Genomic DNA, 576716 nt, shown 5'->3' with positions numbered 1-576716 from the left:
AGCTTCCTTGGTTAAGACATAATAAACTTCAAGCAGCAAACAGAAGTTTTTGTCACTTTCTTCATCTGAGTCATTCCTTTGTCCCTTTCCACCATGCAGATATAGCTGGACCCATCAAGGGTTCAAAATCCTTGCAGTGTGAATGGGAAGCAGAGGAAATCAATACACTTCAAGTGCTAAATTGTTTGCCAGCCATTGATTGTGTAGAATCTTCATCTCTGTTATTCAATCCACCTAATAACAACCAATTATTGTTTCCCCTGCTGAAACGCTCAGAGTTTGCATCACAGTAGCCTTGGTTTGATTTCCAGGGAGGCAAATCTTTATATTGATGTCTCTCTTGTTTTCTTTAGCAGATCTTTACAGTTGTGAGCTTGAATTTATAACGCTGTATAAGAAAGTGGTGGTAAGCTAACTCAATAAGCATGTAGGCCATCGCTAGATATCACAACCCAGTATGCTTTCCAGCTGTTGACAGATGTAACAGTCAACTGTCATCAGTGCACCAGACCAGTGAAAGCATTCCCTTCTGCTGGCCATTACATTACTTTAAGATGTTCTTACATATATGCAGTCATACATGACAAACTACTGGTCCGTGGCTGCAAATAACCTGATTGACGGCTTAATCAGTCAATCAGCATTTGAAATCAACTGAGGATAGACTATATCTTGTACATACAGTTTGAATTGTTGAGCAGTGAAAGAAAAACTGAAGAAAAACAAGTCATCATGGATAATATTTACACATACTGTTAGCTGAGTTGGCGTAGCATAAAATCTGGAAAAGTTTGGGAAAAAAATGAAAAATATATTTTGTTATTTCTCATTAATCGAAAAGAAACGCCTTATTTTCATAAGGTGTTTCTTTCTTTTACTTTTAAGAGGAATACATAAAGTGAATTGGTTCAAAGACCTTTAGTGACATTTTACATATAAGAGTAAACAGAAAAATATTTTGCTCTCTGTCAGGTCCATAAAGTCATGTGTTTCTCATAAGCCCCTTTCACACAGAGATTCCGCAATATTGGTGTAAAGAAGTCCTGCCAATACGCCGCCTTTGTTGGTTCACACAGAACCCTACAACGCCGGCATAACGCCGCTCCCGTCTGTAAATTCACACAGCATGCCGGCGTTCCGCAATCAGAGGCGTGACGACAGCGTCAGCGTCTAGTGGCATGCCGGCATGCCGGCTGTGTCATTCACACAGACCCCGTTTCGTCTCTGTGACGGCTCTGTGACTACCTCCGCTGCCGGCTTATTGGTGGGGCCACTTGGCCCCCCCATTCCGCCTCCGTGACTTTCACACAGAACAGCGAGGCGGCTTAAAGGCGCAACGTTCCCGCCTCGAACTGGCTGTGTGAAAGGGGCTATAGTCTAGGATTTCTGTTGGGGTTTGAGTTTCTTTTCACGTGTTTTACTTGGTTCTTTAGATTTGGTCTTGTGTTTGGGACCTGTTTCCTGTTTTATATTGAAAGTCTCTGCCCTTGTGTGTTTAGTTCTTTTTGACTTTCCTGATCCTGATTGTTTGCACCTGTGTCTCATTAGCCCTGGTGAGTATATTAATAGCCGTTTCTCAGTTCCTAAGTATGTAAGACCAGACTTGTGTACTTCGGAAATATTTGGAAGAATGCACGTCAGTCTGCAATTGTAACAGCTGTGTATTTGATCACATCAACAAGCAAACTTGTATTAAATAACATCTACAATTTCACTGGTTATAGAAATAAAAGCACCCTGACCAAGGATGGGCAACTCTGGTCCTGGAGGGCCACTATCCTGCTAGTTTTAAATGTGCTCCTATTCATGCACAGGGTGCATGAATGTACCAGAGGGGTCTGGGAAAATGACAGAGTTTTCCATCCCTACCCTAAACAATATAACAACAGAGAATGGACCACATATTCCTCTCCTTTATGTTTTTTATAACCATTACTCTATACAATATGGTTTAAATTGATTTTATGCTTTCATATGTTAGCCACGTTATAAAGTTTGATGGAAGTGAGAAGAAAAAAAAAATTCAAGAATTTCAAAAATACATTCCTATCTGTATAACTTTACCATAAATATGAAGTTACAATATTCTTGCATGAAACATCTTCAAACTACATTATTTTAAACAAAAACAGGGAAAAGGGAAAACATTTCATTTACTCTCTTCTTTTCTTCTATTACTTTCACTTATTGGTACAAATGCATTCTGGGATACTTTGCCATCTCAAATCTATACAAGTCTCCACTGGATGGATCCTTGAAAAAATGGACAGAACAACTACACATCTGGGGATTGAGATGGGACCCGATCAGATACTGAGTATGTTAAGAAACAGTCATGGTTTTGTCTTTCCCTTCCTCCCTCTTTCAGTCCTATATCTGCAAGCCTCATCGTTTGGATTTTCTTTGTTTTTGTTAGTGGACTTTTTGGTATTTATATATTTATTTATTTAACATTTCTGGCTTTTTTTCATAAATTGTTGTCACTATTTTGTTAAAATGAAGGACTTGTCTGCAATCTGCTGCCTGTGTATCTCTTGCTTTTGGGTCCTGTAAACTCACCTCATGACAGTTACTGCGTTTCCATGCATCAATAACCCTTTTAAAACCCGAATATTGGCAATAACCCGAATCTGCACGGCCATGTAAACACCAATAACCTTTGAATAACCCGAATTTGCTCATATTCCGGTTTTTAAAAACCCGAATATGACCCCTGGGTTACTCCTTTTAAAACCCGAATATTCGGTCATGTAAACGCCAAACAGAATATCCCGATCAAACGGAACATGAATTTGTTTTCTGCGCATGCTCTGTCCGCAAGGAATCCTGGTCTTTTGAGTCCAGGAAGTTCTTCTAAACACGGCGAAACGCAAGACCACGCCACACTTTTGGAGTGAGGAGGAGAATCACTTCATAAATGTAATGAAGGATATGAACATTTTGACATTTATAGACGGTAGAAAGTACCGGGTTAGCGAGATTTACAAGAAGGAGAGCGAAAAGTTGCGCGAAGCAGCATTTGTTTTGAATTTGGATACATCGGGATATCCTGAATGATTAATTACCATGTATACAGGGATAACCCTGTATACACAGTATACCTATACTTCTGCCTTTCATAGAGGTAGTTGAACAGCCATACCCCTTTAATTGACCAAAGTGTCTCTTGTGAGATAAGTCTTCCCATTCACAATCATTTTTACAGTAAGGAAAGAACTGCACCAATTGCAGCTGGGTAGGGGTGGGCTTTATGTCATGAGTCATACAGGGGTGTCAAGCAGCCATGATTGAAAAGAACCAAAATGGCTACATGAAGGCTAATAACAACTTAGAGAAACATGTTTTTGCTTCTCAGCCAGCAATAATCAATAACTGTCATTTCTGTCCTATTGTACAAAATTGCAGATGTCTTTTTCTAAGTAGTAGTTTGGTTGTCGTTCTGACAATTAACATCCTTTATATCTCAGGTTGGTTGCATGCCCAGCTAGTGGGTCCACAGGTAGTTTCGTCCGTATCTGTGGGTACCGTCCTCTGGAATCCAGAGGAAGCAACTTATTCTTTCCATTGAAGAGGAAAAGAATAAGGATGGCCGGCCAGGCTAGGTTACACCTGCTGATGATCAGTTAATCAGATGCATTTGATTCGATTTGTTTACCATCTTATTTCTCATTGAAGTAATAAGGGTATTTTTTTAAACATCTGCTGATTTTCCATAGTTTTGTGGTTAAATACATGATGGCATGGTGTTAATATTTCACATGATATAATTTCTCTGAGATGACATTTATTGGTAAGTAAAAACCTGTAAGTGTAAAAGGGTTTGATACCTTTTTCACATGACTTTTGCTATATTTTCAGTAGCTGGGCCAGATGCATACATTGTATGTATTCACAAAAGCCATTCATACTCCTTTTTCCCCCTTACTTTCTTACCATTGCAAAACTTAACATCTAGCTAACACTTCCTCCTGCCTTTGAAAACAGACATTTTTGTAATATATATTAGGGATGATAAATGTGTGTTGTCCATCATGACAAAGGTAAAGTTAATTCACATTCACATTCACCAACATAATGTAGCGTTTATTTAAATAATTTCTGTGGAAATAGCTCTTATCACTATTAGACACCTCCAAGTATAGGTGTAAATGCACCTGTGCCCTAGACAACATTTGATGTGTCTCTATGCAAATTGCAAAATGTTTATTCAGTGTTTTTTTTAATGCAGATCCATTGCAAAAAAAAAAAGAAAAAAGATCCAAAGGGATGAAATGTCATTCATGGAAAATCTTCTATGCACCATTTGTGTTAACCTTTCTGCAGGAAAACAAAACAGCAATGTGTGCAGAAGCCAACATTTTAAGTGATTGGGGAATGTCCACATTTTAAAGAGCACACAACCCAAAGATTAAAGGAAGTGAAATTACTTCTAATGTTTCCAGTTCCCGGACCTTTCATCAGTTTGGTTGAGAGTTTGTGAATCTTTAGTCAGCGAAAGTGTGATGAACTACATCTCAAACTGACAAATACATTATAATTTTGATGTTACTTTTACTTCTCTCTCATATTTAATCTGTTATATAACCATACCTATAAATCTAAATAATGCAATAAATGTTTCTCAGGCAAATCTGAAATATGATGATATTGTGAAAGGTCTGTTGATGAATGAATAAGTTATTGTGATTCAGGTGTGTGTCTATATTACTGCACTTTTTCCCTACACAGTTTACTATGTTTGATGTTGGTTATGTGTTCATTAATGTATAGACGTGTAAATAAGTAGAGGGGAAGGTGATATCGGATCTCAAGTGGTCCCTTGAGCTGGAAACATGTAAATAGTAGGTGTAGACTGTATAACTGAGACCACAACACCCAAAATGTCTGTTAATACTAGGAGTATGAACAGCTTTCTTCTATTCCAGCATGAAATTGGGCAGAGGGACTTTAGCACAGAAAGGAAGATGCAATAAAACCTTGGCTCTGATGGTTGACTTAATTGATCACTGCAAGATAGGGCTTTGCATTTGGCAGAGTAATGCACCGTCTGATTGCCCAACCAATTTTATTCGTGGAAATGTATTCGTGTTTACCGCAGCTTTCAGTTTGAATCCTAAGCCAAGATAATCCACAGCTTTGAGATATTTAGTACACATAAATGAAAAAAAGGCATTGATTTTGTAATTTTCTCTCAGAAACGAAATTGAGCAATCATATTTCTTCCAAATGTTTAATGATTCCAGAAAGCTTGGGCCTAAATGTGGAGCCGGACAGTCTCTTTGCCATGGACATAAAAAAAACATGAGACAAAGTCACATCAGCTGAGTACTAGAATGACAAGTGATGGAGAGTTAAAGGGGGTCAATGAGACAGCAGTAGTGGAGTTGGTCTTAAACCAACAGAATGTGAAGCCTCAATTCATTCCAGTTAATTTATTTGTTACAAAAGGAACTAATGAACTTTTTCTTTTTTTTATGATATAACTTGAAAGTACTCTTCCTTTTTGAGAAGTAGACACAACTTTAACTGGGTGATCCATCAAATTAACATGTAAGGAAACAAGTACAGTGAATTATCTGCTGTATCTTCGCATAATAAAACAAGCATAACAGAAAAACAAAAATCTTTTATAGTTTTGGTTCCATAATAAAGTGAAATAAATATTTCCACTGTGCATTGTAAGGATGATGATTACCTTATTAATATTTGATCAGTAATCTGAGCCATGTTTGGTCTCACTGACACCCACTGATGTGTAGCTGAGGGAAGCCGTGCCAGTGTAGTCCTCCCAGACTTAAGGGTTTCAAGTGGGAATGCTCGTAAATAATGTTCATGTAGTGGGCTTATGTTTTGGTCAGGGGGGGGTCAAGAGGTTTGAAGCGTTAAGACTTGGTGTTATACAGTATATGCACGTGTGTATGTGTGATTGTGCACACATGTTACATTGTTTAACACATATTCCTGCGTCCTCTTCTTCTAACCGATGAAGTCTCCACTGTTTTTCCACCAGGCTTATCTTTCCCTGCCGTTCACTCTTGTGAGAAGAAGCGCTCAGCAGAAAGAGACATCTGCTCAGTGAGAGAATGCCCTAATTATTCATGACCATTTAACCATTCAGGATTTGGTCTGTGCGGCATATGTGGTGTTTCTCATACGTGTGTGTGCCAACCACACTTGTTAAAGAGAGTTTTATTACGGCTGTTTTGTGTCCTGTACCTCCACATTATCACAGCAGAGCATACAATTATTCTGCCTTGCCGACTAGTAGTTGGTTATGATAATTAGAGATAAAATGTATTTGTTTTCTAAAAAAGGAAAAAAAAAACTGTTTTCAGGTGTGTTCAAGAAGAAGTGCTCCCTGGTGGCATGGCAGATCCATAAAAACAAATATCCAAACTACTTTCCAATTTGTTTTTCCTTTCTGTCTTAAACCACTATCTATCTTTTTGCATTTCATCTTTCCCTCCCCCGCCCTTCGCCTGTTTGTCTCTATCACAACAAAACCTTGTCACCACTGAAGATGTGGCCACGTAAATCACCCCAGCCAGCATCATCTGTTCCCAGCTGTTTACCTCCAGCCAAACAAAGGAGTCTGCCTTTTTGTTGTCGCTGGGGTGGAGTGCTGCGTCGGCTGAGGGCTGTTATTCAACAGTACGTGCTGCCATCCATCCCCCTCACTGAAAAGGCCAATTCAACACAGAGAATCAATGGAACAGGAGAGGAGACAAGGAGGGAGACGAGGAGGGAAGATGTCATTGTGGGGGTTGTTGGACACTAGGAAACTAAAAGCAATCCTTCTTTCTCAAAGGAGCAGACGTGGCACAAAGGAGCCACATCTCAAGCAAACGTGAAAAGCAAATAAATTGTTGCATCCCCTCTTTTCTAAGCTCAGGTGTATGCAGAAGCTGTTCTCTAGAGAGGAGGCGGCCCAGTTTGTGTCTCCAGAGGAAGTTTAGCATGCGCCTTTAGGAGCTGCAAGGTCTCGTTTGCATCTGCAAATGAGACAGAACCCAACTGGCCCGTGTCACCTTGGCAACAGGCCATCAGCACCTCCCTCTCTGCTATATTAGCAGCCCTGGTTGTCTGTCTGCTTGTCAGTCTGCACCCTGCCTCGCTTCATCCTTCCTCTGCCAGTTTCATCGACACTACGGCAGCAGTAGCAGTGTCTACCTGACAAGGCCCATAGGATTAACCGTCTCCCTAAATCTTTTATTGAGTACGTCAAATAGAGACAAAAAACAACATTATAAAAGATGAATGTCCTCGGCTTTTGTGGGTGTACACTGAATCCGACTCAAAGCAAAGAATTGGCATCACTAACATGCTGTGGTCATGAAATTTGCATGGTGTGCCTGTGCCAAGTGATGAGAGGCTGGCAGATTTCATTCTTTAGTTTTCTCTCCCTTCTTCTTCTGCATAATGCCTGCTGCTGATCATTTCATTTCTGCCAAGAAATGCCACGTCCCAGACAGGCGAAGACAGTTTGTGACAGTACATAAAACATAAACGTATACAATTTTGTTAAGTTTCCCACTCAGCCACAGTAATTGTCCCTGTTTGAATTCAAAATGTGACATATCAAGGCCTAAAAACAAACAAACAAAAAACCTTTGGTCTTAACCACATCCTCAAATACACCAGCAAATGAAAGACAACAGCACATGAAATATTACACTCCATATATTTACATGCACTAACAGAAAGTCCAATTATTGCCTAAGTCCGACCTTAGTCGGGCTGTAGTTGAGCCGAACTAGAGCCAGATAATGCTGTTCTAATTCGGGCTATTTCAGCATGTATGCAAACCACGATTAGCCGAGCTATTGGCCCCGTTTACATATAGCCGGGTATTTACAAAAACGGATATTTCCCCCTCTACGTTTTGAAAAATTCCATCGTTTACACGAGATCGTTTTCAAAATCTCTTCGTTTACACGGATCCGCATAAATAGGCTGTTAACGTCATGCCAGCCAATCAGAATCCTTGAAAAAACATCAACAAATGACACGTGACGTATAACTTCCGGTTAAGGCTGACTTATGGTTCCGCGTTACACCAACGCAGAGCCTACGGGGTAGGGTACGCGGCGACACACACCGTACGGCGCGCATCGCCGGCTCTGCGTCAATTTAACGCGGGACCATAATTCAGGCTTTACTTCCAAGACGGAACGAGAGTCTTTCGTTTGGAGTGACAGAGAAGTGGAGTTACTTTTAAGTGTGACTTTAGAATATAAAACAGGTAAAATACAAGAAAATATTGTAAACACAGGTCGCACTCATGACGCTGGTGACGTTTCTGTTGCATAATGTGGCGTTCTGAAGCCTAAATCTCCGTCTTCGTCTGTTTAGACGCAAACGTGAAAACAGAATTTTTGAAAATCTCCACTTTGGCCGGAGTTTTCAGAAATTATTGTTTTTGGTGACTTTGAGCTCCGTTTTCGTGTAAACGAACGGCCAAAATGCATGAAAACGCCTCCGTTTTTGCTCCATGTAAACGGGGCCTGGCCTGGCATTCCCCCTCCGGAAGTGATGAGACTGCAGAAGCATGAATAACAACAGTCACGGCATGACAACAACCCAATAGCAGAATAAGAGGAAGACTTTGCGTGCATCTTACGTGCGACAGGATCAGACTTACGAAATGTACAGCATCGTTGGCGTCCATATCTTCACGTGTTGTGATCCTTCTCCACTGTCCTTCCTTCTACGTCTGTTTCCAATCTGCCGTATTTGTTATGAATTATTCCAACTAAACGGAAGAATGCTAATGCGAACATGCGTGTAGCGCCACCTAGCATCGCGGAGTCGAATGCACCTTACTCAATAATTCAATTGTCTTCTCACGCATGTATACTCAGAAACTGCAGGTAAATCCTTAGCTCAATTATTGCCAATAGCTTGATTTAGATGCGCATGTAACCGCATGTAATGACTGTGCGACAAAAATTAAGTCAGAAAGTGAGAGCAGCCTGTGACACCCTGAGTTTTTATCTTGATCCAATAACTTGTATAATCACTTTAGCAGAAATAACGTGAAATCATTATTTATTGTGTGAGAATATCAGTCAGTTTTGGTCCTATAAATCATCATACCTCCACTAGGTACTTGACACTGGTGAAAGACTTTTATGTGGAAATGCAGTGTTTGGTTTTCATCAAATACTGTGTTCTAGCAATACATTTCCACTTGAACTTTGTCTGTCCCAAAATTGTGCAAAACCTAAATATAAGAAAAGCCTGTCATGGAAACAGTTGGAAAAAACAAACAAACTGTCAAATTTCGCAAAAACCTTTTGACACTTTCATGAGGTGGTTTTTCAGAAGTGTCGATAGTCCAGTCAAGCACAAAAGTGTACCGTACTAGAAACCCTTTTTGTTTTGCATTTGCACATCTCTGGCATCACTGGATTTGATGTATACACTCAATCCAAAACCAGCAAAATCTAGATACCCATTGTTTTGTACTTTAATAATACAGTGTAGTTGTGCTATTACATTTAATATTTATGCATTACTGCATTACATAAGAGCTTTGCCTCTGAATAATCATTTGAATGATCATCCTCTGCTTTCTTCTACTGACTATTCTCGCAACAACGATAGTGGCAATCTCAATAATTTGTCAAAGACCAAAGATGTTTTTGGCCAGCTTCTCCAAAATCGAGATCTTCTTTTTGATTGTTTTGAAGAGAAGTCTCAGGGGATGAGAGAGATAGTTAGGGAGATGAGAGAAAACATAATGAATAATCATTGGAATGATTATCTGCTGCCTTCTGTTGACTATTTTCGCAACAGCGGCAGCAGCAGTGGCAGTCGCAATAATATGTCCAAAACAGGTTCAAGTCTATCTTCTTTGAAGTTGAGATCTCCTTTTTCTTTGATTTGAGGAGAAGTCTCACAGGACAAGATGTGCAGAGACAACTGGGAGAGTTATGCTCATACAAAGAAAAACACAGTTCAGTGAAAACACCACCCCCCTGCAGCCACTCCTTTGTTGCAATTTCAGAATTGTTTTTTTTGTTTCTTGGGTTGGTTTTTTTTAACAAAAAACATATAATAGAAGTCCAGCTATTGTTCCAAAAGACTTCTGGTCACCTTTCTCCTGGCAGCCCTGCTGCACAAGTCATATTTGTCCAGTCTTTTTCTAACCTTCATGAACGTTATCATTCAACATGGTAAATGAGGCCGGTAAATCCTTATATGGAGCTCCTGGATTTTTTTTTTCTGTCCTTGTAACATTTTCTGTGTGTCCTGCACAATCTGACCTTGGTTGCCAGTAACACTTAATCATCCAACATCATTGCTGGCATCATGCTAATAGGAACCAGAATGCTCCAAACCAGCAAATTACAACATTAAAAATGTTTTTACAGGGGCATTTTCATTTGCTGATAATCTGTTGACAAAGCACATTTGATTAAAAGCACATTTGATAAGAAGCACATTAATCTATTTCTTATTAGGTGATTTATGCGCCTGTGTTTATTCGAAAACCTATGTACCCCGTTGAAGGGAATCCTACACCGTGAACTTTAGCATACTCCAACACCTCACCAGAAATACAACTACTCATCAAGTTAACGCACACTGCAATAAATTTGGTGTAATTATGGAGTAACTCTAACATTAACGCTAAAGTATAAACACCAACTGTACTTAGGCTGCGTTCATAGTTGCTTTACTCTCTAGTTTCATATGACAATAACAAATATGTGGTAATGTGTTTTTTTCCTCCACCAATTATGCATTTTGGCTCCATTTTTGTTAAATAAATAATGACATGGTGTATTATTTTGTGCATTTTTGTTTGCCTGAAATCTATGAGGACTAGACATAATTTTCTTCCATCCTGATATTTAAAAGAGGGCACACTTCATTTTTCATATAGTCATGCTTTATGAATATGATTTTTTGATGGTTGCAGATATGTTGTGTTTATTGCTCAATGCAAGTAGCTTTCTCAGCATCAAGTGCCAAATCAGCAACCAAATACAGTACTGCTGAGCTCTTCCTCTCTGGAGTGCTATTTTTAAAACAGAGGAATTCAAACTGTCAGTCATTGGATGTTATGTTTCAGTTCCTGTTGTCTTAATCTTTATTGTTATCTCTACTGTACAAAACTATTCCAAATTGAATTTTCGCTCTTTTTAGTGCCACCCCCCCGGCCCCCCACCCCCATCTTTCCTCATTTAAGCCACAGCTTGCTTCCCATCCCCCCTCTCATAACATGCCACACATTTCCTGTTTACTCTTGATAAAACTGGAAGGCGGAGTAGACTATTTGCCTTGGGTTTTGCTCTTTAAATTTCCTTTTTGAGAAACACAATAAACCAGCAGAGTAAAACTACAGGGAAGTCACTTCTTATCAGCACACTTCATTATCACATCAGATAAATACCACGTTAGAAGGTAAACCTTCTGATTTCTTTGTAAATAACTAACTAAACTGTCCTGTTTGAACTTTTCTTGTTCTGTTTTTCAATTATAATTGTTGGAATGAATTGGAATTGTTGAATCTTGAAAATGTTAAGGTAACATCTGTACCACTCTAGTTTGACAGTTAAAAGCAAGCATTTATCACACTGGGGGATAATGAGTAAAACATTGTTGAATTATTGTATTAATCATGTGTTGTATACTCATTAAATACTTATCTGTAATTTAGATAAAGATGGCTTCAGATAATTTCTTCTTTCTTTCACTCCACTCATAATTATCACAGTTAATTACATTGCACTTCCGTGTGTTCCTTAAACTATTTAACATTAACTTGGTCCTGATACCTCTTTGGGTATTCATGTAAAAAACGCCTCCGTCTTTTTGCCCCTGTAAGAGCTATGTGTTTGTTTAATTGGTGATCGGTGTAACGCTAACTCAAGCACTGCGGCTGCAGGGCGTATAACTTAATCACGTCTGGTGTGATTGGCAGCAGTGATGAATGTCCACTTTGTTTGCTCAGCCCATCCCCCACCCATCCCACGTCGGATAAAACCAAGACTAAATCTAATTAAGCAAACCCATCCAAGATTCCTGGCCCCAGTGCTGTCCCACACCAGCAACAAAAGAGCCATGTCACCATGTATACTCAAGCAAGTATGATTCCTTTTATTTTCTTTAGCTCAGACACAGGGATCAGTCCTCCCACACGTGTGACCCATTTTTCAGACATCCTGTAGGCACTGAGCCACACCTCCGGCTGGCTTGTCTGATGTTTCATCTCAGGTCACAGCACTTTCTTATGGGCACTGTGGACTGACTCTGCACAAGTGCTCATTCACTCCTCGTCACTGTGGTAAGATTATCTTTAGTCATTAAGATACAATGGGAAAGGATCAATAAAAAGACGAGTAGTGTCACAGAAAACAATGTCCTTTCTAATGTGAGGCCTTGTTGGAACTGATTCAAATGCATACAGCATGGTTCAGCTATCCTAGTTAGTGAGATTGAAAATGGGATATGTATTCTGATAGAGGAAAAAGAATAATGAATGTCATATCTGGATCCTGTAATAAAAGTCCAGATGGTAGAATGGTACAGCTATCCTTATTATGCAAATTAACTCATTTTCTCCATGTAAATAATTCAAAGACAACAAAAGCAACATGTCACACAGAAAATAATGTACTGGATGTTGCCACTAGATAGTAATGATAGATGCAAGAAAATGCATTAGACAAAGTCCACCAAGGTATGAGCGACATTGATTTAATCAGAAGTTGAATGTTGTCTTTTTGGCCATCATGCTACATGCACAACACCAGCGTTACTCCTCATGTATCATTTCCTGGGGTGGTAGCACTCCCAGAGAAGCAAAGTTAAGAGGATTTTGAGGTGGATTTGATCCGCTAATCAGATTCTTACCTTTGGAAACCTTGCGTTAAAGCCAGTTAAAATATCTGAAATCAAATTGCTATTCTATGCAAAGAGGGGCTTTCTCAGCACCAAATTGTAGCTTGACCGACTCATTTTTTCTAATGGGACAGTGCATGGCACACTAAATCACTTGTTAAAATACTTGGCAAACTAGATCGGTTGTATTCAAAGCACAAACGAAAGACAGCGCAGTATCAGAGGATCAATACGTTGCTTTATTCACTGAGAAATAGAAAAGTGGCTTCATTACACTTTATAACAGATGCAAAATTAACTTGAAGTAAGTTTTAAAGAGTTCTCAAAAGACAGCTGCCTATGATCTTCTCAGCCATATAGAGTTAAGGACTGCAAGAAAAAGCCTATTTCATTTTTATAAATCTAAAAAAAAAGACTTAGAGAGAAAGATGCTGTGGTCTATCAAATACACGATGAAATATATTGGTGCATCTGAATCTGGTTGTATTTTGTTCTGCTCAAGAGATGGGTGTCTGCACCAAACCAGCTTAATTTCCATCAGAAATGGAGATGCCAGGTATCTTTGTAATTTCGCCTTGGTTCTGTCGTGACAGGTAATAACGTATGTGTAACGGAGGCAAAATAAAAGCCATGTGAACTGGCATTGTAGAAAGATGTACGCAAAGATGTTTCGCAATGCGGAAAATGTGCAGCGAGTTGGAAAAAAAACGCATTACAATAAGATAAAAACAAAACCAATTCATTGTTTGATAATCAAGACAAACTACTTATATTCAGTGCAGCTTAGAGCTGTATATTTAGAGGATACTGAAGATAAACAGAAATGACCACCAGAGAACTGCTGAGATGAGTAGCTGAACAACAGAAATAAGCCAGGAGAAGCACCTTGGCCGAATAAATGTAAATGTGGCTTTCTTATTATGTTGAGCCCTTTGACCACTGGGGCTAGGTTATTGTTCCACAGAACAGATCTAAAGATGTCTCATCCACCTTGTCAGCAGTCATTGAGATCAACTTCAGTACATATGTTCAAATAATCTGTCCAAGGAGACCTTGATAGCACCACATTGCGTTGTACACATGAAAGATCTGAAAAAAAAGTGATATAACTTTATTAACAGGTACTTAATTTTCACTTCAGCAGTGCGATCAAATAATATTGTAACATGAGTGACAATTTTGTAACATTAATAATGTTTCAGGGAATAATTTCCCAACGCTACCAAACTTTCCAGTACGCTATTCAAACAAATAATAATTCCAGCAAGGAAGCAAGGTGGTGGGGTAAGCAAGAAAAACATTCCCTTGAAATCTAAGTATTTATATCCTGTAGCGATATACAGTATATGTTTTTTTTGTTTGTTTTTATCTCTAAAATAAATAAAAGACCACTGCCCTACAATCACCAGCCCTGATTTAAATAGTTTCCACAAATAAAACCCCTCTTTCGCAAGACTAAAATGCATATATATGTGTCTTTCAGGTTTTGCCAAACTTGGTATTAACCATTGATATATATGCAGACAACTGGGGGGACAAAAACAAAAGAAGCAGTATTCACATTTACATATTCATACCAAATGTGAGTGAGGAAGAGCATGCCAGGACCAATAACATCTATCACTTCTGGGGCTTTAATAGGGCTCATGTGGGGCTCCCTCAAGTCTAGGGACTAGCTCTTGCAAGAAGCCGTGCCATAAGCCGTTTTTCCACACAGTGGTTGAGTCATAATGGCATGAAAAAGCCGCCCCTGTAAAGCGTCTGCTGTTTCCTTGTGGTAATTCATACAGACTGAACGGAGACGGCTCGAGTCTGTCTACAGTACACACATCTGCACAAGTGGTGTTGCAGAATTAGGTGAGTCCTCACCCTTCATGTTGGCTCACTTTTCTAAATAGAGCTCATCGTCCATATGCTGCTGTTAAAACTTCCCAAGGTGGAACAGAGGCAGCAAATGCATGTAAGGGACTATAGCAATGGTGGGCAACAGTTTTCCATAGGTGGAGCTTTTCAACCAAAGCAATACGAGTGCTTGTACCAGAATTTTTGCTTTTCAACTGCCAGCTGCGAGGAAAGCACCAACTTGGAAAATTGGTGCTACATTAGCACCCAATCCTTGCTGGGCCAGATGAAAGAGTCGCTATGTCATGGGCAAGTGGGCGTGATTATTGTGACCAACCAAAACAATGCAACAATGCAGCGTCTGCACAGCTCAATTCAACAGGGGATTCTATCATCCTTTTTTTTTTTTTTTAAACTTCACCTTCAGATGAAGCTTGTACAAAAGCTTTTAGTTAAAGGAGCTTGAGGCAGGATTGACGCAGGATTTATGAAAAAAATTCGTATACGTTTTAAGTTTTCTAGTAATAATGTCAGATGAAGCGTTCCAAACCAAAAAGAATGAGCCCTCTAGTGTATCTCTCCGTTGCCTTGAACAGGCTGTGTGCTGCAAAATGTGCTGCAGTACTGGGGCCGAGTTTCCCGCGCTGTCCTGCGGATGTGACGTCAAATGACGCTGCATGCGCGTTCTCCCCGTTCTCCCGTGCCGGCTTCGCTGTTGGCTGCAGTACCCCCGGCGGCTGTCGTGGCGAAGGGTGGCGCTAGAGAGTCTAATTTTTTATAAGGAGCCTCGTGGTCCTTTAACTACCTGTATGCCTGCTACTGTCTTTATTTTGGGAAAGTTGAAAAATTGGTTGAAACATTTCTGAAGCATTTAAGTGAGGTCAAACATATCAAAGGTGCAGCATCACTGACCCATCAGTGCAGATAAAATATCAGTCTAGTCCAGGGGTCGGCAACCCAAAATGTTGAAAGAGCCATATTACACAAAAAACAAATATGTCTGGAGCTGCAAAAAAAATGAAAAGTCTTGTATAAGCCTTATAATGAAGGCAACCACATGCTGCATGTATCTATATTAGTTATAACTGGGTACTCGGCTTCAAATGTAGCATGCTAATGTCTTTCCACATGACTCTTTTTGTTATCGGACAACTTCTCGCTACAGAGCAAACATTCAGGCAATGAATGCAAATGATTCGCTCCAAGAAACGTCGAATCCTCTACGGAAGAGTATTAGGGCCATGCAGGAGAAAAAATATTTGAGAGGGGAAGATTTTTTTTTATTTTGCACTTTGAGAAAAAAGTCGAAATGTCAAGAAAAAATTTGAAATGTCGAGATTAATGTTGAAATACAATTTCAAGAATAAAGTCGAAATTTTGCCTTTTTTCTCAACATTTCAACTTTATTCACGACATTTTGACTTTTTTCTCATCATTTCGACTTTTTCCTCATCATTTCGACTTTTTTCTCGAAATTTCAACTTTTTTCTCAACATTCCGACTTTTTTCTCGAAGTGCGCAATAAAAAAAAAATCTTTCCCTCTCAAATATTTTTTCTCCGGGGCAGACCCAGGACACGCTGGAGAGACTATGTCTCTCGGCTGGCCTGGGAACGTCTCGGACTCCCCTCGGAAGAGCTGAAAGAAGTGTCTGGGGTGAAGGAGGCTGCTGCCCCCGCGACCCGGGAACGGATAAGTGGAAGAAGATGGATGGATGGATGGATGGATATTTTTTCTCCTGCATGCGAGGCCGGTTTTAGGGGTGGGGGGGCAGGGGCGGGCTGTGCCCACCCAAACGTGCGTCCTGCCCACCCAAGCAAAGTTATGGGGATCCTTTATTTTTTTATAATTGTATTTTTTTATACATATAAAAAAATATCACAGAATATCTGTACCGTTTCTGATTGGGTAGGAACTGCGCATCATTTTTAGACACAACAATGAACGCATCCCGCAAAAGTTGTGTCTCGGCGGAGGGACCCGGCGTCCCAGCAAAATGAGCACAACAGAGAAGTTCAGAACAGCACACAGAGCACACACTGAAGGCTGATTTATGGTTCCGCGTTACACCAATGCGGAATGGTGCGCGTCGCTGTGTACACAACGCCGTACCCTACGCCGTACCCTACGCCGTACCCTACGCCGTACCGGCGCTCTCCGCCCTCGCCGGGAGTCTCCATCCCGGCAAGGGCGGAGAGCGCCGGTGCGGGTGGCGGTGCTGCAGTGCCGTGCAGGCTCTGGAGCCACCAGCCTGCCGTGGGACCTTTTAAACCAACGCAGAGCCTACGCCGTAGGGTACGATTGATTGATAAAAAAAAAAGCAAACAAAAAAAAGCTGCACACCAGCAATAGGTCTGCTGGGAGGAAGCTGCTGAAGCTGAAAGCACGTGTGTCTTGGGTGAAAGAAGAGAATAAAGAGTTCCTGCACGAAACCCTGTGTCCTCTGTCCTGTCGGTTGACCCCCGTAGAACTAGCCTTGCTACAGCTACCTAATGGTTTTCTACCTTTGCAGAGCTACAATTTTTGTGTTTTGTTTTTTTCTGTGTTTTACTCCCTAGCCCACTTCCTTTCCCCCCAAATGGTCCTTGTCTCTTGCCAGGCCGTTATTGTAAATAAGAATGTGTTCTTAATGACCTGCCTGGTTAAATAAAGGCCAATGACTGAATGAATATCAAATAAATATAGAATTGTTTTTTTCTCTCTTTATCGTATAATGTTCACAATGTGTACTGCAATTCATGTCATGGGTCGTGTATTTTGATGGATCAAATACTCAACATCCCATATTATCCATTTTACATCGTGCAAGAAATGATGGGCAATCAAACTTTGAAAATCGACTGTGCGCGTGCGCAGAACCACAAAGTAGCCTTTCTCGGCAGGTAGCAAGGATTGGCAGAACACCGGTGCCAAGCCCGGGTAAATGCAGAGGGTAGTGTCAGGAAAGGCAATTGGGTTAGCATACTGTAGAGAAGATAGATGAACTGATATGATGATAGCATAGTTTTCTATGCATTTCGGGGGTTTGACCCCCCAAACTTTTTTCGCGTTGCGGCACGGGCAGCATTGCCTACCCTACATTTCAGTCTACCCACCTTAGTGGGCCTCGCTAAATCTGTCCCTGCCTGCATGGCCCTAATACTCTTCCGTACAAATCTTCGTTAACAGAAATGTTGAAATGTTTAATATTTATTCCATACATTTTTACAGCATTGGAAAACGTTAAGAATGTTTGTGTCATGTTTGTCCTCCTACAGAAACCATATGAAAACAAAAAATATATTTCCCTCCCCCATCTATTTCCATTTTCAAACATTTTTGAAAAAAAGCCACTAGGGCGGCGCTAAAGAGCCGCATGCGGCTCTAGAGCCGCGGGTTGCAGACCCCCGGTCTAGTCTAAACATTGCCAGCATTCTTTGCTGTATTTCAAGCTAAATGGGAAACATAATGTAGAATAAGTTTTTATTCACCTGCAGAATATTACCAAATGCTTAAAAAAAGAATAAATAAACAAATGAATATATGTATTGTATCATGATTATTTAAAGCTTATTTTGCCCATATGTGGATTCTGCCTGGGTGTTGGGGTGAAGGGATTTTGAGTTTAAGAACAAATATCTGACTCAGCGTTTTCTGTTTCACTTGTCATTTATTTTCTTCTGCTAGAAAGCAAAATTATTGGATGAAATCTAATTCTTCTTGCAGTATTTCAGTTTTTTGTTCAGCAAACATTTTTTGCTACAACTCTCAGTTTCAAATAAGTCTGTACCAAGTCTGCTGTTCGGTGATGCCACTGTCTTTTAAACAGGAGTCTTGAAGTAATTGTGGTGTTCACACTATGTGAGTCACTGGCAGCTGCAGGGGGACACATGATGTTGACTTGGTCAGCCATCTGGTCTCCAAACGATGTTTTGTCAACAAAACATAACACTTGACAAAGGACATGACTTATAAGCATTCATGAAACAAATTGTTCGTTTGAAATTGACAGGAGGCAAAAATGAGCAGTTTAAACTGTTTTTCCAAGGATTTATTAAAAACCTGAAGAAAAATGCTCAATGCTTTTTCATTGTGTTTTGCTAAATACTTCCAAAAACCCCTTTATGCATTATGGGTTTCTTTTTGGCCTTTCCTTCCTCACAGTGATGTCAACTTAATCCTTGCTCATTCATTGGCTGTAGCTCAAAGGAGAACACCTCCAGATATTATCCGGAGCCGTGGTGACGATGGTGACACATTAGCAGATTCTTTTATGCTTCTTTGAGTTGTTCACACATAACAAGCAAGTGACAATGGCCAAATGCTTACCATGTTCTTATATCCAGTCAATGAGCTCGATGACAAGCAAGTCGGGCTTTAAAGTGAATGGTGTGAAAGTGGTTTAACATGCGGCTTCTGTTTTACTCTACTATTGAATAAGCAGTGTGGAAGTGAAAGACATGTTTCGAGTCTCTCAAGGGACATTTCCGGCAACGTTTGTCCTAACAGTCAATGACCTGCAAAACACAGATGGTGAGTGACAATTGGTGGGGGACGGGTAAATTCTACATTTATTATTGTTTAATTAACTATGAAGGATAGCTGAGGATCACCTTGGCTAACTATAAGTATGCTATTTACTGAAATTAACCTAATCTAAATCCACACAGGTAGCGGCTTCTGCAAAGGTACACTTCCACTCGTAGGTTTTTCAGAGACCAGATCGTTGACACATGTCTCCATTACCAAAACGGCCGTGCAAAGGATGCCTTCAGGAGCCTTTGTGGGGCGAAAAGCATTCCTGTAGTTCTTTTCTTCTCAATCATTACCTCTGCAGTGTATGCTAAAAAAGCAAACCAAAACAAAGGGAACATCTCTCTCCCTTTCATGTTTACTTGTCTTTCTTCTCTTTCTCTCTTTTTTGCTGCATTCTTCTTTTCCTTTCCTTTTACGCTGTTGGCTGTTTGTGAACAGCAAAAAAGGCACAATACGGCCAGCACCAGCATGTGGTGAGCAGTGTTAATTTGTTCAGTCAATGGTTCTTGTGGCGCTAAAGTGGAATGGAGATATGCCGGCTTAGGGGGCTGTGGAGGGTGTCGGCCCTGTTAAGGGTTCCTGTCTTACCCCAGAACCCCCGCTAGTCAAAACACAGCTTAAGAGAGGAGCCGTGTAGCAGAAGGCTTGCTTCCCATCTTTATTGTAGAAAACCTTAAAGACCACATGTAAGACTGAAGTCTTGGAAATAAATGCCTCATCATTTGATCCCATTAAGTATTTAAAATACAACAGAACTTTGTCAGTATGGAGTTTAATATATTGGACTATGCATTTTATAAAAATTCAATGAAGAAAATGAAGAGTGGTCATAACTCTTCTTATTCCATGACCCTGAACAGGAAGAAGCAAGTAAATATAACAGATGGATGTTTCATTCTAGGTCATTGTGTTCCTCATTTTGTCAGTATTTTGCTATTTTAAATTTGAATTAAAGATGATATCCAAGACAAAACTCGTAAAGTTTCTGAGGTTATTAATGATAAAAATCAATAAACCTGGGTCTTTTTCATGTACATTGTGTGTTTGAATTGTGCAACTACCAGCAATTGATCTGCTGTCTGCTGTCTTCAAGTCATGGTTTTAACTGAGCCAATTAATTGTTTGCATCAGCTTCATAGTGTGGGACATCTGCATCACAATGAACGATTTTGCAGTGTAGCCCTTTAAAGTGGTCATATTTGGAATTTCCATGTTTTGTGACTTACTTGTTATGTTGTTATAAAGAATTGTCATCTTAGATGTGATCAGAAAGTCAAATCATGTTGTAATTGGGTGTTATAGCATTTAAATGCACAAGTACTTGGTTTGCAGGGTACTGAGAGTGCTACATTCTGGAAGTTTTTTCTTCCTAAAATCTGCTCTCTGACATCATCGAGGGCAGAATTACCTGGTATGCTAACAAGTGAAGGAAGATCAGTTCTCTTAAATGCATGTTGTACAAAAAAACTGACCAATTACTAAAGCAATATAGCTTTGGCTTTTGACAGCAATGGAATCAAAAGTAATTCGGCAACAGCATCTTTAATTTTTCTGTTTCTTGTTTCCTGACTTCCTTTTCACTTTAGCACCTTTTCACGTTAAGATGGACATGCACAGAAGAGGTTCATCAGCCATTTGCCTCCAGGAATTCAACCAATTGGAAAACACTTGAGTCAAATCCACTCTTTATTAATTTATTTAGTTTGGGGGAATAACCTCTGATGTAATTCCTGGTCTTATTTGTCTGAAAAGAATTACAATACAGGATTTTGGCGTTTTGATGTTGCTTAAGTGCAGCACTTACTATAACGTAAAGAGTAAGAGAAACCTGGGTAGCGGCAAGACAAAATTCTGATTTTCAAAGACTTAATGTTTAATTAAGTTAAGGCTGTTGCTCTAACCATAATAACAATTTATGAACAATGTAGTATAATGTTATAGTTAATGAAAAATGAAATGCAACAGTAAGATCCAGGAGGACATTTGTTGCCTGGAAGGCATATTCCTCACAGGGTGATCCTGTGCTGCTGACCACCTGGTCAGACACACAACCATTCAGTTTTCCAAACTGTGGTCTGTTTGTCAGTCAATAATCCAGGTGATTGTGCTGGACATCCATCTGTGTCCTCTGGAGAATTATGTTGTCTACGCAGAAGTTGATATGGTCAGACACACTCAGTCTTGGTACTGAAGTCTTCTCCATCTGGCTCAAAGAGTGCATTCCAGTCTGTCGCCTCAAAATACCCCCGCAGAGTTTCTTCAGCTTCCTGTGACTATCTCCTCACAGTCCTTTTGGTCACAGGTTGCCTCTGGGTGACGGGTCTGTAGGCGGAGGAGAGAAAGACCAGATTACGAACCGCCTTGCCGAGATAAGGTCGTAGAGAGGAGCTGTATGCATCTCTGAAAAAAAATCCAACATTTTATTCTCTCTGGTGGAACACTTGACAAACTTTTGAAATGTTGGAAATTTGGCAGAGAGAGAGAGACGTTGTTGAAATCACCAACGATGGCTAGAAATGCGTCTGGAACAATCTGTTTCTAGCCATCTTTTGTGATTTCAACAACTTAACAACAGCAGAGCTTAGCAACGGCAGAGTTGATGCCAACACATCACACATCAACTGACGTCGGGATGTAAACTCCAACTACAATAACAGTGGTGAATGCTCTCTGTAGATAATACGGACGGAAACTCACAGCTGAATGAGTTGAATATCTGTGCTGCAGAAATTATGTTCCATATAGTGGCATGTGCTGGATTACACCATATGTTGTTGACGAGCACTGCAATTCCACCAGCCAGAGAGACACTGAAGTCGGGGATGTGCACCAGCAGCCACGGCTCAGTGAAACACATAATACTGTATTGCAGAAACTACAGATTTGTCCTCTTCAGCGTTAAAAGCTTGTCCATCTCATTTGCGAGAGATCTGATGTTAGGGATGATCACGTATGGAAGCGCTGGTTTAAACTTCTTCTCTCTCTCTCTCTCTCTCTCTCTCTCTCTCTCTCTCTCTCTCTCTCTCTCTCTCTCTCTCTCTCTCTCTCTCTCTCTCTCTCTCTCTCTCTCTCTCTCTCTCTCTCTCTCTCTCTCTCTCTCCGGTTTGCTCCTACTCTGCCTCCACGATTTCTCCTCTTCAACTCGTGGGGTGTTCAGGAACTCAGTCTGGGTATAATTTGGCTTCTTGATATCTTGATAAGTTGCTCCCGCTCCCGAACTTATTGCTATGGTTACTGTAAAAAAAAGAAAAAGTAACAAAGAAGCCCCTTAAGGAGTACAGCATCCAAACTGTAGGAAAAATCCTTGAAACAAAATAAAAAGATCATTGATATCAAAGGCAGAGACAGCCAAGAAAAAGCCACTGCAGCAGGCCACCGTGAGTGCTAGAAACAAATTACCTGGTAACTTTCACTTGAGATGTTTTTGTAATTTGGTGACCTAGTATAGTTAATGGTAGTATAAATGTACAACATTTCACAACATTTAAATTTCATTGGAATGACTGGGTGAAAGTAAAACAGAAACTGCAAGCACAGATAGACAATAAGAAGTGAGAAATAAAACATTGTTTTTAATTGGTTATCATTGAATGAAATTCCTCTAGCTAATCAATGAAGAATGGATACTCTGATTGAGATTCAGATTTGAAGGATATCTGTATGCCTATATTGCCACTGATGTTTGTGTAATCCTACGGCAAATATATGATTTGTGATACTGGAGTGACTAAATAAAATGGACTTGATGGCAAGTGCAGGGTAATGACCATTCCTGACCAGGGTTGTAAATAAGTGAAGGCAGGAAAGCATACAAGCTGTTTGATATGACAGGTCGTAAACTTTATTTGGCAAGGCAATTATGCATATAAACTTTAAAATTAAAATTAGTCTCTTGAATGAATTCACACCCTGAACTGTCCTTGAAAAGCTGCTGTGAGTCAGGATGACAATAACAAAGTAATGTAGGCTGATAAGAAGCAGCAAAGAAGTGAAAGCCTGAAGGTCAGTCCCGGTTGTACTGGGAGCTCCCAGAGCTCAGAGGATTCTGCTGACATCCGCCGTCTTTGTTCTGCATAATTGGCTAAAAGACTGAGCAACTATATTTACACATCCCCCAAAGAACATTAATTACAGGATGAGAGTGAGAAAAAAGTAGCATTGCTTCAGTGGTAACTGCACATATGAATGCTTATTAAGCTTGGTCCGTAAAATACTTCTGCTTGTTTCATTTTAGATCATACATTGCATTAACATGGCTTAAGCTTAACGAGCATGCATTTTCAATGTGTTTGGGAATGATTTGATGAGATGTGACTTAAAATCAAGGACGAACAAGGATGATTTACATAAAAAACATAAATATTTAAATATAACATATGTAACATCAAATTCAGATTCACCTCACTATTAAAGGTGAATATCTATTTCTCTGGGCTGCCTTTGATTTAAGATGCCTTTATATTTGTATCTGAAATGGTAAAAATTGTAACCCATATTATTCATTAACGTAGACATTGACAATATTTGAAAAGTAAAAAAGAGAACAAAGAAAAATACTGTTGATGTAGCACATCTGCACATCTTAAGTCAGGTCAGGCTTACGGCCAACTACTGGTAACAATTTAACCCAGTGCAAACTGCCATTTGAACAACTAAACATACATTATTTACCTGATTGAAGTTCATATCTTGGTATCTTCATGTTTCAGTAGTAGTAGTATCTGAGTATGCTGGTTATGAGGTAGCTTACTTTGCACCGATTGTACTTCGATCAAACCATGTCTCAAAAGTTTTTCAAAGACCACCCCATTGTTCCAATCCCTAAGTATTCTCCCTATTTCTGCTGTAAATGTTTTTCAGATTTGTCTTTTTGTCTATCAATCCATTCACAAGCTACTTCCAACTTGTTTTCATCCTTTATTTCAATTCAATTCCAAAATTCATCACTTTAATACTAGGTCTGCAAACAATCTCCATCCCACCTTTTTCAGGACTACTTTTTCTCAATTTTCAGTTAGGTTCAGAGGTCCTCTTTATTTGAACACATTACCACTCAATATTAGAGAATGCTCGAGCAAAAATAATTTCAAAAAACAAATCACAACTTTTTTGCTAGCCCAGCTTAGCAAAGCTTAACCACTCATTTCCAGAACTTCTCTGCACATCCTCATTAGATTCCTGTTTTTGTTTTTCTAGTAATTTAGCTTATTCTCCTTAGTTGTCATATGTTTTACATATCTCTGTAGATATTGTTTGTTTCATTATAGGAGGACCACTCGACAAGCCCTTATGGGTTTCTTTGGTTCCTCCCGCACATTTTTTCTGTTGATTGTATTTCTTTTTGTTTCCTTTTTTTTCTACATACTGGTCGCTGAACTTTTGGCGGTTGTATATTTTTTTATGTTCAATTAAACTAAGCTAAACTAAACTAAACTAAACTAAAGAACATCTCTTTCTTTTTAAGTGATGAATTAAATCATACTTACTACAGGACACCACCTAGACATGTCTTCGTACTAGGCTTGGACAACAAATGTGCCAAAAGTGAGACCTCACCTTTTCCTGTCATTCGCAGTTCATACCCTGATTTTGGATTACAAAATAAAAGATGTAAGGAGTTTTATGTATTTTTCACCCTTTGCTCTTTAACAGATTTTAAAAAGCAATGTTATTGTGGAAGAAACGGTGTGCATTTTGAAAGCTGGGGATGCTTGTCTGGGACCTTGTTAACCACTTCCTGTTATTGTCTGTCACAGGAAGAGGATGGCCACTGCATTTCAGATGTTCAGTAACACACTTTCAGTTTTCCTCTGCATGTTCATAATTTGCAATGTATTGCTATAAAATGACTCATCATGCTGAGAAAACAGGAAAAACAGACAAATAGCTTGGCCAAAAAGCAAAGCAGAGGTGAGGGTGTGCATGGGGTGGACTCAACCACTCATCCTGGAATAAGATTTTTGTCTCCAACCCATAAACAGACTGGTATGAACAGATCTGTAAATACCTGTTCAATTCAGTTCAGTTCAGCTTTATTATGAAAAATTATGACAAATATGATCTCAAGGCACTTCAACAATACAGTTCAACTCGTTCTAAGGCAGTCCAGTTAATACAAAACCAATATAATAAAAATAATGCCTTTTGCTTTGCTAAGAAAAGCAACAGATTGCCCCAAAACTCTTCTTCAGCACAATAGTCTATCCTGAGCAAGCACCAGGCTACTTTGGAAAGGAAAAACTTCTCTTTCAACAAGAAGAAACCTCTAGCAGAACCAGACTCTGGAAGGGCGGCCATCTACTTCACTGGTTGGGGGTTGAGAGGACAGGAAAGAGGAGAGTACAGCAAGAACACTTCCTGGGAAGAATGAACACTGGTTAATCTCAACAACAATAATGCCATTAATAGTAGGAGTAGAAAAAAAACAGAGTGAGGAGTGGTGCATCACGGGAAGTCCCCTAGCAGTCTAGCCCTGTAGCAGCATACCTCAGGGATGTTTCAGGGCATCTGAGTCATCCCTTACTATAAGCCGTATCAAAAAAGAAGGTTTTAAGCTTAATCTTAAAGGTAGAGAGAGTGTCTGCTTCCTGAACACAAAGTGGCTTCTGGTTCCAAAGGAGAGAGGGTCCAAGGTTCCTAAGTGTTGTTACTAGAGGCCAAGGTAATGCCATCTAGAGTAACTACATAGCTGGGGCCTCATTTAAAATGGACTGCGTAGGAGTCATACTAAAAGTGCACGTACACTCAAAAGCCGAAAATGCCGGGCGCAAAAAAAAAATCTGGATCAATAAAACCATGTGCACGCAGACTTTCACGCAATGTTCCCTTTATGAATCACAGTCCAGCTGGAAGGCTGCACAGCTGAATCCGCCTCATATCCCGCCCTCTACACGCCCACTTTTTACCATAAATGCATATGGATGAGCCTACTGAGCATGCGCAGTGGCTTCCTGCAGCCTGTTTGGCGTCAGAATGAATGAGAGGGTGTCCAGCCACCGTGACACTGACTTTCACGGAGACTGAGATCTAGATGTTGTGGATGAGGGGACAGGAAAACGACATTATTTGGTGGTCACAGTAAAAGTTAGAATAAGTATATAAACAGTATGAAATAAAGAGGGTGAGTGGCAGCACGGCGTTGCTGCGCTAAACGCCGTGAGTTCCCCACCGCAACAGGGGGACACACGTCCCCCCATCTTTTCAAAATCATGTTTTTTTTCCCCCCACTTTTAGTTTAAAAACTAACGGTAGGCTCAGCCTTAAATTGTTGGCGACACTCACTGGTGATGCAGTGAAGTGCAGAATATGAGGAAACGTAACGTCAACAATAAGTTCACGACCAAACGTGAAGGACACGACAGCCCCCACATCACCAAATAAGTTACACACGAATGGAACAATCTCACAATCAACCACATGGTCTGAACATACAACTAAAGGCAGGAGCTCAATGATGGAACCCACAAATCCCAATCGCAGCCTTGGCTCCGTTGGACACTGCTGATGCAGGATCAGTAGCGAGTCTTCAGGGACCACACCGATTTGCTGGTCCAGGATGAAGACTGGATCATCAGCTGGTTTAGGTACCAAGAGGATCCTTCTGGATCTCTGCCTTGAACTGGACCAGCTGCTCCGGTTCAGACCAACATGTTGCTTTCAGCGGGAGCTGCTACAGGTCGGACATCTATCTGTCACCATGACAACCGTATGGGACTACTACTCGAGATAAAAGCCAGATCCTAAAACATCCAATAACTCTGTCTGGACAGAAAAACATTAAAATACATTTTGCAGCGAAAAACCGATTCTGTAAAGTTGTCTTTTAAAATAAAACTAAGATGTCACTGAAAGGTTGGTTGGTACGAACTGATGTGACTCAGCAATGAATGAATATAGTTAAATGAATGTTTTGTAGTTGAATGAATGAAGTTTTTATTGAATGTTTAGGCAACTTTCAGAGTCTGATATCGAGTCGGCTGCAGGTGCTGCAGGACTCCAGAAAGTGTTTCTCCGGTGATGGAGTCCGGGACCCAGGCCGGTCTCTCCTCCTGCAGATGCAACACTTACAGCACCTTTGCTCTTTATTTCTCACGTTTGCACCTCTATAATCCCGTTAGCACAAAATGTCTTTCTGCAGCGGAGGAATCAGATCGTGATGCTTCATGTTTTAAATATAAATTCATGTTGTTCACATTGTAGAGGTGATCGCAGACATCCACAATGTGTAGGACTCAATAAACGTGTACATTTGGCTTAATCCGTTAGTATATAATACGCGTGACAATAAATCGGAGCGAAGAGCCGTTTTTCATCCCACCAACTTTTTTTTTTTTTACATTTATAATTTTTATTTTTAAAAATGAAGACAAAAAAAGAGGTTAACAACACCACATTTCACATAGCAAAAAGAAAAACATTACAATGACAAAATAAAAAAAAAAAAAAAAAAGAAAATGGTAACACCACATTTCACAAATAAAGACAAGGGGGAGGGGTTGGTACAGATAAACTTTGTGACCAACACAACAGGTCATGTTATCATTCCATTATTCTCAAGTGTTCTGTAATGACAGTCCATGGGGCAAGCTTAAGTTCTGGTGTCGGTTCTTAAAACACAAACAAGAAAAGGAGAGTGTAATGATGCACTAACGCTGCCCATAAACATTCACAAACCCTTACGATCATAATAAAACCACAACTCTTCACGGAACGCAACACAAAGCAAAGAACAACAATCCCTATAATGCAATGCAGCTTAAATCGGAAGAAATGCCCACAAATAAATTATTTTTTCCAGGCCTCAACTTTTGACAGGAGTGTCTCTCCAGCTCACAGCCGATGCTTTTTTAATTTGTTTTACTTGTTTTTGCAAGTTCCTTGTTAAGATGAGTGGTTTTAATGGATTATTATCTTCATTATCATATTCAAATATATCTACATGAGGGAGGAGACAGGGCATGAGTGTTGTGCTCCTGCATGTGCGCTCAACGTGCGTGGATTTGGGCGTTTGCACAGTTTTCAGAATCTGAATTTTTTTTGCGTACGCAAGAATTCCACGCACGGATTCACGTAGAAATCCACGCACGCTTTGTACATGAGGCCCCGGTCTTTATGTCTTGCTTGTAGTCTGACCCAATGGTTAGTGAATCATGGACAGGTATAGCCAAGTATCATCAGCTTAGCAATGGAAATTAATGGCATTCCCCAATGGAAGCAAATATTAAGGTGAAAAGAAATAGGTCCAAAGATTGAACCCTGCTGCACTCCATGACAAATCTGGTACATGAGGATGCTTCTTTATCTATATGAACAAATTGTAATCTTTCAGATAAATGTGATTTTAAACCAGTCAAATGCAGTACCTTTTACCCCAATAACATATATAAATCTCTGTACTAAAACTTTGTGATCAATTGTACCAATTGCAGCACTGAGATCCATCAGCACAAACATAGATACAATTCCACTATCAGAGGCCAAAAGGAGATCTTTGGTGACTTTCACCAGAGCAGTTTCTGTGCTATGATGCACTCTAAATTATAAGAAAGTAGTTGTTGTACTCTCTGTGGTATTCTGATCACAGAATGTTTCTGAAAATCATGTTAGCTACTGAAATGTCTAATTTAAGATGGCACATTGCCTTAGTTTAAGCATTTGATCTGTGTTTCATTGTGAATAAAATATGGATATAGAATAGAATATACCTTTATTATTATTACTCAATGGGGACATTTACTTGTTTGTGACATTTTTAAATTGGTATATTCTACTTTTTTTCCATTTTTACAGTGTCCAACCCTTTTTGAAATTGGAGTTGTTGACATAACAAAGCAGTACTGCAGCCATTTTGGATCATCCAGCTATTTGTCTGATAGTTGACAAAGAAACTGGAATAAGATATTGTATATGTAAAGAGAATTTCTTTCATCAATGATATTCTGATTTATAAGTGCAACAAAACCTTAGCTACAATGGAGAAGTGTAATTCAAGTATGTAAAGGTGACATTTTGAACACTAGTCCTGTTATTGTTACATAGTGCAACACACCTAAGCAGGTTGGATAAAACTGGGGTTATTTATAGCTCCGGAATTGATTTCTTAAATCGACATTGGAATCATGTAGTTACGAAATTGCTACATAACCATGAACAAGAGGGCACACATGATAAATCTTCGTGTCAAATTACATAAAGATATAATTTGCAAATCCCTAAGTCTATAATGTATGACCAATGTGATGTTTTTAGAATAACCTAGAGTGGTGATGCAACTGAATGCAACCATCTAATCATTTCCCAAGGAGCATGTTATTATGCCTCTCCTTTGTCTTAAATCCTCTTTTTTACGTTATTGTTTGAGCTGTGAACCATCAAACTAATAGTTAAAGTCTGTTGACACAAGTATTAGGTGTGTTATTTATTTATTTTCTAATTTATGAAATAGAATGTATTTTTTCTCTTTGTCTCTGATCAGAGTATATTTTTATTATATAGTATTTTCAGGTAACAAGTATATGCTAAGAGAATAAATTGAGAACATAATTGCATTAGTAAAGTGTTTTTGCTGAGGACAGGGAGTTGACTGATGTAACTGAGATAGCGTGAGATTGTATCAGCACTTGCTGTGAATAAACAGAGAAGGGACTGAGATGCCAGCCCTCTGCTTGTTGTGTGTGTACTTGGAAAGGGACATTGCTTTTTTGCATACGTGTAGCTTCCATGCATGCCCATGTCCATGTGTTTGTAAGGACCATCTCGGCGATGGGGGAGGGGAAGTCTTTATTTAAGCTCTGGAACTGAATGACTGGTGCTTTCCTCCCGTGGACTGCTGGCTGTGTTTGTGTGTTGCTTGGAAAAAAATAATAATACATTCAATACTCAGGGGACCATTAACCAAACAAAAGACCATCACATGCAGTGTTGTCTTCTTTTTGTCACACCCACACATCCATCTCTCCAATGTATTTACTCAAACTCTGCACCCATGCACACACTTCTCATATTCAGCAACGATCAACAGCAAGTACACAACAGGGGCTGACAGCCTCAGTGGATGATCATAAGAGACGCACATTTCATGAACATGAGCACAGACATACCATAATGAAGTACTCACAAAAAAATTTGCTTTCTTTGCAGCATGCTTGGATTGGAGTTTATACACCACAGAGTTAACAGTGTTCAGCTCCAGTAATTTGACAGATTTGTCGCTGAATTGGCTTTCACTCTGTAGTAGATGCTATTTAGATTTAAAAATCAGGGATTTGGTGCATGACAAACTGAATTATCATGAGTTTGTCTCATAATATTTCAACTGGTTCATTTCCATCAAATTTCTGGGGATGACTTAATCTGGAATAGGCACAGTTCTTGAAATAATGCAGATCTGAACAATTTTCCTGAGACTTAGACAAAGAAGCTTCAGAATTTCTTGTGTGACAAAAATACAGAAAAAATACAACAAAGGAGGATCTGCAACTTATATTGTAATTATATATCATGTATGTTTATTATATGTATTCATGTATTCACGTTCTTTTATGATGTGTTTTGGTTGTGGTGACAACTGTTTGCAAACTAATTTGCCCCTTAGGGACAATAAAGACTATCCAGCCAAATCCATTCGGATCCAGTTTATGCAAAGCGGGTCACTTGCCATTCTGCTAATACTTGTATCTTGTCTCTGATAGTAATACACTGTTACATTAATCTCTTAGCAATACAAGCAGTATCTGCGTCATTAAAACAGAAGCCTTACTTTGAGGACCTAATACTGTTTTTTCCCAACCATTAATAAAGAGCAAGTTTGAGTTAATAGTCACACTCATAGAGTTAACCATGCATAGTCTTGGGGATGATGCTTGAAAAGCTGCACCCTAATTAGAAAAACCATTAAGAGATGTCAAGTTTGATTGAAAGGGGAAGTCTTTTGGATTTTGTAAAACTTTTTACACCCTATGGAAAGAATATTTTGCACAAATGGCTGAAATGTTGTTCAAGCAAAATCAGAGCTCTGCCCCAGTTTTGATTGGTAGATGTTAAATTACGTGTGGATGGCGTGACTTGTAATGTAGTGGATTTGAACCATGTAAATAAAACCAATAGGAATGATTTTGATATAGAAGTAACCATTCCTGAATGAACTTATCTAAAAAGAAAAAAGGAAAATGACACACAAGCTTTTTATATGACCTCATTTTCATCTCAAGCATCCCTGGATGGTGAAGATAATCTGCTTGAGAGCTTGACTGAAGATGACAGTTAGTTCTCTGGTGCTGTTGGGCTGTCCTTCGACAGTTCTAGCTGGCCACTGTACTTTTTTTTTTTCTTCCATTGTTGTAGCAAGCAGAAGAATCAGTTGATCAGCCAATTGAGTGTGTAGAAAGTTAGCAAGAAAGAGCTGGTGACTGGATGCTAAGCCAGGAAAGGCAGCTATTTCAAATCTGCAATGACAAGGGCATGATCCCACAGAAGCTACCCACAGAAGTATCTTTATTACAAACCACAACTTGGCTACTCAGTGACATGAAAGGTTGCTGGAAAGCATTTAGGGACATCTTTCAAAATGTTAGATGTTTTTTTGAGACAGTGTAAATAAGGGAGGGGAAGTTGGCATTTTAGAAAAAGTGTTGGCTTATTTATAACAACAAGGACCACACAGCTGAACTTTGTTATACACAGATAAGCTGTGCTGCTCATTGAACCCAGGGAGTTTGCCTGAAGCTAATTTGAAGCCCTTTTAAATCTAAATAAGCAATTTGCAGTGGTCTAACAAGTGATAGAATTATATTCCACTTAAGGAAATCAGTCTTTTAAGTATCACCCTATTAAAAAATATATGCCACTACAACATTATAAGTGAGTGTAGATACACCACTGTGGAACAAAAAAACCAACTCTTAATGTGAGTATGCATGCAATGAGCACACAAGCTTATCCAAAGCAGACACAGACATGTCTGCTGTGAATATAAGCATGTCCTGACTGGTCTCAGTGGAAGCAGCCTTTGGAGAATCGACGGACTGAAAGAGACCTTGTGAGTCCTGGATGGTGAGGGGCAGGTCCATTGTTAAGGACAGCTGGGGCTCTTGTTCCTGGCTTTTTCACTGGGGGCGATGGGCACCCAATATGAGGAGATTGGGTTTCTACCTCCACCACCCCCGCCACCACCACACACACATACACACACATACACATCTGTAGCAGCATTACATGGTTGTCTCTAATATTCTCTCAACCTCCTTTTTCTCTCTAATGAAATAAAATTTCCCCTGCTGTTCCACGGGACATTTTAAGATATAAGATATAAAGATATATCAAGAACAGAACCATCATTATATAGGACATATATATATATATATATATATATATATATATATATATATATATATATATATATATATATAGTAGCGATTCCAATTTTTCTTGGCCGATTTCTTGACCTGCTAATACCAATTTTGCCAATTCGATTTTTTGGAAAAATTGGACTATCCTTTTTTTTTAAATCCTAAAAGCTCCACATTTATTTTTTCTCTCTTTTTTGTATCACAGTTTTTATTATTTTGCATATATTATATAATTTGTTAATGTAAAATTCCTAATATAAATATTTTTTATACAGCTAAGTTAAAGTTTTCCTAGGACAAGGTAAGTGTAAGTGTGTTCTCAATCCACTTCAAATGTTGACTACTGTATATTATCATTTTATACCACATCAGGTGAAGTTATAAAATGTTTTTTCTTTATATAAATCCATATCAAAATGTGCAACATTGCATCAGAAATAAACATACCGTATTTTCCTCAATTTTTCTCAAAAATTACAAATTTTAATCAGGCTGCAATATAATAAATTGGGTTGTATTTGGATAATAGTTTATTTTATTTTATTGGAATATATTGGAATTGGATTTTACCAAATCTAATTGAACTGAACTGAACTGAACTGTGATCCATTGAATTGAACTGAATTGCACATGACAATTTACTTTGATATATCCTTTGCTGTGTTTCCTTAGTGGCTTCCTCAACAACACAAATAGCTCTTGTTGCCTCTTCCTCCACATCCATCCCTCTCACCCTCTCCATTTTCCCACACTCTCCTCATTTCTGCTCTGCCCAAGGGAGCCCTGTGATTGGGTGAACTGAGCTGCTCTCTGTGGAGTGTGCTCTGTCTGTCACTATACTGGTGGTAGAAGAGGGAAATGGAATAAAGCTCCCAAACTGGGCTATGAAAGGCTATTTTCATCCCTGTCTCTTTCTGTGGGCTCATGCTCCAAAAATAGATCTGGCACAAGTGATGCTAATGAAACATGTCCCCCTTTTCGTTGGTTTAAATCTACTTATGTAATCTTTTCCTTCCAGCTAAAGGAACCTGCAATACCTCACCATCTGGGCTTGATTTTGTCGTCTCCTTTTGTCATTACTGTCGTACCTACTCAGGCCTGCGGTTTTTCTCCTCTGGTTCTTGGAGGCCAGTTGCATGAGTTACAGGGATTTATGGGTGTAAAGAGAAACAGGTTTCCATTTGGCTGATGAGCACGATCCCAAGCAAAACATGTAGGGTGTGACCTACAAGTTCCAGCCAGTATCCTGTCATTCCAGTTTACAACTCAGGGTGGGAAGCAACAAGTCCCTAAGCCACTTTGTGTGAGATATACGCACAAAAAGAAGGCTGCACCATGTCACAGATGCTGCACACACACAGAGGTACCATAAATCAAACACAGCTGAGTTCAGTGTGACTAGATAAATAAATAAATAAAGTGCTTTAGAAAAGGTTTGTGGTTACTGAAATTTGTCAGTAAACTGTAATGTCAGTAATACCCCAAAGACAAAAGCACTGAAGAATTTATTTATGTGACCTGTTTTTAGAAATAAAGACGCTTACTGATGCTAAACATGATGGGGGAAACCTTTAAAAGAACATTTTTTCTATCTAGATAAAACACAGAATACACTTAATACACAGAGGGAGGTTATATTTTGACCAAACCTCAGTGACATATGAGAATAATACAGCATTCTCAGTTTTTCAATAGCTACATGCGAGTGCGCGTGGCAGCATTCTCCTGTCTCTTTGCTGAATAGAGGTACTATGGGTCAGTGGGGCAGCTGGTGACTGGGAGGTAGAACTTAACCAGGCCTCCTTTGTGGATCAGCTGTCTCTGGCCGAGCTTTGTCATTCTAAATTGGGCCCTTTACATGCAGAGCCTGGGGAGGTTTTGACATGTAAATGGGGAACTGAGACCCCCAAAGCCCCTCGATTACTCGCTAAAATGCTATAGGGGTTGGAAATGGTTCTCTAGTTGTACCACTGGAGGGGCCAGAGAGAGACCTGGCCACCTTTACAGACTGAAGTGTAATGTAAAATTCCTACTAGAAATAGTTTTTATACAGCTAAGTTTTCCTAGGACAAGGCAAGTGTAAGTGTGTTTTCAATCCGCTTCAAATGTTGACTACTGTATATTATTATTTTACACCACATCAGGTGAAGTTATAAAATGTTTTTTCTTTATATAAATCCATATCAAAATGTGCAACATTGCATCAGAAATAAACATACCGTATTTTCTGCACTATAAGGTGCACTTAAAATCCTTAATTATTCTCAAAAATTACACATTTTAAGCTTCTTTATTAGTACACTGCGCTCAAAAATCTGTCAAAAGGTTTTAGTATGACTTTGGTAAGCGAAGAAGCCGCTCCACTTAATTGATTGTCGGACAATTCCCAGCTGACACGTTGACCCTGTATTAAAGTTGGTTATGGGTTGGATATGGGTTGCAACCTCTGACAGCGTTAGATAACTAATTATGTAGCGCTGGCAAGCAACCATCATAAAGCAATACATGTATTTATATGATGAGGCTCAGGGTCGCTTAGCCAATGGCAAGCCATCATCAATTCCTTATCACTTCCTCATCAGTCATCATCGTTCACCAGCATCTCCTCCAGAATGGAGGGGCTGATAGAGCTGGTGGCTACGGCTAACATTGATTCACGTAAGGTGGGCACATTCGAGTTGGCTTCCCGTGCCTATTTGCCCATTTACAACATTACAGAGAAAAGAGACGTAAAAAAAACTGTTCCTCAGAAAACCTATGGTGTGATTTTGCAGATCAAATGTCCAACAATATTTAAGTCTATGATCAGTAAATGTTGTTCCTACTACGTGTTTAAAGTGCTTATAAAATTAAATATTTAATGGTACTGCATACATTATACAAAACGGACTGGAATGTGATTAGTAAAAAAAAGTTAGGGTGACCGGCCAGTCACCTGTCAGGCCGGTCAAGCTGAAAATTGACACATTCCAACAAATCAGTCAATTGTGCATCTCTGAGTTTTAACCTAACGCCATGTTGACATTATGATTTAAATATTCCCTTTAAATGGAAAAACATCTGAGTCCGAATCAGATTTAGAAAAAGAAAAGTGGAATGCATGTAAAATTTTGACAAAATCAGAAAAAATCTACATAGAAATGCTAGTGAGGGTTTGACCACTTATGACTCCTTCCAAGTTAAAAATGTTCACTTATTTTGCACGATGTGTTGAAATTATAATTTTTTTTTCTTGTGTGAGAGAGTATAACATTTTGAAATGCTGTGACTATCATTGCATGAACATGCACATTTTAGTAATGCTACAGCAATACTAGAGAGTAAACAGTGTAAACAGTAAACAGTGTGCTGATTTAAATACAAGACACCTTACACATAACTTTGCGTACACTAATGTCTTGATAAAAGATGCTTTCAGATTTGTTGTTTCTGCAAAATTCACGTCATCCTTTCAACTGATGTATCGTCAGGTACTTCAGCTTTTGTAGTGAATGCTGAATCTTATTTGTGTTTACACTGTTTGAACTGAACAACTACAAGGGTAGAATGGCGAAGTAATCTAAAGCATCAATTGACATTTAGACCCTGTCCCAACAACACTGCCCAAGGACACTTTTCCTTTTATTAACACTTCCATACTGGATCTGATCTGTCTTTATTGACAAGTCATGTGCCACAGGCTTTTGGAGTTGCTTCAATTAAACCTTTGCTTGATCAATCTATTCTTGTCTCAGAAATCCAGTATTATTTGTAAATTTTTTACCTATGTCAAATTTTTCTTTTATTTCATAAATTTAAAAAGAAGGGACATAATTCAAAATACCTGTGCTTCGGTTTGAACAAAAATAATTGATACATTTTTTTTAGGCAGTCATAACACCAAAGAAGAAAACGGAGTAAAGGAAGTCCAGTTGCCATGATTTAATCCTTTGAAAATTGCCGTGACTTGGATGACAGATTCTACATAGGCATAAGGAGATTTCCAGTAAATGCACAATGGGCTTAGAAAATTGACATTATGCAATTGCCCCTCGGGGATAAATAAAGTTTTCTGAATCTGAATCTGAATCTTATCATCAGAGATCGCAGAGGTGGATTTGATATGGTTGATCACAACATTGTATTACAGAGCTCAAACGTGTTACTGTGTATTAAAAGAATCACATTACCAATAAGAATAATAATAACCTTGATTTCGGGGCAGCATGGTGTCTTGGTGGTTAGCACTGTTGCCTCACAGCAAGAGGGTTCCCGGTTCGACTCGTCTTTCTGTGTGGAGTTTGCATGTTCTCCCCGTGATTGCGTGGGTTTCCTCCGGGTAGTATGGCTTCCTCCCACGGTCCAAAAACATGCGTAGTAGGTTAAATGATGGTTCTATATTGCTGTAGGTGTGAGTGTGAGTATGAATGGTTGTTTGTATATATGTGGCCCTGCAATAGACTGGAGACCTGTCCAGGGTGAACCCCTGCCTCTCGCCTCTAAATTAGCTGGGATAGGCTCCAGCAGACCCCCGTGACCCTGCAAAGGATATAGCGGGTATAGATAATGAATGGATGGATGGATAACCTTGATTTAATCAGGTAGGTCTTCATGCCAATCTGTTAGTGGTGGAGTTCATCAGGGTTCTGTCCTGGGATTTATTTTTTCATTTTTTTCTGCGCTTCCTTCTGATAATAATATTAGATATTATGGCACAAATTCCCCTTGCTATGCAGATGACACTGAGCTAAAGAAAATTAAAATCGATCTTGAAAAGATTTAGTTGGATGAGGTGTTGTTGTGAAGTTGCTGTTGAGTTTGGTTGATTTTGTTTCATGACTTTGTCATGCCAGGATGCCACTGATGGTATTTGTACAGACAGATCATATAGCAATGTTGTTATTCTCAAAGAGTTCGTCAAAGTTCTAGTGATATTTGGCTTATCCCAACTGCTAACTCCTTTGAATTGCAAAGGACGTTGCCAACAAAATAGCCATGGTAGCATGTCTTCACAATATTATGACACTTTCCCAAAAAGCAAGTCCGGGTGAAAACTTCACAACCTATCTCATCACCCCTGATGATTTTATGTGAACTTGAAGCCAGATGAAATCAGTCATTTTTTAGACTGGAAGATATGATTAAGACATGGCGGCCTGATTGACTTTTAACTGTACACATACACTAATACATTGGTGGAATGTGTGAATCAATAGGGGTCTACCATTTTTAGAGATATATTAAACATATACAACTCAATATAACATTAATCATATGTAGGCAGATTTGTTTTTGTTAAGATGTAAAAGTAATACTTATAGGGGCAATTTATTCAGAGCAGACTTGTCTTTCAAATGAACAATACTTTTCTACTTTCTAAGTTTTCTACTTTTAAGTTGTATTTAATCTAGTCTGTATAAAGCAAGTACAATAAGTCTGAAAGAGAATTAAGAATGTATAAAGGAAGACAATGTAAAAGGAAGCAGCTGGTTGCTGTGATTGCAAGAGTGCTCACTGGGGGTTCTCATAAGCATTTCTCTCTTTAAGACAAAAAAAAAACATCTGAGCAAATTAAAAATGTTGCAGTTGTTCACAGTTACAATATTGCCAGCATCCGTGTTTAAATGAAAATAGCCTGTATTATTATAGCATTTAATAATTACAGTATGCAGCAGAGGAGGGATTGTTTCCATATTAATGAAGATAAGGGAAAAAATGGAAGCACTGCAGAGTTTATCTAAAAGAATGTGAATCACACTGAACAGGAGCGTTAAACGGTTGCACAAGAAAATAACTGAAAATAAACTCTTCAGAAAGACATTTAACTCGAGGCCAATTGTGAGTAGCTCTTTAAGGTGAAGCTTGTAGCCAGAAAACAACGCCAAAACTAACTGCTGTTCTGCATGTCTGTGTGCCACATGTGTGTACAGGCAGTAAAACTCACTCACTTGCAGAGAGGAACTGCCCATATGCAGTTAAATAGCAACAATGCCGCTAAGCTGCTTCAACCACGACAGCAAACAAACAAGAACAACTTTGTGCATATGGACAGGTGCCAGAGCAGCAAAAATCACTCCTCTAACACAAACAAAATACTCCATGGCCCTAATGATGAGCAACACCACACATCTGGAGCATGTCTGTCTCATTTTTTGAGAGAGAGAAAACAACAGAGGGCTGCTGAGCAGCAGGAGCACGAGGCACACAGGAAGTGATATTTGCTCAATATACTGTAGCCTGTGGCAGTTTGAGGCATAATTGCTGACACTCCTAGCTTGAGAGACAGCCATTCCAAGCTGTAGTGGTCAGAGAAACCCTGCATTACTCACTACTGTCTGAAACATAACATGCATAAAAGGACGTGACATAAAGCATGTAAAAACCTGAATCCAACCATGTCCTCTCTATACTGCATGCACATCTTATTATGGAGGGATTTTGGCAGCATAGTGAACTAGACATTGCTGCCTGCTGTGGAACAGAGCTTCCTTCCAGGTTGCCCTACTTTCTGCTTGTAGTTGTTAACTTGGCTTATTTGTCCTGAATTGCAACTTATCATTGTTTTTTTTTCTTTTGTTTTAGTTTTTTGTTTACTTTTTGCTATTTATAATGACATGTAGTGGCTTTATAATTGGGGACAGGCAGCCCTTAGGCCTAACATCTTTGCATATTTTCCATAACTAGTTTCACGGTTGTGTTCCTGGGACACTGTAACAACAAATTAACCACAATCCACAGAGAGCACTGTGATAATGGGTTTAAATTTGTCGGCAAGACAAATAGCTTAAGTTGCCTAATGTGTTTGAACGATGTAAAGCACTTGCCAGTGTTTACATTTAATGACAATCATGCAGCAACTGATCTGATGTGTGTTTCCAGTAAAACTGGCGCAGTAGCTAAGACGGAGAAGGCGTGGAGGTGTGGGGGGTAAGGAGATGAACAGAATAGCAGATAATGACCTCAGCTCCCATCTGCTGGGCACTGCAGGGCGGAGACACCTTCATCCTGCCACCGCTCGGTCGCCACAGCAATCTGCCGCTCCCCATCGTCCTGGTGACATCTGCTTTTGGGTGACTGAAAGATGAATGCAGCACCAGCCGCACGGGCACAGAACAGACGTCACACAGACCACTACGCGCACACACACTAACACTGCAGCACAGATGGCCACAGACGCACTTTTGTGGAGATTACAATCCAGACATTTTCCACTGCCTCTAACCTATCAGTGAACTGGTGTAATATAACCACAGATTTGTTGTACTGTTAGCCGTGACGGTGTTTTAGGTCTCCTGCCACTGGCAGGCATTACACAAGCCTTCCCATAAACCACTATGTTTAAGGAATCAGTCTACTGCTTGATTGTTTGAAATCACAACACTGATGTGTTTACTTCAACACCATTAAAAATAAATGTTGTTGTTCACTAGTACTCAGTATCTATGGTAATATCATTTTAGAAGATTAGATTCCACAGCCACAGCTGTCACAGTTATTTAATGCTGCTGCGGTAACCTTGGAAACATCCATCTTGCATACAAGTGTTTTCGCAAAGTGAGAACCCGATAAACATGTGAAGAGCTGCAAATATGGTGATGATCAGGGTCTTAGAAAAACATGAAGCAGTGTGTTGGGTCCATCTAAAGAAGAAAGATCCGCTGGAGGGAACAGAGAGAGAAAGAGAGGAAATTAAATGGGGTGGGGTGGTAGTGACAGAGGAATAGTGAAGCAGAGGATGTAAAGGAAAAAAGAGGGGAATTCAGGTCAGTGTTGTAGACTTTACATGCTCGGCTGGGCATTGTATCCACATCAGGTTTGAAGAGGGATGGAAACACTCTGTAAAACAGGGGTAGTTGAGTGAAAGATGTAAAAGGGAGAGACAGGGAGCATGAGGAGTTAAGTAATCCCTTATTTTAATTAGATTTCAGAATTTCTCATAGAGCAGGTCTGAAATGTAGTCACAATAATCTCAGGGGACAATCAGCTCAAGTGAAATAGTTAAATGGTATGTTGACAGGGTATGCCCAAGCTTTTAAAGGCTTATTCTGTATACTCCTGTGAACAAATGTGATCTAAAACCAGAGAAAAAAGCCCAGAGTTGACACTTTCAGGGCTACGGATGTTACAGTCTTCTAAAGATGCATAAAACAATCTATAAATATAGATCAAATGTTTGATAAAACTGGAAATCTGGACATTAAAGGGGTAATTCCAGTTTTAGGAAATGCAGGCTGAGTTTGCATAAACTTCCAGGAAGGATTGTATGGTTATAACAGAAACTGTACCGAGTTTCAGCCCCACTCGGCTGATACTTAAAGGCCATGGCTTTTCAACCAAAATGCCCCATTCTGAAGTCTGTTATTAAAATTCCAGGAGGAGGTCTGTGTTTTACATTAGGCCCCCTCATCTCTTTGCATGTTGCGGTCTCTGGAGGGGTATACGGTTGTGCTGAAAAGTTTGGAAACCATAGGTATGACAAAAAAAAAAGGATTTCTTGTTTTCTACAAAAGCAATCCAAAACTGCATTTTCTGTAAGTAGCAAAATATGTGAACTCCCAAAGTTAGTTGACAATTTGAAGGTAAATCAAAGTCAGGGGTTTTCCATCAGAGGAATGAAATCCAGGTCTGAATGGGCACCCTGTTTGTAAAAACAGGAGTCATCAAAGTCTGATCTTCAGAGCACATTATTGTGGAAGTGCTTTATGCCACCAGCAAAAGAGAGACTTGGACTTCAAGAGAGTCGTTGATTCTCATTCCAAACATTTCAGACATAGCGGATCTACAGTCATGCATATTGTTTACAAATGCAGGAAATTCACGGCCCTTCCCAAGGGTGGCTAACCAACAATCATCAAGCCAAGACAGAAGCCCCTTTCACACAGCCAGTTCGAGGCGGGAACGTTGCGCCTTTAAGCCGCCTCGCTGTTCTGTGTGAAAGTCACGGAGGCGGAATGGGGGGGCCAAGTGGCCCCACCAATAAGCCGGCAGCGGAGGTAGTCACAGAGCCGTCACAGAGACGAAACGGGGTCTGTGTGAATGACACAGCCGGCATGCCGCTGACATGACGGTCGGACTGACGCTGTCGTCATGCCTCTGATTGCGGAACGCCGGCATGCTGTGTGAATTTACAGACGGGAGCGGCGTTATGCCGGCGTTGTATGGTTTTGTGTGAACCAACAAAGGCGGCGTATTGGCAGGACTTCTTTACACCAATATTGCGGAATCTCTGTGTGAAAGGGGCTATAGATGAAGCGTCACAGCTCTGCTGGGCCATATATTCCTTTCAGTGTCAGTAGTGATGTTTCTAGAAACGTTGTTATCCTCGGCATTACTGTCAGTGATGTATCATTAGGTTCAACGGCTTTAGAAATGACTGCTAAACCTGATTTGAGTTTTTAACTTTTCAAACTCAACAAGCCAGAAATGGGATAAAACAAAAATAGCTTGGCCTAAACTCCCAACTTGTCTTTTAGACTTTATCAAACCAAACTATTCAAGGAGGCTTTCCCTAAACGAATGCTTCCATATTGGACCTGATCAATCTATCATGTGTTGTGATTCACTGAGTGCCTCTTTTCACTCTGCTGCCTTTACTCTCCATCTACAAGGCTGTTACTACGATTGGTAAATGTGTGGGTTTTTCTTTTTTTTACTTTCTTTTAAACTTCCTGTAAGAATTATGGCTGGCTTGGTTTTTTGAATTAGTTTGTCTGTTTGTGTTTGGTTGTCCAGATAACTGTCTTACCTGAGTATGTTTCTGACTGAGGTCTTTTCCTTTCAGATTTAATTGGACTGGAACTGATCTTATTTACTTTCACTATATAGTGCCACAAGATTACTTTGGCACTATTAGGCACAAACTAATTGAATCAAATTGAATTGAACTGAACTGAAAACAAGATCACGCTATGGGATGTCTTAAACTATCTACAAGGTATTTCTGTCATTAGTTAATACTACTATTCATAATCCCCCATAAGGAGAAAAACAGATCAACAATAAAATGCATGGCAGAGTGGTAAATAAAATAAGACTGCTCTTCAAAAGGAAGAATGCCACTTAAATCCAGATTGAAAAAAAAAAACAACAAAAAAAAAACAGGGTTTGAGTGTGTTCTGCTGTGTCTGGACCAAGACAGCTTGCTTTCATGAATGAAATAAAAATATATACATTTTTGAATCATACCAGTAAATTCTGAAAGGAACATTTCAGGGCATTTGTCCAAGAACTCACGTCACGTATCAAGACAACGCCCATGAGTACACATGGTGCTCCACCAAAAGATTGAATAGAGGAAAATACATTTAATGTTTTGCAATAGCCAATTTAAAGTCCTGATCCAACTGAAAAGTTAAGGAAAACTCTTAAGTAAGGTGTTTCCATGACGAAACCGATCAACATCATACAGTTGAACCTGTTCTTCCTCAGGGACATTGTTATGATAAGTCTTAGTTCACTGATATTTATCATTGGAACATACAGTGACAAGAAGAAGTATTTGAAATGATTGGACAACAGACAAACACAATGTGCTTAAGAAAATAACACACAAAGAATTATACATATATATATATATATATGTATGTACAACCTATATATATATATATATATATATATATATATATATATATATATATATATATATATATATATAAAACCTTCTGAGGAGGAATTTTGGACCATTCCTTTTCACAGAACTGCTTGGGCTCAGACACATTTCACTGCTCTCTTGAGGTTGTTCCACGGTATCTGAGTCCGGGGCTTTGACCGGGCCTCTCCAAAAAAGGAGACTTTTTTTTATCAATTCATTTTGTGGTGGATTTTGATGCCTAAGGTTATTGTATTGTTAAATCTCCCAACTTCTACTAAGCTTCAGCTGGTGGATGGCCAGCCTTGACTTGATCCTGTAGGATATTTAGGTAAACATGGGATTTAATTTTCTCCGTCATGATACCAAATGGTCCAGACACTGAGACAGTGACATAAGCCCAGATCACTGTGTTCCCTAAACTGTTGGAATGACGTTTTGATGTTGGTAAACTGCATCCTTTTTGTGCCATGCAGTAATGAGTATTCTTCCCAAACAACTCAACTTTTGTTTCATCAGTCCACAGAACATTTTCTCAATAGCATTGTCGATCGTCAAGGGACTCTTTGGCAAACTTCAGGCATGCTGCAATGTTGTTTTTGGAGAGCACCGGCTTCCTCTGTGGATTTCCGCCGCGGAAACCCTGCCTGTCCTATGTGTGGCAGAGTCATGAACAGGGATGTTTGCCAATTCTAGTGACATCTACAAGCTTTTAGCTGTTTTTTTTTTGTTTGTTTTTTTCCCGCCCTTATTGACAATTACATTGTGCCTTTGGAATCATCTTGGCAGGGTAGCCACAGCACTAAATTGTCTCCATTTATAGACATTTTGTTTAACTGAGAACTGATGAATGCCTAAACACTTGAAGATGACTTTGCATCCTTTTCCAGTCTCATGCAGATGAATAACTCTTGATTGCGTGTTTTCAAAGACCTCCTTTTTGTGAGGTGCACATAAGCAGGTGCTTCTTTTCAAAGGCAAGCTTAAAATGTTCGAGTGTCTTTCACTAATCAAAGTTGCTCTTCAATGCACCTCTAAAGCTTGTTACATTAAAGGTCTCCACTTAACTTTCAATGAAGTGATTAGTCTGTCGGTTCTCTCACCTCTTTCCAGCAGCCCTATGAATGTTCAATAAAGATGCAAGGAAGTGTGTGTGTTATTGGCTTTGGCAAAATGTGTCTGATCTATTATTGTCACCTGGATAAAGATCACAAATTAATACTTTTCAGTACATCTAAGGGATTTTGCTACCAACTAAGTTTCTTGAAGAACCCACAATCTTATCAAGTCCATCCATTATCCATGACAATATTAAGTATACGTGGCCATGTACATCTGAAGTCCTGCAGCTGCAGCAGGTGTGAATCCCATCCTGTGACCCCAAGCACCCTCCCATTATTCAGTAAAAATCGAAATTATTCATATTTTGCGTCACTGCATGTATACAGCTTATTGATTCTTCTATGGTTATCAAGAATCGAGAGATAGCTGTCATCAATCAATTGTTGGATTCCACATTTCATTATATTCACAATTTTTAGATTTAGATTAGATAACTATTTGTCATTGTTATATAAGAACGAAATGAAAAGTGCCATCAGTCAGTGCTAAAAAACAAACAGATAAATACCATAGCTTACAAACACTTACATACAACACAAAATAAGACAAATAACTGAAAAACACGTTTTCTCTTGCTTTAACATATATAAAGTGGTCTCCCCTCAGCCTGCCAACTCAGAGAAGGAGGAAAGCAACCAAATTCTGCAGTGTATGTACAGCCGCCCGGATGAACCATCCAGTGTGATGTGGCTTCTACGAGCCGTTCAGATTCTGCTCCCGTCGTTACGTAACGAAAATGCGATTAACATAGGTCGGCCTCCGATGCGTGAAACCACGCCCACAACTAACTCCACCGGCTGGAGCTTCCGCTATTTTTCCGTAGCGGTGTATCGCGTCATTCAAGCAGCCAATCAGCACAGAGCCTCATTATCATAGCCCCGCCCACTCAGAATCCCTTGTAGAGAATGAGACGATAAAGACATGGCTCAGAGGCTGAATTTCTAATTTATTTAGCAAAAACGGTCAAAAGCTTGTTTTTAAGACATTCAAGGCCTGTTTAAAATAGGTATTAGATGCCATAATAGGTCCCCTTTAATTTTTATTTCTAAGAGATTCATGGAAGATCTCAACCAGCCTCGCTCTTGTTCTGGCTCAGACTCTGCAAATTCAACATCTCACACTGAAGATTCCACTTACTACCCCCCAGCCAAGTGTTGTGGTCTACACACGCACGCACCTGAAATTACATGTCCCCTAATACACACACTGGCACATCGCGCTCGCATTCATGCTGACTTACATGTGCACACACACAGAAACCCTGCTGTGTCTGTAAAATCAGCATAGCACGCTGAAATTCCTCTAACACCTCCACCCCGCATGGACCGACGCATACACATTAACACACACATGCACACTTGTGCGAACCCACACAATTAATGTGAAATAACATCCATCTTCCACCCCGCTGCCCCTCCCCTGTTCTCCATTACAAATAGCTGAGGATTGCAATCTCTCCCTCTGGCCTTGCCTGATGTTGTTTTTACATGTCTTGTTGTGTGCAATATTCTCCCTTATGTAAGACAAAATTACCCAATGTGAGTGTTATTCTCAGTGGGGGTGACTGCACTGGTGCATTCCAAACTCAATGAGAGATGGAGGGAGATTGAGAGAGAGGTGGAAGGGAGATAATCTTTCCTTAATGATTATTTTTATGGCAGCCATGCTTCACTAGATGGTCTACAATGAGGATAAGTGGGAAACAGCAGAGAGAGGGAGGTATGCTGCAAAAGCCATGAGTCAGGTTCAAGCTCGTGCCCATGCTGAGCTACAACAATATCTTAGCGTTAACAATCTTAAATGGATTATTTCTCATTAGGTTTAGCCCTCACCTCAGCATGAGGAGTCAGGATTTCTTGATAAACACTGATCAAGTGATACACAGGCAGTTTATTTGGTTAAGCTGCTGTGTAGCCTGTTAAATAAAAGGAATTACAGGCGACTGGAGGACAGTGCTGGATGTGCCAGAAGACGGTGAATTATTCTGAACAGATACTGTGAACATGGAACTTTGTCAAATTTGATGGAAAATAGTAAAAACCTAACTGAAAGAAGATCTTTGTTTTGTATTTTATATCCTCACAGACGGTAAAAGCAGAATTTATTTTAATTTCTTTGTTTTATTTTCAGAACAGCAAAACCTCTCTCACTTTATAATCTTCCCATTCCTTCTCTAAAAACCAAAGAGACATTCTAGCAGTAAGGATACGATGTGATGAAGCATCTTAGTTGTTACCATGCTCTTTTCTTCCTGAAAACCCATCTAAAGGTGTGCAGCAGTACGAGGATGTAGTTTTCACATTTTCCATTTCAAAACTCTCCACACATACTGTATTGGAGACATGTCGGGACTGCTTGGAGGCCAGTCCGGTATAGCCACGTTCTCTTCCTCCACAGCTATGCCTTTGTAGTACGTAGAGGATACAGTTTTTTTTCGTTGTCTTGTTAAAAAATACATGAACATCCTTGAAAAAGATGTCTTGGAGGTGGCATGTATTGCTCTAAAGTGCAAATTGCTTTTGCCAAGGGCACTGATACAACCCCATACTACCACACACCCTGGCTTTTTGTTTAGCCATCTGGATTTGTCTTTTCGTATTTTGGTCCAGAGCACATAGTACCTATTTCTTCCCGAAGAAACATGCAGAATATTGATTAATCTGACCACTATACACATTTCTGTCGCATGATGGTCCATCCCAGACACCTCCGAGCCCAGAGACATCAATAGCACCTCCTGAAGAAGGTTGACGTTGGGCTCCTTTTTAGCACATTGAAGTTTTTTAATGGTATTTGGGAATATAGATATGTATGGTAGTGCTTGACAAATTTCACTAAAGCCAACCTGGATAATGCGGACTTAAAAAAGTGTTGTTGTTTTTATTACTTTTCCTAAATCGTCGCAACAGTTTCTGCTTAGGATTATATCACAAACAACAAGTGATGAATTCAGTCTCCTCCTATACAGTTCTTTAAAGCACATCTTATGGTGGTGAGTCTTTGGTCTCTGCAGCAAGTTGGCGTTACGAAACAGGTCACAATCCACAAGGGCCTGGCCAAATTGGTTCTGGCTGGGTCATGTTGCTGCATTCTTCAATACATGTGATCCGAAGTGATATGACCTCCAATCAAGCCATCCATTGTCCTTGCACTCCTTCATGAGGACTGCTCACAGACTAAGAAGGGTGCTGAGATACTGACAGAGACAGATCCTCTATTGATAAAGACACCAAAATAGAACACGTCTTTGTGCAGCACTGTAGCTTCTTTGTGGACTCTGGCAGGCCCACACGAGGTACGGGACATTAATGGAGACAGCCATTTGACTGATACTCAGTTATTTTTAACAAAATAAAATACCTGGAACTGGGAACATCACTGAATGTTTTTGAAATTTTTAGGGTTTGTTTGTATGTAAAGCAAATGTGGAGTGGGTCAGTGGCATTTTTTTTTTAAGTCTAAATTAAACACACTGTTTGTGTAGTCTTGTTGTTGTTTTTTCCAGAGGAAAGCATTTATTTTGGACCTTCCTATTCTTCTTTTCTGGAAAAAATACTCCAACAACATAAACAAACATTGACCTCAAATACCTTTTAAGTATAATGTCAGAATTATTCGCTGAATTCAATTCAATATCAGGAATGACTGCCAGCTTTGGGCGATATGAGAGAGGTATTCTTATAAATGCTCCCAAGCTACATAGTCACAAGCTATTTAGAATTTTGTAGCATTTTGAGGTATCAGCCGCCAGTCACATCTGTCCTCCCTGTAAAGGATGCTGTCACAGCTAAGTAGCGTACTGCAAGCTGCACAGTCTTTGGCGCATGAAGAAGTTGAAATAATTGAATAACTGAGTTAGTGATCAAAGAAAGTCTTGTTCAGCTCAGCCTAACATCTGACTTGAGAATGACATGTGGTCTAGAAGTGCTAATGCACGTGGTTGTAAGGCATCTGAGAGCATCTCATCCCTTTCTTTAATATGATTTGCAGTCAGACTGAATCTCAGTGTCCAGTGTGATTTAAAGGCCACATTAGTTCTTCCAAGTAGTGCTATTGAGTGATACTAATTTATGTGAAAAGTATATAAACTATCAATTTTATTAATTAAAAAAAGGAAAGAAACCATGACGAAGAAATTATCTACACCAAATAAAGGTTTTTGTCATGATTATGTGACAGACATACTTAACAGACTGTGTGTTCTATGTGTGTTCTATATGTTTGCTTTCTAAGTTGAGCAGAGCTGTATTTTTATTATAAACACAAGGAAAGGATCCATCACTATTTGAATTGGCTTTGACATATTGATCTTGTCATCCTTTCAACATGAAAAATAAAATAAAATAACACAACAGTGAGGCAAAGGCTGCTAACCTAAGGCCAGGTTTATTTGCACAATACACACATTCTTCATAATGGAATATATGCTTGTATGAGTCCCCCTGATCTCTCTCTCCATTTATCTCTTTAGCAGGCATGTCCTCCTGGAGGGAGGTTTAGAAGAGGGAAAAAAATAGAGCATGGTGTCTAAATTAATCAGACCTGCTCATTTCCTTCTCTCCTGCTAGGCAGGCGGTCGTCTCCTGGAGGGGCCATCTATGGCAGTATAGAAGGGGGGGTTAAAAAAAGAGAAAACAACAACTACACTATAAACATTGTCTATTTTCATGAATGTGGCAGTCTCTCGGGCTCTAGCTGCAATGTTTTTGGCTTTCGGAGGGAAATGATAGCCACGAGGAAAGAAAAGGAGGAGGAGGAACTGTGCACTTAAGAGACGATGAATGATGGCAGAAGAGGAAAGAGAAAGGTGTGAAAAAGCAAGTGTTCACACAAAGTTGGGACAAGGTGATACAGTATGTACCACTGCTTTTAACAACAGTCTGTCTCTGCACAGAGGAGACAAGTTCCCGGACTTTAGGAAGAGAAATGTTGTCCCATTCTTGTCTGATAGAGGATTTGAGATGCTCAACAGACCTAGATCTTCATTGTCAAACATTCCATCTAATGATGCACTAAATGTTTTCAGCTCGTGAAACGTCTGCAGGCGGCCCCAGTACCGCACTCAAACTCTTTTATTACAAAGCTATGCAGTTGTAGTGGATCTAGTATAGTGTTTGGCATTGTCTTATTGAAAGATATAAGGCAGGGATAATCAATTGGCGGCCCGTGGGCCACATGCGGCCCGCCAGGAGCTTTTATGTGGCCCCTGGTCATATTTTAAAAAAGGGGGTGTTTGTTGAAATTTTTTTTTTTTTTTTTTTAATAATATTTTTATAATTGGCTACTATGGACTAAAATGGTTGTGCTCAATGCTTAATATAATATTCAAATAAGGAAATCTTGGTGGAAAGTGGTGCTTTGTCATTATGGCGTGTTTTATTAAAAGTAGGTCAATATCAATTTCATTAAGTTTGCACAATGCATGGTTTCAAAATGAACTTGCATTCAAAATAATATTTCTTTATCTGAATTTAACATTCACAATTACTAAATCTGGAGACAATTAATACATAATTCATATGTAAACTAGATATATTCAAATGTATAATAAAAATGCATTATATTTACATAAGTCTTCGTCTTTGAGTGCAAAATACATTTTGAAAACCCCCACATTTTCGAATTGTGCGGCCCTCTCCGTACAGTCCTTTTGCAGATGTGGCCCCCGGCCGAATCTAGTTGAATACCCCTGATATAAGGTATGCTTGATAAAAAAAAGTTGTCTCTTTGGGAGCTTTAGCTGCTCTGAATTTATGTCTATTTTTCAGCAGCGACGTTTCCTTCCATGTGTGTGAGACGTCCATTCAAAACCATCAAGGATGCAGGTTGTTAAACTCAGTGCTGATAACAAGCTGGATGGCAGCTAGCTATTACCTTTAATACAGATAAGGTGTCATCCATGGTTTCCAAATATAACCACGAAACAGTTTTCCACTTTAGCACAAAGAAGCTGGCAGCATTTGCAGGTCGTGTTCACCCGGGGCTTCTTAACAGCAGCGCTGACCAAGAGACAGGGGGCAGAGTTGAAGATGTTAAGGATTTCTTTGGGAGTGACAAAGATGGATAGGATTAAGAACGAGCACATCAGAGGAACAGCCAGGACTGGACATCTTGGAAACAAAGTAAGAGAGGACTCATAAAGATTAGGGATAAGGAATATGTTGGGAGGAAGTTAATAGAGATACAATCGCAAGACAGGAGAAAAAAGGGGAGGACAAAAAGGGAGATATCCAAATGTTGTGAAAGAGGATACGCCATTGGTTTCCTTAAAGGGAAAAGCTGAGAAAAGGAGAAGAAGCAAGAGAACTAACAGGAAGGGAAGTGGTAGAAGATGACTAGCACAGTGAGCCCTGTTTTAGACAGACGTGTCTGTTGTGTTCTTGAGCTCATGCAAGGACTTCCAAAGAAGAAAAAAAAGTTTGTTGTCAGTTGTCTGTTTGATAATGCGATCTGTCAGGGACTCCAAAACATCTGACCATGCTAAAGAAAATATGTTATGGAAGAGCAGTGGAGGGGTCATTCAGACATGTCATCGATGCATTCAGTTGCCAGAAGATTAACACAAAGCAGTCCATGTTTGAAAGGGGCTTAAGTGGAAAGAGAAGTGATTGGCAAGAGATAGCAGTGGGCCACATGGAATGGATTGGGTTGGGATTATAGCCAAGGATCATATGCTGCTCCACATATGTGTACAAAGGCAACCCACAGATGACAGTGAAGTGGCACAGGCTGCAGTGATTCAAAGTCTCATCGCTTTGGGAAGAGTCTCTTTTTTCTCTCCCCCTTTTCTGCCACTCAATTCCAATTTCTTTACATGAAATGTTCCCTTATTCCCATTTCTCTGTTGTCATTTCTCTACTTTTTCAATGGTCCTCATAACAAAATTAGATCTGTGCCGTGAAAAGGGAGAAATGCTCTCAATGCAGACGCCGCAGACGATGCCTCATAACTGACATTTGTTTTTCTCAATAACTTGTGGCCTAGCAGAGAGAATGGTGGATGTCACACTCCCACAGAGGAGAATGAGCGTACACAAACATATGCATCCACGTAGTACAAACAGAGTATTAAATAGGTTTGAGACAACTGACAACAAAGTCAGTGTGGGTTTTTCCAGAAGCTTATGAGTTGGGTTTCTTAGAGATCTCATTGTTTGCCTCTCACCACGTGTTTACAACCACGCTTGACCTTGTTATCACATGTGTGTATATCAATTTATGTCAGCGTGTGTACACATTGATATTAGTCAATAAAGGGCTTGTATGTTTTCACCAGCGTGTGTGTGTGTGTGTGTGTGTGTGTGTGTGTGTGTGTGTGTGTGTGTGTGTGTGTGTGTGTGTGTGTGTGTGTGTGTGTGTGTGTGTGTGTGTGTGTGTGTGTGTGTGTGTGTGTGTGTGTGTGTTAAAAGCCTACACATTATTGAATAAAGGTAGGGCCCTTGAGACAAAGGCTTGATTCTTGTAACCCTGGTGAGCGCGGATCACGTAGTGAACACGTCTTCAACCACTGACTACTGTTTTAAAGCTTCCATTCCTTTGGGGGGTGGGGGAGGTTGTTAGTTTGGGGGAAAATATTATCTGATCTGTCCTATGCCGTGTGGAAGTGTCAGTTATAACTAAAGTCAAAGCTGTAGAAAGATATTTAAAATGGCTAAATTCAGATAAAGGTAATTGATTCCACAGGTCTCTGTATGATCAGCTTTAACAAAGTAAACCTACAATCCACAATTACTGTGTTATTTTTTATAGATATAGCCTAAGGGGGAAAAAGGGCACAGCAGCTCTTCGTTTCTTTGCTTGATCGTTCAACTGAAAAAATATAATGAAATGTATGTTTTGGTGTCTTGATCATATTGATCATCATTGATCTGATCAAAGCACATGTTGTGTCCTGTAAAGCACCTGGTTAAAACCATTAAGTGCTTGTTTCTGCTCTGCTGCAGTGCAGAGCTTATCATCATTATCCATGCTACCCACATGCTTAACCCACCACGGCCACCGTTTATCCAACCTTCCAAGCATATGAGCTGCCATAATGACACTAATTGCTCAAGAGCTCACTTTTTCTTTGACTGAGTGGTTGTGTAGGCTACTGTGCTGTGCCTCGAAAGCCATCTGTGTTCCTTTCTTAAATCGATCTGCTATGTACACTCCATAACTAAAAGAGGACATGGAAATGCACCATTTCCCTTCATAAATAATATGCATAGGGTGAGGGGGATGTTTGAGCTGAGATATGGACCTCATCGGTCCACTGTAGATCTGGGAGAATGAGGCAGCCATCTGACATTTGACTCTAATGCTTATCCAGCTTCCCAGGGTGGAGCTAAAGGAAACATTGTCAATCCAAACTGATATGTGACTTTAGGAGAATGTTTTTTACATGCATCTTATTGGGGGTTTAGGTTCTATTTATGCAGATTTGATCCACTATGTTACTGCAGATCCACTATGTTCCTTTCTTGTAAGCTGCTTTGGATAAAAGTGTCTGCTAATGTAAGAAGTACATGGATTTGTTCAATAGGTAATACTACCTGAAACACAGTTAAATAAAATGTTATTGTTTGTATAGCACAAAATCACATAACATAAAGAAATGCAATAATTTCCTTTAAGAAAGCAATTGGCGACAGTCGGTAGAAGACAAAAAAGGAAAGAAACCTCTGAGGAAGACCTCTGACAGGACCGGACACTGTAAGAGTAGCAGTTTAAGATGAGGAGACAGCAGGAAAAGGTCAGCAAGAGACAGATGGAGCAAGAGATGAAGACAACAACAAACAAAGAGGTTGGACTGGTTGATCATGTTGGCAACTGCAGATCAGAAACATGCTCCCAAGAATTATCTGTGTACGGTAGAGAGAAAACAGCACATACTACAACACAGAATCAAAGTTAATGGCATACGCATACACTGATTATAAATGCAGATACAAATACAAGGAGATTTAGAGAAACAGACGAATAGAGGAGAGAAGCTCAAAAATCAGATGTACCCAAGCAGCCTGGAGGAATATTATGATAACAGCAGTAGGTTTTGAGCATTAACATATGATTCAGAAGTGAAAAGCCTCCATAGAGTATTCATTTGGATGAACAAATCTCCCTAGACACATTGGCTCATTCTTGCTTCTCGCAAGTGACTTTGTAGACAATCATTAACAAACAAGGATGGGCTGTCACGGCTGACTTTTCCCACTGTGAGACCACAATACATTGCAAAACATGGCATTGCAAGCTGTCATGTCATCTGCATCTGAGTAAATGCAGACACATTGTGGGTGTGATGAATGCACTGCCATCACTGCCATGTGTTTTGAAAACATTCAAAGAGGTGGAATTACCCTTGAATAGCCCTGGTTGGTATGTGAGATTGCAGAGAAATGAGAGAGGCACAGCAACCCCTTGCATGCAGGTTAATGTGTGTCTTTGCTCACTTGTCAGATGTAATTGAAAGGAACAGCTTATGAAAATGGGGTGGCAAGGATGAAGGCTTTAATTAGATCAAGATCATGGACAGAAATGAATTAGAATCACTGTTCTCACAGCAAAAGTGGAACGGTTCAAAAGTGACTAAATGGGGGGAAATCTTTATATTTCTGAGATGCTTTTATTGGGTTCAAGTGTTTTCGAGGGGATATAACCATAGTTTTCACCAGCATGGTTTCTAGTTGTGGTGGATTATTTCCCTCTCAGAAAGTCAGAGGGTTCATTATGAGAATAATGTTATGCATGCTAAAAACTCAATGCATAAACTGATTAAAGCAACATAGACCGCTAATGCCATCTAGTGGTGTGGATGTTCACAGGAGTAATTTATGAAAGACAATAATAATGGAAAAATACTAATCTTATTGTAGCCTACTTTTATTTATTTTATCGCTAAAATGTCTGAAATATTGTTTTCTGAATTGTGAAACAACAGAAATGTGTGTATCAGCAAAACTGATACACAGTAAAATTTAAACCAGCTAAAACCAAACCAAGCTTAGACGTGTAAAATATATTAATATTTTTAGACAAAACAATACAAGTTTTATTTTTATATATATATTTTCTAATTTCATCATGACGCTATTAATTATTATTAAATTATTTTAAATCAGGGTTAAAAACATTACTGTTTACTCAAGCGTACTCCTAAATTAAATACTTACCTGCTGTACTCTACTGCCCTTATTTTTAACAGCCTGTGCTTTTTATTATTTTACTTCTTTTCTTATCATCTTATTCTTAATTTTTTCAATCGTATTTGTTATTTACTGTCTAATTATGTCCTGCCGCTTTTAATGTCAATGTAAAGCACTTTGAATTACCTTGTGTTGAATTGTGCTATATAAATAAATTTTCCTGGCCTTGCCTTGTATTATTTTATTTTATTTTTTACACCATATTCAAGATAAGTAATTGGTTGTTTATACCCACAGTAAGGTCTTACAGGCAGACTTTCACTCTCAGTGACCCCCCTCCTCAATGGTACTTGCGCCTGAGAAGAAAAAAAGGGGGGCTTATTTAACCCTAACCCCCGGAAGGAAGTGGTCGTTGTAAAGATCAGCCTTTCTACATCCATGTTTCTACCACGTGTTTGTGTCCATCAGTAACGTGGAGTTGATGCTTTGTAATTCGTGGACAAATAACTGGATAAACTCCTGCCGAGGAATATTTTGACGAGTGTTTCTCTGTAGACCTTTAGGTACGATGTATGTTTATTTTAATGTCATATTGTGTGAGGGAATCTGCTAAAAGTTGTGCGTTTTCAGCACCGGGCACAGTGTAATTATGTCAGGCTGAACTATTCGGCTTTAGGGCCGAGTTGAACATAAATGTTTTTTTTTCATGTATTGATACATTCCTGACATGGCAACACCATTGTATAAAAACCGTTTCAAACGTAGTATTTATAAAGTGCCATGTTGTCCTTGAGCCGCGCTCTCTGCGGTCGACGGTAGTAACTAGGTTAAGCTCCAGCAGGCAAGATTTCATCTTCAGACAGATATGTAGCCACTGTTTCTTGGATGATAAGTGTTTTATGACAATGTTAACGGAAATATTTGGACCATAAGATATTTGATTTGTCTCTGACATCATTTGACTCTTTGGCGCGACTGTACTTTTTTCGCGCCATTTATTTCCCATGACATCTCTCTTTGGCTTTAGTTTGCAATTAATTATTTTGTATAAGCAGCTGCAAACACACTAGCTTTGTGGTGTTTATAAAGGTGGTTTTTCCATATTTATATTATGAATGTCATTTTGCATAAATCTAAATTAGCCTATGTTAGGTCCTAATGAACGTAAACAAATGATAAGGTCCGCCTTCAATTTCAAAAACGCCGGGCTTTTACCCGTCCTATTCTTCCTCTTAAATCAGCTTCTTTCACCCTCAGGTTTACAGCTTTATTCATGTATTTTGACTCAAGTTTAATGGTGTTGTCTAATATTGTATCTGTGAGGTTTGATTCGTTTTTACCCAGTGTTGGACACATGGGTGCAGATCCCGGGGGGTCCCCCCAATAAAAATACCTTAAATTATTCAAAATTGAACAAATGTATTTTCAGACTTAAAGGTTGAATATGTAGAATATTTATTAAAAATATACTTCTAAAAAAATAATACATCCACGGTGCCTTTTGAGGTGTACAGAATGAAAGCAATGGGTCCTTTTTTTTTTTTTTATAACTGTTTAGCACCATAACTGTGTTAAAACATGATCAGTTAGTTTAAACAACTTGTTTAGGGCTCCATATTTCATCCATATATCAATTGATCGTGCATAAAGTAGCCCCATAGGATAAAAGGAAGATGGTGAGAATAATTTGAGATGAGTAGACGCTACATGCCCAAAACCCTTAAAATTATGATTTACGAATATAACAGTTAAGTAAGCAGTGACACACACTGTTTGCTGTTAAGGACAAATAAACAACAAAGGTAAGCACAATATATGATTCCCTGTGCAGTATTTTTTGGCGAGCCTTTACCAATTTATGGCATGGTATGAGTTGCATATTGGCAAAACATAAAAAATTAAAATCACGTTGGTGTCCCCCCTAATCCTGACATCGGATCTGCACCCCTGGTTGGACACCATGAAGTATAGATAACAGCAACAGTACATGCTGGAAATATACAGCAATAAAATATAAACATTGAGGTATTGTATGAGCTCTATGTAACAAAAGTGGTTGTTCAGATTGAGTTGTACACACAGCCTTGACATGTTAGCTACTTATTATTTTATTCTATATTTTTTTCCTGATTTTTGTTCTCTTTTGTCTCTAGTTCTCACAAACCACAATGAAGTACATCCTGGTTACAGGTGGAGTTATATCTGGTATCGGTAAAGGTATAATTGCCAGCAGTGTTGGGACAATCCTCAAGTCTTGTGGTCTTCATGTGACAGCCATCAAAATCGACCCATATATCAATATTGATGCTGGAACCTTTTCACCTTATGAACATGGTGAGGCATTTACTACAATCAACAGTGGTGCAAGTCTGTTGTTTTATTTGATTGTGTTTTTGTGGCAATTATATTGCATCATTCTCCAAGTTGTTTCCATACAGTAGATAACTGTTGTATTAACAACCTATGTATAATATGGACATAGTGTTGGAGCAGCTCTTAACACTAAATCAATGATGAAATGGTGTAATATCTGCTTTTACCAGGTGAGGTTTTTGTTCTTGATGACGGTGGTGAAGTGGATCTAGATTTGGGAAACTATGAGCGTTTCCTGGACATCCGCCTTATCAGAGACAACAATCTCACCACCGGAAAAATCTACCAGTCAGTGATCAGCAAGGAGAGGAGAGGAGACTACCTGGGAAAGACTGTACAAGGTTAGACATGGCTGTATGTTTGGCTTATTTATCACAGTTATTTGTTGCAAAGTTTCGGAGCAAATCTGTTTTTTTTTTTTTTTTTTTTTTTTTTTTTTGTATCAGTTTTTGAGATGCGTGTTATCTTTAACATGTATATGAATGCACAAACACATCACAAGTGTTATCATTGCCTGCTAGATTATAGATTTCCATTCTTGGGAAATATAAAGGGTAAACGAAAGCTTATCAGCAACACACTTTTTATCACCTGAATGGTTGAGGACAGAGAGTCTAATGTGCTTTGCAGATCTTTTTATGACTATTTTATTTTATTCCCAATACTACTTTTATGTTTTCTCAGTGGTACCCCACATCACAGATGCCATCCAGGAATGGGTAATGAAGCAAGCAAAGATTTCAGTAGATGATGATGGTGTGGAGCCTCAAGTCTGCGTTATCGAGGTGAGCCCTTCTCAGCAAGTGGGGCTTCATGTTGTTGCTCCATTTTTGCTTTATCTCCAGACTGGATGAATTTCAACCACTTTTTCCAAGCCAAAATTATACATGTTTATGCCTTAGGGTTTTTTTTTTCTAATTATTTGTGACCAGGATGTGTGTATGTGTGTTTTTTTTTTTGTTTGTTTTTTTCCCCTTAGTGAGTCGGATAAATTGAGCTTATCAATCAAAACTAAAACCATGTACAATGCCTGAAGCAATAGACAGTTTCTGCAGCACTCTGCTAAGGGTATCATAAGTTACCATGCCTGGGCCAATAGTTGCATCAGTGAAGCAGAGAGACATAAGGATTTTTTGAAAAACTGAAACAAAATCAAAAGACATAAAAATTGATTTGTTGCCACTGTAATATTATCCTCTTCTTTCAGATTGGCTCCTTGTCCAGCCATGAGAAAAAATAAAAGTGCTCATATTTGATTTAGTCTAAAATTAAATAAATGTTAAATCTTTGTGTTATACGTCAGCTTTTTGATTTATAGCATTTACAGTAAAAAATATAGTCTTGAAAATTGCAGCTGAAAAGCCTCAAGTCTTCATAAACCATGTTAAATTATTATCCTGCTCTCAGCAGTTCTCTTCATGCGGCATACTTTAAACAAGCCCTGACAGTGTTATGGCTCCTGTGCTGCTGACACATTGTTCTTTCCAACTTTATCAAAATAACACCAGGAGCCGACAACCAACCACCGATGTGATCATGCCTGCACTCCTGTGGCCTAAACTTGATTTTTTTCTTTTATGTCAACAGCTGGGAGGCACGGTGGGAGATATCGAGAGCATGCCTTTCATCGAAGCCTTCAGACAGTTCCAGTTCAAGGTGAAGAAGGAGAACTTCTGCAACATCCATGTCAGCTTGATACCACAGGTGAGGATTTCTCTGGCATGTAAGCATCATCAGCCACTATGGGACATGGGGAAGTTACATGATCATCTTTCCCACAGTATTGTTTTTGGTTTCATATTGGAAATGTTTGTGTTTTTTGTTAGCTCAACAAGAATGAAAAGAACCACTGTGCGTTGCTTGGACAATTTTACCTGAACATATCTTTTGTTCTCAGCCCAACACCACAGGAGAACAGAAAACCAAACCAACCCAGAACAGCGTCCGGGAGCTTCGAGGGCTGGGCTTGTCTCCAGATTTGGTGAGTAGAGTTATGGCTGGTTCTCAAACCTGGTATTGTCTCTAGAGGTGGCGTACCTGGCCACTAGATCACAAGAAAATCCTCTGGAGTAGCAAGTCATTTCCACAGGTTGAGTTGAAACTGCGGCCACGTGATACTATATAAAACTGTTTCCATTAAAATTACTTGGAAATGTCTATAAAACTGCGAAATGACTGACTATTGTCTCATCGTGTGATTTAGTTTAGAGTTTTTTGCAATAAGTTATTTTGGGAATATTGGCACAGAACTCCTTTCATTTGGCTTGTTAGGTTATATTATTCTATTTTATTGATCTGTTTATATTTCTGCAACCACTGTAACTGTTATTATCATTACTTCGGAAAAATATGTCGATGTCAGGAATGAATTTCCACAAGGCAAACCTCCTAAATGTGGAGCTGGTCACGCCTGAGGGATTTCTGGAAGGTCTTTGTTCACAATTTCACAGAGGATCAGTTGAAACTTCAGTATCTATGTTTCCATTGTAGTTATAAAGAATACTACTATTCAAATCACAAAAACAACCAACTCACGTGAGTGTAAAGACTTTTTCATGATTCATTGGAGTTTTTGAAATGTCATTCAGTGTATTTTTGCAATTCCTGTTTGTGCAATTTTAAGCGATTTGTATGTGGAAATGGGACTATTGTAGTGGCTTTGATACCCATCATCCATATACGTTTGGCAAACTTGCAATTTTCTCTTTTTTTTCTCAATTTTTTTTAGTATTCACATCAGAGCTGGTTTATAACACCTGGTAGGTAAACAATATTAAGCCACCGTAGTCAGTCATTGAGTACTTTGTCAAAATGATTACTATTTTTACTCAAAAGAAAGGGAACATTGGTGTAATTTTGTATTGTTGTTTAGTGTACAAAGGGATGTAACATTGGTATTTTGTGAAATTCAACCACCCACATAGGGAACATTAGCGCAGTTTGGTCTTAAATTGCAGCACTTATGGATGAGCAGTGTATTGTTGACGACAGACGGTCAGAGAAATTGCAACAATGTTCGCTTTACCAAAAAGAAAAATACGTATAAATTTGCATCAAACATCAAGCCTGACTGGTAAAAAAAAATATTAGATGGTTGGATGGTTGGGTGTGTGTGTGTGTGTGTGTGTGTATAACATGGAAAGAATGAAAATATTGAAGAGGAAAATTCACATTGTGTCTCACTTCTATCCCAGCTGCGGCTGCAAAATGATTTGAACGATTTAACAGAATGCCTGCTTGCATAATCAACTTTCAGAGCCTATTTAATCAGTACTTATCTCCAATCACAGCAGTTAGTGATGAGACGATTTCATAACAATCCTTGCCAGAGGATGTTTGTCTGCTCACTGCTGTTTTCCATCCTCTATGCTGCCCTCTGTTTACGGAATAAATTACACCTCCAGGATGTATAGAGTGGGTATAGATAATGGATGGATGCATAGAGTGTCAAATGAACATTTTTATTAATTACACCACCAACCAGTCACGCTTTTGCTTAGTTCTGGTTGAGCTGGAATTTCTGAACAGTGCCGTTGTTTATTTTTATGATAGTATCTGTAAAATTACTCTTGAGAATCAGATCATCCATCACCATATTAATATCGTCTGTCTGATAGGAGATTCTCAGATTGCTTACTCTCAATTTCCCCCTGCATCCTGGGCCAGATTAATTATTTTCCCTTAATGTGTAGATAAGTTGGTTATTTATTTTGTCATGCATCTATCTCGTGATATTAAAAACAAATGAAAAAATGAGAATTTGGCAGGGTTTCAGACTGTCATCATTTGGAAAGATGGACACTTACAAATATGGCTCCTTTTTCATTATTATTTGTTTAGTTATCACATGAAATGCTATGAGGTATGTATGCATGCAACTATGTGTGTGCGCCTGCACATCACGTGTGAGCAAGGGGATGGAAAAAAGAGGTAATGTGAGCTTTTCATAAGAGATAAGACATGATGTTTGGACTGTCATCTTTCCATGTCCAGCTCTCTGGTGTCACTCCCACTTTGTTCAGATCTTTAAACTATCAGTTTATTTTTCAAAAGAGAGGATGATTCAGACATTCCTGTGACACAACAGTTCAGACCGCGTGGTTATGATATGATGTTGAATCTGGGGGGGTACTGGTTTAAAAAAGGGAAAGGGTTCTCATGTTTTTATTGTCCCCAAAAAAAGAGAGAAAATGCTGTGCTTCTAATAGACCACTCTTCATGTGAATGGAGACCAAAAAAACATAACCTTTGGCTCAACTTGTTCAGAGACCCTGCTACAAACTTTAGACCTGACTCACTCACGAAATGTGACCACAGCATGTTGCTATCAGCTGCAGCGTGCCTGGAACAGCATTTGAAAGGAAGGGAGTCGTCTGGTAGTTTTGAAGAAGATACTGAAATGAGACTAAAATAGCAGTGGAATGAAGTACATCAACCTTTCTGTGAAGGAGAATCCTACAATTAGTCGTGGGTTTCATTTAAACATTTGAAAAAGTTAAAGCAGATATCTGACTTTCAATAACAAATTATGCTGCTCAAAGGAAATGACCAATATCAATTAACCACGTTATTACCCTTTAAGCCTCTGGCCGGAGGCCATTTTTGAATATCTTGGCAAGACTAATATTTATTTTTTATTTTTTGTTAGATCATGTGCCGCTGTACAACGCCCCTGGAAACATCTGTCAAGGAGAAGATCTCCATGTTTTGTCACGTCGAGCCTACACAGGTGAAGTATTGCATCGTCTCCCCAGTAAAACCAGTCAGACCTGGGTGCAGCAACAGCAATGATTCCCACAGTAATTGCTTGCATCTCTCCACGTTTGGCATTGTGATGTTCTTAACTTAAAAAAAACAAGGGAATTAGAGTACATTACAAGAATGAGGGGAGAAAAAAAAACATGTAAATTAAGAATAATCACTTCACTCCTTCACTGCACTGCACTCTAACTGGTGATCGTAACAGTTATCAGATGAATTAACTCAGTCCTTAGTTTATCTTTGAGTATGTGTATTGAAGAAGCCGGAAACGCCTCTAAACATAAAGCCCCAACTCTTATTCAGATAATTGTTAAGCAATGAATTCATCTCAAAGAATCTCTGGCGGTGAAAGCTGAAATAAGGCAGTATTAAATTGAATATTCATTAATCTCAAAGAGAATTTGGATCGTTAGCACTGTATATTTAATAACAAAAGAAAATATTAAAAAATGTTAATTGTAAATTCAGGGATGATAATTTGAAGCAAATGTACCACCCGGGAGCCATTTGATTATTCAGTGATCTTAGAAATTATTCAAAAATGTGATTTTATCATCTTAGTGTAGTCTTCCTCATGTAAATATTGAGTTGAAACCAACATTTGAAAAATGTCCTTAGTAATATTTATTATTTTGAAATTAAGTTCTGTGAAATAATGTTTCTCACCTGTCGTGCTTCTTTTTCCTGCAGGTGATCTGCGTCCATGACGTGTCGTCGATTTACAGAGTGCCTCTGCTGCTGGAAGACCAAGGTGTCGTGGACTACTTGTGTCAGCGGCTGCACCTGCCGGTGGAGATGAGGCCCAGAAAACTGCTCACCAAGTGGAAGGAGATGGCCGACAGGTGAGGGGGTTTAATTGTTCACATGCCTCTCAGTTATGGGACAGTTGGCTCGATCACAGTTTCCCACTGGGAGCTGTTACAAACCACAAAATGTTGAACTCTCAGCATTTTGTCACTACAACATGCAGCACCGGTGTCAGCGCTGTTAACCACCACCTCCTCCTTTCAGATCGGATCGTCTCTTGGAGCACGTTTGTATAGCTTTGGTGGGAAAATACACAAAGTTGTCCGACTCCTACACATCTGTAATTAAGGCCTTGGAGCACTCTGCCCTCGCCATTAATCACAAACTGGAGGTCAAGGTTCGGAAATTTTTTTTGTTGTTTGTTTTATTATATATATGATTATGCAAAAATAAACACCCTATACCGCATAACATTTGTATGACTGTCACATGCATGTATTTGTACGGCAGCTGGTATGATGGGACTTATCTTTTTCCAACATTTTGTTTTTCTTACAGTACATCGACTCTGCAGACCTGGAAGCCACAACTAAGCAAGACGAACCGGTGAAATACCACGAGGCCTGGCAGAAGCTGTGCAGTTCTAAGTAAGTAGACAAAACTGGGAGAAAATGAGCAGCTAGGCACGGATGATCATGTAAATGAGCAACTATTATTATTATTATTAAGTTTTACTGTCTGGTAAGATAGAGTTATTATTCATACCCCATGATGGTTGTAAAACATAATATTTCAAGCATGCAAAATAGTTTTTCTAGAGATGTTTTGATATGAGCAGTAAAGGGGACTGTTACTAGTCAAAGCTCCACAGTTACACAGAAGGTGATTTTATGGTTTCAAGGTTTATTTTAATAAAGATAAATTAAGAGTTTTGAAAATGAGCCAGGAGTCCCAGTTTCAGCACTTTTATTCTCTGTGTGACTGCAATTCAGCTACGTTTTACAGGGAATCACAACTTTAATGAAATAGATTAAGTAAATTCTCCCAGTTGTTTTTATGCTCGTAAAGGAATTAACCCAGGGGTTAATTGTTTTTTTTTCTTTCTCTTTAACAGTGGTGTGTTGGTACCAGGAGGTTTTGGTGAAAGAGGGACAGAAGGCAAGATACTGGCTATTAATTGGGCAAGGAAACAGAATAAACCGTTCCTGGGTAAGCAACATTTGGCTTCTTATCCAAATTTCATATAATAATATGTAAACAAAGCTGTTAATGGTTTTTAAGTTCATACTTGTGTTACTGTCAGTTTTTGAATATGAAACATTTAAAGGTCCCATATGATGCCATTTTAATCCAAGTTCATGCTCATTCCCATGAGAAATCATTAGAGTTGTTTTACATTAAGAGTGACTCATAAACCGCCTCACTCCGTTAGATTGTGCAGTCTAAAGTCGTCGAGGCCAGTGCTCCTGCTCGGGGTCGGGTACGTTTAGTCTGTTTGGGCTTTAGAGGGCCGGTTTCCCACCTTTTTTAAGAACGTCAGGAACCCTCTGTCCGGACTTGTTTGTAATAAATCAGTAAAAATCACTTGCAACTTAATGAAGTTTGAGCAGTTATGTACAGAAACACTGGAACCTGGTACAGACTTACTTGCAAACTATAAGCCAACATTATCATTTTTTTTTAATACCAGTACCATCACTTACTTTGCATTCATACATAACAGAACACCCTTTTGTGGGGATTTGTTCTCTGAGATTAATGATCAGGGGAAAACGTAGATGCCTTCACTTATGGAAATACTGGAATCAAAGTCTAGGGGGGGAAAATGCTTTTCACAGAGGCCAGCTACATGTCTTTGTTAACTATGGAGATATTATTCTGTCTGTCCTTTTTTAATTTATCTCGTGCACAAATCATGCTGGTCTTGTTTTGTGCAGGGGTTTGTTTGGGCATGCAGCTGGCGGTGTGCGAGTTCGCCCGCGACGTTCTTAAATGGGAAGGTGAGTAATTATGCAGCTCCGCTGGGAACCGCGCAAGCAAATATTTGATCCCTATTGTTTTTAATTACTTTATGAACAAAGTGTGGGTCTGTTGGGAAGATAAGTTAATCTTAGATCACTTTCCATTTTTCAGGTGCCAACTCCACAGAATTTTATCCAGACACCAAACACCCTGTGGTAGGTTATCGTTTTTCCTTTTTCCTCCTCCTTTCTCCTTCCTGCTGCGCTCATATTTCATATTCCATTATATCAGCAGGATGGCTTAACATCCAATTTGATCTCGATAGGTGATTGACATGCCAGAGCACAACGGTGGGCAGATGGGCGGTACTATGAGGTTGGGGAAGAGGCGGACCATTTTCAAATCCAACAGTGTGCTGAGTATGTCTGCTCTTGAAACAAAACACAGGATTATTGAATCTCTTTGCCTTATTTAGTGCTTTGTTACAACTAATGTTTGTGTTGCAGGAAAACTCTACGGGGATGTGGACCATGTTGAAGAAAGGCACAGACACAGATTTGAGGTAGAGAATAAACTTAGGTTTTCATTATTGATGTTAAAGGGAATGATGAAGAAATACAAATGAAATTGTGATTTTTAGGAGCCAAAAAAATAAACATGAAGCATTGAATTTAATCTCATTATAGGTGAATCCAGAGCTGAAGCATCACTTTGAAAAAAAGGGACTTCGGTTTGTTGGTCAGGATGAGGAAGGAGAGAGAATGGAGATCATTGAGCTGGAGGGTGAGTGGCTACTTGAAACCAAACAAGTCTCATGATGATTGCTGAGATGAACTGGATGCTTAACCTGAACTTTATATAGAAGCGTTTTTATCTATGATGATTTAGGTCTCATAATCATCTTAATGCACTTGTTTCTTTTTTTCAGAGCACTGTTACTTTGTCGGAGTGCAGTATCATCCAGAGTTTACCTCCAGACCCATCAAACCCTCTCCTCCATACTTCGGCCTGCTGCTGGCTGCTGCTGGAAAGCTGCAGAGCTACCTGACCAAGGGCTGTCGCCTTTCTCCAAGGTAAACTTCAGAAAAGTTAAAAACCAAAAGTTATTTGGCGTCAATACAAAGCTGACAAATTGAGATAATCGGCATGTAAACCGACTCTCAATAAATTAACTAACTTAATTAGAAAGTAAAGTGCATTTTAAGTGTGATGCAGTACATTATAATATAAATTGCATTGAGCTAATTTTTTGTGGAACTGGTGAGGACCACATTATTTTATGCAAAACATAATAACTGAAAGTATGAGTAACTGTAGATGCTACTATGCATAATAATTAACAAGCTGGGCCCCTGTGTCACTATTGCACCTGTAGCTGCAGGAGTTACTATTTGAATCCTGATTCTCTGACCCGATTCTCTCATTTCAGGGACACTTACAGCGACCGCAGTGGCAGCAGCTCTCCTGACTCGGACGTTCCCGATCTTAAGTTCCCCTCTTTGGAGTTGTGAGTCTCCATGCAGATAAATCCAACTGTGAGAAGACTCTGGTCCGCCCCAAACTGTGGCTGCGAAAGGACAATGTCTGTTATAAAGCTTTTACAATAACTGGTCAAAGAAGAACTTTATACAAGGGTTTGATTGACTGTTCATGATGTGTTTTTTTTAGAGAGGAAACTGGGGTTTGTTTTTTTGTTGTTTTTACAACAGTAAATGATGAACGGTAATACATCCCATCAGTGCTGTGCTGAAGTCTGTCATGCTGTACATTGTGTTAATAACATCATACCTGGGAAACCTGTAAATTGTGTTTTTTCTCACATAGACGCTTGTTAACAATTAGTAAATTAATGTCAGAATTAAAACAGCAAGGCTCACAGAGGGTTACGTGGGAGTCGGGATGTGTATTTTTATTTTGTTTCTCTCTTTTGTCAACTTTCCTGCAAACAGTGTGTTTAGAAACTGAAGCCAGTCATGGTAGTTTATCTTTATGTATTTAACCGTCAGAAATTCTTATCTTATTGTTTGACATCTGTAGGTTTAAATAATCTTACTCTACGTTGTATTCAAATCTCTGGAACTATCCAAGAGTTAGCGGTATATTCTGTCACTAGGATTGAAGCACTGATAGTCAAATGTGCTATTTGTTTTTAATTTAAACGGTATACTATGAAATAGTCTGACGGAGTTTACTTATTTTTGTGTGATGAAATGACTCTGGGTGCATGAATTATGTCCTTGTGGCCTTTTATTTCCTATCAATAAACAGTTTTGTCCTCCTTGGGCTTTTACTGTCGTGTCTGACACAACTTCATAATGGATTATACTGACGTACAATCATCTGATAGCCAACTTTAAATTACCCTTGAGTCAACAACTAGGAGATGGACAAATAAAGTGCCGTTTGAAAACGGACATGATAAAACAATATCAGCAGCCCACTGACACTCCTTCGCTCTGGATCAGCTTGAACGGTAACAAAAGCTCTGAAATGATTCCTTTTATAACGAGCTAAATGTATTAAAATGCCATATTATATATTAAGTGCGTGGACTGTACACATCCGTGCATGTGGATTTATTTCTCCTAAAATAGATGATTCAAACTGACATCAACAGCAGAGTAATTTCCTCTTGAGTCTGTAGGAGTAATCACACCCAGAATATAAAAATGCAGCTGTACACCGAGTAAACATGCCGGCAAAAACAAGTGATTGGTTAAAATAATCAGCATCAAATTCGGCCGGTATGTACTGCCTGATTTCCATTCAAGCTGTTCACATTTGGAGAGTTTGTAGTTGGGTATTTGTAGACAAAGGCATCACTATGCCTATTGCATCATTAAATTCTGGCATTTCCCTGGGAATTTCAGGCTATTCTTATCAACTTCCCTTTTTGGGTAGCAATTTTCTCTCGTAAAACGAGATTATAAAGTGATCAAAGCTGTGGCAAACCTTATAAAGCTCTGACAACACCAACCCTCATTCCTCATGTTTGTTAATTCTACTTATAGATACATATGAGTTTGTAACAACAGGAAACTGAACAGTTTCCCGTGATATGGTTTTACATAGAAGCAGCACTTCCTCATAAGCTCCCCTTCCACGGCAGTCCTCCCCGTGTCCTTGTGCCGTTTGCCCCTCCTTTTGTCAAGTACCAACAGGCAAACTTTGAAAGTCCACACCCCTCCACATGCTTACAGTAGCAGTTTGGGTCAGCCGCCCGGATGAGAACCGTGGGGATGTGAGAAGAGCTCTCTGGGACACGGTTTTCCAGACAAGTGCCTTCACAGTTCACCCAGCCAGCATGGGGATGAGACTGAGGAATACGTACTGCAGCCATCAAATGCTTGTCAGCCTGGCATGGCTGTGAAGGAAAGGCTGCGCCACTGTTTGTGGTGATTAATGAGGAGTGGCTGCCTGGTTGTTTCTCAACACTTGGAGCATCTGGGGTAAGAGATCAGATAGTGGAAAGTGGTATGGGATTGCTTGTCTCTCCTGCCAAGGTCACTTATACCACCGATGCTCTTCAACTTTCAGTTTTACACTTCACTTCTTTGAAGTTGCTATTCTCGTCTGTGTATCTTTTCCTCCCTGCCAGCAACAATGGACCTGACTTTGTGGCAGTACCAGTTCCGGATCATCATGCTGGGGGACTCCACGGTGGGGAAGTCCTCCATGCTGAAGCGCTACACAGAGGACCTGTTTCTGGAGTCTATCAACCAGACAGTAGGTGTAGACTTCTACGTCCACTTCCTGGAGGTGGAGCGTGGGGTCCGTGTCAAGCTGCAGTTCTGGGACACGGCTGGACAGGAGAGGTTCAGGTGAGCGTCCTGCAACAAGGTCTACAATAATGACAGTTAAGCTCATCCATATGGTATTCAGAACCTATTAATCCCACATGACACTTATTCCCACATTTCTTATTAGACATTTAAATATTTCATAATAACACTTTTTATTATGAACACTGAAAAAATACAACGTTCAAATATTACCCTCAAATGAACTGCTTTCAGCTGTAACTGCATTCAGCTTTACAAGATCGTTGCGCAGTGTTTATATAAATGCAGCTTGTGCAATTCTTGAAGACGGCACCATTTGACATTCTCAGCATATTTAATGAAATGTTTAATGTTTAATACTCTCTCTACATTCATTATTTCAGCTGTCCAGTTGAATGAACTGCAACAAATTGCAGACTGTGCCTGTTTGTATTTACCTCTGCGCCGCATCTTATATGTTATCCTAGGAGTCAGCGAAAAGCCCAGTTTAATTATGTTTGTTTTCGATGCATTTTTTTGGTTTTTTAATGAAGTTTTGAGTTTAGTAGGAGAGCCCGACTAATTCTGCCCTAAACAAAAGTCAGTGACTCGTGACAGACCTGTATGCAAGCAGGCACGTTGGCGGTTTCATGATTAAACACGGTTATTATCAGTTTCTTACAGAGATAGATTCTTTGTCAATCATTATCTGAAAGAATTTAACTTATACAGTGAAGGTGTTTAGTGGAGAAAGAAATACGCTGTTGGCAAAGTCTGAACTTTGCCCTCTCCTGTTTGGACTTTGGCAGGTTTTTCATGTGTTGAAATTGAAACATTCCTCTATTTCTTTTTCTTTCTCCCTGCCTCACGTCCTTCCTCAGGTCAGTGACTCGTTCTTATTACCGCAACTCAGTCGGGGGCCTGCTGGTGTTCGACATTACAAGCCGAGCCTCCTTTGATCACGTCACGGAGTGGCATTCTGAGGTGTGCGAGCGCGTGCAGCCGCACAAGGTTCTGTTCGTCCTGGTGGGCCACAAGAGCGACCGAGAGGCTGAAGGGGAAAGGGCGGTGAGCCGGGAAGAGGCTGAGAGGCTGGCAGGACACTTGGGCATGCCGTACATGGAGGCCTCTGCCAAGACTGGTCAGAATGTGAGGGAGTCCTTCGAGCTGCTGACCCGACGGGTCTACCAGGGTCTGCTGAGCGGGGAGGTCGAGCTGCAGGAAGGCTGGGATGGTGTGAAATGCGCTGCGCCACAGGCGCTGCAGCTACAGAGAGCCAGCGTTTCCCGACCCAGCACAGCCCCCGAGAAGAAAAAGAAGTGCTGCCAGTAAACGCCTTACTGGCAACCGTCACTCACGTGCACTCGTGCTGCTGTGAGAGCAAAACCACCTGCCGGGAAGTTGGATTGATGGTATCAATCTACTGTAATGTGTGCCCTTTTTTTTTTTTTTTTGTCCCACCTGTATTCTGAAAATACATCCTTTATCACTTAGTAATACAAAGGACATGAATCCCAAAACAAGTAGATTTAAATGTAGAATGCAAAAGATATGTTTTGTGGAATTTCATGACTAGAAAGAGACTGTCTTTAAAACATTTAGACTTACTGTTCAATGTTCTTAAGAAGGACAATGAACACTTTCAATACTTGACTGAATTTGCTCTATTTTCACTAAATTCTCAATTGTGCTCAAAGCGTATATCAGGATCATTACCCTGCAGAAGAAATACTCAGCATTCAAGTCTAGCTTGCGGTGTTCCCTGCAAAGTAAAGCTGCTGCACAAGTGAGGTTGACTTTTAGGGGCAAATATTATAGATTTTTGTATTTTCAAGACACATGGGTTTAATTCTCTCCTCTGTGGCCCACAGCCCATCACACTAATGGACTGATGAGGTCATTACTTAACCTCAGTTCGGAGACACCAAGGGTTGTAAAGCTGATGTCCGGTGGTTTGTGCTTTTTTTTCCCCAATCAGTCTAATAGGTACTAAGGGGGTGGGAAAAAGTAACTGTGTCACAATTACATTCAATCTAAAGTCAGGGGATATCACTTTTTCCTCTACTATTGATTTTTGTATCTCAACACCTGTAGCCTAGCCAATTTTCCAGCACTGAAAAAGTGGTTTCCAACCTCACAGGAGCGATTAGATATATTTTAGAGGTTAGAATGTGAGAGATTGTTCCCTAGTAAGGAAATACTTGGAATTTTTCTTTTAAATAAAGCAAAGAAATCTATTGTTGATGCATGTCCACACCAGGGTTGGAACTTACAAGAGGTTGAAAAGTTGGTGGAGCAACTGCACTGTATAACCATTCAGTGTTTTTGTCCATGTTCTGTTTGTAACAGCAGTAATGGTACTGAGGGTCTTGGTTTAGAATAGATTAAAAACATTGCCTTTATGTGTACTAATCTTTTGTTCTGAGGAGTTACACAGAAAGGCTTTAATCTATGTACCAATAATTTTCACAGCATGCTATAAAAGTCCTGTTTTTGGGTGCTGTTGTTGAAACCAATTTCTTGGGCATCTTTGAATATTGTTCTTTTGAAATGTTTTGACGGGTTTCAATAGCAATCACAGTTCATCCAACTGCATCTAAAACGAAGACAGATCGTCAATGGTTTCTGTTACTAACCCGCCAACTGGATTTAACAGATCAATATTAACTGATGCGCCAACCTTTGCTTTGGATATTAATTCTACTGGAAGATTCACGTTAAAAGCCACCTGACATAAAATACGGATAATTTAACATTTTAAACAAACATTGAATACCTATTAACTTAACAACGGCAATACGTTTTCCATTTAGATCGTTGGACTAGTCTTGTGACCAAATGGATAACATTCAGTAGGTTTTTCTCACACTATCAAAACCGCTCCATCAGAGGATATCCTGGAGCGTCTGGTGCCAGGATAGCAGCAACGGATCCCTTAAGCCCTGCGGGTTAGGTTTTTAATGTATTTAACTTCCTTCCCACAGATGAAACCACACTGGTATTTGAGGACTTTGGAGCCCAGCAGCAAATCTCAGACTCTTTCTTCCTTTAATATAGTGCCTTTGGCATATGGTGGGCATTATGGGTTTATAAAAATGTTTAGGTAGGTGGCTAGTATCAAAGAGATGGCCACGTGAATGCCAGGATGATTTGTCTCATCAGAACACAGGCTTGTAAGATAATTAGCAGTGCTACTCACTTTACCAAGTGTTTTGTTGTTCATGTGTCTTATCTGTGTATAACCCATACTGCAAAACATGTTTTGATAAATTATACTTGTGCTAAAAATTCAGCTAAAGGTTGTTTTTTTTCTATGATTAGCCAGAAAAGAGAAAGTACAAAAGTTCACAATTGATGCTGGAATTAATGTCATTAAGAAAAACTACAGTAAGTTACATTATCTAGCAGCATGTACATGTCTGAAAAATAATGAAAACAATACATATTGTATACATTTGCTGCTAAAATGTAGTGCGTAAACAAGGGTGTTGGTCCATCCTCAGCACATGTCTCTTATATGCAAGATAACCAAACCAAAACCAACTACATTTATTTCTGCAAATTCTGGGTAAACGTACGAGTTTGTAATTTTCAGATCAACATGCTTAAGACTATCAAAAATGCAAAACAGAAACAGTCACCATCAAAAAGATGTATTCCAGTAAATGTTTATTGACAAAAATTGCAAAGGATTTCTGTCAGTCTTAGCTTAGTGGCAAAGAAAACAGAATGAAACAGACAAATACCATTATTGTGCAATGACTCCGGCAAAACACTAAAAATTTAGACATAATTTAACATTTGATGTCAAAAAGAAAAACATACCTCACCAAAACCAATTATCTGTTCTATAGTCTAAAAAAAAAACCCAGATTAAAAAAACAAAACAAAAAACAAACAAACAAAAAAAAATACAAAGAGTGGGTACAACACATTAGTCATGCTACTTTTTGGTTGTCTTGCGGATCAGCGCCATTCTCTGAAACAAAAACAGATGCAAACAATGAGGACCAGTACATGACCGCTATAATATTCACCAAATCAATAATGTTGACATGTATGCATTCATAAAAATAGATGGGGAACCTTTTCCTTCTGCCTATGCCAACCATATGTATAATGATATAACAGAAACAAAGCGTTCTAAAGTTCACCTGTTTGTGAGCCTCTGTGGTGCAGGCCTTCTTGAACGGTCGGATTTCATCTGAGCCATAACCAGGAATCCACATATTCCACTGACGCTCTGTGAAAAGCAATACAAGACGCCAGCAGGACACAGACTGTAACCCCAGGATTTCCAATTCATGTTTGGCAAAATCAAACACCAGAAAAACAGTAACATCTGCTTTGAAGGCTATATTTTTTATCCAAGTAACTAAGTCTATTAGAAAAAAACTCCTTTCTTTTTTCAAAAATTGTTAAAATAACTTTGATGTGGTTGTTTTAACTCTTCATAATCTGTGTGTGCTTTAAAATGACAACAACAAAGAAGACGAGATAATTGCTAAACTAGTAATTCGGCCTCCATGTAAATGTGAAACAGCCAATGAACTCATGAAACTTTTGCTTTTCATTCAAGGAGATACACACATAAACTTTAAATGTTTGATAAACAACCTTTTGCATTCAATATCACAACAGAACTCTGGCTTAAAAGGATAAATATCAAGAAAATGCATATTTACTCATCAAATTATTTCAATAGGTGTTTCAGAAAAACCATGACAACAGGATAACAATCATACTTCTTATTTCTTGTGTTGCCATTAAGAGACACAAGCCCCTTTCACACAGAGATTCCGCAATATTGGTGTAAAGAAGTCCTGCCAATACGCCGCCTTTGTTGGTTCACACAGAACCATACAACGCCGACATAACGCCGCTCCCGTCTGTAAATTCACACAGCATGCCGGCGTTCCGCAATCAGAGGCGTGACGACAGCGTCAGCGTCAGCGCTGGCCCCGGCATGCCGGCTGTGTCATTCACACAGACCCCGTTTCGGCTCTGTGACTACCTCCGCTGCCGGCTTATTGGTGGGGCCACTTGGCCCCCCCATTCCGCCTCCGTGACTTTCACACAGAACAGCGAGGCGGCTTAAAGGCGCAACGTTCCCGCCTCGAACTGGCTGTGTGAAAGGGGCTACAGACTATTCACAAGTTTGAAAAAAAAAAAAAAAAAAAAAAAAAAAAAAAAACAATTGTCAGGATCCTTCTCGAGCCATGATAAACTCACCTAGATGTAACTGAACATCTTTAACCTCCAATGTATTAGATTTGCGGTGGCGTGCCAGTTGACAGGCTGCTGTCACTACACTTTCTATGAAGTCATCTGCAATCTGAAGCAGCATCTGAAAAGAGGCAAGCATTTCCAAAACTCAAAACCAATCTCCCACAACAAGAGATATATCCCAGTACCCACCCATTTTCATGTAACATTTAAAATGCAACAAAGCTACATATTGTACAGCAGTACGATGTTTGTGACACTAATTTCCCCCTATTTATATTAGCCCAGCACTTGAAATTATAAATTGAAAACAGACCTCCTCAACATCCTCATCCAGTTGCTCATTTGGGTCAATCTCTCTCACCAAGTCCTGGAGCTTCTTCTTAGAGAGCACCTGGGAGCACCATTCAGTGGGGAGAAAAACAAATACATATAACGTATATATATGTGTGTGTGTGTGTGTGTGTGTATATATATATATATATATATATTAGGGCTGTCAAAGTTAATGGGTTAATAACGCGTTAACTTAACGTCGACATTTTTTTTACCGCACGATTAACGTGCAGGATAAAAAAACGCGCATTATATAATTTCTGGCGCTCGACAGCACCCGTAGTTTGAGGAAAAGTATGGTGAATTGAAAGATGGAGAATGAAAAGGGACTTTTGAACGGCAAGTTCACTTTCAAAAAGATGTCTGATGGTTTGCTGGACGAGACTAAAGTTATTTTCATGTACTGTCGATTTGAAATGAATTACCATCGAAGTCCAGAAGGAATGTTAAGTTCGGGTCAAAAGCTTTTTTTTGTGGAAAGTTGAATAAACATTGACATATAGCAAGCATATTTGCCGTTTCTCATGTTGTTAACAGTATTAAAAACATTAAAAAAAACACCTAAAGGTAATTTAGAACAGCAAAAAATGTGTGAATAAATGTGCGATTAATCGCGAGTTAACTATGGACAACATGCGATTAATCGCGATTAAAAAATTAATCGTTTGACAGCCCTAATTATATATATATATATATATATATATATATATATATATATATATATATATATCCCCCCGAAAAAAGGAAAGCCTTACTTTTCTTCATATGTGGAGTAATTTAAAATCTTCATTAAATACACAATATGTCGCCAAGATTCAACTTTTATGGACAAACCAGCAAATAGTCTAATATAAAAACAACAAGTAAAACTGACCTGAGATCCTTCTGGACTGCTTCTGCCCGCAGGACCCGAGGGCAGACCCTTCACTATGATGGGAGTGCTGTTCGCCATGCTGCTGCCGCAGACACACAAAGAGGAACTCTGTCGTTTCTCTGGAAGCAGATTCTCCTGTGGATGCAAATCCCGCTCAACAGTCCAAGTTGGGCACAGATGTGATGGATCACCTTTACTTTTTTTAAAAAGACCACGACCTACAGTCTGGGGTAGAGTCAGAGATACTTAAATTAACACAGCAGTAATATAATAACATGAAAAATGCAACATGTTGCTCAAATTCTCCTCAGTAGTGTTACTCTCCTTGATTTAAGTGGAAAAATTACTGAAATTTCAATAACCAGAAAAAGTTAAATCATAGTTTAACTTAATATCAGCTTAATGTTGCTAAGAAAGGTTATTTATACCATCTATTTATAACAAAATTGTGCATAAGTGGATATATACAAGATACTCAGGCGCCAAACAACGCTTTTAATTAACACTAAATGTACACCATGACACGACAATCTTGAAATAAATATGCCGGCCGGGTAGAACTGCACGGTGGATATCTGTTTACATAATAAAGTGTAATAATAAGTGCATTAATACATCTGTACTTGCTAAAAACAGTGGTCGCTGCAGGCGTTGACGTTAGCCTGGCAGGCTAACCTTAGCAGCTAACCCAGCTGCTCATCGTGCACCGCCGTGTGTTTCAAAGTTGCGTTACACTTTGCCAACTCACCCATTAAAATAGACACTATCTGTCCATCTTTTGGTATCGGTTCGAAGACACCGAGTCTATATTAAACAAAAAACACCCTGATTTCCCCCCTACGGATAAAAACGCCGATGCAGTTTCTCAGCGCTTCCGCTTCTGCTCCGTCTACTTCCTGCCGGGGACGCGCAGCCTCCTGCGCCCCCTGGTGGACGCGTGGTGGCATTACAGCAACAACACATCAAATCCATGAGGTTTAATGAGGCTGATTTATGGTCCCGCGTTACACCGACGCAGAGCGGTGCGCTTCGCCGCGAACCCTACGCTGTAGCCTACGGCGTAGTCTCTGCGTCGATTTAACGTTAAACCATAATTCAGGCTTTAATTGATCTTGCAATGAATGCGAGTGGCAAAATATAAAGCACCGAAAGCCATTTTTATGAGGCAATTAAACACACCAACACAGAAACAAAACAAATGATCAAACAAAAAAACATTAAAGACACCACTATAATGGCAAGTAATTACAATTGGATAGCCTATAGCTTTCAAACTTTTCATAAAACGCTTCAGGTCCATACGGACCCGAACAAACCGACTCAGGGACAGCTTCTTCCCCAAAGCTGTGAACTCTCTAAACCAATAAGCTACCTCATACTGTGCAATAATCTTCATCCATTATGTGCAATATTCTTTACTCATTTATGTGCAATAATCTTCCATCCATTGAAGTGCAATATTCTTCCACTCATTCATGTGCATTATTATTCTCTCATTCACTCATTTTCATAGTGTACATATATTTATGTTTCCTGTTTCTCATTTTGTTGTTTACACAGTCTTTGTTTACATAATCTTTGCATGTTTTGCACTTTTACGGAGCTGCTGCCTAATCTCATTGTACCAGTATAATGATAATAAAGTATTTCTATTTCTATTTTCTATTTCTATAACATAATCTGAAACGTAGTGATGTTTGTTGGCACTTGTGGAGAATGTTGATTGTTTAACAGAATAACAAAGTAAAAGAAAGCGCAAATTGTAACAAACGTATTTGATTTAGGGCAACTTGAAAAAAACATTTTTCACATAAGGAACATGGCTTAACAGTTTAAGACACAACACTAGCTAACTGTAATATTTATGTATACAGTATGCTGGTATGCTACAGGATAATATCCGCTATCCAAAGTTCGTTAATAAAAAGTATGATTAAAAAAAAAAACAACTAAGTTGCTCAGATGACGGGTGTTTATGTAAGGTTATGAAAGCAAGACATATCATCTTTTTCAACAACAACTCTACTTTGCTTTTGCTTTGCTGTGACTCGGTTAAAGGTCGGGCAAATGAAGCGCAAAAATGTTTGCCTATTCGGCATTACATATCACGCCGAGAAAATTGCAAAACGCCGCAAAAACGTGTCACGACTGGCTTTAAATTCTTGAGGGGGAAAAAAAACAAAGAAAAACGCTCAACACAAAGCCCAGGAAAAAAGAAAGTCGTTGGCGCAGCTTGGTTCAGATGCAGTGACGCACTAAGAATACATCAGGTCATTGGAGAGGAGACAGCTTACTGTGGCGCATTATATTTCAGACGAAATAAAGTCATCCACAAACATGAGTTATGAGACCTTAGAGGTGTAATAAAGCATGTGAGATCTTCATTCGTGATTATTTTCTGTTTTAAAATGAAATTAAAACATACGTGCTGCTGAAATGTCAAACCACATCACATTTCCTGAAAAGATGAAAGCCACGCCCACCATTTTACAAGATAAATACAGAGAAACTTTCATTTCAGATTACTTGCTGCGCAGGACTTCACAACTAATTCTTTCATAACAGGAACGTTTTTGTTTTTTAACAGCCATGAAAACTTTTGTAGTGGTTGCACTGGTCGCCCTGATCCATGGCAGCTTTGGTAAATATATTTATATTTCTCATCATTTTTTTCTACATCTTTCTCCATTTTGGGTATAGATCTGGATACAATTTGCTCTTCTGTAGATGTAATATTGGTTAAATCTTGGAGTCAGGTTCTGGTCATTTTGTAGACATACATTATTACTGTTTGGTTTCGTGAGGTGTTTGTCTGACTGCTTGTGTGTTTGAGCGTTTCTGTGTGTACCTCACTCAGGACAAAACCAGGAAATGTTGTTTGAATTATTGAGAAACTGATGAAGAGATAAGAAACATTTAAATGATTAGTGTGAGCACAGGCCAGCTTCATGCTTCAAACTGCTGTACATTCTCAGTCAAACAGATTATAATCATTATTCTTATTCTTATTCTTATTCTTATTCTTATTCTTATTCTTATTCTTATTCTTATTCTTATTACTATTATTTTTATTATGATTAGTATTATTATTATTGTTGTTATTATTATGATGATGATGATGATTATTATTATTAATAATAAAGATCTATTTTTAGGGCAGGTCAGCACCATGCTTAGTTGATAAGTTTGAGAAACAATGTAAACAGTGTTGTACAGTAGTTCTTGCCTGAAGTGAAAGACTAACCGTCTCTTTTGGTAAAGTGGAAGAGCCTGTTGCTGATCATGTGATTGCGGTTTCCCAGCACTAAACATTGTGGGATGTTTTGAAAGTATTTCCCTGAATGGCAGTTTGCTCCCCAGTTCAAGTCAAAACGTCCAAACTACTGAGCCCCACAGCCGTCCATCCTATGGACTTCTGTTTTGATCAATAACCTGTATTTGTAATATCTGTCCACATGCAGAAAGCCTGACCATCAAAGGGCCAACTCAGCCAGTTCTGGAGGGAGACATGGTCACACTGGAATGCCTGTACTCAGACACCGACCTCAACATCAGCCAGGTCCACTTTGAGTACTTCTCCCAGGTGAGCCCTGGGAGTTTCAGAAAAATCCCACTCCCAGCCTTTGTTTGACCAAATGTACAACACCGCTGAGGTGATCACACAGGCAGACTGTCACTGTTATTTTACAATATCGTTTTACACACGCAGAGTAAATACACGTCATTACATTTATAGCCCTTTACTAATTTGCAGTACCACATGTTCAGTTGACTGTTCTGTTTAACTCTTGTCAGCCTCTTTACAGCGGTGGGGATTTTTGGAAAGGGGCCAACCATCGAGTAGCTTCTCACAATAATGTCATGTCATAATCTTACTTATGGATAAACATGATTAATGGTTTACATGGGTGAAATATGGACACAAACTGAAAAACATATGTGAAATTGTGATTTAAATCTCAAACTGAATTGTTATTGATGTTCGCGCACATAAATGAGTAAGATATAAATTCATGGCCAACAATTTCATATTGAGCAGATTCTGTTTTTATCCCTGAAATATCTCTGGTAAGTCCAAAAGTATTGGTTTGTTTGGTGATGAGATGTTAGTTAGAGAGATCCTTTTGGCGCTGTTAGTTGCTTCTCGCAGATGTTTTTAGGAGCCTAGTTCTGCTGCTGACGGAGAGGAGCACTGTTCATGTTTCATGTTGGTGACAAATGTCACGCAAACTTCTGTTTTCCCCGCAGAAGGTTGTGTTGTAACAAGATGAGCAGGATGACTCAGTAGTTTTAATGGATATACCGGTACATGTTTTTGTCCTTGCATGGTTAAATTAAACTCTTATTGGTGGATGGAGAGAAGATCTAAGCTCACTAAAAATGGTTTTGCAGTAATTATGGAAATTATTGCTTTTTGCTTCATTATGTTTCTTTGGAGTAACAAGGCTGTAGTCTGTAGAAAAATACCAAAACAATGATTAAGTATGCTCCCAGGAATTTTATATTTCTCTATGAACTCAGTTTTATGTCATTATAGTTTAAGAGACAGCTTACCTCTCTTTACTTATCTGGGCACCTATCTGGGCTCACATCATTAGCATAGAGGAATTTTTAGAACTGATTAAAAGTTTCTTTCTTTCTGTTTTGTACTAGTACATGGACACTTGGCAGCCGGTGTACTCAAGATCCTGGAGCTTTCGATACAACTGGGGTCGGTGCTTCTCAGAGCGTATGGAAGCGGAGGAAGAGACGGATGGCGAGAAAATGCTCCTGAATATCTACTACGCCACGAGGTTCTCCGGAGTGCCCTTCCGCTGCGTCTCGGACGCTGACAACGTGACCGAGCCAGACAACTCCTCCCAGCCGCTGACCTTCAAAGTGCATTGTGAGTGCCTGTATTGACATGGGCAGGGGGGCTGTGTAGTTTGCTGCCTGCAGAACAATAGCTGTCTCTGTACAGTTTAATGTTGTGTGCACAGAAATCTGACAATAGAGAGACGAGAAAAACATGAAAAAAATCACACACCACTTCTAACAAGTTTTGTCATCAATAAGGAAACCTATGTCAAATTGAAAAACAGGTATTTCCACCAAACAAGGAAGTATCCAGGTAAATACTCTTGGTGAGAAGACTAAACAGAACAAGCCTAAAACTAATTGTTATCACATTTACAGCCAGCAGGACGTAAAGACAATCTTCCAGATACTGTGGATACAACCTTCTTCGCTGTGAGGACTAGAAAAACACATTAATGATTAATAACACTAGGCATGGAATGTAACTGCAGAGGGTACACAAAAACAACAATAAATAATACAAATTAAATGCAAGCAGTGTTTCCTCAGACAGGCTGACTCATTTTTATTCAGAGCACCGTGCACACAAAATCCCGCTCCCTTGGTGAGGCTCCAGTTTGAAGCTGCACTATCAGGGATTGTCACGTGAATTGTCATCCATAGCTCAGCTAGTGAAGAGTGTCAGTGTCCTGACTCTCGTCAGTGGCTATCATATCGACCGTAATGCCATTTGATAGGCTCCCCGGCCTCACGGGGGGAATCAATAAAAGGAAAAGAGCTGGATGGACATGAGCCATCTATAGAGATGGACGAGAAAATGAGCCATTATTCACAACATTGCTTCTCTAAAGACTTCGATAAAATGAAGCCTATCATCATTACCATTGATTACTCGGTGCAGTCTGTATCATTTGGAGGCACTCATTCTTACGCCTATATTCTCAAGTATTAGTTAAAAGATCGGAGTGTTTATGAGATACTGCCACAGCAAACATATGTTTAGTCACGTCCCAGTTCCTTGAAGAAGTTACCTCAGCAGGCATTAAATGACTCGCTTCATTAATGCCTGATCATGCTTCCTCATCCACGCTGCGTTTTAGATCTGAGAGGACCGTCAATATCCGTGGAAGGTTACAGCGCCTACCTGGGGACCCCGAGGGAGATGAAGGTGCGACTTGGGGATGACGTGACGGTGAAGTGCTCTGCCAGCTCATCAGACGAGCCCAGCTACTTCTGGCAGAAAGAGGTAAAAGTCTTTGGCTGTTAGCATTGTGGCAGTGCCCTCATTATACTTTCTGAAACTTGTCATTCTCTTTCATGTTCCACTTTCTGGATGTGACCTCTTAATATTTTCCTCGTCTCCTTCCAGCTTCGCCAGTTCCCTGTTGGCCTCTTGGCTTTGTTCGAGCGTTGTCTTAATTGTCTCTGTTCCTCTATCACATCAGTGTTTCCATCCCTGACTTTCTCAAGCCTCCCTCATTCTACTTGCCAGTCTCCTCTTCATCCCCTCCACAAAAGAAGCGCTCTGCGTTTAAGTGACCGGTTGGCTTCGGCTCACCTCTCGCCGGGGACTGCAGTATGCCCACTTATAGAGGATTAATGGTTTAATGAGGTCTAGGCAAGAACCAGTCAACCTGAAAACAATTATGTGGATAGATTTGTAGTGATTTTGGGGGGTGTTTGATTAGCTGGCATTGAATAATTCATCTAGGCTCTTCAAAGTGCAGAAGATAAATTAAGACGTCTTAGTGTAAAATGCCAGAGTGGCAACTGGCAAAGCAGAACAAGAATTTAGGCACGGTGCCCTAGTGGCGAGAAAGGGAAATTACACTTTCAATGCTTCGTCCAAAAAATAAAAAAATCCCCATTACCGTTATGAGTACTAACGTCATGTAACTACCAAAATATCTTGGAAAAAAACAGATGTGCTCGTTGAGTTTCCTCTTTTAAAAAAAAATAATTCTTGATAACTTGGCTCAGGGTTAATATGCTTGTTAGGGGGTCAATGTTAATCTGGGGCTTACAAGTATAAATCCAATTCAGCGGTCTTGTCATGGCGCTAATACTGTTTTGTCCTCCGCACAGTCGCCTGTAGTGCTTTAGGTTTTTGTCGTTATTTGTCAGCTAGGCAGTGCTGTCACTTTCAATAAAAAAGTAGTCATTATTATCAATCTTACCGACTGGCCTGTGACTGCACGGATCAGCGCTGAGGATTCACTCGTGCTCCATTCAAAAATACCTGCAAAAGCATATTCAAAGAAATAATAATAAGTGAGAGGATGTTTACATTCCAGTTAGAAAATAGTTAGTTTTTCTCTGTGTGTGTGTGTGTGTATGTGTGTATACGTGTGTGTATATGAGCAGCCCATTGTTTGACAGGATGTGAGGCAGAGAGGCATAAGAAAGTGGCCCAGTTTGACAGACAGCTGCCACGAGTGCTTTGGCCCCTCGGTAATGACAGCAGGACAGAGGCAGAAATGTCCCTCTGCTCGGGAGCCAGTGGATTTGCATACAAAATGCTGCTTTGGCCAGACCTGGCCTTTATGGGAAATCCTCTTAATTCAAATGGAAATGGACTTTGTTGGCAGGAAGTGCAGCTCCCAAGTGCCAAATCATTTGCATGGTGTAATGTTTTTTTTTTTGTTCGTTTGTTTGTTTTCTTTTCCCTTTCTTTTTTTCCTTTTCTACATTCATTTGTTTTTTCGATTCTTGTGTTTTATTATTTTGTCTCCTTCAATGTTGGGCTCTCTCTCTTTAATGGTACTGCTGTCTGCGTCAACAATCCACCCCGCTCCCCTGCCTTCTCATTATGCGCCGTGTTTCGGATGATGGTGTTATCTAGGTTAGTGACTTGTGTCGATGTCTCTGTTCATTGGGGTTAGTGTTCAGGTAAATACACCTCATTTGGAACTTTTGAAGCCGTTCTCCAAGGGCCACACCAGCTGATATTTATGTTCTTTGTCTTTCTCCAAATTTCAGTTCATTTCATTACTCACTTTGTTGTTCTAATTCCCTTTATCTTATTGTCTCTCCCTCCTCCGATCACCAAGAATAACTACTTTCCACTCCATTTCGATCTTTTATCCCTTCCCCGCACAGTGTTTGTTTGATGTCTCTGTTTTTTTCCTTGCTCTCTCTTTCTCTTTATTGTCAGCCGCCATCATCTACTCTCCATCTTTCTTAATTTATTTGCATTTGTCAGCTCTGGCAGAGCTGCAAACATCTTAGCCAGTAAAAGATCTTGTTTCCACTCTCTTGCGCTCAGTCATCTGTCTCTTCTTGTCAGGGTAGTGACTGGATCCTGCCTTCCTCTTTGCTGACACTGAAGAAGACGAGCGTGTTGGATGAAGGACAGTACACCTGCCTGGCTAAGAACCCGTCGGTGGAGTCCCTCAGCAGGACGGGCTCCATCAGCATCAAGCTGCTGCCAGGTAAGACCAGAGTCCGCCTGTGAAGGCCTATTGTCCTGCACACCGACTACATCTTGTAAGGTCATACGGTACTTTCTTTTTCTCTTTTTTTGAATGAATGAATGAATGAATGTTTATTTCGGTACATTTGTAAAGGGTGTAGGTAGAAGCAAGGCTTATATATACCTACCCCTTTTACTGGTACCTTGCATTGGTTACAGCAAATACAAAAGAGCAAAGCTCAAGACTTTGAAATGAATTATCAGTAAACTCAAATATCATAGCAAAATAAAGAAAGGCACAGAGCTCAAAACCCCCAAATAGCTTAAATTTCCCATTATAGCAAAAATAAATAGCACATGGCTCAAAACCCAAAACAAACTTACATTTCCCATCATAGCAAAAATAAAAGGTAATGCATTGCGCAAAACCCAAAATATAACATTACAGAAGTTGGCAAACTTAATTTTCCATACCATATTGAGAAATTACGTAATTTTTATAAAGTCTTTTAAGGCTGAATAGTGTACAACATGATTTGATATTTACAGGACAGTTCCAGATATTCACCCCTTTGACGGATACACAGGGATTTTTTTTACATTTTTCTACCTGTAAAAGCGGTTTGAACTTTCTTCGTAATCGTGGGGGAATTCAACGCTCAACAAATAGTTCTCCTTTCATGTGAAAAGAAAGTACCGGGTTCTACTTCTTCTTCTGTGGACTATTCAAATGTCACAATAAAGGTCAGGCATGCGGATGCTATTAGGTCATGAGGATATCAGCTACTCGGCTGGTTTTGAGACGTTTTCAGCAGCTAGATTGCGGCTTTTAATGCTGAAAAGGGTGTGGAAAGGCAGCGAAGTCTGATGTCAAAGCTGGAAAAAGAGGCCAACTCGTTTATTACTGCAAAACACTTCACATAGAAAAGGTGAGAAATTAAATTACATAGAAAATGTCAAACATGTAAGGTGATCGCACCTGAGAACAGAATATATAATAAATGGCAGAACTGCGTCAACACTGAATAATATGATAATTGCAGGATTTAAAAGAAGCAATGGTTACGGTTGACCTTTAACTTTTTTTTTAAATTTCAAAACATAAAGTGAAACGTAACTGAACTTGAGTGATCAGATGATTCATTTCATGTAATCTGATTTTTTTTTTTTTCTAGATTTTGTTCACTATCTTGGATTTTCAATCAGAACATACATTTTAGTACAAGATAATGATATATGAACTGATGGAAGAGGAAATGTCTACAAGGTGCAGATGGATAGATACAAAGTTTCAGTTTGACCTTGTCTGAATCTCGATGACTGACATTTTGTCTCATTTTTCTTGAAACGTAATGATTATATTAAAGCTGGTAATAACTAAACCCCAACATTATAGCTAATCCAATTAAGAGAACGTCATCAGTCTTCATCATCTTTATCACTGACCTGTTCGATGATTATAGTGTTAATTTGCTACAGAATTTCAACACGTTCAGCCAGGATGATTCATAAGCCTGGTGATTTCAACAGTTATGTTGAATTATGCAAATCTATGCAGCACTGCACAATACTTATTATGGTACAGAGTTTCTTATTGCTGATGCAACCGACTCGTCGGATACCGTGCTCCACAGTGTCTACAGCATCTTCTGTGAAACACATGTACTAATTAAAAATGTAATAGTTTCTAGATACTAGAAAGATGTTTCCTCCTTGAGGGTACGGTGGGAGAATGTGGCACACCTCTGCTGCCGCTTTGAAGTTGCACCACATTAGCTGCAAAAAAGCGTACGCAATTATACCTAGTGTGAAAACTGGTGTGACTCCAGCTGTTCCAAAATCCTCTTAGTGTACTGTATGTGTGAGGAGGCAAAGCGTGTGTTTGCAGCCGCCTCAAACGCCTCAAACTTTAATTTTGTTGTGTTTGCTTTGTCCAAAGCCCCAAAGGCAGGCTTCACGAAATCCCCCGTCTCCAAACATTATGTGCAAATTCATGCACATGAAGGGGATAATCATCCAGGTTTTTGAAATTTCTAACGGGCAGATTTCTTGAAGGGCAGCGCTGCGTAAGGAAAGAGCTCTGAGTTTCTGAACTCCAGACACTTTCTCTCGTACAAGTAAACATGAAGTAGCCTGAAGATGCTTTGCCTGGAGGCGGTAAGTTCTACTGATTTTGGATTCTGTGTGATGCGTGCCTTTCTTCATGTCTGTCCCACAGAGGACGCCTCCTGGTATGAGACTACTAATGGCCGTCTCTGGTTGATGATCTCCGCAGCGGCCATGACTCTGTTTGTATTCATTCTCTCCGTGAGCGTGTTCCTGTGCCGCAGGGCCAAGCGGATCAGGACCAGCAAGGGGCCCATGTAAGCAAAAAAAAAAAACAACCAAAAACTGTTTAAGTGTTTATGTGTAGTCAGTTGTTATAGTAAGCTGATTTACATGTGGATTTTTTTTATTTTATTTTATTTATTAAGGAAAATGAGGCCTGCTCAGCTTTACATGTGGGGTTAGCCTGGTGGAGTAAGGGCAAGTTTTCTAATCATATACAATTACCTGAGACAAAGGGGATTTGCCACCTTCTGTCTACTCAGCAAAACTCTTGCCCGTTTTCTATTCATAAGCACCTTTACGCGCCAACCACTTCGAAACCGCTTTGGTTAATGGCGTTTTAAATCATGTTCAAAAGCTGATGGATAATTTGCCATTGAATGCCAGTCAGTGGGAGTGTTTGTTTATCCACTTCAACTTCATATTTTTCCTAATGCTGCTCTCCTTCTGCAGTTTGACTTTATATTAAAGATTTGGCCATTACCACAATATTTCATTCTGTCTAGAGTGATAGAACCGAGGCCATTTCACTTCCAGAGTGTGTATACGCTGTGGGCCAGTGTGCACTGTTGCCTCTGCTTCACTGTATGAATTTTGATGAAAAAAAAAAAATCCGTCCACGCATGGAGACCAGTGCCTGCATTTGAAAAAAGTCGTCCTCCACAGTGAATATTAAAATCTATCTCAGCAGGTTTGACCCACTTGACCTCATCCTTGATCTCTTTAATGCTCCCTCCTCTCCCTCACTTTTTTTTCAAACACTTTCTGTTTGTGAGAGGTGTGGTGTTTTTGGCAGCAGGTTCAGTTCTTTGAAGAGAATGTAAATTATATATATAAAAAAAAAGTAAGGCTACAGCAGTGAAAAAGAAAAGGATTGGAGCTCTCCTTAGTCTGGTTCGCTGACTGGATGTTAATCTATATCTACACCCATTAACTTGTCTTCCAAGTTTTCATAAGATCGGTATTCATCGGTATTCATTTGTTGTGGAAAATAAGTGAGACTGAGTCTGACAGATGTGTGCTTTTGTAAACGCACAAATCTGTATGTACAGAGAAATACGGATAGCGAAAGGAAGGATAATAGACTTTCATATCTACAGCCAGGTGTGCCTCCAGCGCTTGGTTTCTAAACTGTAATTTCCTCACTTACACTTTTAGAGTGCCTACTGCGAGATCGATATACTGATAATCGTGCTCCTCTGTTTTTTTTCCCCCCGTCTCTTCTTCTCCAGTGATGACCACTCTCAGAAAAAGCCCATCTACAAAACAAGTGTGGAGTCGCTTCCCTCCACCTGCGGAGACAAACAACCCCTGGTGTGACTTCATAGGCGGATGGAAGGATGAGAATGGAGTGGGTGGCCGGAAAATGAGCGAGATACATGGGGTAGAGACGAGGGAGGATAGGAAGGAGGCAAACGGGGGATATTGGGAGACTGTGTGGAGAGCAAAATCGAAATCAGTAACAAGCTGGGTGTAAAGAAAACGCTGAAGGGCAAATGATTGCTTTAGAGATGCTGAAGCAGCTCTGCTTATGGGTCGCAGCTACAGTTATGGGTCCTGGACAGAAAGGGCTGCAATTTTCTTTTCATTCCCTGTGCGGGGTTGAAAATGATGAGCTTCATTCTTAGCAAAATGATAATGAAGAGTCTTGTGTTCTTCTAAGAGCTGTAAAGACCCTTCCTATAATTCTCTCTTTTCAAATAGAGTTGTTCAGATGATTATTATAATGAAGCATTTAGGAAATTATTTAGTTGATTTTTTTTTTCTTCTCTCAGTTTTGTTTGGAAAAGCAGAAGCAACTCAAAGCATCTGAGGTTCTTATCATTTCTTGACTGTGGCATCACTCGAGCATATTGCACTGTAATTCTGCACTTTGGATTTCTTTGATATGAAACGGCTTTCATAAAGTATTATTCACTCTCTTCCCGTGTGTCTTTGATTTTGTTCCTCTTTAAACAGACAAAAGAGGTAGGGAAATGAAGACAGCATGCTGACAGGCAGACATGCACGCTCGCTTGGCCCCGCAGCCCCGGATTCAATGCCAGCCTCAGTTTACATCAGCTTGTTTACTAAATTTGCTGTTCAGTCGGAAAGGCCTTACTCCGAGGGAATGGTCTTTAGTTAAAGTTCTGCAATCTTGTCTTTTTTTACCCTTCTGCCCACTAGCACAAAACCCACCGAATTCGGTCAGTTTGACTACACAGGTGTGGAGTTACAGTCACACATTTTTGCGTTAAAAATAATCATGTGTAACCTTGAAACTTCAGTCCCACTCAGAAGTAAGCAGGTTAGTTTTTATTTATTCTACAGCTCCAGTTATAGAGAAGGTGGGACACTGTGTAAAGCATAAATGCAAACAGAAAACAACACATTGCAAATCTCATAAGTACATATTTTAGTTACAATAGAACATATAAAATGTTGAAAGTGAGAAAATCCAACTTCAGAAAAAAAAAGATAATTTTGAATTTGATAGCAGCCACGTGCAGGACAGGGCAAGTTTATCACTGAGGAGCATCCTCTCTTCTTTAACAACAGCACATAATATACATCTGGAAGCCGAGGAGATATTGCTGGAGTGTTGGGAGAGGAATGTTGTCCCAGTCTTGTCTGGTATATCAGGCTTTTAAACAGATCTGCAGTCTTTTTTTTTGTCATATTTTTCATGCAATGACGCACCTAATGTTTTCATTTAGTAAAAGTCTGGGCTTAAGGCAGACCAGTTCACCAAGTGGACACTTCTACGAAGCCACATTTTTGAAAAATGTAAGGAATTCACTGAAAAAGACATTGTCTGGATTGGAGGATATAGTGCCAGGCAGAAGTTAAAGGCATCCTGCTGTATTTTATCAAAGTTTTAATGACTTCCATATTTATTTTACAATGTGTTTCAGATACAGAGAGAAAATAGAAGAATCTGGTCCTGTTACACCTAAAAGGAATGGAAACTAAATTAATATTAGTCCAAACATCTGGATGTAGTCTCCTTGAAAGGAGTTAAATCTGAGCTTGGATCTGTGGATGGTCACAATAAATACTGACCATTGCTTGTAGAGTAATTTTGCTCTGAATATTGTGTTTTTTATTTTATGTTGGTATCATTTTGAGATGAACTGATATGGGTGCCAAAAGGTCTTATAAAATGACCAACGGGAAAGACATCAAGGATGATTTTAGCAACTGACATATCGTTACTGCTGCTAAGATATTTTAGACATATTTTTGACATAAAATGATCAATTTTCATCCAGGAACATTCAAATGGAGCTTAAACGTGTCATTGAGGGATATGTAGTAAATCTAAACATAGATCTGGTCGGTTATACGGTTAAAGTGGAAGTGAGGGTTTACAGAAGTTTAATTTTACTGTCGTCATGATCACAAGAGGGAACCTCCAGGATCAACACTGTTCCTCCACTGCAGAATAGATTGAATTGATTTCATTTGGAAAGACATAACTTGAGGTCTCCTGCACTCGAGAGTTTCACATCTAGTCCTACGAAACAAGTCGAAGATCTGATGTTATAGTACAACGTAACTTCTATCTAACATTACACCTGAAGTTATGTAGATATGATGCTGCTAGCTACCCAGATTTCAAACTATAGTCAGCCAACTGTTTAACTGGACAACTACATTTATTTTTTTTATGTGTGATCACAGTCAAGGTCGGTATATATTCTTTTAGCGCTGATGTTTCCTTTCCATATAGCTGCCCAATCCAGAGACACGAATGCACCCCCGACATCTCTCTCTCTCTTTCTCTCCACTTTGGTTGGGAGGACACGGTATCCATAGTCTCCAGAAGGAATTTCAAATTTTGATGCATTTACCCACAGGACAGTTTTCCAATTTCCCTCTATCCATTTTAAATGCGCTTCGGCCCAGAAAAGATGGAGGCCTTTGTGGCTCATGTTTACATATCGCCTGCCTCTTTTTTGGTTGATCGAGCTTAAACCTGCATTTGAAGACAGCGTGACAGAATGTGTTCTCATACATTGATGTCTGGAAATGTTCCTACCCTGCAGGGACTCCTCAGAGAATCACGCCTGTTTTCGATGGAGTGCCCACCTGAGGGCGTGACAGTCAGGGCTGTCCATTATTGGCCATGGACATTGTCCTGTGCACACAGAGATTTCTCCAGATTTCTTTCTCGTCTTTTGACGATATTATGAACCATCCATAGTGAGATATTCAATGATTTCGAACTTGATGCTGAGGAACATTATTCTAAATTGTTTAGCAATTTGTAGACACAGTTTAAAGACAGGTGACCCTCATTGCATACAATTTTTACCTCAGAGATACTCTCTAATCCTCTTTAAAATGCTCTTTTTTATACCCAGCTGAGCTGATGCCAATGGATCTACTTAATTGCAAGATGTTCCTTCGGTTATTTCCTTTTGCTACTTCTTACTTTTCCAGTCTTTTCTTGCCCTAGTCCATACCTTTTTTTTTTTTTTAAAAGGAGCCACCAAAACATTCCAGTATGTTCATGAAATGGTAAAATGTCTCACTTTCACCATTGGTATGCGCTCTGTGTACTGCTGTGATTAAAATATGGGTTTATGAGATTTACAAATTATTGCTTTTTTTTTTTTCATTTAAATTTTAAATGTCATCTAACGTTCTGGAATTGGGATGTTCTTTGCCCGGACTAGATTTAATTTACCCGACCCTCCCACACCTCCCAAAAAATGACCATCATATACAACAACTTCATCTTTTTTAATTTTCCCCTCCGTTGCTTTGAATCCATTAACGTTGCGCCACACCACCAACGCTTGTTACTATAACCACGCTCATGATGCTGAGAATTTCATCATGCCTGCCTGTTACAGTTATGTTGGATCTTTATGTGGTTTTATTATCGGTGTGCGGTTGACCGTAGCCCGTTGTTAATAATGGGAAAAGCGGCACTTTTACAATGACACTCCATTAACTGGTGTATGCGCCACAGAGCACAGTCTGGATAATGTTATTAAACTGATTATTCAAAGCCCCTGTACAGCTGCTGAAGCCATCCTTTGTTGAGTGTATTACAGACTTCTTGTATTTCCCTTCCAACTCCACAAACTCCTGCTTGCTTTATGACTAAGGTCAAACCCACAGATAGAAAAAAAAGATAGGAAGACTCCTATCTTTGTTTGGAAAAAAAGTAGAGAGAAAAGACCAGAAAAAGCAAAAACAAAACAAAAAACTGTATATATTCTCCTGCATGTTAAATGTTTGCTTTTACATCTGTCACGAGTGAGATGCTCAGTAGTCCGTGGTTATCTGGTTCTGAGGTTTCAGTTTGTGAGCTATAAAGCAGAGTATTATGCATCGGGTGTTTCACACAAAAGCGCTGACCCTGAGTTTCTAAGCTCTGGATGGGAGTGAGAAATAAAGTAGTTTACGATAACATTTTGATTGACCTCGATTGTGGCTCATGGCTGAACCACCAGGCAACATCCTAGCTGTCTGCGTGGCCTGTGCACAGAACAAAAAAAAAACAATCCATAAGGTTTTGTCTGGGTCAAACAGTACTCCTAACAAGAGAAGGATGCTAATACAAGGTATTAAAGTCGGGCAGCTCCTCACTTGTGTCAGCCAAGTCTGGTGCAAAAACTTCCTGACCACAAACACAACACCTCAATGACTAATGCATTTGTTTCTTATGTCATTGCCTGCTGTTGCTCTCATCACACTCACTCGATTGTGTATGTGCATCCTACATATGTCATGTCAAACGGATAAAAATGAAGGAGTGGAGTTTGTTGGAGAAGCAGGTGTTTTCTCCTCATTACTTTCTGACAATACCCCATCTGGTGAGGGGGAGCTGATGCCACAGACTCCTTGCCAAGTGGGCAGCAAACGCTCAGAGAGGCTGACAGGGAGAAATGGGAAGGGATGGGAGTTGGAGAATGAGCGGGGCAGATATCATCCTTGCCAAAACAACTATGCTCAGAAGTGGCAAACATGAAATAAAATCCCTGAGTGGAAGAAGCCAAAGCTAAGACAAGAACAAACATATTCATATCAAACATCAATATACAGCTCTGATACTTTCCTGCTTGTTGGAACTTTCTGAACTCTTCCACCCAATGGACCACAACGCCTGGAAGATTTGTGACAGAAGAGAGGGAAAGGCAGACCCATGACGTGACGTACCTACTGTCACCTCAGGGGGGCGTCAAAGATGCAGTTGAAAAAAAAAGGGGATTCAAGCCATGAAAGCTACAAGTCCATGGTCGCCTATAACACAAGATTAGGGAGGGGGAATTAGAGATGTGGAAAGAAAAACAATTTTCATAATGGAGCAGCGCTCTCTGACTGGAAAACACAATTATTGGCAAACCGTGGCCGTGGCATAAGGGTTAAGTTAAAGAGACCCTTTAGCAAGACCTAATAAGCCCTGACTCCAGCTGAGTAGAAAAACTGGATCCTCCTAATCACGAGTTTTTGTTCCAGATCATTACCATCACTGTGAACAGCAATTTCACTGCACCCACTCAGGTCACTTTCTTTGTTTCCCAATGTCCTACTTGTGGAAACAAAACATTTTCTGATGAAATTGCAAAGAAGGCTTTGATAAGAAGTATATTTAAAAATGTTTCATGTGGATTGGTCACAAAATACATGAAAATTCATTTGAAATCCTTCTTGTAGTAATTTAGACTCATATATGCCCCTAAATGAAAAAACCTTTCATAACATGTCTTGGAAATGATACACCGTTTCAACTGACTCTATAGATCTATACTTATGCTGATTTGATCTGTCCCAAGTCTCTGCCCACCTCCAGATAAAACTACCCTGTCCTGCCCTTTTCCATGTAATGGACAGATTATGCTTCTGTGGTAAATCATCGCCATAGCTGCGGCATAGATACAGTATGTCGTAGCTGGTGACTAAGCTGGACCCCAGTGATGCACCCTGATACACATCTCATGTCGAGTGGATAGGGACCATACAGATTGATCTTCTTGGTAGCGTTGCCTTTCTTGGTGTGTTTGTTTCTGGCAGTTGTTCAACATTTATCAGCTACAACTTAAACAAGATTTGTTTCATTTCAGTTGCCAAGTCTAAGGTACACGAAGGAAGTAATCAAAAGCAATGACCACTTCTAATCCGTGACTAATTTAACTGTTACTACTTCAAGAGCAGTTCCGAGGACAATGAAAGAGCTGTATTGTAAAATGCTGCATGCAAGTAGGAGTATTAAAGGGATTATATATTCACTTTCTAATGCTGTCCACAATATTGGAAATGCACCACGGTGGCTTGTGAATGGAAACTTGCTGTATGGCTTCTGCTGTTGTCTGAATATAGCGTGCACTATGGAATACCACCTGGGAATTAGTCCCAGCAAATACCTAAGACAGGGTCTGTGATCCCACATTATTTGGAGTTTTGAATTAAAAGTGGCTGCGCCCTGCGCAAGCAAGTTCAGAGCTCTGCTTTTATGTATTTTATCAATAAAATGTGTATTTCTATGTCATTACAGAAAGCATGGTCATACGATGAAACCCAGATATAGTTTTGTAACACAATTTCACAGTTAGTCCATACAAATTTGGCCAGCTACCTTGCAACTGTTAATGCATCAGTCACATATCACGGTGAGTTAAAATTCCATTCGCAAATTTGAAAACAGTAAGTCGTTTAAAAGCATGATCAGCTGAGGTAGGAATGTTGCTTTATAGTTGTCTGTTATCTGACTAAGCGACCTCAACGACAGCTCTCCAGGAAGCATCCATATAGTTTTCTAAGCTGAACTTTTGGAATGCCTTGACTTTAGTTGATCTGGGGTAGTTTTTTTTTCTTCAGTTTTTCCACCTACGTTTTGTTTTCAATGGACTTTTGAAACACATCATTATGGTGCACTCGCAAATTCTTAGTTCTTCATTCGGAAATGTGCATGTTGTCATATTCAACCCAAACGTATTCCAGCTGCAAATAGAATAGAATAGAATAGAATAGAATAGAATAGAATAGAATAGAATAGAATAGAATAGAATAGAATAGTTGTGGATTGTTTACTTTTAGCCAGAGGAACTCTGTAGCGCCTCCCTGACTTCAGGGGCTCAATATGACAGGACGGAGGATATGAGCTGTCCAACAGGGTTTTGTGAAGTTTCCTCCTTGTATTGTCGTTATATATATTGGGCAAGGGCTTCTGGGGTTTCCCCACTCCTTGACTACCAATTTTTACAATTTTATTTAGATCGTTCTTGCATTGGCAGGTCAGGTGACCAAACCAGGCAGACAAATGGCAAGATTAAAACACTCTCTATGTACAGCATCTAAAATCTCTGGTCTAGCCAGCTAAGTCTTCTGAGAAGGCAGAGTCGCTGCTGACATTTTAAATAAAAGCCAGAACAATATCCTTTCCAAACACTGAACTAGCCATTGCTGGTGCTAGCTATTGATAGAAATATAAATTCAACCATGTGCGCAACATTTAGCACGTGCAAACATCTTAGCATCAACCCACTCGTAAAAGTGAACATTCTGAATAATGTGGATTAATTAACACAAATGTTAAAAATAACTAAATTATCCAATTGTTAATGTGAATAGCAGTCGTGATGGACCCTGAGGACGGGGTCACTGAGGTTTTTCTGATTTTCTGAGTTAGAATTCAGGGTCTGTTCCAGTTGGAACTTCGTACCTAGAACTTGGAAATTCCAACTTCCAAGTCAAATGGAGTGCATTATGCTGCTCTGTGGAGTCAAAGCACAGACCCTGAGAAAATGGACTTGATGGCTTAATTTGCACATTTGTAGAAAAAAAGAAAAAGAAAACAGTGACAATAATAAATTAAAGCTGCAAGCAGCGATGAACGGGCCCTCGCGCGTGCAATTTTCCCCAATAAAAGTCAAGGACTCACAACTAAGTCCGATGACACCACCCATGACTCTTTATGTCAAACCATTCAAAAGTTATGGCAGAAAGTAGGAACTATCAAATATGGACCAATCAGATAAAGGGTGGGCGCGCTTTTTGGCGTCTATCGTCGCCACGGTAACGCTTTTGACTGAGAAAAGTAAAGCCCATTGTCGCAGGATGGAGACGCACATTTTTATGTATAACACACCTGGGTGCACGTTACGGTTCGGGCCGCATTAACGGCCCAAGAAATGGCATCAATTTTGCCAAAATTACACGATTAATTCCAAATGGCCGACTTCCTGTTCGATTTCGGCCATGGCGCCAAGAGACTTTTCTTTAAGCTGCGACATGATACAGGTGTGTACCGATTTTGGTGAATGTACGTCAAACCGTATTGTGGGGCTTGAGCCATTAGGCTAAGCCCATTAATGCAAACCAATTTTTTGCCAGGCCTGGCTTGCGTGCAAAATTTGGTGACTTTTGGGGCACGTTTAGGGGGGCAAAAAGGCCCTCCATTTCGTCGGAAAAATAAAAATGAGAAAAACGAGAAAAGAATCCTAAAGATACAATAGAGGGCCTTCGCACTGTCAGTGCTCGGGCCCTAATAAATAAAAACATAACAAAGGTATACATGTTAATTAGGCCATGAGAGGAGCAATGTATAAAAAACAATCTTATAGGAGGAATTCCCGTTCTCCACCTTGCTGGACTCAAAATGTAAATGTGGTGAGTCTTTCATGCACCTTTACCAGTTCACATTATACATGCGGTTCTTAATCTGTTTTCCCATTTTAGCATCCTTTTCAGTTCCACTGACAGAATGTAATAATAATTGGTCATGTGCGTCAGAAAATGAACATTTGCTATCAATCACATTCAGAGCGAGTTGTCTTCAATTAAGTAGATGCAGCACTCCCTCCCCCGGTTCTCCCCATGCTGAGCCCGTTTCTTCCCCACGCCCCGCCCCTTTTAAGGCTGATTTATGGTTCCGCGTACACCAACGCAGAGCCTACAGCGTAAGGTGCGCGTCGCCGCGTACACTACGCCGTCCCCTACGGCGTAAGATATACGTCGATTTAACGCAGAACCATAATTCAGGCTTTACCTGCTGCTCTTCTGATTGGTCAGAAAGGCACGCAAGAACCGCCCTGACGGCAAGCTTTTTTAAATACATATACAATGTCAAATAACCAAGAAAAACCGGATAGCCATCACATTCCAGTTGACATAGGGAGAAAAAAAAAGTGGGTGTGTGCGTGAGAAAAAGCGCCGCTTTGTAAAAAAGACGTGCCATTTCTGCACTAGACGCGTGCGGGAGGGGGGGCCGCGCTCTCACACACACTTATTAGGCAGCTACCCAGTCAGTGAGGGGGTCTGTCGGAGGGGGAACCTGCGGGTTCATGACACTCATTTCTCCGAGGATCAGGAATACTCCGGACGACTAGAGAGGAATATCAACAATGGCTCGCCAGCCCGTGTGGAAGTACTGCGTCCCTCTCACCGTCATCACAGCAGCGTGCCTGGTGCACACGGGTAAGGCTCGGACCAGCAGAGGTGTGAATAGTGTGTGTGAATAGTGTGTGTGTGTGTTTGGGGCTCTGCGTGTGCAAGTTTGTCAAAGTCCTCTTAAGAGAAGAGGATGAGTCCATCTAGTGTGGAGGCGCAGTTACGCGGACAGGTGGAAACGCGCTCCCCGGGCGCGCTCACGTGAACATATTCCAGGTGACATTCTCTTGTTTCCAAGTAAAACAAACCAGTCACCGCACCGGACGACTGCAACTAAAAGCAGTTTGCGCAAGATCTGGCTGTACTGTGTGAGTCACTGCCTGCTCAACATATAAAGTGGAAAGACTTCAAATTTCCCCCTCAAGATAAAAAACAAAAGTGAAAGTCGTGCTCATTGTCACTTTTTTTTTTTTTTTTTTTTTTTTTTACATCCCGCACAAATATTTCATGAAAGGGTCTTCCCATGCTCTGCTGACCCGATCGTGCGTCGTTGCATCTGAATGAGGCTGTTTTGCTCCGGACCGGTCGTGCACCACCACGGCTTTTGCGTATCCGGGACTGTGACATGAAGCCTGAATTATGGTTCTGCGACGCAGAGCCTACGCCGTAGGCTACGCCGTAACCTACGCCGTAGCTCTGCGTTGGTGTAACGCGGAACCATAAATCAGCCTTAAGACTCCCGTGTCGGGAGCTGCGCTTGAATCCTCTGCCAGCCACATGAGAGCACAGTACGAATGCCCGCAGTGGAGCAGACATGTGTCAGATACCGGAGAACCGGGGAACTGTAGTGTGTTGTTGTTGTTGCTTTTTTTTATTGTGCAGAAGCGTGAAGGACTTAAAAGACCTTTGAGACACGTCCTTATCATTTAACAATCCATTGCGAAGCCTTGTAAACGCTCTTGCAGAGCATTGTGGCGCTTTATTCCTCACAGCCACGGAATCGCCTCAGCGTGGGATAGTCCTGCATTGCTTCCTCATATACACCATATAGTTAGACACTTGCTCCCCTCTGACATATGAAGATGCTGGAAAAATAGGGATTTGGATTAGGCTTCGTTATGACTCAGAGCAACTTCAGCCCTTGCCATCTGCTTATGTGAATTGAAATGCAAGCTCATAACACAGCCAGTTAAATCCTACCTGAAGCGTCAGTGATCCTCACTGAGCAGGAATGATGCTTCACTGGGGGCTTTGTTTACGGCGTCCTGAGGCGATGAAAGGGTTAAGTGCTGGGTCAGGCATCTCGCAGTTAGTGCTGGGCTGTTGTGATTATGTCTCTTATGTATAGGGAACACTTCGTTGCTGATCTTGTGGCTGCACAGATGCCAGCCACATTGTGGCTTATGTATTGATTCCCCCCTTCCATAGAATTTTCTTTCTTTTTTTTTTATTTTTCTGTGCTTTTCTGTTTATGTCTGCTCCGGGGATGGTTGATTCATATGCATGAGATGTAGGCGTTCATATGTTAGTCTAAAAGAGTACTGTGTTAGGGGGTTTGTGTGTTTTCTGGGCATCCATTTGGGATTATCAGCGTGCGTTGCAAGTGTGCTCAGTGTTGCTGTGAGTGTGTGCATGCCCCTTACAGTGCAGGGTTTTGGCTAAGCTGCAGGCACCCTCAGCTGGGGGTTGCTCACTGATCATTGCCATTAATCTAGCCTCTGACAGGGGCCAAGAGAGATGGGGAGGCTGAGGAAGGAGGTGTTAAATGCACAAGGTGGATGGAAGAATGAGGCAGAGGTGAAACTGTGCAGATGTTTCTGTAGAACACACATGCAGTATGTGTCAAGGAAGTATTTCTGATTATGCAAATGCAGCCTTCTTCGGAGGATTTCATTGCAATTTAAAAAAAAAAAAAGAAAGTAAAATGAAAAGGGGACAGCAGTGATATGAGCGAACTGGATTGCTGGTTGTTGTTGTTATGTGCAGATTGGTATGCAAAGATTGATTGCATGGATAGTTGGAGAGGGATCTGTGAGGAAAGTGAGGCTGGAAGACACGGCCCTCTTTTTTAGAGTGAAAGAGAGGCAGAAGGATGGAGAGAAGGCAAGAGCAAGAAAGGCAGGAAAAAGGAGGAATAGTGCGAGAAGAAAGGCAGACAGACTTCACAGTGTGTCTGACAGGCAGGCCTGAGGGACACATGTGCACACACACACACACACACACACACACACACACACACACACACACACACACACACACACACACACACACACACACACACACACACACACACACACACACACACACAGAGTCAGCACTGTGTGTTTGTGCACAGATTGCATAGCTTTTCGGAAGTAGTTGATCTACAGCAGCTGTTGGCCAAACTTCCAGCTCGCATACAGTAACAAATGCTGTTAACTCCACCTCTGCTGCTTGCCTGCTCTTAATCGCCACCCTCCATCAATTCCATTCTTACATCTCATCCCATTTCTCTCCTATGCCTCCATTACCACCTGACTTATCGCCGTGTGCGTTAAATCACCTCTCTTTGTTTATTTGTATGTGTGCAGCAAGAACCATCCGTTTGAGCTTGTTCCCCATCATCCTGTTTGGACCTTGGCTTTGGCTCGGGTGGTTGAAAAATGGCAGCGGTTGGACGTACTTGTGGGAGGAGATTTGAATACCAATTATAGCTGGTATATGCGTGCTAACACGCACACACACACGCGCACTGAAACACTGGGAAGCCATGCATAAATCAATGTCGCTGTGAGTCACAGAATAGAGGCTTGGCATGTCAACATAAACATCAAGGGAAATGCTTTAGGTACCCAAATAAAAACGGGGACACCTACATGCACCAGCATAGATGCAAAACACATGTACACATTAGAGTTTCTTTTGAACGGTATGGTGATGCTTATGCAAGAATTTGTCAGAACCCAATTACAGTTTTCGATGCTTGTCAGGCACAGTTTGCATCATATACCAGACTTAAAATTGCCTTTTCACTTTGTTGCACACTATGCTGGGCTTGCTATTTCAGGAGCTTTCTTTGTTCTTTTATTACACTGAAAAGCCTTCACCTACAAGCCAAGGCTTATCCTTTGATCTTGACTTTGGAAGGATAATTCACCATCAAAATAAATAAATAAAGTGATCAACAATTTAATTAAGAAGAGTGAGACAATGCTTCCCTGCTCTCTGTCCTGCCCTCTGCTGGTTCATGGTGTGAATTTGAACTCCAAATGAGATTTTTAGGGGTGCAACATACTTTTTTGTGTGACCTCCATCTAGAGAAGAAACTCAGAAATCAACGCCTCATTTTTCTCCTCTCTTCCTCTTCTCTTTTCAAGAAACGCCACCTGCCGGTGTTGTGCACAACCCTGTTTGATCAACTGATGCAGTCTTAAAGGGTCCTGACAGGGTGGCCCTCTATCTCTGCTGAACAACTGCCTCGACATAAGCTCCATAAACAAATTGTGTTGCTTTAGGGGAGAGTCACAACTGAAAGACTTATGGTCTTTATTGCGGGCTCTTTTTATTCTCCTTTGGGCTTTTATGGGTCCATTACTCAGAGGCAGAAATTTAGGCTTCATATTTTGTGCAGGTGATGTGTTTTACAGTGATTATGTCCTAATCTGCCCTCCAGTCTTCAACCCAATCCATAACTCCTTGTTTTGAACTTTTGCTGTTTCACAAATCTCAATAAGCTCCTTTAGCTTCACAGCCAGGTATGGAGAGGATTTTATTCCTGCATTGACACAAATAGAAAAAGGGAAATAAGAAATGCCAAGTCATTTTAAATCCCCCCGCAAGAACATATGACTGGGCCATCACGTCTCCTTTTTCATATCCTGTTTACAGCAGTGTGTTTTAGTCTTTGCTCTGACCTCCTGGGCGGTTCACGCTTATTGAACATAGGAGGCACAGTGGCTGAAAGGCTGACACAAAGACACCAATTGGTCTTGAATACTTATTTCTCATTTTACCATTTGTTTAATTCTCCATTAGTGAAACTTTCTGTCAATCTAATCAGACCAGCACTAATGTAGAAACACTCTTTATGTCTGCCACCTCATCTCCTTGCCATTACTATTCCCCAGACGGTGCCGCTTGTGATTATCATAATGGTGATCTATGTCGTCCTTACGTGTCGCTCGCTGAGAACAACTGGCACTTTACCAACTTTCCTACTCCAGACTTTTTTTTCATGCTGAGTGGGATGCCAAGGACGTCTCCTCCATTTGCCTCCATTTGAAGCCTGCCAATCACTCCGGTCCTCTTAAGTTCATCTGATCTGATATGCTCAGTGCAAACGCAAAATGCCCCACCAGGGTGCAGTTTTTCCATACCGTGACCTGGTGTCCCCTGAGCCAGCAGCTTTTCTCCAGGCACTGACCCTTCTCTGCCACACTTGTCTTTGCCGTGGTACTGTGAAATCAGTAAACGGCAAAAGCATTATTGTGGCTTTTCAGCACCCCAAACAAAGGCAGTTGCTATGTATTCTGCCTTTTTTTTTTTCTAGAGTGTACAAGGTGTTCTTATGTCAAAGCCAGTGAATGCGGAATTGCAGTAGGGTGAAAGGGGATCGTTAATCTGGAAGAACATGAAAACGCTAACGTTTCTGGGTAGGCATTTCTCGCTATTGGTGACACAGTTTCCATGACAAAGAGTAAACATTTATACCTCCTGCTTGGCCCTGGGCTTGTTTAACATCCTCCCTTGGTGCAGCGACACCTGTCTCCACAGCTCCTGCGGGGCACAGTGCTAACGCGGTTAGACAGCAGTCGCTGGTAACGCTAGTAACCAAGGTGATTATCCCCACTCAGGTGGTGAAACGAAGCCCTCACCAGCTGTGATTGGACTGGAGAGGCTGATTCAGCTGAAAAGGGCAAGTGACTAAAATTGAAGAGCTGGAAGCTGCTTTGCCAGTGCGGAGGCTAATGCGCACCCCATCTGGAAGACTTAATGTCGAGAAGAAGAGGGAAGGATGACTGGTAATGAGGTGCTCATTTAGGAGAAGGAGCAGAGGTTGGCTTGATTCTAGTCGGGGCACGGTGCTGCCAACAAGACCCCGTTTCCCTTCACCTATGGGAGGTCTGGGAGGCTGGCTGATGGAGAGCGAGCAGATTTAGCCGGGGCACTGAGGGATTGATAGGGTCACGGGAGGAGAGCGAACACATCATGGGGATGGAGGGAGGGATGACTGGCTGCACACTCTATAAAGAATGAAGGAAAAAAACACAAGGAGGGAAGGGAAAACACTAGGGGCATGTGTCACGGGCTAGTGGAGCAGAGGAAAAAGTCAGGAAAAGAGGAGTCCAACAAATGAATGAATGATTGCGGGATTTCAGCTAGAGAAGGGGAGGGTGTTTAAGAAAAAAGCGACTACCCCTGCAGTGCAGAGTGACTCACAGATATATTTTTTAAGGCCAAAAACGTTCAGAATTGAGGGAAGAGTGTCATTACAAAGATGGGCCCAAAGCAGAAAAATCCAGTGTGTTTGCATGAGAGGAGGTTGGGGGTGAGTAGGAGGGAGAACAGCGCCGGAGAGATGGATGGAAGTGCACAAAGATAAAGATGGAGCGAGGGCAAGCACTGTGTAGGTGACCACACTTGAGGGACAAGATGCCTTGATTGATGAGGTCACAGTATGCTCATGCACTCTCACACCGACACACACACACACACACACACACACACACACACACACACACACACACTGACCCAGGCAAACAAGTATTGAACATGTTTACCACAGTCGCTCATGACCAGTACTCCCACTTCCAGAGAAGACACACAGCGCTTCGGCTCAGAGAATTAAACACCCACACACTCACCGGGCTATTCATCTCTGTGCCATTTAGAATCCTTTTTCATATCATCACCATTAATAGATTCGCTGTGATGAGACTGTCGGATGCAGAAAATTGCCAGTCAAAGCAGTGCACTATCTGCTGGGAAATCAGAGCGAGATTTTCAGAGCGCGGGCACAACAACGTAGAAGAGGTCTCAGGTGAGTCTTCTGTCTTAGAAACTCTCAAAAATGTCTCTCCGACAAGTGGCATATCCATTCTCGCTATTACCATGTCGGGCTTGGATGAAGTTAATTGCCAGATGTAGTGGCCACAAGCAAACATCAGGTGCAATATTTTTTTTTTATTACTTTTTAATTCAATCTACGTTTGATCATTTTACTGTTGAATTAATTCCAAAATCATTTCAAGAAGCAAGGAATAGATACGTTACATATCTTCACATTTTGTGCTTCACAGAACATTTCATCACTGAACTGTACACGAGTGATAACAACAACTGCTGCCTGTGGATCAAACTGCCCCACTTTGGACAGAGGCCAAGTGATTGTTGACACAACTACTACTAAAAAAGAAAAGAAAAAGTCCACCACAGCTTTCATCACATTGCTGAGGCACCCTTGCATTCCCTCCTCTGCTTCTATGTTATTCTCCTCACTCCATCTTATGACAAAAGTGTCAACATCAGGAAAGTAAGCTTTGATCCGCTTCATCAGCGAACCACAAACAACCGTTAATTAGATGCAATTAATCACGAGGACATGAAAACAATCTTTAAGAAAATTGGCTTCTTTCAAATTGCTTGCAGGTTGATGAGTGTGCAAGAGTGATGGAGAAAGACAGAAAAATGAGAAAGAAGCAATCTGAGAGGAGAAAGCCCACGGTCACGCTTTGTGTGTTTACCACAAATGCCTCTTTTTGGTAAACGTCACACATAAAGCATGTGTGAGGTTCGCCACAAAGACTTGCAGGGGTGTTTTGAGATTCATAAGGTCATCAACTTACACTCTGCTTTCAGCGAAGCTAAACAAAAGTGAGGCAATGGAGCCGGCTACAGTGAAGGAAAGAGAAAAGAAAGGAAGCCGGGCCAAATTGGATTGGTTCTGTGATTGCCTCTGTACACATTGTTATAGTTGGCAAGGCCACTTTAAAAGTGGCCAAGCACCAATGACCTTGAGGAAAGCTTGTGCTGATTCTCTCCCAGGATTCATTTACTGCTGAGAGGCGGAAGAGGCATTCAAGTGCGTGACTGCTGATTCACCTTATGACTGTTAACAGGTACACACCCACTCGTATCGCCTTCCTGAACCATCCCTAGCAGATTGAAGTGGTGCTTGACTCATGTCCTCCGATGTGCTGCTGTTTCCGTGTCCGTCACTTGGGTCTGGAATCTTATCACTGACCGCAGGAGAACCGTGCCCCTCTTTCCCGGCCATCGCTGCAGAGGAGCGGAACAGACGAACAGCCTGTGATACTGACTGGCTTTGACAGAACCCTTGGGCGTTGGGCACAGTTGCAGAGAAATGATGGTTCATAGCAACTGACTCCTGCTAGCCTTTACTGTTGAACGGAGGCGTGAAGCAGCTTGCATGCGCTAGTGGGGTTCTGTGGATGGTACCAGAGCCATTTTAGCTTTTGTTAACTCTGTAACCATGGACAGCAAGTGGGTTTTCTGTCTGCAATATAGATTCTTGGACATGGGGAGTGAAAGAGTACACCCAGCATGACATGGTTCCCTCCTGACTGTGTATACAGTAACGTACTTTGTTGCAAGGGAAACTAATAAAAGAAAGCTGTAGGGGAATGTGCTTTCATTCTTGATCATTTTCTCCCATCCCAAAGGCCATGCAGGGCTACCATTTCTCTTCTTTCCATCTGAGCTGGTGAGCCCACAGTTTTAATCAGCAGGATTCCAGTTTGCTATAAATCTGACAAAGAATGAACTATTATGTGACTTTCCGGCTAGTTTATTAAGATTTGTTGTTTCATATAACCAAATATTACTGTATGTGATATCTAAGCCTTAAAAAGACCAGATGACATTCAGAATTATTGCAAGAATTAAATTTCATGCATCTGTAGGGATGTTGCAAGACAAGATGAAGGCCCAAGAAGCTTGAGAGATGAAAATCTGCTTGTGTACAAAAAACACAAAGAGAAGTGGACTTTCCTCTTTAAATATCGAGCGAACTGAGAAAGGACACGTTGCCTGTGTCTGGCTGTCGCTGCGTTGTTGACCTTGCAAAATATGGAGCAAAGAATAATTTGACATTTTTATTGACCATCATGTCTTTGTGCAGTGAATTTCATTTCATAAAGATTCTCAGATATTCATTTATTAGTAAAGAAAAAGAAAAATACGATTTTCCTTAAAGACACTTGGGTGTGCAGCCTTGCCATTGCCAGCATGCCACAGAAATCATGTTATTAATCATGTGCTGGTTACTGTTATGAGCCTGATTCAATATAAGTGCTGAAATGCAATTCTGTGTAAATTTATCAGAAACATTCACCATCTAATTCTGTCCACTGTGCTGCTTTTTTTGGTCAGGGATGAACAAATATATTGTAGCTTCTTTTTCTTTCTTTTCACAGCACTGTTTATATATGCAATTATAGCTGATGCTTGTTTGCCATGGAGATGGATTTGAGTTGTGGTGGGGGAAAGCGATTTATGAGCTCATGGGGAAAAATTAAAAACAAACATAAACCACTGGTAATTAAAAAGCAGGTTGATCCCAAATGATGACTGATGTATAAATCACTGGCTGCGTTACAGAAATGTTCTGAACAGGCTGGCTAACCCACTTGGAGTCGCACAGATTATACAAAGGCAAAAATGCAAACATCGCATGCATTCTTGACACTGCACAGGTCTTTTGGAGCAAGGCAGATTGCACCTGAGCACTTCTTTTTGGCACAGTTCTGTGTCCTGATGCTCTGTACTTGCAAAAAATACAAGATCCCTCACCGGTTTTGCTGGTAATGAGCTTTCTCCAAGCTATTGGAGACAAATGGCTGGCGATACCTAGATATTGTTTTTTCATCTCGTATCCAGGAGAAGAAAAAAGGATAACAAAAATGCCTCCTATTATTATAAGACTCTTTATTTTTTTTCCTTTTGTTCCCAAGCAAAAGCACCATTGCTCTTGTGATTGATGCTCCTTTTTTCTATTAATTTGATAGTCCCCCCCCATCTTTCTTTTTTTAATCCTTAATTTCCAACTCCTCTGCAGTGTGAAGTCTCAGTAGTGATGTAGTGTCTTGGTTTATTCTCCCCATGATTATGGAATAGCTTTTTCTTTTCTCTTCTCTTTTTGTGTCACACCAACCTCCCTGCGCGTGTCTTTCTTTGTCTAACCTTTTGGCGCTTAACTGTGAATGCCAATGGGCATGCACGTCCTCCATTTCTGAGCTCCAGGTGCATGTGTCCGCATGCAACTGCTCCAACTGTTTCTGATAGTTTTCACTGAGCGGGAGACTTGGTGATAGTCGGAAAGACGGCTTTTTCTGAAGGGGAAATAGGACTTTTCTTTGCCAGGATCCCTTGCTGATAGGTATTTTGGCAGTCTCTCCTGTCTCCCTGCTGCTTGCACCCCATCCCTGGCTCCCCTTTCTCCTATCTACACCACATACTGTTGCTGTGGGCTGTAGGGATAGCAGGGCCAGGTGTGGATAGATGGAAAATGAGATGAAAGGATGGCAAAAGAAAAAGAGAGACATTGAATTGATGGGACCCAGGTGGCCAGTTTTAACGCCTCTGTTTCTGCTTTTCCCGTTCTCATTTTCATTGACAGACTGGACTTTTTTTTCCCTCCCCTGTGTATTTATTTTTCTCTTACATTTTTTTCATTCAATATGCCACATCAAAAACATTTACAAAATTATTTTTTTTACTGTCTCTCACGGCTCTGTCTCACTTGGAGTGGTCATCTTCAAATTGGAAGGTTAGAGATTGATGAAGAGTCTTTGGGCAAGGCACTGAATGTAGAGTGCATATTCATGATTAAAAACACTGTAAGAGTGGGCCTTGGGCTTTGGAGAACATAAAAGAATGTTAGGGGAACCATTCACCACATTTACCAATCCTCCTGCCTCTCTTCCTGTTTCTTAGAATAGACTGCAGTTCCATAATTTTCTCCCTTTTTTCCCCTCTTTTTTCCCATTGTATACACTTTTTTTTTATTTTTCCAAACTCCATCACCAAATTTACCTTCTCTCACCACCCCTTTGCTGTTTGTTGCTGAACTTTGTGTTTTAGTCCAAACTACTACACCCCAGTGGTGGAGGTTTATTATCAGTGTACATTTCCATCAGATACAGTGCAGCTAAACATATTCACACTATTTTCTCTCCCTCTCATTTCTCATTTTTTTTAAAACTGAAGTGTCATATATATATATATATATATATATATATATATATATATATATATATATATATATATCTGTGGCACTGTTGCACATGTATCTATCATAATTCACTTCTTCTACTTGGCCTGTTTCCGGCACATTCTCCGTCGTACAGCTGTGACTGCTGTTGTTCTTGTGCTTGGAAAATACTAAGTAGTATTCTGGTCACACATCCAAGCACATCCACATGCACTGTTGGTGTTTTCATACTGAACACTCCCTTGAGTGTGCATAAGCGAACACATAAAAAAAATGAAGAAAAAATAAAGAAAAATCATCCGCAGGACTGGTATCTGCTCCTTTGTGCAAGGAGGAGCAGTCTGAGCACTGTCTGAGCCCTACAAGAGGACCTTCAGCAGGCCACTGGTGTGAATGTGTCTGACTAAAAAAAAAATCACAAATAGACTTCATGAGGGTGGCCTCAGGGCCTGGTGGCCTCACTGGCTGGCCCTGTGGAGCTGGATTGGCATTTGTCATACAACAGCAGAATTGGCAGGTCCACCACTGGTGCCCTGCGCTTTACACAGCTGAGAGCAGATTCACCCTGAGCACATGTGACAGAAGCGAGAGGGTCTGGAGAGACCGTGGAGAGCATTATGCTGTTTGTAACATCATTCAACATTACTGGTTCAGTGGCGGGTCAGTGACGGTCTGGGGATTCATATCCATGAAAAGACGCATATACCCTCAATGGATCTGCATATATACATATATAAAACCAGGACCTCAAATGTAGAATTTCATTTCACACAGGCGACGTGTGCTTACACCTTCTACACGTACAATGTAAGATTCGCACTGTCACACTAAACTGTACTACTCGAGATGCACATTAAAACAGTGTCTCACACAGACGCAGTAGAAAACAGTCATCAGCTTCTCTTAGAGTTGCTGAATTGAGTTATGTATCCTGCCAGTCACCACCCTGCTCGCACACATACACACATTCCTGACGGATTCTTCCTAAGCACACACATACACAACTGCCCTTGATGGTGCATTTTTGCTGCGGGGAAGGGACTCAATTACGATGAAGGTGAAAGAAGCGATAAATGCAACACAGATACAGTGAAGAGCGCTCAGCGGTTGTGCAGTCAATCACAGGGCCAGGTAGGTAGCTGCTGCCACTTGACTCATCCAGCTGTAAAGTGATGGGGGTGGTCAGAGGTGCTGGATGGGTAGAAGCGGTAAGAGTGGGGTTGGGGGTTGCAAAACGCTGCCATCCAACCAACCTGAAAATGATGTGGCTGTAACTGACTTACATGAACCTGATATTGAGACGGCAGAGAGGTGGAATGGAAGGAGGGAGAGCCAGTTGGAGATGATGACAACAACCAGCTTCATTTCATCTTTCACACACACACGGAAGTGTCCTGTGTGTGTACGCGCACACACACACACACGCGCACACACACACAGACGCCGGTGAACATCATTGGCACTGTAGCTTACAGTTGTTACATGATTTGACCAACCGCCCACACCAGAGGAACAACAACGTAATCACACAAAATAACTCATCTTTTGCCCAGAATGAGTCTCTCATCTTTTTCTTTGTGTGTGTGTGTGTGTTGGGGGGGGTTTAGGTGGGACTGAGATAACAAACACCTTGTCTCATGTCTCTTCTGCCATCATTGAGGCAGAAGGGGTTGAAAATGTTGCTCACTAATATTTACATTTGTATTTAGTCTTATATTAGATACTTAATTGGAAACCAACTTGCAATTGAATTACAACATTTAATATTGTAAGAAACACTGGCTTATGGTCTGACTCTTAGTGCTAAATCTATTTACATCTGTTTAACTTATTAAACAAAGAACAAAAGAGTTAAAAAAAAAAGAAGAGGTGCATTGTGAGTGTAAGTTTGGGGTAACACGCTGTTAAGAGTTGCTAGGAAAGGTTTTGCATAAAGAGGTAAATCTGCAGGACATTCTTGAACGTAGAGAGCAGAGCAGGGCTGGACCCGCATATTCAGATATTTATTAGGTGGACAACTGGTTTTCCAATTGAGGATGACAGTAATATTGAAGACTTAAGCTGCGTGGCAACACATTAAACCGAAAAAGACGAAGGGAGTGTGCCAAATGTGCAGTTGCAACGTGCCCCACTGCAGTGGCTCCTGAGAAATCACTTGGATGGATCTTCAATACAGTTAGTTGCTTCATAAGTAGTCTTGACAGTATAAATGAGCAGCTCGTTGCTAGCACATTTAGCGATTTGTTTTTGCAGTCGTCATGGACGCAAGGAGTTGCAGCGAACACCCACCAACGTGCGCTTGACATATACTTGGCTCTTGTGGGTTGAAATTGAAAATGTGCAAGGTAATAGCTACTGCTAAGATGCTTTTGCAGCGCTATGCAGTCCAACAGGACAAGGGGGATAGTTAATTTAGCTGTATTCAGTATAAATGTGTTTAATTTAATTGAAATAGTTGCTAGGATGCAATCTTAATGTTTTATGACATATAATGTAGCGATGGGACTGATCCAGTATCACTATTAGGGGCCAATACCAACACGGTTCTGGATATTGAAATGAAAAAAAAAGAGAGAAAAATCTTATTCAAACCTTTAGGTTTTTACTGTTGCAATACCCCAACTTCATTTATCATGTTTATTGTTGTTTTTAACTTATTTGAAGGGTTGGATAATGTTGTGTTGATTTATTTTCAACTTTTTTTGCTTTTTTAATTGCAAATATATGTATTTTGATTTGAATAGAGAAGAAGTTTTTTATTTCATTTTTATTTATTTATTTTAGTGGCATACTGAATAGTTAATTATTCTGTTATGTCACAAATGGCTCCTACTTTTGTGTTCACTGACATGATTTTAATTGGTTACGATAAAACTGCATATCAGGTAATCCTGTAATCCTGCAGTCATGAAAGTATTTTGAGAAGTCGGTGTGAATTCACGCAGCTAAAACAGCTTCTTAATGTGCTTTTTGTAATAGTGAGGACTTTGGTGGGATTCAAGCTTTCAAAGTTGACATATTAATGGTGTGTAAGTATGTAACTGGTAGAGCTGGACTGCAATTACCTGTCACACACATCCATGGAGCTGCTCACATGGCCAGGACACCTTCATTCGTTTGGTATGTTTTGAAGTGTTGCACTTCACTGTGTCTCTCAGCCAAGAGAGCTTGAAGTAGCTGGCAATGATAGTTAAGTAGTGACTGAATTCTTTTCACCTTTATCTGGTGTTCGTGCTTGTGCAGAGACAACACACACAACTCTTTAAATGGGTTGTATGTTTGCAACTGTCATATTGATGTCCATTTAAAAAAAAAGTTTATGTGGGACTTACCGTATTTTCTGGACTATAAGCCGCACCTGCATATAAGTCGCATCCGCTCTATTTAAAAAAAAAAAAGATATGCAAGCCGCAGATATTTCTGTTGTTAGATTGGATATTTACTACATGTACAGAAGGATTTTGAACTGTAAATGATGTACATGTTTGTACCTAAGTAGATCTTTCCTAACAGTGTCTTTTAACATGCCAGCAACTTTGCTGATTAAAACGGGACAGAACCAAGAGAAAATAACCGGTATTTATCTATTTATCTGTTTGAAATCTGCTTCTAGCTACTTCTATCTGCTAAAGAAGAAGTAGCGTATTCTTCTTTGCATTTATTTTGTCTTAGTTTTGATTCTAATTCCGGTTAGAGCGCCCCGAGCGGTGGAAGAAAAATCCACAGAATAGCCGCACCTTTGTATAAGCCGCACGGTTGAAAACCTATGAAAAAAGTAGCGGCTTATAGTCCAGAAAATACGGTGTATATATATTGTATACAATATGTGTAACTCCTAAAAGTATTTCAATGGCCGTCACTTCATCTCACATATCTGAATAAACGGGTCGAGGTGGGTAACCTCTTGGGTCAAGTCCTATTGTGTCGCTTGATTCTTACTTGGTGAGCACCATATAATAATTACCAATAAAAATAATAAAAAAATGACCACAGAAGAACCAATTTTGAAATATTCTACTACATGGTTGCACATTTTCCTCAGCTAGGACAGGTGAGCCGGTGTTTGTGATATTTCTCAGCCTCAGGCATGCTGCCAAAGTGTCAGTGGATTCTCTGTAACAGCTATCCAGAAAGTGAAACAAAATAAAGAGTGAGACGGATGACAAATCCTATCCCGTGCACTTTTAACCTCCCTGTTTGGCTGAGGTTACTTTTTTCTTTTCTTTTTTTTTAACCCAAATGTCAAAGAATGGAGATGGCCTCTTTAAATATTTAAATCCTCCTGGTATGGTAATTTGACTGTAATGCATTCTGGCTAAGTATTCACAACATTTCTGTATAATCCCAAAAGAGCACAATCTGTGGCTGTCAGTGGATACAACAGATTCTCACACATTCGTGGAGTTGCTGCTGCACCCTCCCACACGTTTGGTATGGCTCTGAAAAGTTCTCCCTCCTTCACACATGCTGAGATTCAAATTGAACTTTGTATATATTTACTGTGCACCAATTCACTTGACACGAATGCAGATATGAATAAGCACTTTGCATTAACAGCATCGCACAAAGCTCAAGTTTGTAACTACAGCAGAAATGAAAAAATAAATAAAACTCTAGCAACTGCCTACGGAGAATCTAATACCTCATGCTGCTCTCTCACTCACCTCTGCTACCTTTCGATCCTATCTGTTTCCCTCCATATTTTATTCATTTCTGTTCCCCTCAGCAAATCTGTATTTCTCCCTGCCGCCCCCTCCTCCTCCTCCTCCTCTTCCTCCGCTGTCCCAGTCTCTCTCCACTAGTCTGAATTTACCACCAACGCTTGCCTTTTGGTAATTCTCCCTCCATTTTGTCACCGTGCCCTTCTCTCCCTCTGTGTCGTTTTTGTTTTTGTTTTTTTTTCTTTCTCATTGGGCTCCCTTATTTTACATCGTAATCTCTTTTGCCCAGTCTTCGTGTCAAATCCCATTCTTTTACTCACGGCCTAAGCATCTTCTCATTTCTTCTGCCATTGTGCACGTTCTTCCAGAAGTGTCAGTTGGCCGTCAGTTCAAGGTAACGTCTACAGCAGAGGGGAGAGGGCTACAAAATGTGTCATGTACCTGTACAGGTTAGACATGCAGTCGAACAGAGACCTGCTCTGTAAGGAGCATTTCAAATATACATCTGCCAGCTTGATATTAATCTCCTTAATTGCTTGAGTAAAACTCAGGGTTGGGACATGCTTGTTATTGCTGTGTGTTATTAATAAAAAGAGCCTCAGAACGGAAGGGCTAGAATCAATAAGTACCCTTAAAGGGAAATTAAATAACGGGAGAGGGGGACAGGGTGCAGGGACGAGCTCGGTGCCGCTCAGACATTGTTATTAGTTGCTGCTGCCCTTTAATGAGGGTTATTTAATGGGCCAGAAAAGGGGCATACACAGCAGCCAGCAAAATTAATGCTGATTTGTCAACTCCAAGAGCAAACCAAAGTTTGTAACAACTTTTTAGAAACAATAAGAACTGAAATATGAATTTACTGAGGTGGGGGAACATGAGCAGGATCTCTCAGCCCGATACATCCTTAAATTACTTACATCGACTGTTGCCTGGAATTGTTATCCTTATTCTCATTTACTTTCCTCCGGAGACTCCAAGACCTTGTTCGGATTGTCCCTCCTACCCACTGCGTGGTGTTTTGCTATGGAGAGGGATCACTCGGGGATCGGGCCAGACAGCTGCGGATGCATTTCAGATTCCACTTGAATGCAGCAGTGCTTCATAATTATGAGCCAGATATTCACAGTTATGTGTCACATAAACAAACCCCAGCAGGATAGATTCACAAAACGGAGGTAGAGGTCAGTACAGCTTTGCTGTGAGAACATATCGCATTTGAAATCTCTCCACAACACTGACATAAAAGTTTATAACGCAAATCTGTGGCCACCTGCAAGTCTGTTTGGTTTGGACAGCACTGGCAGCGGCCGTAGCTGTGTAATAATCTACAGTAAAGCAACTGTGAACAAGCACAGTGTTGTGGTGGTTGTTGTTGTCCCCTCACAGCGAGAAAGTCTTTGGTTTGAATCTAGGATACAGACTTTTTGTAAGGCAAGAGAAGGAAGTTTCTTTGTACTGCATTTTCTAATCAAAAGTAAGTGCTTTACACAGGCATTAAGATGAAAAAAAAGCTTATACGAATGCAATTATAGTAATAAAATTAGAAAAAAAAAAGATTTGGATAGAAAAGGGAATAAAACCTGTGCTGTACTATTAGACTAAACAAGCGCATGGGAAAACAGTCGAGCTTTTGAAAGTGTCCCGAGTTGGAGCACTTTTAATATTGATAGGGAGTTTATTCAATCTGTGTGCAGCATAGTAGCTAAATGCATTTTCACTCTTTGGTTCTAACTCGCGATTCTACCAGCGGAGTGCCTCCTAAAGATCTCAGAGCCCTACTTGGCCCCACATGGAGCTTGCATATTCTCCCTGTCTCTGCGTCGGTTTCAATCAACCTGCTCCAGTGTCCTCCCTCAAATCCACTGACATGCATGCTGGTTTGATGAGTGATTCTATACTGCCCGTGAGCGTGCACAGTTGTTGTTTCTTGGATGGACTGGTAACCTGTCGGGCATGTGCCCAACATCTCACCCGGTGGCAGCTGGCACAGACTCCAGTCCCCGGTAACAGAAGTAAAGAAAATGTAGATGGATACTGAATTATGAATACTCATTAAAGACAATTGAATATGTTAAAATAAAATATGTATTTTGAACACAATCTGTTCCTTTCTTTATCTGTCCTCCTTTTTGCCCCACAATGGCTCCTTCTGTGGGAAATGCATTCATTACAGGACTTTAAAGGAAGGAGTGGCACATCTTTTGAAGTAATGTGATGAGATGACGTGACAATGGACTTGTGTGGCATTGGCCATTTGATGACTTCCCTCAAAGGAAGCTCTGATTCTCTTCCCGCCATTGCTTAACCTTCAATGACACCACTGATGGAACCTTTTTTTTTTTTTAATGCCCTTAGAGATGAAGCGTAGGAAATGAGTTGTGTTTAATGTTCGCTCGCTCGCTGCTGCACAGCATTGATATGAGATCTGGTCCTAGACTGGTAAGAATGAAATACGGGTTTTCAGTGCCATTTTCACATTTAACAATTTCCTGAATCCGCGTGGGATACTTACTCATCTGTACGATGTGTCCATGCTGCATAAACATACTACGTGTATTGTGATTCTGTGTTGTGAAGACGTACTCAAAAGTGGATTTCAGAGATGCAAGAAGGAAAACAGAGTTCACCTCAGGTTATTATGAGCTTTTTCTGTTTTATCTTTTTTCATTCCTCTTATAACACTTAAATCCTGTTAGTTTACTTGTCATCAGGGTTTTAAAACCCAAAAGTTTGAAGTGGAGGAAAAATGTGCGAATCATATGCCACATCGACTAACCCCTGTTTATTTCATATTCTTTCTTATTAATCTAAGGTCAGTGAGAAATTATGCACAAGGACACAAACTCAATACATGATATTCAATAATAGATGTCAACAATTCCCAACTTGACTTTTAATAGCTCGCAGACCAGATTTCTTCCGTCTTCATTCTGGCACTGGCATCATCCTCTGACAGCTCTTCAGCACTCATTTTGGTAATTACATACATCCATCCACGTTGTAAGCCGTAGCAGTCGGTCCAGGGCATGTGTGCATCTCATTATGTGAGTTCATGCGTGCATTTCCACACTGCAGAATCATTTCATGACCGTGGTACCGTGTGTTAACCACTCTACTCACCCAGGAATAAAATCATCATGTTGAAAAATTATCTTTAATTCCCCCATCTATTACTGTTATGTGGAGCTGTGTTGAAGATCTGTTAAGACCGACAGCTTGATTTGCTGGAAAGATTAGGGCTCCAAATAATATATCGCCCAAAACCCAAACTCTCTCTTTGATGTTATCTCTCTCTTTGCCACATTGCATTTTCACAGTCAGCTCAGCGCTCTAATGAAGGTCTTTGTAAGCATGGTGCAATGGGAGCGCTGAAACAACTGCCTCAATAACACCAACAGAAAATGTATTAAGAATAAAGCTTTTCATATCATTTGAGTTGATCGCAATCATTTTGTATTCAACTATATATGTATAAGCCCAGAAATATCAGATTTTCATCATAATTTCCATGCCCTTTGTGTACCCTTCTGCTCCTGTGTAATTTAATTAAACAAACCATTTATTTTAGAAATGTGTAGTCTTAGAATTGACTGAATGCATTATTATTAGCATTTATCGACAATAGTATAGATTTTGTAGCAAAGCCAAACTCCACAGCATCAGCTCCTTAACTAACATGGAGGAGGCAATTTACACCAAAGAGAAAGCAGTAATAGAGCCATTCATGTCCCAAAGAATAAAATAGAAAGTTATTAATTGCATTTGTATAGCATTCATCAGCCAAAGTTTGATGAATGCAACTTCCCAACTGGTAGTTATATTTTTAATTAATCAAAGCTGTATAGCAGTACAGCTGATATAAGTACAATAAAAGATGGAAGTATAGCCACGCTGCCTTGCAGCCTCTGGCCATCTTCATCCTTAATCTTTTATAACAATTATACTGTTTAAGTGTTTTTTATTCAGCAATTTGAAAATCATCAGATAAAGATACTCAAAAAATCAGATAATGCTGTTGAAATAAAACAAAAAAACATTAAAATATTGGACATTGAAATAGTAATATAAACTTGTAGGGTAATGTTCTGATCAGTCAGCAACAATCAGACAAGAGAGACCTATTATATCCCCCTAACAGATAACATAAAATAATAAATTGGCTACAAATTAGCTATACAAACAAAAGACACTTCTGTACCGGGCTGTAAAGCTGTTTATTTCTGCAGTAAACCCGGGCATTTTAACACAGGAGTCAGTGGGGACCGACTTGCCTTTGGAGCCAGGCCCCAGAGGCCATTCAAGGAACTGCAGTTTTTGGCACATCAGGGTTGGCTTAATGTGTTTCCCTCTGAAGATGCCTCTTGGTATTACTGCGATTCTGTGTTTCACAGCCATAAAATTGGAAGGCTGTTTAAAAAGATCAAAGCGGCAAAAGCTGAGATAAAGTGTCTTTTACTCCCAGTTTGTAACAGTGGCTGTCTGTTTGCTGAGATAACCATGATGACATCATTATGGCATCATGAGGGGTAATTTTCTTACACTTGACAAAGCTCCTCCACAGTCGCAGAAGACATCATGTAAAGTGGTTCCACAGGCAGAGTAGTACTAACTATGACGAGCACCCTGACCTTCATTTGTAAGGATGGGAGAGTGCCACAAGTCATTCTTATAAGCAACAATGGGTAAACTTCGAGCCTGACAAATGTGAGAATCAGCTTTGCCGTATGTGATTATGGACATATGGCTCTCATTTATAAAAAAGAAAAATCGCCACGGCTGCGGGGAAATTACCCATTTTATCTGAAGTTTGAACGCATCAGTTATCACCCAAAACTGTTGATACACCGGGAGCTTGATGCAGCACCTGAAGCACATTGCACAAAGGGAGAGAGAGTATATGTGTCTCGCTCTCAATCAGATGAGAGATATTTTTTTTTTTTTTTTTTTGCCTGTGTGCTGTATCTTTTGCTTTTTCATTCGAGCATATGAATGTATTTCAAGAGATTTGTGTGGGTGGGGTTGGGGGGGTTGCTATTATCTGTGTGTGCGAGTCTTGACTTGTGTTTGTTGGCGTTTCTGTTTTGCAGGAGTATAAAAGAGCCCGCGCTGGGGGCGAAAGCTCGGCCTCCAGCGCTACGGGTCTCCGATGGAGAGATTAGCAGGGAGAGTTGTGAAATAAAGAGTGTTAATTAAAAGCAGAGAGTGGGGGTGTGGGAAAATCAGGTAAGAGAGATAACATGAGAGGAAGAGGAAAAAAGGAAAAGTATTTACCTGTCCACACACATACACACATACACACACACACACACACACACACACACACACACACACACACACACACACACACACACACACACACACACACACACACACACACACACACACACACACACACACACACAGATGCACACAAACAGACACATATTCATACTCACTCAAAAAACCATTTGAACCCAAGAAGATAGAGGTTGAAGAGTAAAATGAGTAAGTTAGTGAAGTGGAAAGTACAAGAATAGGAGCATTGCTGAGTAGGTGGCAAAGGGAATAAGGGATTAATTGAATCTGATTTTAATCCTGGTGCTTGTGTTTGCTTGTTGTATGGATTTTATACTTTTTTTTTAAAGGTTGGGTTGGAGTGTGTTTCTAGCTGCTTGTTCCAGTAGGTCAAACAAGGCAAGTAAAAAGTTTGAGAAAGGGAACGCTATCAGGGCTATGAAGACAGATAAGAGGAAGGAAGGAAGGCATCTCCCCCAACTTCCTGATGTCGAGTCTGAAGCAGCGTAAATGGCATCTGACAACAGTTTTTTTTTGCTGTAACGTAATTAAAAGGGGGATATGTTTGTCTGTGAGTCTGAAAGGAAGGAAGAGAGATGGGGCAGGATTGAAGAGATAGGAAGAGAAAAATGAAGACAGAATGTAAATGCATGATATCAGTTTTAAACATCATAAAAGCACTGTAATGAGCAGTGTGATTCTGGAGAAAGTTGCTGAGGTAGAAAAGGCAGAAAGAGAGGGAAGCTGCAAGCTAGCGGGATTAATTGAAACAGATTTTAATCTACCCGGTGATGTTAGGCTGAGTCATGTTTGAGGGGTGCCAGACGGCAGGAACTTGGGGACGGGGGGGGGTATTATGTTCGTAAATCATTTTAATAACGCCTCTCCTCTGCATTACGGGGCAGCCAGGAGGCCAAACAAACACTGAGTAATTACAGCAGGGATAAGGGGCTGTAGAGATGGTGAGAGTCGGCGAGGGAAAGTCATTTGGTAAAGTACAAGGGATTGAGGCTGGAGACCTTTAAACAATGATATAGATGTGGTCTTATATGTTGCTGCTCTTAAGAGATGAGACCAGAAAGGGATTGGGAAACAACAGAAGATGATGAAGCTGGAGGTGGCATAACAGCAGCTGAGCTGGCACTGAGAAGATGAGGATGGCGAAGGTGATATTGTAAGATGCCATCCTCCCGGGTGGATGGGGATGACGATGACAGAAACAGTGTCATGGTGATTATGACTATGATGGTTTTAATTATGATTTAAAATAATAGGGCTGTTGACAAATGGGATGACACTGTCATGCCCACTAATGCTCTCTGTTTCTCTAATTATCCATCCATCCTGCTTATTATACGTACGGTCACTGAGGTACCTTTACTAACACGCAATATGTAAGAGAACGGATGTACATACAATAGTATTACAGTCACATGACCATATGTAGAGTCCTCAGCACACATGGACTGCAGATCAGCAGACAATTGCAGAAGGTTGGAGCTTACATGATGTCCGCTCTGCTAATTAATGTAAGCTTAATTTCAAACACGTTTTCAGCTGTTCGACATAAAAATCATGTTTCTCATAGGTCAATGTGCTTCGTGGGGTCATTGCTAACTCTGCTGTTGTGTGAAGTGCAATTCAAGGACGAAAAGAAGATGTTATAATTATACTTGTTTATATTGAGCCTCTATCAAAGTCTGCATTACTTTCATTTCAAGCAGTGTCCTCTTGATGGAATAAAGTCTTTTAAATTCATGCAAGCCATATGTGTAATATCAGTGTTTTCTTAATCAAAAGAGTTAAGATATAAGCACGTTTTGCTTTGTCAGGCATGGAGACCTTTTAAAGGCAAAACCATGATCTTTTCTTAAAACACCAATTTTATTTATTTCAAGAAAGCCGTTTTTTCTGTGTGCTTCAAGCAAATCTAAAAAACAAATAGGAAGTGAGGAAAAGTGAACGTCAACAAATCAGATGAAAGAAATGCAACAAGTGGCACTAATTTGTCTGAACTTTTGCTTTTATCACCACAAACAGCTTAAAGCTTGGTACTTTAATTAACTTCTTTGCCATCGTAACATTTTCTCATTTGGGCTTCTGGTACTTTGGCAATTTTTGCTGAAAGTTAACTTTTGGTCAAAACCATTGCATAATCAGTTCACCCCTAGTTTATATATTTATTTTCCAACTTTTGAAAAACATCCCAAGCTTTAAGGGATTGGTTCACATCTGTCTCAAGATTATCTTAATAGAAAGTATCCATATGTGTGCTGGAGAACTTATCGGTTGACGTAATTATCATTTCTCCGCATTGGGGGACTTAGTGGATCCGTTTCTAATGTGATTACATTTCTATTTCTGTGGTAAAATAGATGTTGAATTTCAGATGAATCTAACGAGTCCTCAGCAGTCTGAGTTGGACAGATAAAGTGTTTAATCAAGCTGCGGGATTAGCACAAAATTTGCTCTTTGTGCTTCCATGAACTGTTTTTTTTTTCTTGCAGACATGCACTGTAGGAAATGCGACACAAAGAGGGTATTTTGGGGTTATTTAATGTCTTTATTAGTGAGCTGACATGGAAAGAGAGATATGAGAAAAAAACATGCAACAAAAGCCTTGGGTCATAGTCACATCAGGGGTAACACTGTAAAGCCTTAAGCCACCAGGGTGCTCCAGGGGGAATTTTACACAAAGAGGATTGAAACTTTGTAAAATAAATAGTTGATTCGTTTCGTTCAAACCTCTGAGGACTGTTGTTATGGCTAAAGTTTTTGAATAAACACTACAATTACATATTGTAATTGTAACCAGAGCCGGTATGAGGTGGGAGAACATCAGCGGCCGATGATGCGTGATTGAGCGTCGAGTATTGTTTTAAATCTTGAGGGAAAAAAAAAATTATTAAATGGCTCATTAGGAGTGGGCACACTCTGCCATCTGATTAATCTTACTTAATAATGACTGTATATCATTTTGATGGTAAATAATCCCCATGATGCCATAATTACTTTAAGGGTGAAATAACTGGTCTGCTGAAAAGTAAAGCTTCATTATTCAGTAGTTACATTGCTGGTACGCCACAGTTAGGATAATGATGATGCCGTGAGCATCCAGTATCACAGAACTGATGTAATTACATTTTTCTGCTTGTAAATTCAGTTTTGCCCAGGCCATAGGTCAGCATACATTGGCTACATAACAAAAATGATAATGAACCTGAGCGCTTTAATTTTCTGTCAATAGACTTATAAGATCCAAGGCCGTCGTGGGTTCTACCTGACCTTCTCCTTAGACTTTCAATGATCCATAATTCATGTGGTGTGTAATGGCTGATGGATGATGATACTGAGACGCAATCTGCCGTAAACGGACGGCTGTTTGTTTTGTTGGAGCCCTGCATATAAATGAATATAGGCAGGAAGGGAAGCCATATAGGCTTATCTAAGGTGCAACGGATAGGAGGCTGGGAGGGAACGCGGGGAAAAGATGAACAGAGCGATGAGAAAGAGCCAGGTGGAGAAGTGCACTCATTTGATTCATAGGTGTGTGCTCTGTACGTGAGTGCGCGATCGCAGACCTGTTAAACGGACCGGAGAAGATAGTGAGGATTGTATGAAAGACAAAATGGATGAGGAGAAAGGAGTTGATTAAAAGTGTTTTCGTGTCGCTGCGTTTCTTTGTCGTGTAACGGAGTGCATGTTAGTGTGTGATGACTCTGACCTGTCGCCTCTGGCTCTGTCTGCAAGCCTTCTCATTTGTACCCCACACACATAAACAAACACACACAGATAGATGCTCCTCTAAATCCAGTGCGTAAATCCAGCCAAGGGCCACAGGGCAAGGAGCAAAGCACCTAAGAGACACACAATCTCTCACCCTTTCCACTCCCTGATCTTTCCACTCCCTCAAATTCCCTCCTTTTTCTCCCTCCTCTTCTAAATCCTCATCTCCATATTCATAGACAGAGGGGCTCTTTAAGCAGACCGTTATCCAAAATGGGCTGGCAGCACCTCTTCTTTGTGGCTCTCAAAATCAAGAAAAAGCCATTTCCCTCTGCTGTCAAGCATGGAGGTAAACCAGTTTGTTCATGCGTGTGTTTGTGCACGCACCTCTGTGCTGTGCATTCATGCTCGGGGGAGAGTCGCCTTGTTTGACAGTTTCAGAGTCTTATAGGTTGAGAGCAGGCCAACTGTTCGAAACTCAGCCTCACTTCCCCTCTCCCAATCACACTTCCAGTAAAACCCTTTTAAAATGCGGCAGTGCTGGATGGAGTGAAGCAAACTCAGAAATGCGGCATCAAAGGCAGAATCAAAAAGAGAAATGAGAAAGTAGGAGTAAAAATTTTTTCAGACTTGAGTCATCACACAGAAATTAATGCAGAACTGTCAGCTGTAAATCTCTTATTCTGTGTTTAATTTATTTATATTTTACACAGCTCTGCAAAGTATGATTGATGGCCTCTTGTCCAGTTACGGATAATCTATATGGCCTGAATAAGATGTCACCAGAGGGTTTATTTCTATTTTTTGTGCGAGGCCTGTGAATCAAAATTGAACTGCATTACAGTAAAAGTTCAATACGCAACTAAATGAAAGCAGTGAGTGCCACATTAGAGCAGCAACATTTCAGTCCCAGGCTACTAGAGCTGTAAAAGTTCAGGAATAACCCAAACTTCGGTTCTCATCTTTTTCTGCCTTTTCATGTTGGCTTTTCAACCGCAGGACAGAGTCCAGCATCTTTGCATGGCACTATGTTTATATTTTGCTGGCAGAGCTCTGCAGAGACATGTATACCAGTGGTAGTTTTGTGCTGCCACTCAGACTACAACACAGAGATTTATTCTCTATTTATCGACATATCTTTGTAGAGGAAGAGAATATCTTACCATTAAAAAAAAAAAAAACAACCAAAAAAACGAATCGACACGATTAACTCCAGTGTCAAAAGTCAAGATGGTGAGTGAACATTTGATTTGTTGCACAGCTGCGAGCCTGTATGATGGGTTGAGTGTGCTGATCTTCATGGAGACACATTAATGGACACAATGCTGGCATTGTGAGCATCAATGAGTTTCCATGCACTTGTGAATTCTGCTTTGTATACGTACGGTGTGGAAATTGTTTGTTGCTATGGTACTTTTATTTTTTCCTCCAAATCCTATTCTCTGTGCTCTAATCATATATGCACACTCAGTTTTTATATATATGTCTGGTTTTTCATGTGAATTAGTATGGTTTAATGTGCTTTTAACTGTGGTCATACATGAGTCATTGTACACACCAGAGATGCTGGTGCTTAAGTCTAATTCTATTTTTTCAAGTCGAAAAAAACTGTGATTGAAAGTGAAAACAAGAACTATGTAAGATTGAAAGTAACATGTCAAAAAGAGATTTGAGATAAGGAAGATAAAGTAGTGTTTTTTTGGCTCTGATCCTAAAATGCGTCACACACTCTGCAGCTCTGAATCAGAAAAAAATTGAGACTAATGGAATGTAGAATTCAAAAATAATAGCAAAAAAAGAAATAAATATATATACAGTGGTTCTTACAGTAATCTTAAGTTTTATTCTTGTATTTATTTGTTTTCCTTGTCATCGTGTGTTTTTCTTTTTTAATGCATTGAAGTTGCATACCAAGACGGTAAATACTTATTTTTTGCTTTTTTCAGGCCTTTAACACATTCCACAAAAGGTTGTTGCAGGAGCAGATTAGTACTAGTTCTGACTCACAAGGAAAAAGATGTTCAAACAGCTGACATCAACAGGTGATTGTTGTGATGAATTGGTTACAAAAGTAGTATCCCCTGAAGGACAAAGATGAAATCCACCATGTCAAAAAATGTGAACAAAAACTCTTCGAAATGTCTAAAAATAATCTTACCTGTAGATGGAATCATGTATTTTTCCGTATACAGCGCTTAATACCACTAAACGATTCGAAGCAGTAATCATTGTACTGGGTGCAGGGGTGCAAGCCTCAGCTGGGTACCTGTTACCTTGGAGTCCACAGGTGACACTGCATCAATCACCGATGTTATCATTTGGTCCAGGAATTACGTTGGAAGACTTTTGTCAAGCACCACAGTATGGAGCTACATTCACAAATGCTACTTAAAATGCTAACCTTGTTCTAAGACAGCATTCACTTCTTTGGGCTCAGAGGCTCTTGATGATGGAGCATAACACGGCAGAAATGTGTCTTGGGGTCAGATGAACAAGTAATCCAGATCTTTTTGGATGAAACGAGCCCAATGTGCTCCAGACCCAAGACTGTCCAGGCTCTTATTAGCAAGATGTTACCGGACTGGCCCTCCTGCAGTCCTGACCTGTTACCTGTACAGAAAGTAATTTTGGAATGAAAAAATGTGACAATAACCCAAAGCTCATGCACCTACAGGAATAAAGGAACAAAATAACAACTGATAATCTTTATTGTTCTGTGCCCTCCATACATGAATACCTTTTTAAAAGTGTAAGGAGAAGAAATTGCAACATTTTAAAGTTTTTTGATCCGTTTCTCTGAGGTCTGGTTGCTATACAAAGAAAAACATTACACAAATGCTTTGCTTTTAAAACACATTAGATATTTGATGGAAAAAAGATAAAAACTTGAGCTGAAACTTCTCCCGATTGACCTTCAAGAAATTAAAACATAGAAGACATTTGGATGCATGAGACTTTTTAAGTGTATTTATGCATGCAATTGTCACTCAAGTAGGAATATAAATGTATTCCATTAACTTGAAAAATATTATAATTAAAACCCCATATATTACACTTGATTACCAGCATACCTAATTGCATCACTGGAATAAAGCCCATTCACGTTAGTCTGCCATCACAACACATTGTCTGTGCTTTGCAATGACGCACCATTGCATTTTTAATTTAGAATTTAAAATGGTATACAGAAGAGTAATTCAAGACGTGTTCTGTGCCTAAGGGATGAGAAAACGTGTGTGAGAGAGGACTGAGACTAGGACAGTGTAGGGAAGAATGGTGGAGACCCACATTTTCTGTGCCAGCCCTCACCTTACCCAATGTGTTTTAGTTCTTTCTTGTCTTGACTGTGGTCATGATGCAACTGAGGGCAATGGCTGCTTTGGCAGGAGATTCATTGCCTCATCAGCAGAAAAAAGACATCTGTGGTGACAAAGGGTGGCATTTTATCCCTCTGCCTCTATTTTTCCATTGTCTGTTTTTTTTTCTTGTTCTGTCATGACTTCGTACCACTCCTACTAGTTACCCACCTCTGTGGAATCAAATGGGTGATGTGGCGTTAATGGTACATCACGTGGAATTGTGTCTTGCCTCCCAGAAACACTTGTGTCTCTGGTGCGGGGTCTGGCTGATGCTTCATGGAGCTTTTGTCTCTTAAACCCTAAATCCCACAGAGCTTTACATAAAACATGGGTGGCTGTATTCTGTACTGGAATTTGAAGGTTGCTTTCTTGTGAAAGCAAACAGATGGATATATAAACCAATCGCTAGGACATTCACCCCCGTCTTAAAATGCTTCTAGGTAGGTAATTAACTCTAACCAAATGTTGCTTGTGGCATCAAATGTGTAAAAACCATGTTTTTATTGACCAGAAGCCTTGTGAAACCATTTGGTCAAAGTAAGAGACTGGTAAAATACTGAGTAATGAACAGTACCAGACAGCCCCAATTAGCTTGTCATTGGACACTGTTATTGCTTTCAAAAGACTTGAGCTATGTGCTAATGAAATGTTTACAGTGTTAACATGCTGATGTGTAGTAGGTAAAAGTTCACGAAGATTCATCATCTAGGGACCGTAAATGTCAGTCCATTTAATACTGATGTTTCAGTCTGCTGTCAGTGTCACAAAGCATTAATGGTTTCAAAGAAACATTAATAGCACAAACATGGACGTCATTAGTCCCTGTCTAGAGGGCTTAATGGGCTCAAGCCCCTCCTAAAATGTTCTTAGAGATTAAAGGGAGAACCAGCCAAAACAAACAAAAGAGTGAGGAAGTCTTAAACCAGCCACACAATGAATGAGCTGTTGGTTTGGGACCAACGCGACCCCTTTATAGATTTCCATAAAACTGAAGAAAACAGAATCGAGAAAAGAACTGCTGGTGGCAACAATCTGCCCGAACTACTGAATAATGAAACACAAAAACAACACAGGGTCAAACGTGGGGTATGGCGAAGGCCAGGTTACTGTCTTCTTCTAGCTTTATATAACACTGGAGAGAGGAACAGACAAGCTAAATACTCACACATAATATTTATGATTATCAACCATTAGGTGATGAAGAGATGCAGGCAACATTTTAATGAACCAGGTTGCACCTCAGATGCAACTTATTCTTTCTGAGGTCAAGACCTTGCACTTGTTAAACCTATCCTGACCTTCATCATGGTTCCCGAGAATTATCAGTGTATGCAAGCAATGCAGCAATCACATTTTCATAACAACTCATGGCAAAGAGAATAAGTACTACTTGAACATATTTTTTCAATGACAAGGTGGGATGACAGGACTACCCAAATAAAGTGTGACAAGCAGAGATATTTCAATCAGTTAGCTGTCTATTAAATGTGTTACTGTTCTTATGAAAACAATTTGAAGCCCCCACAGAGAGTTGAAGGTGCTTTGTCATCTTAGCCACACTTTGAATTCGAATGATCTGTACATACCTGATTGCCACACAAAAAGTACTAATTACATTACGCCATTTCTAAGAAACACATCATTGTATGATGGCACCTGTTGTTGGAAATGGGTTGCAGATGGGCAGTGATTAAGCTTTTGTAAGCTCTGATTTGATTTTTCTTATAATGTTTGTGTACGTGTTTTTATGTGTGGCGGTCTTAATGTGCATTTTATGGTATGTCATGCATCTCACCAACTGCACTATCAGTCTTTAAAATCATCAAACTTCAATGACTCATTCATGCTTGTATGGGTTGCTGATTGAGTTGGTTAAAATACCTCTGAGAACTTGGTATGTGAAAACAGAAGTATAAACACAAATCAGTAAAGTTTGGGACTGTATGAAAAAAAAAATTAGATGAATTATTATTTCTCTATTGGGGAAAAATGATATTTTCAAGCAGGCCAGGCCTGTTTCCAGATATTTCAATATATTCAGTATGTGCTGAACGTGGGTTTGCCTTGCATTGCTGAAAATAGCATGGCGATTCTTGCAAAAGATGACAACTGTCCTAATAATGCCTTTCACCGTTCATCCAGGGGGAAAAAAAAATAAAATGAAAAATAAACCTGGCTCCGGGCTTCAGATGCCTTTGGGCCCAAAGGTGTCAATGCTGCTTTTGGACAAGGTTAACATAAGGGTTCTGATTTGCACAGTAAAACTTTAGGGACATCTTGATATAGCTATGTATTATAGTGTTTGACAAAAGTTTCCTTTTTTTTTCCAAACTGTCTGCATATACTGTATACTGTATATGGTGGGTTAGTGCCAAGGCTGGCAAAAGAAACCATCCATCCATTATCTATACCCGCTTTATCCTTTGCAGGGTCACGGGGTCTGCTGGAGCCTATCCCAGCTCATTACAGGCGAGAGGCAGGGGTTCACCCTGAACAGGTCACCAGTCTATCGCAAAAGAAACCCTTTTTTTTAAGTTAACAAAAAAAGTGAGGAAATTTGTGTTTGGTAGATTATTTCCCTTTTAAATGGTGCCACATTTGTAAGACACATGCATTTGTGGGATGAGCAGCAGAGCTGAGTATGTAAAAAAATTCTTCAATTCTTCTTTGCCAATGCTAAACATTGTATTTTGCTGTTGCTATTAACTTGTTTTGAGCTTCTGGTACCCCAAGGTGCTGCCAATCGTGGCACTTGATTGGCAGCACCTGTGAGCACATGTCCTTTTACAGTGGTCAATAGGTGTTTGCTCCAAGAATTGGCATGCCACGTTAGAGTGATCTGGATAAGGCCCACGCCATAGGGAAACTTCAAGCTGGTGTTCTGCAAAACCAAGTTTAGGCATTGTTTGGAGTGAGCCCTAGTACCCTCTCTAAACTGAAGGCCAAGTTCCATATAACAGGGGATGTCAGAGTCAGTCCCCAAAGTTGGTGTCCCAAGCGGACGACGCTGGAAAAACAAGGCTTGTCACTATTGGAAGCAATCTCAATGCAGACAGATATCGAGATGAGATTCTGAAACCAGTGGCAATCACATATCTCCACAGTCTTGGACCGAACTCTTTCCTCCAAGATGAGAACGTTCACCCCCACAGAGTCCTGACCTTGAACCCATTGAACACTTGTGGGAGACACTCCCACAAGTGCTGTTCGTGCCAGAGTGACCAACACAACCACGTTGACTGACTGGCAACAAATGCCGGTTGAAGAATGGGATGCCATCCCACAGCAGTGTGACGAGTGACCGGTATGAGGAGGAGGTGCTGGGCTGTTGTGGCTGTGTACGGTTGTTCCACATGCTCATCCCACAAATGCATGTTCCTTACAAATGTGGCACCATTTAAAGCGGCACAACGTAACTTTCAGCTTTTGTTGAGTTTGGCGGCTCCTTTGGACAAAAGCGGTAGTGCTTTACCAGTAGTGTGGAAGGGTTCCTACCATCCACCTCGAGGTTACATAGTGCCAGTGAAGGCGATACAGACCCCCCCAGACCATGACAGAGGTGTCATTAAGCCTGTTGTAAGTTGATGTACCATCACAATGACTTCGGGAAATATTATATTAAGGTGGAAAAGTTACATAGTGCTGCTTTAAAATGGAAATAAACAGACTTTCCAACGGTATAAGACTTGTTGCCAAGAAGTATTGCTCATCAAAGAAATAATTTACCAAACACAAATGTCCTCACTTTTTGTGTTAGGTTTATATATGCAATTTGATCTTGCAGCAGATGTTTCCTCATCCATATTTGAGAGTCAAGGTGAAAGTGCCCTACACCAGCCCTCTTGACAGTCTAACCTAACAAACTTTATTAGGACCTGAGGAAGATTCTGTCAAAGAGGACTAACATCACAGACAGGGAAGTGCAGAAAGACAGACATAAACAGAAGATTCAGATGGATGTACTGTGTGTTAATGATAATGCATTGGTGTTTGTGTAGAGTGGTTTGATGTGTGTAGATGAGTGTATGATGTTTTGTGGTTATCGAGGACAAAAGTTTCCCAAAGTAATCACTTCCCCATGTGATTACATCAGCTATTTTTACATAACAGATCTTGATATACTGCTGTCTGAAGGACTGCTGATAACGCGTGTCCGACTTGGACAAATGTGTAAATCAGTTCTCCTCCGTCTTTATTGAACTTTGTTTCAGAGAATTCAGGGACTTTTCTCACACATTTCTCAACAAATTGGACACCCATCTTTGATCATTGAAAAACTCATCTTGTCATGGATACTGGTACTACTCATGACAGTCACCTGCTTGAAATAAAACAAGTTACATATGCTTAAGTATTTTCTAAAGTGTAAGAATCCCAGCATTTTGTTCTCCCATGCATTTACCTTTTGTGGTTGTGTAAGACTTGCATACAGCAGGTGTAGACAAAGGCTTGCGCACATTCAAACACCATTCTATACATTTATCCTTATTTACTCCTCCTGCCTTCTCCCTTTCTCTTTCTCCACTAATCTTTTCCCTTCCAACCATCTCTGTGGACTTATTTTCTCCCCCATCCATATTTCTTTTTCCTTTCTCTCCATTTGTTTCATTTTTCACTTTTGTCCCTTGTTCATTTCCCCTGCCTTGTTTTCTTTAATTCCCAATCCTTCCTTGCCTGCCTCCTGTCTTTTCTCCTACCACCTGCTCTCATTTCTCTCACTGCCTCATTTTATCCTTCTCTCCTTGTCTCCTAGTGTATCGCTACAGCCTCTTGTAGTCAATTATCCCTTCTGTTAATGAGCAGATAAATCTAATTGCTCTCTCCTTCAATGCCTGACGGCATCTTTCCTCTGCCTTCCTAAGCTTGTAGGATGAGCATCATTCTTTATAACCATCATTTTTCAACTCTGCATGTATAGTTTCTTCATTTTCAACCTCCCCTATGACTTCCTGGGTTTACAAACATCTGTCTGTTAGTTCTACCTTTACTCTCACTTTTCTCTGTAGTTTTTGCTTTGGCTGACTCTTCATCTTTTTGCTTAGGCTCTTCTTCTGCTTATCCCTCTTTTTTTTTGCGGTATTGAAGGAATCACGGGCTGTGTGGGACTGGTGGTTATTGGGATGGATGGTGACAATGGCTGCGGGTGGTTTATCTCTCTCACTTGCATGTGCCAGCTCTCTGACTGATAATCTTTTCACTATAAACAGATTGTTATAGTCTTAGCCACCTTGCAGCCAGAGATTGAATCAGAAACTAATTAGAAAGTATGGCAAGTGTTTAAGTGCATCACTGACAGGGAAGGAACAAACTTTGATAATACAGAAAAATTTTGATTGTTGAGTATGAAGGAAAATATGATGCAGTACCAGACATTAGGATTCAATTTGCCTGAACATACACATTCCTCTCATACTTAAACTGTTAAAACGTCAGATCCTGTTTGTTCAAGAATAGATACGCGAGTTTTGTTTATTTCAATTCCCTTCAGTTACAAACATCCTTTCTAGGGGGAAATAATAATATGAGTTTCATAGACTCAGCGATGCTCATCCCCAATTTCATTTTAATGATGCGTATGCATTTCAGTTTGTTGCATTATTTCCTCTTTGTGCGGTGGGCAGGGCACCTCCTGCTACAGTCACAATAGGGCGAAAACTGATGAATCAATATTCCATAATGAATGTTAAATGTTGGCAGAGAGATGTCTTATTGGCATAATCAATGCTGCTGGATGGCAGCGTGACTGTAATAGTAGACATTACACAGTTTTAGCAAACAGCATGGACATGTGCCTGAACCAGCTTGCTGTGTCACGCAGGGGTCAGAGTGAAGTAGCACTTGTTAATGTCATGATTGACGCTTCCATCCAAACAGGATGAATGGGGTTCGCATTGCATTAGCAACTTAATATGCTATACAGTCACAAAGACAAAGGGGCCAGGAGCTGGCACCTCTTTTGTCAATTTTAATGCTTTTGCTAGAACTGTTTAGTAAGCTACATCATTCATTAATTTTGTGAGCATGACAAAGGTTTTTCTTGCCTGACTACAGTCAGACAACTATTTCAAAATGTTGGGACATGATGTAGAATGAGAAACACAATGCAGGGATTTCTCACACCTCATAAATCCATGTTAAAATAGAGCACATATAAAATGTTTAAACTCAGGAAAAGAAATAAGATGATATTGAGTATGATGGCTGTAATATTTCTCAAACAAATTGTGAGAGGGCGATGTTTAATACTTTGTAGCATCCCCTCTTTTATCCACACACTACATGTATGTGTATATATACAGTATACATATATATATATATATATATATATATATATATATATATATATATATATATATATATATATATATATATACACAGACACATATAAAAGACACGCATACCATCAGAGATGCAGCATTTTTAACTGAGTGCTGATAATGAATCAGAAGTAACTAGAGGTATTAAAAGTCTTTACAATTTTCCGTAGAGGAATGTTATTATGAATCTTTTCACAGTTTGAACAGTTGAACTTCCACCCATCTATACCTGTGAAACACTCAGCTTCTAAGATGCTGTTTTTACACACTGACTATTTTTCAAGAGTTTGTAAAATGTCTTACTTTCAAGATTTGACATGTTTTCACCTCACAGTGTCACTGTAAAGTGTCACTTTCACCAAGAGTTCAGTGGCTATCGATACATTTTCAGTCTGGTAGACTTCTCACTTGAATGCTAAAAGTGTACCCGCTATTGTGTGTGCAGACATTCAAAGTCATGGATGCAGATGGCCAACTGCTAACGCGTCCCTTTAGAAGCTATTCTACAGTTTATATGAGCATCCCAGTGGACATAATAGCTGCAAGCTTTTCCTGCTCTGCTGATGGGGGGAAGAAATGAGTCCACCATTGTAGTAACCACAGAGGAGACAACGCAATTCCCATTCAGACTTTGGCTCTTAGAGGAAAAATAGCTATGATAAATAAGTCATTAAAAAAGTAAAGATTAAATATTTTAACCAAGCTCTGCTTTAGTTATAGGGGAACTATCTGCAGGACTAAAGTCATCTTTACAGTAAAGTTCATACGCATATTGTCAAATAAATATGTGTTTTACTGCACATCATGTCGTAGTTTAACGCCAACAGACCATATTAATGTTTCAATTTTTTTTTCACTTAAGCAAAAGGAGCAATGCCAAAACTTCAAAAGGCTATCATCACAGTATCATTGTGCCAACAATTCATAGTTTTTTCTATCACTTTTTATGTCATGATAGGCTTCAAGGTATCACTCTGTTGTAAAATGTTGGAGCTAGTAAATATAAAGTACAGTTTTTCTTCTGGCACAGTGTGAGTAGGCATAAGGGGGTTGCATAGAGATGAAAAGTAATTTTTCTTAGAACTGTCATGAGTACATTACTTCAGTAGATTAACTTACATTTCCCGACTGCATAACATCCTCACATTTGTAAAATGAAAGAATATAACCGGTGATGGATTTAAAAAGACACAAACGACCACATGCAAGCTACACACACGGCAGAGAACAAGAACAGCCCCCGACGCTAACACAGGAAGTACTCAGCATCATTGCTTGTGTGCTATGCATGAAAAAAACCCTGAATGCTTCATTTGAATGAGCCAGACAAATAACACGCATGGAGTTGTGACACAAATGTGAACCTCCCTCACATGCACACAGCGAGATATAATATTAAATAAGAACGTAAGAACATGACGCAGAAGGATACCCAGACGGAAAAGGCCTGAGGGAGTACAGACAAGAGCGCGATAAGCCATCATATGGTGTTGTGAAGCTGTGGGATCCATGTTCTGATGAAGTAGGTCTCTGCATCTAATTTAACTGTAAAAGAAAAGCTGCATCAAGGCATATGGGGGATGCTTTTATCTGTTTGTGTGTTTTTGTGTCTGTGTTTGTGTGTGCTAGGCATGAAAAAAAACCTGAATGCTCTGCTTCTGCTGTATGTGTGTTTGCAGGTCAGGTTTTGGTTCACTTCCTCCCCATCTACCTCTAGCTCATCGTCCCCTGCTAAGCCAATCAGTGTCCTCTGAGACAACCTTTGTCTCCAGCAGTGCCCTGAGAGCCTAGCTCTGTGATGAACGGAAGTCTAGTCACCTGCATTCTTTTCATTCGTCCACACACAGACACACTGAAATGTATCATGCCGACATGCTCGAGTGTTCCTGCTTTGCCGGGCTCTTTTCTCATCAGTGCACAACCCCGTAGGAAGAAAGACGAGTGGGATAGGGATGGTTGGGTAATGATAAAAGAAGTGGTTAAGGCATATTTGGGAGCCAAACCCATTTAGTAGCGCTACTGTCATCAAACAAAGCTCCCATCAGGAGCCAGCCATTCCTGGCCGCTCCACACACACAACAGGTCAACGGCAACGCCTGTGGCTGCCTACATCAAGGATGGCCGTGCTTTTAGAGTGGGTGGTCATGCTGGTGGAGCTGCCATCCCGGGCTTTGAGACTCATTTGCCACCTGCCGGCACATTAAATGCCAAATTAGACAGCCTGTTGTTTCATCAGAAGCCCACAAGTGTGGCATTTGCTCAGTGAGGAAGTAAACTCGGCGTTGATTAAAGCCAGTAATCAAAGCTCTTAGGTGTTTCTTTGAGATAACCACACCAAGAACAATAACCATAACAATAAATATAATGATGTGAGTGTCTGCACCCCTGAGCAATAGTGTTCTGTCAAGAATGACGCCAAGCACTGGCAGCTCGATTATCTGCTGCTGTATGTTGCACACAAGATGATGACTTGACCAAATTTGACAAAGATAACAAGAGTTCGGACAATGCACCTGTTGCAAGAGCTGTCTTTTGAGGACATGACTCAATTTATGTATATTATTTTATTACAGTATTTATTGTCAGCATTTGTCAAAGAGGATAATATCATAGCAAAGATTTAAAGAGAAGTGTTTACCACATTTTGAGTGTAGTTTATATGACACTTGTTTTCTACATGAAAATTTAGCTTCTGTAAAAAAGACTGGCAGGAACATCACACAGAACATTTCTAATGCAAAATGTGAAAATTAGACAGCATGAAGAACAACTTTGTAGTTTTTCAACACAAACGAGGGTAAGTGATCCCATATGGTCCTAAGTTGTAGTTTGGACCGCCATCCATCAACTTTATTTCTAGTTGTCTTTATAGTTGTTGCTCTTGTTGTTGACAGGCTATAGGAGCAAAGTGTTAAAATAATCACAATATAACAACCCATATATGTGTGTTTGGGGGGGGATATTATTTGGCCTGAGGAGGAAATTAGATAAAAGTTTGAAATTAAACTCCTTGCCAAGATCATTATGCTTTTGTCTCTTTAAAATACAGAACAAAGTCAAATTACCATAAACACAATAAGTAAAAAGAAAATAATTACAAGCAGTCTGTAATATGTATCATTCGTCTGATAATTATTGGCAAAAGGAGGTGACCTGAAGAGCAACTGACACACATTCCTGACCGCTGCATGTGGTTGTCGCCACTTCCTCACCAGAGACGGGCGTATTTCATTTCTGCCTTCCTATTGGAAAGCCGTCAGATGTGATTGATTCTATTGGAAGATACACCTTGATAATATTGATCACCTGCTCTGCCTTGGGCAACATTCCCTCCACTAACGGGGGGAGATGAAATCTGCCCCAAACAGCTCAAAGCCAATTCTATCCAGGCCAAGTCCTGTTTGTCTTGCGAGGAAGAAGCAGCCGATTTCACAGCAGAAACTTTCCAGCGCCTCAGAGAAGACCTGGTGATATTGATATTTAGATATAACTATTGATAAAAGGTGAAAAAGTTTAGCAAAGGTGAATCTGCTGGGTTAGTTGATTTAATGCAGAATATATCTTCTTGGTATAACAAAGACCTTCTTCCTAGCTTCCTTTCTTCTGCAGGATATCAGCTGTTAAAGGTGATTATAAGGAAGCCTATTAGGAATGCACAGAACGCAGGTCCTGCTGGACACTCATGCAAATGTGACTTAAAATAGCAACCGCTAGCAAAAAGATGACATTCAGCTCAAAGTCAGCTTTTTCAAGAGGGTTCACTGCAGTGAGCGGCGCTTGAGTCTTCTGGCTTTCATTATCGCCTCGTGTTTGTCTATATTTGGTTGAACTGATGCAAAACAGAGGTGAAAAAAAACAAACATGGTACTATTTTTAGCTTTTTTTTTTCTTTTAGCTCTTTTGTAAGATGTGATGCAGTAAAGATGGTCATGAAATATAATGAAAGAAGGTATGGGCTGTGAGAACCAGACAGCAGAGTTGCTCATTCACCACAAAGCCCATGAAATGAGACACTTGAGTAGCGGATAGGAGCTGATTAATGGTAGGGAACAAGTATGATTTATTAAGAAGTTAATATTTTATTTCCCTCCCTCTCTCCCACAGCTGCCCTTTCTCAAATGAATGCCCCCCTTCAAAGACCCAAACACTTCTGTGAATGCGTCAAGCTTTTTTTTGACAAGACTTTGATTTCATACAAGAACCACACTCTCGCCGCAGCTAAAATAAACACTTGTAGCTGAAAAATGGATGGATAGAAGCATGCTTGTCATCTCCCCTCTGCCAATTTTTCTCCAATTATACTCCCAAAACATGAGGCTCCGATTGCAGGTTTACACAAAAATATAGTTCGAGCGGAATTAAAGAAAATTGACTCTTTAACAGTAAAGTAAATGCCCTTGGTTGTATCTGAAAATTGCAATCCCTGTTTGTTACATAAAGATAAAAAAGGGTTCTCAAATATTACATATATTTACCTCCCAGGAAAATGAAACGATGAGACATTCATTTCACCAACAGACCTGGTGAACCCCTGCTGATGTACATTTTGATTTTATCAAACTCGTAAGGGAAAGAAAAAGTTTTACTTATTCCACCTTTGAAATTACAACATCACCCCTGAATGAATAGTTTCACATGGATGAGATGCAGAAGCAGAGGATGTCAGATTTTCAATAATACAAAGTAATGCTGGATTTGTGGAAATGCAACTTCTGCAGATGAAAGAACAATTTCTAAACTCTAGATAAAAGTTCATGGTGTAGATGTTCGATGTTCGAACTGATCATGTAGGAAAAGAGCACATCTGTATTGATTTAATTTTTTTTAGTTTGATTGTTTTGGTTAAGTGTATTCTACATCAGTGATTATAATTCATATCGTTTTCACACATTCACCATGTACCACTCCTCAGACTCAAGACAGTCCCGCTGTTAATTTAGCATCACCTAGTTCATGGTGTAAAATGTGCTTTAGTGATTCCTGTGTCGCTCCCAACCATTTGAACTGGCTTTCTCTCAGCTGATGATGAAACCTTGTATCTCCTTCCAGACCTTGTCAAAGTGGATGCATCTCCCAACAACTTGTGGCTGCGTACACTCGTTAAAACGGATGGCCTGCAGTTCTTTGGAAACGACTCTGACATTTTTGACATGTGAAAGTCTAAAATCCTCTTTCTCCGATCTGCACTGGGATTTTTACACCTCTTCATTATACAGCTGGTGCATAATCTGATCAGTGTGTCCAAACAATCCATTTTTATGTTGGCATGTCATTTATGATGTATCAACAGCTGGAACTTTCACAACTGATCTTTATAAATCTGATCCCGTGCTCTCTGATTAAAAGCCCATGTGCCCTCATGTTGCTGTGACTTTCATGTTTTTTTATGAGTGTTTAAACTGTCAGCTGAACTACATATTTCATTAGCTTGTGCATCTATAAAAGTAACTGCTCTACTGGAAACTGTGGAAACTTTGCAGAGATTGGTTCATATGGAGGCAGCAAATTCTGGGTGGTTAAAGGTGGCCTGAAGAGGCGTCTGCCGATCGAACTTGCACCCATCTGACACCCCTGGCTTGACAGTTTTTCATATACCCACCAGTTTTATCCTCCGTGTCTTAAGAGTGTTTGATTGATCATGATGACAAGTCATCTCCTGCACGTCTGCGTGGTTGCATCATGCTTTCTGACAGCAGCCGTCAGTCAGCCTTGTGTCGGGGCAGAATTTTTTCTGCTTTCTAAAAGCCGGTATTCCAGGAAATGGCTGTGCATGCTTTATTTCAGCAAATATATGTAACTAACTACTGAGTACAAAATGGCAAAAGTGTTCTGATGGTAACATTCGGGAGAAATAAAATAGTTAAGATATATAAAAGCAACACTCTTCAAAAATTGTACACCAAAGAAAAAAGAAGGCAAAAAACAAAACTGTATACTGAAATGGCCCAGAGGAGGTAAATAAGAACAAAATCTGAGCAAATAGAAGTAGGAGTAATTTTTTTACACAGCTGAAATATTTTTCCAAGTTAGGTGAAAAAAGGGGAGGATGGGGCCCAGGAGAGCTCAGTGTGCTGAGCGGGCGCCATTTACAGAGGCTAAGCCCGGCCTGTCGGTCTCTCCTGCGCGTCTTCCACCCCCCTCTCTATGCCCATTTCCTGTCCACCTACTTTAAATAAAGGGCCACGAGTGCCAAAACACCTTTCTCTTTTTTTCTTCTTTTTTTTTAAGAGAAGGAAGGGACAACATCAGCATTAAGCTGAGTTTCTGCATCACAATTCTTTTTTTTGTAAACTGAAGTGTGTTTTTTCATTTTTATTTTGGTCATTTTATGTAATATTCATAAGTGAATGGGCTCTTGCAAGAAACAGTTCATCAATAATGCAAATGACAGTAGTTTGACGCATGCCTTAGATCCTAAAGGGACTAAAACAGGAAATGTAGAGTGTCGTCACATTGTACTCCAAATAACCACATAAGAAAATGTCTGAAAACAAAAAGGCTAACATGCAAATCTGTTCTAATATCCAACTTTTTTTTATAGGACAGCAAAAGCTGTAATGCTGGAATAAGGAAAGCAGAACTGAAACTGGCAAAACAAGCAGCCCACATATAGATATTCTTCTGGTTCAAACAGGTCTGATCTAAAAACTCAGTGGCACTTACAAAAGTTATTTATTGAAATAAACAATAGAGAAAGGAAGCTTTTTCCTTTAAACAAATAGACTGCATTTATATTGATGGATTGCTGCCGCACACTGACAACAATGCTCGTCAGGATATTTAATGACGTTCCAAAATTGGTGTTTTTCCGGAAGACTTTGAATCACACAGATGGTTATTTGAAAACACTCATCAAAGTATGACAAACAGCATGAAACTGCGAATAAGTTTTGCTCAGACGCAGTGGGAGGAATGGTAGTGATGAACAAGAAAATTCAATAACATTTTTTTCCTCTTTTTGGTTGATTTTAATTCTACTGCGTGTTCATCTGTTGTAGTTGGACTTCTCAGCGAGTTTTCTTTGGGCATTCAAAGCCACACACATGAGCAACGCGACTGCTAGGAACCTTTGCGCAATTACAGAGGCGGTTAGTCTGCCGTTTCAAGTCGGCGATGGATGCTCCTGTCCTGTCATAAGCAAAGCCGAGCTATGACAGGTAATCACTATAATGCCTGCGTTTCCATTTGGGTTACTAGTCACCGCATAAAAGCCCATAGCTCTGATTTGTGTGTGCTATAAAGCGCAGGGAGTAAAATGAGAGTAAAAAGTGAAGTGGGATGTGGGAATGGATTTGAGAAGGGTGGAGAGATGGAGATGTATACGTGTTAAAGGAGGTGTGATAATGAAAGAATGGAAGCAGGGATGTATGGAGGTGTAAGAAATGGGTGTGCGAAAACTATTCTCAAATGGAGACGTGGAGATTGGACAGGAGGGTGAGAGACGGGAAGAATGACAAGTGTGTGGGCCAATCAATAAGATCCTGTCAAGCAGATGGCAAATTGGAAAGTGGCATGACACCGAGACAAATTGACACAATCAGATCTACGAAGATGAGGAGACATTTGAAGGTGTGTGTTGCCACGTGCACCAGTGGGTGTGTGAGACACATGGGAGACTAATAGGCAAATCACTACACACGTGTACGGAAAAAAAAAAAAGGAACGGGAGGAAGAAAGGAGGTGGGAGAAGATGTGAGAAATGTGGGAATGGGAAATTAAAGGGAAAAAAAGTGATGCCAGCCAAACCTCAAAGAGGAAATGAGTGGGAAGTGTGTGGGAGAACTTGAAGGTATGTGGTTGAGAGGGATCAAATAGACCTTAACCTTAAATCTGTCAGCCGGGGCTAATATTCTCTTCCTGCGTCCTTGTGTCACTCACACATTCTCTTTCCATCTGGGTGTTGCTTGCATCCCTCTTTGCAATTGCGCATTAATTTTTCAGTGTCAATCTGTCTTGTGCCCTTAGCCCTACTATCTTCTTCACCCTCAGCTTTTCTCATTTCTCTGCTGCTTTTCTCACTTCTAATTTTTTCTTTTGCCTCTCACTCTCACTTCTTCCTTTCCTTGGATTTGTTGTGTTGTCGTTGCACCATGCTGTTGGTTAAGATGTGCGTTTGCGCCGGTGTGTGAGCGGCGGTTTGTACCCATTCAGCTGTAGTTGCCTCAGTCAGGACCATTTGTCTCCTTTGTTTGTTTGCGAGCGAGAGATGGATAAATATAATTAGACAAATGAAATGGCGCCTCCTGTGTTTTATCTCTTTGCTCTACCTCTGTTGGGCATAATCCATCTCTGGCTCTTTCCATCCATTGCTCCTTTTACCCTTCCTTGTCTCCTCCTTGTTGTCACTCTCCCCCTCCCTCCCTCCCTCCCTCTTCCTTCCCACCATCTCTTGCCCTGACGTATTTTCATTTGGGCTCCGAAAGTTGCTGTTTGAATAGGCATATTTGTCCTGCTTAATAGCATACCACCTCGCTCACTATGTGATTTAGCTTCTTGCCCTTATCTCGTGCAAACACAACCACTTCTCTCCATATCTGGGGGCTTCTCATACTCTCCGGTTTTCTCTCGCTATTTCTTCCTCCCGCGTGGCTTCATCGCTCTGCCTACACCTCTGGCCATTGCGACGCCCCGCGGCTTTATCAAAATAATGTTAAAAGACGACAACCATGCATTATGTATAACCAGATGACAACAGGAGCGTTTTGCCATTACACCGCTGTTAACCCTGTATCTAATGAGCAACAGGTAACGGGAATCACGAAGCTTCTTGTTGCAGCTTCAGTGTTTGATTTCTACAGCTGAAACGGATGCAAAGTACTCATTTTTTAAGGTTTTTCTGCAAGGAAAAATTTAACCTATGCGCTAATAAGCATGTGACATCCAGCTGTAGTTTTTTTTTTTTAGGTGAAAAAGTTGTTCCATGGCTCAATAGTAGATGCAAATACATGATTGCCAGTTTTTCCACTTATTTACTGCTCCAACTGATCAAATGCCAACTACGAGTACCTGTGTAAGCTCGCCGATTAGAGTGACCCTTTGCACAGCAGAGATTTTAACATGACCGAACAAGAAAAGTCACAGGTGTATTCATTTGAGCTGTATTCTGTTAGGAGGAAGTTCCTGCTGTTTTGCATGCGTGCAAGTCCATTGCAACGGTTTAATTGGAAAGATTTTAGTCACTAACAGCTTTCATTATGCAGGTGTTTTTCATGCTGTGACAAGTCAAAAATGTTCCTGTTGATAAGATCTGTTCCCTTTCCCTTCCATTATCTACATGTCATAGATTTCACAGATTGTCCTTCGCAATGGGAAACAACCTCAGACTTGGCGCGCTCCAGACAGAAAAAAGCCTCCTGACTGAGATTTGGACCATGTAACCAGGCTGACCTGTAATTGAATGAGAAACTCTCACAGAATGGTTGTAAAGATCTGTTTGTATTTTAACAGGGACATTCTTCCGACTTCCTTTAAAAGTTCGGTCAATAGGTCAAAGCAGAGCATCATGGGCGTGGCTACAAGGCAGTGTCACCTCTTCCCAATGATTTCTATGGAGATGGGTCCAGCAGTTTAACACTTTTATATTCTTATCCAGAGGTGGAAAAAGTACAAAAATATTGTACTTAAGTAAAAGTACAAATTTTCTGCTTAAAAATTACTTAAGTAAAAGTAAAAAGTACCCATTAAGAACATTACTTAAGTAAAAGTCTAAAAGTACCTCAACTTAAATATAATAAAGTACAAAAAGTACATGGTGTAAAATGTACTTAAGTACAAAAGTACAAAGTACAAAGTACAAAGTACAAAATTCAAAGTACAAAATTATTTTCAAAAGGATTGCAAAGAAATGAAGAATCCAAGAATTTGCTTACAACTCTAAATAATGGTGATATTATTCTGACCCCTTTAGCGTTTGTTTCCATTACCCCATTTTAATTTCTCCCTTTGCTCATCCCTGCTGCTGTACCCCATTGGCCCCGCTGACAGGTCCACCCCCAGCCTGTAGTATGCAGTGACAACATTAAGCAACCCCAGCTGATAAAGGATGAGACTTTTGAACTTTTAAATGCCAAAACCACCTTAGAAGGGGTGGAATCAAAGAATAGTGCGCATGGACACGCGTCGGCTGCCGCTCAAGGCTTATTTATGGTTCCGCGTTACACCTGTAGCGACCCAGCTGATCTGACGTCATTAAATAATCCAGCCGTTCACGCCCCTCTCCATGCAACCAATGAGCACACGCCAACACCCCTGCAAATTACTTCAAAACACACTCATCCACTCTTGTCAGACCTGCGGTAAAACACAGCCAAAGACACAACTAGAGTTGACGCAACCAATATTGATTGATCTTACCTGCTACGGGAAGTCCTTGTTCTTAAAGCCATTGTGCATTGAAGCCCACGGTAAGAACCTCCTGAGCATCTAGCAGTTACGAGCATCTTTCAATTATAACCCTTGGTAAAAATAAGCCTTACTGAATCCACAGAGTTCCTAGCTCCATGACTGCTTTGTCCCCCAGACTGACCAGACTTTGCTGACGGGAGGTACAGTGTCTTGTTTTATTTTGTCTTTAAAATCATTTTCACCGTGTGGTGTGTTTACCTGACACTGTTTCCTGGTTGCCCGTAGGGTGGGGATCCGTGGTAAAACCCGGACCGGATCTAATTTTTGTATACTGGAATACACAGTCGGGGATCGGGAATGGAATGACCGGAATTCCGGGATTATATGGAATGGACTGAAATACAAAGAAACAAACGGAAACTTGTGTTGTGTCTTGTCTGAATAATTGTTTATTTATTGTATGTTGGTTATTTTGGAGCACTATCACATTGTTGTACGGGTTGAAGGTCTGTTTATTTTTGAGTTGAAAGTTATTTTTATTTGTCAGACGTGACTCTGACTGGCACCCCTTAGACCAGCCCGTTACAAAGTGGCACCCCACGTTTAAAAGACACCCACACCCTGGTTTTCACAAAAAAAAAAGAGAAAAATAAATAGAAAAAAAAAGAATAATAAGTAAATAAAGAAAAAAAAAATAAAGAAAAGGATTGTTTGAGAACAACCTGCAGAACACAGTCAAGATGGAAGATACTGGGTTGGATCAGCTGCAGGATTCTTCTCTGGTGACACTGCCATCTACTGGACAGGAGGATCAATGGCAACTCCCCCCCTCTGTTGGCTTTGGAACACCACCCCCTGCTGCCCAACGGGAGGATTCAGGTCCTGGACATGTAGGAGCTCAGTCAAATATGTCACTCTTGGACATGGACCTGACAGGAGAGTTTCCACTGATACAGCCTAAAGTCGACGATAAAATGGACAATAACGTTCGGCGGACATTGGATGAGCTGCAAAGGAACCAAGTAGGAATGGATGGCATGTTCATGCAATTTAAAGTGGAGCAACGAGCTCATAATAATAAAATACTGGAGGTCCTGTCTGATCTGAAACAGGCATTCAGTGGGATTCAGGAGCATGGACAGCAGGAAATAAAGGGCTCTTTACAACGGCACACTGAGTATCTCCAGACTCAGTTCACGGCCTCACTTAAATGGAGATTTAAACATCATCATACAGAGGTGCTGAAGGACATCAGAGATGTTTTGGCTCCAATGGTGGCCACCGTCACACACCTGCAGGAGGAAATGACAGCATGTCATGAGCAATTGGTTAGTATGAGTGGGGAGGTCAGCACTATAAAACATCAAACCCTCCACCCTCTACTACCCTCATCCCAGTCAATTGCTGTACAGACCACCCCCATTTCATCTCCACCACCCTCTGTCTTCCTACCAGCAATACGGCCAGAGGGTGAAGCTCGTGTGCGGCTGCACTCCACCATGCAACCTGGCTGTCTTGAGACGTTGCCATCACCAGTCGGTCCATCTCCGGTTGGCAGCCATATCCTGGGAGATCTGAGAGGGAGAATGGGGATGAAAAGCCCCATTAAATTACAGTTTCCTTGTTTTGGCAGAATGGGAGATTGTAGTGACCCTCTCACTTACCTGGAGCAATGTCGAGACTATCTGGCATTAAATCCCCTTACAAATGAGGAGCTTCTCGCTGCCCTGCGCAACGTCCTGTTTGGAACAGCTCGCGACTGGTGGGATGTGGTGAGGCTGGAGACATTCACCTGGAAGGACTTTGAGCATGGGTTTCTGTCAGCTTTTCTCTCAGAGGATTATATGGATGAGCTGGAAGAGCGAATCAGGACACGGGTGCAAGGGGATGAGGAGAGCATCAGAGATTTTGCTTATATGTACCGTGCCCTCTGCCGTCGGTGGAAAGCAGATATCTCGGAGGAGAAAGTCATCCAGCTCATCCTGAAGAACATCCGTCCACACTTGGCGAGCCAGCTGCGGAGCAGTGGGGTTAAAACTGTGGATGCTCTGGTGAGGCTGGGACGACAGCTGGAAAAGGACAGGGAGAAGGAAGTGCAGAAGGAGGCACCCCGGCGGTACACTTCTGCCAACACCAGGGTTCCAACTGGGGTAAATCCCACCGCCACCCCACATGCTTTTTCCCCTCCTGTGGCTCCAGAACCTGCTCATCCTTACTGTTGGAGGTGTAAAGGCAGTCACGCTCCATTCTCATGTCCCGCTTACAATCAGTCTCAGAAGACTAAGTCCCGCTCGCAACAGCATCAGCCGCCCTCCCAACCCCACTCTCATCAACCCCACCCTCAGCGACAACAGCAACCTTCTCACTCTCAGCAACCTCGCCCACCTGCGTGCACTCAGCAGCCACATACACCGGCCTCCCGCCCTTCAGACGAGCAGAACCGCCCTTCAGTCAATACCTTGACGCAACAGGCAGCACAGCCATCGTCGTGTGTTCCCTCTCATTGTTTTGTGAGAGGGTTGAAGCAGTTCAGCAGCCCTGGAGGGAGCTACGACACTGCCCTGCCGCGTTTGTTAACGGTGCTGGTGACTGTGAGGAACTGGAGTGGCAAAGCAGTGGTGGATACTGGGTCTACCTATACTCTGCTCAGCGAACAGGTATGGGAGAGCATCAAGGCTCCGGGCGACAGGCTTTGCCCTTGGACGGGTGACCCGCTCTATTTGGCAGATGGAGAGCCCAGGAGGCCCCTTGGTTGGGTGGAATTGGAGGTGACCTTGCTGGAAAAGACTTGGTTGGTGACGGTGGTGGTTCTGGATTCAACTGCTTTGGCATTTCCTGCTCTGCTGGGGTTGGATTTCGTGTTTTTCACGGGAATGCAGATTGATGTGGCAGGAGGGACGTACTGGTTCCGGGAAGATGACAAGAGGAGGTTTTTCTTCTGTGCAGCGGCCTCTCTGCTGGGGGAGGGGGAGTCTGGCAACACTGTTGCTTTATTTTCCATGGAAGCTCCATCGGCCTATGCACTATTCCCTCCACAGACCTATGGGGAAGACTCACAATTGTTCCAGCAGGCCATCCAGGAGGCTCATCTGCAGGAACAGGGAAAAATCCAGTTGGAGACTTTGTTGTATAATAACACTGATGTTTGCACAACTAAAGTGGGACGCACTGACCTGTTGAAACATCCAATATTCCTCACTCATCCCATTCCCATTCAACAGAAACCTTATCGTGTCTCCCCTCCGAAGCTGAAGGTGATGAAGGAGCTCCTCGATGACATGCTACGGGAGGATGTCATTGAACCTTCTTGCTCGGCTTGGGCTTCTCCGGTGGTGTTGATTCCCCGGAAGATTGGAAAACCAAGGTTTTGTGTGGATTACCGGAAAGTGAATGAAAATACCATCACTGATGCCTACCCCATTCCCACCATCCAGGAAATCCTGGATAACCTCGCAGGTGCTGCAGTTTTCTCTTCACTGGATCTGAATAGTGGGTACTGGCAGGTGGAAATGGATCCTGAGGTGCGAGAAATCACAGCTTTCACCTGCCCTCTGGGTCTGTTTCAATTTAAAGTCATGCCATTTGGACTGAAGAACGCACCTGCAACCTTCCAAAGACTTATGGAGAGAGCCCTAGGAGAACTGAAAGGCTTGATCTGCTTCGTCTATCTGGACGACATCATCATTTTCTCCCCCTCCTGGGAGCAGCATTTTGGTGATGTACAATCTGTCCTTGACAAGCTGCGAAGAGCTGGCCTCTCTGTAAATATGAAAAAAAGCAAACTGTTTAGGACATCTCTGAAATTCTTGGGGCACATCGTATCAGCTAATGGAGTACACGTTGACCCGGACAAGACAGAAGCAGTGCGCAACTTCCCCGTTCCTACTAACCTGAAAGCGGTACAGAGGTTCCTGGGAATGGCAGGGTGGTATCATCGGTTCGTTCCCAATTTTTCACGGATCGCGGAGCCACTCAATGCCCTGAAGAAAAAAGGAGCCAGGTTCCTCTGGTCACCTGCCTGCCAAGCGGCATTTGACACACTTAAAGAACATCTGGTCAACCCACCTGTCCTTGGACACCCAAACTTCAAGGCTCCTTTTGTGGTGTACACGGATGCCAGCGAGGTAGGGCTTGGAGCCGTGATGGTCCAGAAGTCAGATTTGGGAACAGAGGAAGTCCTCGCTTTTGCCAGCCGCAACCTGAATCCAGCTGAGAGGAATTACTCTGCCACCGAACTGGAATGCTTGGCTGTGGTGTGGGCTCTGGAGAAGTGGAGGACTTACCTGGAAGGACGACTCTTCACAGTGGTCACTGATCATGCCTCTCTCCTGTGGGTGTTTAAAACCACCAAACCCAGCACTCGGCTCATCAGGTGGGCCCTCCGGCTGCAAGAATTCACCTTCACAGTGGAATACAGGAAAGGGAAATATAACACCGTGCCCGATGCCCTTTCTCGAGCTCCAACAGGAGATCACCCCTCTCTACCTGTGTGTGCTTCTGTCATATCTGCCTCCTCAGGACCGTCGAAAGAGCTTCCTCTCTCCATCGAGGCCTTATGGAAGGCACAGCAGGAGGACTCTGAATGCCAGGCCCTATATCGAAAGATTGTGGAAAATGACAAGGTCACCATTAACTCCAATACTACTCTTTGCATAATGGAGGATCTCATTTATCGTGTGGTCACCCTCCCCTACAAAACCATCTACCAGCTCTACATACCTCCCAGCTTCAGAGAGCAGCTTCTGGACTATTTCCACCAGGACCCCCTCTCTGGTCATCTTGGGAGGCATAAAACCTACCGGAGACTGCAACATCTGGTCTACTGGCCGCAGCTGAGCCTGGATGTACGGCATCATGTGCAGAACTGCCAAGTTTGTCAAACCTACAAACCTGAAAACCGCAGACTGGCTGGCAAGCTGCAGCAAACTCTGGTCCAACGTCCCTGGGAGATGCTGGGCATGGACTTGATGGGGCCATTTCCCAAGAGCTCAAAACAAAATATGTACCTCCTGGTTTTTGTGGACTATTATTCCAAATGGGTGGAATTATTCCCCTTGCGAAAGGCCACGGCAGAAACCATATCTCAGGTGCTGGTGAAAGACATCTTAACCAGATGGGGCCTCCCAGATTTCCTTCTGTCTGATCGTGGTTCACAGTTCATCTCTTCAGTCTTCCAAACAGTGTGCAGGACCTGGAATGTGGGACACAAATTAACCTCAGCTTATCATCCCCAGACCAACCTTACTGAGAGAGTGAACCGTACCTTAAAAGCCATGATTGCTTCCTATGTCGGGAACCAGCACAAGCACTGGGACAAGTACCTCGCAGAGTTCCGCTTCGCCATCAATTCCGCCGTCCAGGAGTCCACTGGGGTCTCGCCTGCAGAGCTGAATCTCTGTCGCCCCTTGAGAGGACCCCTGGATGTTGTGCTACAACCCAGAGAGTCTGCGCCAGACACCCCTGCTTATGCTAAGGTTGTCCAGCTGGAAGATCTGAGTGCCTTTGTCACAAAGAACCTAGACTCTGCGCGACGTCGGCAGAAGAGAAACTACGACAAAACTCGGCGAGACATTGAGTTTCAGCCATCAGACAGAGTTTGGACCCGAGCCCATCCACTCTCCAAAGCCGAAAAATCCTTCACTGCGAAGCTAGCCCCTAAATGGCAAGGCCCTTATAGAGTGGTGCAGCAAGTTGGACCGGTTAATTACCAGGTGGTTCTGGAGGATTCAGGGCAGGACCTGAAGGTTGTCCATGTTTCCCGGCTGAAGCCCTGCTACCCCTCTGCGCAAGAGTTGGAGGAGCAAGAGCGTAAGCGCCTGTTGGACATCTTTCTGGAAGACTCGGAGGAAGAGGACTTCCTGGGGTTCCCGGACACCACCTTCTCTGCTTCCCGGGGTGAATGGGATGGATCTGGAGGACGACAAGAGGATGACTACAGCAGCCTTACCCTTGGTCGGCTTTCATTAAGGGGGGAGGAGTGTAGCGACCCAGCTGATCTGACGTCATTAAATAATCCAGCCGTTCACGCCCCTCTCCATGCAACCAATGAGCACACGCCAACACCCCTGCAAATTACTTCAAAACACACTCATCCACTCTTGTCAGACCTGCGGTAAAACACAGCCAAAGACACAACTAGAGTTGACGCAACCAATATTGATTGATCTTACCTGCTACGGGAAGTCCTTGTTCTTAAAGCCATTGTGCATTGAAGCCCACGGTAAGAACCTCCTGAGCATCTAGCAGTTACGAGCATCTTTCAATTATAACCCTTGGTAAAAATAAGCCTTACTGAATCCACAGAGTTCCTAGCTCCATGACTGCTTTGTCCCCCAGACTGACCAGACTTTGCTGACGGGAGGTACAGTGTCTTGTTTTATTTTGTCTTTAAAATCATTTTCACCGTGTGGTGTGTTTACCTGACACTGTTTCCTGGTTGCCCGTAGGGTGGGGATCCGTGGTAAAACCCGGACCGGATCTAATTTTTGTATACTGGAATACACAGTCGGGGATCGGGAATGGAATGACCGGAATTCCGGGATTATATGGAATGGACTGAAATACAAAGAAACAAACGGAAACTTGTGTTGTGTCTTGTCTGAATAATTGTTTATTTATTGTATGTTGGTTATTTTGGAGCACTATCACATTGTTGTACGGGTTGAAGGTCTGTTTATTTTTGAGTTGAAAGTTATTTTTATTTGTCAGACGTGACTCTGACTGGCACCCCTTAGACCAGCCCGTTACACACCAACGCAGAGCCCGTACCGTACGGTGAGGCTCTGCGTCGATTTAACGCGGAACCATAATTCAGGCTTCAGTCCTCCTCGGTACTCGACGCGACGGCGGTTCCTCTGGCCGTCCGGCCCGCCTCTGCGGCGCAACTCTCCCGGGAGCTGCAGCTCCTTCTCGGTATATTCACGCGCCCCCCTTCCTTCCCGTCCGCCTTATGGTTCCGCGTTAAATCGACGCACACCTTACGCCGTAGGCTACGGCGTAAGGTGTGCGTCTCCGCGAACCCTACGCCGTAGCTCTGCGCCGGTGTAACGCGGAACCATAAATCAGCCCCCGCTGTGCTGTTCTTTAATTTGTAGCGAGTAACGACGTGTCCAATTTTAAATATAGCGGATTAAAAGTACGATTTTTTACTTGAAAATGTAACGAAGTAAAAGTAAAAGTACAGAAAAATGAAAGTATCAATAAAAGTACAAATTTTCAAAAATCTTACTTAAGTACAATAACGAAGTACTTGTAATTCCTTACTTTACACCATTGTTCTTATCCTTTTTAAAAATATCACATTTCATACCTTGCTTTTCTTCTGGCCATAATGAAAGGCAGTGCAAAAACACTCAAAACCCCAGAAACAAATTTCTTCTTATTGATAAGTTGCTAGTTTTGTAATAATCTCCAAGTCAATATCACACCCAAGTGCCCATTGGGTATCGACCTTGGTGCTGATTACAATGTCCCACAGAATGCACTGTATTTCTTATTTATTTTTTCCTATTTCAGTAATTTTTCAACAGAAAACTCTATGTCACAAATATCACCCAGGCAAACACGGAGCAATTCCCCAAGAGAGAGAATCTTTGAAAAACCCAATTACATAGTCCTTCCAAACCATCAGTCTGCCATTGCGTGCATCTGCAGCAACTGGGGAAACAAGTAAGAGCGTTGTTCTGTAGACGGAGCGAACAAGCTAGATTTTTTTTCTACCCCCTTCTATCACTGGGGTTTCATGAGCTCGAAAGAATGGAATTTCATCCTGGGCTTCTTTTGTTGTTTGCTGCTCAACCATTTCCAAATATATCTACGTGACCTTTGCCACCTCTCCAGTTAAAGCACCTCTGCTTGTGTCATTTATTGGATCGACATTTGAGACACCATCGCAGTCTGAGAGTGGGGATTTACAGATGTAATAAACACAGACGTGCACCAGTTTCGCAACACACCGCTACCACCACCCAAAAAACAAAATACACACACACGCACACACAAAAAACAAACTCCTCAAAAACAGACTGATGCACGGGCACATATATGAGAAAGACTCTCACAATGTGGCTTGCATTCATGTGCACACACATTGCATTCACTGGCTGAGGTGGCACACAAACACTTATCTATGTTGAGCTCTTATGCAAATAGATTTATGCAATCATTATGTGAGACTGGCTGTACTGTCAGTCTTTGTCCAGTAAATGGGGAGCACTGGAAACTGCAGCAGCAGCTCTGTAGCACTGAGCAGACAGCGTAAACGGGGACCTGACCCTTTTAGGCTGCTTGTGAGCGCCATACGTTTTGCAAGCATCTGAATATTGTCCTGCAGTTTTTTTTATGTTGTAAAGAATGGCTGGAATTGATCATAATGTTTTCATTTTCCACCCACTTCTGGACCTCATATTCATATACTTTTTATGTCCCTTTTTACACCAGTGTTTCAACAAGAACATATTGATGCAATAAAAGTGTAAAATCCACAAAATGTCAGTAAGATGGAGGACAGTTATTTTAAGGACAGACCAGTTTAACCAATATTTAATTTTGCGGAATTAAGCGTTGGAACTATATTCTTTTTGGCTTTTTGCTTATAAGCTGTATGTGACCAAATGATAACGATAACTAACTGTACCTGAGCGGTGTAGTGTTATTAAATTAGAAAACCTAGTCTTCCTGAACTCCACAGATGGACCATGAGCTCTTAAATAAATGATGTTGCAACATCATTAAATTCTTTATTAAGTTTTAAAGGAATATTTACACAAAGAAAAAGAAATACAGCTTGTGAAAAAGATCCTTCATGCCCCCCCTGAGTCCCTATACAGACTATAAACGGTATACCGTATCTTTGGTATACCGCGGTGGTGTAAAGCCACAGTGGTGACACCGTGAGATTTCCAAGCTTGTGATGACAGTAATTTATTAATTATTTTAATATTATGCGGTCCAAGCAGGTGAGATGAATCATGATAAATCCCACGGTAACTGGTCTATGATGTTTCATTCAAAGAGCGTGGTACGTCGCTTTCATTCTCTGTGGAATGGCGTGGTCTACAGAAGATACAGATCTACAAGACATCACTATGTTGCTTTGCAACACTCTGTTCACTTGTAGATCAGTTGTTTGTTTGGGGCATGGCAGTGATGTCCTGCCAAAGCGCAACACAAAGAGATGAAAGAAAGGTGGACTATAATAGATAGATGCATAATAGAGGCTTACATACATCTTCACATAAGGCTTCTACTACTGTATATGTGTATGTATAAATCACTTCTCATTTATCTGTATGTTGGGCTGCTGTAGTTGCATCTTATATTTTTTAACAATTCAAACTAATATTTCATTTTGTATATGCTGCCATTGGCTTCTGTTAGGCATAAACACAATGTCTCCTTTCACTCCTTTGCTGTTGACCTTCAAATCTATCTCCCTTGAGGAGTAGATTGTAAGGAGTCTATACAGCCTCTGTTCTCATGTCTGAAGGACATCAAGACTTGGATGGATTTAAAAGTTCTGCATTTAAACGATAGTGAGACAGAACTCATTGTGTTCGGGCCTTCTAATGACTTTCTGTTCTCTCCTTTTTTTGGGGTCCCCTGTTTGGAAATGTGGTTCCACTGTTAAAAGCCTTGGAGTTACTTTTGATAGTACTTTTAAGTTTGACAGACAGATTAGCTCTGGAGTGAAACGTGCTTTTTATCAACTGAGGCTGTTGGCTAAACTCAAGCCCATTCTGTCTACTAAAGATCTCGAAAGAGTTGTCCATGCCTCTATTATAACAAGGCTGGAACTATCGTAATTCCCCTGTATGTCGGGTTAGGCCAGTCTGCACTACAACGCCTGCAGCCTGTACAGAACGCTGCAGATTGCTGACCGGCAAACAGAAGAGAGACCACATCACTTCTGTTCTCTCCGCTCTACATTCACTTCCAATTTCTTTTAGGATAGATTTTTTAAATTTTATTGCTTGTTTTGTAAAGTCATGGTTTGTGTTGCTCCGTACCTCACAGAATTGTTAAAAAGTCTACTTGCCACGGGGGCTCTGAGGTCTGCTGATCAGTGGTTCCTTGTTCCGAGATGCAGGCTAAAAACTAAAGGAGAGTGTGCTTTTGCAATAGCCGGTCCATCTTTTCTCGCTGGCCTTTAACTAAGTCAAATAAGTCTTTTTCTCATTGTATTTGTATGTGTTTTATTGTTTTTATGTAATTTTATCTGAACAGTACTTTGGTCAGCGTCGGTTGTTAATCCTGGTGATTTCTTCTCTTTTTCCAGTCTTAAATAATCCTTGCAGTTGAATCAATGTCTAACAATGAGCTCTGTTCCCTTACAGACATAAAACAGAAATCAAGGCAATTTCTGAAGCATACCAGCAACTCAAGACTTCATGTTTGACCCAGGAATGTTTCATTCATGTAGAATCCCATATTTTATGCAGTGCACATCTGTTTAAGTCTTTCAAACTAAGTTGTTCATCAGACTTGTGTCTTCTCTGAGTGCAGAGACACTGAATGTTATGGAATACAGAGAGGCACTCGTAGGTTTATATTCACATACTGTACCATGCCTTTATTGGAGGTTATAATAGCTGTTTGATGTTTAGCTGTCAGATCAAGTCTGGAAGGTTTTCCTTGTTATTGCTATTTGGATGCATGTTACATTTTAATAGCTCCTTCTCACTCACACATTCTGTATAATCCTGAATGATTAAAAAGAAATATATATAAAAGGCTTGGCTTGATGTCGGTGAACTAAAGAGTAGTCTTACAACACCCATGGAGGAGTTTGATTTTAAGTTAAGATCCAATAAAGTTTTTTTTCCTTTTTCATGTCAGTCACCAGGAGCATCTTAAGCAGGCAAATGCCTGTATATCCTTTGCCACAAGACACAAGCTCTGCCTAATTCCGTCTGTATCTGGCTATGTCTGGTTATTTAGGCATCTCATTATCCACATACTGTATTTGCTCATTTGTGACTCTGTGCTAGTTTGCGCTGCTCCCGGTAGACCAGGTAGTGATGGTTGATGGTTCAGTACCAATCCAAAGATGAAAATGAATGAGGTTTGTAGTGTAAAGCCATCTTAGTACTCAGCAAGACCAGAAAACCCCGGTTTAAATGCAGTTCATTTACCACTTACTGTTGTGGTCATTATTGAAATGAGCTCCCGTCGCTGCTGTTTTTGATTTGCAACCACACCTTGATTTGCCTTAGGGTCAAAGACGTGACGCTTACTTTTTCTGTCCGATGGAACTTTTTACCTAATAATAAACATAAAAATGAATAAAAAATATAACATGTATGCCTAATACGTTCCTTCTACATGTGCCCACTCTTATTTTATTTAAACATGTTGGTTATTGGTCATTTTCTGACATCTGAAGTGTGAAAACATCATGTGGGGTGACCGTCCGGCCTTGATTTCTGTTTGGACAACTGGTTTTAAATCACATTAAAACAATTTAAAAATAATGCTTGCCCTATTGGGCATACTTTCAAACTTGTTTTAGATTTATTGACAAAGTTATGGAACATTTGTACACACATTTCAATCATAATACACAAACTAATCTTGTCCGAATATGTTCATTGTCTGAATTATCATCTGGGGTGACCATGAAAAAAATACAATTGAGGGACTTTTATATTGACAATCATCTCAAAGAGGATGTTGCATCAGCCAGTTACTCCATGAGGGTCCCAGAGAGACAACCTGCAGGTCAGTAGTCTCTCTCTCCTTTACAAATAAATCCTCTTTCTAACTGCTGCAGTGTATACGTCACATTTTGATATCATGTGGGGTGACCACCCTAAAAATCTATATTTTGAAGGTAAATTTGTTAGTGATATGTGGTGAGAAGTAGCTAGCTTAGATCATATAGCTAACTGTTAGCCTGTTATATTTGATTAAACTTGAAAGCATCATGTGGGGTGACCACCTGTCATGTGGGGTAACCAACAAATGGCAATTCTGTATCAAATTCAAAATTTAATGTCTATCAGTTTTGGTTCAAATATAAATTATTGGTATAGCATGCATAAGTGGATACACCTTGTACACATTTTAAATCAGTTTTATGAATTTTAGAGTAAGTAAGAGGGTGACACTGCCATTATGGATAGAATGTATTTAAAAATGGTTTTCAAAAAATGAAAGGAAAAATGTGTCTATCTTTCTTGAACAGTTAATTTAATTACTGATACTTATTAAAATATAAATTTTGTTATGGAAATCTATTAATTTTGAGATAAATGGTCGCCCCAAATGACGGTTTAAAGGTTTAAAAACACTAAAATACCTTTGTTTGAAGTTTTCACATACATGTATGTGTACACTACATTTCAAATGTTTGGAAAATGGCCAAAAATATCTTTTAAGTATTTTAAAAATGGGCTACTCAAAGGCCTTATACGTCTTTGACCCCTTATCTAATAAATCTGTGCCACAGTGATCTATACTGCAAAACATCTGCAGGGTTGGAGTTATTCATTGGCAACAAAGTTGAACAGCCTTTTTTTTGTAACAAGCACAAATGGATCAAAGCAGAGGAGCTTCAATATTTACTCATACACATATTCATATTGAAAGAGCTTTGTGGAAGCATTTGGAGATCAGATCAAGTCCTTGAGGGTCGCAAAGAACTTAAAAGGATGTTGCAGTACATATGAACATGAAATCCCTGTAAGCTAATAATTGCTCTGTTGTGGCGTATGTGAGCGCTCTTAATGCTGGTATGCATGTGTGCATATGTGCAGCAGAGTGTCACCATTGGCAGTAAAGGCCAGATGGCACTGTTACAATCTCATCTCTTGACAGCTGTCAGCTATTGCGAATTCACATCCTGTGTTCTCCATTTCCCAGCTCCCAGCTATTTGCATGGGCATGTCAGTGTGCTGCAGGTGCGCTGCGTGTGGCTGTCCATGTTTTGGCACAGAGATGTTTCGCTGTATGCCAGCTCACCAGTGTGATTTTTCTCAGGGACAAGGTTAGGTCATGTTTGTACTTGTTAGTTTCGGGAAGCCGGCTGTGAGTGTGTGCCAAGGTGTGCCTGCGAGTAATTTAGTAGGGGAGCCCGTCTCTCCTATTGACTCGCTGTGCCTGTCTTTCTGTCATTGCTTCCTGTAAATCTGTAAATCTGTCTCTATCCGTTGATGACAACATCTATTGTCAAAATTTACATACTTATTTATCATGATGTGTCCACTTATAGCCCGCCACCAGAGCTGTAGACGGCTGTCTTGCTGAGAATATACTGTACAAATTTGATGTTTTTTATTGTCACATGCGTGCCACTGATTAAACGATTCTGTTTAATCAATATGTCATCACTTACATTTAATCAGATGGCATGGGGACACTCTAAATGGTCATTCCAATTACTCCATTTGTTCTTTGATTTCTATAAGGAGCTAGAAGCGTGTTTTCTCAGATGGCTTCGGATGTCTCACTTCCCGAACACGCTGTTACTTTCCAACAGCAATCCCACCTCCTCGCTGGCTTCCCCCCGTGGGCTTCGATCCTTTGGACTGGGTTCAGTTCTACAGTAATTCCGAAGCCTGATAAATATATTTCTTATTAAAGTGTTTCACAGAACTTCCGCTGCATGAGTTTTCGGACTGAATTATATATGTTGAATGGGCGTTTTTTACATTTTCACCATAAAATGAACGAAAACTAAAAAGGTTTGTAATTGATTTTGATTATTGATTTATTTTAACCTGGTGTGGCACTCTATGTTGGCTTCTTGGTTATGCAGGACGTATCAAAAGGACCATATTACATACTTGACTGTCACTAGACTGATGTTTGAGCTGCACGTGACTTCATTACTGATGGACAACTCTATTTTATATACACAAATATGCTGTTTATATTTGAGAAAATAAAATGGTTTGGGTTGAATGGTGCACTCTGACAATTTCCACATGTGTAATAGCACTCTTCTCCCTTCTGTATCAACCATCTCCTCCTTTTTATTGATCACCACTGTCACTTGAAAAGTACGGTCTCGCAGCAGAGAGCATTTCCATGCTCTCTCATAGTTTTCTACTTAAAATGGGAACGAGATGACTATGAAAAGACTTCCACCACTTTTATGTTTCCGCCTTTGTGTCGACTGCTGAAGGTCCATCCAGCATTGTTACTGGAGACAGAAGTTTATCTCTTTTCTTATCTCCCTGATTCTTTGCCCTGCTCTGTCCTGCCGGCTCATACTGTTAAAAAAAGGGGGGGGGGGTTGATCTGTGAGGTTCAACTCATCAAGTTGTCACATTGTACTCACCAAGTTTTTGCATTTTGAAACTTCATTATCTTCATATAATAGTAAAGATGACTGACTGAGACCTTGAAATAAGTAACTGGGGAATTCTTAATCTTACTGGAAATGTTCAGTGCAGCAAATCGTGTCCTTAAAGAGCCTGACGGGTCCCTTTCTTGGGTTAGAAATATATCTCCACTGGAAATCTGTTTAGTCTGCTGTTCCTGTGGTGCTTAAAGTAAACTGAATAAATCCTGTATGAGACAAAACATCATCATTTATGTCAAGATGCCACATTTGACTATCTTTTTTCCATAACTTTGTTGCTGTGTCAATGATAATTTAAACTGTAGATGAAAGTCATATACCGTTAAGATAATGATAAGTTGCTGCCTTGATATGAACAGGAAGGTGTCAAATGTCCGACTAGTATCCAGTAATGCGGGCGGACAGAATGTGAGGAAGCAGATTGCGCATGACTGTGTGCATGTGCTGCTGTTAGGAGTCAAGGAGAAAGTGTAATGTGTGTTTCTGCGTCAGCCAGATCGCTTGTGTCGGTGTCATAGGTGTTGTGTCAGGTGAGAGATGTGTTGTGGATGCATGTTTATTTATACCGCTCTGAATTTGTGTCAAAATGTCAGCCCGGATTAACATCACTGAGCTCGCATGGGTTTTAAGACACGCTGAGAGTGCGAGTGTGTTTTTCCTGGATGGTCTTGAGTGCCAGTGAAAATGTTTTCCGACACGTTTTCCTTGTTTTAGTTCTGTCTCTAATGTACGTGTGTAGCAACAGCAGTGTTCCTGCTTTCATCTGTCAGTATCATCAGACGTTGCGTGAGCTTGTTTCGATAAGTTACACACTTGTCGGCTGCATGTGTACTGCAGAAGCTCCAACTCGGTAAGTTTGTAGATGAGTACAGGCTGTTTAAGGAGACTTGGAGCCATGCGCCTCCCTGCTGTTCATTAGGCTGTCTTTCTGTCCGTCTGTCTGCTCGGCTAATAGGCTTAATGGCTACTTGGATCAGAGCAGCTCTGAAAATGACTTAAATTGTCCAAGTGAAAATGCTCTTATACAGTTTGGAGACCTTATCAGTCCCTAAGCATATTCTTTTTCTTATCCTGGGGGAGTTACAGAGAAAAGGACTAGAAGTACAATAAACAAATTTTAATCTTAACGTAATTACTAAAACAGATGGCACTCATTGCTCCTTAACAATTCCCATGTGTCCCACTGTTTATATCGCTAATGGACAATATCATTTTAAAGAATATTGGCAGAGTTTAGCTTTTGTTGTTGTCATTGTTGGTTCTGTATTGACAAATGGATAAAAATGTATCCTCCTTCCTGTTTTTGGTCCCATCTGCATATCCAAATCAGGGCTGGCTGGGAGACAGTACTGTATGTCTGGCATTTGCCCAGAAACATTACTCCTCGGTCCCAGTTTCCTGTGTGAATATTTAATAAGGGCAGCATGCATGATAATAGGCCTTCTGTAATTACCTCTTTCTCTGCTCTCGCCCCATTTCTCAGGCCATTGCTGCCCAATCCCAATGTTATTTTTAGATGGCGGTAATGATGACTCCCACGTCACAAACACTCCCCATACCGCAGATTAGTGGACTCCAACTCTCCGCTGTTGCTGTTTTTTTTCATGTATTTCTATTCCAGCCTTCCGTTTGCTTGTTTTCCTCTTTGGTCTCTTTTCCTGCCATTCTACCCCACTCGTTTCCATATCTCTAGCTCATTCGTCTCCACTGCCCACTCTTTTCTAATCCCCTCTTTCTCTCTTTCATCTCTTCTGTGGAAAATGGGATATCAACAAACATTCTGCAGCCTTGCTCTCATTTCTCTTCTGCTTCCGTCATCCCCACTGTTTTTCTTACCTTTTACTCCACTTTGTCACCCACTCATTTTTCTCTATCAGTCTTATATCTCACCTCCTGTTGTTTCTTCTCTTATTGTGCTGTAATCATCTTTCCTTCATCCTTAGTTAAGTTTTCTTCTTTTGTTTCCTGTGTTTCTGCGTGATCGTATCATTCTGAGCGAATACTTCCTCCTCCTCTTGTACCTCTCCCGTAATCACACTTATGTGACTTTTTATTCTATTCCGGTTCTATTTCTGTTATTTTTGCCTTTTCTCATTTCTCCCATCCTCTCATTCCTCACCTAACCTTCAATATCCAGCTGGGATTTATTAGTATGAAATTCATTGCTGCAAAGCCTTTTATCCCAGTCTGACTCAACCTCCGTCCTCCGACCTCTCACTTCCTCACTGTAGCCGTTCTCTCTTGCTCACACACACACACATATGAAAAGTCCACCACACACGCTGACAGCCTGATAGGGAACCAATCACTTACACACACACCTCTTCTTCAGTCTCACTGGTGGTTTCTGGATTCTCTGATCTACAAACCTCCCTTCACTCCATTTCGCCCCCTTTTCTCACCTTCTGCTCTTTCTCTTTCTTCAGCCATCAGTCCACACTGTCATTCATCCCATTTTTAAATGAGTTTTTCTCTATCTTTGTCTTTTTTTTCTTCCGTTGCTTTCCCCTCTTATTCTCAGCAGGAACTCCAGTTCTATTAAGACTGCCATCCAAATAAAGATATCCTTTTGTAATTCAAAAGAGGACGGAAACTGAAATAAAGACAGATTGAATGAGTTAACAAGGGAGAAACGGGCTTATTGATAACTCTAACAGTAAAGCTTTACATTTCTTGTCATATTCTTTTCTGTCTATCGTTGCGCAGGCTTCCGGAGGGATTCACTTCAGAGCTGCATGGAAATCAATCACCCCCTCCGTCCCTTCCACCCCTTTTTAATCTTGCAGTGACATTCTTTTTTTGAGTGTGTTTGGGGGTGGGGGTGGGGGGCGGGTGTCTTTCAACATTCCCATTTTGATCTCAACCTTGTTCTTTTCGGGAGGTTCAATCCCATCTACTTTAAAAACAAAGCACTTGGTATTTGTTTAAGGTGGAGAGGTCTGACTAAACAAAGCAAACCCGATTTGGTGTCTCTAGGCGCCCCTGCAAATGCTTGACTTCATGATCTGCATAGTAATTGGAGTATGAGAGGGTGGGAGACTAATTTGGGTTGTCCATGTTTTTGAGGTGTGTCCCTCTTTAATTGTTAGAGTGGCTGGCTGGTCTGCAGGGTCCATAATCCAATCAGTTTTTCTGTTTTAAAGACTGAATTAACCCCTGTCTCACCTCCAGCTTTTTTCTGACTGCCTCGAGTCGGCAATGCCTCGTTCCTTCCGGCGGAGGAGGGGAGGAAAAGATGGAGCGGTGGACGGACATGATGTTATAAGCCCTGCTGTTGTGTTTTGCACAGGAGTTATTCTCCAGTGTTCGTGCTTGTGTACTCTGGTTCTTCTAACCTTGTCAGAGCCAGTCGTCACACCTGAAAGTCAGGGTGTTTCGGGCAAGTTAGTTTAATACAGAGTTAGACTACGTTCACACTGCAGTTCCCAAGTGACCCAAATCCGATTTTTTGCTCATATGTGACTCAGATCTGATTTGTTTATGACAGTGTGAACAGCACAAGTCACATGGAATCTGATCTTTTCAAATCAGATTCAGGTCGCTTCCATATGTGATTCTAAATCGGATACAGGTCTGATGTTTTGCACTGCAACCTCAGTGTGAACAGCCAGGTCGGAATTAATGCGACTTTGACGTCACTTGAGGGTGACCGTTGTCATAATACTGCGCTGGCGGGGGCGGGAGTCACTCGGAAGCGATCGGAAAAGGTCAAGACAAACATGGAGGATAGCGGCGACGGAGCTAATCAGTGGAGGGACAGTGAGGTCTTGGACCTTATAAGTATTTGGGGGGACACTAGGAATGGGCGATATTTTACCGTTCACGATAAACCGTCAAAATAAATTCCCCACGGTAAGAATTTGTCATCTCGCGGTAAAAATGATAAATTCCCGTTGATGACGTTTTTGTGTAAAACTGATTTATGGTTCTGCGTTAAATCGACGCACAACGTAGGAAGGAAGGAAGGAAGGAAGGAAGGAAGGAAGGAAGGAAGGAAGGAAGGAAGGAAGGAAGGAAGGAAGGAAGGAAGGAAGGAAGGAAGGAAGGAAGGAAGGAAGGAAGGAAGGAAGGAAGGAAGGAAGGAAGGAAGGAAGGAAGGAAGGAAGGAAGGAAGGAAGGAAGGAAGGAAGGAAGGAAGGAAGGAAGGAAGGAAGGAAGGAAGGAAGGAAGGAAGGAAGGAAGGAAAAATTCCCGTTGATACGTGTTTGTGTAACAAACATGGCGGATCTGAGTCATTACAGTTTTGCAGTACAGGTGGACTCATTTAATTGGTTTTTATTAATTCAATTTAATTGGTGTAGTTTAGTAGCATTCAGTATCTTTTAGAGCAGTGATTTGGGGGCTCCAAAGACTGAATGTGATTTATAGTTACACAGGTGGAGTTGAATTGGTATTTTTTTATCGTCATTGTTATCGTTATCGGGATAAATGCCTGAAATTATCGGGATACATTTTTTTGTCCATACCGCCCATCCCTAGGGGACACTACCTTACAAGCTAAATTAGAGGGGTCTTATCGTAACCGGTCCTTATTTGAGAGCATATCAAAAGAAATGTGTGAGCACATCCTGATCCCACCACTCCTGACTCCGAGTCCGCATCCACACACACCTCTCTACAGACGAGGCAGCCATCGCTCCACAAAAAGCCATTATTAAAAATGCATCTTTCTTTCTCCTCCTTCTCCTCTTCATTAACACTTGCTCACAGTTTCGTCGGCTTCCACCACACAACAACTTCAAAATGTACCCATGTACGCTCACTTCTGTTGCCTCCATGTTTACCGCCGTATGGCGGCGTGCTGCGTGCTGCGTGTGACGTCTTTGTTATTGTTCCTCTGCGCATGCGGGTCAGTTCAGGGCCACGATGCGTTCACACTCCAGTCTGATATAGGACACATTTTAAAAGATAATGTGAACAGCCACACAAAAAAATGGATATGGGAATTGAGCATTAAGACCTGCAATGTGAAAGTAGTCTTAGTTTCAGCCTCTACATTTGGTCGCTGGAGGTTTTCTTGCGCTTCATTTAAAAACTAAATATTTAAAGCAATTGATGGGAATAAGTGTTTGAATATCCTGAGTGGGCAGACAATGCAATTAACACATGTCCCAGTCCCACCTTTTGCAATGTTCAGTTTGATAAACCAGTTCAAATCCTTCTTACTAAAATGTTTCCTAAAGATTTTTATATCCCATACCTATTCTAAACAACAGGTCTTACATTAGTCTCCTCAGATTTGAGGATACTTTTTTTTACTTTATTCATCACCCACTGCTTCACACTTGAATTCCCTCTGGACATTCTGTGCCAGTCTTGTGTCTGACTTCCTGCCAGCTTGATCTATTGTGTGTAAATAGACATGGCTTATCTACAGAAAAGGGTCAAAATATTTTTAACTGATACCACTGATAAAGTGGCTATCTTATGGGACAATATTATTAACTTCTATGCACCGTCTGATACCATGTCATTTTTATGGCTGGATTCACATTTTTTTCTGTGGCTCTAAAAACCACCACAAGATGTTGTGCAACACTGCCCTTGAGCGACCTGTGTGGAGTCGGAAGGTGGAGAGCAGTGGTGCGTGAGTTTTGGGATAGAGCAAGTTAGCTATCACCAACATTACTTTCACAATATTGTCTCATTTTTGACTGGAACATGGCACAAGGAACACTGCAGCATGCTCATAATGCAAGGCCATGGTTTTCAAAAGTGGTAGGATTTTTTTTCATGAAGCATTTAAGGACATGAACAAGCCTGAGTTAATAAAGTCAAAGGCAAATGGGGACAAACGGCAGCAGCAAACATAAGAGACTGCTTTTCAGAAATTAGAGAACTTAGAGAACAAATACAGCTCAAGATCAATGATGGAAAAAATAAGGTATGATCCTAATTGATCAATTGCTGTCACTCGTTGAAAATGTTGGTTTTGTATTTTCTCTATTGGTTTCGGGCTCGGCCTCGTTTTCTCCACTGTCATTTCTTTCCTGAGCTTCTTTGTCGCCTCTCCCGTGAAGTCCACTGCACTCTGTTGGGTAACTTTATGACTGCTGATGTGTTACATCGTGCTGTAAGTTGGATTCATAGACTTTGTTCCTGTGTTATTTTATTTCATAATAATATTCTGAAGGTTGATATTCACTGCAAAAAAGTAAATTAGTGTAAGCTTATACCCTAAAAACATATACCCTAAAACTTCAAATAAGGGCTGAGTCTCAATTTGCCACCGGTCCCAGTTATCCACCGGGACCACAAAAGAGTGAGATAATGGAAAAATTTTAAATAAAACCAAACTCTGAGAGTTAGCTACGGAAAACAGCAAGCGCACAAGGTTGCATGGTGTAGGGAGAAAAAAGCTAGAGGCTAAAATCATAGCTTGGATAGCCTACTTCACAAGCGTGCCAGACACCAGCATGTGAGTAATGGGAAAAGAGTTGAATCACACCTCCAAAAATGATCATGTTGTTGCCCGTTTGAGCTTGGCCTTCGTTGCGGTGCTGATGCTGCACCTGAACGCATCCCACACGAGGAGTCGGTGCCCAGAGTTACATTTTTCCACCACTCGTTGCAGCCAGTCTGCGGTCAGCGCATCGTTCATTCACCTGTTTTTGGATGACACAACACACAATTAATAAAGGGCAAGGCAGGTCCCAAATAAACGCAGGTCTCTAATGAACACCCTTTGATCTAAGCGATTTAAGCAAATAAACACTTTTTCAAAACATTTTAAAACATCAGAAGATAAAGCACTGGGTCAGAGTTCTAGATTGGTCTCAATTTACCTTTTAACATTTAGACAACCAAAAAAACAATTCATGAATGTCTGTATGGGTGATGGTGAGCAGCTCCGTTGTGCTTTGTTGCCTAAACCAGGTTTAGGAGTATATCGTATCTTCCGCACAATAAGGTGCACTTAAAATCATACATTTTTCAAAAATTTTATGTGGTACACTGCGCTCAAAAATCTGTCAAAATGTTTTAGTACAACTTTGGCAAGCGATGAGCGATCAAGCCGCTCCGCTTGACAGACTGTCGTACCATTCCCAGCAGACACGGGGACGTTGTCGGTCCTTTTTGTCGGTCCTTTGTTGGATACGGTTTCAGATTCAGATTCAGATTCATATTCAGAAAAACTTTATTTATCCCCGAGGGGCAATTTCAAGGAAACTGAGCAGCAAGATGTTGAAAGTATCAAATAGGATAATAAAATAAAATAAAATAAACAGATAAGTGGGGCATGTCTCATATGTACAAGAAATGTGCAAAAAATGTTTTTACAAAAAATATATAAATATAAGAATGTCAGAAAAAATATACAATAGAGTGACTGTGTTATAAATAAAATAAACAGTGTAAAGTGTCAATGTAAAGTGCAACGTCAGACAACTTTAGATAACTAATTATGTAGCGCTGGCAAGCAACCATCATCCAATCCAGTCAATGTTACCTTATTATAATTAGATGCCAAACCAACGTTAGGTTTCAGTGTAAACCCAATTTTCAAATCTGTATCATAATCCAGTTATAATCAAATGGTGGAATACAACGTTGTTCCAACCCACACTAACTTCAGCTGTCTACTATTGCTGGCAATGGTGAACCACGGAAGGATGCATTACGACACTTACCTCCGCCACTTTTATGGATTTGTGGAATGATTTCAAATGTGAGTGTATTTTTATGTATTAGTATACAGCTAAACAATATTATGTTAATGTGAATGAGTTGAATAAAGTTCGACTCACCAGAATGTTTTGTTGTGCTTTTATATGTATGTTTTATCATGCGCCCTATAACAATATGAATGAACATAGACCCGTTCGTCGATATTGCGCCTTCTTACCCGGTGCACCTAATGGTCCACAAATTATACAGTAAAAAGACATTGTAGTACAACATTGTTTGTGCTGGTAAACAATGTATTTGTTTACGCCGGTATTCTCAGGTGGTTCAGGTACCAAAGATCGGTGATAGTATGACTTTCTAAACATTCATGCCTTTATCTAAAACCTGCATCTTTTGTTTCCTCCTAGCATAGGGCTCTTTTTGTTGCTGTTGTTGTTTTTCAACAAGTCTAACCTTGTGCAACAGGTTCTCTGATAAGACTCTCTTAATGGCCTGTTAACTGTGAGAGTTATATGCTCTTACAATAACAAGCACAGTTGTTGTAAACTCCGGAATATTCTTATCTTGCATCTCGCTGGCTCTGCTGCCGGCTCCACTCTGCTCAGTCAGACAGAGAAGCATTCAACAAAGGGCTTTATTCTTTTCCTTTTTTTATTATCATTTTTTTTTGTTTTCTTAGCTCAGCAGCAGCTATGAGAAAACGTACAGGTGCTGTACTGAATGATAGGACAGACCTTGAAGTAGGAAACGTTGGACAGCATTTGTATATATTTCTGTGGTGTCAGAGAAAAGCCGGTCCCTCTTTCACCTCCGGTGTTGCAGCGTGGCAACAATACGGGCGAAAGAGGGAAAGTCATACAAAACTGTTACTGGGTCCTGAGTGACACTGTGGCCTTTTTTTTTCAGAAAAACCGCATGTTTATGAAACACATTCGCTTGTCAACAGACTAATGGAGAAGTGTGCATGTTTGGGAAGGTTTCTTTTGAGTGAATAGATTTTTCTTTTCTTTTAAAAGGATACATTTGCAGATTTGTGGAACAGGGAAATACTAAGATATTCCTTAAAGCGAAGTCAAGATTGTCTGAGATGGTCTTAAGTGTAATTGCAATAGATCTGGAAGTGCAGCACTAAAGTGGTATGTTTTTTTCTTTTTAAGAGCGCTGTTGCCTGCTCCTCATTTCTGCTGGATAGTCTGATTTTTTTTAGCTCTCCGGGAATGCTGACTGGAGCCTTACTGGTTAGAGTTGCATTGTGGATAAAGGTATGCTTGTATGGAAAGCAAATCCAGATCAGTTGGTTTCTGCTTCCAGTCTCGTAGCCAGTGGGCAGCATGAGGCGACGTGAGAGAGAAGAATGAGGTGTTAATAATGGTTTCATGTCAAGCCAAGTGTTTAGTGTGAGATGAAGAACGGTTTCAGCAAACACAGCTTGATAGGTCTGGTTTAAGGAACTATGCAATCAATTGAATGCTGTCGTAATATTAGAAATAAGATGACAAGATGTTTTAATGTGTCCCTCCATCCCTCAAATACACACACACACAAATGCACATGGGGACATAAAGAGACTTTTGTCCCTTTCAGAGATGAAAGCGGAAGCAAAATAGAATACCCGGTGCACTCCCATTAGCGCTGGAGGCGATGGAAGATTTATTTGTATGACACAGTGCCAAACCCCCTGGAGCTTTCATCATATTAAAATTCAGTAATATGTTTTGTTGTATTCACCGATACATTCAACACACTCACTCGTAAACACACGTATGCGTCTTGTATTTCCATTGCCGTTCAATTTTTCATTCACAATTGAAACCCGATGACTTCTTTTGTATTAGCAGCTTTTTTCTTCTGCACAGTTATTCACAGGATGTTCCCTTCACCCCCCTCCCTCCGCCTTCTTCCCTCGCTCTTTTCCCAGGAGTCATATCAGAAGATTCCGTTGGGAATTTCAGTGCTTTCATTAAAGTCATTACACCATTGCTCATGTTCCCCCTTTCCTCAGTCGGTTTCTCTTTCCTTTTCATCCCTCTCTCCAATTTCTTGTATTGTAAGTCTTGCCTGTAGTATTGCCTGTTACGTGCCAGTAATTTCTGTTTTTCCCGTCACCTAATCTTCACGTCTGCACTTTTTTGGTTCAGTTTGGTCCAACACATCTCAGTTCTGCCATCACTCTTGTGTGTCCTTCAGCCTGTCTCTTTCCTCTCTTTATCTCTGACTCTTCTGTTTCCTTCTTGTGTTCTCTAATCCTTCTGCTTCTTCCAATAATCTCTCCATCTTCTCTGTTATCTGTAACTTTTCCCTCCCCTTGTACATTCCATAACATGGAGTGTAGATGTAAATCCTTCAGCATTCTCCGCAGATTAAGCTCTATAGCGCAGCATCACCTCCGCTGTTTTTCTGTCTGTTATCCATACATCCTTTGATCTCGCCATGAATTACTCTGTGGCTGTCTTTTCTTCCCGTTTCAACCCCCGTACCTGCTACTTTGATTTTTAGCAGGCTCTTCGTGGTGGTTTGCTTTACTCTGTGCCTTCTTCCTTCCTTTCAACTAACTTTGTTTCTTGTCATCTTTTAATCCGCGTCTTCTCTCCCTTCAGATTATTTTCTTCTTTTAATTCATCAGTTTTCTCCGTCATTTTTTTCAGCTTCTTAATGCTTTCTTTACACGTCACCTTCATCCTTTTGCTTGACGCTGCCGCTCCATAAAATCCATAGAAAGTACTAATAGAGTTTGTTTTTGCTTCTGTGAAGTCTTGTTACCTTTTTGATTGACTTTTCCCTCAAGCCACTCTTCACTGCAATAGTGCATTTCCTGCATGCGGTATCATCGCACCCAGAGGTGGACAGAGTACTCGACCCCAGTACTTGAGTAAGAGTACAAATACTACTGGTCAAAATTTACTCCGTTACAAGTAAAAGTAGCTCAGCCAAAATATTACTCGAGTAAGAGTAGAAAAGTACTTGCTTTTAAAGGTACTTAAGTATCCAAAAGTAAATGCTTTTAAATTTACTTTAAGTAAAAGTAAGAGTAAGAGTAAATTTCTTATTTTCCACATCAGTAAATTACTATATTTTTTCTAAATTAATTTAAGGATCTTTTAACTCTTGTTTCTGAGAATTAACTCTTTGAAACCAGCTGCACTGATGTGCTGCTTTTAGAACCACAATGTTATATAAAACCTGAAGAAACACCAAAAACAAATCTAATGAATTGGATCATAAGAGGACAGCAGATGATGCAGAGTTTATTAACAATCATGAACTGAAACCAAATGAACCTGCACCATCCAACTAAGTCTGGATCCCCCTCAAAGACCACTGCTTTACAAAAAACTACATCTCTGCTTTCAATAACTCAATGTTGAAGTCAATTAACTTTACAGGAAGGACATGTACCAGTACAATATAGCAATATAGAGCATAACAAACTGTCTCCCAATGTCTGTCTGAGAGCGTGCACTGTGATAGGTCTCCTCCTTTGACAAAAACAGCTTGTGTCCAATAGGATTTTAGGGAAGAAGAAAAAAGAGCAGACCTGAAAGTAACGAGTACTTTTTAGCCTTCCTAGAAATTTACTCGAGTAAAAGTAAAAATATTTGTCTTGGAAATGTATTCAAGTAAGAGTAATAACTACCAAAGAAATCTAATACTCAAGTAAAGTACAAATCCTCTGGATATGTACTTAAGTACAGTACTCAAGTAAATTTACTCCGTTACTGTCCACCACTGATCGCACCCTCGCTGTTGTCCATGACCTGAATGAGGGCCGTGGGGGGCCACGCCTCCCAAGAATGTAATGAATTCACGGCAAGCATCAATATTTAAACCTGTGTCATGTTCCTGTTTGCTTGATGATGAAGCTAATTCAAATGGCTACATTGTTTAAAAATGTATTTTATTTGTTAGCTCCTTGCCTTTTTTGTTCCTGCCCCTGCCTACACAAACAGCCAGCGTGTGAATATGTTTGTACGTTTGTGAGGCATACATGGGGCCGACAAGCGGAGGCTTGCTCTGTGTCTGGCAACCCCCTTCTGACTGGGGAACATGTGTTGTGCTGAGTAAAAGAGCACATGTGTGTCTATGTGTGTTGGGATGGCCTAATTTTCACATTGTTGAATCCATCTTTCCTCCCGAGGCCTCACTACCTCAGGAGATAAACTTCCTTCATCTTAGAGGGAAAAAACCCCCAGCTGTAATGCAGTCAGATTACTTTGTATCATATTTTTTGCCTAATCTATTTAAATGATTGGCACACTTCCATTTTTTCACATCGCCTTCTGTTCACTTTTTTTTTTTAATCTTATTTTTTTCATTTACAGCAGTAAAAATCAAGCTTATGCTTATTCCTTTTCTGTATTTTCCATGTGCTCGTCCCAGTTATTGCTAGTCCCTAACATCTATTTTTCACAGTAACGGTCCTGGGCATGGGGAAAATGGGTAGCACATATGCACAAGCATCTCTCTTTTTTACGTTTTTATGTTTTTGGGTGACAGTAGTCAGCTTTGCACAGATGTTCAGCCTACTTATCCCAAGCGATGGGATGATCACAACCCTTCTGCATCAGTGCATATCTTCCTTTAAATCTCCTGTTCTTCATGTCTCGGCTGATCTGGCCCGTTTCCTGACGAACACATGCATACCTCCTCTCTGATCCTCCTCTTTTGTGCCGTTTACAGTCTCCGTCTCACCGGCTCTTTTCTGTTCTCTGTCCTTTTCCATCTCTTTCAGTTGTCAGCAATGATTGCTTTTTCATTTGATTTTATTACCCCCTCCTCTCTTTCCTCATTTAATCTCTTCTTATCGCCAGTGAGGATGAGAAAATGAGTGTGTTAAAAATGGGGTCTTTATTCATGTAATTTCTCTTTTTTTTCTTCTTCTCCTCCTTACATGTTGTTTTTTTTGCCAGAAGCAATAGTTTGATGCACATCACTGAGAGGGAAAGACGAGAAAAGGAAGGGGAAGAGAGGGTACAGAACAGCAGGGAACAGAGATGCAGAAAGTCTTTTTTTTTTCTTTTTTTGAAGAGTTGTCAGGCCATGTCAAGCCAAAGAAAAGGGGGGACAAGAGGAGAGGAAGAAGAAAGCCGAGGTGTCAAATCTGTTCATCTCCCGGAAGAAAGTGACAGTCGTTTACCAGCTAGCAATCCATTTTGGTTGCTGTACTTCTCTCTTAGGCCTTTTACCTCTTATTGTCTCTTTCACACTATTTTTTCCCTCCCTCTTCTGCAAAACATGCTTTCAGAAGCCCCCTTGCCAATTTGCTGTAACTCTGTCATCTTTTCTCCCCTTTTCCACATTTTCCCTTTTCGTCTCCCCGCATTTTGTTTCTCGATCAAATGTACATGGGCTTTTACGTGCACCCCTGTCTTTCTCTTTTTTTCTCTTTCCTTCAAACGTTCTCTCATGTTTTCCTCCGCTACTGTCACAGCACTTTATCTTGACATTTCAGAAGCGAGGAGCTCTGTCTCCAGGAAAAAAATGTCTCAATTGTACACAACATGTTGGGCTTATTCATACGCTCGAGTGTGTGCGTAACACCCTGCCTTTATTCAAGAATGTGTGTAGGCCATTCATTTTATGAAATATTCCGATGCCCTGAGGCTCTGAATCACACCATTCATCTGGACTACTGTACACTCCGTTGTCAACTTAACAACAATCATCAAGTTGGATATGTATGTGGTGAATATGTTTATGTGTGTGTTAATTCATGTATGAGGCATTACTGCATGTATGTGTTTTGTGGAATAAAGATAAATAGTTAATCACTTCTGAGCACAGCTCCCGCTGTGTCCGACATGTGTGATGGGCCATGCACTGTAGGGCATGTTACTGTGTGTGCGTGTGAATATGTTTGTGCTCACTCACAGGATAATTATCACTGAAGGTTGCTGCCCTATTGCCAAATGCCAAATGTTTAGTTCTGCTGTGCAGCAGGTTAATTGACTGATTGAAGTACAAGACTTACTAATACCTCATTGTCCTTCATTGTCTGTGTGTGGGTGAGCCCGAGTAAAATGTTATAAAGACACATTATGGTGCTTAGCTCAAGCAAAAACATTGTTAGAAATAATATTAGTAGTATTTTACATCATCGCAAAATGCTTTTTATTTTTGTTGGTTTACTAGTCAGAAAGTCATGTAACATAAATGTCTCAGATGTGAGTAAATACTGTATAGTGAAATAACTGATCATTTAGTGTCTGTATGCTTAGTTGCATAGTTGAGTCAAGTTACGGTAATGGCTCGACAAGGCAGGAAAGTTAGACTAACCGTGCACAAGCATGGCTTGTTTGGAGGAATTGCCAAGAGAACATGGTAAAACAGTTAAGATTACATCAGAAACAAAATGCACAATTGGTTATTGTTATTCCTTGGACAGGTGGGTCCAAAGTGGAAATGCGTGGCCATTATGCATTGTGTGTGAAAACCAAACACACGGTGCGTCCGAAATCCCGTACTAAAAAGTTTATACTAAAAAGTATACTTAAATTCGGCACACTTTTGAGTAAATATCAGTAGTGTGCATTAATTCGGACGTACTATTCAGAGCGCACATGTCACTTCCTGCCGTAGGGAGGGAAACATTTCTGTATTTTGTTTTGATTTAAAATGGGATCCAGGTCCTGCTAAGGTGAGCGATAGCATCAAGACTAACATACTTAGCTCTCAGCACGATTTGTTAAAGAGCCTCACACAAAAACATTGGGAAACCCTATAGGCAACATTGTCAAGTGGATGAAATGCCATTGCTGCATGAAGATAATGCACACAAGGCTCTAGACATGTGTGTACATGCACATTATGTGTTTGTGAAAGAGAGAAATTGAGATAAAGTGTGCCCTTTCAAGTCTTTGTATGTGTGTGTCTAAGGCAGTGGATCAGAGTGCTGGTTAAATGAAAGGGGTAATGCTTTAGCTTTGTCAGAGTAACGAGGGGCCTAACTCAGCATTAGTCGCACTGATTTCCATTTGTTCCACTCCTGTATACAGAGTCAGACACAGAGTTAGAGGGAGAAAAAAAAGGGGAGCACTGGGAACAGAGAGGATAGGAGAACGCTGTGAAATACGTAACTGTTTGGATGTTGCAGAGTGGTTGGACATAAAAGGACAATTTAAAAACTTCAACAAATAAAACTGCTAAATATCTGTCCACTCAGACAGACATGAATGTTTATCTTAAACAGCTCTACACAAAGTCCAGCGTTTGGTGCTAACGTCGGTTTTGGAGTCATTACTAAATTGAAATTGAGCCCAGGTAATAGCCTGATAGATCAGACCGAACATCTCGATGTGGTTCTGAAAACAATCCATAGGGTCTCCCCTTCTACGGGGATGAGCATCCAACAGTGGAACTAATGCAAAGCAGCAAACCAGCATCAAACTGTCTTTGCCTGCAGATGATTAGCGCTACAACCAATCAGAGCAACGAACAAAGGGACATATTCAGAGCGATGAAAACGAGTCGTGGTAGAGTGTGTTGTATAGAAGAGTAATTTAAACTTTTGCTGTAGAAAAATGGCAAATACCTCTACCTTGCAAAGGAATGTTGCTTTGATATTGTCAAAAAGGAAAAAAGTCGATAAAACCCACTACAGATGTATGCAAGATACCAACAAGGCCAACCGTGTATCTGCACGATCTCAAGTAACCCTCTCCTTCTCCATTTATCCATCTGTCAATGTGTCAAGGGGAGTTGCTGCTACGAGCACTTGTTTGCACGCTGCGTATGCAAGACTGACTAAAATGCGCTCATGGTTCTGTCAGATTCGTAAATCTGCAGCATTGAAGAGGCAGGTGCCTACTTGCCAATAGACACATTCTAGTGATTCCTTTGTAAAATGATCATTTTTTACGAAGGCACCTGATACCGCAATACAATATTAGGCATTCTGACTAATTTTAACAGGAGCTTTAACTAATTTAGTGCCCTTACAAACAGGTACATCCAAAACATTCCAGGCAGATTTACTGCCGGGCGACTCATTGTTGTCAGGTTTTCTATGTTGCTATTTTAGTGGATATACAAGCATCTTCTAATGAGACAGTTTTTCTTTTACCTTTTGTGTGCAACCTCTAAAAGCACACATCAGCCTTCAAACACAATGCCAGACCATTTTTCAGATTTTCAATACTATTATGTAGAGAGCCAAAGCAAAGAGCGGATGCATTTTTAAATAGAACCACATGTGGAATTACTCTGTAAGAGATGAGGAGAACAAGCCATTTTAAAGGAAAGAAAAATTATCGTGAAGAAAAGATGACGAGGGGAGCAGAGAACGCTGGAGCTTGCTTGCTCAGATATAATTTCCACATCTCTTTCTCTCCTTCACCACTGCAGTCCTTTGATCTGAGCTCGAACCAAATGGAGAGATGTGGTTAAGCCAAACCTTTTACCATCTCCCCCCCGACTTTAACACGTGGACACACAGGTTTAAGCTCACACTCATGCATATGCTCTGATAGCCCTCTGCCTTGCTCTCTGTCTCTGTCCATCTCACACGCCGCCTAAATCCATGCATTCACATGGCTTCATGCTGATATAATTTGGATTCCACGTGAGTGGGCACATGAAGATGACATCAAGAGCACATCATGAAAGAACTGCCATCCAGTCCTCCAGTTGAGACAAGCTGATAGACCCAAACCCTGCCAATCTGCCTAACCAGCGGCACATCGCATTATACCCAAATCTCAAAAGAAGCCAAACATGGATGCCTCAGGCCTTTTTCTAGCTGTAATCCTCATACATTTGAAAACACACCTGCACTTTTCTGAACCACTGAAATGGATTCAGTGGTTCAGAGACTTCAAACTTTTTTTTATAGAATATAGAGATGTTATACAAAGAGTGAACGTGTATAAAAAGTCATTAACACATGATGTTATAAGCAAACCAAATGTATCGCAGCTAAACCATCTGCCTCTTATCTCTTTCCACAGGCCTAAAAATGCTTCATACTCATCTCATCTGGAGCTTGATAACCCTGAAGTGAAGAGTGACAAAACTTTTGTTATTTTGCATTGCTCTAAATTAAAATTAAACATTACCCACAGTAAAGACTTGAGCTCCTGCTCCCACATGCTTTAATTATTACTCTAAATAAAGCAGAAATACCATTGTACATGTAGAATCATTTGTAAACTGACTAAATCCTCTTATTTTAAGCATTTGAGCTCACCTTAATCTATTTTTTTCTTTCTTTTTTTAAATCACCCTGGATTGAAGCTGTGTTACAAACCTCAAATCTCATGGGCAGTCTGCCCATAATGATGGTTGCTGGCAAATGCGGTGTGATGTGTGTAAATATGAGCTGAGAGATAGCTTTGAGCTAAATTCTCTTTGAAATTAAAAGGTCTCATTAGGTAACGTAAAAAAAATAGTCTTAAAACAGCAAATAAGAAAAACTGTTTAAGAGACTTCACTTTCTACAGAAGACTGTATCGTCCTGTTAAGATTGAAATTCCAAAACTATCAAAATAAATCAGTGTGGAGCACTCAAGCAAACCAAAGCTACAGGCCAAGAAGATTTACCCAAAGTAAATAACTGCAGTGGATTCAAGTAAGCCTGTATATTATTGTCATTGTTCCAGGATGAGAGCGAGATGAGGCTTTTTTTCTTCTTTGGCTGGCTCAGTTGTAGCATCGTCTGTATGTCTTACACGGGAAGGCAAACCAGCAGCTGTTTCTGCTTCAATCTGACTCTTAACAGAGAAAATCTCACAGTTTCAGAACTGCTGGCATATAAACGCAGATCTTTTCGCTACCCTGTGACCTTTTAAAATCATTCCAGTGAGCTAGTGAGGGCGCTTTTAAGGAATGCAGAGTTAAAATGAAGATCAGCCAAAAACGTTAAGGGCTAACCGGCGGTAATGAACCGATGGAGTGTGTTTTTGTTGCGCCCGTGTAACCGTGTAACACCGGCCCTGACCTTGCTGCTGGCAGGCTTCCAGTTTGAATTGGTTGCCTCACCGAGAGTGAATTACGAGAGAGGCAGCAGCACTGAATCTCAGTCTAGTTTTCCGAAGGAGGTTGCTGGCGGAGCAATGGCCACGTCTGCGCGGTTCAACCATTGACTCCGGTCAATGGGTGAGAAATTTTGCATGTTTTTTTATGTGCAGATTAAAATGTATATGGACTTTTTTGATGGCAATGTGGAGATGTCTCTGATGGGATGTGTAATGACTTTCCTGAACATTAGTTTTCCTTTTTTTTTTTTTACTTGTATTCGGTTATGTGTGCGTAGCTTTATCTGTAAAACTTAGGAACAATGCATTACTGTAGGTGTCAAGTGGATGTTGCTTTCTCTTGTATTACACGCTGTGAGGTCAAGATGTGATGGAGGAAGAGAGAGGATGTGAAACAGCATGTGTACTCGGTGAGAGAACAGGGTCGTTCTCCACCTAATGAGACCGGGAACACATGCCCTGCAGCAAACAGGTTCGCTGGCATAGAAATGACTTAGAATGGGGAGAAAGGAGGAAAGAAAATCAGGCTGTTTTCCATAACCACCTTTGCTTTTGGTGTTAATCATCATCAAGGAGGACAGGACAGGAGAGAAGGAGTCGGCAGGGCAGTTGCGCAAGGGGAAAGAAACCCCAATGTCTCAAGGCAAGAAGTTGATTAAAAATGATGAAGGGAAAATGAAATGATGAGATAAGTATAATGAGAGAGAAGAACACAGAGATTGATAAATCACAGAATGAGCAAGGAACTATGGAAATTCAGATGAAAAGTCATGTAAACGACTGATCATTTCAAGGCGCAAACAACACTGACGTAAATTAGATAAACGGCAGAGACGGAGAGAAAAGAGGGAGTGGGATTGAATGATCTGAATGAGCTGAGTGATGCCTGAAATGGAGGAAAGTGTGACTTGGGAGTGTGAAAGGAGGAGCCGAACGACTGGAAAGTGACAGGAGAGCAAGCTTAGAGTCTCAGAATCAAAACATATACCTATAATCGTTTTCCTGCTATTTTTACAAAACAGCATTTCTTTTTCAGCCCCCAGTCTTGACTCTTGTTGCAGCACTGTTCAGCCAGCCCGAGCGAATGGGCCAAGTGGTGTTGACCTGAATCCTGAGTACCTGGTAGCAACCTTGGACCCATCTTTCAAAGTAATTTATTAACAAGCACATCGAGAGGTTGAGGGTGAAAGAGTGAAGTGGATGCCTTCAGCTTTGCATTCACATACTTTAGCTGTTAGTGATGAAACAAAAAAGAAGCGCCTGTATTGTTGTGGAAAGATGTTACAGTTTGCAGAGTTACTGTAAATCTCTGGGCTGATGAGTGAGCTCTTTCAAGCCTACAGGGTCAAACATCACTTTTGACATTGATTGTTGGTCCAATTGTGTTTTCAAAGCTGCTGAGTGAGCATTTCTGAACCGGCACAGTCAGGCGGTAGAAGCACTAAGATTCGTGGTGTTGATGCTCAGTCTTGTGTGTGTGTGTGTGTGCGTGCGTGCGTGCGTGGGTTTGAGCCGTTGGAAAGTGTAAAATTGAGAAGTGCTGACTGAGAGTGGGTAAAGTGTAGCGTGAATATCGAAATTGTTTACTCGAGCAGGAGTTGTGAAAAAGATCTCAGCCGAAGAAACTTGAAAAGAGGTCCTGGTTTCCGTGTCATCTGGCTGCTTGTCTTTCAAGATCCAAAATTCAAGATGAACTATATTATTCCCCAGGGGAGCAGTTTGTGCTACAGCCGGCAGTGAAGGATAGAACAGTTTGATATGGAGACCATGTGTTTGACTATATTACATAGTTTGCATTGCAATGTTGCCTCTATCATGCACACTTGACAAATATGTAAATATGGCATTTAATTGATGTTAATATGAATTAACAGGAAGAAATTTACACTTTACACACAATGACATCACAGTAATGAAGGGGATAAATGTGAATATTCTGCGTTTGTGCCCGTGTAGCTGTTTACCTGACTTCATATTGAACAAAGACCGTCTTCAGTGCAAACAGAATTACAGAAAAAGCTGTGCAAATGAGTGCAAATGTGCTACATGATGATGTAAATGCAAGCAACCATCTGGGTTTTACATGTATAATTGTAATAAACAGTTTTTTTTTAATCCAACTGCAATAGACAGCCATAAAGTCCATTAAGAGAGTGGAAGATTGTACACTCGCTATTCTTTTTTTAGCTGAGCGAGCCCTCAGCCCACCTCCTGCTACCCTGTCTCTTTCATTAATTACACTTTCCGCTCCCTTCTCCGTCTCCCACCTCTCGTCACTCCATCATCTAAAAGAGGTAAAAATACCACGGCAAAAAAACACCTCCTCCTCGCCTCCATGCCTTCATCCCATTCTTTTTGGGTACACTCATTCTTCTATCTTGCCTCATTTCCTCCTTTCTCAACTCACATCTGCCCTCCTCCCTTCCATATCATTATCACATTTATTTATTTCTTTTTTGCTGCAATCTTTGCATCTCCGGAGCCAGCCGAAAGACCGTCTCTCTTCCTTTATGCAATCTCTGCTGGTTTTCCTTAGCATCCCTCAATCCTCACACTCCATTTATCTAATCTCCTCCCTTTTTCTGAAGTTTAGTTGGCTTTTTCTCTTTCTGTCAGTAAAATGGAAGATAAAGACCTTTAATTAATAGGCCCACATGCTGTTACCCGAAGTATCTCTCAGTCTTATGTCTCTGGCTTCCGATGGAAAAAAAAACAGGTCTTTTCAGGCTTCGTATGATTCATCTATCTATCCATTTTCAGCCCCGCTTCTTCCTGTTAGCATCACAGGGAGGCTGGGGATTAGGGCTGGGCGATATGGACCAAAAGTCATATCTCGATATTTTCTAGCTAAATGGCGATACTCGATATATATCTCGATATTTTTTCTGTGTGTTAATTGGGGTTTCCCCCAAAGCATTATAGCATAGCATCTCTGTTAGCTTCATTTTTTTCTAAGGCAAACCCTTAAAAAAACAGTCAGTTTTAATACAAAGCCTCGTGCCAAATGTCACACAGGTTCCTTTATTAACAGAGGTCTGCACAATATCAAAATGTATAAAACAAATGAAATAAAAATAAACTGCCTGCATATATAGAATAAAAATGCTTCTTGAATAAAATAAAACAAATATCCCTTTCCTGCATAACAATTAAATTAAAATACACTGTGCAATTAATACAATGTAGACAGTAACAGGCAGACTTTTCCACTGAGGTTGACAGTTGTGCAAATAACAAAACATTTGTGCAAATCTCAAATAAAACATTCAAGTCAATTTGTCACAAAATAAGCTATATCAAAATCATAAAAAAAAAATGTACATTTTTTTTTTTTTTTTTTTTTTTTTTAAATCGATATAAACGATATTGTCTCGTACCATATCATGTTTGAAAATATATCGATATATATTAAAATCTCGATATATCGCCCAGCCCTACTCGGGATCCTATTCCAGCTGACATCAGGTGTGAAGTGGGGTGCACCCTGGATAGGTCATTGGTCTGTCAGAGGGCCATGTAGACAGAGAAGACAACGGTGCATCCTTACACTCAATTCCCATGGACAAATGGACTTCATGAATTTCCTCTTATGGTAGATTTGTGACTGAATAGATCAGCCAAATATGATATGGGCTCTAATTTATACTTAGAAGTGCCTTTTAAGTGCAATTTCCCCACTTCAACACCTTCATAATATATATCAGGGCGGTGTGGAGTGGAACGTAAAACGGCTCACATGTCCTGAATGTAAAATATACATTTCACACTTGTGTGGTCAGACTTGACTGACCCGTGACTTCAAGAGGCAATGCAATTTTGTTGCAGAGTGCAGCAGTCGCAAACCCACATTTGAAAGTAGTCTGATTGCCTCCATATGAAGGGTACTGATCAAGCTCCAAGCGATCACCAAAGTGATAAGGAGGCCAAGCTGCAATTACTAAAATTGCATGGGCTGCATGCACCTCTCCCATTCATCTCATGCATATTTTGTGATTCTCTCCAACTAAGATATCTGCTTTACTCTGCACAATTGTGAGGAAAGAGGACATTCTGACATAATTTCTGTGTGGAGTTTTAAATGCTGGGGATGCTGGACTTGATCATTTCAAAGTGATACTGAATTAACTGCATACAATATATCACTTATAGGGTCGTATGTGTAACAGGACAGTTGTTGAGCAGCTGGATAAAATTAATAACGGCTAGCCAGGCGGAAAAATCTGGATAGTTTTGTCTTTTATTACAACCACAAACTTACAGGAGCCCCAAACCCTGACTTAATTCAAGCAGCCCATGCTGTTAAATAACAGAGGTGGCCTTTTATACCTGCTACTAAATGACAGGCCTGAAGAGTTCCCTTCCGATGAGGGATCTCCACTTTTCCAACATCTTTAAATGAAACTACAAATTATTCACTGTAGCCAACTCGTGCTACCGGGGTAACTGGACAGGAATGAGGACACGTGGGTTAGTGGAGAAATGGTGGACTTTATTGGTCACTGTTCGTCTGATACGTATGCAGAAACACACACACGGTAGTCGTCGTCTCAGACTCTCCGGCGGCTCCGTTTCCCCTCCCTCCGTCTCCAGGGCCCGCACACTACTGAAGTACGTACTGAAGTACAGGCAGATAGAGAGACTGATTAGACACACCTGTGCACAATCAGCTGTTGCAAACCGCGTCACCTGTGCGCCGCTGCCCCGCACTCCCTCTCTCCCCCGCAGACCACGCCCCGATCCTGCACCCTGCCACATTCTCAAATTTACAGACATTAATACAACTCTAGAATACCAAAAACAAATTTACAATATTATTTAAAAACAACTTGGATACCAAACACCCACAGCAACAACTAGTCTCCCCCCACATTCCGCTCATTCTGTGGCTTCTCCTGGAACCTTTAAAAAGTGTTCAGGCCCTGGGGGAAGCATTTTGCCTGAACACCCGGCCTGCAGACGAAGGACGGGTGAGCTAATAACACTTTTAACACTTGATATTCATAGCTAATCATAGACACCTTTATTCAGCTCATCCATCTCACTTCTCACTTCCACAATATGCAATTTCTGTGTTTGCAGGCAGCTGCCATTCCACCCAACCAGCTGTGCAACCTCTGGAAGACAGAACCACATGTAAATTACGAAAATACGAGATACATATTTAATCATAAAGATCTGTGCAAAATCTATGCGTGCTTTAAAGTGCAGAGTAACTAAAGTGCCAGATGTGTCTATTTACAGTGCCCCATTAAAATACCTCACCACCTCGAAGCTTTGCCACTTTCATAATAAACGAGCTCTTTGTGGAATTGTGGAATTAGAATAGAATTAGAATGGCAATATAAGGATTCAATTCAAAATGTAAGAAAATATCAGCCTCAGCCTATCTTACAGTATATAAACATATTGCATTGTTTAAATGCAGGTAAAATTGACCAAAAACAGGAATGCTGACACAGGCTGTACAATTACCATTTTCTTGCATAATCAACAAAATAGTAAGCGTACACATTTCAGATACTTACAAGGATATCCAGAAGTTCAAGGTATTGAGTTCTTTGAAATGCAACCAAGGAAAAGCCATTGAAAATATAAGCACCGCTGATATGATTTGCAATTTAAAGCATCAAGACGGAGCCAAGATTTTTTTACAAAGCTATTTTTGGCAGATGAACTGAGAATAACTCTTGATAAACCAGATGGATATCCTGGATCACTTATAGACAAAGGGGCACTGAAGTTGATTTCCAGGTCATCCTTCTGCTCCCCAACATTCTTCACCCATCCTAAATCCTGCTGAGAATTTGCTGGATTTTATAAAAAAACAAACAAAAAAAACTATTTACAGAGAAGGAAGATGATTTACTGTACATCTTTGTCAGTTTCTTGATCTGTTCAAAAACAACCTTTCTCTGAAGCGAAACCTCAAGCTCCCAAATGATGTAGAGACTTGAGAGGTGGAGAGTTATTGAAAAGAAGCACTGCCATATTGGTCACTGAATATAATCACTTCAGAGAGAGATTTAACTTTTCTTTTAAAGTCATCACATCTTTTTTTTTTAAATCTATATTTTAAAGCCTTGTAAAATCTGAGAGTTTTCTGGAAGTGTGTATAAAACTATCTGGAAGAATTTATGGTTGCCTGGAAAGCTTTATGCATGGCACTTACTATTTATGGAACCAGTCAAAAATCTTGCAAACAATGATTCTGACTCTGTGGTGTCTTTTCATTAGACCATACCTACACATTTTGAATGTTGCCAAGCTGTGTACTCACAGTCAGCTGAACAGAACAAGAGAACACGATCAGAAAAAAGTAGGCCTAAACGTCTGTTTCCGTACAATGTCTTTCTCTGATTTATAGCTGATGTTCAACACCATATTGTTCTTGTTCTTGCCTGTTGTCACTGTTTCTCTGCCTTTCTGTTTGACCAGAGTCTGTCAGCACACACACACACACACACACACATTACTGCATTACACACACAGATTCCCTGAGAGCCACGATTGTCCTCTCCAGACAATAAGAGTGAAGTGTGACCTCCTGCAGTCTCTTTGTCTCACACTGCCTCTCTGTAATCCCTCATCAGTCTCATCACCTCACCTTGTCCACACCTGCCATTGGTCCTTATGTGGGCTGTTCCTGCTTCTCTTAAATAACATTGATGAGCTTTGATTGCTGACAAGGGCACCTGGGGAATATACCTGGGGAATATACCAAGTCCAGATTCCTGTGCTTCTATATAAAGAGGCAGAAAGGGACTGCAGGCAAACCTGCTAGAGTAAGAGGAGGGATTGCAGTGCTTGATAAAAGATGCTGTAATCCTGCACGTACCTGTGAAGGAGCATCTCTGCACTCCTGATACTGAGCAGTTTGTAGATAGTTCATCTTTTACCATGCCGATGCGACACAAGGTCTTTAGCTCAGTTGTTGCCAGGCTACAAACACAACACCCCAATGCATTCAAGGTGATCTCTGGAGATCTGGTGCACTTCCTACTTCCCAGCTCTGAATTCCAACTTTATTTTATTGTTATTTTCTTAATAATCTATTCTTCAACAATATAATTTCTCTGGAGATGAAACACAATGTTGAGTTCAGTTAAATGCATTTCTATTTCCTTTCTAACAGTTGACTTCTTTGCTTGCACTTCTTTTCCTATTTTTCATGTTGCTATTTGATCTTTCCAGAATGTATTTATAGTCACTGTTCTTAAATTACTGCTCTTTTCATCTTATGAAACATGCGGCTATTCCACCGCCATCTTCTGTCTGTAACTGTGAGCCAGTTCAGTCCACTCCAATACCCTCTGTCCTTTTTCCCTTCTCTTTCAGCTCATGTAGTCCTTTAGAAGATCTACCTCTGGCTGTGTGTTTACATCCCCATTTAAATTAAATTAAATTAACTGGGATTAGTCCTAATTACTCTTCCTTTGCTGGCAAGCTTGGAAATGACTTAATGTTAAAAGGGCATATTTCACTTGTATAACAAAAATGCAAGACACTTGGGCAATATGTCTAAGTGGATAAACACTAATTAAATAGTGTAATTAGAAGATGGTGCAAAGTCAGGAAGATGAGCTGAGCTGTGCTGAACTGCCTGTAACCAGCATGCCACAAAACCCCTTTGACAAATTTGTTTAAAGCTTTGCTTATTTATTTTATTCAGAAGGTAACATTAATGACTTTTTTTGTTTACCAAGCTCAAAAGTTTAAGAAGAACCTAAATAAAAGGATGGAATTAAATAAAAACCTTTTGTCACGCTGGAATAGGTTCTAGCACACCTCGTGACCCTAAATAGGAATAAGCGGGTATAAATAATGGATGGATGAATAACACTGATTCATTTTTAACAGAGCTGTGTAGACTAATCTACTGATGAGATTCATGTGCCATAATTGCACGCTCCAGAACAGGAAGTAAAACGGACTGTGCTGAGTGGGATCATAGTTGGAGAGCACGACATGACACAGATACAGTAAAGCTGTAGCGAGGTTTCGTGAGTTGGCACTCGGCGCTACTTAAAGGGGATGTATTATGTGTTTTTCACAAGTTGACACAATTTTCTGAGGTTTAAATTAAATGTCTTTGACATGCTTTAGTCAAATACCACTGAATAAGGTTCTGCCATTTCCAGTCATCATTTTCATGCTTTTTTTTCTGTTCATAACAACTAGATTTAGGACCTGGAGTCCACCGCTCAGCTCCACTTCTACAAGATGTGTATGATTTAAGATCTATCCAACAGCTTAGAATTACCATTCAAATATAATTTTGGCACATACTTAATAACCTTTGAAACATGTTATTAGTGTGTGAAGGAGCATACAGTTCTTTCCCTGAGTGTTCCTAACTATACACTACACTAAGTACTTCTGTTTAATTCTCAAAAACATACTTTTCCTTTTCCTGCAGTTTGGCCACAAAAAGCTGGTGCTGAGCCCAAATGATGCTAGTACATTGAACCGGGCAACATCAGAATGCAATTAAAGGAACGCTGAAGGAATGCTGAAGTGATGTAACAGTTACTTTGGGCGTAATAGATCTGTCAAAATCCATGTTGGAATTCTTCTGTCTCATATGGGCTCGATAAAACAAATTCGATTTTTCTTTTTCAGACAGGGGAAATGATTAAAGAACACATATTGGAGTTCAGAGCTCCTGGTCAGGAAATAAAAGTTTAAACAAAATACTGACAGAGCTTCATTAGCTTATGTCTTTATTACAAGGGGACGCCACAACTTTTCAAGAATGAGAAATGAATTCTGAAATTGTACATACTGCAAAAAAGGTCAGTTTCTTCTTTCTCACCTCCATCAAACACCCTGCCTCTAGAATCACACCTCCAGAGCTCAGGAACACGTTAACGCACACTGCATACTACGAGCTACAGTAGATAGAGTCACTTCAAGCCAGGGATTAACAATATTTTCCACATGTATTTTGTACATCTGAAATCAAACGACCTGAATTTAACATTTGGTAACTATCCAATAGCAGCACGGCCAACATGGCATTGCTCTTCATCCCCTTCTAGTCCATCAATTGTTACCACTGAGGAAAGCCACAACAATATTACTACTTGCAGTTAGGTGGTTTTATCTGTAGCTGTCTCCAATGATACGATTTTGCCCAAAAATAAAATCTCGATTTTTCTCTCTCAAAATCCGATTTTCGATTACGATTACGATTATTTTGTGAATTGACAAAAGGCAAAGAAATGATTTCAAATATGCTGTTTTTTTATTGAACATTTGCCCCAAAATGAATGAATAAAGGGCAAAACTCTGTAAAATAAGTTGAAAAAAAGTTTTAAAAAATATAATAAAATATAAAGTTTTATCTCTGAAAAAAAAATCAGCAAATCAGCACTTGCAAACATACAGTAAGTTATATTTCCAATTAAAAAAAAATAAATAAATAAAAATAAAAAAAAAAGTGAAAAATCGATTTGACGAGTTTCACGTTTTAACATCGTTCTAATTACATAATTGCTATTACGATTTAAAATCGATTAATCGAACAGCCCTAGTGGACACATTCCTAATCAGGAAAAAAATAAAAACCTAAAGGTAGCAGAAGAATAAGCGTTACCTTCATTTGGGCTGAAATTCATTTATCAGACTATAACAACTCCCTGCCATTGAAAAATAAAGCAAAGAATTGCTCACAATGCAATACATTAAAGTATAGGAAGAACTACAGCAGAGGGGTACTTGTGGTCCATCAAGTGTTGAGTCTTTGTTAATCAATGCATTTTTATCGGAAAGTAGGAAAATGATTTTCATACTCAGGCATTTTTCAATGTATTATTTTACCAATAGCTCAACAAAATAGATTGGTTGCCACTGTGTTCAACAATGAATGTCAAAATGGAGGCTTAGTGTATATTAAAAATGCGGACTTTATATTTTATGCATCAATATCTGATTAATTAGCCTCCCTGAGGTTGTTACCACCCATAGACAGCATTACCTCACTAAGATGTACTTAGACTGTCTGAATATGCCAGTTTGGTAAGAGAAGAAATACAATGAGCGCACAGCTACACATGGAAGCATGTTTGTTTTTTTCATTGTAGAAGTAGTTTCCATCATCCTCTCCTTCCCTGCTCTGAAAATGTGTTCACTGTCTGTATTGGAAGAAAAAAATATATTTGAAAGATTCATTGCATTGCAGCCTTGTATTTTACCCTGAGAGGCCATATGTTCAAAAAAAAAGAGAAAAAAAGAGCTTGAGAGTAGAGTAGATATAACAAAGGAGCTGTTAACGGATTGAGATGGAGGTTGAATAAGGAAAATAAAAGTTAGCTTATGGGACAAGAGACGGGAATACAAAGGCTGATGAGAGCTGCAGAGAGGAAAAAAGATGAGAAAGAAAAATGAGAGACAGTGAGGAAAGGAGGGGTTGGGATACAGTCAGTGCAGAAATTGGAATTGGACGCGACTGCATTGCTCTATCTTGATGGAAAATAAGGATATAGGTGGATTCACTGTGTGAGAGACAGTATATTTGCTGTTTTTTTTGATAAGTTCATAAGCCTGCATGTACTTCTTTCATGTCATGTTGCATCCTGGTGAGAATGAGTGACTGCACTGTGATTGTGCTTCTCTGAGGGCACTGAGTAGCTTACATACACAGCTAGATGCAGTCACACACTGGGAATCACAGCATGGATGATGAGAATCTGTGAGTACCTGATGTACTTCTCATTATGTAGACGCGACCAATTTGTCCTCCTCTCGGACTTGTGAAACTAACAATCATTATCCACTTCCTGTTAACAATTCAAACAGACTTCTCTGTTCACAAAAGTAAACCAAGCTTTATGTAAATGGTGAGTCCATGACTCAGCGTTAAGGCTTTTAAGAATTACTTTGTTTGTGCTTTAAATCCACATCAGCAGCTTTGGAATATATCCACCAAGCCCCATTAGCTCACTTTCATTTTTTAATATGTTCTTTTTTTTTTTATCCTTGCCTGTTTGAATCTGTTTAAAAAAAACAAACATGGAAAACCTGTAATGGAAATCGAAATTGCAGAGGTGCTGAAATATATGGTTTCACTTTGCATGCTGCTTAACGCGGACCACGACTGTAGTAGCCAATGTCCTGGAGGATTCTCTTGGCACTGTTTCATCAATTACTTTTCTACTCAATAACTACTGGCATGCTCAAGTACAACGGTAAATGAGATTCTTACAAAATACAACATTGGCCAATGATTACTTTGTAATCTCACTCAATGTATTAGATTTGGAGGGGAGGTAGGGCTGTTTTGCACTGAAATTGGTTTAACGCTGCAAACATACCAGGAAATCCTTCAAATCAGTGTGGTACAAATAAAGTTATGTTTATGGTTTTTTTTTCACATCACATTGTTCTACATTGACCAACTCATATGAGTCAAAGCATCGTAAACATCCTTATTTAGAATGTTCTGTCAGCTCCTGGGCATGATATCTTCATTAGTTAGATATAGTTTTCATAAAAACATAGTAGAGCCAGACTGTTGAAGGAGGTTGTAACACAGTAGGCGTTGTCCCTGAGTATGCCCCCCTTATATTAGGTAATGGTAGAACTGTGAGCAAGTGCAGTCGCATAAACATCCGTATTGTAATTTTTCCACCTCAATTTTTCTTTTCACTGTTGGGGGCGTAAGCAATCAGTTAATCATCAAGAAAAGTGTGTTTATGTGAATGGGCGTGGAAACACTCACAAACAACACACTTCTCATAAATGAATCTAACAACAGGGATCAAATTTATTGAAAGTTCAATCAGGTGATAACAGAGCCCAAGTAAAAATGAAAGCAATACTTCTAAATCTGGATTAAAGGGTCAACGTAATAGTCAAGTGGCAACAGAACCTCAGGTACAATTGTTAACAACACCCCAAAGTCGCCCACAAGAAAATCCAAACAATGCACAATAATTCAAGTACCAGCAATTGAACACAATGTTTTAGTGTAAATGTGAAATAAAAGTAATACACTGAGTCACGACAAGCTAACGAGATGGAAGCAAGAAGTCCACCCTCCTTTCTTCTCTGTGACTCTTTTCTCAAACTTACTGCAGAGGAAGTCGGTTTAAATAAGAGCACTGGTAAACAGGTGTTTTTTTTTGTAATTTTTTTTATGAATCCATATAATTTTATTGTATAGGTATGTTTCCATTCCTTGTGCATTACAGTGAATAACCTCTCAGCAGGGAAACTTGCTTCGGGAATACTTAGTATCAGTTTCAGGAGATTGAACATGTCATATTACTTCTTCGTCAAAAGCACATTTAAGGCCTAGCATTTCTCTGATGTTTAATTATCCGTATTGAAGCATCACAAATCTGCAGCTGCCGTCTCCTTCATATGTGTTTTGTCAAAAAGTTGGTCTTTGGTTTTTCTTAATTTTTTTTTTTTCCCCCCCTGAAGTTTAACATGAGCCTGTCCCCTCTGTTGATTAACACTCTTCTGAACCAGCTTGACACTTGAAGACGTTGCTAGTGCTAAGATGAAGCTAGTCTCCAATGAGACTGCTTATTCATTTCCTCAAAGGATGCAAAACGTGTTCTGTTGTATTAAAAACCAGCCAATAACCAAAGTGCTTTTGTTATATTCATTTCGAATACATATATTCAACAATCTCAAACTAAATGGTTGTTTATTTTCGTCAGGTAAAACCTTTCTTCCCCTCTGAACCGTCACAGGGGGCATGGCTACCTTTGCATTCTCAGGGGAGCCGTCATCGTAGCATAGACCTCCTCTGGTACAATTACTAATCCTGCGGAGAGGCACACCTCTGTGAGCAGCTGTGATCGCAATTAAAGCTGCATCTATCAACTCAGCCCTCTCTGTAGTTTGTCAAGAAGACAGATATGGGAGGTTAAAGGCGCTGCTGATCATCATTATACGTTGAGGGTTTTGATGTGTCGCGGAAGCAGATTCTCCAAGACATGAGCAGACCTTCGTGCATAGAGATTTTGTTGTCATTGGAAAACCTTGACTGCTGGTGGTTGAAGTAAAGGTTTTCCATGTGATAAATGCAGTTATTATTGTGTAACACATTATAAAGGCCTTCGCTTGAAAACCAAAAGTAACATTCGCTTACTGCAGCAAATGCACAAAGCAGAACAGAAAACAAAGTGACTCCTGCTGTGTCAATGTGATTGATGGCTGGCCAATAGTGATACATAAAGCGGTGTTATAGACTGCAGAGTGCTGTGTTGTTGAAAATTCAGATGAAGCGGACTGCTGCAGCTGAATGATTATAATGAAAAAATAAAAAATGTGTTGTGCAATGCCTGTGTAATTCTACCTTTTGTGAGGCCTGTAGACCTTTTTAATTGACAGTTTCAGAGCGCTGTGTATTGAAATCCCAAAACATCTGAGACTTTTGTATACTTTCTGAAATGGTTGAGCTTAAGGGTATAAAGGTTGGAGGTGTTTTGAAAAAAATGCACATCACAGGATCAAAAACGTGTAATCGGAAAATGCAATAAATTGTTTTGTTTTTAATGCTTAGGCGTTTGACACGGAGAGAAGGAAGAGGAGACAGGCAAAACCACACAGATGGTCAACATTTGGTTCCTTTCAACAAGTCATGTTGGTCACTTTATAAATCTGTTACATTCTGATCCTCCAACCAGCCCACACACACTGGGCAAATCATCAAGATTCATCCTGTTTCTTCAGTCTGGAAACATTGTATATGCTGTATATGACGGTACTGTGTTCACACGTCTGTTTTCAAATCTACTTGTGCTCTCTTAATATTCCCTTTTTTTGCGCATGTTTTTTTTAATAATATGTTGAAATTATTTTGTTTGTGTGTATGTGATGTATAATGCCCACTATTTGTATGCATGTACACAGTGTGTATGTTTTCATGTCTGTGTGTTTGAGCATGTCTGCATGAGGCATTTGAAATACAAGACTGTTTTATCGTTGTGTCAGGCGTTCTGTCGTCACCATCATGAAGCCAAGGAGAGAGAGGTGGAAGAGGAGACGGAGACAAGGATAAACTTAGAAGAAATGAAAGCCTAGAAGTTTTTGAAAAGAAGCTTAAAGGGAATTAGGGATTTGTTTTAAGGAGTCAGAGTGCATGTAAATGCAAGTGTGGTTTTGGTTTGCTTTATTTGTCACAAGAGCAAAGTGAGGGGCTGTGCTAAAACTTTTCACTGCGATGCAAGACGAGTTTGAAAATGTGTTGTTAGTAAGTTATGGAAAATTATAGGGGTTGCGCTTGCACCGTAACACTGTCAGAATCTGTGTAGGACCTTTGCAAATGACCTCATTCAGAGCAATATGCTGTGACTGCGTTGATATGCAACTGCTTTAATCTTTATGTTGCCCATCTGTTGTATTTGCAACAGAGTACAAATGGCAACTTAGGCATGCAGTTGTGTTGTTGATGGTTATACAAATGGATAAAAGGAATCACCACTGAGCCATATAAACCTGTTATTGACATAGACATGTGGTATGTTATCTTTTTGATTGTATATATGAAGTTTATTATATATATCTTATTATCCAATTAAGATAATTTCTTTAAGATAAAGTATTTAATGCATTCATTAGGGCCCGAGCACTTACAGTGCAAAGGCCCTATTGTATCTGTAGGATACAATATATATATATATTTTTTAATTTATTTATTTAAATTTTTCTGACGAAATGAGAGCCTTTTTGCCCCCCTAAACGTGCCCCAAAAGTCACCAAATTTTGCAGGCAAGCCAGGCCTGGCGAAAAATTTGATATTTAATGGTTTGCATTAATGGGCGTGGTCTAATGGCTCAGCAGTGCCCCCTAGAAAACTTTGTGCCTCAAGCCCAACAATACGGTTTGACATACATGCACGAAAATCGGTACACACCTGTATCATGTCGCAACTTAAAGAAAAGTCTCGCCATGGCCGAAACAAAACAGGAAGTCAGCCATTTAGAATGAATCGTGTAATTTTGGCGCAATTTATGCCATTTCTCCGGCCGTTACTGCGGCCCGAACCATAACGTGCACCCAGGTGTGTTATACATCAAAATGTGCTTCTCCATCCTGCGACGACGGGCATTACTTTTCTCAGTCAAGTTAGTTTTGAGTCCTTGACCTTTATTGGTGAAAATTTCACGCACGAGGGCCAGTTCATCGCTGCTTGCAGCTTTAATTATTATTACATTTTTGATTAGTTGAGAAAAGTTAGGCTTCTCACACACTTGACAGCCAATAAAATTGTGGCAACATAGCTTGTGCTAGGTAATAGAATCGTACTTGGGGATGGGAATATTTCAAAACATGGAGCTTACTTCTGTATTAGGCAGAAAGAAATTTGATTGACTGAGCCCCATTAACATTGCAGGATACCCCCGTGTTTATTATCCCAATTTAATGTGTCACCTCTACCTTTTTACATTAAATGACAGGGGTTCGAGTGTCAAGCGACCTGTCAATAAGCCACTGTCGAGGGTACACTTTAACACTGGCCCGGTTTAATGATAGTAGGTTGATGGTGGGACCTGGGTGAGGATCAAGAACTCCTTGTCTTGTCATCAATAAATCCCAGAGTCAAGGATGCCACTATTGGTATATTATAGTAACCGCAATATGCAACTGGCTACTAAAATTATTGCGGCTTTGCAAGAAATGAAACTCGGGTCAGTAACAAATTGAAGAGCCTTAGAATGAAGTTATATGTGGTCAACAACCACAACAGCAGAAGTGGCAGAGGACTTGACTGGTCATATTTTTAATTTGTGCTAAATGATGTGGGAGGGGATGCCACTTGGCAAATCCCATTGGTATTCAATGCTGCTCCTTCTCCTGCACGAAAGGGAGCCTTTGCCAGCTCTTCTGATGGTGGTGAAGTCAACCAAACACACCGGTGGCGTGATGTTATCCAACCCAGTGGTTTCAGTGATGCAGTAACACCCATTGCATTTACACTCTCCACCATGCGTTAAACAGAAATCAAACCAGCAACTTTCAGAATGGCAGATGAGTTGCTTTTACCTCCTCCTTAGTAATATGCATTGAATGGATGTGGAACAACTCCTGGTGTCCACTCAGGTGGCTTACTGTATTTGTAACTCAACTAAAAAAACAAAAAACATATTAAAAAACAGTTATTGTATAGCTGCCCACTGCAGCACCTGCTTTCCCAAGTTAATTCACCGTCTCAGATGTTTTGGATTTCATCGTTGTGTCCATCTCCTTTTGGTTGGTGTGCCAGACAGCTGCTGTGAATTATGTTCATTGTAGTCAGTCAGAGTGGTCTTATACCGGAGGCACTGTGGAGTGGTTTCCCGGGAGCGACTGTCTCCTCTGCTCTGCCAAAAAATTGTGTTGAGTCTATTTTGAAACTGGACAAATTTACATATAGCAGATCCAGCTAAGCACAATAATGGCATAGACAATCCAGTGGGGTTTTTAAAATAAAATAACAAGGAATGACCTCCAACTTGTATATAGACATTACATTAACCTGTGGAGGTTGTGGGTCAATGTCCATTGACTCGCATGTTAAAATGTCCGACTTTATAGCAGAAATAAACATATTTACAGCCTGGTTCAAAAATGTGTTTTGGTCTCAAGCATTTGATGTCACACCCATGAAAACTCAGAGGGGGGTGAATTGATTTTGTACCACGTCATATGAAGCAATACGTTTATTTTCTAATATGATTGGCAGTCGTTATCACTTCCTCATCCAGAAGTGTCATGCTACCACCCTTGGCGAAGCAACCAACTGTTAACCAACAGCTAATGGTCATTTAGCCGATGCTAAATCAAAAATGGTCAATTTTAATTTCACCGTCGAGTCGACATGTCAAACTGTATGTTCAGCTGTAAAAGTCTGACGGCCGCTCTGCAGATTTCGGTGGGGTTCAGCTGAAGGAGCTGGGAACAAAGCTAACTCTGACTGACATGCAGTGGCTGCATTCCCGTCGGCTTACTGAACAAAATGGCTGCGCTCAGTACGAAGAAAAAGAAGCTTCAATCTGGTCCTCAGTAACTAATGGGTCACATGACCGAATGCTTCGTCCATTGTTATGTACAGTCTACGAATGTAACTTGTGAACCAAAAATACAATACCTTAAAAGGAATATGTTACTATTTGTCATTTCAATGGCATGTTTAGGTTGCAATTATTGCAACCTAAAAATGACAGAGAAAATACAGTAGTAAACATACCTTTAAAATATATCCCCCAATCCTCCCCAAGTTGCGTCCAACCATGTGCAAAGTTTAAGTTGAGAATTGAAGTCAGGAATTAATTGATTACAGTTAGAGTTAGGGCTGGAGTGTGGATGTGTTACTCCATAACGAATAGAAGTCACTGAAATGTCCTGTTTGTGCATCTCTGTTTGGACACTATGAGTATAACCCTGCCCCATTTAGCATGACAACAAATACTCGTTCAGATACAATTGTTGATTCCTAGCAAGCAATTCATTTACACATATATGCAGTTAAGACCTTGCTGCAAAAAGCAAAGCCTAATTAAAGATCAATTATTTAATTACAGGTTACCATCAACGACTTGAAAAGACAGACGGCCATGATATTAAATGAAATGATGTAATAGGTAATTGTCACACGGCGACACAGGGACACACACTGAAATCTCAGCCAGACAGGAGTCAAACATCATTTTAGAGATAGCTGGATTCACACAAATGCAGTAATGAGCTCTTCAAGCTGTGCCTACACACAGACTGGCTCTCCCATGTGTATTCACACAACTCAAACATTAACAGGCTAAAAGATTAAGTGCACACACACACACACACACACACACACACATACGCCCCCGCTTTTGCGCGTGCTCTCTCACCCACACACACAGAGCCGCATGCCGACACTAAGGCTGCTAAGCATGCATACCCATGTATCTCCAATGAAGTGTCAACTATACTTTAATTGGGCTTAAATCCAGCGCCTGAGTGTGCCGTGTAATAAGTGTATGTGTTCGTTATACCGAACTGTGTGAGTATGGGCTTAGAAAGCCATCTCTGTGGCTGTTTGACTGCGATGGATGGGTCGTCCAGCCCCGGTCTCTCCGTTAATCAATGTAAGAACCCGTAAGATCTAAGAAGTTCTGTAAGGACTAAATCGTGCACGCTTTTGGCCAATTAAGGCTCCCCACTGTTGACAAATTCAGAGATGTGGGCTGCATTATTTTAAGGTAAATATATGAAGACAACTTTCTCAATGAGGTTAACTGTCTATAAGTAATGGTCAAGTATATCTCATCAAAAAAGAAGACATTTCTATTAATTTGAGAATTTTTTGATTACAAAATAGTTTGATGTAGATGTGCAGTAGAGATGGAATGACAATTTTGGGCAGAAATGGATGCATTAAAGTGGTTTGTGTGTTTGGCTGCAGTGAAACTCGGTGAATAAAAACTTGATGAACCACCAGCTGCTGTTTTTAGTGCCAAAACCTCGAGAAATTTGTTTTTTTTTTATCTTTTGTTATTCTTAAGGAGGTTTCTGTTGTTGCTGTTCCTGTTGCGGTACTGTAAATTAAAAATCAGGAAAACGGAAAACAAATATGTGCCGGTGTTTGTGTCTCCCACATTATGATGATTGACAGTTAGGCACCTGTGAAATGCCTGTTTACATGTATTTGCAACTGGATGTGTTTGCTGCTATCTACATGTAACCAGTTTTGCTGATGGGAGGCAATCAATCGTCCAACTATCCCATTAGGAGCAGGAGCTGCCTCTGTGCCTCTGAAAGGGTTTGTGTTGGTGGTGAGTCAGTTGGAATGTTGCGGTGTTTGGAGGGGTCCTTATTGTTCATTTAATTTGTGTTAGGCTGTTTGCATTAACCACACAGACAGAAGAGGAAAAAGAAAGAGAAAGAGGAGAAACAAACAGGAAAACCAAACGAAAAAAAGACAGGAAACAAATGGCCCTAATTGTGGAGAAGAGGAGGTCCAGAATAAATGGTGGAAGACAAGAGTAGTTAAGTTAATGAGATAAAACAAGTGTCAGAAGTCAAAGTCAGTGCTTAATCCCTAAGAAGGTTCATCCGCGTGTGAGACAGAAATTAGCCTCTCTACAGGTTACCCGCCAGAAAGCACAAATCCAGTGTCTTTTTTAATCCAGTTATTATTGTATAGCATCAGTTCATAACAAACATCACAACTTTACAGATAATGTAAACAACTTTAATGCAAGTCGATGGATGGGGCGATTAGTCCAAGGGGTATCTATATGAAACTTCTTTTCTACTTTTTCTTCTTGCTTCTTCATGAAATGAAAAGGAGAGCCACAAGGTTAATGACAGTAGTAAATGGCATACGTGAACAGATAGTTAAGCTACCAGAGCAGGGAAAGTGTTCACTGTGTTCCCCAACAGTCTGGGCCTTAACGGCTTAACTAAAGAGGTGGCTCAGGGTTGCTCAGGACATTCTTAACAATAAAGTTAGTCAAAAATTTAAGTTTTCAAGTATAATCTTAAAGTACTTGGAACTTGGAGCTGGTTCCACAAGAAGGGACTAAAATAACTGAAGGCTTGTCTTTGTCCGTTGTACTTTTGGAAACTGTAGAAACCACATTAATGCGCATTGTATTGATGTTCACATATATCCTTATGTATTTAGCTTTTGACATGCCAGGATCTCTGTTTACTCACATGGCTTTATGTCGACATTCATTATCAATTGCAGACGTTCTGTCTCGACAAATGACACATCAAGGCACAAGCTCAAATTCACTTTTTTTCCCACTTCCATCATGGCCCTACTGTCGGAGAGACATTACCACACTGGCAGAAAGATTGAATTTTGCGTAATTACGTAAGAATGTATGTTTGAATCAGTCATCATACCTGGGCTGTCTTAGACCCTGTCCACACGTAGCCGGGTATTTTTAAAACCGAATATTTCCCCCCTCCGTTTATAAAAAAATTTGCATCCACATTACATCGTTTTTAAAAAAAAACCCCTTCCACACGTAACCGAAGATCTGCGTTTTCGACCACATTCATAAGCATTTCAAACCTGTAGATAATCTGCGGCTCCTTGGGAAGCTGCACCTCCGCGGCTCCGCTTCCCCGGCAGGTCACGGAGCTGCCGCGTTATCGACGCAGCCCCACGCCGTAGCCTACGCCGTAGGGTACGGCGTAGGGTGCGCGTCGCCGCGTACCCTACGGCGTAGGCTCTGTGTCGGTGTAACGCAGTAAGCGGTGGTCAAGACCAGAGGTTGTGTGTGTCTACACGCATCTACATAAACAGAGTTTTCAAAAATCTTCACTTTGCCCGGAGTTTTTTTAAACCTTCGTTTATTTGCGTTTTCATGTGGATGACAGGTCAAAACGTAGGAAAATATCTCCGGTTTAGCAGATATCCGCAGATATCCGGCTACGTGTGGACGGGGTCTTAAGATTAGCAAAAAATCCACTTTTGTGTACTTGCCGTGTGTTTTTCCATAAAGTTTCACTGCAGCACCAAGCCGTGACTTACTTCAGAGCAAATTACCTAAGCCAAGCCATTTAGCAGTGATTTCTTCCACCCCAGTAACTAGATCCTGCTGTCTGCAGCACTTCTCCTTGTATTAGCCCTCACATTCATTTCTTCATTACATTTAGCATTAGCTTAGCTGTAGCTGCCTCAAAGCCTTATTAATTAAGCCCGCTTTGAGCGGAGAGCATTTCGGATCCCGTTACTGGGTTAACTGAAGCAGGGCTCCTCTCTCTTGCCTTGTTGCCTTCCTCATCATATGCCTGTTTCTCCTCTAAAGCTTACTGGTACTTTTTTTTTTCAATCCTTGCCTTCCCAGCTCCCATTTTCTCTTGGGGGGTCACTGGCCAACCATGACGACAAGAGCTGTCTTTGTTTGTGTGATGCATGTGTACTTATTGTTTTGTCCTACTTGTGATAAGTGTCTCTTGAGATTTCAGTGCGTGTTATAGGAATGTGTGTTTGGGTCTGGGCTCTATTTTAAGGTAATGACGAGCATTTAGGTGAGGTAAAGCTCAGGGAGGAGATGTAAGGGTTAATAATAAGGTTACAGCCTGGGAAACTAATGTCCATCTGTTTGTCCCCTCACACTGTAGAAAAAGGGCAACTCTCCCTTTGTCAGCAGAGTTTGCCTCTGAAGCTTGGGTTTATCCTATGTGTGTACATCAACTTGTGCATGGCATAATTTCGATTTTTTTAGGCAAGGCATGTGTAGGGGATAACAGGGAAAGAGAGATGGGAGGAGGATGATAAGCTTGGAAGCTCGGAACGCTGAGGCATCGTGTAGGACAGCAGTCCAATCGAGATTGGTCATGATTAACATTGTGACAAGAAAAGCACTTTATAAATACAGAATTGACAGAAGCACACAAATACAGGTGTCTTGTCACGAAGCTGAGCAACTGAAATGTCGACCCAGGAAATTATAACTGGGTTTGACTTTTGTCTGAGTCCTGATGACAGCAGTGTAGGAAATCACGAGAGTCGCTCGGATTTACACAAAGGTTGTGAGTGGCCAGTATCACTGACATGACTGACACGAAATACAAAAGACCTTAGAGGGACTGTTTGAAGATGATTTAGTGTCAAATTTGCCTTTGTAATTGTTTTTTGTCTCAAAATGTCTTTGCAGCAAATGCTCCTTTTATTTACAGGAGGAGTTCATCCTGCCAGATGCAAACATGTAGGGTGGCAGAGAACGGAATAAAATAGATTGCATAGTCACAGATTTGGCCTTTGCAAGTTTTCAAACACAAAAGACATGCACATTGCATGGAGAAGCTACAATTAAGATGTAGGCTCTATACGCGCTCTACTCGTATCATAATTCTTCTTTTTTCAACTACATTTATCTAATAGCCGCAGAGCTTGGATAGGCTCCATCAGACTCCTGTGACCCTGAATATGAGGCAGCGGTTATAGACGGATGTATGGATGGATTTTTCTATTAGTTTTAACAGCTACATGCCTAATTTCCATACCATTTATCAATGGTAAATTATTACATATAAATTATTTTGTTTAAAAAGCGGATATATTAAGGATTAAGCTACCTTTTACTTTTGATGTAATTTTTATAGTGTTAAAAATAATGATAGTCAGATTTCTTTGGTAAAACATTAAACCCTTTTATAATAATGACTTATATTAATAATATACTACGGTACTAATGTTTTCAATTAGTAAGACAGAGAGAACTTTTGTTTTTGTCCCCTTTGCACTTTCATATTTTTCAAGTCTACTAGGGTAGATTTCTAATGTCTAATGTTCAAAAACAGGTTTGTACTACGTGTAGTTTTGCATTTGTTTCTTTATGTTCTTCCTCCCAAAAGGCCCAGTCTGCTCTGACTGGTCAAAAACAGTGAAGTGGGTGCAGCTGCTCAATCTTTGCCTAAGGTGTGTTAAATTAACCACAAGGCAGGCATTATTCAGTGAATATTTTTTAAATGAGAGGGAAATCATGGGAGAAAGAGATGGAGCACAAAAGAGGTGTTTTTAAAGCTGCTCGCTCACAATGAGTTCTGTGGAAATGAATGTACTTTCTTTTGGTGTGGTTTTTGGGCTTTGTTTCAGGTTCAACCTGCTTTAGAGGATTACAGTTTATTTATTTCTTAGTGAGTCAGTAAATGGGGCTGCAGCTGCCTACCTGCCGCAAGCCTGCTCGGCCAGGTAGCCGTTCCGCCAGCCTCCCTGCCTGGCAGCTGCTGCTTCTTATTTGTTAGCTGTTTCGCCATTACAATATCAGCTGTCAAATGTCTTCAGGCTAAGATCAAGGTTCATAAAAGGTCTGCCTGCAGTCCGTACGGAGGTGGAACTGCACTCTAGACCGCAACATTAGAGCACCTTGTCCTGATATTTCACCCTAACTCGACCCACTCGAGAGTGGAGATCACGTGTTTCTCATTTAAGTGCGGAGGTGCCTTTTCTCCACAGTCCTCAGCCAGAACCTTTAGCAAAACAATGGAAAGCATCTTATGTCCATTTTCATCTGAGTGGAGATACTTACAGGCAGTGCATTTGCATTTTTATGTACAGTTAATGTAAAAAGGCCATTAGAGTCTCTTTGTTTGTACTAAATTGATGAAAGAAGCAAAGAAGTCAGAATGAGAGAAGAGATATATCAGGACAGACGGACAAATTAAGGGAGTGAAACAGAGAGACAGTGAGAGACATTGAATGTGAGGCAGATAAAGAGAAATGAGCAAAGACGGCACAAAAACACCTCTAATGAAGATGAACAACAGAGAGAATCTGTCACTGAAGAAGAGCAGTGTTTGAGAAGAGGACGAGAGTTTAACTCTTACAGCACTCATCATCTGGCCAACCTGCAACAATTTGGCCATTTTTGACAGCCATCAACATTACTGTTGCTTACTCTAGGGCGTTGGTACCGCCACGGCAACTGGCTATCCTCTAGCTGTTGCCAAGCGGCAGTCTCCATGGAGATGTATATGAATCTGGGAGCAGGAGAGAATGAAAAGGGGGCTAAGGGGCTACACACATACAAGTACACTTGCACACAGCGACACACGTATACCCTGCCATCATTTTTTCAATGTATTTTCTCACTGGATCCCCACTTTCCTGCCTCACTTCTCACCTCCATCTCTCTAACTCCACCCCACCATCTTACAGGCACATTTGATTAATACACATTGCCACAGTTGTCCCTCCACCCCCCTCTCTTTTTTTTTCTTTTTTAGTTATTACACATAGACATCGGGTTTTGCACACATTTGCACACAGCGTGCATGAACACATCGGCAGCTTTGCTATAGGCAACTCATTCACCCTCTGCTCCAATAAACTTTATGTTCTCTGATCCAATACCCAGCGAAAGGCAGTATGTACTATGCATGTATTTTATCATGTTTCCTGCTGCTCAACAAGAATATCTAAACAAAGAGGCTACTCTTGCCAAGCAAGTACATTTAATAGCTAACTTAATTGAATAGGGTTCATTATGTGCTTGGAGCTTTTACAGGTTTGTTTTTTCTTTCTTTTTGTTCCTTTTACTTAGAAAATTGAGAATCACTTCTTCATAAGACTATAATTAATTCATCTGTCAATTCCTTTGTTGCGTATGATGCCATCACACATGCCTGAACTTACTTGACTGGGGAGGAGAGAGGGGTTGTGCAGTATGTGCAGTGATGATATTGGGTTACATTTTCAGCCTTTTCCTGGGGAGAAATCAGGTTTTTCTGAAGTTGTGGTGTGCTTGTTAATACTAATGTAAAAAGTGTGTGTAATATATACAAGGTTCTAGTATAATGTGAAGATTTATTTTTAACATTTTTTTTATTTTAACACATTTGTACTGTTCTTTGTGCAGATAGCTTTAGACCCTCTTTTTGCAAGTGTTTTCAATAAATATAATAATGCACACTTATAGTAGGAAAATGTGTACCAGTCTTTTAAGCAGGTGTTGAGCTTTTAATGATGACAAGTTGTTCTTGGAAGCTGAAATGTAATTTTTAGTCTTAAAGTGGGTGCACAGGCTTTTTAGACTCAATATTTGTGTCTTTAGGGATTGCTGTTGTTACCCTGTGAGACTCCTTGGCTAGCGCTGATCTACTTTGTCGAGTTGCAGCCCAACCATTTTTTTTTTTTTTTTTTCGCCTGGCACTTTAATCAGCTCCCCAAAGCTGCATGTACTCCCTGTGTCAGCCTGGCCTCTTTCCCCTTGTACCAGACAGCCTGTTATTTCTTTTTTTGTCACTTCCATAGCACATCAACCTGTAAGTGTCATTAGCTATCAAAACACAGGGCTCCCCAGAGCTTCTTTGTTATTAAAAATGGGACATGCTCTGTCCTCCACCAGGGTGTTAGGTGGTTTGTGTGGAAATGTCTGCGTTGATGTTCATTTTGGCTACAGTAAGACAGCGCTGTTCCTCCCAGTAACCCCACGTACCTCAGGAGGAATGAATGAATCAAGGGTTATTTGCATGTATCTCTTTGTGTATGTGCATGATTGTATTTGAGTGCACTCATTTTCTTTTGCATTACCTTGTGTGTTTATTTGTGTCTCTTTGATTCCCGTTTTTGGCATGCATTGGCTGAATGCTGCAAAAAAGCTCAATCTGCAAAAGAAATATTTCCATGGGAATCATGTTTTCCTTCCTTTTTGTATGAAAAGTTCTAAAATCCCCTCATTTTTTTTTCTTGTGAATTTATACTTCGGCCCAGAGAGGGATTTCTACATGTATTCACTTTCTGGTCTTGTAGGAAAGCACCCTGATTAATTAAATGATAAGTTTGTCTCAGTGGTGAACAGAGAAACTTGTACTTGTACTTGCCTGTGCTTACTGTGTTATAATGATTTACTTTATTATTTCCCTTGAGCCCAGATTGAAGAGTGTTTACGTCAGTGTATCATTAAAAGTGACAAGTGGAAATGTCTTTCCGACTCAGCTACCTGCCATTACAGGCATCACTTTGTATTTTACCAGCCCTGCAGCTGGAGCTAAACACGTTATCAGATAGGCAGCTGTTGTGTGTCTGTATGTGTGTATCTGCATGCTCATATTTCATATGTGATCAAAATTAAGCTGGTGGAGATGTACAAGTATTTGCTGGGCAAACTTTTGATTGGTACTGAGTTGCCATGAAAGCTTGTTATTTGAGTGCATGTGTGTTGGAGTGCGTGATTCAGCGGTTGCTTCAGTTGTATTTTTTTTTTTCCATTGGAGATTCACTCTAACAGGCTTTAGCCTCATCTAAATCTGTGCCATATTAATATTTATATATTCAGCTTCATTTTCCACCCAGTTATACGCAAGCACAAGCGCATAGGTGTAGAAATAGTTTGCATGCACACTCACACACACACAGACGCACACAATCAGCAAATGCTTTATTTATTTGTGGGAGTTTTTAAGCTAATTAGCTTGAGTCCAGGGGAAAACAGTAATTGCCTCCCAGGAGTGAACATAGACGACAAAGGGAAAAGGAAAGGAGGGAGGCCTGGAGGGAGAGAACCGCTACCACAAACAAGCGAGAGAAAGGCACAAAGTGAAAGTTAGAAAGTGGGAGGAGCTTTGCTGGCAGTTTGAACATGTTGTTAGTGCATGTTTTGACATGGGATGTCTTACGAGATGGAGCTCGTGTGTACGTAGGTGTTTGAGCATGCATCGAGGCGTTGTGACAGGTGAATAGTGATGGTGATTGAAACAGTGTCCTCTCTAAGACATCACCTCTCCTGTGTCTGCATGTGTGTATGGAAGCACACATCAATCCACATTTACTTTGCTAATGGTGTTTTTGCAAGCGTGGGCGGCGAGCGCGACGTCCCTAAGTGACACCGACAATACAGTACGGTTTGAATGACGGAGAGACTGAGTGGGAGCTTCTTGACAAAGACACTTAGAGCCACAAGGGTTGCAGAGAAGAAAATCCCTTTAAAACTGGGATGGATTGGATCAAAGCCAGTATCGTTGGGTCAATCTTCAGCCCTGGATAGGGCTGAATCTTCTGCAGGGTTGATATTAACAAAAATAATAAGGCATTTTAAAATAATATTCAAATGCAATTGATTATTATTTATTTAACAATGATGTCTGTGAAGTCATTATATTACACAGTACTCACAACGGTCTGAATTAGTTTCACCTGACGTTTTTCAGAATTTACCCTTCTGCTTTCTGGGGAGACGACTTTTATGACATGTGACGATATCAAAGAGAAAAAAAGGAAAATTCCTGAAGCGGTCCTTTAATGTGAAGCTGCCAACAAAAATGTCTTCCTGGCAACGCATTGACATTCTGGAGCTTCTTCAGTATGGCTGTATAAGGTTGTTACAAGGCAGATACAAGGTAAATGTTGTCTAACTGATGTTCGCTGTTCCTGCAAGTTGCGTCTCCAAGGTTGAATGCAGAAAAAAAAGTCACCTAGACCATGTTGAAGCATAAATTGAAGAATAAATTACAACTCATATTTCTTCAAATGTGTGCCCTGTTAGGGGCACGGTGGTGCAGCTCGTAGTGCAGCCGTCTCACAGCTAGAAGGTCCTGGGTTCAATTCTCGCCGGGGACGCTGTGGGTGCTGAATGCGTGTTAATTTCCCCCCATGACTTCAGCACCAAACCCTGGGTGGGGTTGGAGAAAGGGCCTTTCTGTGTGGAGTTTGCATGTTCTCCCCGTGTTCCCTTGGTAGCTAATGTGAGCTACCCTCACAAACGCATGCAGCTGTACACTGCCCCCTCTGGCCAGTCTGGGGTGCAGAATATTGTGAGCCTTCCACGCGCTACGTCCGGCCAGAGAAGCCCCACCCTGTCGGGTGAAAAGAAGCTCACTCTGCAAGTAAAGGAGGAGACTTGAGCTCAGTGCAGGGCCCTCTCGGGGTTTGTAGAGGACTGATTTAGGTAGGAGCCACAAGCTCGCTTACAAGCAGTCGCTGTCCAACCTCAGAAAGCATGTTGAGGTACAGTAGTGAAACATTTTTTTAAATCCAGATGAAAATTTTAAATAAAATTGTAAAGCTGATGCTACTTGTAACGTGGTGGCCGTTTAATAATTAAATTTTTCGGTCAGTGATGTTACATTTGGGTTCAGTTCAGATTATGATTATGTCCGCAAATCACAACAATCTGTCATAAATTATGTATTTTCTTGTGTGTGTGGATGCTTGTTGAAAAATACTTAGGTTCTCGGTATTATTATTTTCACTTATGTCTTCAGTATGGCTGTATAAGGAGTAAAAATCACCCCACTATACATTATTATTGCACTCGTGGATCTGACCTTAATGCGGTGAGAGTGGGATGGAACTAGGCCGGACAGACAGACGTATAGAGACTGAAAGACAGAAATGTAAAACCCAAATACAAGAAAATAAATACATAAAAATGATGACGTATACGGCACCTCAGAGTTTTTTTTTTTTTTTTTTTATCTTCAGGCCTAAGCAGTCAGTCTATTTCTCTCAGCCCTTCCCCCAACTAAATTTAATCCTTACTCACTGCTTCCTACATCTAACGCACTTCAATTTTGTTTGAAGTGTCTCTTGCTTCTGTTCTGCTTGCTGGATAACAAAAAAAAAGAAAGAATGTATTACTCAGTGACAGAAAACACAAGCGTTACTTAAGCAGTTACTGAACAGCGGAAGTAGAGAAAACTGAGTTGTTCTGCATTATTCATCACACCTGCTTTGTAGCCGCCTTTAAGCAGGTCCAACTGTTTCTAATCAACATCCAACAAGTCATAAAGACAGGTGGGATGGTATGGGTCATGTTTGAAGATGCCAATGCCATGCTGGACAAGAACAACCAAAGCAAAAATATATACAGAGTTGCCTCAGTTAAACGTTCAAGTGAGGACGATACAATATTCCACAATACTCCACTCTTGACAAGTTCATTAATTGATATGAATCCCTATAGAGATAATTCAGTTTTCTCCATTCCTATGACAAAGTATAGTCCTAATTACTATGTGAAATGCAAAGCCAATTAGAGTGCTTTCACACCTACGGGCTCCAGTCTGCTTCAGGCAAACTCATTCATTGTGCTGCTTGGTGAAGTTCGTGCAGTGTCAAAAATCAAAGGTCAGACGCAGGGCCACGTATTGACAAACAAGCACACACAATGCTGAGAGCAATGTAGAATCACAAATTTACTAGATAATTGGTTAAATTGGTGATTTTTTTGAGTTGGTTGTCTCTAGAGCACCTGGAGAAAACCCACTCCATGACAAAACAAATTTCACAATGACCATCATTTATGAATAAACATGCCCGGGGATGTTCACTGACCAACTGCAGCTGAGTTGACATCTGCGACTAGATACAGCAGTCCAGAAATATGTTGTCATGGCGAAACCCTAGATTATGGTTTTGTGTTTGCGAAGAAAAGAAAGCACGAACAGTAAAAAAGACACATTTTTATTTGCTGCAAGGCACTTTTTTTCTTTCAGCAGAGAAAAAACTGCCTCTCAGATCCTGAAAATGATTATATCCCAGTATGATTACTCAAAAACGTACAAGCTATGAATTAAATAATTGATTTCCTATCCCATCCAGTTCCCAGAAAAACCAAATAGTTGGATTTTTTTAGAATTGTTGGAGGAAGCAGCCCTCTTGCTTTTCATGTTTCCTAACAGCATGGAACGGAGGATCACGGTACTTCTTACACTTTCATTTTTTTCTAGCATTTCTAGTAGCTGCCTAAGATAATTTGATCCCCTAATATGAATAAAACCACGAGGGACAAACTCTATAGTGTCCCTAGGTGCTTGGGAAAGAAAATCCCTAGTAAATGCCCAAGTAAGCAGTGGTGGACAGTACCGGAGTAAATTTACTTGAGTACTGTACTTAAGTACATATCCAGAGGATTTGTACTTTACTTGAGTATTAGATTTCTTTGGTACTTATTACTCTTACTTGAATACATTTCCAAGACAAATATTTTTACTTTTACTCGAGTAAATTTCTAGGAAGGCTGAAAAGTACTCGTTACTTTCAGGTCTGCTCTTTTTTCTTCTTCCCTAAAATCCTATTGGACACAAGCTGTTTTTGTCAAAGGAGGAGACCTATCACAGTGCACGCTCTCCACTGGGATGTACGTAAAGCGGAAATACGTCAAGACTCCTCAAAACGATACCGCCAAAGTAGCCTGCGTTTGTCAAGACAAAGCCGCAACAAGTCAAGACATAGCCGAAATTTACTCTTACTCTTACTCTTACTTTTACTTAAAGTAAATTTAAAAGCATTCACTTTGGATACTTAAGTACCTTTAAAAGCAGGTACTTTTCTACTCTTACTCGAGTAATATTTTGACTGAGCTACTTTTACTTGTAACTGAGTAAATTTTGACCAGTAGTATTTGTACTCTTACTCAAGTACTGGGGTCGAGTACTCTGTCCACCTCTGCAAGTAAGTCATAAGTAAAATCTTATAGTTAACATACGAGAGCAACTCTTATTCTCTTAAAGTTTTAGAGTAACTATATGAAAGAGGCTTTTTAAAATAATACAATGTTTTTCATTCCTATACCAATTATTCATTACTGATGGACAGTGGACAAGCAAACAGATGCTAGGGCACCTCCGTGAGCTCTCCAGTGGGTTAGTTTCTAGAAAGGTGTCCCCAGAAAGCGGCTAAAAACATGTACTGTAGCTTTTTACAGACATGAGCATGAGATTTTCTGGAAAACCTCGGCCTGACACCTCGGCCCAGACTGTCTCAACCATCGCTCCTCTCACCTTGGGGGCATTTGCCTTCAACTAATCACCCGTCAACATGTTGGCAGGTCTTTGGCTGCAGTACGTCTGTGAAAATGTAGGTCAGTTTACCTGTGATTTTATGTTTCATGCGGGTGTGATTTATTTTTTTTTGGTTTGTTTATAAATATAACCAAGAAAGGTTTGTGTCTCTGTGTGAGGACTGTAATGGGCCGAAGACCTGTTCAGGGCGCAAATCAGCCCTACCTCCTGTTATCTATAGTGGGCTCCAGGCGGCTGTGTACCACTGAAGAGTAAAACAAGTACAGATAATCAATGGAAAAGTGTAAACAGTGTGAAACAGCAGCTGTGGAACAGAGGATCCCCAGCATTTAATTGTTTTCTGTGCTCCTCAAGTATCCAGATGTGTTTGTATGTCCTGGTCTTCTGACACAGCCTCCGAGAATCACGGTGAAAATATGAAGTAAAGTCATGTTATATGATTCACAAAATCCAAGTGGATTATGTGTTTTTCAGTGCAGCACTGCACGGCAATCCAACATCTGCCACATTGCCAAATACTAAAAGCTTCATCTCGGTTTGAGTTGTAGGAACAGATGCCTCTCTGTGTTTTAAAGCATATCCCCTTTTTGGGTTAAAGTAATGTGGGAGATTTGCAAAATCATACCTGATCAGAGTTAAAAGGGATTTCAGAAGATGGTGGTGGCTTTGCTTTCCTTCTTTTTCAAATTAAAGCATCTCTTCTAAACTGAGGATGAGATTTGTCTTGTCTCCAGCGGGGGGGCAGGAGTAGAGAAATGTGACTTCCAGCCATGTCGTCCTTTCATCTTGTCTCAGAGCTTTTTTTTTGTTTTGTTATTTTTTGAAAGGGGACCAAATTGGTCCATACACTGTTCCGTACCTGCGTGAGTTGTTGTGGGCTTCCATGAGTGTCTGTGCTCCTGGACCTTGTATGTTTCAAGGCCATTAGTCACATTGTCACGGGGTCACTCCAGGTCACCAGTCCTTGCAGCTCGGACTTGTTTACTCTTCAGTGCCCTGGGCTTATCTGTTCATCTCTATCCGTCTTCGTGTTGCTCTTGCCACTTAGCTATCTGGTCTCTTCAGAGCTTTTTCAGTCTGTTTGTATTTCTGATTGCATTTCTTTATCTGTGCACTGTATCTTGTTTAAAAAAAAAAAAAAAAAACTCTGCAAATCAGCAATTCTTCGTATTCTTTACACACATCTCTTAACTGATCTTGATTTGCATGGAAACTGTTATTTTCTACAACTTTGTGTCCATGAATCACTCCATTTAAATCGTCAACATAAGCCAAACAACATGATGCTCGATGTAACCTCTACTCATCTCCTTAAATATATCTAAAATCAGTTGAAGAATCTTTATTAACACGATTAAATCTTTGCTCATTGCTACAGTAGAAATCACATTTCAAGTATATTGCATTTTCAAACAGTTGAAGAAAGATAAGCAGGTATGCCTTTGCATAAGAATAAGAGTAGATTAAAATAAGATACATTTTTAAACAGGCCATCGGATGCCCATTTACAATAAGTTCATATGAATTTTAGGGTCTTAAAGAAAAGTCATAAATAAACTTTTAGTTCAAAATTCTCACTTCTAATGTAAAAAAAAACTACTTTTTTTAACCCTGTCAAAATCCATTCCTTATAAATTGACCAATTTTGGTGCATCTCCCTTTAAATGTTAATGAGCTCTGCTCTCTGTCTTCTGTGGGGCGTTTCCACACAATACACGTGGAGTGTTGCCTTGGCAACAGTTGAGGATTTAGTTTATGGAAGGTATGGCAGTACAGTAGGAGGTTTTAAGCACGTCTGTGCAACTATGTCAGTTTGACCCGGTGTCAGACCCCGAACAAGATGAGGCCACGGAAGAAGTTGGACAATTAAGGCTCGCACTGGACATTTCTGAATGATTGGTTAACTTAATTTCCCTTTATTTTTTGATGTACTGGCACCGTAGCGTACTGAGCGCAATATTAACCCTTCAGATTCCACGGATGCGCCAGCGCGTCCAAATTGACATGACCAGTTTACAATGAAGTAGCAGCGAGAGGCAGCCTTGCTGAGATTATGGTTTAACTTGTCTACAAAGTGGAGATTTCATGCCATGTGCCAGTTTTTGATTGTGTTGAGAGGCCAAGTTAAACCGGAGTTATGATAGCCGATATATACAGCTGAAGAAGAAACTGTGAAAACGGGCCGTTCTCAGGAAAGTGCTTGCAAGCAAAAGAGAGAAAAGACAGACCACACCAAGTTTCAAGCAGCTCAGATGCCGTAAGTAAATGATGACTGTCAACATCCAAGAAGAGAACGCCTCAATCGCTTGAGACACCCTGCTCTGAAGACCGACGTCGAAACAATGGCGGACTGTGTTGTTAGCTCACTCAGGGCAGGTCTAGAGTTTAGAGTTTAGAGTTTATTAATTTAGCACAATTAGATGCATAAAGCACTGCGCAAGGAGGGAACGAAGTTCTATAGCGAACTTATACAAGGTTCCACCCCTGTCAAAAAAACTAAACAAAGGACAAGCAGACAGCATGCATGAGCTAAACAACAACAAAAGACAAAGATCAATAGCAACAGGAATTCAAGTACTTGAAACAACTAATAGTAAAAGACACAAAGAAAGAACAAAAAATGTGACAAAAGCAGAACAATGAGAAAGAATATATAATTAAAGGTCGATAAAATTAAAGGTCGAGTAGAGAAAGTAAATTAGGTTCCTGTGGAAAGTAAAAATTCCTTTAGGTTTTTTTTGAAAATGCATTGGGAGGAGGTGGACCTCAGTGAAGAGTTTAAGTCAGACCAGAGCTTGTGCCTCTATAAGTAATGTTGAATTGGTGACTTGAGGTTCGGGAGGACGGTATAGATAAGCTATTGTTACTAAACCTTGTTTGATATGAGTGAAAGTCTGTTGTCAGAATAAAGAAATTGTGAAAAGTAATAGGCAGATCTTGTTTCCTGTATATAAACTTATGAATAAAAAGGCATGTTTGATAGGCATTCACCTTATCAATAGGTAAGAGCCGATACTTTAGAAAAAGAGGCGCTGATGGCGCATATCTAGAGGAGTGGGAGATCAATCTCAGAAACCTCTTCTGCAATAAGAGTAGTTTTCTTAGATGAGTCGGATAATTAGCTGCCCAAACAATGTTACAATAATTTAAATGAGGGAACAAGAAACTATAATATAGGGTTAAGTAAGCTGAGGAATGAATTAAAGGGAGGACTTTCCTCAAAATGCCTAGCATCTTCATGGATCTTTTGGAGACGAGATCAATATGATTACACCAGTTGAGGTGTTCATCTAGAATAACCCCCAGAAATTTGGTTGAATTGACTTGAAGGATTTCATTACCATTTATTAGAATTTTGGCTAACTCCTTGGGATAGAACTTATTAATGTTACAAAAGACCATGAAGTTGCATTTATTGACATTGAGGGTCAGTTTGTTAAGTTGGAACCAGTGGGCAATTGAAGAAAGTTCATCATTTGCACATTTAATCAGAGTGGGAAAATCCTCATGAACAGCGATGAGATTAGTGTCATCTGCGAACAGGACAGGAAGAAATGTTTTACACATCATAGGCATATCATTGATATAAATTAAGAATAGCAAAGGGCCCAAGATTGAGCCTTGGGGTACACCAAACAAGATTTTGGATTTTTTAGAAGAAAAGTCATTAAGATGGACAAATTGTTCTCTATTGGTCAGATAGTTTTTGAACCAGTTAAGGGCGGTTCCCGCCACACCATACCTGTAGAGCTTAGAGATAAGAATGTTGTGATCTACCGTATCGAAAGCTTTACTTAAATCCAGGAAAATTCCTAAGGCAAACTTTTTATCATCAAGAGCGTTGGAAATATTATTTACAAGCTGGAGGAGTGCATGTTCTGTGGAATATTTTTTTCGGAAACCATATTGGTGTTTATATAATATATTATTAATTTCAAAATGTTGAGATATTCTATGAAAGACCAGCTTTTCCAGAATTTTAGATATACAGGGAAGAATAGATATTGGTCGATAATTTCCGAATTCATTAGTGTCACCCGATTTAAAAATCGGGACGACTTTTGCAATTTTTAATTCCTGGGGAATGATTCCAGATTGAAAGGATAATGAAAAGATATGGGTAAGAGGTGGTAGTATAAAATCAATGGTCTGTTTGATGAGGGCAGACTTAATGCCAGATCTAAGGTCTAAGGTCTAAGATAAGACGGCCTTGCCAGTCAACGCTTGTGGGAGGGACTTGTGCAGAACTACGTCATTTTGACAGGAATCTCAGAAAAGCCTGATTTCAGAAAGGAGATTTTAAAATAAATAAATAAAAACATTTGGTGGATTTTATAATTATAGGATGGATGTGTACACATATGTCCAACACACTATTATGTTAAAAAAAAAAGAAGTGAATTTTGGATCCTGATGACCCTTTTAAAAACTTGAATAGCTAAGCATGGCAGTTTGAAAAAACAAAAAAAGTTGCATGAACAATTGAAAATAGCACAATTCTTGAGGATTACTTTCAGTCCCAGTTTAAAACTGTGGTGGATCAAATGTTGAGATGCTTCAGTAGAAGTACCAATGAGAATTAAAAAAAAAAAACACAAAAAAGGGGTAAAGCCTTGTCTGAATATTAGAGGAGAAAATAATCGGGTGGAGCTTTCTTTGTTGTTTTATGAAAATGTTACTTGTGACTAAAACAACCAAATCCCTGAATTTAGAATTTAGTACCTCGGTAATCTTGCATGCCGCGTGAATGTAACTGAGCAGACGGGTACAGCTCCGTACTGTTGCTCTGTAGACCTTTAGATGTGCATGCAGGAAGAGAGGGACAAAAAAACGGATGAAGCGCTTCATCACTCAATGTCCTTGGGTGCCAGGACTTGTTTTCAGTGTCGTGTGATGAAATGGCCATCTGGCCAACTTTGTGTCAACTTTTTACCAAGTTTTCTGGAGTGTCTGACAGTGCTGACGTGAAAAAAAAAGATCTATGTTAAGAAATTCAATTAGGTTGACAAGAAAGACAAATATCTTGTATAGTCCCAACTTTTCCTAGTTAGAGCTGTGGAAGGAATGAATTGTAGTCAGAATGCTGGTTTGATCCATAGCTTCCCAATTATTCACATATTTCCATGGCAGTTTTACTGAACACCACACTATGTGTCTCACTTGGAAGTTACTTTAAATAAAGGCATCTAAAAGCCAACTAATGTGATGCACCCTAAATAATGCAAACTAATAACAGTCGAACTTGAGAGATATGGAGAAACTGTGGAATAAGAGTTCATTATAAAACATAAACAATGAAATAATTAATCAGTATAATGAGAATAAACAGTGCATATGCTCATGAACAGATGTTTATTGCAGATTAAGCTATATTTAAGGCAATTAAATGGTTTTTCTACACCGTGTGCCTATAATCATCGAAATGAAGAGCGGCTTTTGAATAGCTCGATGAAAACATAAGTTGCAGAAGGGGCAGGCATAGAGCATCAGTATTTGTCTTACAAAATACTAGGGAGCAGAATAAATGTACTGCAAATGTGTTTTAGAAGAAGAAAAATAATAATAAGAAGATGTAAATATTTTTTATGTAAATAATAGGATGCAATTAACTGAGAAATACTCTTTCTTCCTCCCTCTCAACATTTTTTTCATTTTTACTCCCACTGTTCTCTCCTTCGCTGTCTCACTAATTCACCCGTTTCACCGGCACAATAAAACAATTCCCGTGTTGCCAAGGTGCAATTACATTTACAGATCAGGTACGTGTGACCTAAACCTAACAAATCATGAAACCCTCCAATTTAAAGCTATTATTATCAGGTTTTCTGCTCTTTGGGGAATCAGTTAGACTCACGGTTTTAAGAAGTTTAAGAATCCTTGACTCTTTACATCAACAGGTTTTGTTGATAATGGTATGGAAGCTTGAGAAGGACGACAGAATGCTAATGGCAAGTTCGAAGTAACTAGAAGAGATGGAGCAGCATATTAAAATCTAAAAATGAAGATTTCTCCATCTGTTCAGCATCTTTCTCCAACACTGACTTCAGTGCTGTCAGACTCCGTCTCCTCTGTCCTACTCTTTAACTCCATTATAAAGCCATTTTCCTACAGTAGCCACTCTGTCTCCTGGCTTCCCCTCGTACCCGCTTTTCCCCCTCCTACCGCTTCAAATCAATGAAACTGCACAGGCCCTTCCTCTCCTCATGACATTCTGAATACTGTTCTTTACCCTCCCGCTGTGCTCTCTCCCTCTTTTTCTTTCTCTTTGAATACTCCAACTTCATTTCTCTTTTCTTGCCTGTCTGTCTGTCTGTCCGTCTGTCTGCTTGCGTCTGTGTTTCTGGCTGTCTCTCTGTCTGTCAACGCTGTTGGACAGTGAGTGCCTTTTCCATAAAACTTTCTTTGTCCTTCACTGGCTTGTTTTTAAATGTCAGCTGAGAGTCAGAGGCCAATTATTACTTTTTTCTTTCTTTCCGTCTTTCACAAACAACCAAATGCAGACATGCACAGTCAAGTCTAATGAATGCCTGCTCCTCTTCTCTGCAGAATCACACATTCACATGCACGCTCTTTTGTCTCATCCTGCGTGCATGTTTATTTGGTGAGTCATATTAATGAGTACGAGTGCCTTTTTAGACGTACGCACACATCTACGGTCTAAACAACGACGGAACACACTCAAACATCGTATTTACATGCATTTACTGTGTAGAGACTGGTGTCACCGTCTAACTTCTACCCTGTTGGCATGCTACATGTTAGCTCTCCAGTAATGAAGCCCTTGAAGAGCTCCAACTCTACAGCAGCCAATTACAGCAGACACCCTGAGCTCGGCTTTTAAACTCTCCACAGCCACGGACGTTTTCCATCATACTCTTGCATCAATTTAGCTCTGCCATGTCTCTAACGGAGCACGGGGGAAAGGAGGTGACGGTGCTGTGTTGTGTATGCTAGAATGTAATTTGTGGAAGGCTCAAATTAGCGATGTTTATCTCGGTTATAGACAATTTATTTAATTGGAAGTTCTCATATTAAAACAGACAAAAATAAAAGTGTGTGTGTGTGTGTGTGTGTGGAGTAGGGCTGCACTTTGAGCCACTCAAAAAAATATTCAACTCGTCAGATCTGAAAAGGAAGTTTAATATCACAGCTTTTGTCACTGTGAACGTGTGCAGCCAGTAAGCTGCATGCACGCCTGTTTTCTTTTTGTTTTATCCCCGATTTTTCCCATTTGTTTTTTTTATCACCCAGTGCTCCTACCTAAGTCAGTCCTGGGCATTAGTCCCTCTACCAACCCCGGGAGAAGCCTGCAGCTCAAGTCTCCTTCTAACTTGAGGAGTGAATAGGCTGCTTCTTTTCACCAGACGGGGTGGGGTTTCTCTGGCCGGATGTAAACGCATGGAAGGATCACGTTATTCCGGCCAGATCCTCCCCACCCCACCGGGTGCCCCGGCTGGCCAGAGGGGGCAGTGTTCAGCCCAGGACTGCTGCATGTATTTGTGCGGGTAGAGAACATGCAAACCCACAGCATCCCCGGCAACAATTGAACCCGGGACCTTCTAGCTGTGAGGCGGCTGCACTACCAGCTGCGCCACCGTGCCCTTTCACGCGTGTGTTTTCATGTCTTTTTACTGATCCTGGTGCATGAAGAGTCCATGTTTGTTTAGGACTTTTAGCGGACCTAATTCACGTACTGTATGTGCTTATTTGTGCCAGTACAGTATTTTTTTTTTTTTATCAATTGTCGATAAATATGAGTGACTTGTTGAATGCGTTGCATGTTTGCGCGCGTTTACCAGCAGCTGTGTTTTTGTGGAAAGGAAATGAATGGAAAAGTCTTTGTTCAAAAGTAAATAGGGTGCCAAGTGTGACTCTTATTCAGGGATGGAATGAAAGACTTACAGTTGCAGCTTGAGAATAGAAAGCGATGAGAAAAATGATTGGGGAAAAAGCAGCTCATAGATGACGGTAGAAGAAAAGGCTGTGGGAAGAGCAGTGTGACTCGTGAAAGTGATATGTTTTCAAAACAGCAGCTAAGGATGGATTGCCGTTCTCACTTCGAATAACTGAAGGAGGGGAAAATGGAAGAACAAGCAACAAGTGCAGACTGAGCTGAGAGGTTAAACATCTCAAGGCGGAGCTCGAAGGAAAATGAGAGAAAAACAAGAGGGACAGAGAACTGGACAGGGTCAAGGCAGCTCCCCGCCACCGTCAAAGTCAAATGCTGCCGGTCGCTCGGGAAACATGCAAATGAGATGCAAATGTGTTGAATCACTTATGTTGCGGTTCTCACGGAAGTGCACAGTGACACATACACACAAGCGTACTGGCATGTGGCTGGATAGATGAAATAGTCAAAGGATGAAAGGTTGATAAAAAAGGGGTGGTTGGATGGTTAATGGAGATGAAAGAGACACTGTTTTCCCTCCGAGTTGAGGAGGGAGAGTTTGGAGGAGAGTGAAGTGAGCTGCATCTGGCCAGAAATGCAAAATGCTGGAGAATCCTGGAACAAATGTAATAGAGTTGAAGTGAGTAATAGACAGCGGTAAACAATTGAGGTTATTGGTGGAAAATGAGACAAGTGAAACAAAAGACTTTGTTTGTTGTCTGTTCATCACTCTTTTCTTTGTCCTTTAAGTTATTCTTTCTCCTCTCCATTTATGAGTCACTTATTTCTCTTGATCAATATGTGTATATATATATATATATATATATATATATATATATATATATATATATATATATATAATATATTGATCAAGAGAAATAAGTGATATATATATATATATATAATATAAATCACTTATTTCTCTTGATCAATATATTTTATATATATATATATATAAATATATATATCAGAATCAGAAAGGGGGTTATATATATATATATATATATATATATATATATATATATATAGCTCCCTCAACGTGTTTGTTGAAAGACTACTAGGCATGACTGTTAAGGTAAAGCCTTTAAAGGACATGAAAACTGATCAAACATGAGACTAAAGGAAATATAACATGGCTTTAACAGTCTTTTATGTCATGTGGCAGTTCATATTAATCAAACAAACAAAATGCACATCGCTCATATACCAGTGATGGATGGGAGCAGCACTTAATGTGGTGCAGTTTAAACTCTTGCTGTGTTCAAGAAGCCACCCTTTTAGGAGTTAACACAGTTTCATGTCGTCTAAATGAAGCGTCCGTGACATGCTTTGTTCAAATGTACACGAAATACACACATAATCATCCTCCTCCACCTTTCCTCGAAGCAGCCTGTTTTGGGGGAGGAGTACTCACTATTGTCATTTAAGAGAGGTGTTCCTCTAAAGATTGGTGTTTTCGATTTTTCTGCCCACTTCTGAGGACAAACAAATGCAGCATGAACTGGGTGGAGTTAAAGATGGGAAAGCTGGATAATTCTACTCTGATGAAGGTCTGTGACGTCACAGAACCCTTCACTTTTGAACCTCCTAAATAATTTATAGATTACAACAAAGCGACAGGAATGTTTAATGTTGGAGCTTTTGAGCTGTTGCTAATCCAAATGACCTAATACATGTTCTCATATATAGAAACGTTTTTTTTTTTAATTATTATTATTATCATTATTGTTATCAAAATAATATATTGTCCCTTAAAGATGTCAATTTGGTCCGATTTACTAAAATTTTGTATCCACATTTAACTGAAAACCACTAACTGGAAGCTGTTACTTAAATGAAGACATTAGACGTCCAGAAACTGCTCTTGCACACTGGAAATGTCCATTGTTACACCACCGTGTTTAAACTTGTTGCTTTAAGCTGATAATCATAAAACATCAAAAACAAATGTTTTGAATAAGGTCATTTTCAGCTTAAGGCTGTTTTTTGTCCCAAATGGCACAGAAGCAGGTAGAATGTTCAAAGGAATAAAACAAACAAAAAAAAATCCTTAGATTGCTAAACTTAAAAGGGTTGTTCACTTCTTTATTGGATTTTAACGATTTAAACAGACATGAACATTAATGTTCAAGGCTTCAGAACAAAGTGGGATGATACCCTGATCGGCAGCATCGACATCTCCACCCGGCTGTGTTGTCTCTCTGTACTGTTTAAAAGTATCTCATTGTTCCTTGATCAGATCTTTTTGCTTTAAAGGGATTTTTTCCTCATGCAGCAGCTTTCATCAGTTGGACTCTCCATAAATTCCGTTTTGAAAAAGATTTAAAGGTTCTTTCCATCTCATTCAGATTATCACTACACTTGATATTGAACACATTTTAAGTGTCTGAATACACATTTGTGATATTGAGGAGTCTCTGTCTCCCAGCAGACACAATCTGTTCTGGTATTTTTACAACACAAATCATCTTCCATCAGGCCCGTTCTGCTTAGTTTCGTTCGGCTGAAATAATAATATGGATTATTTTGTATTGACTATATTCACATCTGAATTCTCTAATATATTCCTCTGTGCTTGAAAAAAAACCCTCATATTTTTCCTTCCATTTTTCCTTCCAGCATAGAAAGTATATCTCAACTATATTCGCTATCAAAACCATCATTATTTGCCCAGGGACACATCTTGTAGTACTTTGATGCCTTGTTAGTCATTATAGGTAGCTCTACGTAGCACTCTGAGGAAGATTTTCCTTAACAAGAGAAATCTTCCCTTTTATGCAGTGTTTAATCTGTGAATAATCTTGGAAATTGACTTTTTTTCATGCAAATATTTTTTTTTCCTCTTAATCTTTCATAGGAGAGAAACTTGCCTCAAACAGACTTCCAAGTGTTCTAGTGTAGGTTTTTACAACCAGTGAATGCAGTGAAGATATTGTTACATACAGACGCATATCTTTGGGTGTTTTGAGATGTCTTACATATTTTTGAGACTACTTGCTATTTTTAACTCCATTAGAATAGAAAGAGTTAACTGCATTACCGTATTTTCTTTCTTAAAATCCTTAATTTTTCTCCAAAATCATCAGTCCGCCATATAATCAGGTGCACCTTTATATATACTAATTTTGTTGTGCTTACTGACTTCGAACCAATTTTATATGGTACATTACACTCAAAAATCTGTAAAAATGTTTTAGTGCGACTTTGGTAAGCGAAGAAGCTGCTCCGCTTGTTTGATGGTCGGACCATCAGCTGACACATTTGAAGTTGGTTCTTGGTTGATAATGGGTTGCAATGTCAGACAGCGTTAGATAACTAATTATGTAGCGCTAGCAAGCATCCAACATCTAGTCAATGTTAGCTTACTATAATTAGACGTTAAGGTTAGGTTTTTAGCTTAAACCCAATTTTCAAATCTATATCATCATCCAGTTATAATCAAATGCTGGAATACAAAGTTGTTCCAACCTCAAACTAACTTCAGGAGTTTGCTACCGCTGGCAATGATGAATGAATCAGAGAACAGGCCGTAGTACGATGCTTACCTCCTCCACTTTTTATTTGTGGATTTGTGGAAGACGAATATTTTAAAATGTGAGTGTATTTTTCTGTATGAGTTACAACTGAATGATATTCTGGGCTATTGTGAATGAGTTGAATACATTTGGACTTACCTTTGTTTTGGATTAAATATGTTTTATCATGCGCCTTCTAACCCGGTGCACCTAATGGTCTTGTGAGATTTATGTGGCAACATCCTCCTTACTGTTTCTTTCAAATAAGGTTATACAGTTGGATTGTTCTGGCAACAAGTAAACCAACAAACCTGCAGGTCATTCTGGTTCGACTGACAGCAGAACAGCACAGACTTTTATTGCTTCTAACCACTTCCTTTTGGGAACAGAGCCAAGGTGAGAGCAGTTTGAAGTTGACATTCAATAATAACTTCATATTTTTTTATCAGATGTGAAATACTGTATTTCTAAAATACATTCAACTCTATCTTTTAAAGACTCAGAGACTATTTTACACCTTTCCCCCACCTCATACACCGACTGCTGCAACAGCTTCCCCACTTTCCCCGACCAGAAATCAATTAATTGGCTCCAGATTGCACAGATCTCAGCTGCAAAAACTTTTAACAAGAACCAAGAGAAGTGAGCACATTACACCTGGCTTAGCCTCCCGACGATGTTTCCCAGCAGGATTCAGAGTTGAATTTAAGACCCTTCTTTGGCTTCTAAGGCTCTTCCTGTGGCATTTCACCTTTTTATTAATCTTTAGAACCATATGAGCCTGGAGGTAGAGTGACATCCTCAGGTGGAGGACTTCTACCGTTCCAAAGGCTTCACTGAAAGACAGAGGTGAAGAAAACACTTATGGTCAAATCCTCTAAACTGTGGAATGATGGAGAGCAGAGTTAATGTTCTCCTTTTCAAATATTTCTTGAAACACACTTTTATCAAAGAGCCTTTCCATATTTTATTTCACTCCGGATTTAGACTTTTATTGGTTCTATGCTCTGCTTTTTTATCTTATTTTATTATTGTACTGTTCTGATGTTTCTGTTTTGAAACTGTCTTACCTGATTTTTCCTGATACTGGTGTGTGTGAAACATATCTATCAAATACTATAAGTATATCAATATGCTGTTTTAAGCAGAGAATACAACCTTTAATTCCATTATTTGTAAGAAGCTGAATGAGAGCTCTTGAAAAAATATTAAATAAATCTAAAAAACAATATACCAACAGAGTAGGGCTGTGCGATTAATCGATTTTAAATCTAAATCGGATTTATTATTCAAGACAATGTTAAAAAAAGGAAAATCGGAAAATTGATTTTCCTTTTTTTGCAGTTGTCTGCATTACAGACGGAGCTCGTCTAGTCATCTTTGTTTGGTCAAGAAAATGGTAAATGTTGTCACTTTACTAAACTCAAGGAGGATTTACAGTATCTTTCAATTGCACTTCATTCCCAAAAGGGAAATTTGTTTGCTATTTTTCTTTAAAAATAAAGATAAAATATTTGAAACAATTTATTCCATTGTCTTTTGTAGTTTTACCAAAAAAATCGAGATCGAAATCGAAAATCGGGTTTTCAGAGAAAAAAAATCAGGATTTTATTTTTGTCCAAAATCGCCCAGCCCTACAACAGAGTACGTGAAGGAGGAGGTAATGGGAGCACAATGGCCAAGATGGACTGGAGAATAAAAGACCACATGAACTGAAAGGGCAAATGATAGAGGTAGAGAGAAAGGGAATGACAGAGGGAGACAGACAGAGAGAGGGAAGATGCAGAGTCCACAGGAGGTATGGAAATGAGGAGGTGGGTGGGGGTTAAAGCGGGTGATGCGAAGACGAAGGGGGAGGACAGATGGGGGAGAGGAGCAGTCTTGCGGCGAATGGCTGTAGGAGAGGGAGAGGGCTAACACAGGGTTGTGTTGTACAAATTGCCATTTGAGATGAGCCAGCAGAGGGAGGGGATAGAAAAACTATAGAGCGGCTGCATGTTGGACACAGCGAGAGAGAGAGATGCCCTCAGCCACCTCCACTCAGCTGCATCATGAACACGTAAGCAAACACAATGAGTTAGATACAGGTGGACTCAAATCACAGTTGCGAGGAGAAATGATTTAATAGGAAATTGGAGCATTAATCTTTGGATCTGTGAACTCATCCTGACCTCTTATTGATTACCCTCATGGACTGACCCTGAAACCTGCCATTTGTCAGCCCTCGCGCACCAGACTGTGGCGACTGAGGGACATTTCTTCTCTCGCTTTGTCCCTCATTGTTTTACGATCCACGAGACTTTCTAAAACCTCAAATCAAGCAGGGCTCTAACCTCGACGCAAAATAATAAACAGGCAGGCTTTATTTACGGACAACTTTGTATTTGTACAACCAATAAAACAGGAAAAGCAAGTCTCCCTGGTAACTGAGATTGAATTAAAGAGACACAGTTCAGGCTTTGTTTGCCTATCCCGGGCTACACGTACGATATGCATGAAAGAAATGATCACAGAGAGGCAGCTCGGGCGGACGCTGAATGTTGTTGGCTGTGACGCGCTTTTGTCGACATATGAGTTGTCAGCTTTTTGACAGCTGTGTAATTAACCCTCATGTGTGTGGGAGCACTTTTTTAATGAGATGCTGGAATGAAGTGCTCTCAAGATCACCCCCAGAAGATTTCAACCAGAGGAACCATCACACTCAGATATCTTTCGTGGAACTGTTTGCTGCATCATTCAACACCTGAAACTGTGTTGTTTTCAGAAAAGGGAAGAATCATGGCAACAATAGTCCACGACCGACACAAGTATATACACCGAACTTCAAATATGCAAACAAATATCGCAGGACCTTCTTTGTAGAGTTTCAGTACGTGAAGAAATGTTTGGGGCTGTTGTTACAGTGGCCACTCTCTTAAATGAGAAACGAATGAGAAACTATCACATCTAAAGTGACTAATTCAAGATTGTAAGTCTTTTTTTTATCTCTGTTCTTGGCCGTAAGTGAAATGATGGCTATATTTCCAGTGGATTGAAGACTGAAACGATTTCTTCATTGAATAATGTTTATGTCCCCAAGGTTTCATGCAGGACATGATATGAAAGACCCTTATTTTGTCAGAATCATAAGATTTCCTTCAAATGAAGAAAAATGTGGATTAAATCAATTTTTTCTGATGTATGAAGCCAGTTTTGTGGGAAAAAAATGTGTGTAATATTTTTTTCTGGATGTTCAGCCCCAACACCTGCTCAAGCGAGAACTTGGGTTAATTACTTATTATAATGTTCTTTCCTTTTGGCTTTAAATTGAACTTTGCATATATCTATCGTGCCCCTAAAACTAAATAAAAGTGAAGCTTTGAGGACACTTTGGGAAAGTTTTTACTCTGCAGGTTTATTTGCTACTTTATTATAAAGTAGAGTATAGTGCAGACCTATGGACAAACACACACGGACACATTCACAGTTGAAGATAGTGTCTATGCCCCAACTCTGCTAAGCCCTTCAAACCCACGAGGTGCTTACTGTGGGCGATATCGTTCCAGAAGTCCTGCTGACTTCCCTTTCGCTTGGCCGTTATCCCTCCTCTCCCAACTTCACACTCTAGCAACACAGGCGATCATAAAAGTCCCATCTGCACAGCACCACCTTTCCTCCCCAGCTGCTGCCCTTCCACACTGTTTTCACGTCCTCGCTGTCCGTCTTATGTAAAATTCTCAAACCAAAGGCAAACTTCTTTTTTAGTCTCTTTGGATTTTTTGCCAACCTCTGTTCTTGTCTCAGGTGAACAACAATACAAGAAGCCAAACATGAGCCATAATATTGAAGCGGTGTGTTAGTGAAACACTATAATTCACTAATCATGTCTGCTTTCTCCAAATGCATCTTCATATAATTTCGTATTTGATTAAGATGATGTATCGCTTACTTTATGAGGCACCAACCTTCTTGCTTGTGGTCAAGTCAGACTAAAGATCTTTCTTTACTAGCCGCTACTTGCGAGGTTGTGACAACGGTCACCAACCAGTTGTTCCTGAGCTGGTTTGACAGATGGTTCATCTAATCCCACACCAAAGACATTCTTCAAAAGTGCCTGCTCTTTTCCAAACACTTTCTAGCAATGACTTCTCTGATGGTTCTGTGTAATAAATCGCGTGACAAGTCAGACTAAAATGTAATTTCACCAAACTCTCCTCAAGGGACTTGGTTTGCTCACGGTGTCTCGTGGCTTGACTAGAAACTGAAAAACTAACCCAAAAAATATTCTTTTGGCACTCCATGGATACCGTAAGAGTAGCCACTCTGTACTTTAGAACAACAGAAAATGTGTTACTGTTGTCGGTGTGGTGTCACTGAAAGCTGCTGACATGTAATATTGATTTCATTATTCTGTGAAAAACATGGTAGTCATTTTAATTTCAAAAGCCTGCTTGTGCAGGAGATTATTTTTACCCCTCATAGTCCACAGAAAAGTGTTTTTCTTGTTATGTCTTGGTGTAGTCTGATGATAGGAGAGTCGAGGGAAATGGGCCTCCACCTTTGTAGCCCCAGTTCATTTTAACAGCAGATTCGGTTTTCAGTTTTTTGTCTTTTGAGTAAGTTTTGATTTTGATTTAGTTATCTGAATTGATTTTAGTTTTAATTTAGTTTTATGTAAAAAAACAAACCCAAAACAACTAGTGAACTAACTTATATAGGCTATAAATTGTAAAGCATCATTGAAGGCCCCATTGAATTTCTGACATTTTTTACTCATTAATTAGATGACAATTACATTAACTTGTTAAAATATTGTATTATAGTTTGAAGACTATCACCACAGATTTAACAAAAAATTGAAAAGGTTTATTTACAAAATAAGAACATTCTTACGTTATGTATAATCTTAGATCTGATTTGCAGCCTTTTGCTGCCTGTGGAGGTCTTCTCTTAAGGCTTTGTGCTGTGTCGTCAAGACAAGAAAAATACCTGAATTAGAACAATTAAAAACAGCCACAATGGCTTTTAGGTCATAATTTTGCAAAATACACCAGATATAACGGGGCCTTTGTGATGCTGACCTGTTTTATGACTTTTAGGATGGATTGTATGCAAATGTTGCTTCAAGTTTGGTTTTACGGCTGATATTTGCCCTGAGGAATGTTAATAGCCTATAATTTTCCTGCTAATGTGATTTGGGAAATGAATCCATATGTCTGAATTAGCTACACTCGTCATCGGTGCCAAATTGTTTTGCTTTGTATTATTTGCTGATGAAAGCTGATGAAAGTGAAAGTTACTTGTCATCAAAGTATTGGATGAAAAGTTTGACAAATTTTGCTTTTAGATCCTAAGTAGTGATCTCCTGATCTGATCACATGATCAGAATTGGGCCCAATTGTTTAATTTTATTTAATGATGGTAGATAGGGTGGAAATTATTGGATCGATTTTTTCAATGAATTAGCTTATAAACATTATATATTTATTTTCTATCTATGAATTTCACTATTAAAGTTACAGTTTATGTCAAGCTGGGAGTAGGCGTGACCTTCAACCTGGAGTAGCAGTTGTAACTAGTGAACTGACGTCAGTGTTGCTAACCCTAACCTCTCGTGACATTTTCCCAAAAAGTGCCTAGTAAAATTCTAGCGACTTTATTTCAGGTGTCATTGAAGACTTTTGCAGACTAACATGAAGCCTCCCCCATTCCAAAAGGCTCCAGCTGAGTCCTCCAGTAGCTGCTCTCACCTGCAGTCCCAGCAGAAGACATTCACCTCTCTGCCTTTAAACTTAAAAAAAAAATGACCATCTGCAAATCCAAAGCTGGCTGATCTTACCCTGACCTAGCGCCATTGAATAATACATAATAATAATGATTATTAATATATAATTTGAATAAATTTGATCATTAGAAAAAGATTCAATGGTGCTGCACTGACCTATACTCAGGACAAAGGAAGAGGGTTGGAATTGTGACATAAAAAAGGTTGAAAAAACACAAAAAGGAAATTCATTTGTAGTTCTGAAAATATGTAGTTTACTTTGATTTCCTTTTGTTTTTTATCTTGACTTAATTCCTCTCTCCTACAGTATCCATTACCATTAAATACATACTGTTAAGCCAATACTTTACTTACTGAGGAGTTGGCAACACTGATTGACGTAAACATAAACATTTATTGATGGTTGTCTAAGTATTGGACAGGGAATATCGGCCAGTACTCAAAATCAAATGACTGACTTGGACTCCAAAAAAAAGTGAGCAGGACATCTCTAATCCTGACCCTACTCCGTGGGCCTTTCTTATTAGCTTTTAGTTTTGAAATATGTCTGAAAAATCTGTTCACACAAGGACCTTTTCATGATAAATGTGTTTTATTGTTTAAAGCCTGAAGTCTTTTTTTTTCTACCCTGAAGTAAAGCGCTCTATGCTGTCCAGATACATTTTACCTTTTAAGAAATCCTTACTCAGAACTTCAAATGTAGACATTTTGTAAAACTTTTGAAAATATGTACACAGGCATTTTGCTTGGCTGTGAAGGTCACTGTGTTTCTGAGAATAACACCAAACTTTTTCTATTGCTTTTTTCCCCCTTATGGATTAATCCACATTGATTTTTTTTCTTTTTCCAAACCTCAACTGTTTCTTTATTCCATCAAAACTCAGCCTCCTTCAGTGCTAGATAGTTTTAAATGCAGCTTCACTTTGGCTTCTCACACACGGATCATTTTCTCAGTTGAGAGGAACTGCACGGTAAAGTGGAGGATACGATGTTGTTTTGTTTGATGTGTCATTCAGGTAGTGTGAGAACTGTGTCACGCTGTTCTGTGTCATACTTTGACTCGGGCTTTCACCATCCTGCTCCATCAATTTAGGGCACATCCTCTGGGGGAACGGGCCTGAATACATGAGCCATTTGGAGGAGAGTCTTTTCATGCACTGACTGTCTCCAGGGTTTTTCTGAATTCCGTTTGTGTCACAGACACATGCAGTGTCTGCATGTGCACGGGTCAACAAAGCATGATGACAGGCTGACGTAAAAAAGCCCAACGATGACAACGAACTGGCAAATTAATGGACAAAAGCTGTGGTTGTGCCTTGTGGTGATGTGTACCTATATGAGCCCTACATATGGCTATCTGTACCCAATTCCTTGTGAAATGAAATTATGAAAAAAAAAAAAAAAAAAAGAAAAACATTTTTTTGTTGTTGTTTTCAGCTTTTGTTTCTCGCTTCTTTAGGCCGTGGATTGGCAGTTTGGCTGCTTGTTTCAAGGGTTAGGGAACCTGCAGAAGTCAGAGCGTGTGTGTGAAGTGACACTGAGATTTAAATTGCAAAATGAAACGGCAGAAACTATTTCTGACGAAGTAAAAAAAAAAAAAAAGAAAATAGCACAAACATTCTCTTTGAAGTTTCCAAAAGACAGAAAGTATTGTGAGCCTTCAAAGGGTTGGTGTGTATTAGTCCCCTCCGGTTTTTTTGAATGGTTAGGTCTTTTGCTCTGAAGTCATGTCAATACACTCAGCTCTGCTCTGACACTGCAGGAAGAAATTAATAAGTTTGCACGTGCATGGCAACTTGACCGTGAGAGAGTCGGGGCATATTGCACACGCTTGCCAGGGGGACAATGATCCCATGATCCATCCACAGTTTAGAGAGACTCTGCTGCATAATCAGCACCTCATTTGAATCTACCCCCATTCATCTTGTCAGATTTTATTACTGGAGCATTCTGTGAGCCATCTCTTTGCAAAGGATCTAATTTACTATAAACAAAAAATAATCAGATGCTAAACAACTCTTGGGACTGACCAAAGACTTAAAATATGGATTAAATTTGGTGTAAAATCAATGTCTTTTAATAAATGTGGGTTTGTTTCCATGAAAACTTATAAAAAGAAAGTGAACCTTGTGCAACTCTGGCTTTCTCGTGCTCATTTCGAAAACGGTGGCACCAAAAGGAGGATAAAAATGGGAACTTTTTACATGCTCTCAGTGTAAATAAGGGCCATCACCTCTGCAGAGTGCTTTACTGTGTTTTTTTTATTGGTCATAGTATTAACTGAGTTCTATTATCTCAGCCTGCTGAGGGTAGTAAGGTGAGAAAAGAGGCAGTTCATGATAAAGTAGGCCATGTAAGCAGCAAAAGTACAGACAATGGATAGAAGAAAACTGAGGTATTCTTTTTGTTTGCTGTTATTTCACCACACACAAGGACCCCGGTGTTTGACAAGCAAGATCGGATGGGAGGGGGAGATAGATAGGGTGGTGACAGAAGTGACAGATGATCCCACAGAGTACTGTAAATGGTAAATAATCCCAGCAGAGGGAGACAAGTTAGGCAAAGGGGGGGGGGGGCTAGGAAAAAACTGGAAAGTATGGGGAGGTGAGAGGAGGAGTGAATAGTCAATTATGCAGTGGACTGCGTTAGTGAAAAATGTGTGGCCTCCTGAGAATGCGGCATGGTCGCCAACTCTCCATGCGAACACAAAGATGCATCTCGAGGTGACATTTAAACAGAATTGCGGTGCAAATAAGTTGCAAGTAACTATTTAGATTCTCCATATGTTTACGCTCCCTCGCACACACATTCTTACATGCTCTACTGTACTCTTACCCTGTATCAAAAACTTGCAAGCGTACAAAGGCACCCCTATTCTCACTGCGTCTCTGTCTCTCTCCTGGTGAATAAACAATCACTCATCTTTATGACAATGAAAGTTGACATTCAACCCTTCCCATGAGCGTCTATTCATGATGAATAGCTCTCAGCACAATGAGGGAACACCACACTTAGCCTGTCCCACCTCTCCTTGCCCTATACAGTTTCTCAGCCTCCTCTTCCCTCCAAACCACATTTCTATCCCCCTTTCCCTTCATGGAGTTAAATTCAAATGCTGTAGGCAGCCTGATGAATCCATTGTTAATAAAGCACTTCACAGAGAGAACTAAATGTGGGCTGAATTAATGGGGGCTCAGGACCAAATAACTTTCAAAAAGCAGCTCCTCTTCAGCTTTCCTCATTGTTCATGTTCATCCTTCACTTCCTCTTTTTGCGTTCTTTCTCGCGCACTTTTTTCTTCCCCCGACCCCCCGGAGCTTTGATAAATACTCCTTCTACTTCTTCCTCCTCTGATGAACATTCCCTTCGTTGCTCCATGTGACGGCTTTCATCTTTTGTTGTTTCTGTATTTTTATGTATCACGTTGCATATCTCCGCTGCTTCCTCCTTCTCCCTCTCTCTCCCAGTCTGCCTCTTTGTTTTCAGTTTCTCATTCTGTCATCATGAATTACCTCTCCTCTCAGTCTCTCCCTCTCAGCGCAGCACTCGCTCTGTTTGCAAGTCTCTCACGTTGGTCTCCATCTCCCATTAGTGTTTTATCCCCCCCCCCCCCCCCTCCTCTCCATTCATCCCACTGTTCCTCTGTCATTCCTCTGTGAACGGCGGGGTGTCTGCAGTCTCGCGGGGTATTAGGTGTCAGAGTGATCCTTATGGTTTCGCTGCAGGCAGCTTTTATTGTTAGCCTTTAAGGAGGGCGCATGCATTCACATGTACAAACACAAATTGTGAGATGCTGATTTGAAGCGAGCAGGGGTTGCTCCTTTAGGGAAGATTTAGGCCTAAGGGCTGTGACATTATCAAAGGGATCTCCACCCTTTGCAGCGAGCCTGTGGAGTTGTCTGTGTGTGAGGGTGAGATGATGCGTCCAGATACTCCACATGTGAATCCTAACTTCCTCGTTTTTTTTATTAGGGCCCGAGCACTGACAGTGCGAAGGCCCTATTGTATCTGTAGGAGGTCTTTTTTTCTCGTTTTTCTTGTTTTTTTTCGAAATCGGGGCCTTTTTGCCCCCCTAAACGTGCCCCAAAAGTCACCAAATTTTGCATGCAAGCCAGGCCTGGCGAAAAATTTCATATTTAATGGTTTAATGGGCGTGGCCTAATGGCTCAACAGCGCCCCCTAGAAAACTTTGTGCCTCAAGCCCCACAATACGGTTTGACATACTGTACATGCACGGAATCGGTACACACCTGTATCATGTCGCAACTTAAAGAAAAGTCTCTTGGCGCCATGGCCGAAACCGGACAGGAAGTCGGCCATTTTTAATTATTCGTGTAATCTTGGCGCGATTTATGCCATTTCTTCAGCCGTTTCTTCACTCGAACCGTAACGCGCACCCAGGTGTGTTATACATCAAAATGTGCGTCTCCATCCTGCGACGATGGGCATTACTTTTCTCGGTCAAAAGCGTTACTGTGCCGACGATAGATGCCAAAAAGCGCGCCCCCCCTTCATCTGATTGGTCCATATTTGATAGTTCCTACTTTCTGCCATAACTTTTGAATGGTTTGACATAAAGACTCGTGGGTGGTGTCATCGGACATGGTTTTGAGTCCTTGACCATAATTGCTGCAAATTAGCCCCGCTCCTTCTTCTGATTGCTCGATATTTGATAGTTCCTATTTTCTGCCATAATTTTTTGAATGGTTTGACAAAGATTTTTCGTGGATTTTTCTTTAATTTGCACCTGTCACCAGCCTCTGTTACGTTTCATCTGCGTAGTTTTAATTTGTGTGTGTGTCCTCCTTGCCCAATATCATGCAATAACATCATTCTGAATTGTGGTTCTTTCTTTTTGGTCATCTTGCTGCTTTCGTCTCCTGTTTTGCCTTCTGTTTGAACTCACCTCTAGCGTTCACAGTGCTGCTGGCAACAAGGACAATGCCAATCACGTTTTGGGAATACATACATACAAACACACCCAAGATAAGACTTGTCAAGAGTGTTCAGCCCCCACTGGCCCGCTTCTATTACTTTTACCTGTCATGAACAGTATAACTAATTGTTAAGAGAATTTCAGTGGACTTTGAAATGAAATAACTCATTACAGTAATATTTTCATTGAGTTCTATGAGCTTTTTGAAAGGAGTCCTGCTGTGCCGCTGAATGCACAGGCGAGGCAAATCAGTATGGAAGATGGAGACGGAAGCACTCATTCCTTGGCTGGAAATATACTACCGGTACACTTTGATTCTGTTGGGAGGAAAGATGAGAGGAATGTGGTTGTCAAATATAAATTGTGTGTAGGTACCAGACTCTGTGTTGTACTGTGTTTTTACGTCTGCAAATATCTGGATGGCTAACCTCACTTTGCTCAGGATGATGCTTCACTGGATTAAAGCAGGAGTTTGTACCACATGAAAGGTGCTGTGGAGTGCAAACACATCACAGGGAAGCACACTTCTGATGTTGTCGAGGCAGAGATTGTACAGAACCATCCATCTTATGAACTTTTTAAACAAATTATGGCCACTGTTACTGGTACTGGATCACATTTTGTCAAGGCATTTAAATATATCAGCCTGTCGAGGAACTTGACACTCAACCTAAATGGAAGGTAATTTCAATTAATATCATCACAAACATCTGTCTGGGACAGTCTCCTTAAAAGAGTTTAGCCTGTGCTTGGTTAGACTATATGTTGTGTGATTTCATTTTATGTACTATATACCAGACGGCCCGTGATTGTCCAACCAATTAATAGGCCAACTGATTAGAGGTAGAGAAATGAATCAGCTAATTGGTTAATCCATCTGATAGCTCTCATTTATCCGGATTCATGTCGTAGAGGAAGCAGCCTAACCATAGAGACCCAGACCTCCTCTGCCACGTTCACCAGCTCCTCTAGGGGAACACTAAGGTGTTCCCAAGCCAGGCAGGAGATATTGACGATATGATCTCAGAATCATATCCTGGGTTTGCCTCAGGGCTTCCTTCCGGTTGAACATGCTTAACCCAGGGCACCATCCAGGAGGCATCTTAACCAGATGCTGGAATCGCCTCAACTGGCTCACTGCAAACTCTAGTAAAAAAAAAGCCTTGTTTCAAGAAACTTAGTCTTATTTTTTGTCCAGTGGCTAGACTGTTTTCTTAGTTTGAAGAATTGTAGTCAATATAATCTTTATTACATCATTGGCAGAGATTTTTGCTTAATATAAGACAATTTGACTAGATTTAGGAATATTAGGCTTATTTCTAGTGGGGATGTTTTTTTCATTACTCTCCTTGATGTGCAGGAGCAGCAACGCTACACTCCTGTCTGGATGACTGAACTTCTAATCCCATGTCTAAGGGACGGTCTAGCCACCCTGTAGAGGAAACTCATTTCACTCGCTTGAGTCCATGATCTCATTCTTTCGGTCACTAACCAGAGTTTGTGACTATAGGTGAGGGTAGGAACACAGATCAACTGGTAAACTGAGAGCTTCACCTTTTGCCTCAGCTCACCACATTAGACTAGTACAGAGTCCACATTACTGCAGGCGCTGCATAGGAATGGGCGATATTTTACCGTTCACGATAAACCGTCCAAAAAATTCCCCACGGTAAGAATTTGTATCTCACGGTAAAAACGATAAATTCCTGTTGATGACGTTTTTGTGTAAAACTGATTTATGGTTCTGCGTTAAATCCACGCACAACGTACGTGAAGGAAGGAAGGAAGGAAGGAAGGAAGGAAGGAAGGAAGGAAGGAAGGAAGGAAGGAAGGAAGGAAGGAAGGAAGGAAGGAAGGAAGGAAGGAAGGAAGGAAGGAAGGAAGGAAGGGAGGGAGGGAGGGAGGGAGGGAGGGAGGGAGGGAGGGAGGGAGGGAGGGAGGGAGGGAGGGAGGGAGGGAGGGAGGGAAGGGAGGGAGGGAGGGAGGGAGGGAGGGAGGGAGGGAGGGAGGGAGGGAGGGAGGGAGGGAGGAAGGAAGGAAGGAAGGAAGGAAGGAAGGAAGGAAGGAAGGAAGGAAGGAAGGAAGGAAGGAAGGAAGGAAGGAAGGAAGGAAGGAAGGAAGGAAGGAAGGAAGGAAGGAAGGATGACGTTTTTGTGTAACAAACATGGCGGATCTGAGAGTGAGATGGATTTATAGTTACAAAGCTGGAGTTGAATTGGTATTTTTTTTATCGTTATCGGGATAAATGCCAGAAATTATCATGATACATTTTTTAGTCCATATCGCCCATCCCTAGCGCTGCACCAATATCTGTCGATCTCCCACTCCCACGTTTCCAGCACTTGTGAACAGGACTCCAAGATACTTGAATTCCTCCTCTTGAGGCAATGCCTCATCTGATTATATTACCACTAATATTATTTCTGAAATTTCTGTTTGTATCTTAATAAATGAAAGTATAGATGGCATTTACATGTAAATAAAACAACAACACTAGGGGTTTCTTGGAGTTCCGTTGTGTTGCACAGTCACAAACAAGCACAACACTGTTTCACCCACTTGAAAAGACTTAAAAGTTGCTGTGTTCCTGCTACCACGGGAAACTTGTCGCAGAGACTGTGAAGATCTGTTGATAACGGTAATCAACAATAAGTGAAAGGAATCAATTTATGGAACAATCTGAACAAAGAAAACAAAGAATCCAAATCAAACATTACATTCAAAAGAACAATTAAAGCCTGTATGTTAAGGAAATATAACGAAAAATGTGGAGTTTGATTGACATACCCGTAGGCGGTGGTAATTTTATTTAATGTTATTTTAATTTAATTTTTTTTTTATTATTATTATTTTTAATTTATGTTATTTGTGAAAGGGGCAGATCAGATAAGATTCTTCTTCTTTCTGCTCCCTTTTCATTCATAAGTTAGGAACATTTGTATTTGTGTTTGTATTAAATTGTTTTGTTTTTCGAATGAAATAAAGATTAAAATGAAATGAAAAATGAAATAAGAAAATTGGAGAAAAAAGGTTATTAATGTTAGAAAGCGGCTTATGTTGTCTGATTTATAAAATAATGTGGAAGAGTATGTTCCTTGAAAATGAAAATCGACATGCTTTAAACAAGCAAGCATAACCATGTTAGTGCAGTTACCTTTTAAACTAAATACACACTTATGCATCAGCACATATGAGTTGGAGAAAAGCACAGCTTGTTTTAAAAGCCAGATAACTGCATCATGTCGAGAAGATGAAACACAGGACTCAAAGAAAGAAAGAGATACAGATAACGGATTGAATGCTCTGCAAGACACCGAATGTGACAAACGGATAAGAATTAGCATGATGCTTGGTGACATGAGGAGTACCAGATGGGAGGGGAAGGAGGAGAAAAAGGTTAGAGTCAAGGAGAGGGTGCACGCTGGAGGTGGTGGGGCTGTAGGGGGGTTGTCAGGTACATGACAGCGAGAGCAACGGAGGGAGGGAGAGAAAGAGACGGGGTCGTAGAGGAAGTGGTGCTGTTGAAGCGATGAGGCGAAAAAGCACAGCACACCAGGGACAAATAGAAATGATGGAAGTTCTGCAGCTGAGGCATAGGGACAGAGATGGAGGGATGAAGAAAGGCAGAGGGAGGGAGACAAAAAAACAGGAGTTTTTCAGTGCTTACCATCACCCGACATGATGATGCTATGGATTCCTATACCACAAGTAGATAAAGCATCTCACCAGTTTGTAATATCTCTGCGGCCAAAGTATAATTGTTTCAAACTAATCAGCATCTTGCGGTGGCAGGTGCAGGTACATTTTAGATGTGATGAATCGCCACATAAGGGGCTCCCAAAGAGGTTAGTGCAGAACTGGGGAATTATTTTATCATATGGCTCCATTTTGATTTGATTTCTTGACTTGCAAATGTTTGATAGTCATAGACAAATCTTTCATCCAGTCAACCCCTAACTGTAAAAAAAAAAATCCCACTTTGCCAATATCGTGCACGTCCCAGATGGTTTCTGTGTAACAAGCCAGCTGACTCATCAGGTTAAGCTCAGCAACCACACAATGGAAGAAACAAAAATGGAAAAGAAACCAGGCATGGCCATAAATCAGCTGTAGCAAAGGAAGAACAATGTATCGTAAGCTTTACTTCAGGCTAAAAATGTTCCATAGCTGTTAAATTCATCTAAAATTGACTCATAATCCCAAAAGGATTTGATATGAAGTACTGGATATCATATATTTATTCATGGAAAATTTTAAACCCCACTGCACTTAACACTTCATATCCTAATGTAAAAGATTTCTCCACTTTTGATTAAGTTTTTACATATTTTATGATATTGCATTTTAGATTTTAGGATTGATTTTGACGACAAAATCCGGCTCCGTCTGCCAGCTGCAAATAAATGGAAGTCTAGAAAGGTAATATAGCAGAAGCACTGAGAGAAACTGAGTACACGCTCAGCTTGTAGAACAGGGGTGGGCAATCCGGGTCCTCGAGGGTCCTCGAGGGCCGGTGTCCTGCATGTTTAGATGTTTCTCATGCTGTAACACACCTGTTTCAAATGAATTAACTCTCCCATGGTTGTTACCAAGTGTGTTGCAGTGCATTATGGGCAACAATGATGTTTGTTTTTTTTTTTTTCACCAGGACACCAATTCCTGTGAACAATGTGTGCAACTCTCTTGAGTGTTTTCTACTTGGACATAATTATTCTCACTAGGGGTGGGTATTGGGAAGGACCTCACGATACGATACGCATCACGATACTTGAGCCACGATACGATACACATTGCGATATCCCGATTATTATATTCTACATAGTTCACCGGAAAATTTAAAAATGCATTACACATCTTAAAATCCAAGTTGTATATATATACATCAGATGATAGTGATGGATCTTAAAATCCGAGTTGCACGTTCATCACATTATAGTGACAATTCATGGGACAAACTGAGTCAAAACAATGTTTTATTATAACTATACAAGCTAAAGTTACAACTTATTTGTATATGTTTTTCATATTATTTACATCATATGAAATTAACATTAAATTTAGTATGAGGTTGCTTTAATTATGTGGCAAATGATAATAAACACAAGAAAGATGGGTACTAAAACCAAGGACAGGCACAGTGATCAGTCAGTATAGATATAAATCCATACATAAATAAACCTCTGTCCATTATTTTTCATTTTTTAAGGACAGGCAATTGTGTTATATAAAAAATAAATTATAAAATGAAATAAAACGTGAAATAAAACATGAGCTCAGTGCAGGGCCCTCCCAGGGTTGGTAGAGAGTGGCAATGCCCAGGACTGTCACTTAGGTAGGAGCACTGGGTGATATAATGGGAAAAAGATCGGGGATAAAAAAAAAAAAAAAAAAAAAAAATATATAATTTTTTTTTTTTTTAAATCGATATTCAAATTTTGAATATCGATATTGAATCGGCTGGAAAAGTATCGCGATATATTGCCATATCGATATTTTTGCCCACCCCTAATTCTCACTGTAGGATGACAGACTCCAAGAATATTTCGGGCCTCACAACCCTTCCCAGAGTTCTGTGCAGCAACAGTTGCTACAGAGTGTGTGGTGGTGTGCTTGAGGATTAGCAGACTGATATGCTCAGATTTGTACAGCTGGATCAAAGACAGGGTTGGGAGCAGTGGTCAACTTAAATTCAAGGGGGATTTGAGATAGAAGGGTTTTTAAAATTCTCACCCTGTGAACTTTGAGATTTATTTGTACTACCTTAAGCATATCCTGTAATAATCATGAGCCTGGATCTGAAAAGATCCTGATAAAATCCAGTAATGCAACTGCAGATCAGACGGTAACCCATGAGATCAGAGTGGAGTACAATTTGATGTGAGGCAGAGCATGCTGATTCTAATTCCTTTGTTGTTGATCTGACTGAATTTCCTGGATTTAGGTAACTTTTAAGTTTAAATATCAGTCTTAGAGTCTGATGGTTTGTCTGAGTTTTATATTAAAGTGTTTCAAATTTGCGCACCTTTTCATTACGTCTTACTCATAGGTGAACTAATATAACTGGAGCCAGAATAACTTTTTTTTTTTCTCTCCCACTGAAGACAGAAGACAGTTCTACAGCTTGACCCACGAAAAACAACTCTCACGAACGAGAAAATTACCAAAAACAAAATCTATCAGAGCCGAAATGAAGCTTTGATTTGGTTCTGTTAGAGTTCTGCGTTTTTGTTATCTCATTGTGCCAGTAAGTCCCCAGGTTGAGTCCTTTCATATCACTATGTTCCATTGTGCTCTGCTTACTGTCAATCTCCTGACAGCGAGAAGAAATGAAATACTCTGGCAGAACATAATCCCTCTTCAAACATGTTACATTACAAATGCTGCGACTATCTAAAATATTGTCACAATGATGTCTTCCTATTTGAGGCACCCACTTTAGATTTGATTTGAATTTGCAATATCAAGCGCTTGATAGAAAAGAAATTGAAGATACAAAGATGTAAATGACCTCAGTTTCCATGTTGTTTTCCTACAATCTAGATTCATGCATGATCATGTTATTATAAAAGATATATACCGTATTTTCTGGACTATAAGCCGCTACTTTTTTCATAGGTTTTCAACCATGCGGCTTATACAAATTACAATTATACAATTATACAATTCTGTGGATTTTTCTTCCATCGCTCGGGCGGCTCTAACCGGAATTAGAATCAAAACTAAGACAAAATAAATGCAAAGAAGAATACGCTACTTCTTCTTTAGCAGATAGAAGTAGGTAGAAGCAGATTTCAAACAGATAAATAGATAAATAAATACCGGTTATTTTCTCTTGGTTCTGTCCCGTTTTAATCGGTTGCTGCAAAGTTGCTGCCGCGTTAAAAGACACTGTTAGGAAAGGATCTATTTAGGTACAAACATGTACATAATTTACAGTTCAAAATCGTTCTGTACATGTAGTAACTATCTAATCTAACAACATAAATATCTGCGGCTTGCATATCTTTTTTTTTTAAATAGAGCGGATGTGGCTTGTATGCAGGTGCGGCTTGTATATCTTTTTTTAATTCTTTTTTTAAAAATAGAGCGGATGCGGCTTGTATGCAGGTGCGGCTTATAGTCCAGAAAATACAGTACTAAAGGCAGAGTATCTGCATAGTGGGATTGGGCTTTAGAGTGGAGGACTGCCTCCTACACACAGAGAGGATGAGAGGGCTGTTGAGAATGAAGTTTGAGTGCTTTGACACCAATAAATGTGTCAAAAGAACATAACAGCTTGACAGTGAAAAAGAAGTGGGGGTTTGTGCTGAGGACGTTGAAGCTGTATTGACTAACTCCAAACACCTTCTCTTGATCACACTAGTTTGTCCCAGGGGGGAAGGCTCACCTGATTGGCTGGCTTTTCAGGGACAGGCTGCTTGAGACCGGAGGTGAACATGTTTTCTGATAGGTGGTTGCTAGGCGATGGATGTTGGTATGAGCAGCTGGGTGTGTTAAAAGGACCAGCTGCAAATGAGGATTCTGTGTAACTACGTCTGAGGGCGTTTGTCATTCTGTAAGAGTCTGTGTGTGTTTGCATGCATGGGTGGCTCATCTAGCCTTTTTGGTTTCCCAAAAATATTTCCACGTCTGAACTGCGCAATTGCACATATATCAGTTATACGGTGTGCATTTATGCGTCTGTGATATTGTATGTAATAGCTTCCCGCAGGCAGAGCAGTGCAATAGTTATTATCAATACATGGGCTGCTGTTCTCATTTATGACTAAAAGGGAATTAAAGTGGGGATGCAGTCTGCCATCAGAGCCATAGCAATCATGAAACACAGTGGGAGGGAATATAGCCACATGTCTATGTGTGTTTTTATACGAGTGCATTGAAAATACTTAACACAACCACGCTTCGAGCCTTCAGGGATTTCCAGAGGTCATGAAACATAACTGGGATTAGAATCTGTGTATCGGTGTATGGGGCATACATATTGGTTTATTATGTGTGTTTGTGACTCCTGCAGCTTAATTTAGTCCCCTGCTGTGGGTGTTATGCACTTCATTAGAATTATCAACAGGTGCACTGGGGCCACACAGATAAAACACTGCCTGATAGGAGCAGTGCAACAATTACTAGCAAGGCTTTATGGGATCTAATTCTTCCTCTAAAACTGGTTAACTGCAATGCATTTGAAGGATCCCACTGCTGACACTTGGCAGACTCTCCCCCTACCTCGAGTCAACCAGGAGTAAATAGAGCAATGTTAATGCTTGTGTGCTGAATTCGCTGTGCGCTGTGTTCTGAGAGGTGCTATCGGCTCATTAAAATGGTTTGAACAAGTATTTGCTTGTTAAGGCAAACAGCATCCACTGGCTTTCTGGGGGGGGGTGGGTGTACATGAAATGATTGTTTTTGTTGTTTCTTTTTTTTTTCAACTGATACAAGAGGAATAGATGCTTCCTCTTGTCTCCCTCTTCCATTTATTGCAAGTTCCTAGCCAAAAGGAGTCTATTTTAAGGTCTTTGAGCAAGTGTGCTCGGGTATGAATGTATCTTTCTCTGTTTATTTAACTGATTGGTAAACTGCAGCTAAGCCTACTTAGTAATTCCTGCACAAGGACTAGTGTGTCTGTTGTCTGCATGGTTGTTTTTTTTTCGCCACATGCTCATTTCTCAGCCCAGTGCAAAAGAGAACTAAAGCTTATAATGTTGGAAAACACTAATGGCCAGTTGGAAACGAAGGGATCAGACCCTGAGGAGAGCTGGAGCTGGAGCATGTGAAGAGGAAGAGAAGGAGAGCGGGAGAGGGCCCGTTAAACAACAACAGTGTCCTGTCAGGGGTCAGATGTGTGGAGGCAGTGATAGGTCTTTTTGAACATGTTAACTGGGTGTTGAGCGCCGTTCAGATGTATGTGGCTAGTGTGTGGAGTGTGAGTGCAGGAGGGAAAGAGAGAAAAAGAAGTTGCATTTGATCCCTTTAGCTGTCTGATGTGGGCAAAAGAAACACAAATATGAACATAATAAATTCCACCCGCCTTCCCTCCTCAGGGAAAAAAAAAAAGAAACATGTAATTAGAAAAACCAAAGCCTCAAAAACAACCAGAACAACAAAGGACTGAAAGCAAATCAAATCAACACTCTTGGAAAGTTGCTATTCCTTGACTTGAGTGGCTTGTTCTGATCTATTAAATCATATTTTCATCCCCCATCAGTAATCATTAGTGCGGCCCATTTATCAAGCACTGCCTCTCCAACCAACAAGCCTCATCGTGTGTCACAATTAGTGAGAGAGTAATTTGTCTGTATTGATCATTATTTGTCTGACACAGTAATTTAAGTGAGGGAAGTTCAAAGTGGATAGAAACACTATTTCACAAAATCAATTTAAGCTCCTGTACAGGGTAATAAAGCGCTAGAAAATTTGTTTAAAAAAAATCAAGAAAAGAGTTTTTCTATAGATGTTACGCCAGCAATTAAAATCAAATAAAGAACCAAAAAATGGCTGTTATTCCAACTATCTTAAGTGACATTCAGATTAGAAACACAAAACTTTATGCAAATGCCTTAAATTTGCATGCTGACTCTCCCTCCTGAACCCGCTAAAGTGTTAAAGATGTGGTTGAAAATGGTGCTTTTCTAGCTCATGGTATTTTAACCAAAAAATGTCACAGACATTTCATTAAGACCTCAGGAAACCATGTCAGCCTTTGGAAAAAAGGGAATAATACCCCTATTGCAAAATATAGTGAATGAACAATGAAATATGGTTGGTCAGAAACACTGAAGCCATGTTGAAGGCTGGTCTGTGACAAACAAAATACATTGATTCAACATTGATTTAACATCTTTTGCTATCTGGGATGTCTCCTTTAAGAAACAGGGTCTAACATTGCACTTTTTCTGTAGACACTTAAATCCCTTTTCCGAATCATTCAGTTTCCCCATAAAACAGAAGGACTTTATAGAGCCAAAGACAGTTATAGATCAGATTGTCAATATAGAAAAAATCACAAGCTAACACCTGTCAATAAACCCTTGGTCATGCAAACCTCACATTATTGTACTAAGTACTTTATTTACTGACATTCAATAAGCAATTGTCCAAAAAACATGCTCACATTTCTAAAGAGACAGCTATGAGCAGACGGGAGCACAGGGGAAGAAAAAACCCAAAAAACGATTGAAGTAGAATCAGAGGAACTGCTGTCAGGATCACCTTGTAGGAGCAGTAAGTGAGTGTCCCAGCGAGGGATGTTTGGTACAAGCTGGACCGAAGAGAAGAGGGCACCGAGGAGAGAGACGACAGACTGATGCAAGCGGTGGAACACTCAGAGCAGCGCCCTGACAGATTGCCTTTAAAAGAAGCAGCTGTTTTCTGTTTTTCTTTTTTTTTCTTTCCTTCCCGCGGTGACTTTTAAAATCTTTAATAGCCACATCTGAGGCCATGTGCATGTATGCCACGCACACACAAATACCAGGTGTATAACTTCTGCCTGACCACACACACATACACTGATATTTCTGAGGAAACAAGTGGTGAGGATGTGCCACAATAGCATCTATCCAGGTACATTTGTTACTTTTGTTATGTGTTATTTGGGCTAGGCATGGCCCGAAGGTGATAAGACCAGCCGAACTTGGGTTATGGGATGTGTCAAATGTGCCAGATGTTGCAGATTGTATTAATAGCTCCTCATCTTTGGAACAAAGGTGTCGGTGAAAGTATCTCTGAACATCAGTTTTGTTGGAGCTGGATGAAACTCACCAACACCGGCAGGGGGCTACATATAGACCTTAAGAAATTAAAGGATTCTGTTGGTTGTACCATCCAAGAAGAAATCACAAGCAAAAGTCAAGTGTCACTGAAATACTGGTGAAATACAGCTGTAATGCAGTGAAACATTGGAAGTCAGACTTGTATTCTAGTTGAATATGGACAACGTGAACGGGGCAACTCTGCATCATGTCTGGACCTGTATCTGACCTAGTACTGAGTTCACAAGTGAAAATTACTTCGTAAAAAGAGGAAAATAACATGTGAATTCCCCCAGGCAGCTAGGGCGGACAGATGCAAAAGCATGTTAATCAGAAATGAAAACACAAAATCTTCAGACAAAATGTGCAATTCCTTCGTAGCCTGGAGGAATTGGCGTTGGCAACCGTGAACTTTTACATGGCAGTAAATGCGTGATGGCATCGCATTATGATTGACTTGAAAACCCTGCACTTATGTTCTACCACAAATGTTGTGCATGTTGTTGTGTTTGCGACGAGCACCCCCCCATCACAAAGCCAGACAGGCATAAATGAGCCTATTAAACACACTCTCTGTTAGTCAGGCACTGCTGTAAGTCCATAAAACAACCAATAATTGACTGCATTTACCTTTGGTGTATTAACTTTCACTGGCTTTAATATGCAGAGGAACAAAACAGAGATGAAAGAAGGACTAGGGAGGACAACGGCCTTGTGACATAGGGACAGAGAGGAGGAGGAGGAGGAGGAGAAAAGAGTTGGGAAATATCTGAAGGGAGAGGAATGAAAATGCATGAGTGGGAAAGAACGTAAAGAGGAAAGTGGGAGTGTGATAGGGAAGCAGTGGAGCAAATCAAAGTAAAATTAAGTGCATTTACATATTTAGATGAGCGCTTCTACTCAGCCTGTCTAATTATTTCATCTCCATTTTTCATTTGCACGCTGTTTGATCCAAAAGCAGCAAGCCGTGAGGGAACTTTTCCTCTCTCCCTCCTCGTTGTGACTTTATCACATTCACCCTCACCCCTCTCTCGCTCACTGGCTCCCTCTGACTCTCCACCCCTTGCGGCTGGCTTTCGTTATCCGGGTCATTACCATACGCTTTTTGTCCATTCGCGCTTGTTCTTCCTATCTCCCTCCCGCCCTCTGCTCCTGCTGTCTCTCACCATGTTTTATGCATACGAGGATACTGCCCTACTTGTGTCCAGAAATGTGCGTGTGCGTGTGTGTTTGTGTAAAAGTTCACTGCTAATACCCGTTCTAACATTATGTTTTATGCAGTGTGTTGTCCAGGCAGAGACAAGCAAGTGTATGTCAGTGTCCAGTGTCCGAATATGTGTGTGTGTGTGTATCCATGTGCGGTGCTAAACCTTTCAAATTAGCATGAGCCATGTCACAAGCAGCCAAGCCACATTAACCTTCTGTCACTGATTTTCTCCCCTTTCTTCACGCCTTCCTTCACAGTCCATAAATCCGCCTTTCTCCCCACACTCTTAGCCTTTTCCTTCACTCCTTCGCCTCCCTCCTTCTCCTCGTCTGCTTCACTGTTGCTTATCAGTTTGTTTGCATCACCTTTCGAACTACATTACTTCCCCCTGTTCCTATAAATGTCTCCCACCCTCCACACCCACACTGATCAGCACACTCTATTAGTGTTTAGTGTGTAGTAGTGTATCTAATGTTTCACACCCGGGCGCATGTTTACGAGTCTTTGCCTGTAGCAGATCATACTGCATTGTGTGGCAGCCAGTATGTTTATTTCCCTGCGTGTGTGTGTGTGTGTGTGTGCGCGCGCGTGTGCGTGTGCGTGCGTGTGCGTGTGTGTGTGTGTGTGTGTGTGTGTGTGTGGGCTCGCATGCACGTGTGCATGTCTGCTGGCATAAAAGGTTGTTATGTGCTTTAGGTGTTAATTGGCTGAGGAGCTTCGTTAATATTCTCCTCGCGATCCTGCTCGTCGGGAACAGTGCAGGCAAACTGATGAGTGTGTGATTTTTTTTTTTTTTTTCTCCAGAGAGCAAAAGAGAAGGAGACAAAGGGAGAAAGAGTAACAGGGCTGTCTCTGGCGCAAAGAGGCTGTGTAAGGTCAGAGTGAGAGAGCGGGAAAATGAGAAAAGGTTTTGGAAAAAAAACCAAAATAAACAAAAACCAAATCCAATCAAGACGGTGACAGCTCGAGGGTAGAGTGGCAGGAGAAACTGGGAGGGACGACGGAATGAGATGGACAGAAAGAGATGAAGGGATGGAAAGAGAGATGTGATAAAAAAGCTATAAAAGGTTCCATTGAGACACTGAGTGAAAAGGAAGATTATATCATGCAAGTGCGAAATTATCCCATTGTTAGGCATTTGTGAATTGGCGGAATGGGGGCAAAGCAGCTGGCAGAGCTCCTTCCAGCGAGGTGGCCCATCGCTGCTCATTTCTAATCACCCACCTTATGCCACAACAGCAACCGGCTCCTAGCTGCACACACAAACACTACTTTATACTTAGCATTCCCCTGCAGAGCTCACAAAAATGAAACATCATAAGCTGCAGTCTTAGCAGACTGATAGAAACATCAATAACACATCATATGTCTATAACTGAAAAATAAAGAGCAAGAAAAGAGCCGGAGCCTACAAGTTCGGGCACAGTGACAACTGTTTGTCAGACATAAACACATCAGGGAACAAAAGAAAATTGCTCTCTGGTAGCACACATGTTAGCGCATGAACCGAGGCCACAAAGAAGCGAAACTGACACATACACAGCAGCGAGGAAAACAGTGAGCAAAGAGTCATAGCCTGTCGCTGGGAGGTGCGATGCCGCATGGATAATGAGTGTTACTCCCAGCAGGTAGCTGTGTAGCATGTGGCTCTCAGCGCACACAGACGCACTCGTTAGGGAGCTCCAACAGAACGTGCTCAACATGGCAGGTAACACTGTTGCATCTATCTTACCGGAGAGGACTGAGTTTAGTTTCCTTTCCCCTCCCAACGGGGTACTTGCATGGTAATGCATAAAATATGCCTGTAATGGATTCTCTTTTTTTAAACTGTGGATCTTTATTTTATAAATGCATGTGTGAAAACAACATGTACCAACAAAAACCTTTCAGCATTGATGGCCTATAGTGTCTTCTGCCTTTTATGAAGCTGATCTCTTTATGTGAGCAAATGGGAAAAGCTGCAGCTACTCGGATTCCTGCTGTACCTGTTCTGAATGTGACTGTTTCAGATATTATTTGCACTAGCGAGAGATATCGCCTCCCCTGAATGCCTTTTTTTTCGTGAACAATAACCTGTCCAATTGCTGTGTTACGTTTTCACAAGTGTACCTCAGTGTTTTTCATCTCAGACTTCACATCAAATGAGCCGGTGCTGGGTTTCCAGACAGTACTGTAAATTGGTACAGATTTTTTTCCTGGTATATTCCGAGTGAGCGTGCTTCTGTCAAAGTCTGAAGAGCTTCACTCATTTAAAATCCTGGCTCCTGCAAAGTACATACACGCTTGCTTTTACCTCTTATGTTTTATGACAAAGGTAAATGCTGGAAGGAATGTATTCATTGACATTTTTCTCTCCACATTTGAGAGTTGAACTTTTCTTAACATAGCGCTGTTGGAGGAGGTAAGGTGTTAGACGTTCAAAGCCACAGAATCAGAAGGAGATTGATTTTTGTGTCTTTTTTAAAAACCAAACAAAATATCCAGTCTTGACCTTGAACTTTGCTCCTGTCTTTTGAAATGTTTGAACACGACTACGGTCCTACACTGACCTGATGGAAGATAAAATAAACTCTTATTTTAGATCAACAAGAACATATGTGGAATGGTACAATTTTGTATTTACAGTGGAAGGTTTTTCTCACAATAAACATTTCTTTGATCTATTCATACAATTGCTCTGGAAACGTGTTTCTTTCTATGCGATTGTAAGATTTGGATGGAATGAATTAAATTAAAAAGCAGAGCATTTTATTCTGAATCAATCAATTTCAACTGCTTTTGTCAAGTACCCTAGCACCAGCCATCGGTATTGTTCTCCATATTCAGCTCTTGCAGCCTGTCACACTGGAGGGTTGTATCCTAAAATGCTTGCTCAGTTCTTTGCCTGGCTGGAGAAGAATAAAGCAGAAATTTTCTCTTTTAATGCACAGGAAAGGCATGGTAAATGCATAATGGAGTGGGACTAATAATAGGATGTCTACAGTGTCTACCAAAGTGCCTTTGTGTTTTTCTTGGTCCACCCTTTAAAATCACTGAAAAGACGGTGCCAAGTCTTCCGTTTGCTTGAAAGTCATTTTAAATCCACATCCTACCACAGATGCACAAACCCTAAAGCTGAGACCAACTTGTAAATTAAAGATCACACTTCTTGCACACACATTCATAGCCATCTATGACATTCCAGAGAGCCGGTGACTTGTTTTGTATCCTTATTAGTCTGTCATGTGGAGAGCACTATTGACTTTTATCCATTTGCAAGGCCCCACTGCCAACAATCACTGGAAATAAAGGAAATCAAAACTTTCACATCCTAAATTGTGTGAAGCATAAGACAGGTGGCATCACTTGAATGCTACTCAAATGATCGGGCTGTATCGATCACTTTTCCCTGGAGCATAAGCCGTGTCTCTAGAAAATGCAGTTGTAGAGGGTGTCCATGGATTGAGGAGTTGTGGCTTTTCTAATTAGAGGGTTCAGAACAGAGTCGGATTAGCCAGTGCATGGCTTCGGGGTAGCTATTAATACCAAGTCAGCCAGACAAACATGAAATCAGAAAAGTGAGTGGAGGAGGAGAGCTGAGTCCAGGAGAGACTGACTGAGCCGGCCAACCCTGATATGAATGTACTCAGACATGGGTTAGCGTTGTAGATGTTTAAAAAAACTTTAATTAAGAAGGACTGATTTTCCTCATATTAAAGTTAGAGATGGTATATAAGGAATTTGTCCTTTTTCCTTTTTCTTAAAAAGCAGCTTAAGAACTATATTGTGTTTGTTTACTCTAAATAGAATGAAAAAGTATCTAATACAAAGTTTATAATGAAATAAAATATGAAAATGAGGCTGCAACTCCTTAGCCATCCCTCAATATGCATACTTGTGTAGTTGTGAAATGTCATCAGTTGCAGGTGAAGCACTGATCCAAGTCATTTTAAGTCTATTTTTTGAGTATGGAGTATGAGTATGGTGTTCTTGCACTGCCTACTTAATCGAGTACGCAACCAGCGGAGACTTCTGAAGACTTCAGACGGCAAAGTATCCTTAATGCATTTCGCATCAACAAGCTGAAGTAACAGCAAAAGAGAAAGGAGTAAATCATAATTTTACACGTTTTTGAGTACATGTTAGCCTGCTAGCTGAGCTGTGATGTCTTTTTGTCACTCTGTTCCAGTTGCAGAAAGACTTAAATGTGTCCTAGCGTCCTCTGAAGTCCATTCTCACTAGACATATTTGCCAACAATGAACTACCAAGTACACAGGTCCAAATATGGTGTACTTGGAGCTATACTGCCCCTTGCACTTCCTGTCGTCCAGTACACTAACAATGAGTACATTTTTCCTAATTAATCCATTCAGATATGTCCGCTGATCATTGAAGTTCTACTTGAAAATGTTACAATCAATGCATTCAGAATATAAACAACTAAAATGTATTTTAATTTAAAAAGTATTCATTAAATTAAAAAATAAAAAAAATAAAAAAAACAGCAGCATCAAACATGGGTTAAAACACTGTCCCGAGAGCTACGCAACGAGACATGGGAGTCGAATCCACGCCTCTAAAATGAAAGATCAGGCTTATTCCACCTCTTTTCCTCCTGCTCCATTATCCTCCTAATGCAAAACGTGTTGCATATTAATAAGGCTGTGTATTTGTATCTCAGAAATGCTCCTGACTTGAGGAATTGGGAAAGCAACGATTAGTTGACGTTGTTGACAAAAGTCAGTAATAAAAATAGTTGGCAATGAATTTAATTGTCATCTATTGTTGGTAAAAAATAAAATAAATCAGCAGAGTGAGTCAACTTCTTCCTACCTCAGCTGAGAATTGCATATGTGCATTAGCTTTCAGCCTTTATTGTCACCACACATGTTTTTTCAACAGATTGAGGCATCCTTCTCCCCTCCAATCTCTGCTGAGAGTTGCAGACTTTGTCTGCTTTGAGGATATGCAGTTGTAAAAATTATATTTGCGCATGTTAAATAAATAAAAAATCATAATAACACACCTAATGGAATACTGTAGTCTGTATAAACCCACGTAGTATTTTAAAATGACCAAAATATATTTCTAAGTGATTTAGCAGGATAAAAACGTAATAAATTATTAGTATATCATTATTCAACATTTAATCATACTACTACTCCGACAGGTAGGAAAGGAAAAATGTTTTTGCTCTCATATTAAAAGACACATTTTTCAGTAATTATTTTATGTCCTTGCAATTATTTCCTGTGCATATTTTATACATTGGTGACACAAAATGAAGGTGAGAAAGACAAAGAAATATGTATACAGGGTAAACCAAAGAGAAATGTATCACAAAAACATAATTAATGTTAATTTTTTTCAATTAAAGATTTTTAATGAATCACTTTACTCTATTGGTGCTAGTACGTACGGGTCGGGGGGCCCGGCTGGTCTTAGACACAAGTAGGGGGTGCTCCAAGGAAAAAAGGTTGGGAACCACTGCAATAGAGTACACTGCAAGGTGAACAATGTGGCGGCGGCTTGTGACAAACCACAGCGACTGGCAGCAAAGTTCATTAAAATATGTATTTTTGAATTAAATGTCCACCTTTCTTGTGTTTTATTTTTAACTGGGACATCATTTAAACAACCTTATGCAAAATTTAGGAGCTGAGAGCTAAATAAGAGCCACGAGATTCATAATCCGATAAGTCGATTAATAGTTTCAATAGTCGATGAATAGTCCACAGTTGGGATCAAATCCCATTTATGTATTCTTTTTACATGTTTGATATCAACGCAACCATGCTAATACTAAGATGTTCAGTTACAATGATTCGCCCCTTGGGAGATTTTCATTTGATTTATCTTAACCTTTCAGGAACACATGTCCTCCTTCACATTTCTCCAGCTAATAAACCTCCAACATTCTCTCCTACACAGACAAAAATACACTCAGCCATCATTCCTAACACCACCACCACACGTTTACACACACACACACACACACACACACACACACACACACACACACACACACACACGCTCACATGATCCCAACCCACTTGCCCGCAACAACCTCAAGGGAGACATAAGTAATAAATTCAACACTTCCGCTAACCCAAGAAGCGCCTTAAGGACAAAGAGAAATTTAATCTCGGATAAGCCTCCCGATAGAATCTCTGCATTAGCCCTCTGCTGGTTCACAGCTATCCCATCAACCCTTACCTCCCACACCTTGGCCCAATTCCCTCGTATCTCGCCTCCACAACACTGCTTGTTTCTTTTTCTTTTATTTCCTCCCATCTTTTGACTCTTTCCAACTGTCTTGCCACCGCTTGTCACTTTCTTGTTCTCTTCTTTTCTCATTAGTTTCACTCTTTTTCTCCTCCCCTGTTGCATTATGTTAACCGTCCCTTGTATCCTCGTGATGTGCCCACCTCATGGCTTCACAGTTTCCAGTAACCTCTCATCTCTCTACCTACTCCCAGTTGTGTGGTACACATTGTATGTATCTACATGTTTTGCTCCTCTTTCTTGTCAGAGTGCTTTAATTCCATTGGTATTAAACGCTGGCGCGACCTCCTCGGCATACTTAAGCAGCCAGGGATCCTTGTAAGGCTGTTTGAGTGCTTAATATTTTCAGCACGCCACTGACTTAAGCCCCTTAAGTGCTTTGGCAACACTTATTCCACGGTGGCACGAATGAAGCCCATTAAAGTTTTGATTTGGATGAGAAAGAGAAGGAGAGAGTAAAAAGAGGAAAGGGGATAGGGGACACAATTTGCCATTACTTCCTTTCCTTCCGCACACACTGCGACAAAAACAAATACACCCATTAGGGGGCCGCCCACACAGGGGCTTCGCAGACATTCAAATACACAGATATTCGCCGGTCGTGTCATGATTTGCAATGTGTTCTTCTTCTCGTCAGTAATTATGTCTTTGTTGCTCTATAACACAAACTGTGATGACCCTATTTTGTTAAAAGCACTTGATAAATGAATTTGACTTTATTTGATTTGATAATAGGGAACAGCGTGAATGTATAAAGATGTTTGCAAACACAGCTTTCGGCAAATTAGAGCAGATAGTTTATGATCAGCTGATTAAGAACAAGCAGAGGTGCCGTTATAAAAGCAAAAGTGTGTTGCCTCTCACATTTTACAAGGTAATGAAAGTCATAGACGTGGAGCCTGGTGTAGTTAGCTCCCACTATTGGCTTTTGTATTGCCAGTTTTATTGCCACTAGCAGTAATGATAGTATACGTGGAAATGTGCTTAAACAAAGGGGTCGCATTATGCTCGATGTGTTGATGCACAATGTGCTGACAAGTTGGTTTACCCATTAGCAATGATGTTTGTTTCATTGCTATAAACATATGGAGTATATACCTCTCTGAATGAGCCAGGTTTACATCAGCGTAACTCACAACAAATCTGTAGTCTTGGTCATTTAATCTCTATTCACTTTGAAGTACAAAGCATGCAAACATGCGCAGAGCTGTGTGCAACCCCACAGACATAAAACCGTTCATTTAACATAAAGGGGCCCTGCGACGCTTCTTTGTGCGTCTGCGTGGATAAATAAGTGGATAGTAGATGGTGAAAGAGGCAAACATTCAGCCAAATGTACACTCTGCTTCAGTCAACACTGGACAGTCGAGCACATTCACATGCACACACACACTGCCACTGTTTGCTGACCTGAAAGACCCCATTGTCACAGATTCCATCCACAGAAACGCATCTCTAACCTTCGCAAAATAGGATGCAAAATATGCAGACACTGATCCCACACTGACACATGTTCTAAGCAAGGGGAGGGCGGCCAGGCTTATATAAACAAGCAAGGGACAGAACACTGGCAGTTGGACATGATCTGCGCTGTTCACGCTTTGGGATTATAACGGTTTTTGTAGATGCACAGGAAGTAAGTGACACAAAGCGAGGACTAATTTGTGGGAACTAACAAGCTTCGTTTTTATCAAAGGATTAAAAGAAGAGGACAAAGGGATGGAGCTAAGATGGATAGATTGAACATAAATTGTTCAGCTTGAACTAGCAAATCTATTTTTTGTGTGCGTGCCTGTTTGCTGCAAGGCCTTGGACCCACCAGACCCCAAACTGCTGGTGTAAACCAGCGCAGAGTTATTTTCTCAGCATCAGCCAGTCGACCAGTGAAGTAAGCGCTGTGGAGAAGACTTGTACTGATCCACTTTTGGCTTTTGCCAGAAGTTTCAGGGCCATCGCCTTTGGAGCTCATTATGGTTGCAGTGGTACATGCACTGAGGAAGAGCAGGCAGTGTGAAAGAATGTAGACTGACACCCGCACTTTATTCTATCAGTTAGTGCTCAGCGAGGTGTGCGGTGCGGCTCGTTGCACTTTGTACACTACAAATACACACACACCTGCACGTACAGTACACACCAGACCTGTGCTCTGTTGGAAACCAACAGGGCATTAGATCCTCAAAATCAGCACAACTCTGTCTGCACCCAAAACGTAGCAGGCTCCTGATCAGTGTGTGTGCTAAGCGTGTGTGTGTGGAGTGCACTCAGGTGCTGACGGCATCCAGTAGAGCATGTTGGACAGAAAGAGCTAGGTGGGTCGATTCTGCATGATTTTGTTGTCCGATAACCTGTGATTGTTCCAAGGAGTCTTAAATTACCATGTAAAATCACTGTCTTTTCACACCAGGGTGGGTACATGATAGTGTTTCGCTGAAATTCTTGGATTCAAGCCAGTAATAGTAGATACCTGTGAGGTTAAATCGAAATATGTAATATCTGAAGTTGGCTATTTTACAGAAGGCAAGAAATTCGACCTTCTGACTTGACGGAGCAGCAGTCAAACGCCGTAGATTTTATGTAAGCAAAGTTTTCTCCAAATCAGTTGCAGATTCTCAGTCTCTCCAGAGATCTAGTCAGTTTGGTTTTAGCTTAGAGGAACTTGACTTCTGTCTGCGTATTTGTTGGGTGAGAGGAGCTGAAAATTTATTTTGGCTCATTAAAATACAATATGTCTGACAATGAAGTTTGTTGCCCCAGATTTCTCTGTGCTGTAGGGCACAACAATGTTGGTTGCGCTGTTTGAAAACTTTTACAGCTAACACCTGGGCTGGTAAATTAGTCTTGATTCGAATGACTTTTTTTCTCCACATTGTTTGACATAAATATTGTGTTTTTGAAGTTTTTCTATCCCTTCGAGCGGTGTTGGTTGACCTGTTGGGGAGAAGAAACCTATTTGCTGCTGCGGTTCAGTATGTGACTGATAGTTACGGCTCTTTCTCGTCAAAATTTGTGTAGTTCTGAGTTGGAACGTTAGAGCCTACGGCTTGTTAAGAGATAATTAAATTGTCTCTCACTCAATTAGTTGCATAACTTTCATTGCTGTTGTAGACCTCAGTGTTGGATGTCTTTTCTTGAGATACTTACTCTGGTTTAGAGCAAAAAAGTATGTATACGAAACTGTTTTTCTTGATTGTCACTTCCTTCAAAGCTGTACAAGCGGCTGCAGTCCACAGAGAAAAAACCTACAATGAGCTCATCTCTGTGTGCTTTGTGATATAGTTCCTAAATTATTGGTTCTGTTATCACCTAGAGTTTTTGGCCAGGCCTTTGAGAACTGTATATGTGACTTTGCTGCAGAAGCAGTTTCAGTGCAAGCACTGTGAGACAGTGTACCACACAGGAGTCCTTTCTTTAAGTGTTGCTCTCAAACAACAACTTCTGTCTGACTGCACTAAAGTTTAGCTGGGCCGTCCGCACGTGTCTGCAGTATTGCAGTTGGGAACGTGTGTGAGGGTGTGCTGACTAGTGTGTCTATAGCAGTGCAGGCGTGTAGAGTCACAGAAGAGCCATTGATTAAGCGTGCACACACACTTACAGGCTCACACACACACACGCAACTTCTCAATACACAATGAGGCCTATCCGAAGCTCTGTCCCCTGCTGCCTCCTCCCCACCCCCTGCTCTCTGGTCTTGCGCAGCCTGGTTGTGATCCTGCTCTGCATCAATCGTAAGTCCTGCACACATGAACACACTCAGATGTACACGTACACACAGATTAAATAAGATGTGCAGTATTGATTTGAGAGGGAAATGCAGGTGTCATTCCACACCGAATAAGTGAGAGAACCAGCCCATAATGCTCACTTGCAGTCACTCATTTCATATTATTGTCAGGATGTGGTAACGCAGTCGCAAGTTCTTTGTTCCCTGAAAATTGTCCTCAGTGTGGATTAATGATGCAATTTGATGTTTCCTTATATACACTGAAATAATTGTGTTTTCAGAAGTAAAAAGATTTTTTATTCCAACTTTATGGACAACAGTGTATTTCCATTCTATGTATTAGGAATTTACAATATCTATTGGGCTGATGAATAAATTGAATCTGATAAGTGGATCCAACAAAGAAAGGAAAACTGTGAAATTTCTTGCTGCTGAGTCCCGACTTTTGAAAAAAGGTCATGTCACGCTCATCACATCACCTTACTCGCAGGACCCATGCATGGGTCTATTTCATTAGAAATGGCTGTGATGCCGGGCCAAAAAAGGCCAACCATTTTTCTTAAGGCAGTGGATGACAACACATCTGCTGCTTGCAAAGCATGTTGCAAGGATTCTGAGATGAGGAAGGAAAACTGAAAAGTTTTAACACAACCAGTCTCATATCTCACTTGAAAGATTGTCTAGGATAGGCTAAGGCAATAAAAAGAGTTTTGTTGTTCCCGTTCACCAGATATTGAAAACTGTAAAAAAAATAAATCCTAGAGCCAAAACATGCCATGGAATGGCAATGGAATTTATAGTGCGTATTGATAATTCTGTGAACAGTTTTGAGTACCTTTTGCTGGTGTGTGTGTGTGTGTGTGTGTGTGTGTGTGTGTGTGTGTGTGTGTGTGTGTGTGTGTGTGTGTGTGTGTGTGTGTGTGTGTGTGTGTGTGTGTGTGTGTGTGTGTGTGTGTGTGTGTGTGTGTGTGTGTGTGGGGGGGGGGGGGATCACAGTCCTCACATTTAAGGTTTGTAAAGTCAAATAGGTGCACATAAATTCACATCATTTTCACAGATTGTGTGCAAACCACATTTGCACAAGACATTCTTCTCACGTCTGTTTTTTTAGTTTCTTATTTAATTTGACTATTATTTATTTCTTCTTGACTACGTTTGATGTGACACATCTCAAGCTTATCCAAAAAGTTGTTCAATGTGAAGTATGAAGTATTGTGACACCTTACTCTCACATACACAAAAAAGATCATTTGAGAGCCAGGACTGTTGTTTGCCCTTGTAGATTGGCTACTTAAGTGTATATGAAGATTTTGTTAAATATTAATTCATATATATACATATTAGTATTGGTATAAGCCGTGCAGAAGCGCTTAATTATTGGCTTTGACTTCCATTTTTAATGTAGTTTGGAGGTGTTTCTGTGTGGAGTTTGCCTGTTTTCTCTTGCTTGCATGGGTTTTACTCGAGTTTCCTCCCACAGTCTACTAACAAGTGTTAGGTTAATTGGTGTTTCTAAATTGGTCATAGGCGCAAATGTGAGTATGTGTGCTGGTTTGACTCCATATTCTCCCGTTATAGATCAGGGACCTGTCCAGAGTGTACCTCACGGAGAGAGCTGAGATAGGCTCCAGTAGATCCCTGTGGCCCTGTATTGGATTACGCTTGTATAGATAATAGATTGATGGAAGGATAAGAGTAAGTTGTTTAAATAGATAAAGAATAAAATTGAAGGTGTTGGTCAACATTGAGCAAGAAGGATGGCTCATGATAGAACAATTCACAATTTGGGAATTGTTCAAAATGCTTGTAATCAAGCAGCAATTGATCATTGAGATTAATGACAGAAAGTTTATGAAGACAGTAATGTATAGCCATGGGGTTTAAGGAGACCAGATGGGAAATGAGTTGAGATGGATGGGCCAAAGGACTCAAAGGACAATGCCATCAAATGAAAGCAGTGAAAGAAAGAGAGATTTCAGAGTGACTGAAGATGTTGTTTTTTTTCTTCACAGCTATTCTCAGGAGAATATTATAAAAGAAAGTTTGACTCTAGAGTGGGAGTGTTAAATAGAGAGAGAATGAGGTGGAAAAGTGAAATGCAAGAGACCAACATATATTAAGGGAGAGACAGACTGACAGAAGGATTGAAAGATTTGGTCAGATAGAACTATGTGTGAGGGAGGGAAGGAGCAGCTGAAGCATAAAGGAGAAAAAGCCAGACAGAAATGGAGAACAGTGCATTCTGTGTGTGGAAGAAAGACAGAGATGGAGGGGATTGGTACAAAGATAAAACAAGAGACAAGGCCTCAGATGTAGTTGCATGGTGCTGAGATATGAAACCAAGAGTCCTAAGATTGATTGAGAACAAAGCAGAGAAAAGCAGAAGGGGAGTAAGACTCCTGTCATTATCACTAGGCATATAATATGGAGATTTTTTTTCCTCCTTTGCACGCTTCTCCATTGGTAAAAAAGCTTTTCACCGATGTGCACAGTATATTTTCCTCTGTGCCAAAATCTCAATTCCCTGCTTTGTTGTGTTAATGTTTGGTGGGGGGGATGTTAAAAGGGGGTGACGATAAGGGAGTATGGGGAAGAGAATGAGTTTGTGTCTTGGCATTCAGCTCGGTTATGTAATTCATGCCACTAGGGCAGTTTTGTTTGGCTTATAACCACGTACAGTAACCCTATTTTATACAAGCACACGCACACAAAAACACACACACACACACATTTACTTATTTAAAATGCATGCACACATCCTTATATTTCCTCCCTTACGTCCCTCTGATGGTCCATCAGAGTCATCATGTGCACTATACGTACACCAAAGGGAAGGGGGATTTTGAAGGGGTGTTCAGACCAGTGCTTTTGGCTCTGATGCATCTCCAGTGGGGTTGCCCTCATGTAATCACCCTGTAAATTCCCATTAAACCACTGTTCGGGTATGCATGGAGGCATTGTTGCAAGGTTTTCGTGGCCGTGACAGACCTGCAACACAAAACTCGGCACAGTAGACAGAGCTAGCCAGCTTTGGTCATGAGAAAACCATGAGAAGTGAGAGGAAAGGATGTTCAGGGGAAGAAACATGCACGAGAGCAGAGAGATGCAGATGCAGTGCAGTGAGAGACAGAGGAAGAAAGGATAGGGCAAGTGAGGGAAGAGGTGATTGAAATACGCCAAAGGGATGAGGAGACATAAAGATGCAAAGGTCAAAATGAGAAAATGTGGAAAGGAGGGGCAAGACAAAAAGACTATATGTGAGAAGAATAAGAAGACAGCCAATGTCAATGGAGAGGATAGAAACAGCGCGAACAAAATCTAACTTTTATAAATACATACATATATATATATATATATATATATATATATATATATATATATATATATATATATATATATATATATATATATATATATATATGTGTGTGTGTATGTATATTTATCCAAATAATTGGAAGTAAATGTTTTCAATGGCTGAGAGTCATGAAAAGAAGCAATTTTCTGGAGATTTTACTGATTAGCTGTGCATTTTGAACAGTACCCCAATGCATTATGGAGAATTTTTCTTTTTGCTGAAACGGCAGAAAAAAGAGAAGAAAGGAAGGAGGGAAAGAAATGAGAAGAGAAAGTGGGGAGAAACTTGAGTTATGACAGGCAATTATAAGAACCCAAAATCAAGAGGAAGATGAAAGAGGGAGGAAAAAAGTCAAACTTCAGTTTCTTGATCCATTCATTTGTTTTGCCCTCTTGTCCCATTTACTCATCGTAGTTTCTCCCCTCCGTCATTCCCCTGCTTTCTCTCTTTCGCTCTCCCGGCACACTATAAAAACAGCCCGATTATGCTGCAGACTTGAGCTGCAGAACAAATCACTTTAGCGAAGGAGTGTGCAGATAGAACCAGCAAAGAGGCGGGAAAAGATTCCCACTGAGTCACAGAAAGAGAAAGAAGGAGAGAGACTGCAAGGGGAAGGAAAGCCCATTGCTGTCTGAAAGGAAGCAATTGCAGGGGCAGCAAAAAAAAACTACATCAAGTAGGGAAAAGGAACGAGGGATGGGGTTAAAGAGACAGATTCTAATGGGGATGAATAAGAGTTGCAACAGTTCTCCTTAATGCCTAGTAGAGAAAAGTAGAGAAAGAGTAGAGAAAAAGGGGAAAGTAGACTTTCAGGACAGCCCTAACGAGAAAGATGCATGATGAACGATGCAATAAAAGATAACGGAGATGAGGAAGGAGAAGACAGGAAGAACGGAGAAGGGACAATGAAGGCAGGCGAAATCAGGGATCAGATCAGGCATGAGGCAGGGAAGAGACGAATAGAAGGACTATGGCTTTGAATAAAAAGAGAAGGAGGCAGATGAGAGAACGAGATTAGGTATGAAGACAGTGGGACAAGCATGCTCTGAGAATAAATTGGGGGGTAGGGGGGTACACTAAAGAAATGAGAAGAAGGGCTTGAGCGTTCGCGAGCCTAAAAGAGCGAGGACAGAAGCAAGCAACAGAGCAAAGGTAATGAGAACAATCGCTTGGAGATTTGTAAAGGATTATGTATTATTTGAAGAGGGATTTTTTTTTGCTTGTATTTTTCTATGATTGGCAGAGTGCTTGCGCCCTCAGAGAGGCGGAGTGATAATTTTAGACTGGGAACAGAAAAAGGGAAGAGGGATTGGGAGAGAGTTGTAGGTCTACAGAGGGAGTTATGGAAGAGAGAAACTCAATGTCAGCTGTTTCATAGAGTTAGTACACCACAAAACTCTGTGATTAACCTGGAGCCAGTGTTCGTACACACAAACATTGCAAACTCCATTTGCATAGATGCTGTGGAGACAGACCCACCTTGCAGACCCGGGGGGGTGACTGAAAAGATGTACATGCAGATAGGGAAAGACGGAGGCCCTGCCAAAGACGACCCATATGAGTGGAAAGTATGAACTGTTGTCATTGTTTTAATTGAAGCAGAAACAACACAAGGGGTTAGGCGTTGTGGTCCCCTGCATTGATTCCCTTGTACATCCATTGCCAGCATGCAAAGAAAACACAGGCTCTTGGCCCACGTCCAATTTAAAGATAATGACAGATAATGAAAAGGGTGACAGTGACTACACTGATTCAAGGATACAAGGGAGCTTGTTCGGGGGCAATTGGAGACAGTTCATCTCTTATGTGGCTTGTCTTTCTGTTCCATCTTCACTTGTCTCCTGTCTTAGACGCAGGGACAGGGAGCAATAAGTGCAGAGCAAGGTGGTAATTCAGCCTGCTAACCCTGCACCAGTGAGGCAGTTTCTTGAATTTACTGTGAGCGAGGGTGAACCAGCAGTCCACCTGGCTGCCTCCCAAATCCCTCTCTTTTAACTTCCTATATATCCCTTCACCACCCCCTCTTCTCCTTATACCTCCTGCCCCCCCTCTGCTTATAACTCTACCCCATCGCGGGACCATTAGGACAGGCCCCCGAACAGCCTTGTCTTATCAATTTGTGCGCCTGTTATTTATTCATTTGTTTATGCATTTTGAAATGATGACCTCTCTCAGATGCCTATGATGCCATCAATAACGTTTTGTTTTTTTTTGCAACGGTTGTGACAGCTGAGTTGGAGGCGTCTCAAATCATGAGTGGCACCAATTCACTGCTATGAAATACTGCCCCCGCTTGGTTGGAGAGAGAAGGGATTGTTTTCGTTCCTCCTCCAGTTTTATTTATCAGCTGATCATAGCACTTCCACGATACCGACTGCTGTAGGCATTCTCTCTTAATATGAGACCACGCTTGTGGAGTATTTTATTATGGGCACAGGTTTTAATGGGGCTGAGATTAATACCTCTGTCACAGAGGTTGATTCGCTCCCCCTCCCTTTCTTTCTCTCTATGGATTGGACTATGCTGGTGATCAGACTCACAGGCTCACAGCCTTGATATGAATGGCAGCCTATAAAATCTACAGTCAAACTAAAGTGCTGTATGCAGCTATGCCATGAGCAGAAGTGGAGGAATGCGCGTCATCTCTCATATATTTTGTCCAGCGCCCACCAGGTGCATTATTATATCCTAACCATCACTTCTTAACGCCATGCTATCATTGACTGAAAAAAGCCCTCCCCCACTCAACTTTTCTCCATTCCCCACATTGGTTGTCCACCTACAACGAGCAGGATCTCAGTTGTCCCAACTGAAACAGGCATTCATGGTTTTGAAGGCATTTTCTTTACTTTTCCTTTAAACTGCACTGTCGTGACTGCAGCTAATTTCCTTTGAAAGGGTGACAGCTGTCAGGAGAAATGGGACTACGAAATGGATAGCTAATTAGTTTTTTCTGGCATCGTACCAGTCACAAACGTCTGACCACTTCCCCCCCCTTTTTTTTATCAAGTTGCACTCCCACTGGACATCCTCATTTTACTGTTAATTCACTAATCACACACAGACTCAACATTGGCTTTGCCACGATGAACAGCAGCACAATTACAATTAGGTTGCTGAAAACAATGGAGGCATAACCCAGCTCACTTGCTATATGGTGTTGAATAATAACAGTCATTAAAAAAAAGAAAGTGGGATGTGGTGGCAGGCCCTGATGGCCTTTGATATAAATCACAATATTGATGCAGAGAATTGGTGCATTAATGACTTCAATTAGATGTAATTGTTCATTTTTTTCTCAGTTCCTCTGAGTATTAGAGCCTCCTTTGTCTTTATTCCCCCTTGGTTACGTTCTATCTCCAGTTCAATATCTACCATGTCTCTGCATTTCCCCTTGATATGATGAAAATGTGAGCTTTGAGTACTTAATTAAAATAGATTACAATCAAGTAAAGAATTAGATTTGGATGAAGTTAGAAGGATCAGATGATATCAAAGTGACTTAATTGCAATTTTCCAATCTCTGCATTTGCACACCTTCTGCAGATGCCCACCTATTGCACAAGCACGCACACTTAAACACATCTAAGAACTAAAGTCACGCTCAGTTGCAGATATAGACATTTATTTTGGCCCAAAGCAGTCAAGTCAGCAACTCCTGCTATGGCAGCCACCATCTGTTTGTCGCACAGCATTTCCTTCCTTCTGAAGGTGTTTTACAGAGCTCGGAGACTCCGCTACACTCAGCAGGGAAATATATATTGTCGTCTTTATCGGCTCTCCTCGTGGCCTGCTCCATCGCTACACTTTGATATTGATGTTGTTGTTTCTCTCAATCCTCCCCATGGCCAACACTTTGCCGGGGATGGAGGGAATGCAAATGTGGATGCAAATTGGTAAATAGTAGTTTGTGAAAACGAGCAAGCTGATCTTCTCTCGAAGGCAATTACATTCCACCCTTAAATGGTACCCCCCGATGTGAGTAACGGATCCCCAAATCATTTGACTTCTGATGATGACTTTATACATACATCAGGCACGACGGGAGGTTAGAGTCAGCCAAGTCTTGTCAACAGCCTGACCCACAAACGTGGAGGCTGCAGCATTCTGAGCAAAAGCAGCGTCCTCATTTGACTCATGAACAGCAGGAGAAACTTCTAAGAAGCTCCTCCCATTTATAACCAACTTTTGCTGGAAAAAATGTTGGCCTCATGAAGCAGACAACTTATTATGTGATGTTGTTTCTGAGAGTGTAAAGGTTCTAATTTACTGGTAAATGCTTTTGTGAAGCATGTGTTCATAAAAATATTGTGTACTTATTCCAAAGTGCTGAAGCTGGTGCATTATCCATCGCATAATACAGTGTAATCAGTCACGTCAGTTCATATCTGGATGATGAATAGCATTGTGAATGTGTGACGTCCATTCAAGGCCTCCATCTAAGAGCTTTGTACTTTACACAAGACAATAACCCTGCAACTTGAACTGGGCCTGTTTGTGTTTAAGTGCATATGAATTTGTGTTGCTTGAAATTGTAATGGACCAACAGCCTTTTGATAAGGTATTATTTGTTCAGAAGTGTCTTGATGGATATTATTGCAGGAGACAATATGGATGTTGGAATGATAGTTTTTTTTCAACATGGTAAGCGATGAATGGCGGTAATTATTATCATCTCTATTGTAATCATAAGAATCCATTGCTCATGAGGACCCTCTTCAACTTGTGGAGCCCTTCAGTGTCATCTCCTGCATTCAGTCTCTTTATCTCTATCATTTTTTTCTTCCTTTGTTGTGTCCATGTGATGAATAGCAAGTAAATGAAAGATGTATTAAATGCCTTATTTTGAAAGATTGCATCTTAAAAGAGCTGCAAATTGATCTTTTTATTTTTGTTCTATGCATCTGTTGTTTTGTTTTTTTCCTTTCCATCATTCAGCGTCTGTATCATTATATTTACTTCAATCTTTTTCTCTCCTCCAGCCCGTTGTCAGGCAGTGCAAGCTGAGAATGTGACGGTCCTGGAGGGAGGCACAGCCCATATTTCCTGCCGCCTGCAGAACTACGATGGCTCAATTGTGGTCATCCAGAACCCACGCCGACAGACTCTGTTCTTCAACGGCACGCGAGGTGTGTAGCTGCACAAACATTTATCACTAAAGGGAGAACAAAATGCATCTGCATTGACGCACTTGCCCTTAGTGGCATTTCAAGAAAGCTTTTTAGGCGCATTAGCTCTGACTCACCAACATGTTTTACATTATTCTTGTTACCAATACCCTCACTTTGCCTTGAATGGGATTTCACATTAAAATGTCCGATAACAGCCAAGTTAATTCAGGAGATGTGCTTGCACTCTACCCTAACAGTGTTACTGCGCTAACTGTTTTAAAAGCATAATTTGAAGCTCGCTGCATAATCCACTGTTAACCTCATTGATGAGATCATAGCTTATTATAGTCCTCATTAAAGCATAGGTTTAGCAGTGTTTTCTTCTTTTTTTTTTTAAAGCCAGCTTTGTGATAAAATATTATTCCCACAAAATATTATAATGAAGGCAGGTTTTATTTAGGGCCTCAGGGTAAGCAAACACTGTTGTTTTTTTTACTGATTAAGGGCAAGCTGCTACCTTTGTCAAATTCTTTGTAAGTGCTGCAAGGAAAAATAGTATAAAAAATGGCAAAAAGAATAGTAATCAGCGACATTACACATTCCTGTACCATTTGTGTGGAACTGATTAATTGTAGAAAAATAGCAAAATGTCTTGTGGCATAGCAGTAGATACCGATTACCCTCAGAATCAGTGCGATACAGTAATACTATCTTGTGTTCAAAGGCGTCAAAGGTATAATTTTATGGAGTGTTCTGGGTTAAATGGGAGACTGGTGTATTTCTTTACCCTGGCTCAGTGAATTAATAAATATGTTGGGTATCGATAAAAGGTTATATAGCCTTTTGTCCAGACTTCAGACTTGGGAAAACTGTTATTCTGTGTCCCTTCCATGGTACAGTGGGGCTCAGTACAGCGGGCATTTCATGTTCCACTACAGTTAGGACCATAATGACAGCAAGATATTATTTTTCATGGCAGTATCAACTGCATCTCCTGACACATTTTCTTGGCGCAACATAAACTACACAGCAGTGCAGGACATGGAAAGAACGTAGTACTTGATATTTGCAAACTTTGCCCCAGAAACAAAGGTTAGCTGTCTATTTGAAAGGCATTTCCTGAAGACAAAGACATTGCTGTTGGAGGTATCTCTTAGTCCCCCTTCCCCAAATCCACCCATCCCAATGGTACTGTTTAGGTTCCCAATTCCCACTATGTGCTCAACAGTACATCACGAGGCGTTTTTAGATTACACTCTCATACACTCCCATGTTTTACATGCACTGGGCAGTGTAAATGCAAGGAGTATTATTGCCTCCCGATGCATGAAGCCAAGTTGGGGGAATGAAGAGGTGTCAGGAGGCGTTGTCTAGCCCGTTGCCGCTCTGACTGCACACCCAGTCCATATTCGGTGCACACTCAGTCCAAAATTTACAAAACTAGGTCATTTACAAATCTTACAAATGTTGTAGAAGCCTTACAAATCTTGCTTAGAAAGCTAAAATTCTTGTGATTCCAGCAATATAAACCATTTCAGGATATAATCATAGCAGCTGGTACATATCGACACTACAGTAATAAAGGTCCAGTAGATCCAATCCAGTAAAGTATTTAGTCCAAAATACATTATTATACCAGTAAATATCCACAAACAGCCGCTCTTCATTGTGACCGTCGTCGGATAACCACATGTTCTTATGTTTACATGTCTGTAACTCCGTTCTGCACGTCTGCAGACGGGAGACCGTGGTGATAAAATGGAGCCTGCACCTCTACTTTGATTGATATGTTATCCGACCATACAGGAGCTTCCCTGTCCCCTGGAAATGGAAATGACACGCACGTCCGGCTTTTGTCATGAAAAAAACTTAGCCAATTGCAGCAATCGCCCCGATAACGGTGCCATTGTATAGCCAAGGAAATGCTGAAAACAACGATATGCGGCTCGAGGCTGTCGGGATAAATCCCACAGCGGGAAATTCAATCTGAATGTGAGAATCACCGCTCGGATCAGACGTGCGTCTGTGTTTTTACTCTTTATATGTATTTATATATATTTCAGCAATATTTATAGTCAATCTGGATATATGATAGGATACATCTAAGTGTCAGCTTTCATTAGATACCGAAATTATGACTGTATGTTCAAAGGTTCAAAAGTTATGCCCATGGGACATAATCTAATGTCTAATTATTATAATAAAAGTCTTTGTAAGACATAGTCTTACAAAAAAACATGTGTAAAATACTCATCTTTTGTGGTATTGTTATCCAATTTGAAATTGCACTAGATAAGGCTTCAGGCTGTGGTCTCAATGTGTTTTCCAGCTAATAAGTCACAGTTTCACTCATCTGCAGACATCTGATTACGAAACAAATTTCCGGCTGAAATAAAAACCTTCAATTTCAGTGTGTTCAAACTGAGATTAATCAATTATAGTAGCAGTTACAGTGATTCGGACAGTAGGGGGAAAAACTTCAGTGATACCTTTCAAAAGAGACCAAAACCGTCTTTGTACTTCAAACAGTTCAAGAACAGCTTTCAATTTACTTTGGGTATGCCTTGGATAGGTGTTTTGGGCGATTTTTACAGGAGTGGGAACAAGCTAGTGGTACTTCATAAGACAACGGCATCACCGTGTCTTTGGTTGGCCTCATTAACATTGAAATAGCTGGCTGATGCAGCACTGGGTGCAACAGATGGAGCGGGTGCCAGGGTACCCCGATTAGCAACAGGATTTGTGTAGTGGGTTCTCAAAATCACGCAGAACACATCAAAATATGACCAACCGAGTATTCCCCTGCCACTATTGTAGTCGTTGATCGCATATAACTTATTTCTACTGCTCTTCGATTTGTTAATGACCTAAGTCTGTCATGTTAGTAACTAGTTGTATATTATGGATACCATAATATGCCGATTAATGGTGTCTTCGGCTCATTTAAATAACAAATTTACTGTTTTTTTTAACTGGTGATTTGGGACAATGAGTTCTACAGTGTGTCCATCACGGATCTGGGTCTCTGGCTTTTTTTGGAGAATTTCTCTCATTTCTGTGAAGCAAACAAAAGAGTTTGCTTTTCAGCAAACACGGTATCCCTCTTTCCCCTTCACTTGACGAACTCGTCCTCTTTCACATGATAGCTAATTTAAGGCTTAAAAGCATGTTTCCTCATGGGTTTTTCCATCCTATCACTGACATTATATGGTCACCATAGTGCTAATATGAGATAGCTAGCTCAGTCCAACAAAAACAGGAAGTCACTGGGCAGTACTGCGCTACTTCCTGTGCCAAATTTTAGAGCCAGAAAGAAAAAATGGGATTCATTCTCTAAAAATGTAATCGGGCTGTGTATAGATGTAAAAGCTTGCAAACCTTGATACCTGTTTTTGGCAGTAGCCACTGATGGTTCTGATACTCATGTTGGAAATGTCACAACTCAGATTTTCACATGGGAAAAAAAATCAAGGCCCAAGTACTGACATAACAGGTTGGCAGAGAAGTGGACCAGTAAGACCAAATTCTCTTGAAAAAGCACCTGTTCATTTTTCAGCAACTCCTCAGCCCTGTTTGTTACTGTGCATGAATGAAGTTCTCTGCTTTCCTGAGCTGTTAGAAAATCCATTCTATCATGTGGCTACACCCTAAAAACTTTGGATCACTAAAGGTTTGTAGAGGGGTTGTTCTGCTGCTTTTATTGTGTTACAGGTGATGATTTTCTTATCTTGAGTCTGTTTTGCTGGGTTAACTCCACACAGTTTCTGCAGCTGAATGTTGCTCACCTCTCAAGTGTCTCACACGTTATTATTTTTGCCTCAATATGTTCAGGTAATATTTTCAAAGTGCCAGTCACTGAACTGAATTGTGCACATACAACCGCAATAGCAGCTGAGCATTCAGAAATACTTTGGTGTTTTTAATTGGATCATGGCTTTGCCTCTGATAAAGATTTTCATGCCAGCACCAGTTTTAAAGAGCCTTAAACCTATTGTCTTGGATATGAAAGGGGAAATAAATGAGTTAGCTATTGAATTGGCACAGAAGGTAGATAGATATTTTCAACTGCATACTATAAAAAGATGGGACTTTTGTAATGTGAAGGTAATAAATGTCTACTATTCTATAGCTGAGAATGAAGTTAAAGCTTGAAATGAAAATATGAGAGGAACATTTTTTACAATGTGTTCACATCATGGGCTCATGTATAATATGCAGAAGCTATCTAAGAACCTCTAAAGCTCATGCCTTTTTTATATAAAAAAATGTAAATAAGGGAGAACTCATGTCTACTTTTAATAGAAGTGATCTGTATGTTTCTTCCTTTCCTCATGCTTCAGCTTTCAAGCAGGATACAGAAGCAAGAAAAGTATTCCCTTTCGGTATTCACTAGTTTTCAGATAAAATGCCTTTTGATCTTTCTCTTCACCACAACAGTAGACAGACACATTGCGCTTACGCTGAGAACGCACAGTTACACTTTATTTTGTCTTAACTGGACACACTTATGACCCAATCACAGTGCTGGTGGAAAAGTAATCCAAACCCCAATACTGTCTGCTTAGAGCTTGCAGTTTTTGCAACTGAAGTCCAGGTAGTTGATTTTGGATTTGTGGTTTAGAGCCACTTTGATAAAAGACAGTCAGAAATTTGACATCGACTGTTCCTGAGAATCATCTGCATGTGTGAACCAAAAGAAGATCCCTGAAGATGTATGATCAAGAGTATTTTTCAGCATGAGGGTGCAACGGGACGTGTAACACTGTTTCAGTTTCCATCGGTCCACAATTCTGTGGCTACTCTTAGAAGTGGGTGTCCAGTCTTGACCACTCCAAAGGTACAAAGCAGAATCCTCAATGAGGTTAAGAAAATCCCACAGATAACCACTAAAATCTAGAGGACATTACTGGAACTGGCAAACATATTTCTTTATGAGTCTGCTATAAGTCATTGAACAGGGCAGATTGTGAAGAACTCCACAGACAAAGCCAGAGCCACTAAAAAACCATAGCTGTGTGCCTCAATAAAAGAAGAACCCTGGCAATCTTCTAAGACTACTCAGAAAATGCTTTGGGAATTGATAAAAAACACGAGTTTAATTAAGAGGGAATTATACTCGGCATTATATGTTGCACAAAAAGAGCGCACCTTAAAGCTTAGAATGAATTTCTTTTTTTTTTTTTTATCCCCAATGTTTTTCCCATTTTCATCACCCAGTGCTCCTACCTGACAGTGACAGTCCTGGGCATTGCCATCCTCTACCAACCCCGGGAGTTCCTGCACTGAGCTCAGGTCTCCTCCTTAACCTGAGGAAACCTGAGCTTCTCCAGCCGGACGTAGCGCGTGGAAGGATCACGTTATTCCGGCCAGATCCTCCCCACCCCAGCTGGCGCCCCGGTTGGCCAGAGGGGGCATGTATAGCCCAGGACTGTTGCATGTTTTTGTGAGGGTAGCTCACATTGCTACCCACTATAAAATTGTTTCAGAAAAAGAAAATCTGCCCCCTTGAGTGGCCCAGTCAGAGCTAAGACCTTGACAGACGTGCTGTGGAAAGAACTCCAAAGTTGTTCACACTAAACATCCTAGAAATGTGTCTGAGCTCAAGTAGATCTGCAAAGAAAAAACAAACTTCCTCATAAATGTTCTGGAGGTTTGATTAGCCACTAACTAAGAGTTAACCTTGGTTTATATATATAAAAAAACAAAACATGATAATTGTATGTTATCAACATCAGCACTTCTATTTTATTGTTACTTGGATGATGGCTAGAACACATTTTAAAACCCACCAAAGGCTTGAAACTCACTTTTATGTCATTAATACCAACAGTGACGTGGTATGAAACCGTTAACCTCTCTATTCACGTGAATATTTGCATGTGAACACATAGTTTTAAGTCAGGTCAACATTTCTTTTCTTTGACATATTTCACACCCACAGTTTTATACCAGTACTTTATGTACCGGTACTCAACAATCATCATTTCCAATCTTCTAATTATGAGATCTCCTTTGGAATAATTTTTATTTTCAGCCAATTTGAATAAAATAGTAGTTGACTTCCTGGACAAGTGTAAAATACATAAGAGAAAATAGCTTCTTCACTCATAATTATACCTTTCACTGGTGCAAAACTAGAGTGCTTTAGCTCTAAACACTTGTTCCCTGACTTGTCAGCCACTTCCATCATAGAGCGGACTGAACTGGGAACTTGAGGTGGCCGCTTTGGGCAGGGAATCTTACTTTCAACCCCCCCACCCCCCTCCAGCTCCATCTGATCTGCACAACTGTAAGTTCCATTAAGTGTTTTATCAGAGCTGCCTTGTCTGCTCTCCCCCACGAGACATCGACTTGCACCCTTTGAAAAGCATGGTGAAGATTAATCGGAACATGGAGGAAAAAGGGTTTGTGAAGCCAAGAATGAAAGTGAAAATGAGAGAGAATATAGAGCAGAAGGGAATGATATTCAGAACAGAAGGTTAAGAAAGACACAGCAGCAGAGAGAATAAGGAAAGGGACAATCAGGCAGTGGAGAAGGACACAGATTGAAATTATCTAAATTTTAGGGGAAGTGTAAAGTATCAATGGCTACCCATCACTAATTTGGCCCCTGAAAGCACCCAAAAACCCTCACTGCGGTGTGTAAATTACACTTCACTCGGGCTCTATCCACTTGCATGCTTTTTCCCATTGCTTGCCTATTGTCCATCTGCTACCCAGGCTACAAACTAAGTTTTTCTCTCAACCCATTCCACGCTAGCTGCCCATGTACGGCTCATGCAGGAAGCACATTGAATTAGGCTGAATGTTTTGCAAGCAAGAAACCAGTCAGGGTTGTGTTTTATGACACAGTGGGGACAGTTAGCTATAACAGAGCAATAGAACTAACCAAATGGACCCTTTCTCCTCAGTGGTCCATATCTCTATTTCTCTCCCCGTTGCCAGCTCTCATCAGCATGCAAATGGGACAGAACAAAAAAGGTGAACTTGGACTAGAACAGAAGTTTCACATTTGCCAGTTGCCAATTTGCACAGAGTAGGGGGGGGGGGTTCCAACAATGCTCTCACTGCAGTGGCAGGAAATTTTTGAAGTGAGGGGGAAAGATTATGGCGGCGTACTCGCTGCATCCCTCCAGGCTACTCTCTTATACTCCTGTGGATTCTTGTCTCTATCTATATTATTTTATGCCACCTGCTGTGTTATGTAGTTATATTAGTCCATTTCTATCATTCAGTCTTCAGCCGCCCATCTTGTCCTGAGCACACACACACACACAAAAGCACAAAGACAATATCGGTACCACAGTACCTCTGTCATGTTGTGAATTTTGCTGTGAGGTGGCCGGGTGCTACATCAGGGAAGAGTCTGCTTCTTTCGCTGTGAGCCAGATCAAACACAAAGGAAACAAGAAAGAGACAGAACAAAACAGAGCTGGAGAGTGAGGGAGGGAGGCTTCACCACCGGTTCGATACAAAGTGAGCCTTGGAGGTATTTTTGAGAATCTATGGACATTGAGCTACTGTCAACCACAGTATAATTAGGATTATTTGTTATTATCGGCATTTTTCTTGCCATTGACTTGACTCTTTCTTGACAACAAAAGTAAAATTGTTGCATACTTATCGCCTCTTATCTTTTTTTTTTGTCAATGCTTCTTTTTTTCCCTTTTTGGTGCATTAGGAGGTACCCGAAGTTGGATGGTAATTCACTACAGTTGTGGCATTTAAAAAAAAAAAATCTGTCTGAATTGCATGTAAAATTGTGGTATTTTAGCCAGACTCAGAAAGCTGCAACACTCATTTTAATGGCTTTCATCTACTTTTTCATGGTTGCACAATTGGCTTTGTCTTAATAGTATACAAAAGAGTTACTCTGTTCCTTGGAGCAAGTGAAACAACACTGATTAAAGCCTAATAAGATGAACAACAACAGGAATCCAGACATTAATTAGAAAGGGAGAAATAAATACAGCCAAAGAGAATGGATGAATACATTCTACTTCAGGATGGTTCAATCACTGCTCGGGAAAATGAGCACACTCCCCACAATCTGGAAATGAGAGCGCCAAGGCATATGTTATGTTGTATCACTGTACAGCCTGGAGCTGCTCCATCGAGACAGACTTTGCAAACTCTCTCTGAACTTTTTATATCAAACGAAGGTTTGGATTTAGCAGCGCTATCAATTCCAGGGCAGAAATCATCCGGGGTGCTCACAGCCCCTTTTTCGCCCCCGTTTTGCCATTTTTCTTCTGTAGAGCTGTTCGTGGAAGTGACATCACAAATTAGATGGTAAAAACTCTTGGTTCCAGACTGTGTAAGATAGAGCTCACTGTTCGCTAACACAGAGCAAACTATCTCGAGGCCAAGGAATAACTGATTCCAGTGCTGAAAATATCAGACCACTCAATTAAAGCACTCCTTCTTCCCCTTCTGCTGTTTGATGTTCTTGTCAGACACTGACTGCAAAAAGTTTTATGAATTTCCATGGATTGCATGCATTTTCAGAGCTACACTGGCTTTACAAGGATGCAGCATTTTATTTAACGTCGTGCAGATGCAGAGCTACAGGGCAAACACATCTAGACCTGCATCTCTGGACTCACGCACCCAAAGTTACCTGCATCAGAAACACAGTTGGCTGTATTATCAGCTCTTAAATGATAAGAAAAAAAGTGGTAGCATCAATCACCCACTATCTATCGTTTGTACCTTCAGGGAGGGTCGAGTTTGGACCCACTTGCTTCCAGAGCTCTGAATTGCTGCCCATGTACTATTAAACATACTGCATTGTGTCCATTGATGCTTGTTTCTCTGGCTGGAAGAAAAAATTGCACATACACAACCCCTTTTTTTCTCCCTTGGCATCCAGGCATTGAATACAAAGGTTGTGTCACACTTACTTGGCAGCGCCACTGAAATAACAGAAAGTTGCGATGAAAGGCTGCCACAAGGCTGAGCAACAGCGACGCAAACTTGAAGGTTGCTTCAAACTGACTGACTGAAAGTCACGACTCTGTGACTCCTACCGCTTCAAAATAAAAACAGGTTGAGCTCAGTGGACGGACACAGCATTTACACAGCTGGTGAATTAGGATAAATAAAGTGAAATAAAATAAAAGTCAGCTTCTAGAGGCAGAAATACGCTTGCGTAAATGCAGTGTGAAGCAGAGTAATGAATAATAAAAAAAAAAACAAAGCAAAACAAAAACATGGCAGTCGATCTAGCTAAGGCTGCTCAGGACTGCGTCGCCAGTAATCAAACTGTTCACGCTTGAGGACAATTTCCATGCTGCTGAATACGTGAGTTTGTGATCATCTCCCTTAAACGTTTCTCATCTTTCAATTGTGTGTTTTCCTTCTTTTTTTTTTCAATCTTATTTTACTTTTATTGATTTGAATACATACTCGTGTCGCACAACAGATGTCAGATCTCCTTTTTTTTCCTCAATTCTAATTTCTCCTTATTCCTCTCCCAACTCCAGCCCTGAAGGATGACCGCTTCCAGATGGTGCTCTTCACGCCACAGTTGGTGCGCATCACGCTGACCAATGTCAGTGTGTCGGATGAAGGCGGCTACTTCTGCCAGCTCTACACAGATGCCACGCACCACCAGGTCGCAACGCTCTCTGTTCTGGTGCCCCCAGAGACGCCTACGGTGGAGGTGAAGCAGGTGGCCGTGGAAGGCGGCGAGGCAGAGCTCTCCTGCGTGTCGCCGCGCAGCAAGCCGGCCGCCACCCTGCGCTGGATGCGTAATGGCCGGGAGATACCAGGTACAAGGACATGGCTGACAGATGGACTGATGGATGGTTGCATGATTATGAGAGATGAATGAGGAAGTTAATGAGACGATATAGGGGAGCTGAGGAGGAATGTTAGAGAGATATTTCAGATTGAGAGCTGAATTAAAGAATAAGTGGATGGGTGATTGATGGGTTGATAGGTTGAATAGATAAGTGAAAGCGACCAGGTAAAGATGAATGGGTGGAGAAATTGAGGATCTCCGCTGCCAAAATGTCCCCTCATGCTTTTTTGATCACTGATCCGCCCCCTTTGTGAGAGCTGAAAAAGCTCTAAGACTTTTTGACTTCTTATTCCTTCAAGGAGATGTTAAAGATTTATAAAGAAAGTTTACTTCACTGTATGTTGGGATGTGTTTATACTCACAAAAGAGACCAAAATCAGCCAGAGGAAATGTTTCAATGTTTTTTGTTTGTTTGTTTTGTGTTTTTAAAGTACATCCATTTCCAAATTCTATATCCATAATTCAGGATATTTTCCAGTAGGGGTGTAACGATACACTAATCTCACGATACGGTACGATACACGATATTGAGGTCACGATAACGATACGATACGATATTATAGCAGTATTTTTTTAACAACCTTGCATGAGGAACATATGACTGGAAAATAATTGTCTTTTATTTGAAAGACACAAAATACAAAACAATGCTGTGCATTTGCCCTATTGTTACAGTTTGTAATGCTTTATAACTGTTTAAGTTTTAAAGAGCAAGCCAGGCCAACCATTTTCCACAAACTGAACTAAAAGTAAATGTCAGGTTTGCGTTATGCATCTTCAGTTTCATACAAGTAAAAATATTTTGCCACAAACTGAATAGTTTCTCTCATGTATGATTTGACTTTTTCCTTTTTTCGGATGCGCGTTACTAGTCAACACAGTAGATTCATATGAATATTCCAATATCACGATACACTTTGTCACCTCCACGACACGTATTGTGACGTTTTTGTATCACGAAATTTTGTGGCACGATATATTGTTACACCCCTATTTTCCAGTAAAAAAAGACACAGATTAAGCTCAGAAAAGAGAAAACTTTCCATTTCTCCATACATTCTCTAACCCTTTTCCAATATGTTATCTGCCATGATGTCCTGTCCAGGGAGTGTGGAAGGCATATAGTAAAATCTATGTGCTAATTTGGTTCCTACTGGATTTGTGTCCTCTTTAAATTGTCTGTCTGTAAAAAACAGTCATTATTTTGTAAATATTTCCAAAAGATATGAACCTTTCATCTAATAGTGAGTCAGTTATCTTATAAACCCCTTTTGTAAGGTATAATTTATAATATTCCGAAGTTTTTCCAATCTGTATTTCTGGGTTGTTCAGTTGGGAGACATATGGCTGTCTTAAATTTGACACTCCACGTATCCTGTGAACGTCTCTCCAGACTAATTTAGAATGCTCCAGTACTGGGTTTGAGGTGTAGCCATCAGTCTTGGGTTCATGTGAGAGTACATCTAGAGGTGTAAAAGGGCTGACAAGCTCTTATTCAATTCTGTATTAGTTTTCCTCCAGTGTTCGCTCAGTCTAGACATCTACAATTCGGTTATATAGCCTTACGTTGGGGAGGCCTAAACCTCAAATGTCCTAAGACAAACATGTTTTTTTAATATGAATTCTTGGTCTGTTCCTGTCCCGTAGAAAATTGTCTATGTTTTTATTAAATTGTATAAGGAACAACAGTGAGAAATCAACAGGTGTCATCAAGGAAAACTAATTAAATTGTGCAGTGACAATCGTTTTTATCACACTGATTCTTCTCCGTAGTGAGACTTTCAACTTCCCCCAATTCTCCAGATTAATTTCTATTTCACGTAGGAGTGGTTCTATATTCAGGTGTATTTTATCTTCTAAATGTGGATTTAATTGAATTCCCTGCTATTTCATGCTGGAAATTACCCATTTGAAATTAAATAAAGTGATATTTAATTGGTGGCAGTCTGCTGCAGTAGCTTCGCTGGTTTGATATAGTTGTAACAACAATATCACTTTATCTTTGTTCCTACATAAAACGGAATAGCTGCCTCCTGTTTTTAATTTGTCTTTCAGCAAGTGAAATGGAGCTTGATCAGGTTGCGAGTGAGTTACTGATGCGGACACTGGAAGATTTGTTCTTTGTATGTTTCGGCTCAGTTTTCTATACCAATCTAGAAACATCCTCATCCCCATATCTATCAATAAAAGATAGTGCTGATGATGTCACAGACGGTGGCAGCAAACGGTTTAACATCTGGGGTGCAGAGACACTCCTCCGTTACACGCCTGGGATGGCATCATTTGTTGTTTACAAGCATTACAGTCCCTGCTCTTGTTAGCCTTGCAGTCTCTCTGCACAAAAGATGAATCGGGGGAGTCAAAAGGAGTCAAAAGCATGCTCCTGCAGCCACACTTTGGTGAAACACAGTATTTAATTCCCAGCAGTCCCAATTTGTCTTCGTCAGCTTTCTAAGCTTTTCCATTTTAGTTGCTAATGATCTCAAATTCTCTTTGACAATTAAGAGAAAAATCATGGTTTAAGCTTGCTCCTCCTTTCTCTCCATTTTGCTCTTGCTCAACTTCATTATCATCTTCTCTGCAGCTCGTCTCGATTCCTGGGTCTCATTGCTTTAGCATAACAGAGGTTAAACCAAAGCCAAAGTTTTTAGTGGAAATCCAAATGCAGCACAGCGTCTGAACCCAAACAGAAAAATGTAAAAAAAAAAAAAAATCATTCCAATACTGTAGGTCAGGATGCTGCAATGAAGAGTAGGCGTACACCACCAGTTATTGACTCCCAATAACAATTTGGCACCATTATAGAACGTTTATGTAGCTCTTTCTTTTCCTTGTATACCAAGTGTTTATCAGGTCTTTCTTGAGAACCTTTTTCACTTGCACTGGGAGCTGCTTTGACTGTACTTTTTGAGTTTAGCTTAGTTGAAGAGAAATGATGGATAAGTCGTGCCACACCTGACCAGGAAACACTGTTTCTTTACCGTATAATTGAATTTGAACCTCTGGAAAAGAAAAAAGAAGAGGCTACATATTAGGAGAGCCTGAAGCCTGAAGTCATTCTCTTTTAACCCCACATTTATTATATAACTTTAACTGTGTTTTTTTTTCCTCTCAAAAAGACCAAAAGTTTTATCAGTGTCTGAAGATTTATGGTCGCTCTGTACATCCCTTCATGTCTTCATATCTCTCGTGCTAAAATTCTTTAAAAAAAAAATGCAAAAAAAATACAAATGTGTCCTTTTTGCACCTAATCTGACAAGCACACTACGGCATGAGGGCTGGGAGCATGCATAAGCTCACGATTTCTGTCTTTTCTCTCTCTGCCTCTGTTTCAAACTCTTGAAGGCATGATATTTAATTCCAAATCCTCTAACTTTTCCTACTTCTTAACTTCTGATAACTCTGAGCCATCCATCATTCTGGTGCACTGATCTGTCCCTTTTTCTTACTTGCTCTCTCCCTTGCTTTCTATCCATTAAAGGATGATTTTGCTCAATAATACATCTGACTTCTATCTTTCCATGAATTTAAGTCTGTTAAACTAAATATTTTTTTAGCACTTTTTTAAAGGGCACCATTTGATTTGGTTTCTTCAAAATCCAGTTTACTAAGTTATGCGAAGGTTTATTGCTTTTCAATTCAGTTTGTTCTGCAGTTTTTAATAAATGCAACATCGTTTAAAAGTGACAAATTGCCAAATAAGTTGTGTATTTGGTTTGACTAATTTCAGTGTCTTCAAATAATCTAAGATGATTCGCTATCATCAGTTTTTAGGGCATGTAACAAGAAATATTTTGTACTTTTTTAAACTTCATGTCAGCCCCGATCGCTTTAACTTTTTTTTTTGACAATTGCTGTCTCTTTCATCCCTTGTCTTCCCTTTTGTCTTGTCAGAATACACCTGTCTCATCACTCTGTCTCACCCCTGTCCTCCCCTTTTACTCCTTTCATCTGATGCCTGTTTCTTTCATTTTTTTACTCTTGAATATCTTTGCTGACAAAGACCTGACGCTCCTCAGCACAGTCATGGGTTGTGGAGAGGTTCAGGAGTAAAAAAAAAACCTACGGGGGCCTTTCTTTTACCCCTCCTGCCTCATCTTATTCCTTAATGCTTCGCCTCTCCTCTTGACTGCACTCCTCTTATCCTGTTTCCTCTCTTCTCTTTACTGCTTCTCCCATCTCTGTTGGCCCTGAGTTAAATGGACTGTGACACTAAAGGTTAGAAGCAGATCCCAGCAGATATGGGAAGCATGCTTTAATTAATATGCTGTCTTCCATCTACTGCTGTATTCCTGCCCATCAGAAAACATTGCCTTCTCACTCTCGTCCGTCCGATTAGGCCGACTTTTATTTTGCGTTGCTGGAAATAATTGGAGACTGATTGCGATATAAGTAATATTGTATTCTCCCAAAACAAGCACAGATCTTCTACACGTGCCTATGTCAAGTCCCGTTAGCTTTGCCGAGCTTTTCCTCCGCCCTCCTTCCCCCTTCTTGCATCTTTCTCTCACTCTCATCTTTCTTGGCACTGTTATCATCCTCTTTCATGTTTGCTTCCCCCCAATCACATAGACACTAACACAATCATACACATCAATCACGCCTGCACTGTGTGCCACAGTCTCTGACTGTGACTCTCTGTGCCCTTTTGGTATTTTTTTTTCTTTCACCCTTTTGCCATGATGTCCCGCTCCCCCCTCCCCCTCCCCCAATGTCTGTTCTCAGTTAAATCTCAATTGGTTTATGCATATTCTGTCTTTAATCCTTCCCTCTCTCCTATCTCTCCCGTTCCTTCACTCATGCAAACAGAAAACATTCAGCTGATTTGCTATCCACCTACCAAACTGTTCTGCTGGTCATAACTGCCATGAAATGTAAATGCAAATTTTCAAATTTTCTTGTCTTGCCCTCTTTCATTCCATCTTTCGCTACTCACCTTCCCCTTTGCAGGTGTCTGGCAAAGCTCTGGAAAGCTCATTCATCTGTCACTAACTTGTACCTCTCTGTTGGCACACTTATTGGATAAAAAATCTCCCCCCTGCCGTCTTACTTTCTGTCTTTCTCCGTAGGTGTGACATCTCAGCTGGAAAACAACAAAAAAAGATAGAGCATGCTTGTGTTTTAGCTTCCAGCCTCACCTTTCCCACTTATTCTCTTCGTCTCCCTTCAGGTGATGTGTCCCAGCAGGACAACGGCAAGACAGTCAGCGTGTCCCGCACCATTCGCATCCCAGTGGAAAGGAAAGACAATGGGGCGGCACTGATTTGTGAGGCTCTCCACCCTGCACTCAGCGGCCAAAAGAGGGTTCGACATTATCGTCTGGATGTTTATTGTGAGTCTCTTCTCAAATTAAATTGTCTGCATGTGAGTGTACTTTGTAGGCCTTTCTAACCATCTTTCAAGCCAATGAATAAGCATAATAGTCCCTTCCAAATATTTCTAAAGCTCTCATTATCCCATCTGTGTTGCTGTCACTGAGGTTGCTGCTGTGGCATAATTCTTTTTTTATTTACTTCTGTGCTTGAAAGAATTTTTTATTGGAAGAGCAGCATCTTCTTTTTCCAGATAGTGAATATTTCATTTCAGAATGAAGCTCAGATTTAAGTGATATGCAGAGCTGCCCTGCTCTTTTTAAAGTCTAATGCATATAAATCCAGTTAAGCAAGAAGTTGGCAGAAATAGGCCTGTGGCCAGGTTAGGGTCTTGGCCTTTGGTTTAAAGAGCTTAGCAACATTAGCTAAAAAAAAAAGAAGAAGAAAGAACTTGGGTCAGATTACTATGTGCAATGATCCAAGAACTGCTTAGGGATTGATTGATTTTCTTCTGCCTTATTTGCACAAGGTAGTGTGAGCTAAAAACTTGTGTCCATCTTAGAGGGGAAAATGCATTAAAGCAGTAAAAGTAGTTTAAATTCATCTATACCTCAAGGTTAAGTTCACCAACGGCACCAGGATATTTCTGATGTAAATTCTCAGTACTATATATTCTTTGTGGTAGAGTTAATGTAGAAGTGTCAGCTGTATCTTTATTTCAACCCTTTAAAAGCCTAATTTAGTATCTCCAAGATGTAAATGTAAATGCTTTTTTGCTTGTTTCTGGTTATATGAAACATCTCAAGTTGAATATATTTGGTCTGATAGTCCAGCCTTCTATTAGTCGAGCAGGAAGAAAACTGTCACTTTCTCTCAATTCAATGGAGTTATTATTTAATGATAATGCCGTCAATGTTTGTGTATTTGCAAAGCAGATTCCACACTGTTTGGGCTTATCTGCCTTGGATACACACTTGATAGATATTACTGATATATTTCAATAATATTTTCAACAATATTTATATTGCACAAGGCTAGATACTAAAAGTATTTCACCTCCAGCATTACTGCAATGCTTTTACCATAGCAATATTAGGTTACCCAGGGTGTTCTGCTCTCACATCAGCGTTCCTGGCAGCTCAGTGTGATTCTTATCTTGCAATGTGTCCATGATTCCTGATTGTCAAACATTCCACAAGCATGTATAAATATTTACTGTTGGTGACATGAGTCATTTTTGCTAAGTACTTTGGTATTCCTCTTACAGTTAATTTGTAACTTGTATATAAATGTTTGCCAATAGATCAGAATGATTACTATTTATCAGTTTCGACAATCTGCATGCTGGTGGTTCCTCCAGCAAGAGAACTGGCAATAATGACCAAGCGTCAGTATGGATTTGGTTCCCCATTGCTCTGTTAGTGAAGTAAGTGCCGTACAGCAGCTGCTAACTGTGGGCTGCTTATGATAACAGGTGTCTCAACTGCAGGATTGTCGGCTGGTTGCCTTGGAAACAGATGTTAAAACCCCATCCTTCTGTCACTTTCTCATGTTTTCCTTGCTCCTCTTTTTTGTTTCCTGTCTCTTGTTCTTTCTTTTTGTTCTTTCTTTAATTATTATGTTATGCCTTCAGTGTTGCCCCATTTTGATCTATTTTGTTTTCAAATGTTAAATTACCTCACCTCCTATACTTCTGTATAACAAGCATCGGTTTTTATAATAACGAATAACTGGAAATGGTGTTAGAACTGGGGCCCCTGGAGGTCCAGGAGGTCCTGGAGAGCACAAGTCCCCGTAGCGGCAAATGTTAAATTACCTCACCTCCTATACTTCTGTATAACAAGCATCGGTTTTTATAATAACGAATAACTGGAAATTCACTCGACCAAAGCAAGTTTGCCTCCCTTGAATGTCCTGTTATTACGGTGTCTGCTTGGGTTAATGTCTCTGTGGTCTCAAACACCCACCAAGACAACTGGGAAGCTTATTGGAAGAGTGAGACGATAAGTTGTTTTCCTTTACAGACCATGATTATCTTCAAAGATGACATGAAAGCCCTGTGGTATCTTTACTGTTTCTGCTAATGGCCACTTTTAGAGCAACTTTGGTCTAACAGTGGGCATTAGCAGTAGCATCACCTCTGAAACCTGTCTTTCTATCCATTTTCCCACTGCAGTTTCCAGCTCTCTGCTTGATCTTATCTCATAAGAGGTTAATAATCCCACAGAGTATTTCTGTTCTATACTGAACTCTGGTATGGATAGCCTGAGTCTTCCATCCACCAAACCCCCTCAGTATAACCCACTTCATCCATGGCTGACTGATACCATTCGAACGCTGCATACCCATTTCAGAGCTCCTGAAAGAAATGGTGCAAATCTAGCACCCCAGCTAAATTCATGTGCTGTAAATACCTCTTGTCCTCTATATTTACAACCCAAAAATGAAAAAAAACCGAGAAGATATAAAAAATGAAAAACAGACTGTATAAACTTAAGTTGTTTGGGAATTTAAAACACTTTTGAACTTTGTTAACATACTGATCTTTCCTAAAATACTTAAAGGAGCATGAGGCTCCTTTAAGAAATGAGACTCATTAGTGCCACCTTCGCCACGACGGCCGTCGGGGGTACTGCAGCCAACAGCGAAGCCGGCACGGGAGAACGGGGAGAACGTGCATGCAGCGTCATGTGACGTCACATCCGCAGGACAGTGTGGGAAATTCGGGCCCGGAATTGCAGCACATTTTGCAGCACACAGCCTGCTCAAGGCAACGGAGAGATACGCAAGAGGGCTCATTCGTTTTGGTTTGGAACGCTTCATCTGACATTATTACTAGAAAACTTAAATCGTATATGAATTTTTTTCATAAATCCTGCCTCAATCCTGCCTCATGCTCCTTTAAAAGGCATTGTGGAATTGAGGATACAAGGGAATTAAATGTTTTGGTTCTTATGTTGTCCCGTTCTTCCTGCAGACACATCTTAAGGTTTACCACAGGACAGGGTGGCTATTGTTCCATTTTTCATTTAAAAATGCTCCACACTTTCTATATTGGGGGCAGGCCAGTCTGGTACCCAGACCCTCTCGTACCTGATCCAGCTCACCTGAGGGGTCTAGAAGGTTCATACCGGGTCAGGAGGTCACTCATGTACTTTGGTCCTAGACCATTCAGAGCTCTATAGACCAGCATCATAACTATAAACCTCCTCTGATGGACCTTCAGCCAGTGTTAAGACCTCAGAGCTGGACTGAGGTGGTCCACCTTTTTGGTCTGAGTGACGATTCGAATAGCCGAGTTCTGAATGAGCTGCAATTGTTTAACTGCCTTTTTAGGTAGACCTGTAAAGATGCTGTTACAATAAACAAGCCTATTAAAGATGAATGCATGGACTCTTTTTTCCAGGTCCTACTGAAACGTCAGATCTTTTAACCTTGATATATTCTTAAGGTGATAGTAGGCTGACTGTGTTATTGCCTTAATTTGTTTTTCCATCACTACACCCAGATTTCTGGCCTGCTTGGAAGTTTTCAGGTGTATACCGGTAGATTGAAGCTCCGTGCTGGTGACCTACAATTACCTCTGTTTTGTTTTTGTTTAGCTGGAGAAAGTTGTGGCACATCCAGTCATTAATCTCCTTCATACATTTACCAAAAGCCTGTACCGGGCCTCGGTCTCCTAGTGACATTGTAATGTATATCTGCATGTCATCTGCATAGTTATGGTAGTTTATTTTGTTGTTCTTTATAATCTGTGCCAGTGGGAGCATGTACATGTTAAACAGAAGAGGTCCCAGGATGGAACCTTGGGGAACTCCACGTGACTCTTGTCTGCTCAGATGTAAAGTGAAATAGGTAGTTTTAGTTATGGTATCTGAAAGGAAATAAAAGTCTTAAGTATTGCTGATTTTTTTTTTTAATTTGATATCAGCTTTTATGATTTGGCATTGTAGCCACAGGTCTTTTAAATCAGCGACGTACAGTGATAAGGTAAAAGCCATTATTCTACTTCATCCTCACACAAACTGGTATCTTTCAAGAGAAGTTAATAGTGATCAATGGGCAGTTCTCAGATTTATCCAGTGACAAATACTTTTTCTTAGTTAGAGACAAATCAACATTCCAAGTCAGCATCCTCTATAAGTTCAAGGCATTCACAAACCATACATGTCGATAAACCTCTTGAAAGCTTTTGACACAGTAAACTAAAGCAACTGCATATTTCTTCACTCTAAGATGGTTATGTCACCCATTGCACCCTTTTGTTGTATCATAACTCACTTTGCATACTTTAAAGGTATCATCTTCAAAGGTATCAAACGCCTGCAGATGCAGTCCAGAAAGCAGGAAATGTGTTGTGTTTGATCAACCAAAAAGGGCATATGTCATTCTATCACTCATTGAACTCTGTTGGTTGCCCGAATCAAACAGAAGTCATTAATGCTTGCTTGCAGAGGCTCTACACCCTGCTATCTAAGCTCAGTCATATATGCATATGCTCATCCTCAACCACTGCATTACTTTTCAAAACATCATCTCATACTGTCTCTACTCACAAGCTAATCTCAATCCAGACTTTTCATTTGTGCCTCCATGAGAAATGAAGAATGAGCAATACCAAATGCTATCAGAGCATTAACACATCTCTTTAAGCTCATCTCTTCTGAGAAACTCTCTTCACCAAAGACGTTTTATTCCCTAACACGTCTAAACTATACTTTAATTGCACTTTTGCAGCTGTTCTATTTGTCATCAGTCTTTTAAAAAGGTTCAAATAGATATTTTCTCCATTTGTATGAGTGTTATTTTCTTTACTGAAGTTTGAATGTTGTTCCCATCATATTAATCCCTTTGGATAAAAGTGTACCCCCTTCTTTTTCCCTACAGTTGCCCCGACGGTGCGTATTGTTTCTCCTTCTGGCATTTTGCGCGAGGGTGACTCACTCAGCCTAACCTGCTCCGTCACTGGGAATCCTCTGTAAGTCTGAATATGTATTTGCACAAAATTGTTCTGTGCTTGTTTAATTTGCAGTTCAGAAAATGTGTCCTGCTTTAAACATGATGTGCACTTTCAACTGTGAGTTGAGGAAATGGTCAGCACAAACACAAAAGAATAGTTAAACAAAAAGATAACTCAAAACTCAGAAAAAAAACCAAGACTTGTAATTTGTACATTTTTAAATGCCACAAAATGCTTCATTGAAGTCACCCTGAGCTGTGTCTGTTGTGTCTTTGTTCTTTTTTTAAACCATTTTTTAATAAAATATTGGGAAAATTGTCATGGATTAAAAAATTTAAAAAGAACAATGAAATGAAAATAATGATTATAATTGTGGTAACTTTTAACAATTCTAAGAGATTCACAAAGCTTTCAATTGAAGAAAATAAGTGGGAAATTGTTTGTTACAGCACCAACCTTTACAAATGTAAAAACTCACATGGAAACACTTTTTGAGAGTCGTTATGATTTAGTATGAGAATGACATTTAAATTTGAATATTGCCAAACAGCATGTGGCTGCAAAGACAGCTACAGGGATAAAGAGCTTTAATTTATCTAGGAAATAGCATAATTTAACCTTTTGGTTGCCGTCAGCTTAGTTCAGTTAATGCATTTTCAAAACGGTCAAAGATTTCCATTTGGTTTCAGGCGTCAGCATCCATCTTTGGTAATCAAATCCCAAGTTAAAAGCCTCCATGCTGTAAGCATACCTAAAACAGCAGTGGTCTTAGACACAGATCCACACTGTCATCGATGCATGTGTCCTGGGTCACACTGATAGAGGACTTATTTGGCTGGCATGTCTCCACGTAAGCAAAAAGCATTTGCTTTGTCAAAGGAATTTACTTGGGTGTAAAATAGCATGCTAATATACTGTATTTGTTATTCTCAGATAAGCTCCTCCACCTGTTTTGTTTCATTTCTGCAGATTATCAAAGCTCGGAATCATTCTTTCACCCCCTTGTCCTGAATGTTTTGACCCAAGCTGTGCACATTTCCGGCACTTCAATGTAACATAGCAGAACTTAATGTGGAGCATCAGGAGGAGGGGGTGGATGTTGGAATGTAAAAAGAAGAAAGAGAAAACAAAACACATACTTGGACTTTTTCTTTACAAGCAGCATGAACTACGGAAATTGCATGCTGTGTCTCATCTAATTTCAGTTGTTACAATACTGACATTTTTTTGCATCTCCAAATAGCTTTTTGGTTGTAATTTTATTCTGTTCTTTGTGCAAACGTTCCTTACTGTGTGCAACGGTAAGGGTTTATTATCATCCCATTTTTCTCTCTAAACTCTCCACACATTTTCTATCAGGTAAAGGCTGTAAGCAGGCCAGTCTTATAACTAAACAGAAGCCTAAAATCTAAACTTTTTCCCCCCTTCCTAAATCTTCTTTGAAAAGACTTAATGGTGATAAAGATTGAGATGCCTTGCATATATACAGCATGCAGCAGAAATTAAAAGTTGAATGCCTACCAAGCATGTGACAGAGAAGCCTATTGCCTCTACGTTAGATTTTTTTTTTTAAAGAGAGAGAAGATCAGCTGTTGAATCACTTGACATTTAATGGTTGAGTGAGAGATTAAAACAAAAAAACACTTGATCCATATTTTATTGCATGAAGGGCAAAGAAAAAGCTGGAGATTATATTCGGACAATATAAGCGCATACACGAAGTTTGTATAAATATGGACACTATACATGAATGAGTATAAGAGATGCTAAACTCGTTGAGCAATCAACAACTGTAAAAAAATGCATCTTTCAAACAAAGCTCTTTTTCACCCCATTTCCATTTCTTTGTGTGCTTTCCAAATGGGTATTGGGCCCTAAGCTCTTAAACCCTCCCCTGGATGCTCTGTCTGTTGTGGGAAGAAGGTCCACTAAAACTCCACAACAAAGTTTCATGGATGTTCAGAGTTTGCATGCGTGCTTGTGCCTGATGACTTTAGTTAAATCCCACAGAGATGACTGGCCAAGAAGCCTATTTGCTATAGCTTCACTAAAGCTTTGTAACAGCTGATTGGGAGCATTGTGTGTACGTATTGATGTTTGTGAGTGTGTGTTAAGTTGACAGACAGAGATGGGACCACGGACAGCTCAGGATTGTGACCCTCATTTCACGCTGGACTGCACACACACAGATTACCCTTGTCACCCTCACGTTCTCGCCCTGGCCCCGCTAACTGCCTGTTTAGCATTAACAACCAATTATATGCCACTTCCTCTCAGTGAAGGGGTACACTCATTGTTTGGCTGCAATTAGTTCAGAAGATGAGGGTGATCCTCGTCATTTTGCTTGATGACCTGCTTATTGTCTTGTATTTGCAATAGATGATGGCATGTGTGCTTAAAAGTGTGTATCTATGCGAGCTGGCAAGGGAAGAACATGGGGAGATTTAGTTTGTACTGGGGTGTGCGATGGTGTGTGCATGTGAGAAGCTAAGCAAGAGAGAGGTTTAATTGAACTTGCTGAGGGATTAGAACCCAGATGAGTCTGGACTGTAATCTGGCCAGTGTGGCATGAGCCATGACACCCTGCCAGACACACGCGCACAAACACACACAGATTTCTTCCCCAGGATGTCTATGTAATCCACCCACCTTCTGTCTCCTCTGCCTGCCCATCTTTCATGACCAATTCATTTTGTCTGCCTTGTCCTTCATCTTCTACTGCATCATCTCCTCTTTTCTCTCTCCCACCCCCCTCTGTACAAACCCGTTTTCTCTTTTTCCTCCTACATTTGTTTTTTTTTCTGCCCTTAACACCTGACACCCTATTTCTCTCTCATCCACCCTTCCCTCCCTCCTGCCAACTGTTTCTCACCATCACTGCCCTTTGACCATCCATCTCCTCATTATTTTTCAGGACGCAGCACCCTGTTGCCATTGGCTTCTTCTCCCTCTTATCCTGTCTTCTCATGTCAGCCATACCCCATGGGCTCCTTTACCCTTCTTCATCAGCCATCCTTTTATATCACCTCCAAGAGTCTGCGCTTCAATTGTTTTTTTGTTTTTTTTCACTTGATCATTTTCAAAATCACTTAGCATGTCAGGTCTTATGGAACATTTTTAAGATTATAATTACCCATTTTTAAGATGTTGTTTTGGTAGTTCCAGTATTGCCTATAATGGGCAACTTTATTGAAGATGCACTCAGCTACACATTGCTTACTCTATTATTTAATTTCTCCATGTTCTCATTCATTAAGAAACAAGTTTTGCCACAAATTGCCTTGAAAAGACACAATTTCCTAAGCACCTACATAACCCCTGAGAAATAGCTGTATTTTAGAGATAGACAAAAGCGACTGCACTTTTCAAATACTGTACTGTTCTAGTAGTGAATTTAAGGGTTTTATACTTTCGTCAACAAATCTTCACTGGGATATCACTGTTATATAATAATTTACTTTAAACTTATAAAATTTAAAAGCTCAATATAACATCTCAACTAGATATCAAGGTAATTCATTACATGTGCTTTTAATTTAATAAAAAAAAATGAAAAAGCATAACTCCTTTTTCTTACACCTCAAATCCTTAAACTATATAATTAAATTGATGAACTAATCATCAACAATTGCCAGGTTATTCCCTATTCGAGGATCGATTGCTTGTTTTGTTTCATCATCATCAGTCATTATTCTTACTTTGTCTTGTCACCCAGGCCCAGAGATATTCTTTGGTCCAAGATCAATGACACCTTACCTGAGAGGGCAGAGATTTCTGGGTCCACTCTTCAGATTTCCCGTCTCAGCCAATCACACAACGGGACGTACTTGTGTCAAGCCCAGAACAATTATGGACGTGCTGCCGATCATTACACCTTGTTGGTGTATGGTGAGTATGCCCAGACCAACTTAACTTTACTGATCTTTTGTTTTTCTTAGTTTTATTTATTTTCCGTCCCAATAGCTCTTTATTACAAACATTGTGCACTTAACATCCAATTGCTAATTGTTTTGGATAAATGTTATGTTCACAGCTTTCTTTGTTCCATTTCTTTTGATATTTGTTGAGTGCGCTTTTAGATTTTATTGATTCTTTCATCTTCGTAGTGTCTTTGGAGTCTGGCTCTTCTGTCACCAAGCAACAGAGCCATGAAATCCATAAGCAGGTTTCTTCTGCCATTCATCTTAATTGATTTTTCTTTTAATATAATTTATTTTTTTGGTTTGTTTGTTTTTTTGAGTCAGACACAACAGGACACCTTTGCCAAACCTTCTACTCAATTGATTCAATAGCAGTATTGATTCCACCTGAGGATTAGACTGCCGTGACAACTGTGCTCAAATAATAGTCACAAGTATTATTATTCAGACTATCCTTTGTAAATAATGTGTTCATTACCTCTGCTGGGATCCAATCATGGCCCCAGGGGATCAAGACTAACTTAAATCTCTGGGTGAAACAAATAAAGATGTAAAATGTTTTGACAGTTGAACGGCGTTCACAGGCAGAACCGAAAGAAGGTTCTGGGTTTGAACCTTCCCGTTGACAAATGTATTTCTGTGTCAGGTATGAGAATATCATCATGTGCCTGAGTGGGTTGTCTCCAAGTGTTCTCGTCTGTCCCCACAGTCCAAAAAACTGGCACGCTGGACTGATAATTGATTGTAATTTGGCAGTAGGCGTGAGCGGCTCTCTGTTTCTTCATGCTAACCCTGCTGCGGTCTGGTGACTGGTCCAGGGTCTACTCTGACTCTGTGATGGGCTCCGTCGCTCTGCAACAGATGGATGCTTGTTTTTCTTTTTTTCTTCTTCTTCCTTTCAAGCGGCCAGCTGATGCGTGGGAAACAAATACAGAAACTGATCATAAGTATAATTAATACTCATTGCAGAATCTGTTTCAGTTTAGGAAAGAGCAGTTGTAACATCTGTTACATTTAGAATTCAGGGGAATGCCCTGTTTGTTTTTAGAAGAAGTATCAGGGTATGGAAAGATCTGGATGGGAGTCTTTAGTCATGTACTGCACCTAGATTCAGTGGTGGTGGCTATGTTGTTAATGATGGTTGACTCAGATGGACTACAATGCCACAGCTCAGAGAAGCATATACTGTATAAGAGCCATCAGCATCATGTGAAAATCTTGAATCAATACTTTTCAGGAAGTTTCAAGGTCAAGTTGCATTTGAAAAGAGGGTTTTGATGTGTATTAATCTTAATCCTGGATGATACAAGTTAGAAGACTTGCACTTGAATGAAGACAAAACAGGATTTTTTTAATGAAAACATCAGTGAGGATATATTTCAAAGCAAGCTCATTATTAGACGCTGGATTTACATTCCAGTATGTTTATGGATGGGCCTAATTGCATGAATACTACTGTAACTCAGCAAGTTCTGCCGTTTGATCTACAGCTCCACCCTCCTTGCGGAAGTTCCTCTAATTGCATTTAGCAATGCATTTGGAGATGAGAAGCCGAGGAGAGAATAAAGGAAATGCAGGCTTGGGATATTAAATAACAATTTTATGCTGTTTTTACTTAGCACTCCTTTATCCATCCATCACGCCAACAATAACTTTCTATTGCACAGGTGCGTAATATGCACATGTTTGAAAAAAGCTCACAGGAATACACATAATGATATTTTTCCACAATGTTCAATAGTTGTAGCAGAGGCTGGATGAAAGGTGACATCCTCTCCCGTTAACTTCTCTGTCTTTTTTCCTTCTCTCTCTATTTCAACCCATCTTTCTCTTTCTGTCTCTGTTTCCAAAACCGAAAAGGTTAGTCATGTCAAGCCTTGATCTTTTGTAGAAGTTTTTTTTGCTTTTTCCCTTCTTCTCAGCTTTCTCTTTTATAGTTTTTATCATCCATCCATACATAAATTGACTGAACACTTAAACCTTCCTGAATGACTGGAGTCATCCCACTATCTTAAGAGTGAGCCCAGCCACCCTTCAAAGGAAGCTCAATTCTTAGACCTGTACTTGCCCTCTGATTCTTTCTGTCACTGCCCACAGCTTGTGGCCACAGGTGAGGGTTGGAGCATAGGTTAATATGTTAATTGACAGCTTTGCCTTTCAGCTCTGTTCTCTTATCACAATGACAGATCGCCACTGTCTATTTCCCTGCAGACACTGCCCCAGTATTCTCCAATTTGAAAGCTTTAGCTGGATCTAGAAATTATTTCCAGTGACAAAGACCAGCCTTGGAAAACATGCATCTGAAACCAGCCTTAATTACCGCCATCAATGCAAACCAAATCCGGTTTAACTATAACTGTAACTGTAAGGCCCTTAAGAAAGGGCCAAAACCCTGTATTTCTGAAGCACTTCTCACAGCAACAGGAACACTAAACACGTGCAAACCCTTGTGGACACTCCAGGCTCTCCCCAGTATCTTAGCAAGCGTAAACAGCTGATCCTTTGTTCAACACTTTTCCTCACATATTTCCACTTGTATTTAAGGTTTGACTTCCAGTTCTTCTTTCCTACCCTCTGGCACAAAGTCTCCATTCACACTGCCAGTCCAAATCCAGTTTTGACCATATCTGGTCAGAATCTGATCTGCTTGATTGACTGTTAACATTTTACAGTATACAAGTGATCAGATTTCAACTGTGTGTTTTGGCTAATGTTCCCTAAGCAACATTGGTGCTATGGTCACCTACAGGCATAGAATGGAAGGAAACAAACTAAAATGGAGGTGGGTGAACTGATTTTGCTAATGTAACAACTAATGAATCCCACATTACTTCCATCACTCTGGTAGATATTGTCCTTTGTACAATTAGAAAGATCGCCTGGAATCCTGTTTGACTATTGAGACGGAGCTGTATCTGTGAAAATCCAATTGGGAGTTTGAAACCATCTCCGAATGGGTTTACAATTTGGAAAAAACTACATTTCATTTGATTTTTGGCTGTTCAAACTTTCCAAAAAATTGTTTTCAATACAGTCTAGATATGCTAGAAATCTGGTTTAGGCTGGTGATAAGAGCATTGCCAAAGGATTGCATGGAGGCTTATACGCGTGATCCTCCTCCAGATGGAACACAGTCTCTCGTCCACCCTTTGCAGTGTTGTTAGGGAACAAGACAACCCAAAATTCAGGGTATTAATTAACTTCAAAACTTGCCCTGCTGTCTGTCTCAGCCCCAGTAATAGGGGGCTCCTTGGTGGACTTTCCTATAATTTCCTTCCACTAGCAGTTGAGGTCAGCAGCACTCCATCCTTGCAAAAAAGTGTTGGTAAAGCCCCACTTATCATTGGCTGACCAGAAGTCATGTTCTATATCCCTACCATATCCTCCCACATTTAAGTTGTCACTCCTGCAACTGCCCTGGGCCGGTGTAACTTGGCCTACTGGTACATCCCAGCTGCCTCCATGGTCCCTAAACCCAACCCCGCTTAGCAGGACTTCATCAGCTGTGCAACTCCTTTCATTTCCTGCGTTCTCCATCAGATTTGTGGTGACCCTCACAACAAGCGCCAAGCACCTTATTCCTGCAGCAACATATAGCCACAACAGCAATGAAGGTCTAGAATGTTGCCCATTTAGAGTCAGCGCCCCCAGTCTCCCCAGAGATGTTGGAGAAGCTCTGATAGAAAAGCAAGTTGAAGATCCCCTGGATACAGACCTCTGCACACATTCTCAACAATCCTTCATCAGCTCTACTAGGGCTGGGCGATATGGACCAAAAGTCATATCTCGATATTTTCTAGCTAAATGGCGATACTCGATATATATCTCGATATTTTTTCTGTGCCTTAATTGGGGTTTCCCCCAAAGCATTATAGCATAGCATCTCTGTTAGCTTAATTTTTTTCTGAGGCAAACCCTTAAAAAAAACAGTCAGTTTTAATACAAAGCCTTGTGCCAAATGTCACACAGGTACCTTTATTAACAGAGGTCTGCACAATATCAAAATGTATAAAACAAATGAAATAAAAATAAACTGCCTGCATATATAGAATAAAAATGCTTCTTGAATAAAATAAAACAAATATCCCTTTCCTGCATAACAATTACATTAAAATACACTGTGCAATTAATACAATGTAGACAGTACCAGGCAGACTTTTCCACTGAGGTTGACAGTTGTGCAAATAACAAAACATTTGTGCAAATCTCAAATAAAACATTCAAGTCAATTTGTCAAAAAATAAGCTATATCAAAATCATAAAAAAAAAAATGTAAAAAAAAAAATATATATATATATATATATTTTTTTTTAAATCGATATAAACGATATTGTCTCGTACCATATCGTGTTTGAAAATATATCGATATATATTAAAATCTCGATATATCGCCCAGCCCTAAGCTCTACTATCAATTGAACTAAAGTCACATTCTTTCAACAATATTAGTGATTCATTTATCATGTTGAAGGTTTTTTTAGCAGTCGTCATCATCATATGTTTTTCTATATGGTATTTTTTCTTTTCTTTTTTTTCTCCCCTATTTTAAGCTTCACCTCTTTCATCAATTTGATTTATTATTTGTTTTTTTTATTAGTGTCTCTTCTTTTAAAAACAGCAAAATTGAAGTGAAAAACCAGATATCCATACAATCAACATGAGTGCTGTGCACTGCACATTTCCAGCAATCAGCTTCTCAAACCTTCTTGCTGTAGCCTTTGATCACTGCTGGTTTGCTGCACTTCAAAAAGCGTACACTCACCCAGTGGCCACTTTGTTCCGACCTCATCTCAAAGAAATCTGTCTGGTTAGTGGATCCATAATACTAACTGGCAAACCACTGAAAGCCACTCTTGATGTAAAAAACTGATAATCAGGCAAAGTGAATGTTATTTCTTTCTTTAGATATGTGGAAAGAACATCTTATATCCAGGTTACAATGTTTTCAGGAATGTGTGTCTTTGTAAATGTTATGTATCTACATTATGAACTGCAGTTGACTTATAAATCGCTGCCAGTGCAAATAAGCCACCATGGGTGATTTAATCAGGTGTCAGTGACATGCTTCTGAAAATTAAATGAAGCTCATCACTCAATATGGAAAGTAAATATAATTTCATGCTGTAATATATGGTAAGATAACTTCATCACTTACCCAGAGTGTGTCTTCTTTTTTCAATCCAATACTCAAGTTGTTAGATATCATTGTTTTTTTCTTTCTTATAGATTTTGAACATCTCATTCTTTACTTGTTCTTAATGACTATTGTGACAAAAAAGACTGAGTTACACTCACTGTTTCTCAACCTTTCCTTTCCTCTCTCTTTGAAGTTACTTCCTGTGTCAATCTGAACTGTTTAATCTTTCAGTTTTTCTTTTCTTCTCTTAGTACTTCCTTCCTCAAGTTCTCCACGTACTCACCGTATTCCCCTCTTCTGCAACTCTTGTCTGGTTTTTCTTCCTTAACTCAATTCACAATCATCACCACTATTTCTCACCTTGTCAGCGATTTCCCCCCCAGTTTTGGTCCATCTGCACTTCAGTCTTTGGACTTGAAGAAGGCCGAGCTTTGGGAGAAAAAAGAATAAAGAGGGCTTTGGGAAAGGATGAATAGGAGGAGCGAGTTAGGAAGAAATGCAGAACGGGAGGGTGTAATAGGTGGATGAAAATGGAGAGGCGAAGGACAGTGGAGGTCGAATGCGGGTTGAAATTCAGTACCATGGCTTGTCAGATAAACGTGATTTCAGTAAGGTTGGCTCCCAGCCTTTCCAGAGGGAATCCCAGAATACACCGGGGGAGAAAGTGCGGGAAAAGAGGGAACGCTGCAAAATCGCAGATGAGTCAGCATGAAATAAGCGGTTTCATGCCATGTTCAGAAAACTAACTTATCCACCTCATTATGTGTCCGTCTTCCACCTACAAGTTATTTATCCTCAGTACACTGAGCACAAACACGGAAACACGCAAGTTGTTCCAAATTATTTTGCAGGTGACCAGTGATTTGTTGCTTTCTGTAGGGAAACAAACTTAATGGTGGTGAGGGTGGGAGGAATGAGATGGTGGGAGGTGTTTCTGATTGGATGTGCACGATGTCCACATTTTTTAAACACTGATATTTCTTAATTACCTTTGTGAAGGAAAAGAAACATCCTCTTTCAGTTCCAAGCTTATGTTAAAACATAATTAAAAAAAAAGAAAAATCTAAATCTGGTCGAGTACCAGGTTTCATCTCTCTGCACCCATTGTCAAGTAGAAATTGGATTTTCTTTTTTATGCGTATACACAAAGGTGCATATGTGTGTGACCAGAAAGAGAATGTGGTAGATTGTCTGTTGAAAGCCCTGTGGGCTCACCGATGTAACTGAACTGCGCTGCTGCACTCAGACGAATCACCAAGCCAATAAAACCCATTAGGATTGACTTGTAGAATGTTGGAAATGGAGAAAGAAAGACGGGATGAGATAAAAAGATATTTTTTGGTTTTACGAGTACTACACTTGAGTGTGTGCATTTATGTATTTATTTATAGGTCAAAATTGGAATACTAATAATTGAATTTGTAGATGTATTGAAATCAAAGAGAACTGAGAGAAAGATGTATTGATAGTGTAAGTAGGTGGTGAGATAAAGACAGTGATAAGGTGACCAGGGATTAGCCTGTGTCTCCTCGGTTGTTGTAATGAGCCGTCAGGATGATTGGAGGGGAAAAAAATCAGACTTCCATTTAATGAAGTAAGACTTTTGAAAGACCAGAAAGGTAGAAAGGTCTGAGACCGGTGACAGTAGAAGCTAGATCGACATAACTCAGACTCGCCTTCCCTGTCAGTCCTGTTTTTCTTCACACTTGACGATGCACCTGACACCTGACTAAGTTCTGAATGAGTCTTCTGGTGAATAGTGATGGCTTTCATGCCCTTCGCAGTGGATCGTCATTCAGAACAATGATAGACAGCTGGATGGATGGCTGCTGCTCTGGCCAGGCCTTTGGCATGAGAAAAACTGGACATTTTATAAAGAATCCTAAATGGCCATGCACTGTCCTCCTGCTAACTACTGAGAGAATGAGATACAGGCAGAAACGTCATTATCGCGAGTGCCACCTCATCCATCCCTCAAAATAACATGGGCTGCGCGCCTGACTGGCATCCTTATAGTGTTAATGAATAACAATATGATGTGAGGAAAAAGGACGCTATCGGCCAGGAGAGTGACAGCTGTATGGCATTCTCCTTAATTAAGCTGAGGAGAGGCGGTGAGGGAACATAGTCGCAGAGGAAAGAAACTAGTAAGGCAGCCAAATGAAGGATAGAAAAGGTTCGGGATGCAAATGAGGTGGTACAGAATGGCTGATGAAGAAAAGGAAAGTTAAAATATGCCAGAAAATAGATAAGAAATTTGAAAGCTGTGAAGGGGAAAAAAACTGTTTTCGATCAGAAATGAATCATTATCCGGTTAATTAGAGCTGCGACCCCAGCTATTAATCTTTTGCCATGATGTTGAAGTGACAGCAACATGCACATACAGAAATAAAGACTTTTGTGTTTTAACACATAAAATGTATTTGCTTATATTCTCAAGTTGGTCCTTTCTTCCTTTTAGTTTCTTTGTCACTCTTTTTTTTCTTTCACAAAAATGCATCATGTACGTTTCTTTCAAAGAGAAGAAGACATAAGCTGGCCTTGAGGAAAGAGGAAAAAACGGAGAGCGAAGTATAGTGCTGACATAAGAAGAGTGCAAAAAGAGATTGATGATCTCAGGGCCAGTGGGAGAAAGGGGGAGAAGAGACAGAGGAATACTTACTAATAAATTACTCCTCGGTAGAAAGGCCAGTGTGTGTGTGTGTCTGTGTGTACATGTGTGTGTAAGTGCATGTTTGTGTATGTGTGTAGGCAATTATGCAATTGCATGTAAGCACATGAGCTCTGAAGTGTATATAAGATTACATTTGCCCGTATATCAGAAGTGTGTGTGTGTGTGTGTGTGTGTGTGTGTGTGTGTGTGTGCGTGTGTGCGTGTGTGCGTGTGTGCGTGTGTGCGTGTGCGCGTGTGCGCGTGTGTGCGTGTGCGCGTGTGCGCGTGCGCATGTGTGTATGTGTGTCCTCCAGACTTTGAAATCACGGTCTGCCTTGCATATTTCAGCTTTTTTGAGAAATGCTTGATAAAGTTGGATTTTTCACCCTGAAAGTGCTGATGCAAGCAGGCACGCACATTTACACTTACATCTTGATTTCCCTCTTAGTTGTTGTCAACCATTATTTTCGTCTTTAACAGCAGCATGAACTTGTCTCCTTCTACCTCTGTACCCACTATTGTGTCTTTGCCACTCGACATCCAAGCAATTGTTCATCATTGAATGAGACAGTCCCTGCATGGCAGTGTTCCATTGGGGATGGATCCGTCACAGTCTTTCTCTCCTGTCATTGTGCAATAGAAAATGCCTCGATGATAGAGAATGAGTCCCAATATATTGCATATATTTCCTCATAAATAAATGTCAATCTACTAGGTTAATCGGTAACAGTGCTTTATAATATCTCTTCATTCATTGTAAACATCTTAAACCCACTGATTGAATCATATACTGGAGTCATCGCATGTGAGGCTTTAAAATTAATTCCAATGTAAAGAAAAAGACAGATAATTTGGTCATGTAAAGAGGCCTCATGTGCTGCTTGTACATGCATCATCAAATCGATACATTAAGTGTGTGTTTTTTGGTCAGTCACATCCCTCCCACAATTTTAGATTCCTGGATTATGTCACTATGTTGTTAAATGATTGTCATGGGAAACTGTCATATCTGTCACATCATGCATCCATTACATCCATGCTCCTAGTCCACTAATGCCCGTATGTGGGCATTAGTACGGTGCCCAAGCACAGCTCTAACTATATGTCGTACCATGCTTGACCGTGCAATGAAGCAACCACAATGATTACAAAATATATATATATTGAGTGTCGGTCCTGCTTGGGCACAGTATGGATTGCCTAGTGTGAGTGTGTCCATAGACACAGGTTTTTATTGAAAATTAAGCTTTCTAAATTTTTGGTTTCTTCTCAAAACTTAACTTTTATGAGTTTTCTTTCAAGCTCCTGTACAGTGACAAAAGAGAATCCATTCGTTCAGTTAATTTTCACCACTAGTAAAGCTTGTGTCGTGTTTTATGTGTTATGTTGACTTCACGGTAAAACCCTGCAACACTCTGTGTTTGAATGTCCCTGCATGCTGTAGATAATAGCATTTATGTATGTATGTGTGTTATCCCATCCCTTGTCTGTCTGTAGATAATGTGTCAATCACTACCCCGGCCCCTCACACTCCTACTACCACGGTCCTTCCCATTCCTACTACCACGGTCCTTCCCACTCATCCTACCACGGTCCTTCCCACTCCTACCACCACGGTCATTCCCACTCCTCCTATCCAACCAACCACCTTCCATCCCATCACTTCAAACCTCACATCAGCCAGCTTCGGACCGGACCCAGAAGGTAACACGCTCACACACATACACACACACACACACACACACTTGGGAAACACACATTTTCATTCTGTATCATCTAACTACCAAGGCAGACTTCTAAACACGCGCCGACCATCTAACGTCCAGTTGGAGGAGCATGTAGAACTAAGTTTTGTAGCAGTTCCTCAACTGGCCACTGGAGGCTGGCTGCAAAAGCGAGTCAATCTCCATTGACTCGCATGTTGAAATGTCCAACCTTATGGCAGAAAAGAACATACAGCCAGGTTCAAAAAACTGTTTTGGTCTCAGTCGTTTGATTCCACATGCGTGAGAACTCTGAGGAGGGTGAATCTTTTTGTAGCAGGCCATGAGAGTTTACATCAGGGGTGTCCAAAGTCGGTCCTCGAGGGCCGGTGTCCTGCATGTTTTAGATGTATCCCTTTTTTTTATCAAACCGTGATACAAGGAGCTTGGTCATCAACAGAACTATCCAGACTTTGATGACAAGGTGGTGACGACCGTTAATTAGAATCAGGTGTGTTGATGCAGGGAAACAACTAAAACATGCAGGACTGCGGCCCTCGTGGACCGACTTTGGACACCCCTGTTTTACATCAAGCATGACATTTATTCTATAATATGATTGATCGACAGACTGATCAGCCAATGGTTAGGCATTATCACGTAACAGCCAGAGTCGGCTAAACTCGACAGTCACTTTTGATTTCGCCGTCAAGTCGACATATTAAACTGTATATTCTGCTGTAAATGGCTGACGGCAACTGAAGGAGCGGGCAGCAGAGCTAACTTTGATTGACATACAGTTGGTGTGTTCCCGTCAGTCTATGACCTGCAAGAAGTTGACCACTCATGTGTTAGCCTTGCTGTTGTCCCCCAGGAAACAAGATTCACGATTGCACTGTAGTTAGTGATCTACAACCCTGTTTCCAAAAAGCTAACAAAAAATGTTATCGTTTATATCAGTTTTCAGTTAAAAATAAGATTTCACCGTCCTTTTTACGTTCACATTTTACAGAATTTTTTGGGTAAACATGGTTGTAGCTACTTTGGAACAAAACATTTATTCAAATCAATTATTCAGAAAGATATTTTCAGTGTTACCCTTTTGCCTCTGCAGTTTAAAGTTTGAAATAAACAAACAGAAGTTTAATTAACTGAATGCGCAGTGTACTTTGTCTGCAATGTCACATTTAATAACCCACATGCTAGCACCTACTGTTTCTATTACTGATTCCAGGAAGGGAAGAATGGCAATAATGAAATTAGATTAAATAAGCTCTTTCATATATTTTTGCATTTGTTAATGTGTCTTTGAAAAAAGTACTGTATATTAAATAAGTCATTTTGTTTGAACAATTATAGCTATTATTTTTTAGATTTCAGTATTAATGATAATAAAAGACCATTCTCCAGATCCTGCTCGGATGTATAAACTATATGCGCGTAAAGGAACAGCTGTCATTTGCTGTAGCAAAGACGACAAAAAAAGAGAAATAAATATAGCCTAAATACAGTCATGACCTCAACTTGTGCAACCAGTGTTCTTCTCTCCTGGCCAGTATCTTGGAGGTCGCAGCCTCTCTACCCTCCATCCCCCTCCTCATCCTCTGTCTGCTCTTCAGAGTGCTATCTCCTGTTTCCCAGCTCATTTGATGGCTTTCCGGTGCACCCTGTTCACACTCGCAACCACACACGCATGCACAGACACACACACACATATGCACACACTTCCAGGTGTATACATGCTTGCATATGCTCGAGTACCCACCACCTCTCTTGTTTCTCATAACTGAATGTTAGATGCATGCCTCCCAACACCTATCAGCCAGTCAGCAGTGTGCAGAAGAATGTGTGTGAGTCTGTGTGTGTGAGTCTGTGTGTGTGTGTTTCTGGTCTGTCCTGGGTCTACTGGTGCTTTGTGGATACTGTTAATGAATCTGCATGAAGAGCTTAAGGGCTAACATCGTCCTCTGGAGAGCTCAGATGGTGCTATGGAAATACATTTATCTACACACACACACATGTGGAGAAAGACAGACAGAATGCTAAATCAGGAAATCCAGGTGGCCGTCTGTTCATATTTTCCCGAAATATTGCTTCACTGCAAGTGTGTAAGAAGTTGCTATCCTGGATGTGTAAATATGTTCTTTTTCACTGTGTTTCCTCTTTTTTAATCTGAAGAATATATATTTAGCTCATGTGCAGTCACACAACAGATGCTCACTGTGCTCTCCTCTTTCTTTCCACACCCTTACCTCATCTGTTTCCTCTCTTACTTAGAAATTGAGGTGAGTCAAAAGGAGCATGAGCATCCCTCTTGTTCTGTCATTCCTTCTGACATCATTCTTGGCAGGTGAGGGTTGTTCACCTGCTGGGCATGTGAGCCCATGCCCTAAAGAGTTTTGAGGAAAAAGCTGCTGCGTAAACACTTGGATGTTTTGTCGATGCCAATGCGTCATCCATGGGGCTCCTCTGAGAATTAACGCAATTTTGAATACTGCCAGTCAATTTTAGGAGAAGCTCGCGGCTGCAGAAGATTAAGAACAGGTTGACAAGAGGGAAAGGTAGAGCACTTGAGTGCTTACTTTTTCTTCTCCTGTGAGATATTGCTTTGGCTAACTGCTCCATCTTAATGCATTTGGATCTCATGCGCCATGTAACTGCAAATGCGCCAATATTCATTTGAATAATACACACGTATGTCAATACATGATCCTGCAATTAATCAGCTTGTCACAGTGCTTGGTGAGTGTCCAAGAAATACACTCCCGAGAATTAAGTGTTTTTAAGTGTGAACCCTGCTCTTCTTCCTGCTCCTCCATCACTCTTTCTTTCTTCCCTGATCTCTACGTGTTAGCACCATATTAATGATTCATGTTTTAATTCTGCCATCTCAAGGTCCAAGAGCTGCATCAATAACTCAACGTCCTTGCCTTCTATTAGGATTACTAGCTCTTATACAACAGCCTTCGATCAAAGGGCCTTTGTGATTGTCAGCAACTTAAATGCTCTTTGCTCAAAAGACACATACTGTTGTTATTAATACTTGAAAGAGAGAGAGTTTCTTTTTTCGGGAGGACTTTGTTGTCCTGCATACTGGTTTTGCTCTTGACAGCCAGCAGTTCTTGTTGAAATCGTACACACATACAGTAAAAATGGCTGCACAGACACTTATTTTCTGCAACCAGCAGTTAAGCTTGCCAGTTGCTTCTGCTTTTTTGACTCAGTCATAAATATCACAATATCTCAAGGCTCAGTTTTGTCTCTGCAGACTAATTGAATGTTGTAAGCTTTAACGGTTATCTTGTCTTTTAAATATTGCCTAGAGATGCTGTTCACCTTCTCAGAGACTTTACCTGGTTTCATCCTTCTATTCTGATCAGTTATAAGCAGAGATTATACTTATGTGGGGGAAAAGGCATGCAATTTTAACTGCTTACCTCATATGTAAGGTTCTATGTCTAAACAATATTTTCTCAGCAGTAGTAGTTTTGTTGCCTAAACCTAACCAAACAGCAACTCTGAACAGAAAGAGAAAAACAAAGGTAAAAAGGAAAGTTCACTGACTATCCCAAAATGCAGATAGAGCTAATTTTGTTGTCCAAAGTTAACCAACTGCGACAGAAAATGGAGAATATAAACCAAAAGGATGACAGTGTAGGTATATGGAAAATAATGGCCTGAGGCAGCTTTCGAACTTCAAATACTGATTGATTTTTTTTTTCATATTACTTATTAGTGATAACAGCCTATTCAGCCTCCCATGAGTCGGAGAAGGGCACCTTTCTGTTGCATCTGTACAAGGATAAAGTCTATAATGCACCACTAACATCAAAATTAGGGGCTTTCTTTCAGTGTTACTCTCTTTTGTCCTTTAAAACTATGTAAACTTGTAACAAGGTTTGGTTGGACTGATTGCTTTTCACAGCTGCAATCTAAACAAATTGTCACATAATTTAATTCCCATTTTTCCAGCTTTCTATCTCTCTTTATTCATTTTTGTCCTGATCTGTTTCTGAAGGTTGCTCCATATAAGGTATAAACACACTTATTCAAAATGTGTCGTTCCCTTGACAGCTGTTGGATAGTCTCTTTACGGAGGCTGACATCCTTATTTCTTTGTTTACCCGCCTAATTTTCCACCTTTTTCTCCCTCATTCAGACTGTCTGGTTTTTCTATTTAGTGGGGGTGATGAAAGGTGATAATGCAAGTTTGTTGGAAGATATCGGATTCTCTTTTTTCACGTCTCGCTCCTTGTATTCCCTCCAATGCTGAAACTTTTAATGTGCCTTCTTTGTCTCTCCTTTATCTCTCCTGCTTTTATTTTTGATCAGCTCTTTAATTTGTCTCGATTTCTTTGCCTGTGCTCCGTTTTCCCCTTTATCTCCATATTCCCCTTTTTTTTTAAAACCCCACACTCCACTGATGTGCTGTTTATCTCGCTTGTCCTTTCTCAGATCCTGGTGCAGTGGTCGAGACTCAGAGTGCAGTACCTTATACGGTGATAGGTGGCGTTCTGGCCCTGCTGGTTTTCACCGTCATCTGCATCCTCATTGTCACCATCTGGTGCTCTGTCCGGCAGAAAGGTAATACACTGGCATGCCCTTAAATTCACACGCCAAGTAAAAGCAAAATATTCTTATACATGTGGAAATTGCTAATCAAGATATTTCATTACTTTTGCCATAGACAGTTTTTCTCATTTCTGGACTTTCTGGCAGGGTTTCTCTTTGAAGGCCAGTTAAACCCAGATTCCTAGTTCATAATCTTTTAAACTAAAGTCTAAAATTGTCAGAAGAAAACGGGCTGACTGGCATGCTCCTCTCTAATAGAGCACTGTCTGGGATAAACCATCTTGGCCAGGGTAGTCAATGAGAAGCGGTAGGGTGGGAAACATAAGCGTGGTCCCAGTGCTTTATGATTATATGTTGGTGTATCAAGGTTCAGAAGCAGCCTCCCTGCATTCCCTATTTTTCCAAGTGCCCTCTTTATTGGCAGGCTTACACAATGTGCTGCAGCTGCCAATAAACCCTAGTGTAGCAGACTCCAACCAGGATAACTCACACTTTGGCTAGACAAGCCATCAGTCAACTTTCAGCATGACTTGACCACCAATCAGCCCAGAATAAGGAGGCTTACAACCAATCAGTGCTGAGACGGGGCCAATAAGGCTTTGTCTTTGGTCCGTTGACTGTCAGCATGTCAGTCAACCTCTGTGGTACCGCGAACTAGAGCGTCACTCACCACTGAAGTGAAAGGACACTCCTGAAGGGAAACGACTTGAACAGTTCTTGCTCCGTATTGCCTGCACGGCACAGACTCATTAATAACTCCAAGACTGTTGAAAATGAATTAGACGGGTTTTCTGGGTAATGTAAACGTGCCATTGTTCTCTTGCACCTAAAACTTCCTTCAAACTTTTGTGCTATCTTCTCTTCCCTCTCCGTCTTTTATTCTGTACTATCTTTTGTTTTCCTTCTTCTCATTCCTCCTCCTTTTATGACCTTTCTATTCATGCATCCATCCGCCACCTCTAATTTCTGCTGGTAGGTTCATACCGTACACGGGAGCCTATTCTTGCCTGGTATTGACCTAATCAGTTAACTAATGGATTAATCAGTCATAGGTATGGAATAAAATAATATCAGCACTGACTGGTTTGATAATGCTGCATGGCACTGCAATGATCATTACGCTTGGCCACCTAACATTCCCCCACAATCTCCCTCTTGTTTTCTCTCTCTCTCTGTCTCTGCTCTCTATCTTAATCTTTTCATACAGGTTCCTATCTTACTCATGAGGCCAGCGGGTTGGACGAACATGGCGAGGTGCAGGAGGCCTTCCTCAATGGGAACGACGCCAGCCAGGGCAAGAAGGAATACCTACTGTAGCCCTTCTCCTTTCCTAAACCCTTCTATTCTGACCTCATACCCTTGCCCCTTCCTATCCTCTCTCCCCCCTTATATAAAGTACACACACACACATACACACACAAACACTTTACAATGCGCCATAACAGGCGGCCTTTCTGAAAGCGACTGTATACAAATACTGCACACAACCAATCGATCCCACTCCATATCATCCATGTACTCTCACATAACCCAAGATACAGACGGAGAGAGAGGGCGCCTCAAGACCCACCCGACATTAACGACTGTGCCATATATTATAAGTCGAAGACACTGGGGAAAGGAGAGGGAGGGTGGGAGAGTGCAGATGGAGTGAAGTGAATGTAGACAAAAACAAAATGATGCCATTATGTTGATGGAGAGGGAAGAGGACGACACAGAGAAAAGCGCCACTTTACCTGTGCAGCAGCCAAAGGGGAATGAGAATTAGAAGTAGATGACTGCTGTAATTTCCTGCCTGGAGAATAGAAGAATCCATTCACAGGGCTCAGTCTTTAACTGCAGAGGCGCTGCGGGATGAGAGCGGGTGGACAAAGGGGCGAGGGAGATTTACGTAAGTCGTGTTCAATGACGAATGCTCGATGCAAGAAAACTGAAATTTTGCTAATTGCCAAAGCATTTTGTGCACATGGTAAAATTCACATACAGTTATAAAAAACAATGCTTTGTGTAAAACCCAGTCCCAGGAAGTGTCCATACGTCATCGGAAACAATACCTTCTAATTTTTTTTCTTTCTGGGTGGCCTGTGAATTAGTTTAAAGACAACAGTTACTTTAAAAGATGGGGTTTTTTTCTCCTATCTCTGCATCAGTAAAGGAAACGCGGTTCTCTGTTCTCCTCTTCTGCTCTCAACATCACCTGTCTTACACCTGTTTCCATCCTCTCCCTTATATCTCTCTTTCTCTCTGTCTGTCCTCCTCTATCGCTCCTCCTTTGTTGGCTCCTAATAATAAAAGGATTAGTGCTGAGCTGTGTTCTTGTGAAAGAAGAAAGGAATATGACTTACTAAAGCATTAAAGAGAAGCATAATTATTTTAGAATGTCATTAAGAGGATATAAAAGGTTTAAAAGTCTCAATAAGACGGCCAAGTGGAGCGATAGCAGAAGGAGGGAATGAGAGAACAAAACGGATGGATGTTTTTTTGAATGCGACCACGTTTGCAGCTACATGTACACGTTCATACATACAGTAAACATGTTGACCGAACAAGTATACATATCTCTTTGTTTGTATAAAAAAGAACAGTGACATAAATTAAATTAAACTTTTAAGAAATAAGAAAACTGTTTACTATTGAAACGCATTATGAAGCGACTATACTAACACAGAATATTAGCCTATAGAGGTGCAAAGCCGAACAAACTACTGTCCAGTGATCTTTAAAGAAAATAAAGAAAAGAGTTTTTAAAAAAAATGTCATTTGTCTTTATGAGAAACCAGAGGTCTTATTGATTTTTTTTTTAAATAATTGATATTATTTGAACAATTATGATTGTTGTTACTGTTATTATTATTGCTGTTGTTATTATAATTGTAAATGTTAAAGAAATGTACATTTCCCACGGTTTGGTTTTGGTTCTCCTGTAGAGAAATTGCCGTCATTTTTCATAATTTTCCTCTTACCTTTCCTCTCTTTCCCAGTATTTCTCTCTCTTTGTCTCTTGTGCCTATAGTCGTCTTTTCTCCTGTTTTTCACTCTTGTTTATTTTAGAGTCCATGTGTCACTGTTGATATATAGCTAACTATTTCTTTATAGGGGAAAGATGCAAAGCACGAGAAAATAAAAAAAATAATCCAAAAATAACCTTATCAGAATGGTTTTTGGATGTGTTTCCTGTGTCAGCAGTTGTGTGTGTTTGTTTGTTTGTTTTTTTTTCAATCTCCTGCAAAGAAAACAGTATATGGAGCATGTGATTAGATCAATGAGGAACAGTAGGATTATAGGTGGGAACATAAAGATGAAGGCGGTGGAGCTAGCTACAACTGGCAGCTCATTCAGAATAAACAAAACAAACGTGGCCGGGTTAATGAATTACTACAACAGATAGCGGGGCAAAAAAAAGGGTGACAGGAGGGTTGAGTCAGATGAACTGAGAAAAATATGACTCTGCCATTAACTTCCACACAATCAATACCCGATTCTGTCAAGAAGTACTCAACATGTCCATCTGTGGGCAAGACTGGATTTGAAAGCCGCTGGAGGTCGCGGGGTGATAGATCGATGTGTTTCTCGTCCATTGATGGCAATGCTCCACGGTCACCTGTCATAAAGACAGATTGTCAAACGGCAATCAAAGTAATGGACTTGCCAGATGCTACGAGCATGAGTTGACACCACAGACAGCAAACAATTCAGTCAACACCACACATATCTTCAGTTTATGATGACGCAAAGGTAGCATTGGTAACCTCTGCTATCAGACCCACTGTCCATGAGTTATTAAGCTGAGAATATTGTTCCATCAAAATGTCTTCAAGATAAGATAAATCTGTGTCTAAATGGATATTTCTGGTTATTGTATGGTGAGGTTGTGTGACGTATGAATAGTCTTACCTGCCATTGACAGTTTTGAAAGCTCGGCCAACAGCTGCACAGAATGAGAAAACAAAGAGAAACTAATTTTCACCACATGAAACAACTCAAACCTCATATATTTCATAGCCCCTCAAGCAAATGCTGTGATAGATATATTAACGCTGTGTTACCTCAGTCTCACTAGGTTGTTTGTTCTTACTGCATAACATCCATGTTGCAGTAGAAGCAGTGATCCACATAACACAGACAATTTTACGCAACACCGTGTTAAAGCACGAACTTTGTTTTGCAGATCCAGTACCTGTAATGGTCTGATGAAAAGGTAATACGCTGGCAGTATCTACAAGACAATATTTTCTCGTAACAAAACTAAAAATTGCTTCTCTAAGGCCCTCATTGTGAGTAGTTCTTTGTGCAGCATGACAGTTTCAAACATTTTAGATATCAAGCATGTCTCTGCAAAGAAACAAACAAGGAGGAATAATTCTCTGATTATTGTTTGGTTTCCCTGAGTTTCTTAAAATTGTTTACAATGGAAAACATTTTTTAGACTTTCTTTTTTGGTGGTGGAGGTGGTGGGTGAATGAAAGAATTAGACCTCTGCACACGCTTTGGTTTTAAGGGAGTGTTTGGCTGAAGACCATGGAGCTGCTTGCACCGCCTCACGGAGTGCCATGTGGACAGACTTCCCTCTGGAATTAGCTACTGCAGGATGGAGGTTTGTGACAGCAGGAGGGAAGCATAGCTGTCCTTCCTCCACTTGTTTCCTAGGAGGAGTGAAGAGGATCTGGGGAACGAGACCATACATCTGGAAGAGGAAGAAGGCAACTGCATGCATCCAGGCAGGAACATGAGTACTTGGGGTGAAGAGCAAGAGAGCGTGGATAATGTAGAGTGGCAGACAAAGCAAAACTAAGAGAGAAAAGGACAGGAGCAGCAAACGCACAAGACCAGAGTCATGCTTTTGAAGGTCTCCATGACTTAATGGAGTCTTTTCTATGCTTCATGCATAACAGGTCGAGGTAAATGGCTAACAAGAAAACCAAGGACAGGATAAACACTGTCTTTCCGTGGACATAGACTAGGAATTGGGGACTGATAATAGTGTCGGGGGAACACATGCCCCAGTGGCTGCTGTGAATCTCAGCGTAGGTGAAGTTGCCCATGTCCTTCACATAGAATTTTAACAAAAAGCCATGGTAAAAAACTTCCCAATTTCCTTGCTTTCCTTCATTGTGGTACTTGGAGTGTGGGGTGTGGGTGAGGAGGGGGAGAGAGGTTGTCCTGTTGCCACCCTAGGCCAGCTGTACCCTGACCAGTCCCACAGTGGGTGTTTATCCAGCCTCCCATTAAAATTCACTACTCACTACTCAACTTCCTTCCATGTATCCTTTTCTTCCGCTTATCCGGAGTCGGGCTGCAGAGGTAGTAGCCTTAATAGGGAAGCCCAGACGTCCCTCTCCCAGCCACTTCGTCCAGCTCATCTGGGGGTATCCCAAGGCGTTCTCAGGCCAGCCGAGAGACATAGTCCTTACAGCATGTCTTAGGTCTTCCCTGGGCTCCCCTCCCAGTGGGACATGCCCGAAAGACTTCACCAGTGAGGTGTCCAAGAGGTATCTTCACCAGATACCTGAGCCACCGTATCTGGGTCCTCTGGATGCAAACGAGCAGGAGCTCTACTCTGAACTTCTCCCGGATGACCAAGCTTCTCACCCTTTCTCTAAAATAGAGCTCAGACACCCTAAGGAGGAACGAATTTCTGCCACTTGTGAAGAGAAAATCCGAAGTGCTCAGGGAATTGTTCAGAAAAAATCTTGAAGGTGCTCTTTGGTGTTGGGGAAAAAAAACAATATCTGGTCAAAAAAGGGAGTCCAAGGCACTCTTCTTGTGGAAAAATATTAAAAAGCCTTTATTGAAACATGGCTAATAAGTATAAAAACATGGGAGCAGAGACCCACGCGTTTCGGCGCAAGCCTTCTTCAGGGTATTGCTCAAACAGGAATTCCTAATGATACTTATTAGCCATGTTTCAATAAAGGCTTTTTAATATTTTTCCACAAGAAGAGTGCCTTGGACTCCCTCTTCTGCCACTTGTATCTGCAATTTCATTCTTTCGATCATTACTCACACCTGTTGACCATAGGTGAGATAGGAACAAATGGCGCTTTTGCACTAGTCCCGCCTCCGCCCGGCTCGGCTCGGTGCGGCCCCGTCTTGCACGTTTGCACTAGGGCTGAGACGGGTAGAGCCGCTCCAAGCCGATACTATTTCTGTAACCATTCTGGCGAGGTTCTTTGCGGGCTGAGCCGGGACTATTTCTGACGTCACCACCCTCCGTGCCACTGATTGGTCGGGGGCGGGGCCGTCAGACATTTGAATCAGGAAGCGGGAGTCAGCGCGAGAGCGACCCGCGACCCGCGGCTCGCGGCGATTTTATTATAAAGCGCAAAACGTCTGTTTGGTGATCCAACTCTGAGGTGCAGATGTTCATAAACCTGGTGACTGACGAGAGAATTAAAAAAAGGGATGTAGACGGGCTGTTTTACTCTCAGCCGCTCGCGGCTCCAGCTGATTTCTGATCAGCGGCGACATGAACAAAGCGGTTGCGCAATCGAGTACGTCACAGCAGCTTCACCCCAACCCCCCCACTTCTCCCCTGGCTGTGGAAAAACAAACGGGTAGAGGCGGGTAGAGGCGGGTAGAGGCGGGTAGAGGCGTGACGAGCCGAGTCGGGCTCAGTAAGTCCTAGTGCAAAAGTGCCAATAGAAAGTCTGGTAAATGGAGAGCTGAGCCGAAAACACACCGATGCACTACTCAACTTCTCACTTTATATTGAAGAGCAGTGTTATTCCTTGGGCTGGAGCAACTTGATAGCCGACTGTTTAGGATACTGCTTGGTCTTAATAGCTGTTAGGATAAAATCTGCAGTTCATTATACAGTTTAGTGTTTCCTGATAATCACGGTAATTACTGTGATCTGGGACAATACTTATCAAATCAATATGCACAGGAAAAAAGGGATGAGCCAATGAGTTTGGGGGAAAATGGAAAACGACTAGCCGTATTCCTCTCAGTTTATGACATACGGTGATTGTACCACAATCTAGACAATAATAAGAGCAATAACTTATTAACTCACAATTCCTCCCTCCGATGACATTTTTATTGATGAACTCCCAGGAACAGGTTGGCATCAAAGAATTTCCCGGTTATGACCCATTTATGATGTTGTATTTCATTTCTACATGCTGTAAAGATTTCACACTCAATCTAAGCTCAGCTCTCGTCTAATCCCAAACCTCTTTGGTTTTTAACAAGGTGAATAGTTTTATTCAGCTTTAAAGGCAACCTGAGTCCAGTTTCTGTGTGGGTTTGTCAGTGTGACCCTTGTGTTGTAAAGGGGTGTGTATAGATTGATGGTGTAGCATAAGGCATTGATTGAGGTGGCTGAGTGTGTCTAGGTCTAGGGTAATCAGAGAGCAGAGAGCTTTCAGGCATACAGAACAATCGAATGGGCGTCAGCACCAGGAAAGGAGGGAAAGTTGTTTTTCTTTTCTTTTTTCTTGTTTACCTCTTTACCAGATTAGTCCATCAATAATGTGTTTCAGACAGGACTTTTTTTTTGGAGTGACTGAAATACTACCAAAATATTTTGTAACTATATAAGAGAGCAGAAGCAGGCTTGACAAGTGTGTGTGTGTGTGTGGGGGGGTGGGGGGGGGTCATTACAGACACAAAATTACAGAAGTAAGAAATTAACAGCTATCAAAAACTGCTGAATTTTGACACAAACACAAAGTACAGTCTATGATCAAGAAAACATTTTTAAAAAAGGTAAGTCATATCAGTTTTCATGCCTCTGTTCTGACTAAAGGAGATCATCTTGTATTTGCAATTAAAATCAAAACAGCCGTAAACACTGTGTGATAACCAGGTTAATTATGTTTTCCCAGTAATGCAGCTTTCTCTCTGGAGCACTACGTTATCGGTGGATGCTGTCACATGTATGTCTAGATTACTGGCGGTTGGCTTAGCAGAGATTTAAAAGAAGCTTAGAATGAGACCCAGAGGAAGGGCAGTCATAGAAAACAGACATCTGTGATCAGGATAGTAGTTGCCATCTGGAGACTTCATTTTCTTGCTGACATTTGGCGCAGGAGCTGATAATTAACTGGCCTTTTCACTTGCAAGTAATTTATAATGTGTGTACACATGATGTTGCTGATTTGTTAAAAAGCCAAAAACAAACAGGAATAATTCAATATTTATTCGATCATCAAGTAATTTGTTTCAAACATTTTAGATTTAAAGCATTTCTCTCTGCAAAGAAGCAAACAAGATATGGAACCATTCTCTTATTATTGTTTGGTTTCTCTGAGCTTCTTAAAATTGTTAACAATGAAAACAAAAATGCAGGTTAGAAACTTTTGTTGGGGGTGGGGGCTAGAGGAATAAACAAATTAGACCTCTGGACACACTTTGGTTTTAAGGGAGTGTTTGGCTGAAGACCATGGAGCTGCTTGCACCGCCTCACGGAGTGCCATGTGGACAGACTTCCCTCTGGAATTAGCTACTGCAGGATGGAGGTTTGTGACAGCAGGAGGGAAACATAGCTGTCCTTCCTCCACTTGTTTCCTAGGAGGAGTGAAGAGGATCTGGGGAACGAGACCATACATCTGGAAGAGGAAGAAGGAAAGTGCATGCATCCAGGCAGGAACATGAGTATTTGGGGCAAAGAGCAAGAGAGCGTGGATAATGTAAAGTGGCAGGCAAAGCAAAACTAAGAGAGAAAAGGACAGGAGCAGCAAACGCACAAAACCAGAGTCATGCTTTTGAAGATCTCCATGATTTAATGGAGTCTTTCTTGGCTTCATGCATAACAGGTCGAGGTAAATGGCTAACAAGAACACCAAGGGCAGGATAAACACTGTCATTCCGTGGACAAAGACTAGGAACTGGGGACTGATAATAGTGTCGGGGGAACACATGCCCCAGTGGCTGCTGTGAATCTCAGCGTAGGTGAAGTTGCCCATGTCCTTCACATAAAACTTTGACAAAAAGCCACCGTATGGAAGAAACTTCCCAATTTCCTTGCGGTTGTTGTGGTAACTGGAGTATGGTGTGTTGGTAAGGTGTGGGAGAGAGGTTGTCCAGTTGCCATCCAGCTCGAGGCCAGCTGTTCCCTGATCAGCCTCACTGCTCCTCCAGTGGCTGAGGACGTCTGGGCCTAAGAACTGGGCGAAGGAGGACAGAACGGAGGCCACCCAGCACAGCAGGACCACACACAGAGCTCGCTGACGGGTCACCACTGAAGAATATCTGCCATATAAAGACAAAGTGATGTTAGCACATTTGCAGCTAATACTGATGACTACCATACAGTTCCTTAAGAAGAAGGAATTAAAACCCCCAGTGACTGAATAGTGGCATACTGCCTCAACACATTTTTATGACCAGTATCTGGAAGAGAGCAACCTTGCTGTAATATCTGCCTAGTCGTAATATCTGCTAGATGTGGGCAAGTTTGGAGTTTTTCACAGCTCATTTTTTGTGACATTTGCACATAGGGAGCTACAAAATGAGGTTTCTAACATGTGATAGACTGACTTTATGAAAGGACCCATTTCCTTTGTGAGAGGAGTTTTTATAAGCGAATCAAGCCATGCACAACTGCCACTACCACAAATCAAACAGCAACAACAAAAAAAGACATATTGTCATAGTTTGTATTATGTGACAGCTTCACAAATTGCTTTATCACCTTACTGTCTCTCAGATATCAGTGATGTGGGATAAAAACACTGTTAGATCCACTGAGGAAACACTCTTTAAAGGTACAGCTTGACTTATATTGATTTTCTTTCTTTAGTCTTGAAAGCGTGCCTATAAGACTGCTGGTTGAATCTCGCTACCCACATAGTCACCCTTTCCCACGCATGTATCAAAGTGTCACATGCATCATGAAACATTCTTTTATTCTGGGAATGTATTATATATAAGCATTTAATTTATTATAATTTGTTATATACAAAGAAATTGATTCCTCTCCTACATAAACTGATTCAACCTTCTTCAAAGCTCACCTCTCTGCCAAATGATGTTGTAGGTGGGTGTCCAATGTAAGTAGCATTAACAGGAACATGGTAAACTGCCTGATAAGTAATGGGCAACACACAAGCGTGATGCAGGTGTATAGACACTGGGGTTTTCGCAGGTTGAGTAACACAGCAACAGGGAATCCCACTGCCCCGTCCACAGTCCCCACCAAGCCGAGGCACAGCCGGAGACAGTACGAGACGCTCCTGGGTCGCGTGCTTCCATCTTGAGTTGCTTCCTGGGCCATGGGGCTCCTACCAGAAACCGCCATGCACAACCTCACACTGAGTATGATCAAAGATGCCCACAGAGTGCACTGGCACAAGGAGTATAGCCACATCAACTCCATAGCTGAGGAAAAGAAGAAAAAGACACATCAAGATTCATGAAGGCCAACAATACAACCCCTTTTCATCTAAGGAATCACAACTATCCAAGATTGTTTATTCAGATGTTTTATTCAAAAGAAAAATGTCAGTGACAGATATTTCACAAAATTGTGTCACGAAAAAGCTGAACATTTGGGCTCTGAAGATCAATCACAAACTACAAATCTTTTGTAATGAATTACTATTTTTCAGATGAAGAAGAAGAAAAATGTGTGTAATCACTTCCTCATGAAATATGGAATTTTGAACCAAAAGAAAAGAAAATAGCGTTTGATTGCAACCCCTCTGGTTCTTTTGAGAACTTGAAGTCGTCGACTTTTCATCAGCTTGGGTTCAAGATGATATTCTGGCCATGTCTTTCAGTTATATATTTTTTAAAGAAATGGTTTATCGTTCTTCACTCTTAAACAGGATACATCATCATCCTTATAAAAAGGATAGACTTTATCACGAAACCTAATTTGATATCGAAGTGTGACTTACTTCTAAAGAATATTCTATATGCATGTCTCTTCAATCCACTTCAGTATTGTTTCTTTCTTCTTCTTTTTAGCTGTGAATAATAGCTTTTGTGTAATGTACATCTCACTTTTCTTAGTTGGTTTCTTACAATTTGGCCAGAATGACATGTTTCTGCCCATTTATTTTAATTTTTTCATTTCTCTTGTTAGACATTTTCTATACCCTCCATTTGTATTTAATTTTTTAAAGTGTTATTTCTTAAAGCTTCAACATCTTCCTTGGTCTGCCAGTATGGTTTCCTTTTTCAACCATTCCATTTTGTTTGCGTTCTTCTACAGACACAGCTGAATCAACATCTTTTGCTAAACTCTGTGTTGAATTACCTTCTTGAATAAGTCTTGAAATCCTTTCCATTATTTCAGCTGACGGCTCTCTTGTTGGAGCCATGTTTTGTGTCAATCAACCAGGTGCAAGAGCTCATTATGGTGTACCAGCACTCTATTTTAACTGCAGACTAATTTGCATATTTAGTTTTGACTAAAACTGCAGAATTTTGTTCAGAAATACAAATTACACTGATTCCATACTCTTTTCCCATGATTGACGATCAGGTGATTCCACAGTTTTTCCTCTGTTTGATCTAAAAAATATTATCAATTACAATGATTTTAATAACCATGTTTTGCCTGAATGTTGAGCAGTCAAATGAAATGATTTTCTTTTTCTACCCAATATGACAGCTGAATAAACATTTCAGATTGGTGATAACATTCTTTCTTCTACTTTTAGACAAGTCATTGCTAGGAATTAGATGAAAGAAAAAAGAAATTAAAATATAAAATAGATATCAACGCTTGCTCAAATTCAGCCTCATTCATTCCCACTCTGCTTGCTGCTGCTGTCGTGTATTACCACACGGCCCTGAAGCTTAGATTTTTCACAGAATGGTCAAACGCAGATAGGAAGACGAAGAACAAAAGGAATATAAATGAGAAAGGGTAACAAAGAGTTGACAAAATTTTGAGGCTAAGCACAGGGGTACAGTTCTGAATACTTAAAATATTCACAAAATGTGGAAGAACAAGTGAAGAAGGAATGCAAAAGTCCGTGCTATGGGCAAAGAAATGGGCAGGGGGTGCATGGTTATTTTGATAGGTACTGGAGAGCTGAAAACATGCCCAGAGAGTGAAAAGGTCAGACCCTACCAGACTTGACAGAACTTCTCCACCGAGGATGTGAGCACCATGCAAACACAGAGCAACAAGCACCAAGCTGGCTGGCAACATACTGTTACCGCTTGCTTTTCTCTTTTCATTTAAAAAAAATGTTTCTCTTCTCTCCTTGCTTTGCATCATTTATGTATTCTTACAGACCCAAATAGGCCCAGACATTTATGTGTAAATCCAGCGACAGTCAATCACATCAGTTCACACTCCACTCCCAAGTAATTTTCAGCAAAATGCATTTGCAAAATGATTGGCAGCCATCTCTGGTGCATTATCAAACAATACTTTACATTTGGGCAGAATGAAGGAATAATGAAATTTCAGATTTGCTGCATCCACATGGCACCTGTCCATTCCATGTAATTAGTCTGACCTTTACTCACAGTCGGTGTCATTCGTCACATTTATAATAATTCTAACTGGCTAAAATAAACTCCATACAACTTCATAATCACTTTACACAGCTGTCTCCTGTCTCAATACTTGAAGGGTCTCAACAAAATTGATTTACTGAAGTAATTATTGGAGTTTAATCCACCTTGCATGAGTTTCAAATCACACTGTTGGCTGGACACTTGGAGTGTAATTACTAGTAAATGCTGCAATTAATCACTCAATCTCTTTAAAAGTATAGGGTCAAACTTTTTAGCATGGTCGCAGCCATTTAGAAAGAGTTGAAATATATGAGGGTGCCTGGATGTTGACATTATGCCAGATAGGTACAGTAAATCGGAACAAAAACTACCATTACCTGTTGTGAGGCCCCGCGATGAGAGAGATAGTTTATACAAACCTCGGATCTATCTTCTGTATGACTTCGCTGTCTTTTTTATTTTCCTCCAGGATCTCTATCTCTCCCTTTCCCCTCTCACTCTAACTGCCTGCCCCTGCTGACAGAGTAAACCTGATTCATAAACCTCTGCTTATCAACCTGCCTTCTATCTTTCTCCTGTCTCTGCAAACATATCAATTCTGTCAATGTTGGAGCATGACTGCCCTTTCCTGCTGACATGTGCAAAGGGCAACAGCACCTCCGCCATCCAGGGAACTATACAAATACAGGAGAATGGGCACACAAACACACAAGTAAGGTTGGTTCTTTGAAAAAAACATTTTTTTCAAAGAATCGATAAAGAAAATTAGACTGATATTTAAACATATAGTCCTTTTTTAGGAAGATGACATCAGTTGGAGGCGATGAATGAACCAAGATTTCAAAGTACACAGTATTACTTAAAAGGTATGTACAGGGATTTCTGGATTATTTTTATATCTTGATATTAATAATGAAACATCAACAAAATAGAGCTAGCTCCTCCCTCCATCTCCTTCCATTAACACCAAAACCCTCCCCTTGATTAGCCGGAGCAATGTTTGTTACACTTTGGGGACAGGCTGCCCTCTTTTTGTTTGTTTCCATATTTATGGAGCCATTGCCATGTATAAAGACCATTTTTGTTTTTCCTTTACAGAGTAGGTTACTCACGAGATGGGCAGGTGACAGATGGTGAGGAAATATTAACTGAATGTGACAATAAGAGTTCTGGGTTGGAAATAGCATTAGAACACTTGCCCTATGTTTAAATGCATTGTTTCCTGTAAATAACACAATGCAAAATATGGCTACCTATATGAAGGAGTTCATGCCCTTCAAATTCTAGTTACTTGTTGTAACTTAACACTATTCACTCATTTATACAGAAAATAAGAAAAGAAAAGAAAGAAAACCGATACATCACATCTAGCTTCTAGGAAAACCAAAATCCAAAGCCTTAAGCTAATTCAATTAGTTAAACCTGGCTTTTGTGCGCTTGGATTGTTTATTTTATTATTATTAATTTCATTTGGTTCATTTACATGCAAATGAGCCTCAGCATATTTTAGGATTGAGCCTACATTATCAAAAAAAAGAAAGAAAGAAAAAAAGAACAGTCAAGCATATGCATAAAGAAATTATTCTCCCACTGACTGCCTTAAGTGTCATCGTGTAGGCAGCGGTACACTGGGCTAAAGAGCTCCATCTAAAACATTCACACAATTGAGATTAAGTACAGACATTTGTAAAGTAAATGTATCCTGCTGGAGATTTTAATTAAGCCACTACACATTTGTTCAACTGTTAAGTTCAAACTCAAGAGAGAGCAGGATGAACATAAGGGTGGAATGAAAATAAAACAATATGATGGTCAATTGTTTTGTGTGTGTGTGTGTGTTCGTGTTTTGTACAGTATGTGACAGTATTAAATTATGTTATAAATTACCTGCAGCCCTCTTCCTAATCTTTTTAAAGTAATCATCTCTGTATGTAGTTACAGGGGTAGATTGTATCATATTACATGTGACAAATTAAAAAAGTTTCAATAGTTTAGATTGTGATAATCACTTCATAGATATTCACAATATATATTAACAAAAACTTGAACACAGGGAAACACATGGTACACCGGTAGATACTTAAATCAGTAGAGTTTAGTTTGATTTGAACAACTCTAGATTATATGTTCTACAGTAGTTATATCAAAGTAAATTATCCCTGTCTGCCTGCCACTTTATATTTATGTAATAGCAATACATTATTTATTTTTGGTGATGATTTATATATGGAGCTGTTCTTTTTTTTGTTTAGATTTAAAATTGGATCACATTCTAGATATAATTTCCTTTTTTTAATAGCTTCACCTTAGTCAGTGAAGACAAAAGTAATTTTATTTATTCAACAATTATGTCTATTGACTAATGTTTTTTTCTCTCTCAAAAAAACAAACAACTTTGTTGATCTAGATTTTTAGCTGAGTTGGTTCAGTCATTTGATTTGACCAACTGCAGCCACCGGCTATGAATACCAAGTCTTTGGGAAAGTGATTAGTGGGATAGTTTTAGTATTTCATTTTGAAGTAATGCAAAAGTCGGAAAACATTTGCGTTTTTGTGATTCAATTAACCCAATTGTTTATCAATTAGAAGGTTCGTTTAGGAAGTTGCAAAAAGTTCTTGGTCAACTCTAGTTAACCTAATCAGTATGACCATTTTATTCACAAATGGATTTGTTTTTAAAATGTTAGGTAAGAATGACAAAACTATTTCTAAGGATACGGTAGAATCTTAAGTGGTGGAAAATGTCAGCAAATACTACTCTTTCCTCAAACCTATCTGAGTAAATGTGACTTTTTTTTCCCCCAAACCTCTTTATTGATTTTACAAAAGAAACAAGGCACATTATACATTCCAGAAGAACATTTGCATCAAAGAACACTGAGCGACCAATGAGTAAAACAAAATAAAGAAGATACAGAGCGAAAAAAGAAAGAAAAGGGATAAACAATAAAATAAAATAAAAAAATAAAAAACGCAAGTGATCAGTCAGGAATTAGGGTACAAACATACTTTTGAAGATGGTGGGCTTTTTGAATCATGCAAGATTTTAAATATTTTTTTTACTGAATTATTTCATTTAGATATGCAATAAAGATTGGATTAATTTTCAAAAAGCGAGATTTATGAAAAAAGAAATTAGCCAATATAATTAAATTATTGATTTGATTTGATTGATTTGTCCTCCACTTGTAAACCAAATGTAATGCTTTCAAATGTAAGAATAGTAATGGTTTGATCATTATAGGTTATCCAGTATTGGAAAGCATACCAAAAGGTCCTAGTTAAGCTACAAGAGAAAAAAAAGATGCTCTAAGGTTTCGATGTCTGCGTTACAAAAAGTACAAATATTCAAATCTAAATTAAACGTTTTATGTAAAAAATCATTACATGGATAGACCTCATTCTTTATTTTAAAATGAACTTGTTTAGCCTTAGGTGGAAGTGGAAAGGAGAGAGTAACTGGTTCTCATCGTAATTAAAAAACTAATAGTATAATGTTGAAACATACAGGACTGTCTCAGAAAATTAGAATTGTGATTTTCTGTAATGCAATTACAAAAACAAAAATGTCGTACATTCTGGATTCATTATAAATCAACTGAAATATTGCAAGCCTTTTATTATTTTAATATTGCTGATCATGGCTTACAGCTTAAGAAAACCCAAATATTCTATCTAAAAAAATTAGAATATTCTGGGAATCTTAATCTTAAACTGTAAACCATAATCAGCAATATTAAAATAATAAAAGGCTTGCAATATTTCAGTTGATTTGTAATGAATCCAGAATGTATGACATTTTAGTTTTTTTAATTGCATTACAGAAAATAAAGAACTTTTTCACAATATTCTAATTTTCTGAGACAGTCCTGTATGTTTCCTGTTCAAAGGTGAAGAGAAACACACTAAAGTAAAATTAGTGTAAATGTGACTTGTGAGTGACTCGAGAGAGGGAGAAGAGGGCTGTGCTCTCGCGAGAACGAACAGGATTTGCCCGTTTTAACTAGGGTTGGAAACCCCGTTCCTCCCTCTTCCCTTCGCTGTTCACAAGCAAGGTAAAACGCTATCCTCCTTTTCTCGCCCTTTTAGCAATAAATTGCTCCAGATCTTATACTTTTTTTCCTCACAGCATTGCCGATATAGATATAAAGTTCACATTTTTCCAGGCATTGAGCCTCGGGGCTGCTTTTTCGGGTTGATTTTGATTTAAAAAGCATTTTATTCGACTGTCGGCTCCTGCTACAGCGCCATCCGTAATGGCCGCCCCCATGCTTCCTCGCTACGGCCTGTTAGCAAGTAACTCTTAGCTTTTTATTTGGTGTTCCACGTCGCGGACGTGCTAAAATACGTAAAGTTATAACAGACTTGATCATTCAGTCGTTAAGTTGTGAAGTAATAATTGCATGAATTTAGGTTTGAATACACTGTAGCGGCGACCACACTAAAGACAGCATGCACATGCTAAGCTCTCATGCCGGCTCATTCTCTTGGTGTTAAAGCTTTTTAATCAGCATTTCAGTTACTGCCGTCTAATATTACAACTGTATTTTAATTATGTATGATATAACTACCGTATCCCGCCAGAGTGCGGCTTTTATTTAGATTTATGTTCAATGTGTGCTGGAGTAAATTGAAACTGTCATCGGCATCGTTGTTATTACTGTTGTATTTATATTTTCAAACTATTCCGTGTTATTTTAGATGCCTGGCGTTACAGTGAAAGACGTCAACCAGCAGGAGTTTGTCCGTGCCTTGGCGGCATTCCTGAAAAAGTTAGTAACATGTATTTTTTCCCTACATAACCTACACCTATGAACAGTACTCGAGTTGTAAAAAAAAAAAATCAGGGGGGATGGTGGATTTTATCACATGGGGACAGATAATTTGTGCTGATTACAAATAATATATTACAAATAATAGCACTGACCAAAATACTGCAGGAATGACATAGCAGCAGTTAAATGCAGCCTTCTGTAAGCTTTAAATATCCACTGGGCTTACATCAAATACATGAAATGTCTCATTTTAGTAAAAAAATCTTATTACACTTAAAACAAGACTCATCACTGGAAAAAACAACAATTTTCTCCTGTTTCAAGTAGATTTTCACTTGAAATAAGTAGAAACATCTGCCAGTGGAACAATATTTTTTTGCTTGTAATAAGATAAATCTTGTCCCACTGGCAGATTTTTCTACTTATTTCAAGTGAAAATCCACTTGAAACAGGTGAAAATTGTCAAATAAGTTATTTTTCTGGTGATGACTAAATGTTGAAATAGCAATACCACATTCATTGATAAAATTACATAAGGGATGGAAAGGGGGATGATTTTGACCGTTTTTATTTCAGGGGGGATGCCATCCCTCCTCAACTCGAGTACTGCCTATGAATTTATGTCTTAGGGCTGGTTTTCATAATTAAAATGTAGAAAGACTGACCATTGATTGTATGCTGATGCTCCTGCCTGCAGGTCAGGAAAGCTAAAGGTCCCTGACTGGGTGGACCTGGTCAAGCTGGGCAAGCACAAGGAGCTGGCTCCCAGTGATGAAAACTGGTTCTACATCAGAGCTGGTGAGTCCTGATATCACTTCATTTAAGTCTTGTCTGTTTTGTATGGCCATGTTTAGAAATAGTTCAAAACTGCAAAGAGAAGTCTCTCTTTACCCCCCCTTTTTATGTAGGGTTTGTTACAAGTCTGGGGTCACCAATCCTGGTCCTCGAGGGCCGGTGTCCTGCATGTTTTAGAGTTTTCTCTGCTTTAACACACTTGATTCTAATTAATCATCGTCATCAGTTTGTCATTGAGGTCTGCACAATTCTCTTAACAGTCACTTTTATCACGGTGCAATGAAGCAGCGAAACATGCAGCACACCGGCCCTCGAGGACCAGGATTGGTGACCCCTGTTATAAGTCATACGGTTTCCAAAGTGGCTTACTTTTACAATATTTGCATGTTTGCTTTTTATTTGGAGATTGAATATGGTTCAGACAGGACTGAACAAACTAATTTAGTGCCATAGAGGTGTCTGAATTTGTCAAAGGCTAAAGTGTGCAAGGCTTTCTGTTTATGCACCTGATAATTAGTGGTAATCCTTTCAAATGCTGTCTGAATCATAGTATAGTGATGTATAGCTGATGTCATCAACCCTTTTCATACATAAAAAAACATGAGCGCATGTGAGGATTCTGCATAAAAAACAAAACGAATCACGTCGGTCTCTTTATCACCCTTTTTATGTAGGGTTTAAGTCATAAGTTTTCCAAAGTGGCTTACTTTTACAATATTTGCATGTTTGCTTTTTATTTGGAGATTGAATAGGGTTCCATGTGAAGTTGTAGTCCATTCAGACAGGACTGAACAAACTAATTTAGTGCCATAGAGGTCTGTATTTGTCAAAAAGGCTAAAGCGTGCAAGGCTCTCTGTTAATTAGTGGTATTCCTTTCAAATGCTGTCTGAATCATAGTGTAGTGATGTATAGCTGATGTCAACCCTTTTCATGCATTAAAAAAAACATGAGCGCATGTGAGGATTCTGCATAAAACACAAAACGAATCACGTCGGCACTGCAACTATTTGCAACAACAGCAACAACGTTGTGACTGCATGTTGGCAGTAACTTGTTGCCATGTAATGGGTAGCACATATCCCCCAAATTAATCAGAACACTGATTTAGGAACACAGCAAATCGAGGATGCAATGAAATTGAAATCTAGGAACTGCTGTCTGCTTGTTTTTGAGGAAGAAATTTCTGTAATTAAAGTAAATTGTTGAAACACTGGGGAGGCATTGACTGTTTTAATATATTGAAATCTAGGGCTGGGGGTAAACAATTATTTTTAAAACGATGAATCTGGCGATTTTCTTTTTTTTTTTTTTTTCCATTAGTCGACTAATGAGTAATTGAACAAGCAAAATAAAAATATAGAAATGTACAAAATAAAAAGGCCAGCCTGTTTACAGTCCAACATAAATCTGTACAAAATTACAAAAGATTTCAAAAAAATGCAGTGCAATGTAAAACAGTGCATTTAAAAGTGGAGGCACCCCCTTGTCTCAACAGTGTTTTGAATTACACTGCATACTATTCAAATGTGTTAATTTAAAAAAAAAAAATGGTTGAGTGGCTTTGGGAGAGTTTTATGAGACTGGTCACTGCAATGTTCTGGTGCTGCTGTGAGGGGAGCTGCTGACCGATGAGATGTGCACTGTGGGGGTGGGTCAGTCGGGCGGCACAGATAACTATCACAGCCTGTTTTGATAATTATCATTAGAAGAAAAAGGATTCTGTCTCAGCTTCTCATGGTTTGAGAGTAGGAGGGCAGTGGGCAGAGGAGCTGGACATATTTTTAATGTGCTGTTCCATATTAAACAAAACGTACGGGCTCCCCATCAAAGCAGTCTGCGGCTCTGCACAGTTGGGATATAGACATAGGACGAGAGACCGGGCGAGCAGCCACCCAGCTTCAGAATTAAGACAAGGCTGTATGCGTTTTTCTTTTGTACTGACGCCAAAGAATACTAATTCAAATCTGACTTGTTTCATGTTGAAGCCAGTTTACTGTTTTGTGAGTGTAAGTCCAAAACAATGTCATTCTGTCCTCCCACAGCATCCACAGTTCGCCACCTGTATCTCAGAGGTGGTGCTGGTGTTGGCTCCATGACAAAGATCTATGGTGGCCGCAATAGAAACGGCGTGTGCCCTGCCCACTACAGCGTAGGCTCAAAGAATGTGGCTCGCAAGGTGCTCCAGGCCCTTGAGCTACTGAAGATGATCGAGAAGGATCCCAATGGGTAAGTGTGTTTACCTGAAAATAATAAAAACAACTTTAAATCTGTGTAATTTGCAATTAACATGTTTTTGTAATTGAAATTTGAAAAGTATCTGTTTGGTTAAACAAGTTTTTCTTTAACTCTTTTGGAGGAGGGATGATGTACTAAAGGCTGCAACTGCCTGCTCTGTTTGCTTTTTCTTTATTGCCTTGTGTCCTGTACTATTTACAGCTTCTAGGTATTTTTCTCATGGTTAAAAATTGGAAAAAATGCTTCTGGGTTACCAAGTTAGTATTGCACATGTGCCGATCCCAGAAAAATTGCCTTAGTATTGATTGATATAGAGAGATCAGTCAGAGCTGTTCACTGCATTTCTGAACATGTTACGTTCCAAATTTAGAGCTCCTCTGATGTAGGTGATGCAATTTGTCATTTATTTACTGGTTATCTTTTTGTTCTGCACCATTGGATACCAAGAGTAATATTCTAATTGACACAACTGCCATGGACACACTTTAAACACTAGAACCTGAAAGTTATGAGCAAGGAATTAATTAATTTTGAATATTGGATTTAGCTGAACACAACATGTATGCACTTTCATCACACTATAATCTTCTCCCAGTTTCCATTGTATCTTGTGACACCCTGATGCTTAACCATTCATAACCTAAACTCCAGCTTATTCAACAGAACAGAATGGCCGCAGGCAAAAATATGCTTTTGAAGATAACTTAAGCAATAATATGTTCTGTTGAATATGGATGTAATTAGGGCTCTGTGTGAGCACCAAAAATTGTGCTCAATGATCTAGAGGTATGTGGTCTGTGGTGTCATTAATCAGACTATTCTCTAACAGAAACAGGAATGTGAAGAGTATCGTGTATGTCATTTAAACATTCATGTTTTTTTAATTTAGAATAAAGTCAGAAGTCAGGATGTTGATTAGAGATGCAAACATGACGAATGTGTTTGTCTTTATCTCATGGCTCTCCTCAAATCCTTGGTCTAATCCACTTGTTTTTAAGGAACACACATTTCCTACCCACAAGTCTTATTACCAGTTCTGTTAGCACACTTTGGAAATTGTCTAATTAAAAAGTGTGCCTTCTGAAACATAAGGAATTGCCATATATTTAATGTTTAACTTTTGGATTAGCCTTTTTTTAGCTCTGGGTGCTCAGGTCTGGTGGTGTCTTCATGTCAATTAGACCTGGGTGTAAATGTTATATGCTGCACAAACTGTAGGAGCTCACAGCCTCGTTCAGAGAGGTGAGGGCCTGACAATAGGTACTTTGATGACAAAAGTCAGTTTGTCATAATTTCTGTGCTTTTATTTGGTGTTAAATAAGTCATCACCAGCTTCTGTTGACTGAATATTATGAAATGATATAGGAGTTTTTCACATTATAGGTTTTAAGTTAGATACTTTTGGTACAATGTGAAATGCGTAACACACAACTTCTCCCTCCTCCTCAGCCTTAATGGATAATGACTTAGCCTCTAGTGGCTAAAGTAGTGTGCTAAACAAGTTAAAGAAGTTAATTCCATGAATTTCACTCAATTTCTTTATTTTTTTTTAGTGGCCGTAGGCTGACCTCCCAGGGAACCAGAGACCTGGACAGAATTGCTGGACAGGTGAGGAATAAATGTATTCTAATCAGGAGGAAGACTGCAAATTATCCTTTTTTAAACATCTTGGCAGAAAAACAAGAACAAGATTGCTGTAGGCCCGACTGTGTAGTGTAGGCTACTGTCCTGACTAAATAGATATTGCATGAATAAGCGAGGTTAGACGCAGCAGTTTCATGCACCACAGGCCTTCACTGGTTTGATTATCGTTCCATGTTCACCACAGCGCGCTCAGAGCATTCAATGTCTGTTTTTATATAGCCATTTGTTGTTCGTTTAAACCGTAATGCGAGAGAGCAAGAGTGAGGTCTGCAGTCTTGGTTATTAGTTGTACTGGTTTTTGTAATATGTTTAAACTTAAAACGACTTATGCAAGTAGTTATGTCTCTTTGTATTACTTTGTCCTGTTGACAAGATCCGCAACCAGATGTTGGAATAGTTTGAATGTTTTTTAGAGGGAGTATTCGAACATCATTTTGACAGCCCTATTGTACATGTTGTGGATGAAATTATTCTCTTGAATGTTATCTGACTGAAACATGTGTAGTTGCGCAAAAAATTGCAGATACTGGCTATAATTGTGGTTCTTCGATGCTAATCAGTTTTTAACTCAAATTTTATTGATTTATCGGTTTGGTCTTTTTGAAGTCTTAACCAGTACCCCCCCATGCATTATTATAATGTAAATGCTCTGGTGTTGGGTTCCCTAGCTGTTAAATGTTGTTCCAGTTTCAAACTGGGTGGCAAACTTGTTGTTTTGTAATCTGAAAAACTGAATAAGCTCTTGTTTTTATTTCTATGTAGAAATAGATGAACCTTGCGACAGTTGGTCCTGCAAGACTTTATATGACATTGATCTTGTTGCAAGCTTTCTTTTGCCAGCTAAAATCTGTCTGCATCTTGTATGCACCTGAAAATATTAGTCTTTGCTACCAACAACTCAAAGCTGGGCCTTGTTAAAAATCAGAAGAAGCAGCATTGTTTTGATGAACCAATTGTAGAAAGGGTAAACGGGAGGAGGGAATTGGTTTGCGAGTCTGTGTACGGCCCCAGTTTCCTTGTTTACTCATATTAATGAGAAGTATGCAGATGAAGAGACCTGGGCTTGGTGCGGCTTTTCGGCTGCATAAAACAAATATGCGTGGCTTCATTACCACTTCTTCAATACCTCTTGTGCTGTAGCTTCGGTTGGCATTTTAGTCATGCATTTTCTCCCAAGTTAGGCTAAATAACTAAAGGTTTTTTTTGTTTTGGAAATTATATTACCCACTTTGTAAAATTTACAATTTGACAGTATCTTATCGTCATGAGTTGTGTACTTTTGAAGCGCTTTTGCAAATGGTGAAATATGTAAACCTTGAATGGCTTAAACAATGTTAAAATGTATAACTTAATTTCAGGAACAAAACATTTAATATTCCTTTTCTTTTTTGTCCTCCACAGGTTGCAGCTGCAAACAAGAAAACTGCTTAATAAATCATTTTTTGGAAAAAGTCTAGAGCTTTGTTTTCTTTTGTGGTCATTAATACCATGATGTATATTTTTTTATATATGATCTTCAGTTTGAATGAAAGGGCTTAAATTATAGATCTATCATTTTCAGTCATTGGTAGTTTCTCAGCCGATATGACTGATGTAAAAGAGGGTCCTCGTCCTGATTGCAGGCTTTTGTGAATTAATCTGGTGTGTAGTTTAAATGTCATTTCCTCTATAGGGTACTGAATTACTTCCTTTCTTCACATCCTCATATTAGAAAAAGGTGAATTCTTGTTTCACTTGGCATTCTGAAAAGGTTTTCTGAGAGCCGTGGAGCCAGTGCAGCTTCTCATCAGTGGGCAGACACTCCACTGTTACACGGCTCCTCTCCCAGCCACGGCTGGCCTTTGTTCTAGCCGCTGTGTTCATGTCTTGGATGTATGTCCCCCTGGAACAGATTGATCTGTGATGACAAGTATTTAGAAATGAAGGCGGATGAAAATGTCTCCATCAGCAGCACATTACACTTGCAGAATGATGTCATTATTCAGTAGATTCACTTGCACCCACAGTGCCACCAAGAGATCAAAACAAGCATTTTTTTTTTTTTTTGCTTCCACGCCACAACTGAATGTAAAACTAACATTCAACCAAGTTACTGTGAAGACTTTATTTTTGAAAACAAATAGTGTGTACATTGTTACTTAAAGCGAAGTTGCAGTTAGTCTAATTTGTACTAGGGCATTTTTAAATGTTTCCTTAATATAGCTATATTCTGTTCAAAAATAGTAATTATTCTTTTCCTTTCAGTTTCAAATAGTGCTGTTTTATGTGGTCAATTTTCAAATAATGTTGCACAACACTTAGACTCCAAGAATCAACTGGTGTAGCTGTACATCTGAAATCCTGCAGAGGGTGCCAGAACCTATGAAATGTGTCACCTACACACACTGGTGAGGTCATCAGGTTAACTTGGAAATTGCTGAAAGCATAAGCATTTAAAACTAACCTCTAAAAATAGTTGGTGTTTTTAGAAAATTCCCTCATGGAATTTTGTAAAGGGTACCAGTAGTTTTGAGGGATACTTTTCATTACTTTCCCACATTGATTTTGAGTATTAATACATAAAAACATTTCTTAAATGTTCACTGACATCTTTGTTGGGTCAGCATTGTGCAAGCATCAAACTGCTTATTCTTCCCTGACCTCCTTCCAAATGTCATTCAACTGGCCCACAGCTAGCAGTCGGGTGTTGTTGGTAATGCAGTTTACATTTGTCCCGTTAGTAATGATGCACATTCCTTTCATATGAGCTCTGTGTCTAAATGAGGAGCTCTGCAACCGTACGCTACTCCCCAACGTCACTTGGACTTGGCCGCCTGTGTGCAAGTGAGCTCAGTGGAGTCCTGAGTATACAAGATAGCACTGAATAGCTGTCAACTGCGGGGCTGTTTCGCACTGTATTTGTGTAGATGACAAACAATGGATTATGTGCTGATCCGAGTGGGCATCTGTCCTCCTTCCTCGTGTCAGTCATAAGTTATTCTGCACATCTCTATTAAATAATCTGCAGGACCAAGAGTATGTTTGTTTATACACGCATATATATTCATCTTCATGTCCCCGCTCCCTTCTGTTTTTGGTTGGAAACAGCTGTTCCTGAACACCTGAACCCATCATTGCATTCTCCTTTATCCATTCCCTCTCTTCCCCCCTCAGTCCCTTGTTTATATCATGCGTTTCATCCTAACCTGTAATTTAGAGGAGAGGAGGAGGAACGTGTCCTTGAGTGATGGATAGAAAATGTGTGGAATCTGCCTGACTTCCTGCTGTTCAGCTGTGTGCATGAACGTGCTTGTCTGCATTCAAAGATAGTATTTACCTTTTTTTTTCCTAGCAATTCTACCTCCAGTCAATCACCTTGTTTGTGCACCAATGTGTCATTGTGTGCAGCATAATTATCAGCTTACTTCACAATGTCAGCTTCTGTTGTTCAGCAATTACCTCATTTAACAAATGCACATCCAAGTGTTTTTCTTTTTTTTTGCGTGTGTGTGTGTGTGTGTGTGTGTGTGTGTGTTTGTGTTTGTGTTGTGGCGGCTGCACCTTCTCAGTCTCCCAGTTCTTTGGCAGCTCAGCTTGATCACACTGAGAATGGCTGCCGACCTGCCTGCCACCTCAGCGGGGTTGGATGTGGCAGATAACTAAGAAATGTCTCTGCTGCTGCTCCAGTCTCTTCAAATAGAAGCACTATCAGGCGAGCCTGCAGACATTGTCAACCCCACAGCCTTATGCCCCGTGGCGTGTTTTCGGAAAAATGACATGACGTTCCCCAGAAAGTTTCCCAGCATTTCCTGAGTCCTGCCAGAGCCAGTCACCAGAGTTGTGGAAGCAGGTTTAGATGACTTGGGCCGAGTGGAGATAACATCAGCACTTCCTGCTGCTGCTGCACACAAAGCCTTTCTCGTAAACTGCTGCGTTTTCTTATCAAAACAATGATCTCGTCTTTTTTCTCAGTTCTTGTAAACTCAAATCTAAGTTCTCATTTATTTGTATAAATATTGAAATCAATCAATCAATTTCCTTTAGGAAGATCTTTTTTTCTTTCGCTTTACGTTATGGATTGTGACGGTATGGGACAATAGATCTAGTCTTGAGGGCTCTTAAGGTGTTCTTAATGTAGGTGGGAAAGGTTTGACCTTGCCTGCAAGAAGGTTTGTTTAAAAAAAGCCTGAGGCCAAAAGGTCGCAATTGTTTCAGGAAAGAGCGGAGCTGCAGCCCACTGCATTACGTTTCAGTAAGAAAACTCATAAAAGAAGTCTGGTGTGAGCAGCTGTTTGATGGGTGCGTTTGCTGTTTTATTCAGAAAGAAAATAGTGGACAGTTTAAAGGTTTTACCTGCGTGCCTGCTACGTGTGCTGCTGTTCATCTGCATGCCGTCAGCTCTAATCCCTCATCTTGTGCTTGCCTTGAAAGCAGGTGGTGTAAACACGCAGCGTGCCGCCCAGCCTTCCTGGCACCACAGGACACTGTAGCCCGGCCCCACAGCAGGTGTGTGTGTGTGTGTGTGTGTTTGGTGTGTGTGTGTGTAAGCAAACCATGTGTCAGTGACTTGTGTGTGGCTCCTCAGCCTGCGAGTCTGAATCCCCTCCACCTGTCACGGAGGGTGGGGTGCAAAGGGAGGATGACAGTGCGCAGAACAGATGCCGTCTACAAAGCCAGCCGAACCGTCTGAATTGCACAGATTGTCCTCCGTGCATGTGTTTATGTGTGAAAGCCTTTGTTATATGCATGCTCGTGCATGGTAACATTCAGATCCGAGCTTTCAAGTCAGTCATACTTTGATGCTCCTGGCCTGAGCTTTCTTGCGCTCAGAACAGAAGTGTGACAGAGCCAGCCAGATGCCTCGGCGTGACACTGAGCGGCTGTGGCGAAGGCTGACACGGTGACAGGCCGAGATAGGAGGAAGTGTGTCTGTTTGTTGTCCTGTACTTCGTCACTTCACTATCTCTCTAACTATCTTTCTTTGTGTCTGTGGGAGGGATGGCTAATCTCCGAACGAATGCCAAAACAAGTGTCAGAAAGTAGTCAAATCCTGTAAGAACTCGACCGGCAGAGTCGCTTCAACTAGCTTCTCAGGCTCTGTGCTTAAAAACTCTGTCTCACCACACTTCCAGACATGTTTTTAATCTAAAAGATTGAATGAATCTACAAAGATGTCTTCTTTCCTAATAGTCTCAGGTTGAGCTAACCTCACATGTGATGGCCTTGTGCTATTAAGAGTTTAATATGAGCCTGAACAATCGACTGCATAAGTGTTTGTGTTCTTTGCAACTGATGACAGAATTTGGACGAAGAAAACTCCCTGCTGTGTTGTAATATCTAAAATAGCTTCCAAGGCTACATCAAAACACCATGAAAGAGATCAGATTGATGAAAAGTTGTCAGAGCAGCCACTGGCTTTTGCCTGGTTAAACATTAATAGAGTCTCAACAGTTTAACAAGTTAAAGAGTAAGAAACTTAGAATAATTTCCTTCTCGTACTTTTTTTTGTTCCTTGTGTTTTATTCCTAAATGTATTCCTCCTCCTCAGTGCTGCAATCGTAGTCTTTCAATTCATGGCTCAGATGAGCTTCCTCTTTTAACCTTTGTGGTCCCCTCATTATTCTCTTGACTATTTTCTCTTTTATTCTTTCTCCCCACATAACTTTTTCTATCCTATTCTAACACCAAGATATACATCGTTCTTCCTTTTCAGGGCACTATAAAGTGGAATAAAATTCACCTCTTTTTCCACCGTTTGCATAATTTTGCTGACAAATAAATCAACAGCAATAATCACAAACCTCACCTCTTGGACATGAATGATCCAAGACAACCTTTGCTTTAAGAAGAGTAGGCTGACATCGTCAGATGCACAAAACAAAAGGTCTGCACATTTGAGAAGTGTTCAATACGTTGTCTTCCTTTCAATTAACCTACTTTTTTTACTGATGCAATTTTGGTCTAAACATGTTAGTTGCAAGACTGTAACAGCTGAGAGATAACAGGACTTGTAGATGTTAAAAGATGTGATTCATCAGATGAGTCATATTCAAGTCATCACTCAGTAAGACATTTTTTTTTTCTTTGCAGTTCTTAATTACAGTTTGGTCATACTTGTATCTTCTAAAAAGGTTTTTATTTTAAAAACACTGGACTTAAAACATACTTAAAAACACAAGACGTTTCAGTGTTCATCCAAACACCTTCATCAGTTGTTTGGTCCACAGGAAGTAGCTATGGCAGTTATAGACTCAAAGGAGTCACATGACTAAGGTCACATGACTCTATAACTGCCAGAGCTACTTCCTGTGGACCAAACAACTGATGAAGGTGTTTGGATGAACACCGAAACGTCTTGTGTTTTTAAGTATGTTTTAAGTCCAGTGTTTTTAAAATAAAAACCTTTTTAGAAGAACTTTCTACCTGGATAAATGAATCTCCACAGACGTCATACTTGTATCCTTTAACCTTTTCAAGATGAACATACTGATTATTATACAGATGATTTGACTTAATACAGAGTAATTAATGTTGTATCTGTTTTTAATAGTACTGAATGTCATTCTGGTATGTCTGCTGCTTGTTCTTGGCAATGTTAATGCTGCAGAAATGAGCCTGAATAGCCTTCAGGATATCTGCACTAGACAGCAACCTGTAGATGAAACCATTCAGCTGAACTTCAGTGATCAGTGATCTCGTATAGGAGCAGCTTCAGTGAGATTGTCTTGTGACTTTCCAACATGGTTTCCATTTGAATTTCGGTGAGTAAAGCAGATGAAGCTATAGAGCCTCGTGGATTCAGCGGCGTTGGACCACATTGTACAAGATTGTCTGTAGTTATTGTGTATGTGGATGAGAGAGTGATTCATGACAGCCGGTCCAGGTGTGCTGCATTTCTGCGAGTACCTGGGAGTGTGCTGTACAGTCAGGGTTGTACAGGTTAGGGAATGAATTTCAGGCTTCTGTCATGCCGGTGCTTGCTGTACGTCTATTTCACACCGTGACCTCCTCGGCTCCCCTTCACCTGGACGAATTCCAACAGGAGCAATTTTTTTCTATCTTCTCCACTTTTCGTCTGCCTTTTCCCCTCAACCCCTGTTTTCACGGCTGGCATTATTTCACCGTTCCTTTTTGTGGATTTTGATAACACAATATCTGCTCTCTTGTGATATTTTTTCTTACCTTCATATTCTCTGCACGTCTCCATTTCTGTATTTTTTTGCAGTTGAGGTGTTCAGGCCCACTCCAAGTGCACAAATATTTAGACACATGTGTTTTCTCGGAGCTTGTTTGTCAGACGAGGGATGTCGAAGAAGAGGCTGCCTGGAAAAATCTGTGCGTGCAAACGTTGTGTGACAGGCAGGTTAGACTGTTAGTGCAAACCTTATTAGCCAGGGAGCCTCTTTCAAAGGCTCCTCCTCTAAGTGTTCATCAAACCATTTCCTGAAAAGAATTTAATCGAATCAACCTCCGTTGGGAAAAAAAGAGGTTTCAGATGCTACACAAATTTCTTAATTGTTTTGTAGTGGTGATTCTGTAAATTGTTGTATGCCTTTTCTTGTTTGTGACAAATAAATTGGGTGCCATTGGTGGGCCAGTGTGCTGAACTAAAAGCGTAATTTGGCATTAATCCGAGCTAATTTACTTCCGGCACACCACACAGAGAATCTTCTGGGAGTGCAATTAACGTGTCATCCGGGTTCTGCTGTGGCAGCGGTTTAGTGCAACATTATGTCCTTTTCTAAGTGGGCGGGTCAGTAAAGCAAACGCTGGGTTAACCTCGCCGGGTCCTGAAAGAGGAGTTGCATGCCCAATTTCTCATTTTATTTTCTCATTATTTCATTTTTTTCTCTACTCTTCATTATACAGTTTTTTTTCCCAACCTCTTGCTCTCCATCTCCATCTCTTTTTCCCATCTGGCTGCTCCAGCTGAGGTCAACACAGTCGGCTCGGCGGCAGCAGCACCGGGATGCAGGAATCTCATGAATAACAATGCAACAAACTGTCAGGCCCCCTGACATTTGGAGAGCGTGTGTTAAATTAAGTTCATTTCAATATTATGATTGTAATCTGAAGAGGATTGGACCTGTTTCCTGCTGCTCTTAATAAAATGCCGAACTTCACTGGAAACAATCACTCTGTCGTTGATATCGTCAGGCTTTCTGAGCTGGCAAAATGATGCCCGACTGTTTTGCTTTTGTTACCCTTTCTACAAAGTTGAAACTTTACTGATAACATTCAGGCAAGCCTTACACACTCAGCTGAGAAGAGATGTTTGTGCTTTGCATATCACATTGCACACAAACAAGCAAATACAATGAATCGTGTCTTCCGCCCTCCGGCTGTCTGCTCCTCCAAACCAGTTCCTCAAGTTCAAGGTCTGGCCACGTCTCAGGCCCCTCTTGCCTCTACTCACATGAGTCTTGTCCTCTCCATTAGAGCTCGTGTGCATGAGGAGCACCTTTGTGTCAGTGTGAGAACAGTTTCATGTCATCTTGATCTAGTTTTCTCAGTCCTCTTACTTACTTTCCTTTCACATTTTACACGTCAATTTCTTTCTCTCTCCTTTGCTGTCTAACCGGTTTTCCTAAATTTCTCCCTTTAGCTCCCTGCCATTCACCCATCCACAAGTCTTTTTCTTTCTCTATTTGCTCACCCGGCGGGGCAGCCACGAGGCAGCGCGTGTATTTGAGGAGCATAATCTACCCCTTTTCCTCTTCCAATTTCCATTTCAATCCTCAATTCACAGCTGGAATCGGAGCCCTCTGCATGCAGATGAGCATGAAGTTGACGGTTTCTGCGCACTCAGACAAGTGAAGGGGAAAAAGAAGGGGGGGGGGGGAACAAAGAGGGGTGCAGAAGACTTGATTCAGTGAAAAACCACATTTACAGAGAGAACAGGAAAAGAAATTAACCCAACTTAAATGTCTTTCAGTTACAAACCATAGTTCTTAATCTCTACACCGCTGAAACGCTTCAGTTTCTCTAAGACGCCCCTCTTGGAAGGTGGTGATAACCGAACAGCTGCTCATTCATTTATGCTGTTATACTGAGGTGTGATTAAGCGGCTGTTAGAGACATTGTCCAAGCAGTAGTTTGCATGGTTTATCAGGTCTAGCAAGAAAAAGCTGGACCACAGATGAGGCTTTTTGGATGCAGCATCTTCACTGAGAGAGTATTACTCCCTTTGGTGTAGATTTTAGGGTTTACAACAGACTTCTAATGTAAAAAAAAAAAAAAAAGTAGAAAAGAATGAACATAAAAAAACTAAAATGCACAACGAGTCATAACTATGAAGAAAATATGTCCTGCTGCTTTATTATCTTATCTTTATTATCCCGTTTTTCTGCTGAAAATGATCTCAATGTGACCTTGTGTGAATGTGCTTGAAATCTAGCTCATAATATCTTGTTTTATGCAATCCAAAGTGCTTTAGGGATATAAACTTGCATATTGATTTCCTTTGAATAATTGATATCATGCAGAATCATGGAAAGCTGAGTCAATCCTTGTACCACTAATCAAAGAGCCCAACATCAAAATGTGGTTTGGTAAAGTCCTTGCTCACGTGGACTCTCACCATAAACTATGTCATTCATTGTAATCAAATACACATTTCTATTAATCTACCCACAGGCTGGTGCTGCGTCACGACCCGTAACATCTTGTCAGATGACAATCGACCGCAAGGTCATCGTTGCAGCCGGGACCTTGCCGATGACATCAGAGTTGGGTTTTGTCCAATGTGAGTCACACTGGACTGACAAACGGTGAATATGTATGAGTGTCTAACCCTGAGCGGGAAAACAGAGGACTCGTGAAAGCGTGATGCGCCAAGTGCTTGCAGTACGTGGGGTTCAGATACAAAAACACCCACGTACATGAGCACTGACTGATGTCACTGGTGTGGGACGGGGCCCCTGATGCGCTCTGCTGGTGTTACGCACCCAGCTACTCCAATTTCAGGCTCATTCCTTTTATTTCAAAAACCATCTGCTGCCAACTGATTACAGTCACAAATATTGATTTCAGTAGGCGATTTCAGCAGCAGAACTAATTCACTCACACAAAGGCAATGAGATGTGGTGAGCTATTTTGACTTAATATTCCTACTTAACTGTTCAACAGTCACTTTAAGCAGTAATTGCCAAATCTTTGAGTGGCATGGCCTTTTTTAAAAAGCCCTCAAATTAAAAGTAATAATAATTCTCCATCTCTTTGCTCATAACTCAACATATTAACACACACGCACACACATACAGTGGCAACAATAGTATGTCAACAACTTGGAAGTGACTTTTTTCACATTCATTTGTCATAAATTGTGATTTTATCTTCATCTGAGAAACAACAATATACAAAAACTATGTGTTTATGCTGATCACACATAAACCATAATAGCTTTTTGTGTTTATATTGATTACTATTATACATTAGTTTACTGTGCTCGAATAAAAGTGTAGGCACAGGCTAACTAACTCAATGACCGCTATTTGGGTCTGTAATGAGTTTGGAGATGAGGTTTAGAGCTACTTTGATAAAAGACACCTTCACGTTTTAAGTCTGTCGTACATAGGAAGCATTTCATGATTTGAACCGTGCCTTGCAAAAGGAAATCTCTGAAGACACGTGATGGAGAGTTGTTAACCTGTATGAGGCTGAAAAGGCATACGAATGACATCCATCAGCCCATAGTTCAACAAAATGAGGCCATTCATTCCTGTGGCTGCTCTTACAGTAGATGTGGGCGCGCAGCCAACATGACTCGTTCACAATGTGACAAAGAAGACCCCACAAGTAACAGCTGAAGTCTTGAGGACGTCGCTGGAGCTGACGCCCATCTCTGTTCAGTCTACCAGAAGAAATTCGTTGAGGAGTCGGGGCATCCGCGGTAAACAAAAAAGAGAGAGCCGCTGCTTTACAAAATAAACATTCCTGCGGGCCTGAAGCGTGCCAAAGAGCGCCTTGGCAATCTATAACACTGCTGGGAAAATGTTTTGTGTGTTAATAAAACGAAATCCAGGATGTTTGGCAAGAATGTCAGCACTGTGTAGGACTGAAAGAGGGCGCAGCTTACCAACATCCAGACATCCTTCACGCTGTGAAGTATGGTGGGGGGAGTAGTATTATTTGGCCTTGCCTTGCTGCCTCAGGACCTGGACCACATAATACTATGAAGTGGAAAACACCATCCCAAATTCTACCAAAGTATCTGAGTGGATTGGACATCCTGCAAGTGTAAGTTGGTCGTTGCAGTAGGACAGTGGTGGGTAGAGTAGCCAAAAACTGTACTCAAGTAAAAGTACTGTTACTTCCGAATAACATGACTCAAGTAGAAGTAAAAAGTAGTCATCCAAATAATTACTTGAGTAAAAGTAAAAGAGTACGGTACTTGGTGAAAAAACTACTCAAGTACTGAGTAACTGTTGAGTAACGTCTGATTTATTTCTTTAACACGACCATTCAAACAGACAAAAGTACAAAATAATCATCTTCAGGCAAATTAAATCAATAAAATAAATTAAAATTAATAAAAAAATAGCTTAAATTAAAATAAGCTTAAAGTAAATTCAAGTACTTTAATAAATAATAAAATAACAGAATAGAAAAATAAATTAAGCATAAGTAGCACAAAATGTCAAGCCTTTGTACTTTGTGTAATTTTTTAACCAGGCAGAACTAGAACAAACATGAACTCATAGAAACTCTGTGTGTGTTTGAGTCTAGTTGTAAATGTGACAAAACATGCAAAAACAAACATTTTTCCCAAAGAATCACTCAGTGATGTCATGAGATTGACGCATACGTGGATAAAAGGGATAAAAGAAAAGTAACAAGCTCAACGTAGCCTAATGTAGTGGAGTAAGAGTACAGTTTCTTCTTCACAAATCTACTCAAGTAAAAGTAAAAAGTACAGTGATTCAAAACTACTCCTAAAAGTACAACATTTCCCAAAACTTACTCAAGTAAATGTAACGGAGTAAATGTAACTCGTTACTACCCACCTCTGCAGTAGGACAATGGACCTGAACATTCAACGACTATTGTGTAGATCAGATCACATTTTATGGCAAAATAATACAGGAAACTAAGAAGTACTTGTTCTTGACATTGCAGATATACACTTGTGCACACAGCTGCATCTTCTTGGTTGTCTCAGTAGTGTTATATACAGTTGCCAGTCTCGTTCACAGTGGCAGCTTGTTACAGCTTTGCATTAAATCTTGTCATGGCCAATAGTCTGCCCAGCCCAGTAAACCAAGCTAGACAAACTGCCCGGCCACTCCGTGGGGGCCCTGCATCTCGCCAGCACTCACTCTTGCTTTTATTGACAGGCACCATCCCTTCCTGCCTCTCGTCTGTTCTTTTCTCTCTCTCTCTCCATCTCCTGCCTCAAATTGAGTTGCTACAGTCTGAAATGCATAGTCATTGCTGACTCTTCCTCTCGCTCAATCCTCTCCTCATTTAATGATAAACAACAAACTCATGCTTTCTCTTTTATTTTTAATCCGTCTGTCCTGTGGTTTCTCACTCCCCCTGCACTAATTAACCCTCCACATCCACTCTATTATTTTACACCCCCTCCCGCCATCATCCTACACTTTCCCTCCTCTTTTCTATGATTCTACCGAACCCCTAATGCCCTCCTGCAGAGTCACAGAAGTCTGCATTGATGACAACACTTGGCCATGCATGCGTGAGCGTGTGTCACAGTCGGTCAGGCTCCCATTGTGAACGTAATGGCATAATTACTAATGCATTATTGGTAAAAAGGGGGCAGAGAGAGGTGGTTTACAAAGACACACGGAGGGAGAATGATGGACATGATGAGAGCTCAGTGAGTCCAGCGGAAGAGAGAGAGAGTTGTGAGCAGGGAATAAGATGGTGGAGTCTGACAGAAAACAAAAGTACAGAGCAAAAGATATTTGAAGAGGAGCGCTGTCCAGTGGATCGAGAATGTTGTTGTCTATATTTGCATTTGTAAGAAAGACAATGTCTCAAGGGGCGGCCTGTTGTTAGCCCTGTCACCAGGCGCCACATGAGTAAAGATGTAATGGTTCAGGCTTCATTGGACACAAGCAGATGGGTCCCTTTGATGGGCAGCAACACACACACACACACACACACACACACACACACACACACACACACACACACACACACACACACACACACACACACACACACACACACACACACACACACACACAGGTAGATAACAGCTCAGACAGCAAATTATTGACTTGAGTGCACTTGAAGCTCTTGATTAAAAGCTTTTACTAATAATAACCCACCAATTTGTCACCCGAAAAGAAGTAAATGATGACGGAATACCACCTGCAACTGAAACAATTTTTCAATATCAATGTTTCATTAGGAAAAAAAAATGTATTACATCTGCTCCGCTAACTTTTTAAAAATTACAGTGTTTAAAATGTCTGTGTCTGTCAGGGCAGATGTGTCATAGTTTTCTAGTAAAATGTACAGCATGTTTGACCAAAGCTGCCACACATGCCTTTATACTTTCATTTGGGAATGAAAAGGACAAAAGAACATTTGGATGACGGTGTAACATAGCTTTGGGTGACATCAGTAAATCCACCAAGAAAAGCCTAAACACACAAATATTGTGCTCGCATATTTAAATACACCATTTAAGTTTGACCGAGATGGCAACACGTTCACATTTCTATTGTAACCTCCAGGGAAGACACGGAGAAAGTGCAATTGCCTGCAATTCATTCTCTGGCAAAGGATGATTAATATTCCATAAAATGGTTTATGTATTCATATTCAAAGCCTCGGGGTTTGAACGCAGAGACGAGGCCAATGTTGAGTTGGTGGAGCCATGATAAAGTCCACACAGCCCAGCAGGCATGCGAGCTCGCGAATGTGTGTTTGAGAGCGAGTGCGGAGAAGATGGAGACTTTGAAGGCAAAGAGCTGAGTCCTAATTAATTTTCCTCTGAAAGCTACATTTACATGCATTACTGAGAAAGCCGTCTGAAGAAAAGCCAACTATGATTTGGACGTATAAAAGCCTCTTGAATGGAATAACAGCATAAAATCGCTCATTTAGAGTTTTGAAGAAAAGTCAAATGTATAAATAAATAAACAAATAAAATGTATTTAAAACGTTTAATGCATTTCAAGAGAAAATATAATAAAAAATATAGTATACATTAGGCTGAGTGGAAATTTTATACAGCAAAATGCAGGTTACATCACATCCTCATGTTTATTATGTCTGGTACCAGTTTTATTTATCTATTAATAGTGTAGCTTCACCCTTTGACCAGCTGTAGAGGGAGAAATAAGGCATTCTGATTTTTTCAATTGTTGCATTCAAAACCAAACAAAATACAAAACAAGAAGTTAATTTTCACAAACCAGTAAGAGTCTTGTTTCTCTCAAGAGGTGCACATATAATGACAAAAATGGGAATACCATTCCAAGATGTATTATTTTCGCTGTGCTGAAAATTCTGTTTTGAGAGCTTCGGGGACATCTCTGTGAGAACGAATTCGAATAAGGGCTCAGCCTGTTTGTGAGTGAGAAACTGGGTTATATGAACCTTATTTGAATGGTTTACTCAAAGAGGTGACTCAGAAACGGCCCCTATATCCCACTTTAATCACTGTGGCTGTTTGTCACTGTCTCATAGCGTTTTTTCTTTTCCTTGCACTGTTTTTTACGCAGCACTGAATCACCTGTAAATTACATTATCATTGCAGATTTGCCCTGCTGGTAAGAGATTAACTCCACTGCTGTTACCATATATACATGTTTTCCATTTAAAGAAACAACACAACTGTGAAGACTCATGTACTTGAATGACATTGCTTCCTTCTTCTCGAGGACTCCAGTAAATGCAAGCACTTCGCAGCAGTGATACTCTCCGGCATACAGTGATCTGCTCTGTGTGCACGGAAATGGCTACAACATTATTCTGCACCACTTCCTGTGGCATGAACTTAGAGTAGACAGATCCCCTTTCCACAGAGTGGGTGGCATAGTGCTTGGCAGTCATTTCCGCAAAGTCTTTCGTGAGACACAGACACATGTTGGAACTCGTGCTCCCATGTTTGATAATTCGATGACAAGTCTATGCATGTTCTTCCAGGCCCAAATATTGTTTTCGGGAGAATTGAAGGATGTCAACGCCCAGCAACTTAAATATGCACCAATAATACGGTTAAGTTGAAATTACTTCATACTGCTATCAGAATTTAACTGTGTTGTGAAGACAACCAGTAAAGTGTGCAGGTTTAATGGTGTAGATTTACAACTACGTTGTAGGTAGAAATATTATAAAGTTTGACATCACATTTCATTAAATAACAAAACTGCAGATTCTTTTTTTAATACTGTTTTTTTTTTTGGAAAAAAAGCAAAGAAAAAAAAGGCCAAAAAAACCCGACCATGGTGACCAAGGATTAACTGGTGGGAAAACAAGCGGGAGGTATCGTGTGCAATGCCAGGAATGTTACAGGGGAGGAAAAATAAACTGACCGTGAAATAAAAGATTTAGAAAAAAAGGTTAAGTTAGTCAATACCGGTATTTGAAAATAAGCACAGTCCGATCTGGATCTTACGTATTTCTGTCAGTATAAAGTTATCTCCTGGAAGGACCAGCTGCACAGACTAAACCAATAACTATCAATGTTCAAAATGTTACATGATCACATTTTTTGAGTTTTCTTTTCTTTCCATTCCTCCACATAACTCAATGAGAGCCATTAAGGGATGCAATTCAGAATTGCTGCATCTGTGTCTACATTTCAAATTACGCTGCAAAAACAGTCAAATTTGTCTTATTTTAAGCAGAAATGTCTGCTATACATAAGATTTCTTAAAACTAACAAAAAAGTTTTAAATAGCCCTTTTCCCCCATTTTCTGGAAACAATGTTCTTTTAAAACACTCTTATAAATGAGTTTTTGCAGTGTAATCTTGTATTGCTTACTCTGAGAATGACATACGGTAAGTACCAATTTAAATGAAACCCAGTCCATTGAATCGGCCGCATTTTAAACAGAAATCTGAAATACCAAATATGTTGGGGTGAATCATGATGATCTGTCCATGTTAGTGACTGCATTTCTGGGTATTTTCTTCATCAGTACCAGTTGGAAGCGAATGTAAGCAATATGGGGTAGAGATTTCTAGAGAAGAGCTTCATCATGGTGCAAGCTCGCCTTTGTGACTCACGCCCCACTTGAGTCACGGTCCACTGTGTATCAGTGCTCGGAAAATTGCTATGATACATTCTGCAGCCCAGCCAACATGGGCGATGCCAAGAGGAGTGAAGTGTAATGGAGATGCAGAGAGAGATGAGAGTGGACAGTGATGCCAGACACGTAAAGAAGAAGAGAGTAAAAGTCAGAGAAACAAAGGGAATGATCAAAGAATCATAGGAGACGTGAAGGATGGAGCCTCTGCACATCCGTCTTCACCATAATGTGGAGACATGAGAATTAATATGAGCTTACAGCCACCTTCACTTTCATATGCTTCCCCTCTTATTTCTTTCGCTCTGCTTATACTTTGCTATTACTCCCTGAGGCTAAACGTTACCCAACCTCTGACTGGAATTAAAGTTCTCCTCTCTTCTTCCTCTCCTAATCTGTTCTCTTCATTATTCTTTCATTACACATCTTTGGTCCCTTTGTAGTTCCTCCATGTCTCTGTTTCTCTTTATCCCAATGCTTTAAGCTGATGTGTCAAATATTCTCTCTGTCAGGTAGCCTAATTTTTTAAATTGGGTGGGGGTGGTATATCATAAAAAACAAGGGTCTATCATGTAGGCTGTCTGCTTTCTATTTTAAAGGTGTTGCTGTTTTCTTCTCCTTCTTCATGGACATTCAATGACAGTGTTCGTAGAACTTTTACATGCTGTGAATGATATATAATTTGAGAAAATGTAGAACTTACTGATAGCCAAATTGATCCTTTTTTTGTCTTATGCTAATAGAAGGACTTCTAGAATGCCTTTCACCACCATACCTGCAGTGCAACTCTAGTTCTGCAGAGCTATGTGGGTCACACTACCATTACACTTCTGAACCGAAGATGACTGAAACTTTTCAATACTACCTGGATGGAGTGGGGGCAATCATCTATATTCATGGTGCTCAGACGATGGATCCCCCCTTAATCCCCTTTGTGTGTTGCATCATCGTGAGATTTCTTCTTTTCAGTCAGAAGCTGAGGCTTGCCATGAAACTCATCGTGTGCAGCAGTGTCCCCTTGGGTTGAAGTGTAATTTGATTATTATTTGGGTGCAGCTTACTGTGACTACACCTGAACCTGTGCAAAGTCTGACACTACAAACTCCTCCACTGACAGTTCACAGTTTCATTATGGTTTTGATCATGTAAGAGCCAAATTTAGAGAAAGAGAATATACTGTATATGAATCAAAATTGACCTACTGTCTCATTTTATATTATATATTATATATTATATATTTAATGAAATATTACTTGCACTATCATTAGAAGAGATCAAAAAAGAGAACGAAGCTCACATTGTGGGTGATCTGAGGTTACTGTTTCCCGTGTGAACTCTGGACGCTGTGTAGGCTGTGTATGCAGGATGTTACATGATTTAACCGCAATGACAAGGTTCATTTCAGGGTTATGTGTCTATGCCACCTACCCACTGTGTCAATCAGATAAGTATACATATCGTCTCACTTCTGTATTCAGTATATAACTAGTTCAGGGTATAGACTGACTCTACTTTTAATGACCTTCATCTCTATGGTTGCATTTGATGGCAATTGGAACTTCAGAGTTTTCAGTCTCTAATCAGGTGAACGCAAAGAAAACACCACCAGTAGTTAACATTCCTTCTTGGTACTTCATTTAAGATTTCCCAATCTCAATAGCCATATTTTAAGTAATTCCCTAAAACAACAACTAGTGCAGTTATATACGCTAAATACTGATTCTCCTCCTTTCAAGTAAGATTAATTGTACCTGCAAATGTTTTTTTTTAATCCCTGTTCTTTGATTGAAAATGCATAAAGATCATTACCGTTTAGTAAAGCATTTTATGCTCGCCCAAGTTGACATTTTCATTATCTGTGTTTCATTTGCTTTTTACATTTGATATTTACGTTCTCCAATTTGAAGTCATAAGTGTAACAACTACTGATTGTGTTTCAAGTGAGCATGACGCTAAAAGATGAATAGTTCATCTGCTTATGGAAAACCACAAAGATTAAAAAAAAAAAAACTAAAAGAGAAACATCAGCCATTTTTTCTATTCCCAAAGTTTTTAGACTGACAAGGTTTTAAATTTCCCCTCCTAACATACAGTTCATAAGGTAGCATACATGGAACAGATGACTAGAGAGTTCCAAACAGCATTAATCCTTTCATCCTTGATATTTTTTGGTAATGGACTCCCATTGGGTTGTGATTTATATTGTTGCCTCAAAGCAAAAGGGTTCTCAGTTAAAATCTCAGCAGGTGACTTTCTGCGGGTAGTTTCCCTGTGCCACGCTGTATTGGAATTGAGTATAGAAAAATGGATGGATGTACACCTGTTCAGATAAAACCTCCAGGGTGAAAAAAGGTAAGCTTGCAGGTGAGTGTAATTACCTGCCATGCAGGCCCAGGACGTTTTGTCCGAAAGTGACTGATTTCCCTCTTTTGTTGGAAATCCCCAGTGGTGGAGATCAAGTACCTCCGACTCTTTTTCCCAGGTGAAGGAAAGAGGAACCGTAACATCGACGGGCAGACTGGTAGAACTTCAGCACTAATGCCACCTGCCTGAGTTCTGTCTCAACTGGACACGTGAATGTAAAGCCAAAGCTCTTAATTTATCACCCAGTCTAGATTCCTACCATGTTCAAGTCTGGAAAAAAGATTTGCAAGCTGATCTACAGTTTCAACTCACTCAAATTTCTTTTGCAGGGACGGTTGTCTGGACATTTAATGCTTCAAGTGGGATTGATGTTCTATCATGGCCGATGCTGAAATTTCTAGTGATATGAAAATCAAAGCAGAATGTCCTCTGGACGTCTCTGTGCTGGACGTATTCTGGGCATGTCTCTATGGAGCAATGTGCAGTGATTAAAAACCCACCTGGCTTGGAAACATACCAAAAGAGATATAAGGGCACCTTGCTTTGTCTACTTCCGCTCAAGTTCTCAGTGAGCTGTAAAGAAAAACAACAAAAAAACAACTTAATCAAGGAACTAAGGAGATTACTGTCAATTTTTAGAGACAAAACATCAACTTTCTTGATCAAAAAAGGACAAAGTGAGCTTTGACCAGAAATTTGACTTGTCGGTATTATAGGTTGCACAATGTGCACCATAGTGTGAACACAGTATTGTAACTTTACAACACATTTGGTGCAGACATGAACAGAGGTGGACAGAGTACTCGACTTCAGTACTTGAGTAAGAGTACAAATACTACTGGTCAAAATTTACTCCGTTACAAGTAAAAGTAGCTCAGTCAAAATATTACTCGAGTAAGAGTAGAAAAGTACTTGCTTTTAAAGGTACTTAAGTATCCAAAAGTAAATGCTTTTAAATTTACTTTAAGTAAAAGTAAGAGTAAGAGTAAATTTCTTATTTTCCACATCAGTAAATTACTATATTTTTTCTAAATTAATTTAAGGATCTTTTAACTCTTGTTTCTGAGAATTAACTCTTTGAAACCAGCTGCACTGATGTGCTGCTTTTAGAACCACAATGTTATATAAAACCTGCAGAAACACCAAAAACAAATCAAATGAATGGGATCATAAGAGGACAGCAGATGATGCAGAGTTTATTAACAATCATGAACTGAAACCAAATTAACCTGCACCATCCTATTGTCTTTTTGATTTTTTCTTTCTTCTCCTGACGCAGGCGTAGCCATTGTTGCGGCTCTGTCTTGACAAACGCAGGCTACTTTGGCGGTATCGTTTTGAGGAGGCTTGACGTATTTCCGCTTTACGTACATCCCAGTGGAGAGCGTGCACTGTGATAGGTCTCCTCCTTTGACAAAAACAGCTTGTGTCCAATAGGATTTTAGGGAAGAAGAAAAAAGAAGAAAAAAGAGCAGACCTGAAAGTAACGAGTACTTTTCAGCCTTCCTAGAAATTTACTCGAGTAAAAGTAAAAATATTTGTCTTGGAAATGTATTCAAGTAAGAGCAATAAGTACCAAAGAAATCTAATACTCAAGTAAAGTACAAATCCTCTGGATATGTACTTAAGTCCAGTACTCAAGTAAATTTACTCCGTTACTGTCCACCACTGGACATGAACATACTCTATATGCTTTGGGCCAAACGGTGGTTATAAACTAGAAACATTTGGGCTGTGTTCTGCACTTTGTTTGAAGTAGCTCGACCCCACTGTCATTTTAAAAAGTCTCATGACTGACATCTTCACTACAAATCAGATCCAGGGTTTCCTTCTTTTGATGTCTAAAATTTGTTTCATGTGCCTAAATAGAAAAGTCTGAGAAAGGGGCTGGGAGCATTCATCTTCATTCTTCACCCTTCCCCTAATAATCCCTCTCCCTCCTCTCTGCTCATCCTCCTGATTTCTCCTTTGCTACTACTTTCTCTATCCTTTTCCGCGTCTCCTTATGTCCTAATCGCCCGTCTCCTCTGCCGCAGCTCCATTAGGTAATGAACCGGTACAGTAAATCACAGCTGATGTATGTATGAGTAAGAGCCCTGCATAAAAATACACCACGCTCAGCTAAATCAGCAACCTCTACAGCTATGCAGCTTGATATAGGTGTTATGTAAGGCAATGCAAAGACCATGCTGTATTAAGCTTTTCACCACAGACTTAGTTAGGCTTTTTAATGGTATGTTTCTGCACCATGGAGAGATGATTATTACTGGGTCGATGTTGGGAACGAATGGCTATATTGATGTTAGATACAGTAGCTGTTGGGGGGATATTTCTCCGTCTCCTGCTGGCATGTCCAGGAATAGACTGGAGTGAAAGAGTTTCTAAGAATTACAGGGTTCAGCGGTGAACTACCTGCTTCGGTCCGATCAAATTTACAGTAGCCTCATTAGACACCTGCCGGTGTCCTCTTTATGTGAAGAGCAACTGTGAGTGCGTTCCTGGGAGCTGAACGACCACATTCCAACCAGATATGTGACTCGTCTTTGTATATTGTAACGTGAAACATGTTGTAGAGATCGCTTCTCTTCTTCGAACAGGGCTAGGAAAATATTAACCAGCTGTTTTGGACCAACTATGTTTGGAATGTTTGTCTTTTAATGCAACTGTTCTTCAAGGGATTATTGTAACTTGCAGGGCCTGTCGATCATTTATTACTTCCTCACCCTTAACTGGAAACTAGGAACTATGTGTAGATGTGCTGTGTGTTTACGTTGTCTACTGAACTGAACAATGGTAGAATTAGGTCATGCAGTAGTAGACTAATTTCACTTTATGTTTTCTCACCTCCAGGCAAATAGGATTTGATATAATTCAAACTATACAGGCTCCAAACACTGAGACTTGGATTACAGTATTGTGACTTAGGTGAATAAGCTACTTTGCCTGTCTAGATAGCTTAATATCTGTGCTATAATTAGCTGAAAAGGCTATACCATACCCTTGTAAATACAAAAAAACATATTGGAAAGAGATTACATGTCTAGGAATGAATGGTATGTCTCTCAGTGACGAACAGCTTAGCCCACGCTCAAGGACTATAGCCTCCAGTTGCATGAAAATTAAAATCATTATCTGGGACAGATTTAAGTTGGGGATAGTCTAACCAAGGCAGGAAATTTGTTTATAGAACAAAGTGGCAAAAGAAGAAAGCTTGTGTGTTTGTTGAGTATCTGACCTGCTGAAGCAATTCTGACTGATAATCTGGCAGATGGATTTACAAACCTACTGACTCAACAGCCACTTGTTCTAAAGCCCTCATTATGACTTCATTTCTGTGGGCTGGCCTATCAACAAATAAGATAGATCTTCCAGAACCGAGGTTCAGATTGTTTTGATACTTTGCATGTTTTTAATAAAAGATAAAATCAGCAACTGTGTGAGTTCAGCAGAATAAATCCCATTCTTATTACACTGACATATTCCTGTCTTGACAAGCTCCTACAGATGGAGAGGGATCTTCTCAGCAATATTTTGGTATAGCTACAGGCACTCAGTGTTGTCTGCAAATATTATCCCCTCAGGTTAAATAGTTGGGTACAGCCTGATATCATGACACTCCCACCCCGTGCTTCATTGTAAGAAGCTTGCTAGTAGCCATGACCAAGCTCACTACAAACACCCCGGAGAAGATCACATTATACTGAACATTTGTCAAAGAAAACACATTAATAAATAATGGAGTTTACTTAGCTTATAGTCAGCGAGGTTTTCCTTCTTTGTTTATGTAAATTTTCCAAAGGTAACAGGTTTGTTGTGTTAGCCTTTTCAGAGACAGAAATGTTCAAATTGAAGTAAAATGGGCCCTGTTGCTCTTGATAGTTTCAGCTGCTGGTTTTATAGCTCTTGAACATAGCAACAATAATGTCTCACCATGTTTTCAGAAGTAGGTCGCTGATGTTCCTGTATCCATTTCCTTCTTTGTGATGCAACATAATCCATTTCGATACTTCTGATCATTCTCTTCTATAGGGAGCCTTTATCCAGAGAACACTTGGGGGGAGAAGGTTCTGGTCTTAATAGGCCATTTCTTTTTTAATTTTATTTATCTTTTCATAATGATCTACATGTAAAACGGAAAACTTTAAATCGCACGGACACATATTCACTTGACAGATTCCCAATCTATGTTAACAATAGACAAATAGATATAGTCTAGGAATGTTTCTCCGATCGTCATGACTTCAAAAATAACGCATTCCTTTTGACATGAAAGTTGAATTGCACAGGGATGTAGTTCTACTCTGTATTTACTACTTGGTTCTTCTTCGCTCAGAGCCGGCGAGCCTCATGATAAAATCACTTTTAACTCGTCTTAAAGAAATCCGGCGGGCCCCTGTGGACCTATACGCAATTAGTCAAGCAGGTCTTTTCACTGCAACTGAGGTGGAGAGACGAGGGGGAGGGTAGGGGACTGCATGGGGGGGAGAGAGGGGGTCACCTTTTGTGCAAATATATCAACCACGTAGACTACCAGCAGCATCAGATTTCTGAGTGGATGGGTGTGTGTATGAGAGAGAGAGAGAGAGAGGCAGAGAGAGAGAGAGATCACTCTGGCACACAGAGAGAGAGAGGGAGAGAAGTCTAGAAGGCTTATAGGAACATTGAAAGAAGAGAAAGACCTGCTGCTCTGCCACATTTCCCTCACTTTACAGCCAAAAAAACAAGGTGAATACTTTTCCTTGAAAAAGTTCAAGAAGGTGCCATGGACGGGATAACCGTGGGACGCGCGTCGCTCCTGTGCACCTTGCTGCTCTGGGCAATTCAAGGTAAGTCTCTTCAACACTTTCCGCTGCATTTCCTTTATTGTGCCCCCGTCCCGCTAACTCCACCACGCGTATGACACGGTTCTGCTGGGATTTCCATGCCTCCGTGCTGGGAATTTCTTACTTTCCTCTTCGGCTGAGTCCGTCCGCACAAACCTGTCTGCTCGCGTCGCAGCTTATTAAGTTCAAGCCCGCTTCATCCAACACTGTTTTAAATGTCGTTTACCGCTGTTGCGCTCCCCAGCCTTTGCATATTTATTGAGGGGGGAAAAAAAGGCCGGCAGCAGGTGGAAAACTGGACTTTTTTCTCAAAGAAAAATGTAGGAATAGTGTATTTGGTTTCAACAGCAGAGTAAATAAAAATTGCCTGCAGGAGCTGCGCTGTGGTCACAAACGGGACAGTTCAGAAGTGGTCACTGCTTTTCTGATGTGCAGGAAGTCTCAGCTCCGCACTTGAGCGCACTTTTTAATAAACAGGACTGCAGTAGCCTACTTTCTGCGGAAACACTGCTAATTCAGCAGGCTTCAGCCAATAACCACTTTAAAAAAAAGATACACGGGTGAACACAACTTCCAGACCGCCTATAAAACACTTGTTAGGTTTATGATGTTAACAAAAAGATGAAAGAAAAACTTCCATCATCCTCAGTTTAAGCCAGTTAGTCTCTTCATCTGTTGCAAGGAGTCACACAGGCTGAGTTTTTTATTGTAAGGATCCGGTTCCCGGTCTCTTTCAGCCGCTGCGTCTGGCTGCAGTGGTGCAGTTTTCTGCGCTTTGATGTCTGATGATCTGCAGGATTGGCACTGAGCCTCACCCCCAGCACACTCAGGCCCCACCAGAAAAAAACCCCAAACTAAGCCCTTCTAAATGCAATTTCTCTTTCGCCTTATGTGATATTTGGTGAATCAATGGTGGACAAAGTTACTTTACTAATTTGTATGAACCCAGTATGACTGGTGTTTGTCCCCTGAGGTCCAATTAGATATGTTTTTTTTTATTCTGTCACTTTCTATATCACTGTTGTGCAAAATTGTATAATTTCTGTCAAAAAACTATAGTGTTGTAGGTAATACCTAATTTCCAATAGTGTGAATCAGAGTTAGGGTGGGGTTTTGGTTGCTGGTGTCTCCACTCTTTCTGTGCTCCAGTTCTTCCCCCCTCCCTCACTGTTCTCCCCGAGTCACAGCATATTTTCTAATCACTCTGCTGGCACCCTTCATTTTTTTGTAAACTGAATTGCAACATGTTTGCCTAACTTTCCCTCCTCTATCACACTCGCTTTTGCTTAATTTATTGGATGCTCTTTTAGCGTTTCCTCCCTCAGATTCAGTTTGTGTGTTTGCTACGTGTCTGCCCTTCACAGGGCATTTTAACAGGTAGGCTACCTACTGTGCTGCAAAAGTGGCCTGTAATTGATGGGATCGAGTGTGGTGTAGACACCGCACAGCTGCGATGCCTTCATTTGAAGGCTTGGTTCCAGGTGCTGAGCCCTCCCACCCCCTCACACACACACAGACACACACACACACGCGCACACACACAAACCCAACCCCTCGTCATTTGAATGCCCCAAAACTGCTGCTCTGAAGTTATTTAAAAAAAAAAAACAGTGAAAAGTTAGCCAAAGTTCTCTCCCTCTCTCTGAAACATCCTCTTTTTGTCTCCTTCAAGCATTGTTTTGTCTAATAATAGCAGCTGCTGTTGCGTCTCTTAGGACTTGTGTCGCAGACCTACATTCTGAGAATTACTGGCCACACACGTGCATTTTCCAACTATGTCAGCACCGAGCACAAATGTGCACTAAATAGGGCAACACACGTCCGGATGAGTTGCATCTTAGGTGTGACTGAGAGTGTGTTGCCATGAAAAAAAAAGGCACCATCAGAAGTTTTTGCAAGCAGCTGGTAGTCATGCTGATGGAGAGCGCTCAGTGGCGGCGCCTACTGGTGGCCACTGGAACGTTATCTCACCCCATTTGACTTTACCAGAGGTTCTAAATCAAAGAAAAGACCAACACTGCTCTTTTTAAGTTTGAATATATATTAGCTGATCTTTTCAAAAGCAGAATTCTTATCGTTTGGAAAGTCTCACTGTACCTGTAAACATCATTCCTCTTTTTTATGGGAAACACAGTAAAATATAACATATACAGTATTATGTACCTAAAATCTCCAACAGCATTGTGTTATATCACAGATACAACTTCTGTTATTTCAAATCTCATATATTTGGAAAAATATGTCTTTTATATTGAGATACCGAAAGAGCAACAGAAGCAACTGTGAAACATCCTTAACTGTTCTTTTAACTTTAATTTGAGCTTATTTGGGAGATAAAAAGAACATAGTGACATTAGAGTAAAGAGACAAAAGGACAGTCGGATGCTCAGATGAGTTTGAGTTAAATTGTAGAGACTTGTGAAACAAGTGGAAAGAATCAGCCTGACAAGCATCGGTTGGGTTGAAGGTGTTAGCCTCTAACACGTAACGTCAGCCTCTTTGTCTAACACCGCCTTAATTCTCACAGTCATTTCCTCACTTTTAATTTCTGTGCCCCCTGCCAGTGCTCCATAAGAAGTGTACCCCCTGCAGCTATGTGTAATTATTATGGTATTAGGCCAGAAAAAGAGCCATTTAGCCATGAGAGGGATAAATCCAGAGAGCCACTCTTCCAGCTGTCCCGGGGCACTTTTGGGTTAGAGCTTGGTAGCTTACATGCATTCTTGAATATATGAATGCGCAAGTATTTATAGGCGTGCATAGATAGCGGGCAAGTTTAGGCATACATGCATACATTATGTGTACAGTACTCTTTCCAAATGTTACGTAACACTGGAAACCTTATAGCTGGACACGATGTAATGAGCTGCTTTGGGAATGCAGGAACATGTTTGGCCTCTTGTCATTTAGGTCTCCCGGGGCCATGATTATTGCGTTTGTGAAGTTGTGTAACTGTGAGACGGTGACTGAGTAAATCACTGAGCTGGACTCAGAGGCATTCCTCAGTGCACGTTGGTGCTTGCCCAGTATATGTTTTTCCCCATCATCACCTCGAATTCTATGGAAAAAGTCTTCCCTTTTCCCTTTAAAACCACTCTTAACCATAATTCACATGAAATGATCCATGTACATACAGATAACCACATTGTGCTTTTCATCTTGTCATCATCAAGGATGCATTCTTGTAGGTGAAATAAAAAAGTTTGTTTTAAAGCCAGGTTTCATTCTTGTGGTTTGATTCAGTGAAGCAACTGCAGGCACCAGCTAAACATTTGTCAGTAAAGGGATATTTCGACCCAACTCCGCTCTGAAATCCATTCAACTTGCCCTCCAATATTTATTATGTGCTAGAAATAACACATTGAACCATTGCGGCAGTGTGCGAGGGCACTGATGTTGGCTGGCGAGCTGGCAGTGAGCCCTGGCATTCAACTGAGCATCAGCACATGGTACACTGCACACACGTGGATAATCCTGGTCAAGTCAGTTCGTAAGAATAATGTGGTTCACAGTACAGATGGAAGAGTTTATCCCCCAATTCTTACTCTCATACCCTGACGAGAGCTTCCAAAGAACTCCAACCGAAGCTGTGATTACGTATGCACGCAATGCTCCACAGGTACTCATACACAAACAAAAGGTGTATTTAGTCAGATTAGCCTTGTCTGTGTTCCCATCGCTCCCCTATCATCCTCTTTTGTGTTCTTCTTCTCATTACCTTCGCTTATCTGATACTGCAGTTTTGTCTTTACCTTTGAACGATCAGCTTCCCTCATATTATTTTCATTTGTTTTTGTGCACATGCTTCCTGTAATGAAACCGGCTGTCTCTGGCTGTGTCAACCGCGGTGCTTTCATATGCAGCTAACTGTTAATGACCCCCATATCATCAGGAAGAGAGCCTGCTGTGTTTTAGTGGGAGAGAAGTCTGCTTGCTTTTACACCCGTCCCCAGATCACCTTCACAATGGATTTATGGCCACTATTCATGATTTGAAAATAAGACTGACTGTCCTCACCCACTTGGTGCATCTTTTTTTATTTTTTCATTTTATACAAAGCACTTACTCCATCACAGTGTCCGTCTCCTCCGTGGAGGTATATGGATTGTGCTACAAAATATATTTTTAAGTATAAATAGATAATATGCTTTAACGTCGAAGAATGAAAGCTGGATAAAAAAGTTATTAAGGTGTGGCCCATTGCTGTTAAGCTATGCCGCCTTACAATTAGTTGGAGTTCCAAGGACAGAAGGAGGAAGGAAGGAAGCAGGGAGGAAGGGATGGACAGAACGAGATGAAGGAGTGGGATGAGAGATGATTAGAGCCAACGCTTGTGTTGCTACTGTGTCTCGTTCTTGTCTCCGGGGAGGAAGTTGATGGTGATGGGTAATTTCAAATGCAGCCTTGAAAAGAGGCTTCATGTTTTTTCAAGTCTGTCCTTGTTGCAGTGTCTGTGTATGTGAGAGCAAATTAGTGTACAGGATGCAACTCAGGGTTGGAGAAAATTGAAAATTCACAAAGCTCTTTCAGGAGACACTGTTAAGTGCTGCCAATCCATTAAGCAGGAGAGTGCAGCGGCAAAATGTGGATAAAAACCTTTTTTTTCCCTAAAAGTGTTATTTTTGGTAGGAATATAAAGCATCAAGCAAACCCAGCCTTGGGTTTTCTTGAGCTCTTTTATTGTACAGATAATTTCATTAAACCGAGTGGTAGGGCTGGGCGATATGGACCAAAAGTCATACCGTATCTCGATATTTTCTAGCTAAATGGCGATACTCGATATATATCTCAATATTTTTTCTGTGCCTTAATTGGGGTTTCCCCCAAAGCATTATAGCATAGCATCTCTGTTAGCTTCATTTTTTCTGAGGCAAACCCTTAAAAAAACAGTCAGTTTTAATACAAAGCCTCGTGCCAAATGTCACACAGGTACCTTTGTTAACAGAGGTCTGCACAATATAAAAATGTATAAAACAAATGAAATAAAAATAAACTGCCTGCATATATAGAATAAAAATGCTTCTTGAATAAAATAAAACAAATATCCCTTTCCTGCATAACAATTAAATTAAAATACACTGTGCAATTAATACAATGTAGACAGTAACAGGCAGACTTTTCCACTGAGGTTGACATTTGTGCAAATCTCAAATAAAACATTCAAGTCAATTTGTCACAAAATAAGCTATATCAAAATCATTAAAAAAAAATGTAAAAAAAAAAAAAAAAAAAAAAAAATTTTTTTTTTTAAATCGATATAAACGATATTGTCTCGTACCATATCGTGTTTGAAAATATATCGATATATATTAAAATCTCGATATATCGCCCAGCCCTACCGAGTGGCCAAATATGACGGCCCTTGTCAGTGGCAGATAATGGATTTATTTCGTACTTCACGTTTGTCATGCCCAGTTGTTTTGGTCAGTCAAAAAAGACAACGAAAAGGCAGCGTTAGCAGCAGCAACGATGCATGACAGGTGGATAGCATCCAGATTGAAGAATACCAATTAAGAACGGGGAATGTCATGAAGAAGGCTGGATCTGTGGCCAAGGAGATCATTTTTCCTGGCAGTAAAGTAGAAATCCTAACCCCTGTGCCCCTCCAACCCTAAACCCTCCATCTGACTGTTGGCTGGCAGAGCGTCCTCTGGGAGACCCACAAGCTGTTGCCTTTCAGACATCAACAGTTGCCTCAGCAGCAGTTGTTGAAGGCACCCCCTCAAAGAAGTCCCATCACCCTTCTTTTTTCATGGACACACACGCTCTGGGGTTCCATTACCACCTTGTGTCTTTCCACATCAATGATGAAAAGAATAAAACCGTGTAGTTCATGTTGCAAATGCAATCCAGTTGTATTTTTACTGGTTCTAAATTATTTGTGCAATCATCTCACACCTCGTTAAAGGTATTGCAAAACTACTGTATATGCGTTATAAATCCAAAATGCCAATGAGGCATTATTTTATGATTTAATGGACCTCTTATACCATCATTGTTGCTTCCTAGAGGGGTTTCAGAATTATAATAGCCGAGCCTTAGGGGCTTTCTTTCTTCTCCTTATCTATATTGCATAATGACAACCAGAAGTTCAGGGTGACTTAAAGTTCAGCAAGTTACTAAAGGGTCTTTATTTACACATGTGTCCAGAATGTGAGTTACGTTTACTCAAAACAAAACAAAGACAGGCTCACACCACAATGATTAATCTTCTCTTCAAACCATATCTCACGGCCAATGTTGCCCTCCCTTCCTCCCTTCCTCCCTCCTCAACTTTAATCTAGTTAATGGTTAACAGCGGTGTTAACCTCCCCAGCGAGACCGGTCACTGTTTGACAATGAGATCTTATTGCTTTAACAGTTCCGGGGGGACCTGGGAGACAGGACCGGGGGCATTAATCTTCCTTACTTGGATGGAAGAGGATGAGGGGAGGGATGCCTTACTTCAGTGTTTAGGTGTTATGTTCAGGAGTGCTATTATTTGCATAAAGGGCACCTGCATAAGAGAGTTTCCCCTCTTTTCTGTGACTTCATGTATGCACACATGAAAGGAGGGGGCTTCCCATGTCATGTGAGAGCAGGTCCAGAGTATCGTCGGTGAGCAGATCCAGTTTCAATTTTCAGAGCTTCTCAGTCACTCGGCTATCCCGAGGACATAACTCACCTTTGTTTTGTGGAGGTTTTACTTACCAGAGCCCCACTAAAACTATAGCCATACCCCCTGAATTATAATTTGCTTTTCTCCGCTTGTCTGAACTTGACTTTGAAGGAGAAGAGTGGAGGAGTAAATTTAGCATGAACCGACTGCTAATATTCTCCCCAAGTCAAATCCTGCTCTTAAATCTTGTTCAAGTGTGTTTTTCCCCTTTCTGTTACTTTTCCCTCTAGAATTCACTTGTCAAACTCTACCTTTTCCCATCTCTGTAAATAACCTCATCAATCACACATCCTTCAGACTTTCCTGTAAGCAACAGTTACTTGGAGAACACTTGTTTTTATTGCCAGTTTCCACAGGAGATATCTTGTTTTTTCATTCAATTGGATCCATATTCTTAAATGCAAGAAGAATCGAGTTTCAGTTTATCACTTTTGGATTGTATTTATCAGAAAAAAAAATACAAGCTTGCACCGGCCCCATATGAATATTTAATTCAAAATCAATGGCATTCAATTGAATTACAACTCCATCAGGCTAAATGACTGACAATCACCCGTCTGTGCGATGCGCAGAACAACAAATGTGATGGATGGTTTGGTGCGGGTAATGTTAGAATTACAGAGTGCCTTACAGAATTAGCGTCTCGTTATTAAGGGGTAAAGTAATTATAACAGCAATGTTTGCCTTGAGAGCGTCTTGCATTCCGCGCCAGCAGATATGCTGTGATGTTAAATCTACATTTACTGAACAAGCATTCCTATTGAACGGTTTTCAAGTGGAAATCGGTTGGATGTGCGTTATAGTGCTCGGGAAATGAAGAGAAAAAGGTACTTGGTATTTTCTGACCGTCATATGGATTCTGGAGAGTGGCGGTGGGCAGCTCAGAGGACCCCCTTTGATCCCACTCCCCCCCCCCCCCCCCCCCCCACACACACACACACACACACACACACACACACACACACACACACACACACACACACACACACACACATACACTTTGATAGTTATCTCTGTGGAGAATGATGAAAGATGCACCTACTCCTTATGTCAATGAATATTCCAGGGATGTGCGCTGCGCATTGTGTGTATGATTGTGTGTGTCGCTACATTGAAAAAAAATTGTGTATGAGGGTGGGGTTGGTTAATGGTAGGGGCAGAGAGGACACATGTTCAATAAAAAGACCTGACAAAGGGACACAGGGAGAGGGAGGGTTAGCGGGAGGAAGGGAGGAGGACAGAGCATTCATTATCTCGGTGCTTTTCATTATCTTTCACTTTTACTTTGGAAAATCAGACCAACATACTGTATGAATAAAAATCATTTCCCGTGTTGATCAGTGGATCAGTGCAGCAATATCATCAATTATATGTGATATAGTTGCTTTTTAGACCTGAAGAATGACATACACTCGTAAATTAAAACATATTATAGCTCACTTTGTTTGGAAAAGACTCACAGGTAACTTCCTAATGCACTCATCTGTTTTCTGTTTTAATCAGCTGTTTTATTGAGGAAATGTCAAACTACCATTAAAAAAAAGCACTCTTTGTAATTGTATATATTTATTTTTTTCTAACCAAGTACTGACTTAAGAACAATAGTGAAACAAAGCTAAAGAACCCAAACGGCATGAATATTGGATGAATAATTGCCACTTTACAAACAATAATGTATAGCCACATAAGGTTGGCCTTATTAGACGTTATAGGTTAAAATCAATGCTAAACACAACTGTATTCGTTTATCACAGGCCATAAAGCTCCTCCATTCAGTGTTCTGCATTTTAACTCTGGGGTGCCTTGCCGCAACATCTTTGTATGCATTTTTTTAGGCCTTTTTCTCTCTCTGCACCTGAACAATGCTACATTGTAAAGAGATTCCTGCAGGCTGTTGGAATGCAGGTATTAAAACTGGCCTGATTACACACACACACACAGCAGAGGCAGAGATGGGAGGGAGGCAGGAAAGGAAGAAAAGTGAGCACGTCGAGGTGCACAGGAAGGACAATTTGACAAAAGGTGGTACTTGTTGAGTTTGAAACCACGTGTCGGTAAATACCTCCATGCATCTACGAATGTGTGTGGCAGTGGGTTCATTTACTTTGCTGCAGGTGTGTGTGTGTCTGTCTGTCTGCATGCATACCACTTTAACTGAACTAACACTTTGGTTACGGAGGGTTAGTGGTGGGTGTGGGTTTAGGCTTAGCTGTGTGTGTGGGCACTCGTCACTTGGCCAGTCAAGGCTGTCAGGAGCATGTGAACATTACTGCAGCCCCAACATAAGCAGGAGTCTGGCCATAACAGAGGTTATACATAAGTGTGTGTGTGTGTGTGTGGGTGTGGGTGTGGGTGTGGGTGTGTGTGTGTGTGTGTGTGTGTGTGTGTGTGTGTGTGTGTGTGTGTGTGTGTGTGTGTGTGTGTGTGTGTGTGTGTGTGTGTGTGTGTGTGTGTGTGTGTGTGTGTGTGTGTGTGTGTGTGTGTGGGTGCGCCTCCAATCCCACATCAAGGGTGTACCAGTTGGAGATGGGACTCCAGTGGTTTTCCAGTTGAACCAATTATATGGTGACAGGATCTCACAAACCTAGCATGAAGTCTTCTTTTCTTTTGTCTTTCATTCGCTGTTTTTATTTTATGTTCTGTATTTACCCTCCTTCGTCCCAGACACGTAATGCTTACAAGCTTTGTATATTAAAGTATTGTTGTCCAAGTGTTCCTAAGTCAATATGGGGATGTTAATCTTTTATATCCTGCATTATTAAGTGGAAACGGCTGCAGCAAGTGCTTTAGCTGGTATCTACTTTGTTTACATTGTGCCATACTGTGCTACCATAGCTGTGGCTCCTGGCTTACCAGCTGGTGACATACAATGCAGGCTGTTATGGCGAGAGCCTGTTCTTCTTGGCGAGGAAGTTGGCAAGAGAAAGCATGCCAAAAGAAAAAAAAAATCTACCAATGACTGCCTGCACCCTTCGCGGGAGCCTTTCAGCCACTTGCCCCATCTGTCGCGTGTGTTGTTGTGTGTGTGCTTGGCGCTCGCTTAGAAGCAGTTGGCGTAACGGTTCAGGGAGAGTGTAGAGGCCCCGGCCCACCGTCGGCATGGCAGAGCCAAGGAGTCAAAGCTCAGTGAATAGCAGTAATAACAAGCTAATGGTTACTCTAAACTTCTATCTACTGAGAGATGCTCTCTGGTCGGAGCGGTTGGAGGAGATGTGGACCTTATGGTTACGCTGGTACCGGCCAAACAATGGCCCCTTGTTCTCCTGCGGCTATCCACCTGTTCTCTCCTCCCTGGCTTTGGATGTATCCAAGTATCAGAACAGGACCTTCCCTCCTCCGTTGAACACTTTCTCCTCCTCCCACCCACACTGTGCTTTTTTTCGCTCTTTCTCCCTGTTTGCCACAGCAAAATTACTGACTTCACAGGATGAAGGAAAATGGTGCCATACACTGTGAAGAATAGAGACGGCAGGCATATGGCAGGTGTCATCTTCCAGCACTATCTGGACCTTGTCCCTTTTTCCACTTCATTGCCAATCTTTCTTTCTGGTTTTCACTATTACCTTCATTCCAGTTCTTCTTCTGTCTCGTTTGCTTCTACATTTTTTCTCTTGATCTGTTTCCTCAGTATGCAACGGCCAAAATCCCAGTCGTCCTCTCTGCTGTTTTTTTATTGAAGCCTCTGTGCTTTCCCTCTCAACTATGTGGTCAAAGCCCACTATAGCGGATTATCAGTCAGTTGATTCAGATAAGGCAGCCAATGCTTTCAGCAGAGAGATGAGACAATATCCCAAATGACTGGCTGGTTGACTCTGGAGCATGGAAACAAACTGCCAATCAGGACTACCGAGCTTAGTCCACAAGTCTGCTCACAATCCATTTTAGCAAGTTTAAGTGTAAAGTGTATGAATAAATAACACAGTCACAAACGTGAGATACCTGCAAATGGTGTTATGGGTTGTTTTATCATGTGGGTGGGGAGAAGAATTGTATAAATTGTTGGCATGGATAACTGAATTACTTGCCCCTCCTGTTTGGATTTGTTTCCCTTTCAGTGTTTGAGTTTAAAAGTTTTCTTCTCTGTGTCTGTAAACATATGGACAAACCGTTAAACCCTTAGTCTCAGCCGAGGGTCCTCGCATCCATAGCCATTTAAAATGTGCAGATAAAATGGCTGTATTAACTATGTGACTGCTAGTCATTTTCATAATGTAACATAGATTAAGATAATAATTTTGTGTTCAATCATTTATTCTAGAAAGACAACTGGACTCCAGAGCCTAAGATGATGTATTGTTGTGACGTTTTGCATGTTTTCTACGGGTAACAGTCCACTTTGACTTAAAAGCAACCAAGTCTCAAATTAGTTACAATCTATCTTCTATTTACAAACGGATTATTTGTTGCTTAATTTTTTTCATGCACTTTTTGAGGCAAATTCCTCATAGGTGTCCACGTAATTAAGAAACATTGTAAATAAAGCGATGATTTATGACAGAAGACGGTGGTGAGCATCTGGTCGGGGTATGCAGGTTGTATACAGTAAAGCCTCTTTAATCAGTGGAGCACTTTGGTCTCATTCCGTTGAATCTTGTGCACGACTGAAACCAAAACCACAGTGTTACCGTCAAGCATCTCCCTGTCAATCTATACTCTTAAATTACAATTGTTATAGAGGCATAGGTTGGCTTTTTTTTTTCTTGCCCTGCAGCAATATACCTGCTTGGAATGGAACACTGAGGTCATGGAAAACTCTGAAGCTCCCCTGAAGACAGGCAGTTTTAGAAATTTCTTGTCAATCAGCTTGGTTCACTTCTTTTTCACATTCCTCACGTCACACTTCATCAGAGCATCTTACCTCTTCCCATTTTTTTCAGACCCAGCTTCATTTCTGTTGTTTTTGCATCTATCGCTCCATTTCACCCCTCCATTACCAGATATCTTTATGGACAAGCTTTTACTTGCCCCCTGTAAGCCTCCAGAAAACATTTTCTTACCCTCCCACCATAAATGTCAAACTTTGCCCCAGGGTGCCTAACCCCAATGCAGAATGTATGTTATTCGAACCAAAGCCGTACAAAAGCACATCTTGTCTCAAATGACATCTTGTGTCATAGGAGCTCAGAGGACACTTTGGAAAAAAACAATTCAATATTGGTTACTCGTATTGTAAAAAGTAAGAAAATAAATACATTTTGAAAATAAAAAAATAAAAGAAAAAGGTAAAAAAAGATTGTAATGTTAAAGGAACAGCTAATTCTTGATCTTAGTAATCTCTTACAACATTGCTTACGAATAGGCTTGTGCTTTTGAAGAGTGTTAGGGATAATGAATGCAGGATGTTGTAGGGGGCTTCAGCGGTGCATCACCACCTCTTTTGAGTTCTTCTAATTGAAATCACTTCAATAGCATCTTGTCTGCTTTTTTTCAGTCCTATTTATCCCTCTGTCCACCCCCTATCATCCCTAGCCTCATTCCTGTAATGAAAGGCAAGGGCTGGAAGCTATTAATATAGTCATAAAACCACAGATGCATTTTCATCCTGCTTCCTTAGCATCTTTAGTTAAGTAATTTTCCCTTTATCTCACATCCATCTTTATTTTTTTTTCCACAATCCTCTCCAACCAACCTCCATTTAACCCTTCCCTTCACTCCCCACTTCCATACCATTCCCAGCTCCACCTCCTGTTACTTCCCTTTCCACGCATCCATGCTCTCTTCCTTGGCTCTCGCTCCTCCTGCCTTTGCACGTTTTGATTCTTAACCATTATTACCAGATTCCTGGTGATGGAGGAGGTAGGTGAGACGGTGCCAGGGTGGTTCAGGTTCTGATAGTTAAGCTTCATCACCCCTACAAAGTCACAGAAGCCTCGTCCTCCTACACACACAAACACACACACACGCACACACACACACCCACACACCCACACACACACACACACCCACACACGTACACACAGACACACACACACACGCACACACAAGGTCACCCTTGGCTTCCCACCATATGATGCTTTTTTTCCCTTCCTTTTCCTAAAACAAGCGGCTCTTACGACGCCTACCTGGACCATCTGCTTCTGTAAACACCCACAGGTAGACTTATCTGCGAGGTCATAGAGCTGGAAGTATATCTTTTTTTCTTTTAGGAAAATAACAGTTGGACTTACCGATATTTTAGAGCGCCAGTGTTAATCTTTGACAATGCTGTATGGATTCAGTGACTATTCAGCTCTAGTTTCCCACATTTACATTTTTCAACAACTCAAAGGGTCTGGCTCTGTGGTATGCACTAGACGTGATTAAAATGTTACAAGTAAATCCTGACACGCTCCTTTCACATGCTTCATTTTTTTCTTTGATCTCGTTGTGCTGGCAATTGGCTTTGCATCTTTGGGCCAGTTTTGTGACTGGGTGCATGTCGTCCCCCTTCTCTTCCAATTAGTGCTGTCTTCCTTTTAATCTAAACATGTCTGAGTCCATTTTTAATATCATCACTTGTGTTGTTTAGGCTTTGTAAATGTAATGTCTTTCTTGATACATGCTGGCCACTTTTGAGCATGGCATCGTCAGATTGCTTTGAACTGGTTTGAAGAAAACTGAAAGGCTTGCGTGGACAATTTTAAATGCTAAGAATGGACTTTGTTTGATTGGTACATGTGTTTGATTGTTAACTGAAGGATGTATAGTTTCCTGAGCAGTGATTACGAAAGCCTGTCCAAACTGGTCTTTTCTGCTGATAAAAAGTTCAATTAGCGAAAAAGGGCATGTTGGTTTCATGTGCTCGGGGCCTGCTTTTCTCTGGGCAATAAAAGAGAAAGGTGTCACTAACCTGTATTGACAAAATGTCAGTGTGAAACGTGGATATTGCTGAAGTGTGTATTTATTTCATTTAAATTAGGAAGAGTCATTGTCTGCAATAATGTGCTGTGATCTCATGGGATATCAATAACACACTACATGTCAGCACTGAGGCCTTGGGTTTGTACACTTAAAGCAGGTTAAGAAAAAAACCCATGTAGTTTTGGTGTTTTGGAGCAGCACATGGGTACTGTTTACGCAGAAGGAACTGAGGCAGAACTGGGCTTATCTGCTGTTGCGTCCATGAACTGTAGGGGTTTTGTTGCTCAAAAGGCTTCACAGGGGTGCAGAAACGCAAAGAGGCAATTTTCCAATCACATTACTCGATCTAACCTTTTCCCCTTTCACCTTTCCTGCCTTTACCCTCCCAACACTTCTCTTTGTTTCTTGATCCATCCATGACGACACCCCTCTGATTCCAACTGTTTTCACACTGCAGTCTATTCCAGCAGCCCCTGCAGTCCTCACCTGCGCGCAACCCCCCACCCCCATCTCATTCCTCACTACTTCCTCAGGCCCTCAGTCAGGTCTGTATTCCCCTCCTCTAGGGCTGCAGGTTTGTGCGGGTGGAGACCTGCGTTGTTTTGTCTCTCTCAGGTTTCACACATTCCAGATAATATCACCAGGCTCCTGTTAGCTTAGATGATAGCCATCAAGACAGGTCGGTCAATCACTCGGCAGACGATGATTGATGTGGCCTATGAGTCAGACCTGATGCCACACAGACAATGAAAGGCCTTCGCCAGACGTAGCCTTGTCATGTTGGCCAGTCATGTGGTTATCTTTTCTGGCAACCACGCTCCTCTGTCAGATATGTTATCTGCAACCCTTACGGACTCACTGAACAAGTGTCTCGTGAAATCATTTAATGAAAATGAATGTTGAATATATAAATCTTTTAAAGCTTCATTTCCCTAATTATTTCATCTGTTGTCTTCCATTTCTTTTCTAATCACAACTTCAACCAAGCTATGAATAATGATTAAATGAAACATTAATGAATATGAAAAAACGTTTTGTGGCAGATTGAACTGGAATAATGTACCCCCTAAAGTCTCTGATGAGCCTTGATGCTTAAATGAATAAGACATTTTTGGTGTCCCGGTTTGAAAAAAAAAAGGAATTCATGAATAGCGGCTTCATAAGAAATCATAAGGTGGAACTGACATTATTCATGGCTGACATTTCTACCTGTTTAACTCTGCCATTTTCTTTTTCAAGCTCTCTCTTTACAACTTTCATTTTATCAGGTGTCTGCTGGGTAGTGTTCACGTTGCCTGTTAATTTTTGTGTCTCTGAGCGCCTGGGTGTATGTATCCATCTCTAATCCAGCCCTGGGTAGCCTCTGTCCCCTGCAGGCTCAGTGTCAGCAGCTTGACTTTGATGTCAAGCCACAATTTATTCGACAGTCTCGGTGGACTCCCATGCTGTCCACATAATGTCTGGCAATCAATAATAATGTGACCTACCTAGGTATCCCATGCCTACCCACTGCTTTAGTTATTCACCCCCTGGTCTGCAATGTTCCGATCTCTAACCTGCCCCCAACCCTGAAGAAGAAGAAAAAAAAAGAACGCTCTCTCCATCCCATTCCAACCCACTTCTAGCAATAATGCTTGCTATAAACAATAACCTCTATGACTGTTACCATAGTAACATAAGGTTCACAAAAAAAAAAAAAAAAAGCTATTGCTCCCCTTGTTAAAAGTTTTTGCTTATGGAAGGAGATCAAGAGAAGCTTGATTGAGATGGATACAGGCATACACAAAGAAGTTAAGATTAAAAGAGAAGCTGGATCAGCTATTTCTTCGTGACTTTACTTGGTGTGCATCCTTCTGTGCCCCATTTTTAAACCCCTTCTTTATTTCTGTGCCGGTAATAGAGAATAGAGGAGGACAGGTGTGCCATTATATTGCAGATTATCCACAAATGCTATAAAGTTAACATGAATAGAGTCGCCTAACTCTAATGTGTATTTGCGTGAGTGCCTGCAACTCAAACTCTCTTCAATTTGCATTAAAATATGTGCATAAAATATGTGATCCGCACGCCTGTTACATTGTGTTTGCTTGCTTTGACCATATGCTGGGGGATATTTGAAATATGTGCACTGGGTGTGTAAATGCGTGTGTGTGTGTGTGTGTGTGTGTGTGTGTGTGTGTGTGTGTGTGTGTGTGTGTGTGTGTGTGTGTGTGTGTGTGTGCGTGTGTGTGTGTGTGTGTGTGTGTGTGTGTGTGTGTGTGCATCTTTCTTCCATCTCCAAGCCCTAGCCTTGTATGGACGAGAGTAAGCCCGGTATTATCTCCCTGTCTCAAGCTGGTCTGCGTGTCTGTCTTGAAGTGTTTGGTGTAAAAAATAGAAACCACTTGGTGGGAATGCATTCTTATTCATCCTCGTGTGGAAAATATGTCGTGCATACAACTGCGATCGGACAGGACAGATAATGCAGGCTAATGTGAGCAATGACACAGGAAGCTTTTAACTGTAAATTACATGGGCACTTTATCACTTAAAGGACTTATCTGCAGAAGAATACCACCGGCATCAGTTTGAGACTGAAAGATTTTGAAAGCACAGCCTGCATACAAATGAGCGTGCGGCTTTCTGCGTCTACGCCTATAACTATGTTGCTGGTGTGCATATTTTTCTCCTTACAGCTAACTTCTGGCAGTGTGGCGGTTGTTAGTGGTTCCTTGCAGTATTCAGCCTCTCAGCTCCGTCTTCCCAGCCAGCCAGTCAGCCAGCCATGTGGTGCCTCTCCATTTCTAATTAAACGCGATGTGGTTCCTAACTCCAACCCGAAAGACATAACCTCAATGCCAGACTCCGTGTCTGCTGCTGCCAAGACCCTCACCATGTTTTTGTGTGAGCGTCAACACAGAAATTGAGAGGGACTGAGGGCTCATAACCATATTTTGCTCCTGGTTTCAAAGTGCAGGTGAGACTGCCAAAACAAAAAGCGAGCTGTGGGGGGAAAAACAAATACAAATGTGGAAGAGGAGACAAAGAAAGGATTTTCAGACAACGTTGCATATTTTAATTGACATCTGATGGAGGGAAATAAGGACTTTAGTGGATTTAGGAATCAAGCAGAAAAAAAAGAACAGAATGCAGGAGAATAATAATTAACTGAATTATTCTATCTCTGAGGGATCAAGGGGGATTAATAAAGGCTTTGGTTTGGCTTTTGCTCCTTTGGCTCTGTTGTGGCATGGGAGTCTGGTTCCTGTGTGTAAATCCATGTTTGTATGTGAGCATGCATGGTCCAGAAGGCTCCATGCGCCGGTGCCAGTGGGCTTGTGACCATATCTGCCAGCCAGCCAGTCAGCCAGTCATCTTGTGTGTACTGAGGTGTGACTTTGTTCCCCCTGCTTACTGAAGTTCATTCAAGCATTATAAGTTAATCCGCTATAATAGGCAAAAAAGACAGAATGTGAGGGTAGCAATAGGTAGGGAGGAACGAGCAAGGGTGGGATGAGGGCAATGGATGTGTGTTTGCACGCATGTGTGTGTGCATGTTTAACAGTCTGCAGTGTGTGAGATATGCCAGTCAAGGGAGCAGAGATTTAGGGCCAGACAGACCGTTTGAAATCCTGGTTTATATACTGTTGTTACAGCAAGTACTGATAGCCAGTCCAGGAAAATAGCTCATGTCATTGTGATTAAATCACAGCTTCGGTTAGCTCACTATCACAGCTGTAATTACGGCTAAATGTGATAAGAAAACAGAGATTCATTTTTTGTTACCTTTGCCAATGATTCAGTAGTATAGTATGAAGAGGTGAGAAAGATACGCTTCCACTAACACAAGGAGGTCAGTGGTCGCTATGAATCTGCACCACTTATGCAGAGAGCAGACATCTTTAGTGAGGGCAGGTGATGGGTTACAAATTGTATATTCCTTACACACTAGGAATGGGCGATATTTTACCGTTCATGATAAACCGTCAAAAAAATTCTCCACGATAAGAATTTGTATCTCACGGTAAAAACGATAAATTCCCGTTGATGACGTTTTTGTGTAAAACTGATTTATGGTTCTGTGTTAAATCCACGCGGAAGGAAGGAAGGAAGGAAGGAAGGAAGGAAGGAAGGAAGGAAGGAAGGAAGGAAGGAAGGAAGGAAGGAAGGAAGGAAGGAAGGAAGGAAGGAAGGAAGGAAGGAAGGAAGGAAGGAAGGAAGGAAATGAGCCTGAAAGAAAGAAAGAAATGAGCCAGAAAGAAAGAAAGAAAGAAAGAAATGAGCCAGAAAGAAAGAAAGAAAGAAAGAAAGAAAGAAAGAAAGAAAGAAAGAAAGAAAGAAAGAAAGAAAGAAAGAAAGAAAGAAAGAAAGAAAGAAAGAAAGAAAGAAAGAAAGAAATGAGCCAGAAAGAAAGAAAGAAAGAAAGAAATGAGCCAGAAAGAAAGAAAGAAAGAAAGAAATGAGCCAGAAAGAAAGAAAGAAAGAAAGAAAGAAAGAAAGAAAGAAAGAAAGAAAGAAATGAGCCAAAAAGAAAGAAAGAAAGAAATGAGTCAAAAAGAAAGAAAGAAAGAAATGAGCCAAAAAGAAAGAAAGAAAGAAAGAAAGAAAGAAAGAAAGAAAGAAAGAAAGAAATGAGCCAGAAAGAAAGAAAGAAAGAAAGAAAGAAAGAAAGAAAGAAAGAAATGAGCCAGAAAGAAAGAAAGAAAGAAAGAAAGAAATGAGCCAGAAAGAAAGAAAGAAAGAAAGAAAGAAAGAAAGAAAGAAAGAAAGAAAGAAAGAAAGAAAGAAAGAAGGATAAATTCCCGTTGATGACGTTTTTGTGTAACAAACATGGCGGATCTGAGAGCGAGATAGATTTATAGTTACAAAGATGGAGTTGAATTGGTATTTTTTTTATCGTCATTTTTATCGTTATGGGGATAAATGCCAGAAATTATCGTGATACATTTTTTAGTTCATACCGCCCGTCCCTATTACACACAATGAACAAGTTCAGTCTTTAGCTTGGAGTTTCAGCTGGGATTTCCAGTATCTCTTGACCTCCCGCTAAGTGTTGCCACTGTCAACACTGTAAAAGTCTGTTTGTCCAGGACGGGAGGAGTGTGGGGGAGGGAGAGATTGGAGGGCTGGAGGGCTGGAGGGCAGGTCTGGGGTTATTTTGTCATAGCTGAGGTGTAGAGGTGGGCTTTACCCGGCCTGTCTGAAAAGGGCAACCTATGCAGTACCGGGCCTCTCTCACTGTTTCCTGATTACTGTTCAACCCCTCACTCGTATTTAAGATTCCCAGGTGTTTATCATGCATTGCAGTATATTTGCAGAAACACAAATGCAAAGAAGCACGCTCCTTTTCAAGCTCTCATTTTCACACTCTCATGCCCTTGTCTTTCCCCTTCATCGTATCTCCCTGCCAGTGGGTTCACCCCTTCTCATGGATCCCTCTATCAGTCCCTCACACATGGGCTTTACCAGCCTGCTGAGCACGATGGCCTGTATTTTTTATTTTTTTTTAAATGGAGCAATGGACAGATAAGAAAACAGCAGAGGGATAAGGGATGTAGAGAAAGGAAAGAAAAGAGCAATGAATCAAGGCGTACACCAGTGGCCTGTTATCTCATTACAGCGGTGCTGGTTTGTCATGCCCGACTGACTAGCCCCCTAAGGAGTACCCTCAGCCCTTTATAAGACCCCCTTTATCCAGCAAGCGCTCTCGCATTTCAGCTCGAGCACAAAGACGGGCAATTCTCTCCAGTTCCTGAGCCGTCCACACCAGATTTGTGTGTCCTGGCTAAGGGACACAGTGGAACCAGCAACATGGGCACAGGCATATACACAGCGGCCTTGTTAGGCGCTAGTTATGAAATGATGCTTACAGATAATGGAGGCTAATAGGGAGAGTGGATATCCATTTGTTCCACCATTTTCTCCCTATTTCAGCCCTCTTACATGATCCCATGTGGGTATTAGAAGAGGAACTCGAGAGGGAACTGCTGTCAGCTGAAGTAGTGGAAATGGTGTTCCTCTCGCTGGCTTTTCTCCCTCTTCTGCCAAAATGAAGTCTCATTAGACAAGAAGGGAGGGCTGTTTCTAAATGAGATGGGCAGAGAGCTATTCAGCACTCCTACAGATTGAAAATGAGAGACAGGGTGGAGGAGGAGAGAGACGCTGAAAGAGGATGCAACAGTTAGAGAGAATGCAGACGGAGCAGTTCTCCTGAAGTGGAGCAAAAGAAGCTTATGAAAAATACACACTAGCTGGAGAAGTGTCACCAATCTAATTATGGCAAGCTTTAAAAAAGTGAAAGTAAATAGACAAAATTTAAACATTTATGGGAAAATGAGTATCGATGCCAACATTTTCTTGCCTTTTGTAAAGATCAGTGACGGCACTAAAACTCTGAACGAAGAGCAGCTCCGGTTGACATCAGAGAGACTGTGATGTGCAGAAGCGAGCTTCACGATATTGCCTCACAGCTTCCCACTCCTTTAGGCTTAGGAAAGTCCACACGGCACAGGATGGTGAGCGAGCCATAACATCTTGCTGTTATTTACCCACGGCCTCGCTTTGTGTTTACTTCTGCTCATGCAGTTGGTGTGTAACCCATCCACACAGGAACAGGCCCTTTGTGAGGCCAACAAAACACCTCTCTGCCACACTTCAGCACGAGAGGGTTGGTGGAAAAAAGAAAAAGTGAGAGAAAGAGACGATGTTTGTCCTCCTGAGCTGTTACGATAGGAGAGGAAAGCAGATGTTTTTGTGTGTGAGTTTTGCTGTTTGTTAATTTAGCAGCATGACACTGAAAATAGCTACTGCTAATGGAACTTGAAACATCCATCTCCCGACTTCTCGATCCTAAAATACACTCAGGCCGGCAGGATGGATCGTGTTAGTCTATATGTGTGTGTTTTTGGTTGTAGAGACAGGAGCAGAAACCTGATACCTGCAGAGAGATATGCTGGCCTGCTTTCACCTTTTACTCACCATATCTGTTCGAGTCTGTCTTTTTGTTCTTTGTCAAAATAAAATACACCGCACTCTATTGTATTTTTACACACTTGCGTGTAAAAATCCCCACACAACCCCCCCCCCCCCCCCCACACACACACACACACACACACATAAATGTAGTAATGGATAGGTTCCAGCAGGGTTTTTATTACTCTAAATGGACTAAAGAGCTATTTTATGCAGAGTATTTATCTGAATCTGCACAGCATGTTTGGAAACATTTGCAGAATGAATTGATTCAAGTATAGATGCAGAGGGGAAGTGAGAGAGACAGCAGAGGCAGCAGCACTTTGTCCTAACCCTTTTAGCGAGATTAGCCGTAGTCCTAATGTCTCTCTCTTTTGTACTGAGTCAGCCATGCACTCGCTCGTTCCTCTATATGACTGTAATGTGGCCTGACTGCATTGAGTCTAAGTACAGACTGCCACCCAAATTTGTTTTTGGTATGTCGAGACGCTATGCAAACTGGTTAAATATAGTTTGGGAAGCGTGGAGAAAAAACAAAACAAAAACAAACAACAACAACAAACAAACATATTTTTGCAAATGGAATCCAGTTCATGTTCTGGGTTGCTTTAAAATGCAGTTCAGACTGAATTCTACAAATGTATCTTAGTCTTTTTGTTGTAACCTTCAAAGTGGGTATCAAAATTTGTGTTGCATAATTTATTCCAACATGAAACCCTAAAGTGAAGTTAAATCTGTAGCTTCAGCGGTGTTTACTGACACATCACAGGTACTGACAGCTAATGCACTTAGTGCTGTAGATGGACAGCAAGGAAAGATGCAAATTAATTGTCTGTCTGCACTCTTAGTGAAGCTTCTAGAAGGAATCTATTAATCTGAGGCAGCAATCTTAGCTATGCATTGACTGTCACGCACATCATTACTATAGCAAACCTGCCCAGATAGGCTCGTAATCTCTCATCTTCAAACTAGATGTGATTGCTTGCAAATAACTGTGAAGAAGTCTTTCTGAAAGACCTGATTTATCTGCATTCTCAACTCAAGATAAAGATGTCACTAAGTTTTAATTCTGAAGCATGAAGCAGCATAATTTATTGGCAGTAAATTGACCGGGTGAGGGGGCTTCTTTGTGTTGGGTCATTAAAATGAATTCCTGTCAGGGCTTGAATACACTCTGAGAAATGAATGAGTTTAGTTTTCAAAATTGTCTATTGAAAAATTGTTATGCATAGAGATAACCACCAACAGAAATAATTATTTTAAATTGTATAGATGTACTATGGACTGGTTGTGCATCTCGGAACAGATGCTGGCCTGGTGTATGTGCAAGAGGAGTTTGGACGTTTGGACTTTTCCCCCGGTTTTGTGCTTTACAACCACTCAGCCATCAGGTTGCCCTAGATAAACATGTTCAATATTTAAGTCCTACCTTTGCTGAAGTACTTAGCTACAACTACAGTAACTGGAAGGAGTCCGGCTGTGTTTAGGGGTGTGCATCTCTCCCATATAAGGAAATAGATCGTGATACATGGGCTGAGATTGATTAAAGAGTGATTAATTATTCAACAGAACAATTTACTTTTATTGGATGCGGTATGACACTCTTCATTTGTTATACGTACATTTATGGATCATAATTTTCCGTTGCAAATGAAAACAAGCCACTTCTGTTAGATGGCACTGGTCAGTTACCTTTAACTAGCATTATTTAATAAAGGAATGCAGATTCACAAGTATTTTTGTAACTTTCTTCCACAGGGAAGCATGGATTTGATTGCTCTTGTTGTTTGTTTGTTATTTTGATCTATAATCTTGGCACATTTTCTTTCAATTAGTAGTTCAACAGATGCTGCAATGACTTTTGACCTTGTGGAGCTGTGACAAAAAAGAACTGCAGAGCAGTCCGGAGGACAATGTTCCACGACAGCATGCTTGTTTTGCACTAATCTTTACATCAGTTTCCTCTGTGTACAGTTCAAAGTAAAATTAAAACATCAAATGAATCACAGTAAATGATGCACTAAGCTCTTGGATGTTTAGTAATGAGCTCTGAAACTCATTTAGAAATTCTTTATTCAATGCATTTAGATGTTCAAATGACTACAGCCCTTCGAGACGACAGGATCACAGAAAGTTTATAAATCTCTTGATAATAAAATGTTTACCTGGCTGTTCCATCAGCCTACATGAGACATTACAGCCCTGCACAAATATAGTCAGTTCCACCAAGCATCAATATTGATGATATTGGAGATGCAACAACTTAAATTTTCTTGGTCTTTGCAAATTTCTAATTTTCTGATCTGATCATTTTTTCTATTTGACTTATTCCAGTTTTCCTTCAAAGAACCCGAAGCTACTGCATTTGGTAGCATAATCAACCCGTGCCGCTGGATGTATACAATATCTTTATTTTTAGCCATCTAGCTTTTATTAGCCAAGTTGCTGTTTGTTAAATGTTGAATTTAGTTGAATAAATAAATAAATACATACATAAATAGGATGAAAATCTGTATTGGTCAGTAAAGGGAATTATAATGCAAATAAAAGCTCTCCATGGCACTTTATAAACTCATTACAAATATGGGACAGCAGAAATTATGGGCACTTTTTTTTTCCTTATGCTACAGTATGAGAGAAAGGCGTTTTAAGGTTTCTAAAAGCCTAACTCTTGCTGCATTAAGGATGCAAGACAAAACACTGTACATGCCTTGTGTGCCCACCAGGTTTATGTATTTTAGAATAGATAAAGCACTAATCACTGAAAGGTTTGCTCCCCTTATTGTCTGCTTGATTATCTTTCTCCTCATCCTTCATCTAGCCAGCATTGCCTTTACTTTTTTTGGGTCCTGTGGGCAATTTATAGTGTTTTCTGCCTCTCTAGTCACCGAATTCATTTCATTAGAACACCCTATTATGGACGCCAGCAAGATTAGCAGCAACACATGCAAGCAGATTGCTTCTGCCAAACACTGCATATCTTTGTGGCCCATTAAAGCAACTCATTTACCTTGATAAATGGATAGAGGCAGAGTGGAATTGAAAACACACGAGGGACCTTCTCCTTCTCTCATTTTATTTTCCTGCTTCTCCTTTCATAGAGTCTGGACTCCTCATTCCTCTCCTAACTGCTGTCCTCCGAGACCCTCCAGCATCCTCACACCGTCCCTGGACATACGTTGTATCGCACTTCTCAGTACTATCCTTGACAACTCACCTACTCATTTTTTCTCCCTATCCCTCCATTCCTTCCTCCTTTTTTTGCCCTATTTCTGATTCTGTTTTTTTTTTTTTAGCTTTTGCTAGGGGCTCTGTTTCAACAAGGAGGGGAATGAGAAAGACGTAGAGAGAGAGTGGGAGAAAAGGACAGGATATGTTAATTGGAGTGCCTGAGGCAAGCGGGGTATAAGGAAGAGGGAGAGCAGGGAAAGGAGGCCCTGATTCAGGGGCCCTCTAAACATTAAATATTAACACCTTTTCTCATCTCTGCTCCTTTTAGTGACATCCACTGATTGGGTGCCCTCTTTGTCGATCGCGGGACACACAGATACACACACACACTCCCCCTTTTTCGTCTTTCCCTCTCTCACTAAATTGAGTTCCCTCTGAAAATGAAACGCAGCCAGGAGAAGACATACTGTGGTAATTGGAGACCCTCTCTGTTTTGTGCCCTTTGATTTAAAAAGTAATGAAATTCTACTTGATATTTTCATCCAGGATTGCATGTATATCCTCCTCTCTTTCCTTTTTTTTTTTGATTTAACTTTTGGCTTCACTCAAATGTGAACTCTAATAGGAATAAGACATTGCTAAAAGCCGTGCTAACTCTCTGCTAATAGAGTCTGTTATAATGGCACCAGATTGTGTCAGCTAAACCATATTAGCTTTATAAATGACCTGGATATGCTGTGTGAGAAATGAACTGCATTTTACTCAGCTCGCTCTAATGGGGAAGGACACTTTGGTTTTTCAGTGGGACGATATATCAAAGAAACTTTTCCACAAGCCCTTGCGCAGCACTAAAGCCCACAGGACTTATACATTCATGGCTTCATTTATAATTTCTTCATGAGACGTAGTGTCTTTGTTTCAAATTCTGCTTGTTGCAGAGGACGGTGTAAGACTGCAACGTCAGCAGCCAAATTCATATTCAGCTTTTTTCTTTTGTATGCTTGTTCTCCCACCGTCTCCTTGTCCTGACACTCTCCTCCCAAGTCACATGTCCAAAGAGGACAAACACACCCTCTTCCACATTCACAAAACACTGACCGCGCAGCTCCAAAATATGGCCTTTGAATGGGGCCGGCTTCTCGCCCCGTTGCCGGGGAGGCAAGGCCGGTGAGGGGGAATCTCTCAGCGGACAAAGGAGTGTGTGAAGAGTTGACCTTGTAGCCCACTTCATGCTGTTTGTCTTGAGCTACTAAACTGCCGTGAGATGACACAGCACACTCTCAAGCAAAGCTGTGATTTATCTGCTGAAGCGACACACACTGTGATGTCCCCTCTTTGCCCTGCACTCTAACACGACGGGCGCTGGCTTGATCCCCATCTCCACCCCGAGGCCCGACCGCCAAAACCCTCAAAGGCTTAACTGACGTCACCAGCTGAGGTGCTTTACTGTTTGAACTCGTGAATGCTCAACAAAGTAAATAGTATAGGCAAGACGCGTCACTGCGACAGCACAGGTTGCTTGAAAACAAAGCATTATCATAAAAGAATGGAAACCACTGCAAAGCCGATATGACAGAAAGATTTACCTGTTTTTGTTTCCTATGTATGCGAATTAATCACTTCTTATGTGCATTATTAATACCTTTTTCCAAAGTACTATAAGTCAGGACATTTTCTACACTGTCCATTCCTGGTTTGACGACACACACGCCACCAACTTTGCTATAAAGCTACAGGCAGGTTTCTCAGGAAATTCTGCAGACATGCAGACTCATGGAAAGGGTACTTAACAAGGTCGTAAAGTCTGCACTACAACTGTTGTGTGTCGGACAGATTGACAGCGCAGCCGTGAGCCCCCTCACACTTGCCGGGAATGCACCTAAAAACCTGATGTGTAAATGTGTGGCGGTCCAAAGTGGACCTCTGCTGTCCACACGTAGTGCGGATAGATCATTTGCTGAGTCATCCATCTTCGCGGTGACTTGTCACTTTTACAGCTTTGATTTAGGTGCACAGATGTGAGGATTGTTAGGTTTTATTGCAGGGGAGAAGACTGATGCGCACCGCGGCTTATCGCTAATTGGCTTGTGTTTGAGTCATCTGCACTGCGTCAACAACAAGTCGCCGGGAACATCAGACCTTCCAATTTAATTTCCTCGTCCCCTCCCTTTTATTTTGTCCACTCTTTCCTCCCTATTTATTTTAAATGAAAACCTACCCCTGAATCCTTGTAAAATTAAACACGTTTTAAGTGCTAATCACATCAGAGCCTCTGAAGACATGCTTTGCACATCAGACACAAGAGATGAAACGGATTTCGTGCGAGTGGGTTGATGTAATAGCTATAAAACTTCAGCCTGAGAGATAAGAAAAATGATGCTAATAGAGAAACTTCACCATAAGAGGTTGCAGGGGTTCTCAACTAATCTATGATAAGATCTGTAGTCTTTCCTTTGTCTGTGTCTCCTGTCTATTTATGCAGCAGGCATAAAGAAGCGGGTGGTTTTTGTCTCAATAAATAAACAAAGAGATAAAACACAGTCTCTCCTGCTGGATAACCCTCAGCTGTGATCTGGATGTGTGTGGGTGTTTGTATGTGTGTGTGTGTGTGTGTGTGTGTTCCGGCAGGGTCCCAGGTGTGATTTTTACCTCTACTTTGGTGGTTCATCACTACAAGCCCAGACAGGAAGAAAAGCCCGGCCGTTCCTTATCCTGTAATTGTAGAGGTTAGCATGTGGACTTGGATCATAATCCATCCATCTCATCTTTAATCAAGGCCCTCGGTTCCAAAGACACACGGATATGACACATAACCCTCATAAAATGCAGGAAATTCGTGAAAAATGACCCAGTTCCAGCAAGCAAAGAAATATGGGCACCAAACTAGTAATTGTGTTTGACTTCAATTAGAGGCCCAGATATCATCTTTGCGCCACAATAAACCTCTGCTATCTACTCAGAGTTATGGGTGCAGAGGCTGTTAAAAGGCCTGTGAATGGTCAGATAAGATTTACAAGACTGAGGCTCAATTTCAAATTGCCCTAAATAGTACTATACAATGCTGCTGTCTGTGTGAAATAAGTAAAGATCTTCAAAAAAGGGGTTTCAGTGAGAATTCTCGTGAAGTTTGGCTTTTAATCCTCTTTGATTGAATTTGCAAATCTGCTGATTTCCCACAGAGTTTGTGTTAACTTAAAAAGTCTCTCCTTAGGGAGGATGCAGCACATTTTATACTAAATTTAGAATGTGGCTTCTGCTTTAGTTTATAAGGCAGATAAAATAAACATAAAGCAAATTGTTGAATTGTCAAGGGAAAACGTCATGACGGACTCTTGTATGAAGTGCTTGTAAGAACTTTAATAGTCCCACTCAGAAAAACTTCCTTCCCATCAGGAATCAAAGACAGTTGCAAAAACAAAAGAAGCAAATGAATAACTTTTACATTAGCAGAGAGAGAAAACAAGAAATCCCTTCCAACTGTTTCTTCTTTTAGCTTTCTACCTTCATTTCTTCATGAGCATTACAGATACGGGAGAATATATATACTTCAGAATTTCTGATTTTCTTTAAATCTGAATATTAATAATGTTTTATTGATCTTTTAATGATCTTTACATTAAGATGATGTTCCATCAGGATGCTTCTGAATGAAAATGTTTGACTATTTTTTGTGAAAAAACTGTCCAGCATAGTCTTTGTTTCCTTTTTCTTGTTTCCTTTTCTCCTTGGATTGCTTCACACGTAAACGGTATTTCTTTTAAATCATTAACAAATGTTTGTCTGTTTGATGTTCAAATATTTCAGCAAGGACAGAAAAATGCAAAAACAACAGACAGAAAGCGGAAAGTGCACACAAACATTGATATTCACAGAGGGATGAAATGCTGATCAATATGATCCACTAACCTTGAGTGTAATCACTCATTCTGTGGATTTGACTTTTCCCAGGTTTTGTGATTTTTTTATTCCAAAGCAGTGGGATTCAATTTACTTCAATTTAGCTTATTTGTTTAGCGCCAACTTGCCACAAAATTAAATCTCATGCATTTTACAGAGAAATCCAATAAGTTCAAGACGAGTCCAATTAAAGACAATCTTGTTCAGTGTAGAACATGATTGCAAGGTTCCTGTCTCAACAAGACTGGTTCATATATATATGTATATATATTTTTTTTTTTCATGAGAAATGTTAGATCACAAGAAAACAACTGCCTGGCCAGATCAAGTTATCCCACCAATCAATCACTTTGTCGCCACCATGGGTAGAAATTGGGAGGAGATATTGCAACAGCCATGACGAGCTGGAATTCTGTGATACCTGTTTGAAATTTGTTGCTCGGATGTTAATTTCTAGATCGTACAGATTTAATTTGTAGAGGTGGAGGAAAAAAAAGAGTGTTTTTGAATAAATTTGCTCAGTTTATGTTTTCTCAAATATTTAATGTGATTGAAAAAGGGAATTTATAGTCCCGAATTGTGCCTGCTGTTTTTCTTTCACCATCAGTTCTCTGTGCCACAGTGTCCTGTGAATGCTGTGAGCAGTACTGGGATTCCAATTAGCGTCATTAGCATCACACTTACCCTCTCTCTTAAAGGTCAAAACTTAGCAGGAAATCAACATGCATCTTAGTACTTCTATGAACAGATCCTGTATGGATGCGCTTCCCAATGCACGTTTCCAAGGAGATGGACTATTTTGAAAAGTTTCACGTCTACTCATTTTATGACACACATATTTTGCTTTTTCAGTTGAACACTTCCCCCCTCTCTGCCCTGCATGTCTGTCATCTTTGTGGTTTGTGGTCTCACTGTACCTTTCTCACTCCCCACCGCCACTCTCTATGTGCCTTTCATAGCTGCCGTGTGAGACGTCAGTCTGCTGCATGTAGATTGCAGCAGCAGCTGTTCCCACGCTGCACCTGTTCTTGTCTCATCACTCAAGCGTTGATGGACTCCAGACCTTACAAGGACCCACCCGACACTGGCAGCCTGACCCAGCAGATCCCCATCCCACACACACACACATAAACCAACACTTGACACACACATACAGGCCACGTGATATATACCCTTGTTCGCATTTGTGAAATTGTCACCTACTCAAACTTTAAATAGATAGAACAAATCCTGGACCTTGGCCTGCATATTCTAAAGAATTCCAAAAACCAGATTTGAGTTTTTTTCTCTGCTACCAATCTGCAGATACTGTCTGACTACAGCAGCGGCATCCTGAGAGCTTTGGTTACTTGAGTATTCACCACCATCATCGTGTTGAGCTGGAGCTACAGAACCTTTTCAGTTCATATCTGTATTACAGCTGCCCCTCTGGGGCTGATTTCTGGGTGGATGAAGTTTATATGTCAAAATGAAACTTATCTGAAGAAACTTCAAAAGCGCTGTAAACTATTCCCAGCGAGCAGAAGTGGCAGAATGACGTGAGCACTGAGGGAAAGTCAGGGGCCCATAAACACAGCGCTTGTTGAGTATTCTCTGTTCTTAAACATGAATTAGCAAAGAGCCACTGTCTTTGAAGGATGGCTCCTGAGAGCCAGCCACCTTCTACGTGTGTTGACACGAGCTACTGAGGCTAGTAGTCATAATTCTCCTCCCGTTAGAGTCGATTAAGCTTTAAAATCTATTTCATCCATTAATGCAACTCCTTCCACATGTTGTGGGTTTATGTAACAAAAAAAGACAGCTTCATGTTGCATGTTGCCTCTGTAGAAAGTGGATGATTAAAACAGGAAAGGCTATCATGGAGAGGTGGAGAAATCATTTTAAACATGCTGGACAAGCTGCTGATGAGTAGAAAATAAAAGAATAGTGTAAGTTGTCTTTTTTCATGACCTCGTGCTCCAGGTGACTCAGTCTTTCATGACATTGAGACACTGTCTTATGCAGCAGTACTCTGTTTGCTTTGCCAACAGTCATACACTCTAATCCTGTTAAGGTTTTGGATCACACACAAATGCACACAAACACATGCACTACTCTACCGTACCCTCTACTGACATTGCTCATTCATCAGGTATTATGCTGCACTCCTACTGCCCTTCCCAGCCTCACACTGGATTGATTGTAATTTTCTCCACACTTCTTGTCTCAATGCGTGCAGCCTACACGCATGTATATATATATGTATTTGTTTATGCTGTGCAAAGATTGCTGTTATTCAGCCTAAGCAGTCAGACTGCAGCGCAGTTCTGTAAAAAGCTGACGCTGCATCACTCAAGACAAGGTCCACAATATCCAATCTGGAGACAAAGAGAACAATGCGTCCACTATAACCTTGGTCTTTACCACAGCGATACAAAGCTTACAATGGCACAACCAAGAGCAGCCCTCACCTCGGATAGCCCCACATACGTCTGAGATGGTTCACAAAAGGCAGAAACACACTATAACATGCAAACGTGTGTTTGCTAAGCACCCATGTAGAGCTGTGAAACCATGTTCAAGCTCTTCCTTGGATCATCCATCTCTCTTCCTCTGAGTTGTTTGGCCTTGCAGGCAGGCAAACAGGTAAAGATGATAAAAGGAATTGTTGATGGTGGTCATATATTATAGGATGGAGGCTCTCGTGGAGGTACGGCTGGCGGTTCATGCTGCTTGTTGTTCCTCCTTTTTTCTTCTATTGCTAAATATCAAATCCTTTTTTTCTGTCTAATAAATTCATAAAAACACTTGAGCAGCGGTTATTAAAAAATGCTCTTTGAGATCGACTGATACAAAGAAAATGGTTGAAAAATCGAATGAGGCCCGTGGATTGATGGCCAGCATACGACAGCAGGTGAGGCACAAGCAGGAGAGGTGAGGGGGCAGAGGAGACAGGATCCAGCTGGTTTTTTCATGATGAGAGGCACCCTCTTGTGTGTGCATGTATGTGTGTGTGTGAGGGTGGAGGAAAGAGAGATGCGGGCAGGAAAACGAGATGAAGGCGAGGCAGACAGAGGGTGTTAAAGTTGGTTTTGCATTAACTTTTCAGGAGATGTGGGACTGACACGACTCCATAGATGCTCACTGGGTCTGCTCCACTCCGCCATGCTGCTTTGACAGCAGATCCTCTTTTTTTTCCCCCCTCCACAGTATACTTAACCACAGCTTTTTGGGGTGGTTCATTGGCTCATAAATATCCCATGCATTATAGATATACTGTAAGAGGGTGTGTGCTTGTGTACGTGTGCCTGTGCGCTTGCATTAACGTTCGTCTGTGTGTGAAAAGGTCACAGTCTGACCATCTTGTTCCCATCTGTCTTTCCAGTGAGTCACGCAGCCCAACTCAGACCACCTCACACACACTTTCCCTCTCTTTAGCTAAATCCGATTATCTGGCCTGCATTAGCTAACGAGACCCCCATGCAGTTAGACCCTCCCTCCACGCCGTCCAGCACCCCCCTCGGCTCCTTTCCTTTTGCTCTCTCTCTCTCTCTTTCACACACACACACACACACACACACATAAGATGACAGCCAGCAGCCTGTGTCTCTCGATACACAAACACTCTGACGCACACGCACATGCTGCTCAAGGCTCAGATTGAACAGAGGACTCCCTAATTATGTTTTAATTGCCTGTCTCTGTCTGTCCAGCTGCCCCGTGTGCACAACACCGAGCAGCGGCCTGATTGATCACTCTGGACTGAACATATTGTGAATGACAGCGAAAGATGCTAATGAAAAGGGGAGAAGGGTGAGACTGAGACCAAGAATAAAAATCAATGAGAAATGAGTTGGCAGAGTGAGCAGGATGCGCTACAGATGGACTTGGCTGATTTATATTTTAAGACAACATTATTGCCTCCTCTTATACATCCAGAAGATGCTTTATTTGGCATATTAACACTTGCACGCAGACCGTCTTGACTGTCTAGTTTGTTTTCATGATCTCATAAAAGAACAGCGGATAACAGCTCTGAAAGTGACACTTCAGCTGTTTTAAACCTGTTATGTCTGGCACATTTGCATTAGAGGTTTAAAAACAGACTTAAATGTGGCACAAGCATTAGGCAAACACATTTCTGTGTTTCCACGGGAAGTAAGTTACACTCACTGCTGTCTGACTGCCGACCACGAAAAATGAGCAGTCAGCAGATTCGAGGTGTGAGGATTTAATGAACATCTTCAGATAATCGATGGAAACGCTTTCACCTTCAACCCAATTCTGACATTATCCTAACAAGTGAGCCCAGATGTCTTTTGAGCATTTTTAATCTGAAAAAATGCCAATTCTTTTTCACTCCATGTTCTTGGTGTCTGAAAACACTTTTTATCCTCTTTTCATATCAAATGATCTTATAAATTCATGCCAATTGTTCTCTGATTTTATGTTATCCTGGTTTTTCATGTAAATCTGGAACTCTTGAGTGGTTCAGATTAGCATGACAGTGTGACATCACAGAAACAGACCACAGTAGAATTATAAAGCTTTTTTTTTTGTTTAGTTTGAATGAAAATCGATTCAATATTTGAACAGAAGGTAACATTAAGGTGTTGCTTGACCACAGAGCCAGAATGCTGTCATGAAAAGAAGTCTTGACCCCTCTGTGCATGCGCCAGAAAGTCGTTTATTTTAATATCGTGTGTGTGTGTGAATGTGTATCTTTCCCACGCAGCACTCGACTGGCCCACTTAGAGTGTAAGTGCTGTTGAAAAGTGCAGCACTTCATTTGACCACACATTCTTGTACATTTGCTCATCTGGCTTGCTGTTTGCTTTGGCGCAGAAACAGAGGATGTTATTTTGGGTCGCATCCCCTCTACAAATGCGGAACATGAGACTTGATTTGTAAAACCAATGTTGGTTTGCTATGAGAGCCATTAAACTGATGGACTGCGCTATGGTAGGAGAGGGAGGAAAAAAGGGGAAATGGAGGGGGGTGAGTGAAAAGGATTTAAAACAGAGGTTAGGAGGGGAAGTGAAAAAGTAAAGAAGAAGAAGTGAAACAATAAAAGACTGGAGAGATGTATCGGATGTTTTCATCAAATGTCAGCTCTTCCTTAACCTTTGACCCTTACGTGGTTTGTGAGTCACTGTGAATCACAGCGCCTGACCCCGGAGGAATGTTTCTCCCCAACAACACAGAGCAACCACAGTGCATCGTTTTTGACAGTTCGGCCTATTATCTCCTTCACATGTACTGAACTCTCAGTCTTCCCCTCCATCCTTTCCTCCTTCTCCTCGCAGTAGCTTAATAACAAGGTGGCCATCGCTCAGCTCCTCTCATCTCTCCTTAGACGTTTCCAGCAAACTCTCTTTCATCTTCCCCGTCTGCATTTTTCTGTCTGGTTGTTAGAACCAGTCTGTCAAGCAGCTATGATCCCCATAAGTCCATCCTCTCGACTCCTGGCAGTTTTTTCCACAACAAATAAATTATTCAGCTGTAGAATTTGTACTCCAGAAATTGATGGTATGATTAATTTATGGCATCACACAGAATATGGGGCTGTGTCGTTCTTTTGCACTATACAACTACATTTCACCAACAGGAATATTAACGTTAGTGTAATTTCTTGCTTTTTAATGGTTTGTTTAGGTTGTTGCTCATTTACTGGTCTTCTCTGAAAATACTATATTTTTATAAATATATCCCACTTCCAGTGATCACTCATATTTCTTTAACCCTCATATCAATTCATTTTGAAATAAGTATGATTTTTAAGAATGACGATTTTAGTTAGAAATATATAGCTGATATTTCTGATGGGATTATAATGAACTATTGTATCATTAAAACCCCAATATCTTAAAAAACCCAGTTGGCTCAAGTGTCACCGTGCATCACTGTGCTTGTCGTTATGACAATGTACTCGCTGCACTCACTTCGTTAGCAAAAGCTGAGCTTCTTCTTTCCTCTAGCTGTCCATCCTTGACATGCCTCTTTCAAGGTACTCCAGTTAATAATGCAGTGTCACTGTTTACAGAGCTTTCTATAGCTTTTCCAGTTCCCAGAGGACACATCCAGGGTGCATCATGTGCTCTTTACTGCATATGTGTGCATACAAATCTAGGACATCCTTATGTTTCTTGTGGTAGCACCACTCACAAAAGCGGTAGGTCCCTTAACCGTTTGGATTCTACCTCTTCTGAATACTAAAACTGCTGCTATCTCAATATACAGTTTGTGAAGCAACTTTTGAGGTTATTTAGTAATTTCTGTTGAAGATTTGAGCCCTTTGGAGGTTGCCGCTAAAAACATCATTACGCTCACTGTGCTATGGATAAGAGGGCCTGTTTGTTCATGTAACAAATGCAATGGAAATATGTCTTTATGTGTACACATGATGCTGACCTCCTGGCATGGCTCCGGCGTGAGTTGTCATCTCTACAGCTGTACAACTCTGGGGCTGTTTACTGTGTTGTGTGTTTGCAGGGGGCAAACATCGCATGGAAAAATTAGTCTACTGTTTCCCTGCGTGTATGTATATGTGTATCCCAGTGGGCGTCGGAGTATAAAAGACATGGGTAATCATCCTTTGCGGCCTTCTTGTTGCTGACGTGCTTTTTGAGGAGTGATGAGAGCAAGCTGCCCAAGGCGGTACAGGAAAAAGCGTACTCCACTGCTGATGCGGTGCGTTACAGACGCTACATGGCTGTCCCCTGTTTGAACGTTCCCGAAGCCCTGAGGGTAAACAAACATGCAGCCTTTCGATCAAATAAAACACAGGCAAGGTGTAGTCGATGATTGTTTTGATTTTTGTCTTCATTTTTTCAAGAGACAGTACATGTTTCACGCTTGAACTTATCCGTCTATCGAGTTATAACCCAGGACTGTGGCGCTGCAGGTCGTCCGATTTTGTCAGCTTAAGTGACGTCTAATGTGTTCTTAAGTCTTCTTTCATTAACATATCCTTGATTCAATAGAATTCTTATTGCGGACCCTGCTCATCGCTGCACTTGCAAATTGTCTTTAACATTATTAATCTTTCTGCCCTTTTGTGTTCTCTTCTACAGTTTGCAGTGGGGAAGTGACTGTGAAGTCATCTCCTAAAATCGAGGTGTTGAAAGGAGAGACGGCTAAACTCCCCTGCACTTACACTGGCTCACAGTCAAGTACCACTGTTGTTGAATGGTACTATGTAAGTCCATTCCAGATATTCATTTTCACCCACCTCACCAATATTTGCTTGCTTTTATTGTTATTTTTCTTCATTACTCTGCTCTTATTTCATCTTTTCAGGACGAGCAGGGTACCAGGAAACGTGTGGCTTACCGCACCAAGGCTGGGGAGGGAACCAGCGACAGCGAGACCCCTTTCACAGGCCGGGTCACCATCGAAGATGACTTCACGTTGAGCATCACTTCTGTCGGACCCGCTGACGAGCTGACCTTCATCTGCCAGGTCAATGCTGGAGTTCAAGGGGTCGGAGAAGACACCACCATGCTCAAAGTCTTTTGTAAGTCATGCCAATGCCCTTTTAGTTCTTTATTTGACCTCAAAGCCAAGGAGCCTCCCACACACCCACACCACTTTCTCATTAGTTGTAGAAAGGAATTCATGACTTGATTTGTTGCTGTCACTGCCACTCAGTACGTATGAGTTCAGACTGTAATTTAAGTCTTTAATTGCATTGCACACATGCTTGCATTAATACCGTGCTATTTCTTAAAGGAGATATAGCATGGTTTCCCACAATTATCTGCATATCACGAGAACAGAGCAAAATGGGGTACTAGTTGGTCATCATGTGCAGGAGCCTGGAGCTGTCATCAATGCCTGGGGTTACCAATTTCTTTTGACAAGTTCCCCAGAGGTCAATTAACCCCAATCTAATCACTGCTGGCATAATTGATGAATAGTTCAATCACACATGTCATGTCTCATATATCTCTCCTTAATCAGAGCTCAGATTTATCGCCAAGATGCCAAAGGCGGACCCTGGTGCAGACGGCTGTGTCCTCCCTCCCAAAATGAGCAGGATTCATTTGCATTTCAGAATGGACTGTCAATCTCTTTAAAGAGGGGGAGATTTGTGTTGAGGGAATGGCTAAACAACCCTATCTTTAGGCATGCCTCCACTCAAGAAAATAACTTATAAGTTACCCATTAACTTTTATGAACTCCGTGGCACCAATGTTAATAAAGAAAACCCATAAAAAAGCCATTAATCTGAATGGTCAAGCCCGTGTTTGACAATACCTCAAAGGAATATTTTGACAAAGGCCGTCTCTGGCGCTTGACGCCTACACTGCTAAGGAAACAACCTGTCTCACAAACCAGCGATTATTCATTGTTCATATTTGACCATTTGACCCACTGAGGCTGAATTATGGCTTGTGTGTGTGTGTCCTGTTTTAACACGACTGGACTGAGTTATGAGGTCAGATGGGTCTTGAGCCACAGCTATGTTTTCTTTTTTGCGAAGTCTACTACAATTAACAGTATGTCCACGGAGATAAATACAGAATCTTTCCCTTTTTGCACGTCAAGTAAAAGATTGTACATGGAACAAGGGAGGGAGTGAGTGGTCCGGTGCAACTGTACTGCAAAAAGTGTTCCAGAAAAAAAAGAAAGAAAGACAAAGGCCCTGCAGTCCTAGTTCCCACCCCTTGGCCCAATGACTACTTTAAGAGTGTCCTTGACAGTTCAGTGGTTCTTCAGAATGGAGCTGCAAAGGATGGCAGCTGAAATACCCAGACAATGTATTGCCTCACTGTTTGAGCACCTGAAAGCGCTCCATCCAGAGTGGCTCGTCCGAGGGCTGGTTTCCAGAGAGAAACAGTCCATCCTCACAAACACAGAGGCAAAACAAAAAAATGCCAGGGGCCAAGCGGCTGGGGGGGTTCATTGTGCCTAAGAACTGAATGATTGAGACAGAGAAAGGAATACCAAGCTACTGTTTATTTTCATAATCATTCAACAGCTGCAGGCAGTGATAAGATGACCTTGAACAAGCGAGCTTGGGAATATAGGAGAAAAACAAGAGAGAAAGCTCACACCTGTGGCTGTGTGTGTGAGAGAGGGAGAGCCAGGGAAGTGGAAGTGGGAGTTTTTCTTTGGCTTGACCCGTATCAGCTCAAATGAACCAGGTCACAGTGGAATTCTGTGTAGCAGGTTATTTATTGCAAGACTTCATTAGCAAGGTCGGCCGATGTGTGGGTCGGGCTGTAAATAGAGAACTTAGTGATTGTGTCTGCTTGTATTTCAAATTAAACATTAAAGGTTGTCTCTTAATTAATCATTGTGTTTTGACGTTCTTTTTTTTCTGTTGTTGTTGCTTTCTTTTCGTTTAGTTGCTCCAGAGAGGCCAGAAATCAAAAAACCGTCATCTCAGGGAATTTCCGCGGGAGAATCTTTCAGCTCCGAGGTTTGTGTGCTCTCTTGTACGTTTGTATGTCGCAGTGAGTTATGTTATGAGTTATCGTTTCATTCATATCATTTGCACTTCCTCCCCACCCCATCCCCCAAACCATGCATCAGATCGGTGCCTGTGTGACGATGAATGGACACCCCCAGCCAAGAATCATCTGGTTCAAAGATGAAACGCCTCTTCCTGAGGTCAAGGATAAGAAAGAAAGTATGTTTCCTCTGTCAGTTTCAGGTTGATATTCTTCCACAAATTCATCATTGGAGCCCATTAATCTTAAGAAATGTTTTCCCCCACTTTTCCAGAGACCTACATGGTTCCCTCTGTGGTCAAAGAGGCTTCGGGTCTCTTCACCATTAAGAGCACCCTCTACATGCAGCCCACCAAGGCTGACAAGGACTCTGAGTTTTATTGTACCGTTGAGTACAGCATGCCAGGAGACCAGATCAAACAGAAGAAGTCTGACAGAATCACCATCAACCTCAACTGTGAGTGGAGCAGCAGGGGCAGAAGGGTTGAGAGATAACATGTCATTAATCTACAATGAGGGAACTCAACTGCTTCCTTTTTTTGAAGTAAATAGTGATGGCTTATAAAATCTTAGTGTTTTGTGGTAAATTAGCAGATTGGTTAAGACGGACGGACAGCCATGCACACCCATGTCCATGGACAAATTAGAATCTCCCGCAACCACAGTGGGATTCATGTTGTAGTTAAGGAAGGACAGTGACTCTTGGAGACAGACGTTGCTGACAAACTAGGCCTTCCTGAATCCAGTGGTCATCTCTGATTGATGGTGTACAGTAGGAATGGGCGATATTTTACCGTTCACGATATACCGTCAAAAAAATTCCCCACGGTTAGAATTTGTCATCTCACGGTGAAAATGATAAATTCCCGTTGATGACGTTTTTGTGTAACAAACATGGCGGAAGGCGGATCTGAGAGCGAGGAGCTCGTTGTTTAACGAGGCTCCAGCTACGTTATCTGGAACTGGTTTGGATTTAAAAAGAGAGACGAGGAGCAAACATCATCTATTATGTGCAGAGTCTGCAAAAACAGAAGGAGATGGTTGTTACATTTTGATTTAACATTTGACTATTAGGGAAAAAAATTGCAATAGTATCTAATTTGTGGCATGTTCCAACCACAGGTTAATTTGCACATTTTATTTATATTAGAAGAGGCCATCACTGATAGGGTTTTATTTTCAGTGAACTTTTATTTATTTGTCCTGTTTATTTATTTATCAAGTTGTATTTTTTTCTACTTTGTGATTTTATAAGCTAAGAAAACTTGTTTTGGGGGCTCCTAAGACTGAATGTGGTGATAGATTTATAGTTAAAAAGGTGGAGTTGAATTGTTATTTTTTTTAATCGTCATTTTTATCGTTATCGGGATAAATGCCAGAAATTATCGTGATACATTTTTTAGTCCATACCGCCCATCCCTAGTGTACAGTGTAAATGTAACCAGCGTAAGAGTGTTCATCTGATGGATCCCTGTTCTTGTCTATCCAGATCCGTCTGAGAAAGCAACCTTCACTCTGCTCAACTCCGATCCAGTCAAAGAGGGCGACACTGTCACGATGCAGTGTGAGACTGATGGAAACCCTCAGCCTGACTTTGAGTTCACCAAAGACGTACGTTGAGACTTAACCTCTATGTTCTCCACCTGGTCATAATTACAAAAAATGATAATAGTCTTTATTGCAGTCTTGCTCAATCTTTACCAACTGTAATGCCTGTCATTCTATATTCAGGGGCAGCCCATCAATGGTGACCAGGGTCTTCTGACTCTGAAATCTGTCAAGCGCACAGATTCCGGCGATTACGCGTGCACCGCCTTGGACTATGATAACCTGGATGCTGACCTGAATGCAGCTCTAAACCTCAATGTCCACTGTGAGTGAGCCAAAGGCACACAGCCATGTGCTGCTGTAGAATTAAGTAGCATAAAAAAACAATTTACCTCCTGTTTGTGCTGTTTCACCCTCACAGCAAGCTGCTCTTTTTATCAGTAAATCACGAAATTAAAAAGATTAGCATGGAATGGAATATAATGGAATCCTTTCAACCGGCTGATATTAACTTCAATTTTTCACAGGTCATCTGTTACTTTAATGCAATTTCAACCACACCGCTTAATTTGATCATATCATGCCCATTAAGTGATGGTAGCCTTGAAAGACTTAACATGGGCTTCAAAATGAGCTTGACTTCAGAGTATATTAGCTCTGTACTTAAGAAGAAAACACAAGAACAAAACTTTTTTTTTTTCATTGCAAAGATTAGTTGCAGCCAGACTCGTCAGAATTCAAAACAGACAATGCATAGTTCAAGAAGAAGTCCACAATATACACATTGATAAGTAGTGATGAGGGGCTTTTTTGATTTCACTACAAATCCCTGGGTTTTCTGATAACTTCCACAACTATTTTTCATCTGCTGCCTCTTTTCTCTTCATCAGACATTGACCCTCTCAACGTGACCCCAACTGGTCCTCAAGTTATCAAGCTTGGAGACAAGGTGGAGTGGCAGTGTAAGACCAAGGGATCCGACCATCATATAGTCCATTGGAAAAAGGTATATTACGTAATTTATTTCCATCTTTACTAACATTTCTGGGAAAATGTCATGCGCGTGACATGTACTGTACAAAGTACCACAGCACTCCTCTCTACACCATTTTAACAAACGCGGTGTTAATGTCCGTGGGGTTTGCTACCCCACTCTACCCCTCTCTTCCATGCGGTTTGCTGTTTTTGAGATGGATGCTGCTGTGTAAAAGTAACTTTGGCCACAAATTCCACCAAAAACCCTTTAAGTATGTTATATGAGAGAGCGTGCAGTTCCACACCTCAGAGCCCACACATGAACTTTCATTTCCACATGCCAAATGATCTTAACTCTGACAATTTTACTTAAAGGATTTGATTTCCCTGGATGGTATTCCATTAGAAATGTCCCAGTAATGGACAGTTAGCACTCATCTCTCATCTGCCTCCATCTTGGTGTGACTCGTGTATAAAACTGATACTTGATAGCACTCAGTATCAGGTTTTCTCTGCAGGTGACAGCAAAGCAGTCACATGTGAAGCTCACTTCATGCTTCTAGCTAGCATTGCTTATTTCATCATTGAAATAAAATATATAGCAGCTAAAAAGAATTAGCCATGAATAGGACATTTAAAAAGCCAACTAAGAGGCCTCTGTATTTCTTTTCCAACTTTGTCCACTGATGTTAGGAGACGCTAATGGAGATAAAGGTAGAGAAGTAAAATAATCAGCGTCTAAATCAGAGGCAAAGCAGAGCAGCTGGGACATACTGTACACAGGCCGCCACGTAGAATTGCCTCTCCCAGCCGAAGCACAGCCAATGTCCAACCAATTTGTGAACAATGGGAGTCCCCTGGTTAGAGGAGGATGATGTTTCAGCCCTGGATGTGGTAGGTTATTGGGCGGGTAGTGAATGGCCCATGCCCCCAAAAAGGCGAGGTTGTGTTAGGTTGGAATGTAACTTGGTAACTACATGAGATCTCCAAATACTTGTATTTAAAAAAAGGGATGTTTTTTTGTTGGTTTTTTTGCAAAGTTTCCTGTAAAACAAGTTTCTGTTAAGGCATCGTTTGTGCTGCTGCCAAAGCCTTTTGTTTTTGCAGCTTTTCTCCCCCTACAGATTGCCTGCTGTTACAAAGATTTGTTGTGCTTTATCCAACTCAAAAACACACCCTGGTGCTTGTTGCATTGTTGAGATGGAAAAAAGCAGGTTCCACTTGTCGATCTCATATAATATACTATTAACTACAATAAAGCAAATATTGAAGTATAATTTGATTAAAACAAACTTATTTTACTCCTGTACATGATATATGCAAAATGACAATGAAAGCAACAATTAAAGGCTATTCACTCAAGTTCTGTCAAGTGTATATGGTAAGCTTTCAAAATGATGTTTTGCTCTCTCTTGCTGTGTATTTGAAGCATCTCGGTACATCCTTATACAGCAAAACTCAAGAATGATAACATCCTGGCCTCCACTTGTTATGTGCACAGCGCTCCTGCAGTGTCTGACCTGTTGTTGTTGTTGTTGTAGCCAGTCTATCTGCTATTGTGCCTCCTGGGTGCGATAGAAACTGAGTAAAGAATGTGTTGTTCTGAGGGAGAATGATTCCTGTGAGAAGAAGTGGAGTAGAATTGCTGGAGACAGGTTTATCATGGAGGATGATCTGTTATCACTGTGCTGTCAAACAGTATATGCGAATATTCCCCCTCTGCTATCCCAGCATAGCAGCGTGCCTTTCTGCTTTTACTTTCAAATGGAAAAAGGAAAGAAAAAGAGAGAATAAAGGGATGATAGTAGTTTTTATTTCTGTGTTTGTGTCCCCCCCAGGGCTCTGAGATGCTCTCTCAGGACGGTGTTCTATCAATACAAGAAGCTACATATGATAATGCTGGAGAGTACGTTTGCGTTGGAGCCGTTCCGTCTGTGCCTGGCCTGAAGGCTGAGGCCAGTGTCAACCTCACTGTCACAGGTAACATAGTGTCCAGATATATACTTACACTCTCACATTCACAGCTCTGCAGTTTCCTAAACCTGTGAAACTTTATCATCTTTATAAAAAAGACACATATATTATTTTTTTCTTTTTTATTTGATGCCAGCAATGTTTCCAAAGTTTTGGAACATAGAAAAAAAAGAGGTTTCATTTTCAAAAGTAGCCTGGTTCACAATTAATCCATTTAAATAGCAGCAAATCAGTTAGATATGCAAAGAAAACTGCAAAGCAGACAATGAAGGAAATAGTTCAGCATCTGTTGAAAAGCATCATTGACAAAGACGGGGGAACACAAACCCCCAAAGTTTTGAACCTGAAATGTTCTTACTGCGAGGCATCATTTGCAGTAAACAACATCATTCAAAGACTTGGAGAATGTGGAGACATTTCCTTGGTTACCTAAGGGATCAATACTGGCTGGTAAGCTCTACTGAATGGCCTTGATTTCCAGGCCCTCAGGCAAAATGTATGAAAAAGAAACACATCACTGGTTTACTGTATTAACAAAAACAAATTCCATCTAAACATAAAAGAAAACTGTAGATAAACTCATAAACACCTTTACTTGTATTGTACATTTCTGGACTCAAGATTATTGAAGGCTGACAAAGAGAAAGCTGAAACTGTCCTTTGGTTTGATCTTTGAAAGTTCCTGAGCATCATACTTTATTAAGTCTTTTTCAGGGAAGGTGTTTTCTGTTCTAGCAAGACAAGACCAAATCCCAGCATCCACATATTACAACAGCATAAAAACACTTTTGAGTCAATGAAATCTTTTAAAATTGTTAAGTCTTAAAAACTACAACACTGCTTTGTTCTTGAAAGAAGATGCATTGCATAACTGAGGATAAATTACATCTGTCACAGCTTATTGGAAACATGTTGCTGACATCAAGCTTAAAATGAGCTATTATTTTCTAGCATTTTCATTAGGTTAACATGTTATTTACAAATTATGGCATTCTGGTTTCTTTTAGATTTTAGATATCCCTACTCTTTGGGTAAAAGGGTGTATTTATTGAACATACACGTACATCTAAGCAACAGAGTATACAGATTAGGCATACTGTTACTGGTTTGCTAAATATATGGGAAATCAGACCTTATCAATAAATTATAATCTTCACTTACAGTATATGAGGCTTGATGTTTGGTGCTGGAAAACTACTCCGTATAGTGCTGTAAGGAGACTAAGCTTTTCTAATGTAGCTTTAATTTCACCCTAAACCCACTGTACACACAAAACATTATCAGAATAGGGAGTGTCTGAGCAATCAGTGTATTGTTTTAGTTAAAAGAAGGAGGTTGTATATTTGGCTGAGATGGCTTCCGTGTTCCAATGAGAGACGGCTTTGTCCATGTGTTCGATGCGTTATAGAATTGTTTGCTTTGTTTTCACTCCACCCAGGAAAACCAATGATCGAGCCTCCTGCTCCTGGAGAGGTGGGGAAGGAAGGAGACAGCGTGACTCTACTGTGCTCGGCTTATGGTTTTCCCCTTCCTCAGTTCACCTGGAAGCCCTCTGGAAAGCAGGTAGATATGCAAAAACACAGCCAGGCTACTCAGAGACTGAATCCATCAGCTTGTTTCCCTATTTCTTAGCAAACCACTGCAGTGGCGCAGCAAAAATATGTCAGCTGTGTGTTTTTTTTGTTTGTTTGTTTTTTATGTATCTCAACATTGATATTTGAGTCATGATTTTCATAACATCTTAACATTTACATGGTGGACCGCTCTGAAACTTCAAAAGAAAAAAAAAAAGGAAAAGAAAGTCCCCCATGAAGCAGTTTCAAAGAAATGTACATGAGAAGTTCAGCTTCATTATTAAAATATTGGGATAAAGAGATAAGATAAGATGAAACTTTAATGATCCTTTTGAAAAGCTGGATAATATTGTAAGCAAATAGCAACAGTGATATGCAAGATCAAAGATGGGAGATGCTTTAATTTGCACAACTGACCATTCATTAGATGAATTGAACAGGAATGTAGAATCAAAGAAACCAAGAAAAAAAAATGTTAGAAAAAGATCACATGGATTCAAAACTTTTTCTTCACAAAATGAGTCATCCACAATGTCGGACATAGGTTTGATAACACAATTACATTTCCCCTCATCTCTCTCTCCTCTCTCTTCCCTCCTGTCAGTCCATCACAGTGGAAGGCAACAAGGTGGTGAGCTCTGTGACGCTACAGACCACGGCCGATGTCATGAAGGGCGGGGTGGTCTGCGAGGCCTCCAACGACCATGGATCTGATAGCAAGACCTTCCCGGTATCTCTGAAACGAGGTCGGTGTGAAGAACGCTGCAGTGCAGCTATTTCAGCTCTTTCACCTCTGAGTTTTCATGCTGAGCCTAAAGAAAAACTGATTCGGCTATCCAACTGTGTATTGGAAACAGATGAAAGAGTATTTTGCCAGCGTTATTTTTAGAAACTATACCTCAAAGAATAACTTCGAAGCAGCGGCACAAGGTCTTTTTAAGTTCAGAACAAGTAGGGATTTACCTAGATGAAGAGCAGATACACAGAACTAGATTGTTCTTGTGAACTATTGTCGTTATAAATATTTGCACGCAGGAAAATTGAGCTTTTTGGCACACTAGGGCACACCTGATCATATCTCTGATCAGGTCCAAACTGACAGTCCTCCTTGTGGCTACCAAATATACACGGAGAAACTGTAACTGAATGATTGGTACTGCTAATCAGTCAGTGGCTGTGCCTGCGAGCAGTCACTACCTCACAGCCCAGCTTCATTCACAAATGCTTGTTTCTATGTCACATTTGTATATTTCAATTAGGGCTGTTCGATTAATCGATTTTAAATCGTAATCGCGATTATGTAATTAGAACGATGTTAAAACGTGAAACTCGTAAAATCGATTTTTCACTTTTTTTTTATTTTTATTTTTTTTTTTTAGCTTGTCTGCACACATAATAATGATTGATACCATATTAATGATTGATGGAAATACCTCTCAATACCTGCGACAAGTGCCCCATCGGAGAGGCTCTTTAGTGTAGGAGGGGGCGTTGTAACATCGGCCACCGGGCATCCCTTAAGCCAGATGCGGTAGACCGGCTCGTGTTTCCTTGCAAAAAACTTGCAAATGTGAATAGCAAATGTAATGAGTGACATTACACACCTCTACCTCCTTCATGGGTTGCATTATTATTTAGCATGCAAAGACCCAGTTTAGTTTAATTAGAAAATGTCTTGTTTTATTTAATTGGAAATATAACTTACTGTATGTTTGCAAGTGCTGATTTGCTGATTTTTTTTTTCAGAGATAAAACTTTATATTTTATTATATTTTTTAAAACTTTTTTTCAACTTATTTTACAGAGTTTTACACTTTATTCATTCATTTTTGGTTTAATAAGAGCAAAGTTTGCACTTAAAGCCCAATGGGGCAAATGTTCAATGAAAAAAACAGCATATTTGAAATCATTTCTTTGCCTTTTGTCAATTCACAAAATAATCGTAATCGTAATCGAAAATCGGATTTTGAGAGAAAAAAAATCGAGATTTTATTTTTGGGCAAAATCGAACAGCCCTAATTTCAATCAACTATTGAGCTGAAACTTTTTTTTTTTATGATTTACTAACAGCAGGTGCCCTCCTACTTTGCTCTTTTGTAACACTATGCCCTCAACCCTGTCTTCTGTTTCTCCTTCTCTCTTGCAGCAATTGGCAACTCAGCTGAAGGTAGAGCCTTCTCCCTCCTCCTCCTCCTCCTCTCCTCCCTTCTTCTCTCAGGACTCTTTGTTGTACAGACCCTGTAATTTAGAAAACTCCCCTCCATCCATCTCCTCTTGCCCCAGCCCTTCCATCTATCTCACACACACAAACATGCACGCACACACACACACACACACAACACACACACTTTCCTCTCTGCTGTACTGTAATCTTGTATATTTGCCCTCTTGCTACCGAACACTGTGGATATTGTATATTGTTATTCCTCTCTTGTCACCTTTGTATGATGTCTGTCCTATATTTTGTGGATGCTACTACAAGTTTTTGTGGCCTCTTGGGGAGAATAAAGGACTCTATTCTATTCTATTCCTCTTATTCCTCTCTTTGTTTCTTTACTGTGTGTGTTTTGGTCAACCCTTCTTTCCAACTGCCTTCTAGTTTCCTGCTAATCTCCTGTCGTTGTTTCCACTCACCGGGTGCTGTATGTAGATAGTATAACTTCTTTTTTTTTAATGCATATGCTCTCAGTGGTGTGCGTTGTGGTCTTTGCTTTGCTATGCTATCGGACTGAGAAACTCTCTTTCTTTCAAAGTGCTGCTCTCTGGAAACCCTGTGCTAAAGTCAGGTCTGTATGGCTAACCCTTTTGACATGTGTGTGGTGTCCGTCTAGAACTGCCAGTTACTGTGTGTGTATAGACGTCTGTGGACACACACGGGTTAATGTATTTGTGTTTACATGAGTTCATGTTTTAGTGTATCTGTACTTGTATTACTATGATTGAGAGTGCATTCTTGTGAGAGAACAAAAAAGGAAGAAGCGCTTTAAACAAGGCAAAGGAAATTGTTAAACCGTCCCACACGTTGACGTTTAAAGATCAGCTCTCATAATTCTTTTACTGACGACACGGCACGAAGAAATATTTGCCAGTTTTATCCCCCTAAAGGTGTGGAAGTTAAATTGCTTTTACAAAACTGTCCAGTATTTACAGGTTCGGTCTCTTCCATCATGACTTTTGTAGAATCTCGTGAGCAATCACAGAATAAAGATGCACCAGTGATCCCTTCTTTGGTCTTCATGTGGGTTCTTCTGGAAATGAGGTTGGGAGACAACTAGACCACATTGATCTCATACCATGTATACCTCTTCAAAAATGTTATTTTGATTAATAGATCACTGAAAAAAAAACTCCTGTTAAATATGAAATATATTTCTATTTTCATTGTCATCAGTGATTTTTCAATTACCATTTCACATAATTGGATTGTAAAAGTCTCCAAACAATAGTTAAGAAAAAACAAAAAAAAACTGCTCCCCAGATAGAAAAATCAGATTAAAACAATTAATATTGTTAGGAAAAAGTATTGAATCTCGCTGATGCCTGACGATGAAATTAAACTGAAAGACCGTGCTATGACTGATATTGAATACATGTCAGATTTCCAACCGTAACTGCCGGTGAATCAATATTAATTTGAGCATCATCTACAAAGTTGGTCAGCAGCAGAGAATGCTGATGAACTGTCGGCTTTTCAATCTACTAATTTAACTGGAACACAATGCTGATTTTAAAAGTGTCAACACAGTTTGTTTATCAATCCACCTTGAATCTTTAACCTTAAATCAAAAATTAGCCATAGTGGTCATAAGGGCTTTTTTTTTTGAACTTTTAATATCACTTGCATTGATCGCATTAAGACAGAAATGTGTCCCCAGATTAAAAATGTCCTGTAAAAGGCCTTGTCCTCGTGATTTCCTCGTGCAAACCATTTTGGGAAACTCTCAGAGATGTCTCAGGTGTTATGAAGAAGGAAAACAGTGGTGGACAAGAAAAGCAAGATGCATTTCACTGTGTGGTCAGTTTAATTGGCAGCAGAAGCACAGGAGCTGCCACCTACACTTTCTGGGAGTCTTTGTCATTACTTTGTGGTTGCCAGGCAACCATAGGAGATCCCATGAAGTCAAAACTCCCAGCCGCGTATCAGTCCATCATTCATGCCCCTGTAAAACGAGTAAAGAAATGAAAGAAAACTTAATCCAATAATTTAGGGATGATGGAGGGTCACTGTTAAAAACCTCCCATAATAATATAGTACGATTAGACCTTAATCCAGTTATTGTTAGAGTTAATGTATTACGGCGTCCGTTCAAACACACGTTTATGGCCTCACAATTATAGTAATACAAGTGTAGCTGGATGGGTGAGTATGTTCAGTGTTGTTTTCTGGGTCTGGTCAGCTGTCTTGTATTACTTGTCAGGATACAGGCCCTGTTATTGGGTCCCATCACATTTCAGTCATTGCATTCAGAAGCTAACCCCACATCCCGACCCCCACCCCCTTATCCTCTCCACTCCTTCGCCCAACCATCCATTAACACTTTTCACCTGGACCCCATCTATGCCCATCCCTTACCTTTTCGTCCACCCCAAATGAAATCATCCCCTCCCCTCCCCCGTTCTCCCTTTTTCTACCACACAAATCAAACACCCCTCATGGTGCCTCTCCCCCCTGCAAATCAAAAAAAAAAACTCCCACCATTCCACCTCCCCACCTCCTCCACTGTGATCAACCCTCCACACCTCCCTCCTACCATCAAATTCTATCTTAACCCCCCACCTCAACCCCCCACTGTCCCATCAACCCTCCTCCCCACCACCTGCTCCCTCCATGTGTCCCTCCATTACGGCGTTGTAGCTGACAAGCAGCAGGGAGGCTCCAGCGGGGTGGTGATAGCCGTAGTGGTGTGTGTTCTGCTGCTCCTGCTGCTGGTGGCCCTCATCTACTTCCTGAGCAAGAAGAGCAAGCTGCCCTGCGGCAAGAAGGACAAGAAGGAAGTGTGAGTAAAGGGAAAAGAGGGACAGATGGGACAAATGATGCATAAACATGTCTGAGTAGCTTTGTGAAATAAAGAAAAAGAAAACAAATGCTTCTGCAGTAGGGTTGCCACCTTTCAGAAATAGAAATAAGGGACGCTCCGATTTCAGCAACGCAGACCCCAAAAAAAGGGACATCCCCAAAACTTCTAAACTGCATAGAAATGTATTTATTTTATATGAAAAAACTAAATGCTTTGATTTAAAGTTTAAAGTGCTTTAATAGCATTTAACTTGCATGACTGTACAGACATCCAACCATACAACTGAAATATCCTCCCATGATGTGTACGTCCATCAGCCCAGATGTAGAATATAACCTACAGGTGAAGGTCGGAACATTAGAATATGGTGTAAAAGTTAATTTATTTCAATAATTCAACTTAAAAGGTGAAACTAATATATTACATAGTGTCATTACATGCAAAGCAAGATATGTTAAACCTTTATTTGTTATACTTTTGATGATTGAATTGTTTATTGATTTCATAATATAGAGATTTTTTCATTTGGGGTTTTCATAAACTGTGAGCCATAATCACCAAAATTATAACAAATAAAGGCTTGAAATATCTCACTTTGAATGAAGTGGGAAATAATATATTTGTTTCACCTTTAGTTGAATTTACTAAGAATGAAGTTTTGCAATATATTCACATTTTCCGACCTTCACCTGTATATTATTACATCAATAAATAAGAGCATAATATGTGGCCGTATTGGTTCAATACGGAATGCAACTTTTAATTCCCAATTACGGAACAATTCCGTATTTTAAGGGACGGGTGGCAAGCCTATTCTGCAATGAATTCAGAACGGACCCTGTAACAGCTGGTCCATCTCTCCCTGAATCTGGTTCTTGTTCAGGTCCACCGGAGAGGTCAACAATGACATTGTAGTGGAGATGAAGACGGACAAGGCCAACGAAGAGGACGGTCTGCTCAACAAAAAAGTTTCCACACAACAGGTAAGGCCGGTGGTCAAAGATGCAAAGTTTGTTCAAACGTATGGAGAACTAGCAGTTTACTTTTGTGCTTTAACATGGCGTTCCAAGGTTTAAGCAGCTTTTTCATCCATTAATGTCTTAAAATACAATCCAACGATAATTCAAATAGAAAACACTACAGCTTTTGTATAAAGGTTTTAAAACATGAACAGGACATTCTGACATTACCTTGACATCTACAATTATTACCAGACTCTTGAGTCTCACTGCTTCTCTATAGTCAGTTGTAGTTCAAAGAAATATGCAGCATCTCCAGCTTAAATGATGGAGTGTGGCACCTGAAGGGAGATGAAAATGCCACCAGAAAAATCTAAAAATCTTTCATCATAAACTGTATAGGAGTGAAATATTTATTTGAACTTTAAAGCTTGGTTTTAGTCTTTTTTAAAGTGCACCGAGATTAAGATTTCTTTTGATATTCGTCCGTTTCATCAGTTATCATATGATGTTTTATAGAAGAGATTTCATTAAATACCACCTGGAAAGCTGGAAAACTGCCACCTAAAAAGACTGCAGCCAAGCCAAATGAGCTATATATATATATATATATATATATATATATATATATATATATATATATATATATATATATATATATATATATATATATATATATATATATATATATATATAACTGGAACACTATATATATATATATATATATATATATATATATATATATATATATATATATATATATATATATATATATATATATATATATATATATATATATATATATATATATATATATATATATATATATATTATATATATTATAATTATATTATATATATATATATATATATATATATATATCATTTTGTTTCCTCTGTAATCATGATTATTGGAAATAAAACATCACACATATTATCTTTTGTGTTTTTGTCCGTCTTTCTCTCAGTGATGAAACCAGGAGAAGGAAAAGACTCAGAGTGATGAAGGGAAGAGGAGGATGTCAGTCACGAAGACAACAGGGCTATTTTGTTTTTTCTTTCCTACATTGGACTGTGCGGACAGCAAGAGGTAGTGAAGCAGGAGGGCTTGTTTTGGGGACTTTAAGGTACACGTCACGCTCCGCTTTGGTTATGCTTGTTTCCTAACGTAGCTTTTTTAAATAAAGAAAACAAATCAAAACACAGCGGGCGACTGGATAACAGCTTGTTTTTTAGCCAATCACAATCTTTGGTAGGCTCCTCTACAGAGCAGAGATGTACATTAAGGCACAACTGAAAAAAAGATAAACGCAGTGGCTTAATCCTTCCAATTTACCTTGAATGCAGCACAAAATGTCAATAACCCTTTTTTTTTTGTCTGTGGCGTTTGTCTGCATTCAAGCATTACAGGGAACATCCTGTCTGTTTTGGAGTCTGCACTTAAATTCTTTCCTTACTGCTGGTAGTAATTGGGGAAATTAACAAGCTTTCATCCAATCTGATTCACTTCAGTAAATGATATTTTGGTCCCTCAAACAAATTGTTTGGCTGTAAATTTTGTTTTTTTGCTTTTATATTATTTTTTTTCAAAGAAACTCATCTTTGCTTTAGTGCATTTTGTTTAATTGTACGTTTGCAACCCGTGAATGTTTATATCTTGTTTTCCAATATCATTTATTAGCTTTTAGTAGAGAGAAGCCATGTATTTAATAACAGCAGCCCTATCTCATTATTGCTAGAATTGTTCAATCCAGGCCAAAAGCCGCCCAGCAGCAAATCTTTTAGGTTGTACAAACTTGTTCTCACCATTTCCAGCACACAAGTACATTAAATGGGATCATTTGTTTGTCTTTCCTTTTCTGCATCTCTGTAAATTCAGATACCTGTTACATTGACTCTGGAGCAGGAGCAGCTGCACGGTGCTGAGTCCAGCTTGACTGTGGTTACTGAGCTGTAATTGCTATGCTTTCTTCTAAAGTGCATTGTTGCTTTCTTGTCAGTGCCATTACCACAGTCTTTCAAAGGAACGTTGGTGATATTTGGTGAGAGGAACGTGTTGTTTTTCCATTCAAAGTCAAAGTAAATGACACCCTTAGTATAGGGGCTGCAGCACAGTAGTCACAGCTTTGCCTGTTAGGACGAACCTCTGGACCACGTAAACTCCAGTTTGAAACAAACAGGGACGGGAATGTGTGGGAGACATGAGGGTTGTTGATGAAGCGTTCAGGTACCTTTTTCTTTGTAATAAATTGAACTATTTCTGCACTTAGGTACGGAGTCCTGGCATTGTTGGTTCTACTGCACTTTGCCAGCAGGCCGAAATACAGCAGGTTTATTTGGTCTTTTACTTGGTTGTACACTGGAACCAATGGCCTTGATATTTTCTTAGAAAACAAGGTCACCTCAAATAAGCATCTGTGCCAACGAGGCTGATTTTATTTTTCATTGTCTGTCTGCTGTTCTTGCCGTAAACGTACTGACAGTTAGCAGACCTGTGATGGCAGGTGAAGATAGCGACTGAACTTAAAGAACTGTTTTTTTTTTGGTTGTTTTTCATGTATTATATAAAATTATTGTGGTATAAAAGTTGTTTTTTTTAGAAAGGGGATTCTTAATTTTGGAACTACTGAGCTTTCTTTTTCCCTTGCTTTTCTACTCACTCAGCGAAGAGAGGAAATGTCTATTGTTTGAGATGTTGTTTTACTGAGATATTCTCAGAGCTTCACTGCTCTCTTTCTTCACTGTATGCTGTACATGTTGTGATACACTGTTTGTGACTTCTGTGGTGTTTGATGTATCTTTTTACTTTGTTTCAACTGTGTAGAATTTATAATGAAAAAAACCCAAGAAAAACCAATCACACCCCATTATGCTTTGTGTTTTCATTTTTCATTCCTGTCTTTGCAGCAGACTTGTTTTTTGTAGTTTTTATTCCCCAACACTCTTTTATTCATTTAGATTCAGGGGTGTGTCTGTGCTTTTTTTAGTATTATTATCATTGTCACAATGAAAACAAAGCCCAAACTATTGATTATCACCACTAAAATCTTCATATCTGCTAGAAATGGTTCATAATGCAATTTATATGCATGTTTCAAGAACGTCCAAAAAGATGACATGTAATTCAGATTTTAATATCATTGATCTAAATATATTTAACCAGCAATGGATGATGATTTGCTCAGACAGAACAAACCAATGGAGGGAACAAATATACAGGGAAACATGACGTCATGATACACATGTCAGTTTGATTTAATTCCTGGAAATCAGTTGCGTCAACATCCGATTTCTATGCATTTTGTGAGTTAAGGATGTTATGGAAAATACAAAAAAAAAAAACAGAATGTACTTTCACTTTAATTTTTTTGCAGACAGAATCGACCAAAGATATTTCAGGTTTAGTTTGTTTTTCTTGTAAGTCTTTTTTTTTATTGTCAGCTTGGTTTTATTTTTCAGTATATATAGATTTTTACATTTCAGGCCTGAAAAAGAACAACAGCAAAGAAATCAACTTGTTTTTCTTTTTTCCTTCCTTTGAGGGGTGATCATATTCCACGTATTGATTGAGCTGAGGTTTAATGTCGGATGCCCTACCTGACATCCCTCACCATTTATCAGGGCACACAACCGGCACTATGAGAATGCTGGCTTGTGACCGCTTCATGATTGATTTTTTTATTCATTTACTTATTTGCAGTGTCAGGGGCAATGTGGCACAGCATCTTGCCCTAATAAGCTTCCACCAACTCTACCCAATGATCACCCTCATTTCAAGCTCCAGACACACCAAAAAAAGTTTGCACACCAAAGTTTTTTTTCTTGTGAATGTTTCTGTATTCCAGTACATGACATATCCTCTCCAAAGTAATTATCAGTTATAGATGAATGATGGTTCTTGATTCAGTGCTGTCTGAACAATCAAATATGTTGGATATCCAGCAGGCTTTCAAAACCATCTCTTAATCAAGAGACAAGACAACAGCACAATCTCAATATCAGAATTTTTGAGCCATTCTGCATCTTTAACATTGAATATAAGCATGCTTTGCCTCACCCCACAGCCTCAGAGGGTACAGGCCTATCAGGGACATGTTCACGATTCACACCCACTGCACTGCTGGTTTCCATTAGGATATTAAAAGCCTGCCATCAATGTGACCCAGCAAAATCGATCGGTGCCGTGCATTTAAAGAAGTAAAGATGGACGAGAGCGGCATGGACAGACATGAGAGTTGCTCTGACAGCATGAGTAACAGCATCACTGATGTCACATGTCAGCATCTGTAATTGTAAACTGTAAAACCGTAAAACATGCAAATAGACACACTGACAAGTTTGTTGGTCGCTATCCATTAAAAAAGAAAAACCCACAACGGTCACTGATGAGATGAAAGAGAGGTGTTTCATCTCCCCACTGCATGTGTCAGCTCTTTTCACAGATGTTCAGTAGGATTTAAATCAGGAAGAGTCCAATGTCTCGTGTTTAGCCATTTTCTTTGGTTATTGTCCTGTATGAGGACCCATGGCCTGGGACTGAGATGAAGATTTCTGACACTTCGCAGCACTTTTAACTCCAGAGTGCCTTGATAGTGTTGAGATTTCATTTTACCTGGACAGATTTAGCAAAGCAGCCCCGGGACATAACCAAGCCTCCCCCGTCTTTTTTGTTTGAGCGCCTCACTTTTGCATCTGTGAACATAAAAGCCGATGTGATTTTCCAAAAAAGCTCAGTTTTTGCCCGTCTGTCCAAGGAACAGAAGCCAGAAGCTTTGGAGCTTGTCCGTATGCATTTTGACAAATTCCAGTCTGACTTTTTTTTTTTTTATGAATTGTTGTTCAAATACAGAGAATCCAGCCCATCCTTGGAAAGTGAAAGATCGTTCTTTTCTCTTGTCTGAAACGTACTGCAGTGATGGCATTACTGACGAAGAAATGCATGAATTAACAGAGTTAAACAGAGGCTGGTTGTGCGATATGAATTAAGAATATGTGGAGTTAGTCTGTGTTTGTATCTTTGAGTGAGTGAGAAAAAGATCTTCTCATGCTTTGGCATTTCAAAGAAAAAGAGGATCAGTGTTTTTCAGTCCTCCTTACAAGGAAAGGGATTACCGCTATTCTTGTCCAAGTCCTCTCTTCTCTCTCCCTCCTTCCGTCTCCCTGCCGAGAGTCTTCCTACTCTCTTCACTGGGTTTTGTTACACTAGCTTTATACTGATTTAGCCATTTTGCATCAGCCTATTGAGGAATGACAGCCACTGTCGGTGCCTTCTGTCTCCCCAGCCCACATCTGATCGTTACTTAGTAGCACTTGGCTCAGTTCAGTGTACGCACATAAACAGGCCCACTACTCTTTATATGCAGTGCTGTGAAGATGAATCCAGGCTGAAAAAGGCTCTGCTGACAATATGCGCTCCCTCACCCTGCACATTGCCCAAAGAGTAATGAGGCAAGAAGGTCAACATGGATGTAAAGATGAAAATGTAGGACACAAGAGGCTTTTTTTTTCCTCTTGGGGTATGTAATGAAATGTTTCTTACATGCTTTGGTCAAAATACTACAATTTTAAACCATGTCTTTACACTTCTGTCCTAGCAGCTGGTTATGTTCCACTGGATGCATCTCAGTTGAGATCTGTGAACAACTTTGCATTTCCATGCATACTCACACACCATTGATACTCAATAACCCTTGAAGCACAATATAACTGTATGATAAAGCCTACAGTACCCACTTCAAAACACACACACACACACACACTTGTGTTCCCAAATATGTATATTGTCCTCTTCTGCAGTTTGACCGCACCCCGCTTGTAGTGATCCCTCTGTCAGGTATTATCTCATATTAAACTGTGCGTCAAACTTGCACAAGTCCGTGAAAAAAACGCCACACCATAAATATGTAGAAGTAACAGGTTCAGTTTCAGGTTCAATACACCCAGGGTTTATACTGGACTGGTAATGTGGCTGTCGTTTCACCGCTGTGTGCTTTCTTTTTTTCTCTTGACTGATGTATTTAGTCAGAGATAATGTAAGAATTACTAACTTACAACTATGGAAAAAAAATCAAAGATGATGCCAGCAAGAATATGGGTTTACTAGTTGGGATATAAAACATTATATTTTAAACATAATACAAAGTGCTACTAGAGTATTTCTGGATAATTCCCTTTGATAAAATAAAGCCACTCGTAAAAAGCAAAAAGTTTTGGCTGCAACAACTTAAAGAAGTTGTTGGTAGAGATAAAGATGTAAAAGTCTGGATAACTCTACTCTGAGCCAATACCTTGATGTAACAGAACCACACAAATCTCTGTGACTAATTGAAAGATATATTTTTAGTACAAGGCTGCCCAAAAGAAAGAGACAAATTAGTGTTTTTTAAGAGGTATTTGCTTGCCAGTTATTTTGGACACCCAACTTATTCTCTCAAGAACAGAAAACCTTTAGTTTTTTTCCCCCTGAGAATCCACACATTTTAATAGGAGCCTGGTAACATAAACAGATCATTTAGATAAAGACTATAAATCACAGCGTTGCAAAAAGGGAAGGGAATCAGATCTAATGGGATGATGCCGTAGAAGGTGGTGTTCCTGTAAAAATGAGAGGAAATGACGGTTGTGATTGGCGATGAGGGGTAAAAATAGGACCAATTGTTCAGATGTCATAAATCTGCTTTACATGAATACAGGCTGACGAAAATGGAAGCAGATAGAGACAGAAGAACAAAGTTGAACAGAGATAAAGAGTGAAAGAGTTTGATAAATATGTTTATCTGCATCACTCTGCAGGTTTAATATCCTGTGGGGCCTAACTATGGTGCAGTCGTGGAACACACTACGTGTGTATGTGTCTATGTGTATGCACCTACCTGTACGCGTCTGCGTTTATTTGCTGTATTTCAGATATCCAGCTCGCAGCAAGGGAGATTTGTTTCATTGATTGTATCAGTGAGCTCGCCATTAAGTTGAAAAGCAGCTGATCTCCCGCAGAAGGAGCCTCAGCGAGTGTGTGAGTGCTCATCGCTGCAGAGTGCCACGGCCTCCTGTGGGATGTGTGGTTATTAAGACACAGCTGGGCATGTTTTCATTTTAATTGGTTATTCTTTATTATTTGCTTACTCTAGCTGGGTCTGAGAAAAATGAGAGAAAATGCAGCTGAAGGAGATGAATATCCAACAGGGCTCGGATTAAAAACAAAACTAAAGCTATAAACAGAAATCTAATGGGAGATTAGGAGCTGTGATCGTGTGTGAGACGCTCCACAGAGTTCATCCAAGTAAGTGGAAACATTGAGATAAGCGAGTTTATTCACAAGGTCACATACGCTTTCCATGGTCCAGGCTGAATTAATAATACAAAACAACCAGCTGAACTAACTGGACAAACTAACTGACTGAAATAACTAACTGGAATCACAAAAGACTTGTACTGTACGAAGTCTGCACCAAAAAATTAGTCTAATAAACTGCAGCGACTCACTCCAATCAGAATAAGGAGCATCAATGATTCAATGTGAGTATATATTGCATGATTTCATTTGTTTATATAATTCAGTGTGATAATTAAGCAAGTATTTTAAGGTACTGGTTATGTAATCTCCTCTGAGCAATGTCAAAAGCCTGATTAAGGTGAAATCAGTTTTTTACCACCCACGTTGTGTTTTGCTGCAAGGCGTTCGAGCGCTGGAACTTGTTAGCAGACTGCACATTTGTATAATGGCATGCAAATGTTCCGATTGTTCAATCTCATTCTTAGACCTATATAAGGAGCAACAAGCCCTTGAGATGTCTCGCCTGCCAAGCCCCCTACTGCTCTCAGTCAGCAATCCCACCTCCTCCCCGGCTTCCACCAATAGGCTCAGAGTTGGTGGAGGGGGTTACGTTCTACATCCGTGTGTTTCTATGTTAGCCTGATAAAGCAATCTTGAATGGAGCCTAATTGCCTAAATAAAGAAATATTAATTCCTTGTTCTTATTTCCATTAACTGAACTGAGACTTCAAAATAATGAACCTTTTGAGCTCCAACGTAACCTTTGCCAAAGTTTTAGGTCTTGATGAGCTGATTAATTATCTGGATTCTTTACTTTACTACTGTGGTTTTCAGTGATGAGGGGAATGCAAATTTGAAAGGTTTTTTTTCTTCTGTTTACTAATTTCTATTACAAGGAGCTGAGTCTTGGCCAACAAACCAGCAGCTAGAAGGTCCTTTAACCAGCTGCAGATCACTGGTTGTTAGATCAACTGATGCTGACAGAGAAGGAACCGGACAGAAGAGATAAAAGTATTTTCAAGTTGTTGTTTCCCAAGTTTGTAATGTGATAAAGGAATTGTGGTTAACAGCAACAATAAGTAAGTTTAAGCTTAAATTTCAACTCAGGAGTTATGGTACTGAGCAGCGCACTGTTGCATCACAGCAAGAAGGTTCCTGGTTCGACTCCCGGGCCCGGCAGGAGTCTTTCTGTGTGTAGCTTGCATGTTCTTCTTGTGCCTGTGTTGGTTCCCTCCGAGTACTCCGGCTTCCTCCCACGGTCCAAAAACATACAATCAACATTGATTGATCATTCTAAATTGCCCGTAGGTGTGAGTGCAAGCGTGCATGTTTGTTTGTCTCTATATCTGGCCCTGTGATAGAGCGATGACTGTCCAGGGTGACCCCCTGCCTCTCGCCTGTAATGAGCTGGGATACGCTCCAGCAGACCCCCGTGACCCTGCACAGGATAAAACGGGTATAGAAAATGGATGGATGGGGTTCTGGTACTGCTCTGTATTGCAGCAACAGTTTCACAAATGTGACATCATTGGTAAAGTCAGCTGCAGCAGAGCGCTTCTGTGGACTCATTAAGTTAAAATGGAAGAGCACATGTTTCCTGTGGAGAAAAAGAAACAGAAAATACAGCAGGGCCAGCTGTTAGGCAGGCGGGCACATTGCTCATTGTTTAGGCTTGTGCTGTTGCGGCTACAGTAGTGCCATGGGAGCCATACATATGGACACTTAAATATATGAATATCTATTTCTTTTTAACCATCTGCTAAAAAAAAAAATGGAGAGTGGGTGGCTTTGTAACATACAAATCGTCCTGAAGAAACTTAAAAATGTGCATCCTCCTCACTTGAAACTTGCAGAGACCTCAAAACAATACTGTATGCACCATGGAAAATAAAAATCTACTGTACAGAATCTGGAAGACTCTTTTCTGCTGTCAGAAAAGGAGTTGCAAGCTCTGATAATTGATAAAGGTGATGATCATGCATGACCCAATCTTTTTTTCCTAAAACTGTTATCTGTAAACTGTTAATTTGGGAAATAAAAAAATAAACAACTAAAAAAAGTAAGTTGGCTTAAAATATCTACAAAAATGTGCTGTTTTTGATTTTACCGCCTTTGGAAATCAGGTCATCTTTAATTTGTTTAGTAATACACACAAGGTTTTGACAAGGAGGATCATACACGCTTCAGTTTATGTTCTAAAACATTTCAGGGTTAAATTATTAGCTGGACTATCCCTTGAACATAATTTGAAGTACTGTATTATACACATGAGTTGAACTATAAAATCTGGAGGATAAAAATGGATTTGTTCACCGGCGAGTTGATGGAATACAATATGTTAGAAAGTACTCCGAATGCTCATATAGTCACGCACCACGCTGGATTTAAAGCACCGCCAAAAGCAATAAGAATCCCTTGGGGACCAGTGAAGTGAGAGGATCAGAGAAGAAAGTTGCTCCTCAAAGAAGAGGAAAGAGGGAGAAAGGCCCGGAGGAATGAAGAGCAGCTGTTGAGAGCGACTCTTCTGAGAACTTCTGCATGTGCTACAGGCTCCACCCACTGGATAACGTTACACCCCAGCAGCTGTCAGATATAAAATACACTTACACTTGTATCAGTGGCAACCCTCTATACTGGAAAAATACTATATCCACACATCACCGCGGATAAAAGCCAAAGAAACACATACACAAATGCAGACTTGGGAATTGATGCGCGCAGCTGAAAGCATGTTGATTGCTGGGGAGCAATGAAAGGATATCAAAGCTCATGCTTTGACTTTGACCTCGTTGCTAATCTCTCACTGTAAAAAACATACATCTGCACCACGCACACCTGCCTGAAGCCAAACTTAAAAGTGCAAGAAAGAAAAAATAGTTTGGCTGCATTTCCATCATGCAGCAGACAAGAGCCGAGCTCTCGAAAATAACATCCAGTATCGTGAAGCTGAATCAGCCGCTTTTCTGCGGAGGGAAAACAAATACCAAACAAAATATAAGATAACTGGTTCTCGCTGATTCGTGGTGCAGTCTCTTCTGACTAAATATGCCATTAGTCAATGTCAGAAGGTAAATAAAAAAGAAAAGAAAATAGGAGCTGGCAAATAACGCATCAGGGAAAACATGAAGAATTCAGCTCTTCATTTAAACCCGAGTCCCCAGCTGTACTCATGAGCCCATGAAGCAGATAGATGATGTTATCAGCACCTTTACTAAAGGTTCCCCAGAACTCCAGTGATGCTGATGAGTAATCGTTACCCTGCACACAATGTTGAGTAAACACAGTCTATGTTTTGTATCTTTCATTGAGGGGAGGCACGTTTTAAAGCTCTTTTAGTTAGTCAAACAACCAGGTTGACGGTTCAAACACAATGTGCTACAGTTGATGGAAAGTTTAATGATTTCTTTTTCTTGTGAAATTTGCCAATTACTTTAGTATGTGACACTTAAACATTGTGGTCAGTGCCCTCATCTGAAAGGTCATTTGAGAGTCAAAAACTATTGATTGGCCATTTTCCTCTGGCACCAAAGTGATCAAGTGTTCAAGAACTGGCTCACTTGTAAGGAAATGTAAATGTTTGAGGATTTTTATTTGTTTATTTTACCCTACCTGCAAATGTGAGCATTGTGTAGGTAAAACTAGTATAACTGTGAAAGTGCTGGAAGGTTTTATTTGGGATTCACTCTGTGATATAAGGCCCTCTGAGGCTGAGGTGTCAGAGGTACTGTAGGGTAACCCCTCAAAAAAGAAAAGAAGGAAGGGAAAAAAAACCCTCTCTCATTACAGTGGCTTTATCTCATTTACACCTGCATAATTTAAAGAACTGGCCGCTGGGAATATTCTAATTGAGCTATTCTGGGTGATTGCTTTCAGCTCTCAGAAGTGTATGTCTGCTCAAAGGTTGGCATTCAGTTGTTGTATTGAAGGCGTTGCTGTCCTTGTGGAGTGGGACGTCCAGAATATCAACAAACGTAGCTCAATAGTCAAAGATTGTATTTTTTTCACTTATTTCCTCATAAACCCATAACAAGAGAACTAAAGATGGAACTGAAGCAGGATCATTGAAATTCTTCTGAATTGTGGATATGAACCTGTGTGTTTGAAAAAGTTCATGGTGAGACTCAGAATTAAGTAGAAGCTTACTGGGAGGAAACGTCTTCTCTGGTTACTTGCTGAACGAATAGGTAAAAGTACGGAGACGTTTTTAACAAGTTATACACATATAGAGTCTTGGTACATCAAAATGTTACCAGATTGACTTGTTTGCTGGTTAATAATTGAACTCTCTGTCTCTGATAACGTTAAGTATGTCAAAAATGTCCCCAAGGACAGCCGATAGCCAAGCTTCAAATTTCTTAGCAAAGATCCCTGTTTGTATCACTCCTACGCTCTCCCAAATCCCTGTCCTTCCCCGTGTTCCCTTGTGTGTTGTAACTGCAAAGGCAATGACACTAAGAGCAACTTAAGACATCCCAGGAGGGCTGCTGATAATTATAATCCCATGCCCCACTGACTTTCTAATGCAGCTCTGGCCTTGTAACTCACCCTTTCCTCTTTCCTGCATGCTTGCTCACTCTCGTTTCTTGTTCTGGTGGGATGGATCCGATGTCCAGCATTTTGGCTGGTTTGTAAAATAAGAGCGGAAGTGTATGAAGAGGCCTTTTTTCAATTTTTCAATTTCCCCTTTTTTACCTTTGCTTCACATTTATGCCTTTCAGCCACTGCTGTGACCTACTTCCTTTACCTCTTAAAAGAAAGGATAAAACCTTTACAGTGACTACTTTACAGAACCATAGAGACCTCACAAAGCTTCTGGGTGCTTGAATAGAGAGCATGCGCGCGATCCGTCACCTATACATTCAGCATCAGTGTGTTTCTTGTGTCAGGTCCTCCTGTATCCACTATCCACACGTACGTTTGGAGCGCTGGTACTTTTCTCAGCTGGATCCCTCCCAGCTTATCGGGTTTGTCCACATTATTTGATGCTGGATCAGAGGACGTGGCTTTGCATAATCTCCGTCTTTTTCTGAGTGCAAATACACAGAACACAAAACATGGGAACAAGTGCAGGATTTGTGGGAGAAGTTTTACCATGTTAAGTACTGTAGTTTTGGGTGTTGGTGTAAATAAAATATTTCAAGAATTTTCCCCCTTTCTCCTTCCACTGCCTCGCTCGTATCGCATCAATATGTTCACACAAGCATCGTATGAGTTAACGGTATAAATTTCTGAAATGTTGCACTGTATGAAGCCATCGTTGAGTACATGAGTTGCATTCATGCCAGTGACATTTCTGAACCACATGCTGGGTGGGGACAGAGGGGGTGAACATTCCTTACTAATTGTATGTGAACTGCATCCCACCCTGCTCTCATTGTATGTGTGTATGTGGGTGTGTGTCTACTCGTTGTGTTGCGGAATAGTTCGGAAAATTGCCACCAACACATGCATATGTGAGGCTGACCTTTGCCTTTAGTTGGAGTCGGGGTTATGTATTGTGTTTCAAAGTTTAGCTGCTGCACCTCTGCAAGTACAGAAGGTCATATCCTCATCCTAATTCAGCAAATGCATATAGTATTATCATTATTATTAGTAGTAGTAGTAGTAGTAGTAGTAGTAATAGCAGTGGTAGTAGTAGTAGTAATAGTAGCATGTTTTCCTGTTGGCACACATGGATTCATTCTGTACCCAGCTCTTGGGAGATTTTACTTTTGTTTTTATGGCTCTCAGGAAACCACATCCTTCAGACTTGAGACCCCTTACACAGGAAATGATACATTTTGCTCTGGTAGCAACACAGTTTATCTAAAATAGATGGGAGGATAAGCTCTCTCATATCAGCAATACCAAAAAAGAACAAAACAAGAAGAAAAGTGGGAGCCAGGGGTAGGGGGTTGGAGGAAATCCAGCCTGGTGTAAACATCTGGTGTTAAAGTGTATCAGTGAGGCACAAATCATGCACTTGGAGTGTTAATGTTGTTTTGTGCCAAAACTAAGTGAAATTAAACATTGTGGAAATTTGTCTTACAGTAGTTCAACAGAACTACTTTGTTAGTTATTTTAAGATATGCATTTTTTTCCCATTATTTTGTTTCCATAACTGAAAAAAACGGCATAAAAGATAATAAATCTCCGTGAGAGTTCGCAGTAGACAGACTCGATGTGCTTTTACTGACACAAAGTACGGCAGAATTTCACATCTAAATCTGATATTTCTGTTAAAAAAGGATGAAATTGGCTGTTTAAAATTTTACGTGACATATTTCGAAGCTGTTCACTTTGGGTATTACAGTAGCTGTTAATTATTTACTCCCCAACTCTCCTATTATCTACTGTTATATAATAATAAGATCTTAATATTCACTGAGTTCAATCACGATCCTCAGACATACAACCAAATATATGTAAAGCAGCAGAGTGCTCATGAAGCTGCATATATTGCTCGGGTTTTGTATGTATTAGCTGCTTTCTGTACAGGCTGGATAACACAGTTTCAGATATTGTTTTTAATATTTTACCTTACGGTGCACAAGAGGTGACGCCATGTCTGTTGATTTATTATTGATGTTTCTCTGGCATAGAGTGGAAATCTGTTTCACAGCAGGTCTGCTGAGATTGGACCAACTCTGATTGACTAAACGCTTAGGCAGCTTCTAGACAGCTTTTGTTCCGTCTCAAGGAAGAAAAACTATTTGTGTCCAGTCTTCTGTGGATGATGCTTTTATGCAGGAGGGAACTCTCCAGGTTTGCTTTGATGTGTGAGTGGACTCCTTCATTCAGGGCGAGTATGTCAGGTCCCCCTGCTGTTGCTGATGGGACATCTCTGTCTGCCTGATTGTGTCAAGCGTGCATGTATACATATGTAAGACTTGCATAAGAATTCACCTGATCGCTGTTGGGAGCAGCTGTCTACAGCAGCACACACCGCGTATGTGTTTCAGTTGCATCACAATGTATTATTTGTCTGCCTTCATGATGCCAAGTATGCCTCCAGGTGATGTTTTCTAGCTGCATTCCTAACAAATGCACACTTTCAAACTGACACTTCAAGGCATGGTTTTGCACAGGAAACAACATGTTCTGGTATGTGTCAGTGAGTGTTACCAGTCCATCATAGAAATAAACAAACACGGGAATAATGTCAACATGAAAAGAAGGATGAGCTGGCATGCATCCATGGCAACAGCGCCAGTCTCCAGTGCTTTTAGAGTAGCATGTTAACAATTGTAAGAGAAGCCAACTGGGGTCCCGGTGGGGTTTCCCTCTGTCTCTCCATTTTGAGAAATCCATTACCGAGAATGCATGTATGTCGACGCTCAACGGTGTTTGTTTATTGTTCTCGGTACGTCTCCATCAGTTCAAAAGCAGTATTACAATTCGGTGTGACGTCTCCCTCCCAAACCTAATGCACCAAAGTATTCTGGGATCAGTCGATGGCGCTCTATTACTGCACACCACTGATACGGTCCACTGCTTTCGTTGTTTGCTCTGCAACCTCCTGCACAAAGTGAAAGTGGTTGTTTGAGCCACAGAACCAGCTTCAGGGTTGAGTTACATTTATATTGAAAACAAATGTGTTAAAAGGTGAGCTGTGTACTGGAGTTTAAGATTGAATAGATTAAATCTGCGTGTTTTGAAAGGATGGTGCCATACACATAGACATACATACAGTATAAAGGAGTCTGAACTAACAAATCCAAAAGTCAAGGTTTTATTGTTAAAGTTTGACATTTAGCTTTAAGAAGCCTGACTAACCCAGAGCCAAAAACACCATAGCAAACAGCAGCTGGATCGGTGCGCCTCATGTAACCCATGCCAGGGACGTAATATCCACGCCCTCACAGGTGCAGCCAATGAAGCATCGGCTCCTGCACTGATGCAGCAAAGCCAGCAGGGATGCAGAGGGGCGTAACAAATGTGTTGCATGTTATTAGATGCTGTGATTAACAGAACGGATCGCTCAAAAACGGATCACACTATGTACAAGCACACCATTTAACACTTATGTTTGTAAGTCATAATCTCTTTTTGGTTCATTAGCATGTTTTCACATCTCCTTTTGGTCATTGTAAGGCATTTTGTCCTTTAATACAGTATGTCATTGTGAGCATGACATACTGTATTATGTCTTTTTCTGATACTTCAACATTCTTCTTAGTCTGTTCCTGTCTCACTGTGAGTCCGTTTACAAACTTTTTGTCCTCAGGTTCTATTTCCATATGCTACTTTTGCATCTCTTATGATCTGTCTCGTCGCTTTACATGTGTTTGTGGGATTTTTGTCTTCTTTGTGTCTCTCCAGGCGACTTTACAGGTGAAAACCTGACCCTTTGGAACCCTGTGCCCGTGTCTATAAATAGTCCCATATTTTGAATTTTGTTTCTCAAAATGTTTGTGCTACAATCAAACTATCTTCCATCTATGAATCATATAGAGTTAAAGCTGCAAACACAATCTTTACCTTTTGGAAAAATGTTCAAAGATTCTGAAAAAGATGCATCTGTTAAACGGTGTACATGCAGTTTACCACAGAAAATGCCCCCCTTGGTGTTTCTAGACTTAAATCTAGTATTTTTGCCCATGGTAGCAGCGCACTTTGTAGCAATTTGTTCTAAAATGTTCACATCCACAAAATTGCACATGCTCATTTGAATTCGCAGCAATTTCCAAAATGAATGCATAATGCATCCCCTACCTCTCTATCTTCCTGTCTGTCAGGCACACATGAACACACACATCCACAATGTTTTTGTGGTTTTCTGTGTGAAGGCTGCATTGTGCATAAGGCATGAGCAAACTCAAAGCTCAGTGTTCACAATGATGGAGGGAGCAGGGAGAAGCTTGGTAAGTGTTGCTGTAAGTGTATCCACGCATGTGTGGGTGTGAGCCTGATATCTGCAGCATTCATTATCTCTTCAGTTTACATCTTACTGAATCACTTTCTGCAAACACACACACACACACACTTATAAACACATGTATTTACAAAACACAATTTTAATCATTTATTCCTTTTCTCACCGCCTCTCAGAGACAAATCCCACATCTGTGCACTATTCGCATCCCACGTACAAATGTACACGTACACTCTGCTTTCTCTCAGTGTGCTCTTGTAGCTATTAGGCGAGTATCATTAAAGCTTTTCAGACTAATTATCTCCCCTGATGAGCCGAGGGTCTCAATGGAACGATAGGGAGAGATCCAGCGTGATTGACTTGGCCTGTGCTACCCTCAGTGAGCCATTTGCCTGTTGCAGAGAAAAACACACACATAGAAATGCAGCTGCTTGTGTTAATGTACTGTAAGTCAGCTCGCGGTGTTCATTTACATCTCTGTGAAAAAAAACCTGTCGGTTCTAGAAAAGCATATAATGGAGGATTGCGAGTGTAAAAGTACTTTGTGCACATTATCTGGTTTTGTGAATGTGCGTTATAGTTTCCTCTCAGAGCCAGGTGCCACGGGGGAATGTGGGGAATGTAAGCTGGTAATGAGTGATGGTGACAGTTTGCCAGAGAAATGGAGCGATGGAAAGAGATGGAAGAAGGGAAGGAGAAGCCCTGTATTTACTCTGCAGATATTGTACCCACCACTGATAAGCTCTGTCACACCCCCAGAAAAAAGATTTCCACCAAAGGGTCATCATTCATTTTAATTCCCCCATTAATCACTTTAAAACATGATGTTTAGGCAATTGAGGATGATATTTGTTTTCAGGCTAGGCCAGGCACGCATGCCTGAGTTATGGCAGCCAAAAGAGAGAGGAGGAGGTTGAGAGGATCTATAGAAACTTAGCTACAATTTATAATGTGCTGGTTGCAGGAGTGTACAAGGAAGGATAAACATTAATAAAGCAAAGCGCGCTATAAGTTACCAAGCCGAGAGAGAGGACGCCAGGATGTCAGTCAGAGACATCAACACTAAATATGTCTCTTCCAGTTTTGTCGGCCCTTTAAATTCTGCATAAAGGTTTATGGAAGTGAATGTAACTCATGCAGGCCTAATGCACATGTAATTTTAATAACATTTGCGACTTTGGTCAATTAATATTTCTACTGTTCTTAATGTTGTCCCAAACGTCCAAGGGTTATTTTTTTTCCTTTTAATGATTTTCATTCTGTGCTCAAAATGAGACTTCAGAAACATGCTGAGGAAAGCCTCTGCAGATAACAGCAGCTAGTTAGGATGGATGGATGAATGAATGAATGCATGAATGAGCACCAGCATGAGCTTAGCTTGTTGGATTTGAAGAATGCTAATTAAACCGTCTTGTATTGTTTCCTTTGTGCATTAACATTTCTTTTGTACTTTTGTTTATGAACAAGTATCTATTTAAAATTGTAATTTTGTCTTCACAGACAGATATAAACATTAAATCTGCTTCTCTTCAGAAAGTTAGCCAGAACTAAGATCCTTGCAAACATGACTCTTCCACTTTTAATTAGATTGGAAACACTAAAACCTACTGTATAAAGGTGCTCACTATCTATCATTACACCGAAGAGTCACAACAAGTTAACATTTATAATTTCATTGCAAGACAATGCTCTGCTAGGACACCTTCGACACATCCACCATAAACCCATAACTCCATGAAGCCACAAGCCTCCTGTAGCAGTACAACATGAGGAACAAAAATAAAAATGTTGCATAATCCTGCTTGTGGAAAAGCCCAATCCACAGAAGCCTAGGCCTCAGTTTATTGGATCTAGAATATGTATTTATGCCCTAGAGCCAGACACTTCTAGGATATAAGGTTTCAGTACCTTGTGAATTCAAAATATTGCGGTTGCTTTATTATTGGTTGGTTGTGCTCAGTTCTTTGATACAGCTCCTGTTAAACTTCAGTTTCACAATGTTACCTTTCTGGTGCTGTTTGTGATCATTTCACCTTGAACTTTCCCTTTTAAACTTGACTGAACAAGTTTGAGTCACTTTACCAGAAGGCTATGTTCATTTTTATAAAGATTTTACAGGGAATAACTCGGGTAATTGCAGAAGCACAGAAGAAGAAGAAGATTGGTGTAGAGTTGCAGAGATGTTTTTACTCTTCAGAGGAGACGGGTAAAGCTTCTGTGGAACAAGGTGCTCGTCAAGCATCCGTTTTGATTCAGTAAAGAGACATAGTTTATGTAGCTAATCTTACAAGAAAATAAACTTTCATAAGTTATCTCCTATAAGTGAAATTAAATGACAACTGTAGCATTTGTAAAATCATTTACCAAGCACAACACCAAGCTCAACATACAGTGTATCCTTGACTTTATAAAATCTTATGAAAGGAAGTAACACATAGGGGGTTTTACCCGACCGCCACCCCCAAATATCACACTGTTTTCTAAAGTGACACCCTGGCGACCAAAGTCAGACCCTCAGTTTGTTTGGTCTCCCACTGAGGTGAGAAAAAGGGAGGAGAGGGGTGAGGAGCTGGCGAGAAATGCTGAGAGCAGATGGCAGAGTGGCCCCTCTGTTTGGGTGATTATGGACACAGCTGTCAGTCACTTTGGATGCAAGTGTGTGCACATGGGTATATTCTTCATGTGTATGTGCCTGTGTGTATGTGTGTGTATTGCAGTTGCATTATTTGTATCTCCCTCCATGTGCTTTCCATTTCCTTTGTGCATTGGTCATTTTGGATCACATCCACCTGTTTATTGCTGTAGCATATTTTTTTCAAATGTCTTGCTGTGTTTGGAGAGTTCGTTTATAAACTCAAAAAGTGTAGAATTTCGTGTCCCCCTGCCCACACTCTGACCCTTTACTTTATGATCTCTCTGCGTTCCTGCGTGTCCGTATTATTGGGCTTTATCGCCCCCTAGTGGTGTTTTGTATTATTGCTGAAAATTCTTTGGAAGAGTTTGTGATTGTGTGACGTGCTGCATCTCTCATTTGCTTCCACTGTTTCATAATAAGTGAATGTCTAAGGAGCTTCAGTCACATGAAAAAATGTGTGTATGTATGAGTGTGTGTGAGCGTTGCAAATTACACTTGCTTTGATGAATCCTAACAACCAATGGCATGCAGCAGCAGGAGTTGCACGCAGATAGAAATATGGCTGCCGCTCAGCTCCAACACCTGCCACATTTTTGTGAGCCACATGCAGTGTGGAATGGTGGCCTTTGGCCTGTAGTCATTTGTTTGCCAGATTCGATACAGTCAGCCACACCACACCATATATGTCAACCACACTCTAAAAACAAAAACGCCTACCTACTCAATAAAATGGGTGAAACATTTTTACACTCATACATATTGAGTAAATTTGACTGCCATGCAATTGTGTAAAATAAACCTAAAAAATTGAGTAAGTGCAATTAAAACCTTTAAGCTAATTTAAATAGCAATGTTAAGTAACTCGGTATGAAAAAAATTGAGTAGATGTGCATAAATATGCCAAAGAAAACTTAAGTCAAAACCACATAAAATATTGAGTATATACAACGGGAATGCTTGGTTGATCCGACTGAATATGAGTGTATGATTTAACAAAACAAATGTGTTACCTATACCCAATATTAACTGTATTATATATTTATTTTAATTATATATATATATATATATATTTTATATAAATAAATAATTATAAAAATAAATGTTCATTCACCCTTGTCAAAATGAGTACACAAGGCAATTATACAGTCAATTATTTTTATTGTATAAAACTTTAACATTTCACTTTGGTTAAACAAAAAAAGAAAAGGTAAAAGTGCTTGCGTGCTGTGCATCCATCCAACAGTGCAACAGGAACTATGAGCCCTTTAAAATGACAGTAAGTCACAGCCATGGGCTGTTTGGCAGTTTCGATTGTAGTCTTAGTCTAATGTAAACAATAAAACGCCCCCGCCCCCGCCCCCCAAAAAAAAAAAAGTTATCTCCATATTAAAACATTTGTCACTCAACAAATCCACTTTCAGTGAACATCAAGAACTCTTCAATCACAATCTGGAACAGTGGCAGCAAACAGACGATACCTTTAAACCTGAGAGCATCTTGCTGAACCATAGTTCCTTAACTAAGTAAGAAGACATTTCTTCAGTCTCTGAACTTTGGGTGAAAGATGTAGAGGGTCTAGCTGAAGCAGCACCTTCTGGAAAACCTCAAAGCTATGTTTGAGCTTTGCGGGGTACTTCAAATCAAAGACGTAGGTCAGTCCCAGGAGATGGCAGCAGGCTCTGCTAAGATCCCCAAGGTTGGTGAGGACAGGGATTCCCTCAATCACAATGCCTACGTCAGTAGTTCCTCGGTTCGGCAGCAGGTAGATTTTCATCACTTCTGTGGACAACTCCTCTTCTATGCTGACAGGAGCACCAGCAGCATCCTGCACACATTAAGACAATTGGTAAGAGCTCACTTTCAGGCTGTTTCGTTTTATAGACACACAATGAGCAACTTTCACCGATGCAGTCATGGAATAAAGCAAAATAAAATCTCACCAATGATGCAATGATGATGTTTAAGGTATTATTCTAAATGTTGATGCTGTGCTACATACAGCCAACAGTCCCTTTTGATGACTCCACAGATGTGCAGAGTTTACACCTCCATTCCATTAACTGTAAAACAGAAAAGAAAAAGGATGATAAATACAATAGTGTTAACAGGGAACCAACAGATTGTTTTAATGTTACTTTCATTCAAAAACGTTGACTAATATCTGTCATACTAATTATAAAAAATGTAGTTAATGAAAAAATCTACTTAAAAATCTAAATGACTCAACATGTCAATCCTCCCCAAGGATAATAACCATAGCCCAGTTCAAAATATCACAGTGAAAATGTATTGAAGGAAATTTGTTCATGAAAATGCAGCAGACAATCCAATGGTGAATGCCTAATGGCTGCTTGAGAAAAGCACTGCGGAAGAAAATAGACCCTTCGCGGAGCGAAATGCGACTGGTTCATTTACACAATATTTTAATTTAATTTCAATCCTCCTCGAGGAGAATAACCCTAGCCCAGTTCAGAATATTACAGTGAAGATTTATTGAAGGAACTTTGTTCATGAAAATGCAGCAGACAATGCAATGGTGGATGCATAATGGCTGCTTGAGGAGAAAAAGCACCGCGGAAGAAAATAGACCCTTCGCGGAGCGAAATGCGAAAGGTTCATTTACACAATATTTTCATATGCGGACCTTTCACCTAATATCACATTTTTAATTTTTAAAATCACGGTGATATAACCGTCAAATGCCTACAATTATGTGTAGGCAATGAATGTCATAATACACAGCGTGTTCTGTTGTAAATGGTTGAAACGGGTAAAGTCTTTTTTTCGGGGGGGTAGTTTTACTCTGCCCTCCCGCCTTGAAACAGACGAGCATCATGTGAAACATGGCTAGTGTCACGTCCAACTAAACAAGTAGAATATGCAGACACATTCAATATTTAATTAACATTTGTTGGATGTCTACTTACCAAGACTGCTGCTCTTTTTGATGAAATGGCTGGAAAGGTTCATTGCTCGTCTTTTCCGTGTCCTCCGTTTGCGCTTGGATTTGAAAATGCGCCTGACGTCAAAGTTCAGTGTCTCTAGCCAATCAGAGGCAGGTAACTGTGTCTAATGGGTGGGTCTTCACAAAAGACTAAAGATATTGAGTTGGAATCATTAATAATTCTATTTAGTTAAAGTCATCTGTATAACTAATCCATTCTCAAATATTATGATGGAAACCCACCCACAGTTATTGAGCATATTTAAAAAATATTACCAGTTTATCAAAAACTAATTTATTCTCATGAAATTAAATAAAACAATAGATACATTTTACACAAAATTAACAGTTGGATTTTTACTCATTTATTTTGGCATCTGCAATTAAAACAATCTCATACGTGATAATTAGAGATTTTATTAAGCTTATATACATTTTCTAAATGGTTATATTTACAAGGCAACTGAATTACTTTTTAGAGTGCAAGAATAAACCAAATAAATCCGAAATGTCCATTTTTTAATTCTGAAAAAATTGTGGCCATAAGAAAACCAAAGTATTACCATATCCCTTACAATAAACGCCTCATAAACCACAAGTGGCACAGATTTGACCCAAACATTATTTTTTTTGTTCTGTTATTAACAACATTGGTGCACATCACTAATAATATGCCTTTCCACATCCAGCAAGTGGAACATCTATCAAGCATATATAATCATGTCTCATGTCAAATCAATCTCCATTTAACTTTAGAGGAAATATCTAGGAAATTGATTTTTTTTTTTTTTTTGAAGATGACACTCAACGTGATTCATGATGCTTGTCTTTTATTCAAGGAGCTGCCAGATAGGGGATTAACTGTTTTAATGTTTGATTCAACAAAAGTGACTGCACAAAACCATTTAAATGCACCACTGTAGATTATAGTTGTGTCTGCAAAAAGTGACCCCAAATGAGAAAAAAAAATATGAGCGAGTGAGCAACAGTGAACTGTGGAAGTTGCAGAGGAAAAATAAGGGAGCATGTAATAAAAATGATGACTAAAACATAAAGTGTAGATGGACACATTTATTTTAGCATTTATAGTACATGCACATTTCTTAATATCTTTGGCAGTCCTATCTAAAATCCAACTTTATAACAATTTGAAAAAATAAAATAAGGGTAGCATGTAAACCGTAGGGTCAGTCACTAATTGTTTCTCCAGAATGGAGCAGTTTATTATTACTTAATCTGCGGATTGACATGTGCCACCGCAGATTCATGTCGTCTTATGTGGTGGAACGTGTGTTGTCTGCGGCGGCCTGCTGGCCATCACTCCGTTGATCCAGCCGTTGTATCTGCACAGCTTGGTGTACACTGAGGGGTAGGCAGGGTGCTCGCAGCCGTTTCCATACCATGTCAGGCCCTGCAGCTGACCACCACACACCAGCACAGCGCTTTGATCATCCTAGAGATGAAGAGCAGAATATATTATTCTGTTGTAGTAGTTGGTTGGGAATGTGTTTGAATCAAATGAAAATACAATGAATGAAATAGAAGTAAAAGTGGAGTCATTAAGTGCATGGGTTTCCTGAGTGTGTGTTCATGCTCACCAGGCAGTTATCTGTGTTTGCTCGACCTGCACAGAACATCATTGGTCCCCATATGTACGAAGGGAGGGTGCTCATGCAGGTCTGGTCATCCACCACCGGCACATTTATACACTTCAGGCGCGGAGAGGGGTTATCTAGAAAAAGAGTTGAGTTGTTACTGTGAGTCTCTGAAACTATCCAAATCTTAGAGGTCTCTGATATGTATGTCTGATGGTGTAAATGGTGTGAATGTGCATCAGTGGGTAGTGTTGGTTAGTGTCCATTGAGAAGTTTTCTTGCCCCCCGAACCCCACTTTGAGTCCACAATATTGCAAAAAGCAGCTATAATGGTGTCACAAAACCAGATAAATGGGGAGGTCTGTGTGGAGGAAAGTCTGCCTTGGTAAAACCAAATCAACACGTTAAACACGACAAGCTTCTCTAGCAACCCCCAAAAATGGTAAAAAGTGAAAAAAGACACTGTCAGCATCTGATGATATAACATGTACCATCATATGTCCAATATTTTTCTTTTTGAGGTCCAGGGATTAATTCCCACTTCCTGCAGTGGAGGTCTACATTTTGAGCGAATATTTTCAAGGTTTGCCTCTTTTAATTACTCGTGATCACCAAGTGGGCATTTTGGCATGGAATTATGAAATGATTAAAGAAGGCCGTGATTAGGATGGAGCGTTCATGCCCTGTTAGAGCTGCTGTGACCAGAATATCAATGCGCTTTGAAGCGAGCATGTTTCTCCCTGATGATAAGTCTAACGTTCCCCTTTCCCCTGAAATAGAAGGTCCTTCAAGCTTAACTCTCAGAAATTAGTGCTTTTAGTGCTCTGATGTCTGGTTTTGAGAAGAGTATTAGGTGTTTTAACAAGGAATTCATACATTTGCAAAACCTTGAAGAGGAATCATAGCTGTGCAGCGTCACAGAGACGTACTAGGTGGCACTGAAAGAAGTGTCACTCTGTGAAAAGAGGAAGTTTATATGCAACAATTTATTTTTTCCAATTGTACAAATTAAACAAATGAGCAGTTGCAAAGGATTATCTGTGCAAGTCTGATTTTGTGATCTCTGGACAGAATAGGTCCTTCTGCTTCCCCTGTTTTCTGCCTCTGTTTCTGCATTTACTGCCAAGTTAAGCCCACCAGTAAATATGAACTGAGCTATGCTGAACTAAACCAAAGTAACTGCTTCTCCAGTTTCATGCTGAGAGAAAAAATAAGTTGTATCAACCTTTAAATATGGTCAAGACAGAGAACAAATATGTTTTCCTACCTTTTCTAATATGAAATTTGAATCCCTTGTACTTTTTTTAAATAGTGTGTGGCGTTGGAGGTGGGGATAAAACTGAGAGAAAGACCTCTCTGATGACAACAACAAAGATGGAATTAATACTGTATTTAGTTTATTCAATCAGGATTTTTCATCTAAATCTGAGCAAGAAAGTTTTGGCTATATCACATGTTCAGAATAAAGACTCAAAGGACGTTTGTACTATAGCTGTGGGTTATCATGAGGTTGTACACTCCACTTACTGTGGTTTGCGATGGTGGATCCCCAACCACTGACGGAGCAGGTCTCTCCTGGCTTTGTGCAGCGGCTGGGCAGAGGAATGGGCTGGACGTACTGATTGAAGCGGGCCGGTTGGGCCAGACGCACCATGGCGAGGCTGTGGAGAGCCGAGCGGTAGGGGCTGTGATAGGTCACGGCAGCAACGTCGATGCGTTGCTCTGTGCCTTCCTCCACACTGTGGTCATGTTCTCCCAGAGAAGCAACAGCGTTGCTGGCCCTGCCGAAGGACAGAGGAGGGAATTCATAAAGGTCAGGCTGATCTCCCCAGCGCTGGGCAGAAACATGCCCGTGGCTCAGCAGCGGTATACCTTAATCAGACGTGAGCTGCAGGCTGATAAATGAGCTTTAATTAAGCAGGAACCCAAGTGAGATTTTCTACATCAGTCAACAATATTGAGCCTTTCTAACGCAGACCCCAAGAACAGCATCATGACAAAGCTGATCACAATGAATGATTGACTCATCTGACACAACCTTATTAGCAGAATGTATTAGTATGCTCTCAGTGCTATTGAAAAAAAAAAGCTGTGTAACAGAACAGCTGACAAAAATGTCTGACCTTTCAATGAATCACTTTTGTGAGAGAGGGTGGGGGAAGAAAAAAAATACCACACACTCCACTTTTTAATTACTCCAGGAAAATTGGGTGAAAGTCCTGAGTAGCCTAAGACAGATGCTCACACAATGAAAAGGCTGGAGCACTTGAATCCAGCCCCAAAATAGCTGCACTAGGAGATAATTCAAGCACCCTTGTCTGGTTTTTACCACGGCCACATGTGATTAAAGTTAAACAAAAAAAGGTCTCTCCTCACAATAACACATTTTAATTAACTGCAAGTGGGACTTTTTCATTTGGTGCTGTCAGTCTCTATACATACATTTGTGCGCAGCTAAAGGATGTCACTATCCACCACTTGTCAATAAGAGCTCCGCTGCAATACGCTCTTCCACGTTCCAGCCGGACGTGCCACGGTCGGGAGTGAGGCTGGCACTCCCTGCTGTCCTTCAAAGGAGATGCTCCTGAAACCCAGCAGGTGTAAAAAAAGAAACTATAAATAACTGCTGTGATATCCACCTGTTTTAATTTACATGCAAAATGGTGATACATACCTGCAAGCCCCAACGCAACTGCTAGAAGGAGAAAATTCATCTTGTTTGTCTGGTGTTATTCTGTGGCAATAACAGTGTATCTTCATTAGCTGCCGTCTTATTTATACCTGCAAACAGAGGACAGTGGGAGGAACAGACTAATAAATAATTATTCAGCATAGTTTCCTGCTCTGCCGTGACCTTTGTAATAACCTTATCAAATCGTCACCTGGAGGTGTTTGGCAATTTGTTCACTCGCAGTGACGCACCTTGATTCCTGTAACATTTAGTTATTTTCCTGAAAACATGAAAGACCCTTAATTTATGGTATAGATTATGCTGTTCAGTCATTATAGATTCCAGGAGCTGTTTTATGTTGTTTTTTGTCAGTTCTGTGGGAATTTAATGCCCTTTTCAGTGTCTGAACATCAGCTAAGGCCTCTGGGGGACGGATCATTAAGGCTATATTAAACCTATTTTTTATGGTTTGCCTGGTTTGCCTGTCCTAAGTGTGTTCCTGCATGAACAATGGTGTGCAAGATAAAGGGACAAAGGTTTTGTAGAACTACGAGAAGTAATAATAAGGAAGATAAAAGTTGGGACATGATTCCCATTTCTCTTAATAAAGTTAATGTTTTACCATGATGCAATTTTAACAGAGTTGAAATACTGCATAAATCTGAAGGGTCTTCTGGGAAGACAAAAATATCCGTTAATAAAATCTTTTCTCCTTCCACTCTGTAAAAAGATGACTTTTTTCCTTTTCTTTTTAAAGAAAAAAAGGACTTTACAAATTACTTCTGAAGTCACTCGTTTTCACAAGGATGATTCACAAGATTTACTAATTTTCACAACAAATGTAGTTTTTTTTTTACCAGATCTGCCACCACTTCATAATTACTGTCTTGTATCTGTCGTTTATGCTGCTGCTACTCTCCACCTATATCCAGGACATGTCCAGGACACAACATAGGAAAACAATGAACCCTGAAAACAGTAAATGGTTTTGAGTTGATCTTCAAACTCAACACTATTTGCTTAGTCAGACCCAATCTGACCTGGCAATCCCCAGCTGAACTGGAACGGGATCCATGGAGAACACACCCTGCAACTCCAGAGGATCTAGCGCAGGGGTGGGAAGGTCTGGTCATACTTGTGCAGACATTGATGGCAAGCTGACAATGTTAATTTCATCTGAAATAGGTACGTTTAAGCAGGATGGCACCTTAAACGCGCAGGAGGACCAGTGCTGCCCACCCCTGACCTGTCGGGCCTCCTCCTGATGTTCCACTGCTGGAAACGACAGGCCTCCACCAGAGCTGTGTGTCTGCGGCTTGAAGCGACAGAGCTGTTGTCCTGGAAACTCAGGATGAGGACACACGACATCAGCTGAATTTTGGGCTGATCTGTTCATGCTTGTGTACTACTTCTATTTTCCAGAGTACTTTCTCAATGATTATTCAGTTAGTATAGTTTAAGAGCATCCACTAACTACAAATCTAACTAACTAAATAAAAGCTAAATAACTAAAGAAAGAGTGTCTAAGAAGTACAAAAGCATGCTCTAGCAGGAGTATTATTCAGGAGTATACTTCTGAGACTGAGACTTAGAGTGAATAGTTTCCTATTATCCCTTTTTTCTTGCTGATGTCATTAGATTAAATGAAACGGGGGTCGATCAAACATAAAACCTGTTTAATTTTGCCTCTCGGGTAAACCTAATCTAATGAGGCTAAATAAGGAGTTACTTTCAGCTGCAGCCACACTCAACAGAGCAGCAAACCAACAGATCTGTATGAAAGCTCTCTCTGTCTAATTACAGCAATAACTACAGAAATGTTAGCAGAGGTACTGTGAAGAATACTTTAGTCCATAAAGTGCACAATATATATGAAGTTTGTGTGCTGGCTTGCTGTTTTGGTATTCCTCCTTTGAAACAACAAAAGCAGATAATACTTGAAAGCAAGATCTTATGCTTTGTTTCTGTTGTGTTGCAGCTGCATCGCATGTTGTAGACTTATACATGAACAATTTATACACGAGCTGCGTCCTTCTTGCATCAGGGGTTATCAGAACGCACACAACCAACGAGGTCGATTCATCTCTGTTTGTCTCTGTGCACACACATATTACAACTTGTCTCTTTTCATCCATTATTAATTGTAACAGAGGCCTCTGTTCTGGCGCTGCCGTGGCTGATAAAAGTCTTGCGTCTCATTGCAGATTCAGATAGACAGAAACATGTGATCCTGCGAATCGCTAATCTGAAAGAAAACACAAGTCTGACACAAACAGGAAGGTGCAAAGTCATATTTTACGTTCAGTTATAACGAATCAACCTTGGACACCACTTTTTTTTGTATAAATATTTAATTCCAAGATATGACACAAACATTTAAATTCATTTATAAGGAAGTGATGGCGATGGGACGCAACAGTGCGGGTGATATTGTCGCCATTATTTTCGGGTGTGATTGCTTTCTAGCTCTTGAGACTCATTCAGGAATTCGTTGCTAGATTACAAATAGTTTGGTGTTTGCTATGCCCTCCGAACTTATTCCATCCATTTGTTCCAGGCGAGCTGTTTGTTGCTTTTTGAAAAGACTTGTTGTCCACACACTGGGCGTTTAATAGATGCAGTGGCCCAAGAAAAACTCCACAAAGTTGCCCATTATTTCTGAAGATGCTGTTTGAGGTTTAGAGACTCCGTATGGCGAGGTGCACGATGCGGGGCAGAGGGTCAACGGCTGTGTGGGCCTTTCACATGCAGGGTGGGAATTGTTAAACTGTCATGAAAGGTAGCTGACGTCAATGGATCTTAGTTTGTTTTGTTTTTTTCATTTTTTCTTTCTTTGTTTTTTTACTGCTGGTAAAAAATGTGATAAAGCTGGTCTTGCATAATGCCGGCGTAGGTGCCCACGACCGCGGTAGTGTCGCTGTAAATATTCCTGCAGACACAGAAAAGAAGTTATTCTGAGTATGACTCCTGATTTGTTTTTGCAATGCATGAAGAAATCTGTGCCTTACTTTGCTTTCTCGTCGAGCTTCATGTCCTTGATGCTGTCCACATATCCACTGACAGTGTTGACAGCGCCGTCATAGTAGGACTTGAAGGTAGATGAGAGCTTAGTGAGAGTCCCCTCGTCCTCCTCAGCCTGCCTCGGCACACGGAAGCTTTCGGCACCTAAACAAAAACATGTTTTTATGAAGCAACGTGAGGTAGACACATTTAGCAGTCATTTGTACACCTCAACAGAAACATTTTAAAACATTGCAGTCATGTGACATGTGAATAAGAGCTGATCTGCTTAAAATGTAAAGTTTTGTCATAACACCATCAAGATCACATTGAGCACATTTTATTATTACAAAGTTGTATGTTTTTAATACAGTGTTTGAAAATTTTTGCTTTAAAACAAATGTTATGCTTTTACTATCATGTTCCCAACATTTGATCAAGCAGCATTCGACCTGATTTTAGCTCAGAACAAAACTGATCGATTCAGAAAAGACTTCCAATTTTATTATGCCGACTTAATCAACAATAATGACATTCGCTCCTCATTTAAATAGTTTAAAAAAAAATTTATCAGCACTTGAATCACATGAGAATGCACTTACTGAGAGCGAAAAGTGCAAAAAGCACAGAAAAGACCAGCAGCTTATTCATGATGCTTCAGATCTGTAAATAAAAAGAGAGAGAAAAAGAGGTTGAAACTTTACACCTTTCTATCCACTAGGGTGAGACATTGTCATGGATTTGACTGCTTGTGTTCTCCTGATTTAGGGGATTTTAGTCCATTTGTGACTTTTTTCACCCTTTTGTTAAAAAAAAATAATTAAAAAAATACTTCCTCACTTTCAGTTATTATCAAGATACAGTTTCTGCCTTCCCCACTCTTTTCTTTCAACCTTTCTTTTATCTTTACATGGCAACAATGTTATTTTTAATGCTGATGCGGCTGAATGCTGAAAATAATTGAAGCCAAAGTGTCAGTACTCACTGTATAGCTCTGCAGAAACGTCTGTGAAAAGAAACCAGAGTTGGAGGCATCTCTGGCCCGACCTGTTTATATAGGAGTGTGAATTTGTTGACTTGCTGCTCACAGAGCCAAAGTGCACTCTGTGGGAGATAAACCTGCGCTGCGGCCTGATGTCTGTTTGCAGGAGAAGCCCGCCATTGTGTCCTGATAAAGAATATACTGTTACTACATAAAGAGAGGACTTTATACATCTGCTTAAGGAAATGATAGTCACATTCAGTTTTTAAAATAAAAGCACATGGGCCGAGGGTGGAAATGTCTCCTGTCTACATGTGTGACCCCGCTTTTAATGTTGCCACAGTGAGTTGTTTCCCATTGATTAGATCATTGGTTTGTCTGATCCAGCAAGCTCTTACAGCTCCGTGAAGAGGCACTTCCTGCTTGCGTAACAAGACTGAAGTGTCCATGCCACATCACAGTAATCCTATGGAGATGGTCCTAAGTCTAGAGTCTGCTGAACACGTCATCATTGCTGAGTCAGGTCATGGAATATTTTATCCAACTAGAATAAACTTGTGCTATCTTTAAAACACTACAGATTCTTTTCAATTAAATGCCTTTTTTGAGGGTTTTGTGATGGGCTGGTGACCTCTTGACCTCTCTCCTAATAACCTAATAACTATGACCTCATTTGATAAACAATTGGATCCCAAACAACACACAGTGCCACATGACAGTAGCCCCACGTCCTACTGAGATGGTCCTAAGTCTAGAGTGCGCTGAACACGTCACCAGTGCAGAGTCAGGTTGAGAAACATTTTAGCCAGGTTGAGTAAACTTGTTGTGCTTCTCTTAAAATGTTGTTGCTTGTTGGTGGTCTTCCCAGTAATATATCCACCCCCTCTCCCAGGATGGGAACAGAATGTAATCAGCACTGAATCTAGGTGAAAGGGTTTTGTTTTCGTTTAGTTTTTGGGGATTTATGAAGAAAGAAAATATCCCTCCGCTCAGCCAAAAACAAATGGATCCCAAAACATTCTTTACTCATCAGCAGGCTCCTATTTAGAGTAGGTAAAACTGAAAGAACTAAGCAGAAATGTTTCAGTCTCATACTTTGTTGTGTGTTTGTGTTGTATAAAACTTTCACAGGGGCAAAGAAGCAGTGTAAACCCTCTGCAACGTAATGGTTTTCTGCATTAATTTGCATTCATGCGCGATCTAGCTTAATCAAATCACATTAATAGAAAACCATAATGTCCTTGAGTTGAAAACACAAAAAGTTTCATAATTGATCATGTACAAAGGTATTTATTGAACACACTGATCAAACATTGACTCCTGAGCCAGCCTTTTATTTGTGCTACAGTATTAACTCTGTATTTCTCTCTTTTCTGTCTCATAGCCTCATGATTCTGTGTTTGTTGCCATCTCTTATGTTCTCTGATCCCCCTCAACCGGTTGAGGTTTCTTCTTGTCAGTAGGGAGTCATTCTTCATTCTCCCGTCTTGTGGACACTAACATCAAAGTGAAAAATCTATTAAAGATCTTATACAGTCTCTTGGTTCCCTCGGCCATGCTGGCTTTTTTTCTTTTTTTTTGCTTGCTTTTTGTTTTATTCACTTGAAACTATATGAATTTGATTTAATAAAGTTAATTTTGTCCATGTCTTTTGCAATTTAATTTGCTAATTCTTTTTGTCAGACAAGACGTTTTTTTCTTCACCTGACATGTTTCAGCAATTCCTTTCACCTTCATCAGACTCACAAGATGGTGTGTGTGACCTGTCATTTATCAGCTGAAAGGAGGCCTGACTCACCTGTCAGATTTGACAGGTGAGTCAGGCCCTCTGCTGTCCGCTGGATGCCCCTGCAGGATGCTGCTCCAGGTGGGAGAGAGCATGTAGGCTCCCTCGTCCCTGTTGATGGTCCTCGGGCCTCGCTTCCTGATTTCTAAACATTTCATGTGCGACAAAAAGAATTAGCAAATTAAATACATGAATTTGACTTGGATAACAACACATTTGATTTCATTGTAATGTAATTATAATTTAACTGAACTGGACTGCATTCTACGACGGAGTATTAGGGCCAAACTAAGACAAAAAAAATTGAAATTACGAGAATAAAGTCATAATAATACCAGAATAAAGTCGTAATATTTTGAGAATAAAGTCGTAATATTTTGAGAATAAAGTCGTAACATTACGAGAATAAAGTCGTAAAATTACGAGAATAAAGACATAATATTACCAGAATAAAGTCGTAATATTTTGAGGATAAAGTCGTAATATTTTGAGAATAAAGTTGTAACATTACGAGAATAAAGTCGTAATATTACGAGAATAAGGTCGTAATATTAAATATATTATAAATATATAAATATAACTTCACAAGATGCTCAATATTCCTCATTTTAACACAGGGAGAATACTGCTCTTCCTGTTAGAGTTCTCATAAATTACGACTTTATTCTCGTAATGTTACGACTTTATTCTCGTAATGTTACGACTTTATTCTCGTAATATTACATTATTCTCGTAATATTATGACTTTATTCTCATAATATTACAACATTATTCTCATAATATTACGACTTTATTCTATTACGACTTTATTCTCGCAACATTATGACTTTATTCTCGTAATTTCCTATATTTTTTTTTGTCTTAGTTTGGCCCTAATACGCCGTCGTAGCATTCAACTCAACTGCAATGAAGCTGTTTACTTTCCAAGCATTGCCTTGAGATGACTTCTGATGTGACTTGGTCCTATACGGATCAATTGACCTGCATTGGATTGGATGTGATGGGTGTTTGAGCCTCATTTGGCAGCAGCGGCGTTAAGTAAGTGCTCTTAGCAGCTCTGGATCAGATCTGTGCAACATTCAGGAGGAATTTTTTGACCATTCCTCTTCACAGAACTGCTTCAGCTTTGGCCCTTTGTTGGAACATCCGGTGTGAAACTGTGATTTTGAGATCACTCCACAGCCTCTCAGGGGGGTTAAGGTCTGAGCTTTGATCGGAAAACTCGAAATGGCAGATTTTCTTTTCCTGAAACCGTTCTGTGGTAGATTTACCACTGATGTTGAGGGTCATCGCTCAGGTTAATAACCAAACTTCTACAAACCTTTAGCTGGCGGAGAGCCACTCACACAATATTCTTTGGGATATTTTAGGACAGGATCAAACAGCAGGGAAGTTCACTTGTTAAATTTACTTTGGTGAACTTAAATAAATGTCCCCCTCCATGAAAACACATGGCTCAGGTCCTAAAGCACCAGGGTCAGCCCAAATCGTGATTTTCCACTATGCTACTTGTTATCGCTGGGATCATATATTTGATAAGCTATGCCATTATGTTCTTCTACACAGTGCTGAGTCTTCTTCTCCAAGAATTCAACTTTATTTCTACCAGTATCCCAACAGATTGCTGAGCTGCTTCTTTGAGAAGCATCAAATGCGCAGTAATGTTCATGAACAGAGATATTTTTCAGTTCCAGTAATCTCGTCAAGCTGTTTCTTGTGGCTTCTTCTTTATCTGGTTGAAGACTTCATTCTGCTTATGAGGGCATTCAGGCCGAGTACCCACCTCTCGGAAGAGGAGCTGCGATACTAAACCATTTCCATCTATGGATCATTTGTCTAACTGTAAAATGATAAATTCCTAAATTACTTTTTATTCTTTTCGGGCCTTATGGAGATCAATTAGTCTTGTTTGCATTCAGAGATCTCCTAATTGGGAGTGATGGTTGACATCTCAGTGAATACTTCTTAAGACCAGAGAACTTAAGAGGTTTGAGTTCAAACTACTGGGTCCAATTAATTTTTATTGCAGGAAAGAGTTTATTCGTTTTCATACTTTTATTTCCACCAGCCCGGTGAATGTTTAATGAGAGCATCCAATAAAGACAAGAAAATAAAATGATCTGTGTTTAAGCAGTCAAATACGATTAGATCATATTTGACGGAAACCAGCAAACCAGTCTATTCCCAGGTATGCACATTCTCTTTCTGACACAATATTTATTCCATTTCAAAAACAGTAAACAGACAAAAAAGTTTACTTTGAATGTTTTTACTTTTTAGCCTTGAGGTTATATATTAAAAGTAAATATTTTGGGTCTAGTTAATAAGTGCTGGTGTTTGTTTCTTGCTGTTGCATAACATGTTGTGTGCTCGGTTTTTCAAACAATTCACTCTCCATGCAATTCTGTCAAATTACTAGTTGAAATATCACAGAGAAATGACATGCTGGATACCGTATTTTATACAGTTTTCTCCATAACTTGTATAATATTTAATTTGCTCAGTGGGGGATAGGAACACAACTTTATGTGTGTTTCATCAAACCTCTGCAGATCATAGTTAATACATATATATATATATATATATATATATATATATATATATATATATATATATATATATATATATATATATATATATATATATTCTTTTGATATGATCCTAAACAAAAAAAAATCCACAAAAAAATCTTTTTCTCATGAGACCTGAAATTGATCAAGGCCTAAGTCCACGTTGCAGCCTGTAACGTGATCCGGCCTCCCGTGTCATGCTGCTTGTGACCTCAGATCTCCAGTCTGTTTGTGTGCAGCTGTGTCCAGCTGTCGGTCCCACTGACGCCTCCGCTTTGTTTGGCTATCATTGAAGATGAAGAACACCCTGGGCTGCACAATGGTATCTCCTGTACTGACAGCAACCACGGCAAGATGCTGTGTGGTGCTGGTTTTTCTTCCATGTTATGTGTTGTGTTATTGCAACATAGGGGTTTTTGTTTGCTCAAGGAAAATGGCAAAAATCACAATCATTACTTCGTCTAAAATGAGGTGAAAAGTCACACACCTCCACATGGTTTTTCCTCATCATTCAATTGGTAGCACTTATTAACTTTATATAAGTTTGGGACTAAACTAAACGTTTTACACTTTCAGTTTAAGAAAAGGACATTTTGTTTATCTGCTTGTTTGTGAGACATATTATAATGGAGAGCAGTTATCATATTTGACTTTTCATCAATCTGGGGACTGAGGTGGACACACTGAACCCAAACTGACTCTGAAATCCAAGCACTGCGTTCAGTGCAAAGATGTACCATCAGATTTTTTGGTGTCTGTAATATGCAGGATTTATTTTAACTTAAAATTCCTCCTATAAACCACCATCAGTACTAATAAATAATCCCATAATGTTTAAATGGATGATCATGAACTAGTGAATTGGGATTTTGGGTTATAATAACAATTTATTACTCATGTTCCACTAATAAACTATAAGAATTAAATAAGGCTAGTACATTGTGTCAAATATGGAAGCAAAAAAAAGAAGGATTCAAATAGTTTTTAGTTCATTTTATTGAACACACACACATACATACATAAACAGTCACACACAGACTTTGGTTAGTGTATAAACACCTAATACTGTACATGCAGAACTTGCATAGATGGTGTTGACATGTCTACCATGCTTGTAATCCTGCATGATTTGGCAAAGACATTGATTTTAAAAGAGGCAACGTATCATATTTGCATTGTGCATTGCTCCTCTCAGACTAAAACGTTGTGGATTCTATGAACTATCACTGGTTACAGACATTTGACATGCAAGATGATCTTTACTCAGCGGGCAGGATTTGATCCAGGTAGAGCTTGATGTGGTCGATGGCGCTGTTCAAGCTGTCGCCAACCTGGGGGCGCAGGTAATGCTCGTACAGACCCAGCAGTGATGAACGGGCCCTGTCCACGATGGGAGCTGCCTCTGAGCCCAGGCCGCTGCACAAGAGAGAGGAAAAAGTTTGTCTCTAACTGATTCAATTTTTAAGAGAGAGAGAGAAAAGAAGACTTTATAAACTAAAAGCTGCTGTTCTCCTTTCAGCATGAACTTGTAGCCTATGGCGGTGGGGTTTCACAACAAACTGGTGGTTGAAGTGACTAAATCTCAGCCACAAGTCAACTAGATGCTCCAGATGAGGTAGTTAATAGTTCAGCCAGGAGGTCTTTGCTGGAAGGATAGGTCTGGGTTAACACTCACCTGGCAACTTTGACGATGGCTTGCAGCTCAGGTTTGCTCTGCAGAGACGCCATGAGTTCCCTGGCAACCTGGCCACGCTCGGTGTCGCCGGCTGCAGCCTGCAGTCTGTTGTAAGCGTTCAGTATTCTCTTGTAGAACACAGATTTCATCGACTCATACTTGTCAACGAGTTCCTGGGATGGTGCAGGAATCTCACAGATGCTTATGGAGACTGAAATGTAATCAGAGGGGCCGGAATGTAATTGAAAAGCTTTTTTTTTTCAAAGAACACAGGTGCAAAGGCTCAGACCCTCAACGAGCTATTTTCAGGTTAGAATGTAAATGTGACATGAAGTCAAAGAAGTCAAAAGAAAATGTTGAAAATCTCACTTCTACAGCAGTAATTTGCAGATAGAGTACATATTTTTTATCCATGCAAAATAAAAGTGTGATTTGACTAGCCATGCTGCACCTGCTATTCCATTTTTGCAAAAAAGACGAATGCATCAACAGCGTGTTATATTTGCACAGTTCTACATGAAAGACTCTAAACTTTCTTAACAATAATGAATGATTTAATTGTAATTCGGTTGTTGAGTTTTTTTTAATTAATCTCCCCTGCTGTTTCTAAGCTTGGTTAAAAATCCACTCAATTATTTGGAAAGTATTTGCATGTTGTCTTACCCTGCAGAGCAAGCACCAGGGCCACGACGAGCTTTGCGTTCATGTCTGAAACAATAGAAAAACTTTACACGCAGATCTTGAAGTGAGAATTGTAACACCTGAGTGTTTTATAAAGCTACTGTTTTAAGAAATCTATTCAGATTAGTTTTAAAAAGAAGCAGCGAGGGCTTCTGCTGATTACCTGCTGTTGTGCTGGACGTACAGATCCGAGAGGTGACAGTCTTCTCTGACAGCGAGTTGTCTGTAATCCGGAGCTCACATCTGGACTGGATGATATAGGGGGGGACTGCAAACAAACGTCATCTGATGACCATACACACGCCAACGCACGCAAGCTTGCATGCACACACACACATACACTTTCACCTAAACAAAGTTCAGTTTACATCACCATACAGTCTACGTGGGGAAATAGGACCTGGTGGTTGTGCAATGTTCCTGACATGTAGGTTTATCTGCGCTTGTATAGCAAGATGCAGTCAGAAACCTCCTAATGCTGCAAAAGATGTGTTTGTTAAATGTCTCAGGACATGTGTGCTATAACAGTTGCATCTGATGTTGAAATAAATATATATTTACATATATTTAAATCAGGTAATGTGTTATTCATTCCCTGCTGCGTTGGAAGATTATGCTATGATCAAACTTTCAAATCAGCATTTTTTTTTTAACAGTTCAGTGAGATTGGAGCCAAAGAATCAATAGTCCAAGTTCTGTGTAGACAACCTTTGTGGACCATAAGACTTCACCTTTCATCATCTTATCTTGAGACAGACTTCATAGACGGGGGTAAATGTTTATTTTTTTCACGCCCTTCTGATGTCTCTGTTTTGTTCTATTTTACTTCTCACCCCTTTATCTTGATCGAGGCTTAAGTTAATACTTATTGACCTTATTAAGCATTACACTCATGAAGTTGTAATATATGTGTCACCTTATGTTGATTGCACATAATTATTTTGTCGTGTGTTTCCTCAAAGCTATGCCCGTATTAAAAATCTAATGCAGACAGACAGACTTTTTTTTTTCAGCAGAAAACATTGAGACATGGTGAGTGCAATCATGATTGAAGCAGTGGCATTTTATTGAAACAGTATTTCACAGTCAGCTTCTTTCATTTTTAGGGGCTTGATTAGTGGGTGTAGTTTCTTGATGGCATGTAGTTCCCAACAGCTGTCTGAACACTCTCCCACGCCGACTTTCGCTTATTAGAGGCCCACTCGGTGTATCTGTTGGTCACTGGTTGGATGTGGTCCTCGTAGTAGGCTTCAGCAAAGCCGTATACTGATCCTCCAACAACCTGGATTGTATCTTTGGCATGCCTATGTATGCAGAGGATTACACAAATTATGACATGCATGCAAAGGCACACTGAAGTGCAAGCAAATGCATAATTTACTAATGCAATATAATTTATTAAGAAATACCTGGCTCTATCTGCCAGCCGCCGCAATATTCCTGGAGAGTCAGGCACACCTGCGGCTGGTGTCTGTGTCAAAGCTGGCAAACATGCTGCAGAGAGGGACACTTGTTAGTCAAGTAAAGCTAAAATACTCAATAATTAAAGAATTAATTCTGAAAATGCAGAATGATTACTCTGAAACCATACCTTGCATTAATAAGACGAATATGATTGCAAGTGCCTTAAAACGTAACTGCCAGAAACAGGAGAAACACAATCATGATCAGGATGTTTGTCATTGAATGTTAATTTATAGCTAAACTGCTGCAGTTTGAGCCAGATGTTCAAACAACCACCTATTGCATCATGTTAACATATAATACATTCATATCTGCCTTTTACACAAAACATTGATTTAAATTTCCAAGAAAAAATTGGATCATGTGCTTATTAAGATCAGAATAATTAGAGAAAAGACAAAAAGTATTTTTACCATTTCCTCTGGCTCTGGTCAACAGATGTTAAATGAGGCAAGCATTATCAGACCACTTTATTTGTATTTGGTGACGTGTGTGTACATTTGTCCTGACCGGATGATCATTAATCCCGTTTTTTTGGAAAGGTTCAAACTTCTCAGGTAGGCATTTTTTGAGACTTGCATTGGAATTTGTAAAATTTGAAAAGCATGAAACTTTAGGTAATGCATAGTTGCATTCATCAAATATAGATTTGTGGTTTTGTTTTACACATTAATTGTGTTACAATACAGATCAGGAATAGGAAAGAGATTCTGCTTTTTACATTTGCAGATCCTGCACGCTTGATATCGTTTCAAAATCAGCATTGACTGGGTTCAATAACTGTCCATGTGCCCTTTGGATTAGATATTTCGCTCCATTTAGGGGATGCTGAAATGTGTACAGACCAGTCAAAGTCTCAAAGTAGAGATACAGGTTTTAGTAAAGACTGGGTTCAAACAGATAAATGTTTTCTATCTTGCAGGTTTTTCATGGCCAGAGTCCACCACAGAATGGATTTGATTGTGCCAGAATCTGGAATCTTTTCACAATACTTGTTCTGCATGAAAGCAGTTTAAATTAGGTTTCCTTACAGCATATAATATACTTTGTCCACTGTTTTGACTTAACAGACAGGACCATGGTTTTATGTGTTTTTTTTCCAGGTCACCTTGCAGAAAAGAATGACCTGCAATATACTAATATCATTGTTCTGCAGTAAATCGTTATGAATTCAACTTCACCTAAACTGTTTGAAGTATGTTGATGCATTGATGTGTGTTGTTTGTTAGTTTTTTTATGCAAAAGATTTGGTTTTGCACACTGCAGTGTCTGCAGGTCACAAAACATTTAAATTTAACAGTGCACTTTTTAACAGTCTAACATCAAAATGCAGCAAGTGAATCACAAACTCAAATTCTTCCACTCGGTTTGTAAATGGACATGCCAAAGTTGCTGATCAAGAGGAAGCTGTTTACTTCACAACTTTATCTTGAAGTGAAAGTGATCTCAAAGTGATTCCATCCCAGACGTCTGTCGCAATGTGATAACTGTCTAAGGCCTTTGTGCATAAACGGCTGACCTCTGTTGCTCTGTTCTCCCCGCTGAAACTGATTTCATTGAACTAGGACAACTGGTGGATAATTAACTTATCATAAACAGTGACTTTATCCCAGGAATTGTGAAATGCCAGATGAGGTGCAATGCTGGCGCTTGCCCTTTGATACCTGCCATTAACACAAATAAGCTTGATCTATTAGAAGTTGCTTAAACTTGGATAAAATTACTGAGATTTGAAGTCTGTTAATTTGTCGTTGACATCATGTAAATTAATTTATTTGCAAGCTAAATATGTAGATTTCCTTCAACTGCAACGTTTATTTTTATTTTTATATGAACTTTTCTTTAGTGGTGCAAAAAATTAACCGTATGTTTAATAATTTGTCTTCTCATGTAATTATACATCTATTTTGGCACAAACAAACAAGAAAATAACAAATGAATATAAATAACAAACATTTCATACCATAATGTCAAAAATTGCAATCATGATATGGTACAAAAGCAACTTTGCAGGAATTTGCAGAGGATCTGGGTGCAAGTCTAAGTTGGACCTGGACATCTCCTGAAAGTGTAGCGCTTGTGTTTCCATAAGAGCTATAGCCATGAACATCTAGATTCTAGTGTGTTGGAGTGTCTGTCGTACCTGCAGAAAAAGATCCTTTGATTTTTTGCACCCTGTGGGTTTTAAGATGGGGTTTCTATAAACGGAACATTTCTACAGATAACATCAGGTCCTTCTCGAGTGGTATCTGTGGAGACAGTTTTGAGACCAAATAACCAAACCAACCACTCTTTGTTGTGTTCTTTGAGCTCCAAATGATTTAAGCCAGGTGTATGGCAAGGGCCAAAATGCTATTTTTCTGAATGACAGAACTCAGATGTTCTCAGCAGAACCATGCACTGTAGCAAAATGAGCAGTGTTAACTCACTTTACCTCTATGTGGTCATAATGCTATGGCTCATGAGTGTGTATTAATGTGGTTACACCTGGTAAGCAATTACTCTGGAAAACCATTGTCAAACACAAAAATTTGGATTTACAAATACTTCTGTTCAGCAGTGCCATTGACCTCTCTGGACTCAAAAGCATCTAGTGTCGACCATCACACTTTCTGAATGTGTTCTGTGGTCAAGCTAATAGGTGTTGGAGAATATTTATCTTATTTATGTGAATATTAGACTATTTATTGGACACTAGACCAGACCACAGATGAAAAAAACCACACAAAGTGCTATCAGCAACAGGTCCAAAACCCAGGCTCTATGATGGTAAAGCATCAGTGTTGTTACGAAAGGTTCAAGAATTGAAATATGTTTCCTTCTGGACAAAATCTTCCCCAAGTCTTTTTTTTTTTTTTTACCTCTCAATAAGCCAATTCTGCGCACACACACAGATGTGACTGAGGTAGAAGAAGGTATGAGTACTGGACTGGGCTGCTTGTAGTTCCAATCTGGCCCCGGAAGAGAAGATATGGCGAATTTTGATGCAAAAATGCAGTAATGATGGCATTGTGGTGTGGCATAGAGACATTTTGAGACATTTAACAACTGATTTTTTTCCCTCTTGTGGCATCCTTAATAATTGAATGTTAGAATAGCTACACTATAAACCTTTACTCTGGCAAGTTTTCCTGACTTGGAATTTTGAGATAATTAATATTCATATGTGTCTGATGCTTTCTGCTTGCATTCATTTCCACTTAAGAAAATTGAAAAATATATTGAAAGAAGGAAACCCATCTACCTATATTGTCTTTATTGAGTTCATTTTGGACTGGTAACCTGTTCAGTGAAAAGTGTATGGCAAACACATTTAACTTCTTATGATTCATTCATTTTGTACATGACTTCTTCTTTTATTTGCATGAAAAAAATTCTATGTTTACAGAGAATTTATATCAAAAACATTTTGATGGCATTATTTCACTTTACATTTGACATTTTCAGATATTGAAGAGAAAATAACACTTTATGAAGAAGCAATTTAACTTGTTGGGCTCATAAATGTGCAGAGCAATGTCATGCACGTATCAGCCTTTCGATGTTATGATGACAGACGAGGTCAGCAAGCAGATAGGGTGCTTTGGGTGAAGGGTAGAATGCAATCTGGGAACACCCTCGTTCCTGTTACTCCTACTTAGACACACTGGACTTTATTTTCTCAAACTGCTCCGTAAACCAGTTCCTGGGAAGTAGAGAATAGTAATGTTAGGATGCATATGGACAGACTGCGGGAAATGTGGTATTTCCTGTGAGCACGCTTACCTGGTGGTCTCGCCAAACTCGGAATTTCCAATATTCTGAAAGGTATCCTTGGCTTTCTCTGCGAAGTTCCTCCCAAACTCAGACATCTGCTCACCGAACTTGGTGAACTTCTCCTCGATGCCCGCTTCCTGAGCCTCTGCAAAGTCAGACCATTAGAGGTTTACACGAGATAATGACCTGTAAAGCTGGAGAGGCGTTATTAGCGCAAGACTTACCTGTGAATGCTACGAGAGCCACCATCAACAGGGCAACTGCAAGGTAGAGTCTCATCTTGGCTTTGAGTAGCTTCAGAGGAAAGGCAGAGATATATTTGTTTATTTGTTGTCCCTGACTCCCATGCATAGAATTGTGGTCTTTACAAAATGATCAAATTATAAATAACTGCAGGAGGGGGGGGAAAAACAGAGCTTTTCAGCACCCTGTGGACTGGACAGCTCACGTCTTCATCCCGCCCCTTCAAATTTAAAACAGCTCAAATTAAACATTAAAAACGTAGGCCTGCGTTTCATTTAAGGCTGATTTATGGTTCCGCGTTACACCAATGCAGAGCCTGCGCTGTAGGCTACGCCGTACCCTACGCCGTAGGCTCTGCGTTGATTTAATGCGGAACCATAATTCAGGCTTTATTCTCTTGAGTACTTTTTTTCCCCCCAATAATATCACCATACAGTCGTTTTATCGGCGATATGAAATAAGACTCAATTTCCGATCAATAAGTAGCCTAAGTACTTTTGAATATTTTGACACACGTAAAGTTTTCCTGCGTCAGTTAATAGTGAATACGGGCCATCTTTTTTCTTTAAATTTGGAGAAGGAAAAAAATATGTCAAACATACCTGTTTTCGTCTCAGAGAAGAAAAAAGAACCTGAAGCCAGTGAGTGTCCGCAGCTCTTTATAAGCCTGCCCCGACTCTCGGAGGCTGACGCAAACGGCAGACGCGGGTCAATGAGCACATGATGGCCTTGAGGCGCCCATGCCCCATTTATTGATCAGCACCTATCTACTCTGATTTGAAAAAAAGTCACAGAAAGACACAGAGGAGACCATCTACAAAAGTAGACAAAGACAATGCGATGAGAAACGTTTAACGTCGTCATCACTGTATAGTGCATGTGATTGGTATATCAGGGTTAGATAACGGCATTTCAACAATGAAAAACAGTGGATTCAGACAAATAAACATCCCAAGTGATCTCTCGGCAAAAACAGTGTTGACAGATAAGCTAGGATGTGATTTAGTGGAACATAGTTCACCACTGATAGAAATGGCTACATGAGCTGTTTAGAAGCTCCTTTGGACCCCAGTGTTGGCCAAGAATTGGTTATGTGTCAGCTCTCTTTATTGGCTATGGCTATTGGTTTTAAGGTGGTGGAAGTATGCAGTTATGCTCAGAATAAGCAGGTATATGATGATATTTGATTCCTGTTTGTGTGCATATCATCACCCTCTTAACATAAAGACCTTTCAGAAAACAGAAAAAAACGTAACCATATGTATTAGGCCATTACTGTGAGAGGTTAATGACATAATGCATTTTTCAGGGTTTTATCTTCTGCTCTTATTAGATAAAAATGCTGCCTATGTTAAGGACTTTGTAACATATCATTGGAAATTATGGCGTTTTATATTGAAGCAGTCATTATACATTTTGCAGACCGTCCACAGGCAAGATCAAATTAATTATTAATGTGTAATTTAGTCCTCAATTTTTATGCATTAAAATGAATTAAGCATCATAGAGTTAATATTAACACCTTTATAAATGTGTAAATATACTGCGGAGTTTAATCAATTACAATAATTTAAATTGAGTAAAATATTACAAGTGTATCGGTCTAGTTTTCAAAATACAATGACTCAAGTAATATCCTCCTCTGGTATTTAATGGGGAATATTTTTCTCATAAGTATTAAGAACAAGCTCTTTCTGTACTTTGCAGGTTTAACATTCTCTCCAATATTCTATGTCCTACATTTTATTATGTTAAATTGTGTTCTCTGATTTAGGGCCAGAAGTCAGGAGTGATACACACTGCTTTTTTCTTTTTGGTGTTGTTCCCTTTGCTACTTTAATTAGAATTTCATTGCCACATTTGACGTCTGTTACTTGCAGACCTTCCCTTTCTTAAAAGGGAAGTAACTAAGACAAAAACACCCTGCCTGTTCGCGTGGGGCAGAAAAACTGTACAGTTGGATGAACTGCAGTAACCCCTCATTTCAACGGTGACTCGAGTCAGAGCCAGGAAGTCTGCAACTAACTAAATTCTTGCCTCTTTAAAATATCTGTTTTCACACCAAGTTGTCATTGCAAAGCGTCAAAAGTCCATACATTGCTGATGCCTTGGCCCAGGAAGGTGCTATTGGTGTGATGAATAGCGTACAACTGAGTCAAATGAGCCTTTGAATGCCCAAGCAGTCACACGTTACTACTGAAAGCCCAGATCTCCATCTCTTTTGTAATGAAACGGCCACTGAGTTTATGTATGAGCTAGAGCTTGCGTGCATACGAGCTCTTCTTGAATAATTGCAGGAGGCATAGAGTGTGAAAGTGCGTGTCTGATGTGCTCCCAATTTGCAATAACAAGCTTAGCAAAAAAAAGTTGTTTTTGCCTTTGGCCAAGGCCCCTGTGGTGACTCGTGCTTTGTGCCAACTCTGAAGAGGATGGAGAAAAGAGTTTGGATTGTAAAAAAAGGTAAAATCTCTGCAGGAGTGTTTGTGAAAGAGGTTACTAGCAGTCACGGGCTAGCTAGCACCTGCTAATTTGCTGGATTTTTCTTTTTTTTGTTTTACAGTTGTTGCCGGGCAGCGCTCACGGCACAGTTGCCCTATAGGAACAGACGGAGCAGAAGTGCTGCACTAGCAGGATAGTTGTGGTTTTCCTGTTTTTCCATCCATGAGTAATCCTCCTCCACAACTGGCTGTGTGATGTAAGAGTTTCACTGCCTTGTTTAAGAAATAAACACCAGCTCCTGTAAAAAGCAATTTCATAGAGGAAAAACACCCAGTCATGGAGTTAGTCATGCTTTCGCTTTATATGCAGTGCCCTTTAACACAAAAAGAATTGGTAAACAAGTCTGTTATGTGCAACATGTCGTGTTCTTACTTCAGCAAAGTGCTTTTGAATACCACTTTTTATTTCTTTTAATACATTACAGCTTTTACATAGGGTTTTTACACCTAATTCCTAGTGATATACAGTTCAGAGTTTCCTGGGCTTACTTTGGCTTTAAATTGAGGCTGTCATGGCCTCAATTTACATCCAAAGTACTGATTTATTTGGAATATGATTCAAGATTTTCACCGTTCTGCAAGAATTGTCACATCCCAATAACTGTAATGCTGTTTGGAAGTGAGATATTACAAAATAAAAAGAAGAAGTAACTTAACTGTATGCACCTCGAATGATAACTTTCACAGAAAATGTGTTCCTGGAGCCTAGTTCATGTGTATATTTGTTTTTTTTATTTTTTTTTATTTTAATTATGGTTTACGTAATCTGCCAATAAAGAAAACACAGCTGCAACTTTGCACAGTCTGGTTTCAAGTGGAGGGGTCAGAGGACAAAGGATGAACAAGGAACAAATGGTGTCCCCTACTGGTTCCCGCTCTGAAATTCAAAGGGAAAACCCAGCTGTGCTTGACGGACATAAAGTACTTAAACACAGCAGGTGAAAAACTTAATTTTGCTGTTACATCTGTTACATTCAGCAACTCTAAAACCAGCAGTATAGTTATAAGACTTGGCAGGCATGTTAAAATGTGACAACTCAATGTTCTTATTTGTTAATGGCACAATTAACAAGTAACAGAGAAATTAAGAGAAAGGGTGCATGGCATGCAACAAGTTTCCTCAAGCCAGAAACAAACATGCATAAACACCCATGGACCTCAATGTGTAAACACATTTGAGCCTTTGTTAATGGTTCATACAAAATTTAGATAAAATTTAAAATGGTACAGTGCCAATGTAAGGAAAGAATCAATCCGTGGCACAACATGTTCCCAAGTAACTGCTGGGATCAAGGGAAAGGAATCTGGAAGCAGATCTTAACAAGTCTGAACTGGAGAAGCATTTGGATGAGGGACATGGGGGTGGCTGTCAAAGGAAAGTAAATAACCAGCACTGAGTGGAAGACAGGTAGAAGGAGGAACAAAAGGTTAACTCTTTTGTGTTTTAAATGTGAGATTATTTTTAACCACACCCATGAATCCTTGGGTTGCAGTCGGGGAAAGTACTGGGTATATAAAGCTGAGGCTTATCCCTGTTGACACGGGGCAAGAGGTGAGGTAAAGCAGGGAAAAGTCCATTGTGAAGCACATGAAGTGGACATGTAAAGACAGAAACCCTTTCGTGCTTTATGCCTCACAATTATGGGAGGCATAAGAGTTCCCAGATTAGTAATTTAATATAATTTAATTAATATACCCATATTTATATATATATATATATATATATATATATATATATATATATATACAGTATATATGCCTACCCATAAGACATGTGAACTTTTCAAAACTTGATTCATTAAACTCAATACATCAACAGCAACGTGAATAAAGTCTGCAATCTGGATAGATTATTAGAATCCAGAGTGTGTAAATACTATGATTTTGTGAAATGCATGTTTAAAGTTAGACTTTCATTGATGTCATATGATGTCAAAGTAATACTGCAGTGTCCAACGAGAATGGGAGAATACCAGCAGAAAGGAGAGATGTTAACTTCAATGTTTTGATATCATTGATGATGTTCAAAATGTAGAGGGAGTGATACTGAGATGGAGCTGGATACCCACCAGTGATTCAGTAGATGACTGGAGATGGACAAAAAATCTGATAACCTGAAGGAGGAGAATCACACAATCACTGAATGTTCATCTGATTATAAAAATGAGAACATGGAGCCCACCAAGCCAAGCCAAGCCTCTAAATAGAGATTCAGATATTAACGTGCTTTAAAATGATTCCATCAGCCTTTGCAATCATGTCTCTAGTCCGGACATCACTAGTGCTGCAGCTTGCTCCCATAAACTCCCATAAACATTTGGAGTACTTTCAGAGACTCATGTAAGACGTTTTTTTCTTTCTTTCAGAAAACATAAATCAGTGCAGTTTTCAAAAGACCAGTACATCTATAAACACAAACACGTGGCAAAGTTCAACTACACAATAATGTGCCTGAAGATATGGGTCTGGATCAGATCTCTGGAGTCTTTGCACCAGGACTCGGATGTGCAACACACTGCTGATTCTGATGTGATACAGTGGAACAGATTCCAATCTCTGGTGACATCATTACATGTTGACAACAGCTTGACAATGCCAGAGACCAAAATAAAGTCAAAAGGCATAAACTAAGACCATGGATTGAGGCATTTAAGCAGCAGTGTCGATAGAACGTGAGAAAAAGGTGAACCTGAAATGTCAGGGAATGTTATGATGAAATAAGTCATTACTTCCATAAGGTCAGAATTACCTGTTTTTTCACAATTACTGTACTGTGCTTTGTGTGTAATTTACTCTCCGCACGCTGTTCTGTTTATTGGTATAAGTGCAGATGTTGGTATTTTGCACCTAACATCAAACATTACAAAAAATTCCAGCATCTACCTAAAAAAATACTGTGAGGAAGAAAATAAGCACTTAGAGAAAGTTAAATTATGCTGACTCTTATGTCTGTTATATTTAGGGAGGAAGGGAAGGCCAGGCTGCAGACTTTCTGGATTTGATAGTTACAGTCGAATCATGTGTTTTGACTGTTTATTAAGTTGTGTAATGTCTCTATGCTTTCCATAACTTTTCTTGTTACTGAAATAATACAAAAGGGGACGATGAGCCTCAATGATGCACAAGCACAAGTACATGCAATACAAGTGGGGCTTTTGTCAAACTAAGAGCACCAACTTTTGTGAAGCCATCATAATATATAATTCTTGGATGTTTCACAAGACACAAACAGCAAAAGGAGGGTATCTTTTCTAGTTTCTTTATTCACTCAGCACATAGCAGTCAAAGGCAGTGCACTTACACAGAGCAGCACAGTGGACACAAACCATGTGAAATGCAGGCATCACTTGTGGAGAATAGACGGGCCACTTTACTCAGATTGTCGAATGTATAGCTGTCGGTTTTATTTCACTTTTTTCTGAAGTACAACTTCAACCAAGAGACAATACAGAAAGGGCACTTGAGTGGTTCAGTATCACGTAACAGTGATATTGTTGCATTGATGCAGATATTTCTTGATAAACATCATTCAGTGCATTTATTGAAATGAACGGTAACTAATACATTTGCCTAGAATTCCAGTCTGAGGCTTAAACAAAGCAGCAAAATGTAGAAAAGTTGGGAGGGCGGTACTAGAACAGTTATACGTAGAACAGTGAAGCATATTACAAATAATTGTCATCTGTTTGTGTAAAAAGGAAATGCTAATGACTGCAGTTCTTCTGTTCTCTGACCAAGGCAGTAGATGATATCCCGAACTTAAAAGCATGAAATGTACATGATCAGTAACCTTGCTCCTGCCTTTCCTTTCTTTATCAGGGTACAAAGAAATGAGTGGCTTGCACATTCCTCCTAACCCCACCACCTATCTGAAACCCTTAAAGACCCTCAGTCTTTCTTTAGGCAGCGGTTGTCTCCTTAACCTTGTCCATGATGTTCTCCAAATGTTCGCGGATCTTGGCGGCGTACGGGGAGATCAGCTCTGTGATCTCCTCCAACTTGCCGTCCATGGAGGTGCTCAGCTCCTTCATGCTGGACTCCAGCTGGGTCTTGAAGGTTTCAGCCTGGGTCTCCAGGAGTGAGGAGATCTCGCTCAGCTTCTTGTTGGTGGAGTCACTGGCCTGCTGGACGAAGGGCTCAACCTGCTCCTTCACACCCTCCAGGTTTTGCGAGGTGCGAGACTGAAGCTCACCCAGGTATGTGGCCACAGTGCTTCAAATGAAATAAGGACAAGAGTGATTTAGTTTTTACTGTTTTGAAAACAAAAAAAAAAAAAATGGAAAGTCATGTTCTGGCCTTACTCTCTCATCTCCTCGGTGTCCTTGGTCAGGCGCTTCCTCAGCTTGTTACTGTAAGTGGTGATGCGTTGGTGGACGTCGTCAGCGTTCTGCTCCATCATGGTCTTGAGCTCGGTCAGATACTCGTTGCTGCGCTCCTTCGCATCAATCATGTCTTTCTGCAGTTTGTTGCCCAGGAGCTGCAAGTCCTCAGTCAGCTGGCTAGCGGAGGTTGAGGTGTAGGGGGCCAGCTTGGTCTCGACCTCCTGTCTGTATGTTGCCACCTCTGCCATAGTGTCACTGATCAGAGTACTAGAAGCAGAAACAAAGAAAGGAAAAAAATGCATCACAAATAAGAGAACAGGTTAGCAGGATTCAGAAGGACACAGAGGAGGATTAGAAAGGAAGGAAAAAAAGGTCTGCTTACTCAAGCTCCCTGCTGAGCTGGGAGGCCTTGAGGTTCTCCACGACGCCATCAGCTTGCTGGTTCAGCTCAGAGACATACTGCCAGAACCTATCGACACTCTTCTCCAGGCCGGTGAAGGTGGCATCTGCCTGGCGCACAGCACGGGCGTTGCAGCCTTCACGGAGCACACGAGGAAAGCAAGGATAAATGAGACATGTCAAATTAAACAAGATGCTTGAGTTTAAGCAGCAGGACACTTACCGGCGATGACTGCCAGAGCGAAGATCAGCACTACAGCCTTCATTGTTGTTAGACGAGATACACCTGTAAAATACACAAGGATAACTCAAAACATTGAACATTCCAACAAAAAACTTCCTATTGTTTTACAGCATCATAGGGAAGGTGTTCTCTTGAGAAATCACAAAGATTTTCTTTGAATATCAGTGCAAAAATAGAGCATTTACAAATAGCAACAACATTTATTAGTAATGTGTTAGAGCTGACAGAGAGCTCGATCACTCACCTGAGAGGTTGAGCTTCCTCCGTGCTCCCAGGACGGTGACTGAGGGCTTTTATAGTCCCGGGAGAGGCTGCCGCTGCTCCGGGGGGGCGGGAGCGCGCAGCCACGCGCGTTCACGCGGGGATGATGATTTGTCTGCAGGATCCTGTCAATGCAGGAACCGACTCTCAGCGGTCACTGCTGGAGCAGATGAGAGGCTCTCTGGCTGACACGAGAGAAAACTGGGTGAAAGTTTACCCATCAACGTGATGATTAATAGTTTCTCCATTATTTTGCCCCCCCCCCCCCCCCCCCCGCAAAAAAGACAAAGCAAGGCAAGGCAAGTTAAGTGCTTTACATCGACATTAAAAGCGGCAAGACACAATTTAACTGTAAATAACAAATAAAATGAGATCAAATTATGAGAAAAGAAGGTAAAATAATAAAAAGCACAAGTTGCTGAAAACTAAGGGCAGTAGAGTATCGCAGGTACACATCTCATTCTCGGTTTTCAGAGTATTTAATTTAAGATTATGCTGAAATACCAAATAAACGATAAGAAAAGAGGTAAAATAATAAAAGTTGTTAAAAATAAGGGCAGTAGAGTACAGCAGGTAAGTATTTAATTTAGGAATACGCTTCAGTAAAGAGTAAGTTTTTAGGCCTGATTTAAAGGAGCTGACAGTTTTAGCGGACCTCAGATCTACAGGAAGTTACCGGTGATATATATATATATATATATATATATATATATATATATATATATATATATATATATATATATATATATATATATATATATATATATATATATATATATATATATATATATAAATATGGGTATATTAATTAAGTTATATTAAGTTACTAATCTCATGATTAACATCATCTATAAAAATCCCCTTCAGGGGTCCTTTTTTAATTCATTGTTACAAATTATGATGCATTTTCAGCTTGTAGATGACTTTTATTTGAATTGTAATAACTTCAGTCAAGTTGTCAATACACAAATTTACAGGTTGATGCACGAGTTATCAGGAGTTCAGGAACTGCTGTAAATATCTAGTAGCCATCTGAAGAACAAACAAGATGTCTACACAACAAGATGGGCACGTTCAGGCGTGTGGGCAACTAAAGTGCAGCAGGTCCACTGTACAAAAGAGGAATTACAGCAAGTAAATGGCCCAGTGATGCGTGAGGCCACTAAACTAAAACAACCTCTTCTCTATGCTAACGCAATTTCCAAGAAAATTACAGGATGTTGCAATTTGGAAAGATGTTGACAGCTTGTTAAACTGCAGCTGTTTGTTCAGTAACCAACCATAACTCTTTTTTTTACTCACTTCAAGATTGTTTTTCCTGGGGCTGCACATCACAAATGAAAATACACAAAAACAGGATGCCAAACCCCAAATATGGTATAAATCCTGAACAACAAGTATAAGTCATTTGATATTCAGTTACTGGTTACATTTGGTTTAAATTCTGTTCAGATTAATCTGTTGTTTTTCTTTCTTTTTTTGCTAAAGGCTCTCTGATTTTATTGCTGCCCATGTGTAGCTACCTTTACCCTTTCGGACTTGGCCTCTTTCCTAGTTTCTCAGATGTCTTTTTTCCCACAGCTATCCAACTTTACAAAGGAACAAAGTTTGAATGAGTTGGCTTTTACAGGCAATTCATGTGAGCATATCACACATTACTGTGTGATTACCTAATAACGTCAGGTATCTGTTCCATGATTGGGAAACCCTACCAAATTGTTCAACTGTATTCTAATGAAAGGAACATGTACATCTCCTTAAATCTGAGGCCAATAAGACAGAGGTGGTGATGACACAAACACACTGAGATAAAGCCTGTATGTGCTGGTGTCACTTTTCTGTTGAAACAAAGGCCCTTTGATCTTTGTATTCAAAGCCTGTGGTGACTGGTATGTACCACTGTCCCAAACGGAGAAAGAAACAGTACGTTCAGCTTGATGACCAGTTCAAAGATCAACAATCAAATATCAGCGTTTAGCCTGCTACTGTTATGCACTAAAGCTTTATTTTACAACTTTGATTCTAAGATCTACCCAAATATGAATGCAAGCTTTTTAGACTTCAGAAAGCAGATGGAATGGACAAGTTTTAGCAGACAATACATCAGCAATGCAAGGTCACAGACCAGATCGCACAGTGGCTGCCCTTTCTGGGTCTGCAGGACAAAGAGACACAAGACAGACAGGGAAGTGAAACAGAGGCAATCAAGAATAACTATGAGGTAATACAGTGAAAAATTTGACACAGTCATCCAAACTGCTGCTTCCCCTTTTGCTCCACAACAACAGGAGCGATGTCTGCAGTCAGGGAGTGGGTAAAGGGGAGAGTTGGGTGCTTTGAACAAAAGTAACCCCAGGACTTCATGTTTTGTTGAGATGATCTCATCCCTTGAACAGAAAATCATCTGATTAGGTGAGTCAGAGAGGGTTGAAAGGTTGTGGGTTTAGAAGCTGGGAGAAGCAGATAACCTCAAAGTCTAGCTGGTTCCCAGGATGGATGACAACCACCTTTTATGTTTGTTTCCTTTCTCTTGGCCTTTTTCTAAACTGTAGCATAAAAATGAAAAGTGATGAAAAAAAATAAGAATGGTACACATACATACATAAAAAAGAACCTTGCAGAGCAGCATTTGGTTCTGAGTCAGAGTGGCATCAGCTGATTGATACATGTGGGAGGCATGCTGGGTTTGTTGCTGCAGTAAGCACAATTTATGCCTGAAGTAACCTCCATCAGCGTTAAAGGTGACTTGGAATCATCCAACTGGAACATAATGTGTAATAGTTCGCTCTGGAGACACACTTATCTCTGAACAGAATCAGGTAGCTGTTTTTACACCTTCACTTAATTCAAGTATTGTATCTTTTCACTTGTAGCTCTATATAAACTCACCAGTCTTTAACCATGAAATAGAGAATTTACTAAAGTTATTCCTCGTTTTTCAGACATTTTTAACACTGGAACTGGAACTTTATTGATTCATATATAGATGAAGAGTGGACGGCATTAGATATTGGTGATATATCCAGAATATTAAATATTTGAATGAACTCTAGGTACAGATATATGTATAGAAATCATATGTACAGTATATGTCTTTGTTTAAACATATATACCATCAAATTACTTTTTTTTAAATACTTTACATTTTTGATAGACTCCCTTTCTCTGAATTCATGTGCACCCATTTCTTTATCTTTTAAAACTATTACAGTAATGTAAATGTGTACTCAAATGGGAATGTAAGAAAATATAAGTATAAGGTATATCTAAATACAGTAGGGTCAAATAAGAATTCAGATCCAGTAAGATGCAAAGGATGTTTGATTTTAAAGTATGTGGCCTTGTAACAAAGTGCTTACACACTGGGACATAATAAAAAGAGTTTGATCCACCAGATCTAGTAATTAGCTAAATACAACCTCACATGAAAAGCAACACATGACATTTTACAGTTTTACTACTTATTTATCAAGCCCAAAAGTCCAAAGCCTAAATTCAAAAACAATGTGTAAAAAAACTTATACCATATAGTATACCATGTAACTGCATTACTTATCTTTAAACCAACTTTAGCAGCCAACAAGTGTATGTTCTGTATGTTGTTTTCAGCCTTACGGATCTTTATAACATCGACTCAGTCCATTGTGGTTTGCAGGTATTCATCAATGCTTCCTTCTTAAAGTCTCACTGTAGCATTTCAGCAATCAGGTTCACGTCGAGACTTTAGGCGCTTACAGTACATACTGGCCTTCCGTGACATTTCCGTAAAAGTGGGTGACCAATTTTACTCCATTGGCCTTTACATACTGGCCCAAGAAAGAGAGAGAAATACCACAACCGTGTGTCCTTACATACACGAAACCACCATTCCCGGAACCAAAGTGTGATTCAGTGTAATGTGCGTGAAACGCATGTATGCATGTAACTATACTGGATGTAACTAGACAGACTCAGCTGCATGTACAGCATCAGTAGGCTACAGTTAATAAAAACGCTTCAACTCCTCCAGCTGGAAGGTGTCTGGTTCTTCCTCACCAGCTGCTCTTTCATTTGTGAGCGGGTTTTAACTACGAGCGCTACTCGTCCCCGGAGTGAAGTGCAGCTCTGGGCTTATGACTGTGGTCAGCACATGTGTACTGTACAACACAATCATAAAGTTGTGAAATTCTCACACGGTTACAGAACAGGGGGATGGCCCTTACATACACAACTGGTCTCCCTTTCTATCTACCTCAGGTGGCAGAAAAAACAAGTGATCTAATTCACGTTTTTCTGGAAAGTGGCTCTGCATATAGGCACTGTGGCTGGCAAAAGGGGGAAATCTCAGTTGGTAACGCCTTTGGACTGGACCATAACACCATCTTGATTCCTTTTATTTTCAGCCAAATTCTGTTGTTGATTTGCTGTTGTGATTGAGATCAAATTCATACTTTTGCATATTTCTTTTTATACAGATGGCTTCCAATTTGACACTAAAACACAGTGTTTTACAAGAGAGTTGGTAGTCAAATCTGTGCCCAAATCTGTGCCCAGGCTTGTAAATCAAGCTCAAACCAACATATGGGATACACTTGCTGGGATATCCACTCCTGGAGAGATTAGATACTGTCCTTGGAAAATGACTGGCAAATGAACGTTTTCCACTTGTGAATAATTGTTCTCATTACAAAATGATGGACTCCAAATAGTTTATTAAAGCTAAAGGACTTAGAATATCTCCCTTATTGCTGGGCAGGAACAGTTCCTTCTGTAAGATCACTACTGATGTCTTTACTTTACTTTGGCATTGTATTAACACACCCTTGAATGACCAACAAATTGACAAAGGCTCTACTTTTACATATAATGGCAGAATGAATTATGATTAAATAACTGAGTGCATTATTATCAGCACTAAGATGCTACTCTTATTCCCCATGGAAGTAATGGGAGATTGAGTTTCTTTGTATCGTGGTAAAGTTTTTGTATATATTGGCATGGTGTGATCTTTCTTTTTTAATCCGAGATTGTATTAAGGTAACTTTAGTACCAGGTGGACCAGATGTTGTGGTTGAATGGGACAGCAATTTTGCCGGATCAATCTAAAAACCATCATACTACACCATCAACATTGAGAAATGAGACCTGCGTGTGTAGACGGTTAACGGTTTGCTGAGCCTGGGGCAGCTTGGGGCAGAATAGAGGAATGTTGTTTGCCACTGGGTGAAGCAGCGTGGGAGCGATCTGACAGCAGGGTTGGAGGCACATAAGGGAAAGCAAATCAAAACCATGGTAGAAGCAGGCTTTGTTTATGAACTTCCAGACGTGCAGAGACAAACCTGGACATGCCCCATCCCAATAGTGACAACTGAATCTTAGAGGGGTGTGGCACTTGTGTGTCTCTCTCCGTGTGTGTCTGTTCTTGTTTATATGTTGCAGAAGGAAGTTTATGAGAACTAAAAACAGCCTGAGTTACCAAAGGGAATTTTATGTGGTGTTGGTTGAAACTCCTGCCTGCATCTATTAGTGTTGAGAAATAAACACATACATGGAAAAGCACAATGGACAATGGAAACAGTGGTTCACATTAAGACATTAAAAGTCACGAATAATTTATAGAAATTGTAACCTTTACAGCATTTAGATAAACCAAGAATTCAGTTCACTTCAAGACAGACCCTAAAGAGAGATGATAAACCTGAAACGCACCGCAGGGAAGATTAGCATTTTCAGTCATTTGAATCTATATCAACAGATTTAATCTTTCTTTGTGGAAAAGGTCAGAGGGGTTCCACTTTTGGTCTCAGATGGTATATTCTTCTAGATATTTTGCAGACTAATCCAAAAGTTATACATCAGTTTGCTGAAATGACCTTTTTTGTTCAAAATATTGATTTATTTTTTGTATGAACTTTTAACATTTTCTCCTTTTACAGTATACCCATTAGCAAGTTATATAATGCACATCCAGTTCAACTTCTTTTGCATCGATAACACATGTCCCTGAGGCAAAAAACCATAATACTTCCACCACTATGCTTGACATTAGGTATGTGGTTCTCCACACTTTGGCCTAGCATGCTTTCCTGAGAGTCAAAATTGTTCATTCTTTTTCTTCTAATTTTGTAAGTCTTATGATACTGTAGGCTTGATATGCTATTGGGGATTTTATTTTGCATGCAGGGCATTGAGGGTAATACCAGTCGTGGAAACACTGGCAGGCTACTCAGCTTTTCTGAAAGAGGTAATTATATCTTGTCAAGATGGCACTAAAAATTCAGAAAAAGTAATGAATAGTTTAAAGTTCTTGATGTAAGAGGATTATTTAAGAGGAATCCAGCTGTCTCTTCTGAAGGAGCCTCTCCTCATTTGTAAGACCCGCTATCCGCAAATGCATGAAATCTGATCATCTCTTTTTTTCCAGCTCCAGAGGTAGACATAAAGGCATAAAAAAGGAGAGACTGGTTGTGTATGTACGAGCCATCGCTCCATCCTGTAACAAGTCAAAATTGTGAAGATTGAACAACTTTCTGATGATGTTGTACGTGTGTCGACTATAGTCACCAATATCATGAATTTGTCTACTTTCACTGTTCAAATGTTCCCGGTCCACTTCTCCACACATCAGCGTGTGCCTCTCATTCGCGTGCACGCTTACACACGCTCATCCCTTCACGTCAAGTTCCTGGAATTCCGGTTTCTTGTATGGAAGGACACACGTTTGTAGGATTTTTTCCTCTTGCTTGGGCCACTATGTAAAGGCCAATGGAGTAAAACTGTTCTCCCGCTTTTACTTAAATATTCCATAAGACCAGTATGAAAGGGCCTCTTAAGTCTTATTCTGAGGTTTATTGACTTAAAGATAAAGTTGACTTTTTTTCTCCTATGCCAGTAATCTTATCTTATTTGTATCTATTTAAATCTCTACAAAATCTCTATCATTATCCTTATAGTATTTTAAAGTGTGTCAGCTTTATCGTGTTCAAATATTTAAAAAATGTAATTAAATTTCCCACCATGTGTGCATGCACATACAGTAGTTGTTACAATATACAACACATTTAGCTTGTCAATATAATGTAAAAAAAAAAAAAAAAGAACACATGAATCCCACAAATTGGTTTGCGTTTACTTTATTTTCCATACTTTCTTTTCCATACTAGGAATAGAGCACAGTGTTTGGTCACAGAACAGCTTTTGGTGATGATGCCTATAAACACCTGCAACTTAGAAGCAGGTAAATTAGTGTTGTCATACTAACATGGTTGTGTTCCTGGGAGGATTTGGTCTTTTCATTTGATGCAGTCTTTGTTACATGAGGTTAACTTAGCTGGAATTAACAAAGGACTCATAGAGGGAGGTGAGACGAGCCTGGAGGTCCTGGGCGTAGGGGTCCAGTTTCCCCTTCAGCTCATCAACGTAGGGGCCAGCCATTTCTTTCACCTGCTGGGCTCTCTGCGTGAGCTCGCTCTGGACTCTGTCGGTCACAGGAGTGACACTTTCCCGGAATTGCTGCAGGTGCTGGTCCACCTTCTCCTTCAGGTCACCGGTGTAGGGTTCCAGCTGGGTCTGCAGATCCTGTACACTCTGCTCCAGGCCGGCCTTCAGCTCCTCGGTCTTCTGCACCAGGGTGGTCCTCAGGGTGTCAGAGTCCAGGGATTCGGCGTAGGGGGCCAGCTCCTGTTTGAGCTGCTCAACCCTCTGCTGGATCTGGGCCTTCATGGTGTCAGTGTAGGGCTCCAGCTTCTCCCGGGCGGTGTTCAGGTCCTGGGTCACACGCTCTCTCAACAATTCAGCCTCTGTGGTGACTTTGGTGATCAGTTCCTGGGCTCCGGGGGGAAGCTGCTCCTGCAGGGTGACTGCATACTTGTTGGCCAAGTCGGTACTTTCTGTGAGACGGGCACTGGAGGCAAAAAGAGATAGAGAATTATGGAATTATGCACGTAATAATTACTGATCTTTTTGTCCTTGTTTTAATCAGGACTATTTACTATTTATTTTTCCTTTTTTTTCTTTTCTTACTGGTTCTTTGTTACATATATTTTTCTTTCGTGTTTGCTTCTTTTTTGGGTGGAAATGCTAGAAAGCATTTGTTATAGAAAGTTTAAATAATAATAATGTGAAGGTTAAAGGGTAGGCATTTATAAGCTCAGAGCTTCAGCCTACTCCTTTTCGATCCAAATGATTACACGACATGTTATGAATGAGTGTACCATACTGAGCACGTGATCGAAATAAATAAAATAAATAAAAAAAGAGATTTCAAATTAACCCATGCATATATGATAGCAAACACTATATATAGTTTTTTGTTTGTGTTCTGGTATGAACCTACCTGACTTCCTGTCCAAACTGAGTCTTCCTGATCATCTGAAGAGTGTCATCAGCTGTCTGAGTGGCTTTGCCAACATAGTCCCAGAAAGAATCAGTCAGCACTTCCAGCTGTGGCTTCGGTGCATCAGCATAGAAGAGGTTAGCATTACAGCCTGTTGGGTGGATACAAGAACACAGTTTGGGACTGGAGCAGACATTAAAACTATACACAGCAGTTTTGTGATCAAAATTTTAGATCAGTGCATGTTCATTCATAACTGAGGCTCGCAGCTGCATTGGAGTTGTGTTGTGTCTCCAGCATACTCACCAGCAAAAGCGGCTAGGACGAGCACAACAAGGACCTTCATGATTTTAACCCCTATTGCGAGGAAATAGCAATTAGTCAACAAAGCACTCTCATCACATAAAACATTTGAAGAAAGTGTTTGTAATTTGTTTTTCTTACCCGAGATTTCAAGTCTTTCTCTAGGTCGGCTTGGTTGCGCTTGTGATCATCTGGTGAGACTCTGCAGCTTATATAGGCGGCCAGGCTGTAATGATCCCAAAGTCCAAGAGGTAATGCCTTGCTGTCACCTTGCCTCACCCTGTTATCCTCACCGACATATTACACCAGAAAATCTATGTAGCCTGTGTGCACAAGCCCCTAATATCATACAAATGTGCATAAATGCTGGGCTTCGTATCTCAACAATCACGTTGCATTTTTTTTTTTTTTTTTTTAAAACCATGACTGTTAAAACACTTTCCTTTTGCTTTTTGTAAATACCTAAATTCATGTTTCAGCGCTGTAACAGTGGAACTCTATCCATCGAACAGGAGAGTTATCTACAGTATGTGACCCCTGATTTTCTTTGCTGTCTGTCATCACGTCACCATTTCATTGATGTTCAACTTTGATTTCACATAAAGTATTTCTTTATCTCTTTCAGTTTGATATGTTGCTAGCAAACGTCACAGTGATTAATACTTCTTGTTTCTGTGTCATTCCAATGTTCAGTAAAGTATCAGTCGGACCAAAGGTTAGTGTGTCCGGGCGCCGTCAGCCCCTGAGGGCCAAAGTAGCTGCTGTTTAACACCAGACAAGCCATAGTTCATGAATGTGAGTTACGCTGGAACTGGATGCCTTTGTCTTTGAGTCATGCCACGTTGTGGGAAACATTAACAACAACCATTTGAGATTAAAAGAGCAACATCCGTCTAAATGTTTCCGTTTTACTACTGACCAAGTTACGTTTGTAGGTACATAGTTAAGTAGCAAGCAAAACGACGTATTTCCACTAAAGGCTGAAAGTCAGGAATATGGATTATTCATCAGCTAATTAAATAGGTGGCAAACTACAATGGACCAGCTATCGGGGGTTTCCATACAAAGCAACACATGCTATATATATATATATATATATATATATATATATATATATTAATCATTACTTTTCATTTCTGAAATATATATATATATATTTATATATATAAAATTAAATGAATAAAAAGATCATTAGATAAGTGTAAAAATGTTTATCTGCTGTTTAATGCACACATGTGCATGCTCACATGCAAGCACACGCACTCACTCAACTGAAATTGTCTGTTTATATCCATCTTTTTGGAACGCTGTTTTTTTGTTTTTTGTTTTTTGTTCTTGCTATTATTTCAATACAATGTATTTTCTTGGTGATAACTTTGAATAAGCCCATTTAGGGCTTCTTTTCTCACCTGCACATATTTTCATGCTTTTATGTTCATTTCAACTTTTGTACCGTTTTTTTTTTATGTTGTGCAAATAAACAAATCAAATCAAATAATTCAATTCAATTCAATTCACACTTTATTAAAGACACATCTCGAGAAGAGGTCCATAGTACCATAAAAAATTATACATATAACATACACGATATAAAAGACAACAACCTATGATATAAAAGACAACAAAAACCACAATACAGAAGACTTAAAAACAACAGTGACACAAACTGAATTATCTTAAGTTCTTTATTTTTCTTTTTTCTTTTTCTTCAGGCATTCATGTTGCTCCTTTCGTCAACTGGGAGACATAATTGCTGCCAAAGTGCCATAAAATCCACATCTTAGAAATAAACATATTGTAATCTAAACCAAAGGCCATGTGAAGCCAGTTTCATACTATCTTATTGTCTTCGTATGACCCAAAAACAAAGTCCACTAGCGTAAGAACAGGATCGTTATCTGAAATTATCTCGAGACGAGATGGGTAGTGCTGGTCTACGTGGACAGTTAATTACCTTAGCCTAATAATGCCTTCAGAAAAGGGGGTCAAGAGGGAATAATGTTATAATTCAAAAGCATAATTAAGGAGAAACGTGCTGACATTCCTTCAGTCCAGCAACTCTTTGATAGTATCCAAGAGCAATAGCAGAAATCAGGAAAGAGCTTTTGTGACAGCATGGCAGGGACTCCTGGACTTTGAGCTCTTGACTACAACCGTCATCTGACTTCAGTATATATTACACGGAAGCGCCGGTCCTAAACACTCACTAGCTCACTAAGCCTTGAGAGATACACCAATCCAAAGCAGGTGAGAACGGCATTATATTTCAAGCAACATTTAAAAGGCAAATATGAATGTGTTGACTTTGTTACTACAGCTTAAGACTCATTTGACATGACCCTTTCTCAGCAGTTTGCAGCCATGAAGGTGTTTGTCGTACTAGCCGTCGCAGTGCTCTCCGGTAAGTTGCAGGTGTTTTTGTTTCAAACCTGAAGCTGATGATAATACCAATGAAAATGAACTGAAAGACTGAAAACAGTACTAAGACCAATGTCATCTCCATCCAACAGGTTGCCATGCCAACCTCTTCTATGCTGATGCGCCCAAGCCACAGCTGGAAGTCCTGACCGATGCTTTCTGGGACTACATCGCCAAAGCCACGCAGACGGCCGACGACACCCTCCAGATGATCAGAAAATCACCAATAGGACAGGAAGTCAAGTATGTTTTGCAACACCCATGTACCATGATGACATTACTTATATTGGAGGTGTAGACGGAAATGGCACTTAGGAATGGGCGATATTTTACCGTTCACGATATACCGTCAAAAAAATTCCCCACGATAAGAATTTGTCATCTCGCGGTAAAAATGATAAATTCCCGTTGATGACGTTTTTGTGTAAAGTCGGATTTATGGTTCTGCCTTAAATCGACGCACAACGTACAGGAAAGAAAGAAAGAAAGAAAGAAAGAAAGAAAGAAAGAAAGAAAGAAAGAAAGAAAGAAAGAAAGAAAGAAACCTGAAAAAAGAAGCCTGAAAGAAAGAAGCCTGAAAGAAAGAAAGAAAAAACAATAAATTCCCATTGATGACGTTTAGTAGTATTTAGTATTCTTTTAGAGCAGTGATTTGGGGGCTCCAAAGACTGAATGTGGTGACAGATTTATAGTTAAAAAGATGGAGTTGAATTGGTATTTTTTTTATCGTCAGCTTTATCGTTATCGGGATAAATGCCAGAAATTATTATGATACATTTTTTAGTCCATATCGCCCATCCCTAATGGCACTTGACAAAAAAATCTGATTGTCTGAACTTCATTTTGTCTGCATTCTAGTGCCCGTCTGACCGAAAGTGCTGACATAGCCAGCAAGTATGCAGTCACCCTGCAGGAGCAGCTTCCTCCTGCTGCCCAGGACCTCATGAGCAAGATCACCAACGAGGCTGATGTGTTGAAAAAAGTGCTATCCGAGGAGCTGAGCTCCGTCAGAGAGAAGCTGGAGCCCTACACTGAGAACATGAAGGCCCAGATCCAGCAGAGAGTTGAGCAGCTCAAACAGGAGCTGGCCCCCTACGCCGACTCCCTGGACTCCGACGCCCTGAGGACCACCCTGATTCAGAAGAGCGAGGAGCTGAAGATCAGCCTGGAGCAGAGTGTAAAGGACATGCAGGCTCAGTTGGGGCCCTACACCGATGACCTGAAGGAGAAAGTGGACCAGCACCTGCAGCAATTCCAAAGAAGTGTCACTCCCATGACAGAGAAGGTCCAGATCGAGCTCACGCAGAGAGCCAGTGTGGTGAAACAGATGGTCGCCCCCTACGCTGAAGACCTGAGAGGAAAACTGGACCCCTACGCCCAAGACCTCCAGGCCCAGCTCATGTCCCTCTACCAGTCATTTGTCGAGAGCAACTAAATCAACTTTTAAGACATAATTGAACAAGATCATGGCCTTTGACCTCCCTTCTCAATATGATGTAACATGTGACGCGTACTGTAAATCAAATTACACCATGTGAATATTCACAATACTTTATTTATTGCACAGCATATAAATACAAAGAAAAACCCTGCACTTGTCCACCATGTATATAATGTTTTAACTGTGTTGTGAAATTATAAACCGTGACCTTTTTGTAATTTGTGTAACTTATCTAAAATAAATATAAGACCCAAAAAGGTGGAATTGGTCATTCTTTATAGCAGCCGCTCTCTTTCAGAACGTATAAATATATGTGCAACATCATCACAAATACACACAACACTTCATTAGGCATTTGTTCTCACAGCTGTTCAGGAGACAGAGTATATTAACAATCCTGCAAGCTCATAGCACTGCTTAATAATGACTGGACATGAACAACAATTACTTAGACATGTGCTATTTTTCCCCTCGAGGCAGATTGTGTTTTCACTGTGTCTCCTGTGTCTTAACACGCCCTGGCTATTGTCTCCATTCCTGTGTTTTCTCCAGAGGCAGACTAGTTTTCTTATTCCCCGTGCTTGTCAACGCTTGCCATTAAAACAGTTCTTCATTTCTTACTAAAATGAGATAACTCCTGTGAGAAACATGCAGGACAAATGTGATGTTAAATATAGACGGACAAGGAAATGTTCCCAATTTTTCCCTCTCTTTTAAAAAAAAAAAGTGTCTGCTAAAAAATATGAAACATCTTGGCTTCAATTTATCAAATTGTGTTTGATGCAACTTCAAACACCACAGGATCATCTTTGCCTCTTCAAACAGAAAGCCACTGAACAATGTTTTGCGGCTGTAAATTTCACAAAAAAAAAGATAAAAGGGCCCTTCTTCTCCACGCCCTGCTGGCCGTGCCAGCATCCAGCGTGGAGGGTTAGAGTCCAGTAACAATCGAACACACACACACACACACACACACACACACACACACACACACACACACACACACACACACACACACACATATAATATATATTAATTCCCTCTAACTCCCCACAAAAATGCTCCAACAAACATTGTATATCACATAATAAGCCTAATAAGACCTACTTGAGCTGTAATATTTTTCAGCCAGTTTCTGACTGACTCTCAGTAATTTATGATCAAGAACACATTAGATCCAACACAGGAAGTATTAATGTTGTTTGCCCTTCTTTCAAATGTGTAACTCTTCAGAATTCAGTCTTCCATGGTTATTTTCTTCTAAATGCTAATGCTAATCTCCACCATGTCATGTTCCAGCCTGTTTTGTAACTGATTAGCACTTGTGTGGGCACCAAGGTGCACCATTCGCACCACTTTATCAGACAACAGGGCCAAAAGACGTTGTTAAATTCCAAATACCCTCCATACATTTGGAGCTGGAGACTGATGTCTGTCCCTTTCAACCTCTGCAACAAATACTAAGGGGGCAGGGGGGGCCGTCTCACACAAACAAGCTTCTGTGAACAAGATACGACTCGTTTCACACCGTAGTGACAGAGATTTGGTATTGTTTAGATGCAGATAAGAGATGGTTACTATTGTTCTGCTTTCACAAGCAGACTGGTGCCAGAACAGATAAGAAGATCACTGCTTTACGTCAGTGGCTTGTCACAGTTTGTATCTTCAAGCTTGATTGTTGCAATTTCAGTTCCACCATCATTTGAATACCTCACTGAAAGTATACTTTCAGAGCAAGATGTTTGTGTGGAAATGTATGATTTAGGAAGAGAAAATGTCCTTATTAAAAAAAAAAAAATACTTACAACTTACTTACAACTTACCCAATACTTAAAGTATGAAATATCCCCCTTTATCTATTTAAGCACTTCCAGGATACATAAAGTAATTTCTATGTTACTGATTCATGGAACAAAATTACACAGTAATTAAAACTGTAGATACTGGAAAGTTACACAATGAATCGTAAGCTGAACCTTTTGATCTAGGATGTAATCTAGTTTTAACACAAATATCAGAGTGATTGTTCATTTCTAGTAAAGTGGTTGTAGGTAACTACAGTAATTGTATTGCTAAGTATTGAACTTACGTCACACATCAAAACCAGGTTTACTCCCCCTGGTAAGGTTTGAAACCAGGAACTGTGTGTGTCTTTGTGTCTTTATGTGTAAACTATTCTACTCTGACATGAGTTAAACTGAGTTAATCCCTAAAAGTATTAAAGTTACACGTAGCCTACATACATTCAACAATACTAACCTGATGAGAATATTGGTTGTACTTATTGCTAGCATATAGTATTTTAGATACAGGTTTACTTGGTGTGTAGTATACTACACACTGTGATAGCCCTCAAACTTTGATGTGAATATTAAAGAAGCAGGAGAATGAAAGCGTGAGAGATGGTTTTGTGTTCCAATAAAAGAGGCTACACTGCCACCCAGTGGTGAAACAAAGCCCAAGCACTGTCCCGGGCGAGGTTTCCATTAAATATGAAGTGAAAAAAGCACAAGAATTCGAAGAAGTATGGACACCTTAAATGGATTTTCTCAAGCAAAAATAGATTATATATATCTGTAAAACAAGTGTGACAATTTTAGTTTGTTTGTGAGGCTATTGAGTGTCACAATGTTTTTTATTTTTTAGTTTTTTTTTCCAATAAATTTTTGATATTTTTTTTTATTTTTGATATTTTTTTTATTTTAGTTATTTTATTTTATTTTTTATCCGTTTGTTTATTTGTTCTGTCTTGTTTTGTTTTTGTCTGTGTGGACACAGCAGGACCTGCTTGCATTTTGTTGGACAATTAATATGATACTTGCTGATTGCTTTGGTTTTTTTTGGTACATTTATATTGAAATTTAATAAAAAATATTGTTCAAAAAACAAAAAAAATATGCATTAAATAAAAAACCAACCTCTCCATAGTGGATGAAGCGTTTAGGAACTACAAGTTGTTAAAACCTCGGCAGCGCACATTGTCATAGATTTTAGTTCTGAACCTCTGCTGACGGATGACACCAGTCTACCAAAAGGTGACTCTACAAGCCAACGCACATGATTCATACCATCCTAATACTCTTCAATCCATTAAGTAAAGCCTTGAGTTGGAAATCGACCCGCACAGCAAATATTACAGACTGACAGGATGTCATTATCCTCTAGTGTCAAGGATTAAAGTCTCGGCTTTAGTTTGCCTTCCTGCAGTTTTCAAAGCCAGAAACACCCTAAATAATCTTTTTTTAGTGTCTTGCTTAATAAGTGTGCTGTTTTTGGTTTTATTTAATGAAACTGTTCAGTAAAACATCATAGCAAAGCAATTTCCCCCAAGATGATTGGGAATATGTCAGTATTTAATATGAGTGTCCATTAACAACATATCTTTTTACTGATGGATAATAAACTGAATCCGTGTTAATTTCAGCTTTAAGAACATTTCATGACCTTATACAGGCATGATAAAAAGCTACCCAAATAATCCTGTCACAGATTAATGGGAACAAGGACAAATTCCTTCCCACATTATAATATGCACCATCAATATTTCACATCAAGTGAAATGGTCTCATACTAAGAGTGCCGCAAAACTCTTTGATTATCTCGTGAAAGGCTTCTGCTGTCATGTTATCTGCGCTTCCGTGGTTTGAGAAGAACCACAGAAGTCTAGTTAAGCAGTGTTTTGATAATAAACACCATAATTCCTGATGATGTATCATTTCACAGACCTTTTTGCATGCTTATGACCGTGAGAACAATATTAGAAATATTTATGATTTAAAAATCATATGTATTTATGTTGTAGAAGCAGTGTTGATCTTGTCAAATATATCTGATTAGGTCTTTTTAAAGAAATCAAATCTTAAGCTTAATATTTTGTGAAACTGTCACTACATAACAAGTTTTTATTATACTATGGATAAAGGTGAGAATCAAAAAGTGTTTTTTGTGAAGAATCCAAACCTTTAAACTTGCATTATCAGTGTTGACTGTTTTTTAAAGTGCATTTTCAAAAATGAGACTAGAGAGCGATTAAGGCATTTATTTTGACATGCAGTGTGTCAAGCCTGGCTCAAAGGCTGTGGCAAAAATGGGAGACAAACAAGGTGATCTAGGTGAAAGTATTATTTATTTTACAAAAATATAGATCTCTGAAGATCAACCACAGCCCGTCCGATGGATGTGCACACAAGCACTGCTGCCTGCTCCCACCACGTCTAAACTAGAGGCCAAACCCAAATCACCACTCCGTAACTGGCTGGAAACCGGCCTTAACACCAGCCCAGGTGTACTCAATTTAGCAAGTCAAACCCTCCACCTGCTATCTGAAAAAGAAGAACACAACAGAAACACCAAGTGGACTTGAGGGGGCAGTCACAAGTGACAGACTTAACCTGCAGATGTGTTGCAGCACTGACCTCTGGGTATACTTCTTTTTGAAATGTGAGGCAGTCATGCGTTGAGGATCTGTGTAGGTGTATTGTGTCCTCATTGAAACTCTGTATGGAACTGATAAAAGAGTCGACGAAGAATCAGGATCATCCGTGGTTTGTCACATTTTGTATCTCGTGACAAGATACAATATTTTATAGATTTTTTAAATTAATATCCACACAGAAAGGCCCTTTCGCGAACCCCACCCAGGGTGTGGGCACTGAAGTCATGGGGGAATTGAACACGCACTCAGCACCCACAGCGTCCCTGGCAGGAATTGAACCCAGGACCTTCTAGCTGTGAGACGGCTGCACTACCAGCTGCGCCACCGTGCCTCCAGTACCTATAAAATGTTATAATTTCCCATCCCTAAGCCTATTAACTGTCTCTACAATGAGGTGAAGGAGAATGTATAAAACAAGGTGGATGGCAGATGCAAGTCAATAAAAAAGTGAAATGTCAAGTGTTTAAACTTAAAGGAACAAACAAAAATGAGAAACAAACGGGATTTTCACACAATGGTGCTTTGAAAAGCATTTACAGATGTGTAGATTTATGTTTACACAAATAAAACTACAGCTGACAAATTATCATCCGTAGTTTACTATGTTTTGCATGCATTAACTTTACAACCTCAACTTTGCAATAACAACTCCCTGACTCTGCTGCTGCAAGCGCACAAATGTGCTGCCGCAGCGACACGTTTGTGCATTCACATTCAAAGTCACAGCGTGATGAAACTGCACTCTGACTTCTGACACATTCCTTGTGAGATGTTTGTTCCAAAAGTAACCTGTGACTTGTGTCTTAAGATGTGAGAGCAGAGGAGGGGGGTGGGGTTGGGGATGGGGGCATATGTCATCAATAGATCAAGCGATCAGAGTGAAAGGTCGGGACACAAACGCGCCAGACGCTTTCACTTGTTGGACCAGTTTCATCACGCTACGGATGGATATACTTCAGCTGTAATTTTATTTGTGTAAACATGAATCCACACATCTGTAAATACAATTCTAAGAATTCAAAGCACGTTTGTGTGAAAATCCTCTGCAGGTGAAAATTGGACTTACAAGTACAAATCTTTTCCACATGTTCTTACATGATCTTCTTCTGTGACTTCAGATTCAGAGCAATGTGTGGGATTTTTCTTTACAGCAAAAGATTTTGGTGTACAAGTTCAGAGTTTTGTTTGCGCGAGTTCTCACATCATATTCTACAAGCTTGGGCATTTTGGCACGTATTTGCCTTCATATCTGCTGGAGCAGCAGCATGATGGCAGCACAGAGGAAGAGACTCAACAAGCTGGTGAAGAAAGCCAGCTCCATCAGTGGAGAGCTCCATCAGTGAGAGGGTTCTTCACCCACGCCACAGAGAGGTATCCTTCCTCCCCTCTGCTGTCAGACTCCTTTAGACCGAAAACAATATACCGGTATATGAAAAACAAAAATGTGTGAGTTTCTGTCTGTGTACTGCTGCAAATGTGAATTTCCATTGTGGGATAAATAAAGAAACGTCTTATCTTATCTTTAACATTGTCTATTTGTTCTTTTCACAACTTAGTCACAAAAACAAAAGGTGAGGAAAGATGAATAGGCTCCACAAGCATAGCTAGAACGGTACAGTATGTCTCAACTGGTATGCACGTGTTCGTGGCTGGACAGTTGTCTGAGCCTCTTATCTTTCTTTCATGAAGAACATTGCCACCATTCCTTTTTCATTCAGCCAGTGATAAACAGGTGATCATGAGCACAATTAAAAGTAAAAACATCAGAAACCTTTCTTTTGTTTTCTGTCCAGATAGTTTTATCTGTAATTAAAAGTACCTGCAATGAGGAGTCAGCACGGATCAGTTTAACAGCACCAGCCAAAATGTTAGCCAACATTTTTTTGGAAAAGCCTTTTGTGATTCAACTTTTTTTTTTTTAATCTCTTATAAAGGTTTGGCTCTGTTCAGTTCAAAACCTTATTGTTATCAGGTTGAATGTATCAGGGCATTACACAAATAGCCTGCTCCTTACCAGGGGTACAAGACAGGATCTCTTTGGGAGGGAGAGAGCGATAGATCAGACATAAGTCAATTGAATTACTGAGACCTGCGTTCTGTCTCAGGTGCCTCAAGCTCTCACGTTAAAAGGGACTGTGTGGCATACTGTACCTCATTTGATTCTTCTTCTGCACATAATTTAGTTTATTTGTCAGTAAATTGGGACAAAGTACAAAAATGCATCCTGCTGTTTAAATGTATATGTGAAGCTTCTTTGGAGGCATATGATATGAGTGTGGACCTGAATTTTTATAAAAAGTTACTAGTAGACTACAATATCAATTTATGGTGAAAAGGGTTAATCTTTTTAGTAAGTACCTGCGAGACAAACTATGAAACACATTCAGTGCTGAAAAAAATGAATCGAGAAAAAATACTATGAGCATGTTGATGATTTGAAAACCAAATATCAAAAAAGTAATCCTGGAATGGAAATGTCAACAATTTGAAAAAAACTCAAAGATTGAATAAACCTTTTTACGCCTCCAGGAAGTGGTTTTTCACACAATTTGATAATTCGATAATCAACATATTAGCAAAGGTGTAACAGAAACGGTTTTGCGCATTTCCACGTCTCTGGCAGCGCTGGATGTGGCATATACGGCTGAATGTGGTATATGTGCTCTGGATGCGTCATCAAAATCTACTTTCGAGCTTCATTATACAATGTAGTTGTGCTATAACACTACAGTACTTAATCATTATACATTACATGAGGACTTTGCCTCTGAATAAACATTTGAATGATCATTAGTGGTAGCAGCAAAGAAGAAAATGGACTAAAACCTCTTTAGTCTTTGATAAATTATTGTGTTTGCCATACACCACTGTTGAGAAAATGCCCAGCTGATGAAAGCAGTGGATGATCATTCAATTGATTATTCAAAGGGAATGATTAAGTAGTGTTATAGCACAACTGCATTATATTAATGAGGTCAAAAAAAGCTGGAAACTAGATTTTGATTAGGCCTTTTCTCACATAGGTTCTCTCCAGGTACTTCCGCATCCTCCCAAAGTCCAGCAACTGTCATGGCTACATTTTGTTGGTGTTTTGTTTGTTTTTGGAAGGCTCTGTTTTCCTTTTTTCCCTCCAGCCCTTTCTCTCTCCCTGGCAGCATGAGCAACAGAGGGCGTGGTCAGGCTGGCATGCTCAACGAGGCACACCGTGTTCTCATCCCAGACATCTATAAAGCCTGGCCAAGACATCACGCCTGTGCCAGATTATTCCGTCACAACTGGTATGACAGTGGCTTCAGTTTCCTGTGACTTCTTGTGTTCAGTCTTCCCTCCTAATCATTCCTGGGATTTTGTGCAGATACCGGGGTGCCTCTCTGCTGTGCCCCCACCTTTCAAATACCAGGACACCCCCCCGTCCCCCCTCCTCTCTCAGTCGCTACAGGTTACTCAGGTCAAAAGCAAACAGGCTCAAAAATATTTTTTATCAATAGGGTGTAATTGTTAAGCATGTTTGCAGTGTAGCAGATGATGATGACAAAACATAAAAGCAATGTGCAGCAAACACAGGACTCAAGCAGAGCCGCCGCAAGGGGTGTGCGAACCGTGCGACCGCACGGGGCCTCGCGCCCCAATGGGCCTCGCGCTATGGGCCGTTTTTGAAAAAAAAAAAAAACATTATTTTTTTTTTTTCGTTTTTTTTTTTTCGTTTTTTCCCTTATAAACATCAACAGTCACATTCCATTACAGACCTAAATGTGTACTAGTCTGTGCATATCAATAAAATATATGTGCAATGATGCGCGTGTCTGTTGTTCAGTACAACTGCGTCAGACCAAGCGCAGACACAAGCTGCTCTGATCCAGACGGTGGAGTTGGAACAAACTGTCACACAATGTCGAGAGAACGAGACAGATTCAGGAAATTTCCATCAAGGGATGAAAAAAGAAAAAAACTAAAGAAAATGGAAGAGTTTAATGCCTCTCTGAAAGGCTCGTTTGATAAATTTGTTAGAAAAATCACCAATCTGACCGGGTCTCCAGCAGCCGTGGGGCCCCGCGTCGAGGCAAGTCAAATGATGATGAGGCAGGGGAAGGTATCCAGTATTTTGCTAATTGGAGAGTTAAAATTGCGCATATAGACACCCGATCCGACCCAAAAAACCCAAAAATTTCGGCCCCCCCCCAGCCATTCAGCACAGGGCCTCGCAAATCTCCCAGACGGCTCTGGACTCAAGTGACAGAAATTCAACTCAATTCAACTATTTATAAAGCGCTTTAAAACAACCACAGCTGAAACAAAGTGCTGTACATAAGAGGACAAACAAATCAACAGCAAAAGACAATAAAAACAAATAAATAAACAAATAAAATTACATAAAACCACTAAGAACAGAGCGAGATCTCATACTGGGTTAAAAGCCAATGAGTAAAAGTGGGTTTTGAGGTGGGTTTTAAAAGCAGACAGTGAGGAGGCCTGTCTGATGTGCAGAGGTAAAACGCTCCACAACTTGGGGGCAGCAACAGAGAAGGCTCGGTCCCCTCTGAGCGTTCGTTTTGACCTCGGTACCTGGAGAAGCAGCTGGTCAGCTGACCTGAGGCACCGGGTAGGAAACCGGGTAGGAAATTCGGGTAGGATTTATTTGTTTAAGGAACTGAAACTAAAAACACTCAGGTTATCAGTTGGTGAGAACTGTACTGAAATGTTGGTGCCACTTTAACTCAGCACCTCACAGACAAGACTAACTGGCTAAACAATGCCAATCCGTTGGCAGACAACTTCCTTCTGAGAAGACATAATTAATATGCTGGTTATAATAACAACACTGGCGTGCAGTGTAAGAAGGGTCGGCAGGACTTGTTCTGTCTTTGAAAACGGTCCTTTCATGTGCCCTACTCCATTACAACCCTCTACTGCAAATGTCGTATAGTCTGTGTTGGACTTTTCAGTGATGTGCTGCCCTGGAAACCTTAATATCAAAGCAAAAATGCTCTCAATAAAATATTGCTGCAGTAAAATATTGAGATCTCAGCAGAGTCTGTCGTCGGATGTTTTCAAAACAGGTTGGAGGAAGGCTTGCTTCCTGTCATATGTTGCTCAGCCCTTTTTAATACATTTCAGTCCTTGCCTCATGGCCTGATCACTCTGCGTGTGCTCCAGCGTCTACCCGTGCTCAGCCCTGTCCTCCGCCACCTTCACTTGCCTCGTTCTCCGTTTCTGGAAACGCCGTGTTTACCAATAAACACGTTAAAACTGACTTTGTCCCAGGGGCACGGTGGCGCAGCTGGTAGTGCAGCCGTCTCACAGCAAGAAGGTTCGATTCCCGCCGGGGACGCTGTGGGCGCTGAAGTGCGTGTTAGTTCCCCCACAAAAACATGCAGCAGTCCTGGGCTATACATGCCCCCTCTGGCCAACCGGGGCGCCAGATGGGGTGGGGAGGATCCCGCCGGAATAACGTGATCCTTCCACGCGCTACGTCCGGCCTGTCTGGTGAAAAGATGCGGCCTGCTCACTCCTCAGGTTAAGGAGGAGACCTGAGCTCAGTGCAGGGCCCTCCCGGGGTTGGTAGAGGATGGCAATGCCCAGGACTGACTTAGGTAGGAGCACTGGGTGATAAAATGGGGGAAAAAAACGGGAAAAAAATATGGACCGGCAATCTGTGCAGGATGTACCCATGCATTTCACAAGAGAATGGATGGATGGATGGATGGATGGATGGATGGATGGATGGATGGATGGATGGATGGATAAAACAAAGCAACATCTTTGACTATATCCACAAACATCTCTCTTTGGGTGGGGAAGCCTTAACGACTGCACAAGCTGAGTCAGGCCCAGCTCCCTCAGCAGTTGCTGATACCACTTCTACAACCCTCTTGACCTGCTGCTGTAGAATGTGGTTCTGTTTCATCTCCTTTGCTGTGGAGGAAGGGCCTGCAGCAGGTGAGGAGGGCAGCAGTGTGAGTGACCCCCCCACCTTTCAAATACCAGGACACTCCCTTTTTCCCCCTGCTCACTCAAAGCCGCTACTGGTTACTCAGGTCAAAAGCAAACAGGCTCAAAAATATTTTTTAGCAATTGTATCAATAGGGTGTTAAGCATGCCCTCTCCAACCCCCCAGAATTGTATATATCTTTTGTTTTCCTGTTTTATTTCTTCAATGTATATAGTTTTGACATATTGCAAATTACAATAATGCTACTAATTCTATTATATTCTGTTCTATTTTAGTGTCTTCAAATGTTTGCAGTCTGATGATGATGAGATGCTGTTGTAATCGGACCTATGAAAAATTAGCTGCATCATCAGTTCAAATTAATCAGCTTCTTTATAAGTAGTTGCAATGACACAAAGGAGCACATGGCTGTTAGCATTTACCGTGTGAACAACTGCAGTTAAGACCTTTTACACATGACATACTCTTGCATATTGCTCGTTTAAAATTGAAAAAGTAAAGGAAAATGACCGACAATATGCTTTTATAAAGCAAGCCGAAGTCCAACAGGACAAGAGGAACATGTGTTATATAACACCCCCAATACCACCACCGTATTGCCATACATATATGCATCTGAATGACTCAAGACTTTCCTTAACCTTTGAGACAACTGCATTAACAAAACTGTGTTTTTCCTGGCAGATAACACTTGTCTAGACTAAAAGCAAGGTAAAATTACTTTGTTGACAGGTTACCTGTGTGCAACAAAAGACTGTGTTCCAGAGAATGCAGAAAAGCTTGTGTAACTGAACCAGTACTATTACCTGCCACTTTTGTCGGGATGCCCGTCCTTCATAACCATTGGCACATCATCCATCACAGTCAGTTGTAACAACATGTTGTTACATGGGGGTCAAAGTGGTGGCAGGAGGTAGAGAGTGTGGCATGGGACAACATCAGCGCATCAGCAGGTATTTGAGGGGCCAAAGATGATCTTTTATAGTTAAAAAAAATAATCATACCTTATTTTAATGCATTGAGGAACTTTTGGGGGGGAAGCCCCCCCCTCTTGCCCCCTTGTAGATTCGCCCCTGCCTTGAAGTAAGTGTAACAGAATCTGTCGTTATCGCAGATGTAATTATATGAAGACAGATTCTCTTGCAAAGACAATTTTGTTTTTATATTGTCAAAGGTATTTCTCAGAATTCTGACAGACTTAGTTAGTTTATTCCTCACAAAGCATCTGAAAATGGGGCCGGCCCTCTGAAGCTGTTGATTAGACCCAGCGTACCTGGATTACCTCATGTCTGTGTGATTCATGTGCTCATGTGTGTGTGTGTGTGTGTGTGTGTGTGTGTGTGTGTGTGTGTGTGTGTGTGTGTGTGTGTGTGTGTGTGTGTGTGTGTGTGTGTGTGTGTGTGTGTGTGTGTGTGTGTGTGTGTGTGTGTGTGTGTGTGAAATCAAGCTGGAGTTGCTGGGATCACTGTAGCAATGATCAGAAATCCTGGAGTCTCATTCAGAAGATGCAAAAATGGCTATAAAGTTTCTACTAAAATTCATCCAGATATTTAAATTCCTGTGTAAATAAAAAGAAAAATAAATGACACACTTTCATTTCTAAGGTTTCACACATCAAGCACAACAATTATAGTAATAATACAAATTAAAGCTGCAAGCAGCGATGAACGGGCCCTCGCGCGTGCAATTTGCACCAATTAAGGTCAAGGACTCAAAACTAAGTCAGATGACACCACACACGACTCTTTACATCAAACCATTCAAAGGTTATGGCAGAAAATAGGAACTATCACATATCGACCAATCAGAAGAAGGGGCGAGGTTAATTCACACCAATTATGGTCAAGGGATTCAAAACCATGTCCGATGACACCACCCACGAGTCTTTATGTCAAACCATTCAAAAGTTATGGCCGAAAATAGGAACTATGAAATATCGATCAATCAGAAGAAGGGGCAGGGCTAATTTGCACCAATGAATGTCAAGTACTCAAAACCGAGTTCGATGACACCACCCACAACTCTCTATGTCAAACCATTCAAAAGTTATAACAGAAAATAGGGACAACCAATCAGAAGAAGGGGCGGGGCTAATTCATGCCAATGAAGGTCAAGGACTCAATACCGAGTCCGATGACACCATCCACGACTCTATATGTCAAACCATTCAAAAGTTATAGCAGAAAATAAGACAACCAATCAGAAGAAGGGGCGGGGCTAATTACAGCCAATGAAGGTCAAGGACTTAACACCGAGTCCGATGACACCACCCACATGTCTTTATCACAACCCGTTCAAAAGTTATGGCAGAGAAAATGTTCTAGGGGGCACTGTTGAGCCATTTTGCCACGCCCATTAATGCAAACCATTAAATATCAAATTTTTCGCCAGCCCTGGCTTGCATGCAAAATTTGGTGACTTTTGGGGCACGTTTAGAGGGGGAAAAAGGCCCTCCTTTCGTCAGAAGAATAAAGAATAAAGAAAGAAAGAATTCCTACAGATACAATAGGGCCTTCGCACTGTCTTCTTCTTCTTCTTCTTCTTCTTCTTCTTCTTCTTCTTCTTCTTCTTCTTCTTCTTCTTCTTCTTCTTCTTCTTCTTCTTCTTCTTCTTCTTCTTCTCTAAGTTTATTGGCGGATCACTACCAACATTATTGGACTTATTATTACTTATTATTGGACCGCAGGGTGCTCAAGGGTTCATGGGAATTTGCCCAACCAGTCTACATGTGTTTTGTGGATCTGGAGAAGGCATTTGACCGTGTCCCTCGTGCCATTCTGTGGGGGGTGCTCAGTGAGTATGGAGTCCGGGGCCCTCTACTAAGGGCTGTCCGGTCTCTGTATGATCGGAGCAGGAGTCTGGTTTGCATTGCCGGCAGTAAGTCAGACTTGTTCCCGGTGCATGTTGGACTCCGGCAGGGCTGCCCTTTGTCACCGGTCCTGTTCATAATTTTTATGGACGGGATTTTTAGGCGCAGCCAGGGGCCGGAGGGGATCCGGTTTGGGAACCACAGGATTTCGTCTCTGCTTTTTGCGGATGACGTTGTCCTGTTGGCTTCATCGGACCGGGACCTTCAGCATGTGCTGGGGCGGTTTGAGGCTGAGTGCGACGCGGCAGGGATGAGAATCAGTACCTCCAAAACCGAGGCCATGGTTCTCCACCGGGAAAGGGTGGCGTGCCTTCTCCGGGTGGGTGGAGAAGTCCTGCCTCAGGTGGAGGAATCTAGATTCCAAGTATCTCGGGGTCTTGTTTACGAGTGAGGGAACGATGGAGCGGGAGATTGACAGACGGATCGGTGCAGCGTCCGCAGTAATGCGGTCGATGTACCGGACCGTCGTGGTGAAGGAGCTGAGTCGAAAGGCGAAGCTCTCGATTTACCGGTCAATCTACGCACCTACCCTCACCTATGGTCATGAACTTTGGGTAGTGACCGAAAGGACAAGATCGCGGATACAAGCGGCCGAGATGAGTTTCCTCCGCAGGGTGGCTGGACGCTCCCTTAGAGATAGGGTGAGGAGTTCGGTCACCCGGGAGGAGCTCGGAGTCGAGCCGCTGCTCCTTCACATTAAGAGGAGTCAGCTAAAGGAACATCAGTAATAACTCCTCTAACTTTTGCTGCTATTCCTGGGACATGAGCGCTAATCTTTTCTCCATTAAGTGTTTCAGCTGAGAGAAATGTATCTCTTTGCAGTTTATCTTTAGCAATAATCAGTATTCTCCTGTTATTAAGGAATTTTGCAAACTTAATCTTGCCCATTTCTTTTTCAATTGCTTTCGTAATTTTGACTGGATGAAAATGTCCCCCTTCTTTTTTTAACGTCACTTTTACTTTCCAATCCATTTCTATATCCGTCTTCTTCAGACTGTCTATCTTAACTTTCTTGCCCATCTCATCCACCTCCAATCCAGAATTAGCACTGTCTGAGCTGTTACTCCTGTCTTTCCTCTTTCTGTTCACCGTCTGCCATAACATAGCATCACTGTCATCACCTCCATCCGTACTATCACCCATGATTGTTACATTCACGGTACAGTTGTTGAAAATCCGCCAGAAGTTTTCGCTATCAGAAACCACTGACACGTGTCCTCGTCGTCACTTCCTCCTTCCGCCCTCTGCCCGATCTCCTTCACACTGTCAGTGCTCGGGCCCTAATAATCATAATAAAACTGATACAGTGTCAGTGTCTGTATAAACAAAGTGTCACAGCCACCCCATAAAACAAGTGAAATGAAATAAAAGACAAAACATTAAATATTTTTTACTGTCAGCATATTATTTTCCATAATGTTCCAATCTTTTCAAATTTTATTTTGTATTTCTGGACCCATAGTATGTCATAATTAATGCATTAGATTGAAAATAACAGCAGCTTGAAAAATTAAAAAAGAAAAAAAAAACAATTCTGCTAAAAGCTGTTTTCTAACATGTGAAAAACTGTTGATTTGAACAGTATCTGAAGGAGGCTTTGAGCATTTTATAGTACTTGTTATTTCTACAACTCCAGAGAGATGCTTGAGAATAAAATAAAGATGAAAAAGAATTGTCTGTATTCTCACTATGACGGAAAAACTGAAGGCATCTGGAATCAGGTCTCAGAAGTCTCAGAAGCATTAACAGATACTAGTAAACTGTCACAAAGACAGGACACGATTTTAGATGGACATCATACAGAAGTTGTTGACATAGCTTGCATAATTCCAAACAATGACGCAGACAGTACATTTTTCCACTGTACTGTTTCCTGCTGAGTTATGTATGTTTACCGGTAACTTAAAAACCCTTGTGGTCACAACAGCTTTTTATTTAAGGAGGAGACATTCAGGGTGGCAGCAGGTAGGACCAGGTGATGAATACATTTTGTCTGCATATTTTTTCGTGTTTTTCTTTTTAGATATTACAATAATACATCATTTCAATTTATTCCAAGACTCACCATGAGCATGAAAGGCTTCATGTTTGTTGTGTTGAACTTGGCATTTTCATCAGGACTCTACATAAGTACAGTAAGATATTATTTATTCATCTTTTATTACCGTCTTATAAATCATTGCTTAATTTATTGTTATTTTCTTTCCAGCAATAAAAGAGGATGAAAGGAAATTGCATTAAGTATGATTTAAGAATTCAGTTCAAAGAAATATTTCCATTTACAGGTTAAACTTATAAAAATATAATAAAAATTTGGCATTTACGGTACACTTTTACATTTGAAATAATAATGAATCAGGAGTAGTTTGCAAAAGTCCGATTTTCAAATGTAAATCTAGAATAATTCAATGTAATTTGCACATGCAAACCCTTTAGGATTAGCAGTGATTGGGAGAAAAAGAGCTGCAGAAGAATTGTTCATTTTCTTTTCAATAGTTTCAATGTTTTAATGTGAGTTCACATATTCTTTTTTTTTATCAGAATGAACCAGATGTTGAGGGTAAGTTCTATTTATTTATTTTTCACTTTGTTTTATAAAACATTTTAATATCACTGCTGTACATTTGTAAATCAGATGAATCTACTTCATATGAATGTATTTCATGTGTTTTTTTAGAAGTCATCATCAACAACTCGACAGAGCCGTCAAAGGGTAAAGTTAAAAGTCTTGTGACTTTTTTTATTACATTTTGGAGAGATTGTTTCATAAATTCTGCCATCAAAAATCAATAACTTTTATGTTTTATTTTAGATGCATTCTACGATGACATCCGTGAGGTGAGTTTGTTATTTCTGAAATATGTATGCACTTTGCATGTGTGTGTGTGTGTCTGTGTGTCATTCAATCAATATCTAATTCCTTGATTATCTGTCAGCTTCCATTTCAGAGGAGTTCCATTATTGACGAGTCCGAACTGTGGACGTTTCCAGTTCCATATGTCTTCGACGAAAACCTTGGTAAATGCAGATTATTTCATTACAGACTATTTGTATATGTTGGGTGAAAACCATTGGCTTTCGTTCATTAGGAGGTTACATTACAGAGAGGTTAAAGAATGTTGCAAGCTTGTATACTAGAGTACTGAATACTGAGTACTTACAATACAATAAACTTTGATCAAAAGAAGGATAAACACTCAGTAAAGCCCTTGGCACAACAGGACTATATACCTGTGAGCAGTGGTAACGGACATGTCTATAACAGAGGTCATGAAAATCCTATCTCAGAGTGATATTAAAGAGATACCTTACTTGTCAGCAGAACTAAACCTAACAATCTATACACTTCTATCATATTTTTTTCATGGACAACGAAAGACTTGAATGCCAAAGGAGTCATGCTGAGAGCCTTTGATCAATTCAGACTGAAATCATGCATCGACTTCAAGCCAAGGGACTTTGAGGAATACTACCTTAAGGTCCAGAAGTTAACCGGGTATGTATTAGTTTTCTTAGCTTAACTGAGGTTAACTAAGTATCATCATTTAGATAAATCCTGTGATTAACAAAGTAATTATTAATAAAGACTCTATCCATGTTTCTAATTAGCAATTGGTGTCAATGTAATATTAACAATGTAGTCAATGTAGTATTAACAACCACAACATCCTTAAGGGAAGGAAAGGGAAAAAAACATGATAATATTAATGTAAAAAAATATTTCTGCTAATTATGTCATTTTTTATCGTCCATAACAGTATAGATGTAGTACTATATTTGACCTCATGAAAAATGATTTTTTATTATTTGTTACCATTTTCTTTGGATGAATGGGGTCTTTTGGGGGTCATGTTACTTGCATAGACACATTAATGTTTTTTTTTCTACTACAGGTGTTTTTCATATATTGGGAAAGTAATCCGCAACGGACAGGACCTCTCCATTGGCAGTAACTGTGATTACCTCTACATTGCTGAACACGAGATCCTCCACGCTCTTGGGTTCTTCCACGAGCAGTCCAGATATGACAGAGACGATTATGTGAGAATCGTAAACGAGAACATTTTAGAAGGTAGAGAACACTATATTAGGATTTTCTAGTTATCAAAAGCAGTTAAAATTACTTGCATATAGTCTTATATAATGGTTTTGTGTAATAACGTAATATTTTCTCAACAATGATAAGTGTATAATGCTTTGTTTAAGTTGTTTAGTTTAGTTACTGCTTTAGCAGACACTTTTATCCAAAGCGACTTACATCTGAGGGAACAACACAAGTAAAAAATCACATAAGGTCCAGCAGTTGGACCCTGGTTGTTTTTTTTGTTTTTTTATTCCAAGTATGTATTAAAAAAATGTACAAATAAACAGCATCAATAAGCATCATTAAGCATCAATATTTAAATATTTTAAATGCTTCCATACCCTATATTAATAATATAAGAGAAAAAAAGCATAGTGCTTCCCTGTGAAGCATATGTACAATTACAGTATTAGAGAAGATGCTCACAAGTATTAATCACATATTACTTGTTAAACACTTGCTAAAAGTCATCCTTGTTAATGATTATACATTGTGAAAATCATATCTTCATATCTTTTCTTGAATTGTTTCATCTTTGGACATTTCTTGGACTCCACATTTAAACTATTCCACAGTTTCACCCCAAGAGCAGAAATACAAATTCCTTTTCCCTGATGATATTGGATTTAAATTATTTTCACCTTCCCTTAAAATGAACAACTATTGGACATTAACAAGCAGGAAATTGTGTTTAATCTTGAAAAAAATGTGTAATGTTTGCAAGTGCACACTTTCAGTTTTAACAACGTACACCGACTTGAAGATCTTTTTTTTATTGTATCACTCCAAAATTGATGGTTCTCTTTTGTATGTGTCTCCTAGGTCGGGAGCGTAATTTTAACAAGGTTGAGGACAGTTCCACCCAGGGAGTCCCATATGACTACTGGTCTGTGATGCATTATGGGAAAGATGCTTTTACAAATGGCAATGGCTCAACAATCATCACCATAGACCCCAAATTCCAAGATGTAATTGGTCAAGATCTGGAAATGAGTACTCGTGATGTCCAGGAATTGAACCTTCTCTACAAATGCAGTAAGCTATTGAAGATCAAAAACGTCCTCTTTTAGAGAATCTTTTCTTATGATTGGTTGTTTCACTTATTGAATTCAAAATAGATACAATGAACCATTATGAAAAAAGAATAAATAAATATGCGCACCCACAAGACATCTACAGGGTTTGCAGACAGAAGAGTTGGAGAGGAGTTGAACAATCAACACGGCTTCCACATGATGTTTTGCGGTTCTCGGGTAGCCCGTATTGTGGCTATTTTCTAAAAATCTTGACATACACTTGAGCTATTATAACCCAGAATCCTCTAAGTGACTTAAGAGTTTTCTTTATATATATAAAGGTCCAAAAATAGAATTGCCCAGTGAAATAATTTTTGGATCTGCTGTTTGGTATGATTTTAAAACTACAACTTATACAATCTAGTTATATCTTTCCTCATTCCTGCATCTCAATAGGTTCAAAATACTGTGTTCTTCATTCACCTCTACAGACTCCACCATCGCCTTTGATATGCACTGCAGCTTCTCTAATGGGACTATGTGCCAAATGAATCGCTGTTCACGAGGTGGGAATGGCTGGGACATGGTGACACAAGTTTATGGGGGTCCAGACTCTGACCATACCACACTACCTGGTGGAAACACAGATCATGGTAAGACTTTTCTGTTTCAGAAATGCACATTTGTTGATCTGAAAATCGGTGATGTCCTGTGACCTCTGGCCCAGAGGCAGCTGGGAAAGGTTCAAACAAATTAAGCATCCAACAAAAAGGGGGACAGGACACAACTTCACCCTATAATGCCGAATGTATCATATTTGAGGGGTGAATTTCTGAGACCTCTGTACCAGTCTAATAATCTAGAAAGCTTATGCAAAAAAAAAGGTTTTTAAAAATGACATAAAATGACCCCGAGGCCCTGTGCGAAATGGCTGGGTGGGGCCCTCGCGCGTGAGCGTTTTTTGGGTTTTTCGGGTCGGATTGAGTGTCTATATGCGCAATTTTACCTCTCCAATTAGCAAAATACTGGATACCTTCCCCTGCCTCATCATCATCTCTTGCCTCGATGCGGGGCCCCACGGCTGCTTGAGACCCGGTCGGATTGGTGATTTTTCTAACAAATTTATCAAACGAGCCTTTCAGAGAGGCCTTAAACTCTTCCATTTTCTTTCGTTTTTTTCTTTTTTCATCCCCTGATGGAAATTTCCTGAATCTGTCTCGTTCTCTCGACATTGTGTGACAGTTTGTTCCAACTCCACCCGTCTGGATCAGAGCAGCTTGTGTCTGCGCTTGGTCTGATCAGTTGTATTGAACAACAGACACGCGCATCATTGCACATATATTTATTGATATGCACAGACTAGTACACATTTAGATCTGTAATGGAACGTGACTGTTGATATTTATAAGGGAAAAAAAGAAAAAAAAGAAAAAGTTTTGAAAAAAAAAAAAAAAAAAAAACGGCCAATAGTGCGAGGCCCCTTGGGGCGCGAGGCCCCGTGCGGTCGCACGGTTCGCACACCCCTTGCGGCGGCCCTGCCTATAATGACATAAAAATGTTATTTACATACTAAAAACTGTTTTTGATTACAATATATATTAAACACTTAACATTTTAATAAAATAATTGGGTTTTCCAAGTATTATTTTATTTTCAGACATTAAAAGGCTCTAAACTATTAATTTGAAGAGTCCTGGAAGCTTTTAAAGGCCTCCAACCTCCATTGTGGCTTTGTTTCCTTTTTGCAGTCTGATATGGTACTTAATTATTACAGTTACAGTTTACAGTTTTGCCCTGTATTTTTAAAAGGACCTTGGTACAGATCATATGCAACTCTATGTTAAAAAGGTGTAAAGGTCCACCATGAGAACATTCTGTGTGACATTATTTTAGGGCAGGAATCAGGTTACTTCATGCATGCAAGCACAGCATCCGGTCAAGAAGGAGATTCAGCAAGCTTGGAGACCAGGATGATGAGTCCAAAACGGGACTGTCATGTCCAGTGCCTCCAGTTCTACTACTACCACAGTGGGAACGACTCGGATACACTTAACATCTGGATCAGAGAGTTTCAGGATGAACAGGACTCCACAGGAACCCTCCGCCTCATGGGACAGATCACTGGTAACATCAGATTATTGAATGTTTGTGTTCTAATGCATTTAGATCTGTACACCTAATAACGTTCAGGTAGTTTAACGCTTGCTCAAAAATCCTCCTTCCAGGCCCACAAACCTCTCACTGGAAACTCCAACATGTTTCTCTGAACGCCACCAAGAACTTCCAGGTGGTGTTTGAAGTTCGGAAAGGAGCAGGAAATTCTCCAGGAGGATTCTCAATAGATGACATCAACCTCTCTGAAACTGAGTGTCCACATGTAACCGTTCAGATTGATGAGTTTGAGAAACTGTTGAACACTACTGACTTTAGAACCAGAGTTTACAGTCCCCGGCAGTACTCCAAGGACGGCTATGCTTACAGGGTAGCTGTGACAATCTACCAGACATTTTTCGGACTGAACTTTCAACTCGTGTCAGGTGACTATGACGACCAGCTGAAGTGGCCTTGCCTACAGAGGCAAATTACTTCCCAAATGCTGGACCAGAACCCCAACATCAAGCTGCAGATGTCTAAACAGAGGAGTATTACCACTGAACTAGGTCATGTGACCTCTGACGGTAAGTTTTGTAAATCATGTCAAAATTATATACGGTATATGAAAAAAATTTAAATACAAGGACATTTCTTAACTTTTATCTTGTATATGCTTTACATAAACAGGTGACGTTGTCTGGGATAACCCTCGGGAGACTGGTGTTCCCATTGTAGATGAGAATAATCAGACAATCTACGTCGGACCTCTGTATGGTTATTATTTTGCAAATGTGGACGAGATGGAAACCAGAGAGTTCCTCAAAGGAGGAACTGCTATTTTCACATTCAACTTTCAAGGCAGGTTGAGGCTTCAGAGCAAATATTACACAATTAACTGTCATAAAATAAGTCAATGTTACTTTTCACAGACTAAGTGAGACCTGCTACTCCGCTGGTATTTGAATATAATGTCCCATTGAGTATTGATAAAGTACTATTTAATTAAATTGAATTGAATTGGATGCTTTTCAATGAGAAGCTGGTGGGGATGCTGGGCATGCAGGTGCTGTGACAATACAGGAGTTTGTTTCATATATTTGCTCTTTTATTTGTTTTATTTAATATGTTTTACTTTGTGGTTTTTATAGATCTCACTCCTCTAGTTTATGGAAATGTTCTACCCTGTGCTCAAGTGGCATCAGTGAACATCCCACATCCTCCCGCAGAAGGCCCATGCTCCACACGGTAGGACATCCTATCAAATAAAACTTAGTTTCATCATTGGGATGACTTATTACAAACATAGAACTAGGGGTGGGACGATACGGGTAACTCACGATTCAATACTGTGGCGATATGTGGCCCACGCTAACGATAATATCACGATACACGATATCTACGATATTCGATATATTGTAAAAAAATGTAATTCATGATAAATCACGATATATGTGACTGAAAAAGAAAACACCCATAAAAAGGAAAACGTCTGTAGTTATGCATTTATTCAATGCCAAAACTTCATACAATGTACAAAGAAAGTGCATTTGTATATTTACCTCACTGCCTCCTAGGCTTTTAAATGTAAACACTGGACAAATTAAAGTGCATGAACATTAATAACATGTTTTATATAAACCAGGACAGTGCACCGCTTTGTTTCTAATACTGAAAAGTCAGAAAGCAAATTAATTTTACATAGTACCTCACAGTCTCCTATTCTTGTAAATGTAAACACTGAACAGCTGGACAAATGGAAGTGCATGAACAATAGTGCGGTGACAACCGCGTAAATCCATTATGTGTGTTGTAATAAAATATCGATATTTGCCGTCAGTTTATCGATTATTTATTGCGACAGAGAGTGCAACAATATATTGCAATATCGTTTTTTTTCCCCACCACTACATAGAACTTGATGTTTTTTAAAAATATTTCTATCAAATAATGCTATGACTTTCACAGGATCTCACCCACTACCGCTGGACCCTCTACAACAGATGACAGGTATCCCACCGTTTTCTCAGTGCTCAATAAGTTACCAATGAAAATTACACAGTGTGTCATTTCATGTGTTTTATTACATTCTGTTGCAGCATTTTTGGCTCGTCTCCTGTTATGGTGCCGTCTGCTGTCCTCACCGTCCTCCTCACAGTGATGCTTATGATACCTTGATGAGCATCTTCCAAAACAGCAAATCTTATGTCTTTTTGCACAGACAGCACCACAAATGTGCTGACTTGCATATAAGTATGTGTGTTTTTTTAAAAGGCAAATAGGGCAGAGTGTTGATCGAAATACATGCTTTATGGATAGAGGGAATTATAGATCTTACTTATATGTGGTCAGCGTGTTACTTGTTTAAAGACAAGCTTCTGACATAAGGGCTTTCATTTGGTGGTGGGAACATCTATCTGTTACAAAGCATCTATGCGTTATTTTTAAACAATACTTGGGGTTATATTGTAGCAATTATCGATACACTTATTTCTGGGTCCTTTTTTTTTAATCTCCAGTGTGTTTGATTAAGTAAATGATTGTTTTTTGGGGAGGTTAGTATACAAGTGTAGCTTTTATAATACTGTCATGTTTTATTATGGATCTTGTTGGCCTGTAGAAAATAAAGAATAAAGATGTTTAAACAAAAGTGTGGTTACCTTGGTTAGTACACAGTTCTCGTAACTTACAATCTTAAAAATCCACTTCTGCTCATTTCTTGTGTGCACGTTCTTTATGGGACATTTTTCCATTTCTCTTCTGAATAAAAATATCCTGCTTTTCTTTCTTTGCGTCTCCTTTGAGCTACTAGTTACTTGTGTGTGTTTGTGAGCACAGCTACAACAATATCCCTGTCCACTAAAATGAGACAAAATAGAAACTCCTTGTTGAGTTTGATCTTTTTGGGGGGATATTATGCGGTGAGTCAGCTCTCTCCTGGTGAGTTCTGATGCTAACCACAAACTGCATTTAATCCTAATGAAAACAACTAAATTGATAACAAATTAAGATGAAAGAAAACATATGATAGTTAAATTTAGGAGAATGCGGAGGTAAAAGTTAGTGCCCCTTCACATACATGGAGAAGTCAGGAAGAGTTGGATTTACAGAAGTTCCTATGATTTTGTCATCTCATGTGGACCATAAACACTTCAAAGCTAATTTTTGGGAACACACACACTGTGCTGTGCAATTACTGAACAAAAATGAATGACGGCTCAGTGCATCATTGGGGGAGGCATTTCACCTGCTGAGGAAAAGAGGCTGAGACCTTTTACCCAACCACCCCTTCAGCTATTTGAACTATTGCCATCAGAGCAATAGGAGTCCACAGACAGGCTGAGAAACAGCCTCTCCCCCTGAGCAATGGCCTCTATTACCTTCTTTCTACCCTTCCAACCTATTCCACAAACACCTCCTCCTACTCGCATCCCCCTATCAGAAGATCTCAAGACTGATAATATCTTCAGAGACTAAAAGCTTTCCGTGACTGTGAACTGTGAATAACCATGTCCTATAATACGTTTCTGTACATTTGTACGCATATGTGAGGGGAAACATGTGCATATTTGTATGTATAGATGTCGGTATGTACTATACATGTGCATATTTGTATGTATAGATGTCGGTATGTACTATACATGTGCATATTTGTATGTATAGATGTCGGTATGTACTATACATGTGCATATTGCATGTAGTTATAGCATGTATATATTTGAACAATACACATGCTGCTGCTACCATTGTTCCTGCTAAGCATCTATTTATCTCGGTTGTTATTTTTTGTTAAACTGTTTTATAAGTATAACTTATTTGTGTCTCTTTTTTATCAATGTGGAAATGTTTCCCTACTGGTGTAACGACAGTAAAGTTTTAAGTTGTAAACTTAAGATGATGAAATTAACTTCCTCATAGTTCACTGTGAGGGACATTCTCTTTTTGGATATCTACCGAACTGACAGTTGCTTATAATGTCATCCTGTCTGGATGACACAGAGAGACAGAGAGAAACAACATTCCATCATCACAGCACTCCCTTGTTAAATCTGACTTCCTTATAGAGAAATACAAACCGGATTCGGCTGAATTTGGGAAATTGTGTAAAATGTAAATAAAAACAAAATACAATGATTTGACAATCCTTTTCAACCCATATTCAATTGAATACACTACAAAGACAACATATTTAATGCTCAAACTCATAAACTTTATTTTATTTTTCAAATAATAATTAACTTAGAATTTCATGGCTGCAACACGTGCAGTAGAAGTTGGGAAAGGGCATGTTTACCACTTCATTACATCACCTTTCCTTTTAATAACACTCAAACGTTTTGGAGGAGAGGAGACTAATTCTCTTAGCTTCTCATGTGGAATTCTTTCCCATTCTTGCTTGATGAACTGCTTCAGTTGTTCAACAGTCCGGGGTCTTTGTCGAATTTTACGCTTCATAATGCGCCACACATTTTCAATGAGAGACAGGTCTGGACTGCAAGCGGGCCAGGTGAGAACCTGCACTCTTTTACCTCCAAGCCACGCTGTTGTAACACGTGCAGAATGGGGCTTGGCATTGTCTTGCTGAAATAAGCAGCGGCGTCCATGAAAAAGACGTGGCTTGGATGGCAGCATATGTTGCTCCAAAATCTGTATGTACTTTTCAGCATTTATGTTGCCTTCACAGAAATGTACAGTAAGTCACCCATGCCATGGGAACTAATGCACCCTATACCATCACAGATGCTTTTGAACTCTGCGTTGATAACAGTCCGGATGGTCAGCTTCCTCTTTGGTCCGGAGGACACGACGTCCAGTGTTTCCAAAAACAATTTGAAAAGTCTCCTCAGACCTCAAAACACTTTTCCATCGTGCATCAGTCCATTTTACATGAGCTCGGGCCCAGATAACCCGACGGCGCTTCTGGATGTTGTTCATAAACGGCTTTTGCTTTGCATGGTAGAGTTTTAACCCGCACTTACTGATGTAGTGACGAACTGTATTTACTGACAGTGGTTTTTAAGGCAGTGCCGTCTGAGGGATCCAAGGTCACGGTCATTCAGTCTTGGTTTCCAGCCGTGGCGCTTACGTGCAGTGATTTCACCAGATTCTCTGAACCTTTTGATGATATTATGGATCATAGATGTTGAAATCCCTAAATTCCTTGCAATTTTGCTTTGAGAAATGTTGTTCTTAAACTGTTCAACTATTTTCTCACGCAGTTGTGGACAAAGTGTTGACCCTCGCCCCATCCTTGCTTGTGAATGACTGAGCATGTTTGGGGAGGCTCCTTTTATACCCAATCATGGAACCCACCTGTTCCCAATTAGCCTGATCACATGTGGGATGTTCCAAATAGATGTTTGATGAGCTTTTCTCAGCTTTCTCAGTATTTTTTGCCACCTTTCCCAACTTCTACTGGACGTGTTGCAGCCATGAAATTCTAAGTTAATTATTATTTGGCAAAAAACAATTAAGTTTATCAGTTTGAGCATTAAATATGTTGTCTTTGTAGTCTATTCAATTGAATATAGGTTGAGAAGGATTTTCAAATCATTGTATTTTGTTTTTATTTACATTTTACACAATTTCCCAAATTCAGCCGAATCCGCTTTGTAATAAATAGTAGTAATAATGATACTTTTTAACCTAAATCCAGCTACTGTCACTGTTAGACCTTATGTCTGGTGGGCAGGTCCCTGACGGAGGCTGTCCTAGGAATTGTGTCTGATTTTTCTGTCTGTTAGACAGGGTTTCACACTTTTGTTAATGTTTAAGGTTTTTCTGATACAACATTTTCTTTTGTGTGTTTTGTGGATAGTACCGTATTTTCTGGACTATAAGCCGCTATTTTTTTCATAGGTTTTCAACCATGCGGCTTATACAAAGGTGCGGCTATTCTGTGGATTTTTCTTCCACCGCTCGGGCGCTCTAACTGGAATTAGAATCAACACTAACAGAAAATAAATGCAAAGAAGAATACGCCACTTCTTCTTTAGCAGATAGAAGTAGGTAGAAGCAGATTTCAAACAGATAAATAGGTAAATAAAGACTGGTTATTTTCTCTTGGTTATGTCCCGTTTTAATCAGCAAAGTTGCTGCCGTGTTAAAAGACACTGTTAGGAAAGGATATTTTTAGGTACAAACATGTACATCATTTACAGTTCAAAATCTGTACATGTAGTAAATATCTAATCTAACAACATAAATATCTGCGGCCTGCATATCTTTTTTTTTTAAATAGAGCGGATGCGACTTATATGCAGGTGCGGCTTAAAATACGGTATATCTCTGACAGATTTTTAATGAAAGACATCACAAAGTCTGGCTTTTTAACACAACATGAGGTTGCACATTCAGAAGACAAAAGTCTTAGTTGTGTATCACCTTCTTTTTTTGTATTCCGTTTCTCTGCGTGCTGTTTTAAGCAGCTGCCGGTTGCTTGTCATTCCACTCCGAGCTGCACTTGTACTCCACAGCCTCTGTTATTCTGTCACTGGTGGAATTTGAGGCATCGCTGCTGCTGCAGCAGGGAGACACCGAGCCGGGTCTCAGCAGATGTTGGCTCCTCCATGTTGCTATGAATGAGGGTTGTCTGAGTGGCAACTGCCCCAAGTCAAGGAACAATGTTCACTATGTGTACTTGACTGTACTTGACTATGGCGTCCTGCTATATATGTATAACCCCGCAAATTGTCGGCGTTCTCTCGACACTGTGTACCTCTGTGTAACCCTCACCACTGCTCCTTATATGCTCGAGCTAAGTGGCCGTCTCTGGCATCACGCCGCCTTATACATTAGCATATATTTATTTATAAAACTATCTTGGGTTTGCTCCCCCACTATTTATGTAATTATTTCTCCAAATCACAAAGCAATTACTGCTTGCGATCCAACAAGTTGTATTTATTAAACGTGCCCAGATTAAATTCTGAATTTGGTAAGCACTGCTTTAAGTACGCTGCACCTGCTGCTTGGAATGCATTGCAGAAAACTCTAAAATTAAAGGAGCTCATCAACCTTGGAGAGAAATTGGAGCAGCTTCATACCGCACTTGTTCTTGTTTTGAATCCGTAGTCTTAGTCCTATTGCTTTTACTCTGTAAATTATTTTATCTGTGTTGCTGTGTGATTTCTGTGTGTTTTGTAATTGTTGCAACTTTTTTATGCTGCTGTCCTGGTCATGCTTCCCTTGGAAAATAGGTCATTGTGTCTCAACGGGACCAACCTGGTTAAATAAAGGAAATAATAATTATTATTAATAATAATAATAATAATGAGACCAATCCAGCTGGCTTATGCCACCCTGACCATCTAGTTGCAAACTCTTTGTTCTGCAGCGTCTTTCGCTCGTTTGTCACTGGGACTTCGTCTTTTGTTGCAGCTGCACTCTTAAAAATTTTATTGGGCACTCTGACTGGCTGTCAAAAATGTTCCCATGATGGATTGATTGATTTCACTCCATGCATAGACTTTGAAACTATTCTCACAACTTTCCAGATGCCGTGTCACACAGCGTTAATTTTTGCCTGTTATTCCGATTGTAACACTTTCCAAGAGGAAACAGACATATAAAGGTAATTAAATGAAATATTACACTGTTCCATCTCCATAGGTTTTGTGTTAATACTTTGGCTTTGTCGGGTAAAACTTGGACATGAAGAGTTTATAAAACCCTGGTTTGAACCCATTTCCACCACTTCACAAGCTGTGGAACGTCCATCTGTCTTCTGCAGAATATTTTAAATCAGTCTCAAAACTGTCCCCAATTGGACCATCATGAACAAACAAACTGCACCTCATCAGTCACTGTGTAAGCAAAGTCAAAAACATTATTTACTGTAAATGTATTTGAAGATGTTTTCTCCATGATCTTGGTAATCAACCTAAAGCCAGTAAAGTCATTGAGAATTTATCTCATCTTTCAAGATCCCCAGTCTTAACTGATTCTTTGTCTTCCAACATGATTTAAACCAAAAAAAAGGGAAGAAGAAGAAAAGCGACAATTTTTCACATATTTTGCACCATTTCAAACAATCACATGGCATGCATGACACTGACCATTGACCTTCGGAAATGCTTCAAACCTGTTTTTCTTTTCTTTTCTTTTTTTTTATTAAAACAATACTTTTACCGCCACAGCTCTGCATTTTTCACTGAGCCACGGAGACTCAGGAGCGGAAAAAGGTAAAGACTGCTGTCATTTTTTGAACAAATTAATCTGACTTTATTATTAACTGAATTATTCTAACTGACTCCATAATGTTTAATTGCATTTCCATACATTCATCTTTGACTTTTTTAACATGGTTATGTAATTTCAGCCCACTATGTGGATGAAAGGCTACATTTTTTTTATGGTGACCTGGACCGCATCATTTCAAGTTTCCATCAATAGAGTAAGAGTTTGTTTCTTGTTGTATTGTGTGTTAAATTATACTTTTATAAACATGAGTACATGGACTACAAACCTTCACCATAGAGTCTCAAATGGAAATATTTCAAATTTGAGGGCATGCAAATCAATAAATGCAGTTACAAACACAAATCAGATTTCATTTTTTTCCACAGAATCAACTAGGGATAGGTAAGTCTAAATATTTGTACCGGTAATTCCTTTTTTAAGAAATAATTGTTCCTTTCTAAGAAATCTGTTCTATTTCTTTTTTTTCTTCTTTTATTTTGTAGAAATGAATGAAGCAAAGGACATCACAGAGGCAAACAAGGGCAAGTATTATTTCTTTTCAACAGGACCTTGGAGATTGCTCTGTTAACTTTTAATTTGACAATGAACCTGTACTAAGTTCATTGTTAAAGTAAGAATAATCATAATCCTTATTTTTTATTGCAGATGTATTACTTGATGACATTCTGATGGTGAGTTCAGATGTTTTTTGTAAAGTAAACATTAGATTTTTTTTAAATCATTTTTATGACATCTATTGTTTAATCTCCCTCAGCCTTTGAACACAAAAAGAAGTGCTTCTCTTGCTGAAGACATTCTGTGGCCATCCCAAGTCCCATATGTGCTTGATAAAGACCTTGGTAGATCCAATTTTTTCTTTCATAATCATATAATCACTTTGAGTGTGTATATCTTTCACAGTAGCCTACATCTGGGTAAAATTACTGCACCAATTAAGAAAAATACTGAATTTTACGAGACTGTGAAGTTCACTAACTATTAATAGCTGTGGCCTCACAAGAGTCATAGAAAAGGAAAAGAGCACAATAGCATGTTTAAGAGACGAAAGTGACTCGCTTGCACCATCTACAGCCCCTCTGAGTCAAATCCACAAATAACAGCATCTGTTGAATGAAATTGTCTAACTTTTTTTGTCATGCCTGTTTCTGTAACACCACATTCTTACATCGACAGACATGAACGCTAAAGGGGTCATCCTGAGAGCCTTCGACAATTTCAGGGTGAAATCATGCATTGACTTCAAACCAAGGGAGTCGGAGGACTTTTACATTTTCTTTCGAAATTTAAACAAGTATGTTGGTTATTTATTCAACTATTTTCTTAATCAACTAACGAAACTATGACTTCTGTGTTTTTTTAAATTTTTTAAATTTTTTATTTAGTGGCTTGAAGAAGAATTCAAAGCACGTCATGGTTGTGCATGTGCTTTGACAAATGCAGCTATTGACTGAGTTGATGTACTGCGACTTATTGCTTGTTTTCACTTCAGATGTTCTTCATATGTTGGAAAGAAAAAAGCCAACGGACAAGAGCTTTCCATCGGGAAACGCTGTGATAAAGTTTACATTGTTGAACACGAGATTCTCCACGCGCTTGGCTTCTTCCATGAACAGTCCAGATATGACAGAGACGATTATGTCACCATTGTCTTCGAAAACATCTTAGAAGGTTGAGTAATACTCTCAAATATGTTTGTGTCGACAATTACAAGTACATCCATGTGTCCATAAGTTAATAACTGCTACAATAAGACCATAATTATCCAAAGTATCAATATATTAAATAATGTAAAAACTAAAATGTTCAGTGTTTTATAACTGATTGTGTGTGTGTGTGTGTGTGTGCGTGCGTGCGTGCGTGCGTGCGTGCGTGCGTCATTTAGGTTATAACTTTACTTTTGAAATAGTATCCAGAGACAGCAGCACAACCCAGGGAGTCCCATACGACTACTGGTCAGTGATGCACTATGGCAAAGACGCATTTACGAACGGCAACGGCTCTACGATTGTCACCACGGATCCAAGATTCCAAGACGTGATTGGTCAAAGTCTAGGAATGAGTCCTTATGATACGCTGGAACTGAACCTTTTGTACAAATGCAGTAAGTACTTAAATGACAAGAAAAACCAACATCTGGTTTCAAGATTGTTTCAGGACTGTTTGTTTCAGCTGAACTGCATATAGAAGGGGGTGGTAGTATAGTGCAGTGGTTCCCAACCTGTTTTCCTTGGAGCCCCCCCTACTTGTGTCTAAGACCAGCCAGGCCCCCGACACGTACATACTAGCACCAAAAGAGTAAAGTGATTCGTTACAAATCTTTAATTGAAAAAAATAACATTAATTATGTTTTTTTGATACATTTCTCTTTGGTTTACCCTGTATACAGATGACTTTGTTTTTCTCGTCTTCATTTTGTGTCCCCAATGTATAAAATATGCACAAAAAATAATTGCAAGGGCATAAAATAATTTCTGAAAAATGTCTCTTAATATGAGAGCAAAAATTTAAAAAATAATTCATTAAATAAATAAGTACTCTTGAAGCCACTCATACTCATGGTCAACAGCAACCTCCTGGACAAGGTGACATACTGAGGAAGACGGGATAGAATTATCAGTTGCTGGTGCATTTCTGTGTGATTAAATTAGGTTTTGTCCTGGCTGACAGGGAAGGGACAGGGAAGGAACAGGGAAGGAACAGGGAAGGGACAGGGAAGGGACAGGGAAGGGACAGGGAAGGGACAGGGAAGGGGCAGGGAAGGGGCAGGGAAGGGGCAGGGAAGGGACAGGGAAGGGACAGGGAAGGGACAGGGAAGGGACAGGGAAGGGACAGGGAAGGGACAGGTGCAACAGGCGTTTGCAGCTGTGACTTTGCTGAGCAGTTATCTACAACCAGACCGCATGACAGCTTACTTTCATTACTCTACGAATATGGTGCGTTTATTCATGTATATTATAAATATTATACTGATATAAATGTAAATCTAGAAGACAGAACGTAGGCCTTATGAGGTATGTGTGCTTCTGAATCATATATCATATATAGTCATCAAAGTAGTCTTATTTGGACTTATTTGAACAAAAGTTACGTACCAAAATGGGTTGCACAGGTACTGAGCTACCAAATGTGGATTGTACATTGCCAACTACACATCATTGTACTGTTCAATTTGTTTTACAGGGTTTTGCTTGAGTGAACATTTATCATCTTTATGGACCATTTGCGTACAAGAGACTTGTATTTTAATTGCATTTGTATTTTTTACAAGTATCCTCCTTGCCTAACCCTATGCTTCATCTTTACTCACATATGCTTAAAGCTCATCAAGTAGCCAATTGCATCAATAGCCTCCCATGAGGTATAATTTAAACCTGCACAGCAACCTTATGGTGATCCTTTCAAATAAATAAACTTTAACAATTCCTAAAATCCTTTCAACCAAGTTCATATTTATTCATAACCTGAGCAATCTGTCCTGCTGATGAATTTTCTCAGAGATAGAGGGGAAGTGTGACCCAGCTAGCCAACAGACAATTGCACACTGATCTGCGTTAAAGTAGAAAGTGACCTGAGGTCACGCCACTGAGCAACCTGTAGTCTCCTGCTGCCCCCTAGTGTCACAGAAGTGCTACAACCAGAGGTTATTCTGGTTAAAATCCAGCCTCAGAATAAGATATTTAGCTTTGTTAAGCTTATGGAAAGATTCATGTTACAGTCTGCGTAGGATAAGAATATTTAGCGAATATTTAGCAACAAGAGGCAGACTGCAGCCTCCCATGTCAAAGATACAGTACAGATTGTGTTGACCCAGATGTTCCTGCAATATTATGATGAAATAAGTCACAAAAAATATCTAATCCACTTCGGCTTTGTACGGTTCTGTTACATCACAGAACCAGTACAGAATCCTAGCGTTTCTCCATATATGATCAGCCACAGCTTTTATCATGTGGAATGAATGAATAAATGAATTAATTGATTTACTGTGATTCATATATTGTCATAAAAGTAGTCTTATTTGGACCTAAACAAAGGTTACGTATCAAAATAGGTTGCACAGGTACTGAGCTCTGGTACCCATAAACAGATTAAAATGTTTCTGAAAAGTAATAAAGTACACTGAGAGGGAAAAAATGTACACTAGCAAATGTGGATTGTACATTACTAACTATACATCATTGTACTGTTCAGTTGGTTTTACAGGGTTTCGCTTGAATTAACATTTGTCATCTTTATGGACCTCAGAAATTAGAACATTAACTTATTTTACCTTAGTTTTTTTGTTTGTTTTGCTCCTAATTTTCAACAGAAGTTATATATTCTTATTTGGTATTGAATACATCTGTAGTGCAGAATCAGAAACCACCATTGAACATTGCACATAAAGGCAACAGTTCCTAAAGTTCGCTTTTGAAAGGTTAAACAAAATCTGCTAGAACCCACAGACGGTGAATCCTAGGGGTTTATTGAGCGTATAGTTTGGAGTGGATAACTAATCTTCCCATCAATGGCTGGTCATTATTCTATTTTAAGCTTTTCATCTGTGGAGTGTTGTTTTCCCAACTTGAGCCAATTTAAGGCTTTACTCACAAGCAGAGTGTGCCTAAAAGAGGGACTGGGATGGACTGATGGCACTACTAACATATACACCATTAATCCACTTCTGAATGTCTAAAGTTTATGTAACTTTAAGAGCAGAGGGAGTCACAAAGTTGAATTCATGTGAGTGTTATAAGCAGGCATTGAAGTGACAAGAAGGGGCCTGTTCTTGTCATAATGTCATAACGATGATAATAAGTAAGCTTTCACATCCTTAATTCATATTCAGAACTGTATTTCTCCTCATTGTTGTTTTCATTCATTCATGCCTACAGACTCAACCATCGCCTTTCAGATGCACTGTAGCTTTTCTGATGGGACCACGTGTAAAATGAATCGTCTCTCACAGAGTGGCATTGGCTGGGAAGTGGTAACGCACGTTTACAAGGGTCCTAACTCTGACCATACCCATCTAGCAAGTGGACATGGGAATCACGGTGGGCTTTCCAAGTTTCCAGATAAGATTTTTCATGTGTTACATGCAAATTGTTGATGTTTCTCATTTATGTCACCTGATATTCTCTTGACATTGCAAAGTCAAACCTTTCTTTTTTTTCTTCAAGTAGGACAAATGGATTTTGAGCAAGATTTTGTGATAAAGGTTCTGCTGATTTTTTTGTCATATTTTGATGTAAAGGTCCACAATGTAATGATTTTCACATTATTATTTTAGGGCAGGAATCAGGTTACTTCATGCATGCAAGCACAGCATTTGGTCAAGAAGGAGATTCAGCAAGCTTGGAGACCAGGATGATGAGTCCAAAAAGGGACTGTCATGTCCAGTGCCTCCAGTTCTACTACTACCACAGTGGGAACGACTCGGACACACTTAACATCTGGATCAGAGAGTTTCAGGATGAACAGGACTCCACAGGAACCCTCCGCCTCATGGGACAGATCACTGGTAACATCAGATTATTGAATGTTTGTGTTCTAATGCATTTAGATCTGTACACCTAATAACGTTCAGGTAGTTTAACGCTTGCTCAAAAATCCTCCTTCCAGGCCCACAAACCTCTCACTGGAAGCTCCAACATGTTTCTCTGAACGCCACCAAGAACTTCCAGGTGGTGTTTGAAGTTCAGAAAGGAGCAGGAAATTCTCCAGGAGGATTCTCAATAGATGACATCAACCTCTCTGAAACTGAGTGTCCACATGTAACCGTTCAGATTGATGAGTTTGAGAAACTGTTGAACACTAGTGACTTTAGAACCAGAGTTTACAGTCCCCGGCAGTACTCCAAGGACGGCTATGCCTACAGGGTAGCTGTGTCACTCTACCAAACACATATCGGACTGAACTTTCAAATCGTGTCAGGTGACTATGACGACCAGCTGAAGTGGCCTTGCTTACAGAGGCAAATTACTTTCCAAATGCTGGACCAGAACCCCAACATCAAGCTGCAGATGTCTAAACAGAAGAGTAAGACTATTGACCGAAATCAGGCTCCTGACAGTAAGATTACAAGATAATCTAGTAATTCTTCAAAAAAATGAAATAAAAAGAAAGATTAAAATGAATTTTATTTTATGTGATCTCTTTGTAAACAGGAGCCTACTATTGTGAAAATCCCCGTAATACTGGTGATGAACTGGTATTGGAGAACGAGTTAACGTTTGTGGGACCTTTGGTTGGCTTTTACATGTTTGCGTCTCTGGAAGAAATGAAACAGAGAGATTTCCTCAAGGGAGGAAGTGCTGTTTTCATCTTCAACTTTCAAGGCAGGCTCAATGTTTTTACTGCTTACCCTCAGTGGCCAGCTGAAAATTTACAACATAATTCTTGAAATATTTCAAAAACACTCTCTTTTTTTGTTTTTCATTTATCAAACAGATCTCACTCCTCTTGTTAATGGAAGCATTTTACCGTGTCCTCAGCTGGAACCAGCAAAGGCAACGCATTTGCCCACAGATCGGGATGAAGGGCCATCAAAGTAGGGGATTGAGTCACATTATGTAAAGTTTTATGACTTTATCAGTTTTATCATTTTTAAAGAAGACTTCAAACCAGTCCACGTCCTAGAAAAACAATTTTCCACAGGTATTATAATTTCTTCACATTTCAAAGTGGCATAAACTGCTGGAAAAGCAGTGGTCTTGGCAAATAATGTTGCAGTGGACATAAATGAATACAGTAATATGCAATAAAGAGCGGAAGCATGCTGGGAATCTATACACTTTTATATGTGATCAGATCGGAGCATGAGGATACAAGGACGCATTAAATACTGCAGAGGATTTACGTATTCACACTAGTGACTAGTGCAACATTAGTATCAACTAATTCTGTCATTTCTACAGGATTCTGCCCCCCACCCATCTGTTGCCTACACCTCAAGAAGACTACAGGTATTGGCATTTCCTCACATTTTCCACTTACATAAACTTTCATAAAAACAGCAAACCAAACTACATGCAGTTTGTAACCTATTACGGAAATAAATAGATCTATATGGTCTGTGAAATTGGCTAGTTATTTTTTTATATATAATTAATGCTTTAGTAGACAAATAAAATGAAGATTAGCAGTGCATGTTGTGAAAATTTGACTTTTTGCCATCAAGCCTTAATGCATTTATATAGCCTACATCATCTATTTGTGGTCAAATACACACTGCAAGATCTCACGATTTAATCTAATACTAAATATTATTTAATCAAATCTACACTTATTTTCTTGAGCCTTTTTAGCTTCACGTCTGGCATTGGGGCCTCTCCTGACCTCACCTTTCTTCTCATGCTGATGGTTTTGGTGCTTTGATGTTCATCTCCCGTCCACATCTCGCCTGTTACAGGGAAGGCATCGGCGAGTCTGTAGCTTCCTGGGACTACGAGTCGAGGAGACGGGGTTACAGTAGGACTTACTCTTTGTGCTGTGTAAGGAGATGCCTTCGCTTTAACATACAGTACGACTTCAATGTAATGGCTTGCATTTGGTGGTGGTCCCATGATGATCTTAACTCATCAGTGGCTGATTATCATTAAACATCATTAATTGCAATATAATATTATATTGTGTATATTGTATGGTATGGATAGTAAAATTAAATACTGCTGATTACAGGTCTATTTAGTGCATTTTACATATTTTTACCCTTCTTGACCCACAATCCCTGTTAGATTGTATTAGATTGTAATTTTGCTTAACTTTTTACATGGTCTTTGCATAATAAATTTGAAAATAAACTTTAAGCTGATTTAATATTGTTTCTACTTTTGTTTCCACTTGATGCAGTTTCCTTGAAATAGTCAGGTTTCTACCTCCACAAACAGCTCATATGTTCAGAGATTACATGTAATGAAGCAGAGTAATTTAGTAGTCTTCAAACTGTGGTGTGGCCTGAGCCAGTATTTACAGTAAAGTTTAAGCTTTCATTTTATCCAATCACTTCTTGTAATAGAAAAAAAAAAAAAACAGCGCTCCTTATAAAGCAACAAAGGCTAAAAACAGTATCCTTCTGTAACTTACAGATGTAGATTTGCAGACAATCCTCTGTCCAGTTAACAACCACAGCAGCCAGTTTTACAAAATGTAATCACATTTATTTCAATCCATACATGATCACCATATATTATGTCTTACCACTTACTTTGAATTTCACATCACATGCTCTCATGCGTCATCTGAAGCCCTCTGATGTACACCGTTCTAGCCTCTCGGTTTATACAAAACACCACACAGGAAAGACATTTGTGCTACAGTATGTAGGCATGGCTTGGCCAGTTCTGGCTCCTTGGTAATTGTCCTTGTCTCTCAGTCAGCCTCAGATATCACAGTTGTAAGAGAGTCTCTGAATCCAATTCCTAAAACGTAGTTCAGGTTCCTGTGTGTCTCTGTGCCGGTCCAAGCTGTGGCCTGTGAGCCGGTTCCAGTCGGTCTGGGAATCTCTAGCCAATAGTGACACCAAAACCACACTGGAACTTGTTCTTGCGGTGGTTGAGGAAAGCACCCAGGGCCAGTGAGAGTGGCAGTGGCACCAGTTTCTTCTCCAGGGTTGCCCCAACCACCCAATTACTGTCAACAGAGCCTACAGAGGTGGAGATGAAAAAGTGAAACATTTATTAAAAGAAATATATATATATATTTTTTTTTTTCCCACAAAACAAATCAGTCTGGTGTAATCGTATCCGTATTTACCTTTAAACAGTAGGTTAGCTTTGGGGACGTCCAACTGGTAACCAAAGGATGTTGTAGTGTCTTGCATCCTTGTGCTTGCTTCAAATTCAACACCTACTTGCAACTGTAAAACAGAGAAATTAAAGTATAAATAAAACTAAGTCTAAGTGAATGCATATGTACACCAAGAAATTTGAACTTCTGGTTTTGCATCTTTAGTTCTTTCATATAATAATGCAGCATAAGAAATGAAAGAGGGAAAAAAAATGACTTGTTCAGTTGAAAGAAAAATAATACTGGGTTTGATTTTAAATAACCACTTTACTTCGCTACTCAAACTGCCTCGTAACTGACTTCAGATGATTTAAGGTCTGTATACTGTTGCATAACATTGCAACTGCTTTAAAAATAAGCTTTTTTTCCCTCTTTTTTGAAAATTTTATTTTGTTTTTCTACAGTATATCCAAGTTTGTGAGTATTCTTAAAGGTATTGTGACATCATTTTTAACATGCTTTTAACACTATTAAAAGTCTTGGCCAACATCCCTCAAATGTGTCTAAAAGGGTGTAACAAGAAAAACTTCACTCCAGTACTCCATGCCTGGCTTGGAGATGACGGTGTTTTTTGCGCCGTGAAAAACGCTTCCTTTTCCCCCTTTCCTGTCAATCATTGCCCCGCTCCTCCTCCAAACCTCCTCCAACCAACCGCAACACACATCTGCCGTCTCCACACCATGGATCTATTATAAAACGCTCCACACACACGCGCGCACACCGAACCACAAACACCGATACACAGCCCAGACAGGGCGACTACAGCCCGGGGATGAAGTCCGTGACCAGAGGACTCGACTGGAAGTAGAGTCCTCTGGTCCTCTGGTCCTCTTCTAACAGCGGCGTCGGAGAGTTAAGCCGGGAGCGACAGGCGAAGCTTGCACGGAAAAGCAGCAGGGCGAAGTAGTCCACCGCAAACAATCCTAAAAATAAAGGCATTCGAAGCAGCAGTGTCCCCTTATCTTAAATCCAGTCAGTGGCCGCGGGTCTTTTTTAGCAGTTTTCCTCCGGTGATGAGAACAGAAGAGGCTCTAAACAGCTCCGTGTTAAGCCTGATTTATGGTTCCGCGTTAAATCGACACAGAGCCTACGCCGTAGGGTTCAGCGTACGGTGCGCGTCGCCGCGTAACCCTACGCCGTAGGTTCTGCGTCGGTGTAACGCAGAACCATAAATCAGCCTTTATGGTGCGCTGGAGAGGAGAGGAGGCAGGGAGCTGGGTGGGGCGGTGATTTAGCGGGTCTATACGTAACGGCCCGCCACCAAACCACATGCGCCGTTTTTGCATAGTTATGCGGAAAATCCCAGAAAGCACACAATACACTGAATGTTAAAAGTTCGTTGTTTTTTGGGTGTAATTGATGTCAAGACACCCAACAAAACACAAAAAAAATCAAGAAAAATGTGTTTTTCATGTCACAATACCTTTAAGACAACAAGGGACCAAACAATGTGACTCCACTGCCCAACCCCGCCCCGAAAAAGAAAGAGAAATGTATTGCAACAGTTCACATAAACACATCCCCATACACTTCTACTGATATGAAGTACCTGGTCATTGGCCTTGTGATAGTATGTAGCGTGAGCTCCGGCTCCTCCCAAAGTTAAAGTGGCAACAAATTTATCACCTGAAGAGAACAAACAATTATCTTCAACAGCCATGCTGCCAAACACATTAAGAAAAACAAATGCAAGCGAGAATGAATCCACTGTGATGAATGAAACACTTGAGATTACAGTACCAATTTCAAACAGAGAGCTGAATCCACAAATTTAGCGCTGAGGTTATCCGTCTGAATGTCTCCAACACACTAAAAAAGGGCATGGTTTAAACCCATTATCCCAACTAGTATGATTACTGGTAATCTTTTTAAACCTGTTGAGTCTGAATCACAGAGGAGCAGTTGGCGTGTTGAAACCAGGCTGTGTGTTAACTTCAACAATAAACGTCACAAAAACACAGAGATAAAGTGACGCACCCTGGTATAAAATGACTGAAAATTTTTTGCAGAAGCAAATAGTGAATGATTAATAAATACAAAATCACGAGGAAATAAATCATGACATCAGTAATCCTAATCTTCTGAGTAGCAGTGGGTGAGAGAAACAACAGACTGCTCCACTCCGTACTTTTGGGGGTGGGATATCTGTAGTTCCTCATCAATCAGAACTTGCTAAACAGTTCTTGGTTCAAACAGTACTGGCAGCTAAATATTAGACATATTAATGCAAGACAGTATTTATGCATGTGATTTTACCTGTGTACCTGCCCAGAAGGGAGGTGACAGTTCCTTCCTCCCCTGGTCTCCTGTGATACACAAGCTCGCCACCAAGAGCCAGTCCTGGTGTGATTGATTGGAGATAGTGGGCAACCACAATACCTGTAAAAAAAATCTATTGTTTACATGTTTCAAGTGTAAACACAACCCTTCACAGTTGTGTTGATATATTATGTTCCGTTTTTGGCAAACACCTAATATTGATTGTCAACCATGGAAGTGAAGGGGTGATGATCGTTGCTCATCTCAGAGCTGCAGTAGCTGCCCCCCTTCAACTCCCCTTTATACCAAGGCAATCTGAAGACAAATATGAGGTTCTTTCCCACAGCAAAAGCTGGGCTGAGAATGGATCATCCAACACTACGATGAGCCCAAGTGCACAAATGAGTGGTTGAAAACGAAAAGAATTAAGGTTTTGAAATGTTCCAGCCAAGATCCAGACCTCGACCTGCCTGCAATGCTTCGGTTTGACCTCAAAAGAGGTATAAATGAACAAAAGCCTGACCTTAATGAGCCTAAGAACCCTGTAAAGAGGTGGCGACCCAAAAATTTCCTCCCAAATGATGTGACACTGTTTTCTGTGTGATATTAACTATTTCTAATTCTTCCTGCTGAAAGGTGGCTAAAAAAAAGCTATTTAATTGTTGGAAATATTTTGTATTTCATGCACTGCTTCTGTATTGTGACTTATTGTTGGCCCAATAAATAGTGACTTGGTGCGTTGATGTATTATCATTCCTTTTATTTAAAGACCCATTAAGGTCCAGGTTCTGGATTCTAACACACATGCACGCATGCATGCACGCAAGCACGCACGCACGCACGCACGCACGCACGCTTTCAACAAATGCAGCCGAGTGAAATGAATGCAAATGGAATAGAATATGGACACATTTCAAATAGTGCATTAAGAAACCAACCTCAGTGGTCCACTATGCATGAAGATTTATATTGCTATATTGTCAGTTGGTTTTTAGCAAGTCAATGACTTCAACAGAACTAAGTAGTGAAACACACAGCTGAGGATGTTATCAAAGCCGTTGCGTTCTGAAGCATTGTTGGAAGTCTCAAAAGGATTCAGTATGTTTCAATGCTGAGAGGAAAAAGTAGTCTATCCACTTGTGTTTACGTCACTCGCCACAGTCACATTTTCAAGGACGTCTCAGTTGTGTGAAAATCTATCTGACAGATATCTGATATTTAGACAGCAAACGCAATTGCATGTGTCAGATTCATTTATGATTATTTCCACGTGAATGAGGCCTGAACTGATCTGAGAATATCCAAATCAATGTACTTTTCACCATTTACATGTCCAAAGACCATATCCAATCCCTGCCACGCCCAAATAAAAAACTAATATATTATAAATCTGAAGGCCCTGCGATGAATTGGTGACCTGTCCAGGGTGTAACCCCTGCCTCTCGCCTGAAAATAGCTGGGATAGGCTCCAGCAGACCCCCGTGACCCTGCAAAGGATAAAGCGGGTATAGATAATGGATGGATGGATATTATAAATCTTTAAATTGGATCACTTGAATCCTGCAGTCAAAACGCAGCCTGTTCGGTCTTTGGAACGTATAGGCTTGGAAAGTCTTAAATCTTCTGTAGGTGAGGCAGTCTTTATTTATAAAATAAAATCTTCGTACAGTTTTAAGTAACGTATGCAAAATGTCTACACGCTGTGCTCAACCTATATAATTGCTTTATGGAATTGACATTACTACATCATTCCTGTTACACAATATTAAAATTGTGTCTCAGCAAGTAAGCACTCAAAAGACAAACCTGGAACCTGAGCTATTATTAAATAAGGTGAAAAAATAATAAGTTAATTAATCTAAGCCATTTTAGGACAAAAGGATTAACTTTATATGAGAAAAAAAAAAAAGGTCTAGTCATACCAGATCCGACGAGTACATCTGGATTTCCAAGCGTCACAGCAGAGGTGAAGTCTTGACCACGATACTCCATATCACACTGCCAATTCACAAACTTATGCTGCTGGGTCTACAAAAAAGAATTAAAAAAATGAATGGTTACCTGAACAATAACAAAAATGTTAAACATAAACTCTGCAGGACCAAATCTGCGAGGCTGTTCCCTTTGGACGTTTCCATACCTGGATAGCTATTTTGGAGCGTACAGCATTAGTGAGCTGGTGGATGACCTGGGCATTCAGACTGCCGGTGTTGTCCATATCTCCAACCATGACTGGAAATGACTATGAGGAACAATACATACAATTTTAATATTTCACCTTAGATGAACGACTATTAAAAGACGCTTAAAATCAGCGGTACAGAAGCCTTGGGATACTTGTAGATTCTGTTGGGCCTCTGTGTGATTTGCTTCTGTACACTTAGAGAAGAATGGTTTAACTGATTGTTAAGCAGCTTTGAACAATGATGCTTTAATTCGACAAGCTTTTTCCACCACGTTTTACTTGTGTGGTACTACACTTAGATATAATAAATATTTCCATTCTATGTGTATAAAAACAAATCTTAAAAAGACACTATAACACAACTCTCCTGATCAGATTTATGGAAGAAAACTGTAAGCTTAATTTCAGAAGATTATTAAAATCATTTGGGGGAAAAAAAAAAAAGAAAAACTATTACCTCTGCTGGTCCAGTCTGTTTGCTACCAACATAGGTAGAACCAAATCGATAACCAGAATCACCCAGGGTGCTGAGGGTTATGGTGTGGCTGACCTGGAAGTGGTTACTCAGGCCTTTGTTAACCACTAATCGCACCCCCTCCATCTGCATAGGGAACACCTCTAAAATGGAAATGGCGAATAAAATGACATTTTAAACAATATCACACAAGTAATTGCAATCTGAACCTCAAGATCATGAATTAAAGTCCAGTAAATACTAAAAAGTACACCAATAATAATATCCTACATGTTAACAGTTCATCTAACCTTTACATTTCCGGTGGCACTCCTCATATGTGCCTGGGTTTGGAAGTTTGGAATCTGCATCTGTTATCTCCAGGCCAGACTCAGCTGTTAGAGGGACGGACGACACCGGGGGCATGGTGAAGCCAGGAGGGACTGACAGCCCTGGGACCCCCGGACCACCTCCAGCTGCAGCTGCAGCTGGAGCAGGACTGGGGGACGCGGCAGCCAACACACTGCCCATACTCTGACACTGTAACAGACTACAAATGAGAATCAGAAGAATCAGAATCAGCAGAAGTTTGAACATTGCCCGACAAGGAATTTGACTCTGGTTATTTCACTCACTGTACTGTTAACTTAAAAATAGCAAACAGTAAATAAACAAATGTGGCACTTATTAACATATATACAATTAAAAAACTGAAAGGTGCAGCAGGCAGGGAGACAGGCAGTCATTTAATTAACTTACAAGTTACCTAGGGCTGGGCGATACGGACCAAAAGTCATATCTCGATATTTTCTAGCTGAATGGCGATACTCGATATATATCAATATTTTTTCTGTGCCATAATTGGGGTTTCTCCAAAATCATTATAGCATAGCATCTCTGTTAGCTTCATTTTTTTCTGAGGCAAACCCTCAGTTTTAATACAAAGCCTCGTGCCAAATGTCACACAGGTTCCTTTATTAACAGAGGTCTGCACAATATCAAAATATATAAAACAAATGAAATAAAAATAAACTGCCTGCATATATAGAATAAAAATGCTTCTTGAATAAAATAAAACAAATATCCCTTTCCTGCATAATAATTAAATTAAATTAATACAATGTAGACAGTAACAGGCAGACTTTTCCACTGAGGTTGACAGTTAACAAAACATTTGTGCAAATCTCAAATAAAACATTCAGGTCAATTTGTCACAAAACAAGCTATATCAAAATCACAAAAAAAAAATACATTTTTATTTTATTTTAATAATCGATATAAACGATATTGTCTCGTACCATATCGTGTTTGAAAATATATAAATATATATTAAAATCTCGATATATCGCCCAGCCCTAAAGTTACCATAATGGTAATTGATACCAAAACCACTAGTGCAGGTTAGTGTAAAATAACAATATACATTGATTTGAATGATCTGAGAGATTTGTGATTTAAAAACACAACCATGCTTTTTCCTTATGTTTTGTTTTCCTCCATAATAGATTCTTGCAACTCAGCAAAGGCAGCAGCAAAGGTGCTTTCCTACTAGTCAAGCATGCAACTACTACTAACTCGCAGGCTGCAGGAGTCCTTGTAACCATGTACTAGCAATAACAGTATAGCTGTATGGCCGGTTGTAGCTGAGGCCCAATTTAGTGAGATTCTGACCATGTACGTGATCATAATACATCTAACCAACAACAAAAGACAGCAGATTCAGATTGGGTTTCCTTGCAGTTGACACCTTTAGGGATGAGGACGCAGCAATTATCAGATAACAGCATTTAACCTATTAAGCCTGAATTATGGTTCCGCGTTAAATCGACGCAGAGCCTACGCCGTAGGGTACGGCGTAAGGTACGCGGCGACGCGCGCCCTCTGCGTTGCTGTAACGCGGAACCATAAATCAGCCTGTAGTGTGGGGATGATGCGTTAGCTGGCTTGCTAGGCAGCCATGTGGAGTCGACCACGAGACCTGTTCATCCATATAACACACACACGGTCACTTAAAATATCACAGGCGGCTAAGCGGCACGATTAAGCAGCTCTTTGCCTTTAAAAGACCATATAAATTATTTGTGGTTTTACTACTTACGCGGACGTTAGGGCCCTGGGGTAGCGCAGCACCGGCAAAGTTCACTGCAGCGTCCGTGACCGTGGTTCACAAAGGCCCGCCCACTTTCCCAGGACTGGCCGCTGATTGGCTGGTTGGTCGCTCAGATCAATTTCTATTGGCTGAAGCTGCAGTAAGGACCGCCCCAATCCTGGTGACGTAGAAAAACGCTCATTCGTTGGGCATCGCTTTATGTCAGCCTGAATGACATTCCAAGGGTACTCCTGAGTTCACTTACCAAGTTACAAAACCTGCAAGGCTACGAATGTAATAACTGAGGAAACAGTGCATAATAACATTTAGTACAATGTGATATTAATGAACAGGTTTCCCGAAGAACTGAATAAAACTTTTTAATAGAAACAGATTACAGATTAAAATAGTGATAGTTCTGATACAATACTTTTTTTTAGTCTCTTTTTAGGGGGACCCACGAGAATGAAGCCTCTAAAGCAAAAGTCAAATCATGCTTCTGATGAATCCTATTATTTCAGGTATTATGGTCAGACATTTCCTAATAAGATCACTAGAAAAAAATTCCTGCACAGAGGTCATCATCCCACATAAACCTTGAAGAGCAGGTCTGAATTTTTCTTCTCTAAACTCTGATCTTATCAGGATCTTTGCTGCTCAAAATAAAATATCCACCAAAAGAAAACTCGTAGAGAATACACATTTAAAGAAAAAAACAAAACAATTAGTCCATCAGCTGAATTTTTTTTATTTTATATTTGACTGAAGCACAAACATCCACATTACAAAAGAAAGTCTCACTTGTCTCAGTTCATTGAGGTATTTAATTATACCATTTAATGCAGTGCTGAGAAAACCATTTACAGCTTAAATTTAAGTTTTTTTTTTGTTTGGTTTTTTTCATTCTTACACTAGTGCTGCCTCCACTGAAGCTCAATTAAACCGACATCTATTATAGTGCCAAATTTCTGAACCAAAGTTTTTAAAAGCTCATCATCCACCAATAGATATAGAGGGGGTAAAAAAAAAACAAAAAAAACCAGCATAAATGTTATTCAATGTTAGATGTAAATCCTCACATCCGATAATTGGTTAAGTCCCAGGCAACGTTGTTCAAGCTTGACATGTCTCCGGTTTTGTTCAAACAGGTACTTGGACTTGGTTTTGAAAATTCTAATACAATCAGTTATTGTTGAGATCAGACAGGAGCAAAGGTAATATAGGGAATCCGATGTCAGCCCAAGGCACTTCATGGCAAAGGAAGATACAGTATAATGTCCAGTCTCAAGTCTTTCCAATCCATCTTCATGCTTGGTAGCTCATAGTGGCCTTTTTTCTGATGGAATCCTCCTTTAACAGCTCTTTTAAAAGGGGGACAGATGGGCCAATTAGACCCAGGTGGGTCTTAATCCTAAAAAGAAAAAAGGTCAACCTCCCAACACAGCAGAATGAAAAATGGCAGTGGAGGGTTGAGGCAAAGAAATGGGACTGAGGCACGAGTTAAACGGTTTTAACACGTCAACCAAGGGCCCTCGTGCATTACTAGTAAGATCTGCTTTAGTTATTTATCAGCAACACTATTTCACTTGCTCTGTGGTTGGAGCATCACTGGATACTTAACCAAATTATGTGTTTTCTTTGACTAACTTCACTGTATGCAATGGATAATATACGCAATTTTGTCTCCCTTTTGGTGGATTTTGTTTTAAATCATTTACCTTATTTTGATCATTGCTGCCATAAGCACCTGAGCAATAGAAATGATAGCAAACAGATGTCGCCTGGTTGTTGATGCAATTATCTGAACAGAATTTTTTTTAGGCAGCAACTTAAAACAACCTCAAGATGCAGTCACATCAGATCCAACATCAGAATATAGAAAAAGAGAAATGCTTTTGTCCGTTTCTGCAAATGGATGTTTTGGGAAGATTAAGAAAATGTAAATACCTTATCGCTTTTGAAAAATGATGCAACATTTTGCAATGGCTGCTGTGGAAAATGTGTCACATTCACTTTTTTTGTCACAGTTTACCTTTGTAGGTCTTTAAGAAGATTATTACACAAAAGAACAGAGCATGTCATTCATATCTCAATATGTCCAGTGTACTCCAAGGTCACAAATCCAACAGAAAGTTTGAGGGAAAAAAAAAAAAAAAAAAAAAAAAAAACACTGCTTCTGAAAGTGTTGCTGACATATTAAAAGGGTACGAGTGTAGCTTTGATTCATGGTTCAGCTTACTTTTAACATGCTTAAAAATGATTTCAACAGCATGTAAACATTACCGATCTATGGTCTGTACCGTCCTTAAAAAGGATAGTATTTGATATCAACCATCGTAAAGCAAAGCACCAAATAAAAGTATTTCCGTTTATCAAGAGTACAAGTTTTGTAAACAGTAACAATGTTGCACAAAGTTGAAATGGTCGAGTATTCAAGTGGCATTTCCAATCTGGATGATGCAAGTTTATTATACGCATGGTCAACAAGCTCCCAAATTAAATTATTTTACTGGCGTCATAAAAATTAAAATAAAGAAAAAGGAAATCAGACATCTTGTGTGATGCGTAGCCAATATTGTATGATAAATGCCAGCTGCTGCATTTCTCCTGAAAAAGTAAAGAAAACAATTAGAATTTGATTCAAGCGTGAATGAGCTGCTGCTCTCACAACCCTAAACTTGCAGAGCAGACAGCTGGCAGCAAGTGTTGATCCACTTTGTCTAATTCTAAGCCGACTACTGTTGTACAGCTCAAGGAGGACAAGCCTTAAAAACATGTAAAACTGAAGTTAATCTTTCTTGAGGGGAGGATCCATTTGCAAGTATTTGCTATCCTTTGAGTGCTCTGATGCATTTAACATTATGAAATATACTGGGTACCAATTCAAACAATTTCAAACATTTTTGAAAATGAACAGATGAACTGATTTTAACTCAGCTGCTTCAACAAATTTAATAACATAACAAATTCAACTAATAATTTACTTCTAACTTAGGTTTTGTTTTTGACTGAAAAACCATGATCCACCACCTGCAGATTTCACATACTGCAAAATAATGAAGTACAATAGTTCAGTTTTAGACAATATCATTCAAATGTCAGACAATTTATATTAAAAAAAAAAAAAAAAAAAAAGAAGTCTTCCACCCAAGGTAAATTAGCATCAAAGCATGCTAATGTCTGCATATTTTCTCCAAAACAGATATGCAGATAAAGGTCAATTTTTGACATGGAAAAGAGGTTTACTTTACTTTGTGCGAGTTCTCTTCTGTTTTATAAACGTAAATGAGCTGAACTTCTTGACTCATCACTGTCTAGACAGTTTTGTACAGTTTAGCATCAGGTATGCAGAAAGTTGAGCACCAACCCACAATAATATTTTGCTTTTAGATGGGTAATGGAAATAGATGAAGTGTGACCCGTTTAATAGGGGGAGAAAAAAAGAATAGAAAAAAAACTTCAAATATTTATTTTCCAATCAAGGCTGGTTTTGAGCCTTTAGAAAAACTGACCTTTTGTTAAAGCTGCTCCCAGTTTTTTTTGTTTTTTTTTTAAGTTTATGCACCCCCTTCATCATCATCATCGGCATCTGGGTCAATGGAGTGAAACTCTGCTACATACAGACTCTTATCAATGCTGCTGGGGATGGGCTTTATGTCGGTCATCAGCTGTTCCTCGATAGCCTTCAGGTTGTAGCGATCTTCTGAAGTGATCAGATTGATGGCCAGCCCCAAGTGACCGAAACGTCCTTTGAGAAAGGAGAGCGAACATATATAAAAGTGTGGAATAGTGTCCAAAATTCAACTTGGGTATGACAGATTTTCAAAGTGGTAAAGATTATAAAAAATAAATTATATAAAAAAAAAAAAAAAGTAAAGAAAACTTGTTAAGAATATGGCATGTTGATCTTTACCTGATCTGCCAATACGGTGCAAGTAGGTCTCTCCATTTTTGGGGAAGTCAAAATTTATGACGACATTTACTGCCTGGATGTCAATTCCCCGAGTGAACAAGTCTACAAGAGAGGAAAAAAAAGAAATGCTATTAATTAACCTCCCCAAAGTTAATCTGAGGTTTGACGCATCAAGTACTTCATTTACCTGTGCAGACGAGGTTTCTGCACAAGCCATTTCTGAAGTCATGGAACACCCGGTTCCTGTACTCCTGCATCATCTTTGCATGAATATAGAAGCATGAATAGCCCAGCTGGGTGATTTTCTTTGCCAGGAGCTCCACTCTCTGGGTGGAGTTACAGAAGATGATTGACTGATTGATCTGCAGCTGTAACAGAAAAATACAGGTTAACAAAATGTTTTTTTTATCCTTTACAGAGAAATGGAAAAAAAAAAGATTATATTAAACAAATTTGAAAGACTTGGTCCTAAAATGGGCTAACTTGCTGATTTAACAAGAAAAAAAAAAAAAAGTATTCATGCATAAAACCTCTTTATTTATATATATACACACATACACACACACACATACCGTACATTTAAAAAAAGAAAAACACTCTTGCCATAGTATAGCATCTTGTAAGCTTTAATAAGATGAATGCTTTGAACACTTACCCTAGAAAAAAGCGTGTTAAGACAGTGAACTTTCTGTCTTTCAGTCACATAGGCATAATACTGAGTGATGCCCTTCAATGTGAGCTCCTCCATCAGGTTGATTTCGTAGGGTTTCTTCAGGTGCTTGTTCTGGAAAACAGTTTTTTTTGTTTTAATAAATGTATCACTTCAAATATATACGGAGTAAGTTGTTTTGATAACACCTTTCCAAAGCCTGGGTAACAAAGTAATTTACATAAAAACACCAAAAGAAGCAAGTGTTGTAAATGGCGCAGATTTATCACCGACTCAAATTCTAGCACACTACATGTTTTTTGGGGGCCAGAAGGTGAAAGTGAAAGTTTGTGAAAGAAGGGCATGCAACATAAACCTTTCAGCCGCGGCAAAAACCTTTCAGTTAGGAAATGAAATAAACCAACAAAACCCCAAACTTGACCTATTTTTCTATTCTATTGCATTTTACAGTGCACATATTGGTTTAAAAAAAAAAAAAAGGATATAAAACTGTAATAAGCAATTAAATATTCTCCTTGAGAAAACAGTGAAAGAAACAGGAGGTAAAAACTCATGCATGAGTGGGGTCCTCCACATGTTAGAAAAATTTTAAAGTTTAGTTCAATTGACAACATTTTGTATATAAACTCCTCAAGCATCATATACTAAGACATTAAAATAAATCAGCTTTTCAAACCTTAAAAGAATGTAACAAAATCAGATTCTGATTAAAGATACAATTTAATTTTGAAGTTAATACTGCAACATGTACACCTGATAACACAAAGGCCTCAAATGTGGTGAATCGTAGTTGCTGTTGGAGTTCTCACCATGAATTTTTGGACACTTATGGGGAAAGTGGCAGAGTAAAGCAGAATCTGACGATTCTTTGGGAAGAAGCTTATGATATCCTCAATCAGGATCACAAAGTCCTGAGACAGCAACTTGTCTGCCTGCATAAAAGATATTAGAAATAGAGGAGAGACTGCTTAGCATGTGCAAAGATAAACAGTCACAATACATTTAGGAAAAATACATCTATAGAGTTCTAAACTCACTTCATCTATCACCATCATCTGTGTCAGATCCATCTTTGCCACACCCTTCTTTAACAAGTCAAGTATCCTGCCTGGTGTGGCAATCACTACATGAACTGAAAGAGAGACAAACAGCATATTACAACAAATTTCTGCTTGTATTACTGTCAAAAGGAAATTATTGTATCAAGTATCGCTCAAAAACAGGTTGCTACACATAGTTAATGCATATTGTTAACCAGCAATACAAAATATTTTTTTATCTATAATATAAAACAGGCTTTATAAAATCGCCTTGAACATTAACCTGTCTCATCCAGGCGGAGGATATCATCCCTCAAGTTGGTTCCACCGGTGGTAGCCATGACTTTGAGCCCTACCAGGTGCTTGCTGAGCTGAATACTGATTTGGCTCATCTGAAGGGCCAGTTCTCTTGTTGGCACCAACACTATGGCTGGATGGAGACACAAATGTGAGGGGCTGATGAAATGTGAGGGTTGATGAAATACAGAGAGAAAGTTTGTACACATCTAGACAAAAAAAAAAAAAAAAACCCGTCCTCAATCACAGAAGGATGAAACTAGGGCTGTTCGATTTTGCCCAAACATAAAATCTCGATTTTTTTCTCTGAAAATGCGATTTTCGATTACGATTATTTTGTGAATTGACAAAAGGCAAAGAAATGATTTCAAATATGCTGTTTTTTTATTGAACATTTGCCCCATTGGGCTTTAAGTGCAAACTTTGCTCTTATTAAACAGAAAATTAATGAATAAAGTGCAAAACTCTGTAAAATAAGTTGAAAAAAAGTTTTAAAAAATATAATAAAATATATTTTATCTCTGAAAAAAAAAAAAAAAAAAAATCAGCAAATCAGCACTTGCAAACATTCAGTAAGTTATATTTCCAATTAAATAAAACAAGACATTTTCTAATTAAACTAAACTGGGTCTTTGCATGCTAAATAATAATGCAACCCATGAAGGAGGTAGAGGTGTGTAATGTCAGTCATTACATTTGCTATTCACATTTGCAAGTTTTTTGCAAGGAACACGAGCCGGACTACGGCATCTGGCTTGAGGGATGCCCGGTGGCATGTTCCAACGCCCCCTCCTACACTAAAGAGCCTCTCCAATGGGGCACTTGTCGCAGGTATTGAGAGGTATTTCCATCAATCATTAATATGGTATCAATCATTAATATGTGTGCAGACAAGGTTAAAAAAAATAATAAAATAAAATAAAAAAAAAAAAAAAGTGAAAAATCGATTTTGCGATTTTCACATTTTAACATCGTTCTAATTACATAATCGCGATTACGATTTAAAATCGATTAATCGAACAGCCCTAAATGAAACTGATGAAACGGCTATTAACAGTACATAGCTTATGGACAGACAACAGAAACCCACCTTGTATGTGATCCTTCTTTAGGTCTATCCTCTCAAGGAGGGGGATGAGGTAGGCTCCACTTTTCCCTGTTCCATTCTTGGCCCGAGCCAAGATATCTCTGCCTGATAAAGCTATAGGAATGCTTTCCTCCTTTAGGCACAGAGACAAAGTCAAGTCAGCAAATGAGCAGGATTCTCTGAGTACACACAGCTTATTTAAACTGGACTAAAAAGCCTTACGAATGACATGTAAAAGAGGAGGCATGTCCAAAATATTAACATATTACAAGGAGGTCTGGTAATAAACACATTTTATACCAAAAAAGGCACAATTTATTGTCCAGATATAGAGGAAGAAAGTACATCACATTATCACCCCACTACCACAGTGGACAAAGTTGAGATGCATCAAATAAAAATAGGATCTAGTTAGTGCTCATTCCCGACAGCATGGTCTTCATAGAGGGATGACATCTAGTAACAAAATTCATTGTTTGGAATCGATATGTTAGAAAAGGATGTAAAGAAAGTAAGGACATTCTTTCTGAGCTCTATTGGTTACAGTTTTACAGCTAAAACAAACATTCATCATGAGATGGGTCAACGGCTAATTATAGGAGTTCCACAGGTTCATGAGGAAATCGTAATCCTAAAATTACCATCTCTTCCCATCAGACAAAAGCATCCAAATTCTGGTGACTTTTTCTTACCTGGATAGGGGAGGGTTTCTCCCAGCCCATCTCAAAGATCCCCATTAGAAGTTCCCGCTTTAGGCAGTAATCTTCAAATTCATTTCCCTTTGTTGACGTCACATCCTGGGAAACACAGCAGAAACACCTCAGTTGGGGGGGTGCACTATCTTTGAATAGACTAAGGCCACGTTTACACATAGCCGGGTATTTACAAAAACGGATATTTTCCCCTCTACGTTTTCAAAAATATCCTCGTTTACACGAACCCACATGAAAAACGCTGTTAAGGTGCTATGAGCAGCCAAACCTGCAGGGGGCAGTGTAACGAGAAGCGTAAAGTCATGCAAGCCAATCGGAATCATGGAGAAAAACAACACATCAACACGTGTGGAGCCTGAATAATATGGTTCCGCGTTAAATCGACGGCGTAGCCTGCGTACGGTGCGCGTCGCCGCGTACCCTACGCCGTAGGCTCTGCGTTGGTGTAACGCAGAACCATAAATCAGCCTTGACTGCCAGTTACTTCCAAGACGGAACGAGAGTCTTTCGTTTGGAGTGACAGAGAAGTGGAGTTACTTTTAAGTGTGACTTTAGAATTTAAAACAGGTAAAATAAAAGAAAATATTGACGGTGGCCAAACAAATTGTAAACACGGGTCGCACAAATGATGCTGGTGACGTTTCTGTTGCATAATGTGACGTTCTGAGCCTAAATCTCCGTTTTCCTCCGTTTACAAGCAAACGTGAAAACGGAGTTTTTGAAAATCTCCACTTTGGCCGGAGTTTTCAAAAATGATCGTTTTTGGGGGCTTTGAGCTCCGTTTACGTGTAAACGAACGGCCAAAACGCATGAAAACGCCTCCGTTTTTTGCTCCGTGTAAACAGGGCCACAGAAGTCCACAAACACACAGAGCAAGCTGCCAACTGTCTTCCAGACAAATAGAAGTATGATAAAAAGAAAAATGAATGAATCAATAAGTGTCATCTCAATGACTTACAGCAGTCAGTTTCATAGCCTCCATGTGATGTGTCAGTTAAAGGTTGTAAAGGTAAAGTGATCTGCAACACCACTAATAAATTAACAAGTGAATCTGGCTATGTTGATCAGAGCTGTTCCCATTGTATACCCACAACTTCAGCAGTCATTTGAAAAGAGGGGTGAAGGTTTCTTCAACACTTATCGAAAGCACTTAAAAGCAAGATGTCAGAAAATGTTAAACTTTATTTTTTTTAAAACAAAGTGTGAAGAAGGCAATCAAGCACTTCAAAGAATTGTATGAAAATGTGAAAAATCATTACTGTTACTGCCAACAACCCACTTACCGTAGTTTGTACCCTGTTGTCTTTTGGAGGAAGATCCAGGCACTTCTTCCAGTCATCACCAAACCTAGTTGTAAGAGCTTACAATAAATCTATACAACCAATAAAACAACAACATAGAAATCAGTCTTATTTTATTACATAGCAATATTGTGTTTCTACTATATACTTCACTCATCAGTAAGTATTTGATGACCTAGCTTCTAGTGACAACAGCAAATGTCTCAGTACTTCTGGTGAACCAGTGAACAGCTGGGTAATAGACAGACAAATAACTACACTGTTTAAAAAAAGAAACAACAAAAAGTTCACAATAGGCTCTGTTGTGACTGCAACTCATTGAACCCCCCCATTAAAAAAAAAAAAAAAAAAAGATTTCTATCATGTAATGCCCCAACATTTGGTGACTAAACCTCTTAATATCATTTGATCTGATATGTTTGTTTGTGGTGGTTGTGGTGGTGGGGGCTCATGTAATACCCTTATACAAGCTTATGCTGGCTGTGGATAAACCTGAATCTCTTTTGTTCTTAATTTGCAATAGACTACTGCTAGGGCTGGGCGATATATCAAGATTTTAATATATATCGATATATTTTCAAACGTGATGTGGTACGAGACAATATCGTTTATATCGATTTTTAAAAAGAATAATTTTTTTTTAATGATTTTGATATAGCTTATTTTGTGACAAATTGACTTGAATGTTTTATTTGAGATTTGCACAAATGTTTTGTTATTTGCACAACTGTCAACCTCAGTGGAAAAGTCTGCCTGTTCTACATTGTATTAATTGCACAGTGTATTTGAATTTAATTGTTATGCAGGAAAGGGATATTTGTTTTATTTTATTCAAGAAGCATTTTTGTTCTATATATGCAGGCAGTTTATTTTTATTTCATTTGTTTTATACATTTTGATATTGTGCAGACCTCTGTTAATAAAAGGTACCTGTGTGACATTTGGCACGAGGCTTTCTATTAAAACTGACTGTTTTTTTAAGGGTTTGCCTCAGAAAAAAATGAAGCTAACAGAGATGCTATGCTATAATGCTTTGGGTGAAACCCCAATTATGGCACAGAAAAAATATCAAGATATATATATCGAGTATCGCCATTTAGCTAGAAAATATCGAGATATGACTTTTGGTCCATATCGCCCAGCCCTAACTACTGCATATCTGGAGTGCTGGTTTAACTCAAATAACTAGGACTTGTAAAATTATTATGATAAAATTCCTGATAAAAAAAAAAAAGAACTGAATTGACAAAGGCATGATGACATCATGGCAAATAAACAGGCAAGGCTTTAAAGAAGACCATCTGCCTTTAAACACTTTGATAAAGTGATATGCTGGGAGCCATAACAAAGGCTTTTCATGGAGGTTCCTGTATCAATTAAGATAGCGTGAGCTGCAAATCTGAATTTAAAAAATAAATAAAAATAATCTAAAGAGTATCTTACTTGATGCCTCCGCTGCTCTGAGGAATGTTGCTCCTTCTCTGGAGGGCACTGGGCTGTTGGCCAGTTGAACAAAGTCCTGACTGCTGTCCAGCCGGCTTGGACTGTCCCCTGAGCTGCCCATTTGCTGGTCTGTTCAGTCCAATCATTGGTGATGGGTTTGCTGTTCTTGCAGTAGCCATGGGTTCAACACTTTTACTGACGATTCTTCACAGTGTGTAATATTTATATCTGCCTCTTTTTTATTGTCTTGTTTTGATTAATGTGTGAGTGAGTATCAAATAAAAAAAAGTTGGAACAAACTTTCTTTCTTATACTTCTTGCCTAAAAAACAAACTGTACACAATCAGATGTCAGAGTGTAGAAACCCAAGTATGAATATCTTCTATTTACAACTCTCCAAAAAGGGAGAGATAAATATCTATATAAATAGGGAGAATAGATCAAAACAAATATTTCTTTGAAAGAATATTTCAGTGTGTTCTTATCCTTAAAATGAACCAGTTTGTTTTTCTTTTGTTGTTTGCAGTTTAATTTTAGATGCTTTATTATACATTCAAAATGGAGACTAACTAATCTGATCTTTTTTTCAAGTTAATATGATTTCATACTTTAACAAAGTCCCAAAACTTGAATGCTTGAGCTTATCACTGGTTTAACTATAGAGGGAAACATGTACAAAATCATGACAAAACTACTTAAACACGGCAAGACTCAATCTCCAATTTAGAGCGAGTGCTCAAATGCATGTCTCGTCTTGTTCTGGTTTCCTGTGCTTCTTTCAAAAAAAGAAGTTGAGATGGCAGCTTGCAAAGTGCTTTGGAAATGGCTGATCAACAAAAAAGAAAAAGAGATGCCCATTGCCTGTAAAAAAAAAAAAAATGAACAACAGGGGTGGTTATTTATTGTAGCTACAAGGAAATTACAAAAAAACAAAACACAAACATTAAAAAAAAAAAAAAACTTTGCACCCTATAGTACCACAATCATTTTAACAACAAAAGATGAAGAACATTTTGTTAACTCATGGGTTTAACAGACTTATCCTACCGATTTCTTATTTTAAGACATGATGTGTAAACACACATATACATACATCTACACACACATACATACAAATATATATTTATCATGCGTGTGCGGAAAAATGAAAACTAGCAAACCAATCTAATGCTATTTTGCCTAAATTGTTAAAAAAGAGAAACTTTTAATAAAAAGTTTCTCTTTTAATACTCTATAATACCAAACATCTTTTTTCAAACAAAAAGGACACTTTTTTGTATAAATGTCTCAAATTTTCATACAGTGGATTTCAAATCTCAAATGTTATTCAAATAACCTCATAAATAAGAAATACTTTAAAACTGCCACATAAAATGCAATATTTTACCATATTGTGAATATTTAAACAAAAACAAAATGAGACTATGAAGCTGGACAACAACTTTGACATCATAACAGACCACGTAACGATGAAAGTTAGTCGATATCTGGCAAGCAACATCTATAAAACTGATCCTTGGGTCTCTTAATTAAATGACACCCTGTTATCATTTTTAACAGCGATAAAAAAAAAAAAGAAAAGTTTCTGCATCGCGGCTATTTCGAGCCTAACGGCTGATTTATGGTTCCGCGTTACACCAACGCAGAACCTACGCCGTATGGTACGCGGCGAAACGCACCGTACCCCGCGCGTCGCCGCGTAACCTACGCCGTACGCTACGCCGTAAGGACTGCGTCGATTTGCGCTTCACACACAGCAACGTGGCTTTTGTCATCCCGCTAACTTCAATTTTAAATCTTGTTTCCAGTGGCTTTGCTTCATAACTTTATATTTGGAAACCACATCAATAAAGTGACCGTGTGAGGTTTTATAAAACACCTGCTAGTTCTGGTTGCTTTTTAACTCACACAAACTAGTGGCTCGGTTAGCACGCTGGTGTTTGGCCCGTACACTTCACTGCTCTGTTCGTTTGAGTTACGATTACTGTCTGATGAAAATCACCTATAACAATAACACAAAAACACATAGATATACCTTTACTTTGGTACACACACTTGGAGACTTACCCGCTGCGTTCGGACTTAAACTTGAATCAGCAGTTCAAGTAAGTTTGGTATTTAATGTTTCCGAGAGGAAAAAAAGTTATCACTCTTGTCTCTTCTATCAGTATATTGACAATTCAACATGGCCGCGCGCTCGTTTTTGGATTGGCTGTTTGCTGACAAGGGCCCCCAGCTGACCAATCACAGCTCTCCTTTTGAATTCGCAAAAGTTAAAGGGGGCGTCATGAAAATAAAGAGAACAACAAGACAAAGTAAATCCCTTAAACTCAGTGGCGTCAATTCAGTGGAAGCTAAGGTATGGCAAGGTTACGAGTCACATAACTTAACTAGAGTATCAATCAACACGTCCAGCAAATACTCATCACAGAAGTCTATGTAGCTGATCTGTATGCAGTCTCGCTCACTGCAAAAACTAAAAAAAAAAAAGGAATATTTGTCTTATTTCTAGTTAAAATGTCTCATTTTTAGTCAAAAAATCTCATTACACTTAAAACAAGAGTCATCACCAGAAAAATAACTTGTTATTTGACCATGTTCACCTGTTTCAAGTACATTTTCACAAGATTTATCTTCTCATTACAAGCAAAAAAATCTTGTTCCACTGGCAGATTTTTCTACTTATTTTAAGTGAAAATCTACTTAAAACAGGTGAAAATGGTTGTTTTTGAGTCTTGTCTTAAATGTAATGAGATTTTTTTGGACTAAAAATTAGACATTTTAACTAGAAATAAGATAAATATTCTTGTTAAGATTTTCAGTTTTTGCAGTGTATAATAACTAGTGAAATCGATCATGTTGTTCTGATTTGCATTTGTAGTTATTCTATATGTATTAAGTCATAGAATAATCAATACAAATAGACACAGAGTAATTCCATAAATGTATTAAAAAAACAAACATTTACATTTTCCCTTTAAGCCAAGGTGTGGCAGCTGCCATACGTTGCCATACCCAATTGACGCCCCTGCTTAAACTCATGTCAAAAAGAAATGCAATACAACTTTTGAACACAATTGAAGAATATAATTTATTGGATATGCCCTAGCCCCTTAAGTTATTTTCCTTTTTTTTATTTTATTTCTTTTCCTTCTGTTCTCTCTTTATGCACCTTTTCCCTGATACATGTTGAAAAAAAAAGTGATGCCTTGTTGTTTGTATATGAATATATTTTCAATAAAGGAAAAAAAAACAAAAAAAAAAACAAGACAAAGTAAATCTGTTGGACACATTTTATGTAAAAAAAACGCAACTCTTTACAACTTACATGGTATAAAATACACACATATGTAGTTAAACACGCCTATAAAGGTAAAAAGGGACAAACTTACACAGTGAAACCATGAAAGACAGTGAATTTGACTGCAGAGTCTTTCATAAAGAATATTTAAAACAAGAATACTATAGCTATTAGTTAAACTTTGGTTGTCCACAAGCCCACAAGGGGTGAAGTATTTGTCAACAGTTCAGTAATCTGTATTTTGTCCTCAAACACAAAGCCAAAATTGGTGGTGTCCACTTCAAGTTCACTGAGCTTTGTCAGTCTGTCATCCATCTATTGATATGTGCAAGCAATTTCCCAAATGCCCTGTTTATGTCCAGTGGTCTGCTCATTCAGGCAGAAAAAAATTGAATGTCCCACTGATCACTTCAGCTTTGTGCCTCCTCAGTTTGCCCGCACTCACTATGGAAGTGTCCAAAACAGCAGCCGGAGCAGGAATGCTGCAGAACCTCAGTGTCAAAGGATTCGCAAAAGTTAAAGGGGGCGTAATGAAAATAAAGAGAACAACAAGACAAAGTAAATCTGTTGGACACATTTTATGTAAAAAAAACGCAACTATTGACAACTTACATGGTATAAAATACACACATATGTACAGTTAAACACGCCTATAAAGGTAAAAAGGGACAAACTTACACAGTGAAACCATGAAAGACAGTGAATTTGACTGCAGAGTCTTTCATTAAGAATATTTAAAACAAGAATACTATAGCTATTAGTTAAACTTTGGTTGTCCACAAGCCCACAAGGGGTGAAGTATTTGTCAACAGTTCAGTAATCTGTATTTTGTCCTCAAACACAAAGCCAAAATTGGTGGTGTCCACTTCAAGTTCACTGAGCTTTGTCAGTCTGTCATCCATCTATTGATATGTGCAAGCAATTTCCCAAATGCCCTGTTTATGTCCAGTGGTCTGCTCATTCAGGCAGAAAAAAATTGAATGTCCCACTGATCACTTCAGCTTTGTGCCTCCTCAGTTTGCCCGCACTCACTATGGAAGTGTCCAAAACAGCAGCCGGAGCAGGAATGCTGCAGAACCTCAGTGTCAAAGGATTCGCAAAAGTTAAAGGGGGCGTAATGAAAATAAAGAGAACAACAAGACAAAGTAAATCTGTTGGACACATTTTATGTAAAAAAAACACAACTATTGACAACTTACATGGTATAAAATACACACATATGTACAGTTAAACACGCCTATAAAGGTAAAAAGGGACAAACTTACACAGTGAAACCATGAAAGACAGTGAATTTGACTGCAGAGTCTTTCATTAAGAATATTTAAAACAAGAATACTATAGCTATTAGTTAAACTTTGGTTGTCCACAAGCCCACAAGGGGTGAAGTATTTGTCAACAGTTCAGTAATCTGTATTTTGTCCTCAAACACAAAGCCAAAATTGGTGGTGTCCACTTCAAGTTCACTGAGCTTTGTCAGTCTGTCATCCATCTATTGATATGTGCAAACAATTTCCCAAATGCCCTGTTTTATTTCCAGTGGTCTGCTCATTCAGGCAGAAAAAATTGAATGTCCCACTAATCACTTCAGCTTTGTGCCTCCTCAGTTTGCCCGCACTCACTATGGAAGTGTCCAAAACAGCAGCCGTATCTGCAGGAATGCTGCAGAACCTCAGTGTCAAAGGAGGACCATCAGTTGAAAGTCTTTTGTTCAGTCGAATTTCCGTTTGGATCCTGGATGCTCTAAGCAATGATGTGTAACTGTCTTTGATGCTTGGTTGTGTGGAGGTAGTTGCAGTTTCCAAAGGACAATAACACTGAGCTATTAATATCTAAATGGTGCAGATGGTGTATTTGGAGAGAGGGAAGTGTTATGATGAGGGGTGTTTGGCGTCGTTGAAGGTGAAGATCCAAGACTGTGGTTTGGAGATGAAGACCCTGAAGGACAAGTACAGCATTCAGATTACATCCTTTTATTTGTCCATGACACTACACACTTGTTTGTGATCTCACATGAATGTTCTCACCATTTTCCATGAAGGTGCTGCCATGCAGTAATACTGACACACTGTGTTGATCTTGTGCTCTGATCTTGGAGGCTCTTCCTCGTAATACATCTGCTATCTGCAGAAAATATAAGATTCAAAATAGGGTAAATGCATGGCCTAAAGTGAGTGTCAATGCATCTAGAAAATTTTTTAAGTCAAACAAACACGTGGAAACCCTGCATCGCTCAGGTTTGACCTCTAGAGGGAAGGCTACGCACATAAATCTTCCCCTTCTTACTCCAGCCATTTCTCCCTCTCAACCCAATCTGAATTGAATCAACTAGGTTTTGCAATTGTGTCCATTTATTCAGACATAATTTCGGTAGATGGATGGGATTTTCCATCCTATAATTATCGTGAGAGATTGCGAGTTTGGAAATTTAACAACGCTGTTATGCAAAACAGAACACAGTCATTTCTTGAGGTCATCTGCTTTCCCGCACTGATTTTTTTTCGAGGAACAGCAATGTACAATCAAGAAAAAGGAGTAAACAATGGTGGAAGAACGAAATTCTGGCAAGATCTGTTTTATATTTGAAAGATTTGCATGTTCTGGCCGGAGGTACACTTTTCTTAAACCACAGAGAAATGCAGACGTTGGTCATTGATCCAGTCGTATTTATACTGATAAAGGAGGTTTTTGCACGTGAACCCCATCTGTGGAGCCAGCTGTGGGGAAAGACACCCAAACATGTCACACATTCAGCTTTATATCTCTGTTGATTGCTTCCTACTTGCGGTGTCAACCCAGAAAATATCTAAGACAACTAAAACCTTAAGAAATACAGGATGGGACCTGTCAGTTTTAAAACATTTGATTCTCTTCGTTGTCTTCACCTAAAGAAGAGAACTCAGCTAAACAGTCTTAACAGTATCATCATAAAACACAGGAGGTGATCCTGCCCTGAGAGCAACCACCAGTGTAGAATAAAAAACATTCAAGCCCCTAAACAATTTCATAAAATCCTAACACATTCCTCCTTGTTTTTCCGCTCTGCCACTTTCGTACTCACTTTTTTGTTCTTGGCCACCATCACCGGAGTATCATTGTGGTAGTTCTTGAGGCTACTGTCAGCTCCACTCTTCAGCAGCAGCCGCACAATGTCCACCTGGCCTCGGCCGCAGGCGATGTGCAGGGCTGTGTTCCCGCTGTATGTCTGGCCGTTGACATCACATGCATTCTGGGACTGAAAAACCAAATAATTTGATTCATAAAGGAGTAGACAAAGTTCAGTGTAAAGCATGAAATGACAGTTAGATCTGAAAGAGCTGTCAAACAGATTATGATTTCAAAGGATGGATTATAAAAAGAGATAAGATAAGTATTCCCATGTAAGGCACAGCAACTAAATTCTAAAAAAAGGGATCTATGAATATTTTGATCCTGTTCTTTGAAAATCTTATCTATTAGAAAAGAATGTGAAACTCCCTGATGAGTTGTAGAAAAAAAGTCTTATTAAACACAGCTGACTCACAACCTTTCTGTCTACTCTTTCCTCCCTACCCACACAACCTCATTACCTCGATGAGGAAGCGAACCATGTCTGCATTATTGCTCTCCACAGCATGCATGAGAGGACTCAGGCCACTCTTGATGTCCTGATTAGAAGGAGAGAAAAAAAACGGGTGTGGGAAAAAGTCAGAGAATGCAGAAAATGGAAATGTGAAAGCCTTGGCACTGAGTCCAAGCAGAGAGAGGACTGACCATGGCATTGATGTCAGCTCCTGCATCCAGCAGCATTTTTGCCAAATCCTCATGGCCTTGCATCACAGCCAAATGGAGAGGGCTCAAACCTGGAAGCAATAACATGTCAAATCTGAGTTTTTAAACATTTTACAAAAACAATATATGTTTTAAACACCTGAAAATGTATAACTTATGGAGCATTAAGATAACATTTACAGAGCATATCATTTAAAATATCTGAAAAAGATAGTGAAAATAAAAAAATAATAGACAGACAACTAAACTGACTCACTAAAAGTACGAAAGCCACAGTGAAGTCTGGGGGCTTTCATCTGGATCTAGAGTTGTAACTTTCGCACTAATGTCTTAGGTTCCATTGCAAAAGGTAGTCTGGGCCAACACAGAGCAAGGAAATGCTCTCATTTCACCCACACACCCTTAACAGGCCGACCCCGAGCTGAACTTGGGTTCACATTATTCATATCCCCTAGTAAAGTGCAGTGCACTACTGTGGGCGCTCAGTTTTCAGCTTCTTCGCTTGTTAAGTTAATTCAATATTTGAATACTTGTGCGTATACAGCAAATTACTCTGTGTGACTGGAACGCTCAGCTACATGACACGAGAAAAAGGACATCAATAATGGCACTGTGACTTTCAGTTGTCAAAGCACATTTTTCAAAGAGTCAGGATGTTTTAGAATGCCGTCTCAAATGGAACAATAAGGAAGCAATATTTGTGAAAATTATTTTAATATTATATTTAATCAAAAAACATAAAATGTTGAAACTGAGAAAATAGAAAATAAGACATATAGTATATACGCTAGTGTGTTGCATTAAATCAAATAAAGACATCCACACACTCTCATGGGACTTCTCACTACTAATTAGGTTCATTGTTAACAGTTCAGTAACAAACACCCTACATACAATAGAAGGCTCCGCAGTAAATAACAACTCACCCTCAAAGTTTCTGATCTCCAGGCATGTGGAGGATGGGCACAGAGAGAGTAGTACAGACAGACACTCAGAATGGTCATATTCACAGCAGAGATGAAACGCTGTTTGGCCATGACGATCCAAGGCGGCAGGGTCAGCACCTGCTCTCAACAGAATGTCCACGATGTTTGCCTGCTTGGTTATCACTGCCAGATGAAGGGGAGTCTGAGGGAGGATGAAAGCAACAATGACAAGTCAGTATATTTAGAGCCATAAAAATGAAAATTCATTGATCATTCCTTCATTATCATTAGATATAGTGATGCAATTCCCCACTATTTAGTTCTCATAATTTGATTTCTCTAAATATGTCCATATGTTTTATTTTTCAGAAAAAAAGTTGTGCAAAGAAGAAAGAAAAAAAATTATAAAATACATTAATAGAGTAATAAAATACTATGCGAAGTTTAGACGTATGTCCACCAGGTTATAAATTGAGTAAGTACGTCCTTTTCAAGCCTTGTGGCCCATAGAGCCGGTGTTTATCTCTGGTTTCTGTAGAACAAACAAACAGGTGGTAACCACTCCCAGGATAGGACGCTAGTTTATTGCTGGATACTTCCCCTAGCAAAGCTAGGTACCCATTCATACACCTGGGTGAAGTGAGGAAAGCCAACAGTAAAGCATCTTTCCCAAGGATGCACAAAGTGACGCCAGTGCCAGGGTTTGAATCCACGACCTTCGGATCATGAACCCGAAGCCCCAACCACTACTCCGCTCCTATAATTTGAGTAGCGTTGTTTTATTGGGTCGTGTCCTGTAAGGTCATGACAACCTCTGAAGTAAATTGAAAAAAGAAGCAAACTCTTTTATTTTAGAAAATAATAGGCCTACCTGTCAGAAATCTCTAAATATGCACAATGTAATCTATACACAAAAGTCAAAGTTGGCAGCAATTAAATTCCAAAGGTGTCAGCTGAGACCTTTTCAACTCCTATCATAGAAAAAAAAACATCTCTGACAAAACTAGTCCAAACAAGGGAGTGTGTGATTAATTCAAAATGAGGAATAACCTGTTCGCTCTGCAGTGCAGAGAAAAAAACCAAAGTTGCACAAAATCAACCGGGTGTTTACCTGAATGAAACAACTGAATGCTGAATTAAATCTCTTTAAAACTCTACAGTGTACATCTGGGTGGGCCCCGCATGAATCATTCTATTTATAATTATGTGAAAATGCGGCCAACAAAAAGGCACAGATCACTCCATAACATAACATAAAGGGAAGCTTCTTTTTTTTTTAATCTGCACTGCTATTTTAGTTACACATATAATTAAGTAATCAGGAAGAGATTGTTGCACCAGGTTTCAATTTTGCTGTTCTACTAAAGCGTGCGTGTGTGTGTGTGTGTGTACAGTGAGGGTTTGTTCCAGTAAAGTATGAGCTGTGGGAGGGCATCTTTATGGAATTCCTCCAGTCAGAGTGAGTCTTCCTTAAGCTATTTTCCTCGGAATCTGATGATTGTACTCACACAGACACGCATAAGCAGTCCTGGTTAAAGTGGTTTGAACTTCCTAGAATCACAATTCACTATAAAGTACATTTCTTTCAGAAAATTATTGTCATACGTATTTAAACATCCTATGAATCTACATCACTTAATATGACCACTTTTCAGCTGGCTTTAAAATATAATTTCAAAGAACCTAGCAACAGCTCTGCTGGCTAATTGGACAATGATTATCAGGCATCTTCAGGGCTACTTGTTAACGTGACACCTTTCTCTTGCTCTCACATAGACTGTATAAAACAATGGGTGAAGCATTTATTCACGTGTTGCACTGGTTTCTGAAGAGAAGTTTTGAATACATTTACACCATTTAACATGTGGACTTGACAGCAAAATACAAAATGACAGTTGCGTTTAGCCAACGCTGGGGTAATTCAAACGGTGTTTTTTTTTTTTTTTTTTTGTTTTTTATTATTATTTTTATTATTGGGACTCTTATTTTGAAACACAAACTCTTTGACATCCGGTACATTCCCACCTCTTGATTCTTTTAATTCAAACGGTGGTTGCTTTGCTGAGTGCAATAGCATGACAATTATGGATGAGGCTAGCCATTGGTAGAGTCGACATCAATCATATTAGACATACATTTATTTCTTTACATTAATTCCCGTAGTACGTGGTACGAAAACATTTCACCCCACTCAGAGTTAGTGTGAAATCACACTACTGAAACCAACAGGTTTTTTGAACAAGGCTGTAAATATGTTTATTTCTGCTCTAAAGTTGGACATTTTATTATGGGAGTCAATGGAGAGTGACCCGCTTTTGCAGCCCGCATCTATCAGTCAGTCAAAGAACTGCAACAGATCTTATTTCCTCATGAGCCTCAACCTGGAAGTTAGCTGGTTGGCGCTTATGCTCTCAGCATCTCCTTTGTTCTGTGAGTAACAGATGTTAGTGACAGGGACATTAATTAGCTACGAGCGTCATTAAAGAGTTCCAAAGGCAAAGGCTGTTTAAGAAAGCGCTTACTATACTACTGGAATTTTTTCAAAAAGTACAATAGCAGTATAATGTGCAGTACGCTGTATTCAAACAATTGCAGTAGCCCACGCAAACATACCCAGATGTTGTGCTACTTCTGAAAATAAGAGTCTACTGTGAAACTGATCGTTCTACTTTGCATACTGTATATAATAAGACAGAGACTGGTTACAGTGGTCACATGGTCAGCTTTCAGCGATGCTGGTCCAATCACCAAACCTCTAGTCCGAGTCTAGTCATGAGACCCCGGGGTTTGAGTCTGTTTCAAATCCAAGTCATTAAAGGGGACCTATTATGAAAAACATATTTTTCTTGCTTTAACATATATAAAGTGCCCCCCCCCCCCCCTAAGCCTGCCAAGTCAGAGAAGGAGGAAAGCAACCAAATTCTGCAGTGTCTGTACAGCCGCCCGGATGAGCCATCCAGTGTGATGTGGCTTCTACGAGCCGTTCAGATTCAGATTTACATAGGTTGGCCTCCAATGCGTGAAACCACGCCCACAACTAATCCGCCGGCCGGAGCTTCCGGCATTTTTTCGTAGCGGTGTATCGCATCATTCAGGCAGCCAATCAGCACAGTGCCTCATTATCATAGCCCCGCCCACTCAGAATCCTGCATAGATAATGAGGTTAGAGACTGGGATGGTAAAGACATGACTCACAGGCTGAATTTCTAATTTATTTAGCAAAAAAAATCAAAAGCTTGTTTTTAAGACATTCAATGCCTGTTTAAAATAGGTATTAGATGCCATAATAGGTCCCCTTTAAAGCAAAATCCAAGTGAAGTCTAAGTAGAGTCGAGTCCAAATGGCATGGCCTCCAGCTTTTAAAACACTTGCAAAGACTCTGAAACATATTTTAACCATCTCTAAGCATACATGGCTGTCTCAGAAAATTAGAATATTGTGATAAAGTTCTTTATTTTCTGTAATGCAATTAAAAAAACAAAAATGTCATACATTCTGGATTCATTACAAATCAACTGAAATATTGCAAGCCTTTTATTATTTTAATATTGCTGATTATGGCTTACAGTTTAAGATTAAGATTCCTAGAATATTCTAATTTTTTGAGATAGGATATTTGAGTTTTCGAAAGCTGTAAGCCATGATCAGCAATATTAAAATAATAAAAGGTTTGCAATATTTCAGTTGATTTGTAATGAATCCAGAATGTATGACATTTTTGTTTTTGTAATTGCATTACAGAAAATCACAATATTCTAATTTTCTGAGACAGTCCTGTACATGGTCTTGTTACCGCAAGACTCTCACAGTTGCAACACTCTCATGTGCTTCATTGGAACCAACATACTTGGGTGTGTTTCAAAAGCATGAGCATGTTACAGAATGCATCCCATTTTACCATCTATAGGCTACAGCTGCAGCTCTCCATAGTAGCAAAAGGGAGTTTTAACTCTAATTCATCAATCGGCAATATTCCTGCTCACAGCGATAGAAAACGATTTCTCTACCACTTTGTCCCTGGTTGAAACTGAGCAAATAATCAATGTTATAGCATTTACTTCTCTGAGTAAATTCTTACCAGATGATGACTACGAATGTTGGAAGTTGTGCCCATTATACTATAGCTCTCTCAGAGATAGAACCCTTATAAGTGCACTTTTAACCACTACACAAGAAATTAGTAAAAGCAAAGCAAACAATCCTTGGTTCATTTTTTCCTGGCATTTTAGCGCCATTAGTTTGTCCTAAACATTAGACATGTAATCATGGCATAATAATAAATAATACAATACAAGTTCTTAAAATGGTAGTACTTGAGTTCTATAAACTTGCCATAATCACTTTTACAATGGCATATAATTATCACGACAGCTATCATCCTACTATGTAGTTACATGAATTTACATATGGGAACTACTCACTATCCTTTTTTTTTCTTTGGCCAAAGGCTGTGCATATCTCAGCTCTAAATTATTATTTTAGAACTGAAATGTGAGGTCTATTTACTTGTAAGAACATCATAATGTACACAAATCATGAAGTACGCAAATTATTTGATTCCTTATTAAGTGTGTTTATGATGCAGAACACTTGATTTATAAGGCCAAATTCAAGTTCAAAATACTTAATGTATTTACTTATTTGTTTTACAGTCATTCCTCTTTGCCTTAATTTCTACCCAAAGATTTTACCCATGACCCTTATGGCACTTGTGAAATTCTAAGTAATTCTAAATCACTCCCATAAGTGAGAAGTCGCATTCCACACCGAGGCCTTTTATGGCCTTCAAAGCAGACCTCTCAGAGTTGGCATACTCAGACTCGGGCTTCCTGTAAAGGATGTCAGAGTGACTAAACAAAAATGCAACAAAGATAAGAGGAAGGTTGGAAGGGGAGCTGAAGGGGAGTTAGGGTGGGGAGACAGAGGAATGAGGAAAAGTGGAAGTGGCAGGAGGCTGTCCAAGAGGAAGAGAGGATAGCGAGGGAAAATCCCTTAACTTTCCCGTGAGTCTGTCTGCAGAATCTTGCATTCCTGCAAAATGAACATGAATGAGGTGAAAAGATGAAAAGGATAAAGGTTTATGGGCACAATAACAGCCCCAGGCTGTGGGTGGTGCCAAACATGTAGAGAAGTTGAATGCAAATGTAAGACTGCTTTTTTTTTTGTGTGTATGTTCTTCACTACAAGGTGAAGCCATTCCCACTGTGCAAATAATCGCACAGCATACGCTTTTATGTCACTGTTGTTTACAGTTATAATGCCGGCATCAATCAGTTCTTCACGTTTGGTTAGCAAGTAAACTGTCTGCATACATTTGCAGTGAGAGACAAAAAAAAGTGAGAGAGTGACTGACAGAGAAGCACGCGCTGGAAGGGAAAGTCCCTGTAAACTACCCTCTGAACCTCAGCGCAAGGTATGTTGAGAAACCGCCCAAAGCGAGGCAGGCAGAGAAGGGGGGGGGGAGTGTGTCATGTGACTTCTCGGAACATAGATACTCAAGTGCACGTAAACACACATGCATGTGAGCACTAAACACGACAAAACAGCATGCTGTCAACATGCCACAAACCAACAGTAAACAAATACATACAGGAATTTGTGCATTGCTGTCTGAACCATAACATTTACATGTGCAAGAAAGCTGTCTAAAATCTATTGCACATGATCCTCTATGTGTGTGTTGCAGCATAGCTGGCCCTTAAGGGATTCAGTCCCGAAACCCCACTCATGTAAATGACACGCAGAGCACAAACAGCTTTCTCAACAGCAGCAAAAAATAGGCTGATATTTTCGACGTTTTTGCCACATGCATAGCATGACCAACGTGGGAGTATCAAACAGCTGTCTCCAAACCAACATCGCGCAAGGCAAATGATGCATGACACTTATACTATTGTTCAATAACGGTAGTGATAGTAACACTCAGTCAAAATGTTCCACATGCAAAACCACAGAAACTCAGGATTTGTCATCACTTTCTGTGTTTGGGAAGTTAGCCAATGCTGGAAAATGTCTCCCGGTCTGTCAAGTAAACTTTATGTTTTGAAAAGTAAAAAGTTCCCAGGCCTCATTTAGGCTAATCTATATTCTTTATGTCTTAATCCTTCAGTCAAAACCACAAAATCTGGTAGGCAATTTTGTCTATGATGGGATCTGTGTCTTTAAGTCCCCTTCCCTTCTGGTTATCAAATAGATGTTTCATAAAAGGAGGATGTGCGTGTGTGTGCATGTGTTTGTGTCTATCTGTGAAAAGACAGTTTGCATTTATGTCTCTGTGTGAGAATGTGTGTTGCGTGCATGCATTTTCATACAAAGGGTAGACACAGGATATCACAAAACCTATGTTGGTAAGCCTCAGCAATAAGGAAAAGGAACAGCCACTGATAGCACCAGCATTATTTCTGGTAAGCCTGCCTGCATTGTCTCGCGTGGTGTGAAACCCCAGCCCTGAGAACAACAGCTCTGCACAGCTCAGGTGCTTTCTGTGTTGAAGGATGAAAAGCAGACAGCTGGCAGAGACCAGATAAGGAGGTCAGTGAGCATCAAACAACAAAAGGGGGAGAGAATGTGGAAGTGCTGGCTTGAAGCCAGTGGTTGGGACAGTCCGAGATTGGGAAACACTCAAAGGCAATTCCTAATGCCCCATTCCAGTAAACATACAGTAGTCATGTCTCATGTTGGGCTCATAAAGTACAGTGCTGAGGAATGCCATCACTTTTCGTCAAGACAGATTAGTCATCCTATTTAAAGTTCAAAAGAAGAACACAAAACATCTCATGGAAAACCATAATGCAAACTCTAGTGACTTAAGGACATTACATTACTTGAGTGAATTAAACATTAATAAAGTCTCAACTAGACTGATTTTTCTGATTTATCTTTGCTCTCTCCTTTGGATTTCACAACATTGTAAATCCTACATGAAAACCCTGAAAAATTCCCATGCAATGGAGAAATCCATTGCTCGAAAACCATGCACAAAATAAAACTGAACATTGGAAAGCACACATAATCCTTCCCAGAATGGACATTGCTTTGGTGTGTGTCAGTTACAGGTGGAGAAACCAGGAAGGGTGAATTCCACTGCTCAAACCTCAGCCAGAATGACTGTAAGAGTAAGTGATAACGCAGTTCATAGCAAGGAGGAAACCAATGTACTTCCTTTTTCGTTCTCTTCCATGTTACTGTTACTCGCTGCACTTTAATTCTGTCCTCATCATAAATCCTAGAACACTGACATTATTTGAGAGTTTTTTCATATTTGTATCAAAACAAACTGTTAGATTCGAAAAAGAAAAAAAACTGTACAGATTTTCAATTAAAGCTATTTATTAGATTTATGCACTAGATAAAAATGTAAGGTCAAACCAACGTCATCAGAACATTTGTGTTACCTGACGGAGATTGTTGTAGATGTCAAGGGGTCTGCGGGCCCTCAGCAACAGTCGGATGAGATCGTGGACCATGCTCAGCTTCCCCTGCACCACAGCTATATGGAGAGCTCTGCCGTGGACACAAATAAAGACACAAAAACACAGTTCACAAATGGAAGACAATTATTGCATGTCATATAGTATCTAACTGGGTCAGTCTTGACCCACTGATTTAAAAAAATAAAAACAAAACGAGAACCCACACATTTTTGGCATAAGTAAAGCAGAGATAGTAAAGAACTATTATGTAGGTGTACTATATGCCTGATAACATAATACCTGGAGTTCCACTTTATGAATATATTTTTATTTCTGTTCACCAAACCCATCCATTTTCTATACCCGCTTTATCATTTGCAGGGTCATGGGGGTCTGCTGGAGCCTATCCCAGCTAATATCAGGCGAGAGGCAGGGGTTCACCCTGGACAAGTTACCAGTCTATTGCAGGGCCACACCTACACACAGACACCCATGCACTCACGGGCAATTCAGAATCATCACTTAACCTACTACGCATGTTTTTGGACTGTGGGAGGAAGCTGGAGTACCCGGAGGGAACCCGTGCAAGTACGGGGAGAACATGCAAACTCTACACAGAAAGACCCTGCCAGGCCCGGGAGTTGAACTATGAACCTTTTTGCTGTGAGGCAACAGTGCTAACCACCAAGCCACCGTGCTGCCCCACTCACCAAACCACTTTTCCAGAAAAAGAAAAGTTAACCTAAAACAAAAGTTCAACATTTTGGAAAGTGCATCCCCTCCCTTGCTGAGAGTTACAGGGCCTGCTAATAGGTGAGGCCCATGTGCAGTAAATGTTGTCAATGGCAGATTGGATCTTACACACACACGGGAAAAAGCATGACTTGTGTGTACAACGCTGATTAATGGGAATGCAGTCCAGAACATCCCAAAAGGGAAAACAACAGTGTCATAGTACCCGTGTCCATTCTAACAATAGGTACTTTTGGACCACAAGAACCATTTCATCATTCCTATAACTACTAGAGGAAGTTCCCTGTCTTTTTTGCTCTCACACCACAGAAACTGTTGCTTTCACAGGGTCTTTTTTAGCTCCCACTTAAGAGTAAGAGCTTTCCTAACAAATTAATTTTACATAGCTGCAAGGATGATGTTTTGAAAACTGCAAGTTGTTTGTTCAAATTCCAACCTGCTCTGTTCTGGTAAAGCTGCTGTTACACTGATTTATTGTGTCACCACTGCATCAACCTTCAGATGTACGTTTGGACCTTTTGCCTGCAAGATATTACAAACATTTGCTGAGTTGAGCCATATTGCCAAGTCTTTGTTCTTTAGTGTTGATATTATCTCAGTCTTACTAGATACTGCAGTCACCTTGTGGTTAAAATGTGTTTATACAAAGGTATTAGATACATTAGATAAGGGTTCCGATCTGTGACTAAGCTGTAGCGTGATTTGAGCCAGCAACAAGTGTATGACAAGTGGTCTGGGTGAAAGGAATCTACAGTGATTTGTTCAATGTACGAGAGAAAAGTTGGAACGTGCTGTTACACAAAATTAGAAATGAAACAAAAATGTAAAATTACAATAATCTTGTAAAACATTATCCACATTAACAACAGTCTTCAACATTAGCATCTAAAAACTCAACAAATACAGAGGACTGGACCTTTCAGAGAAGCCTGCGGCCTATTAAGGTGATATGCCTGGTTTTGAATCGTATGGGCTGGCTGTTAGACCATTTCACTGTTACGAAATTAGCACTGAATTTCCTTTTTTTCCCTATTTTTTTCAACATGGTTACATAAGTTCGAAAAATTGAACAAGTTGAAACATATCTGCAATTAACGCTGTTGTAAAATCTGCTTGTTATGAAGTATAAAGTTGTCTTGTGTAAAGTACTTCTCACTGTGGGTTTCGACCTTCGTGTTTGGAAAATTGCTTGTGATTACTGTGCATGTAGAAGTGTTAGGCATCCGAGATTTTGTTCTATCATCACATTTATTCAGTCTCCTCTGAGAACAATCCAGGAATCATTTCATATATGGGACAGTAAGATTTATTTGTAATAACTAAACATCAGAACATTGTAGCGGAACTACTGCAGAACCATGCCAATAACATTTAGCAATACACATACATAGCAAGCATAAGTGCAGTGGCATTTTACTCCAAGATGTATTGAGCTACTTGTTTCAAGTAAATGCAGTCAAATTCTTTTCTTGGCCATTAGATATAAGGTGACGAGTTGAAATTTGTTTTCTGAACAGAAGCACCACATTCTATTAGATCAAAATTGCCCCATTGGCAGTTGTACCATTGATACAGGCTTGACTCACAGTGCTCTTATCGCACAGTCTTATCATAAGTAAAGGGGAAACCACTATCTGTGGTCTATATGTGAGGCACAAGAACAAACACAGGCCAGAGTTCAGGACAAGGAAGCACAGGAAACTGAGTGGGGGAAGGCTTACAGCAGAAAACCGTAAAACAGTCTTTACCTTTTTCTTTCTCAAACTACAAGAGCAAGCCACTTCCAGTAAGAGCCTGATTTGTTTTATGTCACTTCCTGTTGTCACTAAAAAAGAGAAAAGGCACCATTCTGTCTCACCCTATATGTTCTGAAATATATGCAATTAACCCTGCATGGTTTTCTTAAAGGGGTTTTCTGTGGGTTTGCATTGTCAGCTTCATCCAGTGGATAACAAAGTCAGAGATACAGTATAATTATGCAACAGGAAATAGTGATTCTTCCTTAGAACAAGTTAAAAGTACCTTTGCAAAAACTATGAGGTCAAAAATAAAGTTCTTACAGCAAATGCATTTGCAATGCTTCCTCTTAACGATTAGGCCTACTGAGATCTTATCATCAAATACATATTTTTCTCATACTATTCATACATTTATATTTCTAAATTGGGAAAACATTCAAAATCTTTTGATTATCATATTAAGTCACGTTTGAACAGAAGAATGTGTCTGGTTTGTAAAAATGAGTCTTCATTTTGCAGGAAATAAAAACCAAGCCACACTATTCGGCGTATATAAACAAAAATTCCCAAAAATGAACCCAATATATGGTCTTTTTTTGTGCAAATGTACACACATGCATCATTTTTGCATGCTCATATATGCGGTGTCAGGGAAGATTGGAAATGCAACTGTGAAAAACTAAAAAAATAAAACAGTTTGCTACTGACATCGAGTAAAAAGCAGAACCTCTATGTCATTTGAGAATGACGGTTCTTTCCTCAGTTAGTCCTTGTTCCTGTAACTGAGCTAAGCATTTGAGAAAGAAAAAAAATCAGCATCAAAACAGACAGTCATTGCTAATGTACATGCAAATTAAAACAAAAATAAACAACAAGAAAATGTATATAATCTATAGTATCTCAGTGATAAATTCAGTGAATGGGGTGATCAGTCATGGAAGTCAAATGTAGTGACAGGTGTTCAGGTTAGATTTGAACGGGGTGTTGTCATTCTGAGTTTGTGATGCTTGGGTTAACACAAATGCCAGCTGCAGTTTGGCTGGTGAATAAAAAATGAACAGAGCTCAGCTCACATCCATAAACATCGAGCTCATTAAGATACATTCAAACAGGGCTGAAGTCATCGTATCTCTCTCGTTACTCCCTCTTGTGTGCGTATCCATCCATCTCTCTCTTTTCTCTTAAGATGAAACTGTACTGTTTCTTGTTCCTGGAAGTGGGGCAGACCACAGCCCGAGATAACCCAAGGCAGAACAGCACTGACGCAGACAGGAGCCCCAAACCTGCTGTAATCCAAACAGATAAACTATGTATATGTGTGTGTGTGACAGAGAGAGAAAAAAGAGGACAGAGGCGCCTGAGAGAAAAGGCAGCGTGCATGTGGTATCCTGTTTGGTACGGAGGGTAAGGTCGCAGCCAGAATGACTGATCAGATTGAAGTTACATATCCTGTGGTCTGTCGACCATTTGAACAATGAGGTGAGGTGTCAGTTTGTGTGAATAGTAAATAAAAGGAAGCTGACGATCCTGTTAACAAGAAATGATGCTATACTCTACCACCTGCTGTGCTCATCATTAACAATGCAAAAACTTCCAGAGCTAAGATTTCATGTGAGAAACTAGTCTGAGCAAACACAGTGAGTCATTTATAGTTTTACAGGACTGGATCTGGTTTTGCATTCGTCATAAATCTGATCCCATCAAACATTATAGCAGCATTATGGTTTGGGTGTTTCACTAGATTTTAAAGCTACAGAGTTAATACACAAGTACAGCTGCTTCTGTATCAAAACATGCAACTTAAACAGCAGTTAAATTTCATATCTCCAATGTTCACAGAAAACCAGGACTTACATTAACTGACAAGTACAGTTTCACAGTACCATGGACGCTGGAAGGGAGGTCAGAAGACGGACATATGTAAAAAGCAGTCACACATTCACGTCAATAAAAACTTAGCTAATTAGTGCCCGAGCACTGACAGTGCGAAGGCCCTATTGTATCTGTAGGAGTTTTTTTCCTTGTTTTTTTTTTTTTTTCCTTGTTATTTTTCTGACAAAATGAGGGCCTTCTTTCCCCCCTAAACGTGCCCCAAAAGTCACCAAATTTTGCACGCAAGCCAGGCCTGGCGAAAAATTTGATATTTAATGGTTTGCATTAATGGGGGTGGCCTAATGGCTCAACAGCGCCCCCTAGAAAACTTCATGCCTCAAGCCCCACAATACGGTTTGACGTACATGCACGAAAATCGGTACACACCTGTATCGTGTCGCAACTTAAAGAAAATTCTCTTGGTGCCATGGTCAAAACCGAACAGGAAGTCGGCCATTTTGAGTTAATCGTGTCATTTTGCCACAATTTATGCCATTTCTTCGGCCATTTCTTCGCCCGAACCGTAACGTGCACCCAGGTGTGTTATACTGTACATCAACATGTGCGTATAGATCCTGCGACGACGCGCATTACTTTTCTCAGTCAAAAGCGTTACCGTGGCGGCGATAGACGCCAAAAAGCGTGCCCCCCCTTCATCTGGTTGGTCTATATTTGATAGTTCCTACTTTCTGCCATAACTTTTGAATGGTTTGACATAAAGACTTGTGGGTGGTGTCATCTGACTCGGTTTTGAGTACTTGACCTACATTGGCATGAAGTAGCCCCGCCCACTCTTCTGATTGGGTGATATCTGATAGTTCCTACTTTCTGCCGTAACTTTTGAATAGTTTGCTATAGAGAGTCGTGGGTGGTGTCATCCGCTAAATGTCCAGGCCTGAAGACATCTACATGCAAGTCATACAAGCGCTTCTACTGCAGAACACCTGAACGTGCACAAGGATGCGAAGGCCCGTTCATCGCTGCTTTCAGCTTTAATTAGCTATTTAAATTACTCCAGTGGCAGATTTGCAGTAGCTTACATTGTATATTAATCATCTGTGTTCATCTGATACAGATGGGCATGGCAGACCTGATGTGCAAAGGACAAATATGGCAAAAGATGACACTATGAGATCCATGTTTGTCCCCCAAAGTTTCTGCGCTCTCAAAATAAAAACATCTTTGAGTCAAGGTAACAAGAAGCAAGAAGGTATATGGTAAAAAGATGGAGTGGAAGCTCTCCATATTACCATGTGGGATGTGTTGTCAGGGATGAAAACCGATATAAGACCCATTCAAGACTGAAGTCCTTTTTTTCCTGCCCATCATTTGTTCAACCTTAATATATTATATATATATATATTGGGTCTACTACCATCACTCACACAAAGATTACAAAGAACCTGGTCATGTTTGATTACCTGTTTTCTTTCTCTGACAATGTTGCCTAGGTGTTCCAGTTGTGCCGCTTTGCTGTCTGCAACATTAAAAAAAAGATCTTACCTGACTCAATATGCAACTCAACCCCTGGTATAGACGATGGTTATATCTGGCTTTGATTACTGTCATGCCATCTTAGCCGGCATTCCAGCGGCCAAAAAGGTCCAGTATAGAGTGGCGTGTCTGGTCTTTAAACAACTCAGATGGACACATGTCACACCTCCCAAATCGCTCCTCAATAATATAATAAGTTAACTGTCGCGTCAATAGCAGAGTTGCCCCCCTCTACATTCAAAAAGGTTTTGAAAACCGTCCTCTTCCAAGAACACCTTCTGTCATGAACTGCATTCATGTAACTGATCTCCAGAGGAGAAATGCAGTTTGAATGTTGTACTAGTGGAATGTATCTGTACTTATATAATTACTGGTTTTTCAACACCTACTTTGTGGTATCCTATGAATGCAATCATGGCTTGATTGTATTCCTCTATTGTAAGTTGCTTTGGATAAATGCATCTGCTAAATGCTGATGATCGCCAATGATCAAAGGATTGGCAGTTCGAACCCTGTTCCCCAAGTCATTTGTCATTGTGTCTTGGGGTAAGATACTTCAACCTCCTTGCCTCCAGTGAGGGCATCACTGGTGTGTGAATATTGTATGAATGTTTTGGTGGTGGTCGGAGAGGCCATTGGTGCGGATTGGCTGCCACGTTTCCTACCCAGGATAGCTGTGGCTACACATGTAGTTTACCATCACCAAGTATGAATGAGGAATGAATGTATAATTATGATAAATGAATCCATTCTTATCATTATTATTATGTTATGTAATGTAATAAAATAAAATGCAATATGTGTTGAACATAGAGGGACAGCGCTGCTCTTGTAGCAACTGGTACCTTGTTCCACCATTAAGGAATCATGAAAGAAAACAGTCTCAATTGTGATAGCCTTGTGTGAAGAGAAGGTAAGGGAAGTCAATGAGAGCAACACCCGAGAAAGGCATAAGCCTTTTCAATTGAGTTCACTGGAGCAGGTATAGACCTCGAAGTCACGTTGTAGGCAAGTGTTGCTGACTTGTGTTTGATTTGAGCAGTCACATGTAGCCAGTCTAGGTTAATGAACCCACATCACCTTTTGGGTTGATTATAGATAGATGCCTTGGCAATCTGGACCTTTCATAGCAGTTTTATTGAACAAGCTGGTAGGGCAGGACAGCAGTGCAATATGTATGCAGATGTCTTTGCTGATGAGTAGGGATAATGAGAATTTCAGTCTTGGACAGGTTACATTGAGGGTGGTGTTTTTTTATCAGGATTTGTGCAGAGATCATTGGGTCATCTAGCAGGCATGACAGGCAAAGTTGCATGTCATCTGCATAGCAATGATATGAGAAGCCACGGGAGCAGATATTCTGGCCTAGAGATCAGGCATATATGTCGAAGAGAAGGGGTCTAAGCACTGAGCCTTGGGGTACTCCTGTGGAGAGGCATTGAAATTTAAATGTTTTTGCGTAACATGATGCTTTAAAGGGGTGTCCAGTGAGAAAGGATTGGAACTGAGAATGCAATATGCCTGAGATGCACTTGAACATACTGAGATGTTCGAGATGGACATTATGGCAGTTGCAACTGCCTCAAGAGACTCAAGAGAGTGAAAAATAAAAGAGAAAATAAGAGAGCAGTAGAGCCAGCTATAGAGTAAATCTTGATCAGTATCATAAAAAACGAATTAAAATTCAGACCTATCATTATATTATCAGACCTTATTATCTTCCCTCTAGTGTTTGATTTTCTCTCTGTATTATTTCAATATTTATTAAGATAAAGCCATAAGAAGAACGTCTATATCTGTTAGCAACAGATATCTGCAGTGCAACTCTGACTATACAACGAATCATGTAAGATAAAGGTAAAAAAGAGGTAAACAGATTGGAAACCACTACTGAATATGACAATAATTGGCAAATGAATGTATTGGAGTTAGAAGTACTAAATGTTCCCTGGTTCTCCCCTGGTGAACAACATAAAAGTGTTGACAGAGCTATACAGTATAGTGGCAGCTACCATTCCAATTCCGCAATGCACTTAACTATCAGTGGTTATTGCTTTTCACCACAAAAGCTAGGTTGCCAGAATGAGGGCAGGACAGAGAATATACATAAAAATGACATAACTGTAAGCAATGCCTCCTACATAAAAGCTGTTCAGCAAATGTACAACTATGAGCAGGTAATGTGAGCAAATGCTGCGTATCTTGTTACAATGCAAAGTTTTGCTGGGAAAGCCTGCATCCTGACATTCACATGAATGATATTTCGGAGCTTGTCACCCACTTGCAAATTTTTGCAGACCAATTGATTTGCACACTCAAATGAATTTCTTTAGAGCCGCTGATGTTGGCACAACACAGCATTAGCCAACATTAGCAGTTACACAAAAAAATCTACATTACTTAACTTAACAGATAACTTCTTAAAAGATTGTTCTTTCTCATCAGTAGTAGATAGCAATAAGTAGCAGTAGGTGTTTCTTACTAATTAATTCATAAGCATGTCTTTGTACATAAAATGTATGCAAACTGATTATATTTTTTTATTTCTGCTTTTTATTTATTCTACTTACACAGATACCTTTGCATTACAGCAACACCAGGTCATAGTAATTTCATATTCCAGGTATTCCTAAACTTGGTGTATATTAGCATAATAGTGCAGGTAAGCCCATTGATTGATTGAATGGAAACATGTAAAGTAAATCAACTCATTTTCATGCCAAAAGTGCAGATGACAATGTCACACACATCAGAAAAGAAGAGAGAGATGAAGGAGATAGAGAGAAAGCGGTAAATGAGGAAGTGGGGAGCGGATGTTTGGGTTTTTTGAGCCCATTCATTTAAAAACACAGAGAAGAAAAGACAGAGAGAGAGAGAGAGACAGACACCTGAGAAAACCCACAATCGTGTTAAAAACTGACTCTCACTGGTTTTCCCGAAACTAAAGGGGCTCATTGACGCAAGAGCCGGCGACAACGCCATCACTCAAATTATGCATACACGCACACACTCACATATACACAGTGTGAAAAAACGGCAGGGGGATGAGAATCTTTCTTTCTGCAGAATTCACACACAATGTCATACAACCACAAAGCAACAAGTACTGTTGATACCCCATAACCACCAAGTTCCTCATTATATATTCATGTACATGGGTTCTTAACCTGCAAGTCTGGCTTGCATAAGATGCTCCAGAGAACTAATTTTGTAAAAATGCAAGAGGTGCATGCAAAATATAAAGCCAGACTGTACCAAAAGAAATAACAATGAAAGAGTATCAGTTCTTCCAAGTATGAAATTAAAAAACCTTGATATTCGATTTATTTATTTATTTTTAGTCTTTTTATTTTTTGTCATATATTTATTTGTTTATTTTATTTTTTTTACTATTATTTTAATTTAAAATTCACTACATTCACTTTATTTTCTTCCATCTCTGAATGGCAGATGTATCATTGCAATATATGGAACAAAGAACAGCGATGGCATGTCACGGAACTTACGGCTCAGCAAGACGTTGACTGTCATGAGTTTGTTTTGAGTGCATGCAAATGATGCTGATACCTTCTGAAACTGGAACATCAAAAAGCCATTTAATTCTTGGACATGCTTTGCTTTCAGTCACATGACTGCATGAGTGTGCCCATGGGGTCTCGTGTCAGTTTGTCATTTTTGTTACTATGTGGGTGGGTGCTGAACCCCCACTCAAAGTAAAGTAATCATGCGTTAAAGTTTAGGATTTGCATTCATGTGGTCTTGAGAACCGTGCACTGTGGGCAGTATCGTTCCCAGCCGGCAACTGCACTGTAGACAAATAACATTCAGACCAACAGCAAATGTTGACACAGTTCCTACTTAGTCTGGCTCCAAAGACTTGTATCTCAGTCATAAAGTTTATATCAGAATATCAGCTGACATTTAGTGAATCACTTGTGATATAAAAAAGGAAGTGAAACAACAGTGAAGAAGATTGGGTGGAGAAGGATAGAGTGGGAGTTAGTGACTTACCTGTTTAATATGTAGAATCAGGTGAGTCACAGAGACCATAACAAATAGACTGAGATGAAACTCCAAACGTTTTGCATCCAGGTTGTGTAATACCAAAACTTTTGTTTATGAGATCAGATGGTTATAAGCTGAGACTTGCCACATTTTGGTCCACCTCAGTGAATCACTGGTATTGACTTATTTTTTTAACCAGATGATTCAGTCAGTTTCAGTTTTTATGGCAATAGTGTTCCTTAGGGAGGTAGATTGAAGGCCAAAGAGCATGATCACATACAGTCATCACTGGGAGCAATGTGTGATTGGCACGGGCGTATTATATGAATACTGACGTACTATTTTGGGTTTACACAATGGCATGTTAATATTTATGATTGATTAGTGCATGTTACTGGTGGCTAAGATGTGTTGGAAGTTGCCCAAAAAGACAGAAAAGGAACTGGTGCATCATCTCAGAGCTTATTATGTTATCAGGCAATAGATCAGTACCATGATTGCGTGTAAGACCATATAAATCAGGCTGAGTCTTCCAGAAATAGAGCAGGAGAGCGGCTTGCTGCTCTGTGAAAGGCAGTGATTACACATTTAAAGACTAAAGTTTCACTTTGTATGATTTCAAATAATATTATGATTTATTCTTCTACCATCCTATAATTATAGGATGCTGAGTAATGTCCTTAAAAGTATGGTCAGACTCTTTGGGCCTTCAGGGAGAACAGCTGTAAACCTGACTTGTGTGGTGAAAATCCCTACAAGGGCTCAGGAAAACTATGGCTGCTTCTTATAATGACTTCAAATCTAAAAGCTACAATAAAAACTTATTTTTTTCAGTAGCCAATCTCATATAAAATCCCCAAATGCAAAGTGGACAAATAATGATGTAGTCTACCAAAACAAAGATTAAAAATATGCTTTTGGAAATCATGCATGCTGCATCTTCCAGGCTACAAAGAAGAGGGACCATCTGGCAGGTTTTCAAAAATATTTTCAAAACCAAGCAGCAGTGCTGGCATGTAGAAACATTTGTGTAGGTGGCGTGAATGGCTTGTGCATTCACGCCATGTGAACAGGGTAAATTGGCCTGCCTGATGTCTTGACGTGTCACCTTTTTGGGAATAAATTTAGTTTTTTTCTGAGACATATAAAAGAAAGACTAAAAAGTGGAAAAAAAAGAGATCTCATTCCAAACAAATATGGGAAAACCTTTTTTCTTGGTGAAAACTAAAACCATTTTTATGGATATTTAGGCATCTGATGAGGTCCGAGATCTGCTTAACCTGGCAAGTTTCATTTCTTAACTTTAAGGCCCATTTGACTAATATTCTGTGAAAATGCAGGCGGTGGGTAAATCATGGTCATTTTGAGCATTAGCTATTCCAATATGAGCACTATAAAGTTATACTACCCGCCACAAAGTTACACCATAAATTCTAATGTAAGCCAGTTAAATACTTGAACATACGTGTCTCCATCTTCATCTTGATGTGTAGCCAGGGAGATTCCAGGCAGAAAGTTTTCAGGCGGGTAACCCAGTGCAAAGTCCTTGGTTGGTACCAAGGGCAGGCAGTACACTTGTTGAACTGGAAGGAAGGAGGGGCGGTAACAGCAGATGAGTTAAAAACATTAAAGGTTGGAGATCGAGAAGTAAAAAGAACAATGTATGACAAAGCACACATCTCTTTTTTTCTAATGAGGAAGCCTACTATCTGCATGAATAGCCTGCAGAGTGTGTGTAATATTCAGCCGTGAGTTGACCCAGTGAGCTACTTCTGTCAGTTAAAGAGTCAGAGTGGGGAGGAATGACTACACAAGAGCTGACTGGGCACTTTCTCAGCAATAGTTGCTGTATCATGTATGACTCCAATATAACCACTTGTGACACACAAAGGTGAAAACTTAGAGGGGCAGAAAGTGTTGCATTCTATTTTATAAAAATACATAGGTTGGGATATAAATTCAAGAGCAGAGATACTTTTTGTTACAACTTTCAGTGGTGTGTCGGTTATAAAAATAATTCTGCCCATGGTCAAACAATGTCTAAAATATCAGTGTTCAGAGGAAAGGACAGCAAACAAGACAGGAGACGTCATAGAAATGACCACAAAAAGTTAAAAATGAAATAAGGCTCTCTAGGAAAAGGACATATATTAAAAATAGTCACTGAAATAGATTAATACTTTGATTAAATGGTCTGAATGTTGACCAGTGACGCTCACCGTAATTGCGAGGATGCGCTAAGCAAAATGAATAATACGATTCCAGGCTCTCTCCCGTATCTGGAAGCCGCCAGGGTGTCACTGGAGGCGGTGCGGACAGGCTGTCATCCTCTGCTGGAGGCGAACGACCGTCCGGGCTCTCCCGGAGCGCGGAGGTCGCGTCCTGCACCGGGGACGCGCGCTTTGCGCTCACTGGCAACGCCGGTGCGGGGGTCTGGCTCTCGGGTTCATATGGAATCTTGCGTTTCCTAAAAGGAAGCTTCAGGGAAGATCTGTCCGCCGGCCGCGAGCGAGCCGTGATGTCCGTGTCCGGCGAGGCTGTGAGCGAGTGCCAGGGCGCCCCTGCAGCGCGCGTCCCCGTGCCCGCGGGCGGCGCAGGTGAGCCGCGCATCACCTGCGCGTCCCCGGCGCAGATGCTCAGCTCCGGCGGGCCGGACCGCGCACTGGTGCTCAGATCCAGCGGCGCGGAGGCGACCGACCCATGGTGGTCACTGTTCATGGTCATGACCCTCGGCATGAACTGAAGGAGTTGCAGATGTACGTTGGACCAGAGTTGGACCAAAGTTGGACCAGAGTGGTCAGCTGTGCGCAGTTCCCATATTAATAAAAAAAAAAACAAGCTGCGATCAAATCAAACGTTCCTCCCTGTCCTTTCTTTTGAAATGACTATCATGAATAAACTCATGGAAATGCACACGAAGAGGAATCAGTAGACATTAGTGTGCGCACTAAAGTGTATCCCGGCGCACCGGCAGCAGCCAGAGTGCAGCTGCGCCAACGCTCATCAACGCTTTTGACACTAGATGGTACTTTCGTTTTAAACCGAAACAAACTGATTGAAACACTCGGTTACAAAGAGAGAGAGGCAGGAAAGGAGTGAAATACGGTGCCGAATTCGTGGTATTTTTTTTCTCTCGTCTGTTTTGCACGTAGGTATACGTTGAACACGTCTATCAGTGAATTTCTTAAGAAGTTCAAGGAGGTAAACAGGTCGCTGATCTTGTCGGTTCCGATATTCAGGGCTCGATAAAGAGGAGGAGACGCCAGTGCAGAAAATGGGACAACACAGGAGCCACAACCCCATCTTATCGCATACTGGTGAAGACGTAATGAATGAAAAAAACGGGTTATATCTTCTGTTCAAAGTACTTTACAGTTACATAAACGAAAGGGTGACTTAAAAAAATCACTTTGGGTAGCAACATTATCCCAAAGATAAAGGACTCCTCCACTGCAAATCAACACATTTAGTTTTCTATTCAGGCATATACATGACACTGTTTTTGTGACACAAAATATAAAACAACTGAACAAAGGAAGGAGAAAGAAGAGGTACCAAAATACAAAATACCCTGCAAGATTAACTTCCTTTTTCGAAATCGCTTGTGACCTCAAATGATGTCATTAATTAGATTTGTGGCTGTGTTGGTCATCACATGTCAAATCACTTCTGCTGACCCACATTCAGAGTTCAGTCAGGAAACAGGCAGTATTTTTCAAGCGGTGGTACATTAAACCTACTGCAAACAACACGTGTTTCTTGGGCTTGTATGATCACAAACGTAGCGTTGTTCTTTTCGGAAACCATGTGAACTCTTGCAAATACATTTGATATGTATGAGAATATCTGGAACTCCTGATGTTTTACATGGAAATGGCTGATATGCTGTGTTCGTCTCTTTTTTCATCATAAGCTATGTATAGATTCTTTGCACTCTGCAAAGCTGTTACACTAGACTGTTGCTAACATGTGTAAATGTCCTTTTTATTCGAGCAGGCCTTACTTTGAGCTCTAAATTACACTGCATATTGTGGACAGTGATCACTAGGTCTTTGATATGACATGACCAGACTCATAAATAAAACAAAAAGAGAGAATGCCCCACCTTTTGACAATAGTTGCTATTACTGCAGCCCTGCATGTGGCCATATTACGTGATCATGACACATAGTATAATCACAGACCTGCAAATGCACACATAAGCAAAAATCAGATCTCATCTTCCTGCCTTTAATCTTATCCTACCCCGCCCTCAATGAGAGTCTTATTACCAGGGTCAATTTGGGACTTTCCTCTTTCCACTGAAGTGTGGAGTGGGCAACGGAAAGTCAAGCTTGTTGTCTAAAGTCCCTAATATACCCTAACGCTGCACAGACATGTTCCACAGCTGTCAGGGGGCTCAACCGTTATGGTCTAGTCAGGGAGGAGGTGTCTTTGCTTATCAAAATTACAGGTTTGCTCTTTTTACATTCAACCTATTTCAACTTTATACAGCTTACTGCAGAATGAGACACTGGCTGAGGTTTTCTAAGATTTACTGATCTTTCCACAAACAGTATATGTCAACAACACAACTATGCTCCTTTAAATTCTAGTGGCTAATTATGTCGAAGACAGAGTCCCCTCGTGATGTCATAAGCTGAAACATGACGATAGAGGACAATGAAATGAGGCCCCCTTGTGTAAGTACAGTGAAAAAGCCGCTGTGCTCTTTAATCAGTGCTCTTTAATTAAAGTTCATCAAGCAACTGAGTTTATACACAACCAGACGTGGGTAGAGTAGCAAAAAATTGTACTCAAGTAAAAGTACTGTTACTTCAGAATAATATGACTCAAGTAGAAGTAAAACGTAGTCATCCAAATAATAACTTGAGTAAAAGTAAAAAAAGTACTTTGTGAAAAAACTACTCAAGTACTGACAACCATTCAAACAGACAAAAGTACAAAATAATCATCTTCAGGCAAATTAAATCAATAAATTAAAATTAATAAAAAAAATAGCTTAAATTAAAATAATAAAGTAAATTCAAGTTCTTTAATACATAATAAAGTAAATAAGATAACAGAATAAAAAAATAAATTAAGCACAAGTAGCACAAAATTTCAAGCCTTTGTACTTTTCTTTTTTAACCAGGCAGAACTAAAACAAGCCCATGAACTCATAGAAACTGTGTGTGTGTGTGTTTGAGTCTGTGTATATGTGACAAAACATGCAAAAACAAATATTTTTCCCAAAGAATCACTCAGTGATGTCATGAGATTGACGCGTACGTGGATAAAAGGGATAAAAGAAAAGTAACAGCTCAATGTAGCCTAATGTAGCGGAGTAAGAGTACAGTTTCTTCTTCACAAATCTACTCAAGTAAAAGTAAAAAGTATAGTGATTCAAAACTACTCCTAAAAGTACAAAATTTCCGAAAACTTACTCAATAAATGTAATGGAGTAAATGTAACTCGTTACTACCCACCTCTGTACACAACAAAGGTATACTACATTTGGACCTTTGGTTGCCCTTTCTCTTTCCCTTCTGAGTGGTTTTGATATTTTTTTTCAGGAAAAAGTGTGTATGGAGGGGAAGGTACGACGGAGTATTAGGGCCAAACAAAAAAACAAAAAAAGGAAATTACGAGAATAAAGTCATAATGTAATGAGAATAAAGTCGTAAAATTACGAGAATAAAGTCGTAAAATTACGAGAATAAAGTCATAATATTACGAAAATAAAGTCGTAAAATTACGAGAATAAAGTCATAATATTACGAAAATAAAGTCGTAAAATTACGAGAATAAAGTCATAATATTACGAGAATAAAGTCGTAAAATTACGAGAATAAAGTCATAATATTACGAGAATAAAGTCGTAATATATTATAAATATATAAATATAACTTCACAAGATGCTCAATATTCCTCATTTTAACACAGGGAGAAGAAGCTCTTCCTGTTAGAGTTCTCATAAATTATATTCTCATAATATTACGACTTTATTCTCATAATATTACGACTTTATTCTCGTAATGTTACGACTTTATTCTCGTAATTTTACGACTTTATTCTCGTAATATTACGACTTTATTCTCGCAACATTACGACTTTATTCTCGTAATGTTACGACTTTATTCTCGTAATTTTATGACTTTATTCTCGTAATATTACGACTTTATTCTCATAATATTACAACTTTATTCTATTACGACTTTATTCTCGCAACATTACGACTTTATTCTCGTAATTTTACGACTTTATTCTCATTATATTATGACTTTATTCTCGTAATTTCCAATTTTTTTTTTGTCTTAGTTTGGCCCTAATACTCCGTCGTAGGAAGGGGCGTCTTGACTGAATGCTCTTTTACTTTTAGTTTAGTCAAGGAGATATAAAACCGGTTTTCAAATAAACATGCAGGTTACAGTCAGAACAATTTAAACTGGAAGCTGCAATAAAAACAGTCAAAATTGTCAGATTTCAGAGATAACTAATAACGATGGTTCATTGTTTAAGTTAGGGTCGCCCCCTTGTGGATACAAAAGGTGAGGACTGTAGTCGCAGCCAGTGACTGTAAAAATTCTGTCTCCTGAAATGGGGAGAGAATTAGGACGGCTGGCGGCCTGTATTGTATTGCTGCTGAAAGGAGAATGTTTTCTGCTACTTTGCTTACGAAATCCAAATCTTGTTTGCTTGTTTGCACATGTTTTATAATCACCAGGAAGGGCAAAGGTCAGCTGTGGCTGAAACGGGTTTGGTGGGTATTTGACCATGAGCCAGAAATATTAAGTAGATAAAAAATGTATTCCCCAAGAAGATAAGCGAACGATTAATCATAGTTATTACGGCTCACTCTGAAGCAGCATGTGTGGATTGATCAAAGTTTATGGTGGTTTATTTTAGTCCAAAAAAAAAAAATACAGCGGGACGAAAAGTCAGGTAGTGAACCAAGGTCACTGAGATTCCACAAAGTTTTGCCCCTAAAAGATGATACTAATCAATATAACACTTTAAAAAACATATATTTCATTGCAGTCTCAGTAGGTACAGTAGGCAGCAGACTATAAATAGTCTCTTTTTTGAAATTTCTGTTGTAACGACAGTAAAGTCATTAATTGTCCAGCTAACAGTGTTTTTTGCTGACAGGCAGGTGAAAATTATGGTACTTTAATTCTTTCTTACATTTCCCAGATATCCTTTCCTAGTCTATCTACAGTACAGACCAAAAGTTTGGACACAACTTCTCATTCAAACAAATGCAGAAGTGTGTCCAAACTTTTGGTCTACTGTATGTTTCAGGGCACAGTGTGTCATCGTTGCTGCTTTCACTCCAATGACTGCTTAGTTCTGAGTTCACACCTCTCTCTTCCTCCCTCCCATCTGCCTCTCTCTCTCTCTCTCTCTCTCTTTCTCTCTCTTTATGTGCCTGCCTGAGCAACAGAGCAAAGAAAACAACCCTGTTTGTCTTGCTGCAACCAGGAAACCAATCAAAGGCTGAGCCCTGCACAATGAGACCAGTGAGGGTGACATGAAGAGAGACTGAGAAGAAGCAGCTTTTGTTTCAGGCCGTGACGGAGAAAATGTTTCCGTGGTGCTGCTGGTGGATGTACTACCACTGTTGAACCTGAGAGTATGTGACTGTTACGCTGCTGACATGAAAGCTGGTAAGCAGATCACGGAGATAGACTTGTTAGCAAGACTGCATGTCTGAATGTGTATGTTGAAGAGGAGCAACATGGTAAAAGAAAAGTTTGAACAGTTTCTTTGCCTTTTTATCCGTCGCCATTGAGCAAACCTCTAAGCTCCGGTGTAATGTTATAGGCCATGCGCGTTGGCATTTTTCTGAAGATTAAACAGAGGATCGAGGAGCTGTATGGACATTAGTGGCTGATCTTGCTGGAAGTGCTTGGTATTTTCATCATGCGATTGCACGTGCTGCCCGGTGCTGGATAAGGTGATGCTGTTTGAATGTTACTTGTCGCAGCATGGGATGCTGTTTGAGCAGAATAAGATGCATTCTTTTCAGATCCAGCTGAGGACATATAAAGGTCACTGACAAGTCTAATTGTGAACACCCAAAAACCTGTGCTATTGTCAAGCATTTTTATTTACATTTATTCAAAGTTGAAGTTTCACACCTCTTGACTGAGCGTTATTTATCGTCACACCCTCCAGACATAGACTGGCTGATATTTGAGGTAGTTTTTGCTTCACTTCACTCCGAGCAGTGCAATGATGGCAGGGGCAGGTGGAGGAGCCTCCAAGGGTCCAAAGTTGAGCACACTCCCTCCTGCCAGTGGAGATTGGCGGCTGATGGACAGGAGCCTCAGGAAACTGGACAAACTCCATGACTTGTGCACAAACCCCCAGCTGGGCCTGAGGAACAGTCCACCATACCTGCCAGATCTGGTGCGCCAAACAGCAACGCTGATGGAGCAGGTCCGGGAGCCGTACCAAGGCTCCAGGGCAGCAGCAGGGCCGCTGCCCCGGGGGCCCGAGGCCAGATACCTGAGGGTCCACCTCAGAAACCTGCTGGATAAGACGGAACGAGCTCTTCTGCTGTTTAAACATGGACGGGAGAAGATATTTGACGAGACATCCAGCTACAGGTAAGATGACCATAGGAGGTTGAAAAAGCTTTTCATTAAATTTTTTTAACTGAAATTTAATTGTAAAGTACCTATAAATGAAAAAAAAAATGTATTAGCAACTGTAATTCATGTATTTTCTAATCTTCTCCTCATTGACCTTATTGGCATTTGCAAGTTTAGTTGCATTAATGGAAACAATATGCCAGATCATTAGTTTATTCAATTTATTTACAAAGCAAAATACCAAAAAACATGTATTTCAAACAAATTTCCTTTTTCCTGGACTAAGTGTAATAAATGCAATACTTTATGGTTTGAGCTCTCCGTTGGACATAAAAAGACATTTTCAAGACATCGGAGTTTCCAGAATCGTAACGGGAATTTTTTAACAGGCTTGGAAATTTCATGGCACAAATGATTAGATATATGAGTCAAATCAGATACACATCATGAATAATGTTTGTTACAGCCTGAAAATTTAGACATTCAAAAGGTCAATTCCCACAACAATGCAGAGTTTTTGCTTTTATTTGACCAGGCCCTTTCACGATTGAAAAAGAAGAAAAGACAACTCAGGCAAGACAGAAGGAGTAAAATCAATTTTATAAATAGAAAGAAAAAGAGATAATTATCATAATGAATATTTCCATCAAACAACAGCATAAAAAAACAGTGATCTTATGCCCCCACTCTCCTGATATAAAAGACATTCAACATTTGTAAGATTCTATTATTAAACATTTACATATGCAGAAACAACCCTTTCTTGGTTATTTTACAGATCAATTTGCATTTCAGGAATCTTTTCTTTATAGTTCTGATGACAGTCGCTTACAGTGAGTGTGTAACTTTGTGGAGTTATGGGAAGATCCTTTATGCTTGCATTCAATTTTTCAGGTATGTTTTAACAAACATAATTCCTTCCCAGCTCATTCCAACAAACCGAATATCTGAGACTTCACATTTGGAGTAACGTGCATCATCACCAGACGCCATCAGACGATGAGTGAGCTGGCCATACAGCAATAAACCTAACATTTACTTTCCATCTCAGACAGATTGTTTTCTCAAAAGCAGAATCGTGATCTTTCTTTCAGATCGATTTACACATTTATTTTTCTCTGTGACTTGACTTCGTGTGAGCTAAATGAACTGACCGTGGTGAGGCATGGGGGCATCCGTCAAATCTGCTATCTGCGTCCTGAAACTGGTGCTTACTGATGCTTATAAGTGAGAATTATCAAAAAGATAAACACTTCACTTGAAATCGCCAGCGTGAAAGACAAATTCATGAAATATGCCAGATCATTAATTTCTTCAATTTATTTACAAAGCAAAATACCAAAAAACATGTGTTGCACTTTCCGTTTTTTTTATTTTTATTTCAAACAAATTTCCTTTTTCCTGGACTAAGTGTAATAAAGGCAATACTTTAGGGTTTGAGCTCTTCGTTGGACATAAAGACATTTTCAAGACATCGGAGTTTCCAGACTCGTAACGGGAATTTTTTAACAGACTTGGAAATTTCATGGCACAAATGATTAAATATATGAGTCAAATCAGATACACACATCATGAATAATGTTTGTTACAGCCTGAAAATTTAGATATTCGAAAGATCAATTCCCACAACAATGCAGAGTTTTTGCTTTTATTTGACCAGGCCAACCTTTCACGATTGAAAAAGAAGAAAAGACAACTCAGGCAAGTCAGAAGGAGTAAAATCAATTATAAAAATAGAAAGAAAAAGAGAGAATTATCATAATTAATATTTCCATCAAACAACAGCATAAAAAAACAGTGATATTTTGCCCCCACTCTCCTGATATAAAAGACATTCAACATTTGTAAGATTATATTATTAAACATTTACATATGCAGGAACAACCCTTTCTTGGTTATTTTACAGATCAATTTGCATTTCAGGAATCTTTTCTTTATAGTTCTGATGACAGTCGCTTACAGTGAGTGTAACTTTGTGGAGTTATGGGAAGATCCTTTATGCTTGCATTCAATTTTTCAGGTATGTTTTAACAAACATAATTCCATCCCAGCTCATTCCAACAAACCGAATATCTGAGACTTCACATTCCGAGTAACGTGTTCATCACCAGACGCCATCAGACGATGAGTGAGCTGGCCATACAGCAATAAACCTAACATTTACTTTCCATCTCAGACAGATTGTTTTCTCAAAAGCAGAATCGTGATCTTTCTTTCAGATCGATTTACACATTTATTTTTCTCTGTGACTTGACATCGTGTGAGCTAAATGAACTGACCGTGGCGAGGCATGCGGCATCCGTCAAATCTGCTATCTGCGTCCTGAAACTGGTGCTTACTGATGCTTATAAGTGAGAATTATCAAAAAGATAAACACTTCACTTGAAATCGACAGCGTGAAGGACAAATTCATGAAATAATTCTGAACGACTGAGATGGAAACTTCAGCCTCTTCTTGGGTGCTAAGTGAACCTAAATAACTTTATTTTACACCATATTTCACAACAGTTGCAAAATAACCGTTGGGGTCAACATACAGTCGGTATCAACAAACAGTTAATTAAAGGGATTCTTCAGTTTAAAAATGTGGCCATACAATCTTGTTCCTGTTGGGAATACTAACGATGACGGTAGTTAGAAAGCCAAACCTGCATCTTTGTGATGCTGATATGCAGAAACAAGAAAAAGAAACACTGCCTTTTGAATTTGAGCAGCTTGAGAAAGTGAGCACGCGAGAGAGAGAGATCACTCGCTCTCAAACAGACACTTTCTCTGTTTTCTGCACAAGTGGTGCAGATATTTTGTTATTTTCCCCCTCAGTGCTCTCCTTTATTTCTCTAATGAAGATATGCTTGAGATATCTAATACGTTACATCATATCAACAATGTCCGCATAATCTGTTGAGATTTGCAAAAGATCAGTGAAGTTTATCGCTGCGCTCATCAACTCACTTGTATTGCCACAATTTGATAATATACAAATAATTCTGCAACCTTTACTTTGTAAGTAGTTTTTTTATGTGCTGTTTATTAATGAAGCCGTTCATCACATAAAAAAACTTGGTCTTTCCAGTATTCCAGTCATTCTGTAGGTTTTCTTCCAGCAAAAAGATCAGTGTGAGTACTGAATTGTACATTTTGTTCATAAAACTAATGAACGGTACAATTACAGAGTAATACAACTGAATATCAGATAAAAGGACAAACCATGATTGCAGCACTAAAGCCAGATTTCATCTGATGGCCAACTCTCCATTATAGTTCATTGCTCGGCTGGTGAAGGTGCTGCCCGTGAGCTGTAGGTTCCTCTTAGCACTGCACTGTATGTACCTAGTTTTTGCATATTTTTCACCTTCCTCTTGCGCAACAAATGGGCTTCTTACGGTAGACTGACCCGCATGGCCAGTCAAGTGGAAAATTCACATCTGTTGTATAAGTATGTGTTGTGGCTTGCATGTCAAATTGTGCAAATATCCTCTTTTATCTTCTCAAACATCCTGCTCTAATGTCCTCTTTTATTGTTGGCTTATTGATCCTCATTAATTCTCAGACTGCTTCTAAAAACATTGATTGTTGTACAATGAAACATCCGTGGGACCTTGAGGAGTGCTGCCAGCTGTCAGATGAAGCTTCAAACAGAACTGAGAACCGAATGATGGTAAAGACAACAGAGACAGGCAATGGAAGGTTTAGCGGTTTAAATATTACTGGGTGTGCAGCGCATCGATGCCTTTGACTTCTTCTGCCACGCACTTAATGACGCAGATGCAAATTTGACAGCTTTCTTGCGTATCAACCATTTTCAGAGCAACATGACATGATGATGACATACTGATATAAAGCATTTATTCATCAATGACCATATAACTGTTCAGGCAAGTATAAACAACCACATTATAGAAAGTTTTATATTAAAATCTCACTTAAGAGGAAGAATATTGTGCTTGGTCAGAGCAGTGTGTTTCACAAATTTTACACTTAACTTGTAAATTAACTGACTCAACAACTGCAATATTTGTAAAGACGTTATAATGGCGTGTGTGTGTGTGTGTGTGTGTGTGTGTGTGTGTGTGTGTGTGTGTGTGTGTGTGTGTGTGTGTGTGTGTGTGTGTGTGTGTGTGTGTGTGTGTGTGTGTGTGTGTGAATAGCACTGTCAAGCAATTAAAAAAATTGAGATTAATTATTTAAGATCTGTAATTAATTAATCTCTTTTTTAATCTCACATAGAAATTGCTGAGAGAAAACCCTCAACTTGAGGTGTTTTCCTTTAAATTCATTACATTATTGTGGCAGATCAAAACATTGATATATAATAACAAAAAGTGGCTATAAAGTATTTTTTTCTAACAGATTTTAAGAGATGCAGTCCTAGCCATTTACATCCACTTGGCAAGAACATTCACCATCTTCTCGGTCGCAGACGTGCGCATGTGCATGTGCTGCTCTCCTCAAGTTTAGCTTCACTGGGCACTTTGCATTTACCGGTATGTGGCTAAACTTGAGCTACTTCGTTGGTAATCAAAGTCCTTTCCACAAAGAACATATCACTCTACCTTTATCAAAGGTGCCGTCGGGGCGTTTTAGAAATGTAAATTCCCCATTCACTGGACTGACAACTTTCACCTGCTCCTCCATTTTTACTTCTCTTCTCCGCTACTCACCGTTCCTCCCCAGGCCTGTCCAGCTACAGTGGGAGCTACCAGCGTTGCTAAACAAGCTCAAACACATTGACAGCCAATCAATCTTCACTTCAAGTTGTCACTGACCATTGTTTTTCACCCACAACTCAAGCACAAGAAGCCCACCGCACAAACACAGACTTCATAATAAAAGCAACTCACAAACAGAAAAAATAAAGTTAGAGATTAAAAAATAGATTAAAAACATAATTAGTTAAATATGCCTGTAATTAATTAATGGCAATTAACGCACAAATTGGACCCCCTAGTAAATATGCATATACATATATATATATATATATATATATATATATATATATATATATATATATATATATATATATATATATATATATATATATATATATTAATGTACATACATGAATACTTCTAAAAACAAAATGTTTCCAACTTTATGGACAACAGTGTATGTACTGCATCTGACCGCTTATGTCATTACAAGGTCCAAACACAAACTCCAATCATAATGTGGAGGTTTTCCTGTAACTTAATAAACAAACTTAGGCTCTTTTCTTGGTGTTTTTTCAGGAGACGGAGATTTGTGTGGTTACTCAATGAAACAAGGCATCTGTTTGTCCAAAATCAATATTTCACTTAGTTACTGTTTTACCCCTCTATTTGTTTTCACACGCACAAATCACTTAAGCGCAGGAGATGTGGCTCATACGTTTACACCCACCTTCTCATCTACTACAGTTTACCTCACTGCTCAATGGAGGTTTTGACTTTCCTATTGAGGTGAATGGGCTACGACCTCGTTCTTCAACTCATAGATTGATCTGATAACGTTTCCAGAGTTATATTAAAATGTTGTGTAAAAGACCAGATAATATGGGTTAAAAAAAGATAACTTTATAAACTGACACAACACCAATACTGAACTGTTACTAATTTGACTTTGTCTGTATTTTTTACATGACACCTATCATGGAGGGATCTTATCTTAATGTTCCACAGACGTGTTCAACCCTGAGCACAGTTTTAGCACTTGTACAGTAAGACCTCACCTGTTGCACGACACTGCACGGCGTCTCAAAAACTAGTGGAAGAGCTTCTGTTGATAAGAAGCCGATAAATTCTAAAAATAAATAATGAGACTTTTAAGAATAGTGAGACACTTGAAGGTGTCCTAATGTGGTACAGTGGCCACTGGAACGTTTTGTGGTATTTACTGACGAGCAAGCAGCAGCCAGCATCCTGTTTGCAAGCTGGACTACCTTTTGTGTGTGCAAGTGTGTGTGAGAGCGCGTGAGTTTGTGGAAAGTATCGACAATACTTCAGTTACGCTTGTTTCAACTGACACAAAGATGAACAGAATGGCAATACAACCCCAGATCAGATGGCATGAACCTAAGACATTTCATATTCAAATACATACATATGCCCTGCATTTCGGGCCTTTTTTAACAGCTTTGTTTTATACCACTCCCTTTAAACTCAACACTTAAAGGAGACTGTTGCAGCAGTCAGGTTTTATTTTGTCTCATTTCTCCTGTAAAGACGTCTTTAGACGTACAACAGTATGGGATCATCATTGTCACCTTTTTTCATTTCAAGTTCTCCACAACAGGTCCAGATCCCCTCAGCCGTGTCTTTGTAATACATGCAGACCCTGTTTTTTATTATCTGGTTGGAAAATCCATAAAGAAATCTGGAAAAGATGCCCTTCTAAAGGCAACATATGTTGCCCTACTATCTCAATATACTTTTCTACATCGATGCTACCATCATGGAGGCGTAAATGACCTTTCGGCACTAACACAATATAGAACCGTTACACGTCTGGGCTTTTGGACTTTTCTGCAAGTCAAGTTTATTTCTATAGCACAATTCAACAAGAAAGTGATTCACAAAGACATTTAAACATAAATAAAAAGAATTATTTAAAGTTTAAACAAAAAAGCAATAAAATAGAACATCTATTTTTGTTTCCACACTGAATGTGGACCATGTCCTTTATTCTCAGGAAGAACCTCACCAAACTGTCCTTGCTGTTCAGTCACATGCTCTGGGAGCTGAAGGCCATGTTTCCAGGGGGATACTTTCAGGGTGATACTTACAAGGTGACTAAGACCGAGGCAGATGAGTTTTGGAGGCGCTCTTTTGGCAACAAGTGAGTGTGTGTTCCTGTTCTTTCTTTAGTGTCTTTGTGTATTCACATCCACACCGTGTTAATGATGCGTTCTGCCAGGTGTATAGTGGAGTGGAATAACTTCAAAGAGAAGCTGAGAAGTGTGCACCCGTTCGAGGAAGGGATGGAGTCCATGGCTCTGAAATCAACCATTGATCTCGTGTGTAACGATCACATCTCGGTGTTTGAGTTTGACATCTTCACGAGTCTGTTTCAAGTAAGACAAAAAGTTTCTGGTACTCCTAAGAGTGAAGTTAAATGATGAGAAATGTGTTCACGTCCTCTCATCTCAATTTGTCCTTACTTTTAGCCCTGGCGGTCTCTTATGAGGAACTGGAACCAGCTCGCAGTGACCCATCCAGGCTACATGGCCTTCCTCACCTACGATCAGGTTATACATCGGCTGGAGAACTATCTGCGCAGACCCGGCAGGTGAGAAGGAATGCAGTCGCAGTCTGGCGCAGTCTACACTCACCAAAAGGAACAAATTAATCTATGTCAATATATCGTCAGTTTTCCAATTTATTTGTATTATTCAATGATTAACATTATTTATATATCGGATACATTTATGGGAATTGTGCAGTAGAAAAATAAAAATGGCCCGAAGTAGTAGTAGTAGTAGAAGTAGTATTATAGCATCTATATTTTGGACTAGAATGAAAAGATTTTAATCAGAATTTAACACAAATATTCAGTAAATATCGACCAGAATAACTGTGTTCAAGAGTAAATAACTCTCAAAACAATGTTCAGTATCTGCAGAAATATCTATATCTCCAAATTCATCACACTTTTGATCTCAAACCTTGTAAAGAAATGTGATTAACAAGCGTCTCTTTCTGCTCCAGCTACATCTTTCGTCCAAGCTGCACAAGAATGGGTCAGTGGGCTATAGGTCATGTGACTGCTGAGGGTGACGTCGTGCAGACCATCCCCCAGAACATGGTCCTCTACCAGGCTCTCATTCAGGGCTTCAAGGAAGGCTGGTTAGCTCAAGCATGCACACAGGGATACAATTGGCCTTTTTCCTAGTTTAAGAACCTTTTCAAAAGTGCTGTGTGTTCTTGTACCGGCAGCTACTTGTATCCAGATGGTCATGATGTGAACCCTGACCTGACAAGCTTGTGTGAACCCACGCAGAAGGACAAAGTTACGGTTACAGAGGTAAGCCAGTTCCTCAGGTTTACAGTGGACTTTCAGCAGAATTGTGAGCGTTTATGTGAGGGCTGAACAGAGATATCTTATCAAGCGTCTGCTCTGACTCATTTCTCTGAACGGTTACCACCCAACAGGAGCAGTATGAGCTTTACTGTGAGATGGGCAGCACGTTCCAGCTGTGTAAAATCTGCGCGGAGAGGGATAAAGACACTCGGATCAAACCCTGTGGGCATCTGCTGTGCCGGCCCTGCCTCACAGGCTGGCAGGTACAGTATGCACCCAGATGCAGCCACACACTCACAGTTCCCTGAGCCCTGCCTAGCTTCAAAATCAAAGAGCCCTTTTCTTTTTGAAACGTTAGTTTTAGGCAGAACATTACCCTAACATCTGTCTGTTACTTCAAGTGAAACAGTCTGGGTTGAGTAAACTAGGCGTATCTTTGTTGTAAGTTATGGTTTGAGTATGTCGGTAACCTCAGACTACTGTCATGATGGCGGTTATTTGAATGTGGTTTGAGGTTTGTGTCAAAAATTCCTATTGTACTCTTCATGCAAACATTTTATTTAAATGTAGAACTGCAATGGCATTACTTCAGCAATTTTTAAATGTAACGCTTAAACGTTAAATACTTGATCTGTTTCTTTACACATTTATTACCATCAAAGATAATTCTGAGCGTGTGATTCTCACACCAAACTTCCAATATCATTGTTTAAGGGCATTACACTGGTCTGTGAACTCACTTTTTGCACTCTAATTTTCCATTTTCTTAAAAGATTTTGAACACATCATATAATTTGATACGTCCAATTATCTACATCTATTAAGCATAATAAATCTTTAATGTCTCTAAGAGAAAAAAGCTGTGAAGTTATTCCTCTGAATCAATTATTGACTACCCTGGTATGTAATTCTTGAGGAGGGAATAAAATAGGATTTATTGGCTCTGCAGAAAATCTGTAAAGGTGTCATGGGATAATATACCACTGTGTTTCTTTTAAATTAATTACATTTGATCAATTTAGATGGATGACATAAATCAAAAAGTCTGCCAGCAAGTCAGAATTCAGACATTGTTGACACCATGTGACTAAACGCTTTTGAAACCACCTGCAGACAAAAACAGGCCTTCACTAACTGAACACTAGTTAACATTAGGGTGCTTGTACATTTGTATTCTCTGAGAGTTCATGTGGTATTCATGAGTTGCACCAAGTATACTGTATGAAGACCCTTCATGTATCCTTTGTTGTGGATAATATTATCTGTAGAAAAAGACCTGAAGACTAATATGACAAAATATCATAGTTCTTGTATTTTAGATGTGAATTTGACAGCTTTTCTCTCAGCAGTTTTTATCAATTTAAATTCTAAGGATATTTAGAGTTTTTTCAAACCATGTTCTAGGTTGCTAAAGAGACCTGTTGAAATGACAATCAGAGGTGTAATATCAACTCTTGGAGGTTTTTGAAACTTGCCAGCACGCTACAGTGGTGAAATGTGATATGTAATACAGTTCAAATGTCGCAGTTTATTTTCATCCCTATCTGGTTTACAAATCAGCTATGCTAAAAGTGATATCACCCACCACCACTGCACCACTTTGTGTTTGATGAAAAGTTCAACGTGTGCCAGCCCTGCCTCAACAACATGCTGTGGAAAAGACTTGAAACTATAACTTTCCATCAGAAGTCGGCTGGCCACACCTGCCCATACTGTCGCTGCAACATCAGAGGAACAGAGTCCGTCCTGGTGGAGCCGTACCTGCAGGACAGCAGTCGGTGGGAGGAGGAGGGAGACGAAGAGGGCGAGGAAGAGGACCATGAGGACATTCAACTGCTGAAAAAAGAAATGGCTGCCCTGAAGGTATGTAGATACATCTCTTTATCTCTTTGTTTTGTGTCCACCTCATAGCAGGAAGCATAGGTCTGTTCTGAATTTACTTTAAGGGCTGCCAGAATATTTGGTGAAGATGCAGGTGGTCACCAGATTAATCCTAATGATGTTGGCAATCTTTTCATTCATCCACATAGCAGATGGAAGTTTCTCTTTTTTATTTTTTAGCTGATTTCCCATGAAAGTTGGCCTCTGTGCCTCTGTCTTTAAATGAAAACCTGCAAACCTTTCTTCATCCGTCAGTCTCAACTATTTCCATTATATCGATCGATCTCAACGATAAGTTACAGTAAGATACCAGTGCATTAAATTATGATGAGTACGGGTGATTATTGTGTACATTATGAGACATCTTCCAGCATTCTTGGCCTAATTCAATGAGATGTCTCATGGTTACCTTTATTGTTCTGATCTGCTTCCCTTGTTTGTTTGGCTGGAAATCACACATTGTCACTGTGAGGTGTTATTTGGAGGGTGGGAAGCTGCAAAGAAGGCAGACACTGCTGCCAGGTCTTCTGCAGAGACATGTGGTTGAAGTCTTTAGAGATCACTGTGAATGCACTGTGTGTTCTGTTTTTTTTTAGCCTGGCAGCAACTGTGCTAATGACCTCACATACAGCACCTGTGGCCAAAACAAATGATTTCAAGCTGTAGACTCCATTGAAAATCATAAAAACACTTACCTAAATACCGCATTCCCTATATTCTTGCTGCGGGCTTGTTAGCGCTCCCTGCTTATCCATTTAATTTGCCAGTGAGCTAACATTGCCTTTGATGATCAGGTATAGAAATGATTTAAACCTCCTGCTTATTGCCCTTCCCTTTGCTTTTCCTCTACATTTTCTTTTCAACTCATCTTATTCTTCAACCTGGCTAATCTTTGGTTTGCACAATCAAATGCAAATACAAAAAAAGTATATTTTTTTCAATTAGTCCACATTGTTGGCAGGACAAAGTCCAGACAGTATGAAAGATAATATGTGACTAAATAAACTTAGCACAAAAAGTATGGAAAATTTGTGTTTTGTAGATTATTTCTTTGTTGTAACAATGCTTCTTGGCAATACAACTTATACCATTGGAAAGTTTGTTTATTTACCTGTTAAATGGTGCCACATTTTCAAATCTTCTCTGCCAATGCCAAACAGTTGTTGCTGTTGCTAATGGCTCTTGTTTTAAGATTCTGGTACCCCCAGTTGCTACCAAGATAACCATTTCCTCACCCTGTGAGGTTTCTTACCGTAGACTGTCTTCTACAGATTGGCAGTCAAGGTTTGCCAGACCATATGGCTGATGGCTCTCTCCCCAGACAGTCTGAAACAGACTGCACGCAGCCAGCCTCTGGTCTCATAGCAACATGTGCACTGGAACCTGAACATGTGGATGAATGTTATGTTCAACAATGAGTCCAGATTTTGACCACAGCAGTTGGATTGTATGGGTCAAAGTGTGGAGAATAAGTAAAGAACACTATGGTGATTGCTGCACCGATAGAGTCACATCTCTTGGTGGAGGCAGTGTGATGGTGGGGCAACATCTCCTTCACTTGAAAAACTAGGCCTGTCACCACTGGAGGCAATATCAGTGCAGAGAGATATCGAGATGAGATTCTGCAATGAGTGCCAATCACATATCTCCACAGTCTGGGACCGAACTCTATCCTCAAAGATGTAAATGCTGGCCTCCACAGGGAAGGATTTTATCAGAGACTATAGAGAGGATGGAGTGGCCTGCCAGCAGTCCTGACCTCAACCCCACTGAACACTTGTGGGATCAGTTTGGGCATGTTGTTCATGCCAGAGTAACCAGTTGAAGAACATGAGATGCCAGTCCGTCCACAGCAGTGTGTGACCTGGCTGGTGACCAGCATGAGGACCAGCATGAGGAGGAGGTGCTAGGCTGTTGTGGCTGATACTGTTCTTCCACATGCTTCTAAGGGTTTTATTTGTTAAATGGATAAATTATGAAATCGCCAATATGTGTTGTTTTCTTCAAACTTCAATCATCCAGTCCACCAAATACCAAACAAGAGTCAAAGGCAAAAATAGTTTTTGGGCATTGGCAGAGAAGATTTGGCAAAAATCATGGACACAACCGACATACTCAGCTCTGCTGCTCCCACAAAGCATGTACTTTACAAATGTGGCACCACTTAAAGGGGAAATAAACAGACTTTCCAACAGTATAGGATCTATTCCCAAGAAGCATTGTTACAACAAAGAAATAATCTACCAAACACACATTTACATAGACATTGATTGGATTAGGCAGGGGTCCAAAGAAAAATTGCACGATTTTGCACAGCAATGTAGCAACAGTTGTGGTGACCTGTGGTGAATCCACATGAGTTAGTGCATATGTTTAACAGTGGTCACTGGTGTCCCTCATGTTTTTGACAAGTGAGTTTGTTTCTCCTGCAGTGGTACACCACAGGATTGTATTTCAGCAGAAACGTGCTTGGCTTTAGAATTTTATCCTTGTTTCTTCTTGTTCGTCTCCATCTAAAAACTATTCATTACACAAATATATATGTTTGTTCTGGGATTTGAAAGGAATTGCTAAATGATGATAATCTGGATATCTTTATTATAAACAATCATCTAAACTCCAGAAGGAAGGAATTAACAATTCTCCTCCAATTACTTATTTCATGTATTCAACAGTTCTCAAGTTTGGGGCACCAAGTTGCCGGCCCTCACGCTAGCGCTCCACCACTGCCCCCTAAAGACAACTCACCCTCGCAGTACCAATCTCCCACCAGCCAATCTCAGATGTCTGAAACTGTGAAGCTGAGAAAACACCTCCACTCACGTTCAGTAAGTTTCTTCGGACACACAGGAGATTTGAAAATTGTTGCTTTACCGTGCTTTTTGCCAGCTAGATTACAGGATATGTTGATTTTCTTCAGCCTCAAAAGACAAGGGGCTCTCAGGAATGCTAATCCATAGAGGCGCATCAGCTTTTGTGCAAGGGTGTGCATGGGCCCTATCGTTATGTCCTGTTTGTGTTTCTTCTGCAGGCTCCGAATGGCAAAGAAAAATACAGACGTAAACAAAAGGCCAACAGGTGAGCTGCTTTCTTACAGAACAGGAGGAAAAACTGGAAAATTTGAAGATTTATGCACATTGCCAAGGCAATTTCCTGCCACCGAATTTAACATAATTTGCAGGCATTTGATATTCTGCTTCAAATTTTCCTCAATCTCTAGACACTGTGAAAAGAGTGATGTTAAAACATCCCATATAGTAACTCATTTTGCAAACAGCGGGCCTTCCTTTTTTTAAAAAGCACATATTTTTGTCATGGTTTGGAATAAAGTTGGCAATTTTGTTGCTTGAAAGCAGGTCTCTGATGACTGTATTCTAAAAACGTAACAAAAGCTGCTTTAAAATTCTAACTACAACAACATGGGTGTAAGGCTTCTTTCCTTATTTTCAATGACTAAACATTTTTTCTTTATTTGCCAGCACTGCAGAAGAAAATTTCATGGGTCTGAGATCAAACTCCCTTACTTACAGGTGACAAACTCACAGCCACATGATCGAGTTTTTCATATGAGTGTGTACTTTACGCAGCACTTTTGAGTTGAGTCATTTGTTCAAATATATCAATTTACCAGTAACCTTTCTGTTTCTAAATCATGTTTCAAACAGTGCTGAATTCCTCGGAGGAGAAGAAATTCCTTCCTCTGCTCTGCTTACTCTTGACAGTAAGTTGTGTCTAATAACCTTAATTCATGAAATTTGCACTTAGTTGAAAGTAAAGTGAAGTTCTGATCAATAGATAAGCCACTGTTGAATCTTCCTTTTAGATACAAAAAAAAATACAAAATCCAAGGATAAAAACTTTAACAAATCAATAGCTATGAATACTGTAGAAACTTGTCAAAGGAGAAATGAAACTGTATCAAAGTCATCTCAGGAATATAATATGAAGTTTGCAGTTTGCAGCTTTTCATTGGGCTTTATTAAACAAAAAAAGCGAATCAAACTTCAATTTTTCCTAACAGACATAATGCTCTACTGCAAACCTCGGAGGAAAAAACAACCAGCCTAAGCACAGACTCAAAGCAGGAGACAGAAAACGGAAAAACAAAAGCACGAGACCTAGGGAATAAAACCATTGCTGTGGCAGCACATCCCCCCCCAAAAAAGGGCAAGGTAGAAGGAAAGAAAAAAAAACTGGCAAAAACGACAACAACAAAGACGTCAATATGGTACATAACAACCTATACAGCTGACTAATGACTAATGAGAGCCAGATGTTTATGACAGGAACAGCACGAAGGAGAGAAGTCCTGAAAAGAAATCAGAGCAGATGTGGAGCAAGTAAACAGAAAGCAAAATCAAAAGAAAAGCATATGGAACAAAATATTTTCAAAATAACAGGAAGTAAAAGCAATATAATCTTAGAACATGGAATTCAGAGGTCAAAGTAATACTAAAATATAAGAACGTAAAACCCAAGAAACAAGGAACGTAAAACCCATAAACCATGACATAATGAGAGGCATTTACCATGTGAGTCACCATTTGTTCAAAATGTTACTGTACAAAAGCTTAAATGGCACTCATGGTATTAGTTTTGGCTTTGGATCTGCAATTACTGTAATGAAGCACAGCAGTTAAGAGGAACATTTCTTAGGCTGCTAACATTTTTTGCCGTCCATTATTAGTGTCTGTTATGGCCTCACTGATAGACTATAGACTCTTTTTTCTTTTCTTTTTTACCCATGAGAAATTTGGACTCGTCACTGAAAGCACATGTGTATTAATAATGGCTTGTAGTGCGTTTGTGAATGCTGGGTCACTTTAACGGTTAACTGCAGGACCTACTAAAAACCCAGCCACCATGAACTGTGCCTGTGCTTTCTGTTCTGCTACAAGTCTAAATGTTTGCAGTGAAAAAGGTCCATCAGTCTCATGGTGAAGGTCACTCTTAGATTAAGAGTTAGTCTTTGAAATGTTTATAGTATTTTACATCTGAGAGTGAATAGAGAAAACGCTCTACAGTAAATGCTGGCTCCATGGCACATTTTGGAAGACTTTTACACTACTTGTGTAGCTTTCTTCACACCCTTTTCCCCTCCTTTGGAAAAGGTGTTTATTACACAACAAGCATGTCTTCTCCGGTGCCTTCACAATCTTTGTCCATGCCTCCATACTTCAATGGCATTGTATTGAACAACTTGAATACAATGTACAGTCTTTTGCCAAATGTTAAAGGGCTGCAGTGAAATAAAGACTAAAGATGCTAGAATGCATTTTACCTACAATTCATATGACAAATTCATTTGAATTTGTATCTATTGTATTAACTGAAACCATGAAACTGTATATGCATCATGAACATTTAAGCAACAAAAACTCACAACTTGATCCAGTTATGTATTTCAATGACCTCTTTCTGTGTTTGTGTGCAGGTGGAATTGCATGGATGGGACCTCCCAGCCCAGCCAGAGAAAGAAGACATATGGAAAAGGAGGAACAGCGAGCAATGCTCCGAAAAAACAAAACTGGCCTGGGAGAGATAGCGAGAACAATGTCATCCTGAGCGGCAGCAAGTATCTGGAATTCGGAAACAGGCTGCGACTGGGAACTTGAAATTAGCCTTCGTTTCATGTGATACTGGTTTTTGGTTCCCCGTTTGACTGTAAAACGTTTCATTTGTGCTGTGTTGAAGAAAACCCGAGGGCTGAGAGAAAACATTCCCACTGCGAGCTCCGACTTTTTAATAATAAGATGACCATTAGCGTGGTGAATTCAGCACTAGTTTCCATATATAGTTTTGTGAACCATCTTCCTTATAATTAAATCATTTACCAAGTACCCCTAAGAGATAAGAAATTAAAGAGGCTAATCACACACCTAAAGTAGAATAAATACTGAAAAATGCTGAAAAATGTAAGCACACCCATATTTATGTACATACAGTACGTGTCTTCACGTTAAATGAGGCAGCTTTTTTTCATTATAGACTTATAAATAGGGATAGACAAATAAAAATGAATAAATACCAAGGTGTTTCATTTATTATTTTTCACTCTGGCACATGAGTTGACTGATTTATTGTGAGAGAAAATTTGTGTGTAAATGCAAAGAAAACAACCCGCAAGAAAAGGTAGGGAAGGATTAGAAAGTGGAAGGAGAAATTTGGAGTAAGTGGGGGTTTTTAGCATTAAGGAGGTGAATAAACTGGGGGAGAAAAGAGTTGTAATTCATTCAGGAATAGGCTGCCAGAACGTCTTCTATCCAGTAGAGGAACTCGCACACTTTGACGTAGACACCAGGATAGTTGGGTTGAGCGCAACCTTGACCCCATGACACCAGGCCTTGGAGTTCTCCCTCACACACCAGAGGGCTGCCAGAGTCGCCCTGTCGATCGCAGGGAGGGCGAAAGTGAGTGCACAAGTAAATCATGCAGAGATGCAGAGACGTGGGCCAATGCTGCGAAACTCACATTGCAAGCATCTCTGCCTCCATCCATGAATCCAGCACACACCATCCTGCGTGTGATCATTCCAGGATAGGAGTTCTCACACTCTTCCTCGTCCACTATGGGGACATCCAGACACTGCAGACGGATGGGCAGGTTCCCTGTATCAAACAAAACGGAACAAAATCGGATAAAGCGAGGTTATGTTTTGTTACTTAGCATGTTCTCCTCCTCTAATTTCATGCATCTTCCTCACCATCCACGGAGTCGTACCCCCATCCAGAAACAGAGCAAGGGAGCCCCCCGATTGGGCACCCTGTGGGCAGGTTGACTGGTGCAACTGCATCAGTCACTTCCACGGGATGGAAGAGCTTGATGAGCATGACGTCGTAATCCAGAGTCTGGTAGTCATAACTGCACGGAGAAATCTAAATCAGTCTGCAGAAATGTATCAAATCATGATTTAAGAGCTCAAATTATGCTCACGAGTTTGAAATTTTATTCTAGGAGGTATGCTACTCTAGTTTTGCGCTATTTATTGTTAATTTTCTCCTATTGCACATACCTACACCTCATACCATTTTCTAATCGGTTAGCTAAGTACTCATCCATGTTGTGTCACGCAAGATTGCCGCTACATGTAGGTGTTACAGGCCAACTGCTCTGTTATCAGTTTAGCTGAGGATCAGAGTATATGCAGTTTTAAACACTTCTGTGTCATAAAAAGTCATGTGGTTTCTTAAACCTAGTTGCTGCGCTGTTTAACCTGAGCCTGTGGTTCAACCTGCAGCTAAAGGATAGTTTGAGCTCATATGATATGACATTATATCAAATCATCCACTGTTTGCACGTTTTATCTGGAGTTTCAAGTCATTTCTTTCACAGACGTGATCCAGGCTGGAAGTGCTCAGGAATAATGGCTCGCTAAAAAGCCCCACCAGATCCATCATCTTTATCATTTCAAGAAGGCAGCATGTCTTAAAGTTTTCAACAAGATCTTGTGGCTGAGAGAAACAGGGTGCGTAGAGGCTTCTGGGATGCCCTGTCATGTCTTATCAGCCTGTACAGTTTAAAGAGCAGTTTAAACTGTCAGTGAATATCTATAACGATAATCAAACGCAAGTCAGATTAAGCGCTTCATTAGAAGTTTGAGATACAATTCATCACATCGGCTCCATTTCAAACATTTTAATCACTAAATGATTCAATAAAAGTCTATTTTTGTGGGCCTGAAATCCATTTTAAATGGAAAAAAAACCAACTATTATTTCCATGCATTTTACCACACTTAAGATCTCCAAGCAGTTTAACTGCATATCAGCAAAACTTGTGTTTTTATTTAACGCTGATATCACATTCAATTTCAAGCACAGCTGGGGGTTCCACTGAGAATTTTCCGGTTTGACTAGTATTGTGTTAAAGAGTAAGCGACCGTGACAACCAGGAGAGCAGTTGGCCTGGTGTTATTAATGCTGATGTAGACAAGAGAGGAAAGAAAGTGCAAACAAAGCATGTCAAGCTGTTCAGGTGGAGTGTTTTCATGCGGAAAGAACAACTTATTGAAAGAAAGAAGGAATGGGTTCTTTTTTTCCGCCCACCTAGGGTGCCAGATGATGGTGTCAGTCTTCATGAGCTGCTCTGTACCCTCAAACACACGGACATCATGTTCTCCCAGGATGACCTGCATGTAATAGGGACTGAGAGAGGGGGAGAAGTGTTAGACATATGGAAGGGTGCACGCAGAGAAAGACACTTGACAAGAAAAAAAAATTGTTGTTTTCTTGCATTGCAAAAGCTTTTATTCGTACTGTATCTCAAAGAAATCATGCATGAAACCATACAAGATTATTACTTATTAAGGGCTTTTTGCAAGAAAGAACAACTATTTGAATATTTGAAAGACATCCTTTTTTCATCAGCATGCACTTACTTGTACCAGCAGTGGGCAACAGAGAGCACCCACTGTTTGTTGATGAGCACCCCACCACAGAAATGATAGCCGTAGTTGAGGGAGGCCATATAGGGACGAGAGTTAGGCTCACAATCCTGGCCACCAATGATCTTGCCATCTCCACGGGGAACTGCCACTATCACACAGAGACAGACAGACAGAAGGTATTTATAACTAAAATTCAATGACCATTTTGACCATTTAAAACAAAAAAAATCTGAAACATTAAAGTACATAATGATTATGCGTGCATGCATAGATTTATATATATCCTGGGTGTATTTCTGTGTCTTTACCAGCAGCCCCAAACATCAGCATCAGAACCAGCAGTCTCATTGTGTCTGGTGAAGGATCAGAAGACAACTGGACACACCCTGGGTCATATTTATACGACTGGCCCCCTGTGCTCACCCTGCCCCCTGTGCTGTTTTTGTTGACCCCATCTGTGTCCTTACTCAGAGTTCTTACAAGATATCCTTAATCTGCTGTCTTATCATGCACCAATTTAGTTTTTTTATTTGCCCACCTCTGCCCTTTCGCAGCAAAACCCCTGAGGTCATATCATCCTTGCCAAGGTAACCAGTATCACCTGTTTACGGTTCCCTCATGGATCACTCATCACTGGGAGGCATCCAAACGAAGTGCATGAAACCAGTCATCCAACCTCTCTATCTGGCTTAGGTCGATATGGATTAAAAAGGACCTAACAAAATTACAGGAACGTCAATACGTGTCTTTTTTAATGAGAATTTTGGCACATGATTTAAATAGGAAATGTAAATGTGCAGATCAGTGGACTATCTTGGTCACCCCTGAATTAAGGCCAAAAGGGGTGAGAAAGAAGCCACCTGTCTCCTCAGAACCAGATAAATAAATAAATAACAGAACATGTTGTTTTTCTACTTTTGTGTCACACAATGGAGAAAAAGGTTTGAGAAAAATATGAAAGCCACTTTAGTATTTTTTTTTATTAGAGTATATTGTATATACATGTTATATAGATGATAATATGTTTCCACATTTATTGTGGAGTTCACAAATAAAAAAAGAGTTGCGTAATACATCCAGTGTGAGTCCAAGGTAAAGTCTCAGGGTGGGAGCAGTAGACAGATGTTTGACAGAAGGTGCAAGGGGTGGAGGATGAGGGATACATGGGAGGTCACAGTGAAGTATAAATGCTGTGAGCAAGAGGTCATTCACGTCCAGTTCAGGAAGGCTTGAGTAGAAATGATTGGTCTGCTGGTCTTAATGTTCCTGGGGGCTGCAGGTAAAGACTGTTTACATGATGCTGAAATGCAGAAGGATAATAAAACATTTGACCTACTGTTGTTAAAAAAAATGTTGTATTTTCACAGCTGCAGCCCCTATGGATGACAAGATTGTGGGAGGTTACCAGTGCGAAGCTCACTCTCAACCCTGGCAGGTGTCCCTCAATCTCGGCTACCACTACTGCGGCGGCTCGCTCATCAACGACCGCTGGATCATCTCCGCTGCGCATTGCTGGAAAAAGTTTGTGCAGTGTCTCACCATTCAACGTCTTCAACAAACAGCATTAAGAGAGTTGAAATCATTTGCTACTTCTCTTCTTTGAAGCCCCTTTGCACAGATTGCCATCTTGGGTGACAACCACATCTGGATGCACGAGGGCACGGAGCAGTTAATGCCAGTGGATGCCATCTACTGGCACGAGAAGTATGACTACAGGACCCTGGATCATGATATCATGCTGATGAGACTGGCCCACCCTGCGACCATCAATGAGTATGTGAAGCCTATCGCCCTTCCCAAAGCCTGTGCCAACCCTGGAGACATGTGCACCGTCTCTGGATGGGGGAACATCTATTCCGATGAAGGTGAGGTAAACCTGAAATTTGGCCCACTCATCTTTACAAAGTCGCTTCAGTTCCTTCGTCTTTGTAGACGCAGCTCTTTCTAAGGTTCCACTACGCTACGGTGTTGGATTTTGACTGATGTGACTCCATTTACTTTTTTACCAAGCTTTACCTGTCAGGCAGATAGTGCAGCGCTTTGACATGTGGAGGAGCTCATGGTTGAGTCCATGACTCCAGGGAGCAAAATAAGCCCCTCATCCCTCCGCCACCACCATGCTCGGCAGTTGGAATGAGCATCGGTGATTATGAAGTGTATATAGTTTTAGATAAAGGTGCATCATGGTCAAACATCTCCATTATGATATAATCTGTCCAAATTACATTGTTCTAGAAGTCCCATGGTCATAGTTCAGCAAACAAAAACCATTCTGTCATAGTCCCTTTAGAGGAAAAACATTTTCTTCTGACAAACCTTTTTAAGAAGCCAAACTCATCCAGCCTATTTCTAATTGTACATTAGATCAAATGCTAAAATCGAACATGCTAATTGAGATCTGTGGAGTCTGAGATGTACCTCAGGCAGCAACAACTGCTTCACTAAAATCCCTGCTCGTGTCTTTCCTCCTTGCAATTGAGTTAACACAAACCTGAATGATCCGTAACGGCAAACTGCCAAAACACCTGATTTCCTAGAGGTGTTCACACATCCTGATGATCAAATAAACAGCTTTTAATTTGCCACAACTGGGTGCTATAAGTACACTTTTAATGGCTGTGGAATCAGTAATGCTGCTGTACTGTCTTTTTTATGTTTGCGGATGCATTTGCCTGTTTAAGAAATGGCGAACCTTAAGTGAACCCTTTTACAAGGATGTGATTCTCAGAATTTTTCAGCCTAATTTCTAGACACCAATTACAGAAACACTACGGAGGCAACATTAAGGTGCTCTGAGATAATCTCTTTGATGAAGAATAATAGTCCCAATCTTAAACTTAGCTTTTTTTTCTGAATTGCAGTGTTCAACCCATTTTACCTTCAGTGCGTGGAAATCCCCATCCTCTCCTACGAGGACTGTGATGGCTCCTATCCTGGTTTAATCACTGATCGCATGGTTTGCGCCGGATACCTGGAGGGAGGCAAGGATTCTTGTCAGGTATTTGCTGGGAAATCATGCAGTGCAAGAAAAAGTAGATAGACTATGGAAATGTTAAAAGGGAACTCAACGTGATAACAGAGTAGAATAAATACACTTTTTCATGTGTTTTCCATTCCTCTCTCAGGGTGACTCCGGCGGGCCTCTGGTGTGTAACGGGGAGCTCCAGGGAATTGTCTCTTGGGGCCAGGGCTGTGCTCTGCCTAACTACCCGGGTGTTTACACCAAAGTCTGCTCTCTGATGTCCTGGATCAATGACACCCTTTCCAGATACAGCTAGGCTGTGATCTCCCATCACAGAAACACATGAGAGAGGGGAAGAAAAAAAAACAGAGGGAAACTGAAACTGGAGGTGACAGAGTCGGCAGGTGGTTGTGGCTAGTCTCAGAAGGTATAACAGCAGGAGAGCAGCAAAGACAGCCGCAGGGATAAATGGTAGCAGGAAGTGAGAAAAAGAGCTGTAATATGTGAGGACATGATCAATAAAATCCATAACCTTGTCTTGCATCAGTGTGCTTATAATTTCTGCCAGTACTGTTACAACTGTGTCACTGTAAGACCTTGAGAATGCTTCATTTAGACACTGAGATTTTTCACTCAGACATGTATGAATCAGTCAGCTAAAATAAGCAAATCCATCTCATTATAACTGAATCAGGCTTTTATATCCTGATATTCCACAAAATCAACCCAGCATTCCACCAATGCAGAATAAATAAATTTACACATACTATAATCTCCCGAGACCCTATACAGGGTTAAAATGGTATAGAAAAAGGATGGATGGATGGATGGATGGATGGATGGATGGATGGATGGATGGATGGATGGATGGATGGATGGATGGATGGATGGATGGATATATTCTGCCATTCAATCATATAGTCCAGGGTTAGTCCATGTTAATGTTCTGCCTTTTTAGAGCAAAATGCTTTCGCGATCAATAAAAGAAGGACACAGATGTTGCAGCTCCCATTCATCAATGTCAGCACACACACACACACAAAAAAAAAGCCTGAAACTCATCCAGTACTGAAATCCTGGGTACACGTCCTTACTTCAACGGCAAAAAAATCAAATGTTAAATCCGCTCAAGGTAAGAGCAAAACATTTATAGAAAAACCGGCTGTATAGCAGCTGGAAGATTATGCGGCAGACGAACCTCTCAGTTAGTTTTTACATCACACTGCTTTTCAGCAAAGTCATTGATTCCTGAAAGTATTTTCTTCTCCTTTTTTTTCAAACATTGTCTAAGTTGCTCATGTTTTAAAACTAAGAATCAATTTCAAAATAACTGATGCATGGAGGATTTCAAGGCCTAAAACCTTTCACAGTTCTTAAAGCTTTGCAGGAAAACATTCACATTCATGAAGTGCAAGCTGCTGTATCGGGGTGTCGGACTACATTTCATTTGTTATTTTGTGAAAAGAATTCAAGCTTAAGAACTAGCGTTAAAATTCAGATAAACGTTGATATTCTCAAGAGAACAGGAAAAGAAGAGAAATCTTATGTTTGCCAAATTTTTTTGTTTTTGCTCACGAGGTTTGCTGAAGGCGTTGATTGAAATTCTACTCTCAGCAGTTGTTGGCTTGTCTGATGCTTTTTCTACAATGAATCAACCAAAGTCAATTATTGGAAGCTCGCTTAAAAAAAATAAAAGAAAGAAAGAAAGGAGGAATTTGTTGCCCTCAGACAGACAAACTGCTGTGCACACAAGCAAACACAGAAAGAGATTAAATGATCGAGAAAACTGATTAGTGGCTATATCATTCGATATGGAATTCCCCTGAGAAATATTTGATTGAATTTTATACAGAATGTATTCAGACCTCAGCTGCAGAGAAATTAATTTAAATTATTAAAAGAGAATGTTCACAGTGAATGTCTTGTGATGACTTATGAGACTTTTAGAGTAAAGTGCAGAGATGGTGAAAACTGTCCACAGATCTTTTGACCTTAATGAAACGTATTCAAATATTTGCCTATATAAACAGATGTTTCTAAAATGCATGATAGATGAGTCACAAAACAATCTAGTCACCTTGTAAAATTATAAAATGTTAAATCTTTAAAATACCTTTAATCTAATGTCAGAACAGCAAATAATGTCATCAATGAGAAAATCTCTCAAATTCTTTGTGATCTTCAGATTGGGACTGTTCAGATTCAGCAGTCTGAGATACATTAATTTTAGATTAAAGAAATATCAACTCAGCCCTTCTGACTCCACTCCTTCAAAATAATTAACTCAACTTCAAGGAAACTAATTTTCTTTCCTCCTATTGCACAAGTTTGTCTGGATGCACCCCTGTCTTGTTTAGACGTGATAAAGTGCCTAATCCGGATGTTTTTGCAGAACTGAATGAGGTGCATCAGTTTGAGACGAGAGCTCCAGTCTGCAGGGCTCCATCTTCAAACAGATCAGTTAAAGCTTTAATCCATATCTTAGTTATAGTTTTGCTTTGCCTGTTTTTTTGTTGTTTTTTGGGGGGTGTTAACAGACAGGGACTTGTGAGAAAAGGAAATGTCAAACTAGGACAAATATGAATTGATTTATGTTCATTTTGATGCCAGATCGTGTCTATAGTTTTACATATATCGTATCAAAGGAAACATAAAAGACGTTGGCACAATTTCCAAAATGCTACTGACATTTTGTTTTAAGGTTCGAACAGGATGGGATAAAAGACAGCTGACCAGGGTAAAAAGTGGTATTCAAAATGTTTATTCGCACAATTATGAATAGGCGATCAGGATAGGCCAGCTGATGACTGCACAGGGTTGGGGTAATACAGAGACCAGGAGCGTTGTGGTTCAGCTACTGTGAGGCAGAAGACAGATCGGGAAACAGCAGGTCAGAGTCAGAACCAACGCCAGGCTTAGGTACTGATCAGGGCTGGGCAGAAAACATAGGAGGAAGCAGGTTGGGTCCAGAATAGCAAACACAGGAGAGCAGTAACTCCAGGGAAAATTCAATCACAATCTGGTAGAAAGTAAGTGCTGAAGACTTGTTTAAATGGGTGGGAGAACAGCTGAGACTGATGAGGGAAATTAACGGGCAGGCAGAATCAGAGAGAGAGCAGCAGGAAATCCCAAATATGGGCACAGAACAAGTAACTGGAGACGGAGTGGGCAGGATTGTGACTATGTTTGTGAAATGTTTCGGTCAATTCAATTCAATTCAATTCAATTTTATTTATATAGCGTCTAATACAACAGATGTTGTCTCTAGACGCTTTCCAGAGATCCAGAACATGAACATAAACATAAACATAAACATAAACATAAACCCCCGAGCAATTATTATATAAACAATGGCAGGTAAAAACTCCCATAGTGGGAGAAAAGCCTTAAGCCAAAGAGTGGCAAGGAAAAACTCCCCTTTAGGAGGGAAGAAACCTTGAGCAGGACCAGGCTCATAAGGGGGGGCCCTCCTGCCGAAGGCCAGACTGGGGGAGTCGGGGACGTCAGCAGCACACAGCAGGCAGGTGGAAGCAGCAGCGGGATGACCAGAGGTGGGGGGGGGGGGGGGGGGGGCGTCAGCAGCACACAACAGTCATGTGGAAGCAGCAGCGGGATGACCAGAGGGGTGGGGGGGGTGCAGGCAGGCGGAAGCAGCAACAGCAGACATCCACGTAGGCAGGTGGAAGCAGCAACGGGATGACCGGGGATGGGGTCAAGCCTATTGCTCAAGGGAAGCTGGGATAGGATCGAGGGAAGCACCATGTGGCAGGGTGTAGGATTGGGCATGGTCTGCGGGCGAGCAGCGCACAGGTGGCGCGGGTTGGGTCAGCTGATTGAGCACAGGTGTGTCCAATCAATCTCTCCTCCCTGCCTGTGTATTAAAGGAGTGGGCTGATCCTGGACAGGAGGGTGATGACACAGAGCCGCCTGAGACCCGGACACGACGGCGTGCGTGTGTGGTGACGAACAAAGTCGACCATTTCCCCGCTAAACCACATGTCCTCATTCCTGTCTGGTGACCCCGGTAGCACGAGTTGGCTACAGTGGCGCCCAACGTGGGGGGATGACAGGGGCGTAGAAGTCGGATCGAGCAGGCGGTAGCGTCACTGGCGCAGGTGGTGAGGGACATTGGAGCCCTGCTCCAGGGCCAGGCGGAGCAGCAGACCGCAGCGCTGGAGGCGCTGGCGGCGCTGGCGGACCAGCTGCTGGAGCAGTGTTGCGTCGGGGAGGAGGATGTCCGGGACGAGAAGGCGCAGCTGAACCGACGGGTGGACGGGCTGAACGAGACGCTGCTCAGGCGGACCTCCAAGGAGGAGCTGGCCGGCCGCCTCAAGGAGTTTGAGGAGGGTCGGCAGGCCGTGGAGCGGAGGCTGGAGGCCGCCAAGCACCAGAGCGAGGTCCAGGAGGCTCTGGGGCCCCAGGCGTGCAGCGCTAAAAGGCTGGAGAGGCTGAGGAGCCAGCAGCAGAGTCTGAGGTCCCTGCATCCTCAGTAGTCTACCTCAGGGACCTGGCCCAGGGGGGGCGCAGAGACTCCAGAACCAGGCCAAGGAAACCGAGGAGGAGGATGAGGACGTCACGGACAAGATGGAGTCGTGGCTGCAGGGTGTCGGCGAGGTCCAGGGTCACGTGCAGGACGTCTTCTCGCGCCTCCCCGACCTGGACGACGAGCTGGACTCCTTCGGCCCCGTGGGACGCGACGCCGACTCCCTGGCAATGCAAGCCGAGGCGGCGAAGGGCTTCCTCTCCCGCCTGGCCGACCTCAGGGCGGAGCTGGAGGGCCACACCACGGACGGCACCGCTGCCGCGGGACGGCTCCTCGCCCGACCTGCTGGCTCTCCGGAGGGAGACGGAGGCTCTGAGCCGCCAGGCCGGCAAGCTGAGTGAACGCGGCCGGGCCTGGCTGGGTCAGATCTAGGACGCCGGCGACAGGGTGCGGGACTTCTATTAACACACAGGCGGTGGTGGGAACGGAGGTGGAGATGATGAAGCAGCAGCTGCAGGAGTTCAAGGCCGTGGAGCGCAAGCAGGTGAAGCTGCAGCACGTCAACGCCGTGGGTCAAGGTCTCATCCAGAGAGGTGCCAAGCACACGGACACGCAGGGTCTGGAGCACTACCTGGAAGACCCGGCCACCAGGAACCTGGGAGACCCGGTGGCCTGAGGCCAGGGGGCTCAGATGGCGGCCCCTGACTTCCTCTCTTGCTCCGAGGGGGGGGGGGGGGGGGGGGTGGGATTGGCTAGGCCGGGGACCTGAATCGGGCAATGGGAGTGTGTGGCAGGGTGTAGGATTGGGCGTGGTCTGCGGGGGAGCAGCGCACAGGTGGCGCGGGTTGGATCAGCTGATTGGGCACAGGTGTGTCCAATCAATCTCTCCTCCCTGCCTGTGTATTTAAGGAGTGGGCTGATCCTGGACAGGAGGGTGATGACACAGAGCTGCCTGAGACCCGAACATGCCGGCTGCCGTGCGTGTGCGTGTCTGGTGACGAATAAAGTCGACCATTTCTCTGCTAAACCATGTGTCCTCATTCATGTCAGGCTTACCCCGGCAGCACGAGTTGGCTACACACCACATAGACCGAGTACAAAAGCGCACTTTTCCCCCGTTTCAGCCATCCCTTTACACCTCTGTTGATAACAGCCGGTTTTGGAGTCAAGACACTGGAGGAGGAGGAGGAGGAGGAGGAGGAGGAGGAGGAGGAGGAGGAGGAGGAGGAGGAGGAGGAGGAGGAGGAGGAGGAGGAGGAGGAGGAGGAGGAGGAGGAGGAGGAGGAGGAGGAGGAGGGTTTTGTTTTTCTCATTTCAACACTATGGCAAATGAAACATGATGTGAAACTGACTGGAGATAATTTGCTGATAATTTGAGCAGTTAAATGACTGACAGATCTGCAGGCTGAAGTGGCCCCAAACAGAGTTGCATGGTTGTGGAAGTAACAGTTTTTTGAGTTGGTAGTCACTTAGACTCCCAAATGGAAGCTCCCATGGACATAGATGAATGAAAAAAATAATCACAACATGTACCCTTTTGTATGTTTCATGGGCTTTTCTATTTATGAACAACAGGAAGACGAGGAGTTGATGTGGAGGAAGCCAAAGGGGCTATTGTTGATTTTAGGCAACAGCAAACAAGATGTTGACTTGGATGTTGTGTTTTGTTTTGAGTTTTTTTGTGTGTTTTTTTATTTAATGAACAATGCAGACACTCCAAAAAGTCAGGTTTTTGATTATTTATTATATTGTTCAGGCAGTCAGATGGAACATAAACAGCTAATTCTGCTTAGCTGCTTGACTGTATTTCCTGTTGGATCACTTAGTAGCTGGCCATGGTGCTCTCCAGCCAGTCGTTGAAAATGCAAACCTAAAACAGAAGAAGACCACTGTGAGAATAGTTTATCAGTGTGACGATGCGTTCAACTCTAGCTAGACACCACATTTCCTTTTGAGATTTTTTTTTCTCTTTCAAAGTTACCTTGGCGTAGACACCAGGGTGGTCCCTCTGAGCGCATCCATAGCCCCAGGACACAACACCCTGCAGCTGACCGTTGCACACAACTGGGCCACCGGAGTCACCCTGACAACAAAGGATAAGATGGATGATGATGATGATGAAGACTTGTTATAAAGTAAAAGTATTGTTATGAGGAAGACATTTGACTTGTGCTTACCTGGCAAGAGTCCTTGCCTCCCTCCAGGTATCCAGCGCAGAACATGGCGTCGGTGATCATTCCAGGGTAGGAGTTCTCGCAATCCCTGTCAGACAGGATGGGGAGGTCCAGACACTGCAGCTTGTCCTCGTCAGCAGCTGGATGACAAGAGAGGGATCTTTACAATACTGAAACTAAGAATAAACACGAGCAAAGAGGACTGAGAATAGCTCACTGGAGCTCATGGTGTTTCCCCAGCCGGAGACCAAGCACATGGTGCCAGCGGGAGCACAGCTAGTGGGAAGAGCCACGGGCCGGACGTAGTTGTTGAGGGTGGCGGGGGAGCTCAGCTTGATCAGCATGATGTCGTTGTCAATGTTGTAGGAGCTGTATCTGGGATGGCGGATGACCCGGGAGGAGCTGATGAACTGCTCGGTGTTCTCGTTGTACCTGATGTTGTGCTCTCCCAGACGCACCTGCACACGGCTGCAAACGTTTAGAAGCCAAACAATCAGGAGCGGGTGGTGGAAAAAAGAAAAAAGAGACACAAAAATGAGAATGAAATATGTGTGCAGACCTGGTGTGGGTACATCTGATCTACAAATGTAACATAACTTGAGAAAATACACTTACGACTTGTAGCAGTGGGCAGCAGACACGACCCAGTCCTTGTTGACCAAAGAACCGCCACAGAAGTGGTAGCCAGAGTTCAGGGACACCTGATGGGGCTGAGAGTGGGCTTGGCACTCATACCCTCCGACGATTTTGTCGTCGTCAAGGGCGACTGAAATCACAGAGACAGCTCAGTAATCAGCAGACAAATGAATTTATACATATATATATATATATATATATATATATATATATATATATATATATATATATATATATATTAAATGTGAATAGGAGTGAATGCTTACAAGCAGCTCCGATGAGCAGAACAAAGACCAGAGACCTCATGGTTGCAGAGTGATCGTGCTGATGAGAGGGCAGCCCTGGGTTTTATAGCAAGACAGCTCTCTTTTTTTCCTCACTAAGGACAACTCCCACTGTTATCTTTGACCAATGTGCACCCTGAAATATGTCCTGGGTGTTGGAAAGGTAAACATTTTTGTCCTGATGCTTGATTATTTAGTTACACATCAACAGTTTGAAATCTGATTGGGGTATTAGCAAGTGCATAAAAGTAAAAAAATACAAAGTATTGATATGACAGAGTCACTGATCTAGGATTGGACAATGTTTGCATTTTATGTATTAGTTTTCTTTTTGAAGAAAACATTTTTCTTCATGCCTGAGATTCTTTTATTGATTAACATGTTCATGAAGCTTGCGGAGCAGATGGCCTGTTTCACGGCCTCAGTCACCTTAGTTTTTCAAACAAAGTTGCACATCCATACCAGGACAAGATGTCATGCAGGCCTAATGCTGTGAGACTTTTAAAACTGGAGAGTTTTATCATTTTTTTCATTACCTGTTTTTTTTAACCCTGATATGCGAGTTAAATTATAGTGAATACACAGAATCATGGTTTCCCAAAATTCAGGAAGGCTTTTTTTTAACTCTTTATGAATATCTTTGTCAGCAGTATTTGTGTTATTCACTGTTTATATGCTGCCAATTGCAGGATTAATTTATGACTCATTTTATTTCATTATATTCTTGTATTACAACATTGTCATATTCTGACTTCTTCTTTTTCCTAGGTATTATATTAACATGGAGACCAGGAGCGTTGTGGTTCAGCTACTGTGAGGCAGAAGACAGATCTGGAAACAGCAGGTCAGAGTAAGAACCAGCGCCAGGCAGAAGTACTGATCAGGGCTGGGCAGAAAACATAGGAACAAGGAAGCCTTCCTGAATTTGGGGAAACCATGATTCTGTGTATTCACTATAATTTAAGTAAGTAAGTAAGTAAGTAAGTAAGTAAGTAAGTAAGTAAGTAAGTAAAGTTTATTTATATAGCACCTTTCACAGATATAAAATCACAAAGTGCGTTACATTAAACGAAAGCACACAAATTAAAAGAGATTAAAAAGAAAAGATACCAATAGTATACATATATATATAAAAACTTAGATAAAATTAACAAGGTACAGAAAACAGCACTGGGCTGGCATGTTAAACACATGTAATTTATATAATTTAACTCGCATATCAGGGTTAAAAAAACAGGTAATGAAAAAAATAGATGAAACTCTCAGGTTTTAAAAGTCTCACAGCATTACAGTAGGTCTGCATGACATCTTGTCCTGGTATGGATGTGTAACTTTGTTGGAAAAACTAAGGTGACTGAGGCCGTGAAACAGGCCATCTGCTCAGCAAGTTTCATGAACATGTTAATCAATAAAAGAATCTCAGGCATGAAGAAAAATGTTTTATTCAAAAACTAATGTATAAAATGCAAACATTGTCCAATCCCAGATCAGTGACTCTGTCACATCAATACTTTGTATTTTTTTTACTTTTATGCACTTGCTAATACCCCAATCAGATTTCAAATTGTTGATGTGTAACTAAATAATCAAGCATCAGGACAAAAATGTTTACCTTTCCAACACCCAGGACATATTTCAGGGTGCACATTGGTCAAAGATAACAGTGGGAGTTTTCCTTAGTGAGGAAAAAAAGAGAGCTGTCTTGCTATAAAAACCCAGGGCTGCCCTCTCATCAGCACGATCACTCTGCAACCATGAGGTCTCTGGTCTTTGTTCTGCTCATCGGAGCTGCTTGTAAGCATTCACTCCTATTCACATTTAATATATATATATGTATAAATTCATTCATTTGTCTGCTGATTACTAAGCTGTCTCTGTGATTTCAGTCGCCCTTGACGACGACAAAATCGTCGGAGGGTATGAGTGCCAAGCCCACTCTCAGCCCCATCAGGTGTCCCTGAACTCTGGCTACCACTTCTGTGGCGGTTCTCTGGTCAACAAGGACTGGGTCGTGTCTGCTGCCCACTGCTACAAGTCGTAAGTGTCCTTTCTCAAGTTTTGATACATTTGTGGATCAGATGTACCCACCCCAGGTCTGCACACATATTTCATTTTCATTTTGTGTCTCTTTTTTCTTTTTTCCACCACCCGCTCCTGATTGTTTGGCTTCTAAACGTTTGCAGCCGTGTGCAGGTGCGTCTGGGAGAGCACAACATCAGGTACAACGAGAACACCGAGCAGTTCATCAGCTCCTCCCGTGTCATCCGCCATCCCAGATACAGCTCCTACAACATTGACAACGACATCATGCTGATCAAGCTGAGCTCCCCCGCCACCCTCAACAACTACGTCCGGCCCGTGGCTCTTCCCACTAGCTGTGCTCCCGCTGGCACCATGTGCTTGGTCTCCGGCTGGGGAAACACCATGAGCTCCAGTGAGCTATTCTCCGTGCTCTTTGCTCGTGTTTATTCTTAGTTTCAGTATTGTAAAGATCCCTCTCTTGTCATCCAGCTGCTGACGAGGACAAGCTGCAGTGTCTGGACCTCCCCATCCTGTCTGACAGGGACTGCGAGAACTCCTACCCTGGAATGATCACCGACGCCATGTTCTGCGCTGGATACCTGGAGGGAGGCAAGGACTCTTGCCAGGTAAGCACAAGCCAAATGTGTTCCTCATAACAATACTTTTACTTCATAACAAGTCATCATCATCATCATCATCATCATCATCATCATCCATCTTATCCTTTGTTGTCAGGGTGACTCCGGTGGCCCAGTTGTGTGCAACGGTCAGCTGCAGGGTGTTGTATCCTGGGGCTATGGATGCGCTCAGAGGGACCACCCTGGTGTCTACGCCAAGGTAACTTTGAAAGAGAAAAAAAAATCTCAAAAGGAAATGTGGTGTCTAGCTAGAGTTGAACCCATCGTGACACTGATAAACTATTCTCACAGTGGTCTTCTTCTGTTTTAGGTTTGCATTTTCAACGACTGGCTGGAGAGCACCATGGCTAGCTACTAAGTGATCCAACAGGAAATACAGTCAAGCAGCTAAGCAGAATTAGCTGTTTATGTTCCATCTGACTGCCAGAACAATATAATAAATAATCAAAAACCTGACTTTTTGGAGTGTCTGCATTGTTCATTAAATAAAAAAACACACACAAAAAAACTCAAAACAAAACACAACATCCAAGTCAACATCTTGTTTGCTGTTGCCTAAAATCAACAATAGCCCCTTTGGCTTCCTCCACATCAACTCCTCGTCTTCCTGTTGTTCATAAATAGAAAGCCCATGAAACATAAAAAAGGGTACACCTTGTGATTTTAGTTTTTTTCATTCATCTATGTCCATGGGAGCTTCCATTTGGGAGTCTAAGTGACTGCCAACTCAAAAAAAAACTGTTAGTTCCACAACCATGCAACTCTGTTTGGGGCCACTTCGGCCATTTTTAATATATTAACACATCTGAAGATTCACAATGCACACAGTAACATTTTTGCTTCAACATTTTTTTTCTATTAGACAGTGTGTCATAGAATCTTAACAGCTGTGTGTTTATTGTGATTGTTAAATAATACATTTTCAAACATATATTGGACATAGAAAGTATTGGCCAAGACAGTACTTATTCCGATTTAAATGAAAGATTTAAGGTTTCCACACGTTGCCAGAGTAGAGACCTGGCCTTGGATAAAGACGTGTTATGAATACGCCATCTCTTCCAGCCGCATTAGGTTGAATATTATTAGAATCTAGCTGTTTTGAGTTAGTGCCCTGTGGTGAACAACTCACACATGGGGGTCAATGCCTCACTATTGAGTCTTGAGTTTTTAAGTTCCTAGAAACTATTGGACCAACCGGGCTGCTTCAAGGAGAAATGAAACAGATATTCGGGTAATTACTTCACATTGATAAAATCTCTTATCTTCATTTGTTTGAGCCGTTCGTGTTTGTGAGGCTGCTGTGTATGGACATCATCGTGATGAAGAGTAATTCCTACTTTGATGCGTTCAACAACAGCGTGCTCTGAAGCAGATGAAAAAAGAACGAGGACTGCAAGGACTCCTTCCCTGCAGCAAGCTGACTGACTGATGTTTTTCTATTTTCATGTGTGTGTGCTGGCTGGGAGGCTGTGCTGCAATGGTCGTTATTAACTCCACTATTCAGCCTCCATTCGAGTTGACAGGACCAACTGTTGTCATGTTTTTTTATATCTTCTACAGGTGAAAGGTGCCTGTAAGGAATGATGATGCTATCTGCTTACATTCAAGTTGTTTGTGTGATTAATATGATGCAGAACGTGTTATAGATAACTTGTGTTCAAGAAAAATCAATAAAGGTTTTCAGCTGATTACACTCAAGTATGCTAGTCATTATCTATGGATGTAGCTTTAAGTTACTGGGACCGTGAAACAGACAAAAAAAAAACAAAACAAAACGGAAAATAGAGGTCTTTAAAATAAAATCTGTGAGATTTAAAATCAAATCCATTTGCGCAAACCTGCAGAATCATCAAAAACATCCCACTCCGAAGGCTCAGTGACTCTGCTTGAACTCTTCTAAGTGCACAAAGTTAAATACAAAGATAAAGTGAACTCAACAGGAAATTAAGTCCTTGCCAGTGTTAAAAGCCAGATCTTCACATTTTTCATTTCACTCAGTGATTCTCGGATTAGAGTTTTTACTTCCAGACACTCACTCAGTACTCCAAAATATCAAGGGAAGGACGTATTCCTGCTCACCAACAGTGGAGCTAAATAAATGAAACTAAAACCCTGAAATACAACCCTTTTCATCTTTTTTTCCCCAACCAATATGTTAAAAGTTCTTTCCTTGCTGTCCTTGCTCTCTGATGACAATGAGGAGACATTTATGTGGCTGCTGCCGTGCATCTGGTAGAGTGGATGTTGGAATGAAAGGCTGATGGGTCTGTCCCCAGCACCAGCATGTGGCTGCAACTGAAACTGTCTTGAACAGCATGACAGGAACCGACATAAAAAAAAAAACTTCAGTTTTCAGGACAGATCACTTTCAGACATCCATCTGGACATTTGTCCAAGTCTAATGTAGGTTGCTGAAAGATTGGGAAATAAAAAGGGCAAAGGCAAAGTTACAAAGTGGAAAACTTTATATCAAAACAAGAAACAGTGACAACACACAGCAAGCCTGTTAGCAAGCGTCAGACACAAACGAATCCAACTAGTACATGGTGATTTCAGCGTCAGTCTTGTGTCCCACTTCTTCTTGCACCTCTTGCCAAATGTGAGAGACTTATAGATTATTATAACTGAGTAAAGGCACATCAGATGTGGTGACATGAAGCCAGCAAAAAGGACAAAGTTTCAGTTTGTCCCACAAAGATCGAGGATAAACAATTATTCAGGTCTTTCTGTCTTAACGATGCTTTCTTTTTGTTTGTTTAATCACGTTTTGATTCTTGAAAACAATGTTTTAGTTGTTTTTTAATAGTTTAGTAGATTCGTTGTTAATTTCTACAGAACAGTATAAATAAACCAAGAGTTGCATTGATAGGGAGAAAGCTTGAATGATCAAATTGTAGTCCACATATTAAGCTGCCTAACAAAATACCTTTCAAATTGCAGTATTGCTGATATTTTCTGAGTAAAACAGTTTCCCGAGGGGGGAAAAATACACATAACGATTGTTCTAAATATAAACGCAGGAGAGCTCCAACCTTCAATTCTAACAGCTGCTGAGAAACACACAGCTGTGAGATTGTGGCATCAAACAAATCTAATTATAGAGTTAAGAAGTTCCGCTTCAATCCGACCAGAGAAACAGAACTTTTAAGAAATTAGTTTTGTCTAATTCTTAGACAGAATAATAGAAACAGTATCATGAAGAGTAGAAATAATGGTAAAACAGCCCACACGTACATTTTAGTTCTATATAGATTTTGGGAGTTTTTTGATTCCAAGCAACAAATTATACTCTATTGAAAATAATAAACTAAATAAACGATGCAATGTGCTATTTTTAACATCTTTGTTTCATACCATGGAAAAAAGAAATAAGAATAGACAGGTAACTCTTTGCAAGACAGAACTCAACATTCATATTTTCTCACACATTTTTCCCAATTTGCTGACAAGGCCACATACATGTAATCTTAGAGATAAATCTGGAAGGCCTGGCACAGAGATTGGTCATTTGCTGACCAATGAGGATGCTGGGAGTGTTGGGGCAGTTCTCCCCCGGGGAATAAATACAGGCTGCAGGTGAAGTCCATCCATCAAGTTGATCACAAATCAGCCATGAGGTCTCTGGTCTTCGTTCTGCTCATCGGAGCTGCCTGTGAGTGTGACGTCTTCCTTTCTGCTTATAGACCCTTTTCTTCCTCCAAGACTAAATATGATCTAAAACATGAATTAATCTAGCTGCTGTGGTGACATGATTATGATTCAGTAACTACTCAGATGCTACAACTGCTAAGAGGAAATTAAAATTTGATGTTTCAATAGAGCCCCAATAGACTGGCGTTAAAAACACTAACTGGTCAGTGATTTGTGATTTCAGTCGCCCTTGACGACGACAAAATCGTCGGAGGGTATGAGTGCCAACCCCACTCTCAGCCCCATCAGGTGTCCCTGAACTCTGGCTACCACTTCTGTGGCGGTTCTCTGGTCAACAAGGACTGGGTTGTGTCTGCTGCTCACTGCTACAAATCGTAAGTGTATTTTCTCAAGTTTTGATACATTTGTAGATCAGATGTACCCACACCAGGTCTGCACACATATTTCATTTTCATTTTTGTGTCTCTTTTTTCCACAACCCGCTCCTGATCGTTTGGCTTCCAAACGTTTGCAGCCGTGTGGAGGTGCGTCTGGGAGAGCACCACATCAGGATCAACGAGAACACCGAGCAGTTCATCAGCTCCTCCCGTGTCATCCGCCATCCCAGATACAGCTCCTACAACATTGACAACGACATCATGCTGATCAAGCTGAGCTCCTCCGCCACCCTCAACAACTACGTCCGGCCCGTGGCTCTTCCCACTAGCTGTGCTCCCGCTGGCACCATGTGCTTGGTCTCCGGCTGGGGAAACACCATGAGCTCCAGTGAGCTTTTTTCCGTGCTCTTTGCTCGTGTTTATTCTTAGTTTCAGTATTGTAAAGATCCCTCTCTTGTCATCCAGCTGCTGACAAGAACAAGCTGCAGTGTCTGGACCTCCCCATCCTGTCTGAGAGGGACTGCAAGAACTCCTACCCTGGAATGATCACCGACGCCATGTTCTGCGCTGGATACCTGGAGGGAGGCAAGGACTCTTGCCAGGTAAGCACAAGTCAAATGTCTTCCTCATAACAATACTTTTACTTTATAACAAGTCATCATCATCATCCATCTTATCCTTTGTTGTCAGGGTGACTCCGGTGGCCCAGTTGTGTGCAACGGTCAGCTGCAGGGTGTTGTGTCCTGGGGCTATGGATGCGCTGAGAGGGACCACCCTGGTGTCTACGCCAAGGTAACTTTGAAAGAGAAAAAAAAAATCTCAAAAGGAAATGTGGTGTCTAGCTAGAGTTGAACGCATCGTCACACTGATAAACTATTCTCACACTATTCTCTGGTCTTCTCCTGTTTTAGGTTTGCATTTTCAACGAGTGGCTGGAGAGCACCATGGCCAGCTACTAAGTGATCCAACAGGAAATACAGTCAAGCAGCTAAGCAGAATTAGCTGTTTATGTTCCATCTGACTGCCTGAACAATATAATAAATAATCAAAAACCTGACTTTTTGGAGTGTCTGCATTGTTCATTAAATAAAAAAACACACACAAAAAAACTCAAAACAAAACACAACAACATCCAAGTCAACGTCTTCTTTACTGTTGCCTAAAATCAACAATTGCCCGTTTGGCTTCCTCCACATCAATTCCTCGTCTTCCTATTGTTAATAAATAGAAAAGCCTGTGAAACATACAAAAGGGTACACATTGTGATTTTAGTTTTTTCATTCATCTATGTCCATGGGAGCTTCCATTTGGGAGTCTAAGTGACTACCAACTCAAAAAAACTGTTACTTCCACAACCATGCAACTCTGTTTGGGGCCACTTCAGCCTTTTTTATTATATTGACACATCTGAAGATTCACAATACACACAGTCACATTTTTGCTTCAACATTTTTTTTCTATTAGACAGTGTCTCATAGAATCTTAACAGCTGTGTGTGCTTATTGTGATTGTTAAATAATATTTTTTCAAAAATATTGTGGACATAGAAAGTATTGGCCAGGACAGTACTTATTCCGATTTAAGATTTAAGGTTTCCACACGTTGCCAGAGTAGAGACATAACATAGCTTCACAGCTAACGAACCCTGCTAGTGGTCATGGCTGACACTAATGCTGATGCCCCCACTAAGACATAGGAGAAATCACAGGCGCGAGCCTGCCCTTGCGGGAACAAGATTTCGAGCAGGGACACTCACCTGAGCTGCATGATGTGTTTCGGGCTCAAGCACGCCTTAGCCGCCTTTGAGCACACGGAGGAATGCCTTCATTGTGAACGGCTCCCCCTCAAGGCACTTCGGCGCCGTTACCCACCAGACGAATCTGTCCGGCAACGACCCAGTTCTGGCCTCCACTGCGGAAGCTCCGGGGCCGATGGAGCTCGCTGCCATGTTGGTTCCCCAAACCAAGGCGGGGCCGAGCTGGGGGAGTCAGCTCAGCCTCATGGACCTGCTCTGCCAGGAATTTGACGGGCCCGGCCCGCCTGATTTCCCGGTGGAAAGGGCGGATGAAGACTAAGACGGGGGGTCGGAACTGCTCATGACCGACAAGGATGAGGATGATGACCTGGGTTTGTTAGGCCGGGTTGCAAAACCCCAGCCTCCAACAGCACCTGCGTCGTCCGACCTTGGCAGCCTCTACCAGTTCAAAGTGGACCGGTCCGAAGAAGTGCATGCACATTAAGGTATGTAGCGCGCTACCAGCTGGTTATATGGCCACATAGTAAAACACTGTGTGCACACAAAAGGTACTTTGAAAAAAAAAAAAAGGGTAAAAAACGAGCGCTCTGGTATAAATCCAATGCATTGGTGGTTTCATGGTTTCAAGATTTTCAACTCCTATACGGTTTAAAAGGACTTGGATTTAATATGCTGGTTTTAACTGTGATGAACAACTGTGGGTTTTACTGAAATAAAAAAGGTACTGTTTTACATTTTACACTGTTGGTTGGTTTTTTGTATTGCAAAATATGTACTCAGATAATGGTGTTCTAGGTCCAAATGAACCAAATGAGTCAGATAATAGTGTTCTGGTTCAAACTGAGCCAAACGTGTTTGGAGAGCCCCCCGTGGCCGACGTGCACGTTACGCGGTCAAATGGTGATGCAACGCAAATAATGGTTGAACCTTCAGAAGCTGAAAAACAGTACGATGCGACCAAAACAGGTCGCAGTGCTTACAGTGAACATGAATCACAGATTGGATCACAGGTTGTCACAAAACGCAAGGTAAAATTAAGGCCTTAATGGAGAAAATTGACTCACTGCAAAAGGAGAGAAAATCAAAGTTCACCAAAGCATCCCACTTGCATAAAACAATTGGAGAGTTAATACAAAGAGGAGGAGGATGCAAACAGGAAGTTCAAAATGAATTCAGGAAATATCTCAACCTGTGCAAGGATGCAAGAGATGCACAGAATGTTCTGTTGCCACCAGGGGAGAGCAAAGTGCGGTCAGAAGGGCCAACAGCAACCTTGCACTGCTCCAGCAGGTGAGACAAGAGGGACCAAAAGCCAGGTCGAAAACCACAGAGCTGACGGACCCAACGTTGCTAAAGGCATGGATGGCGCAGAGGAAGAAGGTCCTCTGGAGGAGACTGAGCCCCGACACGAGCACCAAGACCCAGTCCCCACCAACCCACACAGAACAGAGCCACAAGCAGAGACCAGGAAGCCAGCTAGAAGGGACAAGCTCAAATGGCCAAAATCAAATGAAGCAGAGGCATGGCACACACTGGACACAGACCTGATCAAGACACTGGAGGGATCGTTGCACGGAGGTGCTGAAGCCAAGCTTAACCTATTTGGGGACATCATATACCGGACCTGCAAGGACAGGTTTGGCGAAGTTATCCCCAAACAAAGGACCGGCCCAAGAGAGAAGGGACGGAGGGAAAAGGAGATCACCCAGCTTGTGCAAAGGCGCCGACAACTCCGCAAGAACTGGAGGAAGGCAACGCCACCAGAGAGAGAAGGTCTTAAAGTCCTCTGGGAGGAGGTCAGGCAAAGACTAACCAGGCTTCGCAGAGCTGAACGCATCCGTAAGCGCAGCAACCGGAAGCAAAAAGAGCGAGCCAGCTTCTTTAAGGATCCCTTCAAGCACGCCAGACAACTGCTGGAGGAGAAGAAGAGTGGGAAGCTCGAAACCACCAGGGAGCAAATGGAACAGCATGTCAAAAGACAGTACAGCGACCCGCTAAGGAACATCCCCTTAGGCACACCAGGACACGTGCCTCGGCCTGTACCGCCGACAGCTGAATTCAACATCATGCCCCCCAAGCTCAGCGAAGTTAGGCAAGTTGTGAAGAAGGCAAGGTCCTCATCAGCGCCAGGCCCCAACGGAGTCCCCTACAAGCTCTATAAGAACTGCCCCAAGGTACTAGAGTTGCTCTGGTACCTTATGAGAACTGTCTGAAAGAAACAACTCATTCCATCAGAGTGGCAAAGAGCTGTAGCGGTCTTCATCCCCAAGGAAGCGAACTCCAAAGAAATCAGCCAATTCAGAAACATCGCCCTGCTGAACGTAGAAGGAAAGATCTTCTTC

At 40.2% G+C, this 576716-nt stretch overlaps 26 protein-coding genes and 1 long non-coding RNA gene across 38 annotated transcripts; 12 read left to right on the top strand and 15 right to left on the bottom strand.

Moving 5' to 3' along the window:
• The first annotated feature begins 54802 nt into the window (after positions 1–54802).
• ctps1b (CTP synthase 1b) lies at positions 54803–66492 on the top strand. Its single transcript, XM_061718461.1, has 18 exons — positions 54803–54932; positions 56523–56703; positions 56913–57083; positions 57427–57527; positions 58330–58446; positions 58640–58723; positions 61391–61471; positions 62194–62345; positions 62515–62647; positions 62809–62897; positions 63365–63459; positions 64188–64250; positions 64384–64427; positions 64538–64631; positions 64719–64774; positions 64899–64995; positions 65141–65285; positions 65642–66492. The coding sequence occupies exons 2-18, from the start codon at positions 56538–56540 to the stop codon at positions 65721–65723; spliced, it is 1770 nt and encodes a 589-aa protein (XP_061574445.1). The 5' UTR covers positions 54803–54932; positions 56523–56537; the 3' UTR covers positions 65724–66492.
• Positions 66493–67428: 936 nt separating this feature from the next.
• rab42b (RAB42, member RAS oncogene family) lies at positions 67429–71249 on the top strand. The gene is made up of 3 exons (XM_061718460.1): positions 67429–67661; positions 67811–68033; positions 68855–71249. The coding sequence occupies exons 2-3, from the start codon at positions 67816–67818 to the stop codon at positions 69303–69305; spliced, it is 669 nt and encodes a 222-aa protein (XP_061574444.1). The 5' UTR covers positions 67429–67661; positions 67811–67815; the 3' UTR covers positions 69306–71249.
• Positions 71250–71625: 376 nt separating this feature from the next.
• taf12 (TAF12 RNA polymerase II, TATA box binding protein (TBP)-associated factor) lies at positions 71626–75305 on the bottom strand. Its single transcript, XM_061718458.1, has 6 exons — positions 75158–75305; positions 74410–74634; positions 73516–73593; positions 73206–73320; positions 72128–72216; positions 71626–71952 (listed from the first exon to the last, which is right to left on the bottom strand). The coding sequence occupies exons 2-6, from the start codon at positions 74485–74487 to the stop codon at positions 71917–71919; spliced, it is 396 nt and encodes a 131-aa protein (XP_061574442.1). The 5' UTR covers positions 74488–74634; positions 75158–75305; the 3' UTR covers positions 71626–71916.
• A 1595-nt stretch (positions 75306–76900) lies between these two features.
• On the top strand, positions 76901–86868 carry si:ch211-79k12.1 (uncharacterized protein LOC568891 homolog). The gene is made up of 7 exons (XM_061717228.1): positions 76901–77050; positions 77871–77992; positions 79063–79294; positions 80307–80452; positions 82493–82637; positions 84837–84981; positions 86179–86868. Exons 1-7 carry the CDS (start codon positions 76999–77001, stop codon positions 86264–86266), a joined length of 930 nt encoding a protein of 309 aa, XP_061573212.1. The 5' UTR covers positions 76901–76998; the 3' UTR covers positions 86267–86868.
• Positions 86869–95038: 8170 nt separating this feature from the next.
• Positions 95039–294945, top strand: cadm4 (cell adhesion molecule 4). Of its 2 annotated transcripts, none has more exons than XM_061717236.1 (9): positions 95039–95356; positions 253621–253767; positions 263235–263522; positions 268725–268886; positions 273754–273844; positions 277542–277714; positions 287034–287240; positions 291695–291823; positions 293019–294945. In XM_061717236.1, exons 1-9 carry the CDS (start codon positions 95284–95286, stop codon positions 293126–293128), a joined length of 1380 nt encoding a protein of 459 aa, XP_061573220.1. In that variant the 5' UTR covers positions 95039–95283; the 3' UTR covers positions 293129–294945. The 2 variants fall into 2 exon arrangements, with proteins under 2 accessions (XP_061573220.1, XP_061573218.1); XM_061717234.1 differs by lacking the exon at positions 95039–95356 and adding an exon at positions 243149–245287.
• LOC133436703 (apolipoprotein A-IV-like) lies at positions 150201–448667 on the top strand. 3 transcript variants are annotated; one of them, XM_061717241.1, is made up of 4 exons: positions 150201–150207; positions 446901–446952; positions 447062–447212; positions 447828–448667. In XM_061717241.1, exons 2-4 carry the CDS (start codon positions 446913–446915, stop codon positions 448402–448404), a joined length of 768 nt encoding a protein of 255 aa, XP_061573225.1. In that variant the 5' UTR covers positions 150201–150207; positions 446901–446912; the 3' UTR covers positions 448405–448667. The 3 variants fall into 3 exon arrangements, with proteins under 3 accessions (XP_061573225.1, XP_061573222.1, XP_061573224.1); XM_061717238.1 differs by lacking the exon at positions 150201–150207 and adding an exon at positions 446700–446798 and having other exon boundaries at positions 446904–446952; XM_061717240.1 differs by lacking the exon at positions 150201–150207 and adding an exon at positions 446727–446798.
• On the bottom strand, positions 300003–304731 carry LOC133441075 (adenosine receptor A1-like). 2 transcript variants are annotated; one of them, XM_061718456.1, is made up of 3 exons: positions 304654–304731; positions 301771–302134; positions 300003–301006 (listed from the first exon to the last, which is right to left on the bottom strand). In XM_061718456.1, the coding sequence occupies exons 2-3, from the start codon at positions 302130–302132 to the stop codon at positions 300148–300150; spliced, it is 1221 nt and encodes a 406-aa protein (XP_061574440.1). In that variant the 5' UTR covers positions 302133–302134; positions 304654–304731; the 3' UTR covers positions 300003–300147. The 2 variants fall into 2 exon arrangements, with proteins under 2 accessions (XP_061574440.1, XP_061574441.1); XM_061718457.1 differs by having other exon boundaries at positions 304612–304676.
• On the top strand, positions 308251–315138 carry rps19 (ribosomal protein S19). The gene is made up of 6 exons (XM_061717227.1): positions 308251–308289; positions 308936–309006; positions 309707–309807; positions 311848–312031; positions 313594–313648; positions 315086–315138. The coding sequence occupies exons 2-6, from the start codon at positions 308936–308938 to the stop codon at positions 315113–315115; spliced, it is 441 nt and encodes a 146-aa protein (XP_061573211.1). The 5' UTR covers positions 308251–308289; the 3' UTR covers positions 315116–315138.
• Positions 336827–388948, top strand: bcam (basal cell adhesion molecule (Lutheran blood group)). Of its 3 annotated transcripts, XM_061717224.1 has the most exons (17): positions 336827–337083; positions 371650–371774; positions 371876–372092; positions 373930–374003; positions 374117–374213; positions 374309–374491; positions 375524–375645; positions 375766–375907; positions 376473–376588; positions 378396–378537; positions 379970–380094; positions 380710–380851; positions 382252–382272; positions 382859–382891; positions 384961–385102; positions 386007–386106; positions 387050–388948. In XM_061717224.1, exons 1-17 carry the CDS (start codon positions 337020–337022, stop codon positions 387050–387052), a joined length of 1848 nt encoding a protein of 615 aa, XP_061573208.1. In that variant the 5' UTR covers positions 336827–337019; the 3' UTR covers positions 387053–388948. The 3 variants fall into 3 exon arrangements, with proteins under 3 accessions (XP_061573208.1, XP_061573209.1, XP_061573210.1); XM_061717225.1 differs by lacking the exon at positions 382859–382891 and having other exon boundaries at positions 336828–337083; XM_061717226.1 differs by lacking the exons at positions 382252–382272; positions 382859–382891 and having other exon boundaries at positions 336828–337083.
• On the bottom strand, positions 405993–408081 carry LOC133441074 (uncharacterized). Its single transcript, XR_009782388.1, has 3 exons — positions 407771–408081; positions 406784–406903; positions 405993–406668 (listed from the first exon to the last, which is right to left on the bottom strand). It is a non-coding gene; the product is annotated as an uncharacterized LOC133441074 (long non-coding RNA).
• LOC133436514 (trypsinogen-like protein 3) lies at positions 408839–412841 on the bottom strand. Its single transcript, XM_061717221.1, has 5 exons — positions 412057–412841; positions 411825–411966; positions 410910–411163; positions 409386–409519; positions 408839–409240 (listed from the first exon to the last, which is right to left on the bottom strand). Exons 1-5 carry the CDS (start codon positions 412094–412096, stop codon positions 409052–409054), a joined length of 759 nt encoding a protein of 252 aa, XP_061573205.1. The 5' UTR covers positions 412097–412841; the 3' UTR covers positions 408839–409051.
• Positions 414861–416126, bottom strand: apoc2 (apolipoprotein C-II). Its single transcript, XM_061717223.1, has 4 exons — positions 416039–416126; positions 415656–415716; positions 415062–415218; positions 414861–414982 (listed from the first exon to the last, which is right to left on the bottom strand). Exons 2-4 carry the CDS (start codon positions 415702–415704, stop codon positions 414895–414897), a joined length of 294 nt encoding a protein of 97 aa, XP_061573207.1. The 5' UTR covers positions 415705–415716; positions 416039–416126; the 3' UTR covers positions 414861–414894.
• On the bottom strand, positions 421370–423021 carry apoa2 (apolipoprotein A-II). The gene is made up of 4 exons (XM_061717219.1): positions 422911–423021; positions 422730–422774; positions 422067–422277; positions 421370–421807 (listed from the first exon to the last, which is right to left on the bottom strand). The coding sequence occupies exons 2-4, from the start codon at positions 422770–422772 to the stop codon at positions 421651–421653; spliced, it is 411 nt and encodes a 136-aa protein (XP_061573203.1). The 5' UTR covers positions 422773–422774; positions 422911–423021; the 3' UTR covers positions 421370–421650.
• apoc4 (apolipoprotein C-IV) lies at positions 423796–424692 on the bottom strand. The gene is made up of 4 exons (XM_061717220.1): positions 424625–424692; positions 424339–424384; positions 424157–424241; positions 423796–424051 (listed from the first exon to the last, which is right to left on the bottom strand). The coding sequence occupies exons 1-4, from the start codon at positions 424625–424627 to the stop codon at positions 423862–423864; spliced, it is 324 nt and encodes a 107-aa protein (XP_061573204.1). The 5' UTR covers positions 424628–424692; the 3' UTR covers positions 423796–423861.
• On the bottom strand, positions 427453–428870 carry apoc1 (apolipoprotein C-I). The gene is made up of 4 exons (XM_061718454.1): positions 428813–428870; positions 428192–428261; positions 427977–428112; positions 427453–427896 (listed from the first exon to the last, which is right to left on the bottom strand). Exons 2-4 carry the CDS (start codon positions 428244–428246, stop codon positions 427845–427847), a joined length of 243 nt encoding a protein of 80 aa, XP_061574438.1. The 5' UTR covers positions 428247–428261; positions 428813–428870; the 3' UTR covers positions 427453–427844.
• apoeb (apolipoprotein Eb) lies at positions 433952–435989 on the bottom strand. Its single transcript, XM_061717218.1, has 5 exons — positions 435918–435989; positions 435653–435715; positions 435413–435566; positions 435010–435297; positions 433952–434920 (listed from the first exon to the last, which is right to left on the bottom strand). Exons 2-5 carry the CDS (start codon positions 435693–435695, stop codon positions 434608–434610), a joined length of 798 nt encoding a protein of 265 aa, XP_061573202.1. The 5' UTR covers positions 435696–435715; positions 435918–435989; the 3' UTR covers positions 433952–434607.
• On the bottom strand, positions 443031–444786 carry LOC133436452 (apolipoprotein A-I-like). Its single transcript, XM_061717217.1, has 4 exons — positions 444693–444786; positions 444555–444605; positions 444249–444399; positions 443031–443816 (listed from the first exon to the last, which is right to left on the bottom strand). The coding sequence occupies exons 2-4, from the start codon at positions 444592–444594 to the stop codon at positions 443240–443242; spliced, it is 768 nt and encodes a 255-aa protein (XP_061573201.1). The 5' UTR covers positions 444595–444605; positions 444693–444786; the 3' UTR covers positions 443031–443239.
• A 14912-nt stretch (positions 448668–463579) lies between the features above and the next one.
• On the top strand, positions 463580–471505 carry LOC133436410 (meprin A subunit beta-like). 2 transcript variants are annotated; one of them, XM_061717214.1, is made up of 16 exons: positions 463580–463629; positions 463724–463799; positions 464206–464224; positions 464342–464377; positions 464477–464502; positions 464601–464682; positions 465043–465160; positions 465558–465736; positions 466571–466783; positions 467256–467417; positions 468658–468888; positions 468990–469442; positions 469546–469716; positions 470007–470103; positions 470824–470865; positions 470955–471505. In XM_061717214.1, exons 2-16 carry the CDS (start codon positions 463731–463733, stop codon positions 471031–471033), a joined length of 1977 nt encoding a protein of 658 aa, XP_061573198.1. In that variant the 5' UTR covers positions 463580–463629; positions 463724–463730; the 3' UTR covers positions 471034–471505. The 2 variants fall into 2 exon arrangements, with proteins under 2 accessions (XP_061573198.1, XP_061573197.1); XM_061717213.1 differs by having other exon boundaries at positions 463583–463639.
• A 6036-nt stretch (positions 471506–477541) lies between these two features.
• LOC133440625 (meprin A subunit beta-like) lies at positions 477542–483593 on the top strand. The gene is made up of 11 exons (XM_061717946.1): positions 477542–477578; positions 477703–477728; positions 477812–477896; positions 478231–478348; positions 478547–478725; positions 478940–479158; positions 481932–482093; positions 482330–482560; positions 482662–483111; positions 483207–483377; positions 483490–483593. Exons 1-11 carry the CDS (start codon positions 477542–477544, stop codon positions 483591–483593), a joined length of 1782 nt encoding a protein of 593 aa, XP_061573930.1.
• A 1583-nt stretch (positions 483594–485176) lies between these two features.
• Positions 485177–492912, bottom strand: tomm40 (translocase of outer mitochondrial membrane 40 homolog (yeast)). Its single transcript, XM_061718453.1, has 9 exons — positions 492823–492912; positions 491036–491274; positions 490728–490888; positions 490226–490327; positions 490008–490113; positions 488083–488205; positions 487376–487452; positions 485794–485896; positions 485177–485683 (listed from the first exon to the last, which is right to left on the bottom strand). Exons 2-9 carry the CDS (start codon positions 491253–491255, stop codon positions 485544–485546), a joined length of 1032 nt encoding a protein of 343 aa, XP_061574437.1. The 5' UTR covers positions 491256–491274; positions 492823–492912; the 3' UTR covers positions 485177–485543.
• Positions 492913–493541: 629 nt separating this feature from the next.
• ddx61 (DEAD (Asp-Glu-Ala-Asp) box helicase 61) lies at positions 493542–505471 on the bottom strand. Of its 2 annotated transcripts, XM_061717212.1 has the most exons (13): positions 505345–505471; positions 503278–504138; positions 501817–501880; positions 500513–500617; positions 499824–499953; positions 498720–498866; positions 498434–498528; positions 498206–498328; positions 497382–497510; positions 496914–497094; positions 496727–496828; positions 496326–496561; positions 493542–495420 (listed from the first exon to the last, which is right to left on the bottom strand). In XM_061717212.1, the coding sequence occupies exons 2-12, from the start codon at positions 503454–503456 to the stop codon at positions 496371–496373; spliced, it is 1446 nt and encodes a 481-aa protein (XP_061573196.1). In that variant the 5' UTR covers positions 503457–504138; positions 505345–505471; the 3' UTR covers positions 493542–495420; positions 496326–496370. The 2 variants fall into 2 exon arrangements, with proteins under 2 accessions (XP_061573196.1, XP_061573195.1); XM_061717211.1 differs by having other exon boundaries at positions 493542–496561.
• A 1179-nt stretch (positions 505472–506650) lies between these two features.
• Positions 506651–531703, bottom strand: bcl3 (BCL3 transcription coactivator). Its single transcript, XM_061718452.1, has 9 exons — positions 530767–531703; positions 530013–530130; positions 518667–518775; positions 511273–511474; positions 510329–510417; positions 510145–510222; positions 509637–509810; positions 508603–508699; positions 506651–508513 (listed from the first exon to the last, which is right to left on the bottom strand). The coding sequence occupies exons 1-9, from the start codon at positions 531281–531283 to the stop codon at positions 508401–508403; spliced, it is 1497 nt and encodes a 498-aa protein (XP_061574436.1). The 5' UTR covers positions 531284–531703; the 3' UTR covers positions 506651–508400.
• A 4313-nt stretch (positions 531704–536016) lies between these two features.
• On the top strand, positions 536017–553024 carry cblc (Cbl proto-oncogene C, E3 ubiquitin protein ligase). Of its 4 annotated transcripts, none has more exons than XM_061717204.1 (14): positions 536017–536196; positions 536761–537141; positions 543793–543939; positions 544018–544174; positions 544268–544389; positions 544809–544946; positions 545037–545124; positions 545253–545384; positions 546808–546984; positions 549678–549830; positions 550034–550080; positions 550482–550532; positions 550668–550723; positions 552437–553024. In XM_061717204.1, exons 2-14 carry the CDS (start codon positions 536765–536767, stop codon positions 552565–552567), a joined length of 1776 nt encoding a protein of 591 aa, XP_061573188.1. In that variant the 5' UTR covers positions 536017–536196; positions 536761–536764; the 3' UTR covers positions 552568–553024. The 4 variants fall into 4 exon arrangements, with proteins under 4 accessions (XP_061573188.1, XP_061573187.1, XP_061573189.1 ...); XM_061717203.1 differs by having other exon boundaries at positions 536758–537141; XM_061717205.1 differs by having other exon boundaries at positions 536017–537141; positions 546811–546984.
• Positions 553025–553066: 42 nt separating this feature from the next.
• Positions 553067–555769, bottom strand: LOC133436368 (trypsin-like). The gene is made up of 6 exons (XM_061717210.1): positions 555697–555769; positions 555380–555536; positions 555048–555146; positions 553706–553863; positions 553474–553610; positions 553067–553388 (listed from the first exon to the last, which is right to left on the bottom strand). The coding sequence occupies exons 1-6, from the start codon at positions 555734–555736 to the stop codon at positions 553236–553238; spliced, it is 744 nt and encodes a 247-aa protein (XP_061573194.1). The 5' UTR covers positions 555737–555769; the 3' UTR covers positions 553067–553235.
• An 804-nt stretch (positions 555770–556573) lies between these two features.
• On the top strand, positions 556574–569043 carry LOC133440624 (uncharacterized). Its single transcript, XM_061717945.1, has 16 exons — positions 556574–556667; positions 556756–556909; positions 556994–557253; positions 558250–558386; positions 558514–558663; positions 562421–562817; positions 562867–563221; positions 563266–563500; positions 563743–563827; positions 565248–565424; positions 567608–567721; positions 567814–567964; positions 568111–568361; positions 568439–568575; positions 568685–568786; positions 568898–569043. Exons 1-16 carry the CDS (start codon positions 556628–556630, stop codon positions 568943–568945), a joined length of 2793 nt encoding a protein of 930 aa, XP_061573929.1. The 5' UTR covers positions 556574–556627; the 3' UTR covers positions 568946–569043.
• Positions 564558–566032, bottom strand: LOC133436352 (trypsin-1). The gene is made up of 6 exons (XM_061717209.1): positions 565910–566032; positions 565623–565773; positions 565225–565475; positions 565011–565147; positions 564815–564916; positions 564558–564703 (listed from the first exon to the last, which is right to left on the bottom strand). Exons 1-6 carry the CDS (start codon positions 565947–565949, stop codon positions 564656–564658), a joined length of 729 nt encoding a protein of 242 aa, XP_061573193.1. The 5' UTR covers positions 565950–566032; the 3' UTR covers positions 564558–564655.
• Positions 569044–572114: 3071 nt separating the features above from the next.
• On the top strand, positions 572115–573675 carry LOC133436336 (trypsin-2-like). The gene is made up of 6 exons (XM_061717208.1): positions 572115–572242; positions 572465–572615; positions 572756–573006; positions 573084–573220; positions 573309–573410; positions 573530–573675. The coding sequence occupies exons 1-6, from the start codon at positions 572203–572205 to the stop codon at positions 573575–573577; spliced, it is 729 nt and encodes a 242-aa protein (XP_061573192.1). The 5' UTR covers positions 572115–572202; the 3' UTR covers positions 573578–573675.
• Positions 573676–576716: the final 3041 nt, after the last annotated feature.

The sequence above is a fragment of the Cololabis saira genome, chromosome 3, assembly GCF_033807715.1.
Source record: "Cololabis saira isolate AMF1-May2022 chromosome 3, fColSai1.1, whole genome shotgun sequence".
NCBI lineage: Eukaryota > Metazoa > Chordata > Actinopteri > Beloniformes > Belonidae > Cololabis > Cololabis saira.
The sequence above is the reverse complement of the archived record's forward strand: the minus strand, read 5'-3'. Positions and strand labels throughout refer to the sequence as shown.

Bases quoted from the DNA above. Each gene is read 5' to 3' on its own strand.
- ctps1b (XM_061718461.1), top strand. From the start codon at position 56,538: ATGAAGTACATCCTGGTTACAGGTGGAGTTATATCTGGTATCGGTAAA. The intron at 57,084-57,426 runs GTTAGACATGGC...ATGTTTTCTCAG, and splicing joins CCTGGGAAAGACTGTACAAG to TGGTACCCCACATCACAGAT. The intron at 65,286-65,641 runs GTAAACTTCAGA...CTCTCATTTCAG, and splicing joins GGCTGTCGCCTTTCTCCAAG to GGACACTTACAGCGACCGCA.
- rab42b (XM_061718460.1), top strand. From the start codon at position 67,816: ATGGACCTGACTTTGTGGCAGTACCAGTTCCGGATCATCATGCTGGGG. The intron at 68,034-68,854 runs GTGAGCGTCCTG...GTCCTTCCTCAG, and splicing joins GCTGGACAGGAGAGGTTCAG to GTCAGTGACTCGTTCTTATT.
- taf12 (XM_061718458.1), bottom strand. From the start codon at position 74,487: ATGGCGAACAGCACTCCCATCATAGTGAAGGGTCTGCCCTCGGGTCCT. The intron at 73,594-74,409 runs GTCAGTTTTACT...TGGTGCTCCCAG, and splicing joins GCAGTCCAGAAGGATCTCAG to GTGCTCTCTAAGAAGAAGCT. The intron at 71,953-72,127 runs GTGAACTTTAGA...TTTTTGTTTCAG, and splicing joins CCACAGAGGCTCACAAACAG to AGAATGGCGCTGATCCGCAA.
- si:ch211-79k12.1 (XM_061717228.1), top strand. From the start codon at position 76,999: ATGAAAACTTTTGTAGTGGTTGCACTGGTCGCCCTGATCCATGGCAGC. The intron at 77,051-77,870 runs GTAAATATATTT...GTCCACATGCAG, and splicing joins CCTGATCCATGGCAGCTTTG to AAAGCCTGACCATCAAAGGG. The intron at 82,638-84,836 runs GTAAGACCAGAG...TCTGTCCCACAG, and splicing joins CAGCATCAAGCTGCTGCCAG to AGGACGCCTCCTGGTATGAG.
- cadm4 (XM_061717234.1), top strand. From the start codon at position 245,191: ATGAGGCCTATCCGAAGCTCTGTCCCCTGCTGCCTCCTCCCCACCCCC. The intron at 268,887-273,753 runs GTGAGTCTCTTC...TTTTCCCTACAG, and splicing joins TTATCGTCTGGATGTTTATT to TTGCCCCGACGGTGCGTATT. The intron at 287,241-291,694 runs GTAACACGCTCA...GTCCTTTCTCAG, and splicing joins CTTCGGACCGGACCCAGAAG to ATCCTGGTGCAGTGGTCGAG.
- LOC133441075 (XM_061718456.1), bottom strand. From the start codon at position 302,132: ATGGAGTTGATGTGGCTATACTCCTTGTGCCAGTGCACTCTGTGGGCA. The intron at 301,007-301,770 runs GTGAGCTTTGAA...TTTATATGGCAG, and splicing joins CAACATCATTTGGCAGAGAG to ATATTCTTCAGTGGTGACCC.
- rps19 (XM_061717227.1), top strand. From the start codon at position 308,936: ATGCCTGGCGTTACAGTGAAAGACGTCAACCAGCAGGAGTTTGTCCGT. The intron at 309,007-309,706 runs GTTAGTAACATG...TCCTGCCTGCAG, and splicing joins TTGGCGGCATTCCTGAAAAA to GTCAGGAAAGCTAAAGGTCC. The intron at 312,032-313,593 runs GTAAGTGTGTTT...ATTTTTTTTTAG, and splicing joins ATCGAGAAGGATCCCAATGG to TGGCCGTAGGCTGACCTCCC.
- bcam (XM_061717224.1), top strand. From the start codon at position 337,020: ATGGACGGGATAACCGTGGGACGCGCGTCGCTCCTGTGCACCTTGCTG. The intron at 374,004-374,116 runs GTTTGTGTGCTC...ACCATGCATCAG, and splicing joins GAGAATCTTTCAGCTCCGAG to ATCGGTGCCTGTGTGACGAT. The intron at 374,214-374,308 runs GTATGTTTCCTC...CCACTTTTCCAG, and splicing joins GGTCAAGGATAAGAAAGAAA to AGACCTACATGGTTCCCTCT.
- LOC133436514 (XM_061717221.1), bottom strand. From the start codon at position 412,096: ATGAATTTTCTCCTTCTAGCAGTTGCGTTGGGGCTTGCAG. The intron at 411,967-412,056 runs GTATGTATCACC...GCTGGGTTTCAG, and splicing joins AGTTGCGTTGGGGCTTGCAG to GAGCATCTCCTTTGAAGGAC. The intron at 409,241-409,385 runs GTGAGCATGAAC...CTTCATCTCTAG, and splicing joins CAAACACAGATAACTGCCTG to GATGATCAAAGCGCTGTGCT.
- apoc2 (XM_061717223.1), bottom strand. From the start codon at position 415,704: ATGAATAAGCTGCTGGTCTTTTCTGTGCTTTTTGCACTTTTCGCTCTC. The intron at 415,219-415,655 runs GTAAGTGCATTC...GTTTTTGTTTAG, and splicing joins TTTTGCACTTTTCGCTCTCA to GTGCCGAAAGCTTCCGTGTG. The intron at 414,983-415,061 runs GTAAGGCACAGA...CTGTGTCTGCAG, and splicing joins AAGCTCGACGAGAAAGCAAA to GAATATTTACAGCGACACTA.
- apoa2 (XM_061717219.1), bottom strand. From the start codon at position 422,772: ATGAACGCAAAGCTCGTCGTGGCCCTGGTGCTTGCTCTGCAGG. The intron at 422,278-422,729 runs GTAAGACAACAT...ATTACATTTCAG, and splicing joins CCTGGTGCTTGCTCTGCAGG to TCTCCATAAGCATCTGTGAG. The intron at 421,808-422,066 runs GTGAGTGTTAAC...TCTCTTGTGCAG, and splicing joins GCCATCGTCAAAGTTGCCAG to CGGCCTGGGCTCAGAGGCAG.
- apoc4 (XM_061717220.1), bottom strand. The intron at 424,242-424,338 runs GTATGGTTTCAG...CCCTCTCTGCAG, and splicing joins ATTCGTCTTATTAATGCAAG to CATGTTTGCCAGCTTTGACA. The intron at 424,052-424,156 runs GTATTTCTTAAT...CTGCATACATAG, and splicing joins CGGCTGGCAGATAGAGCCAG to GCATGCCAAAGATACAATCC.
- apoc1 (XM_061718454.1), bottom strand. From the start codon at position 428,246: ATGAGACTCTACCTTGCAGTTGCCCTGTTGATGGTGGCTCTCGTAGCA. The intron at 428,113-428,191 runs GTAAGTCTTGCG...CTGACTTTGCAG, and splicing joins GGCTCTCGTAGCATTCACAG to AGGCTCAGGAAGCGGGCATC. The intron at 427,897-427,976 runs GTAAGCGTGCTC...TCTACTTCCCAG, and splicing joins GAGTTTGGCGAGACCACCAG to GAACTGGTTTACGGAGCAGT.
- apoeb (XM_061717218.1), bottom strand. From the start codon at position 435,695: ATGAAGGCTGTAGTGCTGATCTTCGCTCTGGCAGTCATCGCCG. The intron at 435,298-435,412 runs GTAAGCAGACCT...TTCTGCTTCTAG, and splicing joins CAGCTCAGCAGGGAGCTTGA to TACTCTGATCAGTGACACTA. The intron at 434,921-435,009 runs GTAAGGCCAGAA...TTTCATTTGAAG, and splicing joins GACACCGAGGAGATGAGAGA to CACTGTGGCCACATACCTGG.
- LOC133436452 (XM_061717217.1), bottom strand. From the start codon at position 444,594: ATGAAGGTCCTTGTTGTGCTCGTCCTAGCCGCTTTTGCTG. The intron at 444,400-444,554 runs GTGAGTATGCTG...TCCACCCAACAG, and splicing joins CGTCCTAGCCGCTTTTGCTG to GCTGTAATGCTAACCTCTTC. The intron at 443,817-444,248 runs GTAGGTTCATAC...TTTTGCCTCCAG, and splicing joins CAGTTTGGACAGGAAGTCAG to TGCCCGTCTCACAGAAAGTA.
- LOC133436703 (XM_061717241.1), top strand. From the start codon at position 446,913: ATGAAGGTGTTTGTCGTACTAGCCGTCGCAGTGCTCTCCG. The intron at 446,953-447,061 runs GTAAGTTGCAGG...TCCATCCAACAG, and splicing joins AGCCGTCGCAGTGCTCTCCG to GTTGCCATGCCAACCTCTTC. The intron at 447,213-447,827 runs GTATGTTTTGCA...TCTGCATTCTAG, and splicing joins CCAATAGGACAGGAAGTCAA to TGCCCGTCTGACCGAAAGTG.
- LOC133436410 (XM_061717214.1), top strand. From the start codon at position 463,731: ATGAGCATGAAAGGCTTCATGTTTGTTGTGTTGAACTTGGCATTTTCA. The intron at 467,418-468,657 runs GTAAGACTTTTC...ACATTATTTTAG, and splicing joins TGGTGGAAACACAGATCATG to GGCAGGAATCAGGTTACTTC. The intron at 470,866-470,954 runs GTATCCCACCGT...ATTCTGTTGCAG, and splicing joins CCCTCTACAACAGATGACAG to CATTTTTGGCTCGTCTCCTG.
- LOC133440625 (XM_061717946.1), top strand. From the start codon at position 477,542: ATGAATGAAGCAAAGGACATCACAGAGGCAAACAAGG. The intron at 478,349-478,546 runs GTATGTTGGTTA...TTTTCACTTCAG, and splicing joins TTCTTTCGAAATTTAAACAA to ATGTTCTTCATATGTTGGAA. The intron at 478,726-478,939 runs GTTGAGTAATAC...TGCGTCATTTAG, and splicing joins CTTCGAAAACATCTTAGAAG to GTTATAACTTTACTTTTGAA.
- tomm40 (XM_061718453.1), bottom strand. From the start codon at position 491,255: ATGGGCAGTGTGTTGGCTGCCGCGTCCCCCAGTCCTGCTCCAGCTGCA. The intron at 487,453-488,082 runs GTAAAATCACAT...TGTTCTCTTCAG, and splicing joins CCTTCTGGGCAGGTACACAG to GTGATAAATTTGTTGCCACT. The intron at 485,897-487,375 runs GTACTTCATATC...TCTGTTTTACAG, and splicing joins ATCACAAGGCCAATGACCAG to TTGCAAGTAGGTGTTGAATT.
- ddx61 (XM_061717211.1), bottom strand. From the start codon at position 503,456: ATGGCTACTGCAAGAACAGCAAACCCATCACCAATGATTGGACTGAAC. The intron at 501,881-503,277 runs GTAAGATACTCT...TCTTACAACTAG, and splicing joins CAGAGCAGCGGAGGCATCAA to GTTTGGTGATGACTGGAAGA. The intron at 498,529-498,719 runs GTTAATGTTCAA...TCTCTCTTTCAG, and splicing joins CCTCCGCCTGGATGAGACAG to TTCATGTAGTGATTGCCACA.
- bcl3 (XM_061718452.1), bottom strand. From the start codon at position 531,283: ATGCCGAGGGTCATGACCATGAACAGTGACCACCATGGGTCGGTCGCC. The intron at 530,131-530,766 runs GTGAGCGTCACT...CCTTCCTTCCAG, and splicing joins AGCGCATCCTCGCAATTACG to TTCAACAAGTGTACTGCCTG. The intron at 509,811-510,144 runs GTAATGAGGTTG...TTGGTTTTTCAG, and splicing joins TGGTTCGCTTCCTCATCGAG to TCCCAGAATGCATGTGATGT.
- cblc (XM_061717204.1), top strand. From the start codon at position 536,765: ATGATGGCAGGGGCAGGTGGAGGAGCCTCCAAGGGTCCAAAGTTGAGC. The intron at 549,831-550,033 runs GTAAGTTTCTTC...TTTCTTCTGCAG, and splicing joins AACACCTCCACTCACGTTCA to GCTCCGAATGGCAAAGAAAA. The intron at 550,724-552,436 runs GTAAGTTGTGTC...GTTTGTGTGCAG, and splicing joins TGCTCTGCTTACTCTTGACA to GTGGAATTGCATGGATGGGA.
- LOC133436368 (XM_061717210.1), bottom strand. From the start codon at position 555,736: ATGAGACTGCTGGTTCTGATGCTGATGTTTGGGGCTGCTG. The intron at 555,147-555,379 runs GTAAGTGCATGC...CCCCTCTCTCAG, and splicing joins GTTGCCCACTGCTGGTACAA to TCCCTATTACATGCAGGTCA. The intron at 553,389-553,473 runs GTGAGTTTCGCA...TGCGATCGACAG, and splicing joins GAGGCAGAGATGCTTGCAAT to GGCGACTCTGGCAGCCCTCT.
- LOC133440624 (XM_061717945.1), top strand. From the start codon at position 556,628: ATGATTGGTCTGCTGGTCTTAATGTTCCTGGGGGCTGCAG. The intron at 558,664-562,420 runs TAGGCTGTGATC...GGGGGATGACAG, and splicing joins ACACCCTTTCCAGATACAGC to GGGCGTAGAAGTCGGATCGA. The intron at 562,818-562,866 runs GTCTGAGGTCCC...GACCTGGCCCAG, and splicing joins GCTGAGGAGCCAGCAGCAGA to GGGGGGCGCAGAGACTCCAG.
- LOC133436352 (XM_061717209.1), bottom strand. From the start codon at position 565,949: ATGAGGTCTCTGGTCTTTGTTCTGCTCATCGGAGCTGCTT. The intron at 565,476-565,622 runs GTAAGTGTATTT...AAACGTTTGCAG, and splicing joins GCTGCCCACTGCTACAAGTC to CCGTGTGCAGGTGCGTCTGG. The intron at 564,917-565,010 runs GTAAGCACAAGT...CTTTGTTGTCAG, and splicing joins GAGGCAAGGACTCTTGCCAG to GGTGACTCCGGTGGCCCAGT.
- LOC133436336 (XM_061717208.1), top strand. From the start codon at position 572,203: ATGAGGTCTCTGGTCTTCGTTCTGCTCATCGGAGCTGCCT. The intron at 572,243-572,464 runs GTGAGTGTGACG...TTGTGATTTCAG, and splicing joins TCTGCTCATCGGAGCTGCCT to TCGCCCTTGACGACGACAAA. The intron at 572,616-572,755 runs GTAAGTGTATTT...AAACGTTTGCAG, and splicing joins GCTGCTCACTGCTACAAATC to CCGTGTGGAGGTGCGTCTGG.